At 48.8% G+C, this 462,575-nt stretch overlaps 1 protein-coding gene across 1 annotated transcript; it reads right to left on the bottom strand.

The window, feature by feature from the left end:
* Positions 1-612: 612 nt before the first annotated feature.
* LOC119967477 (kinesin-like protein KIF3C) lies at positions 613-252,061 on the bottom strand. Its single transcript, XM_038800062.1, is given in 10 exon segments — positions 613-1,361; positions 13,975-14,144; positions 54,632-54,734; positions 58,475-58,591; positions 79,882-80,000; positions 93,817-93,900; positions 93,902-93,940; positions 101,417-101,518; positions 246,247-247,112; positions 251,092-252,061. Coding segments are annotated over 10 exon segments (2,232 nt in total). The 5' UTR covers positions 251,624-252,061; the 3' UTR covers positions 613-1,261.
* Positions 252,062-462,575: the final 210,514 nt, after the last annotated feature.

Genomic DNA, 462,575 nt, shown 5'->3' with positions numbered 1-462,575 from the left:
CACGTTGTAAAGTCAGGCAGTGAATATTGCAGGTTGTGAGAATGGGCATGAATACGTTTTTCCCAGCATTCTGATGGAATACTTTAAGTATGAACAGTTTTGTCTCAGAAGTTGTAGAAAATGTACTTAACTGACAATGCAATCCTCCGTCTGAGGCACAGTGCCACTTGGGCAGAAAGCTCCTACAAAGCACAACGTTTGAGTTCCTTCCTAAATCCCAGAAACACTAGGTTCTCTCCACAGTCTAGTTTTTTTTGGTTTTGATACACTGTACATTCTACAATCAGAAATAGATTAATGCACCATGCAGTTACTTCTTTAGAACTGCAAAGCAACTGTCTAAGCCTGTTAATAATGTCACGGTTTCAGTAATACAGAATTATACCAGTTTCTTTTGCTTTATCAAAATGCATTGATAATGATTACTCAAAGAGGTGGCGGTTGTGTTATATAGTGAATGACAAAAGCAAAAATATTACTTTACAGATGGTCGCTATGAACAAATTGTTTGCGCAAGGTAGGATTTTCACAATCAGCCTGTATCTGGACAATTTAATTTGTATCACAACCTCAGTCTTTTTGGAAAAAAACATGAAGTCATGCAAATGCAGGTTAAAGTTCTCGGGTACAACGTATTTATTTTAATCCACAATAACGTAAAGTACCCTCATTTTCAGTTACAACAGTACCTGCGAGTAAATATCTTGAAATCGTTTGTGGAATAATAGCAACATCAATTCAATTAAGAAACAAAGTCCAACAAATTTACAAAGCAACATTTCTGTTCATAGAAATAAACTTAGCAGGCAATCTGCTGCTTTCTGCTCGACAGGACACACATCTTCTTTCGGGTCAGATTTTCAAAGTAAATGGTGTTGGGCGAAAGGCTCTATTATAGTAGAGAGATGGGAATGAGCTTGAAGATTCAGCAAATAAAAAAAAAAGACCAATTATTCAAGCATTACTTCTGTTATGAACCAATTTCAAGGTCTGGTAGTGCTCACAACATTTGATTCTTGAACTCTTGTCATTCTTGATAAAGCCTGCACAGGGTGACAAGTCTCAAAACATGTTTCTTCAATGCTGTGCACCACACTGCGTAGGATGTGAAACAATGCAGCAAAGCAGACAAAGACTGAAAATAACAGCGATATTTGGTGAAAATGAGAGACAAAACCCATTTACAGAGAAATATAGCGAGTTCAGATGAAGGGAAGAAAAAGATAAAGAGTTAGAACAGGCACAGATATCTCAGTATTCCTCATTGTGGCACCATCCCATGTGAATGAGAGAACAGTTGAGGGCCTGAAGCCAATGAGGAGAATGAAGAGGAGGAAGGTACTCGTTTCTCAGGCCTGGACCTAGAATGTAAAGAGTGACAATTAATATTAATTTCATTTTCTCATGCTGCATTATCAAAATAAAATACAACTTATTCCAAAAACTTGCAAGAATCCTACTTGCACAGGGCGGCACGGTGGCGCAGTGGTTAGCACTGCTGCCTTACTATGCCGAGGGCCCGGGTTTGATCTTGGCCCCCAATCACTGTCCATGTGGAGTTTGTACATTCTTCCCTTGTCTGCGTGGGTCTCACCTCTACAACCCAAGGTTGTGCAGGGTAGATGGATTGGCCACATTAAATAATAATAATAACCTTCTATTGTCACATGTATGAAGTTACTAATTGCCCCTTAATCGGAAAAAAATTGGGTACTCTAAATTTGTTTTAAAAAATAATCCTACTGGCACACAATTTGGGCTGACACTCCAGTGCAGTAGTGGGGGAGTACTGCTCTGTTGGAGGTGAAGACTTACAGAAGAGATATTAAATGAGGCCTCAATCCTCCTGTCCTTTCAGATGGATATAAACAATCTAATGGCACTATTCAAAGAAGATGAAGAGTTATCTCCCCCCCCCCCCCCCCCGTGTCCTGGCTAATATTTATCCCTCAACCAACAGTACTATAAGATCTGGTCATTATCTCATGGGGTTGTGCTATGTGCAAATTGGCTGCTGTACTTCCTACAGAAATGGGACTATGAGTACTTAATTGTTGTAAAGCGCTTCAGAATACCTTATGGTTATGAAATACATGTCTGAAATGCAATTAGCTTCATTCTTTATTTTCAAGATGACAAGGTGATTTAAAAGGATGGGCACGATTGAATGGCCACACTTTGCCCAAAAAGCAGCACATCCTGCGCAGTGTGGCCGATCGACACGGTTCCCAGGATCTACTCAGCTTGCAGCGCCTCGCGAGATGTTGTGATGTAAATTCTGCCCATTGTGGGCAGGATTACTGTTTGGCAAAGCTGCATAATAGAGCAAAACAGCTTGTCTCACTTTAATGTGCAGATTCCTGAGGTACCCAAGATATTGGGATCTATCCCTTTCACCTTGGAGACCTTGGGTGAGGGCCAAGGTGACACTGCCAGATGGCAGGGGCATTGCCAGGGTGCCAGATTGGCATTGCCGAGGTGCCAAGCTAGCATTGTTTTGTGCGGTGACAATCGGGCTGATATGCCTTGCATGGATATGGGGGGGGGGGAGTGAGTGGGACCCTCCCACTGTGCTTTGGGTCTTGGGGTGGTCGGGGGTCACTTTGGGGGCTCCAGAAATTGAGACGCCATTTAAAAATGGCATCAGATGTCCGATGTCTCGTTAAACTGAGGAGTTCTGGCGGATGGAGCGCCTCAGTGCACAAAATATGGCTATGTGTGGCCTCGGCCGGGCATTCCCTGCTGAGGCCCCATATCTAATCTGGGTGTCGTTTTGGAGCACTGTGTTTCTCGGTGCTGAATCCTGGCCCCTATCTCCTGTCTTGCACTTGAGTGTTTCTCTCCTTCAAGATTAGCAGTTGGGCAAGAATGAGAGTGACAGTGTAGGTTTTTCAATGGTCTGACTGTATCTTTATGGGCAGCTGCATCATGAAAATACCTGATTTACAGGTATGTGGAATAAATTTGGAGGCTTTACAATCCCAGACAAACTTTATTATGGTGACACCTGCAATTTTGTCACAATCCTGTTGGAGACCAGTAGCCTTATTTTTGAAGTCCCACAGAATAAACCATCAAGATTCCAAAGTATTAAATAAACAGAATAAATGTTACTACATACAAGGTAATAAAGCAAACAGCTAATACTCTAACACAGAATTAACATGAAGTTAGCATGAATCAACAGACAAACTGTGGTCGTACACACCACAAACTACATATTAAATGGTAAACTCAACCAAGATAAGTTCCCCCAAATTTCTCAGCAACCCACCCAGATGTCAGCCATCACTGTGAGTCACATTTCTTTAAAGACTCAAGCCAGTGACTTCCGGTTGCGGCAATGCGGAGCTAAGCCGCACGTTCGGCAGCTCCCGCTATTTAAGGACTTTTGGGGCGATTTTAGGGCCCCAAACGGCGCTGTTTCGTTGAATCCCGGTGGGGGAAGGTGTCTAGAGGAGCATTCCCCATAATTTATGGTGCTCAACCCGAGTGGGGCAAAAGCAAAGGCTGCAGCAGCTCCCCAAGAAAAGCGGGAGAAGAAGGACAAAATGGCGGCCGGCGGAACACCCGAGGACTGGTGGAAGTGGGCGCAGGAGCAGCAGGCCTCTCTTCCGCGCTGTTTTGCGGAGCTGAAGGCTGAGTTGCTCGACTCCCTGAATGCGACTACCAACAAGCTGCTTGGGACCCAGGCGGCCCAGGAGGTGTCCATTTGGGAGTTGCAGCAGCAGGCCGCTGAGAGGGAGGAGGAGGCCTTGGTCCTCGTGGGAAAAGTGGAGTTGCACGAGGCACTTCACAAAAAGTGGCAAGACCGCTTGGAGGAGCTGGACGTTCGCACGAGGCGAAAGAATTTGAGGATCCTGGGCCTGGCGGAGGGGTCGGATCTCCCGGCGTATGTGACCACGACGTTGAGCTCGTTGATGGGAGCGGGGTCCTTCCATTTGCCCCTGGAGCTTGAGGGAGCTCATAGAGTGCTGGCCAGGAGGCCTAAGGCAAATGAGCCCCCGAGGGCGGTGCTGGTGCGGTTCCATCGATTTAGCGACCGGGAGTGTGTGCTGCGCTGGGCCAAGAGAGGAGCAGCAAGTGGGAGAATTCGGCAGTGAGAATCTACCAGGACTGGAGTGCGGAGGTGGCTAAGCGGCGGGCCGGGTTCAACAGGACGAAGGCGGTGCTGCATGCCAAGCAGGTCAGATTTGGAATGCTGCAGCCTGTGCGTCTGTGGGTGACATACAAGGACCAGCACCATTACTTCGAGTCCCTGGAGGAGGCGTGGGCCTTTGTACAGGCGGAGAAGCTGGACTCGAACTCGGGCCTGGGGACACACTATGGCCGTTGCTGTTTTCGCTGTTGCTGTTCTTTAACTTTGACATGTGTGTTTTTTATGCTGGTTTTCTTTTTGCTCTGTTTCCGGGTGGGTTTGTGTGTTGGGTATGGGTGTGGGATATGTGGGGAATGTGGGGGGTTTGTATTTTATATGTTCTCTTCTGTACGGGGTTGGGGGTTGGGGTGAAACTGGATTTTGGAGAGCTGCGTCAGAAGGGTGGGGTGTGGCAGTGTGAAAGCGCGGGCTTTCCTCTGGTTTCCCGCGCCGCGGGGCAGGGGGGGGCGGAGCTGGATGTGGGGGCGTGGCCTCTACTGGTTTTCTTTCCCGCGCTGAAGCGGTGCCAAGGAGGTGTGGCAAGAGGGGGATGACCCCATGCCGGGAGGAGATGGGTTTTGGCGGGAGCTGCCGGGGTCAGCAGAAGTCAGCTGACTCACGGAAGTACCATGGAGGGTGCGTCGCGGCTAGGAGGGGTCCTAGCCTGGGGGGGTGGGGGGATACCGGGTTGCTGCTAGAATGGCCAGGAAGGAGCTGGCATGGGCCGGGGGGGTAGAGGGAAGGCGTTATCGCCATGGGGAACGGGTCGGGCGGGGCGAGCTGGCCTGGGGCGAGCAGTGGATAAGCTATGGCTAGCCGGCGGGGGAGGGGGGCGGGTTGTCCTCTGATCCGGCTGATTACCTGGAACGTGAGGGGGCTGAATGGGCCGGTTAAGAGAACTAGGGTATTTTCTCATCTGAAGGGGTTGAAGGCGGACGTGGCTATGCTCCAGAAGACCCACTTGAAGGTGGCGGACCAGGTTCGTCTGAGGAAGGGGTGGGTGGGGCAGGTTTTTCACTCAGGATTGGACGCGAAGAACCGGGGGGTGGCGATTCTGGTGGGGAAGAGGGTGGCGTTCGAGGCGGCTGAGGTGGTGTCGGACAAGGAGGGCAGATATATTATGGTGAAGGGTAGGCTGCAGGGAAAGAAGGTGGTGCTGGTTAATGTATATGCCCCGAATTGGGATGATGCTGGCTTCATGAGGCGCTTGTTGGGCCGCATTCCGGACGTAGAGGCAGGGGGCCCGATCATGGGGGAGATTTTAACACAGTGCTGGATCCCACACTGGACCGGTCCAGTTCAAGGACGGGTAGGAGACCGAGGCAGCCAAGGTACTGAGTGGGTTTATGGACCAGATGGGAGGGGTCGATCCCTGGAGGTTTGGGAGGCCGAGAGCGCGGGAGTATTCCTTTTTCTCTCATGTCCATAGGGTTTATTCCCGTAGAGATTTTTTCTTCCTGAGCAGGGGATTGATCCCGAGGGTGCAGGAGGCCGAGTATTCGGCCATAGCGATTTCAGACCATGCTCCGCACTGGGTTGAGCTGGAGATGGGGGAGGCGCGGGACCAGCGCCCGCTCTGGCGCCTGGATGTGGGGATGCTGGCTGATGAGGAGGTGTGTAGGAGGGTCCGGAGAAGTATTGAGGGGTATCTTGATACCAATGACACGGGGGCGGTCCGGGTGGGGATGGTCTGGGAGGCTTTGAAAGCAGTGATCCGGGGGGAGCTGATCTCCATCCGGGCCCATAGGGAAAGGAGGGAGAGGAAGGAGAGGGAGAGACTGGTGGGAGAGCTCCTGGATGTGGACAGGGGATATGCGGAGGCACCGGAGGAAGGGTTGCTGGGGGAACGGCGCAGTGTGCAGGCCAAATTTGACTTGTTGACCACCAGAAAGGCGGAGACACAGTGGAGGAGGGCGCAGGGCGCGGTATATGAGTATGGGGAGAAGGCGAGCAGGATGTTGGCGCATCAGCTCCGTAGGCGCGATGCGGATAGGGAAATTGGTGGAGTGACGGATGGGGGTGGGAATGTAGTGTAGAAGGGGACAGAAGTAAATGGGGTCTTTAGGGACTTCTACGAGGAACTGTACCGGTCGGAACCTCCGATGGTGAGAGGGGGGATGGAGAGCTTCATGAACAGGCTATGTTTCCCAAGGGTTCAAGAGGAGCTGGTAGAGGGGCTGGGGGCGCCGATAGAGCTGGAGGAGCTAGTCAGGGGGATTGGACAAATGCAGTCAGGTAAGGCCCCGGGGCCGGACAGGTTCCCGGTGGAATTTTATAAAAAGTATGCGGATCTGGTGGGCCCCCTGTTGGTGCGAGCCTTCAATGAGGCATGGGAGGGGGGGGCTTCGCCCCCGATGATGTCGCGGGCACTGATCTCTCTGATCCTAAAGCGGGATAAAGACCCCTTGCAGTGTGGATCATACAGGCCTATCTCGCTCCTCAATGTTGACGCCAAGTTGCTGGCAAAGATCCTGGCCACCAGGATAGAGGATTGTGTGCCAGGGGTGATACACGAAGATCAGACAGGATTCGTTAAGGGACTGCAGCTCAACACGAATGTGCGGAGACTGCTAAATGTTATCATGATGCCGGCAGTGGAGGGGGAGGCGGAGATAGTGGTGGCGCTGGACACAGAGAAAGCTTTTGATAGAGTTGAGTGGGGGTACCTGTGGGAGGTGCTGGAACGGTTCGGATTTGGGGAGGGATTCATCAAATGGGTGAGGCTGCTCTACGCGGCTCCGATGGCGAGTGTAGTTACAAATGGAAGGAGATCAGAGTACTTTAGGCTCTACCGTGGGACCAGGCAGTGGTGTCCCCTGTCCGCCTTGCTCTTTGCACTGGCGATTGAGCCTCTGGCTATGGCGTTGAGGGAGTCAGGGAGATGGAAGGGTCTGGAGCGGGGTGGGGAGGAACACCGGGTATCGCTGTATGCGGACGACCTGCTGTTGTATGTGGCGGACCCAAAAGGGGGAATGCCGGGGGTGATGGAGCTATTAGCGGAATTTGGGGGCTTCTCAGGCTATAAGTTAAATTTAGGCAAGAGTGAGGTATTTGTAGTACACCCGGGAGATCAGGAGGAGGGAATTGGGAGACTCCCATTTAAGAGGGCAGTGAAGAGTTTCAGATACCTGGGGGTGCAGGTGGCCAGGAGTTGGGGGACTCTCCATAAGCTTAATTTTACCAGGCTGGTAGGTGGGCTGGCACTGCCCAACCTTCTGGGGTACTATTGGGCAGCCAATGTGTCAATGGTGCGTAAATGGGTGATGGAGGGGGGAGGGGCGGCGTGGAAAAGAATGGAGATGGCGTCATGTAGAGGTACGAGCCTGGGTGCCATGGTAACGGCACCGTTGCCGCTCTCCCCTAAGAGGTTTACCAGGAGCCCGGTGGTGGCAGCGACCCTAAAAACCTGGGAACAATGGAGACGGCATCGGGGGGAAACAGGGGGCTCGATGGAGGCTCCACTGGGTGGCAACCATCGGTTCATTCCGGGGAACACGGATGGGGGATTCAGGGGGTGGCAAAGGGCGGGCATCAGCAAATTGAGGGACCTGTTTATTGGCGGGAGGTTTGCGGGCCTGGGGGAACTGGAAGATAAATTTGGCCTTCCCCAGGGGAACATGTTCAGATACCTGCAGGTAAAGGCGTTTGCTAGGCGACAGGTAGAGGGATTCCCTTTGCTGCCCTCGCAGGGGACGATGGACAGAGTGCTTTCGGGGGTGTGGGTAGGAGAGGGGAAGGTGTCTGACATCTATAAGGTAATGCAGGAGGTGGAGGAGTCGTCAGTGGAGGAGCTGAAGGCTAAATGGGAGGAGGAACTCGGGGAGCAGATAGAGGACGGGGCTTGGGCGGATGCCTTGGAGAGAGTCAACTCTTCCTCCTCATGTGCGAGGCTTAGTCTCATCCAATTTAAGGTGCTGCACCGGGCCCACATGTCCGGGACTAGGATGAGTAGGTTCTTCGGGGGTGCGGACAGGTGCACCAGATGTTCGGGGAGTCCTGCGAACCACGCCCATATGTTCTGGGCATGCCCAGCACTGGAAGAATTCTGGAAGGGGGTGGCGGGGACGGTGTCGAGGGTGGTTGGATCCAGGGTCAAACCAGGGTGGGGACTCGCAATTTTTGGAGTTGCGGTAGAGCCGGGAGTGCAGGAGGCGAAAGAAGCCGGTGTCCTGGCCTTTGCGTCCCTAGTAGCCCGTCGAAGGATTCTGTTACAATGGAAGGATGCAAGGCCCCCAAGTGTGGAGACCTGGATCAGTGACATGGCGGGATTTATAAAATTGGAAAAGGTCAAATTTGCCCTGAGAGGATCAATACAAAGGTTCTATAAACGATGGCAGCCTTTTCTGGACTTCCTGGCTCAGAGATAGGTAACTGGGTCAATAGCAGCAGCAACCCGGGGGGGGGGGGGGGGGGGGGGGGGGGGGGGGGGGGGGGGGGGGGTGCATTATTGTAGTGTTTATTCTGTAACTTTATAGTGTGTTAATTTGCGTTGTTGTTAAAATGCTGGGTTGTTCATGGGGATGGGGCGAATGTATATGATTGTTAATATTATTGTTATTTTCGGTATTTTACTAAGGTGCGTCAATGTTGTATAAAATCAAAATTTCTCAATAAAAATTATTTAAAAAAAAAATTTTTTTTTACCAGGCTGGTGGAGCAGATGGAGGAGGAATTTAAAAGGTGGGACATGGTGCCGCTATCGCCCGCGGGTAGAGTGCAGTCCGTCAAAATGACGGTTCTCCCGAGGTTCCTGTTCCTCTTCCAGTGTTTGCCCATCTTTATCCCTAGGGCCTTTTTTAGAAGGGTGACCAGCAGCATCATGAGCTTTATTTGGGTGCATGGGACCCCGAGGGTGAAGAGGGTCTTCTTGGAGCGGGGTAGAGATGGGGGGGGGCTGGCGTTACCCAATCTCTCGAGGTACTACTGGGCGTCCAATGTGTTGATGGTGCGCAAGTGGGTGATGGAGGGGGAGGGGGCAGCATGGAAACGGATGGAGAGGGCGTCCTATGGAGATACAAGTCTGGGGGCCTTAGTAACGGCGCCGTGGCCGCTCCCTCCTACGAGGTATACCATGAGTCCGGTGGTGGCGGATACCCTCAAGATTTGGGGGCAGTGGAGGCGACATACGGGAGAAGTGGGGGGCTCGATGGAGGCTCCGTTCAGGGGGAACCATAGGTTCGTCCCGGGGAATATTGATGGGGGATTTCAGGGTTGGCACAGAGCGGGCATCAGACAGCTGAGGGACCTGTTTATTGATGGGAGGTTTGCGAGCCTGGGGGAGTTGGAGGAGAAATTTGGGCTCCCCCCGGGAAACATGTTCAGGTATCTGCAGGTAAATGCATTTGCTAGACCACAGGTGGAGGGATTCCCTTCGCTTCCCGCGAGGGGGGTGAGTGACAGGGTGCTTTCGGGGGTCTGGGTTGGAGAGGGGAAGATATCTGATATCTACAAGGTTATGCAGGAGGTGGAGGAGGCATCAGTAGAGGAGCTGAAAACTAAGTGGGAGGGGGAACTGGGGGAACAGATCGAAGACGGGACATGGGCTGATGCCCTGGAGAGGGTTAATTCTTCCTCCTCGTGTGCGCGGCTTAGCCTCATCCAATTCAAGGTGCTGCACCGGGCCCACATGACTGGGACGAGGATGAGTAGGTTCTTTGGGGATGAAGACAGGTGTCTCAGTTGCTCGGGGAGTCCAGCGAACCATGCCCATATGTTCTGGGCATGCCCGGCACTGGAGGAGTTCTGGAAGGGGGTGGCGAGGACGGTGTCAACGGTGGTGGGATCCAGGGTCAAGCCAGGCTGGGGACTCACGATTTTTGGGGTTGGGGTGGAGCCAGGAGTGCAGGAGGCGAAAGAGGCCGGTGTGCTGGCCTTTGTGTCCCTAGTAGCCCGGCGAAGGATCTTGCTACAATGGAAGGATGCGAGGCCCCCAAGCATGGAGACCTGGATCAATGACATGACAGGTTTTATTAAGCTAGAGAAGGTCAAATTCGCCCTGAGAGGATCGACACAAGGGTTCTTCAGGCGGTGGCAACCTTTCCTATGATGACTATATTTGTTTATTTAATTTTAATTTATTTTTAAGTTCTCTTGTTCATTGGGGCTGAGGGGGTGGGAGGGAGGGGATACATGCGTTGTTACGGTTTGGGGGTGTTACAGTTTTTATGGGTTATTTTGTTGCATTTTATTGTTTGTTGTTATATTTTCTGTAAAAAATTCCAATAAAAATTATTAAAAAAAAGAAAGACTCAAGCCAGTAAGTGCCAATCCATTTGTGATGCTCTGCCGTGCTGTCGGTAGGCTCAGGGTTAGCGCTTGCTCACCAGTGGTCCAGGCACAAGATTCTCCAGGCCCGCATGATTCTCTGGTCCCTGAATCGCACGGGCGAGGACCTCTAATGGTATTTACGAGCGTGGCCCTGATGTGGTGGACCTCACGGTAGGCCAAGAGGGTAACTTGTGAAGGAAGTTTCCCCCAAAGTCCATCTGAGGGCCAACCTCACCCCAACAATGCACAACCTGCCCACCCCTCCCCTATCAGACCCTCCAACCGCCCTCCAGAGACCCCCTAAAATGGGAGACCCCCCTAGAGACCCTCTAAATAGAGAGCCCTCCCAGGGACCCTCTAAATAGGAAGACACCCCAGAGACCCCTTAAATTCTGAGACCCCTATAGAGAGCCCTTAAATAGGGAGACCACCTACAGAGATATCCTAAGTAAAGGAAACCCCACAGCGCCTAAATAGGGAGACCCCCCCCACAGAGACTACGTAAATAGGGAGACCCTTGTCAATTTCCAGCTCAACACTTCAAAGTCACTAAAGCTGAAGGGAGGTTATTGGAATGCACTTAACTCTCTTTGAAGTGGTTAGTATTTGTAAACGTTGTGGTTACAGCACTTCAGAGTTACTCATTCATGAAGGAAGATGAATGAAGCAAGGCTCATATATGTGTTTGTGGAAACTGCCAATCACAGCCCACTAAGAGAAATTAATGAATGGCTTGTAGCTAACGGACCTGAAGGATTTAAACACAGGCTACTGCGTCTATCCTTCCAGGAATTGACTCGTGGTGCTTCCTGTGTCTGAGCCAGCAGGTGTATGTTCAGGTCAGTGTTACAACATGAATATTCTCCACTGTCCTGTGCGGACTGCTCTCTAACTTCCAGACAGGGGTCTCTTTTCTGGAGGGGCAATTGTGGGGACGGGGTTCCTTTAATTAGGGGTCTATACAAATGGGGAGGTTTGTTTAGTTAGGGGGTCACTGGAGGGGTTCCTTTAGTTAGGAGGTTTCTTTGGGGTTTCCCTTTAGTTAGGCAGTCTCTCTGGGGGGTTAGTTACTTAGGTGATCTCTGTGTGGGGGTGGGGGGTTGTCTCCATGTTTAGGGGGTCCCTGTGAGGTCTCCCTTTTTAGGGGGTCCCTGGGAGGGCGTGGGTCAGGTCAGACCTGTACTTGGGGGAAGGGGTGCACCCAGAAAATCCGGGGCTAGAGGGCTGCTTTGCAATGAGGGATGGGGGGTTGATCCGTGATGTGGGTGCGCGGTGGTGGCCAGTTGTGGCACCTCGCTATTGTGCTGCCTGCTCAAAATGTATGGCAAAGGATATTGAATTCCTTCCTGATCTCCCAGCAAGAGGGCAGATCAGTAGCAATTCAACTCCGGTGGGGAACATAGGGCTGGATTCTCTATTTTAGCGGCTACGTGCCGGCTCAAATGGAGAATTCGCAGGAGGTTTGCAATTAAAAAAAGCGGCGCCGACCCCTCACCTATTCCGGGACCAATGAGGGGCTAGCACCGGGTGCAAAATCCCGGCTCCGACGCCAAAACGGCCAGAGAGTGGCCGGGTCCGGGCCGCACATGTGCACGGCTGACGACCTGCTATGGTCCCGCCGTGCAACATGGCACTTGCCGTGCGTGGACTGACACTCCTAGAGGCTAAAACATGGCCCCCCGAACCGGTGCCCCCAGCCCTCACAGAAGCCCCCCTCCCCGGCCATCGCACGGACCCCGGCCAAGTATGTTGGCGCTAGACACAGTCCGCAGCCTACCACATGTGTCCCGCGCGGTCAGGAACTTGGCCCATCGGGAGTGGAGCATCGTGGTAGGGCCGGCCGATGACACGCCAACACATTTGCAATGGCGCGTGATGCGATTACGCCATTTCCGAGGGGGCGGAACATGGCTGACTGGCGCCAGCCCCGGTTTGTGCGTCAGAGTCGATTCTCTGCCCAATCATCAATTACGATATTAGCTTCGCCCATAGTCTCCCAAATGGAGAATCCCACCCCTGTGAGAGAGTTCGGCCCTTCTCTTTCAAAGAGCATTTTTGACCCTCATCAGACAGTAGCTGTACTCCACTTTAGTTCCATGGGTATAATTATTACCCAAAAGGCACACTATTCCAGATCGCTCTCAAATCTGCCTTCCAGATTTCCAAATCCCAGGTCCAGCCTTCTTGATGTCTTTCCCAGCTGACCTGACTTACTATTGTGAGTGCGTCCCCTGTGATGGCCAGGTTACTCAAAATGTCTAAGCACAAGCAAGGTCCCAGCTTCTCAGCCATGGTGCTGCTGTCAAAAACTGCTTCTGGGCTTCCCCAAGCCCCAATCTCCTCAGCAGCACAGAGCAGTTCTTGCTCCTGCGTTTCACTTCGTCCCAACTCTTAGCAGAATGGAGCTAATGGCTCCTGGGAAGTCTCTGAACCCCAGACACCAGCAGCACAGAGCTGACGGTAGCACTTGAGCTACATGGATCTGACCATCCCCTTCATCTGCTCCTTCAATGTGGCTGCTGTTCAATGTGGCCCTTAAATTGATCTATGTGACCTGTTAATATCTCCCAACAAGGTTCTGTCCCTGTTCTTAAGTAGGACCAAATGTATAAATCCTTAAACATTGTATAGCTGAAATGGTAAAAAATCTCTAGTCAACCAAAGCTCACCCCCCCGCCCCATTCCCGTTTCCACACAGGTGCGAATATACATAAACACAAAAAAAATCTAAAAATACTGATTCCCTTGGAGAGGAAAGACAATTGTCAAGACAAATGGATCCATGGGACGTGACGGGACCAATTTCAAACAAAAAGCCTTATGGAGGCAATTTAGCATAGCTGTGTTCAAACAAGGTCGTTTGGACGGGAGATCTGGTTCAGAGGCTGGGGGTGCAAGGAGACAGGAAGGAAAGATCAGGGTATCCGTGTCTGTGAAAACAGAAAGTAAAGTAATCTTTATTGTCACAAGTAGGCTTACATTAACACTGCAATGAAGTTACTGTGGAAAGCCCCTAGTCGCCACACTCTGGCGCCTGTTTGGGTACAGGGAGAATTCAGAATGCCCAAATTACCCAACAGGCATGTCTTTCGGGACTTGTGGGAGGAAACCGGAGCACCCAGAGGAAACCCACGCAGTCACAGGGAGAACATGCGGACTTCACACAGACAGTGACCCAAGTCGGGAATCGAACCCAGGACCCTGAAGCTGTGAAGCAACAGTACTAACCACTGTGCTACCGTGCTGCCCAGAAAGATTCAGTGAGAAGGTAGCTAAGTGAAGTTGAAAATCAAGCTGAAGGCTTATTGAACTAAATGTTCTTTTCCAGAACCTAATTTATTTTATTTTCTCATGACTTGTGAAAACACTTCCTGGATTACTGCTGCTTTTATCAAGTTTACAATGGTGGCATTGGCAATTCAGACAAGAATGACAAACGTATCTCAACAAGATGATAATTGCGACTAAATTCTTCTGCTTCTTTGGGTGCATGAGAAACATTTCTCATAAGGAATTCAGTGAATTTTACTCGATAATGAAACGACTGTTTTGATTTAGGAAGTTCTCACCATGATCTTGATTTCCTAACCCTTGCACTGGCTGACCGATCTGGAAAAATGGAACTGTTATGATGTAGCTCTCCTCCAGTTGCTCCTTGTAGTGACCGTGACCGTGGGATCTCCAACTCAAATACTGTTGGTGTTGCCATGTCTAATTCCAAGAAAAGAATGTTTTCAGCCTAAACCAGATAAGAAACAGAATCACAAGTTATACTCCAGTTCTGCATCACTTCTGAACTGCATCATCAGTGCTCCAAAATACAACACTTGTTCCAGCATATTCCCACTGTACTTGCGACAGAAAAACAACAAAATGCTTAGAAACTAGCTGGGCCCTGATCCACCAGACACCAACAAAGCTGCAAGCTTTCTGGGAAGGTTTTGAAATGAATGAAATGAAAGTGAAAAATGAAAATCGCTTATTGTCACGAGTAGGCTTCAATTAAGTTACTGTGAAAAGCCCCTAGTTGCCACATTCCGGCACCTGTTCGGGGAGGCTGGTACGGGAATTGAACCGTGCTGCTGGCCTGCCTTGGTCTGCTTTCAAAGCCAGTGATTTAGCCCAATGTGCTAAACCAGCCCCTGGTTTTGTGGGAGCAGAATCTCTAATTGTTGCTTATAAAGTCATCAAAATGAAGCTGGGAGAACTCTGAATGACAGCTGGTATATAGCTGGGAGGCAGCTGCCCTGTGAATCCTCAACATTAACTCTGGACTCCATGAAATCTCATGTCAGAAGGCCATACACGAGCAAGGAGACTTCCTGATGATTCCCAACTTCTACCCTCAGCTGATGAATCAGTACTTTTCCATGTTGCACACAGCTTGGAGGAAGCAGTGAGGGTGGCAAGGGCACACAATGTTCTCTGATGGTTATATTAACGTTTATCATAAAGAGTGGCTTGATAGCACCATTTATAACCAAGCTGGCCGAGCTCTACAGGACATATATACTAGGCTGGGCCTGCAGCAGATGGGTGAGGCAATCACAAGGGAGAAAAAACTACTAGACCTTGCTCTCACCAATCTATCTGTTGCTGATGCATCTGACCATTACATTTTTGGTAGGAGTGAGCACCGCGTAGTCCTTGTGAAGACAAAGTCCTATCTTCACACTGAGCATAGCCTCCATTGTGTTATGTGGCACTCCGACCGTGCTGAATGGGATAGATTCAGAACAGAGCTACTCAAAACTGGGCATCCATGAGGCATTGTGGGCCATCAGCAACAGCAGAACAGCAACCACTCTTCCATTACTATCAAGCTGGTGGATCTGCCCTGGTTCAATGGAGAGTGCAGGAGGACACCCCAGGATCAGCATACCAAAGAATTAGGCGAAGGTACAACACGGGAGAACTTGTGTGCCAGACAGTGCAAGCACCGGGCAATATACAGAGCTAAATTAATCAAGAAATCAGGTCAAAACTCTGCAGTCCTGCCACATTCAGTCATGAATGCTTGTGGATAACTGAACAACTAACAGGAGGAGGAGGAGGCTCCACAAATATCCCCACCCTCAATAATGGGGGAGCCCAACATATCAGTGCAAAAGACAAGGCTAAGGTATTTGCAAAAATCTTTAGTCAGAATTACCATGTGAATGATCCATCTCGGCTACTCGTGAGGTTCCCAGCATCACAGATTCCAATCCAGCCAATTTGATTCTGTCCATGTGCTTTCCAGGAGTGGCTGAAGGCATTAAGATATATGGGCCCTGACAATATCCTGGCTATGTTACTGATGACATCTGCTCCCAAACTAGCCATGGCCTGAGCCAAGTTGTTCCAGTGCAACTACAAGACTGGATCTGGCAATGTGAAAAATTGCCCAGATATGGCCAGTCCACAAAGTGACCCAGTCAATTAATGCCCCATCAGCCTCCTCTTAGGAACATAGGAATTAGGAGCAGACATTGGCAACTCAGTCCTTCCACCCTGCTCTACTGTTCAATCTGATCATGGTTGATTTCTTCCTAGTCTCAAGTCCACCTCCCCACCTGTTCCCCATTTCTCTTTAACCCATTTGCATCAAAAATATATCTATATCCTTCTTGAAACCATTTAATGACTCAAACTCCACCACACTATGGGGCAGCAAGTTCCACAATTTCACCACCCTCTGCGAGAAGTAATTCCTCCTCATCTCAGTTTTAAGGCTATCGCCTCAACCTATATCTGTGACCTGTGACCTCTTAATCATGAGCAAAGTGATGGAAACTGTTGTCAATAGTAAATGTGTGATAGCAACTTTCTAAGCTCCTGGCCAAGTTACAACCTTTGTCCAAACATGGACAGAAGAACTAAACTCAAAGGGGATGTGAGAGTGACTGCCCTTGACATAATGTCAGCATTCGACCAAGTGTGGTATCAAAGAGTTCTAGCAAAACTGAAATCAATGGGAATTATGGGGAAACTTGCCACTGGTTGGATCATACTTGGCACAAAAGAAAATGGTTGTGGTTGTTGGAGCCCAATCACCTCAGTCCCAGGATATTATTGCAAGAGCTGCTCAGGGATGTGTCCTAGGACCAAGGTATAGGTTCCATATTCCAACATTCTCTGAGTAAAGACATTTCTCGGGAATTCCCTGCTGGATTTATTAGTGACTGTTTTATATTTATGGCCTTTAGCTCTACTTTCACATGCAATTGGAAATATTCTAGGGTAGATTTAGTTGAACCTGCCAGATCAGGTATGATGGCAGGGGAGGCTGAGAGAATTGGTGGGAGCGCCTGTATTGGATTCCTGATGTCAGGAAAACTGTCCCCAGTTAACGTGGGGGCAGGATGGCCCCAAAATGAGAATCCCACTTGCCAGCACTGGTAGGGCAATTTGGCTCATAAAATGAGCCACCGAAAGCCAATTGTCCGAGTCCATCAGAATGTAGTAGTAGATTAGAGACTTAGCGAGCCTCACATGATGTTCTTGTGGCTCAAGACAACCCAGTGAACTCTATTGGGTTGACCTGTGATCTTGCAGGAGGATGTCCTTTGTTCTGAGGCACTCTGTGACCGATTGATAAACCTGGCATTGGGAAAGGGGGTTGGGGGTGGCGCTGAAAGCCACCCCCTGTTCTTGCCTCCAAACCCCCTGTCACTTCCCGCCAGCAACCCTCTCCCCACTCACCTGTGTCCAGGGGCCCAGCATCGATCTTGGGAGTGGGCTTCAGTACATTAATGGCTGGCTGACTGACCAGCAGCTCTTGGGGTGGGATTTCTGCCTCACTGCGATGCTTGACTGCCTGGAAGGTCGAGTGCTAGCCATTTAAGTGCCTGTTTGGCAATTAATTGTGTCAGAACTCCCCTTCAGAAGTGACACCAGTTCATGCTTGTTCTCCAGTGGGAAAGGCCCATGTTATTGCAACAAAATCCAGGTCTGTGTCTTTCCTATGAAACCATTTCATAATCTTCAAGACTTGAATCACGCCATTCTCAGTCTTCCCTTTTATAGAGAAAAGAGCCTCAGCCCATCTAACCTTTCCTGATAGGTACAATCTTTCAGTTTTTGTATAATTCTATTCAATCCTTCCTATACCTTCGCCAGTGCTTTTTTGTTGTACTTGATGCTCAATACAGCATTTACTGTGTTCATTTTAATTGTCACTTGTTATATGTTAGACTTGTACCACTAACCACATGTGCACTAAACCAAACTATTCTTGTCTTTGTATCCTGTTAATCATAGGGCAAAGGTTCACCCTGGAAAATTGTGCTAAGCCCATCAACTGTGCTGGCAGTGTGAGTGAGCGCATTATTACCATGAGCAGAATAATGTAGCCTACATCCAATAATTAACAGAAATTCATCCCCTTTTAACAGGTGGTTAGGCAACAGGAAATGAAATAATACGTTGGATTGTTCTAAATTATTAGAACATCAAAAATATTGGGCGCAATCATATGGCCTTGTCGGTATGACTTGGGATGTGACGAGGCCGTTTGCAACGCTCGGGACGGCTTATGAGATTTAAATGAGATTTTTGCGAGACGTCGCGATCAGGATCTCGCCCTCACTGGGCAGGATCCAGATTTGTATATTTAAGTGAGCAGTTAGCCTGACTAAATATGTCTGCACCAGAATCTCCCAAAGCCTGGGATTGAGTGCCAGCACCTGGCAGACCTCCCTTTGGCGCCGTTTAGCACTGGTCCACACAATCATGGACCAGGTGTGGAATCCATGATATACTGTTTCTGAGCAAGGGTCATGAGTTAGTATGAAATTCATATATCCTGGAGACGCGAAGGACATAAGTTAGAACGGAATCCATAATAAACTGGTTCTTAGTGAATGACGCAAGTCTGTGGAGACAGAATGATGGAAGTAGTCATAGCAAGGATGCACTTTTCTGTAAACTACCATTCCCTTCAGGTCAAAGGGAAGATAAGTATGCAAAAGAAGGATAGAAAGTGCTAATGTTTCTATTGGTCCATTTGCCCTATTTTCTATTGCTTTCTATTAGTTAGAATTACTATCCTTTCATTGGTCTAAAATGCAAGTTTAACTGTGATATTATTGGCGTATGCGACAATCAATTAAAGGCTTAAAATGTATCTGTTAATTCTATTGGTTAAATCAAGCTATAAATGCTTCTGTTTACTAAGATAATTCAGAGTAATGCCAGTGCATCCCACTGGTTTTGCCCTCCATGTGCACATGTCAATAAAACTTAATCAAAGAGCTCCTGTGTCAGCCTTGCGATACTTCGACACAGGCATAACGGCAGCTAGGGAGTCTCCCAGGCCATTACAGGTCCTCGGGTGGTCGGGCTCTGGGCAGGGCACTCCTGCTGTCAGCCAGGCACATTGGCACTGCCAGCCTGGCACTGTCACCTGGGGACCCAGGCAGTGCCACTCTGGCACCACCAGGGTGTCTGGTTGGAACTGCCAGATAGGCGAGGGCACTGCCAGGGTGCCAGGCTGGCAGTGCCAAGGTGCCTGGGTGGCAGGGTGCCCTGCCCCTATGAGTTGGGGTGAGAGGGACTCGAGGACCCCTTGACAAGTAAATTGATGGGGCTTTGAGAGAACTGGCCAGCATTTAAAAATGGCGCTCTATTCTCTTCCTGTACTGACGAGCAGGAAATGAAGGTAGGTGCGGCCTCGGCAGGTGATCCACACCGAGGCCAGAAAAGAAAGAGTCCCGTTTGATAGCGGGGATGTTCTCGGCATGGCAGGCTCTGAGAAACACCCAACCAAATGTGCCCAAAACAGGACTTTTTTTTCCCTGTTAAATTGCGCCCATCAGCACCTAGGATGTCATGAACATTGCATGGCTACAGTAAGAAGTCTTACAACACCAGGTTAAAGTCCAACAGGTTTATTTCGAATCACTAGCTTTCAAAGCACTGCTCCTTCCTCAGGTTATTCAGGTGCTCCAAAAGTTAGTGATTCAATCCTATTGGACTTTAACCTGGTGTTGTAAGACTTCTTAATGTGCCCATCCCAGTCCAACTCCGGCATCTCCACATCATTGTATGGCTACTAATTGAAAAATAAATATTGGTAAACTATTCTCATGTCTGCATTTTTTTCGTCTGTTTTTATGTTCTGTTATTTTAGTATTGTATAACCTTCAGAATTAGGAATCATCTGAGGTTGAGCACAAATTAAACAGCAGGCTGAATTTTACATTATTCCAACGGGCACGGAAAATAGGGTGGGTGCCAACTTGATGCCTACCCTGAGCTCACTCAGATAATACAGGGTAGCTGGGCACACTCAAAGGGCAGCAGCCCTCCCTCCATATATATATAAATAACTAAGGGTCAATCAGTCTTGTTATCAAGCCAATCGACGTCGACAGTATGCTGTCCACGCCATTAAATGTTTGCTGTGGGCAGCTGTGTGGGAATGTTTAATGTGTAGAGAGGAAAGGGAGGAGGTTGCTCTTCGGAGGCTGCCCTTTTCTGATCGTGGGGCACTCCCCCCACTTAGTTAGATCCCCCATTTCCTTTCTTCCCCTAAACCAACCTACTCCCCCCTCCCGCCCCTTTCCCTAACCTACCCAAATTCTCCCGGCTCAAGAACTCCGACTTACCTACTCCAGGGATCCATGGGTCTTGATCTTTTCCTTCTACAGTGCCAGCAGTGGTCACTGAGTTCTTTCTGGTGTTGCTGGGACTGATGGAGCTGTAGCCCAATCCGATTGGCCAGGATCTCCACAGAGCAGGACTTCTGCCCAAATGAGTATGTGAAATCCCACTTGACCCTTAACTGCTCGCCCTGTAGCTCTTTATGGCTCTGGGGTAGGTCGGTATGGAGCATGTCGGCTCCATACTGACATTTTTCTGGGATCTGCAGGGGTTAGGGAGAATGCTGTCAAATACAAATCCCCCCCAAGTATTATTCAGCGCAGAATTTCCATGGTAGTGGGTCAACTTGAATCAACTTTGAAATATATAAAAATGGACAGCAGATTATTACCAGTCTGTGAAATCACTCAATACACTTCTGATAACAATGTGAAACACCAGGACACACCACACACTTTTAAATGCGTCATCTTTCATTATTATAATACTGTAATAACTTGGCGTGACAATTTTATGAGCTCATCATGGGAAGAAACATTACAGCAGTGCTGCCCAGGTCTGATCAGTTTACAACCACTCCAACTGGGCTGTGCCAGACTAAGGGCCATGATCTACTGGAAAAGTTTCAAAGTGTGGTAGCGAGTGAGAACTGCCACAAGCTTCCCGAGGCTTGACCCGACAAGGCCGTCACCGGTATCAAACGTTAATTGGTCCACTTAACAAGGCCCCATGGGCTTCAGCCCACAAATGATTGTCCTGCCGGCTGAATCGCCGGGACCGTGCCCGCCAGTCCCCCGCTGAAGCTGACACTGGTGGAGTGGTGACCGCAGTGGAGAGCTTGGTGCACGACGTCAGCAGCATGGGTGGAGGAGTCCAAGCTGTGGCTCAGTCAGTGACGGCCAATGACTGAGAGCCTCGGCAGCATGTCTTGAGGTGACCCCTAGGGCCCTACAGGTACCCACTGAGAGGAGGGGCCGCTGGGTGCCTCCCTTCACACTTGAGTGACTTTGAAGTAGTCAGCTGTGAACCTAACCGCAAAGTTTATAAACATCAAGCTTGCATTGACAGCCCCCGGACCACGTCAAAGAGAGTTAAGGGTTTTCTGACAGTTTCATTACTGACTACTTCAAACCTGAAGGAAGATGAATGGAACAATGCCGACAGCTGGGTGTGTGTGTGGAAGCTGTGAATCACAGCCTAATAAAATCAATATCTGAAAGAAATGAATGAATAGCTTGCAGATCAAAGATCTGAGGGGATTAAACCCAGCTGACTGGCTTTCTCTTTTCAGAAATTGACAGATGCAGCTTTCTCTGCCTGAGCCAGGCAAATGAGGTAGCGATGCCTATTGTACAGGTGAGTGTCAAAGCAGTGATTTTTTTACTGCCTCTTTTTGGACTACTCTCTAGCTTCCAGACAGCGGTTTATCTTCTGAGGGTCTTCCAGATAGGGGTCTATCTTCTAAGGGTCTTCCAGTCAGGGTTCTCTGCAAGCAATGGATTTTGGGATCTGCCTGTCTGCGACGGTCCTTGCGGATGTACTGAGGCTGCACAAACAGGAACTGCTCATGGAGTACCCACGAGAACAGTATCTTGCCCCAGAGGAGCAGGGGTCAACAGGCCAAGGAGGAGGGGGGAAGGAGGCGTGCATCAGGCCCCATGTATACTGGCACACTTGTTCTTTAAGAAGCTGTGTTGCCGATGACTATAGCTGACCAGGGAGTCCGAGCGACATCTCTGCCGGATGATGGCGCACGTGGAACCTTGGGGGTATGGAGGGTACAGTCAAGGTACAGTCACCCTTACCTTTTACACCATGGGGTCCTGTCTGGGATATCACAGCCATCCGTGCACAGGTGCATCTGCGCCATGGATGCCCTATACGCCTGGGCGGCACAATATATCAATTTCACTGTGGACTGAGCTCACCAGGTTGCCCGGGCAGTGGGATTCGCCACCATCACAGGCATGGCCCAGGTCCAGGAGCTGATCGATGGGATTCATGTCGCCCTATGGGAACCGGTGCATGAGGGGTCATCAATAGGACGGGGTCCCACTTGATAAACATGCAGTTGGTGTGTGACCACAGGCTTCACTTCATGCACATCTGCTCCCGGTAACCAGGCAGCGTGGACAACACATCTGTCCTGGCGCACTCGTTGGTGCCTGACACCTTTGTGGCATTCCCTTGAGTGAGGGGTTGGGTCTTGGGCGTCAGGGGTTATCAGATTTGGCCGTGGCTAATGACGCCTATCTGGAGGCCCCAGACTGATGCGGAGAACTGTTACAACCACGGACATACAGCAACTGTGTTATCGAGCAGTTCAGGTGCCTGCACCGCTCTGGTGGGGCACTCCAATATAGCACGAGGACGGTCTTCCGCATCATGGTGGCCTGGTACATCCTCCACAACATTGTGCAGTAGAGGGGCAGGATCCTGGAGGTGGACGTGGAGGAACACATGCCTCATCTAATGAGGAGGATGCTGAGGGGGGCCAGGATGGGCTGGACATGGGGGCCAGGCTGGCACAGGAGGCCACGTGACATGTGCGCCAGGGCAGCCTAGCAAAGGCACAATCTGATCACCTCCAGGTTCGCTGGCTAGGAGGCCTGGTCACCGGCAGCTCAAATATCCCATCCTATCCTGACATACCCACCCCCCCCCCCCCCCATGGCCATCCGCCCCCTTTTCCCCTCCCTGCACTCCAGCCCCCCCACCCCAGCACCTCAACCCCACTCCAGATTTCCCACAGGGTGTTGGCCCTGAGTCGGCAGCATCAGCGGATCTGGTCCATGGGGTGGGGGATGATGACGACCCGCTCCGTGATGAGTTTACCAGGAGTCTGACTCCTACCCCGGTGTCATATTCCACTGTCCGCCTGGGTGATCACTGCATGTAGGCATCACTACCTCATTCCTTCATATCGCTAGCCATTCCTTCACACAGACCCACAGACCTTCAGGGGAGGCGAGGATCGGGATGGGGTCTGGGGGTGGTCCTGGGCAGTGATGCGTCACTCACTGGGTTGGCCATAGCACATGGCGCCCCCACATGTCTGATCCTGTTCTGAGGGTGATTTTTGGGGTACCCCTTTCTGTCCTGGGGCCCTGGCTCGTGCCATCCTAAAACACCTGCACCCCACATCGCCAGTCTCGCCGCCACCTCCCCCCCTCTCTGCCCCAAGCCCATCCCTCACACTCTACAGATAGCGGGCCAAGGCAGTTTGGAACATGGGTACACATGTGTTTATTTGTGACAGTGCTGTGTACAATAACTGTGTCCCTGCCCCTAACATTATCTTATGTGCTGTCCCCCTGCCAACTTAACTGGTATCTACCTTTCTAATCTTACATGCACTAATGCTCCACCTTGATGGCTCCCCAGGTGATACATCAGGAGTGGAGGTGGCCTGCTGTGTTTCCTGTGACCTGGGTCCCCTTTGGCGACCGTCCTCTGGAGCGACCAGGCCTGGATGGGCACAGAACTCTTTTGAGTGTCACAGGTGGTGTGGTGCAACCCTGTTCTCCCCGTTGCCCAACGGATGCGCCGGGATGGGGGAGTATTCAGAGGCACTGTGGTGTTCCGGCACCTCCCCTGTGGGAGTCACTGGCACAGACCCCATCACCTCCTCCTCCCTCGGGGTATCCGATGGCTCCCGGGCTGCTCCTTGGGACAGGGGTATAGCAGGAGTGAACTCCAGTGGCTCCGTCGACACCTGGCGCTGCCAGTCCTGGAGCCCCACTCTCATTGTGACGAGCGTCTCAATGCTTGAAGCCATCGAGCACAAGGAGTGTGCCACATCCCTCTAGCGCTATGCCACGTCAATCAGTGACCCTGCCAGTCACTGTGACTGATTCAGGTTAGCCACTGCCAGACCAATGCTCTCACAACTGCAGCCATGGCCCGTCATGACTGGGCCATGCTCTGGAGTACCGCAGCAATGTCCAAATGGCCCTGGTACATGGCTGCCCTGTCCTGCGCATCATCCGCTATGCACACACTTGGACATCCTGACTCATGGCCGTGACTCTTGCACCCAAGGCTTCCACTGCAGACTCCACCTTTGCAGTGTTGGCCTGGGTGGTGCACATTGTCAGCACTGCCCCGCCCCTGCAAGCAGAAGGACATCTCCAACTGCGCCTTGAGGCGCTGGTTGCTAACACCCCCTCATGTCGTCCCCGGCTCTGCACCTGCATCTCCAACATTGATGGGACCACCTTTTTCAGAAGAACAAGATCTGCTAATCCCTGGGGTGGCTGCCCTCGAACTCTGCGTTCCCTTGGGGGATCCTACCTCCATCTGATGTAGTGCTGCACGTATGTGGTGCGAACCAGATAGTGCCCCAGGAGCCTCTTCACTAACATGCCTAACCGAGGTGAGTATCTCTAAGATGGTGACAGCAGTGATGAGAAGTCAGTGATGGTCCCCGACATGTGCTCCAGGGTGTTGTGGGGTTGCAGCTGGGGGTTACGGGCCCCGGACGGACAAGGCTCCTCACCAGGTGAGTCACGGGGATGCGGCTTGGGGCGACGACCCCGGACAGTCCTGCCTTGTCGGAGGTGACCATGCAAGACACAAGACAGGGCGCATGGTGAGGTCGCGGGTAAGCGTGGTGCAGGGAGTGAGTAATGTGCTCTAGGAACATCGCAATGCATGGCACTTGGTTGTCCCATGCCAACCGTGGCCTCGACAACTGCCCGCTCTCCCACCCCGACGACCAGGTCCATCGCCCTCAGCTCCGTGTGGGTGAGGGGCCGCAGTCCAGCGGGCCCCTCAGGTCTTCTCCTGTGGCCCACCATTTCCTGAGGGGGGACTGAGATGCACAGTGTGAGACTTGGTTCATGGGGAGCACAGGGAGTCTGCAGCTAATGGCCTGTGTGTGCAGGGCACCCAGCCATGGGGGGGCGGTATGTGTGTTGGCTTATGGTGCAGGATTGGGCGCAAGTGAACTACTGGCATGTGGGGTTCGGTGGGGGGATGGTCACGGGAGCATGGGACAGGGGTGGTGCCAGGGGCGTAGTGGTGATGGCCTCACCTTGGTTGGCCTCACCCAGCACTACCTATTGGTTTACCTGGTGGAGTTTTTGGGTGCGGGGTTGGGGTGCGTGGGACTGGGGTGGCACCAGGGAGGTTCTGACTCATCCTGGCTGCCCTGAGGAGTTCATGCAGCTTCTTTCAGCACTGCTGCCCGGTCCTGGCAGTAGGGCACACGGGGCTCATGGCCACTGCCACCTTCGCCCAGGCCCTGTTGACATCAGCGGGTGGCAGTCTCCTACCCACCCCAGGGGAACAGGGTGTCACACCTCTCTTCCACGGCATCCAGCAATAATCCGAGCTCTGCCTCTGCGAATCTCGGGTGGCGCTCTCCAGAGTGGTATCCTCTTGCCTGGAATGAGAGTGTGTGATGTGTGCTGATATGCAGCTGAAACTGGTCAGGCTCTCGGGTGCCATTCCCACCCACAGCGAATCACACGCCAGTGTTGGAATTGCACTAATTTCATCTGGCGCTAGTGCTGGCCCATTAGCATGTCCTGAATGGCTCTGGCAGGCACCCCCCCCATCAGGACAGTTGAACACCCACCATTCAGTCCCAGTGTCAGCACTAATCTCTCAAACGGAGAATTCTGCCCATAGACCCCACAAACAGAGAATCCTGCCCCAGAACTCAATTCTTTCTTACTTTCTTTAATCGTGTAGCTCAACATTATTCTTCGATCTGTTGTGCTCATATCACACAGCAGAGGGAGCTAGTGAACACAGATTTGAGATCTCCGTTATGCGTGCGACTGAATTTTAAAAAAAAATCAGCACTTGCTTTACTTGCTGAGAAGAAATCTTTGAAATCAAAGTGCAGAGGTCATCGTGCCTAATTCATTGTCTGTTCAATATTCCATCCATTAAACCTCCAGTCTCTGGTTCTGACAAAGTCTGTCCCTTTTTTTCAAATCTGACAGACTCGCTCCATTTCCAGTATCTTATGTGTTCATTTCAGATTCCCAGATAAAGCAGTTGATGCTGATGAACACAATTATTAAAGAAAGAGTAAAATTATTCCAACAACAGGCTTACCTCTGAATCGGCGCAGATGGAAAGACTCTCCATCTTTGTGAAAATGAGTGCAGGGGCATGAGTCCCCAAGTCCCACCCTGAACCCAGCCACCACTATTTTCACAAGCAATGCAGAGAGGTCGGGTTTTAGATAGCACATCGGTGGTTCATGGAAGCAACTGTACAAGTTTACGTTCAGCTGTCCAAAACGGGGCGGCACGGTAGCACAGTGGTTAGCACTGTTGCTTCACAGCTCCAGAGTCCCAGGTTCGATTCCCGGCTTGGATCACTGTGCGGAGTATGCACGTTCTCCCCATAAGACATAGGAGCGGAAGTAAGGCCATTCGGCCCATCGAGTCCACTCCACCATTCAATCATGGTTGATTTCAACTCCATTTACCCGCTCTCTCCCCATAGCCCTTAATTCCTCGAGAAATCAAGAATTCATCAATTTCTGTCTTAAAGACACTCAACGTCCCGGCCTCCACCGCCCTCTGTGGCAATGAATTCCACAGACCTACCACTCTCTGGCTGAAGAAATTTCTCCTCATCTCTGTTCTAAAGTTACTCCCTTTTATTCTAAGGCTGTGCCCCCGCGTCCTAGTCTCCCCTGCTAATGGAAACAACGTCCCTACGTCCATCCTATCCAAGCCATTCATTATCATGTCTGCTCCGGTTTCCTTTCACAGTCCAAAGATGTGCAGGTTCGGTGGATTGGCCATGCTAAATTGCCCTTAGTATCCAAAAAGGTTAGGTTGGGTTACGGGGATAGGGTGGAGGTGTGGACTTAAGTGGGGTGCTCTTTCCAGGGTCGGTGCAGACTCGATGGGCCGAATGGCCTCCTTCTGCACTATAAAAGTCTATGATTCTAAAATATCCACAATCCTCTGGGGTAGAGAATTCCAAGAATCACAATCTTTTGGAGTCATTTCTCCTCATCTCAGTGCGAAATGATCGGCCCCTTACCCTGAGACTGTGCAACCATGTTTCAGATTCAGCGATCAGTAGAAACAATCTCTCAGCATCCACTCTATCAAGCCCCTGGAGGATTTAGTTGGGGGACGGGGAGTGAGAGGGTGTGAGGGCTGTATTTTGTTTTATTCCTTTTTCTCAGGAGTATTGAGGTTCCTTTTGCCCAGCCTGCCTCTGCACTCAGCAGCCTCCAAACATTTCCAGGGAGTGGTAGCCACAACTCCTATTTTCACCAACACCCCCCCCCCCCCCCCCCCCCCCCCCCACCACATCCAGGAACGTAAACGCTATTCTCTAGGCTATTCTCTCCAGGGTTGGATTTGGGATTGTCCTGACTCTGCATTCCTGGCCAGGAGGGAAAATTCAGGTCAATATGTAAACCATTTTCAAAGCAAGCTGAAAACATTGTGCACCATTTGTGTCCTCGAACCAGACAGCAGTGAAAGACAGAAGATGACTTGCCAAAAAAAGTCCTTCTTTTCCTGTGAGCAACGTGCTGACGAGCACTAAACATCTCTCCATGGTACCTCATGGCTAACCAGCTGGCAAAGAAATGAATCTGCTTCTGTGTTTCTGAATTGCACTGTTTTGGCACAGCTGTTACTGGGCCATCTGAATGATTCATTGTTTACAGATGTACACATGGAACGGAATTTCTGAAACAAGCCAACATTGGATGCGAGCAAGTCACTGTCCAATTTTCTGTCAAATGTCATTCAATGTCTCTACGCTACTTAAGTGACAGGTTGGTATTCAAATGTCGATGTGTGAATGGTGAGACAAATGGGACACACCATAGAAAATTGTAAGAAAGCAGGTCTAAATACGGCAATGTGGACATGATGTCAAATGATCCAATATTATTGGCACAAAGCAACAGAGCAAAAAAAGCAAATGTGCTTTCAGATGAAGTTTGCAGAATCCCGGTTTGGTTTTAGATTGGTGAACTGCAGTGATCATCCATGCAGTAAAAAATAAATGCTGGTCTAGCCAGTGAGGCCCACATTCCTTAAATTAACTTTTTAAAAGGTTTAATTCCACTGTACTGATGACAAAGTCAATTTCTCATATTCCACTATGATGGTTCTCAGAGGTGACAATGACCTTGATGTTATTTCAAAGCACACCAAGTACATAAAATAATTCAAAAGAAACATGTTGCAGATGCTGTAACTGACATAGAAACATCAAATTCTGGAAATTGATTTGGTCCAATATTGGGGCTGGGAATCGCCTTGCGCGATTACTCTGCACCCAGTCCCTTTGTGACAGGCACCGCACAAACCTCATGGGTAGAGCTATGGCTGAGCCCATTGCATTCAGTTTCACCGAGAGCATCCAAGATCGAGTCACAGAGTCATTTACGACACAGAAGGAGACCATTTAATCCATCAAATCCATAGCAGTTATCCACGGAGTAATCCATTCGATCACACTCTCCGGCTCGATCTCCTTAACCCTGCAACTTTATATCATTCAAGTGCCCATCCAATTTCTTTTTGAAATCATTGATTGTTTCTGCTTCTGCCAGCCATTTGGGCGGTGAATTCCAGGTTATCAGCACTTGCTGCTAAAAAAAAGCTCTTTTTCATATTCCCCCTGCATCTCTTGCCCAAGATCTTACGTTGTGTCCCTGGGACCTTTGCTCAAATTATAATAAATATATATGCCCTGATAGCAAGTACAGAGATCAAGCTGCAAGGTGATCAATGCTGGGGCCTGAATATTCAAGCATACGTGACATTTCTGACAGACAGGAAGCTAGGACAAGGTGCTGGGGTTGCTCTGTGAATTAGGGATGGCATTAGTATAATATTGAGAGAAGATATAGTTCTTAAGGTCAGAATGTAAAATACATTTGGTTAGAGGTAAAAAGTAGCCAAGTTATTTGTGGGAATAGTTTCTAGGCCTCCTAACATCGACATTTTAGGACAGGTAGCGGGCTATACAAGAATAAGCAATGGGGGATTGCAAGAAAGACACTGCAATAATCATCGGTGATTTCAATCGACAGATGGATTGGATGAATCAGATTGGCAAAGGTAGCCTGGAAAATTAATTCATAGAGGGTTTTTGCGGCAATTTCTTAGCAGCACATACTACAGCCAACTGGGGAGCAGGCTATTCCAGAGGTGGCAGTATGCAATGAAGCAGGATTATTCAATTATTTCATAGTAAAGGAGCCTCAAGGTAGAAGTTATCATAACTTGAGTGATTTTCGCATTCAATTTGAGGGAGAGAAGTATGGGCCTACGGGTAGTTTCTAAACTTAAATAAAGGTAATTACAAGGGTATGAAGATGGAACTGGTTAAAATGAACAGAGAAATTAGGTTAAGGGATAGGCGAGTAGAGATGCAGTAAAAGACATTTGGGGAGATATTTCACAACACTCAGCTAAGATATATTCCAGTAAAAAAGACTCTAGGAGATGAATGACTAACGAAGGAAGCTAACACTCGTACCAAATTGAAAGAAAAGACATACAATTCTGTGAAGATGAGAGACAGGTCAGAAAATGAGAGTGTGTTTAAGAGAATGACTAACAGAGTAATAAGGAGGGAGAAATTAGCGTATGAGAGAAAGTTAGCTAGAAATTAAGAAACATAGGGCGGGATTCTCCCGTAACTGGCTGGATGGCCCGAGGCTGGTGCCAAGAGCAGCACAAACCACTCCGGCGTCGGGCCATCCGGAAGGTCCGGAATCTTAGGCCGGCGCTGGAGGGGTTGGCGCCGCGCCAACCGGCGCAGAAGGGCCGGTATGAGTTGGCGCATGCGAAGAACTGCCGGTGTGGTTCTGCGCATGTGCAGACCAGCTGGCGTGTTTCCTGTGCATGTGCAGGGAGGTTCTTCTTTGCGCCGGCCATGGCGGAGCTCTACAGAGGCCGGCGTGGAAGGAAAGAGTGCCTCCATGGCACAGGCCCGCCCGCAGATTGGTGGGCCCCGATCGCGGCCCACCGTGGGGTCCCCCCCAGGGCCGGATCCCCCCCCTCCCCCCCGAGGACTCACCTAGCCGGCCGACAAGGCAGGTCCCGCCGTGATGGACCATGTCCATTTCACACTGGTGAGACTGGCCAGGAAACGACGGCCCTTCGGCCCATCGGGGCCCGCAGAATTGCCGGGTGGACCGCTGCCAGCAGCCCCCAACCGGCGCGGCATAAACCCCGCCCGAAAACCGGCACCGGAGAATACGGCGTCGGAGAGTTGGAGCAGGATTTGCGCTGCCCTCGGGGAATTCTCCGACCCGGCGGGAGGTCGGAGAAATCCGCCCATGTAGTCTGAATTTCTACAGATTGGCAATGATCTTTGCATCCTCACTCTCCACTGGAGGAGAACCGGATGATTGGTGGGAGGCGAATGTTGTTTCCCTGTTCAAGAAAGGGAATAGGGACATCCCTGGGAATTACAGACCAGTCAGTCTTACGTCTGTGGTGAGCAAAATATTGGAAAGGTTTCTGAGAGATGGAATTTATTATTATTTAGAAAAACATAGTTTGATTAAAGATAGTCAGTATGGCTTTGTGAGGGGCAGGTCATGCCTCACAATCCTCATTGAATTCTTTGAGGATGTGACGAAACACATTGATGAAGGTCAGGCAGTGAATGTGGTGTATATGGATTTCAGTAATGCATTTGATAAGGTTCCCCATGGTAGGCTCATTCAGAAATTTAGGGGGCATGGGATACAGGGAAATTGGGCTGTCTAGATACAGAATTGGCTGGCCGAAAGAAGACAGCGAGTGGCAGTGGATGGATAGTATTCCGCCTGGAGGTCGGTGACCAGTGGGGACACACAGGGATCTGTTCTGGGACCTCTTCTCTTTGTGGTTTTTATAAATGACTTGGATGAGGAAGTGCTGGGGGGGGGTTGATAAGTTTGCCGATGACACAAAGGTTGGTGGAGTTGTAGACAGTGTTGAGGGCTGTTGCAGGTTACAACTGGACATCAACTGGATACAGAGCTGGGATGAGAAGTGGCAGATGGAGTTCAACCTCGGTAAATGTGAAGTGATGTATTTTGGAAGGTTGAATTTGAATGCTGAATACAGGGTTAAAGATAGGATTCTTGAAAGTGTGGAGGAACAGAGGGATCTTGGGGTCCATGTACATAGATCCCTCAAAGTTGCCACCCAGGTTGATAGGGTTGTTAAGAAGGTGTATGGTGTGTTGGCTTTCATTAACAGGGGGATTGTGTTTAAGAGCCACGAGGTTTTGCTGCAGCTTTATAAAACCGTGGTTAGACCACACTTGGAATACTGTGTCCAGTTCTGGTCGCCTCATTATAGGAAAGATGTAGATGCTTGGGTGTCATGTGAGAGTACCTTTAAGAAATGGCTGTTTATCAAATAGCTGTAGTGGATGCACCTTTAAGAAATGGGTATTTATGAAATAGCTGCAGTGATGTCAGAGTGTGGGTGGAGCAGGACTGTCTGCTTTATTTTTGTTTTTGAGTAGGCAGCTACAGTGTCTTTTAGTTTCGTTTTGGGAGCTGGATAGCTGCAGGAAAAGCAAACGGCTGTATAAGGATCGCTCTCTGCAATCTAAAGACTGTCTCCAGATCATTTGAGGATTTCAAAGTAATATCTGTTTCTGCAGAGAATTTAAACCTGTTGTCTTTCTGTGAAAAGGATGTTGTTCGGAAAGGTATGAAGGGTTACTTATAGAATATTGTATCTGTGGGGATTATTGGTGTTGATAATTGTTAAGATGTTTACTGTGGGTTTATAAAGCATTAACTGGATTCATAAATAAACATGGTTTTGCTTTAAAAGTACTTTAGATCTCTGTTGCACCGCACCTGTAAAGTAGGCCCTTGTGCTCCCCATAACCACAATCTATTCAAAGTTGTGGGTCAGGTGAACTCCATGATACACTTTGGTGTTCTCTAAACCCTGGCCCAAACATTGGAGAGGGTACAGAGGAGATCTACCAGGATGCTGCCTTGACTGGAGAGCATGCCTTATGAAGAAAGGTTGAGGGGGCAAGGGCTTTTCTCGCTGGAGCGAAGAAGGAAGAGAGGTGACTAGATAGAGGTGTACAAGGTGATGAGTGGCATGGATAGAGTGGATAGCCAGAGACTTTTCCCCAGGGCGGAAATGGCTGTCACGAGGGGACATAATTTTAAGGTGATTGGAGGAAGGTATAGGGGAGATGTCAGGGGTAGGTTCTTTACACAGAGAGTGGTGGTTGTGTGGAATGCACTGCCAGCAGAGGTGGTGGAGTCAGGGTCATTAGGGACATTTAAGTGACTCTTGGACAGGCACATGGACAGCAGTAAATTGAAGGGGTATAGGTTAGGTTGATCTTAGATTAGGATAAATGGTCGGCACAACATCGTGGGCCGAAGGGCCTATACTGTGCTGTACTGTTCTATGTTCTAAGTATTTGAACAGTGAAATGGTAACTGAAGTGAGCATGTTTCCTCGAGAGAGTGAGCTTGGGGAATTAATAATAAGAAATGAGGAAATGATGAATGCAGTGAACAGATATTTTGGACGGAATTCTCTTTTCAACGCTGCTCTGATCTGGAATCCTGATGGGGTATTGAACGGAGCGCCAGAAAAAAATGGGTTTGGTTTTGTTGCGATGCTCCAATCCCCCACTGGTGGCCTCAGCATGCGATCACCCTGCCCCAACAGGAGGATAGAAAGCAAGCATTTAAATAAATGTTAATGTCATTAACGGGCTCAAAGCCAGAGTCTCCACCCATCTGTTATGCTCCCTTCACAGTGGGAAATCCACCGAGCGGGCTTTGCTGCAAGTTTGCCCAAGCTTGGCCCTGACGTGGTGGATTCAAAGGGGTCATAGCATCATTGAGCTGTCTCCCAAAGTCCATTGGAAAGCCTTGCTCCCCCACAATGCCAATCCCCTGCTGACAAAGAGGGCATCGTGGGAATAATGGGTCACATGAGGGTGACTCAATCACCCCATCCCTCCCTCCCCTACACTGAATGGTGAGTGTCATTCCTTCAATACTGACTGCAAAATGCAGGCCAGTAAACTCATTTGGGAACCCTTTGGATCTTTCTTGCATAATCACAAGGTGTCCAAATTATCTATAATTTCCTGCTTCCAATAATGTGGACCATGTCTCAGAAAAATTAGGGTTACCAGCATGTAATTCTAATTGGGTACAAATCAGACTGAAATTTTGGAAGGCAGGGTGGAAAATCTCATCGTAATGTCAGAGAACTTTTAGTGTACATCATTTTATGAAACTTGAGTGGAAGCTTGTCTCCTGGGATGAATAAACATCCTTGTCATCCAGATGTCTGATTTATGTTGCCCATGGAGAACCAGAAGGAAGGGGGTGGAGGGCTAATTGACCAGCACATAGTCAGACATGGTGTGAATTTATTATCCACAAAAGGAAGTCAAGAGGCACCTCTATCCCCAAGCACATTCCTTCACAACGTGTGCCTTTATCATAGTAAACGTCCCAATGCACTTCACGAGAGCAATGTTAAAACAAAATCTGATACCAAACCTGATAAAATATCAGGGATAGCGATAAAAAACTTGATCAAAGAAGTAACATTTAAGCGATATTTTAAAGGAGGAAAAGAGGTAGAGAGATGGAGAGTTTAGGGAATGAAATCCAGAGCCTGGGGCCGAGGCAACTGAGGTGACAAAGAGAATTATGTTAGGGGAAGCACTGGGATATGGAACAGTGATAATACACCATAGGGGCTGCTTTAGCACACTGGGCTAAATCACTGGCTTTTACAGCAGACCAAGGCAGGCCAGCAGCACAGTTCAATTCCCAGCCTCCCCGAACAGGTGCTGGAATGTGGCGACTCGGGGCTTTTCACAGTAACTTAATTTGAAGCCTACTTGTGACAATAAGCGATTTTCATTTCATTTCATTTCAAGCACTACTTAAGTAATGAATAAATGATTGGAACTGGATTTGGAGCAAAGGATTTAATTGCATGATATCTTCTCTTTTCAGAGTATAATTAAGCAACATGAAATGCACCATTATCACTTTAGATATATTTTCAGATCTATGCAAGACTAGAGAAAACAGAATGAGCAAAAAACAAACATGATCCTGAGTTTCCACTCGCTCATCATTTCAATTCTACAGTTTGCTCTCACGGGCGCGATTCTCCGCTCCCGGGAAAAATCGTAAAGGCCGTCGTGAACTCGGCCGAGTTTCACGACGGCCTCGGAGCCCGCTCCTCGCCTCCTATTCTCCCCTCCCGGCGGGGCTAGGAGCGGCGCTCCGTAACTCTCGGCCGCCGGGCGACGCGCCGAGAGTGACGCGACGGCGGCACCTATGTGACGTCAGCCGTGCATGCGCAGGTTGGCCGGCTCCAACCCGCCGCAAGACGTGGCGGCTTGATCTTGCAGGGCGGCGGAGGGGAAATAGTGCGTCCGATTGAGAAGCCGGCCCGACGATCGGTGGGCACCGATCGCGGGCCTGTCCCCTCCCGAGCACAGTCGTGGTGCTCATTCCCCACCAGGCCCCCGACAAGCCCCAAACGGGCAACTCACGGAGTTTTCACGACGGCAGCGACCCAGGTGTAGTTGCCGCCGTCGTGAACCGGTCGCGAACGTCAGGCCGCTCGGCCCATCCGGGTCGGAGAATCGCCGGTCGCCGTGAAAAACGGCGAGCGGCGATTCTTCCGAGCGGGGGGTGGGAGAATCGCGGGGGGGCCCAGGGGGTCGTGAAATTAGTCGGGGGGCCCTCCCGCGATTCTCCCACGCGGCGTGGGGAGCGGAGAATCGCGCCCTATGACGTTTCTGCCCTCGGCCTGCCACAGGGTTCCCAGGAAACTCAATGCAAGGTCCTGCAACAGCATCTAATCTTTCAAATGGACACTTTACAGCCATCTGAGCTCAACAATGAGTCCAACAATTTTAGATCCTGACCCCCCTTTTGTATCGTGTTTTTAAAAATTCATGTTTTGTTGTATTTCCACCCCAGCCTATCTTCAAGAGCTGCCGGCCAATCAAATAGCCAGCGGCTCACTGGTCCTCGCCACGCCACCACCTAGTCCCCAACAACTGAACCCTAAGCAAAAGTACGTGGGTCGGGGCTTACCAGGCTCTATGTTTATGGGGCTGAAAATCTGTCGGGGAGATAATTGAGCAGTCAAACCCATGGGGGAGATGGAGGAGTAGTGGTAACGTCACGGGGCTAGTAATCCAGAAGCCCAGGCTGATGCTTGGGGGAACGCGAGTTCAAATCCCACTATGGTGGCTGGTGGAATTTATGTTCAATTAATAAATCTGGAATATGAAGCTCGTCTCAGTAATAGTGAGCATGAAGCTATCATCTGGTTCACCGATGCACCTTTTGGGGAGGAAATCTACCCTCCTTAATTGGTCTGGCCTACTTATGACTCCAGACCCACAGGAATGCAGTTGACTCTTGAGAAAATGCTGGAAAATCTCAGCAGGTCTAGCAGCATCTGTAAAGCCAAATGGTCACCTAGACTCGAAATTTTAGCTCTTTTCTCTCCTTACAGATGCTGCCAGCATTTTCTCTTTGATTTCAGATTCCAGCATTCGCAGTAATTTGCTTTTATGCAGTTGACACTTAATTGTTTTCTGAAATAACCTTGCAAGCCACTCAGTTTAAGGGCAATTAGGGATGGGCAACAAATGCTGGCCTTGCCTGTGGCACCCACATCCCATGAAAGAATAAAGAGGAAAAAAAGTCTAGGGGTCAGATGTGGCTGCCAGAAGCCTCTGTCAATGTACCTGCTAATGGCTATAGGGTTGGGGAGACACACTAATATCTATGGGCGCTATGCACCTGAATGTCAGCTCGCCTCAGCGTCACCAATGAAAGCCGGCCCCGCTCCCAGGATCTACGCTGCTCACAGTGGTTCCGCTGGCCGCGGGGCTTCTGCCAGGGCCAAGGGGGGGCGTGGCCAGGAGGTGAGCTGTGGGGTCAGGGTGGACGGGCACAGAACATCATTGCTGCAGCCGGCAAGGCAGCCATGCAGCTGCGCACAACAGCGCACTTAGGGCCACGGGTCAGATGTGTGTCCCCTCAGGGCATCCCCTTGGGTTTCCTCTGGCACCAGCCAACCCATCAGCTGTATGGGCAAGCTCCAGCCCAACCAATGCCATCTTGTTGGCTGGGATAAGTGTGTGTAGGGAGTGCAATGTGTATATGCGGCTGCAGCTTGTCAACCTCCCAAGTGTCAATCACGGGCCCGGCGAATCCCGCACCGCTTTTCAGTAGAATTTATTGTGTTCCACATGGCACTGGTGCTAGCCCCTTAATTGTAGCAGAATCGGTGCAGGTGCGGCACGGTTTTTCTGTTGTAGAAGTCCACTGATTCTGCGCTGGCATTAACCCTTAGTCTCAGAAACGGAGAATCCCACTGCTTGGGCGAGCGCCATTTGGTACTGGTCACCACAAACAGGGACCAGATGAAATGGTACTCGTGGGGGTCTCGCAGGCGATTGGCAGCCCCCAGCTTTGATAGAAATTGACTTTTCTAGTCAGCCAAAACCATGAGAGGAAGGAAAGATGATAGAGGTTTAATTGAGAACGCATTAAGAATAATTAACTATAACCCCCTTAAGCCTTCCCGCCCTTTTCAGGACCCCCACCCTTCACCTTCCCCAACCTTCTGGAGGCCCCTTCATACCCGCTGTTCATCTCCTCACCCTTGATACTCACCCCTCCTTTCATGGGCTTGGCCCCCCCCTCAGGCCCCAACCCTTGGAAGTCCCACCCTGGCACCCATACACCATGGCACTGCCACCCTGGCACTACTCCTGCTAGCATCACAGTGCCACCCAGGGTGGCAGTGCCAAGGTGCAAGGGTGGTGGTGCCAAGGTGCCCGGGGGAGAGCCAGCGTACCACCTTGTCCTATTCCTGACCATCCAGGGGCCTCCAATGTTCTGGGAGACCCCCCCCCAGGTGTCATTCCGCATGGTCTATGTTTGTGTGAACCAGTACTAAACGGCACCTGGCTGGGTCTCCTTGAGGAGGCGGGTACATACTGGGAGCCAGTTAGATCCGGCATCAGCACATTTAAGTGCGTTCTTAAGTTGGATTGAAGATCATTGGTGTTCAATGGGCAGTGAGGAAAGGACGCAAACACTGGGCTGATGCAGATTGCTGGACAAAGGTTGGCCAACAGCAGTTGGTTCAGCCAACAAGAAGGTACTTGCAGGGTGCATGGTCATGATCGTGGAAGAAGTCATGTTCTGCAGATGCTGCTGCTTCTCTGGACCTTACAAATATCACCCTTATCGTAGCTTGGCTTCCTCTGCTCCATCACCCAGGGGCATGTGGAACTTGATTTGTATGTTAAAATGGGCCTATCGCTTGCAGGAAGACACTTTGTTCACCCACCAGTGGGCCCAATTCAAATTGATGCAGCTGCATCATCACACTGATCAGTTTGGGCACTACCCCAATTTTGAGGTAGTTCGATCCCACGCTGGGTGAAGTGAGTGAAAAACGGCCACCTGTAATGGGGTGTGTACCCATGGCCTTCTGACCCAGAGGAAGTGGCAGTTGAATTGATTCCACTTCAGGTTCTGTAAGTGCCTTCGGTATCCAATCAATAACTAAGCAGCCACTGTACAATACTGGGCAGAATTGTTCTCTGGTTATCCTATCTGAAAACAAGTTTATTCTTTCTGCCAAAATTTGCATGGATCAAAAGAAGAAATAAACAAGGCACAAAAGAAGATTAAAATTTAGGATGATCTCATTCTACTTCCCAATAAACACTGATAGACAAAGAAAGCAATCGTCAAGATAAACAAACCCACACAATAGTTCCCACTGATTCCAGTTACTTGCTGGAGCAGCAGCCACTCATTCCTCTTATCCACTATGAGGAGCAACAGCCAATCTAGTTTGAGTATTGCACTGACAAAATCCAGGAGGGTGGAGTTAGGTAAGGAGCAGTCCAGGAATTCCTCTGCTTCTAACATATTTTTGCTAGGGAATTAGGTAAAGTTGCCTTATCCCAGATGGCCATAGGCTGCAGTCCCATTTGAAGGGGGAGAGCTGACTGGTGGTGATTTAACCTGAGGATCCCTACACTCAGATGAGGGGAAAGGTTCAGAAGGCGGGTCTTCATGAATAACCTCAGCCAGTACGGGAATCAAACCCGCGATGTTGGCCTTGCTCTGCATCACAAATCCAGCTGTCTAGCTGATCTAAACTGGCCCCCAATGCCTAATGAATGCAGCCATTTTCAATTCTTAGCTGCTGGAAATAAATCCACCTGGGAGGGGTGCTTTGGGTGGGGTCTGGTGGGGGGGGGGGGAGAGCGGGGGTTTCAGGGTTGATAGTGAGATTCAGGTCTAACCTGGGCTTAATCGCCAGAAGAAACTGAAGTAATGCTTGTGGTGAATGTGATTCACACCGGATTATAATCTGTATATACATGTGTCTATATTGTAAGTGCAGTTGCACTACCTGACCTCCAGGGGGAGTAGCTCTGGGAAGGCTCGAGAGTTGTACTGGGCTCCTCCCTTGGCTCCGCCCAGGACTCATCCCCCGGGAGCTGCTGTATAAAGATCAGTGCCACAGGGTCAGCCGGCCAGTTCACCGAAAGTTCAACGGCTAACAGGCTGGCTCTGTTGTAAGTATATTAAAACCGCTATTCTAATCCTACAAGCACGTGTCCGTAGAATTGTTGGTTCCAACAATGCTGAAATAGTTTGGCCTCATGGTGAAGGGGACTGATAGATATTCAATGCTTTTTCCCCCCCATGTTGTTGCTGCACTACCTGCGATATTCTGATGAACATGTGAAACATACTCAATAACATGGGAGTCTGCCAGTTTCATGACCCTACATCCAGGTTTGGAAATTTCTGCCTACTGTGCCTTATTGGATGTACCTATAATACAACACATGAATCATTTTATTCCACAGTGCTCCTTTTGAATTGCAGCGGATCAGAATCAAAGCTTAACAGCAATACAGGGCAGTAGAACTCCAGTGGGCATGAGGCAATGTGAAATTGCTGCATATAGATTAGTTAAAGTGGAGCTTCGAGTTACTACAAATCAGTGCATCTGAGCAAGAATACAATTCAGCCACATAACTTAATTTCTGGTTGGTCAAAGAATATTGTACCGTCACAGCTCACTTCACCTAATCTGAGCAGTGTATGTTCAGTTCATAGGCACCTCCTGAAGCTTGCCTTCCCCTGCAGCCTCTCCTCTCTCGTGGTCTAAGATTAATGACAAGTCTATCTCTGATCACTTCCTTGTATTCTTCGCCATCCTCCTCTAAGCCAACTTCCTTCTGCATCCAACTGGAAGAAACTCTCCCTGGTGGTTCATAAATGCTTTCCTGCCTTCAATCCCTCTTATCCTTTAACTCTCCGTTCATAATAAATGCTGCCGATTTTATCTTACACTCCTTAATTTCCACTTTTGGTACCCTACTTCCAAATACTACTTCTACCATCTCTTATTTAAGTAATTTCCTTTAGTGTGATCTCCATATTTGTTCCCTGAAGTCCAAGAGGTGCAATCTGAAGCATCCTCAGTTCACCACTATCCATTGCCCATCCAAGGGCAGATCTAAATTACAATTCCTCTGCCAAAATGGCCCATAACTCGAAGAGCAATCTGGAAGGAAGAGATAACCCTCGGCCTCATTTCACCAGTAACAATCATCTACTTGAACCGTCCCTCATACTCTTATCAACTATTGCAAGGTCCTCATGGATTTCACTGGTGTTCAGTTGCTCCTGCTGCTTTCTCCCTTTCCATTGCCAAGTGAGACAAAATCTCCCTTTTCTGTCCCCAACTCGCAATAGCTTCACTAAAGGATGGAAAGACTAAAGATCATCTTCAGCCCTCAATCACCCCAGTTCCCTGCATGGTCCTGCCTCAGGATGATTTAGACTGTTCACAATTTCAATGTCCTGCACGACCCTGAAATCTGCTTCCAAAACCCGTATCCTGTCACATGAATCACACCGACTGATCACCTAACCCTAACACTTCCCGATGAATAGGTTTCACCCCAGTAGTGAAATCCGTTGGGAGTCTCCCAGTCGGCCTGCTGTCTCTGAGGATCTTCCCAATGTCCCCAACGAGGTTCCCGCCCAGACCCGGCGGGAACAGGAAAATAGTTAATTACATCTGTTTTGAATCTAATTTACGGGCAGGACGCCCAATTCACCTGCCAGCTGGAACCCCCCTGCCCAGCTGGGAATCCTGTTGGTGTAAATTGGTGCAAGTCCTGAGGAACAGGAATCTGGCACCTTGCAGTTCGAGGGGTGGCAAGGGGGTGAGCATCCTCCCTACAATTGCCTCCAGGATACTGAGAGGGGTCCTTCTTGGGAGCTGTAGATCAGAGGGGCTTGTGCTGGAAGGGCTTATGTTGGGGGTCTTTCATGGGATGGGGGTCGTTTAGCTGCTCTTCCTATCTGCAGTCTTTAAACCCTGTCTCTCAGTATCTCAAAAATACAGTTCTCTGATAATAAAGCGAAAGTGTTCCCATCTGCAGCCTTAAACCCTTTAAGCTGTCTGTCAGTATGCCAAGTTCAAAGAACTGTGATATGAAGGTAAAAGTATTTCCTTTATTGTGGTGGAAACTTTTGAAGTGATTTGTTCACAGTAATTTAATTTCCCTTTAACCTTTCTACCTGGTTGTATGCCGGGAAACCTAATAGCTTTGAACTGCATTATTTACATTTAGTTTCATATAGCATTGCCTTTGCAAGCTTTTGATTGACAGGTGCAGGCAGTTTCAAAGTGAAGATTACAGTTCTTTATTTATATAGTTCTAGAGGGGTTCCATTAACTCAGGGGTACTGCTGTTTTTCTTTTTCTTTTTAAATAATTTTTATTGAAATTTTTACAAAATAAAATACAAAATATAAACATCTTAGCTCTATTAACATACACCCGCGGTAACACCCCATGAACAATACCCCCCCCCCCCCCCAGCTTCAAGAGCAACTTCAAACAAAAAGAAAGAACAACAACAAAGAAAAAAAAAACAAACAAGAGAGAGATAGCACCCTCCACAAACCCATGTGCACAGTTCTCCCTCCCCCCAATCCTTACCCCCCCCCCCCCCCCCCCCCCCCCCCGCCAGGAAGTCCAGAAAAGGCTGCCACCGCCTGAAAAACCCTTGTACTGATCCCCTCAGGGCAAATTTCACCCTCTCCAATTTAATGAACCGAGATCCAGGCCTCCACGCTTGGGGGCCTCGCATCCTTCCATTGGAGCAAGATCCTCCGCCAGAACACCGGCCTCTATCGCCTCCTGCACTCCCGGCTCCACTGAAACCCCAAAAATTGCGAGTCCCCAGCCTGGCTCGACCCTGGATCCCACCACCCTCGACACCGTCTTTGCTACCCACTTCCAAAACTCCCCCAATGCTGGGCACGCCCAAAACATATGGGCGTGGTTCGCTGGGCTCCCCGAGCACCTAGCACACCTGTCCTCGCCCCCGAAAAACCTACTCATCCTTGTCCCCGTCATGTGGGCCCTATGCAGCACCTTGAACTGTATGAGGCTAAGCCTCGCACAGGAAGAGGAGGAATTCACTCTCTCCAGCGCATCCGCCCATGTCCCCATCTCAATCTCCTCACCGAGCTCCTCTTCCCATTTACCCTTCAGTTCCTCCACCGAGGCCTCGTCTACCTCCTGCATCACCCGGTATATGTCCGCGATCCTCCCTCCTCCGACCCACACCCCCGAGAGCACCCTATCCCGCACCCCCCGTGGGGGCAGCAAGGGGAACCCCTCCACCTGCTGCCTGGCAAACGCCCTCACCTGGATGTACCTAAACATGTTCCCCAGGGGGAGCCCAAACTTCCCCTCTAACTCCCCCAAGCTCGCGAACCTCCCCTCCACAAACAGGTCCCTCAACCTCCTAACCCCTGCCCTGTGCCAGCCCCGGAATCCGCCATCAATGCTCCCTGGGACGAACCGATGGTTCCCCCGTATCGGGGCCTCCATCGAGCCCCCCATTTCTCCTCTGTGCCGTCTCCATTGCCCCCAAATTTTGAGGTTAGCCGCTACCACCGGGCTCGTGGTATACCTCGTTGGAGGGAGCGGCAATGGCGCCGTTACTAGCGCTTCCAGGCTCGTGCCCACACAAGACGCCGCCTCCATCCTCTTCCACGCTGCTCCCTCCTCGCCCATTACCCACTTACGCACCATCGCTGTGTTGGCCGCCCAGTAGTACCCACAGAGGTTGGGCAACGTCAGCCCCCCCCCTATCCCTGCCTCGTTCCAGGAACACTCTTCGAACCCTTGGAGTCCCATGCGCCCACATAAATCCCGTGATACTGCTGTTGACCCTCCTGAAAAAGGCCTTCGGGATAAAGATGGGGAGGCACTGGAACAAGAACAAAAACCCCGGGAGCACCGTCATCTTGACGGACTGCACCCTCCCCGCCAGTGACAGCGGTAATATATCCCATCTCTTAAACTCCTCCTCCATCTGCTCCACCAATCTTGTAAGGTTGAGCTTGTGCAGGGCCCCCCAGCTCCCCGCCACCTGGACTCCTAGGTACCTGAAACTCTTCCCTGCCTGCTTCAATGGGAGCCTACCAATCCCCTCCTCTTGATCGCCCGGATGCACCACAAACACCTCGCTCTTGCCCAGGTTCAGCTTATACCCCGAGAAACCCCCGAATTCCCCAAGGATCCTCATCACCTTCGGCATCCCCCCCACCGGGTCCACCACATACAGCAACAGGTCGTCCGCGTACAGCGACACTTGATGCTCCCCCCCCACCCCGCACCGTGCCCCTCCAGTTCCCTGACTCCCTCAGTGCCATGGCCAGGGGCTCAATCGCCAACGCGAAGAGCAAGGGGGACAGGGGGCACCCCTGTCTCATCCCCCGATGCAGCCGAAAGTACTCCGACCTCCTCCTATTCGTGGCTACACTTGCCATCGGGGCCTCGTAGAGCAGCCTCACCCACCGAATAAACCCCACCCCAAACCCAAACCTCTCCAACACCTCCCACAAGTACTCCCACTCCACCCTATCGAAGGCCTTCTCCGCGTCCAACGCCACCACTATCTCCGCCTCCCCTTCCACCGCCGGCATCATAATGACATTGAGGAGTCTTCGCACATTTGTGTTCAGCTGCCTTCCCTTCACAAACCCCGTCTGGTCCTCATGTATGACCCCCGGCACACAATCCTCTATTCTAGTGGCCAGGATCTTTGCCAGCAGCTTAGCATCGGCGTTCAGCAGCGAAATCGGCCTATATGATCCCGCTTCAGGATCAAGGAAATCAGCGCCCGCGACATAGTTGGGGGCAAAGCCCCCCCCCCTCCCTTGCCTCGTTAAAGGTCCGGACCAACAGGGGGCCCAACAGGTCCAAATACTTTTTATAGAATTCCGCCGGAAATCCGTCCGGCCCCGGCGCCTTCCCCGTCTGCATGCTCCCTATCTCTTTGACAACCTCCTCCAACTCGATCGGCGCCCCTAGTCCCTCCACCTGCTCCTCTTCCACCCTCGGGAATCGCAACCTGTTCAGGAAGCGCCCCATTCCACCCTCCTCCACCGGGGGCTCAGGCCGGTACAGTTCCCCATAAAAGTCCTGAAGACCCCATTGACCTCTACCCCCCTCCGCACCACCTTCCCAGCGCTATCCCTCACTCCCCCAATCTCCCTGGCCGCGTCTCGCTTCCGGAGCTGGTGCGCCAGCATCCTGCTCGCCTTCTCCCCGTGTTCATACACTGCCCCCTGTGCTTTCCTCCACTGGGCTTCCGCCTTTCTGGTCGTCAGTAGGTCAAATCTGGCCTGAAGGCTACGCCTCTCCCCAGCAATCCCTCCTCTGGGGCCTCCGCATATCTCCTATCCACCTGCACCATCTCCCCTATCAGTCTTTCCCTTTCCCTCTGCTCCCCCCTCTCCCTATGGGTTCAGATGGAGATCAATTCCCCCCTCATCACCGCCTTCAATGCCTCCCAGACCGTCCCCACCCGAACCTCCCCGTTATCATTGGCCTCGAGGTATCTCTCAATACACCCTCGGACCCTCCCGGCCACCTCCTCCTCTGCCAGCAGCCCCACCTCCATGCGCCAGAGCGGGCGCTGGTCTCTCTCCTCCCCCAGTCCGAGGTCCATCCAGTGCGGGGCATGATCCGAAATGGCAATGGCAGAGTATTCAGCATCCTCCACCCTCGACACCAGCCCCCTGCTCAGGACAAAAAAGTCAATCCTCGAGTAGGCCTTATGTACATGGGAGAAAAACGAGTATTCCCTGGCCCTTGGCCTCGCAAACCTCCACGGGTCTACCCCCCCCATCTGGTCCATAAATCCCCTCAGCACCTTAGCCGCCGCCGACCTCCTACCCGTCCGAGACTTGGATCGATCCAATGGGGGATCCAGCACAGTGTTAAAGTCTCCCCCCATGATCAGGCCCCCCACCTCCAGGTCCGGAATGCGGCCCAACATACGCCGCATGAACCCCGCATCGTCCCAATTTGGGGCATAAACATTCACCAACACTACCCGCTCCCCCTGCAGCTTGCCACTCACCATCACGTACCTCCCGCCACTGTCAGCCACCACCTTCAACGCCTCAAACGACACCTTCTTCCCCACCAGGATCGCCACCCCCTTACTCTTCTCGTCCAGCCCTGAGTGGAATACCTGGCCCACCAACCCCTTTCTCAGCCGGACCTGGTCCACCACTCTCAGGTGTGTCTCCTGGAGCATGGCCACATCCGCCTTCAGTCCCTTCAGGTGCGCAACTACTCGGGCCCTTTTGACCGGCCCATTCAGCCCCCTCACATTCCAGGTTATCAGCTGGATCCGAGGGCTCCCTGCCCCCTTCCCCTGCCGATTAGCCATACCCACTCCCTTGCCCACCCCCGGCCAGCGTCCCACGCTCTGCCAGTTTCCCACGGCGGCACCTCCTCCCCTCCAGCACCCCCTGCGTTCTCCAGCTCCTTCCTGACCGTTTCAGCAGCAACCCGGTAACACCCCCCCCCCCCCCCCCCCCCCCAGGCTAGGACCCCTCCTAGCCACGCCCCCCCCTCTACAGCACTCCCGTGTGCCAGCTATCTTCTGCTGACCCCGGCGGCTCCCGCCCTACTTTCGGCTCCTCCCAACGTGGGACTGCCCCTCCTCCATAGTGCCCATCAACCAGTCCACCCTCCCCCGCTCCTGCGCGGGAAAAGAAAACCCCGCCCCCTCCCTCTCCCAGCACGGGGACCCCGCAGAAAGCCCGCGCTTTCGCCCTGCCGGGCCCCGCCTCCTCCAGGGCCACTCCCATTGTCAGTCCCCCCCACCAGCTCCCCAAACATCCCGTTTACCCCTCAGTCCAAACCCGTCCACCCAACTCCTGCTTGAAAACCCATAAAGAAAATACCCATACGACATCACCCCACCCACCCTACAGCCACCCCACATCTTACCCTAAACCCCGCAAATACACATACAGTATAAATAAATACAGTATTCTACAGCATCCCCCAACCGGGGGACCCTCAGTTTGCGTCCAGTTTCTCGGCTTGCATGAAGGCCCACGCCTCTTCCGGGGACTCAAAATAGTGGTGTTGATCCTTGTAGGTGACCCACAGACGTGCCGGCTGCAGCATTCCAAACTTCACCTTCCGTCTGTGGAGCACCGCCTTCGTCCGGTTAAACCCGGCCCTCCGCCTCGCCACTTCCGCACGTCAGTCCTGGAAGATCCGCACCTCCGTGTTCTCCCATTTGCTGCTCCGCTCCTTCTTGGCCCACCGGAGCACACACTCACGATCTACGAACCGGTGGAACCTCACCAACACCGCCCGCGGCGGCTCGTTCGGCTTGGGCCTCCTAGCCAAAATTCTGTGGGCCTCCTCCAACTCCAGGGGCCCCTGGAAGGACCCAGCCCCCATCAGCGAGTTCAGCATCATCACCACATAGGGCGTTAGGTCCGACCCCTCTAGCCCCTTCGTGAGGCCCAGGATCCGTAAATTCTTCCTCCTCGACCGGTTGTCCAACTCCTCGAACCGCTCCTGCCATCTTTTATGGAGAGCCTCGTGCACCTCCACCTTCCCCACCACGGCCACGACCTCGTCCTCCCTCTCGGCGGCCTGCTGCTGCAGGTCCCGGATCGCAGCCCCCTAGGCTATCTGGGTCTCCATCAGTTCCCTGTTGGTTACCTTGATGGACTCCAGCAGCTCCACTTTCAAATCCTGGAAGCAGCGCAGCAGAGTCGTCTGCTGCTCCTGGACCCACTTCTTCAGCTCTTCAAAGCTTTCGCCAGCCGCCATTTTGTCCTTCGGGTCCCGATTTTTTCCAAGAGTTTCTCTCGATTCTCTCCCTGCTCCGCTCCTGGTCTGCACCATGGGACCACTGGGGCGACTCCTGGCCTCTTCCCCCGTCGGGATTTGCCTCCTCAGTTCCGTTGGGGGCCTTTAAAAAAGCCCCAAAGTCCGTTTATTTCGGGAGCCTCCGAACGTGCGGCTCAGCTGGTCATTGCCGCTACCGGAAGTGTACTGCTGTTTTTCTTTTTTTTTTTTTAAATAATTTTTATTGAAAGAGTTTTTCCATACAAACATTTACCCCTACTAATTTTTAAATTATTTACAACACAATCCCTCTAGGCAAATGTCCCTCCCTCGCCCGCCCTCTCGCGCGCACCAGTCCTCCCCCCCCCCCCCCCCCCCCAGGCAACCTTAACAAACAAGGCAGCCTACAGTTTCAGACATGAGCAGCGAGCAGACTTGCCCGTGTTACAGTCGTGCATGTCCCCCCACGACCCTTGCTGCCCCCCCCTCCCCCCCCCCCTCCCTCCCCCCCCCCCTCCCTCCCTCCCCCCCCTCCCCCCCCCCCCCCCCCCCGGGTTGCTGCTGCCACGACCCCGAACGTCTATCTCTGATCTAAAAAGTCAAGGAAAGGTTGCCACCGCCTGGAGAATCCCTGTACCGACCCTCTCAGGGCAAATTTGATCCTTTCTAGCTGAATATAGCTAGCCATATCGTTAATCCAAGTTTCAACGCTTGGAGGCCTCGCGTCCTTCCATTGAATTAATATCCTTCGTCGAGCCACTAGGGATGCAAAGGCCAGTATTCCGGCCTCCCTAGCCTCCTGTACCCCCGGTTCTACCCCGACCCCAAAGATCGCAAGCCCCCATCCTGGTTTGACCCTGGACCCCACCACCTTCGACACCGTCCTTGCCACCCCCTTCCAGTACCCTTCCAGCACCGGACATGCCCAGAACATATGCACATGGTTCGCTGGGCTTCCCAGACATCTGACACACCTGTCCTCACCCCCAAAGAACCGGCTCATCCTTGTCCCCGTCATGTGAGCTCTATGCAGCACCTTAAATTGAATGAGGCTCAGCCTCGCACACGAGGAGGAAGAATTGACCTTCTCCAGTGCATCCGCCCACGTCCCGTCTTCTATCTGCTCTCCCAGCTCCCCTTCCCACTTGGCTTTCAGCTCCTCCCCTGATGCTTCTTCCGCCTCCTGCATTATCTTGTAGATGTCTGATATCTTCCCCCCTCCGACCCAGACCCCCGAGAGCACCCTATCACTCGCCCCCTTACTGGGGAGCAGGGGGAACCCCTCCACCTGCCGTCTAGCAAATGCCTTCACTTGTAAATATCTGAACATGTTTCCCGGGGGGAGCTCAAACTTCTCCTCCAGCCCTCCCAGGCTCGCAAACCTCCCCTCTATAAACAGGTCCTTCAGCTGCCGTATGCCCACCCTGTACCAGCTCTGAAATCCCCCGTCGATGTTCCCCGGGATGAATCTATGGTTCCCTCTTATTGGCGCCGCCAACAGACCTCCCATTTCCCCCCTATGTCGCCTCCACTGCCCCCATATCTTGAGGGTGGCCGCCACCACCGGGCTCGTGGTGTACCTCGTGGGGGGGAGCGGCCATGGTGCCGTTACTAGGGCCCCCAGGCTTGTGTTGCCACAGGACGCCCTCTCCATTCGTTTCCAAGCTGCCCCCTCCCCTTCCATCATCCACTTGCGCACCATTGACACATTTGCCGCCCAGTAGTACCCCGAAAGATTGGGTAGTGCCAGCCCTCCACTGTCCCTACTCCGCTCCAAAAAGACCCTCCTCACCCTTGGGGTGCCATGCGCCCACACGTAGCTCATGATGCTACTCGTCACCTTTTGAAGAAGGCCCTAGGGAGGAAGATGGGCAAGCACTGAAATAAAAACAAGAACCTTGGGAGGACCGTCATTTTGATTGACTGCACCCTCCCCGCCAGCGACAACGGTACCATGTCCCACCTCTTAAATTCCTCCTCCATCTGTTCCACCAGCCTGGAAAAGTTCAACTTGTGGAGGGTCCCCCAGTTCCTTGCCACCTGCACCCCTAAGTACCTAAAGCTCTTTCCTGCTCGCTTGAAGGGGAGTCTCCCAATACCCTCTCCCTGGTCCCCCGGGTGTATCACAAAAACCTCGCTTTTGCCCAAATTTAGTTTGTACCCCGAAAAGTCCCCAAACTCTGCTAATAGTTCCATTATCTCCGGCATTCCCCCTTCTGGGTCTGCCACGTACAGCAGTAGATCATCCGCATACAGCGATACTCGATGTTCCTCCCCTCCCCTAGTCAGTCCTCTCCACCCCCCTGAACCCCTCAGTGCCATCGCCAACGGTTCAATCGCCAGTGCGAAAAGTAGGGGGGATAGGGGACATCCCTGCCTGGTCCCTCGGTGGAGCCCGAAATACTCCGACCTCCTCCCGTTTGTCACTACACTCGCCGTCGGGGCCGAGTAGAGCAGCTTCACCCACTTAATAAAGCCTTCCCCAAACCCAAACCGTTCCAACGTCTCCCACAGGTACTCCCACTCCACCCTATCGAATGCCTTCTCCGCGTCCAGCGCTACCACTATCTCAGCCTCCCCCTCCACTGCCGGCATCATAATTACATTCAGCAATCTCCGCACGTTCGTGTTGAGCTGCCGCCCCTTCACGAACCCCGTCTGGTCCTCATGGATTACCCCTGGCACACAATCCTCTATTCTAGCTGCCAGGATCTTTGCCAGCAACTTGGCATCCACGTTCAGAAGCGAGATAGGCCTGTAGGACCCGCACTGCACGGGGTCTTTATCCCGCTTCAATATCAGGGAGATCAGAGCCTGCGACATTGTCGGGGGCAGAACCCCCCCCTCTCGCGCCTCATTAAAGGCTCGTACCAGTACCGGTCCCACCAAGTCCACATTTTTCTTATAGAATTCCACCGGGAACCCATCTGGCCCCGGCGCCTTCCCCGCCTGCATCTGACCTATTCCCTTGACTAGCTCCTCTAGCCCTATTGGCGCCCCCAGCCCTTCTACCAGCCCCTCCTGGACCCTTGGGAACCTCAATTTGTTTAGGAAGTCCTCCATTCCCCCTCTCCTCGTCGGCGGCTCAGACCGATACAACTCCTTGTAAAAATCCCTGAAGACCCCGTTCACTTCTTGCCCCTTCTGCACTACCTTCCCGCCCCTCTCCTTCACTCCCCCAATCTCCCTAGCCGCATCTCGTTTGCGAAGCTGGTGTGCCAGCATCCTGCTCGCCTTTTCCCCATACTCATAAACCGCGCCCTGTGCCCTTCTCCACTGCGTCTCTGCCTTCCTGGTGGTCAGCAGGTCGAACTTGACCTGCAGGCTGCGCCGTTCTCCCAGCAGCCCCTCCTCTGGTGCCTCCGCATATCTCCTATCCACTTCCAATAGCTCCCCCACCAGCCTCTCCCTCTCCTGCCTCTCCTTTCTTTCTCTGTGCGCCCTTATGGAGATCAGCTCTCCCCTGATCACTGCCTTCAGGGCCTCCCAGACCATCCCCACCTGCACCTCACCCGTGTCATTCAAGTCCAGATAGCTCTCAATGCTCTTCCGGACCCTTTTACACACCTCGTCGTCCGCTAACAGCCCCACATCCAGCCGCCACAGCGGGCGCTGGTCCCGCGCCTCCCCCATTTCCACATCCACCCAATGTGGTGCATGATCAGAGATCGCAATGGCCGAGTACTCAGCTTCCCGTACCCTCGGGATCAGCCCCCTGCTCAACACGAAGAAATCGATTCTGGAGTACACTCTATGGACGTGGGAGAAAAAGGAATACTCCCTCGCCCTCGGCCTACCAAACCTCCATGGGTCTACTCCTCCCATCTGCTCCATGTACCCCCTCAGCACTTCTGCCGCTGCCAGCCTCCTATTGGTCCTTGAGCTCGATCTGTCTAGCCCGGGGTCCAGCACTGTGTTAAAGTCCCCCCCCATGATCAAGCCCCCTGCCTCCAGTCCCGGAATGAGGCCCAATAGGCGCCTCATAAAACCCGCGTCATCCCAGTTCGGGGCATATACGTTGACCATCACCACTTTCTCCCCCTGCAGCTTACCCTTCACCATCACATACCTACCCTCCTTATCCGCCACCACCTCCTCCGCCACGAACGACACCCTCTTTCCCACCAGAATCGCCACCCCCCGGTTCTTTGCGTCCAATCCAGAGTGGAACACCTGTCCCACCCACCCCCTTCTCAGGCGAACCTGGTCCACTACCTTCAAATGGGTCTCCTGTAACATTGCTACATCAGCCTTCAGTCCCTTCAGGTGTGAGAATACCCTTGATCTCTTGACCGGCCCATTCAACCCCCTCACGTTCCAAGTGATCAGCCGGGTCGCGGGACGACCCGCCCCCCTCCCCTGCCGATTAGCCATGTCCTGTTCCCTGCTCGCCCCGGGTCGACCCTCCCCTTCTGACCCGCTCCCCATGGCGATGTCCCCCTCCCCCCACCTCTCCAGTCCTCCACTTCTCGTTTCTGGTCTTTTCAGCAGCAACCCGGTGTCCCTCCCTAACCCCCCTCCCCCCCCAGGCTAGGACCCCTCCTAGCCGCGATGTACCCTCCATTGTACTCCCGTAAGTCAGCTGGTTCACGCTGACCCGGCTGCTCCTGCCACACTCCGACTCCCCCCGGCTCGGGGGGGGGGGGCCTCCCCCCCCTTGCCACTCCTCCCTGGCCCCGCTCCAGCGCGCCACTGCTAGCCACGCCCCGCACTCCTCCCCTCCCCCCTCCTCTGCCCCGCGCGCGGGAAAACAGAGGAAAGCCCGCGCTTTCGCCCTGCCACACCCCACCCCGCCATCTTCAGTTCCACCCCCGTCCCCGTCCATGCCTGTAAAGAACCCCCCCTAGGAGCCCATATCCCCGATCTGCTCTCCCCCCCCGTCCCGCCTCCCCAACTTAACATTATAAATAACAGATAAATAACAAATAACAATGTACTTAACAGTCGCCCTCTACCAAACAGCATAAATAACCATAAATAACCATGAATAACCACAATAACAATAACTAAGGGAAGTTGGCAAAGGGGGAAAAAACATCAGAAGAAAAACCACAGCAAGAGTTCAAAATCCAAACAAAGAATTCAGCTGAAAGTACCCGAGCGGCCAAGGCCGCCAAGTATCCCCTGGGTCTAATTCGAGTCCAGTTTCTCTTCCTGTACAAAGGCCCACGCCTCCTCTGGGGACTCAAAATAGTGGTGTTGGTTCTTGTAGGTGACCCACAAGCGCGCTGGCTGCAGCATTCCGAACCTGATCCGTTTTGCATGTAGCACCGCCTTCGTCCGGTTGTACCGGGCCCGCCGCTTTGCCACCTCCGCACTCCAGTCCTGGTAGACCCTCACCGTCGAATTCTCCCACTTGCTGCTCCTTTCCCTCTTGGCCCACTCCAGCACTCTTTCACGGTCGCTGAGTCGCTGGAACCGCACCAGCACCGCCCTCGGGGGCTCATTTGCTCTTGGCCTCCTAGCCATGACCCTGTAGGCCTCTTCCAGCTCCAGGGGCGAAGGGACGGCCCCTGCCCCCATCAGGGAGCTCAGCATTTCTGCTACATATCCCGGGAGGTCTGACCCCTCCAGGCCTTCTGCCAGGCCCAAGATCCTCAGGTTCTTCCGCCTCATTCGGGTATCCAGCTCCTCAAAACGGCTCTGCCATTTCAGGTGGAGTGCCTCGTGCACCTCTACCTTTCCCACGAGGACCGTGGCCTCCTCCTCCCTCGCAGTCATCTCCTGTTGCAGCTCCCGAATCGACGCCTCTTGGGTCGCCTGGGCTCCCATCAGCCTGGTGGTCGTCGCATTCATTGACTCCAAGAGCTCCATTTTCAGCTCCGTAAAGAAGCGCAGGAGAGCGGCCTGCTGCTCCTCCGCCCATTTCCTCCATTCCTCGGGTGCACCACCGGCCGCCATTTTGGTCTTCTTCCCCCGCTTTTTTTTGGGAGCTGCTGTTGCTCTCTTTACCACCCCACTCCGGGTACCGACCATAAAGTTGGTCTGGTTCTCTTCAGGGAGCCTTCCCCCACCGGGATTTGTCCTTACAGCGCCGTTGGGGCCCTCCAATCGGCCCGAAAACACCTTTGTAGCAGGAGCAGCCAAACGTGCGACTTAGCTGGTCATAGCCGCAACCGGAAGCCTGCTGTTTTTCTAACCGCAGTTCTTAGTAAGAGGTTATGTCTTTGTTCTCAAGAGCTTCCAGGTGTTGGGTGTGGGAGGAGTGTTCGGGGGAAAATGACGGGTGGCTGATGGGGAGTGGACTGGGGACGTGGCTGAATGACGGGACTGAGGGGGAGGGTGTCGTTGCCAGTGATTAGGTTCAGGGGGCATTGGCAGCAATTAGAAGGAGGCTGTAACAGCATTCTGAGATTGGGGCACGCTTTAAAAATAGTGCTCCAATCTCTGAGAAGCGGGACCCGTCAAGAGAGACTAGGTCCCACCCCTCTCAGTCCTGTGGGAACCCTAATGTGCCAATGAATGACACAGAAACCCTGATCCTAGGTTAATTTTTTTCTAAGTGCCATTGAATGGCACATTGGGTTAGTTCCTAGCGTCAACACAAATTAGTCCGGTTTTCCCGCTGGCGGGAGCACAGCCTCCAATCGGGATAATTATGCCCTGCATTTCAGCCACCATGTATGGTCTTCTTCTGTTTCTTTCAAAGCCCCCATTACCTCATAACACTCAAAATAGCACCCACTCCATCCGTGGCGAACATCAATGCATTGTTTTGTCACTTGAATGAATGAGTCTTCAGCAAGAAGATTAATTGTTCACCATCTGGGTTAGCATCGTCTCTCATGTGATGTTGAATCAAATGTTGATTTTCAGATCTGATTGCAGATATTACCTGGCAAGTCACCTGCGGAGGGTTGAGTGAAGGCATTGGCTTGGCGACATGCCTGCCTGTCCTGCAGGGACCACAATCTGCTCTTCTCAAATGCTGAGAGTGCTTAAGAACAAAATCTTCACCATTTGGATATGTCCCGGGTTATGCTTCTCATGTCACAGTGTCCAATTTACAAGCTCTGAGGTTGACTTTCAGAATGTCTTCATATCTGAGTTTGGGATGGTGCGGATTTCCATACTCAGTTGGCTGTAGAATGCTGCCTTTGATAAGTGCGAAGCTGCTATAAAAATACATGGCTGACCCAGAGGTGGAACTGATCTACTTACTTTATGTAATACCATGCCTCACAGCCATACAGAGAACTATTCTGAGCTCAAGGAAGTAGAGTGCTTCCAGTGCAATATCATTCTTGAACCAAATGTAAGATTGTTCCTCTGCCCTATGCCTCATGGCAGAGGTCACATGACTATGGAAAGTCAGAAAGGAGCTTCCTTACATGATTGCATTTCAAAACCGCCTGGTAGTCTTTGTTCTTTGTTTTGAGACAAATTCGATTCACTCTCCACAACCTCTGGTTGAGATTGCCGAATGCTGAGAGTGCTTTTACCAGATGATGGGAAATTTCTACATCCAACGTGATGTGGCTGAAGAGGCTATTCTCAACATACTAACACCAGCACAAGGATATACAGTTCAGGAGATTTGGCTGGTAAATTTGAAGTGTGCCCACCAGGTGAAAACAGATTAGGAGTGTAAAGGAGCCAAGAAGCAGAAGGTTGCCAGCTGGATAAACAGCAGGTACCTATTCTGGGTGTTCAAACCACAAGGGGCTCACCTTTAAAAATGTGAATCTGAATTTCGACATTTCCTGCCAGTATTAGAGTGCACCAAGTATATGCAAGCTCTGAGGCCAAGTGCAGAAGCTTCCTGTGCAGTGTAGTCAGGAACTGAACTGCAGTTTACAGTGCATTTGACAATTCCAGAATAGAAACTAAAACATTTTCATTGATAATACATCAAGCACTGACAACAAAGGTAATCTGGTATGATGTGTAAGTGTCACAGGCACCTTGTCGAGATTGTTTTACACATTACCCACAATGACAAATGGCACACAGGAAGATCAAGGATGCATTAGGTCAACATTAGCAACTTGATTACCTCCTTTGGGTTGGGTGCAAAAGATAAGGTACTCCACAATCAAAGTGCCAGAATATTATGAATAGAATATTTCCTGAAACAATTTGCAGTAAAGCTGTTCTTAACGCATATAATATGGATGACCTATTTCTATTTGATCTTTGTTGAGTTGATAAATATTTTAATCCCTTTGAAGAGCTCCTATTTTGAAAGGCTGTGTGCAATATTAGTATTGGTATGATAACAAATTGATTTTTATGTGCATTTCACGGCAATGGAAACCTCTTAACATACATTGTGAAATAGATTTTCTTTATTCAACAATTATTTTGCAAGTCTTGTTTACCAGCTTCTGGATTGGCATGAAAAAGGCTGTTTTTGTGTGATATTTAATGGCTTCCACAGTCCCGCTAATCTCTTAGCACATGACTTATTACTTACCCGGTATCTGGGATGAATACCCATTGCCATAGCAACTCTAGCATACTGACTGATTGGTCGCTTATAGCCAACTGCAGACATAGATCTTTTCTTCATTTGATGGCTGATAAAAAGAACACAGATCACAGAAGAGTTGAGTAATGGAGGGAAATGACAGTTCTTAAAACTGATCTGAAGCCCTCATCCCCATGCATTTTAATGAAGGATTTTCAACATTAAGCTTTCACAATACAATTTAAACTGTAACAATAACCAACAGATCTTAAATGATAGAATCTTTTCATAAGGCGGACATTAAGGCTGGCCTTTTATATTTTTTAAATATTAACTAAATAAAACTTTATCAATAAACTCTTGAAATGTTACTGTTAAAATGAACAACATCAAAGCTCGTCTAGTTCTGACTAAAGACTTAGCTTATCTGCTCACTCACAGATGCAGAAGGACATTCTGTGGGTTTCCGACATTTGCTGTTTTGGTAACAAAGACCCCACTTATGGCAATCCTGCAATCAAACTCTGGCACAGAAAATTGAGCCAACCCAAAAATTAGCATGCTTCAGGCTTCCATTATTATCGAGCTGGCGAGCTGTAAACACCAAATGGATACCCCCAGGCAGCTTGCCAGAGAAGAGGACTCAAAGGTCGGGCAACTGCAGCCCAAGGAGCAGCCTCAGCGAAGTCCTTGAAAGGGACCAGAAGGGAGGGTAGCAGTGCTGCCAATTTGGGAGGTAGCAATCCAAGATCAGGAAGGGGCTTCTGTTAACGTTAATGGAAATAGAAATTATCAAAATATGTGTGCAAAGGGTTGCTGAGTGGCTATTACCTGTTCCACACTATTACCCAAAGTCAATATTACTGTCAGTAATTGTGAGATGGAGAAGGCTGGATGATGTGAAACACAGAGAGATTTGAGGGCTTAGGTTCATAGACTGAAAAGTATCAAATGGATACGATCATAAAACAAACAGTGGGTTCTACAGCAAAAGATACAGAAAAGTATAGAATGAAAAATAATGGTGAATCAATATAAAATCTTAGTAAAACAGCAGTCAGTGCACTGTGTGTAATTTGAACTCCAAAACAATATGAAGAATATTGAAGCATGCTAATCTCCATAGACATTCTATCCTTCATAAAGATGAGGTCATCCAAAACTCTGATGCCAACATAATCACACGATATGCTCATCGCCCCTGTGTTGTAGACCTACACCGGCTTCTGGTATTCTGCAACATCCTGAATTTAAAATTGTTCATCTTGTTTTTAAATCCCTCCAGGATCCGTCGCTGCTCCCTACCTCTAATCTCCTCCAGCCCCACAACACTAAGTTATCTGAATCCCCCCAATTCTAGCTCCTTAAGCATCCTGAATATTGGGCAGGATTGTCCACATGTTTCCCGGCGGCACGCTGTTCGCTGATGGCATGATTCCCTGCTCCTGCCGCTGTCAATGGAAATTCCCATTGAAGCCACCCCATGCCGCCAGGAAACCCATGGGTGGGGTTGAGCTGCCAGCGTGGCCAGAGAATCTTGCAGCCAGTGACCAGCCGGAGAATTTATGCCAATATTCATTGCACAATTGGCGGTTTTGCCTTTAGCTGCCTAAGCCCTACTTTCCCTATGCCCCTCCAGGGCAGCCACGGACCAAGTCCGCAGCGGCCACGCTAGTTTCCCGACCGGCTGGTGCACATTATTTACATGCCGTAGAGACTTTGGCCGGTCGGGGGTGGAGCATGGCTGAGTGGGGCCCGCTTTTCGGGGGCCCGTAGAATCGGGGAACCGGCGCCGTTCCCGATTTCTTGCGGAAACAGATTCTTCGCTCCCTCGCCGGCTGCGATTTCGGCACGAGGGTGCGGTGAATCCAGCCCTCTATCATTGAAGATGGTCAGATTCTCTATCATTGGAGATGGTCAGATTCTCTATCATTGGAGATGGTCAGATTCTCTATCATTGGAGATGGTCAGATTCTCTATCATTGGAGATGGTCAGATTCTCTATCGTTGGAGATGGTCAGATTCTCTATCATTGGAGATGGTCAGATTCTCTATCGTTGGAGATGGTCAGATTCTCTATCATTGGAGATGGTCAGATTCTCTATCATTGGAGATGGTCAGATTCTCTATTATTGGAGATGGTCAGATTCTCTATTATTGGAGATGGTCAGATTCTCTATTATTGGAGATGGTCAGATTCTCTATTATTGGAGATGGTCAGATTCTCTATTATTGGCGATGGTCAGATTCTCTATCATTGGAGATGGTCAGATTCTCTATCATTGGAGATGTCAGATTCTCTATTATTGGAGATGGTCAGATTCTCTATTATTGGAGATGGTCAGATTCTCTATTATTGGCGATGGTCAGATTCTCTATCATTGGAGATGGTCAGATTCTCTATCATTGGAGATGGTCAGCTCCAGCAGGAAATGTTCCCCTTCAGGAGTGTTACCTGGAAGAATTACCACGAACGCCTTAAAAACTATAGTTACAATTCAGATTTAGGACAACGGTGTTGGACACTCGAATTGTGGCGAGAGAGAGTTATTAGGTTTCTGAAATGAATAAAGATGCCCGACTCTGAGCAAATATAAACCAGAAGATAGAGACAGGAGAACGAGAAGGTCTGAAGAAGTTGCTCCGAGTAAAGCTCACTAATTGTGGATGGAAACACACTGTAAAGATGTGATCAGGGAAAAGGGGTTGGAGCATGTTACAGTTGATGATTTGGTGAGCGAAATCACTCCTAAAAGGAGAGCTCCAGTGCCAGACAGTGTCATCACGGCCTCAGGAGTAGCAATTCTGGCCCTGTACGGTCGTTCAGCCAATCCTGGGGGGTCCCATAGAGCAGCCCCTGGCCGGCGCTGCGCTGACGCCAATAGACATTTTTACTCTGCTTTGTGGTGAATCGCGTCCCGGCGTCGGGTTGGCGTGGCACGATTCGCGTCGGTCGCAGCGATTCTCTGGCCCGGCCCCGGGCTGAGAGAAACCCGCCCAGTACTTTTTGCAGAGGATTCCTTTCTCAGCATGCCAGTCTCTGAGTTTGGGATGACCACATTTAGTTGCCATTTCTGAGCTGTTTCAGAACATGAAGCACACCAATCATCAGAGACTGATTCCAGAGCCTGGATGAAGCTTTAGTTATATTTTCGTGACTTTAAAAAAAAATACATTTATTGTCTTATTTTTGATGTTCCTGAACGTGATTCGCAAGCAGCTTTTCTACACACTTCTGTCTTTTCCTTGATATGTCAAACTTGCTTCAATAAAATGATTTGGAAATGAAAAAAAGATTAAGGACAACGTTTATTATACTCAGTGCTTGGCAATTTGCTTCCTTTTCTTTCTTCGACATTCATTTATTCCAGAACAAGCAAAATACTACATATACTGGAAAGTGAAACAAGAACAGAGAATGCTGGAAAAACTCAGCAGGTCAGGCAGGAGAGAAAGTAGAGTTAATGTTTTGAGTCCGTTTGGCTCTCTGTCAGTCCAAACGTGCTTGGAAATCTAGGTGGGGTTCTCTGGCCACTAATATGTTTCTTGGTGGCAGGAGGCAGCACGGCGTTCGCTGCCGATCTAGTTAGCCGCTCCCGTCGCTGTTAATTGAAATTCCCATTGAAGCCATCCCATGTCATGGGGGTGTGCTGCCGACAGGACCAGAGAATCCCGCCGCAAGCAAAGAGCCGGAGAATTGCGGAGGTTAATTCTGCTTTCTCTCCTTCCAGATGCTGCAGACCTGCTGCGTTTTTCCCGAATGCTCTGTTCTTGTTTCATTTGTTACAGATTTTTTTTAAAGATGAAAAGGATGTTTTCTGCATCTACATTATTTCAAATTACACTCACTTTTCAGCAGGCACTAAAGGCAGGAATTTCCACTGATCCTCCTCACAGTCAAAACACAGCCGGTTCATGATCTTGTTTTTCTCTTCCGGTGGAATAAAATTTTCTATAATCAGGTACCTGAATAAGGCAAAGGCATGAGATGAGCTGAATATCCATCTGAACTTTTCACTCTTGGATTGTACAGCATCAAACCTTGGGATAACTTTTAGCGCATTAATTATGGGATGCAGTAGACGTGGATGACAAAGTACTGATTATGGAGACAAAGGATACGTTACAAATTATTTCAGCAAATATGTCAGCAAAACTTGTAAGACGGATCAAAAATAAATGCCAAAGACAAAGGTAAATCACAAAAAAAGAGGACCCTCAAAAATTGACCTTTGAGTGAACAATATGGATGTTGAGCAAGTCAAAATAATGGTTCACTTCAACAGTTCACTAATATCAGATGGTTGAAGCAGTTAAACAGAGAATAACAATTGTAAAAGAGACGAACGAAAGTGTGTCTGTGCAGTTGCAATATTAAGCTGGTGACAAGAAGTAAAATGCTTAAAGTGTTAAATGTGCTTAACAACGTGACACAGATGTGAAAACTGGACCTTGAATCCTGAAGTAAGAAGAAGACTCCAGGTATTTGTATTATGATGCTACAGATACAGATTGAAAATTAGTTGGAACAAGAAGAATGAGAAGATCCTTGAGCTAGAAGAAAAGAAAGAAGTATGACACACTGTGGGGTACAACATTCAGTAGTCACAAGTAATAGTTGGGGTTGATCTCTAGAAAAGATGGAAATAATAAAGCAAGAGGTAGAATACAAAAATAAAGTAGCTAAATTGCAACTTATGTACTAATCAGTCTGGTCATTTGCCATTTTCCCCGTCCATTCAGACACACTTTACTGCCTATCCTGCTTTTTCTAAAATGTTTCACTTATTTTTATCCACAATCCACGGCGCCGAGGTCCTAGGTTCGATCCTGGCTCTGGGTCACTCACTGTCCATATGGAGTTTCACATTCTCCCTGTGTTTGCGTGGGTTTCGCCCTCACAAGCCAAAAGATATGCAGGGTAGGTGGATTGGCCATGCTAAATTAATTGGAAAAAATTAATTGGGTACTCTAAATTAAAAAAAATAAAGAATTTATTTTTATCCACAATATTCTACTTGTAAATTCATTCTATGTGCTATTAACATTTTGGACAGAGTCTTGTGGAGTTCACATCGGCCTTGACTGCTCTCTTTTTGGGAAGGCTCGCTGCATCTTTTGCCGCTCAAACCAGCAGTGAGCTTTCCCTCAGAATCAAAAACCTTGGGGTTGAAATTCCTCCTGCCAAGATCTGCCAGCCAATCAGAGGCCAGCAGCTCTTCTGTGCTCAGCAGCACCACTGGGGAGGCAGTGGTTGCTGTCGGTACTAAACTCACCCACGTTCTTAGACAGAAATCGCAAACATTGCATGACACAAATGGGGCAGCACGGTAGCACAGTTGCTTCACAGCTCCGGGGTCCCAGGTTTGATTCCCGGGTTGGATCACGTTCTCCCCGTGTCTACTGGGTTTTCTCCGGGTGCTCTGGTTTTTTCCCACAGTCCAAAGATGTGCAGGTTAGGTGGATTGGCTATGCTAAATTGCCCTTAGTGTCCAAAAAAAAGCTTAGGTGGGGCTCTGGGGATACCGGGATAGAATGACGGTGTGGGGAATTGGTGAAGGTATCGGCTTAGGTAAGGTGCTCTTTCCAAAGGTCGGTGCAGACTCGATGGGCCAAATGGCCTCCTTCTGCACTGTAAATTCTATGATCAAAGTCCAAGAGATTTTAACTCAAATGTCTAGGTTTCATCAGTCTCCTTCTTGAACCCACTGTAAATAGGCAGGAGCTACTGGGGCAAAGGGAATGGTCTCAGTCAAAAGGGAAGCTTGAGGCAGAGGACACCCATGTTTCCTTGTGGGGCTTCGAAGAACACCCCTGTTCCTTCTGGTCCACAAGCAAACTGAAAAAATAGTAGCTACCATGGTCTTTTCTGGCTGCAGCTCCTCTTGATGCCAGATTGACCTAGTGGTGAGAACACTGGGCCCACAGTCAAAATTACAGTCAGGACCTGATAATGGCATTGGAGCCTGATCTGCATATTTAGAGAAGTTCCCCATTTAGAGAGGTCCCTCTCACCCACTCAGAACAGCAACTCGGATTGGATTACGCAGGAGGTAAGTAAATATGTTTTAAATGTCTGACTTCCTGGGTTTTGTCAAGTTTGGTAGAATCAACTTTTTGGTTTATCTTTGTGCATGATTTAAATATGATTTTGTTGCTATAACAGATTAACCAGCATGAAGTATTTTCATTTAACAAGCTGCGTGAGTTAGGGAGAGCCAAGATGATAGCAGAATAGTTATTATTATTAGCATCGATGATAGTCAGACATTAACAGTGGCCTTCAATGTTAAGTCACAAAAGCGATACCCGATTCAATTAATTGAATAAAATATTGTGTTTTTTGCCTGGACTTCCATGTCCAAATGGTGATGTGGATGATTTTTCAGCATACTTACGGTGTCTGCGACTATGTCTGGACTAGAACAATGGGTTGAACTCCTTGATCACAGGAGTGCTGTGCCCTTTCCAGTGTGTCGGAAAATGTAAGACCTAGCATCAAATGATGTTCCATATCTGAAGTGATGGTAGAGATTACTTGAGCTCTGCTTTAAATGAGATAGAACTGATTGGATAACACTCCCCTGCAGATAACAACGGTGGCTCTAGGAAGTTAATGCATATCTGAGTGATTCATTTCATCCCAAAATCTGTATGCTGCCACCTCAATCCCAGAACTGCTCTGTCAGGGCTGAGTCCTTCTGAAGACTCTTTCCTACTGTAGTGACTTCATGACTGGCACTGGTGTGCCACTCTGCCACCAATGATCCTAATCAGACTCTTGGAAATAAACCCACTTGATAATGAACTTCTCAACAAAAGTAAAATGCCATCAGTGACAAACTGTTCCACTGGAAAGGCTTCTATTAGTATTCCTGCACCCAGGCCAATCTTTGCAAAACAGCACTTTCAGGTGAGAATTCTCACAAGAATTCAATACCTCATTGTCAAATTAGGAAGATCTTGTTCAAAGCATGAAATTCTAATACTTTCAAATTAATTATTTTAGGCATATATTACATTCCACCTGGTTACAAACAAGGAACAAGATGAACAGATCTTTGCACTTTTTGAGTTGTGGAGGTTTCCAGCAGCAATATAAAAACAAATGACCACTATATAGACTTTAATTGCGCTCTATATTCTGCAAATGAATTCCTATTCGATTGGTATATACCTGTTCAATTTTGTGCAGCATATTATTCAGATTTATAGAAAAGTAAATAACCTGTTGAGTTTCACCGCTATTTAAAGGATTAATATCATCAAATCTTCCTCAGAAAATTAGGTTCCTGTTCATTTAAAACTCTAAATTAGATGAGCTTTTAACTTGGTGATGCTCCTTACATTCAGCCACCTTATTAATCAGGCTGAATTACATATGCATTATTATTAATTAGTAAACAAATTTGTATTATTTAATTAGTAAACAAGATAAAAGTCAAGTATGTTTTTCTCATATGTCCAAAAATTGCTGAAAATACACTCCAGGTCTAGCAGCAACCTTGGAGAGAAAGAGTTTGATTTTCAAGTCGGCGACCCTTCATCAGAACTGACAGTACTTATAAAATGTAACAATCCTTAAGCAAGATGGGTAAAGACATTAGGAGGAGGAAAGAGCAAATGGGAAGGTCTGTAGTGTGCTGGAGATATTAAATGGCAAGAGCAGAACCAGTTGGTAATGGGACAACTAAAGGAACGAAAGATGTGTTTTGAGGAGATGTTATTGGGAAGGTAGAGTCACCAACAACTGCTGCATTTAAAACAGGCAGTGATTAGTCGGTTAATGCAAGGATCTGTGGTAGGACCCCAACTGTTCGTATTATATATTAATGATTTAGACAAGGGAACTAAACGTATTATCTCCATATTTGCAGATGATACAAAGTTGGGTGGGAGTGTGAGCTGTGAGGAGGATGCAGAGATGCTTCAGCGGGATTTGGACAGGCTGAGTGAGTGGGCACATGTATGGCAGATGCAGTAAAATGTGGATAAATGTGAGGTTATCCGCTTTGGCAGCAAAAATAGGAAGGCTGATTATTATTTGAATGGGTGTAAATTGAGAGAGGTGGACACTCAGAGAGACCTTGGTGTCCTTGTGTATCGGTTGCTAAAAGTAAGCGCGCGGCTCCAGCAGGCAGTAAAGAAAGCAACTGGTATGTTGGCCTTCCTGGCAAGAGGATTTGAATATGGGACTAGAGATGTTTTGTTACAATTGTATAGGGCATTGGTGAGGCCACACCTGGAGTATTGTGTACAGTTCTGGGGCGAAATTCTCCGAAGACCTGCGTGACGCCCATTTCCGGCGGCCAAACGCGGTGCGGATGACACCGGCGTCGGGGCCTTCTTTTAAGCCGGTAATCTCCGTTCCCGAAAGGGCCAGCAGCGGACTGACGCGATACACGTCAGTTTCACCCGCTGCGGAAGTGGCGCGTTGAGAGAGAGAGGGGGGGGACCCGGCGTTGAGAGGAGAGGGGGGGACCCGGCATTGAGAGGAGAGGGGGGGGACCCGGCATTGAGAGGAGAGGGGGGGGGACCCGGCGTTGAGAGGAGGGGGGGGGACCCGGCGTTGAGAGGAGAGGGGGGGGGGACCCGGCTTTGAGATGAGAGGGGGGGGGGACCCGGCGTTGAAAGGAGAGGGGGGGGACCCGGCGTTGAGAGGAGAGGGGGGGGACCCGGCGTTGAGAGGAGAGGGGGGGGGGACCTGACGTTGAGAGGAGAGGGGGGGGACCCGGCGTTGAGAGGAGAGGGGGGGGGGAACCCGGCGTTGAGAGGAGAGGGGGGGGACCCGGCGTTGAGAGGAGAGGGGGGGACCCGGCGTTGAGAGGAGAGGGGGGGGGGACCCGGCGTTGAGAGATGGGGGGCGGCGTTGGAGGGAGGTAGGGGTGGTGAGGGGGTAGGGGCGTTGGAGGGGGGTAGGGGTGGTGGGGAGGGGGGTAGGGGTGGTGGGGAGGGGGGTAGGGGCGTTGGAGGGGGGTAGGGATGGTGAGGAGGGTAGGGGTGTTGGAAGGGGTAGGGGTGGTTAGGGGGGTAGGGGTGGTGAGGGGGGTAGGGGCGTTGGAAGGGGGTAGCGGCGTTGGAGGGGGTGGGGCGGTGAGGGGGGGTTGGGGTAGGGGGCAGCGGCGTGCAGAGGGGGGTGCGACGGGGCGTTGGCCCCGGGCATCCGTCGCCCCCCCTCTCTGCACGCAGCTGCCCCCTACCGCACGCCCCCCCACAACCCCTACCCCCTCCAACGCCCCTACCCCCCTCACCACCCCACCCCCCTCACCACCCCTACCCCCCTCCCTACCATCCCTACCCCCTCCCCACCACCCCTACCCCCCTCCCCACCACCCCTACCCCCCTGCCCACCACCCCTCCCCACCACCCCTACCCCCCTCCCCACCACCCCTACCCCCCAGCCCACCACCCCTACCCCCCTCCCCACCACCCTTACCCCCCTCCAACGCCGCAACCCCCCTCTCATCGCCACAACCCCCCTCTCATCGCCGCAACCCCCCTCAACGCCGCAACCCCCCCTCAACCCCGCAACCCCCCCTCAACGCCGCAACCCCCCCTCAACGCCGCAACCCCCCTCAACGCCGCAACCCCCCCTCAACGCCGCAACCCCCCCTCAACGCCGCAACCCCCCCTCAACGCCGCAACCCCCCCTCAACGCCGCAACCCCCCCTCAACCCCCCCTCAACGCCGCAACCCCCCCCTCAACGCAGCAACCCCCCTCTCTCAATGCCGCAACCCCCCCCCAAACGCCAGGACACTCTCTCTCACCCCCCCACCCCCCCAAACGCCCCCCACACAAACGCCGGGACTCTCTCCTCCTCCTCCCCCCCCCCCCCCCGCACTCGCCCTAGGTTACTGAACGGCGTCAACCATCATCAATGGTTGACGCCGCTTTAAAGCTACTGTGTTTTTCGCCGACGTGACCCGTGGCCCCGTCGGCGGGACTTTGGCCCATCCGGCCCGGAGATTTGTTGAAAGTAAAAAATCAATGACATCCCGCTGGCGCCAGCTGTTTTCAGAGGCTGCCGGCGGGATTTGCACAACGCCGGTTTTTGGCCGCTCGGAGAACGAAAAACCCGGCGGGAGCGGGAATAACGCCGCCGCCGGCCGATTCTCCGCCCTGCGTGGGGACGGAGAATTTCGCCCCTGGTGTCCTTATCTGAGGAAGGATGTTCTTGATATAGAGGGAGTGCAGCGAAAGTTTACCAGGCTGATTCCTGGGATGGCGCGACTGTCATATGAGAAGAGATTAAGTTGGTTAGGATTATATTCATCGGAGTTTAGAAGAGTAAGAGGGGATCTCATAGAAACTTATAAAACTCTAACAGGATTAGACAGGGTAGATTCAGAAAGAATGTTCCCGATAGTGGGGGAGTCCAGAACTAGGGTCATAGCTTGAGGATAAGGAGTAAACCTGTTAGGACTGAGATGAGGAGAAATTTCTTCACTAAGAAAGTGGTGGATCTGTGGAATTTGCTTCCACAAAAAGCAGAATTAGGGTACTAAACTTGATGATTAGCCATGATCACAATGAATGGTGGAGCAGGCTCGAAGGGTCGAATAGCCTCCTCCTGCTTCTATTTTCTAGGTTTATATATTATGATCTGAAATTGTTGTGGAACTGCACCTCGTCTTTCAATTAGCCATTTTACAGCTTTCTACATTCAACACCGAGTTCAAGTTTCACTATCATAATTTTTGTCATTTAATCTCTGCCTTTCATCCGAACACAAATGGTATCATTTGTTCTTCCCTCACCTCCCCACTTTTCCTGCCTTGCTTAAAAGCTGTTTCATCTCTATAAGTACTCTTAATCTTAGCAGTGGGATGGTGAGAGCTGCTGGCAAAAGGAGGAGATTCCAAGGGCATCTCAACCTAGAGGCATCCTCTGAAGATGTAAAATTGTTCATAGTAAGTGTGGTCAAAGCTGTTACACCATAACTGAGAAAGGTGAGCTCCTTCACAGGATGTCCTGCCTGCGGTTATCGCCTGATGTCCACTGTGGCTCCTGGAGGGCAAATTTAAAGAAGATGTGAATGGCCTGGTGCCTCCAATGAGCTGGTGGCCTCCTCAAGTGGGGTGGCCGGTGGCTGCTCCGACAACAGAAAATACCAGGGCCATCGCAAAATGGCTCGTCTTGACTTCCGGTGGCTGTGATGGATCAGTAAGCCACACATTTGGGAGCTCCCGTTTTAAAGAGATTTTTCGGCTCTTTTGAGAGCCCAAAACGGAAATTCTTCGACGTCTCCCGGTGGGGGAAGGTGTGCTGAACGACTTTCCCTGCAGTCCATGACTCGAACTCGGAGTGGAAAGGGGGAAAAAACAGAAGCAGCTCCTCAGAAAAAACGGGGGAAGGGATCCAAGATGGCCGCCGACAGAGCTCCAGAGGAATGGAGACTCTGGGCCCAGGAACAACAAACTGATCTCCTGCGCTGCTTTAAAGAATTCAAGGATGAAGTACTGAGCTCTCTGCAGGAAACGAACAGAAGGCTGTCAGAGATTCAGTCCACCCAGGGTGCTGCCATCAAGAAGTTGCAGACGCAGGCCATTGAACGAGAGGAGGAGGGCCGTGGTCCTCGTGAGTAAGGTGGAGGGGCACGAAGCACTCCACAAGAAGTGGCAGGAACGCTTTGAGGAGCTGGATCACCGCATGAGGCGGAAAAACCTGCGGATCTTGGGCCTTGCAGAGGGGCTGGAGGGATCGGACCTGACAGCCTATGTGGCTGTAATGCTGAATTCGCTGGTGGGGGCCGGATCTCTCCATCTGCCCTTGGAGCTGGAGGGAGCGCACAGGGTGCTGGCCAGGAGGCCCAAGGAAGATGAACCCCCGCGTGCGGTGCTGGTGAGGTTCCACCGGTTCAGTGATCGGGAGTGCGTGCTGCGCTGGGCCAAGAAGGTGAAGAGCAGCAATTGGGAGAATGGGGTAGTGCGGATCTACCAGGACTGGAGTGCGGAGGTGGCTAAGCGGCGGTCCGGATTTAATCGGACGAAAGAGGTGCTTTATAGAAAAAAGATAAAGTTCGGAATGTTGCCGCCCGCGCGCCTGTGGGTAACTTATTTGGACCGGCACCATTATTTCGATTCCCCGGAGGAGGCGTGGGCCTTCGTGCGGACGGAGAAACTGGACTTGAACTAGGGGTTGGGGGTTGCGAGGTCGGCTGTAAGATATTAGTGCTGGATTCTGCTGTTGCTGTGTTCTCTTTTTCTTCTGTTGTTTTCTTCTTGTTTTAGTACTTTTGCAATTTCGATATGGTTATTTACGGAGGGGTTGTTCTGCTATGTTTTTGTTTTTGTGCTGTGGGACATTGTCTGGGCTGTGTATCTTGAGGGGAGGGTCGGGGGGTATGTTGTATTCTATGCCGGAGTGGGGGTATGGAGTGGGGCTGATATTTAGGAGCTGCGTCAGAAGGGTGTGGTGGGGCAGTGCAAAAGCGCGGGCTTTCCTCTGGTTTCCCGTGCTGCGGGGCTGGGGGGTGGATATGGTGACGGGGGAGGCGGGGCCTTAACTGGTTCTTCCCCGCGCTGGAGCGGTGCCAGGAGGAGGGATAGATTGGGGGATGATCCCACTTCGGGAGGGGTCGGGCTATTGGCGGGAGTTTCCGGGGTCAGCAGAAGTTAGCTGACCCACGGAAGTACAATGGAGGACGGTTCGCGGCTGGGAGGGTTCCTAGCCTGGGGGGGAAGGGAGGGGGGGAAAGGGGAATACCGGGTTGCTGCTGGTAGGGTCAAGAAGGAGCTGGTGGGGGCTGGGGGGACAGAGGTGAGGGGTTGTCGCTATGGGGACGGGGTCGAGCAGGGGGTGCTGGCCTGGGGCGGGCAGTCAACGGGCTATGGCTAGCCGACGGGGGAGGGGGGCGGGACGCCCTCTGATCCGGTTGGTCACCTGGAATGTGAGAGGGTTGAATGGGCCGGTGAAGCGGTCGAGGGTACTGGCTCACCTGAAGGGGCTAAAGGCGGATGTGGCAATGCTTCAGGAGACCCACCTGAGGGTGGCGGACCAGGTCCGCCTGAGGAAGGGATGGGTGGGGCAGGTTTTTCACTCGGGGTTGGATGTGAGGAACCGGGGAGTGGCGATTCTGGTGGGGAAAAATGTGTTGTTTGAGGCATCGGAGGTGGTGGCGGATAAGGGGGGTAGGTATGTGATGGTTAGGGGCAGGCTACAAGGAGAGAAGGTGGTACTGGCTAGTGTGTATGCCCCAAATTGGGACGATGCGGGCTTTATGAGGCGTATGTTGGGACGGATCCCGGATCTGGAGGCGGGAGGTCTGATCATAGGGGGGGACTTTAATACGGTGTTGGATCCTTCACTGGATCGGTCCAGCTCTAGGACGGGTAGGAGGCCGGCGGCAACCAAGGTACTGAGAGGGTTTATGGACCAGATGGGTGGGGTGGATCCATGGAGGTTTGTAAGGCCGAGGGCACGCGAGTACTCTTTCTTCTCCCACGTACATAGGGTCTACTCTCGGATAGATTTCTTCGTGGTGAGTAGGGGACTGATTCCGAGAGTGGAGGAGGCCGAGTATTCGGCCATTGCAATCTCCGACCACGCTCCGCATTGGATAGAGTTGGAGATGGGAGAGGTGCGAGACCAACGTCCGTTGTGACGGTTGGATGTGGGGTTGTTGGCGGAGGAGGAGGTGTGTAGGAGGGTCCGGGCAAGTATTGAGGGGTACCTTGAGGTGAATGATACAGGGGAGGTTCAGGTGGGGATGGTCTGGGAAGTCCTGAAGGCAGTAATTCGTGGGGAGCTGATATCCATCCGGGCACACAGGGAGAGGAGCGAAAGGAGTGAGAGGGATAGACTGGTGGGAAAGATGCTGGAGGTGGACAGGAGGTATGCAGAGGCACCAGAGGAGGGACTGTTGGGGGAGAGGCGCAGCCTGCAGGCTAAATTTGATTTGCTGACCACTAGAAAGGTGGAGGCACAGTGGAGGAAGGCACAAGGGGCAGTGTACGAACATGGTGAAAAGGCGAGTAGGATGCTGGCTCATCAGCTGCGTAAGCGGGATGCGGCTAAGGAGATTGCTGGAGTGAGAGATGAGAGTGGGAATGTGGTGCGGAAGGGGGTAGAGGTGAATGAGGTCTTCAAGGATTTTTACGGGGAACTGTACCGGTCGGAGCCAACGGGGGAGAGGAGGGGAATGGAGAGGTTCCTTGACGGGCTTTCTTTCCCGAAGGTGCAGGAGGAGAAGGTGGAGGGGTTGGGTGCGCCGATTGAGCTGGAGGAGCTAGTTAAGGGGATCGGGCAGATGCAGTCAGGGAAGGCACCGGGGCCGGATGGGTTCCCGGTGGAATTTTATAAAAAGTTTGTGGATCTAGTGGGCCCCTTGCTGGTGCGAACACTCAATGAAGCGTGGGAGGGGGGGACTTTGCCCCCGACGATGTCACGGGCGCTGATCTCGTTAATTTTAAAGAAGGACAAGGACCCCCAGCAGTGTGGTTCATACAGGCCCATATCTCTCCTCAACGTGGATGCTAAGGTGCTGGCAAAAATCCTGGCTACCAGGATAGAGGACTGTGTGCCAGGGGTTGTGCACGAGGACCAGACAGGTTTTGTGAAGGGAAGGCAGCTGAACACGAATGTGCGGAGATTGCTGAATGTCATTATGATGCCGGCGATTGAGGGGTAGGCAGAGATAGTGGTGGCACTGGATGCGGAGAAGGCCTTCGATAGAGTGGAGTGGGGGTACCTATGGGAGGTGTTGGAGAGGTTTGGATTTGGTGAAGGGTTCATTAGATGGGTAAGGCTGTTATATGAGGCCCCGATGGCGTGCGTGGCTACGAATAGGAGGAGGTCGGAGTACTTCCGGCTCTACCGAGGGACCAGGCAGGGTTGCCCCTTGTCCCCCTTGTTGTTTGCACTGGCAATCGAGCCGCTGGCGATGGCATTGAGAGATTCAGAGAGGTGGAGAGGCTTGGTGCGAGGTGGAGAGGAACATAGGGTGTCGTTGTATGCCGACGACCTGTTACTGTATGTGGCGGACCCGGTGGGAGGGATGCCGGGAGTGATGGAGTTACTAGCCGAGTTTGGGACCTTCTCAGGTTATAAATTAAACTTAGGCAAGAGCGAGGTGTTTGTGGTGCACCCTGGAGACCAGGAGGAAGGAATTGGTAGGCTCCCGCTTAGGCGGGCAGGGGAGAGCTTTAGGTACCTGGGGGTGCAAGTGGCCAGGGACTGGGGGACTCTCCACAAGCATAACTTTACCAGGCTGGTAGATCAGATGGAGGAGGAGTTCAGGAGGTGGGACATGCTGCCATTGTCGTTGGCGGGGAGGGTGCAGTCCGTCAAAATGACAGTGCTTCCGAGGTTCTTGTTCCTTTTTCAGTGCCTGCCCATATTTATCCCCAGGGCCTTCTTTAGGAGAGTGACTAGCAGTATTCTGAGTTTTGTGTGGGCACATGGGACTCCGAGAGTGAGGAGGGTGTTCCTGGAGCGAGGAAGGGATAGAGGTGGGCTGGCACTGCCCAACCTTCTGGGGTACTATTGGGCAGCCAATGTGTCAAAGGTGCGTAAATGGGTGATGGAGGGGGGAGGGGCGGCGTGGAAAAGAATGGAGATGGCGTCATGTAGAGGTACGAGCCTGGGTGCCATGGTAACGGCGCCGTTGCCGCTCTCCCCTAAGAGGTTTACCACGAGCCCGGTGGTGGCGGCGACCCTAAGAATCTGGGAACAATGGAGACGGCATCGGGGGGAAACAGGGGGCTCGATGGAGGCTCCACTGGGTGGCAACCATCGGTTCATCCGGGGGAACACGGATGGGGGATTCAAGGGGTGGCAAAGGGCGGGCATCAGCAAATTGAGGGACCTGTTTATTGGCGGGAGGTTTGCGGGCCTGGGGGAACTGGAAGATAAATTTGGCCTTCCCCAAGGGAACATGTTCAGATACTTGCAGGTAAAGGCGTTTGCTAGGCGACAGGTAGAGGGATTCCCTCTGCTGCCGTCGCAGGGGGGCGATGGACAGAGTGCTTTCGGGGGTGTGGGTAGGAGAGGGGAAGGTGTCTGACATCTATAAGGTAATGCAGGAGGTGGAGGAGTCGTCAGTGGAGGAGCTGAAGGCTAAATGGGAGGAGGAACTCGGGGAGCAGATAGAGGACGGGACTTGGGCGGATGCCTTGGAGAGAGTCAACTCTTCCTCCTCATGTGCGAGGCTTAGTCTCATCCAATTTAAGGTGCTGCACTGGGCCCACATGTCCGGGACTAGGATGAGTAGGTTCTTCGGGGGTGAGGACAGGTGCACCAGATGTTCGGGGAGTCCTGCGAACCACGCCCATATGTTCTGGGCATGCCCAGCACTGGAAGAATTCTGGAAGGGGGTGGCGGGGACAGTGTCGAGGGTGGTTGGATCCAGGGTCAAACCAGGGTGGGGACTCGCGATTTTTGGAGTTGCGGTAGAGCCCGGAGTGCAGGAGGCGAAAGAGGCCGGTGTCCTGGCCTTTGCGTCCCTAGTAGCCCGTCGAAGGATTCTGTTACAATGGAAGGATGCAAGGCCCCCAAGTGTGGAGACCTGGATCAGTGACATGGCGGGATTTATAAAATTGGAAAAGGTCAAATTTGCCCTGAGAGGATCAATACAAGGGTTCTATAAACGATGGCAGCCTTTTTTGGACTTCCTGGCTCAGAGATAGGTAACTGGGTCAATAGCAGCAGCAAGCCGGGGGGGGGGGGGGGGGGGGGGGGGTGCATTATTGTAGTGTTTATTCTGTAACTTTATAGTGTGTTAATATGCGTTGTTGTTAAAATGCTGGGTTGTTCATGGGGATGGGGCGAATGTATATGATTGTTAATATTATTGTTATTTTCGGTATTTTACTAAGGTGCGTCAATGTTGTATAAAATCAAAATTTCTCAATAAAAATTATTTAAAAAAAAAAAATGGCTCGTCTTTGGAGCCTTAATTGCACAAATTGGCTGCCCGCCTCTGGGAATGGGCAGTTAACCCCGTTACCAGTTAACACCCGTGGAAAAGCTCCCTGATAGCTGGTACGTGCCTGGGAGACACTCCAATGACAGCTCCCCAATATTTTCCTGGACCCCCTTCTCCCAATCTGTCTCCATGGGGGTCTTTAAAATCCTAACACCTCAGGCCACAAAATGTGGGGCTGGATTCCAGCTAGAATTGCAATTAGGTGGAGAATATCCGGTAATGCAATAATTGTGATTTGTGCCCAGCAGCGATTTCAATGCCATGCTCCGGTCCCCCGCGGGTGGCGCTAGTGAAGTCTGCACCCCACATCTGAGGGCACATGAAAAACCATCGTTTGAATGGATTTGAATATCATTAGATGGTTGGACACAGTATGCTCAACCCCTCCTCGATACTCCACCTCTCTCAGGCGGCAATCACACAGGCACAAGTTGGTGCAAGTATTTACAGGTGGGGTCTGGGATTCTTAGCTGTTTAGGGAGAGTGAAAAGGTAAAGAAACTTTCTAAACTTATCTGGCTTGTTGGGTGTAGCTGTCTGGGCTGCAGGGAGGAGCGGGGAGTGACTCGGTGCCAATTCTGTGAATGCAGGGGGGTTTGCTGCAGTATGAGATTTAAATACACTCTTTCGGTGCAACTCACTAGCCTCTGGCTGTTCACACTTGACTGCTTATTGTGTCCTGTAAATGCTCACAGAGCTTCTGGTCATGTGGGAACTCACCCAGCGCCCCCCCCCCCCAGAAACCTCATACCCCAGCAGTATCATCAATAGGGTTGGATGTGACCCTGCTTAATCACCAGCTCACCAGGTGTTGACACTCCTCAGAAGTGCAGCCCCACTGCAGAGAATGCAGGGGATTAGAGGAGTTCGCCCCAAACAAAGGACACATGCGAATCCAGCCCCTGATGTTGAGTAAAATTTAAAATTTAAACCAGTTGCCAGTATGTATAAATGTATATCATCAAATGACACGAATAGCTCTCAGGCGATTTGATTAATATTAATAAGGAGGACAGGGGAGATTTTGAGCAGCTTACATAGCAGTTATTTTGCAATGCTGGTATCAAGAGATATATTTTAATATTTAATTTTCTTCCGAGGCACTATTTGGGTTTTTTCAAATGGCTAAAATGAGAAATACTGCCAAATAGAAGGGAAAGAACTATCATGCCAAGTAATGGGTACAGGCTTAATAAGGATTTAAACATATATGGTGTACAATTTATTTAACTCTATATCACTAGTCCTAGCTTGTATATTGTGGTGAATGTGATTCACACCGGATTATAATCTGTATATACATGTGTCTATATTGTAAGTGCAGTTGCACTACCTGTCCTCCAGGGGGAGTAGCTCTGGGAATGCTCGAGTTGTACGGGACTTCTCCCTTGGCTCTGCCCAGGACTCCTCCCCCAAAAGCTGCTGTATAAAGATCAGTGCCACATGGTCAGCCGGCCAGTTCACCGAAAGTTCAATGGCTAATAGACTGGCTCTGTTGTGAGCATATTAAAACCGCTATTCTAATCCTACAAGCACGTGTCCGTAGAATTGTTGGTTCCAACATATATTAAACCCTACCTGACTTCATTCCACATGGCCGTCTCCTACCCCATCAAGCCAAACCTTCCCCCAGGCTCTCTCATTCCTGAGCTCACATCGGTTTTGAGTTTTTCTCGCATTTCTCCCATCAAGCTCATCAGGAAACAGATCTCCTCCTTGATTCCATTCCCAGTAAGCTGATGGCCATTATTCTACTTTCCTGTCACCACCCCCGTGCCAACTGACATTCGTTCGTTACCTTTCAAAACCACTGTCATTCCTACTTTCCTAAAAAAAAAAATCCTGACCCACAGTAATTGTAAATTACTACTCCACCTACAAGTTCCTGTGGATCTTCAATCTTCTTTTTTGAAGGCATTTTCAATTCATATACAAAACACATGAAACAATCATCTTTATAACCCTGCCACAATACAAAAACCCTCCATTCCCTTGAACATCCCACATGCCCCACTTTATAATTATAATGTAAAACAAAGATAACTCGTAACAAAACAGCCCCCACCGTTGACGTCTACAACTCCTTAGCACTGTGGCTTCACTGCTCCAGGATCCTAGGTTCAATTCCCTGCTGGGTCACTGTCTGTGCGGAGTCTGCACGTTCTCCCCGTGCCTGCATGGGTTTCCTCCGGGTGCTCTGGTTTCCTCCCTCAAGTCCTGAAAGACGTGGGGTGGAATTTTCCGAGCCGCAATTCCACTTGGCGCGGGGCGGAGAATGGGGTGTTAGACCCGCGATTGGGTCCGAAGCCTTACAGCGGGGATTGGAGAATCGCTGCCAATCGCGCACGTGCGGTTGACGTGGCACCGGTAGGGGGCCATTGAAAGAGGCCCCCACGGCGATTCTCTGCCGGCAACTGGCCGAATTCCCGCCGGCGTAGTTCACTCATGGTTCCACCCGGCGGGCACTTGGAGTCCACGGCCGCCCTGGTTGGGGGGGGGGGGGAAACCTGTCACCTGGGGATGGCTCCAGGACGGCCAGGCTCGCGATCGGGGGCCACCGATCAGTGGGCGTGCCCAATCTGGGGGGGGGGGGGCTATATTGTCGGGGTCGGTCCGCTGTGTGGGTCCGCCATGTTGCGCGGGGCCGCCGCAGGCGTAAGCTGTGAGTCTGCGCAGACCCGCGGCCGCAAGTGCAGAGCCCCATATCGACAGCGGGAGCTACGTGGGCTACTCCGGGGCTCTGCTATCCCCCTTCAAAACGGAGAATCTCTCTGGACTTTCTCCAGGAAAGTCCAGAGTGATTTGCGCCTGTTTTCCCGCGGGCGTGGGGCCATAGCCCCATTATCAGTGAATTCCGCCTGTGTTGTTAGGTGATTTGAACAGTCTGAATTCTCCCTCTGTGACTCGAACAGGCGCCGGAATGTGGCGACGAGGGAATGTGCACAGTAACTTCATTGCAGTTTTAATGTAAGCCTACTTGCGACAATAAAGATTATTATATCTTTAATATAATATTATTATATCATGTTTAAGACGGCGATGAACAACTTCCACCTTGAAAAGAACTCCTCCCCTGTCCCCGTAATGCCAAGCTTTAATTCTGCCAGTCCACCCACCCACTCTGCGGCCTTGGGCGGCTCCGGAGCCTGCCACTCTAACAAGATCAACATCCGGGCTATCAGGGAGGCAAATGCCAACACATCAGCGCCCTCCCCACCTGCACTCCCGGGTCCTACAACACCTCGAATATCGCCACCCATGGGCTTGGGGCCACCTTCACCTCCAAAATCTCTGACATTACCCCCGAAATGGCCTCCCAAAACCCCACCAATTTCAGGCAGGTCTAAAACATGTGAGTGTGGTTTGCTGGCCCCTTGAACACCGCCGACATTTATCCTCCACCTCCGGAAAAAACAACTCATCCGCGATATTGTCATGTTCACTCTATATACACCATTTTAAATCGAAGTAGACTCAATCTCGCATATGAGGAGATTGAATTTATCTTCCACAGTGCCTCGCTCCATACCCCCGCTTCGAATACCCGCCCCAGCTCCTCCTCCCACTTCCGTTTTACCTCCTCCGCCGAGGCTCTCTCTCTCTCCTTTAACTCCCCTTGGATATCGGTGACTCTACCCTCCCCTATCTCATCCTCAGAAACAGGGCTGCCCCATTCTCCGCACCCCGATGGCGAAATTGCGGCCGGCACCGGGGCGGAGAATCCATTTCCCCGCATGGAATTGGGACCGGCGTGGGTTCCCCGATTCTCCGGGCCCCGAAAAGCGGCATACTCGGAGAGTACGATACTCCGCAAATCACCTACCTGCGGCCATTGCTGGAGGTCCGCCCCACCATTCTTCGCCCCCTGACAGGCCGAGGCCCTGATGGCATGGATCTAACATGGTCCTGCCAATCAGATACTCACATGGCAGCTGCGGACTCAGTCTGCGGCGCGGCCAGGGGTGGGCCGATCGGAGGATGGGGGGGTGGCCTTATACGCAGCCGGGCAATATTTGGGCGGGCAGTCCGGTTCAGGCCTGCGGCCGATTGGGGGCACTATGTTTAGGATCCAGCTCCGCGGTCTGAGTCCGCCATGGATCACGGTGCGGCAGCTGGATGCTGTGCAGCCTCTGACCCGGAAGTGTGGGGGTCCGTATCTGCAGCAAAGGCTGCTAGTTTACGCCGGGTCCCTGCAGGGCTAGGAATATGTAGCCCTTTCATGCTATTTTTTCTGGCGCGAAAGTCCACAGTTTTGATGCCGGTGTGGGGACATGGTCCCAAAAACAGAGAATCCATGCCACAATCTTTTCAAGCAATGATGGGGCAGCAACCTCGGAAATGTGGCCAGCTCCTTACTCACAAAATCCCTGACTTGCAAAAATGAAACCCATTACACCTTGGTATCCGAAACATCTCCACCGACTCTGCCAACAAGAAGTGGAGAAGGCAGGAAAGATCAATGATCAGGAACATTTGATCTCACAACCTGTAGTCACCAGCTCAGTTATTGACACTGCATGAACTTTAAAAGGTGACCTACATCTGGAATGTGCACATGGTGTGACCCCGTGTTGTGTGGCATTACCACTGTGCTAAATTGAAAAATACCAGCAGCTGAAGGCTGGGCATCCATGAGGCGCTATGCACCACCAGCAGCAGCAGAATTGTATTTAACAACAATTTGTGACCTGACATATCCCCCACCCTACCATTACCACCAAGTGAGGGGATCAACCCTGGTTCAGTGAAAAGGAGGGCATGCCAGAACACCAGGCATACCGAAAAATGAGGTGTCAACATGGGGAAGCTAAATCACAGGGGCTACTTGCATGCCAAACAGCATAAACAAGCGACAGGCTTAAACGAACATATCAAATCTAAGCTCTGTAGTTCTATCACATCCGTCCGTGAATGTCGGTGGACAATTAAACATCTTACTGGTGGAAGATGCTCTACAAATATCCCAATCCTTAATGATGGGGGAGCTCAGAACATCATGCAAAAGACACAGCTGAAGCATTCGCAACTATCTTCATCCAGAAGGGCCAAGTGGTTGGGCCCTAGCATCAGAGATGCAGTCTTCAGTCAATTCAATTCATTCAACATAATATCAATAAATGCTGAAATCTGGATACTGCAAAGCCAATGGGCCCTGATAATAATGCAGCAATAGTACTGAAGACATGTGCTCCAGAACCTGCCGTGCCCCTTGCCAAGCTGTTCTAGTATAGCTACACTGACATCTGCCCTGCAATGTGCCTCGGCATGTCCTGTACACAAAAGGCTAGACAAATTCAACCCAGCCAATTGCTACCCCATCAGTTAACTCCCGGTCATCAGTAAAGTGATGGAAGAGGTCATCAACAGAGCAATCAAGCAGCACTTGCTCAGCAATAAAGTGCTCAAAGGCGCTCGGTTCGGGATCTGCCAGGGTCACGCAGCTCCTCACCTTGTTACATTCTTGGTTCAAACATGGACAAAAGAGTTAAACTCCAGAGATGAGGTGAGAGAGACTACCTTTGACATCGAGGCCGCATTTCACTGTGTGCGGCATCAAAGCGCTTTAGCAAAACTGGAGTCAATGGAAATCATGGTGAAAACTCTCCACAACAAAGGAAGTTGGTTGTGGTTGTTGGAGGTCAATCACCTCAGCGCTGGGATTTTTAAGGGTCCGAGGCCCAACCATCTTCAGCTGCTTCATCAATAACATCCTTTCCATCGGATGGGTATACGGGTTACGTGGGTTTAAGTAGGGTGATCATTGTTCGGCACAACATTGAGGGCCGAAGGGCCTGTTCTGTGCTGTACTGTTCTATGTTCTATGTTCTATGTATATCCTTATACAATGTTCAGTACCATCGTGACTCCTTAGATACGGAAGCAGTCCATGTCCAAATGCAGCAAGATCTGGACAATATCCAAGCTTGGGCTGATGAAGGGCAAATAACATTCGCACCTCACAAATTACCATTTCCAACAAGAGAACATCTAACCATTGTCCCCTGACATTCAGTGGTATTAAGATCAGTGAATCCCCCACAATCAACAGCCTGGGGGTTACCGTTGACCAGAAACTTAACGGGCCTGCAATATATATATATATACTGTAGCTACAGGAGCCAGGCAGGGTCTAAGAATCCTGCAGCAAATAACTCATCTTTTGACTCCCGAAAGCCTGTCCACAATATACAAGGCACAATTCAGGAGTGTGATTGGATACTCTCCACTTGCCTGGGTGAGTGCAGCTTCAACAACACTCAGGAAGCTCAATACCATCCAGGACAAAGCAGCCCACTTGATTGACACCCCTTCCATAAATATTCACTCCCTCAACCATCAACACAAAGTAGCGACAGTGAGTAACATCTACAAGATGCACTGCAAGAACTCACCATGCCTCCTTAAGACAGCATCATCCAAACCCATGACCACCACCAGCTAGAAGGACAAGGACAGTTGATGCATGGGAACACCACCATCTTGAAATTCCCCTCCAAGCCATTCATCACCTGATTTGGAAATATATCACGGTTCCTTCAGTCACTGGGTCAAATCCTAAAACTTCCCCCCGAACAACAGTTTGTGTGTACTTACACCACATGAACTCCAGCGGTTCAAGAGGCAGTTCATCAACATCTCAAGGGAAATTAGGGATGGACACTAAATACTGGCCTAGCCAGCAAGCCCCACATGCCTTGAATGATTTTTTGATAAATGAATGAGTGACCTGTAGCCAAGACCAAGGGGTAATAAATGCCAGCCTGCCAGATGGCGAGGTCACATAGAAGTTCGAGGACTCATATGGATTTAAATTAGGCGGGTACAGAAAAAGGTTGATGGGTATGCACACAAAATTACTTGGTGCACTGGCAGCTCTGTGAGAAAGCCTACTGTCACTGAACGAGGAGCATGGAGAGCTTGGATATAACTCAGCACAGGACTTTTTGCAGAGCTTGGAGCCCATTCATGCCAGTGTGGTAGTGCTGACCAACTCTATGAGCACACTCGAGGATCCAAGCATGTCTAATGGCCAATCTCTCAAATTCCATTGCAGCACAAACAGAAGCCACCCAGTGTTACGGATCTTCAGCAGAAGTTCAAATTGAAGTCAGGCAATTTCAATTTATTGGCACACAAAGTCAGATTGCTCCCTTGTGGTTGTGGATACCAGTTTGCAAAGCCTTGCTCTCAGGTAGCAATGTACATTTCAATGAATGCCCCTATCTGCAGCTGAAATGTAGATATCGTGCACATTGGGTGGGATTTTCTGGTCGTTCCCACGGGTGGGATCTTCCGGTCTGCCAGACAGTGATCCCCTTCCTCGTGCTGTGGGTTTCTCGTTGGCAGAGGATGTGAACAATGAGAAACCCCAGTGCCAGCGGCACGACTGGAAGATCCTGCCATCGTCCAATGGCGAGCGGCCTCTGCCACTACAAAATCTGGGGGGGGGGGGGAAAGAGAGAGAGAGAGAGAGAGAGAGAGAGAGAGAGAGAGTGTGAGAGTGGGTGGCAGAAAATCCCTCCCAGTGTGTCTTGCTGAGGATGAGTAAAGAGAGATTCTCCTTGAAGACCCTAACTGCATATGGTCTCCAGGTGAGAACGTCTCTCCTGCTCCTTCTCCTACCACTTTCAGAAGCTTGTCCACCTCCGCATTGCATCAGCTCATTCTCCCCGTCACGCTGCGTGTCAAACGGAATAAAACTTTTACAGCCAGGACTGGGGTGTCACCTGAGCCGAACCCTTGACGTTCCAACCAAGGCCTTCATCACTCCCTGTAGACTGTGGCCAATTCAACTAACAGAAGAAACCATCAAACACTTCTCTGCTAATTCAGTGAAGTGAGTAGAAATAACACTAGCTGATAATCCCTTTAGGTGGTACTGGGGTTAGGTGTCCTTTTTGCTCCCTGAATGCAATTGTGATCTGTCAAGTTTGCATACTTCCAACTCACACTCCCATCATCCATGCCAATGACATAACCAACATGCATCCAGTGCAGCTCATACCAGAATGCTCAGACACTATTTTGGTCTGAGAATTGCAACCAAAGCACGGAAAATGTGAGAGCTTGCTTCAATTGAATGTTGCGGTCTATGTTTTTACACGTTTTGAACTCATCAAGGTCATTATCACCAAAGCGCATTAGAAATTGATCCAGCAGGGGGTGTCATTAATTACTGTTGCACTAATTATAATGGCAGTAGTACTGCTGCAGTAGGTACCCAACAACAAAATGATGCACAGATCTTGGGCAATATCATTCTGCTCCTTCCCCACTGTTGTGAAGAAAGACAGCATCTGAAGAGATAGTCACCAAAGACCTTGAGACTTACTTGAGTTTAAGCTCTCGTGTCAGTTCATTCTGTGTATGCTCTAGGTCCTGTCGCTCCCTCACATGTTCATCCTGTAGATCCTGAATCTCAGTCTTCACAGCCTGAAGTTTTGCGAAGAGCTTTAGTGGGATAATGAGAATGAGAGAGAAGGAAATCATTTTCATCAGTGTTAATTATTATATTACAAACAGGTAGTAGAATCTAAAATATGAGATGATTCATCAAACTTTTAATCTTTTTCCAGATAACTAGGTATTTACAAGCAATTACAGATCATATTTATAATAATGCTTACTTTCAACAGCAAGCTTTCATATGATTTCCCCTACATATGCACAAGCATTTAACGGCTGATCATCTTGTAGAAGTGTAGGAGAATTTTGTTTGGCAGAATGACACCAAAACCTTCAATCCCTGAGTGTAGGTTAATTCCTAACTTTAGTACCATATGCATGCCACTCATGGGTTTGATCTGTAAGAGAAAGCCAAAGCAGCTGACCTAATCCTTTCATCTGTAAAATTGAAAAATGGCTTAAGTACTGATTTCAGTGCTAACCAAGATAGATTATCCTCAAGCGTTTCTTGTCCACAGAGCTGCAACAGACTGTGCCACTTGCATTGTGTTAAAGCAGATGAGTTAATTTGATGAGGAGTGCCTGTTCCTTTATGAATCATTAAGTCTGTGCAGCAACTGGGAAAGAAGGATTCATTCGGGTACAACACGAATAACGGCTATACATGTACAAAAGGGAAACTTGCATTTATGTGGCACCTTTCATGACCACAGGATGCCCCAAAGCACTTTACAGCCAATAAAGTGTTTTGAAGTGTAGCCACTGTTGTGATGCAGGAAATACGCCAGCCTCTTTATGCACAGGGAGCTTCCACAAATAGAAATGTGATAGATTCATAGAAAATAGGAGCACGAGGAGGCCATTTGGCGCTTCGATCTTGCTCCACCATTCATTATGATCATGGCTGAGTAAATAATGATTAGATTATCTGTTTTTTCTGTTCATTGAGGATAAATACTGGACAGGACACTGGGGATAACTCCTCTTCTCCTCTTTGAAATAGCGCCACGGAATCTTTTAGATTCACTTGAAAGGACAGAGAAGACCGTGGTTTAATTTTTCATCTGCAAGATGGCACCTCTCTCTGTGCAGCACTCCATCAATACTGCATTGGAATTAGCCATGGCCAATGCTATGGGATAAATCGACAATACCTATCCGAAATAGAGATGTCTTTTGAAATATCAGGAAATGTTTTCTAACCATTGAGGCCATAATTCATTGGTGAATGCTGCTTGGACATTTCGCAACACATTAATCTGTGAGGAAATTTCTGATAATACATTGTTCAATGAGCATGTTAAGGACTTTGAAATATGTTAAAGATTTCTTTACATAATGAGCATTTGCCTCCTGAACAGATGGTGGATGACAGCCAAAAGTATTGCAGAAATCTCCCAAAGCTCAAAGGTATGTGGGGAAGTTAACAAAAATGTTGGTTCATTAGAAGTCAGGTAGGTTGTGTGGAAAATTTAAAAGGACATTTTTTTACTAGGTTCACACAATGTGGGCTTTGCTGATAAGACGCATAGCTTGAATCACAGTGCATGTGGTGTCTGTGCTGTTAGGGAGGGGTTTGTATGATTTAAACCCAGCAATGATGAAGGCATGGCAATATATTTCCAAATTCAGATGGCGCGTGTCTTGGAGGTTCACATGTGCCCATTGCCCTTGTTCTTCTGAGTGGTAGAGAATGTAGATTTGGGAGATGCTGGCAAAGAAGCCTTGATAAGTTGCAGAATTGCTTCTTGAATGTGTCAAACGCTACTAGCATGGTTCACCAACGGTGTCTGGGGTACCAGTCAATCCTGGCAGTTCTTGGCACAGGCTGCAATCCTTAATAGGGACGGCAGCCCTGAAGCAGCCAATTAATTGGCTTCTTTTGGCAAAATGTGGCCCAGAGCATGCTAATGTGGGATCACACATACTTGCAGTTATCTGTGCAGGACTTCTGCCACCCCCACAAAATGTGGGCCACAATACGCACAGAAGTGGGCCATTTAGCCCATCAAGTCTGCTGGCTCCCATCCCCCCACTCTATCCCCATAGCCCTGCAAGTCTATTTCCCTCAAGTGGCAGTAGTTTCCTTTTGAAATTATTTGTTACCTCTGCTTCCACCACACTCGCGGGTTGCGAGTTGCAGGTCAATACTTGCTTAAAAAAAGTTCTTCCGCACATATCTCCATGCCTTTTGATCAAAGCCTTAAATCTGTGTCCCCTAGTCCCTGCGCCATTCATTAATGTTTACCTTATGAGAACTTATCATCATCTTGGACACATCTATCAGATTTCCCCTGAACCTCCTTTTCTACAAATCCCAGCTTCTCCAACCGAAACATATAGCTAAATTCTCTCACCCCTGGAACTGTTCTCCTCTGCATCTCTCAAGGAGTTTCATATCCTTCCTAAAATATGGTGATCAGAACTAGGTACAATAACCCTAACCAGAGCTTTATGAAGTATAAGCATATCAGAATAACTTCTCTGCATTTGTACTCTATACCTCTATTTATGAAGCCCAAGATTCCATATGCTTTGCTAACTACTGCCTTGCTACCTTGAAAGATCTATACACGTGACGTCCACCATGTGCTCCCCTCTCCCCACCACTCCTCTGTCCATGCACACTGTTTTAAACTATGCCATTAAGTATGTATTTCCTTTCCCTATCCTCCTGTCAAAATACACTACATCACACTACTCTGTATTAAATTCCATCTGCGACTTGTCTGCCCATCCTGCTAACCTATTTTATTGCAATCACTTAATATCATCCTCACTGTTTGCCACACCTCCAAGTTTGGCATCATCAGCAAATTATGAAATTTCCTTTTGCATTCGAATATCATGTCATTTATATATATCAAAAATGCAGTGGTCCCAGCACTGACTCTTGAGGAACAGTATTGTCTACCGGACTATTATTTGAAAAATAATCAGGACTGGCTGGTTTCTGTCCTCAAGCCAATTTTTATCCAAGCTGACACCTGATCCTCCTATTTCATGAGCCTCAATTTTGTTAGTCAGCCTTTTATGTGGTACTTTGTCAAACACTTTCTTAAAATCCATACAGGCAGTATCCATTGTATTCCATCATCAATGTCCGCTGTTACTTCATTGTAAAATTCAATTTGATTAGTCAAGCACAATCTGCCTTTTATAAAACCATGCTGGCTTCCTTAATTAACTCATACTTCTCTGAGGGCCTGTTAATTTTTTTCCCTGACTATTGCCTCTAAAACTGTACCCAGCTCTGATGTTAAATTGACTGGCTTTTGTTCAGCTTTTTGTGGACAGGGAATATTTGGGCAATTTTCTAATTTGTCAGGTAGATGCCAGTGTTGTAATTGTATTGGAACAGCTTGGCTAGAGATAGAGACGTCACTGGTGCACAAGTCTTTAGCACCACAGCAATAAGTTGTCAGGGTCTTTGGCATTTGCTATATCAAATGTGCTCAGCTATTTCTTAATATCATGTGGACTGAATCAAAATGGTTGAAGACTAGCGTCTATGTTGGTGGGAACGTCAAGACCAGATTGATGGCGGAGACCTTGTCCAAGGTGGTTGGCTCCAGGGTGGAACCGGGCTGGGGGCTCGCTATCTTTGGGGTAGCATCGGAGCCGGGAGTGCAGGAGGCATGAGAGGCCGGTATCCTGGCCTTTGCATCTCTAGTATCCCGGCGTAGGATTCTTTTACAGTGGAGGGACGCGAAGCCCCCGAGCCCGGAATCCTGGATTAACGACATGGCCGGGTTCATCAAACTGGAGAGGGTCACGTTCGCCCTGAGGGGGTCGGTACAAGGGTTTTTCCGGCGGTGGCAGCCTTTTCTTGATTTCCTGGCGAATGTTAGTGGGAGGTCAATCTCAGCAGCAGCCCGGGGGGGGGGGTTATGGGTCTGTTAATGGGGTTTGTTTCTGCGACTGCATGTTTGCTACTTTCTTTTTTGTTATTAATTTATTGCTTTGTATTGGGGGGGGGGGGGGGGGGGGGGGGGGTCTTTCTGTTTTCTCTATGCCTTGTTTATTTTATTGTTGGGAGAAAATTTGTTGTTGAAAAATTTTGAACAAAAATTATTTTAAAAAAAAGACCAGATTGATGTGGATCCAACCATTCAATTCTCCTGGATGAAGATGGTTTGGAATTCATTCGCCTTGGCTTTTGCACTGATGGGCCATTATTGAGAATGGGGAGTTCATGGAGCCTCGTCTTCCAGTCAATTGTTTAATTATTCAACACCGTTCATGACTGGATGTGACAGGACTGCAGAGGCTTGATACATTGGTTGTAGAATTGTTTAGCTATGTCTATAGCATACTGCTTTCGCTGTTTAGCATGCATGTAATCTTGTGTTGTAACTCCACCATGTTGGCACCTCATTTTTAGCTATGGCCTGGTGCTGCTCTTGGCATGCTCTCCTTCACTTTTCATTGATCTAAGGTTGGACCCCGGCTATGTGACAATGGTAAATTATGGGATATGCTGGGCCATGTGGTTACAGATTGTGGTTTAACACAGGTCTGCTGATGGCCTGAAGCATCTCAGAGATGTCCAGGTTTGAGCTTCTAGACTTGTTCTGAAGCTATCTCATTGGCATAGTGGTAATGTCACACATCACAATGGAGGGAGAGTGTCTTCAGTGTGAAGATGTTTTTTTATCTCCACAACGATTGTGTAATACTATGATGGACTGATGCACTGGCAACAGGTAGATTGGTGAAAGAAAGATTAAGTAGGTGTTTCCCTCTGAACTCTCTAAATATTTGCTGAAAACTCAGTCTGGCAGGCATGTCCTTCAGGAATCGGCCAGCTCAGTCACTAGTGGTGCTATCAAGCAATTATTGATAATGGACATTGAGGTCCCCCACCCTGAGTACATTCCATGCCCTTCCTATCCTTAGTACTTGTTCAAAGTGGCGTTCAACATGATGTAATACATCAGCTGAAGGAGGACGGTGGTTGGTAATCAGCAGAAGGTTTCCTTACTCATGTTTGACCTGATGTTATGAGACTTCATGGGGACCAGAATCAATGTTGAGGACTGTCATGGCCATTCCCTCTCAATTGCAAAATCACTGTGGAGCAATCATCTTAGGGATGGGGTAGGTGGCATCTCGGACATCTGTAAGGTGTGATTCCATGAGTATAACTATGTTAGGCTGTTGTTCGACTAGTCTCTGTGACAGCTCTCCTAATTTTGGCACGAGTCCCCAGATGTTAGCGAGCATGGTTTTGCAGAGCGGACTGGGCTGTGTGTGTCTTTGTTGTGTCTGAATCAGAAAATTCCTCATTCCCAACTTGGGTTAGGTCTGGAGTGGAGAAACTGAAGGGCAGCACGGTGGCGTGGTGGTTAGCACTGCAGCCGCACAGTGCTGAGGACCCGGGATCAAACCTGGCCCTGGGTCACTGTCCATGTGGAGTTTGCACGTTCTCCCTGTGTCTGCGTGGGTCTCATACCCACAACCCAAAGATGTGCAGAGAAGTTGGATTGGCCATGCTAAATTGTGGCTTAATAAAATAAAAGTCTGGAGAAACTGGTGAAAGATGGGTGGTTATAGACCTCTCACTGATTATACATAGCAAGAGTAATTTAAAATAGTATAACACTCAACTACAGGATTGAAGCATTTTGTGTTCTGTGCACTATAGGCAAGCCCAAAGTTATGCAGGTTAGGTGGGTTAGCCATGCTAAATGGACCCTTAGTGTCCAGGAATCTGCAGATTAGTTTATGGGGATAGGGCAGGGTGGGTGAGAGAGTGGATATGTAAAGTGCTCTTTCTGGGGGTCGGTGCAGACTCAATGGGCTGAATGGCCTCCTTCTGCACTAGGAATTCTATGATTGCATTGATCCGAATATGTTGAATTGGTCAAGAGATAATTCACCCAAGGCCCCCCCTCCCCCGACCACCAGTAAAAATGATAACATTATTAACATAATAGAATAGTGTTAAATATCTCGTGTCACAGCCTCATCCCACTGTTTCTGTTGTTGCAGCAACCACTAATCATTGGTGTGCCATGCGATTCAGTCCGCTGCAAATCTCACGTATGTCCACATCATCAGACTCTGGCCAGTAAATCAACCCACAGACCTATCGAACAGTCCGGACAGACAGCACCAAGTATCATTATTATAGGTTTCTATTGATTGGCACATTTCTTGCTTTTTTTAATTTGCTGTAGCCAGCAGTGGGAACTTTTTTTCAGTGCAATTGGAGAAAGATGACAGACACAGCAGCAGTTGCTGCTTGGCTGGACTTTGTTTTTCATAAATGACAGTCTCTGCTGATAGGTGTTCAATCTGAAGCTGTAGCTCTCCTGACAGAAACTCAGCCACACTCCAGCAGATATGGAGCCAGCTAATCATAATGGCAGCTGCACGTAACCCAGCACCAAACGCGCTGCTGAGAAGCTGCACACCTCAGCATGGGGGGGGGGGGCAACAATTTGTGAGCAAAGCTGACTTTATTTGAAGATAACCTGCACCATTTAAGTGGTGTGGGTGCACTTGGCTGCAGCAGGTACTGGAAGTGGCTAGGGAAGAGGTTCTCAGAAGGATGAAGATAACAAACGATGCCGGACGAAAGAGTGTGCTTCAAAATTATCTGGTATGACGCTGGTGCAGGAGACAGGAAGATAGAGGTCCTCTATCCACAAGGGACCAGGCATCACCCAGATAGACACTGAAACAGTAAAGGGAGCAGACAGCTAATATTGTCAATGTTTGCAGTCTAGTTTGAAGACTTTGTTGCAATGCAGGATTCACCACACCACACCTGCCACCTTCACTTTGTTACCGACAGTCTCCATCGAGCATAACTCATTCATAGCCTCATTCATCTACAAACACTTTGCACTGCTGCAAACCTCCACCCAGCATACACTGCAAGCTATTCAACTGTGGCAGGCACATCATCCAGACAAATTGCACCACAATTACTAACACACATCCCTCTCTCTTGCAGGACACGATAGCACACACCACAGAAAGCAACACCTAACCAGCAAAAGACTGGCTGCGCTACATGGTATTGGCCATCAATGTAATAGTGCAACTAAAGCTACGGCCACTGTGGCTGGGTCGAAACATTAGAAGATGATGGTGTGTTTCTTACTTTACCCTTGTTCCCCCATTTCATCGTTACTCTCCCAGAATATCAGAAACTGCCACAGGGATATGGACTGGTGACATACAAGGAGAGCAGAACACTGGTGATGATGAAACACTGTCACTCACACCAGCTCAGATACTGGCACCGCATAAAGATGAGGTCTGCAAGTGGTGAGCCACCCGGCATGAGTGGCCTGCAGCTTTGAGAGGGGCATGGGTGTGGACGGTGTCAAGGTGGGAGGGTCACACACAAATTCTGCTGCAGGAAACTGAGATGAGGACTTTAATGGGGCAGTATACAGAAAAAGGCTGATGGGAATGCACAATGAATGCTTGGTGCATTTAGTTTCCAGCCAGACAACCTGTTGTCATTGTCAAGGGCACAGAGGAGTTTGGCTCCAACTTGGAAAAGAGCATTATGTGGAGCTAGCAAGAACAGAAGAAATAGGAGCAGGAGTAAGCTATTCAGCCCCTCGATCCTACTCTACCTTTGATAATATCATGGCAGATCTGATTGTGGTCTAAACTCCACTTTCCTCTCTGCCCCCATAACCTTTGACTCCATTGTCAATCCAAAATCTATCTGCACTAAACGCAGGACAAATCCAACTCAAGCAATTACCACCCCAATGATTGGCCCTCAATTTTGACAAATGTCATCACAGTGCTACGAAGCAGCACTTACTCAGCAATAATCTGCTCATGGACGCTCAGTTTCGTTTCGCTAGGACCACTCAGCTCCTGACCTCATTACAGCCTTGGTCCAAACATCGATAAAAGAGCAAAACTCATGTGCTGAGTTGAGAGTGACTGCCCTTTACATCAAGGTGGCATTTGACAAAATGTGGTGTCAAGGAGCCCTAACAAAACTGAAGTCAAGGGGAATAGGGGGGAAACTCTCCACTGGTTGGAGATATATCTAACAAAAAGGAAGATAGTTATGGTTGTTGGAGCTCAATCACCTCAGTCCCCAACCATCAGTGTAGGAGTCCCTCAGGGCAGTGCCCTGCCCAACCATCTTCAACTATTTCATCAATGAGGTGAGGATATTACATAGAACATACAGTGCAGAAGGAGGCATTCGGCCCAGCGAGTCTGCACCGACCCAATTAAGCCCTCACTTCCACCCAATCCCTCGAACCCAATAACCCCTCATAACCTTTTTGGACACTAAGGCCATTTAGCATGGCCAATCCACCTAACCTGCACATCTTTGGACTGTGGGAGGTAACCGGAGCACCCGAAGGAAACCCACGCAGACACAGGGAGAACGTGCAGACTCTGCACAGACAGTGACCCAGCGGAGAATCAAACCTGGGACCCTGGCGCTGTGAAACCACAGTGCTATCCACTTGCGCTACCATGCTGCCCATATTCACACAATGTTCAGAATCATTTGTTACTCTTCACATACTGAAGCAGTCCATGCCCATATACAACAAGACCTGGACAAGATTCAAGCTTCAGCTGATAAGTGGAAAGTAAAATTCATTCCACACAAGTGCCCGGCAATGGTCTTCTCCAACAAGAGAGAATCGAACCATCAATACTTGACAATCAATTGTCTTAAAATCACAGAACAAAGTGGGAAAGTTCAAATTGTGCAACTGAACCATGCTGGAACCTTATAACCAAGGCAGTGCAGAGAGTTTTAGACTAAACAGTAGGGAGAAGGATTCAAATGAGAAGAGATATAGGGGAATAACCCAGGAGTTCATCAGAAATGAACCCTTGGTCTAGTGTCCAATACTGGATAAATCTTAGATCCGGCTCACTCCAGTGATAAATCTTACTATTATTACACCAGATGCAGATTATTAAATGGCCATTGCCAGCTCTAGTTTCCCTCTCTTCTGTTGACAGGGAACATTCTGATTATTGAAGCCTGGAATTCTGCCTCTAACCTGAAGATACGGATACTATTCAACTGAAAGAAACACTGTACAGAACTGCAAAGGTTCGTAGAAGGTCAGAGGATTGGACATATTTTAAAAACCAGCAATGAATGACTAAAAGGTAATAAGAGACAGAAAGCAGAGTATGAGAGAAAGCTAGGGAATAAAATAAAAATATATAGCAAAAGCTTTACAAGTATTTGAACAAGAAAAGCCTAACTAAAGCTAGCATTTGTCCGCTCGTGAGTGACGCTGGGAAATTGATAATGGAAAACAAAGAAATGGCAGAGGCATTATATGGGTATTTTGTGCCTGTCTTCATGGTAGAAGACTTAGAAAATGTTTCAAAGGTTCTTGAAAATCAAGAGGTGAACGGGTGAGATGAACTTAATGCAACACTGTCACCAGGGAAAGGGCCCTTGGAAAACTATTAGATCTAAAGGCTGACAAGTCCCCAGGACTGGATGGCCTGCATCCTCGGGTCTCAAAAGGCACAGATTTCAGATGCATTGATTATAATCTCCCAAAATTAATTGGATTCCGGAAAATTCCCAATGCATTGGCAAGCTGTAACTTGTGAAGTGCCACAGGGATCAGTGCTGTCCTTGACTATTTACAATCTACATTGATGATTTGGATGAAGAGACTGATATATGGTAACTGAATTTGCCGATGACACCATGTAGGATTTTTTTTTTTAAATTCATTTACGGGTTGTGGGCATTGCTGGTCAGGCCAGCATTTATTGCCCTTCCCTAGTTGCCCTTCAGAAGGTGGTAGTGAGTTGCCTTATTGAACATTGAGGTGTAGATATACCCACTGTACTGTTAGGGAGGGAGTTCCAGGATTTTGACTCAGTGACAGTGAAGGAATGGCGAAATATTTCCAAGTCAGGGTGGTGAGTGACTTGGAGGGGAACCTTCAGGTGGTGGGGTTTCCAGGTATCTGCTGCTCTTGTCCTTCTAGATGGTAGTGCCTGTGGGTTTGGAAGGTGCTGTCTAAGGAACCATGGTGAATTACTGCAGTGTATCTTGTAGATGGCACACACTTTTTGTCGCTGGTGGAGGGTTTGAATGTTTGTGGAAGGGGTAGCAATCAAATGGGCTGCTTTGTCCTGGAAGCTGTGGAGCTTCTTGAGTGTTGTTGGCGCTGCACTCATCCAGGCAAGTGAAGAGTATTCCATTACACTCCTGACTTGTGTCTTGTAGATGGCGGACAGGCTCAAGAGGCGATGGTTAGATCCTCTCTTATGGGAGATGGTCATTGCCTGGCACTTGTGCAGCACAAAAGTAGTTTGCCACTTGTCAGCCCAAGCCTGGATATTGTCCAGGTCTTGCTGCATTTGGACTTGTAATGTTTCATTATCTGAGGAGTCGCGAATGGTGCTAAACATATTGCAGTCACCCTCAAACATCCTCATTTCTGACCTTATGACGGAAGGGAGGTTATTGATGAAGCAGCTGAAGATGGTTGGGCCTAGGACACTACCCTGATGAACTCCTGAAGTGATATCATGGAGCTGAAATGATTGACTGCCAACCATCACAACCATATTTCTTTGTGCCAGGTATGACTCCAACCAGTGGAGAATTTCCCCCCTGATTCCCATTGACTCCAGTAAGTTGTCAAAAGGAGGTGGAGAGTCAGCAAAGGGAGATAGGTTCAGCAGATGGAGTATAACGAGGGCAGCTGTGAATGAGTTCACCTTGGCAGGAGGAATATAAAAAAGTGTACTCTTTGAATGGAGAAAAATTTAAGAACTTGGCGGCAAAGAGGAATCTAGATGTTCTGGTACAAAAAGTCAGTATGCAGGTACAGCAAGTGATTAGAAAAGCAAGTAAAATCTTGGCATTTATTGCAAGAATATAAAATTAGGGAAGTTTTATTATAGCTGTATCGGACATGAGTGAGACCACATCTGGAGTACGCTGTACAGTTTTGGTCTCCTTATTTAAAACAAGGTATAATTGCTTGATAAGCAGTTCAGGAAGGTTCACTGGACTCATTCCTGTGATGAAGGGGTTGTCTTATGAATAAATGTTAAGCTGATTAAGCCTTTACCCGTTGGAGTTTGGAAGAATGGGAGGTAATCTGATTGAAACATATAAAATCCTGAGTGGACTTGATCAGGTGAATACCTGAAGGATGCTTCGTCCTGTGGGCGAGACTAGAATTTGGGTACATTGTTTGCAAACAAGAGGTTTCCGCTTCAGGACAGAGATGAGAAGGAACCTTTTCTCCCACAAGGTCTTTGGTGTGTGGAATTCTCTCCGTAGAAAGTAGTGGAGACCAGGGGCGCGATTCTCCGCAAATTCACGGCAGCCTCCGCGCCCCCTCCCGGGACCATATTCTGCTCCCCGGTCGGGGCTAGCAGCGGGCCCCCATGAATTCCGGCATCGCGGGCTTAACGAATTTCGCCAAAGTTAGCGATGGCTGACGCATATGATGATGTCAGCCGCGCATGCGCGGATTGGACGGACTCCAATCCGCGCATGCGCGGATGACGTCATCACGCATGCGAGGGCCGTTATGCCCCTCAGCCGCCCCGCGGACTGATCCAGCGGACGGCGGAGTAACAAAGACGGTGCGCGGGGTAAGTACCGCTGCGGCCGTGCCTATCGGTGCCCTGGTTCCCCAGAACGGCACTTTGCGGCCGTTTTCACGAACTGTGAGAGCAGGTGTGTTTTGCAGTTCGTGGAAAACGGCCGTTAAAGGCCTTGGCAATCGGCCCATCGGCCAGGGGAGAATCGCTGCTCGCCGTAAAAAACGGCGCGCAGCAATTGTGTCGGGGGGCGGGCGTGGGGGGGGGGAGAATAGCGGGAGGGCGTTGGACCAGCGTTTGCCGTAAAATTTGCGCCGCCCGCTATCTCCGACCCATCGTGAGTGCGGAGAATCGCGCCCTGGGTCTTTCAATTTATTCAAGGCAGAGATAGAGTGATTTTGTCATGGCAAGGCGATTCAAGGGTTATTTGGGGGGAGGGGGGGGGATGTGCAGACAGGGAAAGTGACACTAAGACCCCAGCCGCATCAGCCATGATCTTATTGATTGGGGATATCAATCGAGTTATTCCTTGGGGTCTCATGGGGTTATTACCTCCCTTCCCGCCCAAAGTCTGTTCCCTTCATGGCTAGCTTTTATTTATAGGTTTTAACGAGCCCCACTGTTAGGCCTCCGCCATCAGACGGGGGAAGCTCGTATTCCACAAGGCCATGGGGTGATCAATAGGTCGTCCCCGTGGGTCTCGTGGGGGTTATTACACTTTGCAGAAACAATGAAATGTTATACTCACCTTTAAATAATCAGCTTCCTCAAGCATGTCTATCTATGCAGCACAGTAGCACAAGTGGATAGCACTGTGGCTTCACAGCGCCAGGGTCCCAGGTTCGATTCCCCGCTGGGTCACTGCCTGTGCAGAGTCTGCACATTCTCCCTGTGTCGCGTGGGTTTCCTCCGGGTGCCCCGGTTTTCCTCCCACAGTCCAAAGAAGTGCAGGTTAGGTGGATTGGCCATGATAAATTGTCCTTAGTGACCAAAAAGGTTAGGAGGGGTTATTGGGTTACGGGGATAGGGGGGAATGAGAGCTTAAGTGGGTCAGTGGAGACTCGACGGGCGGATGGCATCCTTCTGTACACTGTATGTTCTATCTCTGACCATTTTATGTATGTTCATATATGAGCGCTGGAGGGAACTGGTGAAAATGTCACTGAATCCAATGTGTGTGATCTTGAAATAATTTTGTAGATTTAGTGAATGCTTGTGCTGATCTATAGAGCAGACTTCAACAACTTGTAAATTTTCTTCATCATAGTGTTTGGCACATTGGCTTACATGCATATCAGGCAGACTATAAGACCATAAGGCGCAGGAACAGAAGTAGGCCATTCGGCCCCTCAAGACAGCTCTACCATTCCAATCACGACTGATCTGATATGACAATCATTAACTCCACTTTCCTGTCTGATCCCATGATCCTTGATTTCATTACTGATTAAACATCTATCTCAGCCCTTGAACATACTTGACGACCCAGCCTCTACAGCTCTTCGTAGTAAAGAATTCCACAGACTCACTACTTTCTGAGAGAAGAAATTCCTCCTCATCCTCTATTTTAAATGGGCGACCTCTTACTCTGAGATATGCCCTCTCGCCCTAGACTCTCCCACATGTGGAAACATTCTCTCAGCATCTACCCTATCGAGCCCCCTGAGAATCCATATGTCTCAATAAGGTTCACTTCTCACTCTTCCAAATTCCAATTTATACAGGCCCAACCGACTTAACCTCTCCTCCTAGGAAAATCTCTCCAGACCCGGGAGGAAACCGGCGCACCTGGGGAAACCGGGGAGATCATACAAAACTCCACACAGTCACCAAGGACGGAATTGAACCCTGGTCCTTGGCGCTCTGAGGTAGCAGTGCTAACCCACTATGCCACCATTTCCTTTCAATAAAGGAATATGCCATTTGCCTTCCAATGGCCCGCTGAACGTGCTTTCTAGGTTTTGTTATTTATGCAACAGTTGACAACAGTTTTCATGATCATCATTAGTCTTTCAATTCCAGATTTTTAGTGAATTCAAACTAACCATCTACGTGATAGGATTTGAACCCACCGGTCCCCAGAGCATCCATCTGATGCTCTGATTACAATCCAGGGGACAATACCACCTATACCACTGCCACCCCTAAATGTTGTAGTTTTTCAGGTTAGTTTTTTTCATTGTAATTTGATGAAGGAGGCTGCAACTCCTTATACAATGATTTCCAATACATTAGAAAATCAATAACATTTAATTGAAAAAAATGCCAGGAGTAATAGATGAAGAATTAAGTCATTTCTTACTTTTTTTCTCACCTTTTTCAGCTTCTTGGTTTTAATTTCTACTTCTTGTTGGAGTGCGGTGTATGTGTCTTTTAGTTCCATTGTCTCCTCATCTCGTAGCAACACTCTGCTGTTGTATTTCTCGTTCTCTCCGTTTCTATTTAAAGACAGAGCAGAATGTCTACTGGTAAATACTGCCTTTTCCATTTCTGTACGAAGGCTATTTGACAGAATTCATAAATTTTCACATGACTGTCATTTTTGTCCCTTTTTCTCAGACTTTCATGGGCTTATTTTGAATGTTAAAATAAGGAAGTTGCTTGAAATTTCTTTGTTGCTATTCTTAGAACATAGAACATTACGGTGCAATACAGGCCTTCGGCCCTCGATGTTGCGCTGTCCTGTGAAATCCTTCAAAGGTCCTCTACACTATTCCCCTATCGTCCATATGCCTATCCAATGAACATTTTGAATCGTTTAGTGTTGGCGAGTCCACTACTGTGCAGGCAGGCATTCCAGCCCTTACTACTCTCGAGTAAAGAACCTACCTCTGACATCTGTCCTATATCTATCTCCCCTCAATTTAAAGCTATGTCCCCTCGTGTGGACCTCACCATCCGAAGAAAAAGGCTCTCGATGTCAACCCTATCTAATCCTCTGATCATCTTGTATGCCTCAATTAAGTCACCTCTTAACCTTCTTCTCTCTAACGAAAACAGCCTCAAGTCCTTCAGCCTTTCCTCATATGATCTTCCCTCCATACCAGGCAACATCCTTGTGAATCGCCTCTGTACCCTTTCCAATGCTTCCACATCCTTCCTCTAATGTGGCGACCAGAACTGCACACCCATACTCCAATGCGGCCGCACCAGAGTTTTGTACAACTGCAACATGACCTCATGGCTCCGGAAACTCAATTCCTCTACCAATAAAAGCTAACACACCGTACGCCTTCGTAAACAACCCTCTCAACCTGGGTAGCAACTTTCAGGGATCTATGGACATGGACACCGAGATCTCTCTGCTCGTCCACACTACCAAGAATCTTACCATTAGCCCACTACTCTGTCTTCCTGTTATTCCTTCCAAATTAATCACCTCACACTTTTCTGCATTCAACTCCATTTGCCACCTGTCAGCCCAGCTCTGCAGCTTATCTATGTCCCCTCTGTAATTTGTAACATCCTTCTGCACTGTCCACAACTCCACCGACTTTAGTGTCATCTGCAAATTTACTCACCCATACTTCTACGCCCTCCTCCAGGTCATTTATAAAAATGACAAACAGCAGCAGCCCCAAAACAGATCCTTGCGGTACACCACTAGTAACTGGACACCAGTCAGAGCATTTCCCATCAACCACCACCCTTTGTCTTCTATCAGCTAGCCAATTTCTGATCCAAACTGCTAAATCACCCTGAATCCCATGCCTCTGTATTTTTCTGCAATAGCCTATACCGTGGGGAACCTTATCAAACGTTTTACTGAAATCCATATACCCCACATCACCTGCTTTATTCTCATCCACCTGTTTGGTCACCTTCTCGAAGAACTCAATGAGGTTTGTGAGTCACGACCTACCCTTCACAAAACCATGTTGACTATCTCTAATAAAATTATTCCTTTCCAGATGATTATACATCCTATCGCTTATAAACCTTTCCAAGACTTTTCCCACAACAGAAGTAAGGCTCACTGGTCTATAGTTACCGGGGTTATCTCTACTCCCCTTCTTGTACAAGGGGACAACATTTGCTATCCTCCAGTCCTCTGGCACTATTCCTGTAGACAAAGATGACTTAAAGATCAAAGCCAAAGGCTCAGCAATCTCCTCCCTAGCTTCCCAGAGAATCTTAGGATAAATCCCATCCGGCCCAGGGGACTTATCTATTTTCACACTTTCCAGAATCGCTAACACCGCCTCCTTATGAACCTCAAGCCCTTCTAGGCTAATAACCTGTATCTCAGTATTCTCCTCGACAACTTTGTCTTTTTCCTATGTGAATACAGACGAAAAATACTCATTTAGCACCTCTCCTATCTCCTCGGACTCCACGCACAATTTCCCACTACTTTCCTTGACTCTCTTACTTTTAGTCATTGACCCCCTCATGCGCATATGCTCATAGGGAAATATGCGTCCCGTCAATCACCCCCTGTGGTGCGCACCAGATAGTGCCCGAGGAGCCCCTTCACTATAATGCCCAACCAAGGTGAGTGTCTCTGGGATGGCGGCGTGTGTTGGAGACAGCTGTGATGGAAAGTCGATGTCGTCCCTGGACTTTTGCTCCTGGGTGTTGTGGGTTGGTGTTTGGGGTTCGCACCCGCCTCGGAGCTCAACGTGTCCTGGGGTTGGAGGTGGGGAGGGGACCAAAAAAGCAAGACACAAGACATGACAGATGGATGGATCGTGGCTGGGGATAGTGGAGTGGCGGTGTGGAGATGGAGTTGGTGTCACGTGTGGCATAGGAACACCGTAATGCAGCAAGGCTCACATTGTTCCCCGATGAGATGGACAAAATTCCATCTCAGCCTCGTCCCGCTCCAGGCCCACTTACCAGGTCCAATGCCCGCCGCTTTGCGGTGGTGAGGGGCCGCAGATCAGGCAGGTCCCCTCCAGTTTGCTTAGGATCAGGACAGACATCTTGAAAGCCCAGTAAAACGCAATAAGGTTTGTCTGGGCAAAGCCTTTGTGTTTTGGTTAAGTAAAATGAGGATCGGAAGGAGTTAAAAGAAAAATCAAAATTAAGGCTTGATGTAACCATCAATTCACCAGACACGTGTTTCCGATATGAACCTAGGCTTTAATTGACTTACTTCAGAGCCAGCCTGTTACCCGTAGATGAACTCGTAGTGAACTCAGTCTGACTCTGGACAAGGGTATTTATACAGCTGCACTAGGGGGAGGAGTGGTGGGCGGAGCCAAGGGTGGAGCCCAGTACAAGTTCCTGAGTACTCCCAGCGATACTCCCCCTAGTGGTTACATTCACCACAAGGCTAAGAGATTAAAGCAAGATATCTGCTCTGATCCTAACATAACCCACTCTACGAGATGTCATTAGAGTGCGTGATGTACACATTGGGTTCAACTCAAATCAATCACACTCTTCACAGCAGGTTCAGTTAAAATGTGTGCTATCATTGCTGGCATGTTTATCATTTTGAACTTCCTACATTTTTGTCTCCTTTCACAAAGATGTTGACAGAAGAATTTGAAGATGATGAGTTGTGCCATTTTACGCCAATTAAATAAAGATTTGCACTTTCCAATAATCTGGTGTGGTATTCTCGCCATCACAAGCTGCACATTCTTTCCAGCAGTGACTGATTTAAGTCCCATTTAAAATAGGTGTAGTTTACTGAGCCACATTAGACAATTAGAATGCAGTTTTCACAAAGCTGTGACTTCAAAAGTATAAGGATAAAGAATGCAGTAGCAACCGTGATGGAAGAGTGCTTGGCTCACTCACTTGTCTGCCAGCTAGCTTAGCTGCATGTCTCATAAATCATCTTGAATGTCTAAAATAGAAGCAACTGGCACATGCAGGCAATCAAGGCAGCAAGATATGGCACACAGCCTGAGGACAATCGCAGACTCTAACCTGCAACCCACGTAGACAAAACTGAAATCCAAAGACACTGACTTCTGGGTGTCCATTATAGCAAACTTGCTAGAAACATCACTTGTGCCATCTGGTGGTCGGTGGTCTTGGTACGGATTGACAAGTCTCTCAACCGAGCTCCTGAACAGCAAACCAATGCCGCAAGAGCAGTTTGCCTCCGGGCGAATCAGACACAAATCTGTTCTTTGAAAGTAACAAGCGTACAGCCAACTTTTCATAATGCACTCTGGTTAAAGGTATTTGTGTGGAATCCGCACAGAGTGACCACAGAAACAGTAGGTCGGACACAAAACTGGGTTTAATGATACAAGGCAATTTCTCTATTCCGCTCCCCAAAGGGTTCTTCTGCTCCGATCTTCATTTAGGCTGGGGGGTTTTATACTGTGCAGGCTTCCCCTCTTAAGGGGAGGCCCCGTCCCGTTATCGGGGAAGTTCGTACTCAGCTGAGGTCACGGGAACCTGATGGTCCACACCCCGTGACCTCCGTGAGGGTTGTAACACTTTGGAGATGCAATGACTCATGATTTTACAAAATGTCTACCATTCTTCCCTAGCAGAAGTACAACCCTAAAACACCTGGCTCCCCTTAAAAAACTGATAGCACCGTATTTCATCTCTCCCATGATCCCATGACACATAGTTCAATGGCTAGCTAATTTACAAACTCTTGCTGCAAGAAACGTGCACCTGAAATTATGTCAGATTTTATGAGGATAAGGCCAGGGAGCGCGTGGGTGTTACTCTGCTCTTGCTGTACGGAATGGCCAGGTGGGTGGCATGTCGTCAGCAGCAGGTTAGTGCCTGAGGTTATTCATGAGGGCCCCGCCTTCTCAACCTTGCTTCTCACCTGAGGTGTGGTGATCCTCAGGTTAAACCACCACCAGTCACCTCTCCCTCTCAAAGGGGAAAGCAGCCTATGGTTATCTGGGACTACAACGACATTACCTTTATCTTAGTGACTGAATACCCGCACTTGTGAAGTACCTCACATGTATACGGTCCACTACTTTTCTGTCTCGGTAACTGGTCACTCATTCCTGGCTTTTGCCTTCCTTTCCTGCAATAAGGAAAGCAAGTAGCTATGGGAACAGAAGAGAAAGATGAGGAGGAGGAAAGTGATGATGAGGGGGAACAGAAGCACAACTATATGGTTGTGGATTCCACTGATAATACAAAAGATGACAAGTGTTATCATGAAAAGGAAGATGAAAGAAAAGAGATCAGAGCCAAACTCACAGTCAGCTCCTGTTAAAACATTGGGTGAGATTTTCCGAAAAGATTTCTGTGTGGTATTGAGCGGGAAACGTCGTAAAATTCCCAGCGCGCTGCCCCCCCCCCCCCCACTTTCAGAGGGTCAGTCCAGACTCGGTGGGCTGAATGGCCACACCTAGCCATGGACATGAAATGAAAAATGAAAATGAAAATCGCTTATTGTCACGAGTAGGCTTCAATGAAGTTACTGTGAAAAGCCCCTAGTCGCCACATTCCGCGCCTGTCCAGAGAGGCTGGTACGGGAATCGAACAGTGCTGCTGGCCTGCTTGGTCTGCTTTAAAAGCCAGCAATTTAGCCGAGTGAGCTAAACCAGCCCCAGGGCCTGCCCGGGGCTGGGGCCTATCCCCTGGGCGATCGAAGATTCGCCGCTGAGTCAGTGGTACTGCCTCCCGCAGTGTTCAAGCATCGCCCATGAATCAAGGTGTGATTGGGATGCTACGCAATGAGCACTGCATGATATGTGGCCCACCCACCCATGGCGATCAACTTGTGAAGTGTCCACCTAACCAGATTGCCAATTCCCTATTAGCTAGAGGCCTCCCGGTTCGTGGGAGCCGTTGGGCAAACAGGCAGGGACAACGGTTGCCCCCGGAAAGAGATCACATGGTCCAGGGGTTGGCATGGAGGACCCACACACGATCGACCGCCCGCCACCTCCCGTGCCCAGTGCCTCCGGGCTCACTGCCAGTGAGCGAAGATGGCTGCTCCACCTCCTCGGCTCCCCGCAGCAGCCCACCCGCCAGGTTGAAAAGGAGTACTAATCAGTGACCCCTTGCTGGGGATGCCATAAGATATGGGATGGCTCCTGTTAATTGTACGGAATAGGGCTTAAGTGGTGATAATTGGTTTCTCGCCACGCTACAGTGGGATCCCAATTTCACCTACTGAAGCGGGCGATTGAATGGCGAACCTTTGGCGCCCGGCACGGCTCTCATTTTTGGTTTCTCTCGCTATTCACTTGCCTTATGCGCTCTTGCTTCTGTGAAATATGCCCCTTTGTCCGGTGCTCTTCTGCCACAACCCACCCCTGTCTCGCTTGATCTTCATTCCTCTGCACCAACTCAGAGTTCGTTCACCCAGAGAATACTTTTGATAGTATTAGTAAGGATGTGACACAAGGCGATTCGGAGAGCATGAAGGAATAAGACGGTTGTGAGGTTGGTGATAACGTGCCACCTTGAAACTGGACGACAAAGAGAGGGCTGATTGTGGTTCTGTAGCTATAAAGCCTAGAACTCATGGGTTATTTGAGCAATAATAATAATCTTTATTATTGTCACAAGTAGGCTTACATTAATACTGCAATGAAGTTACTGTGAAAAGCCCTTGGTTGCCACGCAGGCGCCTGTTCAGGTACACAGAGGGAGAATTCAGAATGTCCAAATTACCTAACAAGCACGTCTTTCGGGACTTGTGGGAAGAAACCGGAGCATCCGGAGTAAACCCATGCAGAACAGGAAGAACGTACAGACGCCACACAGACAGTGACCCAAGTGGGATCAAACCAAGGACCCTGGCGCTGTGAAACAACAGTGCGAATCACTGTGTATCATGCCGATGTATAAACTCAGAGATCACTGATCGACAATGTGCAATACTGGGGTTACTCTTGCTTTTGCATTTAGCACCTTACTGTCCTCCAGACCAGAGCATCTGAGATGCATGTTGCTATCTCTCAATGCTCCTCATTCAGTTAGCTGTATTTCATACATGAGTCAAGCCAGTGAGTGTTTGATTGTGGACAATGTCAGCCAAACACAATCTTGTCCTCACCCTGGGTTTGAAAATCCAAAATGGGGGGAGGGAAATCAAGATTAGCCATATTTACACACGCCACAGACAGGGCCAGTTTGTGTCATTTTACTAATTCCAGCAGGTGTCTAGGTTGGGATGGTTGCTTCTTGAGTCAGGAAAACACGGTGTTTTGTCAGGGCAAGCTGGTGTAACTGGAAAAGGTTACGGATATATTGATACCAACATTCCATCTTCTGAGATATTCCAAATGCCTCTAATCACCACTTGAACCCCTCCATTGACCAGGAAGCCAGGATCCCTCTATCATCCAGGTAGCTGACTGCAGAAGGTATGGAAACCACAGTGTGTAGTGCTAACTTGCCAGCTCGGCCTTCTCTTCAATGTTAGGGCAGAGATGGGGGCAGATGAAAAATGAAATTTCATTCTTAACCCCAGAGCTGAGAACAGTGATTTCTGGCTCCTGCCAACTTCACAATTCCCACATGTTTTTATTCTGGAATGTGCCCCATCCCATAGAAATATGAACCCCAATATCCACACATGCACATTTCCATTGGTGGGGGGAAGAGAGGGAGGGAATGGTGAATAAACTAAAACCAAGACTGGTAAAGCCGCCAGATTTTCACCTTCTATGCTAGTCAGCAGATGGTGCAGCAAAATATAATATTCCCAGAGTGATAAATTAACTTGCTGAACAGCAAAAAACAAACTTGGCATGTTCACGTCTCTCTGGCTGAGAGACCAGGCAGTGCCTGATCAGCAGGCCACTGGAAATGCTAATCAATATCTCTTTGCAAATCTATATATCATGACTAAATACAGGAGAATTCAAATTATTTATATGAACAGTATCTTGTACACACTCTGTTCACCATTAATTTCCAAGAATATTGTAAATTTTATCCATTATTCATGAAAGTAATCGAACAAAACTCTTGGGGAAGGCTTTTGCATGAGTAGCCATAGTCAATAAAACAGTTACCTGCTCTGCAATCTCTTGCCTCTTCTGCTCCAGCATTTTTTGTTGTTCATTGGTGTGGTCCATGATGTTCTTGCCTCCAATGAGCAACTTGCTTTCCATTGCCTAGAGAAGATAGAGAAGAAGATTCATTTATAATACATCACAGAATTGTTTGGAAAATGAAATATTTAGAGCATTAAAGAAGAATCTCTGAGAGTAAATACTATGGGAGCAGATTTCCAGGTCTGTAATTACTTGAATAGTAAAATGAAACCAGGAATCAGCTCCACTGCGTGAGTTGACGGCCGTCTCCGCGGAATGGAGGATGGCGGTTTCTCAATGCTCATTCACAACAATAGAAGTAGTCAAAAAATTACTAATTTAACTAATTAATTGGGAGATTGCTGCAATTTGGCTGGCCATATCTTCAGCTACATGCATACCAATTGCCTATCAACACACCTAAAATTGTTGCGAAGGGAAACACTCTTCACCAATCATAACGATACAGTCACATTGACCTTTTTTAATATTGTGGCTGTGACCATTTGTTCTGGTGGCACCTCTGGTCAGCTGTCCAGACTATAGCAAATGAACAACCTCGATTCTGGGGCAACACGTTGCAATTAGCTGGCTGACTGGGATAGTTTTAACTTTATGCAATTTCTCAAATGATGCAATGACTTAAACACTATTGCTATTAGGGAGAATGCCACTTTGTGTGCTATAAGACCATAAGATGTAGGAGCAGGAGTAGGCCACTTGGCCACCATTCTACAAGATCATGGCTGATCTGATATAGTCCTCAACTCCACTTACCTGCCTTAACTTTGAATCCCTTACTGATTAAAAATCTGTCTATCTCAGCCTTGAACATACTTTAAAAAAAAACATTTTATTAAATCATTTATAATTTTATAATAATAACAGTAAACAGTATAAATATAAATATAGTGCAAAGATCGCCTCCTTCCCTTACACGCCCCACCTCCTCTGAACAATAATCTAACCCCCCCCCCACAAAACTCTGCTGACAGTTAGTTTTCTCCAAAGAAGTCGACAAACGGCTGCCACAGCCTTGAACACACTTAACGACCCAGCCTCTACAGCTCTTCAAGTAAAGAATTCCACAGATTCACTACTTCCTGAGAGAAGAAATTCCTCCTGATCTCTGTCTTAAATGGGCGACCCCTTCCCCTGAGATTATGCCCTCTGGCCCGAGACTTTCCGACAAAAGGAAACATCCTCTCAGCGCCTACCCTGTCAAGCCCCTGAGAATCCTATATGTCTCAATAAGTCTCCTCTTATTCTTCTAAATTCCTACAAGCACAGGTCCAATCCACTCAACCTCTCCTCATAAGAGAATCCCTCCTTATTCAGGATCAATCTTAAGATCATTCTCCAGACTGCCTCCAATTCCAGTAAATATTTCCTTAGATAAGAGGATAAAAACTGTTCACAGCATTCCAGGTATGGTCCAACTAGTACCCTGCACAGTTTTAGCAGGGCCGTCCTATTTTTAGACTCCATTCCCATTGCTATAAAGGCCAACATTCCATCTTCCAATTAGTCGCTGAACCTGCGTGCTAGCCCCTGTGACCTATGCACAAGGCCCACCAAACCCTTCTGTGTCTTTCTCCACTTAAATAATATTCAGCTCCTTTATTCTTCCCACTAACGTGTATGACCTCACACATATCCCCACATTATCTTCCATCCACAATGCTCCCACCCACTCACCCAACTCGTACATCTCTTTGTAGACTCCCTGTTATCCTCACCACTTTCCCTCTCACCCTGCTAAACAGCAACTTCAATGCTGCACATAATAAGAGGTTGTCTTCTATGAAGAGATTGGCTAGAATGATGATTGGGTAGCTTCACTTGGAAATTTGTCTGATCCACATGTCAACTGCTGCCACTTCTTCACCCCCCCCCCCCCCCCACCCCCACCCCCACCCCGCCCCCAACCACCACATCTTGGCAGGAGAGAGACACCCACTTGTGAAGAAAAAGTCATAAGGGTTTTCACACAGTGAGACAATGATTACTTGGAAGTGAAGAGAGGCAGATTATCACAAGGACAGCTTAACTCTGACACTGATATCTTCATGGTTTGATTTGGAATTAGTTAGGGCAGATATGGGAGGAAATGGGTCAAAGAAATTAGTTCTGTTCCTCGATCCTTGATTATGAGACGCATTGCACTCCTGACAGTTCTTAGACGGAGCTGGTGTTTATAAGGAGGAAAATCCAACTGCAATTTTTCAGATTGAGGGAATAGTGAGGGACACATTTTATTCCTTTTCCTGCTCCAAATTTACTCCAAAACAGTTCAGAGGATAATCCAAACGGGAAGTATTCCCATAAATGTTGCTAGAAACAGAAGGCACAAGGATTTCAAACGGAAATTGATTGGGCGCGATTCTCCACTGCCCATGATTGGTCGGAGAATAGCGGGAGGGCGTCCCTGACATTTTTCACGCCCTCCCGCTATTCTCCCCCCCCCCCCCCACGGCCGCCCCATGACACGAATCGCTGTTCGCCGTTTTTACGGAGATGGACACACTCGACGAGGCCGCCGCGACACCTCTCCCTGAGGAGGAAGAAGAACAACTTCCAAGGAGGTCGTCAAGGAAAAGACGGGCACCTATAAGGTACACCCCGCCCACTTCAGAGAACGATCCGGCGGACGACACAGAGGTGACAGACCCAGACATGAGGAGCAGGAAGAAGCTCAGAGGAATGCCAGCTGGCAGGAATTCCTCGGACCTTGGGGGGGGGGGGTGTAATGAACTCCAATTGGCTTTATTGGTTGGCCAATTGGACTATGAGCTCCCTCAATGATAGCTCATTGAGGGGGCCCATATAATCACCTGTGTAGGCTTTGTGAGCCAGTCTTAAGTTGACTGGACTGCTAGCAGCACTGTTTGTAGCTGCTCCTGTAATATCGTTATTGTAAATAAATATTGGTGCGGTGACGGAACTCCTGCCTCCCGTGGATTACTACAAAAACCATAATAAAAATCTACTGAAATACATTTTTTCTCAATGCTCCCTCCAATTAAACACGAGTAGTACAAATGAGGTGTACAAGATTCTGAAGAGCATGGACAGGGTGGATAGGAAGCAGCTGTTCCCCCTTTGAAGGGTCAGTTACAAGGCGACACTAGTTCAAGGTGAAGGGCAAGAGGTTTAGGGGGAATTTGAAGAAAAGCCTTTTTACCCACAGGGTGGTGACGGTCTCGAATCACTGCCTGGGAGGGTGGTAGAGGCGTGTTGCCTCACATTCTTTAAAAGCTACCTGGGTGAACACTTGGCACATCATAACATTCAAGGCTATGGGGCCAAGTGCTGGCAAATGGGATTAGGTAGGTCAGGTGTTTTTCATGGGTCGGTGCAGACTCGATAGGCCGAAGGGCCTCTTCTGTACTGTATTATTCTGTGACTCTGTGAAATTGTAACTGCCCAGCAAGAAACTACTGCATTCATTTCACATCTTCGTGATTATTCAACTGTTTCAAATTTTGAAAGAGGTTTTGAAATAGGCAGCCAAAAGAATCTCAAGACTTAACGATTGTATTTCTTCTAAATGGTCATGATTTTAGTGCAAAGAATATCACAAAGCATTTCACAGCAAGTAAATTCCTTTTTGGACATCAATCAATCCTGTGAATAATATTTTTATGTCTATCAGCTCAGCAGCCAATTTTGACACAGAAGATACCACAGAGAAAATGAGTTGAACGGTTATTGATGATATTAGTCCAAAAAGAAATATTGCTCATGATACCAGGGAAACTCCCTGGGTTGGATTCTCCATTTGGGAGACTATGGGTGCAAGTCTCCGGCCTCGTAACACTCTCGCTCGAGCGTAATGAGGCCAGTGAATAGCGGGAGAGGTTGAAAACGAGAACCGCGCTAGGTGCTAAACAGTTTGCGATGCAAGCGGCCCAATCCTGTAGGCGAAATCGGGATCTCGCCGTAATGTGATGAGGAACCACTTATCACCAATTAAGCCTTATTTCCATACAATTAACTGGAGCGGCCCCATATCTAACGGCCCCCCGCCATTCAACAGCCTTCCCAGCAAGTGCTCACGTTGGCAATGATTAGTACTGCTTTTAAATAACGTGAACCTGGTGGAAGGGCTTCTGCGGGGAGCTGGGGAGATGAGTAGGCATGTTTGCTCACCAGAAAAGTGCAAAGGGGCGCTGGGATTGCCGCCCCAGTGCTCTGTGTGGGTGGGGGGACCCTCAGCTGGGTGGGGTGGAATGGCTGAGGACAGATTGAGTCGGTTAGGATTATTTTCACTGCCATTTAGAAGAATGGGGGGGGGGGTATCTCATAGAAACATATAAAATTCTACCAGGACTAGAGAGGGTAAATTCAGGAAAGATGCTCCCAATGGTGGAGGTGTCCAGGACCAGGGGTCACATTCTCACCTTATGGCCTTACGGGGTAGACCATTTAGAACTGAGGTGAGGAAACATTTCTTCACCAAAGAGTGGTAAATCAGTGTAATCTTCTACTACAGAAAGCAGTTGAGGCCAAACCATTGCTGGGGTAATTTTACATAAGTGTCCGTCGCAATCACAAATTGCGACACAAACGCAAAATAATATGAGAGTTGGGAAACAGGATTCTCGCTGGCTCTCGATCCCTTATTTCCCCACTCTCACCGGTGATGGAATGGGGTTGTCACCCTTTGCAATGCATTTAAAAGATCCCATGATTAATGAACCGCCCCGTCTCACATAATCCCCCCTCCCACCGACTTAATATTCATACCTTGCCGATGTGACGCCAACTCAGCGGGGTTTAGAATGGATGTATAAAGGTGTGAATTAGTCGGGGGTGATCATGCGGGGTACAAAGGCAAGTATAGACCCAGCTTCAGGGGGAAGGTGGTGGGGGAGGAACACACGGACATGCCCCTGGCACAGGTTGGCCCTGCCCCCTGGCAGCACCAACCTTGCGGTGCCAATCTGAGCTGGGGGCGTGCCAGGGGCAGACACTCCGGGGAGCCCCACTGGTAGAGGGGGAATCCTGTTATGTTTCCCCTGGGAGGGGGGGAAGCCCCATGCGGAAAGGGGGCAGGAAAGAGAAACCATGATGCTTGTGCTTCGGTGGAGGCAGGAAAGGGGGAGGGCACAGAGACCCCAATGCTTTTGTTGTGATGGGGGCAAAGGTTGGATATGGAGAGACCCCGATGCTTGCGCTATGAGTGGGGGTGTGGGGAGGAAGACAACTCAGTGCTTGTCGAGGGTATCCTCTGTGTTCATTGGGGGTGGGGTGTGTAGCAATGGAGAGTTTAAAGAAGGGGCCCAGATCTCTGGGAAGCCCACTTTGCCACTCTATCAGGCCCCACCTTGCCACAGTGACGGCGTAAACGACAAACCCAGATTTTAGTTCAGAGCGTCAGATAATCTGAAGAGAAAACTCGGCTGTGCATCTGGGAATGGCGATGGTTGGGATTTAACCCCCCGCTTGTTTTCAGACATTGGAGGTCGCTCGCCATTGGTCGCTGGAGCTATCTTCCGGTCCCATCAAGGTCTAGCTTTTCTTCACGGCTTGCCTATCCTGCAGCTGGGGATGCTGCCGTGGGGGGTCTGATCGCTATTGGCAGGACTGGAAGATCCTGCTCGATGCAGCATTCCCTCATTATTATAATCGTATGACAGCCTAGATCATATGCACAAGCGACTGGGGGTTTTAGTCCACAAACTTCAACTCACATTCTAGTTGAGCCAAGGTGACATTCAAATAATAAAAAAACTGAGGGCTAATTTGTTTTGTACTGTGTGCTGATTGTTCAGCAAATGTGTGGTGCTAAATGGTCTCTTTCCGTGCTCGGACTTTCATGATACTGTCAATGTGTGACTGAGTTGGTGCTTTCAGTGGTCTTCTAACAGCTACACCACAGACAGCGGGCGCCTTATGTGACTATGGACTTACAGGCCATAATTTGCCATTAATAATTAACTTTTGCACATGTACCGTACCCCTGGGAGAAACAACTTTTTTTAGCAGCAATATGCCATTATTGCAGATTTTATTGATCCACCACTTGTTAAGCAGCAATGAATATGAAAACATCCCTAAGACATGTTAATTTCTCCCATGTGAAGCTTGGGTTGCAATCCAGCATCCCAACAATGAAGAGACCAAACAAAGGACGCTTCTGCGGTGGACAATGCAGCATTGCTGACTGCTTCCAGGCTGCTGCTCAATCAACCATTGAACTCAGAGGTTTTCACAATAATTGCTCCTGGGTGACTTAGAACTGATTATTTCTTCCTCAGCTTCAGCAGGGGAAAGCTCCCAAGGGGAGATATGTACTGCAGTATATTATCTTTCAGGGTGATAGAAATTATTCCTTTGGATATAAAATAGCTCAGATGTTTTACACACAGCAAAATGAGACTATTCTGACTCGTGGAAGCTTCAAGGTCAGCACTGCCGCATTTTTTACCTGCAAAATATGGGGTTGATTCAAATCTCACTATCACCATGCTCCCACCAAAACATGCACTAATAGTGAGACAAATACCACAGAAATAATACTTTGCATTGTCTTCCCGTTGACTGCAGTTTAGGACCAGAAATAGATGTCCAATCCGTTGCCTGAGACAGACAAGCCTTATTGAAACATTCAGATCAGAATACTATGGCATACTTAGGATACCAGTAGAATTCTGATCTGCCACTTGGACAAGAGACCACGGAAAGCCACTTTAAAAAGATACAAAATTTCCTGCATGAGTTACTCTATGTTGGCCCACCGTCCTCAATCGCACCACTCAAATTGTTCTGCCCATTGCCAGTCCCTCATCCTCTCCCAGTATAAGCCCCCACTCACACCCAACTCATCTATGCCGACGCTGCTTTGTGAAGTGTATTAAGATTTTCTATCCCTGTCCCTCCCTGTCAGTTCACAAATTTTGTTGGAATAAGACCTGAACATCAGGAGGCCAAGGCAATTTCCTACCCCAGTTGATGCCCATCTGAATTGAAAATCGACTCTGTGCTGCACAATGCACATTGCTCCATCCATCAGATAAATGCTACTTTGTGCACAATTAAGCAGTCCAGTCGTTCTGTACCACCAAGTACGAAGTTGCTGTGAATCTTTTCTCACAAAGCCCTGCAAGTCTATGAATGTAATTTCAGAATACTTTCCCCACCTTTACCGTGATGGTAGTTCTCTTGTCAGCAGGCAATACATAGGCCCATCAAAGTTAAATGAAACTTCAAAATTAACTTATTTGGTCCCCACTGATTTGTTTTGTTTGGGTTTAAGGGCATTCCAAGTGAAGTCCATCAACTTGTTTTCAGAGCTCTATTGTGAAAACCGCCGAGTTCAATGGTTGATACATAAGGCTGGGTTTTCTGTTCCCCCAGCTGCGTTTTTCTTGGCAGCGCAGTGTTCACTGGCAGTGCAATTCTCTGTTCACGCTGCTTCTCAATGGGATTTCCCATTGAAGACACCTTACACTGTTGGGAAACCCGCAGGCAGGGATGTGCTGCCAACGGGAACTAAGAATCCCAATGGCCGGAGAATTCCGTCCATAGGAACCTATAACTCGTGAGTATCTAAGTTCCATTTTTGGGCGGGATTCTCCCGAATTCCCGCAATGGACTGATGCCGGCGTAAAAAGAGGCGCGAACCACTCCGGCATCGGGCCGACCGGAAGTTGCGGAATCCTCCGTACTTCCGGGGGCTAGGCCGCCGGCGGAGGGGTTGGCGCAGGGCGTGGTTCCGCGCTTCTGGCCAGTGTATTCTAGCGCATGCACAGGGGGGTAACTTGTCCGCGTCGGCCAGGGCGGAGCCCTACAGAGGCCGGTGTGGAAGGAAGGAGTGCCCCCACGGCACAGGCCCGCCCGCAGATCAGTGGGCCCCGATCGCGGGCCAGGCCACCGTGAGGGCCCTCTCCCCCCCCCGCCGGATTCCCAGTGCTCCCCCGAGGCCCACGCCAACTGGTCTACCAGCCAGGTCCCGCCGCGTGGGACCATGTCCAATTCACGCCGGTGGGATTGGCCAATAACTAACGGCCGCTCGGCCCATCGGGACCCGGATAATTGCTGGGGAGGGGGGGCACTGCCAACGGCCCTCGACCAGCGCAGTGTGATCCCCGCCCCCGCCCGAAAACCGGTGCCTGAGAATATGGCAGCCAGCGACGGAGCGGGATTCAAGTTGCTCCCCCTGGATTCTCCGACCCGGCGGGGAGTTGGAGAATCCGGCTGTTTGTGTTTGGAAATACTTGGGGCGCAATTCTCCCAGAGAGGGAGAAATCGTAAGGCTGGCGTCAAATCCGGGCGGGTTTGACGCCAGCCTCCCCCTCCCCGACCGGGAACCGATTCTGGTCCCCGGTCGGGGCTAGCATGCCGCCGCCGTAAACTCCGGCATCGCGGGCTTAACGAATTTCGTTAAGCCCGTTTGCCAGAGTTTGCGCCGGCTGACGCGTCACATGACGTCAGCCGCGCATGCGCGGATTGGAAGACTCCAACCCGCGCATGCGCGGATGACGTCATCGCGCATTTACGCGGGCTGGGATGCCCCTCAGCCGCCCCGCGAAGTGATACAGCGGGGCGGCGGAAGGACAAAGAGTGCGCGGGTATCGGACCCGCTGCCCGCGATCGGTGCCCACCGATCGCGGGCCCATGGCACCCTTGGCACGGCCGTGGTACTGCCGTGCCAATCGGTGCCATGGTTTTAAAAATCGGGACTTTACGGCCGTTTTTACGAACGGCCAGACCAGGTGTGTTTGCCGTTCGTAAAAACAGCCGTAAAGGGCTTGGAACTCGGCCCATCGGCCAGCTGAGAATCGCTGCTGGCCGTAAAAAAACGGCGGCAGCGATTCGTATCGGGAGTCAGGCGTGGGGGGGGGGGGGGGGGGGGGGGGGCGGGGGGGGAGAATAGCGGGAGGGCGTCGGACTAGCGTGGCCGTAAAATTTTACGAACCCCGCTATTCTCCGCACCGTCGTGAGTGCGGAGAATTGCGCCATTGATTAATGTACCAGAAAAACACCATTAAACAGGCTGGGAAAAGGAAAATAGCTTACGTCTGCATACATTTGTTATTGGTAATTTTTAAAGAGGAGACTATTTAACCTTTTTTTTTCACCATAAATGAATTTTCCCCTCCCCTCATTTCACATCATTTGCCGTGCATTTTCAACATTGCCCATCATCATGGTTCTGAAACGCCCTGAGCATCTAAGTTCAACTTTTAAAACGATGAGGCCTCTGCCTGCCTGCTCGTTGCTTCCAATTAGCTCCACTTGTGCCTGCTCTGTGTATCTGAGTTCCTTCAGTTTCCCACTTTACTTGCCAAAAATCCTCTTCTGGTTGCTCCGTATGTCCAAGACTTCCCATCACCTTAGTTTTGACCCTGTGGCTGTCGAGGCAAAGAATAGCCATGTGCCAGTTTACCGGGTTTCCCGGCAGTGTGTGGTGGCTACAATGGGAAATCCCATTGACAAGTAGCGGAAACAGAGGATCCGCCGCCCGTAAAGGGCGCACCACCGAGAAACACGTGGCTGGGGAATGGGAGAATTCAGCCCACTGATTGAATGTCTTGACAGCAAAGACCATGGCTAAACCCTCTTTCTCAATCTGCACATAATTATGCCAGTGTTTGGGAGGCGAATGCAATCGACTGCTCCCTACCGCTGTCTATCCGATGTGACAAGATGGCACTGATGCCCTATGGCGAGGAGTCACACGTGATCAGGAGAGGTTTAGTGGGATCATTGTAAAGGAAACTCTTCAGGTGAGCCGCCCAACTTTAATCAACCCTATTATCATTGCTGAGTGGCCTTAACAATTGGTCTTAAAAAGATCTATACACATTGGATTTAGCAGTCCAGGATTGTTTATCCCTCAATGTTTCTTGAACTAATTATATACCTTGGACTGGGAGTATAGAACGAGCTCAGTTTAATCATTAACGAACCTTAAATAAGAACTGAAATTAGGAGATTTATTTTTCACACGAGCAAGTCTCCCAGCTGAGCCAATTGATTCCGTATCAACTAACTCTTTAAAAAAAAATGAGTTCAAAAAAATTGGAAGGTAGCTTAAAGTTATCAACATCATTGATCAAATATTCCAATGGTTACGGTGATTCCTGTACTGTGGAGTCAGGTTGGGAATGGAGAAAGTGGCTGTCTCAACAACTATTAATTCCCTTGGCTTGGGTTTATGTGTCACCCAGAGCATATTATGGCTCACTTTCAAAAGCTCTATGTTTCTGCTTTGTTTTAGTAAATGCTTCAGGTTTTTTTTGTCATCCTCTCACAGATGGTAAACATTTCTCAGTGTCAGTGAAATTCAATTGAGCGAGAAATAGAAGATGAGAAGGGCAACCTGGCAGTGACTCTGTAAACCACACTGAATATGGTGCTTGGTTGGTGATCTTCATGATTTTAATTGGAATAAGCCTCAGTCCTAAGCTGATGACTCCTAAGTGTCGCACTTGAGGTCACTGTCTGATCAGTGAGTGGGAAGAAATAAATCACTTCCGATTGCTTTCCAGAGTGGCTCTACTTAAACGTACGAAAATGCGAACATCAGGGAAGGATGTGGTCAGATTTGGGTAGGATGAGCTTTGGGGTTAAGAAATTGAGCAACACTCACTATGAAGGTTCACACACAAAGAATCTTATTTCATTTCAGGTTGATGTCATCCACACCTTAATCAGCTCGTTCCAGATTTCACAGCTTGTTTGTTGTAATGACAGTGTCATTTAAAATGTTGCTTTTTGTAGATTACCCACTCTATTAAAGTAGCAGCAAGAATAGTTTGATCTGGATGTGCTACATTTTCATAGAATCGTATTGCACAGTGTAATTTCCAGGCTTGGTTGTGTACTGCTGCAGCACAAGATGTTAATTGTCAGAGGAAATCTAAATCCAAACATTTCCTAAAGCAAAAGCATGACATAAATTATCATTTCATCAAGTTCCATCTCGAGAACCTTTCATTCTCTGACCCTAATTAGACATGTCACTGAATTGACTGGTAGTCTCAACTGCTTAATTAGATATCTCAATGGAAGAAGTGCCTGATAGGAGGGGAAAGGAACAGATGCCGCAACACATTGCTTGGAATGGGGATTTTGTGATTCATAATATTCTAATTATTACAGAAAAACATACAGTCTGAGTACTTCACTGTGGCAAATGTAATTTCACTCGTATTCTTTCACAATGATAAAAGCCCTAAAACACACCCCCAAGCACTATGGGTGAGCGTTAGAGAACCATCCTAAAGAAATGCCATGCAGAACACATCATCAGTAATTTGTGCATTATCCTTTATTCTGTGTGGCTGAAGGATACTGAGAATATTAAGCACAGGGTAAAGAGACAATTTTCCAGGTTAGTAATGAGAGTTCAGAAACGTAATCAGAGATGTATTGTCATTTAGAAAATGTAAATTCAAAGTCCAATTGTAAATATTGATACAAATTTTACTGCCGCAGAATTGTCTGTACTCATGACTAGCCACATTGTAATTGTTTTAAAATCAAGTGCTTAGAATGCCGTTGTTATGTATTTAAGTAGTGCATCCCAGCTGCTGGAATGTCACATGATCTGTAGTGACATCAGCAGAGTGTGTGAGCGGCCTTTAGTTTTCCATACTAAGTGTTGTATGAGCAACATCTCCTGAATACACCTTGCATCATGTTTATAAGAAACCCAAGTGCGGGGCACCTCCATACCTTTTCTCTTTACAGCACATTGAGAAAATAAGAAAGGAGAAAACTGGCGATGAGGATTGAGGCAAGAGAAAACTGGTGAGGCACTAAAATTGTTAACGAGAAAAGTGAAAACGGCAACAAAGAGAGCGTAGGAGAAGATTCTCGTGACCAGACTCATATGTGAAATGAAGGAAAAGCCACTGATGCAGAAAAGTTTGAAGAAGAAAAACGAAGCACAACCGTGAGGAAGCAGAACAAAAGTTTCTAAACCTTTCTTGCCATTGGAAGTGGGTAAACTCCAGGCTGCAGGAATCACACAGTTAGTGATGTGAAACGGGCTGCGGAAATGGGGATTCAAAAGTCTTCCAATTCTGTGCAAGCTCAAATTAGACAAACCACAGCCCAGGCAAAAGAAAAAAACATTTTTATTTTGCATTATGGATTAAGAGACCTCTTGCATAAAAAAAGTTGAAAGAAGTATAGACCCTGGGAGCCGGTATATGAAATAACGGGAAAAGGTGGCACCATGGATGCATTTGATGAAGACAAGGAGACTTTGAACTCATTTGAAGAGAGATTTCAACTTTATCTCATCGCTAATCAAACATCGGAGAACCTAAAGGTTGCAACATTTCTCAGTTCGATAGGGCGTAAAACATTTATGCTACTGCAAACCGTAGTCCATCCAGCAAAGCTGGGAGATAAGGCTGCAATTAACTGATGAAGATTCTAGATGGGCATTTCTCAGCAGACCACTTATAATTGAAGAAAGGGTTCGGTTTCACTGCCCTAGCCAAAAGGAAAGTGAAAGCATCTTACAATTTGTGGCGATCTTAAGAAGATTAGCAAAATACTGTGGGTTTGGTGCAACAATAGACACCGTAACAAAGCTATTCAGAGGAAGTTGCTTCCTGTAAGCAACTTAACTCTGAAATCAGCTGTAGAAATTGCCATGTCAATTGAGCTAGCAGCAAAAGAGGCTTCATAGATAGGAGCTGGAGCGAAGATCAACAAAATGGCGATTGCCAAAAACAAGTCTGCAAGGGAACAACCATGCCATCTATGTGCTTAAGTTGGACACTCAGTCAAGAAAGTAAGTACAAGAGGTGTGGAAAAAAGAGCATATTGCCAAAGCATGCTGGTCACAGCAAACTTCACTAGCATGAAGATATATAAAAGGAAGAAAATCAAAGCCTATTAGTCGAGTCTATTAGATGATAGATAAAGTTCAAGACACCTCAGGAAATTATGTATCCAAATAACTTCAAGAGCTGAAACTAGGGGCAGGATTCTACGACCACTGCGGGACCGGTTTCTCCAGTGCCGGTTTTTCAGAGGGGGTGGGAATCGTGCCGCTCCGGTCGGTGGCCGTTGGCAGTGCCCCCCCCCCCCTCCCCCCGGCGATTCTCCGCTCCAGGATGGGCCGAGTGGCCACCGTTTTCGGCCAAACCCGCCGGCGTAAATCAAACAAGGTCCTTACCGGCGGGACCTGGCTCTGCAGGCGGCCTGCGGAGTCCTCGGGGGGCGGGGGGGGGGGGATCTAGCCCCGGTGGCCTGGCCCGCGATCGGGGCCCACCGATCTGCGGGCGGGCCTGTGCCGTGGGGGCATTCTTTCCCTCCGCGGGGCCGCTGTAATGGTCCGCCATGGCCGGAGTGGAGAAGAACTCCCTTGTGCATGCACTGGGATCACGCCAGAACACGCTGGCGCTCCCGCGCATGCGCCAACTCCCGCCGGCCGGCGGAGGCCCTTCGGTGCTGATTGGCACAGCGCCAACCCCACTGGCGCCGGCCTAGCCCCTGAAGATGAGGAGGATTCCGCACCTTCCGGGCGACCCGACGCCAGAGTGGTTCACGCCACCCCTCGGAGCCGGTACGGCCCGCCCTGCCGGATAGCGGAGAATCCCAGCATAGGTGTCTTGTCATTACAGGACGACCGATAGCATTTCTGGGTATTCCCAAAACTTGTAAAAATGGAAGTGGGTACAGGTGTGGCTATATCATTGATACCGGAGACAATCTATAACCAGAAGTTAAAGCATCTGCCATTAAAGACATCACATGTTATCCTACGGCCATACACAGAAGAGGTTGTATCACTAAAAGGTTACATTACGATAAAAGTGGAAGTAAACGGAGAAACAGCAGAACTGCCTCTGCACATAGCCCGTGGAAACTTTCCTGCTTTATTTGGTCGAGCATGGTTGGAAAAAATCAAACTCAACTGAGGAGAGGTGAATGCATTGGTTGATTCAAAGAATGACCGACAATAACCTCTGGAAAAGTATAAAATGGTGTTTGAAAATCCATTGGGTTCAATGACAGGAGTTGAAGTTCAACTCAAAATTAAGCCAAACAGTACAAAAAAATTCCTCAAAGCCCAAACTGCACCATATGCCATAAACCAAAAGTCGAAGAAGAACTAGAAAGTCTAATCCAAACAGGAGTCGTTGAACCAGTTAGTACAAATGATTGGGCTACAGGAATAGTTCCTGTACTAAAACAATATGGTTCAGTAAGGATATATGGAGATTTTAAGACAATAATAAACTGGTATTGTGCACAGTCCACTATCCACTGCCACTGATTGAAGACTTGTTTGCTGGACTAGCTGGAGGTCAGAAATTCAGTAAAATAGACCTATGACAGGCATATTTACCAATGAATGTTGCTGCAGAATCACAGCCGCTATTCACTATTGGGCCGGACAAAGCTCTGTTCCTTTACAGGAGGTTTCCATTTAGGATAACATCTGCTCCTGCTCTTTTTCAGAGATCCATGGATCAAATTCTGAGTGGGCTAAATGGAGTACAACATTATCTAGATGACACCCTCATCACTGGCTCAAGTGTCCAGCAGCATTTGAAGAACTTGGAAACTCCACTGGAACGTCTACAAACAATAATCTCCAAATCATCCAACTACCTGGGTCAAATCATTGATAAAGATGGCTTGCATAAGGAGCCACCGGAAGAGATGATAGAAATCTTAGAAGCACCACATAAAAATGTGACACAACTAAGGTTGTTTCTGGGACAATAAATTATTACGGTAAATTTGTCCTAAATTTAAGAACGTGATTGAAGCCTTTACACACTTTGTTATGGCCAAACAGCTACAGCACTGGATAGAATGTGAACGTGCATATAAAGAGGTAAAAGAAACCTTAGAGAAGTTGGGGATATTGGTTCATACAATCCCAAGCTGAAGTTATAACTTACTTGTGTTGTGTCATCCGATGGGGTTGGTGCAGTTGTCTCGCATATTATGCCTTCAGGAGAGGAACGACTGATAGCAATTCTTCACAAATTCTTACTAGCGCAGAAATGAATTATGCTCAGCTAGAAAAAGAAGCTTTCAGCATCACATTCAGAATAAGAAGGTTTCACCATTACCTTTATGGATGTCATTTTACACTCTTGAAATCACCAACCCTTGACGGAAATGTTGGGACCGTATAAAGGTATTCTTTCTTTAGTAGCTTGTAGGTTACAGAGATGGTCTTTGATATTATTGCCGCACATTTATAATATTCAATTTTGTAAATTGGAGCAACATGCAAATACTAATGCTTTGTCAAGATTTCTCTTCAATTTGAGCATCTAATCCTGGCCACCAAAAATAACTGCGCATCAGTTTCTTCATCCACATCCACCAGGATGCCCCTCATATAGTTGGTCATTGATTTTATTACACACGCAGAGAGGAATAATCACTTGGATTACCCTTTATAAAACTCCACTCTGGATTGTCAACTCAAGTCTTCTTGTGACGTAGGGCTTGGGGTCTGGATTTCTACAATGTACATCTGTCATTGTTCCTTTTGCGAGCAGGTCCATAACCTTCCCCATCACTGGATCCATTCTTGTGTACCTCTGTATTTGAGAGGAAGTCACAGGTACATTATCCACGTGTGAGAAATGTTTGACACACGCAGCACCAACCGGCGATTTCGAGCAGTGTGTCCCGAGGGTGATAGCAGCACACATCCATTGTAATGGCCGACGCAACCATTGCAGAGAACACACATAGACTATGCTGGTCCAATGAAGGGACACATGTTCCGAGTGATTGCAAATGCACCACTCTAAATGGCCAGAAGTAGTGATTATGAAATCCATGATGACAGAACAAACTATTGAGAAATTGGATTAAATATTTGCAACATTTGCCAGACTGGAGCAGGTCATAAGTGACAATGGAACTCAGTTCACTTCCAAGGAGTTCAAAGACTACTTAAAAGGAAATGTACACAGCACATAAAGACCATCATGCAACAAATAGATTGGCCGAGTGATTCATAGTCACTTAAACATTGTTATAAAGGCATCGAAGGACATGGTACATTGTCAAGACGAATAAATAACTTGATAACATGTCGACACACCACACATTCAATGACTCAGAGTTCACCAGCAACGATGTATTTCTAAAGGAAGCTAAGGACAACGTTTTGCACCACCTGATACTTCAGAGATTGTCAAACATCAACAAGCACAGATTGCTAGGAGGGAACAAAATTCTAAAAAGTGAGTATTCACTCAGGAAAAGCGAGTGCTAGCAAAAACCTACGCTACAGATGAGAAATGGGTACCTGCAGTTCTCCTCGGAAAAACAGGTCCAATATTATACACTGTTCAGATAGATGGTGAGAGAGTTTGGCGATGTCAAACTGACCAACTACTAGCTTCACAAACTAAAATTACTGAAACTTCCCAAGAAGTAATTCCTTGTCTAAGCAGTAATACCGCTGATCAGAGAGCAAACACAGAGGCAAATTCAGATTCTAGACGCGATTTGAAATGAAATGAAATAAAAATCGCTTATTGCCACAAATAGGCTTCAAATGAAGCGACTGTGAAAAGCCCCTAGTTGCCACATTCCGGCACCTTTTCTGGGAGGCTGGTACGGGAATTGAACCTGTGCTGCTGAGATTGTTCTACTTTGCAGGCCAGCTATTTAGCCCACTGTGCTAAACCAGCCCCAGAGTTCTAAGTGCAGTAGCTAGGGAGGTTTTCTATGAGCTCCTCGACGACCAAGCTGGCAAGCTCCTAACCACTATCGAATGGCACTTGGTCATTTTTTTGGCACGTAGTGAGTTTCTCTCTGGGCAAGCTCACACTGAGAATTATTTTCAGCACTGGGGAGCTGCGCTTGCTGGCCAGATCAGCTCCTCAGAGATCTGGCTGTTCGTTCCCCGGAGGCCGTTGGATTGACGACCATCTTGTTAATGAAATGGAAATTGGCCTTAATTGGTGATTATTGTTTTCTTGCCGCATCTAGGTGAGTCCTGGAATCTGCCAATGGCTGCGAGCCGGTTCAATTGCAAACCACTTGGCGCCTGATGAGGTTCCCAATTTAGGCCATGCCCGCAATCAAACTGGCTCACATGGATTCTCTTCAGGTACGACAAGGCCATCAAATCGCACCCTGTGTTTCTGAGGAATCTTCAACATCAATGGAGACAGACACTGAAGTAACTTCACAGAAAGTACCGCCTACTGAAGAAAAAGAAGACACTTCAAAGTCTCAAGTAACCAGGTTCCAGAACGTGAAAGCCAAACGAAACAGACATCCACCTGAGAGAGAGTCCTGTTGTTATACATGTAAATAGATAATGATGCAAAGTAATGTATCTCATGTATAATTTGGTCTGATGTTAACTTTAAGAAAAATGGTCACTTGTACTAAAGTAAAGAGGAAGGTAAAGAGTGCCCCCACGGCACAGGCCCACCCGCCGATTGGTGGGCCCCGATCGCGGGCCAGGCCACCGTGGGGGCACCCCCCCGGGACCAGATCGCACCGCGCCCCCCCCCCCCCCAGGACCCCGGAGCCCGTCCGCGCCGCCAGTAAGGGAGGTGTTTAGATTCCCGCCGACAGGACCGGCATGATAGCAGCAGGACTTCGGCCCATTATGGGCAGGAGAATCACCGGGGGGGAGTGGCGCCAACAGGCGCGGCGCGATTCCCGCCCCCGCCGAATCTCTGGTGCCTGAGACTTCGGGAGACGGCGGGGCGGGATTCGCCCCCCCCCCCGGCGATTCTCCGACCCGGCGGGGGGTCGTAGAATCCAGCCCATGATTTCTTTCCAAAAAGCTAAATCTGAATGTGCTGGAATAACAGTTTACCAGTCAGTATGTATGGAATCAACAAGCAAATTAGTGTTTTGGGTTGTGGGGTTGTGCCATTCTTGCTTTGTCCTTTTGTGCAGCTCTCAATGCCTTGGCTTTTTGGACATTCTTTGTTTCCCTCATTTCTTCAACCTTTTTTTCTATTATTCGATGTAAAGATCATCTTAGTCGACAATCTTTTCAGCAGATTATAGGTTGTTCTACTTGTAATTAATTCCTTTCTGGTTTTGTTCATTTTTTGAAAACATTTGCAGAGCTCTGGAAAAACGTGGGGTGAGTCGATTCCCACCTAACCTTTTGGACACTAAGAGTCAATTTAGCATGGTCAATCAACCTAACCTGCACATCTTTGGACTGTGGGGATAAACCGGAGCACCCGGAGGAAACCCACACAAACACGGGGAGAAAGTGCAAACTGCAAACAGATGAGTCCACCCGAGGTCGGAATAGAATGCGGGTCTCTGGTGCTGTGAGACAGCAGTGCCACCTCTGTGCCACCGTGCTACCCCACTGTCAGGCCGCCTCCACTGTCGCAAAACACGCCGCAGGGGCATGTGGAAAATCCCACCCTAAGAGACTATTTTCTCTCTTGTTCGATATTCTGATTCCATTATTGCTCTTTGATCATCAATGGAAAGACTAATCTTCCCCATTTATAATGGAGACTCAAATAACCACATTCAGATTATCTGTCACAATCTGCATAGGGCAAAGCCTGGCATGAAACATATAAAAAACATACTTTACTTTGTTGTTTTCAGGATGGTTTATTCATTTTATTACTGTTGTAACATATACACAAGATGAACACGGAAGTACTCTATCTGAAATTTACACCATTTTATGCTTTTGTTTCTCTTCTTTGGCACACTGCTTTGTTGGCTTGAGAGATTTTGTAAGTCTAAAAGGTAAATATCCCTGTACAGCAAATATCTTTCCTGAGATGGTTAAAATAGGAGGAATTGGGGAGTTTGCTTGGAGACTTTTCACTCTGTAAAAATAAGGAGGGCAAGGGCTCTGTTTACTACAAATAACTCAATTATCAAGAATACCAACAACAAGAAAATTAATAGAAAATCTGACCTGACTGACCCTGTTATTAAGTAAAATGAAAAATAAATGCTTGCATTTATATTATACTTTTAACAATCTCAGGATGTCCCAAAGTACTTTAAAATCAATGTATTTTTGGACTGCAGTCACTTGTAATGTAAATGCAGCAGCTAGTTTGCACATGGCAAGCTCCCCAAGGAGTAAGTGACTTGAGAATTGCTATTTTTTTGATGATGCTGGCTGAGGACTGATCATTTGCCAGAGCCGTGGGGGAAACTGTAATGTGGTGTATTAATTGAACTTATGAACTCAGTAACTCGTGCAGTCAAGTTCAGTTCTAATGACACCACGTATGCCCAAATAGATGGTGTAGCTGTGCGATCCACTCTATGTCCAGCACTCACTAACATTTTTTTCGCTTGCCACAAGAAATGCAGTTTTAATTGAATGATTCCTAACCTCCTACCCCATGAATATTTCTGATACATAGATACACTCACAATCTTTGAATCCACAGCTGTGTGTAAGGATTTCCTTAAACATCTTAATCCACTTCATCCTGCGCTCAAATTCATTTTTGAGATGAAGCAGTCTAATGAGCTCCCTTTCCTTGACGTGCTAATTGAGAAATCTTGTAATGGTTTGCCACTACTATCTGCTCCAAGCCTACCTTCACCAGTCAATATACATATTGGGATTCCTCTAGCTCCACCTGCTATAAGCTTGATTTATCAGCAGGCTTGTAAATAGGGCATTTGCTCACTTTGAAATGGCGAGGAAGAAATGGAGTAAGCTGCAAAACGATGAATACCCCGATCAGATCATTGATCACTGTGTGTCATACCAACTTGCACTTGGGCCATAACTGCCACTTTCAGACCAAAAAAGTGCTTGTTGGTCTTAGATTCCCACAGAGCATTGCTGCCTCACGGCGCCGAGGTTCCAGGTTCGATCCCGGCCCTGGGTCACTGTCCGTGTGGAGTTTGCACATTCTCCTCGTGTTTGCGTGGGTTTCACCCCCACAACCCAAAGATGTGCAGGGTAGGTGGATTGGCCACGCTAAATTGCCCCATAATTGTAAAAAATGAATTGGGTACTCTAGATTATCACAGAAAGGCAAAGTATCTCACAAATTTGAACAAAATGTTGAGCAATCTATTTTTGCATTGCCATTATGCGGGGCTATACTTTCTGGTATAGTATTTTCCACAAACAGGATGGTCGGATTGCGGGTGGGGGTGATGGAGTGGGGCGGTGTGGAAGAGGTGGGGTGCTGGGTTGGGGAGGAGGAGGGGTGGTATGGAGCTTTGATGGAGAGGTGGAGGGACGGTGTGGAGGTGGTGGGTTGCTGGGGAGGGTGATGTGGAGGTGGTGGGGTGCTGGGGTGGGGAGGTGGAGGGGTGGTATGGAGCTTTGATGGCGAGGTGGAGGAGTGGTGTGGGGATGTGGCCGTGGTGTGGGGGTGGTGCCAACCGTGCCATAGGGACACTGCAACTCAGCGGGGTCCCACTTGGTTCCCCGATGCTGACCTCAGCCTCGGTGATTGCCCGTTTTCTGGGCCCACTGACAGGTCCAACGCCCACTGCTCCACTGGGATGAGGGGCCTCAGGTCTGGTGATTCTGCTCTCTCTCTCTGAGGTTGTCGCTGCCTTCTCCTGAGGTGGGGGACAGAAAATGCACAGGGAGTTGGATGCGGGCAGCACAGGGGGTGGGCAGCTAGTGGCCTGTGCATGCAGGGCACCCCGCTATGGCAGGCGGCATGGGCGTTGACATGCGGTGCAGGGTGGGATGCGAGCAGACTGCTAGCGGGTGTAGTTTGGTTACTTTCTGGGTGTGTGCGTGTGTGGGGGGGGAGGAGGAGAAGATGGGGGGGATGGGGGGCAGGGATTGGTGCCCAGGGCACATCGCTGGTTGCTCACCCTGGCCACCCTGAGGAGATTGTGTTGCATTCTACGGTATTGCTGGCCGGTCCTGGCAGTGGAACCCAAGGCACTCACAGCCTCTGCCACTTGTGCCCAGCCCTGCTGTACGACGGTGGGTGGCAGCCTCCTTCCCTCTCCGGGTAACAGGGTGCCTCCCCTCTCCTCCACGGCATCTAGCAGGGTCTCGAGCTCTGCATCGGTGAAACAAGATTCCCCTCTTCGAGTTGCCATCTTGCTGGCTTTAATTTTAAAAAATAAATAAATTTAGTCAGCCCAATTCATTTTTTCCAATCAAGGGGCAATTTAGTGTGGCCAATCTACCGACCCTGCACATCTTTGGGTAGTGGGGACGAAACCCACGCAAACACGGGGAGAATGTGCAAACTCCACATGGACAGTGACCCAGAACTGGAATCGAACCTGGGGCCTCGGTGCTGTGAGGCAGCAGTGCTAACCACTGTGCCACCATGCTGCCATCTTGTTGGGTTGAATGACTGTGTGTGGGAGTGGAATGCTGACATGCGGCTGAAGCTTGTCAGCCTCTGGAGTGCCAATCCTGACCCCGGTGAATCGGACGGCATTATGCATTGGAATTGAACTAGTTTCACGTGGGTGTCGGTGCTAGCCCATTAACGTGTCCTGCATTGCTCCGGGACAGCGCCACTTTCGGGATCGTAGACACCACCCGATTGAGTCCCGGCATCAGCACTTAGTCTCTCAAGCAGAGACTCCCGGCCGAAAGATTTCATTTACAGAGATACACATTACATGTCGTGCAGCTCCAAATCACCCACCACATTTCAAAGCTACACTGAAGTTAAAAACGTACCACTATTCTCAGAACTCCCCCATACCAATAAGGGTAAATAAAACATTCTAAATGGTGAACAGGGATTCTCACTGCCTGACTCCTATGCAGATTTCGGTGGGTGCTGTTTGGGTCAATCTATATTTTCAAGTTACCCCCCGGATTAATCCATATCTTCATAGAAGAATTTTATCTACTTACCACTTAGTAGCATGGATCTGGGTCCTGCGTTGCTAAGTAAGTAAAGTAGACTTTGTAATAATCACTGTTTCAGGTTAAAACTTTTAAGCTATTTTATTATTTTTTTATTTTAAAAGCTGCAATCACTGCCTTTACAGAAAAGTATAAAGATCTTGTTTCTGGATTCTCCTGGTTCATTGAAAAGACCTTCAGATCTACCTTGACAATCTCTCTTCTTTAGCTTTTGGTTTTCTCCTAATGGATTTGCTGTTCCGCTCTGTTTCTGGGCTCTATCCTTCCCATGACCGAGGACAACTATGAGAGCTGACTCTGCTGGCTGTTTCCGATTTTAGGGTTTATATTCTCCTTCTCGCAGTAATTAAGTTTATATGACATTATCGTAAAGTTACTTTATTTTACTCTTGATTGTTCAAGGTACCTTTAATCTGAATTATTTCTAACACAACTATGTATTCATGTTGAGCATGACTTTAGCTCATCGAACTCTGATTATATTTTTTTGCTTGTGATGTTCAAAAGTGCTTTGATCCTAGAGGGGTCCTCTCACTTCTAAAGTTGCTTTATTATCAAATAGTGCCCTTAGCTTGTCAGAACTCTGACTCCGATTTGGGGTTAATATTTGTTCTCGTGGACATGGTGTCTCCAGCTTCCCATATTCAACTGGTGTCAGCAGGATTTCACACCTAAACATTTGTCACCCAATTCACCTGAAAATCCTATCAATTCCTTTTTTAGCTACTTACTAAAGTAATTAACTTCAAAAAAGGTGCAAAATATTGTTTTTTTCCATGTAACTAAAAGTTCAAACTGCTTTGACTTGAAATACATGTATCAGGCGGGCCTGTGCCGTGGGGGTACTCTTTCCCTACGCGCCGGCCTCTGTAAAGTTCCGCCATGGCCGGCGCGGAGAAGAAACCTCCTGCGCATGCGCAGGAATCACGGCTGCGGTTCTGCGCATGCGCCCGAACACGCTGGCGCTCCCCCGCATGTGCTAACTCGCACCGGCCATCGGAGGCCCTTCGGTGCTGGTTGGCGTGGTGCCAACCACTCCAGCGCGGGCCTATTCCCCGGAAGTGCGGAGGATTCCGCAACTTCTGGGCGGCCCGACGCCGGAGTGGTTCACGCCACACTTTGGCGCCGGTACGGCCCGCCCGCTGGTTCGGGGAGAATCCCGGCCGTTTTTTTATGCGCATGTATATCCAGAATTCCACATCACTCACTGTTGCATGACAGTCAGTTGCTGAGCAACAATATATCGATTTGCACATGTGGTGTGATCTGTGAGCTAAATTCAAAGAAAGCTTTCGCGTTTTGTGTCTACAAGTGTGATTATTTCAAACTTCTGGGAACTACAAGATATTGGGAAGCCTTGAACCCTGAAGACAGTAGGGGCTGGTTTAGCACACTGGGCTAAATAGCTGGCTTGTAATGCAGAACAAGGCAGCAGCGTGGGTTCAATTCCCGTACCAGCCTCCCCAAACAGGCGCCGGAATGTGGCGACTAGGGGCTTTTCACAGTAACTTCATTGAAGCCTACTTGCAACAATAAACGATTATTATTATTTTTAAAAAGAATGAAAGATTTGATTGTGGTCCTATGTGTAAGATGACTACTGGGACATCTCTGTTTGAGGGGGAACACTGAACTATCCCCCCTTCTACCCCCCTACCTGTGGACATATCAAGGAACCTCCCAGAGTCCAGGTTCAACATCACAAATTCTGCATGTGGAAACAGCCTAGGCATCCATACCATACAGACCTAACATCTGTCCCATGACAGGTACCTTACACTCAGCCTGTCGTGGCACAGCAATTTGCCATTTGTTGATTAATTAGTATTGATATTGATTTCTGAGAAGCAGCATTGAAGCTGCAGTGAGCACTGTATAATGATATATGTATGGTGGTCCGGTGATGTCACCGATCGCCAGCGTGGGTAACTGTGCAGAGTAAATAAGCAGCTGGTACAATCCACCTTGTTAATAAAGCTCCTTTAGTCTGTCAGCCTCAGTGCCTCCTAACATCAACCCTGTGGACATATCAAGGAACCTCCCAGAGTCCAGGTTCAACATCACAAATTCTGCATGTGGAAACACCTCCACTGGTACAAGCTTTGACTGTGGAAAATGTGTATTCTTTGTTCAGACTTCCTTGAACTGCAACAAGTCCAGAGGAACAAGTGGGAATTGAAACTCATGATTTTTCCTCAGTGATTGAGCTCCTGTTTGCCACTGTAAGAAAGTATGATATCTGATTTAACTGTCAGCAGTTTTTTTGCTTTCCTCTCTGGCATTACATCCGAGTTACATTGAGGTGAAAATGCATTGTATACTAAAAGCAACTGCACAGCACCTATTCAATATTGTTGCATTGTGCAGTGTATCCCCTATCACAATGACTTCTTGCCGGGAGTTATTATTTCCGATTGTCGTTGTGTGCACAACAGAGGACCTTCTGAATACAAGAGAGGGTTTGTTACATTTATTTACACTGCTTTGTTCTAAATGTTAATGCTGCATGTAAATTATTACATTTAAAGATGAAGTCTCCTATTATATTTCAGGTTGTATCTGATTTCTCCATTAACATTTCTGCAGGAAGATATTTGTACCTAAATTTTGGTTGGAATTTGATCCCAAGAGTACTGAGCTGGGGTGAATTGGACATATGTACAGTATTTGCAATGGTTTGCTCTTTATTCTCATTAAATGCAACTTGGCACAACGTATCTGCAAATTTTAATTATTCATAATGCTGGAGGGAATGGCTTAGGACTTAGCAATATTACATTGCTCAGCAGTGCTTCAGAGTAAAATTGGGAATGAAATGAGTGTCAGCAATACATGCAAATGTACGTCTATTGTGCAGAAGGCAAGATACTGTGTGCAGAAAGTAGCCATTAGAAGTGGCAGTACTTGTTGCACTTGCACCAATGATAACAGTGAAGAAAATATCTGTACCCAGAATGCTTTCCATGTACACTACCGGGATTTTCTGTGCCCCTGCGGCGTGTTTCTTGGCGGTGGGAGGTAGCCCCGCGCCATTGGCCGGTGGCAGGATGTTCTGGTGCTGCTGCTGTCAATGGGATTTCCCACTGAATCCTCTCCCTCGACTCTGGGAAACCCGTGGCGGGGATTCGCCGTCGGCGGGGCCGCAAGATTCCGCTGGCGAGAATGGCCAGGAAATCTCCCCTGCCATTTTTTAAAATCGCCTTCCATATTATAAAAGTAACTTGGGAGAATTGCTCAGAAGCACCAAGCTTCTAACACTTCACTATTATGCTCAATAAAGAAACAAATCTTGTAGTCTTACTGTACAAAACAATGGCTCTGACTTTGCAAAGTTCTTTGCAAGTAATTTTGAGTAAGTAAAGACTGAGAAGCTTTTCTATATGCAGGCAAGCTGTTGAACAGTCACTTCGATTCCCTTGATCTTGCACCAATGCTGTCCCTTTCACTGAGGATAAAACCTACGAAGAGCATTGCTGCTGTGTTTCCTGTTTGAATAAAAACTCAATGTACCAGAGGCACTAACGGGAACACAATCAAGTTCAGTGCGAGTTAGTGCGAAAGCTAATCAAATGTTAGACATGAATGTATCACATCCCACCAATCCCTCTCCCCCACCACTTCCCCATCCATGTGTTTCGATCAAAAATGAGTTTCTTCATCTAAATTATTTATTCATTCATTACGCGGTATATCTCTCCACCAATCCCGAAGGATCCAAAGAAGCTACTATGATTATTTTGCTTTTCCTCCAATGGCTTCCTGCTCCGTGTCTATTTTTTTAAAAAATTGTCCTGCATTGTGTAGTTTCTAATTGAATATCTTTTTCTCACACCTCTGGGATCATCGCTCTCCAGAGGTTACTGAAGCAACGCAATTTATTCCTCTGCAGGTGGCAAGTTATAGGCAGCAGATTGTTCTTTGACCTTCCACAGTTAAATAAATTAAGGGTCAATGATTGCTGATGGGCTCAGCTTCCATTGTGACTGCTGCATGTCTCATTTGAAAACATGCCTGCTGAGGAGCACAATGCCTAACAAAAGCCTTTTCTGCTGAGAGAGGCAAGATATAAAGTTCAAACCTTCTCGAAAAGACCAATTGATGCTTAAAACGACTCACCACCACACAGTGTGGTAAAGAACTGTATAACTAAGGGGAGAAGAGAGGGCTTTTTATAATAAATAGTCAGGGGTTGGGATTGTGAGAGAGGAGATGTGGTAAATCAAAGGGTAACAACAAGGTACTAGAGTAGTGCAGCAGTTAGGATGAAGATAACCAGAACGTGGCAGGAAGGGATAGAGAGTACAAACTGAAGAGTGCAATGGCAGAGAAGGCCAGAGATAGTAAAATTGGTGAAAAGAGAGAGATAAAGTCCCTGGGCAGGATTCTCCGTCCTGCCAGCCCCATTCCCCGGCGGGAGCCCTCGCCATCAGCTGGATCCTCCATTCTGGCAGCCGACCAATGGGGTTTCCCATTGTGGCCAATCGGGAAAAACGTGGGCTTGGATGCGCTGCGGGCGAAGCAGAGGATCCCACCGATGGATAATCCTGCAGCATGTATCTGAATGCATGCAGCATTCAAAACTAAATGGTTGAATAGTTAGTACAGGTAGAAATAAATATGCATAACCTGATAACCATCAGAAGCACAGGAAAAGACAATCCATGACCGGGAGGAGGCCTCGACGGACCAGCGGCAACAGGATCGTTGCCCTGGAAGCAGAAGCAAAAAGGTTGGTGGTGGCCCAAGGGAGCTCAAAGGGGAAAGTTGAGGACCAAGACAACAGGTCCCGACGTCAGTACATTCAGAGTGTGGGCCTGTCAGAAGGTATCAAGGGCAGAGATGCGACAGGCTACCTCGCTAAAATCCAAGTTTACCAAGACATTGGGGCAAATCTGGCAAAACGCAGGGCTGAGTTTAATCGGGCAAAGTCGACCCTGTACAAGAACAGGGTGCAATGCTGTTCCCAGCCATCTGTGGGTCACATACCAGAACAAAGAGCACTATTTCAGCACCCCGGTGGAGGCAAACAAATTTGTGCGGATCAACAGCTTGGACAAGGGGCAGACGAGGCAAAGATTAAGGCTGATCAGAGAATAAAGAGAGAGCGAGCACCACAAGCACCAGGAGCTTTTTCCTGCGCTTTCTTTAACCACCCCCTCTCTGCTCCTAATTGGCTTACAAGTTTTGAATTGTGACATCTGAATGGTGCTCCATACCAGCACTTACGCTGGTATCTAACATACTGGCTCTGCACATTTGTAGTCTGGATCCTGAAAGGCTGGTGTAACATTTCACGTTTACCACTGCCAAACTGCAAATGTATAATCTGACCTTGACTCAGAACAATACAAGCTTGTATTTCATCTATAACCCAACTAATTCTTTATTTGACTTTCCCACAAATACAATATTTTCAAAACTTGGTTTCAATATTTCCCCACAACACTGATATAGATAGAAAAGTAAGTTGTTGAGAGGAGGTAAAGAGTCTGCAAAGGGATATAGATAAGTTAAGTAAAAGGGCAAATTTTTTTTAGAGGACTATAATGTGGGAAAATATGAAATTGCCCACTTTGGCAGAAGGTTACTGTGGTATTAAGTGCCACTGTCAATGACATCTTCTATCACTTTGCTGATGATTGAGAGTAGAATGATGGGATGATAAGTGGTCAGATTAGATGTTTCCTGTTTTTCTGTGGACAGGACCTATCTGGGCAATTTTCCACATTGTCGGATTGATGTTGTTTGCATTGCTGGTTCACCCAGGCTGGGGGACGAGGCTAGTTCTGGAGCACCAGTCTTCAGTACATAGAACATAGAACAGTACAGCACAGAACAGGCCCTTCGGCCCTCGATGTTGTGCCGAGCAATGATCACCCTACTCAAACCCACGTATCCACCCTATACCCGTAACCCAACAACCCCCCCTTAACCTTACTTCTAGGACACTACGGGCAATTTAGCATGGCCAATCCACCTAACCTGCACATCTTTGGACTGTGGGAGGAAACCGGAGCACCCGGAGGAAACCCACGCACACACGGGGAGGACGTGCAGACTCCGCACAGACAGTGACCCAGCCGGGAACCGAACCTGGGACCCTGGAGCTGTGAAGCATTTATGCTAACCACCATGCTACCGTGCTGCCCCTAATACAATTGCCAGGATGTTGTCTGGCCCATAGCCTTTGCTTCATTTAGTGCCTTCACATGCCAAATCACTGAGTGTCTTTAAGACAGAGATAGATATGTTCTTGAGTAATAAGGGTATCAGGGGTTACGGGGAGAAGGCAGGAGAATGAGGATGAGCAACATATCAGCCATAATCGAATGGTGGAGCAGACTCAATGGCCTGAATGGCCTAATTCTGCTCCTATATCTTGTGGGATTCTGTTGGGGAGGGTGTCTGACTGCGAGTCTGATGACTGGTCTCTGATGGGGAGGTCTGATTTGGGCTGGGAGGGTCAGTGTAGAGGGTTTGGTCACCCTCATGTGTGCATGCTCTGGGGGAGTATGCATGCATGAGGGTGAGGGTTGGGGGGGGGGGGGGGGGAAGAGGCCCTACTTGTCAGCAGATGAAGGGGTGCAGGATTTGCGGTATTAGGGGAGGTGGGACCGCCACCAGACCTCGGTATTGGGCTACCTGCTCAAAATGGTGGCCTGATACCAGGATTCCGACAGAATCTGGTGAGCTCTTCTCAATGCATAAAGGAAACGGAATCACACATGGATACCACGCCTAGCACCAGCGGAGACGAACTACTTGTCTGTGTCGGCGGATGCACTTAGTCTCCAAAACGGAGAATCTAGCCCCTAATATACATAGTTTAAGGTAAATGGTGGAAGATAGAGGGGGGATGTCAGAGGTATGTTCTTTACCCAGAGAGTAGTGGGGGCATGGAATGCACTGCCTGTGGAAGTAGTTGAGTCGGAAACATTAGGGACCTTCAAGCGGCTATTGGATAGGTACATGGATTACGGTAGAATAATGGAGTGTAGATTAATTTGTTCTTAAGGGCAGCACAGTAGCATTGTGGGTAGCACAATTGCTTCACAGCTCCAGGGTCCCAGGTTCGATTCCGGCTTGGGTCACTGTCTGTGCGGAGTCTGGACATCCTCCCCGTGTGTGCGTGGGTTTCTTCCGGATGCTCCGATTTCCTCCCACAGTCCAAAGATGTGCAGGTTAGGTGGATTAGCCATGATAAATTGCCCTTAGTGTCCAAAATTGCCCTTAGTGTTGGGTGGGGTTACTAGGTTATGGGGATAGGGTGGAGGTGTTGACCTTGGCTAGGGTGCTCTTTCCAAGAGCCGGTGAAGGCTCGATGGGCCGAATGGCCTCCTTCTGCACTGTAAATTCTATGATAATCTATGATTAATCTAGGACAAAGGTTTGGCACAACATCGTAAGCCGAAGGGTCTGTTTTGTGCTGTATTTTTCTATGTTCTGTATGGTTTTTATGCCTCCATCCAGGTTGAAGCAGAGGCAAGTGGGCTTAAAGTGGGGTTTGGATCCAATTGCGGAATTCCTGCCCCACCTTCCCATTTATGGCAATTCTGGCTGACATGGGATAATAAGGTCGACATAATCCCAGATTATCATAGACTGCTTTCCCCTTTGAGTGGGACAGCTGACTGATGGTGATTTAACTTAAAGATCACCGCACCTCAAGCGATGGCAAGGTTGCGAAGGTAGCTCTTCATGAATAGCCTCAGCCTATACGGAAATAAGGGTACGGGTCGCCAACCCTTCCTGGACACTCCTATCCTTGCTGGCTCCATTGCCAGGATGGGAATTTTAAACCCTCCACAAATTTTATGGAGCAGGCTTGTTCCTTTCATAGACGTAGCTCACGGTATTGCAGAGGAGTCACCAAACTGTCCATCAATTGCAATCATTACAGTATCAATGACAAAAAAAGCTCACACCTCTCAATTTTGTGTAAATAAACGTATGTAAGAATGGAAAAATCACATCAATGAACAACTTATTACAAAGTAAGTGAGATGTCTGCAACTGTGTAACACGGTAGCATGGTAGTTAGCATAAATGCTTCACAGCTCCAGGGTCCCAGGTTCGATTCCCGGCTGGGTCACTGTCTGTGTGGAGTCTGCAAGTCCTCCCCGTGTGTGTGTGGGTTTCCTCCGGGTGCTCCGGTTTCCTCCCACAGTCCAAAGATGTGCGGGTTAGGTGGATTGGCCATGCTAAATTGCCCGTAGTGTAAGGTTAATGGGGGGATTGTTGGGTTACGGGTATAGGGTGGATACGTGGGTTTGAGTAGGGTGATCATTGCTCGGCACAACATCGAGGGCCGAAGGGCCTGTTCTGTGCTGTACTGTTCTATGTTCTATGTTCTATTGCACACTGAGCTCAGTGAACATAGAACATAGAACATTACAGCGCAGTACGGGCCCTTCGGCCCTCGATGCTGCGCCGACCTGTGAAACCATCTGAAGCCTATCTGACCTACACTATTCCATTTTCATCCATATGTCTATCCAGTGACCACTTAAATGCCCTTAAAGTTGGCGAGTCTACTACTGTTGCAGGCAGGGCGTTCCACACCCCTACTACTCTCTGAGTAAAGAAACTGCCTCTGACATCTGTCCTATATCTACCACCCCTCAATTTAAAGCTATGTCCCCTTGTGTTGGTCATCACCATCCGAGGAAAAGCACTCTCACTGTCCACCCTATCTAACCCTCTGACTATCTTATATGTCTCTATTAAGTCACCTCTCAGCCTTCTCCTCTCTAACGAAAACAACTTCAAGTCCCTGAGCCTTTCCTCGTAAGACCTTCTCTCCATACCAGGCAACATCCTAGTAAATCTCCTCTGAACCCTTTCCAAAGCTTCCACATCCTTCCTATAATGTGGTGGCCAGAACTGCACGCAGTACTCCAGGAGCGGCCGCACCAGAGTTATGTACAGCTGCAGTATGACGTTATGGCTCCGAAACTCAATCCCCCTACTGATAAAGGCTAGCACACCATATGCCTTCTTAACAGCCCTATTAACCTGGGTGGCAACTTTCAGGGATTTATGTACCTGGATGCCGAGATCTCTCTGTTCATCTACACTACCAAGAATCTTGCCATTAGGCCAGTACTCTGCATTCCTGTTACTCCTTCCAAAGTGAACCACCTCACACTTTTCCGCATTAAACTTCATCTGCCACCTCTCAGCCCAGCTCTGCAGCTTATCTATGTCCCTCTGTATCCTATAACATCCTTCAGCACTATCCACAACTCCACCGACATTTGTGTCATCTGCAAATTTACTAACTCATCCTTCTACACCCTCTTCCAGGTCATTTATAAAAATGACAAACAGCAGTGGCCCCAAAACAGATCCTTGCGGTACACCACTAGTAACTGAACTCCAGGATGAACATTTGCCATCAACCACCACCCTCTGTCTTCTTTCAGCTAGCCAATTACTGATCCAAACCGCTAAATCACCTTCAATCCCATACTTCCTTATTTTCTGCAATAGCCTACCGTGGGGAACCTTATCAAACGCCTTACTGAAATCCATACACACCACATCAACCGCTTTACCCTCATCCACCTGTTTGGTCACCTTCTCAAAAAACTCAATAAGGTTTGTGAGCCATGACCTACCCGTCACAAAACCGTGTTGACTATCGCTAATCAACTTATTCTTTTCAAGATGATTATAAACCCTATCTCTTATAACCTTTTCCAACATTTTACCCACAACCGAAGTAAGGCTCACAGGTCTATAATTACCAGGGTTGTCTCTACTCCCCTTCTTGAACAAGGGGACAACATTTGCTATCCTCCAGTCTTCCGGCACTATTCCTGTCGACAAAGACGACATAAAGATCAAGGACAAAGGCTCTGCAATCTCCTCCCTGGCTTCCCAGAGAATCCTAGGATAAATCCCATCTGGCCCAGGGGACTTACCTATTTTGACACTTTCCAAAATTGCTAACACCTCCTCCTTGTGAACCTCAATTCCATCTAGCCTGGTCGACTGAACCAGAGTATTCTCCTCGACAACATTGTCTTTCTCCAGTGTAAACACTGACGAAAAATATCCATTTAACGCTTCCCCTATCTCCTCTGATTCCACACACAACTTTCCACTCTATCCTTGATTGGCCCTTAGTGCATTAGACCTTCTTCGAGCTTCGCCAAGCATTTATTATTAAGCCATGTGGCAACTATATCAACAAAAGCAGACTAAACTTGGTCAGTTTTTCCAGAAGGTTGCGGGCTTGAGGGCCTGACAGTCATGATTACATCTGGGCCAATGTTCCAGTAAACAGAAGGGGTCTTTGTACCTGCTAACCTCACCATCAGGCTCTGTTGCTCCCACAGACCTAGCTCGAGACCGCGGGTCTGATTGCATCCTGACCCGGTCTCCCCAGAACAGAAATATGCTCGGTGAACCTCCTTAACAGATTTAGGTTTGGAACGTTCCTGATTCACTCTTCCTGCCTTCTTCATGAAAATCCAGCCCCGTGGAATCAAGTAAGAATGAAAAATATACGTTGTGTGGATTTCAGTATGTGCATATAGAGCCCAAGTATCTTTACTACTGCCAACACTCTTCCAATTATGGATAATGGGAAATACACAAGTGCAACAAGAAAGAGAGGTGGCTGTCACAATTTCATCCATTTAATACCCAATCATTACATTCTCCATTGAAATAAATGGGCAATGCACTAGATGCATATGCTTTTAGAGGCAGGTCTTATTTCTCACCGACAAAACTTTATCATGATATTCCATTCTGAATTAGCTCTTATTCAATATTATGAATCTAATACTAGTAATTAATCCATTTTTAATCACAGTTTCTTGGATAAATAATGTAATCAGTATGTTATCATCAGAAACTATAACAGACCGAACAATATTTAAAAACCTTCCCCACTGCTTCCTGCTGAGCTAATTATTAGTGCAAGGAGCCAATTCTTTGAGTACAATGAAAAATGTTCTCCATGTATTACAATAATTTACAGCTACCACTGATTGTTTCATACCAGTTTCACTTTTCCACACCTCTTTTGAAGGTATAGCTGGAATGTGCATAATTCGTGAAAATAGTGTTATTAAAACATGATATGGTTCACAGTGATTGTGAGGAAGATATGTAATAGTAGGGGGAGAGAGGGTGAATATCAACACAGTCAAAATTGATAATCACCTGAATCAATATTGAAACATAGGCCTGAACCTTATGGATGGCGGGGCCTCGCTTCCTGTGAAGGAGGGATATGGGGATGTGAAGATGGGGGGTGGGAGTAGGGAGGGAGGATTGGTGACTGTGGAGGGGGGAATGAAGGATGGGATGAGGAGGGGGATTAGGATGAGGGAGGGGGATTGGGGTAGAGGGGGGTAAACGGCTGCATTCCTGGCTGCTGCCACCCAGGCTGGGATTTACACATGTTCACCTCCAATTCCAGCCCACCCACATGACAGTTGCTCGGCTTCACGCTTTCTCAGACTCTAACTCCTGAAAGATGGATGGCAACTACAACTCGATCAGGCACTGCAGGCTGGGTCTCCCCTGATTGTGTACTGCCACTGCGAATTACACAGCGCCTCCAGCCACATGAGGATTGTACTTCCCATCTGTGAATTGTTAATAAACTTGCCCCCTCTCTGTGATTGGCTCAGCAGAGTGATGGGCATGTACACTCTGAAAGCGATTACAATGTAGTTCTGTCCCTGACTGACTAGGAGAGACTCGCTCATCGTTTCAGAGCCCCCGGTGGTTTGGAAGCCCTGTCCCTGGAGTACGGTGCGTTTCATTGGAAGTCTGTCCCTGAGTCCTACCCTGGTGAAACACGTTAGAGTATTTTCAAGAAGCTTTGCCTTTTAGTCAAAAAGCTTCAGTTCAGGCTTGTCGGGTTCAGTACGCAGCACAACTGAAATCTCTTTTGTCTAGTGGGTTCACAATTTATTTTATAACTTGTACAATGATTATCAAAAAAAGCTGCAGCTCCAGATACGATTGGCTATGCACTAACATATCAATTATGTGCTGTGCTGTCTATGATAAAATAGCTCAAAAGATATTTTACCATGGCAACATTGGCCATTTAAATTCATAAATCACTGCATGCAGCATTTTAACACTCAATTTTTCAACTTTCCCTTTAACCTGCACTGTTTCCCTGATTTATATGAGGAAATCTTCCACGTCAAGTTCAGATGCCATTGCTCCTTCATGCATAGCTACTGAAGATCATAACTAGATTCCCATCTGAAAAGTGCACTGGTTCATAAGTTGCATCTAAAGCAGAATTATCGCATGTATTATTTACTATTGTATTGTGCAGAATGCGTTCATAGAGTAATTTAACTGTTGTGCTGAACACAGGTACATGAATGTTCTACATTGCACCTTTGATGTCCTCATTGATTTCCACAACTTCAAATCCACAATTTCCTTTAATACATAATAATTGCCAAAAATATTTACAAGTTTGGTTAAAATGTATTCCAAATGCATATCATATTGACCGTACTTGCACGCTGCACCACTCATCGTAACCTCTATGTGAAACAAGGCCAGCTCTGTATAAACCATGAATTGTTCAAGTTTATTCATTGGCATACAGTGCGAAAATTACACAATTCAGAACAATTTAAATCTTTCAGTGCTAAGTGAAATGCACTAGGCTAGATTACACAGTGGTTAGCAATGTTGCTTCAATTAGGACAGCATGGTAGCATTGTGGATAGCACAATTGCTTCACAGCTCCAGGGTGCCAGGTTCGATTCCAGCTTGGGTCACTGTCTGTGCGGAGTCTGCACATCCTCCCCGTGTGTGCGTGGATTTCCTCTGGGTGCTCCGGTTTCCTCCCACAGTCCAAAGATGTGCAGGTTAGGTGGATTTGCCATGATAAATTGCCCTTAGTGTCCAAAGATTGCCCTTAGTGTTGGGTGGGGTTACTGGGTTGTGGGGATGGGGTGGAGGTGTTGACATTGGGGAGGGTGCTCTTTCCAAGAGCCGGTGCAGACTCGATGGGCCGAATGGTCTCCTTCTGCACTGTAAATTCTATGATCTATGATCACAGCGCTAGGGTCCCAGGTTCGATTCCTGGCTTGGGTCACTGTCTGTGCGGAGTCTGCACATTCTCCCTGGGTCTGCGTGGGTCTCCTCTGGGTGCTCCGGATTCCTCCCACAAGTCCCGAAAGACGTGCTTTACGGTTGAATTGGACATTCTAAATTCTCCCTCTGTGTACCTGAACAGGTGCTGGAATGTGGCGACTAGAGGCTTTTCACAGTAACTTCATTGCAGTGTTAATGTAAGCCCAATTAATAATAATAATATTTTATTGTCACAAGTAGGCTTACATTAACACTGCAATGAAGTTACTGTGAAAAGCCCCTAGTCGCCACATTCCGGCGCCTGGTCGGGTCACAGCGGGAGAATTCAGAATAAAGATTATTATTATTAAAATGTGTGCTGCACAGAACTGTGATAATTCTCTGGAGTAAAAACTATCAATGGTAAATGTCATGCTATAGATTAATGCATTGTGTCACTGTATGTGTGCCATCAGATAATTCCTCAAAAATAGCCAGGACTGCAGCTCAGGTTGTTTGCCAGCACCCCGAGCAGTTTCCCCTTTACAAAATGAAAAGTTTGCATTTAGATGCAAAATTCCTCAGGTAAGCCTTTTACCCGATACCTATTCAAAATATGTGACATTCCGTCAATCAGTATTGCTTAAGATTCCTTTAAAATGGAAAATTTAAGATTGTAATCAAGTGGATCACTATCAATCAAATAAATACAGCAACATGTCATTGGGGTTTAATTAGAATTCTCCTACCAGCTTGTTGTTAATTTCCTTTCAGGCTTACAAGTATAATTAAATCTTTCAGCCACAAGCAGAAATGTAATTTCAGATGATGATTTAAAAATGGCAATTTGAATAAAATGGAACCTGACAAGCACAGACAGCACCTCCCCCACCTTCCACCATGTTCCTTCGTCACTTAAAGATCGACCAGTCTTGGTTCAAGTCTCAGCTTTCAACTGTGTTCTTACTCTCGACATTTCCTAAGGGGTTCTGATAACTTCATGGAATCATAGAACTTACAATGCAGAAGGAGGCCGTTAGGCCCATTGAGTCTGCACAGACCCTTGGAAAGAGCATCCCACTTGAGCCCACATCTCCACACTATCCCCATAACCCTACCTAACCTTTTTTTTTTGCACACTAAGGGCAATTTATCATGGCCAATCCGCCTAACCTGCACATCTTTAAACTGTTGAAGGAAAGCGGAGCACTCGGAGGAAACCCACGCAGACAAATGGAGAACATGCAGACTCCACACAGACAGTAACTCAAGCCGAGAATCAAACCTAGGACCCTGGATCTGTGAAGCAACTGTGCTAACCTCTGTGCTACCGTGCTACCCCCCCCCCCCCCCAACAGAAAGGAATACAAACAAGATTTGAAAAAGATTATGACATTTCCTCAGCAATGTAAATACTTCACGGCAGAATCAACAGCAGAACTATTACTATAAGACCATAAGACATAGGAGCGGAAGTAAGGCCATTCGGCCCATCGAGTCCACTCCACCATTCAATCATGGTTGATTTCAACTCCATTTACCCGCTTTCTCCCCATAGCCCTTAATTCCTCGAGAAATCAAGAATTTATCAATTTCTGTCTTAAAGACACTCAACGTCCCGGCCTCCTCCGCCCTCTGTGGCAATGAATTCCACAGACCTACCACTCTCTGGCTGAAGAAATTTCTCCTCATCTCTGTTCTAAAGTGACTCCCTTTTATTCTAAGGCTGTGCCCCCGCGTCCTAGTCTCCCCTGCTAATGGAAACAACTTCCCTACGTCCATCCTATCCAAGCCATTCATTATCTTGTAAGTTTCTATTAGATCTCCCCTCAACCTCCTAAACTCCAATGAATATAATCCCACGATCCTCAGACGTTCATCGTATGTTAGGCCTACCATTTCTGGGATCATCCGTGTGAATCTCCGCTGGACCCGCTCCAGTGCCAGTATGTCCTTCCTGAGGTGTGGGGCCCAAAATTGCTCACAGTATTCTAAATGGGGCCTAACTAGTGCTTTATAAAGCCTCAGAAGTACATCCCTGCTTTTATATTCCAAGCCTCTTGAGATAAATGACAACATTACATTTGCTTTCTTAATTACGGACTCAACCTGCAAGTTTACCTTTAGAGAATCCTGGACTAGGACTCCAAGTCCCTTTGCACTTTAGCATTATGAATTTTGTCACCGTTTAGAAAATAGTCCATGCCTCTATTCTTTTTTCCAAAGTGCAAGACCTCGCACTTGCCCACGTTGAATTTCATCAGCCACTTCTTGGACCATTCTCCTAAACTGTCTAAATCTTTCTGCAGCCTCCCCACCTCCTCAATACTACCTGCCCCTCCACCTATCTTTGTATCATCGGCAAACTTGGCCAGAATGCCCCCAGTCCCGTCATCTAGATCGTTAATATATAAAGAGAACAGCTGTGGCCCCAACACTGAACCCTGCGGGACACCACTTGTCACCGGTTGCCATTCCGAAAAAGAATCTTTTATCCCAACTCTCTGCCTTCTGTCTGACAGCCAATCGTCAATCCATGTTAGTACCTTGCCTCGAATACCATGGGCCCTTATTTTACTCAGCAGTCTCCCGTGAGGCACCTTGTCAAAGGCCTTTTGGAAGTCAAGATAGATAACATCCATTGGCTCTCCTTGGTCTAACCTATTTGTTATCTCTTCAAAGAACTCTAACAGGTTTGTCAGGCACGACCTCCCCTTACTAAATCCATGCTGACTTGTCCTAATCCGACCCTGCACTTCCAAGAATTTAGAAATCTCATCCTTAACGATGGATTCTAGAATTTTGCCAACAACCGAGGTTAGGCTAATTGGCCTATAATTTTCCATCTTTTTTCTTGTTCCCTTCTTGAACAGGGGGGTTACAACAGCGATTTTCCAATCCTCTGGGACTTTCCCAGCACCTATTTGTAGGAGGAGAATATCATGCAGTAATAGAAATAGGAAAGCTGATTTGAGAATATGTTACAGAGAAGAGTTTTGAGGAGGGTAAGAGAGTTAATAAAATGGAGGGATTTGGGTTTGAGTTGAGGTGGGTAAAAGTTTTGTGACTAATTAAAGAAGCACAGAGGCACGAGAGGCCTGATGCAAGATCAGGGACCTAAATCTCTGCTCCTCTCTACACAGATGTTGCTTGACCTGCTGAGTATTTCCAGCATTTTCCATCTTTATTTCAATCTTTTCAGCAACCACAGTATTTTGGTTTTGTTTTAAAATGAAGGAATTAGATAGCAGGAGGAAAGCCAGAAGGGCTTTGCACCTTATTGTGAAATATATCACTGGACACGGCAATTGAATTGGACAGAACAATTGAGTTTAAAAGAGATCCCACTGCACATGTGGAGAAAGCAGACATTCAAGAATATGGTGAGTTAAAGAATGGGGGGTTAATTTATGAAATAGAAATATAAGGCATAGGAAATTGGCCATTTGGCCCCTTGAACTTGTTTGGCCATTCCGTAAGATCATGGTTGATCTGACTGTGGCTTTTCTTTCCTGCCAGCCCTCTCTTTACTGCATTGTAGATCAAAAGTCTGTCTAACTCAGCCTTGAATATGTGCAATGACCCAGCCTCTACTGCGCTCTGGGAAAGAAGGGTTGAAGACTCTCTGAGAGAGGAAATGTCTCTTCTTCTCTGTCTTAAGTGGGAGTCCCATTATTTTGAAATTGTTCTACATTCTTCCGTGAGCGAAAGCATTATCTTATCATCTACCCTGTTAAGCCCCTTCAGAATCTTACATGTTTCATTTGTGTCTTTATGATTTTGTTCTAACATTAAGAATGATTCTTAAGCATAAGGTTTGGTAATGTCACATGTTAAAAGGCATCTTTCTTATCCAGAAAGGATGCTCCTCTGTACATTGGGATATGTGGGATTAGACTTACAGAATGTTTGCAGCATATGTATAATATCAGCTAAGCAAATAAAATGTTACCATTAATTGTGAGGAGAATCGAATCTAAAGATAAGGAGGTTATGCTTCAGTTGTACAGGGCATTGGTGAGTCTCGAATACTGTGGACAATATTGGCCTCCTTATTTAAGGAAGTACATAAATGTGTTGAAAGCAGTTCAGAGAATGTTTATAATAATACCCTTTTATTATAAAAATATTTTATTATTGTCACAAATAGGCTTACATTAACACTGCAATGAAGTTACTGTGAAAATCTCCTAGTCGCCACACTCTGGCCCTGTTTGGGTACTCTGAGGGAGAATTCAGAATGTCCAATTCACTTAACAGCACCTCTTTCGGGACTTGTGGGAGGAAACCCACGCAGACACGGGGAGAACATGCAGCCTAATACCTGGATTGGGCGGGTTGTCTTATGAGGAAAGGTTGGACAGTCGAGGCTTGTATGTACTGGAGTTTAGAAGATTAAGAGGCGGCTTAATTGAAACATATATGATCCTGCGGGATTTTGACAGGGTTGATGTGGAAAAGATGTTTTCACTTCTGAGAAAATCTAGTAATAGGGACAACTGTTTAAAAATAAGGGGTTGCCCATTTAAGACAGAGATGAGGAGAAATGTTTTCTCTCAGAGGGTCGTGAGTCTTTGGAACTCACTTCCTCAAAAGGCAGTGGAAGCAAAATCTTTGAATATTTCTAAGGCAGAGCTAGATAGATTCTTGATATGGGGATGGATGGTTACCTCGGGTAGGCAAGAATGTCGAGTTGAGGTTACAATGAGATCAACCATGATCTAATTGAATGGTGGAGCAGGCTTGAAGGCTCAAGTGGCTTACTCCTGCGCCTAATTCCACCCTATTCCTAAAAAGATATTATGCATTTTTTAACATTTAAAAAAAAAAAATGTAGATATCTGACCTTATAATAGATTTTTCATTGCCACCTAACTCTTCCATTATAAATCATTGAAACAGATATCAATAAAATAGATGACATAGGGACAGGACTGCAGCGGTTCAAGAAGGCAGCTCACCGTCACCTTCTCATGAACAATTAGGCATGGGCAATAAATGCCGGCCTAACCAGTGAAGCCCACATCCCCTACAAACGAATTTAAAAAGCATGGTACAATTGCTCTCATAAAGAAATGGTACAGATATAATGGGCCAATTAACTGGTGCTATGAACTTCCCTATTTCTAAAACAACTATAATTTGTTGTTGTAGGGCTAGACAACTTAAAGCATTGGAGAAACTCGCCTTGAGATATTTTTGTACATTTGCTCTTAGGTTTTGTCTGGAGCATTTGTAAAGCTAAAGTTCCTCACTGAGCTGCGAGAATGTTTCCATACTTCTCCTTTATATTAATCAGTTATTTGATCTTACCTTTCTATTTATTTTTGTTTGTATGCCTGTCCTTTCCAAGCAGCTACTTTGTCTCCAACTTGTACCATATTATTCACAGAAATATATTTCCATCATGGTGGAAGAGTATGCAGTAAACTGACATACAATGGGTACTCTCTGTTTCAATGAGGTCATTTCTCATTTTTCGCTACTCTAGACTGTAGAATATAAGCCCAGGCTCACCTCTCGCATTAAAGGTAAGAGAAAATGGTGGGTCGTGAATGTTGGCTGGCATGGGTCGTGAAGGTCGGTCGGCGTGGGTCGCGAAGGTCGGTCGGCGTGGGTCGCGAAGGTCAGCCGGCATGGGTACCGAAGGTTGGACAGTTGGTAAAAATGGGTCCCGGGCAAAAAGATTTGAAAAATACTGCTCTAGATGAGGCTTTGAAGGAGAAGTATCTTGATTCTCCACAATCTCAAAGCTTTTTCAGCAGGATGCAGCTTTGAAAAGCTAAAATGATACAGAACTGTTTATGGGATATATGGTTAATTTAATTGTAAATTGATCATTTTGATTCCTCACTAGTTTATGCTTTTTTAAAAAAATACTTTATCAGAGTTACAAAGCCAGAGGCAGAGGCAAACCCCTAATCCAGCTCCTTGCCTGCTCCAGAAACCAATTCAAATTGAATCCAATTCATGGTCCTCACAAGAGAGACTTACCAGATCCAGGCATTACACCTGGCCTCATGCTTATCTTAGCCAAAATGCCCAGAAGTGATGATTTGTAAACAGAAACCATGTATCAAGTCAAAGCCAGTAAAATGTCATTCTTACGTGAATTGCTTTCTTCCTCTAAAGTGCTGATTTTATAAATTTAGGTAATAATTGACTGTGTAAGTTCATTTTACCGATGTTACGATATCACCACATTCTTATAGTATTATAGTGTTATCATTATCCTGGCACATAATGAGTCTCTCCTGCACTTGCCGCCTGCCATTGGTGTGTTGGAAGGATTTAGCAAGTTTGTACTCAGTCTCTTGACTGTGTTATGAATGCAGCTTCCTTGGCCATCAATTCCTGGGGTATGTGGGACACAAACTCGGAGCTTCTGGCTCAGATATATGTGCCACAAGACCGCCCGAGGTTAGACTGTGCCCCCAATAATTCTGAATTCACCTGTGGTGGGAAATTTGGATATCACAATGGTCAAAGTTAGGAAGATTATGATTTCATAAACTACTGTATCAATGTGTTTTCATGACATTTTGGTGACTTTGCTTGAGACATGGTTGAAATTAATGCTTTCTGTCAACATGGCTTTTGTAAAAATCCCTTTTCCTTCAGGAAAGATAGAGAGCCCGATTTAACACCCAAAATAGAGTGCGGGAGCCGAGAAAGACCCCACTATCAAACGGGGCTCTGTTTTTTTGGGCCTCTGTGGGGAACACCCTGCTGAGGCCGCACTTACCTCACTGCCTGCACTGACGGGAAGAGATTGGAGCACTTACCTCACTGCCTGCACTGACGGGAAGAGATTGGAGTGCCATTTTTTAATGTTACCCCGATCTCTCTATCCCCACTGCAGCTTACGGGTCCCCCTCCCTCTCCCCACACTCCCCCACTGTCCCAATCTCTGAGGGGATACTCCAGTCCCCCTCACCCTGCCTCATAGGGGCAGGACACTCCTGGGCCTGATCCCTGACATGGGCAACTTGGCACCCAGACACCTTGGCACTACCACCCTGGCAAGAGTTCTAGGGTACCAGCCTGTCCAGAGCCCGAACACCCAGGGATGTCCGATGGCCTGGGAGACCCCTCCCCACAGGTGCCATTACGCCTGGTCCATGTTTGTGTGGACCAGTGCTGAACAGTGCCATGGCGAGGTCTGCTAGGTGCAGGCGTTCGTTCCTGGGCCTTGGGTGAAATGGCACCGACATTTAAATTTATTTATTTATTTTTAATTTAGAGTATCCAATTCATTTTTTCCAATTTGGCGTGGCCAATCCACCTACCCTGCTTTTTTTTTTGGGTTGTGGGGGCGAAACCCACACAAACACGGGGAGAATGTGCAAACTCCACATGGACAGTGACCCAGAGCCGGGATCAAACTTGGGACCTCGGCACGTGAGGCAACCGTGCTAACCACCTGCACCACCGTGCTGCCCTCGCGACATTTAAATGAGCGAAGTTTCATGCAACCTGGTTAGATCTCACTAGGCGTTCCTGGCGCATAATTCTCGCAAGAAGCCTTTCGCGAGATTCAACGGCCTGCTGCATCACCAGGTCAGGCGTGACAAGCTATTCAATCACGTTCAGAGAATCACACTAATTTGATCAAAGTCTTAAATGGCTAACTGTAAGATCATGTCAAAACATTTAAGTGAACCGACAATACTTTCCAGTATTAAGTTAGCACATCAAAAGGATTGTACCTGATTATCTTTTCAATTTGATTTATTTAGGTTATTGTTCAAAGCAATAAACCTTTTTTAAACAGATGTGCATGCACTAAGGGTTGTCCCAGCAGCAAGTTGAAATTGTGTTTGAAATGGAAGCAGCTGTACTGTGGCCCTTTAACTGAGCCACAGCATTATCAATCTATTTCCAGGCTTTCCAACAGAGAGGGCGGGTGGTACAGCATATCGAATCTGCTTCTAGTTAAAGGCAGCAGTCAGAGTGACTGAACTATACATTGATTCCCGAACAGGCGCCGGAATGTGGTGACTAGGGGCTTTTCAAAGTAACTTCATTTGAAGCCTAATTGTGACAATAAGCGATTTTCATTTCATTTTTTCACTTTGATTCCTGTGGCTTCAGCGATCACAGGAATGGAATGGAAATCAAGGAAGGCTCCTCCCCAAGGAAGGCTCTTGTACTCTTATTTAGAGATGCTGCTGTGGGATCTGAGATGATGTGTGCCAAGGACAGGAAGAAGAGGACAACGTCTCAAACCAAGTGGGTAGGGATGGAAGTGGCTGAGGAAGTAAGCCCATGAGTGTTGCCCCTCAAATTTGGCGACAGTGCCCCAAGAGGTTCAAAGGCTTCAGGGGAACAGGAAAAATTAGTTCCACAGGTGCCAAACTGCAGCTTTCTCCAACATTTTCCCACATAACCACACCTCAGAACAATAAAATCAAACTTCACCACACCATTGTCCTTATATCTTGGTGAAGAATCCTGCGTTTGCTATAGCCGCCACATCAAGCACCTGAGTGCCATCATGAGAATTTGATGGCAGGACAAAAATCACAAACAACAAGGTCCTCCACCATGCTGGGCTCAGCAACATGGACACCACCCATTAGAAAATGCGACTTAGATGGCAAAGTTATATTTTCCACATGGATGATCACAAAATGCCCAAGTAGATCTTCTATACGGGACTGTCTCAGGGCAAACAAATTCAATGTGATCAGTACAAACTATACAAGACCATCCTAAATAACAGCCTTACAATCCTCTGCATTGCAGACCATCTCTCTGGGAAATTACTGCAACTGAACAACCACATGGAGGCAAGAACTGAAATTTGATTCAGCATGGTTCAAACGCCATCTACACCAAACTTGCAACATCCAGAATGCGCAGAGGGAGACCAGGGACAAAACAGCTGCAGAAATTCTCATAAGCATAAATGAGGATAACATGAACTGCTAGTTCTGTTAATGCCCATGTTGTTCGACATTGGACTTTTAAGTCACGCAAGCACCTCTGTAAGACAATGAAATCACTGACAGTTTGGACATACTCAAACAACAAGAAATCTACCACCATCAATGGAAGTGACCACAACTTTTGGGGGGGACCTTGGGTGAAGTTCAATGGCTCGAGGAGCTCGATTTGGAAACACCTGACATCCAAAGTTGGGAATTCCACTGGAGGGGGGCTTGATGGAAGTTTCATCCAAACACTAAAGGTCTGAAAAGACATTTTCATTGCTGCTGCCTCTTTTCACTTGGACAACTTCAGGATATAGTGGCATTGTTGATGGACCCACCACGGTAATGGCCAGAAGACCTAATTTGAATCCCACCAAGGCAGATGTTGAAATTTCAATTCAGTAAATAAAAATCGAGAATTACCAGTCTAATGATGACCATGAAGCCATTGCTGATTGTCATAGAAAGCCCACTGGTTTACTAATGCCCTTCAGGGAAGAAATCTACCATCCTGACCAGGTCTGGCCTACATTTGACCCCAGTTCCACAGCAATGTGGTTGACTCTTAACTATCCTCTGAAATGGTTCAGCAAGCTACTCAGCTCAAGGGCAATCAGGGATGGGTAACACATGCTGGCCTTGCCAGTAATGCACACATCCCATGAACACATTTTTAAAAACCTGGACAATAGCAAGGTCAAAATAATGGGCATTGGCCTAGATCACCCGGGAAAGTGTGGCATATAAAGAGGACACATTTCCAGAGTTCTTCACGTCTTCAGCTCATGTACATCAATTTTTGCCTGAGCCGCTGTAAAGTGCCTCATTTTGAACACCCTGCTTCTACTAATCAGTACAAATGTGTCCACACTGGTGTCGATTTATTCTAATTACCAGACCACAGATATTTTGACAGGGTCAGGCTTGATCAAAGTAGAGCAAAGATTTTGCTCTGCCAAGTTAGAGTGGCAGAATGGGATTAGAGCTTTTGGTTCCTGTCTATCATTGAATCTACTGGAATAGCTGTGTTACATATACTGTCCCTTTTGATTGTGACATCTCCAGTCAGGAAATCAAAATCCAGAAACATCAGCACCCGCTAGCTGTGTTTACCTTCAAGTTGGCACAAAAACTGGATCATAATACCAGTGGCTTTTAGGTGAAAATGTCGAGATTTATGCACTCACAAAACTAAACCACACAATAAGCAATACAAAATGACCGTGCTCCCATCATAACGTGGGCTTCCAGCCACCAGAGGATGACAACATATAATGGAGATGACGTCCCTCTTTATTTTTCTGTGATGGATGTAAGAATTTCTTATATATATCGGATTATATGTATCTGGTGCAGTAGTGATTATAAAAACCTGGGCTAGTGTATGTATGTATCTGATGCATGAATATGTTTAAAAGTTGTGGTTTCAAAGACAGGCAGAGACTGTGGCTACAAAGGTGTCATTAAGATGTTATAAAAATGCGATCATCGTTATTTCAAACCATGTTTAAAAGGAGAGTCTAATGGGTGTTTGTTCTGATTTCTGGAGAGTAGATAATTGGAGATATTCAGTGGGATTCTCCGACCCCCCTCCCGGGAGGGGGGCGACGCGAATCCCGCCCGCCCCGACGCCGGCTGCCGTATTCTCTGGTGCCGGTTTTCATACGGGGTTCACACCACGCCGGTCGGGAGCTGTTAGCAGCGTCCCCCCCCCCCCCCCCCCAATTCTCTGGACCCTGATGGGCCGAGCGGCCGTCTGTTTTTGGCCAGTCCCGCTGGCGTGAATTAGACATGGTCCCACACGGCGGGACCTGGCAGGTAAGTCGGCTGGTGCGGTCCTCAGGGGAGCGCGGGGGATCCGATCCCAAGGTGGCCTGGCCCACGATCAGGGCCCACTGATCTGTGGGTGGGCCTGTGCTGTGGGGGCACTCCTTCCTTCTGCGCCGGCTCTTGTAGGGCTCCGCAGTAGCCGACGCGGAGAAGACAACACCCTGCGCATGCGCCAGAATATGCTGGCCAGTCTGCACATGCGCAGAACTGCACAGGCGGTTCCGCGCTTGCGCGGGATCATGCCGGCCCTTTGGTGCATGCGCAGACGTGCACAGCCCCTTTGTCGCCAGCTGGCGCCGCGCCAACCTCTCCGCCATCCACCCAGTCCCCGGCAGTGCAGAGAATTTTTCGGAGGCTGTTGATGCCGGAATGGTTCGCGCCGGTTTTCCCGCCAGCGTGGGGACTTAGTCCCGCGAAAGGAGAATCCCGTCCACTGTGGGATTACTTAAGTAATCAGGTCATGGGATATGAGAGGGATGATGAAGATGTAATAGAAGGGGTCAGATCTGTGGCAGAGAGTTTTGGGGTTAGTTCTGCCAGAAGCTGTGAGCTGAACAGCAGCTTTTGCCAAATGCTGAGAGGTTAATCAATAGTCTGACACAGACAGAAGGATCTCTCTCTTCAAGCAGTCTTTCCAAGACATCTCTGTACAGCAAATATTTCCTTATTCGCTAATTTTATTTAAAACTGGCTTTTGACCTGTAACAGGGCTTTGCTTAATTGGGGGGAAGAAGGTATAGAGTCATGGAAATGTACAGCACAGAAAAGGCCCTTTGGCACATCACATCATGTCTGCCCGGTCTAGAACAACCACCTAACCATTCTAATCCCACTTTCCAGCACTTGGCCCATAGCCATGTATGACCAATTATACATTCCCCCATTTCTGTCTGTAGGGGACCTACATTCGTCTTCACTAACCTCTTTCTGTTCACGTACTTATAGAAACTCTTAGTGTCAGTCTTTATGTTCTCTACAAGCTTACCTTTGTACTGTATTTTCCCCTTCTTAATCAATGCCTTGCTTCTTTTTTGCTGAGTTCTAAACTGCTCCCAATGCTCAGACCTATTATTTTTCTTGGCCAATCTGTATGGGTCTTCCTTGGATCGGATACTATCTTTAATTTCCTTTGTAAGCCATGGATTGGCCCTCTTACTCATTTTGCTTTTGTGCCATACAGGAATGAACAGTTGCTGCAGTTTCCCCACGCGTTCCTTGAATGTTTGCCATTGTCTATCAACTGTCATCCCTTTAAGTAACTCTCCCCAATCTATCAAGGCCAACTCACGTCTCATATCTTCATAGTTTCCTTTATTAAGATTCAGCACCTTGTCTCTGAATCAACTACTTCACTCTCCATCTTGATTAAAAATCCTATCATGTTATGGTCACTAATCCCCAAAGGGTCTCGTACAGCCAGATTGGCAATGATTCCCTTCTCATTACACAGGAACCAGTCTAAGATAACCTGCTCTCCAGTTGGTTCCTCCACATATTAGTCAAGAAAACCATCCCATATACACTCCCGGAATTCCTCCTCTACATTACTGTGGCTAATTTGATTTGCCCAATCTACGTGCATATTAAAATTACCCATGATCACAGATATTGCCTTATCACAAGCATCTCTAATTTCCTGTTTAATGCCATTCCCAACATCACCACTGCAGTTTGGGGGTCTATATATGTCGGCCGCCACTGATCTTTGCCCCATGGTATTTCTCAACTCTACCCATACAGACTCCACAATGTCAGAGCTAATATCCATTCTCACTGTTGCGTTAATTTCCTCTTTAACCAGCAGTGCCACACCACCACCTTTTTTTTTTATGCCTGTCCTCCCTAAACACTGAATACTCTGGGACATTCAGTGGCCATCCGTGGTCACCTTGCAGCCATGTCTCTAATCCCAATCATATCGTACCCGTTTACATCTATATGTGCAATTAGTTCATCCACTTTATTGCAAAAGCCCTGTACATTAAGGTAAAACACCTTTAAGCTTGGCTTTTTAACATTGTTTGTCTTGCTCCCAATATTTTTTGTTGAAGCTCTGTTTGAATTTTGTCCTTGGTTTCTCTGCCTGTTATTTTTCTTATTCCCCTTTCTACCTTTCATTTTTGTCCTTGCTCCCTCCTTCTCTGACTCCTTACATAGGTTCCCTTCCACCTGGCATATTAGTTTAAACCCTCCCCAAACATTCTGGCAAATAGTCCCCCTTGGGCATCAGTCCCAGTCCTGTCCAGGTGTAACCCATCCTATTTGTACAGGTCCCTCCTCTATCAGAACTGGTCCCAATGCCCCAAAATATGAAACCCTCCCCTGACACTATTTCTTCAGCCATGTATTCATCCGATATATCTTGTTATTTGTACTCTGAATAGCACATGGCACCGGTAGTAATCCTGAGATCACTACCTTGGGAGGTCCAATTTCTTCATTTTCTTCATCGATCCCGGTATTCTGCTTTTAGGGCCTCATCCCTTTTTTTACCAATGCCGTTTGTACCAATGTGTACCACAATCACTGGCTGTTCACCAGCCCCATCCAGAATGTCCTGAACCCGCTTTGAGAAATCCTTGACCCTCACACCAGGGAGGCAACATACCAACATGGAGTCTCGTTTGTGGCCACAGAAACGACTATTCCCCTCATAATTGAGTCCCCTATAACTATTGCACGGGCACACTTATTACCCCTCCCTTCTGCAGCAGAACCAACCGTAGTTCAATGAGATTCGCTGCCGCTGCTTTCCCCTGAGGCCATTCCCCCAAACAGTATCCAAAATGGTATATCTGTTTTGCAGGGGAATGGCCACAGGAGATTAACGGTCTATCTCTATTGCTCTGACTGGTGGTAACCAATTCCCTTGCTGCCTGCAGAGTCAGAGCCTGCGGTGTGACCACCTCTCTATATGTGCTATCCACAATATTCTCTTCCCCACGGATGCTCCACAGTGTTCCCAACCACCGCTCCAGCTCTGAAACTTGAGCTTCCAGGAACTGTAGCTGGAGACAATTCCTGCACACATGCTGATCCGGGGAACTGGAACTGTCCCCAGCTTGCCATATGGAGCAAGAAAAGCAAACCAAGATGTTGAGCTCTCCTGCCATGGTTTGCCTCTTTAAATTAAATTAAACCTTGGAGAGTACTTTATAATAGATTCAACACAGTTCTCTATTGCCCTTCTTTCCTGGTTCTTGAACTACCCTTACAGATTAGAAACCGAGAAAGCATTATGAGCGGTAAAAGTTAAGGACTTACCTGCCTTACCTGCTACTCACCAATCAGCTCTCTCCCTTGAAGTCACCTGCAACAGGACAAGGCCATTCACTGGAAATTTGAGAGTAACAAATCAAGGGATAAAAGCTCCTCTTCCTACCCAGCCTCAAATTCCAACCTAGCTTCAAATTCCCAGCACCCAAACTCACTCTTCGATGTACCTCACTCTGGATGTGTCCTCTCTTTCTCACTGGAAGTGTGAATAGCTCACTAAGTTATTTATATACTGTGGATTGTAAATAGCTGAACCCCAAGTCCTGATCTTTGTGTGCACTGCCCAAAATGGCCAATCAATCTGAAAACATTTAGTTTATTCTTCATTAACCAATCCTCAATCCATACAAATACATGAACCTCAATCGATTGAGTCCAGTTTTCGTAATTATATCTTGTGTGGTACTTTTTCAAATGCTTTTTGAAAATCCAAATACACTCCAATTCCTGGTTTCCTCTTATCCTCAAGTTACATCCTCAATAAAGCTCTAATAGCTTTGTCAAATATGATTTCCATTTCCATAAATCTGTATTGATTCTGCTTAAACATGTATTGATTTTCTAACTTCTGTGTTACCATGTCCCTTTTATTAGATTTGAGCATTTTGCTGATGTTAGGCTAACTGGCTTACATTTTCCTGTTTTCTCTCTTCCACCTTTCTTAAATAGCAGGCTCCTGTTTACTCCCTTCTGATCTTTAGAAACTGTTCCAGAGTCTATGGAATTCTGGAAGATCAAAGCCACAACCTCCGTAGCTCCCTCATTTGTAACCCCAGGATGTAGGTTGTCAGGTCTCGGGAATTTTCTGCCATTTAGTCACAGAATTACAAAATCCCACCTTGCAGAAGAGACCCTTCGGCCCATCGAGTCTGCACTGACACATGAAAGGCCCTGACCTGCCCAACTAATCCCATTTGCTAGCACTTGGCCCATAGCCTTGAATGTTAAGACGTGCCAAGTACTCATCCAGGTACTTTTTAAAGGATGTGAGACATTCCGCCTCTACCACCTTCCCAGGCAGTGCAATCCAGACCATCACCACTCTCTGGTAAAAAGGTTTTTCTTCAAACCTCCCTCCTCTGACTTCAAACCTCCCTCCTCTCGTAACTGACCCTTAAAATAAGTGGAACAGCTGCTCCCTATCCACCCTGTCCATGCCCCTCATAATCTTGTATACCTCAGTCAGGTCACCCTTCAGTCTTCTCTACTCCAGAGAAAACAACCCAAGTCTATCCAACCTCTCTTTATAATTGTTCCATCCATCTGATACCTTAGCCCTTCTACGTAGTAAAGGGCACAAAAGAGATTTGATAAGTTTCTGCAGAGCACCTTGTGTATGGTGCACACAGCTGTCATTGTGGGTCAATGGTGGAGGGAATGATTTGTTAAGCAGCAGGCGACCGAGGGGTATAAGCATAATTGCCAGACCCCAGTGTTGCCATAGAGGATCCATTAGCCCTCAAGATAAACATAAGCATCCAGTGGACCCTGCCCATTGAAACGTGTCAGAACCCCCAGTAATGTATATATTAAGGGAGGGTCAACCAGACAGGAGGCCACAGGTGACTCTGAAGGAGCGAAGTCATTGTCCGGTCCCGGATATGCAATGAAGTGGGACGGGCCCCAGACATGTGAGTGAGCGCTAGCCGCTGGATAACGTGTAGGATTGGCTGCTTCCAGGACCAGGAGGGCAAAGGGTGAGGGGAGTGTCTGAAGGTCATCGGCCGGGACACCAACCTGACTGACTGTCTCTCTCTCTCTCTGTCTCTCATCCCTCGCAGCTTCCGGAGAAATATCGGAATGGAGCCAATGGAGCTGCGATTTTGCTTATAACAGTGCTGAAAGAGCACAGAATCCATCAGGAATGAGCGGCCAAATCCAGGGAGAACACAGCACCAGGAGGCCAGGGTGGCACAGGGCAGGCTCAAGGGCTAGACGCAGCACAAGCTGAACAGGGGGCTCAAAGGCGAAGAAGGAGACCGGGTGTTTGCAGGACCCGGTGCTTGGTGGAGCTGTCGGACAACATGTGCTGCAGGAGACTCCACCTCAACAGGGAGGCAGTGCAGCACCTGTGCAACATTCTTGTCAAATTGGCACCATGTGGAGGTGACGGGCACCCGTTCCCTGTGGCAGTGAAGGATGTGGCAGCCCTCAGCTTTGATGCCACGGGATCGTTCGAGGGCTCAACAGGTGACCTGTGTGGCATTTTGCAGTCATTCGCCCACAAATGCAACAGTGATACCAGGGCATCGGACTACATTAATTTTGAACTGTACCAGGCCCATGAGGGTGAGAGGGTTGCGGGATTCAACACCATGCCACAGGTACAGGGGCCTTTGATGGTGCTTATGTAGCTCTAGGTGTTCCATGGCATCAGAGAGTCCTGTTTATTTACAGGAAGGGGTTCCACTCCATTAATGTCCAGATGGTGTGTGACCACCAGATGAGGATCATGCAGGTGTGTGCATGACAGCTTCATCCTTGAGCAATCTTTGTGATAGTCAAGGGTCACACCAGTTTGCAGGGATGGCTTGTTGGGAACAAGGTATACCCACTGAATTCTTTGCTGATGGTGCCAGTGTGGAGGCCTGAGACAGATGCAGGGGCCATTACAGTGAGGCTGAAAGTGTCACCCTGTCCGGTACATTGAGCTGCTGAAAATGCACTTCTGCTGCCTCGACAGGTCCAGGGAGGCCTGCAGTACAGTCCCCAGAGGGTCTCCCACATTGTCGTGTGCCCTACATAACTTGGCACAGCAAAGGAACGACATTTCATTATGACCCCTGGCTACTAACTTCACCCGTTCCCACTCTTTGCCCCGACAACCTCTTAGCCTTGCGAACCCTCCCACCTCGTCTTGGTATATTCCCAGGATGCACATCGGAAATGAAGGGAGTCTGCTGCCTTCTAGGCCATGTTGCCTGAGATGCCCTTGGCAGACGTCCTCTGGAGGGCTGGAACCTGGAGGGCCCCAGCCTACCATTGCCTGGCACTGATGTTGCCTCATCACCCTGTTCTGCCCACTGCACCTGAGATACAATGGTATCAGGAAGGGGGAATTCAGAAGGGCTGGTCACTCCCAGGCTCTCCTAGGTGGAAGGCCCTGAGGGGCTCCAGTGCTTCCTCCTCCCTCTGGGTGCTCGTGGGCCTCCAGGTTACTCCATGGGATGGAGGGGCATCTGGGGTGAGCTCCAGAGCCTCAACATCATCTGGCGTTAACAGTCCTGGAGGCCCACCACCGTCTGCATCATGGTGTTGAATCCCTCAGCCATGGTCCTCAGGGACTGAGCCACGTTCCGGAGTTCTCCAATCATGGCTCTAATATTTTGCCCGGGGATTTTCACTGCGGATGCCACCCCTGCAGTGTTGGCCTGGATGCCACACAACGCCAGCAACATCTCCTGTGACTTGCAGTTGCAGGAATGTCGCTGATAACCCCTCCTGGTGTTCAGGCTCTACTTTTGCATCTCCAGCAGCTGAGGGATGAACATGTCGAGAGGCACGGCACCTGGCTGTGGCACAGCTGCGTTCAGGGATCCAGCAGATCCAGTCCCTGGGACACTCCTGACTCCACCTGATGTGCAACAGAAGCAGTATGGTTCTCACCAGATACAGACCCAGAAGCCGGTCTGCCAAGTTCTCCGAAGAGGTGTTTGTCACTGCAATGGTGGAGTGTGTGGATGATAGCTATGCCCATGCCCTCCTCAGAGATCACATCTGAGGTGCTGCCGGGTCACTGCAGGTTGATGGCCGAGGCTCATCAATTGATGTTCCTGCAAGGCATGGGACATGGTTTTAGTACATGGCCTGGTCAACAATTTGGACAACAAAAAACTTACTTGAGTCTAGTCAGCAGGATGAAGGTGCTCCTCATTTTTATGTCACAGGCCAACCTCGCCCTTTGTACAGGCTCGCTCCTGGTCCTACCCTGCGAGCTTCATACCCTCTCCTCAATTGGAATCAATACCCTTAGTTCGGGCATTTCACTACCCGTTTCCTCTCTCTCTCTGCAGTTGTGGGAAATCTTCTCCTACAGGGACACAAGAAGTAATAATGCTATCCGGATGTCTGGCGGGTCAGAGGTCGAGGACACCTGGAATGTGTGAGCACTGAGCTTAAGCAGGTAAGGGTCCTGATGATGAGTGCTGGGGAGGGTTTGAGAATGATGCTGGGAGGTCGGATGCGGGAAACCTGGAAAGTGGCAGCATGTGGGTTCAAGGTGACATTCCAAGGGTTGATAGACGAGTGGAGTGCCAAGCGGAGACAGGCAACACGCACCCTTGCAGATAATAGTAGGTTATTCATTTTCTTTTCTAACTGAATCCCTGTCCTCTTGGTCAGGCTGCTGCACTGACCAGTGCAGCCACTATCTCCCAGGTGGGATTGGTGACCTTGCTGGATGGCCTCCTGTCAACCCGTGGGTAAATTGTGGCCCACCTCGCCTCCTCGGCATCCAGTAATCGAGTGAAGGCCCCCTTCTAGAATCTGAAAGCTGGTCTTCTAACTGCCACCCTCCTGGCTTGAATGAGATCAAGTGCTGTGGAGCCGTTTAAATACAGCCCCCTTGATTGAAATGCTCAGCTGACCCCTGGGCGGACAACTCAGATGTTTTGCGCTTCAGGTGTGATGCTTTTTAAGTGGAGGAAAACATTTTTTTCTAAGCATTGGATTACGAACCGGATCGTACCGCTGGAGTTGGTGGGATTCACACTGATTTTCACGTCGAAGATGGCACTATGTAATTTTTTTCTGCAAGTTCCGCCCATAGTTTAGATTGATTGTCAAAAATTACACTTTATATTCATACAATAAGAAAAATAGTGCAGATGTTGGAATCTGAAATAAGAGCAGAGAATGCTGGACAATCTCAATAGGTCTAGCAGCATCTGTAGGGAGGGAAAACAGAGTTAACGTTTTGAGTCCGTTTGGCTCTACGTCAGAACTAGAGAAAGGGAGAATGCGTTAGATATTAAACTCTAGCTGGTGGAGATTGCAACAAGATGTAGCAACTTTAAGAACAAAATGCAGATGGCCTGGTGAGTGTTGCGGGGGGCGGGGGGGTTGTTTGCACAGAGGCAATACATGCATTGGGACCGTAGTCGGTCAGATCTCGAACAATGACGAGTCAGAATACAGGAGGGAGATTGAGAACCTAGTGGAGTGGTGTGACAACAACAATCTCTCCCTCAATGCCAGCAAAACTAAAGAGCTAGTCATTAACTTAAGGAAGCAAAGCATTGCACACACCCCTGTCTGCATCAATGGGGCCGAGGTGGAGATGGTTGACAGCTTCAAATTCCTAGTTGTGCACATTACCAATAATTTATCCTGGTTCACCCACTTTGATACTACCACCAAGAAAGCACAATAGTGCCTATACTTCCTCAGGAAACTAAGGAAATTTGGCATTTCCACATTAGCTCTCACCAACTTTTACAGGTGCAACATAGAAAGCAGCCTATCTGGCTGCATCACAGCCTGGTATGGCAACTGCGTGGCCCAAGACCGCAAGAAACTTCAAAGAGTCGTAGACACCGCCCAGTCTATCACGCGAACCTGCCTCCCATCCATTGGCTCCATCTACACCTCCCGCTGCCTGGGGAAAGCGGGCAGCAGAATCAAAGACCCCTCCTACCCGGCTTACTCACTCTTCCAACTTTGTCCATCGGGCAGGAGATACAAATGTCTGAGGACACACACGATCAGATTCAAAAACAGCTTCTTTCCCGCTGTTACCAGACTCCTAAACGACCCTCTTATGGACTGACCTGATTAATACTACAATCCTGTATGCTTCACCCAATGCCGGTGTCTATGTGTTTACATTGTATACCGAGGGGCCAGTGGTATCATGGGATTCTGATCTGGATATTCAGTGAAGGACCTTGCTAATTTCAGTCTGCTGACAATGTCGCCTGCTCGGAAGAACGGGATTAAATTAAAGCTTGTGATATTTATAAGGGAGGTCAGCGGGGACTGCAGCTGTTGATTCTTACTGCCTGTCCAGCAGATTCCCCAGATGGCCAAGAAAAAAATCTCCCATGATTGGGCTCCTTGCTGGACATATGTAATACAGAAAACTGGGAGCCAATTAGGAGCTTGACTGACAGATCTTATTAATCTACTTTCCTGAAGTCTGCGTTTGAAGTCTAATTGCCGAGTTCTGTCAAATTGCAGGCTGGTACTCTCCGTGCACTTTCAGATCAATGACTGGCACCCGACTGTAGAATTAGAATAATCATTCCAAAAACAACAAGCTTTGGAACAAATCATATCTTTATATATTTTGCTGTATAAAAGAACGTTCCTCAGTGAATTCCCAGTGAATTCCAGAAGGCTTTTATTGGTATGGCAGTGTAATAATGTAATTCGTTACCAATGTACTCTGAAATATCTCCTTCTCCAATTGGAAACATAAAACTGGGATCATTCGAGAGATAGCAGACTGCTTTACTGACATACACTATGGATGAGCAGAAATTTCCACCTTTTAATTATTGTGAAAATTAAAGATATTGTTTTTGGTACCCACTCCAAACTTCATCCCATAACCATTTCCTTTCCTTGTCAACAGTCTGACTGACTCCATCCCTTTCCTTGGCAACAGTCTGATTGACTCCATCCCTTTCCCTGGCAACAGTCTGACTGACTCCATCCCTTTCCCAGGCAACAGTCTGATTGACTCCATCCCTTTCGCTGGCAACAGTCTGACTGACTCCATCCCTTTCCCTGGTAACAGTCTGACTGACTCCATCTCTTTCCTTGGCAACAGTCTGACTGACTCCATCCCTTTCCCTGGCAACAGTCTGATTGACTCCATCCCTTTCCCTGGCAACAGTCTGATTGACTCCATCCCTTTCCCTGGCAATAGTCTGATTGACTCCATCCCTTTCCCTGGCAATAGTCTGATTGACTCCATCCCTTTCCTTGGCAACAGTCTGATTGACTCCATCCCTTTCCCTGGCAACAGTCTGATTGACTCCATCCCTTTCCTTGGCAACAGTCTGATTGACTCCATCCCTTTCCCTGGCAACAGTCTGATTGACTCCATCCCTTTCCCTGACAATAGTCTGACTGACTCCATCCCTTTCCTTGGCAACAGTCTGATTGACTCCATCCCTTTCCCTGGCAACAGTCTGATTGACTCCATCCCTTTCCCTGGCAATAGTCTGACTGACTCCATCCCTTTCCCTGGCAACAGTCTGACTGACTCCATCCCTTTCCTTGGCAACAGTCTGACTGACTCCATTCCTTTCCTTGGCAACAGTCTGACTGACTCCATTCCTTTCCTTGGCAACAGTCTGATTGACTCCATCTCTTCCCCAGGCAGCAGTCTGACTGACTCCATCCGTTTCCCTGGCAACAGTTTGATTGACCCCATCTGTTTCCCCGGCAACAGTCTGAGATTAAGCCAATCTGTTTAAAACATTGATGTCACATTTGATCCTGAGGTGAGCTCCCGACCTCATATTCGTGCAATCAATATGCCTGCCTATTCACCTCTGTAACATCGCACAACTTTGCCCCAAAGCAATCTATCTACGCCTTGTTACCGCTCCTGGCTGGTCTCCCACATTCTACACTTCGTAAACTTTAGGTCATCCAAAGTTCTGCTGCTCATAGCTTAATTTGCAGAAATAGGTTCATAAAATCTTTGAGGGAAGGAAATCTGCTGCCCTGACCTGGTCTGCCTGTATGTGACTCCAGACCACAGCAATGTGGTTGACTCTTAAGCACTCTTTGAAATGGCCTAGCAAGCCACTCAGGTGTATCAAACTGCTACAAAGTCGACAAAAAGGAATGAAATTGGACTGATCACCCTGAATCGATCGAGGTGCCAGAAATTATAACTGGAAATCCAGCCCTGTCGACACTGCAAAGTCCTCCCCTCCTAACATTTTGTGCCAAAAGTGGGAAAGCTATCCCAGACTAGTTACGCAACTGCCTGACATAGTCGTACTCCCAGAATCATGCATATCAGACAAGGTCCCAGACACCACCATCAGAAGCAAGGCAGACCCAGCAGAGTGGTGACAGAGTGGTATGCAGTCAGGAGGGAGATGCCCTGAGAGTTCTCAACAAAGACTCTGACCCCATGAAGTCCGGTTGCATCAGATTAAACATGGGCACTTGGGCATGGAACCTCCTGCCAATTATCACGTACCATCCACCATCAGCTGATGAGTCAGTACTCCTCCATGTTGAACACCATTTGAAAGAAGCAGTGGGGATGGCAAGAGTGCAGAATATTCTCTGGCTGTGGGACTTCAATGTCCATCACCAAGAGTGGCTCGGTATCACCACCAATGATTGAGCTGGTCGGGTCCTTATGGACATAGCTGCCTGGGTTTGCGACAGGTGGTGTGGGAACCAACAATTGGGAAAAACCTACTTAAGCTCATCCTCACCCTCACCAATCTACTTGTTTCAGATGCATCTGTCCGTGACAGTATTGGTAGGAGTGACCCTTGCACAGTGGAGACCAAGTCCTCTGTTCTCATTGAGGATACCCTCCATCGAATCGTGTGGCTCTAGGGGCTGGTTTAGCACACTGGGCTAAATCGCTGGCTTTTAAAGCAGACCAAGGCAGGCCAGCAGCATGGTTCAATTCCCATACCAGCCTCCTCGAACAGGCGCCAGAAAGTGGCAACTAGGGGCTTTTCACAGTAACTTAATTGAAGCCTACTCGTAACAATAAGCGATTTTCATTTTCATTTCATTTCTACCTCCCTGCAAAATGGGACAGATTTCAATCAGACCCAGCAACTCAAAACTGGGCAACCATGAGGCGCTGTGGACCATCAGTAGCAGAATTATATAAAACAGCAATCTGCAATTTCATGGCTGGGCATATACCCCACTCCACCATTACCATCAAGCTGGGAGATCAACCCTGGTTCAATGAAGAGCGCAAAGAGGGCATTCCAGCAGCACCAGGCATACCGAAAGGTAGGTGTCAACCTGGTGATGATACAACAGGAATATTTGCATCCAAAGAGAGGAAGCAGCATTTGATAGATACAGCTACTCAATCCCACAACGGATCAGATCTAAACTTTGTAGTCCTGCAATATGCAGCTGTGAATGGTGGTAGACAATTTAACAAATAACAGGAGAAAGAGGCTCCACATATATCCCTATCCTCAAGGATGGGAGAGCCCAGAATATCAGTGCAAAAGATAAGTCTGAAGCATTTGCAACAATCTTCAGTTAGAGTGCTGAAAGGATAATCCATCTTGGCCTCTCACAGAGGTCCCCAGCATCACAGACACCAGACCAGCCAATTCAATTCAATCCACGTGATATTGAGAAATGGCTGAAGGCACTGGATGCCACAATATTCCGGCAATAGTACTGAAAATTTGTGTTCCAGAATTTGCCGCATTCCCAGCCAACCTGTTCCAGTACAGCTACAACTTTGGCATATCTGGCAATGTGAAAAATTGCCCAGATATGTCCTGTCCACAAAAAGGAAGACCAATCCAACCTGGCCAATTACCAGTCAGTCTACACTTGATCATCAGCCAAGTGATGGAAGGTGACATAGACATTTGAAACAATTGGCCCTTACTCAACAATAGCCTGCTCACTGACGCCCAGTTTGGGTTCTGCCAGGGCTCTGCTTCTGACCACACTGCAGCCTTCATTCAAGGGGAGCACGGTAGCACAGTGAACAAAGAACAAAGAACAAAGAGAGGTACAGCACAGGAACAGGCCCTTCTGCCTCCAAGCCTGTGCCGATCATGCTGCCCATCTAAACTAAAATCATTTACACTTCATGGGTCCGTATCCCTCTATTCCCATTCTATTCATGGATTTGTCAAGATGCCCCTTAAACGTCACTATCGTCCCTGCTTCCACCACCTCCTCCAGCAGCGAGTTCCAGGCACCCACTACCCTCTGTGTAAAAAACTTGCCTCGTACATCTCCTCTAAACCTTGCCCCTCGCACCTTAAACAGAGTAACTGACCCCGCTACCCTGGGAAAAAGCCTCTGACTATCCACTCTGTCTATACCCCTCATAATTTTGTAGACCTCTGGCCTCCCCTCAACCTCCGTCATTCCAGTGAGAACAAACCGAGCTTATTCAACCTCTCCTCATTGCTACTGCCCTCCATACCAGGCAACATCCTGGTAAATCTCCTCTGCACCCTCTTTAAAGCCTCCACATCCTTCTGGTAGTGTGGAGACCAGAATTGAACAGTGGTTAGCTCAGTTGCCTCACAGCGCCAGGGTCCCAGGTTCAATTCCCGGCATGGGAATTTGCACGTTCTCCCCGTGTTTGCGTGGGTTTCCTGCGGTTTCATCCCACAGTCCAAAGATGTGCAGGTTAGGTGGACTGGCCACGCAAAATTATCCTTAGTGTCTAAAAAGGATAGGTGGGGTTACTGGGATACAGGGAAAGGGTGGAGGTGTGGGCTTAGGTAGGGTGTTCTTTCCAAGGGCTGGTGCAGACTCGATGGGCCGAATGGCCTCCTTCTGCACTGTAAATTCTATGATTCAACAAGCATAAAAGAGCTGAACTCAAGAGATGAGGTGACAGTGACTGCCATTGACATTAGGCAGCGTTTGACATCAAGGGCAGCCACTGTCACAATTTGGGTGGCACGGTAGCACAGTTGTTAGCACTGTCACTTCACAGCTCCAGGGTCCCAGGTTCGATTCCCAGCTGGGTCACTATCTGCGTGTAGTCTGCACGTTCTCCTTGTGTCTGCGTGAGTTTCCTCCGAGTGTTCCGGTTTCCTCCCACAGTCCAAAGATGTGCAGGTTAGATGGATTGGCCGTGCTAAATTGTCCTTAGTGTCCAAACGGGTTGGGTGGGGTTGCTGGGTTATGGGTATGGGATGGAGGTGTGAGCTTAAGTGAGGTGCTCTTTCCAAGGGCCGATACAGACTCGATGGGCCGAATGGCCTCCTTCTACCCTGTAAATTCTATGTCGACGCATGAAGTTTCAATCAATGGCGTCAACAGGACATCCACTCAATAAGGCCGACAAGAAGCGTTTCACTCTCACAGTGTTCAGATTGTACATCCACCCATAGTACAAACCGAAGAAATTCCCAACTCTTAATCCACTCTGTCATTTGCAAATAAATGTAGGTACTCCAACAAGCAAGTAACCAGAATGACTCGAAAAAGTGATGGGAGAAATTGGGAGAAATTGTGTGAATCAGGCAGAAACAATTTCCACCTGATTTTTATCCCTTAAATTAAATCCTGTATCACCTGAATATTAATGTGCAAGAACAGGGAAGTCATTTTTCTCCCCACCCCAACCCAGTGCTACCTCCATGACAGGCACAGTTTTCTCTTACAGGCAGGGGGTACGATTCTCCCGTTTTGATTTGAAGTGCTCCCGCCAGCGGGGAATCGGGTGTGTTTCCTGCAGGCACTGGGAACGCTGCTCAGGTGCCATTCAATGATACTCAGAAACGTTTTTTGTGAGGGTCAGTATTTTTTCTGAACTTGAGAGGGGTGGGGCATAAACTTACTGACAAGTCCTGATCCTCAGAGATCGTGGTGTGATTTTCAGAATAGCTTTGCTGCTCCACCCTCCCCCTTCCAATCACTGGAAAAGCTCTCCTACCCCCCCCCCCCCTCCCCCACTCAATTGCTAGCAAGGCCATCACCGCAAGTGAGTGACACCCTGTTACGTGTTTGCCAAATGCCCCCCACTTCAGGCCCTTTCTCCATTCAGCCTCCCCTCAGCACACACCCCCCTTGTTAGCGGAAGAAATTGCTATATGTGTCAGGATTGGTATAGTAAAGATGTCTCAAAGTATTGTAATGGCACAGGTCAAGGGCAAACCAGCCGGCATGGGGTTAAACATATACCAAGGGAAAAGCAGCAAGCAAGGGGTTAAAGTCACCCACATTGGAAATGATTTAATCATCTCACAGAGCATTTGAATATGAAAAGGGAAACACAGGAGGCCCCAGTAAGTCAAAGGGATCTATTGTCCAATACATTCTCATCTCTTCTAGAAGTTACATATGTTAAGCACAAACCCATTAGATTGTAAGGAAACATTGTTTTCTTTAATTGTTTTCCCATTATGGGGACCAGAAAATATGCATAATGATCACTTTGTATTGATCTGAATGATTCCGTGACGTCAATACTTGGTTGTGATTCCGAAGAACTTTAAATATATATGCATGTAATTCTGAGGACAGGCAGAGCTGGCTTTTTCGAGCTAGAGGATAGTCGCAGAATCTATCTCTCCTGTGTGCACACAGTTATTCCGAATTAAACAAAGTTTTACCAACACCACGTGGTCAAGAACACACTTTGAGGTTTTTCTTCCCTCCAACAGTTGGCGTAGTCAGGGCAGGAGATCAACACAGGACGACTGGCGGCTATGTGGCTCCAAATCGGGTGAGTGGCTTTTAATCTACCACCCATAGTTAGGGAGTGATTCCACATTAGTCATTGGCCGGCCCTAAGTTGCGATCATAAAGAACAAAACGGAGGAAGAGTCCGACCGCGTGAGGTGAAGTATAAATCGTTGGGGAAAACCGGAGTGTGGGATCGGGTTGTTAAGTTAAGGAAAACTTGCTAAGGAACTTGCTTTGGAGATTGAAGTGCCTGGTCAAAAGTAAATACCCGTTGGACGAAATACCACGGGAGAAAGAGTTAGAAGGATCTCACCTAGTGTGAGAAAGGAGTCGCCTCAGGAGTAACCGCGAGAGGGTAGAGCCACAGAGGAGGAACTCCGCAGGATTGGTGTGTGTGTGTGTGTGTGTGAGCGAACGGCAGAGATGGCCGGATCAGATAAAACAGGCAGCATGAGCAAGGTAGAGCAAGATAGATGGGGGCCCGAGAGTTCAATTGTGCAGATGATTGTAATCCACAATAGTAAATTAACTACAAAGGTGAGGGAGAAAGGATACAACCCAGACACACACACGGCTGAGCTGAAGGCCTGGTGGGCAGGCCAAACCAAGAATAAGTATGAGAAGGGGGTAATAATTGCATTTGCAATTTTAAGGAACATAGGGAGCAAAGAATTGCAGGAGGCAAGAGTAGCAGCTGTAAGGCGCGCGCAGGAAAGGGACAGGAGAAAACCGCAGGGCAGATTTGTGGGGACTGTGACTCCGACCGCACCACGTGTCATGAAGGAGAGTGACTACGGGGATGACTGGGACAGTGCCGAGGAGGGAATGCACGGGGATTATGCATCACCCCCCCTTCCTGATGAGAAAAAGGAGGAAACATTGCCTGTAGCCCCAGTGCATGTAGTGAGGAAAACGGTGGAGGGGCAAACCACTGAGCAGCATATTCAAACCCCCTTCGCAGCTGAGGTAAAACAAATGATTTTTAACGAACTGCCCTCTCTAAAACAACAGGATGATAACAGCCCTCTTTGGGATAAACTGGACGACTTACAGGAGACTCATGGGTTAACCAATGATGATATCCATTTATTGTTAAAGGCAAAGATTCCCGCACCGATATGGGCAAGCATGGCACAGCCATATAGGGATCACACGTGGGTCACGCAGAGGGGTGGGGGAAACAAAGATGCCCGACCTTTAGAACGGCAGTGCAAACTGCCCGAGGGCGAGGGAGCCCAAATTGGACATTGATCACCTTACGTAAACAGGGACCAAAGGAAAGGGTCGAGGATTATGCAGAGAAGAAATTTGAGGCCTTTAAGCATCATTCAGGGGCAGTAGCCCCCAGTAGAGATGACAAAATCTTTTTAAAAATGTTAACGGATGGAATGGGTCCGCACCTAACTAGGATCATAGATATGGGACTTCCGGTAGGGAATGACTTTAATCAGGTCTTAGCATGGGCTATGAAGGCAGAGGCTAACATAGGAAAGGGGTCTATGGTTAGCTCCATAGGAAAATTAGAAGGAGGAAGGCAGTGCTACACCTACGGGAAAGAAGGGCATTTCGCAAGGGAGTGTAAAAGCAAGGAAAAACCCAAACAGGGACTCCTGAAGTGTCTAAATTCCAGGAGACGAGGACACGAGCAGGAAAATTGTTGGCAAAGGGAGGGGGCAAGGAAGGTCAGGGCCCCACAACCCTAAACGGCAGTGGGGGGGTCGAGTGCCCCAGGATCGGTAATACAGGTTTCAGCCGAGGATTTAGCCAAGATGTTCAATGCCCTAAAACAATGACACGTTTCAGCCCTCACTGGTAAAGAAAGGGACTCCCGGATATTTGTTGATGTGCTGTTAGCGGGGCCAGCCATGCACAATGTTAATAGATACCGAGGCCGCAATATCCATCACCGATATAGACTTACCCCTAACCGGTCACACAACCCAGATCAGGGGGGTGAGGGATGGGGTCCATGTAGCCACATTAAGCGAACCCACCCTTTTAGAAATCAGGGATTTCACAGTTAGAATCCAAATCTGGGTATGTAAGACTGCTGAGGGGACTATATTAGGAATAGACTGGCTAGACTGATTGGGAGCAGTACTAAACACCAAAACACAGGCCATTGAGTGGAAAGGGCCTTACAATGTAGGTCGGTGGGGAAGGAAGGCCTGGCATCACATCCACAGCAAGGCTTCAGTCACAACTGACTGGGGGCAGCAGGGGATGTGGGAAATAATAGCACAGGCATACCCAGCAGTATGGGCCACAAACAAGCAGGATTGTGGGAGCCTGGAGGTGACTCCAGTCACCATCACCAGAGACCCACACCCACCACACAAGCAGTATCCCATAAAACGGGAAGCGACTGAGGCAGTAAGGGAGATAGTGCAAGAATTAGAAGCTCAGGGGATAGTAAAAGAGACCCACTCATCCACTAACTCCCCAATTTGGCCGGTGAGGAAGCCAGACGGCTCGTACTGACTGGCTGTCGATCACACCAGCTTAAACAAGCACGCGGTAAGGCAATATCCCACTGTGGCAAATCTGACCACTATTTGGAATAATCTTCGCCCAAAAGAGAATGTGTTCTCAGTCTTAGGTATAGCAAACGGGTTCTGGTCTATTCCAGTGAGGGGAAAGCATCAGGACAAATTAGCTTTTACCGTAGGGGAAAAACAGTATACGTGGACCAGATTACCCCAAGGCTTTCACAATAGTCCGTCCATTTTTTATCGGCACATGGCCGAGGTGGTCGCCCAAGTGAATCTTAGCGGGTCACAGAGTACCATACTCCAGTGTGTAGACAACATCCTAATAGCTTCAGTTGGGGAGCAAGACCACATCATCGCCCTCACCCGGACCTCAGCAACCATACAGCGAGTTGGCCCAGGAAGGCGCAGTTGGGGTGGGGAGAGGTGGTGTACTTGGGATAACACATTAAACAAGGGGAGAGAAAGATTCCAGGGGATCGGAAGAAAGCTATTTTATAAATGCCAAAACCCCAGACCATGAAAGGAGTTAGGCAGGCATTGGGCTATTCAACTATTGTAGGAATTTTATTGAGAATTACTCCGAGCTTGCGGAGCCACTGCATGGATTGACCGGGGAGGGAGACAGTCGAACGAGTCGAGTGGGCCCCAGAGCAGGACACAGCCTTTAACAAATTAAAGCCGACCCCCACTTTAGCCCCAGCCCTAGGGTTGCCAGATTCAACGAAACCTTTTCACCTTTACTGTGACAATCAGGGGGGGCATTATACAGCGGTGGGAGGTCAGAAACACGGGGACAAGATGAGGCCAGTAGCCTATTACTCATGTAGACGGGGTCCTGTGGTGGCAAGCTTACATCGATGTGCGCAGGCCCTGGATTGTGCCACGTAGGCGATAGAGGCGGCAGAAGCAGTGACTCTCTTAGAATCCGTTATCCTTCACTCCCCTCATTCAATAGTACAGCTATTAGAAGCAGGGAAATTAAGGGCAGTTTCAGATAGTTGACGAGCTAAATGGGAAAGCATTTTACTCACAGCAAACGAAATAATCCAGATAGTTAAAGATTCAACCCGTAACCCTGTATCCATGATGGTTGAAGAAGGTACGGAGCATAATTGTGTGGAGGAGGTCGATGAGAGCGAGAGTGGCGGGATAGCAGAGGAACCTCTGGGAGGGGAAGATGTACGGGAAATATTTGTAGAAGGGTCCCGGAAATATCATGAGGGGGTGCCCCGTACCGCACGGGCAGTAGTGAATAAAATAGGCACGGTACTAACGGGAAGCCAGATTCCGTGGACTTGATCAGCTCAGGTAGCAGAATTAATAGCCCGCACAGAAGCCTTAAGATTAGCAGCAGGAAAGAGGGTGAACATATATACAGACAGCCAGTATGCTTTCAGTGATTCATGACTATATGGTGGCTTGGGCCAGACGAGGTTGCATAACTTCATGAGGGGGGCACGTGCAACATGAACAGCACATATGAGACCTGGTAGAAGCAGCCAGAGCCCCAGCAGAAGCCGCCGTAAAGTAGCCGCCCACAAAAAGATACAAACCCCACAACAGCAAGGCCGATAGGGCAGCAAAGGCCTTTACAGAGCAGATCCCCGAGGAACAAGGGGAAGTGGTGTCAACCATTGCGGCACCTGAACCAGATCCAGACAGCATGGGAAGGAAACAGGCAACAGCGGGGAAGGAAGAGAAAGAGGAGTGGAAGTGAGAGGGGGTAAAACACGATCCAGATGAAATCTGGAGAAAGGAGGGGTGCGTAGTTGTACCCAGGTGTATAATGCAGGCATTATTAAAGATTTACCACGGAATAGCTCACATTGGTGGGGACAAAATGATCGAACAAGTGTATACGTGCTAGTAGTGAATAGGAATGGGTAGAGAGATAGCAATACAAAGTCTGTGCCCAATGTGAGCCAGGGAAATCTCCAAAGGTAAGAATGAAGTTTCAGCCCAGACCGCAGCGGCCATTGGAGCAACTGCAGATAGATTTCACCGGACCACTCCCACAGTCACAGAATAAAAGATACTGCTGAGTTATTATAGACAGATTCACTCGGTGAGTGGAGGCATTCCCCTGCTGGGATTGTTCAGAAGGAACAGTGGCCAGGATATTGACAGAAGAAGTAATTCCGCAGTGGGGAGTCCCACTGCAGCTAGATTCAGATCAGGGCACTCATTTCACGGGCAAGGTAATGAAGCAGGCTTGTGCCCTGCTAGGAGTCAAACAGCGATTTCACGCCCCGTATCAACCCCAGAGTTCCGGCATGATTGGAGGAACAAACCGTACCCTTAAGGATGGCCTGACAAAAGCTTTAGTAGACACAGGACAGGGTTGGGTAAAGATTTTACCCAACGTACTCATGAAAATGCGAGCCACAAGACCAAGGGGGACAGGACTGACACCATTCGAATTAATGACCGGTAGAGCTATGTCACTCCCAGAGGACATAGGAGCAGAGAGCTGTAATGCAAGGGAGAGAGTGTTTAAATTTATCAGGCTCCTAGCGGAGCAGCTAACCAGTTTAAAGGGAGAAGTGATAGACACACAGAGAGTGAGAGATTGGGAGAAAGAAAGGGATTGCATCCGCAGCCAGACCCCAAAGGCTGGGGACAGAGTCATGATTAAGGTACTTCCAGAAAGGGCAGACTTACAGCCCAGATGGGTGGGTTATGAGGGGTTCATACCATCTTTTGTTACAGATTCCTGCTTCCGTGGAGACGCCTAGGACAGACCCGAGAGGCACCCACGGTATTCATCAGTGACCACACATGCTTGCACCCGGGGCAATATGTGCAACTCCTCACAGAAGGAACGGGGGAATGGATAAAGAAACCGACCACGTGGATCTTGGAAGTGATTACGACCGTCTGAGGAAGGACGGTGGCAGAACGCACAGTTTCGGTGCCCCTTGAAAGACCCTGTACACCCATCAGACTCAAAGATCCAGGCTGTGACTGGGCCAAAGCCAACTGGGGGACAAACAGCATTAAGCGACCCACAGGTTGGCACTTTCTGAAGACACGTGCGGGAGGAGGGTAGTTTGTCACACCTTCCGACTTGGGACTAAAAACTGAAGGACATTTGCTCATAAAGGGGATTTATGATGTACACATGGGTTTGGGAATGTGGGATATACATGCAATGCAACAGGATCACAAGGGGAAGCTTGGATATTTGGCCCGTATTTAAATGTAACAGCCGGATGGGTCAGTCTGCCCCCCTTTGTGTGGGAGCCTGGCCTTGGAGGGTTGTACTGTCAGGAATATTGTACACATATGATAGACAGATTAGGATGTAAAGATGTAAGATGCTACAATCTCAGCACCTGTGGATATCAAAAGCCCACAAAATGCCCCCATATGTTTGAACTTACCCCGGACGGGTTAGTTAGGATTGGGCAGCCAAAAACATAACTACATGATCTCACCATGGTGTCGCGAGAAGTCACATATAACGTTACAAGGTTATTGGATGTTTTGCGCTCGAAAAGCTATGATCACCCCAGTGCTATAATTTGGGCAGAGACCAGACTGCAGGAAGCCATAGACGACTATACTTCCAGGATCGCCCCAGAATCAAAGTTATACAGGCGCATCAAACGCAGTATCCTAGGAGACGTTGGCGGGTTGCTTGGCAGTGCAAATTCTGTTATGAATTCAGCACAGTTAGCGGAGGCCAACAGTTATGCCTCCTGGGTAGCAGCCGAAGTAGGAAAGGGGCTGCAGTACGGAGCTTATGGAACTGAATATGAACTGACTGCCATAAACCTACAAGGAGAAGGGCTAGTGCGAGTCTCAGATATGCTATCAGCAGGAATAATTAACACCACAGAAGAGCAAGCGAAAGGCAGGGCTTGCGATACGTTGGCAAGGGATTCAATTGACGGTATCAAAGCTGACATCACAGACTTAAGATTTGGAACCATCCTGCGGCATCTGTTTGCCTTCCTACACAGACTAAATCTCTTACATTTATATCGGGACAGGCATGAGCTTGTGGTCACCAGCCAGGCGACGAACAAATTGAGGGAGGGATGAGATTCATAATGGCGGTCCCTCAGGAAAGTCAAACAAAGGGCACCTTTGAGGACAGTAACAGGTTTGAATCCCTGGGGACAGTACTGGGAGGGCTGGGTCTATCGAACTGGACCCAGGGGGTACATTGCACACAGCAAAGGTTTGGCATACATAAGCACTGCGGAGTGCTGTTCAGAATCAACACATTATATTGTGTGTGCATGTCAAACACTCGAGCTGCTGTCTAATACCAGCAAAGTGATGGTCAACATACTGCCTTTACGGGAAGCCTTCAAAGCTATCCAGGTGGGGCCAACACAGCAGTGCTTCACAACGCTGGAGATGGAGATCATCTCAGGAGGTTTACGCTGTGGTAGCAGCCATAGCTTCTGTTTGCAAGTCACAGACTCATTGACAGTGGGTGAAATTCACCTGCCAGGGAGCACATCAGGGTATTTATTCAGAGCCTGGTGGGACGACTCCCTATACATTGACAAGACACCGGGCAGTATAATCCGTGAGGCAGTGAAACGCGCCACAGAATTAGCCCAGGATTATACCAGGCAGTCTGCAGAACAAACTAGCAAGGGGAGAATTCAGGTGAACTTAGCGCTCCAGACCGCCATCAAGATAGGACTCTCAGGGGCACACCACTGTGGGACATATTCGGAGGGGGTCGTTCAGCAGGTGTATGGGAGACAGTGAGGTTAGGGATAACCGTGGGAACATTTGCTGTACTGATATGGCCAACAGTTATGTGTTGCAAGCAAAGAAAGGCAGGGGAAAGGCCAATTGCCCCTCAGTACATCCCAATGGCATTCGTCCGAGATGGGGGAGGGGAGGAGAAAGGAGTGGCTGGAATTTACAGCCATGTTGTTTAGGTCACGTTCCGTGGAACCAGAGGGCTGGCCACCCGATGGGATCAGGTGCGGTCGGTGTCTTCAACAAATAAGTAAAACGGTAGGAAGTCACCCGTGGGCGAGCAGGCATGATAAATCCACAAGATAGCTATGAAATATGTTTTCAACCAAAGGAAGCACACAGAGAGAAAGGAGTGTTTATATGGTTTTCTTGGGTATGTATATTACCAAGAGCCATCAGGGGGGAGTGTTAGCGGAAGAAATTGCTATATGTGTCAGGATATAAAGATGGTGTAATAAAGATGTCTCAAAGTATTGTAATGGCACAGGTCAAGGGCAAACCAGCCGGCAAGGGGTTAAACATATACCAAGGGAAAACCAGCAAGCAAGGGGTTAAAGTCACCCACATTGGAAATGATTTCATCATCTCACAGAGCATTTGAATATGAAAAGGGAAACACAGGAGGCCCCAGTAAATCTAAGGGATCCATTGTCCAACGCATTCGCACCTCTTCTAGAAGTTACATATGTTAAGCACAAACCCATGAGATTGTAAGGAAACATTGTTTTCTTTAATCGTTTTCCCATTACGGGGACCAGAAAATATGCATACTGATCACTTTGTATTGTTCCGAATGATTCAGTGACATCAACACATGCTTATGATTCCGAAGAACTTTAAATATATATGCATGTAATTCTGAGGACAGGCAGAGCTGACTTTTGTGGGCTACAGGATAGTCGCAGAATCTATCTCTCCTGTGTGCACACAGTTTTTCCGAATTAAACAAAGTTTTACCAACACCACGCGGTCAAGAACAGACTTTGAGGTTTTTCTTACCTGCAACACCTCTGTACGTTCAGGCCTCCTCTCCTCAGTCCCTCCCCCTTCAGCCCCCCACCTCCCTCAGTACTCTCCTTCGGACCCCACCCCTTAGTAATGCCAACCTGGTACCCTGGACTCTGAAAGAAGTGCAAGGGGTGAGCATCCTCTCTACACTTAGCTCCAGGGTGCCAAGTGGGGCTGTCAGAAGAGGGGGGCTTGGGCTGAGCTGGAGGGGCTCAGTTCAGGCGTTTTTCAGAGGAATGGGGGTCATTTGGCAGGTCTCACCTTTGTAGTTTTGAAATTTATTGAAGTCTTTCAGCATGCCAAGTTGTAGTTCAAAGTCTTCCCCCTCAAAGGTTGGAACCTTTGATATCTCTCCCAGCATGTCAATATGAATGAACTGTCAGGTGAAGGTAAAAGCCTTCCCTTTAATATGTTGCACACCTTTGAAGTAATTTTTTCACAACCAATTTAATTCCCCTTTTATTTTTGCAAGCCTCTGTGCACGTTTAGAAGCCTAAGGGCTTTGAACTGCATTGTTTATCTTCAATTTAACGGTCCATTACTTTTTTTACAAGTCTCTTGATTGACAGGTCCAGGCAATTTCAATGGAGGGATTACCATTGTTTGGCTTTATAGCTCTGCAGGGGTCTACTAACTCTGAAGTGCTTCCTTTTTTCAGCAGGTGTTCTTTCTAACTGCAGTCTTTTTTTTAAAAAGGCTGTCTCTTTGTTCTGAAGTGCTTCCGAGAAAGACCAGGTGCTCTGTCTGACTGCTGCTACCGCACCTGGTCTTTCTTGGAACAATAGCAACATTGGCAACTAAATTAATTATCTTACCTTTAAAAGACTGATTAATACCTTCCTAGAATGGCCCTCACCATCAGGGAGTTATTCATGCAGGTTCTTTGTAAATCACATTTGACATACAGCTGTATTTGTGTCAGCTACAGTATTTATGTTGGGAGACACGGTGGCACAGTGGTTAGCACTGCTGCCTCGCAGTGCCAGGGGCCAGGTTCAATTCCAAACTTGGGTCACTTTCTATGTGGAGTTTGTACGTTCTCCCCCTGTCTGCATGGGTTTTGTCTGGGCGCTCTGGTTTCCGTCCACAGTCCAAATATGTGCAAACTAGGTGGATTGGCCATGCTAAATTTCCCCTTAGTGTTCAAAAGGTTATGTGGGGTTACTGGGTTATGGGGATACGGAGAGTGCTCTTTCATAGAGCCGGTGCAGACTCGATGGGCCAAATGGCCTCCTTCTGCAGGGATTCTATGATTTCATTAACACTGGCCATCCAATGCGTTTGGATAAATCATGTTTACTGTTTCTGGATGCTGTTATGCTGTCTGACACTTCTCTTGCCTTCACTTCCAGCCTGCATAAAGCTGGCACCCAAAAAAAGAATTTCTTTGAGTGTGCTCAGCAATAAGGTCATTCAAAACTGTTTTTCGCGCTAATGATGCAGCCTCCTCTGCAGCTGCTGTGAAAGTCTCATTATGCGCTCCACACCACAAAGACGGCAGTGTTGTAGATCAGTTCAGACATTATGATCGTTATTTTGCATACCATTGCAGAAAAAATCCATTCTCAGAGCATGGGACTAGCATAACCTATGTCTCTTTGCGTTATCAGAAGGGATAGTTCCATGCAAAAAAAAAACAACATTCTATAACTGGAGTATTGCAATCATTAGTAGCAATGGACTGTCAAGATGCCTGACCCACTAACTGACTTTCCCAGTTAATGTTTTGTGTGTGACGCCAATTAGAACACTAGTGAGGATTTTATTTTAAACAGATCTGCTGTAGTAGGAACTTTTAAGTTTGTGGTGGCAATTCAGAAGATTATCCAGCAAGTAAATTCTTTTGCATTTTTCGACGACTACTGCTACGTTAGCAGTCATCACGTTTTCCACCCAAAACACGAGCAAGCAGCAAAAGTGACTGTACCCTTTTAAGATAAATAAATGATTTAAATAACAAGAATTGGGATGGTTGGATTACAAAGAACAAAGAATACAGCACAGGAACAGGCCCTTCGGCCCTCCAAGCCTGTACCGGTCATGATACCAACCTTTGCCAAAACACTCAGCACTTCCTTGTGCCGTATCCCTCTATACCCATCCTATCCATGTGTTTGTCAAGATGTCTTTTGAATGCCATTAATGTATCTTCTACAACCTCCCCTGGCAATGCGTTCCAGGCACTCACCATCCTCTGTGTCACAAACCTGCCATGGACCTTAAACCTATGCCCCCTGGTGACTGACCCCACCACCCTGGGAAAGAGTGCCTGCCCATCCACTCTATCCATGCCCCTCATAATCTTGTAGACCTCTATCAGGTCACCCCTCAACCACCATCTTTCTAATGAAAACAGTCAAAGTCTATTCAGCCACTCCTCATAAATAACACCCTCTAGACTGGTAAACATCCTGGTAAACCTCCTCTGCACCCTCTCCAAAGCCTCCACATCCTTCTGGTCGTGTGGCGACCAGAACTGTGCTCAATATTCCAAGTGTGGCCGTACCAAGGTTCTATACAAATGTAGCATGACTTGCCAGTTTTTATACTCAATGCCCCGTCCAATGAAGGCAAGCATTCTGTCTGCTTTCTTGATTACCTTGTCCACTTGTGTTGCCACCTTCAAAGATCTGTGGATCTGCACACCCAGATCTCTCTGACTTTTTATATTCCTCAGAGTTTTACCATTTACGGTATATCTCCCCTCTATGTTAGACCTACCAAAATGCATTATCTCACATTTGTCCGGATTAAACTCCATTTGCTCTTTCTCTGCCCAAGTCTCCAACCTATCTATGTCCTGCTGTATCTCCTGACAATCCTCAACACTATCTGCCACTCCACCAACCTTGGTGTCATCCGCAAATTTACTAATCAAACCAACTACATTTTCCTCCAAATTGTTTATGTCCACCACAAGCAACAGAGGCCCAAGCACAGATCCCTGTGGAACACCTATAGTCACAAACTTCAATTCAGAAAAAACACCCTTATACTGCTACCCTTTGCCTTCTGTGACTGAGCCAGTTCTGTATCCATCAAACCACCTCATCTCTGATCCCGTGTGACTTCACCTTTTGTACCAGTCTGCCATGAGGCAGCTTGTCAAAGACTTTACTGAAGTCCATTTAAACAACATCCACCGCCCACCCCTCATCAATCATCTTTGTTACCTCCTCAAAAAAAAACGATCAAGTTAGTGAGGCACGATCTCCCCTTCACAAAAACATGCTGTCTATTGCTTATGAGTCCATTTGTTTCCAAATTAGTATAAATCCTATCCCTGAGAATTCCTCCAATAATTTACCTACTGCCGGCGTGAGGCTCACCGGTGCATAGTTTCCAGGATTATCCCTGCTACCTTTCTTAAACAGCAGTACCGCATTATCTATTCTCCAGTCCTCTTGGATCTCACCTGTAGCCAATGAGGATACAAAGATGTCAATCAAGGCCCCAGCAATTTCCTCCCTTCCCTCGATATTCTGGAATAAATCCCATCTGGCCCAGGAGACTTATCTATCTTAATATCTTTTAAAATACCTAATACATCCTCTGTTTCGATGTTAACATGATCCAAACTGTCCACACACCTACCCAAGAATCATCTTCCACAAAGTCCTTTTCTTTCGTGAATACTAATGCAAAGTATTAATTTAGTACAAAAGTCTCCTTTTTCTTTTGACGAGGTTCACAATATCCCTCATTATCCAAGGCTTCCTAAACTTCCCATACTTATCCTTCATTCTCTCAGGAACGTGACTTTCCTGAATCATCATCAACTGTTGCTTGTAAGACTCCCACATGCCCGATATTGATTTACTATCCAACAGCTGCACCCAATCCAAATTCTTCAATTCCTATCTAATGTTATTATAATTTGCCTTTCCCCAGTTTAGCACCTTAAGCGAGGGTTACCCTCATCCCTGTCCAAAAGTACCCTAAAACTTACAGAATTGTGGTCACTACTCCCAAAATGTTCCCCGAGAGAAACCTCAACCACCTGTCCTGGCCCATTCCCCAATACCAGCTCCAGTACTGCCCCTTCGTCATTTGGACTATCTACATGTTGCATCAAGAAGGCTTCCTGGATACACTTTACAAACTCTGCCTCGACCAAACCCCGAGCACTAAGTGAGCCCCAGTCAATATAGGGGAAATTAAAATCCCCTACCACAACAACCCTGTTACCGTTGCACCTATCCAAAATCTCTCTACCTACCTGCTCCTCTATCTCTCGCTGGCACTTGGGGGGCCTGTATTAAACCCCCAACATTGTGATTGCCCCTTTCCTGTTCCTGAGCTCTACCCAAATTGCCACATTGTATGAGCCCTCCAAGCTGTCCTCCTGCAGTACCGCTACAATATTCTCCTTAACCAGTAATACTATTCCCCCATCTCTTTTACAACCCCCACTATCTCTCCTGAAGTATCTATAATCCTCCAATGTTCAGCTGCCGATCCGGCCCTTCCTTTAACTTGTTTCTGTGGTAGCCACAACATCGTAATTCCAAGTACTAATAAGTGCTCTAAGTTAATCTGCCTTACCCGCTATACTTCTGGCTGATTTGTTAGAATGGACCAGTAGCTCTAGTTGTGCAATGAATACAGTCCAACACTCATGCAGATAGATTTCTAATTTGATGAACACTTTATACACACATCATAAAATTATGAAAATAAAGTGATATTGAGCTTCTAAAGCTTCATTTACCATGGGCGGGATTCTCCGGGAATCAGCGGGGCAGGCAGAAACGGTGCAGTGGAGTGGCGGGAACTACTCCGGCGTCGGGCTGCCCCAATGGTGCGGAATCCTCCGTACCTTCAGGGGCTAGGCCGGCGCCGGAGTGGTTTGTGCCCCTCCGGCCGGCATGGAAGGCCTTTGGCGCCGCACCAGCCGGGGCGAAGGGACTCTGCCTGCCGGCGCAGTTCGCGCATGCACGGGAGCATCAGCGGCTGCTGACGTCATCCCTGCGCATACGCGGGGGGGGGGGTTCACCATTGCGTCGGCCATCCCGGCACTTACACGGCTGGTGCGTAGGAATAGAGTGCCCCCACGGCACAGGTCCGCCCACAGATCGGTGGGCCCCAATCACGGGCCAGGCCACCATGGGGCGCGATTCCCGCCCCCGCCAAATCTCCGGTGCCGGAGAATTTGGTAGCTGGCGGGGGCGGGATTCACGCCGCCCCTTGGTGATTCTCCAACCCGGTGAGGGGGTTGGAGAATCCCGTCTCATGTGTCTAGATTGATTAGGGACCTCACCCATTGATTTTCCCTTATTTAAGTGGTATCTAAAAATAGTCCGAATTCTGCTTGTAATGGTCCTTTCATTTTGCATGACTATTGGATGTGAATTGCAGAAGCTCTATGACAGATGTGTCATAAGATTGGACAAGCAAATAGTATGCTAAGAATGGTTAGGCTACATTTGGATCAGGATTCACTGAAGGTCATTGGGAAGTGTACAGAGGGCAGATTTACAGTTAGTGGGGACATGCGTTCACCTTCATTTATGGGCCTCCCCCTACCAACCTCACCCCTTCCCCCACCCCACAGTCACACATTCCCACCTCCCAGAACCTGAAGGTGGAAGCCACAAAATAATACCTGTTGATCGCTGCTTCTTTACTTGTAAAAATATTTCCGCATGAATAATAGTTTTGCTGAAATCCAAGCTGACCTCTTGTCTGAATGATGGTAAAGATGGTTAATATTGCAATGTGAATTTTGAGGGGAGCAAACATGGGACTTTCTGACAAGAAACAAGATGGAGGAATCAACTGATGACATCACTGCGAACAGAGAGCTCCAAGGCAGCAAGGCCAAAATGTTACAAAGAATTATTACCGCAGGAATCTGGAAGTGCTCTTTTCTTTTGCGATTATTTTGTGTGTCCTTTTATGATCTATAAGGAAGTGAAAGCTATGCATTGAGAAGAACTTTGAATGGTCAGAGGTCTTTTGTCAAATCATTTGCTTTGAAAGTTATAAGTGACTTGTAAAGTTAGTAAAGACATTGCTTAGCAACTCTTCTTTAAAAGATTCATACATCACAATTAGGATTTGTTCAGAATGAGCCAGTGCAGGAGCAAATACTCCAATCAACAAGATACGTAGGCTGCCATTCATTATTTTTCACAGAGTCTCATTCAGTTTCAAAGATAAAAGTTAACATCCTCTGGCAAAATCAAAAAGGTTCCTGGCATAAATTCATGTGAATAGAGTCAAATGACTCCAAGTCAGGTGGCTCTATCTGGCAGGATTTTGTTCCTTGTTCTAGATGCTTTCTGAAGGCCAGTTTTGAGAGAGATGGTGGTTAGAACTACCAGCATAAGACCAGCTGCAGGCATTGCATCAACACAGCAATTGTCCATTTTGAAAAAGGGTCAGATTGTTAAGATTTTCCTGCTTCATCCCTTGTTGGCATGTCAATTTAGATACCTTTTTCCTACACTTATTCTTTACAAAATCATCAATTACATCATTGTTGGTAATATCTTGTAAAGAGACAATTTCAAGTGTCAAAATTGCTGAATGTTTCTGACTCATCGTGCTTTGCAAATAATTTTTAACTCTTTTCAATGCAGGAAAGGAACAATCACTGGACGTATTTGTGTCAGGTATTATAAAAAATATTTTCAGCATGGTTTCTGCATTTGGAAAGAGTTAAAGGTTGCCTGCAAAGCATCACAAACTAGTCTGTACAAATCAGCTGGTGATCTCAAAGCACAGAGCTCACATTTTTGATAAAATTATGGAATTGTTTCACGTCACTTCAAAAAGATATGTCTCTATTTCCTCCTTGTAGACTGACTTAATTTTTTACTGCAGTGGCTTTTAGCACTTTTGACTATACTTCTGTCAAAAAGTGCGCAAAATGAATCAACAGTTTTCTTTAAAGACTCACTTCTATTGTGCAATTGCATCATGACTGTGTCAAAAATAATGCTGACAGTCTCAACGATGATCTTCTTTTTCCATTTTAAATTGATCTCATTGTCTCCAGCGAAAATATCTTACTGCACCTTGTTCCCTACTCGTCAAATGTATCAGAAGAACCTATTTTAATGTTTGTACCTCTGCTTCATCCAAGCTATAGTTATTTTGAACTTTAATGACAAAACTTTTAACAGACGCTTCCAATTGTGCAGCATTCAATATTTTATTTTCCACATTTTGCAGCAATTTGCTGACATCATTAATTATTTGAAGTAACAATTCCATAAAATAGTAAAAACAGCAATATCACACTGTTCCAACTTCTCTTCAGTTTTCGCATGCAGTTTTCTGAATTTAATGTAGCTATGCCTGATAAGATTCTCTTCACGTCAGCAAAGTACATTTTCAAGGCCAAAACAGCATCTGCATGAGCAGACCATCTGGTATCACAAATTCTTTTGACCACCAAATGTTTCCATTTGCCTGCTCAAAGCCTGCTTTCAACATACTCCACTGAAGTGTGGAGACTGAAAAAGAGGCTTACACGTTTTGAATGAAGTCAAAAGAATGTACAGCTCCATCACAGGATTCAGCTGCTGTATTGCAGGTTAAATTCAAGGAGTGACTGGAACATGGGATGAATAATGCACAGGGGCTGGTATTGTTCAGTTTTGTTTTTGACCTGAATAGTTTCTTGCCATATTTGCGGCATTATCAAAGCTCTATCCAAATCTAAATTTGCAATGATTTCCAAAACAGTTGTCTCCAGGCATTCAGAAGTGTGGACTTGTAGCTGCACAAAACAAATAAATCGCACAATAACTTCACCATCGCTGGTCACGTATCTTAAAATGAATGTTAATTGGTCCACATGACTCACGCCATTATGGAATAGTACTTGCCATCTTTTACTTCATCAGTGAATTGATTTCTGAGCTTTCTGCCATTATAGTGACAAAGTCATGGCAGATTTGGTGTATTAAAAATCAGGGGCGGGGTTCTCCAACCTCTTGCTGGGTCGAAGAATCGCTGGGTTGGGGGGGGGGGGGGCGGTGTGATCCCGCCCCGCCGCTCCGACGTGGCTGCCGAATTCTTCGGCGACGGTTTTTGGGCGGGGGTGGGGTTTACGCCACGTCGGTCGGGGGCAGCTGGCAGCGGCCCCCCGGCAATTCTCCAGGCCCCGATGGGCCAAGCGACCGCCCATTTTCGGCCAGTCCCGCCGCCGTGAAATGGACATGGTCCCACACGGCAAGATCTGGCTAGGAGGCCGGCTGGTGGAGTCCTCGGGGGGGGAGGGGGAATCCGGCCCCGGGGGAGGGGCCCACGGTGGCCTGGCCCGCAATCGGCCTGGCCCGCAATGCAGGCGTGCCTGTTCTGTGGGAGCAATCATTCCTTCTGCGTCGGCCTCTGTAGGGCTCCGCCATGGCCGGAGCGGAGAACCCCCTGTGCACGCGACAGAACACATCGGCGGTTCTGCGCATGCGCGAGACCACGGCGTACCTTCGGCGCCAACTCCTCCGGCGCCGGCCTAGCCCCCAGAAGTGCAGAGGATTCCGCAACTTCCGGGTGGCCTGATGCCGGAGTGGTCCACGCCATTCTTAGCGCCGGCGTCAGGCCATCACGCCAAGTGCAGGTGAATCCTGCCCCTGGTCTTCCCTGAGCCACAATATTGATAACTTTTCAAATGCTGTTTGAGAAACTCATCAAAATCGCTCAGGTATTCAAGGCAGCCAAAAAAATTACTTTTTTGATTTGACAAATCAGCATGTCATCCTGGAGGTAGTCCCAAAGAAGTCAGCACTTTGACTGTGACAACAACACTTCTCAGATCTTCCCTCCCGTAAGAACACTCTTTTCCAAACTGTGCCAATAATGCAGAATCAATTCTACCAGATAATTTACATCTTTGAACAAATGCACACACAGCTTTAATATAAACATTGGAAGTTTCAGGATTAGCAATATCTCGTCCAACATTTTTCTAATTAGAATGCCCATCAATGAATGTTTGTGCAGCTGGAAAATTCAGAGCTGGTGGTGTAGGTTCATAGGCTCAGCTTCAGCGCATTGTATAGGAGTTTCACCCATGAGGTGAACCCTGCTACGAGCCCAAACTGCTGTAGAACCTCAGTGAGGTATTTCTACTCGACTCTCTCGAAGGCCTTTTCTGCGTCCAGGTCTTTCTCCCCTAATCACAGCCTTCAACGCATATTTAAATGTGGGATCTAATGGCCCAACCCTGGAGATCCCGGCCAGGTGCCATTTAGCACTGGTCTCCACAAATGCGAAGGGCACTTGTTTGGGGGGGGGGGGGGGGGGGGGGGGGGGGGGTTGGAGAGTGGTCTGCCAAGCAATTGGAGGTCCCTGGGTGGCACCCTGGCACTGCTGAAGCCACCCGGACTCCTTGGCACTGTCAGCCTGGCACCGTCACCCGGACATCCTGACAGTGCCACCTAAGTGCCAGCCTGCCACTGCCAAGGAGTCCAGGTGGCACTGCTGGCAGGGGCACTGCCAGAGTGTTAGACTGGCAGTGCAAGCAAAGATGGCATTTTGCCCACATGGAGCTCCTCAGTGCAGAAAGTGAAGGTAATTGCGGCCTCGGCAAGAGCTTCCCCACCGCGGCCTGAGAAAATAACATCGCACTCGATAGCGGGGTCGTTCCTGGCACTTGTCCACAACGGGACTCTGGTTTTTTTTGTAAAATCGCAGCAAATTAAAGCAGCAATGCATTTAAAGTGCTAATACATTTAAAGTTGCAATGCATTTAAGCTACAAGCATAAGAAGGAACAAACTGCAATGATAATAATCTTTATTAGTGACACAAGTAGGCTTACCTTAACACTACAATGAAGTTACTGCGAAAATCCCCTAGTCGCCGCACTCTGGCACCTGTTTAGGTACACAGAGGGAGAATTCTAAAGGTCCAAGTCAACTAACAAGCATGTCTTTCGGGACGTGTGGGAGGAAAACCACGCAGACACGGGGAGAACATGCAGACACCGCACAGACAGTGAGTGACCCAAGCTGGGAATCGAATCTGGGACCCTGGCGTTGTGAAGCAACAGTGCTAACCACTGTGCTCCATGCCACCCAGATATATGGACAAGTATATTGGAGAAGACCTCTGATAGAGGGCAACTCTCAAAAAAGGTCCATTCGCAATAAATACCTCAAGGAAAAGGCAACCATGACCACAGAAAGGAGGCACTAGAAGACCCCAGAAGGGCAATTAAAGATCCCAGAAGGAGGGCAAGGAGATAAATGCAGAATGGAAACAAGTCAACACACAGACAGACCTTACCAACAGTGAAGCCAAAACAGTTTGGTCCTATCATACCGAATGGGCATGGAGGGACGGATTGTTCGTAAACACGTGGACCACTTGAGTAGAGAGATGCTCCAGCAGTTAGTGTTGCCATCAAGAAATATTTTAGAACCTGTAAGCATCGAAGAACCTAATCCGATTCATCGTAGACATAACTGATATCTCTTTAGAATAATAATAACCTTTATTGTCGCAAGTAGGTTTACATTAACACTGAGATGAAGTTACTGTGAAAGGTCCCTTGTCATCACATTCCGCCGCATGTTTGGGCACATGGAGGGAGAATTCAGAATGTCCAAATTACCTAACAGCACGTCTTTCGAACTTGTGGGAGGAAACCAGAGCATCCGGAGGAAACCCACGCAGACGCAAAAAGAACGTACAGACTCCACACAGGGACACAAGCCGGGAATCAAACCTGAAACCCTGGAGCTGTGAAGCAACATTGCTACCCACTGTGCTACCAAGCAAGTAGTAATGAGCTGCTTGTGCAAGAAGAGGTTATTGTAGATCCTGTTAATGTCAATCCTATAGAAGCATCTCAGATTGCAGAATTATGTAGCTCTACCAGAAACAGAAAAACTCCTCAAAGACCTTGGGCGGATTCTGTGATCCTGAGGCTAAGTGTTGACACCATCGCAAACGTCGTCGCATTTCTCGACGGCGTCAACATGGCGTCAGGATCAGCAATTCTGGCCCCGACAGGGAGCCAGCACGGCACTGGAGCAGTTCACGCCGCTCTAGCTGCTGATCCAGTCGTGAACTGGGCGTCGCGGGATCCGCGCATGCGCAGTGGCACCGGCACCAACGCGCGCATGCACAATGGCTCCCTTCAACGTGCCGGCCTCAACACATGACGCAGGGCTACAGGAGCCGGCACGGAAGAAAGGAGGCCCCAGCCAGTGAGGCCAGCCCGCCGACCGGTGGGCTCCGATCGCGGGCCAGGCCACATCGGACCCCCCCATCTCCCTCTCCCTCCACAGGACAGGACCCCCCCCCCCCCTCTCCCCCCACAGGCCACACCCCCGACCCTTCCACGTCGTTTCCCGCCGGCTGAGAGCAGGTGTGGACGGCGCCGGCGGGACTTGTGTTTTTTACGACGGCTGCTCGACCCATCCCGGGCCGAGAATTGGCAGAATTTGGCCCGACGCCGTGCCAAACACGCTGCCGCCGGTGTCGGGGTGGCGTGGCACGATTCGCGCCCGTCGCGGGGATTCTCCGGCCCGGCCCCAGGCTGAGAGAATCCCACCCTCTATTTCTAATTGTTCAACTCATATACGTGATGTTCAGTCAGAATTTCAGACTGAGTAATTTAGGTTATTAAAGATTATATGAAGGAGTTAAAGGGCGAGTAATGTGGTGATTTGTGGTGATTGTCCCTTTAAGCTTTGGGGAACCAACTGGAACTGAGAGTGGGTAATCACCACAGGGGATGGGGTCCTCACTTAGGAAATAGACATGTAAAAGATATGAAGGAGACTATAGGCAGCCATGTGGCTGCTGTACTGTTGTACAGTTTCTTATTAATAAATACCTTTGTTGTTTCTAATGAAGTCAGTGAAAGTGCATCATTACAGTAAATTTACTCGATTCATAAATGCAATGCCTCAGTAAAGTAGAGATCACGCAGTGGGTGGGTGGAGCCGGCTGTTTGGTGGGGGTGGTGTAGCCACTGTAGCCACCTAAAATGGACACTGAACTAAACAAGATGGAGAATTGCTAAGACTGCAGGGAAAAGCAGTTTAGCCAAGGCAGCAGCCTGCAAACACTCATTAGCATTTTGCAAGCAGCAAAACTAGTTTCTGGCCAGGTGGAAGATCTCAAACCAAAGGTGATAATGGCAAAACGCTTTACATACTAATGAGGCAGTCCAGATCTAGGCACACACAATGGCAACATTTGGGTTTGAATAAGATACTTTAAGTGGATGTCCAGACAGAGCGGCACCAGAAGTATCCACTATAGAAACCGCCCCCGCCATCAAGAGAGACCCTCACATTGGAGGAATTCAAAAGATATTGATTGGGAGTGATCCAATCGATACCTGAAGGTAAAGCCCGCCTCGAAAAGGCACGGACATTGGGGTCCCCTATAAAAGATAGACCCCCACCCATGGTCCTGTCTGTTGTTTCGTGCTCCGGCTTTGACCAAGAACTCCAACCTGTATCCTGACTCCAGCCGTTGAGCACCAGCCGCCGAACAGTAAGTGCCAATACGACGCTCGCTACGCGAACCAGGCCCACTAGACCCCCAGTGACCAGCATGCTCTCTGAAGGTTGCAGACCAAGACCGGAACGAAGGCCTCGCTCCCTGACCTTGCCTGTTCCTGTTTAGTTAAGTATTCTGATTGCTTAGTTTAGTCATAGCTTAGTCCCTTAGCGTGTGCATGCGTATTTATTATAATTGTATAATAAATATTGATCGTTTGGAACTTACTAATCGGTGTATCGTTTTATTACTTTGAACCTGACCTTGGAATATTTGTGAGGTGTCTATACGGCATCTGGCGACTCCTGAGCTGAAAATACATACATAGAGCCTAGTAGTGTTAAGCACACGGCCTTTAAACGGAGGCGTGTTAATACACTCCAATAAACGCGTTTTACACCCATAGTAAAACGTGCAACAGTGGTGAAGGAGGGGAAGGGGCGCTAATGCGGCTGTCCACTGTTGCTTCGTTACTTATCCAAAACTATCAGAGGAATAATGGGATGGAACAAACAATCATTTGGCCAGTTGAGGATATTCTAAAGTAAATTCAATGTGGTCTAACAGTTAGATCTAATAGGAAGGATTCAATAAAAAAGATACATGATTTTAGTATTTATTTTGTTTGAAATAGTGTTGTGCATCACATGATTTAGAAGCCTAAGTCAGGAATTACAGAGTGTGATCTGTGCAAATTGACCTGTATGAAGTCCCATGCAACATTACAGAACATTACAGGGCGGCACAGTACCACTGTGGCTAGCACTGCTGCCTCACAGTTCCAGGGACCCAGGTTCAATTTTGGCCTGCGTGGAGTTTGCAGCCCATGAATGTGTGGGTTTCTTCCAGGTGCTCCAGTTTCCTCCCACAGTCCAAAGATGTGCAGGTTAGGTGGACTGGCCATGCTAAATTGTCCATTAGTGTCCAAAAGGCTAGCTGGGGTTACAGGGCTACGGAGATAGGGTGGCAGCATGGACTTAAGTAGGGTGCTCTTTCCAAGGGCTGGTGCAGACTTGATGGGCCGAATGGCCTCCTTCTGCACTGTAAGTTCTATTATTCTATGGTATACAAAAGAATAGAATAAAATTGGTTAGAGTAGAGGAGATTATTCAGCATGCCCTGATGTTCTTAACTCTCTGAAAAGCAGCTCATCCGGTCCCACTTCTTTGCCTTTTCTCGTGATCCTGCAATGCTTTTCTCTTCAGGTAATTATCCAATTCCTTTTTGAAATCCACCATTTGAATCTGCCCCTACCACATTCTAGGCAGTGCCAGATCTTAATCACTCGCCAAGTAAAAAAGGTTTATCCACATGTCACCTTTGATTTTTTTTTTTTGGCGCTTTACTCCATGGGGGATACACTAGTGAAGTAGAGAATGTTCTCTTTACAGGGATCATTAGAATTAAAATCAGATGGGTTCTATAAAAAGCAGGCATAAATTCCCTGGTGGGTTACTGTGCAGGTGGTGAGGATGAAAATCTACCCTTTGGTGCTTTCTGAAACAGTGAGATTAAATACCAATACATTGCAGCATGAGTCACTTATTACAGTAACTCTGGAGGCATATGAAGTATTATCACTGAGGCATGTGATAGTCTGCAGCATCTGCAGCCTGCCAGATCACCCCTCAGCTCTGCTAGCAGAACAAAGCATAACTGTGTTTCAAGGCAGCTCCACAGTGTTAGATGAATTCAAAGAACTCACAGTTTATTACATCATCAGCAAGTCTATAGGTGTTGTTACTTTGTAACACACTTGTTTCTAATGCAGTAGTACCATACATTGCAGTTGTCCCTCTAAAAGTGGCATATTTGCTTTATTAATGATATAAGTAAAGGAAGCATTACAGTGCAACAAGGTGAACTCAGGGATGAATACACCTCTCATTTTAAAACACCAATCCAACAATCTGCTCAAATTTCATGCTCCAGGTTTTGCTTTCAATGATATTACTGACTGCCATTGTATCTAACGACACTGTTTTGAATCCATTGTCAGTCGGGATGTAGCTTCCATGGATTTTCGTAAACCATTTAGTAATGTAAAACATAAGAGACTTATGGCAAAAGTAATAGCATACTAAATTAAGGAAAATGGCTACTTGAAGAGAAAATTGTTGGGGTGCAGAAAACAAGGGATGGGAATAAATTTCCTTGGGCTGGAAAGGTGCAGTGCATGCTCGTCCACAGATGTGCTGCTGATGTTATTGAAAAATGATGGCAATACGAAACAGAGGCAACAGCTTGAAAAGTGGCACTCCAAATGTTTCTTTTACGAGTTCAATGTTCCAAGTAAAAATATGTGATGGCTGTCATTTTTTATAAGATGTGCTTATTCATATTCATATAAATGATATAAATACTATATAGAGTTACTATTTAAGTAAAGGAGGATGTTAAGATATAGTGTGTTTGTTAACATTTTGAATATAATCATTGTGGCATGTTTATGGAAATAGTTATGTCATCAAAGGGAGTGATGCAATGTCATGTAGCAACCATCTTCGTCAATCTGTCGAAGTCAATATCACACCTACCGGCAGCAAGAAGAAGCCTCTAATAAAGATCTGATTCCAATCTCTATGCCTGCCCCTCAGTTTTGTTTGTATTAATCTAGATCAAGTTAATACATCAATGATCATCCTATATCAAAGCAGAATTAACATTCAGTACAAGGAACCTATTGTATCAGAGATTGCTGAGAAGTTCATACTATTTTGTACAACCCTACGGCACAAATTCTATTTAAATCTTGCGTTTCACATTTTCATTATGTACTGATGGACACGCTTGAAAGCACTTCCCAAACCTTCTCCTTCCACCACCCAGCAGGACAAGGGCAGCATGCGCATGGCCTCCAGGTCACACACTATCCAAACCTTTCCACACCATTCCTTCATCATGGTGTCAATATGCACGGCCTTCCTACTTAACAGCACGATGGATGTATCTTCACCACATGGACTACATTGATTCAAGAAGAACGCCCAACATTACATTCGCCCAGAAAACGTAACACTCTACCATGGGGATGAATATTTTTTAAAAAGGCACTGACTTTATAGCACAGGAAACTCTAATCAGATAGTTGTCCAGGGTGGATTAAGGTACAAGCCTAAGAAGCCTTTGCCAAGGAGCTCCAACTAAATATGGAGACTTTGGAAAAACTCATCAAAATGCAGAAAACCTGCTTACAATCACGGAGCAAAATATCAAACAGTTTCATTTAAGCATAGTATTTTTTGATATGACTCATTATTAATGTGGTGAGTGAACATTCTGTGGCCGTGATTGTTCATGCATTTAATCACATGATGGCATTTTAGTGGATTGGAGAAGGGGGAGTTCTTTTTTGTATTGGGGGCAGGAACCAAATGTTCTTGATGCACTGGGCCCCAGAATTTACCATGCTTCTGTGGCTGCCTATTGGAAATCAACCATTCAGCGAATTTCAAACAAATATTCATGAATTATCTAATTGTAATTGTTCATTGCGCATCATAATTATTTATATTCTCTTAAAACACTCAAATAAGAACCACATAGTAATGGGCAGCACGGTGGCGCAGTGGTTAGCATTGCTGACTTACGGCGTCGAGGTCCAGGGTTCAATCCCGGCTCTGGGTCACTGTCCGTGTGGAGTTTGCACATTCTCCCCGTGTTTGCGTGGGTTTCGCCCCCACAACCCAAAAGATGTGCAGGGTAGGTGGACTGGCCACCCTAAATTGCCCCTTAATTGGAAAAAATGAATTGGGTACACAAAATTTTTTTTAAAAGGGCAAAAAAAAACTACATAGAAATAATAATCTTTATTATCACAAGTAGGCTTACATTAAAACTGCATTGAACTTACTGTGAAAAGCCCCTAGTCGCCACATTCCGGCACCAGTTCGGGTACACAGAGGGAGAATTCAGAATGTCCAAATTACCTAACAGCAAGTCTTTCGGGACTTGTGGGAGGAAACCGGAGCACCCGGAGGAAGCGCACGCAGACATGGGGAGAACGTGCAGACTCTGCACAGACAGTGACCCAAGCCGGAATCAAACACAGTGCTAACCACTGTGCTACCGTGCCACCTGTAAATGAAGATATCGGGCTGGATTCTCTGGTCTCCCAGCCGTGTGTTTCTCGGTGACTTGCCGTTCGCTGGGAAACCGGTGGGTGGGGTGCGCGGCCAGCAGGAAAAGAGAATCCCAATATGATTTGTTAGAAAGCTTCGATTCACTTTGGGAAAATAGTCACAATTCTACTGAGATTTTCATTATCTTCAAGTCAGTTATTTGTTGATGTGCTGTTGAGTTTCCATCCTGAACTAACACAAAGTAATCTTGCCCTTTCTTCAAATAATTACAAAAGTTCTGAGCACATTAACTCAATTTATCTTTCTACTTATCCCCATCATTCCCTTTTTCCTGTGATGGTCTGACGAGAGTTTCTTTTGCTTAAGTTTTACCATGGTCCTGCTGGTCCTTAAAAGCAGTCTTTGTTATACTACTATTCAAAACACATTTTAGTGCAATAGGAAGATTAAACACACTGCAAAAAGAGAAGTGAGATCCATTATTAGCTTCCATCTGCACTCGATTTGCAGGCATCTACGTTTCCATTGAATTTTATATACAGTAGAAAACACAGCCTGAAAAGAAATGGGAAGCTATCATGTCAGCAGGTTAATGGTTGGTTACTTTGGCAACCAACAGACTTTCAGCATCATATGGTGTCATGTAAATTATTTTTATTTTTTTCTTTAAATTGCTTTCAATTTAAAAAGCAAATAACCAAAATAGTTATAAATTATTGATTAGGACTGCTCTGCAATGTGTGGAATTAAAAAATGAAAGCCAATAATAGCTGCTCTCCCTTGACATATTATTTTATATCCAGTGAAACACACTCCATTTTTTCACCATTTTCTCGATAGATAAGACTTGCAGCCAAGTAGCTCAGGAGGAAGGCTTGTCTCTCTGCCTCTCATAATACTTCTTAATAACCTGGCACACAATAGGTAACTCTTCCATTAACGGTCAATTTCTCCTCCGCCACTTCACCCGTGAGGGAACAATGAGCCCTTCAAGTTAATGCTTCTCCATAGGGAAGCAGCTGAAACCTTTTGCTCTGTGGCACAGTGGTCTGACACTCTGATGTGCCAACTTGATATTATCGCCTTATTTTTACATTTGATAGAACTACTAAATATAAAATGAATATATTTTAATGAGGACACAGCGAGTCCACACCAAGTAAAATAAGAAACAAAGTTTTATTTACACAAACGATATGTACACTACCCAGTAGATCCCTACCGAGTTCCTCTTTTGGTCGCTGCCTTGTTGGCCGACCTTTTATACATGTAATTGAGATACCCACCCCTAGCGGGAGAGCTCGCACTCCGCAAAGTGCACAGGGAAGGCAAGCATTCCCACTCCGTACGTTCCATGCGGGATATTACGTATATCATAGTCAGAAAGATCGAGACATGGAGTCAGGCAGACATCTTTAATTACCATGAAAATATGGCCTCCTTTATAAAACAGATTTTAAAAACATTTCAGCCAATTCTTACAGCATTATAGCTAACCCCTTCTCTTCTACAACCCCCCTCCTCCACAAAGGTATTCGGATTTCAGCCCTTCAGCACTTTGAAGACTGGCAGGACTTTTGATCTTTTCACACAGATCACCTTTCACTGAACACCTCCAAACATTATTCCCTGTCATCCCTGCAATAATGAAGGTAATAAAGTAGATTTACAGAAAGTTACTGAACAATTCTTAGAGAACAATTGAACCAAGGTAAGTACTCCCAGATCTTCTGCTTTCACACATTTTGTGAGTTTTCTCCAAATTATGTTAATACTAGGTGTGATTCAAATCAGGTGCATCTCTTTGCACTCCTGATTTCAAATTGTCCTTGAATGAAAAGCCATGCTGGAAGGGTTGTCTTATAGTGTTTGCCTTAGCCATGCAGCCACTGTAGTGGATTGGAGGCTGATGTGCTGTGCCAACCTAATATCATGCCATGTGGGGGCTTATATTGGGGTGTCCAGGGTGTTGGGGAGATGTGGAGGAGACAGTTGGTAATGCACAGCAGATGGCATAATGTGGAGACATGAAACAAGGTCTGTTGGCTGGGAACAATGGAACAAAGGAACTCTCTATTTAATGAATGGCAAATTGGAGTATCTGCTCCATGTGGTGGGTGCAATCCTCCCCAAAGGTTGCAGTTATCAATCCTACTACCTGCACACTTCACTTCACCCACTTACTCATTCCACTCATCTGTTCTCTGTTCCACACACTTGTGGGCAAGATTATCTCCCCCCCCCCCCCCCCCCCCCCTCCCACCCTCCCCCTTCACCCTCGACCTCGCCCCGGCGTGTTTTCTGGAAGCAGAGGCAACTTGCCATTGGCAGGATCTTCTGGACCTGCTGATGTCTGTGGCATTTTTCATGGCTCGCTCATCCAGCCTCTGGGAACCACCACGGATGGGGGTCACCTTTGGCGGGACTGGATGACCCGCCGGCAGGAAAGGAGAAATGGTAAGCGGAGTTGGGAGGGGAGATCAACTGGGGAGTGTGGAGTGAGGCGCTGCGTAGGGTAAACAGGGCCTCCTCTTGTGCAAGGATGAGCCTGATACAGTTTAAGGTGGTGCACAGGGTGCATATGACTCGGGAACAAATTAGTGGGTTCTTTCAGGGGGTAGCAGATGTGTGTGAGAGGTGTGCATGGGGGCCAGCGAATCACATGCACATGTTTTGGGGTTGTGAAAAATTGGGAAGATTCTGGGCGGGAGTGTTCACGGTCTTGGCCAGGATAGTGGAGGAGGAGGTGGATCTGGACTCTTTGATCGCGATATTTGGCGTTTCAGAGAAGCTCGAGCTCATGAAGAGGAGGAAGGCCGATGCCGTGGCCTTCGCCTCTCTGCACGGCGGTGAATTTTACTGGAGTAGCGGTCGGCATCGCCACCGGGGGTAGCAGCATGGTTGGGTGATCTGTACAACCTCCTGCAATTAGAGAAAATAAAGTATGCGTTTCGGGGCTCTGCAGGGGGGTTTGTGAAAAGTTGGGGATGATCGTGACCGTGTTTGAGGAGCTGTTCGTCGCAAGGGGTGCGGGTGAAAAAGGGAGAAACATTTGTGCAGTTGATTGCTGGGAAGTATGTTTCCTGGATTGTTTATTTGCTGTTACCTGTTTTGATGCATGTTTGTAATAAAATACATTTTTTTAAAAAGGATAGTCTGAAAAATCCCATCCTGTTTCTTGAAACTTACCAGAGAGAATACGGCAGCTAGTACTGTAAAAAGGGGTGTGCCCTGTCTTCCACTGTCTCTACAGAACTCCAACAGAGCTCCCGTGATGATGTGCGCTGTGCATTTCAGCGATAGCCATGATCGCAAGATCCCGGAAGAGATGAACAACATCTGCAGGTCAGGACAACCATGATGCGCAGCTGCTCAAAAGATTCAGGCCATTCGTTTTTTACGTTCTTTCTTTACTTCTAGGTGAAGTAATTACTAACATTACTAAAATAGCTACTGCAGGAGTGACAAACAAGAGGGAGGAATTACCAGCTGGTCACGCCCCGGTGGTAAATTCCAGTCCCACGCTGGCACATGGGTTTTCCCGGTGGCGAGGCATGCTGTCAACGGGAAATCTGGTAGATCCCGCTGGCGGGCCGCTTCCCTGATGAAAAACATGTGGCGGGGCAGTCGGTAAATCCCACCCAAGAAATATGTTAAGTGAAATGGTGCAAGAAAGGCAGCATCAAGGCAGAAGGACAGGTCGGGGTTTCTTGTCCACATGAAAATTTCACATAATAAAAAATAAATCGAGTGATTTAGAGGTCCAAATACAGCTGAGAAGATGTAACATGGCGACCATTACTGAGATGTGACTGCAAAATAGTCATGCTAGAGCAGGCATTTTCAAAGTGGGGGTTGTGACCCGCGGGTGGGTCGCCGACGGGTGTCGGGAGGGTCGCGGAACTATCCATTGGAGCATTCCTGATAGTGGATTCAGGCGCAAATGCCGTCTGCGGGCCGTTTAAAATATGACGGTCGCTCCGTCATTCCGATGTGTGTTCTGGTACACAGAGGGAGAATTCAGAATGTCCAAATTACCTAACAGCACATCTTTCGGGACTTCTTCCTACATCTGCCTTGAACATGCTCAATGGCTGAGCCTGCAGAACTCTCTTTGATAGTGAATTTTAGAGATTAAAAAGATTCACAATACTTTGAGTTAAGTAATTCCACCTCATCTATGTCTAAAATCGTCGCATTGTAATTTGCAATAAACTTTGCAATAAAAATTGTAATAAACCACCCATCTGAGGAAAATGTACATTCTGCATCTGTTCTGTAGAGTCCTGAGAGAATAATGCCTGTTTCAATGAGGTCATTTCTCATTCTTCGCTACTTTAGACTGTAGAATATAAAACCAGGCTCACCTCTTGCATTAAAGGTAAGAGAAAATGGTGAGGTCATGGAGGTTGGCCGCCGTGGGTCCACAGGATGGCCATTTGGTAAAAATGGGTCCCGGGCAAAAAAGTTTGAAAATCACTGTGTTAGAGTTAAAAAGTCCACGTGATCAGGGCTTAAGAAAGAATAGTGAAACTGGAAGAGGAAAAGGGTTAGCCTCATTATTCATAGAGAACATTACAGCATTAGTAAAAGAGCATGTAGGTAAGGGAAAGCAATCATCAGCGGCTATATGGTTAGAATTGAGGAATAAATCTGTAAATGACGTTATCTCCTGACTTCTTCATGGTAGCGATGAAATGACATAATACATTAATTTAAACATGAGTGAGTCTCGTAGCAAGATCAGGTGATCAAGTCAGAAAGGTAGTGAATTTCCTGACTGCATTCAAAATAGTTTTCTGGAATAATACATTTTCGAATCAACAAGAGAGTAGCCAGATTAGAGTTCATAATAAGAACAATCAGCCAGGCTTAATTAATAATGTCACAGAAAGGGAACATTTATCCAGTAGTGATCACAACGTGTTAAAATTCAATGTTAGTTTCAAAAAGTTACTCATATTCTGGATTTTGCTCAGGCTAATTCCATTAGATGACAATAACTTGGTCAAGACTGTTCTTGTGTAAAACCACAGATAAACAGTGGAAGGTGTTCAAAAAAGAATTTAAGCTTAATATAGGATCACTGCATTCTTTCCCCAATGGAAAGAGCTCGACTGACCAAATAAAACAGCCATAGCTGACAGAAGAGGTTAGAGATATCATAAAGTGGATATACAAGTGCAAAGAATAGTGTGCACACAGGGACTGGGAGAACTGTAAAGAACAACAAAGGAAGACAAAGATGATGGTAATAGCTACAAAAAGGAATATGAAACATGCAGAGGATATTAAGATCACAACATTTTTATAACTATATTAGAAGCAAAATGGTAGTTGGGGTGATGTGGACCCTTTAACATCAGATATAGGTCATATTACAAATGTGAATAAGGAAATGGCAGACTTGTAGTAATTACTTTCTGTCTGTCAGTATTCACAGTAGAAGGAGAGGATACAATACTTAACATGCCAGGGAAATTAATAAGGAATTAAAGGCTGGAATTTACAAAAGATTACATTAACAATAAAATAGTATTCGAAAATATTATGGCGCTCCAATGACTGACAAATTCCCAGGATCTAATGGCTTACACGTCAGGGTTTGAAATATAGTATGGAAAGAAATTGCAACTGCTTTAGCCACAATCTTTCAAATCTTATATTCCCTGAGAAGATTGAGGTTTAGGATTTTGAAAAGAAATGATAGGATAGATGGGGATAAACCTTTTATGCTGCCGAGGGTCTAAGCTGTAGATTTTCCTCCCTAAACATCCCCTCCTCTCTACCTCTTCCTCCCTCTTAAAAACTGCCTCTTTGACCAAGCTTTTTGCCACATTTTCAAATGTAAACATTTGTTGGATAATTGCTCCCATGAGGTGCCTCGGAATGTTTTATGGTATCTTGCATTATCGGGATATTCAAGGGAATTTAACAGTTAACCACATTGCTGTAGATCTGGAGACATGAATAGCCCAGACCAGGTGAGGATGGTAGATTTCCCTCCCTAAAAGGACGCTACTGAACCAGGTGGATTTTAACATCAGTCAATAATGGTTTCATGGTCATCGTTAGACTTTTAATTCCAGATTTTTATTTAATTCAAATTTCACCATCTGCCATAATGGGATTCGAACCTGGATACCCAGAGCATTATCCTGGCTCGTTGGATTGCTAGTCTAGTGACTATACCACTAGGATGAGTGTTTCCAGACCCTGGCATTTTGCCTTACTTGCTCGAAGCCAGCCAAGCTGCCTCTTTCTGGTGAGCAGCAGGATGTTCAGGAGTTAAAATAACTTGGGCTTCCTCTGAAAGCAGTGATCCGGGGGGAGCTGATCTCCATCCGGGCCCATAGGGAAAGGAGGGAGAGGAAGGAGAGGGAGAGACTGGTGAGGGAGCTCCTGGATGTGGACAGGAGATACGCGGAGGCACCGGAGGAGGGGTTGCTGGTGGAACGGCGTAGTTTGCAGGCCAAATTTGACTTGTTGACAACCAGAAAGGCGGAGGCACAGTGGAGGAGGTCGCAGGGCGCGGTATATGAGTATGGGGAGAAGGCGAGCAGGATGTTGGCGCATCAGCTCCGCAGGCGAGATGCGGCTAGGGAAATTGGTGGAGTGACGGATAGGGGTGGGAATATAGTGCAGAAGGGGACAGAAGTAAATGGGGTCTTTAGGGACTTCTACGAGGAACTGTACCGGTCAGAACCCCCGATGGGGAGAGAGGGGATGGAGAGCTTCATGAACAGGCTATGTTTCCCAAAGGTTCAAGAGGAGCTGGTAGAGGGGCTGGGGGCGCCGATAGAGTTGGAGGAGCTAGTCAGGGGGATTGGACAAATGCAGTCAGGTAAGGCGCCAGGGCCGGATGGGTTCCCGGTGGAATTTTATAAAAAGTATGCGGATCTGGTGGGCCCCGTGTTGGTGCGAGCCTTCAATGAGGCATGGGAGGGGGGGGCTTTGCCCCCGACGATGTCGCGGGCACTGATCTCTCTGATCCTAAAGCGGGATAAGGACCCCTTGCAGTGTGGATCATACAGGCCTATCTCGCTCCTCAATGTTGACGCTAAGTTGCTGGCGAAGATCCTGGCCACCAGGATAGAGGACTGTGTGCCAGGGGTGATACACGAGGATCAGACAGGATTTGTCAAGGGACGGCAGCTCAACACGAATGTGCGGAGACTGCTAAATGTTATTATGATGCCGGCAGTGGAGGGGGAGGCGGAGATAGTGGTGGCGCTGGATGCGGAGAAAGCGTTTGATAGAGTTGAGTGGGGGTACCTGTGGGAGGTGCTGGAGCGGTTTGGATTCGGGGAGGGATTCATCAAATGGGTGAGGCTGCTCTACGCGGCTCCGATGGCAAGTGTAGTTACCAATGGAAGGAGATCGGAGTACCTTAGGCTCTACCGTGGGACCAGGCAGGGGTGCCCCCTGTCCCCCTTGCTCTTTGCACTGGCGATTGAACCTTTGGCTATGGCGTTGAGGGAGTCAGGGAGATGGAGGGGTCTGGTGCGGGGTGGGGAGGAACATCGTGTATCACTGTATGCGGACGACCTGCTGTTGTATGTGGCGGATCCAGAAGGGGGAATGCCGGGGGTGATGGAGCTGTTAGCGGAATTTGGGGGCTTCTCGGGCTATAAGTTAAATTTAGGCAAGAGTGAGGTATTTGTAGTACACCCGGGTGATCAGGAGGAGGGAATTGGGAGACTCCCATTTAAGAGGGCAGTGAAGAGTTTCAGATACCTGGGGGTGCAGGTGGCCAGGAGTTGGGGGACTCTCCATAAGCTTAATTTTACCAGGCTGGTGGAGCAGATGGAGGAGGAATTTAAAAGGTGGGACATGGTACCGCTATCGTTGGCGGGTAGAGTGCAGTCCATCAAAATGACGGTTCTCCCAAGGTTCTTGTTCCTTTTTCAGTGTTTGCCCATCTTTATCCCTAGGGCCTTTTTTAGAAGGGTGACTAGCAGCATCATGAGCTTTGTTTGGGCGCATGGGACCCCGAGGGTGAAGAGGGTCTTCTTGGAGCGGGGTAGAGATGGGGGGGGGCTGGCGTTACCCAATCTCTCGGGGTATTATTGGGCGGCCAATGTGTCGATGGTGCGCAAGTGGATAATGGAGGGGGAGGGGGCAGCATGGAAACGGATGGAGAGGGCGTCCTGTGGAGATACAAGCCTGGGGGCCCTGGTAACGGCGCCGTGGCCGCTCCCTCCTACGAGGTATACCACGAGTCCGGTGGTGGCGGCTACCCTGGGGGGGCAGTGGAGGCGACATAGGGGAGAAGTGGGGGGCTCGATGGAGGCTCCGTTAAGGGGGAACCATAGGTTCGTCCCGGGGAACATTGATGGGGGATTTCAGAGTTGGCACAGAGCGGGCATCAGACAGCTGAGGGACCTGTTTATTGATGGGAGGTTTGCGAGCCTGGGGGAGTTGGAGGAGAAATTTGGGCTCCCCCCGGGGAACATGTTCAGGTATCTGCAGGTAAAGGCATTTGCTAGGCGGCAGGTGGACAGATTCCCTTCGCTTCCTGCGAGGGGGGTGAGCGACAGGGTGCTTTCGGGGGTCTGGGTCGGAGAGGGGAAGATATCTGATATCTACAAGGTTATGCAGGAGGCGGAGGAGGCGTCAGTAGAGGAGCTGAAAGCTAAGTGGGAGGGGGAACTGGGGGAACAGATCGAAGACGGGACATGGGCTGATGCTCTGGAGAGGGTTAATTCTTCCTCCTCGTGTGCGCGGCTTAGCCTCATCCAATTCAAGGTGCTGCACCGGGCCCACATGACTGGGACGAGGATGAGTAGGTTCTTTGGGGGTGAAGACAGGCGTGTCAGGTGTTCGGGGAGTCCAGCGAACCATGCCCATATGTTCTGGGCATGCCCGGCACTGGAGGAGTTCTGGAAGGTGGTGGCGAGGACGGTGTCGAGGGTGGTGGGATCCAGGGTCAAGCCAGGATGGGGACTCGCGATTTTTGGGGTTGGGGTGGAGCCGGGAGTGCAGGAGGCGAAAGAGGCCGGTGTGCTGGCCTTTGCGTCCCTAGTAGCCCGGCGAAGGATCTTGCTACAATGGAAGGATGCGAGGCCCCCAAGCGTGGAGACCTGGATCAATGACATGGCGGGTTTCATTAAGCTTGAGAAGGTCAAATTCGCCCTGAGAGGGTCGGTACAAGGGTTCTTTAGGCCGTGGCAACCTTTTCTCGACTTTCTGGCTCAACGATAGGGTACAGGGACAGTAGCAGCAGCAACCCGGGGGGGAGGGGGGGAAGGGGGAGGGAAAAGGGGAGGGGAAAGGGGGGGGGGGTGGACAATGACTATGTTTGTTTATTTAATTTTAATTTATTTTTAAGTTCTTTTGTTGTTCATTGGGGTTGGGGGGTGGGGGGATGGGATACATATGGTCTGGGGGTGTTACAGTTATTATGGGTTATTTTGTTGCATTTCATTGTTTGTCGTTATGTTTTATATTTTCTGTAAAAAATTCCAATAAAAATTATATTTAAAAAAAAAAATAACTTGGGCTTCAAGCTGACGATGTCTGATGTTCATCCCAGCCTTCCTAACACCCGTCTCTGGCCTAATTATGGTGGCAATAAAGTGGTGGCTGCTCACATTCTCTTTCTGTTTGCTGGTGGGACTATTACTCAATAAAAAAATATGGACTATCACAGGGTCTCTCACTAGGGAAAGGTAAAGAAAAATAGCATACATTACGTTATGCGAGAGGGATGTGGGACAATGTACAGGGAAATAGTTTCACGATTAGCCAGGAGAGTACCTGGTATCCACCTAATACAGCTTACAAAATTTTATTTTGGTACAGAAATGCTACTTCAGCTCTTCAAAGGGTTAACAGACTGATGATTGTCAAGAGATGTATGTGTAAGACTCTGTCTGGGGGTGGAGAAGATAATGTAACTTAGCTCTTACCACAATATCGGTTGTCAGCAGAACATGGCGCCATGCAATGAAATAAAGCTGCTTTTATTTGTAATTGTGCCACCATTACTGCAGTCATGAAATGTGATACCTTTGTTCAGTTCTGAATGCGTATGTGATGCAGTTGGAATTCAGAAAGCCAACAATAAGACTAACACAGAATAAACCCACATTAATCACACCACTACCGCAGTGATCATAAACCACCAGATAGCTCAAGGTAAAATGGATTACAAAGGGATGTCTCATGGACGTGAACTTTGTCTCCACCAAAAATGTTAGCTGCTGTAACATTCTGAAATAATTAGGTCCGTCACTGTTACCATGCTGCTGTTTAATGCACTTATTATTCTGTGAAATGATTGCATTGTGAATTATTCTGTTTCACGATACTAATTTCACATGTCGAAATTCAGTGAAACATCAATAGGTTCTCTGACTCGCCTTGTGAGGTGCATCTTCATTTGACACGTTGGGTAAACAGATGACCATCTTCTCCAGAGCTTCAACACCAATACTGCCAGCTGTAAAGGACTTAGTTTGGTGCCACGTTATCATATAAAGATGCAGTTGAAAGTTGTTAAAGGGGCTGGTTTAGCACAGTGGGCTAAACAGCTGGCTTGTAATGCACAACAAGGCCAGTAGCGCGGGTTCAATTCCCATAGTAACTTCATTGAAGCCTACTGGTGACAATAAGCAATTATTATTAGTTTATTATTATTATAATAAAGTGAGGGCAGAGTAGTTCAAACCCAACCCCCACCTGCTTCAATTCATCATCAATTTAAATCCCAGGATTCAAGAGGAATAAGCGATATTGGCCACAGGCAGCCAAGAGCCTCATAAGTACGAAACAGGCAATGATGTATCGTGCAAGTGGGACCTGGAGGCAATATTAATCTCAAGAGAAACTTGGCAGCAAACAGAAGCGGCTCAGGAAGCTAAGTGTCTTTAAAATGCTGGTTTCCTTGTAGATCAGTTGTGGCAGAAAAATGTCTTTCCCTGCCCCACATGATCACCTCCCAACCACCCCTCAGCCATGAACCTGGGCCAACAGCCTCCTGCCAGTCATCAGCCACCAACTGGTTCCCATATTAGATCCAGAGAGTGAAAACTCCCATTGCCTCTTGTGCACCGTGATGTCAACGTCATGCTCAGTCTGGCCTACTGCTCTTGGGCCCTGCATTCAAACTGGGCCTTAGTTTCAGTTATGCTGCTGCAGGAGACACAACACTCTCCACAGTGTTGTAATAGAAAAGGGGCATGAACTATTCTGAAATGCTGCCACTTGATGAAGTACTGGGCTGATGAAATGGGAAAATGCACAGGGAGCAGCGGCATGGGTGGGGTGGGGGTGATGAGGGTGGGGAGGATAGAGGGTGGGAAACCCCGAAGTAAATGAACTATGTCTGTCAATGACTGAGCTAACAACTGGATAGAAGGCAGTATGTTGGGTCTATTGCACCCCAACCCACAGTCAGTACCCAATAGACTGTCTCCTGACTTGGTGTCCCTTCATAGGTGCAGGTGGAGCAGTATCTCTTTACAGGTGCCACGATAATGTCAGCTAAGAGCATCTCAGCCACCAGGAGCTTGGATGTAACAGCCTGTCACTACCTCTACTGAAGCCACAGTGTCAGCCACATGAGTGTCCATATAAGAAAGGTTTAGTCTCTTATCATATGACTTGAAGCACATTGTTTGTGGCTGTCAGGTGAGAGGTTTTTCTTTTTAGGTTTTAGTTTCAGTTTAACTGCTTTGGACTGCAGAAGGAGTGTTTTCCCTGTTTTTCACTCTTTCCTTTCAAAAGCTGTTCAAGTAAAGAGCACATTGGTTGTGGCTAATGACTTTGTAACTTGAGAAGATATAGTTGCTTTCCGGAAGGAGTTTGAATCTGCTAGTTGGAACTGGATGGGCAGCACGGTTGCACAGTGGCTTCACAGTGCCAGGATCCCAGGTTCGATTCCCGGCTGGGTCACTGTCGGTGCGGAGTCTGCACTTTCTCCCCATGCCTGCGTGTGTTTCCTCCGGGTCCTCCGGTTTCCTCCCACAAGTCCCAAAAGATGTGCTATTAGGTAATTTGGACATTCTGAATTCTCCCTCTGCGTACCCGAACATGGCTGGAATATGGCGACTCGGGGCTTTTCACAGTAACTTCATTGCAATGTAAGCCTACTTGTGACAATACAGATTATAATAAAAATTATTATTATTATATTTCAGGAAAAGGACCAGTCACATTCAAGTGTGAATACAATGTGCTGGGCCGTGCCCTTGAAAAGGGGATTTGATTCAACTGGATCTTGTTATTGAATTGGAACAGCAAGGGGGAATTCATTAAGTGTTATATACATAGATTACTGCAGCTGTGTGGTGTCTTTATGTTTGTAATCGTGAAGGCTTTTGTGCTCATCCGAGCAAAATTCAGCATAATGGTTGTAGGCTAGGTGAACTTCATAATACACTTTGGAGTTTCTAAGCCCTGGCCCATAACAACAGTGATTGCACTTTTAAGTGCTAGAAAAAGGAAGGCTATGGATTAGTAGTTGCACATGTGTGTACACATGGGTGAGTTACACATTGTCAGCTCAGTGAGTTTGTATTGTCGATTTGAACTTAATAAATGCTATTCCTTTCCATCACTTCTCCATTTTGCTCATTTTCGGTTCTGGCTGGCAGTTGTGTGATGATGAATGGGAAGCCATGAATTGACATGGAGTAATGAGAAATGTGAAGGCTTGTTTGTTTGTAGGCGTGTTTTGTGTAAATGGAGTTGGTGCAAAAGTGTCCTTCTCATATGGTTGTTGGATGGTTGCACTGGTGGAACCTAAGTACCCTCACAGTAATCTGGGCATTTCGGTCAACAATGTAGATCACTGGAGGTGTCCTGCCTGTATTACATTTCCCCTCCTCCTTCTCTCCCTCTTCCTACTCGTGATCATCTGAAGAGGATATGTCTTCAGCATCTTATTTTTCCTCCATGTCCAGGCCTCGCTGCTACCCCATGTTGTGCAGCGTGAAGCATCTCATGATCATTCTGAAGGTCCAGATCTGTCCAAGCACCTGAGGCACATCTTCAGCATGCCTGTGGCCAGTTCAATCACACAGCTTGTGAAGATATGGTACTCATCACATCATTCCTGGGCCTAATTCCTTTGGTTTATGAGAGGTGTCATCAGCCATCTTTTAAGTGGGTATCCTTTTGAGTCCAAGCAGCCAGCTTATACCTCTGCTTGCACGTATGAGGAGGTCCGGGAGGGTGGACTGCTGCAAGACAAAGGCATCAGAGCAGATCATAGAACATAGAACAGTACAGCACAGTACAGGCCCTTTGGCCCACGATGTTGTGCCGACCATTTATCCTAATCTAAGATCAACCTAACAAACACCTCTTCAATTTACTGCCTGTCCAAGAGTCACTTAAATGTCCCTAATGGTTCTGACTCCACCACCTCTGCTGGCAGTGCATTCCATGCACCCACCACTCTCTGTATAAAGAACCTACCTCTGATATCTCCCCTATACCTTCCTCCAATCACCTTAAAATTATGTCACCTCGTGACAGCCATTTCCGCCCTGGAGAAAAGTCTCTGGTTATCCACTCTGTCCATGCCTCTCATCACCTTGTACACCTCTATCAAATCACCTCTCTGCCTTCTTCACTCCAGTGAGAAAAGCCCTAACTCCCTCAACCTTTCTTCATAAGACATGCCCTCCAGTCCAGGCAACATCCTGGTAAATCTCCTCTGTACCCTCTCCAAAGCATCCACATCCTTCCTATAATGAGGCGAGCAGAACTGGACACAATATTCCAAGTGTGGTCTAACCAGGGGTTTATAACGCTGCAGCAAAACCTCGTGGCTCTTAAACTCAATCCCTTGTTAATGAAAGCCAGCACACCATACACCTTCTTAACAACCCTATCAACCTGGGTGGCAACTTTGAGGGATCTATGTACGTGAACCCCAAGATCCCTCTGTTCCTCCACACTTCCAAGAATCCTGCCTTTAACCCTTTATTCAGCATTCAAATTCGACCTTCCAAAATGAATCACTTCACATTCATCTAGGTTGAATTCCATCTGCCACTTCTCAGCCCAGCTCTGCATCCTGTCAATATCCTGTTGCCACCTGCTGCAGCCCTCAACACTATCTACAACTCCACCAACCTTTGTGTCATTGGCAAACTAATAACTTACCCTTCCACTTCCTCATCCAAGTCATTTATAAAAACCACAAAGAGCAGAGGTCCCAGAACAGATCCCTGCGGGACACGACTGGGCACCGACCTCCTGGGGGAATACTTTCCATCCACTACCACTTGCTGTCTTCTTTTGGCCAGCCAATTCTGTATCCAGGCAGCCAAGATCCTTGGGAATCTTATACCCGTCCAGAAATCTCCAGCGTTCTCGCTTACGGTCGCCTCACGCAACGTACAGGCTTATGCCCCCGACCGCACGGCCCACCCCCCCGTGCATCGTGGACCCCGCCGGCGGCCACCCCATCGTGGACCCCATCAGCGACTGCCCCCAGCCAACCGCTCGCCTGCGCCGCGCAGCAGCCAACCAACCCCGGGGGACAAAAATGCTACAACTGTAGACAGACAAAACACCCCCGGCAGCGCTGCCCAGCACGGAGCGTGCTCTGCAAGGCCTGTGGCAAGAAGCGACATTTTGCTACAGTGTGCCAGGCCCGCTCAATCGACGCTATTGTCCCGGCAACTCCCACGTGCGCCGCCATCTCACCTGCCCCAGGACACGTGCCTCCCGTGGGCGCCGCCATCTTACCCTCCTCAGGACCCCTGCCCGTCGGGCACCTCATCAGGCCACTCATCGCCTGCAAACGCCGATGAACACCCGCGTCTCGCCTCGGTCACGATTGACCAGTCTCGACCGCACAACCACGCGACCGCTTCGACAAAGGTGAAGGTCGATGGGCACGAGATATCCTGCCTTCTGGACTCTGGGAGCACTGAGAGCTTCATCCACCCCGATATGGTAAGGTGCTGCTCCCTCGAGGTACACCCCGCTAACCAGAGAATCACCCTGGCCTCCGGATCCCACTCTGTGGCAATCCAGGGGTACAGCATCGCCACCCTCACCATCCAGGGCGTAGAGTTCAGCGGCTTCCAGTTCTATGTCCTCCCCAACCTCTCTGCTGCCTTGCTACTTGCCCTGGACTTCCAGTGCAACCTCCAGAACCTAACCCTGAAATTTGGCGGGCCCTTACCACTCCTTACTGTTTGCAGCCTCACGACCCTTAAGGTCAACCCTCCTTCCGTGTTTGCAAACCTAACCCCGGATTGCAAACCCGTCGACACTAGGAGCACACGGTATAATGCCCAGGACAGGACCTTCATCAAGTCTGAGGTCCAGCGGCTGCTTCGGGAGGGTATTATCGAGGCCAGCAACAGTCCCTGGAGAGCCCAAGTGGTGGTGGTTAAAACTGGGGAGAAACACAGGATGGTCGTTGACTACAGTCAGACCATCAACCGGTACACGCAGCTCGACGCGTACCCCCTCCCACGCATATCTGATATGGTCAATCAGATTGCACAGTACCGGGTCGTCTCGACAGTGGACCTGAAACCTGCCTACCACCAGCTCCCCATCCGTAAGGCAGACCGCCCCTACACTGCCTTTGAGGCGAACGGTTGACTCTATCAATTTCTTAGGGTTCCCTTCGGCGTCACTAACGGGGTCTCGGTATTTCAACGAGAAATGGATTGAATGGTTGACCGGTACGGACTGTGGGCCACATTTCCGTACTTAGACAATGTCACCATCTGCGGCCACGACCAGCAGGACCATGACGCCAACCTTGCAAAATTTCTCCACACCGCATATCTCCTCAACCTCACTTATAACAAGGAGAAGTGCGTATTCAGCACAGACCGCTTAGCGATCCTCGGCTACGTAGTCCAAAACGGACTACTGGGGCCTGATCCCGACCGCATGCGCCCCCTCATGGAGCTTCCCCTCCCCCACTGCCCCAAGGCTCTCAAACGATGCCTGGGGTTCTTTTCTTACTACGCCCAGTGGGTCCCACAATATGCGGACAGGCCCGCCCACTGATCCAGTCCACGCAATTTCCCCTCACGGCCGAGGCACAACAGGCCTTCGTTCGTATTCGCTCAGACATAGCCAAGGCCGGGATGCATGCAGTAGATGAGACACTGCCCTTCCAAGTAGAGAGTGACGCTTCAGATGTCGCCCTTGCCGCAGGCAGGCAGGCAGACCCGTGGCATTCTTTTCCCGCACCCTCCATGCCTCCGAAATTCGACATTCCTCTGTTGAAAAGGAGGCCCAGGCAATCGTTGAAGCGGTGCGGCACTGGAGGCATTATCTGGCCGGCAGGAGATTCACTCTCCTCACTGACCAACGGTCGGTAGCCTTCATGTTTAACAACACGTAGCGGGGCAAGATCAAAAATGACAAAATCTTGCGGTGGAGAATCGAGGTCTCCACCTATAATTACGAGATCTTGTATCGCCCCGGCAAGTTCAACGAGCCCCCAGACACCCTCTCCCGAAGTACATGTGCCAGCGCACAAGTGAACCAGCTCCGTGCATTGCACGAGAGTCTTTGCCATCCGGGGGTCACTCGGTTGTACCACCTGGTCAAAGCCCGCAATCTGCCCTACTCCGTCGAGGAAGTACGGACAGTCACCAGAGACTGCCAGTTCTCAGAGTGCAAGCCGCACTTCTACCGGCCAGACCGCGCGTGCCTGGTGAAAGCATCCCGCCCCTTTGAACGCCTCACCGTGGATTTCTAAGGGCCTCTCCCCTCCACCGACCGCAAGACCGACATCCTTAGTGTGGTCGATGAATTCTCTAGGTTCCCCTTCGCAATCCCATGCCCGGATATGACGTCTGCCACCGTCATCAAGGCCCTCGATTCCATATTCGCTCTGTTCGGTTTCCCCGACTATATCCACAGTGACAGGGGATCCTCATTCATGAGCGATGAGCTGCGTCAGTCCCTGCTCAGCAGGGGTATCGCCTCCAGCAGGACGACCAGCTACAACCCCCGGGGAAACAGGCAGGTAGAGAGGGAGAACGGGACGGTATGGAGGGCCGTCCAGCTGGCCCTACGGTCCAGGAACCTCCCAGCCGCTCGCTGGCAGCAGGTCCTCCCTGATGCACTCCACTCCATTCGGTCACTGCTGTGCACCGCAACTAACAACACACCCCATGAACGTGTTTTTGCCTTCCCTGGGAAGTCTACATCCGGGGTGTCGCTCCCGACTTGGCTCGCAGCTCCAGGGCCGGTCCTACTTCGTAGGCATGTCAGGCTTCACAAGGTAGACCCTCTGGTGGACAAGGTATGCCTGCTCCACGCGAACCCCCAATATGCCTACGTGGAGTTCCCCGACGGCCGCCAGGATACAGTCTCGCTCAGGGACCTGGCTCCCTCGGGTGCCGATCCCATGCCCACACTCCTCCCTACCCACGCGCCACCCTCCTTTTCCCCGGCACCCCCAACATCAGCCCCAGCAAGTCCATCCCTCGTTCCCCTGCCCACACTAGAGGACATGGAAGATTTCGGCACGCTCCCTGAGTCATCCAGCCACTGGCCAACACCAACCGACCGCCAGCACCAACACCACCAGCACCGACACCGCCTGTGCAGACGTCGCCACCACTGCTGCATCGCTCACAACGGAACGTCCGACCGCCGGTCCGACTCAACCTGTGACGGGCACCGGGTTGCCCGATGGACACTTGACTTTTTCCCCTCCCCCTCTGTAAATAATTCACGGATTATGTATAATAGTTTCACGTCACCCCCGCCAGACTCATTTTTAACAGGGGGTGAATGTGGTGATCTACCACTGTATATATATGTGTGTGCCTGCATTAGGGGATGTATGACAGTACCTGTCTTACAGGTTTACCGGTAAGCCCCTGCCGGCTAGCTCCGCCCACAGGGAGCAGTATAAATATTCATGAGTTACCCTGAGCTGCCATTCTACAGCTGCAGCCAAAGGAATAACATCTCCCGGTAATAAAGCCTCTCTTGTACCAATTCGAGTCTTTGTTTGCAATTGTTAGCGCATCAACCCTCTTCTCACCCAGCCAGCTATAGTATCCAGTCCACAAACGACACAGCAGCACAACCTGAAAACTCGAATAAAGTTTCCTTGCAAAATTTCGGACTTGCAAATACCTGAACACCCAAATGCGCGGGCCCATACTTCTCCACTAACTTTCCAAAGTCGCAAACTGCCCCTCCAGGAACAAATCCATCATAACTGTAACTCCCTTATCCTCCCATTCCCTAAACCTGGCATTCACCCTTCCTGGCTCAAATATCTGGTTGCCCCTGATCAGTATCTTCCTCAACTTCTCAGCTTTGAAGTGGTGCTGTATTTGCCTCCATATTTTTATCATAGCCAGAACACTGGGTTCCCCGAAAACTCCCGTGGGGAATCTCCCTCAGGAACCTTCTGCATTCATAGCTGCTGATGCTCCTGAGAATCCCCCGAACAGGAGAGGAGTGACTCAGATTGTAAGTCCACCTTACCAAGTGAAGCTGTAGGGACGTCAGCATGGCCACTGAAGGTGCATGAAAAAAACTTCCTCCTTGAGTGCAGACGAGCAAGATTACTCCTACTGACCTTACAAGGCAAGTTAAGTCTACCATCAGATCCTGGCTACAATTCCCACCTCTCCCTTCCCAGAATTAGCAGGGTTCTGACAATTTTATTCTGAAGCTGCCAGGCAGCCTTTGAACCTCTGATCTTTGTTCTCCAACATGGCCAGCAACTATTTTATTCTGGAGCTGGGGTAGCAGCTGACCAAAGGCATTCAAATGAGGCCGGGTAGTTCAAAACGGTTTCGCCTCCAAATTAAAAATAAAACATGCAGATTCTGGAAATCTGAAGTAAAAACAGGGAATGCTGGATAAACTCAGCAGGTCAGGCTTAGGCCATAAGGATTTGAATGGCCCCAGATGCTGCCAGAGCTGCTGAGATTACCCAGCTTTTCTCTTTTTATTTCCCTCCAATTTAATCTGCTGTACAGCTCGGCAAGCCACACTGGCTTCCTGTCGGCAGCTAAAACATTTGTACGTCACGGGTCTGGTCTTAGACAATCTACAATAATGCTTGTTATCTCTGTGAATGGTCGAGCGTCTTACATTTTAGGTGTGTCCATAGCCCATCATCTATCATAAAAACAAACCACTGCAGATGCTGAAAATCTGAAATACAAACACAAAAATCTGGAAATTCTCAGCAGGTCAGGCATCTGTGGAAATGGAGGACGTGATCTGGCGGCCGCGTCAAGCCGGGCGCGAATCCGTGTGAGTCGGTTAGATCACAGGAGAGGCCTAAATCAGAAACCACGACAGGCGGCAATTGGTTTCCGATCTAACCGGCCCACTCCCACAGGCGAGATCCTGATCTCTACGCGACGTGGTGAGAAGCCAATAATCACCAATTAAAGCCAATCTCCATCCCATTAATGGGAAGGATCCCTATGGAATTGCCTCCCGTGATCTAACCAGCTCCCCAGCGAGCGGTCATGGGGGCGTCCTTCAGCACACCTATTTAAAAACATGAACCAAGTGCAATAGCTGCTGTGGGCATCAGAAAAGGTGAGTAGCCAACTTAGAAACCGGGCAATCACTGGGGCAGGCGAGGGAGCCCCCAGGGGTGGTGAGGTGGGGAGGGGGGGGGGGGGGGCGGGGGGGGGGGGAAGGGGGTTGGCCACCATTGGTGGTAGGTCACCTCTGGGATGGGGGACGAGAGGCTCAAAATGCCACCCCCCCCCCCCCCCCCCCCCCCCCAATCATGTGTATGCATACCTGAGGCAACTTCAGCTGCTGCCTGTCCATTCCAGTGAAGGACAGAGCTGTTTGTGGTAATATGGTGCAGGTCACTTTAACTCCCACTAACCATGGTGGTCTCTGGCTGATGGCTTTCGCTAATAGGGAATTGGCACTGTCAGTAATGTGGCCCTCCACAGTTCCCAAGTGGATTCTTATAGGTAGACATGCCAGGTCACAGGCGAGTATTATTGCTTCGCACCCCAAACAAACGATGAGACCTGGACACTTTGCCTGAACACTGGAGGCATCAACACCACAGAGGCAGAAGCTAACAATCACACACCCAAGAGCTGGGCTTCAACATTGGGGACATCCTCACAGCCAGAGGGTGGGTGTGTGAACCGGGCAGGGAAATGCACCCGGTCCAAGTAATGTTTCCGGCGGGGTACACGCCATTGTCATGAGGGGGTGGCATAGCTTTATTGTCACCGGACTAGTTAAACAGAGACCCGGAGTAATGCTCTGGGGACCCAGGTTCAAATCCTGCCACTGCAGATGGTGAAATCTGAATTAAATAAAAATTTGCAGTTAAAAGTCTAATGATGACCCTGAAACCCATCTGGTTCACGAATGTCCATTAGGGAAGGAAATCTGCTGCCCTTACCTGGTCTGGCCTACATGGGAATCCAGACCCACAACAATGTGGCTGACCCTTAACTGCCCCTTCAAGGGCAATTAGAGATGGGCAATAAATGCTGGCACTGCCTGTGATGCCCACATCCCTTGAACGAATAAAAAAAAAAGGAGGGAGCGATTCGGGAGAGCAGGTGACCACTGTCATCTACCTTTGGGAGGCTCCGGATTGCCCGTGCCCATAGTCCCTGGGGGTCACCTTGGGTTGGAAGGGCGGCTGGAGTGAGCTCCAGAGGTTCCTGCATCACCTGGCTCTGCCAGCCCTGGTGGTTGCCCAATATCTGTACCACGGTGTTGACGCCTCAGGGATGACCCTCTTGTGACCGGGCCATGCTCTGCAGCGCCTCGTCAATGTCCACCTGCATCAGGGGCACATTCCTCAGCGATTGGGGCATGCAATCGAGGCCTTCAGCCATGGTCATCAGTGATTGAGCAACACCTTGGACACCACCACTCGCGGTATTGACATTGTGCTCCAGGCTTTACTGTGGTCACCACCCTAACATTGCCAGTGACCTCTCCTGTGCCCGTAACCTTTGGGACTCCTCCAATCGACTATGGACCCGCTGGAGTGTCACTGACATCCCCCTCTGAATCTCACGGCCGCAGACTAGCATCTGCATCAGTTCTGGGATAACCTTGTCCAGATCGACATCGGACTGGGACCCAGCTGGGTCCTGGGATCCAGCAGACCTCTGACTGCTGTCCCCCTGGATGTTCCTGCCTCCACCTGATGCATCAGCAGCTGTGTGGTGCTCACCAGAGTGTGCCCCGACACCTGTCCACTACTTTAATCCACCGAGTGCGTGTGTCGCTGGTGGGGAGGGGATGACAGCTGTGACGCCTCAAAGTTGGCGTCCTCGGAGCTCTTCTTCGAGGTGTTCACTTGGATGGTGTGGTGGTGGTGGTGGCGGGGGTGTCACCCAAGATGGGCCAGCACCATCAGATGGACATCCTGCAGGAGATTGAACAGATGGTCATTGAGAGGAAAGGATCATTATTCTGGCATGAACAGCACAGGTGTGACAGGTCATGGGTGGGGGCCGGTGGATACCGCTACTGTTAACGGGTGGGGTGCGTTGTTGGATGCCAGGGTGTGCTGGGGCAGAGGGCAGAGGCATGATGTTGTGCTGGTTTGGGGGTGGGGTCAACCGCAGGGTTCAGGGGGATGTCCTCATGTGCGTCACCAATTTCTTTGATGGCAGGTCAAGAGAACAACTGGAAGGTAATGCCAATAATGAATTGTTCAATTGTCTTATTCCACAGCTTGTGATCATTCAGAGAAATAGCAGTGTCTGGATTCACTCAAGGCACAAAATAAGTACCATCCAATGCTTTCATACATTTCATGGGTTCTACAATAAGTTAGCGATCCACTCCCCAGTCTACAACACAATCACTGAAGGTGAAAGTTACCCCAATAACTCCTAGCTGCTCCCCTGTGAGCTTATTGTGCACCTGTGTCTCTTTCTCTAATTTCCCGCTGCCCACAATCACAAAGGAATCCAGGCTGCCCAACACAAAGGGGTATGAGGCATTTATCAATTACTAAGACAGGATAACAGAGTAATCTGACCTCAAACCATGACTTCAAGCCATAACCCACCTCTGATATTCTCTTTCAGTCTTTGAGTTAGGCAGATAGTATCAACTTTAATCATTTGTTTAGCAATTTGAAGTTGCAACTCACTTTCATCAGTACATTGCAATATGAAGCTGGAGACACTATCAGTTACCACAAAATAGCTTTTTATTTAAATACTGAGTGTTGATTACTGAGGTATACGTTTGAGTGAGTTTCTAAGCCCGATGGCGTGTCAAACAGAATACGCGCACTTGAAATTGAAGCACCCCACAGTTAACGATTTGTCTCTCCAATGATGTCGATGCAGCACTTTAGTGCCAGCCTATCTGCAACTTTGTGTTAGCCCTCATCAAGGCTCACTACAAAAGCAAAAATAGTATTTTTAAACAATTTTAAAGTTGAATTGAAATAACAGTTATTGTTTATTTTATCATCTTTAAAAACTGGTGACTGTGATCATCTTTGAACCAGAACCAATCGTCAGGAAAATTTGTAATTTCTTTCAAATATCTGTGGAGCCCGTAATTGTTTTTAAGAATGTTTGAAAAGTTTGAGAGTTTGCACCAACAGAAAAGGAATCAACTGTAATTTTCTTAGATAACAAGGAATACCCTGATCTCTTGAAGGGCGATGTTGCTGGGGGATGAGCTCATTCAGGGCCCACCCCACCAATGTGACATTGTGGGATCTGTCTTGTTATGCTCCAAGTGTAGCATAAGCAGCTTCCTTGTGGTGCACTTGACAAAGGAAGGTTCAGACGTGGAGATAACTTCAACACGTTTATTAAACTATTTACGCTTCTATTACTCGGGTTCGACACTACTGCTAATCCTACTATAGCTACTCAGACTGATGGACCAGTCTGCTACAATCCACGTGGTGGGAGTGATATTGAATCAACCCTGTGTCTGTACTCACTGACTGTCTCCACTGGAAAGAGGCAGATCATGTGTGTGGTGTCCTTTATATATGGGTTGGTGCAATGCCCTCCTATGGTCGTGTCACCTCTGTGTGTATCGTGAATGCCCATTGGTCGTGTCCTATCTAACTGATCTATTGGTTGAGTGTCTGTGTGTCATGTCTCTGGTGCTCCCTCTAGTGTCTAGCTAGTCTACATGTATTTACATTAACCCCTTGTGTATTTACAGTGATGCACAGCTCCACAGGATCCAGCTTCAGGATTTTGTTTGGCTAGTGTCAGGAAATCTGATGGGAAAAGCCAGCAGGGAAGTCAGCGGACTGCATCCCGCTTTTTCCGCCTGAGTTTGACACTTTGTCAAAATAACAGAGAATTCTGCCTGATGCACATGGTACCACATTTGTGTGGGCGGTAATGGGGGTGCTTGTGGCTGTGTAGGATGTATGTTTGTTGTATTGACTAGTTAAAGTGAAAGATGCCCCTTTTATTTAAAGTATCATTAGGCGGTTAATTCATGTTCAATTCGCATTGGTCCTGATTCATGTCAAAGTAAATGCTACAAAAAGTGGAATCTCGTTGGTAATTTCGTCATTTGGGGGTGTCATTCACTAAACTTTTGGATCCCCCACAGGGATCAAAACAATGGCAATAATTGGCTCAAATTATTTTCGTCAGTAGTTTTGAAGTCGGAACTCACCAAAGCTCCTGAGGCAGCACCTTCCAAACCCATGACCTCTATCATCTAGAACGGAAAGGGCATCAGATATGCAGGAACATAACTACCACTATCGGGCGGCAGGGTAGTTAGCACTGCTGCATCACAGCCCCAGAGGCCAGGGTTTGATTCTGGCCTTTAGTGACTTTGTGGAGTTTTCACGTTCTCCACTGTCTGCGTGGGTTTCTTCTGGCTGCTCCGATTTCCTCCCACAGTCCGAAAATGTGCAGGTTAGGTGGCTTGGCCATGATCAATGTACGGGATTACAGGGATAGGGCAGGGGAGTGGGCATAGGTGGAGTGCTCTTTTGAAGGGTCAATGCAGACTTGGTGGGCCGAATGGCCCCCTTCTGCACTGTCGGGATTCTACACCTGGAGGTTACCCTCAGTCACTCACCATCCTGATTTGGAACTATATTACCATTCCTTCACTGATGCTGGGTCAAAATCTTGGAATTCCCATCCTAACAGCACTGTGGGCATACCTAGGCCACATGAACAATGAGGAAAGAACAATACAGCACAGGAACAGGCTCTTCAGCCCTCCAAGCCTGTACTGGTCATGATACCACCCTTAGCCAAAACCCTCAGCACTTCCTTGTGCCGTATCCCTCTGTACTCATCCTAGCCATGTGTTTGTCAAGATGCCTTTTGAACACCATTAATGTATCTGCTTCCACAACCTCCCCTGGCAATGCTTTCCAGCCACTAACCACCCTCTGTGTGAAAAACCTGCCTTGCACATCTCCTCTAAACTTTGCCCCATGAACCTTAAATCTATGCCCCCTGGTGACTGACGCCTCCACCCTGGGAAAGAGTGCCTACCCGTAACTCTATCCATGCCCCTCATAATCTTGTAGACCTCTACCAGGTCACCTCCCAGCCTCTGTCTTTCTAATGAAAACAGTCCGAGTCTATTCAGCCTCTCCATAAAGCTAACACCCTCCATACGAGGCAACATCCTAGTAAGCCTCCTCTGCCCCTCTCCAAAGCCTCCTCATCCTTCTGGTAGTGTGGCAACCAGAATTGTACGTAATATTCCAAGTGCGGACTTACCAAGGTTCTATACAGCTGTAGCATGACTTTCCAGTTTTTATACTTGAAGACCCGTCCAATGAAGGCAAGCATTCCGTGTGCTTTCTTGACTACCTTGTCCACTTGTGTTGCCACCTTCAAAGATCTGTGGACATGGATGCACAGATCTCTCTGGCTTTCGATATTCCTAAGAGTTTTGCCATTTACGGTATATTTCCCCTCAATATTAGACCTATCCAAATGCATTACCTCATATTTGCCCGGATTAAACTCCATTTGACATTTCTCTGCCCAAGCCTCCAACCTATCTATGTCCTGCAGTATCTTCTGACAATCCTCAACATTATCTGCCACTCCAACAACCTTGGTGTCATCCGTGAACTTTATTAATCAGACCAGCTACATTTTCCTCCAAATCGTTTATATACAGTACAAACAACAGAGGCCCAAGCACCAATCCCTGTGGAACACCACTAGTCACAACGTTCCATTCAGAAAAACACCTTTCTACTGCTACCCTCTGCCTTCTGTGACCGCGCCAGTTCTGTATCCATCAAACCACCTCACGTCTGATCCCGTGTGGCTTTAACTTTTGCACGAGTCTGCCATGAGGCAACTTGTCAAAGGCTTTACTGAAGTCCATGTAAACAACATCCACCGCCCTCCCCTCATCAATCATCTTTGTCACCTCCTCAAAAAACTCGATCAAGTTAGTGAGGCACGAGCCCCCCTTCACAAAACCATGCTGTCTATCGCTTATGAGTCCACTTGTTTCCAAATGGGTATAAATCCCGTCCCTGAGAATTCTCTCCAATAATTTACACTGATATGAGGCTCAACAGCCTATAGTTTCTTGGTTTATCCCTGCTACCTTTCTTAAACAATGGTACCACATTAGCTATTCTCCAGTCTTCTGGGATCTAACCTGTAGCCAATGAGGATACAAAGATGTCAGTCAAGGCCCTAGCAATATCCTCCCTTGCTTCCCTCGGTATTCTGGGGTAAATCCCCTCCGCCCAGGAGACCTATCTACCTTAATATCCTTGAAAAGACCCAATACCTCCTCCTTTTCGATGTTAACATGATACAAACTGTCCACACACCCTCCCCAAGAAACATCTTCCACAAAGTTCCTTTCTTTAGTGAACACTGATGCCCAGTACTCATGCAGTACCTCGCCCATTTCCTCTGGCTCAACACATAGATTCCTTCCACTGTCCTCAAGTGGTCCAATTCTTTTCCTGGCCACCCTTTTGCTTTTTACACATGAATAAAAAGCTTTGAGATTCACATTAATCCTACTTGCCAAGGACTTTTAATGACTCCCTCCTAATTTCCTGCTTCAGTGCCTTCCTATTTCTTTATACTCAAGAGTTTCAACTGTTCCCATCCTTCTAGAACGTACAAAAGTCTCCTTTTTCTTTTTGACGAGGTTCACAATATTCCTCATTATCCAAGGCTCCCTAAACTTCCCATACTTACCCTCCGTTCTCTCAGGAACGTAACTTTTCTGAATCCTAATCAACTGTCGCTTGAAAGACTCCCACATGTCCGATGTTGATTTACCATCCAACAGCTGCACCCAATCCAAATTCTGTCTAATGTTATCGTAACTTGCCTTTCCCCTGTTTCACATCATTTTTTTTAATAAACATTTTATTGAGGCATTTTTGGTATAGTAACTACAACAAAATAGACAATATACATGAAACCATAGACATAGTGCAAAAGCCATTTAGCTTTCGTACAGGCCCCACCCCTATTACCCCCCTACTCTAACCAAAACTACCCCGCCACCTGGATGCCCAAGTATCTAAAACTTCCCCCTACTGACATAAATGGCAGCTCTCTCAGTCGCCCCTCATGTCCCCTCGCCTGAACCACAAACATCTCACTCTTTTCCATATTTAGCTTATACCCCGAAAACCGGCCGAATTCCCCTAGAACCTTCATGGTTTCTTCCATCCCCTCTACTGGGTCCGAAAGGTACAAAGCAGGTCATCCACATAGAGCGAAACCCTGTGCTCCACACAACCCCCCCCCCCCCCCCCCCCCCCAACCCCCCACCACCCCCCACCCCCGGACCAGTCTCCTCCAGCCCCTTGAATGTCTCAGAGCTGACGGCTCTATAGCCAGCGCAAACAACAGTGGGGAGAGGGGGCCTCCCTGTCTCGTCCCCCGTGCAGTCTAAAATAGTCCGAAGTTGTCCTGTTCGTCCGTACACTTGCTACAGGAGCCTGGTACAGTAGCCTGACCCAGTCAGTAAAGCCCCATCCGAATCCGATCCATCCCAGTAATCCCATTCTACCCGATCAAAAGCCTTTTCTGCATCCATTGCGATCACTACCTCAACCTCCCTACCTTCTGGGGGCATCATGATCACATTTAACATCCTTCTTACATTGGCCACCAACTGCCTACCCTTAACAAATCCTGTCTGGCACTCCACAATAACGTCCGGGACACAATCCTCAATCCTGGAGGACAAGATTTTGGGCAGCAACTTGGCATCCACATTCAGCAGGGAGATCAGCCTGTAGGACCCACACAGCTCCGGGTTCTTGTCCCGCTTAAGTATCAGCGAAATCGTTGCCTGTGACATCGTCGGGGGCAGCACCCCTCTTTCCCTCGCCTCATTGAACATCCTCAACAACACCGGCCCCAATATCCCCGAGAACATTTTATAAAACTCCACTGGATACCCGTCTGGATCCCGGGGCCTTACCCGCCTGCATGGCCTGCAAGCCCTCCACTATCTCTTCTAGCCCAATTGGGATCCCCAGCCCTTCTACCCGTTCCCAGTCCACTGTTGGGAAATTCAGCCCCTCCAAGAAGCGCCTCATCCCCTCCGGTCCCCGTACCCTGTTTAGCATCTTAACGTGAGGGTTACCCTCATTCCTGACAAAAGTACTCTAAAACTTACGGAAGTGTGGTCAATACTCCCAAAATGTTCTCCTTAGACTCAGAACAGTGTAGAAGGAGGCCATTCGACCCATCGAGTCTGCACCAACCCATTTAAGCCCTCACGTCCACCCTATCCCCATAACCCAATAACCCCTCCTAACCTTTTTGGTCACTAAGGGCAATTTATCATGGCCAATCCACACAACCTGCAGGTCTTTCGAATGTGGGAGGAAACCGGAGCACCCGGAGGAAACCCACGCAGACACGGGGAGAACGTGCACACTCTGCACAGACAGTGACCCAGCAGGTGAATCGAACCTGGGACCCTGGCACTGTGAAGCCACAGTGCTATCCACTTGTCTCTCGTGCTGATCATATTGAAACCTCAACCACCTGCCCAGGCTCATTCCCCAATACCAGATCCAGTTCTGCCCCTTCCCTAGTTGGACTGTGTACATATTGCATCAAGAAGATTCCTGGATACAACTGACAAACTCCGCCCCATCCCAGTCAGCATAAGGGAAATTAAAGTCCTCTACCACAACAACCCTGTTGCTTTTGCACCTATCCAAAATCTCTCTACCTGCACCTCTATCTCTCGCTGGCAGTTGTAATAAACGCCGAACATAGTGATTGCCCCCTTCCTGTTCCTGAGCTCAACCCAGATTGTCTTATTGTATGAGCCCTCCAAGGTGCCCTCCCGCAATACGACTATAACATTCTCCTTAACCAGTAATGCTACTCCCCCACCCCTTTTACATCCCCCTCTATCTCTCCTGAAGCATCTATATCCTCCTCCGTTCAGCTACCGATCCTACCCTTCCTTTAACCATGTTTCTGTGTTGGCCACAACAACGTAATTCCAAGTACTAATAAGTGCTCTAAGTTCATCTGCCTTACCCGCTGTAATTCTGGCGCTACACTTCAAACCACTGCATTTGAGTAGACAGGCTGATGTTGTTCACTTATTTGGACTGTAGTGGTTCAAGAATGTGGCTCACCACCACCTTCTCAAGGACAATTAAGGATGGAAAATAATGCAGGCCCAGCCAGTGAATTTTAAAACATTTTCAAAGCATCTACACAGTTCAATAAAATATCCATCAACCTTTGTCCCATCACACCATTCACTCCTCCATCTCAACTGTAGCTACATATTTCACACAATCAGTAACCTCAGCGATGCTCAAGGTCACGCTTTGCTGCCATATAAACTTCTATACAAGATAATAACACAATGAAACAGTAAAGGGCAATATGGCCATAAATGGAATGGAATTAGCCGGGATTGCAGTAATGAGCATGTTAAGTTAGGATTTTCTGTCCATACATTTTCTCTGAAATGGCAGGACATCTGTTCATTGTAGTTCTTTTATTCCAAAGTGCCGATAGATGTGCTCTTTTAATTACCTTCTCCTCTCATGCATAAAGCTAATTACAATGATTCTGAACAACTCAAAATACCTGTGGTGGGATGACTAGGAGGTTTACGGTACCTCAGAGTAGTGCTGCCATTGGTGCAGAGGACTCGCTGCCCATTGGCTCAGGCAGGTCATGTTTCTCTCTGCCAATTGGCTGAGGTCAGTCATGTGACTGCTCGCCGATTGGCCGAGAGGCCAGTAGCCCCTCCTACGAGGCGGGTTATAAGAACCCGTAGCAGCCGGCAGTCGGCCTTTCTCTGTAAGTCGACTGCCGGGCACACAACTAGTTCATTAAAGCCTGATATTTGGAACTTCTTCACGACTCGAGTCCAATTGATGGTGCATCAATACCCAAACCACATTCACAGATCTACAGTGATTTACTAATTGTGTCCATTGTTACTTTTCGCTGTAATATCTATCAATATTTCAATTCAGGTATTAACCTGGTTGAAAGTTTGGTTTATCCAGGCGTTAATGTTGAGTAGACATCTGACCAGAAGTCAGAGATTTCTTAACTGGACAATTCCCATGTCTGGCTTTAACTCTTGCGCAGCAAAAAACAATGACAGACAATTTGAGTTTTCAGGACGTGATGAAATATATTTATTTCTGAACTGCAGAACTGATATTTTAATTGTGATTTGGGCGGCATTTTGGCGGGCACTGCTGCCTCACAGCGCCAAGGACATGAGTTTGATCCTGACCCTGGGTCAGTGTGGGGGGGGGGCTCCGACCCCGGAAGGGGCTTCCGATGCGGCGTGGCCCATCATTGGGGTCCACCGATCAGCGGGCCGGCCTCTCTGTCCCCCGGCCTCATATCCTACGCGCCGGCCCCTGTAGATCTGCACCATGTTGCGTCGGGGCCGGCGCGTTGAAGGAGGCCACCGCACATGAGCACATTGGCACCGGCGCCGTTATGCATGCGTGGATCCCGCGCCGCATAGTTCGTCAACCGCTCCAGCGCCATGCTGGCCCCCTGTAGGGGCCAGAATTACTCCTGGCAGTGGCCCGTTCGCGTCGTCGTAAAACGTGACGGCGTTTACGACGGCATGGACACTGGCCGCGAGATGGGAGAATCCCGCCCTAAGTGCTGACGCTGCAACAAAATCAGTGCTGTTCTACGATCGCAGAAGCGGCACCAGGAGAAATTCCAGATCCGTTAATGAGCTACCACCGGCGCCATATTTAACTACAGCAATTCCAATGAAAAACAGCGTCCGATTCACTGGGGTGGCATTCACACTGGAGAGGCTGACAAGCTGCAGCCACATACAAGCACTCCATTCCCTACACACACCCATTCTACCCAATAGGATGGCAGCCCAAAGAGCGGCATTCCGGTTCGCAGATGCAGAACTTGAGACTCTGCTGGACTCCATGAAGGAGAGGAGGGACACCCAGTTTCTGAGTTGGAAAGGAGGTTGCCACCCACACCATTCACCAGGCCTGAGTGCTGGTTCCACACTGCACCACATTGTCAGCACCCATACCCCTGCCATGGCCGGGTGCCCAGTTCACAAAGGCCACCAGCTGCCCGCCCCCATGCTGCCCACGTCTGACTACCTAATACTGCGCATTTTCTGCTTCTGTCCCCCTCCCCTCGCCCAGGCGAAGGCGGTGCACAACCACAGGAGGAGAGAGAAGGCTGGAGCTAGCCCAACAGTCCTGTGGCCCCTCACCGTCATGAGAATTGGACCCTGCCGGTGGTGTGGCACATGTATTACAATCCCCATCCCAACCCCACATCACCCCAACACCCACCTTCCTACATCACCCCACCTCCCCACATCACCCCAATCCCAACCCCCACCTCCTCTACACCACCCCCCTCCCCTACACCACCCCAACCCCCCACCTCCCCCACATCACCCCAATCCCAACACCGCACCACCCTAACCTGAGCACTCCACCACCCCACACCACCCCAACCCCACACACCACCACTCCCCATCACCACCCCAACCCAGGATCCAACCATATGTCATGTATGGCAGGAACACCTGGCAACAAGGCAAGCTCCTCTGGGGTCCCCTGCCTCTGTCACATTCCCAGGACATGTCCAGTGAGGAGGTGGAACTGGACAGCGATGCAAGCTCTCAAGCACCAGCCCTGCGAAAATCTGGAGCACCAGTCCAGGGACGACACCGACCTTACGTAAAAGCTGTCCCAACAACCTCCATACCATCCCAGAGACACCTACCTCAGTTGGGCATGTTAGTGAAGAGGAGTCCAACTGTTTGTAGGGCAGAAGATGATGCCGACCGTGCGTATCACCCATTCCAACACTGCACGGGTGGCGTCTGTGGTGGAAGCCTTGGGGATGAAGGTATCAGCCATGGGTCAAGACATCCAAGCCTGGGGCACTCTGTGCAGGAGGGGGCTGAGGCACAGGACAGGGCTGCCCGATCACAGGCTATGTACCAGGGCAACATGGACATTGAAGCAGCGCTCCAAAGCTTGGCCTAGTCACAATGGGTTATGGCCGTGGATGTGAACGGCATTGCCAGTGCATTGGCTGACCTGAGCCAGTCACAAAGGGCCCTGGCACAGTCACGGAGTGGGGTACCACTGTCCCAGAGGGAGGTGGCCTAGTCCCTGCGCTCCATAAAAGTAAGCATGGAGACCCTGGTCAAGACGAGAGCAGACCTCCAAGACTGGCAGAGCCAGGTGGCAGGCGAGTCCCTGGAAACTGCTCTGGCCACACCCCCATCCCAAGGAGTAGCCCGGGGACCATTGGGCACCCTGAGGGAGGAGGTGTTGATGGGGCTCAGGCCATTGACCCCCGAAGGGGAGGTGCCGGAACAGCTCAGTGCCTCGAATGCCCTCACTCCCACGTCCATTCCCACTTCCTGTCCCTAACACATCCGATGAGCAGCAGGGAGAACAGGGTGGCACTACGCCACTAGGGATGACCGAAAGACTGCCAGGCCTGGTCGCCCCAGAGGTCGGCTGCCAAAGGGGACCCAGGTCACTGGGCGGGAATCGCAGCAGGCTGCCTCCACTCCTGATGTACTGGCTGCGGATCCACCTAGATATAGCATTAGGGCTCATAAGGTCAGAAAGTTAGACACCAGTTAAGTCGGCACGGGTGCAGCACACAGGATAGGGTGTGAGGAATGGGCCGGCTGCTGGAAGGTGGGGGGGGGGGGAATTGGGTCCCCAGGCCAGCCACCGCTCACCGCCCCAGTACCCAGCCCCAACCCATCCCTCACCACCCCAAGTTCCCTTAATCCGCCCTCCCCACCCAGAATGCAATTCCTGTGAGTGTCCCTTCCTCTTCGGAGTGCTGCAATGTGCAGTCATCCCTCATTCCTCCTTTATATTAAAACCTACTGAGCAGTTCTTTACAGTTTCAAATTAAAATTCAGACAGGAATTTTGGGTTCCAGTTTATTTGAGTTCAGCTCCCATATCTGTGCTGATGTTTTGCAAGGCTTTTGTATGTAAACAGCGTCCATTTTGGAAATAATTTATTAGGCAGTTGTGTTTCTGGTCACTGGAACATTTAGTAAGTAAAAGTCATACTAAGGGCGTGATTCTCCGCACCCGGGAGAAATCGTGAGGCTGGCGTCAAAAACGGGCGGGTTTGACGCCAGCCTCCGCCCCCCCCCCCCCCCCCCCCCCGACTGGGAACCGATTCTGGTCCCCGGTCGGGGCTAGCATCCCGTGGCCGTGAACTCCGGCATCGCGGGCTTAACGAATTTCGTTAAGCCCGCTAGCCAGAGTTAGCGACGGCTGACGTGTCAGATGACGTCAGCCGCGCATGCGCGGATTGGACGACTCCAACCCGCGTATGCGCGGATGACGTCATCACGCGAATGGATACAGCGGGGCGGCGGAAGGATAAAGAGTGCGCAGGGTAAGTACCCGCTGCCCGCGATCGGTGGTACTGCCGTGCCAATCGGTGCCATGGTTCCCCAGATCGGGACTTTACGGCCGTTTTTACAAACGGTCAGACCAGGTGTGTTTGACGTTCATAAAAACGGTCGTAAAGGCCTTGGAACTCGGCCCATCGGCCAGCTGAGAATCGCTGCACGCCGTAAAAAAACGGCGGGCAGCGATTCGTGTCGGGAGGCGGGCATGGGGGGGGGGGGGGGGGGAGAATAGCGGGAGGGCGTCGGACCAGCGTGGCCGTAAAAATTTACGCCGCCCGCTATTCTCCGCCCCGTCGTGAGTGCGGAGAATTCCGCCCTTAACTTTCTGAGCCTGAGACGGGGACAAGAAAGGTGCATGAGTATATTCTCCTCGAATATAAACTGACCTCTTTGTAAATTCTATCCCTTTACTACAGATATTATCCCTTTCCTCGTCACTGCCGCAGGCCAAACCAGACTGGTAAGCAACCTCGGTGTATTATTAGACTTTGGTTTCGAACTGTCTCACTGCTCCAGCAGCAAGCTGGCTTCACGACCTTCCATGTGCCACATTTCTGAATGTGATATTTTGGTGTTTCAACTCAGCCAAAGCTCGCGCCCATCGCATTCAGCCCTTCTCACCCCTTGCTCCTGTGTTGATGTCCTGTTTTGCAATGCTTCAAATTTAAAATTCTTATCCTTGTTTTAAATCATTTTATCAATGGAACCTACTGCAGCAGTCTTATATCACCATAATTCTCTGTTCCACTCACTTTAGCCACTCCTGCATCCACACTCCTTTGCCCCATGATTAGTGGTCATCAGTAGCAATTCCAGCCCCACACCCTCTCACTCTCTCTCCAGTTTGAAGTTCCACCTTAAAACACAGTTATTTGGCCAGGTCCACCCCACCGAATATCTCCTTTGGCTCAAGGTTCATTTTTATCTGTTTCCACCTTTCATTAAGCAGCTTGGGAAGTTTTTCTGTGAGAAAGACATTGGGTGGGATTCTCCGGCCAATGCCAGAATAGGGAAACGCAATCGGGCAGAGAATTGCTCGTCAGCTGAAAATCGAGGCGGGCGCCCAACGAAATATCATGCTCCAGTGCCTCGACAGTGGCTAAATGCATTCTGTGCCGCAGGTACAGAAAATACCATTGGCATATCCTTAATGGCCTGTCCTGGTGTTTTCCGGGACTCGGCGATGCTCTGCCTCCAGAAGGAATTACAGACGGCGAGGTTCGCTTGTGCTTTTAAAAATCAGGAAATAGGCGCAGTGGCTGCTAAGGGAGAGAGCGGAAGTAAGGGGCGGGGGGGGGGGGGGGGGGGTGAGAGGGGGGGTGGTGGTTTAGGGGTTTGGGGTGGAGAGAGATGGGGTGGGGGGGCTGGGTACTTGGGCAGTGAGCGGTGGCTGACCTGGGGGCCCGGTCCCAGGGGATGAGTCAATGTGGGCCCATTCGAGGTAGTGACCAGTGAAATTATAATGGGGAGTAAGGAAATGACAGAAGCTTTAATATGGCAGAAGATACAAAATACATTCCAGAAATAATGGGAAACAAAGGTTTCAGTGAGACTGAGGAACTTTAAAAATATCAGTATTACAATGTAGGCAGTATAACCAGCTTCAATGCAATGATTTTTAGCTTGCAGTGAGTGCTAATCACACTTTTGATTGGCTGGACATGTCAGCAGAGGGCCAATTTGCCAATTTGCTAGCACCGCTTAAAGCTAGCCTGCATTTCCATAAGGAGAGCTGCATTGTGACTGGAATAGCTGCTGGCAATCATGCAGGAAGGGAATTTAACCTGGTAAACAGTAAAGATTGACACAACATGGGGAAGAGTGGATTGGAATCAACAGCAGTGTGTGGTTAGCAGCTAGTGCCTGTTACCCAATAGCTATCTTTTAGTTTTCTATCGTGGCCCCAATGGAGAGCCGCAGAATGAAGGCATCATGACGGTGGTCAATTTCAATCAGGCCATCCTTACTGAAGTGTAGGCAACTCAGGTATTTACCTTCACTGAAGTTCAGTGAGCAGAATTGCTTCCTGGACATCCTGGATAGATGTAGCCTCCTTCTCCGCCAGCCCCCCCCCCCCCCCCCCCCCCCCAATCCTGCTCACTCTTCTCACGGCAAATCCTGATCTGCATGCCTCCGGTTAATTTTGCAAATCTTGTTTTATTTCAAATGGAACACTTAATAGCGCAGTCATATCTGAGAGCAAGTGGTTTGTGCAATAAATGCTATAAAATCAACAAAAAGTTGTTCAGCACCTGCTAAACCTCTCCCAGTGGACCGTTGCAACTTGGAACAAGTATAGAGCATCAAATCCTCATGGATTTGCAGCAACAGCCAGAAGAAATCCATCAGCAACACGTTTCTGGGCAGTCCCTCAGTGTCGAGGATGACTTGCTTTCACTCCGGGGAGGTGGGTTCTGCAGTGGCTCAATAGTCCAATCCTGGATCCACAGACTCTGCCACAGGTTTGACAGGTGGTGCTTGATGAGCTGGGTGGGTGGAAGGTTCTGGATTCTGCGCTCTCCTTTTGTTGTTTATGTTTGGCCTCCTCGTATTCCACCCAATGGCGTTCCAGGTGATTGGCACTTTCGTGGATAATTTTTAAGGCAAGTGATTCCCACGTGTCGATGGGGATGTGCATTTAGGGAGGCTTTCAGAGTGTCCTTGTAGCATTTCCTCTGCCCTCTTAGTGATCTCTTACCATTGCAGTGCTCGGAATAAGGCACTTGTTTTGGGAGTCTTGTGTCGGACATGTGGGCTATGTGGCCCACCCATCACAGCTCATCGAGTGTGACCAGTGCCTCGATACTGGGGATATTGGCCTGGGAGAGGACGCTCATGCCGGTACGCCCATCCTCCCAGTGGATTTGCAGAACTTTGCAGAGGCAGCTTATGGTCAGCTGGGACTACGGTGACTTAACCTAACCACCAGTAACTAATCTGCCAGTAGTTGACAATCCCTTTAAACAGAGTTGGGATGTACAAAGTTTAGGGAGGTTATTAGCTGAAGCATGGACTCCAGTGTTATCTGCTTATGTCATGATAAGTCACTAGGCATACTTCCAGCTGCCATTTGGCGCAATTCACCACAAACATGTGTCAGACTGAGGATGTCATTTTGCAGCTTTTCATGCACTTCCAGTGCCCACAAATTGACATGAACAATCTGAATTTAGTGCCCCTTCAGATTAGCCATAAAGAAAACAGCAAAAAAGAGATATAATAAAGAATTTGAGCCACCCATGCCAAAATTGTTCTCATAAATACTTAATTCCACATCCAACATTCTAAACACAAAACTTTCATATTTCCATACTGATCTCACCTACTGATAGCTACCAGCACCAACATCCCTGTTCCTTAATAATAGATCAACTACAGCCAGTGTCCAACACATGTCACATATATCATACAAAATGAAAAAAACATTTGTAGTAAGCTATAGTCAATAATTCTGTCTTGAGGCTCAGAGGCCCTGAGGCTGCTCAAGTTTCAAGTTTATATTTAACATCGTCAAAAATTTATGAAGGAACTGGGCTGCACGCTAGCACAAGTGGCTAGCACTGTGGCTTCACAGAGCCAGGGCCCCAGGTTCGATTCCCCGCTGGATCACTGTGCGGATTCTCACATTCTCCCCGTGTCTACGTGGGTTTCCTCCGGGTGCTCTGGTTTCCTCCCACAGTCCAAAGACATGCAGGTTAGGTGGATTGGTCATGATAAATTGCCCTTAGTGACCAAAAAAAAGGTTAGGAGGGCTAATGGGCTATGCGGATGGAGTGGAAGTGAGGGCTTAAGTGGGTCGGTGCAGACTCGATGGGCCGAATGGCCTCCTTCTGCACACTATGTTCTATGTTCTAACTGCCATCTTATCTACACCATTCTGTGGTGGATTTAATGCTTTAAAAAATTGTAGTTGAGCATAAGCTCCCAGTTATAAGCGTGAGAAAGAAATTTGGTTTTCACCGATGAAAAGATAATGAGAAGACACACCGGGCTATTTTCCAACATAAGCTTCTCACTTGGGAGCCTTCCCCATCAGATGCACCTTGTGGAAATTTGAGTAGTCAGCAATTGATGTTTTGATATGCACATCCTTGCTGGGTGACATCTCCATCTTCCAGACAATGAAAGACATGGCAAATCCACTACAACTTGGAGCTCAGATCCAGAGGGCACGGGCTGAATTTTCTGGCCCTCGCAAAAGACAAGAGCAGAAGTGGGGACCAGAAATACTGACACCAGATGGCACGCCAATTTGCAGACACCGTTCTAGTGCTCCGAATGCTCACCACTGCAAAAGGGGGTGGTACAGGAATTCTCTTCTCATCTCAATTGGACTTTAACCTGGTGGTGTAAGACTTCTTACTGCATCTCAATTGAGGCCAACTACGTTTGTTAAAAAGCTTGTTAAGAGCTTGTTGGAGAACGAGGGTGGAAAATTTGAGAGGGTGCATGGGTTTCAGTCGCTATCAGTATCCAATCAACTGAATGTAGGCGGGTACAGAGTGGGGAGTTAGTCAAGGCTGCCTCAGGGCAACATTCAGGCCCAATAAAAGGCTCAATGGGTGATATACCATCAATTGGACTCGAGTCGTGAAGAAGTTCCAAATATCAGGCTTTAATCAACTAGTTGTGTGCTCGGCAGTCAACTTACAGAGAAAGGCCGACTGCGGGTCCTACGGGTTCTTATACCTCGCCTCGTAGGCAGGACTACTTGCCTCTCGGCCAATGGATGAGCAATCACATGACTAGCCTCAACCAATCAGCAGAGAGGCACATGACCGACCTGAGCCAATGCCAATCAGTGCTCTGCACCAATGGCAGATAGGTACCGTAAACCTCCTAGTCATACCACCACAATGGGGAAAATGGAACCTCAGCACTTGATAAGGAGGTGCCTTTGGTGCTGCATACTTGGCAGAGAGAGTAGACACTCATTGCCAGGACATTGAATGGGGTCAGTTCTCTGTGATATCATGGGATTGGAAGAGCAAAAAGCTGTCACCTTTTCAGATGGAAGATTGAAGCTGACAATGGGGGAACAACAGCCCGATTTTGGGTCCAGTGACAATGAGGAGCAACACTCTCTACAGGAAAGACAAAATCCTGAGCAGCAGGAGAGCATGGTAGAGGAAGGCTGGTTAGAAAGGCAAAGGAGGCCATTCCCTTAAGAAAGATCAAATGCTGACAACAAAATGACCAGAAGGTGACCAGGACCCAAGAAACTGTATCACTTCAAGCAGTGCAGCACGGTAACATAGTGTAATGAACTCCAATTGGCTTTACTGGTTGGCCAATTGGAGTATGAGCTCCCTCAATGATAGATCATTGAGGAGGCCCATATAATCACCTGTGTAGGCTTTGTGAGCTAGTCTTAAGTTGACTGGACTGCTAGCAGCACTGTTTGTAGCTGCTCCTGTAATATCGTTATTGTAAATAAATATTGGTGTGGTGACGGAACTCCTGTCTCCCGTGGATTACTACAGTGACGACGAGGTAAACTACGAATTTTGCGGAGACCAGCTGCCGCACTTGGAGGGTAAGCCTTGCCATTTTAAAAATGCCGTTTTTTTGGGAGGTTAGAGGCATTCGACCTGGCTATTGAGGACTGGTCCCAGTATGTGGAGGGAATGTGTTACTTCTTCCGGGCAAATGATATACTGACGGACGAAAGGAGACGGCTTATCCTGATGTCGGCGTGCGGACCCTCCGCTTTCGCCATTATACATAGTCTGACTTATCCCGATGCGCCGGACACAAAAACTTTCCAAGAAGTAACGGAATTGGTGAAAGAGCACTACGACCCAAAACCACCCCTCATTTTGCGTAGGTACAGATTCTACACAGCGAAGCGGGAGGACAGGGAGTCAGTCACAAATTTCTTGACCCGCCTGAGAAGGCTGGCGGAAAAATGTGAGTTCGGCCCGACGCTAAATGAAATGCTTCGGGACCGGTTAGTGTGTGGTATAAACAACCTCACAATACAGAAATGCCTGTTGGCGGAAACGGAGCTAGACTGCAGGCAGGCGTTACAGCTCGCACTATCCCTAGAAAAGGCAGCAAGTGGGGCGCAGGAACTACAGGGCACGCCAATGGAGGTAGATACCTGTGAGAGGGACTACCACAATGGGTCCTGCTACCAGATAGCTGCTCTCAGGAAAAACCTGAGGAATAGAGGGAAAAAGGAAAACCCCAGAACTGCCCCCAAGTCTGCCAGGACTAACTGGAGACAGAGGAAAGTACCGGCTGAGGCTCCCCCAACAGAGAAGGACCGTTTCTGGCACCAGACAGAGTGGGGTAACAATGACAGAAACCCTAGAAGGAGGTGGCAAAAGAGGAATAGCAGGTGGGGACGCAGGGAAGTACACAACCTAAACGAAGAAAGCAGAACCCATTAGGATTACCCACGGGTGAACGGGTGGCCGACAATAATGGAAATAGACACGGATGCGGCCGTATCAGTAATGGGAGTGGCAGCATTTAGAAAAATCAAAGATGGACTCCAGCCACTAACCCTAACAAAAACATCGACAAAACTTAAAACCTACACGGGGGAACCCCTGGAAGTTCTAGGCACGACTCATGTACCTGTGGAATATGAGAAACAATTGCTCAGATTACCGTTGACGATAGTAGAGGGCTCCGGACCGAGCTTAATTGGACGGAACTGGCTGAAAGACCTAAAATTAGATTGGATGAAACTTTTCCAGAGTGGAAGCGGGCAGTTGAGTGGAGTACTCCAAAAATACCCGGAGGTCTTCCAGGAAGGTTTGGGGGAAATCATAGGCGCCAAAGCAACTTTGCACGTGGACCCAGAAGCCCTTCCGAAATTTTGTAAGGCCAGGCAGGTACCTTTTGCATTAAGGAAGAAAGTAGATGACGAAATAGAAAGGTTACGGCACGACGGCATTATCAGACCAGTACAGTTCTCGGAATGGGCAGCGCCGGTGGTACCAATTTTGAAGCCAGACGGCTCGATACGTCTCTGTGGAGATTTCAAACAGACAGTAAACAAATACGCACTGCTGGACAAATACCCAATCCCGAAAATAGACGACCTATATGCCAAATTGGCAGGTGGGCTTTTGTTCACGAAACTAGACATGAGCCACGCCTACCTGCAGTTAAAACTGGACAAGGGCTCCCAGAAGTTCGCTACGATCAACACCCTGAAGGGCCTTTTTCATTATACTAGGCTACCTTTTGGAGTGTCATCAGCCTGCGCTATATTCCAGCGTACAATGGTAAATATTCTGCAGGGACTACCGCAGGTGGCGATTTATTTGGACGATGTCTTAATCACGGGTAGGACAAACAGGGAACACTTAAGGAACCTGGAGGAAGTGCTCAGGCGTTTCGCAAAGGCAGGCGTACGGCTAAAAAGGGAAAAATGTGTTTTTCTGGCCCCACAAGTGACGTACCTGGGATATAAAGTAGACAAGTCAGGCTTACATCCATTAGAAGACAGAGTAAGGGCAATAAAAGAAGCCCCAGCTCCCACCACGGACCAGGAGTTACGATCATTTCTAGGGTTGGTAACCTATTATGGAAAATTTATTGAAAATAGGGCATCCATCCTAGAACCCCTCCACCAGCTACTAAAAAGAGGGCAAGAATGGAAATGGTCCACCCGCCAAATCCGAGCATTTAGGGACATTAAGGAACAGCTGTCATCCGAAAATGTCCCAGAGCATTATGACCCAAGGAAGGAGTTGGTGGTCACTTGTGATGCATCCCCCTACGGGTTAGGAGCCGTCTTAGCCCACAGAGGAAGGAATGGGGAAGAAAGGCCAATAGCCTATGCTTCGAGGACCTTGGCAATGGCTGAGAGGAAGTACGCCCAAATCGAGAAGGAAGGACTGGCGGTGATATTCGCAGTAAAAAAATTTCACCAGTGTCTGTACGGGCGGAAATTCACCATAGTGACGGACCATAAGCCGTTATTAGGGTTAGTAAAAGAAGACAAGTCAATACCCCCGATTGCATCAGTTAGAATCCAACGCTGGGCGTTGCTACTGGCGGCATATAGATACGTTCTGGAGCACAGACCGGGAACGTGAGTAGCACATGCAGATGCTTTGAGCAGACTTCCCCTCCCGGACACTCCGCCGCAAATACCAAAAGTAGAGGAGACAGTAATGACTCTAAATGTTTTGGACACCCTACCAGTAGACGCACAACATATTCGGTTGTGGACGCAAAAAGACACAGTTTTAGCCAAGATGAAGCATTTACTGCTAACAGAGGAACTGGAAAGACCAGTGGAGCCCCAGATGCACCCATACTGGAGCAGAAGGGACCAAATAACCGTAGAAGACGGTATCCTATTATGGGGAGCCCGGGTAATCGTCCCAGCTCAGGGCCGTCAGGCAATCTTAACTGAGTTACATCACGGACACCCAGGGGTGTCTAAAATGAAGATGCTAGCTCGAAGCTACGTTTGGTGGCCAGGTTTGGACACAGACATAGCAGCCTTGGTATGTCGGTGCCAGGAGTGCCAACAGGGGCAAAGAGTGCCACCAGCGGCGCCATTGCACCCGTGGGAATGACCAGGCAGACCGTGGACCCGCCTGCATATTGACCACGCCAGCCCTTTCATGGGCTCAATGTTTTTGGTGATAGTGGACGCCCACTCCAAATGGTTGGACGTCCACCGGGTAAACACGGCAAGCACAGCATCGACAATTGAAAAGCTCAAGACCTCATTTGCAACACATGGACTTCCGGAGGTATTGGTATAGGACAACGGAACGGCATTCACAAGTGGGGAATTTGGAAAATTCCTGAAGGAAAACGGAGTCCGTCACATCAAAACGGCCCCTTACCATCCAGTGACCAACGGCCTGGCAGAGAGAGCGGTCCAGACACTTAAAGCGGGACTCAAGAAGCAGCCGGCAGCGTCAATAGACACAAAGCTCTCCCGCTGGCTGTTTGATTACAGGACCACACCGCATTCCACAACGGGCATACCGCCAGCTGAACTCTTAATAGGAAGGCGGCTGCGAACGAGGCTGAGCCTCCTTTTCCCAAATTTAATGGGGAAAGTGGAGAAACAACAGGAGGCCCAACGCAGGGGGCATGATAATAGTCGGCAGCAGAGACATTTCCAGGTGGGGGCACCGGTTTGGGTCAAGAATCATGGGAATGGACCAACGTGGGTCAAAGGCACGGTAGAGTCCCAAACAGGGCCCATATCCTATGAGGTTTCAATAGGAGGTAAGGTGCTGAAGAAACACCTAGACCAAATAAGGGCAGCGGAACCACACCTGGAGGCAGGCGAAGCAGGACCGCCTCAAGCTGGGATAGCCCAGACGGAAAGGATACCCACACCCCAGCCCCGAGCAATTTCTCCAGACCCCGTCATCCAGTCATCAGAGTCGGAGATGGACACACTCGACGAGGCCGCCGCGACACCTCTCCCTGAGGAGGAGGAAGAACAACTTCCAAGGAGGTCGTCAAGGAAAAGACGGGCACCTGTAAGGTACACCCCGCCCACTTCGGAGAACGACCCGGTGGACGACACAGAGGTGACAGACCCAGACATGAGGAGCAGGAAGAAGTTCAGAGGAATGCCAGCTGGCAGGAATTCCTCGGACCTTGGGGGGGAGGGGTGTAATGAACTCCAATTGGCTTTATTGGTTGGCCAATTGGAGTGTGAGCTCCCTCAATGATAGCTCATTGAGGGGGCCCATATAATCACCTGTGTAGGCTTTGTGAGCAGTCTTAAATTGACTGGACTGCTAGCAGCACTGTTTGTTGCTGCTCCTGCAATATCGTTATTGTAAATAAATATTGGTGTGGTGACGGAACTCCTGCCTCCCGTGGATTACTACACATAGTGATTAGCACAATTGCTTCACAGCTCCAGGGTCCCAGATTCAGTTCCAGGCTTGGGTCACTGTCTGTGCGGAATCTGCACGTTCTCCCCGTGTGTGCGTGGGTTTCCTCCGAATGCTCTGGTTTCCTCCCACAGTCCAAAGATGTGCAGGTTAGGTGGATTGGCCATGCTAAATTGCGCTTAGTGTCCAAAATTGTCCTTTGTGTTGAGTGGGGTTACTGGGTTATGGGGGTAGGGTGGAGGTGTGTGGTTAGACAGGGTGCTCTTTCCAAGAGCCGGTGCAGACTTGATGGGCCGAATGGCCTCCTGCACTGTAAAGTCTATGAATCTATGCATCTAGATAGCTACAGACATCAGTGACATCATCACCTAAGGTGTCCATCTCATAGCACTGGTTGCCATGTCCTACCAGTAACCAAAGTCATTGCGGACTTGAACTTATTCACTTCTGGCTCCTTCCACAGATCAGATGCAGTCCTTAGTAGCATCTCATAAATGGCTGCATAGCACTGCATCTCACAGGTCACTTTGCCAGGGCTAAACAGTTCACAATGTACAAGACCTTGCAGGGACAGAGGGTATTTCTGCCATTGGTAAACTGTCACATGTGCAGGGCATTGTTGATTACAGGCCATCAATTTACCCAATGGCTGCCTGCTGAGGTTTATCAAAAGGAAAGACTTCAACTTCCTCAATGTTTAACTGGTCAGAAATCAAGCTTCCTACATAGGTATGTACCATGACTCCTTCCTCCAGATGACCCTTTGTTAAAGTGAATGGGCAAACTGTGAGAAATAGATATAGATTTTAATGCAGGCAAATGAAAGGTTATACACTTTAAATTATGAAAACCATGGGATAGTTTACTTTCAAAATGAGAAAAAAGCTAAAAACAGTAAAGATCCAAAGACACCTGAGAACAGGTCCTTGGATCATTAATTGGCATGAACAGGTATAGAAAATAAAAATGCTGGTGGAATATTGGATATCCAGTGGACTGCTTCCCTAATAAATTGGGGTCTGGTGCGAGTAGCGGAACAAAGGCAGCACAACAAGCTTCTCAAGAGTAATTAAAGATGGATAATAAATGCTTACCAGCAATGCCCACATTCCATGAACAAATAAAACATTTGGCCAGTTTCTTTTGACAACATCTGATCTGTTTGCTTCAACCACTTCCTGTCGTAGCTATTTCCGTATTCTAAGCATGGAGTTGAACAATTCTAATTTCTCTATTGAATTTATTAGTAACAATTTTGAATTTGGGGCCTCTTGTTTTAGATTCTCCCACAAGTGGAAACATTCTCGCCATAGAAACCTTGCTAAATATATTCACAATTTTAAACACCTCAATGGGTCTCCTCCAAGTCTTGGCTTTTCCAAAACAAAAAAGGCCCAGCTTCCATAATTTCCCCCAACAGCTAAAATTTTAGTTCTGGAGCCATCTTTGCAAATCCATTTTGGCAACTATAACATGATAGAATTTTTTATCAAGGTGGAGAGTGAAGTAGTTGATTTGGAGACTAGGGTGCTGAATCTTAATAAAGGGAACTGTGAGGATATGATGCGTGAGTTGGCCTTGATAGATTGGGAAGAGTTACTTAAAGGGATGACTGTGGATAGACAATGGCAAACATTCAAGGAACGCATAGAGGAACTAAAGCAACTCTTCATTCCTGTCTGGCACAAAAGCAAAGGGGTTAAGAGGGCCAATCCATGGCTTACAAAGGAAATTAGAAATAGTATCCAATACAAGGAAGAAGCATACAGATTGGCCAAGAACAATAATCGGTCTGAGGATTGGGAGCAGTTTAGAATTATGCAAAGAAAGACAAAGGGATTGATTAAGAAGGGGAAAGTACAGTGTGGAAGGAAGCTTGCAGGGAACATAAAGACTGACACTAAGAGTTTCTACAGATATGTGAAGAGAAAGAGATTGGTAAAGAGAAATGTAGGCCCCCTACAGACAGAAACAGGGGAATGCATAATAAGGGACAAAGAAATGGCTGAGCAATTGAATACATACTTTGGTTCTGTCTTCACAAATGAGGACACAAATCAGACACCAGAAATGTTGGAGAATGAAAGGTTTAGTGAGAGGGAAGAACTGAGGGAGATCAATATTAGTCGAGAAATGGTGCTGGGAAAACTGATGGGATTGTAGGCGGATAAATCCCCAGGGCCTGAGAATCTGCATCCCAGAGTGCTTAAGGAGGTGGCTCTAGAAATAGTGGATGCATTGATGGTCATCTTCCGGGATTCTATAGACTCTGGAACTGTCCCTGCAGATTGGAGGGTAGCTCACGCCACTCCGATATTCAAAAAGGGAGGTGAAGAGAAAGCAGGGAATTATAGACCAGTGAGCCTAACATCGGTAGTGGGGAAAATGCTAGAATCCATTATCAAGGACTTTATAGCGGAACATTTAGAAAGCAGTGGCAGGATCAGTCAGAGTCAGCATGGATTTATGAAGGGAAAATTATGCTTGACAAATCTGTTGGAATTCTTTGAAGAGGTAACCATTACAGTCGGCAAGGGGTAGCCAGTCAATGTGGTATATTTGGACTTTCAGAAGGCGTTTTACAAAGTCCCGCATAAGAGATTATTGTGCAAAATTAAAGCGCATGGGATTGGGGGAAATGTATTGAGTTAGATAGAAAACTGTTTGGCAGAGAGGAATCTCTACTAAAGAGTAGAGATTAATGGGTCCTTTTCAAATGGCAGTCACAAGTGGGGTACCACAGGGATCACTGCTGGGACCCCAGCTATTTACAATATATATTAATGATTTGGATGAGGGAACAAAATGTAACATCTCAAAGTTTGCAGATGATACCAAATTAGGTGGGAGGGTGAATTGTGACGAAGGTGCAGGGATCCTGCAGGAAGATCTGGACAGGTTGGGCGAGTGGGCAAACCAATGGCAGATACAGTATAATTTGGGTAAGTGTGAGGTTATTATTTAGAAGCAAAAACAGGAAGGCAGATTACTTCCTACATGGTTGTAAATTGGGAGAGGGGAGTGTGCAGCGGGACCTGGATGCCCTTGTGCAACAGTCGCTGAAGGTAAGCATGCAGGTGCAGCAGGCAGTAAAGAAGGCCAATAGTATGTTGGCCTTCACTGCGAGAGGTTTCGAGTATAGAAGCAGGGATGTGTTGCTGCAATTGTACAGGTGAGACCACACCTGGAGTATTGTGTGCAGTTTTGGTCTCCTTTTCTGAGGAAGGATGTTCTTGTTCTCGAGGGAGTGCAGCGAAGGTTTACCAGACTGATTCCAGGGATGGCGGGACTGTCATATGAGGAGAGATTGACTAGGTTGGGATTGTTCTCGCTGGAGTTCAGAAGAATGACGGGGGAATCTCATAGAGACTTATAAAATTCTAACAGGACTAGACAGGGTAGATGCAGGGAAAATGTTACCAATGATGGGTGTGTCCAGAACCAGGGGTCACAGCCTGAGGATTCAACGTAAACCATTTCGGACAGAGATGAGGAGACATTTTTTCACACAAAGAGTGGTGAGCCTGTGGAATTCATTACCACAGGAAGTAGTTGATGCTAAAACTTTGAATATATTCAAGAGGCGGCTAGATATAACACTTGAGGAGAATGCTATGGGGAGAAAGCAGGATTAGGCCATTGAGTTGGATGATAAGCCATGATTGTGATGAATGGCGGAGCAGGCTCGAAGGGCTAAAAGGCCTCCTCCTGTTCCTATCTTCTATGTATCTATGTATCTATATACCGGCTTTGAAGCTCGTGTAATGTCGATTTATTGAATGATACCTGGGAGTGAATTCTCCATTGCCTGAAGTTGGTATTGGAATTCCTGCGGAGAATGGAGCGTCAAGGGTCATGGCAGCAGGATAGCACAGCAGTTACCACTGTTGCTTCACTGCGCCAGGGTCCCAGGTTTGATGCCGATGGGATGTAATTGTAGGGGTCATATTCAAGCATGTTACCATGCAAGCAGAGTGCGCCAATGCAAAAAATATCAGCTGTCCACTGCGCCACTGAACATAGTGGAGAGGAGCTCTGAAGTGGGGGACGTAATGTACCATTTTTACACAGTCCAGTTGAACAAGACGGCCCTAACTGAAATCATCCTAAAGGTGAACAGCAAACCTTTTAAAATGGAACCAAGGAGAAAATGCTGGAAAATCTCAACAGGTTTGGCAGCATCTGTAGGGAGAAAAAAGAGCTAACATTTCGAGTCCAGATGACCCTTTGTCAAAGCTATGAAAAAAGGTCATCTGGACTTGAAACGTTAGCTCGTTTCTCTCCCTACCTGCTGAGATTATCCAGCATTTTCTCTTTGGTTTCAGATTCCAGCATCCGCAGTAATTTGCTTTTAAAATGGAAGTTGACACCGGTGCCTCGGTGACCATTCTGGGGGAACAGACCTTCAAGTATATCCATGGTGGAGCTCAAACTTTGAATTTGAGCAGCATCACAGCCAAGCTTTCCAATTACACTGGGGAAACCCTGAAAATCCCTAAAACCACAAATACGCCAGAAGCATATAAAGAGAACGAGGACAACCTACCCCCGATTGTCGTGGAAAGGCACAGAGCCAGTCCCAGGGACTCAGGGCCGCTATGGTTAACCAAACGGATTGTGTCCCAGTCGGGGCCTGTGGCACATAGAACATAGAACAGTACAGCACAGAACAGGCCCTTCGGCCCTCAATGTTGTGCCGAGCCATGATCACCCTACTCAAACCCATGTATCCACCCTATACCCGTAACCCAACAACCCCCCCTTAACCTTACTTTTTGTAGGACACTACGGGCAATTTAGCATGGCCAATCCACCTAACCCGCACATCTTTGGACTGTGGGAGGAAACCGGAGCACCCGGAGGAAACCCACACACACAGGGGGAGGACGTGCAGACTCCACACAGACAGTGACCCAGCCGGGAATCGAACCTGGGACCCTGGAGCTGTGAAGCATTTATGCTAACCACCATGCTACCCTGCTGCACATTCACATGTCGTGAATGTTAATGGAAAGACTGTCAAAAATCATATTGACCATTTGCGGAACCGTGGAGGGGTGACGACGACCCCCCAGTTCAGAGCAAATGAGTCCCACGGGTGCTGTCAAAACTCATATGAATGTTCCTGAGCAGAGGGAGCTCAGAACCCCCAAATCTATGCTGCCAGTTGTACCTTTGCAGCCCGGTGAGGCCATTATCCTATCCTCAAGGTGATGCCTCCTGTACTTCACCGGCCACTGAAAACGTGGACTACCTCAATGGATGTCAAGCCTGAGAGCAGACTACAGAGGTCCAGAAGGCCTCGAAGCTGCCCGGAGTGATTGGCTCTTTCCCCTAGTATCTTTTGCCATGTTTATAGAACCTGTACGTAGTTATTGTGTAAAATGTAATAAGACATAGGAAGGGAGAGAGGCTAGTGCAGCTTTTTTAAGGGGACAGGCCTGGCAGACAACGTGACCAGTTCGGGGCTAATCTCGCAGGAGCACGTGACCCCAGCCAATAGTGAGTTTACACAGGCCCCTGGCTCAGGCAATGTGGAACTCGGAGCCGAAGAGTCAAGACCCATGCTATTGTGTTCTTTGCCTGTATAATTACCAGCCTTTGCCTTTCGTTAATATAACTCTTTGTTACTACTGGAAACCTCCAGTGTGTCACTCAAGTCACCACAACAACATCCATTGCATTCCCTTCATCAACTTTCTCTGTTACTTCATCAAAAATTGTAATTAGTCAATCATGATGTGCTGGCTCTTCTTAACACAAATCTGTTGATTTTTGTCCCTGATGACGATTTCTAAAATGTTATCACTGTTGTTAAACATTGCCCCGATATCTCCAGCAGCTGCTTTTAAAACTGTTTGAATATTCTAATTTTGAAGTGGGGGGGCTGAGGTTTCCATTAATTTTTAGCTTCTCCTCAGTTGTTGTGGTTGATATGAAAGTTGCATGCTTTTTCAACATTTCATCCAATTTATGTTGACACCCCCAAACTACTGTAGCAGTGCAATGATTGCAAGCCAATTTAAAAGCACAAAACTGGAACAGAGGACCAAAGGAGAAGCAATGAAATGAAGGTCACTTTTGTTCCGTATATATGCTCTCCAATGAACACACCACTCCAAGGATCAATACAAACAATTAAAAAGAGTCAGAGCAAAAGAGATCTCAAGGGCAATTAGCGCTGGGAAACAGATCCCTTTCGAGCAATGCCCACATCGAGTGAAAGAATTAAAAACCATACAGAACAGTCAAAGATAAAGGTTCTTGGTTTTAAATGAGTCAATCTAAACAAGATGGGTACAGCCGCAGGGAAATTCCGAAGAGAATAAAGCAACTAAGATAGTGGACAAACAAGAGCAAGTGTTATATCTCCTGTGCTTGCACCTCCTCTTTCTGATTTACATGTATTTCTTTGAATCAAGTCTCCTGTTTTCGCAGCCCACAATGTGGCCTCTTCGACATTGGGGAAACCAACCACAGATTGTATGGCCGCTTTGCGGAACACCTCGGTCCTGTCCGCAAGCATGACCCCAAGCTTCTGGCAACTTGTCATTTTAATTATCCACCTTGCTCTCATGCTGACATTACTGTCCTTGGCCTACTGCACTGTCCCAGTGAGGCATAATCTAATTAGGCCCTTTACAGCCTTCTGCGCTCAACAGCAAAATCAACAATTTCAGACCGTAAACCCTGGTCTACCATTTTGTTTTCTTCACTTGCTTTAATTTATTTTTCTTTCAGTCAGCAGGACTGACTTTTGTTTCTTTGATTCTTTTCTGGCCCCATCTCCATTCCCTTTGGCCCTGGATGTCTAGTTTTTCTGCCATTCAATACCTCCTGAGTTTCAACCAACCACAGGCCTTCTTTCTGCTCTTTTCCCATCCATCCTTTGCACAAATATCTCTAACTTTTCGCAATCCTGCCAAAACGCTAACTTTTCTCAATGCTGCCGAAACGCTAACTCTGTTTCTCCCTCAACACAAATGTTACCTAACCTGCTGAGTTTGTTCCTTCAGGCGCTGATAGCTTCACCTACTTAAACCAGCTCCCTGAAAATAAGCCAGGGCTGGGAACATGGCTGCAGACTCGGGCTCCACCCGATAGAGAGCCTGGGCGCCTCTATGGCAAAACCCAGTTCTATATGCCAGGATTTGAAGGAAGATACCTATCCTCATACTTTCAAACAAAAATTACTGTTTAAAGTTCTAATCCTTTTATATATTTACTGCTCTCCCAAGTTTCTTAATCTTTCTTTGCAGATAAATAATGGACTCTCAGCTCAGAGCATTGTAAAATTGGTGTAAAAGTATTGATCACTTGCTTTCCAATATACTGAAGCCATCTTTTACCATTATTAATACATTCAGTCTTTTCATTTGAGAACCATGAAATTTACATATCATGATGGGGTTTATGGCATTATGGCAAAATGTCAGCAATATATATGAAAATGCTGACGCACCAAAGTTCACTGACTTGATAATAAAACTGGTGGCATAACAATCATATTTATACATGAAGCAGATGGTACAATTCACAAATAATTAGTTCTAGTTTCCATATTTTTCCATATGCTCCAATTAATAAGATAAATGTGAACACCATCATTAAAAAAAAATGAAGCAACTGTTAGAGCAAGCTCTAAATAAGAATGAGATTTTTAATGTTTATTAATTACTTGCTGCCTACTACTTATTCTATCATAACATTTAGGCAGCGTTTTGTGATGCACAATCAGAAATCAATTCCATGCCCGAGGTACTTGCAGGTAAGGACATGTTCAAACAAGAACATATTATCTGGGGAGAAAGCTGCTTTCCAGTGCAAACTTCCTGTTCAAGTCTTAATCCAAAACAGAAAAATCATATGATTTTTAACGGTAGATTAAGATTATTTTATGTTCTGTGGAATGAAGCAATGTTCTACCTGTAAAGTAAATTAGCCATGGGTTGGAAGGAATTCAAAGGTCGAGGGGGTCAGATACAACTTCTCTGATAGAAATTTTGAAAGGCTGTGGGCAGGACTGGGAATTCCCAGCCAAAGTCGACGGATTTTAGGCTGATCTCCAAATTTTCTGCTCCCAGCCACAGCAATTCTCACCATGGATGGGATCAGAAGATCCTGGAATGTGGCACGGATTTTCGCGGGGTCGTGGTGACTCAGTACCTTATCCAAAATAACATTAGTTTCCTGGATCCGGAAGACTCATCCACATTTCTGTCAGATTATATTTCGCTGGTAAGGGAAAGGAAACGGGGTGTGATTCACATAAATGGGAAATCCAAACTCAGCAGGGTCATTTGAACTCAGCGCCGAATCCAAACACACTTCATTTTTGCTGGAGCAAGGTCCATTTCCCACAATGTGGGACTTACGATTTTTAAGAGCACAAATGAACGCTTGTAGAAGTCAAATATGGTCTGTGGAACTGTCCAGGTATCTAGTTCCCTTGCCCTTAAAATTCTAAAAAGAAAACAGCCTGCTGTGTCCCCGAGATGAAGAAAATCAGTGCTTGCAGTTTAGATAGCATTTTGTTGACATACTCCTAAAGGCTATTATTATTGTACTATTATTGCTTGCCTGCTTCCATAACCTATCATTATCACAGTGGAGGGTTGTAAATTCACTGTTTGATTGATATCTCCAAGAGGTTATAAAGGGATTAGCTGTCTTTGATTTCAAACTACGAATTCAAATGTTTGATTTTATACAGGATTAAGTACTTACGGGGATTTAAATATATTGAAAGAACTTTTAATGAAAGGGAATTTTTTTTGTATATAATGAAGTCTGTAATAGATACTTCTAACTTATTTTTTAAAAATCTCAGTGTGTCTCCTGATGTTTGTCCTTGAAAGAAAACTGGGTTAATTGGCATGGAGGATGTAAGCATGGTGTGCATGGCTTGGGTTCGCATGAATTGGCACTAAGATGGGATGGGGCTTTAATTACCCATAGAGATGTGTGGGGTCATAAGTTAGCATGGAGGGTGCAAGGGGCTAAGGGAATGGGTGGGGCAGGGCATGGAGTGGCATGGATGGGCATGTTGGGGGATGAGGGGCTGACAGCTGAGGGATAGGGGGCCTGACATAAAACAAAACAACTGGGATGAAGTCCCAGCGCACCGAGGTGGGTCTTTTAACCAGCCCACCTTGGCATTTGGTAGCCCCAGTGGCTGTTCCCAAGTTGTTTCCAGATACAGCGAGCTGGTTCCAGCTTGCACCCACCCTCCTGAAACTAAGAACCCATTATTCAGGGCACTTTTACCCGAGGCAGCAAGCTTGGAAATTTCCCAACTATGCCCTTCTACCGTGGGAACAAAACCTCACTCCTAGGTATCACAATCACTTTGAAATCATGTACAAAATACATAACTGACATACCTTCACAAAATCTTAATTTAATAATAAAAATATTTTCCCAAATACTGCAGTGTAGGAAATATAGGATACCATTTAAAACCTATCAGCTACCCATATGGCTCATGGCTTGGACCACAAATGGCTGCTAGTCCACTGCCTGAAGTCCCGCCTATTAACACCGGATTGGTTTATTGCTCTCAAAAGTATTAAAATTCTCTCCCTCCCTACATCTTTTTATCATAAATGATTTGGAGGAAAATGTAACTGGTCTGATTACTAAATTTGCAGACGACACAAAGGTTGGTGGAATTGCGGATAGCGATGAGGACTGTCAGAGGATACAGCAGGATTTAGATCGTTTGGAGGCTTGGGCGGAGAGATGGCAGATGGAGTTTAATCCGGACAAATGTGAGGTAATGCATTTTGGAAGGTCTAATGCAGGTAGGGAATATACAGTGAATGGTAGAACCCTCAAGAGTATTGAAAGTCAGAGAGATCTAGGTGTACAGGTCTATAGGTCACTGAAAGGAGCAACACAGGTGGAGAAGGTAGTCAAGAAGGCATATGGCATGCTTGCCTTCATTGGCTGGGGCATTGAGTATACGAATTGTCAATTCATGTTGCAGCTGTATAGAACCTTAGTTAGGCCAACTTGGAGTATAGTGTTCAATTCTGGTTGCCACAGTACCAGAAGGATGTGGAGGCTTTAGAGAGGGTGCAGAAGAGATTTACCAGGATGTTGCCTGGTATGGAGGGCATTAGCTATGAGAAGCGGTTGAATAAACTCGGTTTGTTCTCACTGGAATGACGGAGGTTGAGGGGCGACCTGATAGATCTCTACAAAATTATGAGGGCATAGACAGAGTGGATAGTCAGAGGCTTTTCCCCAGGGTAGAGGGGTCAATTTCTAGGGGGCATAGGTTTAAGGTGCAAGGGGCAAGGTTTGGAGGAGATGTGTGAGGCAAGTTTTTTACAGAGGATAGTGGGCATTGGCGGACTGGCCAGGGTGTTAGCTTGCCTGATGGCAAGTGGGCCCCTGATGAAGTGGGCCCCCTATATCAAATAAAAATGCAATAAAGAAACAAACACAGACAACTGTTTTCGTAATAAAAAGGAATAAGAAAAAAAAGAGAATAGGACACAAATAAGCAGTGCATGAAAAGGAACGAAGCAGAGGAGGTAGTGGAAGGATGTGGAATAGGGGGGCCCGGGTTGGGCATAATTAAGGAAATTCCATGTTTTCAGCAAGAGTGTGTGAATTTAAAGATAAAGTTACAATTCGTGATTTGAGATGGTCGGCAACTTCAAAGGATATCAAGCAGTAGTCTTGGTTCAGCCGGTACATCGGTCCGGGGCCCGGAGAGCCAAGAAGGGGCCCGTGAATCTCTGAAGGGCCCTTAAAAATTACAATTAATTAGATAAATAAATCTCCAACTTCTTTCCTGAGATTTGTATTCTAACTTAATAAAATATAATTGTTTTTAAAAAGAGCAATACCAAATAAAAATGCAATAAAGAAACAAACAAATAATCACTCAGTGTATGAAGGAACGGAGCAGTGTTAAACGGATGTGAAAAGGAGTGGGGTGGGGGGTGGGGCTGGTTCACCTGGGCGGACATAGTTGGAAATCCACGTTTTCAGCAAGAGTGTGTGAATTTAAAGATAAAGTTACAGTTCGTGATTTGAGATGGTCGGCAACTTGAAAGGATATCAAGCAGTACATAGGGTCGTGAAGTCACCGAAAAGGAGAAGCGGTACCTTTGACCGTGAATCCTGAGGTCAAAGATATTGAAGTGATAAGCCATGATCGGTAAACTCAAAGGGTTGCGACTTGTAACACTACACTGGTATCAAACTGGACATGTTAACTTTGGTCATGGGACCATTCTTAATGTCTTACTATAGTCGGACCAAACTTCTAAGTTTCAACAGTTGTCTCAGTTGCTTGCTGGTGTGAACACTGGACAGTGGATTGTCTCCTCTTCTGAAGCTGCATAGGCCACAGTAGTATTGACTAATGAACATATCCTATTGAAGTGTAAGTAAGTTATTTTATATTTTTTATCAAGTAGGGGTTTATCTGGCGTTCCTTCAAGTTATTCTTGCAATCATCAATATTCATTTTTCCCAATGTGGGCTATTTATAATTAAGTTTTTATTTCAGGAATATTACCCCTACCAGCATGGAAAAGAAAAAGCATAAATCTGGGTCACTAAAACGCAAAGAACAAAAAGAAGCAGAAAGGAAGGAATCAGCCAAGTGATGCAGGCCTATTACAGAGTTTATAATACCACAAGCACATTCCACATCAATATCCAGTTCTGCAACAAATAATCAAGAAGCAAGAAACAATGCTCATGGTGATGATGCAATGACATGCGAGTTACAAGAACAGAGAAGAGCTACTTTGAATGTAGAGACAAATACAAGTGCATCCATTACTAATCAACCCAGGCCCAATATTTCTTCTGGCTTCCTTGTTCCGGTATCTGTACTGCCTATAGTTGCAACATCTGAACACATAGCTTCAACTAGTGACAGGGAATCAGATATTCCTTCAAGCATAAATGACTTGGTTTCTGAAGCACACCCTGTAAATGAACCTACGCAAGAAAATGAAAGATCAATTACTGGAATCTTCCAATATCCATCACGAGCAAAGCTAAAACAGTTTTTTGCTGAACACCCACTTCAGCCACTTGATGATCTGCCATTTAATGCTCGTTTGTATGAGAGGAAAATTATGAACGACTCAGTCCCAAGAAAATGGCTAACATATAACAAAGAAAATAGATGCATATATTGTTCATACTGCTTAGCCTTTGAGTTTCCCAACACTTGTAATCCATCACCCTTTGTACGTGGCTTTAGTGACTACAGGCGTATTAGCCAGAGCTTGACTTTACATGAATCGACAACAACACATGTCAGAAATGCTCAGCAATATATCAGTGTGGTTAATGATGGCACCTTAGATAAATTTTTTGCAGCATCACTAATTAAAAAGAAAGAAGAAGTATTGAAGCAGAGAAGTATTGTCATGAGGATTATAGACATCATAAAGATGTTAGGCAAGCAAGCACTTCCTTTTTGAGGTCACAGAAATGAATCGGCCTACACTCTAGATAATGAGGTTCTGAATCATGGCAATTTTTTCGCTACAGTGCAGTTGATGGCAAAATATGACCCCATTATGGCAGCTCACGTTTCTGCAGTGCAAAACAAGTCTAAACAAAGAATCAAACGATTAGAGCAACAAGGAAAGGCTCAAAGTAAAGGCCGTGGTGGACTTGTTACATACCTGAGTAAAACAACTATAAACATGTTAATCAAAATTATGAAGAATATGATACAAGAAAGAATTAGTCATGAAGTTTCTCAAGCAAAATATTATTCTATTCAGGTTGATTCAACACAAGATAATTCATCCATCTATCAGTTTAGCATTATTATTCGGTATGTGCTTAAAGGTATTATCTGTGAGCGGCTTTCAGTTGTGCCAAGTAATGATGGTACAGGACAGGGACTTTTTGATTTATTGATTGAAACATTACAGCATCTTAAAATTGACCCCCAAAAATGTTTATCTGATAGCACAGATGGCGCTGCAAGCTACCATGGCCAGTATAATGGTTTACAAAGTAAAATTGCTGATGTGGCTGATCAACATGTTCATATATGGTGCTATGCCCATGTCTTGAATTTGGTGATAACTGAAACAACAAAATGTTGTGTGCCTGCAGTTTCTTTTTTCAATTTGCTCCAGAATAAAGCAACTTTTGTGAAAGCATCATACAAGAGAATGGCTGTATGGATAGAAGTTGTTGGAAAACATCTAGGACAAGAAAAAATGAAACGATTAAAGCTAATTGGTGAGACCAGATGGTCAGGAAAATACAATGCAGCAACAACTATATTTGGACATTTTGATGATGCCGTTGCCAGTACTTTCGTAAATCTATTGACATGCTTATCAATGATACAAGATTCAGAAAAGTTTGATGCAAAAACAAAACATGAAGCAAATGTTTTACTTCAAAGTCTTCTAAAGTTTGAAACCATATTGACAGCATTTACTTACTTGTATATATTTGAAACTACAACCCCGTTATTAAGTTATCTACAGACAAGTGGTTTAGATATGTTTACTGCATGGAATTTGGTAGATTCAGCTACAACAAAGTTGAAGGAACAGACAAGAACATTTGATACACATTAACAGATAAAATATTTTTAGACCCAGTTCACAGCAAGGCTTTGTAATTTGTAAATAAATGTAATGACAGGATTTCACAGATGAATATGGATGAAAATCAAACATTGGAAATTGATGTGTTGGAAACAGCATTGCCAGTTAAGAGGCAGAGGAAGAAGAAAAGAATGGCAGATGAGCTTATTGATGACAAAAGAAATTCCTCAGATTCTCTAGCTGATTTTTGAGTAAATGTGTTTAACCTAATAATGGATCGCATTGTCCAGTCACTAGAATCACGCTTTGTACAACACAAACAGTTGTATAAAGATTTGTCCTGCTTGGACCCAGCAAAGTTTAAAACTATTGCAGAGAAGGGCCTTGACGATGAAGCATTGGAAGGTATTATTAAGCTGTTTCCACAAATCAGCAAAGATCAAGTAATATTGGAATTGTTTTCTTTTGCTTCAAACTTTGATGTATTAAAGGTATTGCTTAATGATGGTGAGAATATGGATTCCAGTTGCAACAATTATAAAATTTGCAGCACTTGCCTATCGTGTGTACTATAAATTCTGGCACCCAACAGACTTCATGACAAGGCATATGATAACCTTTGTGAACTTTATAAAGTCATCAGTTACTCAAGTCCAATGTGAGAGGACATTTTCAAAGCTAAAGATCATAAAGACAAGGTTAAGAAATTCGCTGTCTGAGGAGAATTTGGAATCATACATGTTGCTATCCATTGAAAAGGAATTGTTAGATGAATTGGATGCAGAAGCAATTATTAGCAGATTCGCACAATCATCTAGCGAACACAAACAATTGCTCTTAATATAGTGGACTGCATGCAATGCTCTATTGTGCTTTTGAACTATCTGTTAATGTGTAAATTGTGCAGTAAACTATTTAAAAATATCAACCAATTACTTAAAATTTAAAACATAAATAAAAAATTCAATTATAACATTCTGTATTTACATTTTGTATCTACTGCCAGTAATATGTACAGTACATGTACACTGTAATTACTAAGAAATACACATTTTTTCCACAAACATTTTAATTGTACCCTTTTTTCCATATGTATTTTTTGAAAATTTTATTTATTCGTTATGAAAATTAAATGATAGCATTGTAGTTGTGGGTGGGCCCCCTTTGTCTCCAGGCAACCAATATTTTTAGACCCAGTCCGCCACTGGTAGTGGGTGCCTGGAACTTGCTGCCGGAGGAGGTGGTGGAAGCAGGGACGATAGTGACATTTAAGGGGCATCTTGACAAATACATGAATAGGATGGGAATAGAGGGATACTGACCCAGGAAGTGTAGAAGATTGTAGTTTAGATAGGCAGCATGGTCATTACATGCTTGGAGGGCCGAAGGGCCTGTTCCTGTGCTGTACTTTTCTTTGTTCTTTGTTCTTTGTTATCATTGTGAAAAGGGATTCAGAAAATAGCAGTTCATTTCTCAGAGGATGGGCACAACATGGTTACCATGCTACGTGGGATTTTATAGAAATCATGTTATACTGTATATTGTCTGTTGCATTACCAACATGTGGAATCATAATGAAGACAGAAATGTGTTGTCAATTTGACTGATACTGGATTGTTAGGCGAAGGGGAGTCATGCAGCTTTGTTGTTTTCAATACAAATAGTTCCATCAGTAGTGCATTATCAATCATAAACCACCAACTACAAACCAAAACAAATTAAACAATTTGGGTTTTACTTTGTCCAAACAAATCCTGTAAGCGTTTTGAATCGGTGTATCAGTCTAAGCCTAATTTAGAAATGTACTGTTAATTTAACAAAGTTCACCTTCTGTGAAACAGACGACAATTTGTGAAATTAGACAACAGGTGACTGTGATTACAGAGAAACACTATGAAGAATTGACTCAATTTCGTAAACCTTGAGTGTGAAGCTTTAGTAGATTAACATCTGAACCTGAAGATGAACATTCGCCTCGTCACTGAAGGATTACACGCATAATCCATCACTAAAAGTTTACAAGATTGTATTAGGAAATGGAATACTGCTGTTATGGAAACACTGTATCCTCCATATAACGTATTAATTTCATTCATTCATGTGTGCTCTGCCAAAAGGTCATTGGCTCATTGTCTGCTGATGCTGCATGCAAAGCTGATTTCTTGGCAGTTTTTGCCAGTGGTGGTTTGTCATTGCCTTCCACTCTCAGTGACCAGATGAGGAGGCAGCTCCCAAACTTACCTTAGCTGGAATAGCAATCGAACCGACGTGGCTGTTATTCTGAACAATATACTAGCCATGTAAATTAAACGGCCCACGATCACATATTATACCATGTTAATGTCACATCCAAAAAACATCCAACAGTTGAAAATTATCCCTACATTAGACACTGGAGATATTAGTGACAACAAATGCAAATAAAAAAGATGTGAAACAACACTAATTTTTATGCTCCACTAAACTTATCATGAAATCTGATTTTAGTAAGGTTTTACTTAAAAATCCAATATGATTATAATGCTGAAATCTAAAAGCACTGTTATCTATTGGCCTACCTTGAATTTGGCTGCGAGCTGCTCTGTGGCTTCTTGCTCCTTCTTCAGATCTTCCATCATTTTCTCTTTCTCGCCTAACAATTTCTGTTTCTCTTCTGCTACCAAATTATGATCATCTTGTATTGCTACCTTCTCTTTTTCCAATGTCTCTTTTTGTTCTTTTAGATAGTCTTCCATGTCTCTCTCTATATTATCTTCAGTCTCCTCTCCTTCCTCTGTGATCTCTTCTCCTTCCAGAATGATTTTCTTTTGGCTCTTACTTCTTTTCTTGCTCAGCATCCCTCTTCTCTCCAATTGGGCCTTCAATCGTGCAATCTCCTCTTGAAACTCCCTCAACAAAGCATCTTTGGGGTCCTCATTAATCCTTGGTTTGTTTTTAATATTCTTGGTCCTGTTGGCGTACCTCAATGTTGTTAAACTCTCTTCATAATTGCCAGATGCCGGGCCAATAGTGGCCACCATAATTGTCTTAGCATTACCACCTAAGGAGTCTTCCAATAGGCGAGTTAGTTTTGAGTCTCTGTAAGGAATATGAGTACTCTTGCCATCCACGAGGGCAGATATTACATTGCCCAAAGCAGAAAGAGAAAGATTGATTTTAGTAGCTTCTTTTAGACGCTCTCCTTGAACTCCAGTTTTGCTCTGACGCTCACTGCCAGCTAGATCAACAAGATTCAACTTGCCCACTCTGATATGATTTTCACCATCCAGTCCAAGCTCACTGCACTCCACAGTGACAACAAAAATGGCATGAGATCGAGAGCTGTACTCATTCATATTGGTAGATGCTACTGATCTGGTCTGATTTCCAACATTCATTACATGTTCTATTTCCTTGACATTCTTGGTTACGAATGATGATAGGTCTGTAAATTAAGAATGAAAACATTTTACCACAGAATCATAGAATTTTACAGCACAGCAAGAGGCCATTCAGCCCATCGTGCCTGCATCAGCGCCTGAAAGAGCTACCTAGCTAGTTCCATTCCCCAGCCCTATCTCCGTAGCCCTCTAAATTCATCCCTTTCAAATGTGTATCCAGCTCTCTTTTGAAGCCTCCTATGGAATCCGCCTCCACCACTCTCCCATGCAGCACATTCCAAACCCCAACAACTTTCTGAGTAAAGAAGTTTCTCCTCACCTCATTCCTAGTTCTCGTGCTGACCATCTTGAAATTGTGACTGACATACCAACGAATGGAAACAGAATACCTTTGTTACCCTGTCAAAATTGTTCATAATTTTGAACACCTCAATAAGGTCACCTCTTAATCACCTCAGCTCTAAGGAGAAGAAGCTCAATTTCTCCAATTTTTCCTTATATCTAAAATTCCTCATTCCTGGTATCATTCTAGTAAATCTCCTCTGCACACTCTCTCGGGTTTGAACATCCTTCCTCAAATAAGGTGCCCTGGGGAACACCGCTTTCAACTCATCTCCAGGCTGAGAAATGCCCAAGTGTCCTACCCTCTGTTTCTGTTCTCTCAGCCAACTTATAATCCATGCTGTCAAGGACCCATCAATCCTAAGCATTTCTAATTTGCTCACCAACTGCCATGTGGCACCATATCAAATTATTTCTGAAATTCCAAATCTATAACATCTACAGCACTACCCTCAATTACTAACTGTGTCACCTTGTCAAAGAACTCAATTAAATTTGTCAGAATGACCTGCCCTTGACAAAGCCAATATTAACTTATTTTTCTCTTAAATGTGTAGTTATCTTTTCCCATATTATGGCCATCAGTTTTCCTACTATTGATGTCAAGCTAACAGGTCTGTAGTTTCTTGGGTTATCCTTTGCTTCTTAAACAATAGCATCAATTTGCAATCCTTCAGACCCCGGGAGTCATCCTGGAAAATGTCCTGATCCAGGCCTGGAAAATTTCTGTCAATGGCTCCGCAATTTGCTCCCTTACCTCTCTCAGCAATCTGGGATGCATCCCATCCGGGCTTGGCAACGTCTCTACCTGAAGTGTTGCCAGCCTTTTTAGAAACTTTTCTTTATCTATCACTATACTGTTCAATTGCTCAACACCCATATTTTCAACTGGGCCATTGTCACCATCTTCTAATTTGGTAAAGACAGAAGCGAAGTACTCAATTAGTACCACTGCCATACTGTCTGCTTCAGTGAGCAGTTTACCCTCCTTGTCCCTTATGGGCCCCACTCTATCCTTCAATAATCTTTTACTATTAATATGTTTGAAGAACATTTTACTGTTTGTTTTAGCAGAGCCTGCCATCCTTTCCTCATGCTTCCTCTTCACCTTCCTTATTTCAGCCTTAGCCTCTCTCCTGCATTTGAGATACTCTTCCTGATTTCTATTGCTATTATTATTCCGGCATGTATCATATGCCTCTTTTGTGTTCCATATTTTCTCCTCAATAACCTGGTCTGCACAGCTTCGTCCCTGGTAGGACTGGAAATTTACTGTTCCAGAAGGTTCTCCTGCACACACTGCAGGAATTTCTCCCCTTCCGTGTTCCATACTCTACCCTTCTTCCAGTCTACCTTAAGGTAATTGAAATCCCCAACTATCACAACCCTACTTGCCTGCAAATTTCCATAATCTGCCAACAAATGCTCTCTACTTGCTCCGCATGGTCCGCTATTCATTATAAAAGAGCCACTTTCCTAAATTACAAGGTGTCTCCATTTAACTTAAAGAGAGAGTTTACAATCCTCACTCTGGGGGAACGTGCTGTTACAGGCTTCACTTTCTTTACATGTTTTAAATTGTGTGCCATTACTAATCTTGCTACAACAAGGAAGACAAGTAATGAGGATCCCTCCTTTTTAAAAAGTTCTGTTTGATATCTAAACTATAATTTCCGAATAAACAAAGCAACCAAAATAATTACTTGGCACTTATCAAAAATAAATTCCAGGTTGAAAAAAATGCAAAAATGCCCCAAACTGTAGACTGATTCATACCTATGTTTCTATGAACTTTCTTTGATCTCCTACAGAGAAAGATACCAATGCTTTTCTGAACTATCATTTTCAGCCAAAACTCTCTCAAAAAATATGCACAATTGAATGAGACTGTAAATATTTAGAATATGCATAAAATTTACGCCAGGTTAGGAATATTTTTTTTTAATTTATTCATGGGACGTGGGCGGGACCAGTGTTTATTACCCATTCCTAATTGCCCTTGAGGGGGCAGTTAAGAGTCAACCACATGAAATGAAATGAAAATCACTTATTGTCACGAGTAGGCTTCAATGAAGTTACTGTAAAGCCCCTAGTCGCCACATTCCGGTGCCTGTCCGTTGAGGCTGGTACGGGAATCGAACCGTGCTGCTGGCCTGCTTGGTCTGCTTTAAAAGCCAGCGATTTAGCCCAGTGAGCTAAACCAGCCCCTAGTGAGCTAAACCAGCCCCTGTGGGTCTGGAGTCACATGTAGGCCAGACCAGGTAAGGGCGGCAGATTTCCTTCCCCAAAAGGTCATTAGTGAACCAGCTGGGTTTTTACGACAATCGACAATGGTTTCATGGTCTATCCAGATTTTTATTGAATTCAAATTTCACCATCTGCAATGGCGGGATTTGAAGCTGGATCCCCAGAGTATTACTCTGGGTATCTGGGTTACTAGTACAGTGTCAGTATCATTACGCCACCACCTCCCCATAATTACAGCGTTGACAAATGTTTATGTAACAAATTTACACCCACATCTGTTTAACACAATGGAGCTGATTTCACTTCTTTATCCTGGCCAAGTCAATGTGTGTGTCAGTTTGTCATATATTTGTTCAACGCGAGCATGTTGTTTCTCAGTTGTACCTATGCCACTCAGGATCAGGAACAAGCGAGCACAAGTCACCCATGAGCACTAAAGCTATTTGCCAAGTGAAGAATAGTCATTCAAAAGCAAAATAATGAAGAAGCTGGAAATCTGAAATAAAAACAAAAAGTGATGGAAATGCGCAGCAAGTTAGGCAGCATCTGTGGAGGGAGGAGCAAGAATTAACATTTCAGGCCAATGGCCTTTCTTCAGAACTGGTATAGTTAATAGTTCATTGTTGGCCTTCCTTCTTCCCTCTCATCCTGAGGCATTGACAATGATAATGGACCAGTTAAATCGAATCCCAGAAGAGAACTGCAAACCCGAGATTGTAAAAATAAGAGGAAATAATCCAAAAACTCAGTCCAACTGCAGTTAGTTGAGCCATTGTTCAAATTAATTGACAGTTCCACCAATTAGTGAAGCATTTAATTGAAGGTAATGAGTCATTACCATTCATAATGATGTCAGCATTTTGCTGAGGCCATCGAATTATATTGAATAGTCTGACAGGAAATGACAGTCATGAGTACCAATTTATTCAAACTGTATTTTCAGCTGATTCATGGCTGAACCTAGCAAACAGATTGAGAGCTAAAAGTGTATACTCATGTTTGATTCACCATCACAGCGCCAGAAAGATTTTGGATATTGTCTGAATATAATCAATTATAGGTCCTCTGACCAACTAAATGTTTTATGTGCGTCTGTGTCTATGATAATTCTGCAAATTCTGGGTGACTCCAAAACAGAATGGTGACTCAAGGTTTGTCCTGAAACCAAAACAGAGATGATTAATATGCTGGGTTGGAGTGGAATTATTGGCTTGTTTTCAATTTCTTAACAAAATGTCAATTGTTTGATGAAACTGACTCCTCCCCTCTCCATCCTCGTCTCAATCTCGTGAAGAAAACAAATAGGATCACTGGCCTTCATAACACTGACCTTCATTGCCTACTGCTTGCACATTTTATTCATCTGTTGTGTACTTCCTAAAATGAATTGCTGTTCGATTTTGCAATCTTAAAAAACATAGATTCATACTTTACCTTTAATGTAAACACCAGTTTCTGGTTTTTCTTTTAGCTCCAATTTTTTGTTCTCATCCTTGTTCAGAAGATCTCGGATTTCCTCCTGGTAGATCTCCAGATAGGAAGCCCTCACCAGATACTGCTGGTCTTGGGAGCGCGATATGTGAGTGAAAATGTGTTCGAATGAATTGGGAATGATGCCTCTTTTCTCCGGTTCGGCCCAGATGCCTTGCATGGTGTATGTTTTCCCAGTCCCTGTCTGGCCATAAGCGAAAACTGTCCCATTGAACCCCTGCAAAACCGAGTCAACGAGAGGGCGGACTGTCTCGTCGTACAGGTCGCTCTGCTTGGAACTGCTATCATACACGGCATCAAACGTGAAGGTCTTGGGCACCTCCGTGGGGCTGGTTTTGGGGTTTTGAATAGACACCTGTCCCAATTTCACATCCATGTCCACAATCTGGTCACAAGCACCCGCATCTTCTTTCCCATTCATTGGGCGGCACCTGACAACTACCTTCACGGATTCGCAAACCTTGGCTTTAGACATCTTGCTTTGTTTTATGGCCGGTCCCCTTTGCTTTGCTCAATGCAGGCTTCTTGATGCAGATCAAATAGCCTGCCACCTCACTGAATGTATTGTGTCTGCAATAAAGCAATGCACCCGTTCCGCATCATTACTCAGTACAGCAGGCAGAGCAACGCACTGGGGGTCTGCACTCCCCCACCATACAAACCTAAACCCCGGCGTCAATTCAAGCTGGTGATCCTCGGGGGAGGGGCGCGGGAGAGCGGGTGCAATTTTCGCCCATTTGCAGCTGGCAACGCCTTTGTCATTTGGCTGGTGCGGGTGGTGCGGTTGCAGCCACCGGGCTACACAATCCGCTGGCAGACTGGCTGCTGACTGTGGAGATGCTGCTGCTCTCCGCCAGTGGAGGACGCCCAGCCCATGGTGAGGATGCTCAACACAGCGAGCTCGCTCCCCGCAATGACATCATGTCTGATCCGCCCCAAACCCAGGCTCCAGTGCCTTTCGGGAAGTGGAGTTGTTTGCCTGGTGCTGAGACTGCAGCAGCTTGGAGATTTACATTGGTTGGAGGCAGCCCTCTCTGACTGACTGCCCCCCTCGTCCACAATGCTGCTGGAGCAGAAGCGGCTGGCAAGCAGTGATGGGTGGGTGGTGCTGTAGGTTGCCCACCAGCACCTCAGAATATTCCAGAAAAACGAAGTAGCACTGACAAGTAAAAGCCTACATTTTATAGAGGTATGGATACAAAATGTAATATGTTTGTCGGTTATCTGTTTAAGGTAGGGAAAAGTGACTGGCAGTTGTATGCCACCTTGGCATGCCCTTTTGAAGTTCAGTCATTATTATGTTGCAAAATGCAGCAACAAGTTAGCGCACAGCAAGATCCCACATGCAAAGTGAGGTTAATCAGATATAGGATATATTAATATGTGAAAGTGAGAAGAAAGGACTGAACGTAAATTATAAGAAAACAAAATGTCGAGTAGTGACCAAAAATAGTCCTATCAGAATGTATGGTCACAGTGAAGAATGAAAAGAGTACATAGGCAAATTTTGTTACCAAAGAAGTACGCTAACATCAGTTGAAAAGAGTGGCCAAGAAATAAGACATGGTTGCAATGGCCAATGATGCATTTCAAAAAAATTAAAAGTATAATCAATTCAAAATTAGCCACAGAAACAAAGCTGAGTGCTATGTCACACCAATTTTGGCTTGCAGAGTGAGTGAAGCAATGCAAGGAAGAATTGAGGCTACAGAGGTTTGGTTTTTAAGGTGAAGAATGGAGATATCCTGGACAAGCTACACAATCAATGAAGAGATGTCAGTAAAATCTGCGATCACAAGAAGCAGCAGGGTAGCATGGTGGTTAGCATAAATGCTTCACAGCTCCAGGGTCCCAGGTTCGATTCCCGGCTGGGTCACTGTCTGTGTGGAGTCTGCACGTCCTCCCCCTGTGTGCGTGGGTTTCCTCCGGGTGCTCCGGTTTCCTCCCACAGTCCAAAGATGTGCGGGTTAGGTGGATTGGCCATGCTAAATTGCCCGTAGTGGATGAATATACCACCAACAAAGCCGATCCACCTTTCCAGAGCAAGATTAATAAGATTGCAATGCCCACTTAGGGCAATGTAGGCTGGAATTCTCCATCCATTCACTGGCAGCGGGATTTTCTGCTGCTGCCAGCAGTGTACCCCCACCCATGGGTTTCCCAGCTGGGATGGCTTCAATGTGAATTGAATGTGAATTCCCAATGACACCAGGTCAAAGTCCAACAGGTTTGTTTCAAACACTAGCTTTTGGAGCACTGCTCCTTCCTCATTCACCTGAGGAGTTGCCCAGGTGTTTGCAGAAAACATTGACTAATGTACAATGGTTTAGCTCACTGCGCTAAATCGCTGGCTTTTAAAGCAGACCAAGCAGGCCAGCAGCACGGTTCGATTCCCGTACCAGCCTCCCCGGACAGACGCCGGAATGTGGCGACTAGGGACTTTTCACAGTAACTTCGTTGAAGTCTACTCGTGACAATAAGCGATTTTCATTTTATTTCATTTCAAGCTGCCATATTAGATCATGTTTTTTTGGGTGTAAATTACACTAATTGCAGGAACAGCATATAGCCTGGAAACATAAATAGTGCAACTCTGAGGGATATTTGTGGAAGGTTTCTACTGTTGTAAAATATAGAGGAAACGCGGTGTCAGTATATTAAGACATAAATGCAGTTTCTCCATATTTATGTGCTGCAGATAGTGAGAAATCTGACTAAATAAACTATATTATGTAGCAATAAGGATCACAATGTGAATATATTTCTGGTATACAGTAATAACCCAAAGTATGGAGATAAAATAACACTCATATTTGTCAGTAAATGAATGAGGAATACCAACTATGATCACTTACAACAAACAATAACTTCACTTGTTTCATCAACCAAACCAAGGAAATCATAGCCTTTTCTACCTTATGAAAAACAAGCTGAATTCATGTATACATTTCCAGTTAACTGTTTCATTGAGTTTAATAGTTACTGGATAAGAATGCTCATTGCTTGCTTCATTTTAAGGGAAAAGCACTTTGCAGTCTTTGACAAGAATGGCATTATGTTTCTATTAAATTCACCAAAGAAAATATCCTTGATAAATTATTTTGCACAACATGTTTTACTATTTTTTTATATGTCCTCCCCTTTCTACTTTTAATCACTGTACTCATTCTAAGTTATTGGTATAGGTATACTGGGACTAATCTTCTCTTTACATTTCCAGTACATTGCAGCAACTATCAAGATAGCAGACGTACTTACTTTAATTTCACTGCTACAACTGGAACATCTGTAAAGTGCAGAGATTTTTCAAAATAAATTTCCCACTATGTTATTTCCAATGCTGGACACTACATTACCTATTCCAGCCACTGAATTGACTGAAATGAACAGGCCCACAGGCAATCCAGCTGAGTGAAAATTTGTGAAGAGATCAGTGGTATGTTCTATCATTACAACATACAAACCTGATATTAACAATTGTTGCCAGTAATTATATGTTAGGTTCTGCTTCCTAGTTTAAGCAAAAATTATCAACAGCATGCACTGAACCTACAATTGCTCACATTGTGCAGCTAATGAAGGTGGAGCTGTGGCTGAAGTCAGGAGAAGATTGTAAATTGCAGTGTTTTGATTTCTGAAACCAATGTTTCACAAACGTGTACATTTGGTAAATGTTATTTTAACGAAAGGAGATCTTGTGGCACAGTGGACAGCACATCTACATCTCAGCCAGAAGCTTCTGGTTCAAGTCTCACTTCAGGAACTTGTATTCATAATACCACCGAACTGGTATCAACTTGTAAATTCTTCCAACATATATCAAACACAGGCGGTAAGAGCGGAAAAATTCCTGGTCAGCCAAGTGATAGAAATAAATTGGAGCCTCTACCACCATTATCCATAGCCCCAGGCAACAGCGTGCATGTAATAATATATGGTGCCACAGCAATTCAGATTTCTTGGGGGAGCTGGTTGGCTCAGATGGCGGGACGGTTGGTGTGTGTGTGTGTGTGTCACTGTGTGATGGACGTTTTAGTGCTGTGGTCTGCCTTAGCCTGGGGCAGAAAACACACAGAGTCTAATAAGCGGTTTTATGCAACATTTTATTAATGAAATAAGAGCATAAACAAAAATGAGGAAAAAGGAAAATTCATTGTGCATGGTTATTTGAGGCCGAATGTTACCTGAACACAAAGTTTAATCGATTTACCAGTTTCTGAAACTACCAGCTTTGATTAGCCTGATACAAATGCAATCTGTGAATAATGTTCTTATAAAGAACAAAGAACAAAGAAAAGTACAGCACAGGAACAGGCCCTTCGGCCCTCCAAGCCCGTGCCGACCATGCTGCGGAACACCACTAGTCACAGCCCTCCAATTAGAAAAGTACCCTTCCATTGCTACTCTCTGCTTTCTATGACCTAGCCAGTTCTGTATCCACCTTGCCAGCTCACCCCTGATCCCGTGTGACTTCACCTTTTGTACCAGTCTACCATGAGGGACCTTGTCAAAGACCTTACTGAAGTCCATATAGAAAACATCCACTGCCCTACCTGCATCAATCATCTTTGTGACCTCTTCGGAAAACTCTATCAAGTTAGTGAGACACGACCTCCCCTTCACAAAACCGTGCTGCCTCTCATTAATACACCCATTTGCTTCCAAATGGGAGTAGATCCTGTCTCGAAAAATTCTCTCCAGTAATTTCCCTACCACCGACGTAAGGCTCACCGGCCTGTAGTTCCCTGGATTATCCTTGCTACCCTTCTTAAAGAAAGGAACAACATTGGCTATTCTCCAATCCTCCGGGACATCACCTGAAGATGGTGAGGATCCAAAGATTTCTGTCAAGGCCTCAGCAATTTCCTCTCTAGCCTCCTTCAGTATTCTGGGGTAGATCCCATCCGGCCCTGGGGACTTATCTACCTTAATATTTTTCAAGACGCCAACACCTCGTCATTTTGGATCTCAATGTGACCCAGGCTATCTCCACACCCTTCTCCAGACTCAACATCCACCAATTCCTTCTCTTTGGTGAATACTGATACAAAGTATTAATTTCTCACCTCGCCCATTTCCTCTGGCTCCACACATAGATTCCCTTGCTTATCCTTCAGTGGGCCAACCCTTTCCCTGGCAGCCCTCTTGCTTTTTATGTACGTGTAAAAAGCCTTGGAATTTTCCTTAACCCTATTTGCCAATGACTTTTCGTGACCTCTTCTAACCCTCCTGACTTCTTGCGTAAGTTCCTTCCTACTTTCCTTATATTCCACACAGGCTTCGTCTGTTCCCAGCCTTCTAGCCCTGACAAATGCCTCCTTTTTCTTTTTGACTAGGCCTACAATATCTCTCGTTATCCAAGTTTCCCGAAATTTGCCGTATTTATCCTTCTTCCGCACAGGAACATGCCGGTCCTGAATTCCTTTCAACTGACATTTGAAACCTCCCACATGTCAGATGTTAATTTACCCTCAAAACATCTTCCCCCAATCTAGGTTCTTAAGTTCCCGCCTAATATTGTTGTAATTAGCCTTCCCCCAAGTTAGCACATTCACCCTAGGACCACTCTTATCCTTGTCCACCAGCACTTTAAAACTTACTGAATTGTGGTCACTGTTCCCGAAATGCTCCCCTACTGAAACTTCTACCACCTGGCCGGGCTCATTCCCCAATACCAGGTCCAGTACAGCTCCTTCCCTGGTTGGACTGTCTACATATTGTTTTAAGAAGCCCTCCTAGATGCTCCTTACAAACTCTGCCCCGTCCAGGCCCCTAGCACTAAGTGAGTCCCAGTCAATATTGGGGAAGTTGAAGTCTCCCATCACAACAACCCTGTTGTTTTTACTCGTTTCCAAAATCTGTCTACCTATCTGCTCCTCTATCTCCCGCTGGCTGTTGGGAGGCCTGTAGTAAACCCCCAACATTGTGACTGCACCCTTCTTATTCCTGATACCCATATAACCTCGCTGTCCTCTGAGGTGACCTCCCATAGTACAGCTGTGATATTCTCCCTAACCAGTAGCACAACTCCGCCACCCTTTTTACATCCCCCTCTATCCCACCTGAAACATCTAAATCCTGGAACGTTTAGCTGCCAATCCTGTCCTTCCCTCAACCAGGTCTCTGTAATGGCAACAACATCATAGTTCCAAGTATTAACCCAAGCTCTAAGTTCATCTGCCTCACCTGTAATACTTCTTGCATTAAAACATATGCACTTCAGGCCACCAGACCTGCAGTGCTCAGCAACATCTCCCTGTCTGCTCATCCTCAGAGCCATACTGGCCCTATTCCCCAGTTCTCCCTCAATGCTTTCACCTTCTGACCTATTGCTCCGGTACCCACCCCCCTGCCATACTAGTTTAAACCCTCCCATGTGACACTAGCAAACCTCGCGGCCAGGATATTTATGCCTCTCCAGTTTAGATGCAACCCGTCCTTCTTATGCAGGTCACACCGGCCCCGGAAGAGCCCCCAGTGGTCCAGATAGCGGAAACCCTCCCTCCTACACCAGCTGTTTAGCCAAGTGTTTAGCTGCTTTATCTTCCTATTTCTAGCCTCACTGGCATGTGGCACAGGGAGTAATCCAGAGATTACAACCCTAGAGGTCCTGTCTTTAACTTTCTGCCTAGCTCCCTGAACTCCTGCTGCAGGACCCCATGCCCCTTCCTGCCTATGTCGTTAGTACCAATATGTACAACAACATCTGCCTGTTTGTCTTCCCCCTCCAGGATGCCCGTTACCCGTTCGGAGACATCCTGGATCCTGGCACCAGGGAGGCAACATACCATCCTGGAGTCTCTTTCACATCCACAGAAGCGCCTATCTGTGCCCCTGACTATCGAGTCCCCTGTGACTATTGCTCTTCTGGGCTTTGACCCTCCCCACTGAACATCAGAGCCAGCCGTGGTGCCACTGCTCTGGCTGCTGCTGTTTTCCCCTGGTAGGCTATCCCCTCCGACAGTATCCAAAGGGGTAATACCTGTTTGTGAGGGGGACAACCACAGGGGATTTCTGCACTGACTGCCTGCCCCTTCTGGCGGTCACCCATTTCTCTGCCTGCGCCTTAGGTGTGACCACATTTATATAACTGCTATCTATGATGCTTTCCGCCACCTGCATGCTCCGAGGTGCATCCAACTGCCGCTCCAACCGAACCATGCGGTCTGTGAGGAGCTCTAGTTGGGTGCACTTTCTGCAGGTGAAGCCATCCGGGACGCTGGAAGCCTCCTGGACCTGCCACATCTCACAGTCAAAGCACTGCATCTCTCTAATTGACATTGCGTCAATTAATTAGTAAATTAAATTTAAAAAAATATTTTAAGTTACTCTTAACTATATGTTTTCCCGCACTAGATTTCTACTATAAATGTGAAAGCTAAATACAGTACTCTCCGATCTCTGGGTTAGGTAGCCCTCTAAATTATAATTAAGTAATTATGTTTAATTAGTTTATCAATGCTTAATTTTTAAATTTAGTGTAGATTCCCAACCAGCCAATCAGGTCACAGCTTTACTGTGCTGTCACTTCAGTATTCCCCTCCCCACACAATTTGAAAAGGTAATAAAAATAAAAATGAATAAAATCACTTACCTTCCCAGGTTCTCAGATGCTCTCTGGTTCTCTCCCTGCAGATTAAAAGTTACAGGCCAGAAGAAAGAGAGAGAACAAAACAGTAGGGAGAAAGCACCTTCTCCCACTCTGCACCGAATTACCTCACTGCACCAAATTACCAAGTTCCAAATTCCCACTCTGGATATGTCTCACTCCGGCTGTGTATCCTTCACTTGCACAAAGCTTTTGGAATTGCATAGCCTTCTTTTAAATAAGACACCGAAGGCTTTATCTTGTCGTTGAGTTGGTATTGGATTGTTTATTGTCACGTGTACCGAGGTACAGTGAAAAGTATTGTTCTGTGTAGAGCCAGACAGATCATTCCATACATAAAAAAAAACATACAGCATATATAAATACACAATGTAAATCATAGACTCAGGCTTCGGGTGAAGCATACAGGAGTGTAGTACTACTCAGTAGAGAAGATGTGTGAAGAGATCAGATCAGTCCATAAGAGGGCCATTTAGGATTCTGGTAACAGCGGGGAAGAAGCTGTTTTTGCATGTTCTCAGACTTTGTATCTCCTGCCTGATGAAAGAGGTTGGAAGAGTGAATAAACCAGGTGGGAATGCGGTCCGCTTTCCCAAGGCAGCGGGAGGTGTAGACAGGGTCAACGAATGGGAGGCAAGTTTGTGTGATGGACTGGGCTGTGTTCACCACTCTCTGTAGTTTCTTACACTCTTGGGCCAAGTAGTTGCCATACCAGGCTGTGATGCAGCCAGATAGGATGCTTTCTATGGTGCATCTGTAAAAGTTGGTAAGAGCCAGTGTGGATATGCCAAACTTCTGTAGTTTCCTGAGCAAGTATAGGCACTATTGTGTTTTCTTTGTCGTAGCGTCGACGTGGGTGGACCAGGACAGATTGTTGGTGATGTGCACACCGAGGAATTTGAAGCTGTCAAACATCTCCAGTTCAGCACCATTGATGCAGACAGGGGTGTGTACGATACTCTGCTTCCTGAAGTCAATGACCAGCTCCAAGTTTTGCTGACATTGAGGGAGAGATTGTTGTTATTACACCACTCCACTAGGTTCTCTATCTCCGTCCTATACTCTGAGTCATTGTTCGAGATCCGACCCAGTACGGTCGTGCCATCAGCAAACTTGTCGATGGAGTTGGAGCCAAATTTACCACACAGTCGTGTGTGTTTAGGGAGTAAAGGAGGGGGCTAAGTACGCAGCCTTGTGGGGTCCTGGTATTGAGGACTATCACGGAGGTGTTGTTGTTTATCCTTCCTGATTGTGGTCTGTGGGTCAGAAAGCCAAGGATCCAGTTGCAGACTGAGGAGCCAACTCCTAGGTTTTGGAGCTTTGATATGAGCTTGGCTGAGATTATGGTGTTGAAGGCAGAGCTGTGGTCAATTAGTAGGAGTTTGGCGCAGGAGTCCTTGTTATCGAGATGCACCAGGGATAAGTGTAGGGCCAGGGAGATGGCATTTTCTGTGGACCGGTTGTGGCGGTATGCAAATTGCAGTGGATCTAGGCATTCTGGGAGTATAGAGTTGATGAGCCTCATGACCAACCTCTCAAAGCATTTCATAATGATCAATGTCAAGGCCACCGGATGGCAGTTATTGAGGCACGTTGCCTGTTCTTTTTTTGACACCGGTATGATGGCGGGCTTCTTGAAGTAGGTGGGGTCCTCAAAACTGAGTAGGGAGACGTTGAAGATGTCCACGAACACATCTGCTAGCTGGCCCACGCAGGACCTGAGTGCACAACCTAGGACCCCATGAGGATGCGTCGATTTCCGAGGGTTCACTTTCAAGAAGGCCGATTTGACTTCGGAAGCCGTGCCAAAGGTATGGGTGTGTCCGAGGCTGCTGGGGCAGTTGACAATGGTTTGATGGCTTCCTGCTTGAACCGAGCATAGAATACATGAGCTCATCGGGGGGGGGGGGGGGGGGGGGGGGGGGGGGGGGGGGGGGGGTGCTGGAGATTCTGCTCAGCTTCGCTTTGTAGCCCGTTATGTTGTTTGATCCTTGCCACAACCGAAGAGAGCCCGTGACATTAGTTCTGGGAAATGAGTGAACTGTTGAACTCTTCAGGTCATGTCTGCAGAATGCTAACATTGTTTCGAAGAATGTTCCATTTAGCTCCACCTAAAGAAACAATAATCTGGATATGCCATTGTATTGAAGACACATTTAGCAAATTGTAACAATCAAGTAACTATAGCAAGGCTAGTGGCTAGTCATGACGTAAAGACTCTAACCTCATGAAAGCGCATGAGAAACTGGATTGTGCTAGGGAAATATTAATTAATCTTCAGTAAGTGATTTAATGTCTAACGAACTAATCACCTGTTGAGTAATTGATACCTTTTTGAGTGAATCAGGGAGTCTCACCTGCGAGTTAGAACCAATGAAAAATGAACAAGGGACTAACCTATAGATAAGGATTTCCTTAAGAATAAGATCGTAAGATTAATTTTTGCACAGAATTCTAGTTTTCCAGACTTCTTGAAGCACCCGTTAAATTAATTTAAAAGTAATTTCTTTACATTTTTCTTGTGTTCATGTTTTAATGCTTTTTCACTATGTCTTGACAAGATTATGTGTTATTTTGATCTAAGTTTTAATTCAGTTCTTATACATGTGTATTAAGTGAATACTTAGCAATAAAATCACGTTTTGGACACTTCTAGTCAACCGGACCATTGACCTTATTTGGGAGAAAAATATGAGATCCTACACCTCTGAAGGAAAAAGATATGTCTGTGAATAATGTATATACTTAGCAATGCAACCTCCAACCAGCAGGTGGCGTCAGACATCAGTCATGTGACATCCGGCTCTCGGCAGAAGGCTGCAAGGCGTACACCAGGACAGTCGCACATTGGGGTAGTTCCAGGAGAGTCTATGTAACCCCAATAGTAACTTAGCCTGCAGATCATTCTGATTGTTACCTTACCACGTGTAAATCAATAAAGCATCATTCTAGTTAAGCCAGCAGTTCTGTATAAATCATTGCAAAGACAAGGTCACAGAACACAACATACTGCTGTTGATCAATTTAAGTTACAGGATGGCAGAAGGGTGATGTAAGATGTCAGGCTTTGATTATCCAACAATTTTCTCTGAGGGGAACCAGCTGAGCTATGGAAAATGGTTTACTTCATTACCCAAAATGAAACAAGGTATGGCTCTGGCTTTATCTTTATCCCTTGTTGGTAAAGTATTTTCAGAATGGAACATGAATGATTTGGACAACGAATAGTGATTGGACCTTCTGTTACAGTTTTTGGATACATTTTATCAAAAGCATGGCTAGCTTTTGATAGGTTAAGAAAGCAGATGATCAGTCCATGGAGGAAATATATCTAAAACATTGACAGATGGTTAAGAGACTGAAAAGATTTGAACTTGACATACTGGAATTGGTATTGGCATTAAGTTACTTGATTGTATTGAAAGAGTTTCTTTTAGATCAAATGATTGCTGCCTGTAAAAGATTTCTAGGAAGACAATTTCCAGCTACTTTCCTGTTATGTACAGGCAATTCTGTGATAAAGCAAAGGATGGAAGAATCAATGGTGTCCAAGATTTGAGATCAACAAAACATTAAATGTAGATTCTAGCTCAAAGATGGGGTTAGTGATAGGCAGTCTGAAGATGGCTGTACCTTTAACCAATTTGAAAGTTGAGACAAAAAGCAGGTCTGGGATGGCAACCCCAGACACTTAAACCTGAGAAACGGTTAATCAATGTTACCACTGTGATTTCAAGTATCTTACGCAATGCGTTGCCCCGAGCGAAAGAATCATGTTTTAGAACTGAAAATGATGGTGGGGACTGGGGGACTGCCATGAAGGAATCATGTTGGGTTGCAAAGAGTTTGAAGCCAGTGATGACTATTTTGATGGCTGATTAATTCAACTATGCAGTTTTAGATAGCAGTTGCACTTCTAGTGTTTGTGGTGGACTCGCTTAACTGCTACCTGAAGATGAGGCAGATCAGCAGAAGGTCAAGGAGTGCTTCAGGTTTGGAGATGACAACATGGTAGTCTTCCAAAAGGGTAGTCCTCCCTTGCAGGATAGCTGGGATTGGCCTTTTCGTCAGTATGGATGTGGTTTCTAGCGACATACCTCAATTGCCAGCAGAGCTTTGATGAGAAGCACAGATGACACTCGACTTTAAGAATGACAGAGCAGTCTTGTTCGGGTAGACTGTGGATCTAAATTTGACTTGGTCAGGCCGTTACTGCCTGCCATTAAGAAAGCCAGAAATTCTTATTCAAAGTATTTAAGAAGTTTTGTTCACTTCTGGGAATAAATATTTCATGGGCAAAAATATTATTTGGAAGTTGCATAGACAGTTGCATAGCCGGTACCACCAATTGAAAGCTTTACTGCAAAATGCCGGAGTGCTTGATCAAGAATATGCAACATTATTGAGCAAGTCCTGAATTTGGAACATAGGAACAGGAGTAGGTCATTCAGCCTATCAAGCAGCCATTCAATACCATCATGGCTGATCAGGCACTTCAATGCCTTGTACACCAACTATCCCTATAACTGTTTAATGTTATTGTTTATCAATCACTTCTTTAAACACACACAATGACTGAGCTACCATAGGTCTATTCCATTAACCTTCCTAATAGCTTGCTGCACTGCATGTTGGCCTTCTGTGATTTGTTGACAAGAACACCCAGGTCCTTTTGTACATCTACGCTTTGAAGTACTCTGCACCTCTGTTCCTTCTACCAAAGTGAATTACCTTGTTTTTTATCCACATTATATTCCATCTGCCATTTTGAGACACATGAAAATTTGAACATCGTAGCTATGCACACTGCAGCTGAGTCCATTCAGTCATGGTCTGTGAGAGAAACCATGCAGCGATATACATTATGTGACATAAAATACAGGCTCATCAACTAGATTGTAAATTGCAGATGGTGTTGGCGTAGGCAGTACATGCAAATAACTTTATTCAAATCGTTGGAGGGTACAGTCCATACCAGTTGATGCATAGCTGGAATCGAAAGTTGCCCTTGGTCCAATCAGAAGCTTCCCTTGCTCCAAAAAGCTCTACTATTTATACTAATCTGAATGGATTGCATGAAAACAAAGTATGTCATTAAAGCTGAGGTTTCGGAGAAAATTCGGCAAACTTTAATGGCACATGAGGCCAACAGGAAGAATGTTTTGACAGAGAGATCTGGGGCTGGATTCTCTGTTTCAGAGACGAAGTGCTGACGTCAGGACTGAATCGATGGTGTTCTACGATGACAGAATCGAGGCAGGTCCTGTACAATTCAGGATCCATTAATGGGCTCGCACTAATGCCACATTGAACGAGAGCGATTCCAATGACAAACGGTGCCTAATTTGTCGGGGTGGGGGATTGACACCCGGAGGAACTGCAATTCCTAGATGCGGAGCTTGAGAACCTGCTGGAGGCCGTGGAGGAGAGACGAAGAACCCTGTTGCCCAGGGTGGGTAGGAGGCTGCCACCCACTGCCCTACACCAGGCATGGGCGCAAGAAGCCATGAACGTCGTGGGCCCCATCGCCAGGATCAGCCAACCTGAAGCTGCACGACCTCAGGGCGGCCAGTGTGAGTAGGCAAAACTATGCCCCTTGCACCAACCCCAGTCCTACACAACCATACCCACCCACACCCCCACCCGGAGGGTGACCGAACCCCACCCGCCAGCAGTCTGCTCATAGCCCACCCGTGTCATGTACCAGCACCCATGCCACCTGCCATGGCCTGCTGCCCGTTTGTAAATGGCACCAGCTGTCTCCCCCCCCCCCCCCCCCCCCCCCCCCCCCCCCCCAATGCCAGGAGAAGGCGGCACATAACCACAGCGAGAGAGAGAAGACTGGGGGGAGCCAACCGGACCTCACCGTTGTGGAGTCCCCACCTCAGGCCATAACCTCAGGACACTTCCAGCAAGGAGGCAGCAACAGACAGTGACACAAGTCCCCAAATGCTAGCCCGCGACACCCCAGAGCACCAGGCCGGGGACGACATCGACCTCCCATCACAGCTGTCTCCAACGCCCTCCATCATCCCAGAGACACCTACCTCAGTTGGGCATGTTAATGCAGAGACTCCTGGGGCACTATGTGGTGCACACCACACACGTGCAGCAGTACATCAGGTGGAGATAGGAACCTCCAAGGTGGCAGACGGTTGGAGGGCAACCCAACCCCAGGGTCTAGCTGTTTTCCAGACGGGTCTCAGATGTCTGGAAAGGGCAGTCCCATCGATGCTGGAGATGCAGAGTCAGAGCCGGGGACTACATGCAGGGGCAAGTGGCGGTGCCGATCATGCATGCTAACCACGCCAACACCGCAAGGTTGGCATCCATGGTGGAGAGCTTCCTGAGGCACTCGGTGCGGGCGTTGGCTGAGGCACAAGACAGGGCAGCCCTGTCACAGGCAGCCAAGTACAAAGGCCACCTGGACATTGCATGGCGCTCCGGAGCTTGGCCCAGTCACAATGGGTTATGGCCGCGGGCGTCAACAGCATTGCCCAGGCGCTGGCTGACAGCCAGTTATAGAGGGACGTGGCACAGTCCCAGAAGGAGGCCATAGGTTTTCAGTCCCTGGTCAGGACTCCAGGACTGGCAGTACTAGGTGGCGGGGCAGCTTCCGGATCTTTCTCCGTCCGCACTCCTATTCCAAGGAGTAGCCCAAGAGCAATAAGGCACCAGGAGGTAAGAGGAGGTGGTGGGGCCCGTGCTGGTGACACCCGCAAGGGGCGGGTGCTGGAATGGGCAGTGGGCAGAACAGGGTAGTATCACTCTACCTGCGACACCCGAGAGACAGGAGGGCCCATCCAGGCCCGAGCGCTCCAAAGGACAGCCGCCAAAGGGGACCTCCACCCTGATGGACTGTCTCGAGAACTACATAGATGGAGCATTAGAGTCTGGAGGCCAGAAAGTTAGTCATGAGTTCAGTTGGCACGGGTGCAGCCCATGGAATAGTGTTAGGGGCTAGGGCACAAACCTGTATATGCATGTTCACCTGTTCATGGGGCTGGTTTAGCACGAATGGGGCTGGTTTAGCACAGAGCTAAATAGCAGACCAAGGCAGGCCAGCAGCACGGTTCAATTCCTGTACCAGCCTCCCCGAACAGGCGCCGGATTGTGGTGACTAGGGGCTTTTCACAGTAACTTCATTTGAAGCCTACTTGTGACAATAAGCGATTTACATTTCATTTCATTTCACAATAAACACCTGTTCCCAAACTTTTCAAACTGCCTCTGTGCTCTGGCAGAAGGGTGTGAGGAATGGGCTGGGCTGGCTGCAGGTGGTGGGGAGGGGGGAGGGAAATAGCGGCCAGGACTCCCAGGTCAGCCACCGCTCACCCCACTCCGATACCCAAACCCCGCATCCCTCTCCACCCCAATATACCTGTCTCTGCCACCCTGAGTTCAGTGGCACTGTGTGATGGAATGGCCAGCTCGCATGTGTTGTCAAACAGTTCAGAGCACTAGAGCTCATTGCAAAGTGAGTTGTTATTATTCTCCATCTCATGGACCAGAGCCGCTGTTACTGCCCACCCAGTGCCCGCACCCCATAGTGAGGCAGGTAGGATATGTGTGGGAGGGGGTGTGGGGTGGAATGGGATGTTCCTGCTGCCATCGGCCGGGCCCCCTAGTCGGTGAACCTGGAGTCAATTAGAACGTCCCATGCGTGTCGGCCCTGGTGCACATATTGTGCAGCTTCCTGTGCCTGCCTGGGCCCCATGCCCTGTCCATCCTGCCCCCCTCCCGCATCCTCCTTGTTGGATGAGCCAGCATGTCGCCCCTGTGCTGTGCGATGTTGTGGAGGGCAGAGCAGGCCACCATGATGGGGGAGACTCTATTAGATTGGAGAGCAGCCCAGGCATCTGAACCGCATCTTCGAGATGCCGTGCACTCCTTGATCACGGTCCTGGTTTTGGCATCGGTGTCATTGTAGTGGGTCTCTGCATTGGTCTGTGGCCTCTGGATGGGTGTCACCAGCCACGACCAAAGCGGATAGCCCAGTCACCCAGGAGCCAACCCCTCATCTTGGGGGATTGCCTCAAAAGTTTCGGGAACCATCAAGTGTGCCAGGATGAAGGCGCCATGCAGACTGCCTGGGGATCGGGCACAGATGTGCATGATGTGCATCACATGGTCACTCACCAATGCACATTCATGGAGTGGAACCCCTTTCAGTTGTGTTGACCATCCCTCATGTGCCAGTGCTCGTAGGGGGACGTGCATCCCGTCGATCACCCCCTAGACCTAGGGCATCCCTGTGATGGCGGCACTGCCCAGGCATCCAGCTGGTTCCTGTTCGTTTGTGGCAAGCTCCGCAGCTGCAGACTCTCCCCGAGCAGATCCTGCTCGTACAGCCTCAGTGCAAGCCCCAGGGCTGTGGCAATGAGGACAATGGCAACCATTCCTGGGGAATTCCAAAATCCATTGCCTGCTGTGGTGAAAGACAGACAGCATGGTGCATAACCCCATGCCAACCAGGTCCAATGGGTTACATGGTGGCCCCAACCTGCATGCCTGCCCTTGCCCCTGCATGTCCTCCTCCTCCCCCCATCCCCACACCCACTCCCAGTCTTTCCCCCTGACACTCCGCACTGCAGCCCTGGCCCCGTCGGTGGCCGGCACCGCGGGGGCTTTTGCCCCCCCCACCAATCCTTGTCAACAGGAGTACTGGTTTCTGGTGCCACCCATGCCAGAGGTATGCTCTGTGGCCCCTATCCAGTGCCCTCATGTAGGAGCTACCGTGGGTGTTGCCCTTGGGTGGGTCGTGTGATGCCGCACCGGCGGGTTGCGCCTGTTTTGTTATGCTCTTGACGTAGCATAAGCCGCTTCCTTGATGTGCACTCTGACAAAGGAAGGTTCAGACTTGGAGATAGCTTTAACACGTTTATTAAACTGTTAACGATCCTCCTACTTGGATTCGACTCTCCTGTTAATCCTGCTATAGCTACTCAGACTGACGAACCAGTCTGCTACAATCCATGTGGTGGGTGTGATGTATTTCAAATCAACCCTGTGTACTCACTGAGTGTCTCCACTGGAAAGAGGGAGATCGTGTGTGCTGTGTCCTTTTATATGGGTTGGTGTAATGCCCCCATGTGGTAGTGTCACCTCTGTGTGTATCGTGAATGCCCATTGGTCGTGTCCTATCTTTCTGACCTATTGGTTGAATGTCTGTGTGTCATGTCTCTGATGCTCCATCTAGTGTCTATCTAGTCTACATGTATTTACATTAACCCCTTGTGTATTTACAGTGATGCATATCACCACAGCGCCTTGGTGGGATGTGTTGGTTGGGGGGGGGGGGTGGTGTGGAGGGAGAGGTTTGAGGGTGGGGGGTAGGTGGGGGTGGAGGGAGGGATTGGGGATGGGGGTTTGTGGGTGCACATGCACGGCCGGTGTTGCTCTAGGCAACCGTGGGCCAAGGTGGGTAGTCAGTGGGGTGCGCAGCAAGATGGCTGCCTCGCAGGCCTCAACAACGACAGTCTGTGCTTGGACACTCCAGTCCTGGGGTCACCCCCGGTGCCATGTCCCATCCCTTGGTCACCTGCTGCTACTCTAGGCCCTTGAAGTCACCCCCCTCCAGCCAGCCATGGCAGCGGCAGTACCAGTAGCTCATGGTCGTGCCTCTGGGGACATGTCCTATCTCCCTCCTCTCTTTCCCTTAGCAGCCACTACATCGGTTTCCTAATTTTTAAGACCACAAGTGAACCTCACCGTTAGGAATACCTCCTGACAGAGGCAGAGCATCGTGGTTGCTCCAGAGAATGCCGGGGTGGGCCCGTTAGTGATAGGTCAACGACATTTACTGTACGTGTGCCGTATAACACCTTCACGCTGTTTTCGCGACACCAGAGCATGACATTCTGTTGGGCACCCGGTGCTGGCCTTGAACGTCAGCTGTCGCTGAATTCTCCGCCCAATCGTGTTTCCCGATTCCGGCATCAGCCGACGGAGAATCCCGCCCAGGGTATATTACAGAAGAGAAATGTGGAAGAATGGAAATTCCCTGGCAACGTGACAGGCACTGAAGGAAAAATAGTAATTACGCAACACGGGAATTAACTGTGAGGGCTCCTTCTTGAAGGGTGATCGGCACTGACTATATCTTTTTACAGATTTGGAACATGATAGAGACTGAAGAGAGGCTGTGCACTTCACATATGCACGTATTGAGAAACTATGAGGTGCCAAACACGGCAAATGGAGAACTGATTGACAATGAACAAAGTGACACTGAAGTGGAGGAGAAGGCTATTTACACAAAGGGACAACTCAAAGTGAGAACAAAGGCAACATGCATGCTAGAAAGGGCCAATGTGTGGAGGGAAGCCACTATTATAGGAAAGGCCACTGGGAAATATAAACATCGGTTATACCTGCAGGATGAAGGTCCGGAGATAAGACCCGTGGATTGGGAAAATGATGTAAGGAAGTGCAAGGCCAGGAAGCACACTCTCAGTTCTGACACTGAACCGGAAAGCTGCCGTGATCACAAGTAAAGATCACAAATTTGAATCAGGACTCTGATCGCTTGCTGGAAAGGTCATGTCGCAGCTGTCCAGGAAGAGAGAGGGGGCAAGTCGGCGTTTGAGTCTGACAAGAAAAGGAACTATGGAACAAGCTGGAAATGTCACTAGAAGCAGAAGCCTTTATGATAGAGATTTTAGTGACTGCAAATAAATTGGAAGATATGCTGATAAAAGAAGCAAACCAAAAAGAGTTGGAAAAAACTTGCAGAATATACTGAAAAGCCAGATGCGATTGCCAGCCTTATTGCAGTCAGTTTGTACTCTATTTTCCCCTTCTTAATCAATATCGTCCTCTTTTTTGATGAATTCTAAACTGCTCCCAGTTCTCAGGTGTATTTTTGCCTGGCCAATGTGTATGCCTCTTCCTTGGATCTAATACGGTTTCTATTTTCCCTTGTAAGACATGGTTTGTCACCTTTCTCGTTTTACTTTTTGCCAGACAGGAATGAACAATTGTTGCAGCTCACCCATGTGTGCTTTGAATGTTTGCCATTGCCTATCCATCATCATGCCATTCAGTAATATTTTCCAATCCAACTCCTGCCTCATATCATCATAGTTTCCTTCATTAAGATTCAGCACCCTTGTCTCTGAATATTCTACGGGTGTGATCCAGCCACCACGTTGCGCCTGGCTGGGTGAAACCCATTAGAGTCCCAAATCGTGAGTCACCCAACTTGCTCTGCCCGGTGCCATCTGGATCTCGCTCTCACTGAGCGTTATCCAGATTTGCATATTTAAATGAGCGTATTTAAATACCTAGCCGTCGCTTACACCCGGTGCCTGGGAGTCAACAGCTGCATCTGCGAGACCTCGACAGGGCACCATTTAGCACTAGTTTCCACAAACGTGGACCAGGTGTGATGGCACCTCGTGGGGCTGGGGGATGGGGGGGGGGGGGGGGGGGGGGGTACTTGCAAGCCATTAGAGACCCCCAGATTGGCCGGGGTCAGGGCAGGGTAAAAACCTGCGCTCCCCAGGCACCCTGGCAGGACTAACTGCGCACTGGCAGGGTGCCAGTCTGGCAGTGCCAAGGTGCCTGAGTGCCAGGTAGGCACTGCCAGGTTTTGGGTCCGGGTTGGGTTGGAGGGCTTGCTCATTAGAGGGGAGGTTCCAGGGCTCTCGAGAATGTGAGGGGCCTGAAAATGGGGAGTCGGGGGGGGGTTCTGTGGCGATCAGGCTGCTGATCAAAATAGTGCGCCGATATGCGAAGAGCCATTCCGGCTGCCTCCCAGTGGGAAATTGACTAACTCAAGGCCTCGGCAGGGAAATTTCCCGCCAACCAATCCAGAAAGCGGACTTAGTATTATTTCTGCTGAATGTTGCAGCGCCAGTTCTGCCATTGTAGAAGTCCACAAATCCTGCCCCGGCGACAACACTTACAAGTCTCAGGAATGGAGAATCCTTTGTAAATCACATTGTTATTGTTAAAGACAGATGGTGATCATTGGCTCTATCTCCAAAAGAGTATAAATGGACACATTTGTGTGTTTGGAAGTAGTAGGAGTTGGCTATTGTGCTCTGAGAATAAACTTGCTGAAGGTAAAATCAAGCTTCAGACTTATTCCTTTACCATATAGTATTATTAGAATTCAGTCAGGTGTTATTTATTGTACCTTTCCTGGGTGTCATTGTCTTGTCTCCTCACAGGTGTTTTTTTGCAATGTATTCGAAGACTATCCCTCGTTTCCCTGGAGCTGCTACTCTGTTTCAAGTTGTGAAGATCTTGAGGAGCTTTGAATAATCCAGTTGAAAGCATCGGGTCGGCTTCCTGTGAATCTCACAAAACAATGACATTTTGTGACTGGATTTGAGCTGGATGTTAATGGAGTGAAATGCCTTCTGGTTGGTGATCTGAGGGTGCTTTCTTTGCTATGTGTCCAGTCAATAACTCCTTCAAGTTGACCAGAGTGGCAAATCCAAGGCTCATTCTGACTGGCTTTATCAGTCAAACTGCTCATTACTGCCATCTCTGACAAATATGCTGTCACTCCAGATGTGAGATGTATTTTTGACTCAGGGTTGCAACTTCTACAAACATCGCCTGCAGATCCCTGGACTGAGTCAAAGGTGAAGAAATGAAGGCTTGTGGTGACTGACTGAGTGCCAATGGCTCTGCATTTCCACCTGATCAACTGGGCAGATAGTTTTTCAAGAGGCTGCAAATGACTTGTGACCACCTAACGCTGAAGCTTGTGCCTTCTGAGGCACTGGTCATGCTTTAGGAAGCTGGTCCTCCATAAACCACGTGTTACGGTTCTTGTCTCCTGTGAGCTTGAGTGTTTCTCCTCCTTATCCACTGTAAACAGGCAGGTTGTTGAAGAGCAGGTTGCTCTTCTGCTGTTGGTGTCGCTGCTCATCTTGCTCCTTGCCTGATATCCAGGTTATAGCGGCCTAGGTGGCTCCCATGCTGAACTGAAAGCTGAAAGTGTGGATCAAATGCAGTAGACTCCAAAGTAGTAGCAATGACAAAGAGGTGTTTGATGTAATAACCCTTTCGAGGCCCACGGCGATACACTAATTGATCTCCCTGTGGGACCCATAGAATATGAGCTTCCCAATTAGTGGGCAGATGCCTGCCCAGCTGCGACTGGTTGCCAATAGGTGCTGGTTTAGCACAGTGGGCTAAATAGCTGGCTTGAAATGCAAAACAAGGCAGCAGCGTGTGTTCAATTCCCATACCAGCCTTCCCGAACAGGCGCCAGAATGTGGCAACTAGGGTTTTTCACAGTAACTTCATTGAAGCCTATTTGTGACAATAATCGATTATTATTATTATTATTATTATTAAAAGCCGTCCTATACTAGGACCGGCACTTTCATTGTCCCAGCTGGAACCTATTTGTGTTGTATGCAGCTGTTTCCTTGATGTTAAATAAACTCCAGTTAACTTACCTTCTTGGGCTTCCTGGATCATTATAGTTGGAAACAGCATCCAAGGCATTAGTTGCTCACTCTTGGAACAAGTCCTGTGAACAAAAGCCTTTCAATGAGTGTTATGATAGGGCAATATTAAGAACTTGGGTCCAGAAATGGGGTCCAAGATGCAGCACCAAATTTGGGAGTTACAAAGACTGCTAATAGCAGTGTCAGAGGGATACACCCACAGCCTGAGTTGCCTTGTCCCAATCAGACTTGGCATCATTGATGGGAGTACCTTGGAAGCCCCGGTTCAGCCAGGATGATTCACTCAAGATCCATTGTCATTTGGGACAACCTTGTATGGCTAGCCATTGTTCCTTCGCAGAGCCTGATTATCTATTTGTCCATCGGGAGAAGGTTAGTTGCATATGAATGGCATGGCTCTGTTCTTTTGTAGAAACGGGAGTGACCAATCAGCCAAGATAATGATAAGGATTAAAGTATGGCCACTTCTGAGGGGAGCCTTTGTTTGAGGGGTGGGCAGAGTTTAGAGAGCGAGAGAGGAATACTTTTTTGAACAGTTACAAATAAAAGGCTATGCAAAACTGACCAGAGAGGTCATGAAAGTTGCCCCCGAGACAGGCTTTGGAAAAGGGTTCAGAACAAATGTCCCTACCAGAAGGAAAGTTGCTTCATAAATGCAAGTGTTGCCTTTGACTGCCTGAGAAAGTGGCACAAGAGCTACATTTTCTGATAATATGGTCTAATGAGATCTAGTGTGTTAAGGTTAAGAAACTGCATGTAATCTGTTAGTGTTAGAGCTGAAGTAAAAGTTTTTAAATATTGTTTTATTTTATTTTAATATAGTTTGCTTATAAAATAACCAAGCTCTATTTCTTATATTATCATTTCTGGAACGATTCAGTCTTTCCGCACCGTATGTTTTAAAAATGTTATGCGATGGAATTCTCCGTGCCAGAAGTGTTGAATCAATGGTGTTCTATGACAGCAAAATTGGCGCCGTTTCCAGATCATTCCATCAACTTTAAAGGTGCTAGAACCAGCGGCACGTGGAACACAATGAATTCGAATGAAAAACTGTATCTGATTCGCTGGATTCGGGATTGACACTCAAGAGGCTGACTAGCTGCAGCCGCATATAAGCGCTCCGCTCTCCACACACACTCATCCCAACCAACAAAATGGCAGCAAAGAGAGCAGCACCCTGATTCACAGACTCTGAGCTGGAGACCCTACTCGACGTAGTGGAGGAGTGGCGGGCCACCCTATACCCCAGGGTGCGGAGACGGTTTCCACCCGCTACCATGCACCAGGCTTGGGTGCAGGTGGTAGAGGTTGTGAGCACCATGGGCAACACCACCAGGATCGACCAGCAGTGCAGGAAGAAACTACATGCCCTCAGGGCGGCTATGGTGAGGAGGCAGGACTGTGCTCCTGGCACTAACCCCTATCTCACACACCCAAAATCCTCCCTCTCCCCAGGTGGGTAGACCGCACCCCAACCTGCACCACCTGCCAGCACCCATACCGGCCAACATGGTCCAGTGCCCTGGCCACAAAGATCACCCACTCTCTGTGCTGCATGCATCCGACTGTCTAAAACCGTGCCGCGTCTTTTCGTCCGACGTCACTTCGTCCAACGACACTTCGTCCACGTCTTTTGGTCCAACATCTTTTTGTCCGCACATCTTTTGGTCCAACGTCTTTTTGTCCAATTATCCAATTACAAATAAACTCCGTAGAAAACCATTTAATTGATAAAATGCAAGTACAATACAGCAAGTAAATCTAAAAGTTTACTATGAGAATTTAATTGATGAAATGCAAGTAATTGATAAAATGCAAGTAAAATACAGCAAAAGTTGAAAAATGCAGTTAAAAAATCTAAAAGTTTACTAATTACTTAAAATTCCCGAAAGATATCACATTACTTATTAAATACAGTTGGAAAATGTATTTAAAAATTCTTAAAATTACTTAAAATTGATGTAAATTGTATGCAACATTCCTCAAGAAATCAATTTTTGTTGTAGAATCATATTCAACGACCAATCTTTTGAGGCGTTCAGTTATTTTCTTATATCGCGTACATGAAGTCGACTGATCTCCCCGAAGAATTTGAGCCTTTTTGCCTATTATGAACCCTTCCTCTTCCTTCAGAGTTTTGATTAACCTCCAGATATTCAAATGAGCTCCACCCGCCGAACGCTTTATCGCAGAATGAAACCCCTCAGCAGCATTATTTGTTCTCGGTAGATCTTGTAGAACACGCTGATTAACATTCCTTACAACTGTCGGGAATGTAGGTGTTTCTCTCCTTCGTCTAGCACCACGTCCTCTCACAATGCCTATGTAAGTCAAGTCAAAGTAAACGATGAATTCAGCAGGTATTTCTTCATCGTCTATCAAATCTTCATAAGCCTCTTCGACATCTTCAACGGGGAGGAAAGCTAATGCTGAAAAACATCGAATTTTAAGACAGAATTCAGAGTCTGTGTTGTATTTTTCTTTGAGGCCTAAATCTGTATATTTTTCGAAACACAGATTGGCTCAAATGAAACAAACATGCCACGACAGATGAATTAAGGAATGATGAATTAATTGCCTTGTGAACGGCAATTTCGAAATCTGCCATGTTATCAATCGGATCTGCATTAGGTTGCATGATTTTCAATTGGTCAAAAAATAATTCGTATGTCTGCTTTCTTTTATTCGGCAGTAATGCAAAGACCTGTGGAAAACTGCTACCTTTAACTTGTACATGAATGCAGAACAGTTGAAACCACTGTTGTGGCACAATCATGAATGTTCTATCACATGCCCAATGACGATATGATGCTAAATCCTGAAGAGCACTTTCTGATGCGAATACTAGTAAGCGCTGTTGATCCTCGGCGCCCGAATCGTATCTCAGAAACTGTTCGCCATTGTCAAGTTTACAATATTTGTCAGGTATTTCAAAACCGTGTCTAGCCGCTGGATTAGCGGGAAATCCAGAATTTTTTTGTCGGCACCTTTGAATAGTCCTTGAGACGACGGGCAACCTAGGTAGTTGAGAGCAGGTATTTTCTGATAGCTGCGTAAACTTGGCCGCTAGAATGCTACGCGATCACCTGGCGATGAGGCGGGCAATTCCCATGCCACCTGCTCCCAACCCCAACCACAATCCCAATCCCAGGAGGAGAGGAGAGAGGAGGGCACGGACATGGATGGGAGCCCTCGACCCGCAGCTCGAGACCACCCAGGAGTACCAGTCCGGGTCGACCCTGTCTTCCTGTCACAACTGTTTCAACATCTTCCACCATCCCAAGAGACATTCACCTCGGTTGGGCATGTTCGTGAGGAGGCTCCTGGAGCACTATCTGGTGTGCACCACACACATGTAGTGGTACAGCAGGTAGAGGTATGAACTCCTGAGGGATGGACAGTCGGAGGGCGGCCTGACCCCAGGGACTAGCTGCCGTCAGGATGGGTTTCAGGCTTCTGGAAAGGATGGTTCCATTTATACTGGAGATGCAGTCGCAGAGCCAGGGACTACAGGCGGAGGTGTCAGCGACCATCCAGAGCCTGCAGGAGCAGGAGGTGGTGCCAAGCATGCATGCCACCCAGGCCAACACCACGCAGGTTGCGTCCATGGTCGAGGCCTTGGGGGAAAATGCATCGGCCATGGGTCAGGATGTTCAAGGTCTTGGACACTCTGTGCGGGTGGTGGCTGAGGCAAAGCACAGGGCTGCCCTATCACAAACAGCCATGTACCAGGGCTGTAGCAACCGGGCATATGGTCTCCGTGACGTTGTGGGTGCACCTGTGCACTAAGCTCTGTGAGATCCCTGACTGATCCCGACTCAGCCCCTGGAAGGACTCAGTTGCGTAAATGTTCAGGGTAACCATCACCTTGACTGCTCCGGGAGCGGGTGTCCTCCCCCATACCCTAGCGGTGCCAAGTGTGCCATGATCAGGCAGAAATGTCGCACTGTCTCCTTGCTCAGCCGGAGTCTTCGACGGCATGCCTGGTCCGGCAGATGCTCGAAGGACAGGCGCTGCCGGTACACACGGGGCCTCATGCAGCGCCTCCCTTGACCTTCCTCTTGCTCGGCCTGTTGGGTAGCCGGCTCTCCATCCTCACCGGCTGCCTCCTGTTCCTCTGGAGCAGATTCCTCTACTGCAGCTTCCTCCTTGAGTAGCACCAGCTCGTACAGCTTCACTGCATCCCCCCCCCCCCAGGGCTGCGGTGACTAGGATGAAGGCCTGGGGGAATTCCAAAGTCCCTTTTCTGCAGGGGGAGAAAGTCAGACATGTTAGCATGGCGTGTACCCCTGTGCCCAACCAGGTCCAGTGGGCTACGCAGTGGCGCTGGTCTGCACTGTTTCTCCTGCCCGTGCATGTTACCCCCCTCTTCTCATCCCCACCCCCAATCCAGCCATTCCCCTGACATTCTGCCCACCGCATCTCTGGCCCCGTTGGTGCCCCGCACCATGGGGGCCTCTGGCCCCACATCACAGCCGATCCCCCGGTGACCTCCATCACCCCTTGCAGCTGGCAGAGGGCTCCTCACCAACCCTGCCAGTGGCAGGACCGATGGCCTCTGAGTCTCCCAACTCGTCTCACTCCCTCATCAGCCACGGCGCCTGTTACCCGCATTTTAAAACCACAAGTCAATCTCGCCGCCCATAATTCCCCCCCACCCCCCGCCCCCGGTGGAGACAGAGCCACAAATGGTCTGTGCACACAACATCAATCTTGCTCTGCTCCTGCACCCCTTTAATAATTTTACCCCTTATTTTATATTGAGCGCGATCCACCAGCTGCGTTGTGCTCTCGCGCGAGCACGATGCTGACGGTGAATCCCGGGAGAGCCACTTGCAGGCTTCCTGAACGTCTTCACGCCTCACAGGATTCACCCAAGTCCCACGAGGCATCGAAGTCAGGATTACTCCCAGAAGTTTGGGGCAGCAGGGTAGCATGGTGGTTAGCATAAATGCTTCACAGCTCCAGGGTCCCAGGTTCGATTCCCGGCTGGGTCACTGTCTGTGTGGAGTCTGCACGCCCTCCCCCTGTGTGCGTGGGTTTCCTCCGGGTGCTCCGGTTTCCTCCCACAGTCCAAAGATGTGCGGGTTAGGTGGATTGGCCATGCTAAATTGCCCGTAGTGTCCTAATAAAAGTAAGGTTGGGGGGGGGGGGGGTGGTTGTTGGGTTACGGGTATAGGGTGGATACGTGAGTTTAAGTAGGGTGATCATGGCTCGGCACAACATTGAGGGCCGAAGGGCCTGTTCTGTGCTGTACTGTTCTATGTTCTAAGTGGTGGGACCAAAGGCACACCCTAAAGCCAGTTTTAAACCGACTTCGGCGAACCTGCCCAGGATCCATCTGCCTCGCAGCATTCACAAATCTCCCCAGCAAGGCTGCAGACGGGTGCCTTTCAGCACTGGTCAACGCATCCGTGGACCAGGCGGAACAGCAACGCGGGGGTCTCTCAGGCCATCGGAAACCCCTGGGGGGGTCAGGCTCAGTGCAGGGTGGCTCCCTGGCCCTCCCCCTGACATATGGCTTGAGTCAGCAGTAGCTGCTGGGGTGCCATGGTGGCATTGCAAATGTGCCCAGGTGCCAGGGTGGCACTGCCAAGGGTCCAGGGGGACCATGCCCAAGAAAGGAGGATGGAGGGGCGGAGGGGGCTGTTGAAAGGTTGGGTGTGCAGAGCAGGTAAGTAGAGGCCTCTGTGAGGTTGGGAGGGATTGACTGGTGTGGGTCCTGGATGGGGAGGGGCCCCTTAGAGGGATGTCCTCACTTGGGGGGGTTTGGAGTGGTGCTCATGTGTCTGTGTGAGGCATGTTGGGTAGTGTCCCACATGTGTGGAGGGGGGGGAGGGGGTGACATTGCCCATGGGTGTCGGTGACCCACAAGTTGACTTAGAGATTGGGGCACCCTTTCAAAATGGCAGCCCAATTTCTGAGTTCAGCTCCCTGGTGCTAAATAAATTCTAAGTGTGGGCTAAACTGGTGAGAAACTCTCCAAGCCCAAAGAATGTCATTGAATGGCGGTGGGGAACTCACCAGAACCTGCCACAAATGAACACAAATGTTTTGGGAGAAGTGCGCCCATGGGGCGGTATTCTCCCCCCCCCCCCTCCGCTGGGTGGGAGAATTGCCGGGGCGCCACGCGATTCGCGCCACGCCGCCCTGACCCCCGCACGCGATTCTTCCACACCCCCCCGAAACCAGCGGCACGCGAATTGCGCCGGGCCGCTCGGAGAATCAGCGCAAACGGTGAGCAGCGATTCTCTGGCCCAGATGGGCTGAGCGGCCGCATGTAAATGGCCTAGTCCCGCCAGCGCCGTCCACTCCTGGTCACTGCCGGCGGGTACTCGTCGCGCAGGCTTGGGGGGCGGCTTAGGGGAGGGGGGTAAGGGGTCTCCATTCCCGGGGGGGAGGCCTCCGATGGGGAGTGAACCACGATCAGGGCTCACCAATCAGCAGGCTGGCCTTTTCCCCCACCGGGCCTACTTCCTTACGCGACCGGCCCCAGAACCCCGGCGTCATGTTGGTGAGGGGCTGGAGCTCTCCACGAGGTTACTGCGCGTGCATCGGTTGACGCCGGCCCAACTGCGCATGCGCGGGATCCAAGGCGCCACGTCTTTTACGCGGCGCCAGGTCTCTGACGCCGTGCCGAGACCCCACCCCCCGTAAATCGCGCGACGCCCCTGCTAGCCCCACGGAGCACGGAGAATAGGGGTCTGGGAATGGGCACCGACGCCAGAGTGAAGCACTCCGGTTTTTACTCCGGCGTCGGCACTTAGACTCCCATTGGTAGAATCCCGCCCATTGTGTCTCCTTGCTCTTCCGACCAAAATGCATCACCTCCCCACTTCTCCTCACTGAACTTCATCTACCCCCTATCTTTCCACTCCACTAACTTGTCTATGTCCTTTTGAAATTCTATACTGTCCCCTCACAGTTTACAACACTTACACGTTTTGTGACATCCACAATCTTTGAAACTGTCCCCTGCACACAAGGATCTAGGCCATGAATATATATCAGAAAAAGTAAAGGTCCCAATACCCCCATCCCAGGGGAACTCCACTACAAAACATTCCTCCAGCCGTTTGTTTCCTATTATTCAGCCAATTTTGTATCAATGTTGCTACTGTCCATTTTATTCCATGAGCTATAACTTTTCTCAAGACTGCTGTGTGGCACTGTATCGAATGCCTTTTGAAAGTCCATATACACCACACAACTTCATAGGATATAGGAGCAGAATGAGGCCGTGTGGCCCACTGAGTCTGCTCCACCATTCGATCCTGGCTTTTCTCATCCTGGCCTTAACTCCACCGTCCTTCAGTTTTCCATAACCCTTCAACCCAGTACCAATTGAAAAACTGTCTAACTTCTCCTTAAATTTACTCACTGACTAAGCATCCACTGCACTCTGAGGTAGCGAATTCCACAGATTCACAATCCTTTGGAGAAGTAGGGCTGGATTCTCTGATCACCAATGCTGAAATTGCGTTCAGCGATCGACCGGAGAATCCACATTTACGCCGGAATTGGGGGCGGCACCATTTTTGCGATGTTTTGCCCCCCCTCAAAAACAGCAGACTCGGGGAGTACGCTGCAAGCCGTATGGACGGCCTCAGAACGCCACCTGTGTCCCTCCCCCGATGCTCTGCACCCGATGGGCAGAGTCCTCAATAGGATGGGACACGTGTGCTCACACCGTTCGGGGACCTCGCGTGGCGGCTGCGAAATGCGTCCAGCGTCGCCACAGTCAGGGGGGGAGCCGTTCCGCTGGCAGAGGGGGCTTCGGCGAGGGTGGGGGGACTGGGGTGGGGTGGTCCGGAAGTGGCAATGTTGGTTACAGGGGGGCAGTATTTGGCAGGCTGGGTCCGCGCACGACCGGCGCCCTGTTGCATGGCCAGGCTGCCGTAAGCCTTCGCCATGGCCATGTGCGGCCATGGACCCGGCCGTATCTGCAGCAAAAGCTGGGGGCTTTACGCTGCACAGCTGCTAGCCCCCCGCCGGATGGAGGATCGGTGCGTGGACGGCACCAACTTTCTGGTCATAAGACCAGACGGACCCTGCAGACATAGCCACAGGAGCAGAGAATCCAGCCCTTCTCCTCGACTCTGTTTAAAATTTGCTACCTTGGATTGGATTGGATTTGTTTATTGTCAAGTGTACCGAGGTACAGTGAAAAGTATTTTTGTGCGAGCGGCTCAACAGATCATTCAGTACATGGGAAGAAAAGGAAATTAAACAAAATTCAAGAAAATACTTAACAGGGCAACACAAGGTATACAATGTAATTACATAAGCATGGGCATCGGATGAAGCATATAGGGTGTAGTGTTAATGAGGTCAGTCAATAAGAGGGTCATTTAGGAGTCTGGTGATAGTGGGGAAGAAGCTGTTTTTGAGTCTGTTCGTGCGTGTTCTCAGACTTCTGTACCTCCTGCCCGATGGAAGAAGTTGGAAAAGTGAGTATGCCGGGTGGGAGGGATCCTTGATTATGCTGCCTGCTTTCCCCAGGCAGCGGGAGGTGTAGATGGAGTCCATGGATGGGAGGCAGGTTTGTGTGATGGACTGGGCTGTATTCACGACTCTCTGACGTTCCTTGCAGTCCTGGGCCGAGCAGTTGCCATACCAGGCTCTTCTCCTAAGAGGAAGTATCCACTCCACGTCTTTGTCCATACCTTTTATCTTGTATATCCCAATTTGGTCTCCCCTCATTCTTCTAAACTCTAGAGAGTATAGGCCAAAACTGTTCGTTCTCTCTTCAGACGGCAAACCCCTCATCTCTGGAATCAACCGAGTGAATCTCCTCTGAACTGCCTCCAATGCCACTGCATCTTTCTTCAAATAAGGGGACCAAAACTGTGCAGAATATTCCAGGTGTGGTCTCATCAATGACTTGTATAGTTGCAACACTTCCTCACCTTCATACTCTGTTCCTTTAGCTATAAATGTCAACATTTCATTTGCTTTCTCCAAATGGGTTCAAATCTGAGAGTTCAGCACAAAAACCTATGCCGACACTCCATGGTGTTCTGAAGGAATACTGCACTGGTGGATATGCCGTTTTTCAGCTAAGTTGTTAAACTGAAGCATCTGCTCTCACATGTTCCATTCCATTCCACCATTTTGATGTGGAGATGCCGGCGTTGGACTGGGGTGAGCACAGTAAGAAGTCTTACAACACCAGGTTAAAGTCCAACAGGTTTGTTTCAAACACGAGCTTTCGGAGCACGGCTCCTTCTTCAGGTGAATGGAAAGGCTTGTTCCAGAAATGTTTATATAGACACAGTCAGAGATGCCCCGGAATGCGAGCACCTGCAGGCAATCAAATCATCAAAGATGCAGAGAGAGAGAGGTAACTCCAGGTTAAAGAGGTGTGAATTGTCCCAAGCCAGTTCAGTCGGTAGGCCTCTGCAAGTCCAGGCTTGTTGGTGGGGGCCGAATGTAATGCGACATGAATCCCAGATCCCGGTTGAGTCCGCATTCATGCGTGCGGAACTTAGCTATAAGTTTTTGCTCAGCAATTTTGCGTTGTCGCGTCTCCTGAAGGCCTCCTTGTAGAATGCTGACCCGGAGATCAGAGGCTGAATGTCCTTGACTGCTGAAGTGTTCCCCAACTGGAAGGGAACAGTCCTGCCTGTTGATAGTCGCACGATGCCCGTTTATTCGTTGTCGCAGTGTCTGCATTGGCGAGACCATGCAGACACTGCGACAACGAATAAACGGGCATCGTGCGACTATCAACAGGCAGGACTGTTCCCTTCCAGTTGGGGAACACTTCAGCAGTCAAGGACATTCAGCCTCTGATCTCCGGGTCAGCATTCTACAAGGAGGCCTTCAGGAGACGCGACAACGCAAAATTGCTGAGCAAAAACTTATAGCTAAGTTCCGCACGCATGAATGCGGACTCAACCGGGATCTGGGATTCATGTCGCATTACATTCGGCCCCCACCAACAAGCCTGGACTTGCAGAGGCCTACCGACTGAACTGGCTTGGGACAATTCACACCTCTTTAACCTGGAGTTACCTCTCTCTCTCTGCATCTTTGATGATTTGATTGCCTGCAGGTGCTCGCATTCCGGGGCATCTCTGACTGTGTCTATATAAACATTTCTGGAACAAGCCTTTCCATTCACCTGAAGAAGGAGCCGTGCTCCGAAAGCTCGTGTTTGAAACAAACCTGTTGGACTTTAACCTGGTGTTGTAAGACTTCTTACCATTTTGATGAGTGAGGGAATTATCCTTGGTGTCATGGCCAATATTTATCCCTCAATTAAGATCATTAAAACCAGATTATCTGGCAATTATCACATTGCAGTTTGTTGGAGCTTGTTGTGTGAAACATTGGCTGCCATGCTTGCCAAATTATAACATACATTACAATTTGAAAGTATTTCATTGGTTGTAAATGCTTTGCAACAAACTGAGATTATGAAAGGGGCTATTAAAAAAACACATCTTTTTTTATTTTATTTTATTTTTTTGAAAAATATTTTATTCTAAACATCAACAATAACTCTACATTCCAACAAAGCAGAGTCAGCAATTTGTACATTTTTCCCCTTTTAGTGTCCCCCCATCACAACAAACAGCTCCTCAAATATCGTCATGAAAGGCCTCTTCTGACCTCCTTAACGCAAGTTTAATCTTTTCAAACCGGAGAAACTCGTACAGATCCCACAGCCCAGCCGCAATCCCCGGTGGCATATCCAACCTCCAATTCAAGGGAATCCGTCACCGGGAAACCAAAGAGGCAAATGTCACACCATCGGCCCCTACCTCCTCCAGCAGCTCCGTCATGTCCAAGACCCCAAAGATCGCCACCATGGGGTCCGGCTTCACCTCGGCCCCACTATCCTCGATAAGGTCCCAGTCACTGCCTTCGTGAAGCTCTACAAATTCTCGCAGCCCCAGAACATATGAACATGATTTGCTGGACTCCGCCCACACTGTTCACATCATTCTGTTACCCCCAGGAAGAACCCGCTTATCTGAGCCTGAGTCATGTGTATCCTGTGCACCACTTTAAACTGAATCAAGCTCATTCTAGCACAGGAGGAAATTGAGTTCACTCGCCGCATTGCTTCACACCAGAGCCACCATCCTATCCCCCTCCCCAACTCCCCCTCCCTTTCCACCAGCACATTTCCCTGGTCTCTGAGCCACCGTCTATGTCCCCGATCCTGCCCTCCCCCACCACATCTGGGAGCAGCAACTTCTCCAGCAGCGTGTACTCCGATAATTGGGGGAACATCAGTCGCTCCTTAGGCGCAAAGTCCTGCACCTGCCAATGTCTAAACTCACTCCTCTTCGGTAACTCAGACCTCTCCTGCAGCTCATCCAACCAAGCGAATATCCTCTCCGAGAACATATCCCTGACCCATTTCAACCCCTCCTCCTTCCATTGCCTGTACATCCCATCCATCGCTCCTGACTTAAACACCTGTGGTTCCCATAAGTGGTGTCAGCACCGACATGTGGCCCAGCTTAAAGTGCCTCCTCAACTGATTCCAGATCTTATTTGTCACTTCCACCACCGGAGTCCCCATATACTTCCTCGGAGCCAGCAACAACAAGGTCAGCATCAGAGCTCTCACACTCTAGCCCCTACAGAACTCCTCCTTCAACCTGATCACCCATCTCACTGCTAAATACTGATGAGAATCTGCTGGCTAAGATGCTGGTGAGGCGGCTGGAGGGGTGTGTGCCAGAGGTGGTCTCTGAGGATCAGACAGGTTTTGTTAAGGGGTGACAATGATCGAGCAACATCAGGAGGCCGATGAATGTCGTAATGATTCCGTCTAGGAGTAAAGCACTGAATGCTTTTACATCAATGGACGAGGAGAAGGCTTGACCGGGTAGAATGGAGGTACCTGTTGCGATCCTGGGGAGGTTTTGATTTGGGCCAACGTTCATTCTATAGGTGCATTTGCTGTCTGCCACCACATGGCAAACATGAGGATGAGCACGATGAGTTTAGCGTATTTTAGGCTGCATAGGGGCACGAGACAAGGATGTCTACTGTCCCTGCTACTGTTTGGGCTGGCTTTTGAGCCCTTGGCTATTGTGCTCCGGGCATCAAGAGAGTGGAAGGGTATTAAAAGGGGAGGTAGGGAGCTTGGGGTGTCACTGTGTGTAGATGATCTGTTGCTATATGTTTCGAATCCGCTGGAGTGTATGGGGAAAATAATGAACCTACTAGAAAAGTTTGGTGCCTTATCTGGGTATAAACCGAATGTGGCAAAGAGTGAGATATTCCCGGAAAATGCCCAGGGGAGAAGTTCCTTGAGACACTGTCAGAGATTGTGGGGATGAGGATGGTGCCAAGCCCTTTGGTACCGATCTTCGGTGTTTCGGAACTACTGGAGGGGAAGGAGCCCGATCTTGTGGCCTTTGCCACTCTGCTCGATGGCAAATCCTACTGGGATGGAGGTTGGCAGCACTGCCAAAGGTGTTGACACGGTTGGGGGATATGGCAGAGTTCTTACAACTGGAGAAGATTAAGTTCGCTCTTAGAGGATCAGAAGAAGAATTTGATGTAAGACAGAGGCTCTTTCTGTCTCTATTTAAGGATCTGTTGATCGCCAGTGGGTAGTGATGGGGGCGTTTTTGGAGGGGGGGTGGGAGAGACGGATATTGTGTTAGTTGAGGAAAGAAAGGGGGAAAATGACAAACTGTAACTTGGTTGGATTTTGTTTATTAGTGGAGCAGGCTCAAAGGGCTGAATTGCCTGCTTCTGCTCCTAATTCCCATGTTTGAATTATTGATTGTGTCTGGAATAAAATATATTTTTGAAAGCGTTATGGGCAGAAAAGGGAAAATGACAAATTGTTTGCAATTTGGTTACATCTTTGGATGACTGTGATTTGTTGACTGTGTTTAGAATTTAAAACATTTTTTTCGTGCAGATCTTGTTTAAAAGCTAAATGAAATGAATCATCAATTGATTTTCAGCAGAAATGTAATCTTTAATGAGCTCACAGTCATAAATCCAGCAATAAAAATATGAGTCCAGGACCAAACTTCTGTCATGAGATGTTGAGTGTTTCTGACTCATACTGCAAAAGACTTGATTGACCATTTACAAAGTGTGGCACCTAGAGGCTGTTAAAGGGAATTGCAAATTTAAAAAATAAAATCACTGTAATGGTTTCCCTGTTTGAAACGTGTTTTATTAGTGGTTTTCATTTTGGTGCAATTGGTAAATTGAGCACAGTAAGAAGTCTTACAACACCAGGTTAAAGTCCATCAGGTTTGTTTGGAATCACTAGCTTTCGGAGCACTGCTCCTTCCTCAGGTGAGTCGGTAAATTGCCCAAAAGCGCTGCCGGTATTTTTGTTTTCGCGTAGTTGCAAAGCATGGTCAGTCTTTTCAAAAACAAACTTCTGCCTCTCTGACTTTCTCTCTCGGACCCTCCTACTTATCAAATCCCTCCCCCACTTGTCACCTCCCTCCCCAACCCTACTACCTGCCCACCCTCCCCAACTCTTCCTTCCAGTCGCTGACCTTTCTGCTCCCTGATTCTCCCACTCACTACTTCCATCCCTGACCCACCTGCTCGCCCAACCTCCCATTTGCCATTTCCTGCTTGACCTCCCACTTGCAGATTACTTAGCCGCCTCTCCTGATCCTCCCACTCACTACCTCTTCCCCTGACTTTCCGGTTCTTTCCCTCTCGCCATCCCTCTCCAAGTTCTTGCTCAAAGTGAGGGGTGAGCGAGCTGAAATGGCAAGGGCAAGGTTGATGGGCGGGAGAATGGGCAAGTGAGATGGAAATGGCAAGTCGGGAGAGTGGCTGAGCAGGAGGTAAGAATTGTTACTAAGTTATTAAAAGGTAGTAAGAGTTAGTCATATGATTTTTGGACCAGTTAGGTTCAAGGTAGCCATTACGTTTCTAACCTGGCCAGGGCGGCCTTTGCACCCATACACTTAGCCATTGATTAATCCTGAGATTTTCCAAATCCGCCTAATTAAAATCGTTTTGATAGACTTTTAGTTGTTGTGAGAACAGATGGAGTTGGGGTTCACAATTGTTCCAGAGTACTCCGGGGTCCCAGGTTGAAATCCCGCCACCTCAGATGGTGAAATTTGAATTCGATAAAAATCTGGAATAAAAAAGTTTAGTGATGACCATGAAACCATTATTGATTGTTGTAAAAACCCATCTGGTTCACTAATGTCCTTTTGGGAAGGAAATCTGTCATCCTTACCTTTGTCTGGCCTACATGTGACTCCAGACCCACAACAATGTGATTGACTCTTAACTGCCCCTTCAAGGGCAATAAATGCTGTCACAGCCTGCGACACCCACGTCCCATGAACAAAATTTTTTTTTGGGATTCACGGTTGTGGGAACGGGTGGAGTTTGGGTTGCAGTTGTGGGAAAAGGTGCAGTTGGGATTCACAGTTATGGGAATGGGTGGAGTTGGGATTCACAGTTGTGGGAAAAGGTGGAGTTGGGATTCACAGTTGTGGGAACGGGTGGAGTTGGGATTCACAGTTGTGGGAAAAGGTGGAGTTGGGATTCACAATTGTGGGAATGGGAGGGGCTGGGATTCACAGTTGTGGGAACGGGTGGAGTTGGGATTCACAGTTGTGGGAAACGGGTAGAGTTGGGATTTACTGTTGCGGGAATGGGTGGATTTGGGATTTACTGCTGTGGGAACGGATGGAGTTGGGATTCACAGTTGTGGGAACGGGTGGATTTGGGATTCCAAGTTGTGGGAACGGGTGGAGTTGGAATTCACAGTTGTGGGAACGAGTGGATTTGGGATGGGCAGTTGTGGGAACGTGTGGAGTTGGGATAGGCAGTTGTGGGAATGCATGGAGTTGAGATTCACAGTTGTGGGAACGTGTGGAGTTGGGATAAGCAGTTGCAGGAACACCTGAGCCGATTCCTCTGGGACCGAATTCATGTTTTGAAAACCTTTCAAACCTAGGACCATAGAAGGGTGGTGAATCAGTCTGCAAATATACTCTTGTGGGTTACAAAGCTGGATGGCAACATGAGGAACATTGCTCCAGTCCAATATCACTGACAACAATGTCAGGAATCGTGCTGCAATACATTTTCCCATCATGATACATCATTTGAACATTAATGTCTATTTTGAGACCGACACGTTCTTTAGACAGAGCAATCCAAGTACATATGGCAGGAGGTGGGTTTATAGAATACCTTTCCTATCTGATTTTCTGCCCTCGCCACTTCTGACTCACCCAAAATTGGACAGAGCAGAAAATCAACTTCAATTATGTTTTTGTAGCTTAACAGTTTCAAAGTTTATTCAAATGGAAAAATGCCTGGGTTCATCAGACTACTTTTAATTGATGATGAAACAAAGCATTATTACAGTCTGGGAGAGTCATGGGCACAGACAAATCTACATTTCCCTGTCCCCGGTGCTTTGCCACATTAGTGTACTTTGCCATTATATTATCTCCTTCAATCGCCACATTCACCTAAATATCTGAATTTTTTTTTTAATTCCAAAGGTCTTCTATTAGCATTCGGGTCAGAGAATTAATTATAGAATCATTCCTACAATGCAGAAGGAGGCCATTCGGCCCATCGGTTCTGCACTGACTGCCTGAGGCCTTATCCCCGCAACCCCATAACCCCACTTAACCTGCACATCTTTGGACTGACGACAATTTTATCAATAAAGCTATCTCACAGTTAGCAATCCCAATGCATTCCTAAAATTAGCACGCTAAACAAAATTGGTTCAAATGAAAAGCATCTTCCTACAAGACACATGTAATAAGGGTGGGTTATGGAATCATAGAATCATTACAGTGCAGAAGCAGGCCATTCGGCCCATCGAGTCTGCACCGACCTTCTGAAACGGTACCCTACCTATGGTCAGGCCCCCACCCTGTCCCCTTAAACCAGTAACCCCACCTAACTTACCCCTTTGGACACTAAGGGGCAATTGATCATGGTCATTCCACCTAACGTGCAGATCTTTGCACTGTGGGAGCACCTGGAGGAAACCCACGCAGACATGAGGAGAAAGTGCAAATTCCATGCAGATAGTCACCTGAGGCCAGAATTGAACCCAGGACCCCGGAGCTCTGAGAGAGCAGTGCTAACCACTGTGCCACCGTGGGTTATGTTCCGCCTTGAATTTTCCATTCTCGAATGCCGTTTACGAAGAGCGTTCAGCACTCTTGAGACACACAGTGACAGCGGTTTCCGAAATCCAGATGTGTGGAACTCCTGCGGATTGTCCCACTTCGATTCGTAAAGCGGCCAGGAATGTTATTTCAAAAAACAGTTTTTGTTTCTATTTAGCAGTCACAGAAACGATTTAAGGAAAAGTAAATTAATCAGGCAGGGTACATGAAACTATCAACAATAAAATCCAAGGCTTTGTTGTTGACTGTTATCATTGGCAATAAAGGGCAGCACGGTGGCCTAGTGGTTAGCACAGTTGCCTCACGGTGCCGAGGTCCCAGGTTCGATCCCGGCTCTGGGTCACTATCTGTGTGGAGTTTGCACATTCTCCCCGTGTCTGCGTGGGTTTCGCCCCCACAACCCAAAAATGTGCAGGGTAGGTGGATTGGCCACGCTAAATTGCCACTTAATTGGAAAAAATAATTGGCTAATCTAAATTTTTTTTTAAAAGCATTGGCAAGAAAAGTATTCTTCCTCACCCCTCCTCCGTGTTGCCAGTGGCAGAAACAGCATTTGTTGGGAGGAAATTTTTCTGTAGTTTTGGAGATGGATGGTAGGGAGGAGGTGAAGGTGGGGAGGGAGAATGAACTTAATAAGAATGACTTATTAATCAAGAACCTATCTATCTCTGTCTTAAAGACACTCAGTGATTTGGCCTCCACAGCACTTCTGCGGCAAAGAGTTCCAGATTCACCACCCTCTGGCTGAAGAACGTCCTCCTCATCTCAGTTTTAAAGGTTCGTCTGAGATTGTGTCCTCTGCTTCTAGTTTTTCCTACAAGTGGAAACATTCTCTTCACGTCCACTCTATCCAGGCCTTGCAGTATTCTGTAAGTTTCAATAAGATCCCCACTCACCCTTCTAAACCCCAACGAGTACAAACCCAGAGTCCTCAACCATTCTTCATACGACAATTTCTTCATTCCATGGATCATTCTTGTGAACCTCCTCTGAACCCTTTCCAAGGACAGCACATCGTTGATCATAGTGAATCATAACTTTACAAAGCGCCTCAGCTTTTTAAAATATTTAAGATCATTTTAAAAATTGATCTGTCATCAAACAGGTAATGTCATTGGGGTATGGCTTCACCGCATTGCGCCATACTGGAAACCCTCACTGTGATGACCCTCAACACCGTTACAACAAGCAAAGCAAGTTTTCACCGTTCAGAAACTAGCAGCTGACAAATCAGGTAAGTGCAGGCGGCAGGATTCTCCGTTCCTGAAACTAAGGGTGCGATCTTCCCTAAAGGGAACAGAGTCCCCTAGTGAACGCGTTTAGCAACGTGTTGGCCAGCACCCGCAGTGCCAAGAAAGGACATGCAGCTGGGGGCCTCCGATCCCCTTGGAGACCCCCACGAGTGCCGTTCCCCATTTGTGGGGACCAATACCAAAAGGCGCTCCCTCGAGGTCCCCAAGGCGAAGGGATTGAATCCCAAAGCCTCAGCGACCTTGGGAATCTGCACATTAGAGTGAGGCTTACTGCCAGACCCTCACTGTGGCAGAGCAGAGGGCCCTGATAGTGGTTGGCAGCCCGGAGGAAAGGGAGGTCGCTGGGGTGGAGGTCAGCCGTGGGCAAGGAAGTGAGACCTTGCCGAGTTGCGGTTCACCATGCCACGTGTGTCAAACCCCCGCAACACCAGCCCCACACCACCCTCGCATCACTCTCACCCCACTCCGCCCTCACCCTCAAACCACTCTCACCCCCCAATGCGTGGTCTAACCATGTGTCCTGTTGTGTCTCGCTGGACCTGCTGGTGATGGGGCGGGTCCATTCAGTATCCCTCCGTGTGCCTCCACCCCAGTGACGAGGAGAGCAGCTCGGACGGCAACCCTTGGACCAAGACTCAGGAGACCCCGGAGCTCGGGTCGGAGGATGACACAAATTTCCCGTCATAGCTGCCCTCCACCATCCCAGAGACACTCACCTCGGTTGGACACTTTAGTGAAGAGGGTCCTGGGACACTATCTGGTGCTCACCACACAGCTGCTCCGGTACATCAGGTGAAGGTACGAACTTCCGAGGAGGTGGATGGTCAGAGGGGCAGGCTGATCCCAGGAACTAGCTGGCATCCAGATGGGTTTCGGGCTTCTGGAACGGGCAGTGCCAGCGATTGTGAAGATGCAGTTGTAGAGCCAGGGACTACAGGAAGGGTTGTCGGCGAGCATCTAGTACCTGCAGGTGCAGTTGGCGGAGTCCAACCGGGTGCAGGAGCAATTGGTGGTGCCGGTCATGCGTCAATGGGTGATGTGGCGCAGTCCCAGATGGTGATAGTCCGCTCCCTGGGCTCTATGGTCACTAGCATGCAGACCCTGGTTGAGACCAGAGCAGGTCTCCAGGTCTGGCAGTGCCAGGTGGTGGGGGAGCCTCGGGGGATAGCTCTGCTTGCACCTGCATCCCATGGAGTAGACCTGGGACCATTGGGCATCCCAAAGAAAGAGGAGATGATCGGGCCTGTGCCAGTGACTCCCGCAGGGGTGAAGCTGGAAGACCGCAGCACCTTGGACTCCCCCCACCCCCCACCGCCTCCTGTCCCTGATGTATCTGGTGACAGCGGGCAGAACATAGAACATAGAACATAGAACATAGAACACTACAGCGCAGTACGGGCCCTTCGGCCCTCGATGTTGCGCCGACCTGTGAAACCATCTGAAGCCTATCTGACCTACACTATTCCATTTTCATCCATATGTCTATCCAGTGACCACTTAAATGCCCTTAAAGTTGGCGAGTCTACTACTGTTGCAGGCAGGGCGTTCCACACCCCTACTACTCTCTGAGTAAAGAAACTGCCTCTGACATCTGTCCTATATCTCTCACCCCTCAATTTAAAGCTATGTCCCCTCGTGTTGGTCATCACCATCCGAGGAAAAAGACTCTCACTGTCCACCCTATCTAACCCTCTGACTATCTTATATGTCTCTATTAAGTCACCTCTCAGCCTTCTCTCTAACGAAAACAACCTCAATTCCCTGAGCCTTTCCTCGTAAGACCTTCCCTCCATACCAGGCAACATCCTAGTAAATCTCCTCTGAACCCTTTCCAAAGCTTCCACATCCTTCCTATAATGTGGTGACCAGAACTGCACGCAGTACTCCAGGTGTGGCCGCACCAGAGTTATGTACAGCTGCAGCATGACCCTGTGGTTCCGAAACTCAATCCCCCTGCTTATAAAGGCTAGCACACCATATGCCTTCTTAACAGCCCTATTAACCTGGGTGGCAACTTTCAAGGATTTATGTACCTGGATGCCGAGATCTCTCTGTTCATCTACACTACCAAGAATCTTGCCATTAGCCCAGTACTCTGCATTCCTGTTACTCCTTCCAAAGTGAACCACCTCACACTTTTCCGCATTAAACTCCATCTGCCACCTCTCAGCCCAGCTCTGCAGCTTATCTATGTCCCTCTGTATCCTATAACATCCTTCAGCACTATCCACAACTCCACCGACCTTCGTGTCATCTGCAAATTTACTAACCCATCCTTCTACACCCTCTTCCAGGTCATTTATAAAAATGACAAACAGCAGTGGCCCCAAAACAGATCCTTGCGGTACACCACTAGTAACTGAACTCCAGGATGAACATTTGCCATCAACCACCACCCTCTGTCTTCTTTCAGCTAGCCAATTACTGATCCAAACCGCTAAATCACCTTCAATTCCATACTTCCTTATTTTCTGCAATAGCCTACCGTGGGGAACCTTATCAAACGCCTTACTGAAATCCATATACACCACATCAACAGCTTTACCCTGATCCACCTGTTTGGTCACCTTCTCAAAAAACTCAATAAGGTTTGTGAGACATGACCTACCCTTCACAAAACCGTGTTGAGTATCGCTAATCAACTTGTTCTTTTCAAGATGATTATAAACCCTATCTCTTATAACCTTTTCCAACATTTTACCCACAACCGAAGTAAGGCTCACAGGTCTATAATTACCAGGGTTGTCTCTACTCCCCTTCTTGAACAAGGGGACAACATTTGCTATCCTCCAGTCTTCCGGCACTATTCCTGTCGACAAAGACGACATAAAGATCAAGGACAAAGGCTCTGCAATCTCCTCCCTGGCTTCCCAGAGAATCCTAGGATAAATCCCATCTGGCCCAGGGGACTTATCTATTTTGACATTTTCTAAAATTGCTAACACCTCCTCCTTTTGAACCTCAATTCCATCTAGCCTGCTCGACTGAACCTGAGTGTTCTCCTCGACAACATTGTCTTTCTCCAGTGTAAACACTGACGAAAAATATCCATTTAATGCTTCCCCTATCTCCTCTGATTCCACACACAACTTTCCACTACTATCCTTGATTGGCCCTAATCTTACTCGAGTCATTCTTTTGTTCCTGATATACCTATAGAAAGCCTTAGGGTTTTCCTTGATCCTATCCGCCAACGACTTTTCGTGTCCTCTCCTCGCTCTTCTTAACTCTCCCTTTAGGTCCTTCCTGGCTAACTTGTAACTCTCAAGTGCCCTAACTGAGCCTTCATGTCTCATCCTAACATAAGCCTTCTTCTTCCTCTTGACAAGTGTTTCAACTTCCTTAGTAAACCACGGCTCCCTTGCTCGACAACTTCCTCCCTGCCTGACAGGTACATACTTATCAAGGACACGCAGTAGCTGTTCCTTGAAAAAGCTCCACATTTCGATTGTACCCATCCCCTGCAGTTTCCTTCCCCATCCTATACCTCCTAAATCTTGCCGAATAGCATCATAATTGCCTTTCCCCCAGCTATAATTCTTGCCTTGCGGTATATACCTATCCCGGCACAACGCCACCTGGGACACCTGAGCAGCAGCCAGGCCCAACCAGGCCCAATTGCACCAGGAGATATCCGCCAACAGGGACCCAGGCCAGAGGCCGGGAATCACAGCTGGTGGCCTCCACTCCTGGGGCGAAATTCTCTGACCCCCAGCAGGGTCGGAGAATCACCTGGGGCCGCCTAAAATCCCGCCCTCGCCGTGGCAGAGATTCTCCGCCACCCGGGAAGTGGCGGCGGCAGGAATCTCGCCACTCTGACCGGCGAGGCCCCTGCGGTGATTCTCCGGCCCGGATGGGCCGAAGTCCCGCCGCTGGGAGGCCTCTCCCGCCGCCGAGGTTTGAACCACCTCTGGAACGGCGGGATCAGCGGCGCGTGCGGGCCCCCAGGGTCCTGGGGGGGGCGGGGGGCAATCGAACCCCGGGGGGTGCCCCCACGGTGGCCTGGCCCGCGATCGGGGCCCCCCCGTTCAGACTCCGGGCCAGTGCCCTGGCGGCACTCTTTCTCCTTCCGCGGCCGCCATGGCAGAAGCGGAAGAGAACCCCACATCGCGCATGCGCCGGCAGTGACGTCAGCGGCCAGCTGCCGCTGACGTCACTGCTGGCGCATGAGCCGACTGGCAAAAGCCTTTCGGCCAGCCCCGCTGCCGGGGGCGCCAGTTTTTTGCGCCAGTCTTCTGGTGCCAACCGCTCCGGCGCGGGGCTAGCCCCCAAAGGTGGGGAGAATTCTCCACCTTTGGGGAGCCCCGACCCCTGAGTGGTTGGCGCCACTCCCCTACTTCGGGACCCTCCGTCACGCCGGGTAGGAGAGAATGTCGCTCCTGATGTACCGTCTGGGGATCCAGAAAGACGTAACGTTAGGGCGCGTAAGGCCAGAAGGTTAGTCACCAGTTAAGTTGGCATTAGTGCAGGGCAGTTTAGCGATAGGATCTCGGGCACAAATCCGTATATATGTTGTCACATCAAACACCTGTTCACACTGTTACAACCTGTCTCGGTACTCTGTCAGACAGGTGTGAGCGGTGGGCAGGTCTGGCCACAATGGGATGGGGGTGGGGGGAGATGGGCAGATATTGAGTGTGGCCACTCCCTCAATACCCCAACCCCACCAACCGTCACCCCAGGGTTTCTGTGGGACTGTGATGGAATGGTCAGCCCCCATGCAGGGATCACTCAAGTGAACGGTGGAAAGTGCTACGGTGGGAATGAGTCAGACATTGCCAAACGATTGGAGCACCAGAGCTCATCACAGAGCGGGCTGTCATCATCCTCCATCTCATGGACCAGACTCACTGTTACTGCCAACCCATGGCCCACACCCCATAGTGCAGGCGAGGGGGCCCAGGTCGGCAAGGAGGGCGTACGACGTGTGTGCCAGGGCCAACATGCCCGGGACACTCTGATCGCTTTCAGATCTACTGACTAGGGAGGGGCTGAAACTGGCCATGGGCACAGACACCACCCCTCACACCCCGCTGGGGGCCCCCCTTGACAACCTGGGCCCCATAACCTGCCCACCCTCCCCTCTCCTCGCATCCATCTTGTCGGACGAGGATTGTTGTTCATCCTCCCCCTCCAGCAAGTCACCCCTCTGCTGCATGATGTTGTGGAGGACGCAGCAGGCTGCCACGGTGAGGGGGACCCTCTCAGCGTCTTACTGGAGGTACAGGTACGCTCCTGGTCGCCGAATGGGCATTGCGGGTGTCCGCGTCGGACTGTGGCCTACGGTTAGGTGTCATCAGGCACAACCGCATGGATAATCCCTGTCTCCCGGGAACCAACCCCCCCCAGCCGGGGGAGGCATATCAAACATGTCAGGAATCGTCGAGTGTGCCAGGATGAAGGTGCCGTGCACACAGCCTGGTATCGGGCGCAGACATGCATGATGTGCAGCTGATGGTCACATATCAGCTACATGTTCATCGAGTGGAGCCCATTTCTGTTTGTCTAAAGCGGCTTGTCATCTGCAGGTGCTCCTAGGGGCACATGCAGCCCGTCGATCACCCCCTGGACCGGGGCATGGAGGCGAACCCCACTGCCCAGGCATCCTGATGGGTTCGTTCCATATAGAAGTGAATGTGTTGATCCGCCTGGACATGTAGGGCCACCATGACAGTGCGGATGCACACGTGCACCATGGTACGTGAGATCCTGGACAGGTCCCCACTCGGAGTCTGGAAGGACCCCGTCGCATAATGGTTCAGGGCAACCATCACCTTGATGCCCACTGAGAACAGGTGTCTTCCCCCATATCCCCGCGGTGCCAGATGTGCCATGATCTGGCAGATATGTCGGTGAGGAGGGGGTGTTATGGCAGTGGGTTGAGGGTGTGGTGCCTCCATATGGCCGGTGTCACACTGCAGAACCAGGGGCCAAGGTGGGTGGTCAGTGGGTGCACAGCAAGATGACTGCCTTGCAGGGTGTGGCACTGGTGGTCCATGCCTGGGCAATGCCTCAGTCCCCTGGGAGGTCACCCCAGCCACACAGCCCGATCCATGGTCACTCCCCCTGGCCACGGCAGAGCCCTGCCACTCCAGCCAGCCCGGTCGTGCCTCTCTGTGTCCTGCCTCCTATCTCTCTCTCATCAGCCACAACACCGCTTTCACGATTTTTAAAAGCACAAATGAACCGTATTGTCGGGAACTCGGCGCGGGGGGTGGCTGGAAATCGTGACGGCCGCGGAGAATATGGGGTTGGACCCACTAATGATATGCAAACGGTGTTTACTGTATGTGCGTTCCGGACCGCATTCACGCCGCTGTCGAGGTGACGGAGAATTGCGCTTTTGCGTCAAATCGATTTTGGCGTCAGAACCGATTCTCTGCCCAATCGTGTTTTCCGATTTCGGTGTCAGCCAACGGAGATCCCACCCAGGATTTTTGTGCAGTTAGTGGCAAATCCCACCGTTTCATTGCTGACAGGAAAACCCACAGGAAATCCTGCATCCTGTCCCATCCAATCTCACGTTTTTTTCCAGAATTGTTTCGCCTCCATGTAGCTTCATGTTAATTCCCACAAACAGTGTTAAGTTTTAAAAGTTGCACTTCTACCAATAATTTGTCCTTTCCAGTTAAACAATTTGAGGATTAACAATTCACCCTTTTATAGTAATTCGCGACTTGAATACCTAAATAGAGTTTCACTCTGCACAACAATTAGCTTATTGTAATGTAAAGGGTTAATGAGGATATGTAATTGAGACAGTTCACATCATTTTAGGGAACTGATTTAAGATCACATGGCCAATATGATCGAGTTCCCTCTGGCAGTCTCATTCGAGATGTAGCTTTCCTTTGTTGTGTTTTGAATAAAGCTGATGTTAAACCCAACCTCAGAAAACTCCAACAAAAGTCACTGAAAACATGTCAAACATAGGAACATTAGAGATTTCAAACACATATCAGACTTCACAGGTTAAAATAGCCAACATTTATTTACAGCTAAATACAAAGCTGAAACAAAGCTACAACCAATACAAATAGTACAATGTATACATAAATGACCTTGTGTTGATCTAATTCCACAATGGGACAATTATCACTTCTGAGGGCATACAATCATCTTTTCTAGTCTAAAAATCAGTTCTGTTTGTTTGGAAAACAAAATCTGTACTTTTATCTGACTTGTTCTACTACAGAAACCGTACAAGGGGGCATGGTGAACAATCTCTCTCTAGTCGAGATACAGACAAAGTCGAAGAGAATCAGGGTGGGAATAACTGTTACTGGAGAAACAAAGCACAGGTTTAATAACATAATTTTGAAATATGGATTGTTTTCTGTGCATATTATCCTAGAGCACTTACTTCTGGGTGCCTTTTTCTCCTTTGAAAGACAAGGGGCTGGATTCTCTGTTTCTGAGGCTAAGTGTTGACTCAACAGAGGATCCGTGGTGTTTCACGATGGGAAAATCAGAGCGAAACCCTCTCCAAGTCCAGTACCGATGAGGGGCTAGCAGCGGTGCTGCGTGAAAGAAGACAGTCAGAGAATCGCCGGGTCCCGGGCTGCACACGGGTAAGGCCGACAAGCTGCAACTGTGCATGCCTACAGCCCCCACACACAAGCCGGGAAACATGGCGCCAGCCACGCTGGACCACATACCCGCCCACCCCGACTCCACTTCCTGGCCACCTCCCACCACTCTCCCCAGCCCTAGCAGAAGCCCCCCGGTTAGCGGCACAGATCTCAGCCAAGTGTGGCTGCGCTGGACACTGTCCACAGCCTCCACACCAGGCTCCCAAGCGCTAGGAGCACACACGGCCCGTGCCATTGGAAACTAGGCCCGTCTAAGGCGGAGCAGCTGATGATGCTCCAACGGAGTTGCGACTGCCCATGGTGCCCGTCCCGATGACGCCAATTTGGAGGGGGCGGAGCACCGCAAACCGGCGTCAAGCCAGCACCTGCCCCTATTTCGGCGTCGGAAGCCATTCTTCTCCCGATCGCCATTCTCGATTTCAGCGTCGGGCTACGGACAATCCCGCCCATGGAATTTTGAACATTTCAGTTAAGGAGATTAATTATATAACTTGTTTTAACATTGCAATCAGACAATAAATATTCTGGTAAATGACAACTCTGTGAATTGTGGAATAAATGCAACAAGAGGTTTTGAGGAGGTGCCAACAGGCTGGGAATTAAAGCAAAAACCTCATGGCCCCAGGAATCTAGAATGGACTTGGGCAGATAGCTAGATAGCACAGATTGTCCAAAATACCACTTTTCCCATTGATCTCCCCATCCTTCAATGCTGCAGACTCCTTTGAAAGCAGACCCATCCTTCGACGAGACTGGGACACTGATACCCCATTCCAGAAATATGCTAAAGTTTAGGAATCCTCTTCCAGTGCTCACCGTTGTGTTCTGTGATCCAACCATTGTAATGATGTGCACAGAACGTCCTAGTTGTTTAACTAGAAAGATGAATTATTGACAAACATGTGGAAATATAACCAACGAACTACGAAACTGACAATGGATACTAAATGAATTCAGTGAATTCTCCTGGAGTTACTCTAAGTGCGACCAACCTCTTGTACATCTTATTATCAACTGCCGGGTGTCTCAAGTCAAGTGATAGATCTCTATTGCCACCAGCTGGTTGGAGGTCACATTGCTAACTATATACAGAACTGTGCACAGGCATATCACCACACTCACAACCTCCAAGGATTAGTGCAATCACTTCCTAGGGTTCATCTACTGGGATTGCCTCCTTAATACTGGGATTTACTTTTCAATTCTTCCAGATGCGAGAATGTCTGTTTAAATATTTGCAGATCCTGTTCTCCCACCTCTGTCAGCATTTCTAGGTCCTGAGTCTCCACTTGTGTTTCGAAATACCAAGAATCTTTCCCAACTTTTATTTTTTAATATAAATTTAGAGTACCCCATTCTTTTTTTCCAAGTAAGGGGCAATTTAGCGTGGCCAATCCACCTGCCTTGCACATCTTTGGGTTGTGGGGGTGAGACCCAGGCAGACACAAGGAAAATGTACAAATTCCACACGGACAGTGACCTGGATCTGGAATCTCTTTCCCAGTACTTCTAGACCTGAGTTCTGCTCTCTCCAGTTTTCAATGCAGAGATCCACCAGACTGCTTACTCCTGGGGGCAGACATTTTGATCTTGGAACAAAACCTCTGCAACAGCAGCCAATGTGTGAACTATGTTTAAAAATGTGCACGCTAAATATTTGCAACATCTCTGCAAATTGAATACCACAAGATACAAATCTTAATCCCCAAAAAACTGTAGATGTTGGAAATAAAGTAAAAACAGAAAATGCTGGAAATGTTCAGCAGGCCTGACAGCATCTGTGGAGAGGGAAAGAGTTAAGGTTTCAGGTCTGTAACCTTTGTTGTGATATCTGTATAGACTGATAGCTTTTGGAGCTCAGCCAAACATTTTGAACAAGATAATCTGGAAAAATAGAAGCCTGGCCATCAGTTCACAAATGGACTCGTTGGCTAAGCTCCAAGACTCACTCGTGCATTAGGTCAGCCGGAGTTTGTTAATGGAGTATTTGTTTTGATTGATCCCTTTGATGTTATAATAAGTTATTCTTACTTTGAACTGTTTCTTTCAATGCCGGTTTAATTGGCCAAGACTAAGAGGTATGAAATGGGAAAGCTTTTTTTCAAGGAATGTCGGTGTCACTGGAAAATCTAGTGACAAGACAAAATCTTGCCCATCTTTAATTGCACTGAATGAAATGAAATGAAAATCGCTTATTGTCACGAGTAGACTTCAACGAAATTACTGTGAAAAGCCCCTAGTCGCCACATTCCAGCGCCTGTCCAGGGAGGCTGGTACGGGAATCGAACCGTGCTGCTGGCCTGCTTGGTCTGCTTTAAAAGCCAGCGATTTAGCCGAGTGAGCTAAACCAGCCCCTAGGCTTGCTAGACAATTTTGGAGGCAGTTAGGAGTCAACCACATTATTGGGAGTCTGACAGATTTCCATCCCGAAAGAACATTAGTGAACCAGATGGGTTCTTACAATAATCGATGATCATTTTACAATAATTACAGATGTAGGCATTGAATTTAAATTGCCCCAGTTTCAATGGTGGGATTTCAACCCATGTCCCCAGAACATTAGCCAAGGTTGTTGGATCACGAATCCAGTGAGATTACTACTACACCAGCATTTTCTGTTTTTATTGATACATAATGATTTGCATAGACAAAGCAGATTTTATACAGGTAGCCTACAATCAGCAAATCTGCAGTGACTGATTCATTTCAGCCATTCTTTCACTTGAAAAGGGTGTGCTAATGGTAGCTGAGGTGTGTAACATTACACTGCTGGATCTATGGAATCTTGATGAGTTGAAAGTTGATGGACTGAAATGCCATTGAAAAGATTAATTACTCATGAAGACGAAGGTGAAATAAAATGAAAAATATATGACAGAAAATAAAATGTTTCAAATTGTTTGTAGTTGCAGCAAGTTTCAATTCGTTAATTATATTTATTCTGCTCAGATCTCTTTTTAAAAGTCCTTTTGCTACTAAATCCATTCAATTGCTTAGTCACTGTTATATGCTTATTTCTCCCTTACAGATCAGTTGCAGATCAATGCTTTTACTTTCCATTAACATTTCAGAATGAGGTTGCAGGCTTCAGTTGCACTATAATTATCCTTTAATCTTTGCAAAACAGCTATCTATGGCAAAGTGCTGTGAAATAATGTTCTAGATGGTCACTTGCCAACACTTGGGAATATGTAGAGTCCGACTCAACAGCAGCAAGAAGTTAGTTTTTAAATATGTTAACGTAATCCATTGGAACTAATGGGCATGTTATAAACTGACTGCAGAGTTATTATGCTGTTAATGTCCATATTCTTCTAACATCTAAAATACATGCACCAAAGCAGTGCAATCATGCATGCAGTTACAGTACCAGTCAGCAGTTTAACCAAAATTGCCAACTGCATTTCACATTCTTTTAGCCTGAAACCAGTAAAAAGCACTATTACTATGCACTCCTTCTCAAGACAGTTCCATAATTCATTCTATTGTGTGCAGTTACAAATGACCCTGTATAACAGGGTTTTTTAAACTACGAATCGTGGGAGGGCGGAGCGATCGGTCAATTTTAAATGGAATGATAGAGACTTTAGGACAGAAGCGGCAGCAGAGAGCAGGTCATGCGCCCGAACGTACACTAATGTCACGTGCCCTGTACGTCCATGCTTTTGATGTGAAATCAGGAGGACAGATTCATCCTCGAGCTGCGAGTAAGCAAGGCAACAGGACTGTGAAGAACTGAAGATGGATCATTTCAAACAAAGAAAAAACTGAAAACCGGAACAAAACAGTATAAAGGTGATTTCTTTTTTTAAAAATAATTTTTATTGAGATTTTTGAAAAATGTATAACAACAGAACAATAATAATAATAACAATAACAATAATAAACACCCCCGGCACCCATAACAACGCATATAACGAACCCCCCACTCCCCCCCCGAACCCAATAAACAACAAAATAAATTAACAATAAATTAAATTAACATAAACAATACCCCCCTGAAACCCCCCCCCCCGTCTTCTTCCCCCACCCCTCCCCCCCGGGTTGCTGCTGCCGCTGACCTCGTTCCCTATCTTTGAGCCAGAAAGTCGAGGAAAGGCTGCCACCGCCTAAAGAACCCTTGTACCGACCCCCTCAGGGCGAATTTGACCTTCTCCAGCTTAATGAATCCCGCCATGTCATTAATCCAGGTCTCCACGCTTGGGGGTCTCACATCCTTCCATTGCAACAAGATCCTTCGCCGGGCTACTAGGGGCGCAAAGGCCAAAACACCGGCCTCTTTCGCCTCCTGCACTCCCGGCTCCACCCCAACCCCAAATATCGCAAGTCCCCAGCCTGGCTTGACCCTGGATCCCACCACCCTCGACACCGTCCTCGCCACCCCCTTCCAGAACTCCTCCAGTGCCGGGCATGCCCAAAACATATGGGCATGGTTCGCTGGGCTCCCCGAACACCTAATGCACCTGTCCTCATCCCCAAAAAACCTGCTCATCCTCGTCCTGGACATATGAGCCCTGTGCAGTGCCTTGAACTGGATGAGGCTAAGCCTCGCACATGAAGAGGAGGAGTTCACCATCTCCAGGGCATCCACCCATGTCCCCTCCTCAATCTGCTCCCCCAGCTCCACTTCCCACTTAGCCTTCAGCGCCCCTACCGACGCCTCCCTCACCTCCTGCATCACCTGGTAGATGTCAGACACCTTCCCATCCCCGACCCACACCCCCGAAAGCACCCTATCCCTCACTCCCCGTGGGGGCAGCGAAGGGAACCCCTTCACCTGCTGCCTAGCAAACGCCTTGACCTGAAGGTACCTGAACATATTCCCCGGGGGGAGCTCAAACGTCTCCTCCAGCTCACCCAGGCTCGCAAACCTCCTGTCAATGAACAGGTCTCCCAACTTCCTTATGCCCGCCCTGTGCCGCCCCAGGAACCCGCCATCAATGTTCCCTGGGACAAACCGGTGGTTCCCCCGCAGCGGAGCCTCCACCGAGCCCCCCACTTCCCCCCTGTGTCGCCTCCACTGCCCCCAAATCTTGAGCGTAGCCGCCACCACTGGGCACGTAGTGTACCTCGTTGGAGGGAGCAGCAACGGCGCCGTTACCAGTGCCTTCAGGCTCGTGCCTCCACAGGACGGCAGCACGGTAGCATGGTGGTTAGCATAAATGCTTCACAGCTCCAGGGTCCCAGGTTCGATTCCCGGCTGGGTCACTGTCTGTGCAGAGTCTGCACGTCCTCCCCGTGTGTGCGTGGGTTTCCTCCGGGTGCTCCGGTTTCCTCCCACAGTCCAAAGATGTGCGAGTTAGGTGGATTGGCCATGCTAAATTGCCCGTAGTGTCCTAAAAAGCAAGGTTTAAGTGGGGGTTATTGGGTTACGGGTATAGGGTGGATACGTGGGTTTGAGTAGGGTGATCATTGCTCGGCACAACATCGAGGGCCGAAGGGCCTGTTCTGTGCTGTACTGTTTTAAAAGAATGACGCCATCTCCATCCGTTTCCATGCTGCCCCCTCCCCATCCATTACCCACTTTCGTATCATCGAGACATTAGCCGCCCAATAGTACCCAGAGAGGTTGGGAAGCGCCAGCCCCCCTCTATCCCTGCCTCGCTCCAAAAAGACCCTCCTCACCCTCGGAGTCCCGTGCGCCCAAACAAATCCCATGATGCTGCTATTCACCCTCCTAAAAAAGGCCCTCGGAATGAAAATGGGGAGGCACTGAAACAAAAACCAAAACCTCGGGAGCACCGTCATTTTAACGGACTGTACTCTACCCGCCAACAACAGCGGCAGCAAGTCCCACCTTTTAAACTCCTCTTCCATCTGCTCCACCAACCTAGTAAAATTAAGCTTATGCAAAGTCCCCCAACTCCTAGCCACCTGAACCCCCGGGAACCTAAAAATTCTCCTCACTGCCCTTTTTAGCGGGAGCCTATCAATCCCCTCCTCCTGATCTCCCGGGTGTACAACAAACAGCTCACTCTTGCCCAGGTTCAACTTATAGCCCGAGAAACTCCCAAACTCAGCAAGAATCTCCATTACCTCCGGCATTTCCCCACCGGGTCTGCTACATACAGCAGCAAGTCATCTGCATAAAGCGACACTCAGTGCTCCTCCCCACCCTGCACCAGACCCCTCCACCTCCCCGACTCCCTTAGCGCCATGGCCAGAGGCTCAATTGCCAACGCAAAAAGCAAGGGGGACAGGGGGCACCCCTGCCTCGTCCCACGGTAGAGCCTGAAGTACTCGGACCTCCTCCCATTTGTCGCTACACTCGTCATCGGGGCCTTGTACAGCAACCTCACACATTTGATAAACCCATCCCCAAACCCGAGCCTCTCTAACACCTCCCACAAGTACCCCCACTCAATCCTATCAAAGGCCTTCTCCGCATCCAATGCCACCACAATCTCCGCCTCCTTCTGCCGCCGGCATCATTATCACATTTAGCAGCCTTCACACGTTAGTGTTCAGCTGCCTCCCCTTCACAAAACCCGTCTGATCTTCATGTATCACCCCCGGCACCCAGTCCTCTATTCTAGTGGCCACGATCTTCGCCAGCACCTTGGCGTCCACATTCAGCAGTGAAATTGGCCTGTATGATCCACACTGCAAGTGCTCCTTATCTCGCTTCAGGATCAGGGAAATCAGCGCCCGTGACATCGTCGGGGGTAAAACTCCCCCCTCCCATGCCTCACTAAAGGTCCGAACCAGCAGGGGGCCCAACAGGTCCGCATATTTTTTATAAAATTCAACCGGGAACCCATCCGGTCCTGGCGCCTTCCCCGACTGAATGTGGCCAATCCCTCTAACCAGCTCCTCCAACTCGATCGGCGCCCCCAGTCCCTCCACCTGCTCCTCCTGCACCCTTGGAAATCGCAGCCTGTTCATGAAGCTCTCCAACCCCCCCCCCCCCTCCCCCCCCCCCCCTCCCCCCCCCCCCCCCCCCCCCCCCACCCACCCACCACCGGCGGCTCCGACCGGTACAGTTCCCTGTAGAAGTCCCTAAAGACCCCATTGACCTCTGCCCCCTGCCGCATCACATTCCCACCCCATCCTTCACTCCACCAATCTCCCTAGCCGCGTCCCCGCTTGCGGAGCTGATGCGCCAGCATCCTGCTCGCCTTCTCTCCATACTCATAGACCGCTCCCTGCGCCCTCCTCCATTGTGTCTCCGCCTTTCTGGTGGTCAATAAATCAAACTTGGCCTGCAGGCTACGCCGCTCCCCCAGCAATCCCTCCTCCGGGGCCTCCGCATACCTCCTATCTACACTCAGCAGCTCCCCCACCAGTCTCTCCCTCTCCCTCCTCGCCCCCCTCTCCCTATGGGCTCGGATGGAAATCAGCTCCCCCCTAATCACTGCCTTCAGAGCCTCCCACACTGTCCCCACCCGGACCTCCCCAGTATCATTGGCCTCGAGGTACCTCTCAATACATCCCCGGACCCTCCTACACAGCTCCTCATCAGCCAACAGCCCCACGTCCAGACGCCAAAGCGGGCGCTGGTCCCGCACCTCCCCCATCTCCAGATCCACCCAATGTGGAGCATGGTCCGAAATCGCTATAGCCGAATATTCGGCATCCTCCACCCTCGGGACCAGCCCCCTACTCAGGACAAAAAAATCAATATGGGAATAAACCCTGTGCACGTGGGAGAAAAAAGAGTACTCCCGAGCCCTCGGCCTCCCAAACCTCCAGGGATCCACTCCTCCCATCTGGTCCATAAACGCCCTCAACACATTGGCCGCCGCCGGCCTCCTGCCTGTCCTAGAACTAGAACGATCCAGTGGGGGATCCAGCACCGTATTGAAGTCCCCCCCCCCATGATCAGGCCCCCCACCTCCAGGTCAGGAATGCGGCCCAACATACGCCTCATGAAACCAGCGTCATCCCAATTTGGGGCATACACATTTACCAACACCACCCTCTCCCCCTGCAGCTTATCGCTCACCATCACATATCTGCCGCCACTATCAGCCACCACCTCAGACACCTCAAATGCCACCCTCTTCCCCACCAGGATCGCCACCCCCCAGTTCTTCGAGTCGAGCCCTGAGTGGAAAACCTGCCCCACCCACCCCTTCCTCAGACGAACCTGGTCCGCCACCTTCAGGTGAGTCTCCTGAAGCATGGCCACGTCCGACTTCAGCCCCTTCAGATGCGAAAACATCCGGGCCCGCTTCACCGGCCCATTCTTGAACCCCCGCACGTTCCACGTGATCAGCCGGATCAGGAGGCACCCCGCCCCCCCCTTCCCTGTCGACTAGCCATAGCCCATCGACTGCTCGCCCCTGGCCAGCACCCCCCACTCAGCCTGTTTCCCATGGCGATAGAACCTCACCCCGACCCCCCCGACCCGCACCAGCTCCTCCCTGGCCATTCCAGCAGCAACCCGGTAACCCCCCCCCCCCCCCCCCCCCCCTGCCCAGGCTAGGACCCTTCCTAGCCGCAACGCTCCCTCCATAGCACTCCCGTGAGCCAGCTGACTTCTGCTGACCCCGGCAGCTCCAGCCCTAACTCCGAACCCCTCCCGATATGGGGTCACCCCTCCCCCCCCGCAGCAGCTCCTTGGCACCTCTCCAGCGCGGGAAAACGGAACTGATATCCACGCCCCTTGCCTCCAGCTCCACTCCCCTCATCCCGCAGCGCAGGAAACCAGAGGAAAGCCCGCGCTTTCCCACTGCCCCACCCCACCCCCACAACGCAGCTCCCAAATAGCAATCCCAACCCATCCACCAACCACGTACAAACAAAAACAGAACAACCACAGACCCCCAACACCCCCCTTAAAACACAAAACCATAACCAACATCATCCGAAAGCAGGTTAAACCCGGCTCTCCGCTTGGCCACCTCCACACTCCAGTCCTGGTAGATGCGCACTACCGAATTCTCCCACTTACTACTCCTCACCTTCTTGGCCCATCGCAGAACACACTCCCGGTCACTGAACCGATGGAACCGCACCAGCACCGCCCGCGGGGGTTCATTCGCCTTAGGCCTCCTGGCCAGTACTCTGTGGGCCCCCTCCAGCTCCAGGGGCAGATGGAAAGATCCTGCCCCCACCAGCGAGTTCAGCATCACGGCCACATAAGCCGGCAGGTCCGACCCCTCCAGCCCCTCCTCGAAGCCCAGGATCCGCAAGTTCTTCCTCCTTCTCTGAAACTCCATCTCCTCAAAGCGATCCTGCCACCTTTTGTGGAGCGCCTTGTGCATCTCCACCTTCCCCACGAGGGCCGAGATCTCATCCTCGTGCTCAGAGGCCTGCTGCTGCAACTCAAGGATTGCTGCACCCTGGGTTGTCTGGGTCTCCAGCAGCTTACTTGTCGTAACCTTCAGAGAGTCCAGCAACTCCACTTTCAGCTCCGTAAAGTAGCGCAGAAGGGCTGCCTGCTGCTCCTCCGCCCACTACCTCCAATCCTCGGGGGCTCCACCGGCTGCCATTTTGTCCTCCTTCCCCTGCTTTTCCAGGGGAGCTGCTGCCGCTTTTTTCCTCGTCCCACTCCGGGCCCGCACCATAAATCCCGGTGGGTATTGCTCCAGACCCCTTTACACACTGGGAATCGTCAAATCAGCGCTGTTTGGGGCCCTTAAAAGAGCCCACAAGTCCTTTAAAAGTGGGAGCTGCCGAACGTGCGACTTAGCTCCGCATTGCCGCCACCGGAAGCCTCATAAAGGTGATTTCTTGAGGTATGACTTTGTTAATTGTGCCAATGCAAATTGGGATGCAGAGCCCATGTGTGCTTTATGCAGGGAAGTACTGGCAAATGAGAGTTTAAAACCCTCAAAACGTCATAAGCATTTCAAGACTAAGCATGGCAAGTTCAAAGACAAACCACTTGGTTTTTTCCAAAGGATGCATTGAGAACTTAATCATCAGCTGAAGTTCTTAGCAGGAATGTAACTGATGCGACCATCAATTCACTCGAGACAAGAGTAGAACTAAACTGTGGCTTTAATCAACTTAGAACAGTGCCTGCCTGCGACCGAACCAATACTGGGAACCGCCTACAGGTCGACTGCTCTTTATACCTCCCTTCAAGGGGAGGAGCCATGGGCGGAGCCCATACATGCCCCAACGTGTTCCCCTATGGATAATGCCATACAATGGCCCATAGGAGAAGCCCACAAGGGCAACAGCATAGCACAGATACAAATACAAGGGCAACAGCACAGATACAAATACAATTATGGATTATTGGCATAATACATTCACCACAGTAACATTGAATCATAAAGCAAATGCGATTATGAGGACCAAGCAGGCTCACCTGTCGCATTAAAGGTGAGCAAAAATGATTCGTCGCGAAGGTCAGCTGGTTGGTAAAAGTGGGTCCCGGGAAAAACATTTTAAAAACACTGGCCTAAACATCTCAGAAGATTGGCAGTAAGAGAAGCCATGATGGTCACCTAGAAGTAGTCCCTTTTCAAAATGGAGCTACATAAACAACAGCTAATGGTTCAGCAATGTACTTTAGTGAAGGAAACTTCCTACCCTTGTCCAGTGATCTGATCCAGTCCCTTCAAAGGTGAATAATGCTTAACTGCCCTTTGACATGACGGCACGGTAGCACAATGGCTAGCACAGTTGATTCACAGCTCCAGGGTCCCAGGTTCGATTCCCGGCTTGGGTCACTGTCTGTGTGGAGTCTGCACATTCTCCCTGTGGCTGCGTGGGCTTCCTCCGGGTGCTCCAGTTTCCTGCCACAGTCCAAAGGTGTGCAGGTTCGATGAATTGGCCATGCTAAATTGCCCTCAGGTTAGGTGGGGTTGCTGGGTTACATGATAAGGTGGAAGTATGGGCTTAAGTAGGTTGCTCTTTCCAAGAGCCTGTGTAGACTCGATGGGCCGAATGGCCTCCTTCTGCAGTGTAATTTAAAAAAAATTTTTTAGAGTACCCAATTAATTTTTTCCAATTAAGGGGCAATTTGGCATGGCCAATTTACCTACCCTGCATATTTTTGGGTTGTGGGGGCGAAACCCACGAAAACATGGGGAGAATATGCAAACTCCACAAGGACAGTGACCCAGAGCCGGGATCAAACCTGGGACCTCAGCGCCATGAGGCAGCAGGGCTGACCCACTGTGCCACTGTGCTGACCCTGCAGTGTAAATTCTATGATTCTATGACATGCCAAGCAAGTGACTGAAAAACACTATAAGGGATAGACTGTAAATACCAGGCTTGCAGGTAATGTTCACATCTCAACATTGAATTTGCAAAAGTGTCTTCATTAAAATAGCAGACAAAGTCATGTCACTCAAATAATTATATTGCAAAGATAAAGTAATTTCCCCTAATATTGAAAGCATTATAATAATTCTACTTTTGAAATTTTTACAACTGTGCGATTATCAAAGTTTTCAGCTGAAATTTTTTAAAAATTCAATTAAATTTAATACACAATATTTATTGCTGACAAATGATCTCCACTGCATTGAGGAGATAAAATGCAGATTGGGTAATTGCATTGCAGAACACCTTTTTCAGCTCACAAGTCTAATTACATGTCATGTTAATTGTCCACCGCACTCTCACTCTGACATTCTTGACCTTGGCTTCCTACGTTTTTCCAATGAAAGTCAGTATAAGCTTGAACAACAACATCTCATCTTTTATTTAGGCACTTTACAGCCTTCCAGATCAGACACAGAGCTCAGATCATAACATCTCCACTTTATTGGGGGGATGACAGCCGTTGTTGGTGATTCTGCCTTCCCATTTACACCTCCTGTAGAATACACCTTATGTTTTTTAATCACACTCTGGCCTTCCAACCAGTCACAGACATTTTTTGTTCTTTCCCTGCCTGCCCATTTTCCTGCCTTGCTTGAAATTGGTTACATTTCAAAGTTCTGATGAGGGGTCATCAGCCAGAAACTATTAATTTGTTTTTGTCTCCAGAGGTACTACCAGACCCTGCTGAGGATCAGCAGCATATTCTGTCTTTTTTCCACATCTCCAGCAGCTGCAATATTTTCCTCTGACAGCATCCTTTGACAGCATTCCTTTGACAGCATCTTCCAAAACTGTGACCTTTATCACCAAGAAGGACAAGGGGAACAGATGCATGGGAACATCACCATTTGCAAGTTCCCCTCCAAGCCACACATCATCCTGACTTGCAGATATATCACCGTTCCTCCATGATCACTTGGGTTAGAATCCTGGAACTGCCTTCCTAACAGCACTGTGGCTGTTCCTCCAACACATGAAGGGATCAAGAAAGGATCGCTACCAGCTTTCCAAGTGTAATCAGGGATGGACAATAAACGCTGGCTGAACCAGTGATGCCCACTTTCTGTGAAATAATTTTAAAAAAATTAATCAATTTGTAAAAACTTATCGAGCTTCCTAATGCATGTGATGTGAGGAAAATCGAAGAACTAAGAGCTCTATAATTGACCCCGGTGAGGCCATGAAGTGAGTGGCCACACATTCCGTGGCTCCCGCTTGAGGTGTAATGTTTTGGTCCTTCCCCAGCTGATCTGAGGGGTGTTTGATGGCAAAAGGTGCATGAGTACTGAGGGAATGTAATATTCCTCTGGTGGGACCAATTAATCGCTTATCGGATGAGGAGTGTGACGAGTAGGAGGCAGCAGCTTGACCAAGAGATTAATGAATGTGAGACACAGGAAAAGATGGCAGAGAGGGAGGGACAGCGCAGCCTGCCCAGTTGTTTATAGAGCAGCGGGTGAACTTTCTCAACAACAAATTCCCGTCGCAAAGGAAGGAGGCCTCCAAGGCCTGACTAATGTGGTGCAGTCGCTTAGGGTGGAGCAGAGGCAGGAGGCACAGGGCCTGGCAATCCAGAAAGATTGAAGAGTTGATGGGGGATCACGAGGATCGATTGACCTCACTCAAGGAGGCAAAATCTCTGGATCATGGGAATGCCTGAGGGTATTGAAGGAGCACAGGCTGCCAAGTATGAGGCGAACATGTTGGAGAAGCTGATGAGGGAGGGGTTTTTGACCATCCTCTTGAGGTGTATCGAAGAGGAAGAGGGGGAAACAGTTGAGGCCAATAGTGGTGAGGCTGAATCATTTTCTCGACAAAGAGATTATAAGGTGGGCGAGGTAAACAAAGAAGTGCACCTGGAAGAGCGAGTTCAATATTTATTAGGACCTGGGAGCAGAGCTGGCAAAGCAAAGGACAGGTTACAATCGGATCAACCCCTTCCTCTATGACTAGGGAGTGTGTGGTGATCCACCGTGTGCACCTGTATTAGGGGATGTAAGGTAGGACCTGCACTAAAGGTTCGCCGGTAGCCCCTGCCAGCTAGCTCCGCCCACAAGGAGCCGTATAAATATGCGTGTCCTCCTCCTGATCAGCCGTTTTGCCAGCTGCAGCAGGAGGCCACGCATCTGACTGTAATAAAGCCACAGTTGTACCAATCTGAGTCTTTCGTGCAATTGATCGTGTATCAGAGTGAGATTTGGGGTTCTGTACCCCACTTTCTGTGGATCACGCACCAGGTTGTGCATCAATTTATTGCAGTCAGATTTTTCTACATTATGGACATCAGGATTAAACCAGATTGCCTGCAGCTGGATCCGCACTCACCAGACGCCAGAAAGGACTTTAATCACTGGCTGGCTTGTTTTGAGGCCTACATCAACGCTGCTACCCCCCACGCCGACGGAAGCTCAGAAGATCCAAGTTCTATACTCCAGGTTGAGCTCCAGCATGTTCCCGTTGATCCAGGACGCCCTGGGTTACGCGGAAGCGATGGCATTCCTAAAAGAGAACTACGTTCAGAAGACAAACACACTCTTCGCAAGGTACGTACTCGCCACTCGCGTACAACTACCTGGTGAGTCGATCAAAGACTTCTGGCGGGCTCTTATCCCTCTCGTATGGGACTGTGACTGTCAGGCCATCACGGCCACTGAACATTCCAATCTCCTCATGCGTGATGCATTCGTGACGGGGATTGCGTCGGACCCCATCCGACAACAACTGCTGGAAGGGGCCACGCTCGACCTAGCGGAGACGAAAGCTTTATCGCTCTCCATGACGGTCGCATCTCGCAACGGCAACACTTTGCGGCGGTGTGCTAGGCCCACGCAGTCGTCGCTATCACGCCTGTAATCGCTCCCTTACCCCAGCCGATCGCACATTGGGCGCCGCCATCTTCTGCTTCTGGGGCCCCGTGCGACCAGTGGGTGCCACCATCTTCTCCCCCCAGGTCCACGTGCGGCTCGTGGGCGCCGCCATCTTGCCCCACCCCCGCAACATGCGCTCCATGGACACCGCCATCTTACCCCGCCCCTACAACAGCGCTGCATGGCGCCGTCATCTTCTCCTTAACAGGTCCTCCGGACGCCGCCATTTTGTCTCCCCCACGGGACTGGAACGCTGGATCCGGGTCCTCCGATTCCCACTCTGTCTCGATCCGAGGTTTCTGTGTGGTCAATCTCACTGTCCAGGGCGTAGACTTCAGCGGGTTCCGCCTCTACGTCCTCCCCAACCTCTGTGCTGCACTATTGCTGGGTCTGGATTTTCAGTGTAATCTCCAGAGCCTCACCCTCAAATTCGGCGGGCCCCTACCCCTACTCAAGGTTGACCCCCCCTCCCTCTTTGCCAATCTAACTGCGGATTGCAAGCCCGTCGGCACCAGGAGCAGACGGTACAGCGCCCAGGACAAGGCCTTCATCATGTCCGAAGTCCAGCTGCTTCGGGAGGGTATTATCGAGGCCAGCAATAGCCCCTGGACAGCCCAAGTGGTAGTGGTTAAAACTGGGGAGAAACAGAAACACAGAATGGTTTTGGACTACAGCCAGACCATCAATTGGTACACGCAGCTCGACGCGTACCCCCTCCCTCGCATATCTGATATGGTCAATCAGATTGCACAGTACCGGGTCTTCTCAACGATTGACCTTAAATCCGCGTACCACCAGCTCCCCATCCGTAAATCGGACCGTCCCTACACTGCCTTCGAGGTGGACGGTCGCCTCTATCAATTTCTTAGGGTTCCCTTCGGCGTCACTAACGGAGTCTCGGTATTCCATAGAGAAATGGACCGAATGGTTGACCGGTACGGACTGCGGGCCACGTTTCCATCCCTGGACTAACGTCACCATCTGCAGCCACGACCAGCAGGACCACGACGCCAACCTTGCCAAATTTCTCCACACCGCCACTCTCCTCAACCTCACCTACAACAAGGAGAAGTGCGTGTTCAGCACCAACCGCTCAGCCATCCTCGGCTACGTAGTCCAAAACGGACTACTGGGGCCCGATCCCGACCGCATGCGCCCCCTCATGGAGCTTCCCCTCCCCACTGCCCCAAGGCCCTCAAACGCAGCCTTGGGTTCTTCTCCTACTACGCCCAGTGGGTCCCAAACTACGCGGACAAGGCCCGCCCACTCATACAGTCCACCCAATTTCCCCTCATGGCCGAGGCACAACATGCCTTCGCCCATATTAGAGCAGACATAGCCAAGGCCGGGATGCACGCAGTAGATGAGACACTGCCCTTTCAAGTAGAAAGCGGATGTCGTCCTTGCCGCCACTCTAAACCAGGCCGGCAGACCCGTGGCATTCTTTTCCCGCACTCTTCATGCCTCTGAAATTCGACACTCGTCTGTTGAAGCGGTGCGGCATTGGAGGCATTACCTGGCCGGCAGGAGATTCACTCTCCTCACTGACCAATGGTCGGTAGCCTTCATGTTCAACAACACGCAGCGGGGCAAGATCAAAAATGATAAAATCTTGCAGTGGAGAATCGAGCTCTCCACCTATAATTACGAGATCTTGTATCGCCCCGGCAAGCTCAATGAGCCCCCAGACGCCCTCTCCCGAGGTACATGTGCCAGCGCACAAGTGAACCAACTCCGTGCCCTGCACGACAGCCTTTGTCACCCGGGGGTCACTCGATTGTACCACCTTGTCAAAGCCCGCAATCTGCCCTACTCCATCGAGGAAGTACGGATAGTCACCAGAGACTGCCAGGTCTGTGCGGAGTGCAAGCCGCACTTCTACCGGCCAGACCGTGCGCGCCTGGTGAAAGCGTCCCGCCCCTTTGAATGCCTCAGCGTGGATTTCAAAGGGCCCCTCCCCTCCACCGACTGCAACACATATATCCTCAGTGTGGTTGATGAATTCTCTAGGTTCCCCTTCGCCATCCCATGCCCGGATATGACGTCTGCCACCGTATACAAGGCCCTCAACTCCATCTTCACTCTGTTCAGTTTCCCCGCCTACATCCACAGTGACGGGGGATCCTCATTCATGAGCGATGAGCTGCGTCAGTTCCTGCTCAGCAGGGGTATCGCCTCCAGCAGGACGACCAGCTACAACCCCTGGGGAAACGGGCAGGTAGAGAGAGAGAACGGGACGATATGGAGGGCCGTCCAGCTGGCCCTACAGTCCAGGAACCTGTCGCTGGCAGCAGGTCCTCCCTGACGCGCTCCATTCCATTCGGTCACTGCTGTGCACCGCAACTAACCACACACCTCATGAACGTGTCTTTACCTTCCTGAGGAAGTCCACATCCGGGGTGTCGTTCCCAACTTGGCTTGCAGCTCCAGGACCGGTTCTACTGCGTAGGCATGTCCGACTCCACAAGGCGGACCCCTTGGTGGACAGGGTACACTTGCTCCATGCCAACCTCCAGTATGCCTATGTGGAGTTCCCCGACGGCTGCCAAGATACTGTCTCCCTCAGGGACCTGACTCCCTCAGGTTCCACTCCCACACACTTCCCCACCCACGCGCCACCCTTCCCTCCCCCGGCGCTCCCAGCATTAGCCTGCCAGGTCAATCACTCCTTCCCCTGCCCACGCTAGAGGACGAGGAAGATTTTGGCACGCTCCCGGAGTCATCCAACTATTGGCCAGCATCAACACCGCCAGCACCGACGTCGTCGTCGCTGGCACCGCCAGCACCGACATCGCCACCACCGCTACATCGCTCCCAGCGAACCGTCAAACCACCGGACAGACTTAACCTCTGACGGGCACCAGACTACAAGATGGACATATATTTTTCCCCCTCCCCTCTGTAAATGATTTGTAAATCTGTATATAGTTCCACACCACCCCCGCCGGACTCATTTTTAACAGGGGGTGAATGTGGTGATCCACTGTGTGCACCTGTATTAGGGGATGTAGGGTAGAACCTGCACTACAGGTTCGCCGGTAGCCCCTGCCGGCTAGCTCCGCCCACAAGGAGCCGTATAAATATGCATGACTCCGCCTGATCAGCCATTTAGCCAGCTGCAGCAGGAGGCCACGCATCTGACTGTAATAAAGCCACAGTTGTACCAATCTGAGTCTTTCGTGCAATTGATCGTGTATCAGAGTGAGATTTGGGGTTCTGTACCCCACTTTCTGTGGATCACGCACCAGAATCGAGTTCTATTTTGATTTGCCAAAGGAAGCGAAGGGCTTTATGAGAGAACATGGACTGGGAGGAATGTGAGGACATTGAACTTTGGAGTTGTGCTTTGCATAGAAATGTGGGCACACAGGGTAGGTGGATTGGTGAAGATGATGCCGATTTGAGTGGAGAGGGTCAGTATGCCTTTTGTTTTTTCTTGTATGTTTGTTGTTTGCGGGGATGGAGGTTGAAGAGCGGACTGGGGGGATAAGGGGTAGCCAGGGGGGCAGGTGGTAGCCACTATGCTAGCCAGTTGGGCTAGTTAACGGGAGTGAAGTGGGGGATTGTCAGGAGGAGGGTATGGGGTAGGGGTGAATGGGTTAGTTCTTTGTTAGGTTATGGGGAGGGGGGTGGTGGGGGAGAGGGATGGGTGGGGCAGGTGTTCCACTCGGGTTTGGATATGAAGACAAGGGGGGGTGGTGGTGCTGGTCAATTGGAAAGTGACCTTCAAGTTTGGCAGTATTGCATCTGACCCCAGGGGTAGATAGGTGATGGTTAGTGGGAAGCTGGAGGGGCTGGCTGTGGTTCTGGTGAACGTTTATGCTCCAATTGGGATGATCTGGATTGCTTGAGGCGGATATTGGATAAGATTCCGGACCTGGACACACACAGGCTGATAATGGGGAGCAATTTTAACATGATTCTGGATCCAAGGCTGGAATGGTTGTGTCCCAGGCCTTTGAAGTTTCAGCTATGGCGAAGGAGTTGAGGGGTTAATGTACCGTATTGGGGAGGGGGGAGGGGGCGCAGTCCCGTGGCGGTTTGGACGAAGAATTTCTCATACTTTCTGCACGTGCACCAGGTGTACTCCCGGATTGATTTTTTCGTAATGGATAAGACCCTGTTAGCGGGTGTAGCCGATTCGGAGTATTCAGCTATCATGATCTCTGACCATGCACCTCACTGGGCGAATTCATCTTGATTTGGGCACATAGAGAGAGAGAGACTGGAACAAGAGGAGAGTGTGAGGCTAGTGGAGGTGATTTTGAGGGTGGACCGGAGGTACTCGGTTGTGCCTGAGGATGCGTTATTAAAGGAGCGACAGAGGATCCAGATGGAGTTTAGGTTGGTGTCCACAGGAAAGGTGATAGGGCAATTGCGGAGGGCCAGAGGGGAAGTGTATCAGTATAGGGAAAAAGCCAGCAGGATGTTGGTGCACCTACTGAGGAAGGAGAATGTGCAGGGATTAGGGCCCCCAATTGGGCTGAGGGAGGTGATGGACTGCATGGATTTGGTGTAGACGGAGAAGGCTCTGGCGCTGGGTGGGTTCCCAGCCGAGTTCTATCAGACATTTGGTGCGAAGCTGGGGTCCCTGCTTGTGGGGATGAATAATGAGTCGAGAGTAAGGGGATGCTCCCCCCCCCCCCCCCCCCCCCCCCATGTCCCCATGTTGTCGCAGACGTTTGTTCCGTTGATTTTGATGAAGGATAAGGACCTGGAGTAGTGTGTCATACCGCCCGATTTCACTGTTAAATGTGGATGCAAAGTTGTTAACGAAGGTGTTAGTGAAACAGATAGAGGACTGTATGCCGGGGGTGATAGGGGAGGACCAGAAGGGGCGGCAGCTGATGACAAATGTGCGCATGTTGCTCAAAGTTATTATGGCGCCCTCGGAGGGGCAACTTTTGATCGGGTCGAATGGGCGTAATTATTGGAGGAGCTGGGCAGGTTTGGGTTCAAGCAGGGCTTCATGGATTGGGTTCGGCTGCTGTACATGGCACCGATGGCAAGTTTCTGGCCAAACAGGACAAGTTTGGAATGCTTTGATGGAGGATAGGTGTGGCTGGTGTACGGTGGGGGGGTGGGGGGGTGGGGGGGTGCGGGGGGAGTGCGGGGGGGGGGGGCGGCGTGGTTGCTACATATCAAGTCCATACGTTCTGGATGTGTCCAACGCTGAGGGGATTCAGAGGTGTTCTCTGATGTCATGCCCAAGATTTTGGGCGTGGGTGTGGCCCCGAGTCCAGAGGTGGTGATATTTGGAGTGTTGAAAGAGTCCAGGTGGGGAGAGAGGCCGAAGTTTTGGCCTTTGCCTCCCTGATAGCTCAGAGACGGACTTCTTTGAGCTGGCGCGACTCGGAGCCACCAAAGGCGGTGGTATGGGTGAGCGATCTGGCAGAATTCCTGCACTTGGAAAAGGTTAAATTTGCCTTCCTGGGAGCGGAGGAGAGGTCCGCCCTGAGATGGAAGCCGTTTATCGACTTCTTTAAAATGAATTAAAGCATCAGTGGCGAGGGTATGTGGTGGTCAGGGGTTTCATGTTTTCCTTTGGTTTCGGGGGAGGGAATAAGGTTGGGTGAACTGCAGGCTTGTTATCAATTGTCTGGTGTTTGTATATCTGTTGCTTTTGTTTCTGATATTTCTACATATATATGCAAAATGCCTTTAATTAAAATATTTTTTTGAAAAGGAGGTCTATAATTGAAGAATCTTTCTTTGGACACCAGGAAGTAGAATTCATGGCCTGAAGTATGTTAACAGCAAGTCTTTATTAATAATTCATAACTATGTCAATATTTATAGTCGAGGTAGAGGTATGGAGCTGACCCCATTGTTGGCCTTCACCCAATTGTGTCCAGCTCCAGGCTGGCCCTGGGTCAGGTGTCTTCTTACATCCCTCAGTCCCACGTGGGTGGTACTGTACTCAGTCCCACATTAACCCTGTATGCGCCAGAGCCTTTTACTGCAGTAATCTGTCTGGTAGTAATTCTAGTCATGTTCACTCAGCACCGAGTAGATGAGAGACAATGTGATCAAGAGTTAACATTAAGGTAAATTCAGTTACTGATATGAGGAAGTTACTACCAGAATTAAAGGACTAAAGGACTTCACTTTTTTTTCCAAGATGGCGCCGGAGCGAGGCGACTCTCTGCAAGCTCTCCCCAACAGATCCACTTTTAACTTAACTTATACTCGTTCTAATCTTTTAAAAATTAATTCTAAAGCTAACATTATTACTAACCTCTCTCTTTTACATTGTATATCTTGTGTTGCCCTATTATGTATTTTCATGTATTTTCTTGTATTTTCTTGAATTTTGTTTAATTCCCTTTTCTTCCATGTACTGAATGATCTGTTGAGCTGCTTGCAGAAAAATACTTTTCACTGTACCTCGGTACACGTGACAATAAACAAATCCAATCCAATCCAATCCAATCCACTGTCACAAGTTGATTATCAGCACCATTCATTTCAATTGATTTCCTATGTGAGTGTTATCTGATATTTAATCAGCTTGTGAAGAGTGGATGGGAGGTGCGACAGTCCCGTGGTCTAATGGACATCAACTCATCCTGCCTGGTATTTAGGAAGAGGTTTTTCTCTGACGAACAGTTTGTTACCTGTGTATCGCTGACTGTTTTGGAAGGCAGCTGAAGAGGGCAAGTTTCACCTGACCACAGAAATGCTTTTATTTTGTGTCTGCCCCTGTCCAATACACATTTTGCTTACTGGACCAACATTAGATAACAATGTAACGATGCATGTGTTCCATCATGACCATGCTTTCCCTTGTTGTCAATGGATTATTGAATGGGTTAATAGAGTTGAGATATAGATCAACCATGATTTAATTATTCAGGGCTAAGGGGCTAAATTATCTCATCTTGTTCTTATGATCATACAATTCCAAACTAAATTAGAGGCTAACTGTAGATATATTTGGGGCAGCACGGTAGCATGGTGGTTAGCACAAATGCTTCACAGCTCCAGGGTCCCAGGTTCGATTCCCAGCTGGGTCACTGTCTGTGTGGAGTCTGCACGTCCTCCCCGTGTGTGTGTGGGTTTCCTCCGGGTGCTCCGGTTTCCTCCCACAGTCCAAAGATGTGCGGGTTAGGTGGATTGGCCATGCTAAATTGCCCGTAGTGTCCTAAAAAGTAAGGTTAAGGGGGGGGGGGGGTTGTTGGGTTACGGGTATAGGGTGGATACGTGGGTTTGAGTAGGGTGATCATTGCTCGGCACAACATCGAGGGCCGAAGGGCCTGTTCTGTGCTGTACTGTTCTATGTTCTATGTTCTATGTTCTATATTTGGGGGTGAGGACAGAGCCAGGGCTGGTGAGTGGAGCTGGACTGCAAATCAGCCTTGCTCTGGTTGAGTGCTGGAGCAGTCTGGAGGTGCTGCATAGTCCAGTCTTTTCCTTATCCTCATACATTTCTGAGCTAAATTAGAATCATTGATTGGTACAACACAGAAGGAGGCCATTTGGCCCATTGAATCTGTACTAGCTCTTTTGAATAGCAATCCAGTGAAGTGATTAGCATTGTGGCTTCACAGCGCCAGGGTCCCAGGTTCGATTCCCTACTGGGTCATTGTCTGTGCAGAGTCTGCACTTTCTCCCCGTATCTGCGTGGGTTTCCTCCGGGTGCTCCGGTTTCCTCCCACAGTCCAAAGACGTGCAGGTTAGGTGGATTGGCCATGATAAATTGCCCTTAGTGACCAGAAAAGGTTAGGAGGGGTTATTGGGTTATGGGGATAGAATGGGAGTGAGGGCTTAAATGGGTCGGTGCAGACCCGATGGGCCGAACGGCCTCCTTCTGCACTGTGTGTTCTATGTTCCATTCTCCTACCTTCATCTGCCTGAAAATTGTTTTTCTTCAAGTATTTACTCAATTAAAAGATGTGAAGTAAGAGCCATTACAGAACTGGCCACAAAAGGTGATAAATATTCCAGGCGGTAGGATCTTCAGAAAGGACAGGGAAATATGGAAAGAAGGAGGAATCGCGATATTAAGAAAGGACATAGGGTAGAATCTTTCCAGCTTTCCAGCCCATGGAAACTGGTTCAGAAGGGGGGGGGGGGGGGGGGAATTGGGAGGACATTTGTAAATTTGTACATCAAATCACATCCCACCTCCGGGTGATGTTGCCAGAGACGGGGTCAGAGCAAGTTAGCTATCCACCCGTTAGCAGCAAATAGCTCATTGGATCTATTAAGGGATGAATTTGAAACATGTTTGTGGAGCCACCTGATGGCGGTGGATAGGCCCCCTGATGAGGCGGGAGTCTGGCAAGTACGTGGAGCTGACCTTCTGGCAGCAGACTGGGTGCCATCAACCCCTCCTTTAAATCCCATGTTCCCAGAGCTGCTTTGATCATCTGTCCACCAGGCCACAGTCCATCCTTTGGAAGAGTTGCCCCTCCGAACTGGCTTGGCAGCTGTTGCAACACTGACTTGTTTATTTCAAATATCAGAATTTTCCATCTTGATGCACCCTCACTCTTACCTGCCTCAGCAGTGCCTACCTCTCCAGGTGACGTTACGGGCAGGACATTGTTGCAAGCCCTCCTAAGGAGTCTTCTGGTCCCTAAATCCAGCATTGTCCTGAATTGGACGGTGCTTCTACTGGCGGCTTTAGAATTGCCTGCCACGGGGAATGTTCATTATAGGTGGTGGCTGCCCGAACATCGGGATGGGATCCGCATTTATTCCTGATGACCGAAAAACTTCAAAGACAGGTAGCTTCTGCCCACTCAATCAGCAGTGGAAAGAAAATATTTCAGTGCAGATGAGCAGGCATGGGATACGCAAAGGGTGAAGTTTAATGCCCTCCTCCAGTGGCAAGTTTTGAGTCAGGGGCATTCAATTGGGTGGTTTGGTGAGGGCGGTACCCTGCTACTGTCCTGCCTTTACGTCCGGGATTAGTAGGCTCATGGATGGCCTTCCTGCCCAGTCACTAATTGAGGCCCTAAATTGATAATTAATACCACTGGCGTACAACTAATGGCGGGCAGTGGAGTGGCCATGTGGGAAGGGGAAAAGCAAAACCCGGTCAGGTTTGCCTGCAGCCTCCCATGGGATGTTCCCTCATTCAAACGAACTCTGCCTGAAAGACCCAGTATTGGGAAGAGGGAGTGGCCTGTTGTAAGCCACCTCCTGCTCTTTCTTACAGCAACACTTATCCCCCACCACCCCCACCAACCAGCAGCCCCTCCCTGCAAAACCCATTTTACCCTCACTTACTTGTGGGCTAGGTCCTTTGACAATCCCAGGCCTTTGGTGGGTGCATTGCCACCATTTGCCATCACTCCCAGTGGCGCTGACAGGCGATGGAGAGATTCTGCCTCTGATAGGCCAGCAGTTCTTGGGTGGGTGGGAAGGGGCGAGTTTTGTTCTGGGGTCCCAAATCTTGGGTAAGGCCTGCTGCGACTAATTACATGCCTAATGGGCACTGAGTGCATATTACCTGAGATTCTCCAACAGACGCTGTCTAGCCAACGGGAGAGACTCCGGGGGTGGAATTATCCGCAAGGCCCGACGCCGTCATGAAACCCGGAGAGGTTCACGACGGCGTCGGAGGCCGCTCCTTGCCCCCTATTCTGTTCCCCCCCCCCCATCCCCCGGGGGGCTAGGTGGGTCGTGCCGTACATCCCGACCGCGGGGTCTTGTCGAGGCCTGGCGCGCCGAGAATGACGCAGCCGGCTCGCCTAATGACGTCAGCCATGCATGCGCAGGTTGGCCGGCTCCAACCTGCACATGCGCGGCTGACGTCACGACGGCTGATGGCTCAAACCCGTGCATGCGCGGTTGCCGTCTTCGACTCCGCTGCCCCACAAGATGTGGCGGCTTGATCTTGCGGGGCGGTGGAGGGGAAAGAGTGCGTCCCTTTGAGACGCCGGCCCGACGATCGATGGGCACCGATCGCGGGCCAGTCCCCTCCCGAGCACGGTCGTGGTGCTCACTCCCCTCTCCGCCCCCCACAAGCCACAAAACAGCTTTTGCCACCATGTTCACGCTTGCAGCGACCAGGTGTGGTTGCCGCCGGCGTGAACCGGTCGGGAACGGCAGGTCGCTCGGCCCATCCGGGTCGGAGAATCGCGGGTTGCCATGAAAAACGGCGGCCCGCGATTCTCCGAGCGCCGCCATTTTGGGGGGGTTGGGAGAATCGCGGGGGGTGCCAGAGCGGCCCTCCCGCGATTCTCCCACCCGGCATGGGAGCGGAGAATCGCACCCCTGTTGCCTGGATTAAATTCTGCTCTCTCGGTAGAAATAAGAACAGCAAAGAATGCAAGAGTGTTGTGGGAATCCTGACAGGAATGATATAGAGGTGGAGATTCATACGTATGGAGTTCAAGAGAGCATGTAACTGAAAAATGTGTAGTCATATTGGGAAATTTCGCATTGACTGGAAAGAGCAGAACAGGTTGAGTCGTAATGGCAATGCATTTTGGTTGTGTTTTCGAAGTGTGAAACTAGACTTCCTCTGGCGACCCTGGAGTGAGCGGTGGCACATTTGGCAGCTCCCGCTCATGCTGCACATTTTGTGGCATTTACGCCAGATTGTTGCAGGAATTTTGTAGAGGAAAAGTGTAGAAGCAGGAGCAGAAGAAAGGGATCCCTAGTTTATGGAGCTAGTTTATGGAACGAACCAGGAGGTGATGGTGAGTGAGGAGCGGACAACGCGTGTGGGGATGGCAGACGAACAGGGTCGGACCCCGTCAGCTCAGTGGCGGATGGACCAGTTGGTGAGCGTCTTAAATGAGAAGTTCACCCAACAGCGGAAGGAGAGTGCGGAGGATCCGGCCCGGCGGTGGACTTGATCAAGGCGGTGGTTGACGGCGTGGAGATGAGACTGGCAGCCCAGAGACAGGCAATCCAGAGGTTGGAGGCTCTGGCGAGGGAGCAGGAGGAGCAGTCCACCTCGATGGCAGCAGAGATAGGGATGCTGCAAGACCAGCAGAAGAAGCTGCTTGAGAAAGTGGAGGGCCTGGAAAATCGTTCTCAGAAGCAGAACATTTGGATCGTGGGTCTGCCAGAGAGAATTGAAGGGTCAGATGTTGGTGCATATGTGGGGAAGATGTTGGAGAAGGTGCATTTAATCAACCGTTGGAGGTGGACCAGGCCCACAGGGCACTGATGCGAAAGCCCCAGGGGATTGAGCCGACGAGGGTGATGGTGGTACGATTACATAGGTTACTGGACAAGGAACGCATTATGAGGTGGGCCAGACAGACAAGGAGATGTATGTGGGAAGATGTTGAGATGCGGGTGTATCAAGACCTGGGAGCAGAGCTCGCGAAGAGGAGGGCAAGCTTTAATAAGGTCAAGTCGGCCCTGCACAAGAAGGGCAGAAAGTTTGGACTACTGTACCCGGCACGCCTGTGGGCGACCTATGGGGGCCGGGAGTGGTACTTTAGCTCGGAGGAGGAGGCAGCGGACTTTATGAAGGAGAATAGACTGACAGGAGAAGGAGTATCTTGAACTTTGACGGAAGAGAACTGAACTATGTTTTGTAAAACTTTGGGTTTGCATTGTTCGGACCTATTTCGAGTGTTTTGCATGTTTCTTTCCGGTTTTTTTGGTTCTGTTTGGGGTTAGACTGGTTGTGGTGAATGTGATTCACACTATATATAGTTGCCAATATCACTCCATGAATAAAGGTTCGTTATCTACCCATTGTAAGTGCAGTTGCACTATCCGACCATCAGGGGGAGTCGCTCTGGGAGTACGCGAGAGTTTGTACTGGGCTCCTCCCTTGGCTCCGCCCAGGACTCCTCCCCCTGGGACCGATGTATAAAGATCAGTGCCTTAGAGCCAGCCTGCCAGTTCACCTGAAGTTCAACGACGAATAAGCTGGCTCTATTGTAAGTGTATTAAAGCCTCTGTTCAGATCCAACTACACGTGTTCGCTGAATTGATGATTCCATCACTGGTATATAGTAATTTGTTAAGGGAGGTGGCGTGTGTCTCTGTGCTCGGACCTTGGGAAGGATTGTTTGTTTGTTTTTGCTTCTTGCCTTTGTTTTGACTGTTTGCATTAACAGCGGGGGAGAAGGGAACCAGTGAGGGCTAAGATGCCATGGGCAGGGGCTGCCAGGCTAGCTGGGAGGGCTAGTTCACAGAAGCAAAGTGGGGGGTGAGCTGAAGACCGATGTGGGGAGGGAATGGAGGGGGAGGGGAAGGGGGGACTAGACAGCTGACGGGGAGGGGACTTTCAAGGTGGAGGAGAAGGAGGGTTGATGACGGTAGTTGCCCGAGGGCGGGCCAGAGGACGTACTGGACATTGGCTCCAGACTGGCCTAGGAGAGGTTATGGTTGATCGGTAGGGGTGGGGGGTGGGAAGGGGGGTGGGCGCGGGGTGCCCCCAACCAGGCTGGTCACGTCGAACGTTCAGCGTCTGAATGGACCAGTCAAAAGGGCCTGTGTATTCACACACTTGTGGCAACTGAAGGCACTGCCCGTATATTAGAGGTACAATGGTAAATCCCTGCCTGGTGGCTCTGCCCAGTAGGCGGCGTTTAAATGTGTGTGCTCTTCTGTGCTGCAGCCATTCTGGTTCCAGCTACAGGAGGCACAACATCTTGTTCAATAAAGCCTCGATTGTTCCACTATTCTCGTCTTGTGGTAATTGATGGTGCATCAACCTGACATCCAATATTAGAATATATGAATTGGGTCCGGTTGTTATATCAGGCACCGGTGGGGAATGCAAGGACCAACCATAAGACCATAAGACATAGGAGTGGAAGTAAGGCCATTCGGCCCATCGAGTCCACTCCACCATTCAATCATGGTTGATTTCAACTCCATTTACCCGCTCTCTCCCCATAGCCCTTAATTCCTCGAGAAATCAAGAATTTATCAATTTCTGTCTTAAAGACACTCAATGTCCCGGCCTCCACCGCCCTCTGTGGCAATGAATTCCACAGACCTACCACTCTCTGGCTGAAGAAATTTCTCCTCATCTCTGTTCTAAAATGACTCCCTTTTATTCTAAGGCTGTGCCCCCGCGTCCTAGTCTCCCCTGCTAATGGAAACAATTTCCCTACGTCCATCCTATCCAAGCCATTCATTATCTTGTACGTTTCTATTAGATCTCCCCTCAACCTCCTAAACTCCAATGAATATAATCCCACGATCCTCAGACGTTCATCGTATGTTAGGCCTACCATTCCTGGGATCATCCGTGTGAATCTCCGCTGGACCCGCTCCAGTGCCAGTATGTCCTTCCTGAGGTATGGGGCCCAAAATTGCTCACAGTATTCTAAATGGGGCCTAACTAGTGCTTTATAAAGCCTCAGAAGTACATCCCTGCTTTTATATTCCAAGCCTCTTGAGATAAATGACAACATTACATTTGCTTTCTTAATTACGGGCTCAACCTGCAAGTTTACCTTTAGAGAATCCTGGACTAGGACTCCCAAGTCCCTTTGCACTTTAGCATTATGAATTTTGTCACCGTTTAGAAAATAGTCCATGCCTCTATTCTTTTTTCCAAAGTGCAAGACCTCGCACTTGCCCACGTTGAATTTCATCAGCCACTTCTTGGACCATTCTCCTAAACTGTCTAAATCTTTCTGCAGCCTCCCCACCTCCTCAATACTACCTGCCCCTCCACCTATCTTTGTATCATCGGCAAACTTGGCCAGAATGCCCCCAGTCCCGTCATCTAGATTGTTAATATATAAAGAGAACAGCTGTGGCCCCAACACTGAACCCTGCGGGACACCACTTGTCACCGGTTGCCATTCCAAAAAAGAACCTTTTATCCCAACTCTCTGCCTTCTGTCTGACAGCCAATCGTCAATCCATGTTAGTACCTTGCCTCGAATACCATGGACCCTTATTTTACTCAGCAGTCTCCCGTGAGGCACCTTGTCAAAGGCCTTTTGGAAGTCAAGATAGATAACATCCATTGGCTCTCCTTGGTCTAACCTATTTGTTATCTCTTCAAAGAACTCTAACAGGTTTGTCAGGCACGACCTCCCCTTACTAAATCCATGCTGACTTGTCCTAATCCGACCCTGCACTTCCAAGAATTTAGAAATCTCATCCTTAACGATGGATTCTAGAATTTTGCCAACAACCGAGGTTAGGCTAATTGGCCTATAATTTTCCATCTTTTTTCTTGTTCCCTTCTTGAACAGGGGGGTTACAACAGCAATTTTCCAATCCTCTGGGACTTTCCCTGATTCCAGTGACTTTTGAAAGATCATAACTAACGCCTCCACTATTTCTTCAGCTATCTCCTTTAGAACTCTAGGATGTAGCCCATCTGGGCCCGGAGATTTATCAATTTTCAGACCTTTTAGTTTCTCTAGCACCTTCTCCTTTGTGATGGCAACCATATTCAACTCTGCCCCCTGACTTTCCTGAATTGTTGGGATATTACTCATGTCTTCTACTGTGAAGACTGACGCAAAGTACTTATTAAGTTCCTCAGCTATTTCCTTGTCTCCCATCACTAGATTACCAGCGTCATTTTGGAGCGGCCCAATGTCTACTTTTGCCACCCGTTTGTTTTTAATGTATTTAAAGAAACTTTTACTATCATTCCTAATGTTACTGGCTAGCCTACCTTCATATTTGATCCTCTCCTTCCTTATTTCTCTCTTTGTTATCCTCTGTTTGTTTTTGTAGCCTTCCCAATCTTCTGACTTCCCACTACTCTTTGCCACATTATAGGCTCTCTCTTTTGCCTTGATGCATTCCCTGACTTCCTTTGTCAGCCATGGCTGCCTAATCCTCCCTCTGATAACCTTTCTTTTCTTTGGGATGAACCTCTGCACTGTGTCCTCAATTACTCCCAGAAACTCCTGCCATTGCTGTTCTACTGTCTTTCCCACTGGGCTCTGCTTCCAGTCGATTTTCGTCAGTTCCTCCCTCATGCGCCTGTAATTACCTTTATTTAACTGTAAAACGTTTACATCTGATTCTACCTTCTTTCTTTCAAATTGCAGACTGAATTCTACCATATTATGATCACTGCTTCCTAAGTGTTCCCTTACTTTAAGGTCTTTTATCAATTCTGGCTCATTACATAACACTAAGTCCAGAATAGCCTGTTCCCTCGTGGGCTCCATCACAAGCTGTTCCAAAAAGCCATCCTGTAAACATTCAATGAATTCCCTTTCTTTGGGTCCACTGGCAACATTATTTACCCAGTCCACCTGCATATTGAAGTCCCCCATGATCACTGTGACCTTGCCTTTCTGACATGCCCTTTCTATTTCGTGGTGCATTTTGTGCCCCTGGTCCTGACCACTGTCAGGAGGCCTGTACATAACTCCCATTATGGTTTTTTTGCCTTTGTGGTTCCTCAACTCTACCCACACAGACTCCACATCGTCTGACCCTATGTCGTTTAGTGCTATTGATTTAATTTCATTTCTAATTAACAAGGCAACCCCGCCCCCTCTACCCACCTCTCTGTCTTTTCGATAGGTTGTAAATCCCTGGATGTTTAACTGCCAGTCCTGAACCCCCTGCAACCACGTCTCTGTGATGCCTACCACATCATACCTGCCAGTCACAATCTGGGCCACAAGCTCATCTACCTTGTTCCGTACACTGCGGGCATTTAAATATAGCACCTTTAATTCCCTATTGACTGTCCCTTTTTGTTTTCTTAGTGTGGTGGACCTTGGTTTACTGAGCCTTTCCATACACTGTGTCATATTTTGTGAGATGGGGACTATCGTAACCTCTCCTGAGCTCTGTCTTTTCGTGATTTTTTGTAATCCTAAGCAGCTACGCTTCCCACTGATTCCTTCACCTCTTGGTTCCCTGACTTTCCCTTCCCCCCCCAATCTCTAGTTTAAAGTCCTATTGACCACCCTATTTACTCTTTTCGCCAGAACACTGGTCCCAGCTCGGTTCAGGTGGAGACCATCCCAACGGTATAGGTCCCCCCTGTCCCAAAACCGATGCCAGTGTCCCATGAAAAGGAACCCCTCTTTCCCACACCACTCTTTCAGCCACGTGTTAACTTCCCTTATTCTTGCCTCCCTATGCCAATTTGCACGTGGCTCGGGCAGTAATCCGGAGATTATGACCCTTGAGGACCTGTTTTTTAATTTGAATCCTAACTCTTTATAATCTCTAAACAGGTCCTCTTTCCTAGACTTGCCTAAGTTGTTGGTACCGACATGGACCACAACAACTGGATCCTCCCCCTCCCTCTCCAATATCCTTTCAAGCCGGTCAGAGATGTCCCGCACCCTAGCACCGGGCAGGCAACATACCATGTGGGACCCTCGATCCTGCTCACAAAGGATACTATCTATCCCTCTGATAATAGAATCCCCTACAACTACAACTTGCCTATTTACTTCCTCCCCTTGAATGGCCTGCTGAACCATGGTGCCTTGGTCAGCTGACTCATCCTTCCTGCAGCCCTGTTCGCCATCCACACAGGGAGCAAGTGCCTCGTACCTGTTGGACAGGGTCAAGGGCTGAGGCTCCTGAGTTCCTGACTGCTGGTTCCCTTTACCTGCCTGACTTGCAGTCACACCCTGCTGTCCCTGGCCACTGGCAGAATTTAAACTATTTACTCTGACAGGTGTGACTGCCTCCTGAAACAAAGTGTCCAGGTAAGCCTCCCCCTCCCGGATGTGCCTCAGTGTGTGAAGCTCAGACTCCAGCTCATCAACTCTGAGCCGGAGTTCTTCGAGCAGCCAACACTTACTGCAGATGTGGTCGCTGCAGCTCGCAATGGGATCTGCCAGCTCCCACATCAAGCAGCTTAAGCACATCACCTGACCAGCCATCTCTAATTAATTAATTTGTTTAATTTAAGTTTACGAGTTTTAAATTTGGGGCAGATTGGTTATCAACCAATCAGATCACAGCTTCCCTCTGACGTCACTTTTGAAAAAAAAAGTGGAAAACAGGAAGTTACCGTTAGGTCTGTATACTCACCCAGAGACTGCTCCTCCTCCTCTGAACGGCTCCCGAAACTAGGCCTCGATCCCCGGGTTAAAGTGAGTTTTTATACTCACCCAGAGATTGCTCCTCCTCCTCTGAACGGCTCCCGAAACTAGGCCTCGATCCCCGGGTTAAAGTGAGTTTTTATACTCACCCAGAGACTGCTCCTCCTCCTCTGAACGGCTCCCGAAACTAGGCCTCGATCCCCGGGTTTGGTCAGAATATTTTAGTCTGGGTAGGGGGACAAGGCGGGGTGTCCACTCTCCCACTACTGTTTGCGCTGGCCATAGAGTCTTTGGCAATGGCGATGAGGGCATCGAACATTTGGCGGGCGATAGTGAGAAGGAGGGGTGGAACATAGGGTCTCGCTCTATGCGGATGATTTGTTACTTTACATAACAGACCCGTTGGGGGGATTGCAGGAATTATGGGAATGCTGGAGGATTTGGCTGGTTCTCAGGTTAAAAACTGAACATGACCAAGAGCGAGGTCTTCGTGATCCAGGCAAGGGGGCAGGAGAGGAGACTGAGGGAGATGCCATTCAAAGTGGTGGAAGGGAGTTTTAGATACCTGGCGATTCAGGTGGCAAGGGACTGGGGTCAGCTTCATAAACTAAATTTAGGCAGGGTGATTGAGCAGATGAAAGGGGACTTCCATAGGTGGGACGTGCACCCCCGTCATTGGCGGGGAGGGTACAGACTGTGAAGGTGACAGACCTCCCGAGATTGCTGTTTGTATCTTTCAATCTTCATTCCTAAGGTATTTTTTAGAAAGTTAAATACGGCAATCTCGGGTTTTATATGGGCTGGGAAGGTCCCGAGGGTGAAGAAGGTCCTTCTTGTGCAGGGGCGGGGGAAGGGGGGGCTTGGCCCTTCCGAACTTTATTAACTACTGTCATAATATCCACTTATGTATATCATGAGATGCAGACAGGCAGCGATTGACACACAGAATAACAAATGAACACACATGACACAGAACAACCAATCACCACCACTATAAAGCCCACAGGGCAGTAAGGCTCTCTCTCTCTCTCACAGGACATGGCTAGGGAGATAGTCGCAGTGCACAGGCCAATGAACATCATCACCGTGTGATGGAGAGTTAGTCTGGTCAAGCCAGTAGGAGGTTATCAGTTACGTTAATAGAGTGTCAACCTACAGCAGGTTATGTACAGCAATCAACAGGTTCAATAAAACAGTGTTGGACCATCTCCTGTGTCGGAAGACTGTTTCTTGTTTTACTGCATCCAGTTGCAGTCGATGTTAGACCAACACAGATAACACATCAACTACTACTGGGTGGATAATATTTCGATGGTTAGGTAATGGATAGTGGGGGTGGGGTCGGTGTGGGAGCGAGTGGAGGGCATGAGTCTAGAGGCTTTGTTAACGGCACATCTGCCATTCTCGCCAGCTTGGTACTCCACAAGCCCAGTGGTAGTAGGAGCCCTGAGAGTGTGGGGCAATGGAGGCAGCACATGTGACTGGAGGGGGCTTCGGTATGGTCACCGATCAGTGACAATCACTGGTTCACTCCGGGGGGCGGGGGGAGGGGGGGGGGGCTCAGGAGGTGGCAGCGGGCAGGGATTGAGAGGTTTGGGGATCTCTTCATTGAGGAGGGTTTCCGTAGCCTGGAAGAGCTAGAGGAGGAGTTTGAGTTGCCGGGTGACAGGTTCCAAGCTTCCCTCGCCTCCCTCTCAGGGGACTACAGGATAAGGTCATGTCTAAAACAGGGGTTAGGGAGGGGAGGGCCTCGGAAATATATAGGGAATTCATGGAGTGGGAAGGGGTCCCAATCGGGGAGATGAAGAGGAAGTGGGAGGAAGAGTTGGGAGGGGAGCTGGAAGTCGGAATATGGGAGAAGGCCCTGAGGAGAGTCAATGCATCCTTGTTGTGTGCCAGGCTTAGCCTGATCCAGTTCAAGGTGGTCCACAGGGCTCATATGACTGTGACCCGGGCGAGTAGGTTTTTTGAGAAGGTGGAGGACAGATGTGGGCGGTGCGGGGGAAGTCCGGCAATCGTGTACGTATGTTTTGGGTGTGTCGAAGCTGAGGTGATTCTGGCAGGGGTTCGCAGATGTATGTCAGAGGTCCTGGAAGGGAGGGTGACTCCAAGTCCAGAAGTGGCAATATGTGGAGTGTCGGAAGATCCGGGAGCCCGGGGGGAGGGGAGAAATGCCGACGTTTTGGCCTTTGCCTCCCTGGTGGCCCGGAGACGGATTTTGCTGTGATGGAGGGACTCGGAGCCTCCAAAGTCAGGAGTGTGGGTCAGTGACATGGTAGGGTTTCTCAGGCTAGAGAAGATTAAGTTCGCCTTAAGGGGTTCAATACAGGGTTCGCTCGGAGGTGGCAGCCATTCAGCGACTTCTTTAAGGAAAACTGACTGTCAGCAGGAGGGGTGTGGGTGGAATGGTGTGGGAGTGGGGGGGGGGATAGGGGAGGCATGGAAGTGAAGAATAAGTACAGGGAATCTAATATATGGGTATCTAGGAGTTAGGGCGGGAAGAAATTGGGTATGTTATTGTGGGGTTTTTGTGTGTGTCGGACCTCTCTGCTGTTTAGAATGTTAAAATGTTAAAATGATAAATGCTCAATAAAATGTTTTCTAAAAAAAAAAGGAGTGCGAAACTAGAGAGCACGGAGGTTTAAAACAAGAAGCTTTATTTAGAATGTATTATCTCTCTCATGGCAGTTCTCTCTCGCTTTCTATCTCTCGCTAGGACTGATGACATCACTTCCGGTGAATACATTAATACAACAGAGCTTCAATGGAGCTAATAAGAATTAATGCAAGTACATAACATTTTCTCCCCCCTTAAATTGAGCAATCCCAGCAAGTTCAAAACAAGTTCAACATGAACAATGATCAAGTCAGATGGTCTGGAGATTGCCGCTCTTGGAACAGTTGACAGTGAACCTCTGGCATCTTCTTCACTTTGGTGGTATGGTTTAACTGCCGTAGAAGTAGGAACTTGAGGTTGTCCCTGTGTCTGATCAGAAGTGAGGTGTTGCTTTACTCAACAAAGTCTGTTAGTGTCAGGGCTGTAGGGAAAGTCAATTCATGATTTTGTGGGATTGAACCTAGATCTTCTGCAGGCCCCAATTCCTCCTTCCAGCCAGCAACTGGTCAGATAATGTCACCTCTGGTCTGGACAGTTTAAAAGACTGATGCAGTCTTTGCAAAGATTGTGGCAGGAACCCATTTCTCCCCTGTGGAGTAATTCCTAGCCAAAACTCCTTGTCCTTTGTGAAACGTGATGCTTTGCCTTGCTTTCCCACTGTTCTATTTGTACTGGCTTTGCAATTGTACAATCGCTTTGTGTTTTCGGAGGTTTCAACAGATCAAACGCAGAACGTAATTGTCTTTTCACCATTATAAATGCAGGATGGGCCTTGGTCATGAAATGTGCGGTATTCCTATATACCAGAAAGAACTTATTAAGACATTTGATCAGTGAACATTGTTCCCTGGTTGCTCTGAAGGTATGTTTCATAGTTTGGACAAAACGTTCTGCTAATCCAATAGTAGCAGGGTGGTACGGTACAGACTTAACATGTTGAATGCAATTCTCTTGTAAGAAATCTTTGAAGTCTTGTGAGACAAATTGGGGTCCCTGGTTGCTTATCAATTTTTCAGGATATCCAAAACAATTAAACACTTCCCCTAGCTTCTCAAAAGTCTTCTCTGATGAGGTAGATTTCATCACAGCAACCTCTGGCTCACTTGGAGTGAGCATCGACCATGACTGTTACCAAGAACATATGTCCTGCAAAAGGTGCTGCAACATCCACATGCATGCATTGCCAAGCCTCTTCAGGCCATTCATATGGGTGCAGCCGTGCTAAAGGTGACAGGTTTCTTGCCTTTGCATAGAAAGTTCTAGTTTTCTGTTAAATTTCTGTGTCCAGTCCAGGCCACCAGAGATTACTTCTTGCTATTTCCTTCAAGCGTACAACTCCAAAATGACCCTCATATAGCTTCTCTAACACCTCAATGGTGGCAGAATAATTACTCTGAGCACCCATAAAAAACACCCTGACTGTACTGACAGCTCCAATCTCCTGGAGCAGTCGGGTTTCAGGTTAGGTTCTGAAATCTTCCTTCGTAACACCATATCCATCACTTTGAGAGTATCTGAGCTCTCTGAGTATGTTTCCTCACTGGAGGAAAGTAGCTGGTGTGTTGTCTACTTGTTCAAGGTAGAAGATATTCCCATTTGAACAATCTGACAAACCAGCTGGTAGTGGTAATCTTGAAAATCCATCCACATTACCATGTAGACTTGACTGTTGGTGCTTAATGGTATTAATATTTGCAGACAAAAGCAATACCCGTCTTTGCACTACACTTGCGGCAAGTGACAGAATTCCCGTGTGTAGTCCAAAAAATAATAGTTAATGAATGATCATCTTTCAATAATGTGAACTTTTCCGGTACAGGGATTGATGGAATTTCTTTACTCCAAAATGTATCACTAATGATTCCTTTTCAATCTGGGCATAGTTATTTTCAATTCTGCTCAAGGTTCGAGAAGCAAAAGCAATGGGTCTTTCTTCACCTGATGGCAAGATGTGAGAGACCACCACTTCTACAACATAAGAAGATACATTGCAACAAACTGTCAGGGTAGTGTAGGATCAACGTGCATGAGAACTTCAAATTTAAGTGACGCTTCTTTGGCTATGCATGAAAGCTTTATTGCAATGATCCACCCACTTCCATTTCTTGTTCTAGTACAAGAGGTTATGTAATTGTTTCAGAATTGTTGCCAAGTTTGGGACAAATCTTTCATAATAGTTCAACAATTCCAGGAAGGAAAGTAACCGGTTAATATTCTGAGATGCAGACGACTCTGTCATGGCCTTAACCTTTGAAGGAGATTTGTGAAAGTGTCAACCTCATGTCCCAAATACGGAGCGGAGGATTGGAAGTACTCACACTTGTCCTTACAGACTCTCAGACCATAGTTCCCAATCTCTGGAGAATGACATCCAGATTTCAACGGTATTCCTCTTCATGTCTTCCACTGACTAGGATTTCATCCAGGTAGCACTGGACTCTGCTCAGTTCACACAGGATCTGATCCATTGCTCTTTGAAACAATGCAGGAGCTGGTGTGATACCAAACGACAATCTTTGCTGCCGGAGCAACCCTTTGTGTCCCAGTTTTCAGAAGTTTCTGTGACTTCTTGTCCACATTCATCTGTAAGTAAGCTTGGCTCAGATCAACTTTGATGACATGTTGGCCTCCTGCCAATCCCGCAAACAGATCATCAGTGTGAGGTCATGGGTATTGTTGAGCACATAACACTGGATTTATGGTGACCTTGAGGTCCCCGCAAATCCTCACAGATCCATCTTTCTGGATGACTGGAACTATTGGCATGGACCATTCACTGATGCTGGCAGATTCCAAGACTCCAGACTTCCCGTGCTCTAAGTCAGCCTCTACCTTTGGCCTAATAGCATATTGCATGCAAACATTTTGCTTGGCTTCCTTCTTTTATTTTCAGTTTATACCTGTAATGTCTTTCATGCTCCCTCATTGAACCATTGAAACAACAATGTGCTTGTTTAAAATTTTCAGAAGGCCAGATTCTCCATTGGTCATCATGTTTACTTTGGCTCAGATCAGTTGACTCTTCTCCAGCCATGTTTGACCCATCAACGCTGGATAGCTTCCCTTTACTACATGTAAATCTGCTGTTTGCCAATTAAGTTACACAGCTACTTTAATGCAGCTTTTCAGTGGAACCACTTCTCATGTGTCTGTCTTCAGCACTTTCATTGACGGCCTTAAGGGAATATTTATTTTCTCCTTGTAAACAATCTCTGGCACCAATGTAACTGCTGCCCCAGTGTCAACTTCCATCCTTACTGACTATCCATTATATTGATGTGTACTATGGCTAGCACATTCAGTGATAATTCCTTCTCTAATTGTGAGTTGCTTTGTTTCCCTTGATCCTTTTGAACAGCATGGACATTCCTCCTTTTACTTTGTTTAAATGCTGTCGTAATTTGTTCTTGCTCCTTATTTTTACTAAGAACTTGCTTTCTTTTCCCTGCAGCCATGCTCTTTGTGTCCTTTTTTACAACGGCTTCAACATTTAAAAAAAATATTTTTTGGGGGATGTAGGCTTCGGTGGCTTGGACAGCAGCGGTTGCACATCCTTACTTGCCCTTGAGAAGGTGGTGGTGAGCTGCCTTCTTGAACTGCTGCAATCCATGTGGTGTGGGTGTTATTAGGGAGGGAGTTACAGGATTCTGACCTGGTGACAGTGAAGGATCGGCGATATATTTCGAAGCCAGGATGGTGAGTGACTTTGAGGGGAACTTCCAGGTGATGGTGTTTCCATGTATCTGCTGCTTTTTGTCCTTCTAGATGGTAGCGGTTGTTGTTTTGGAAGGTGCTGTCTAAGAAATTTTGGTGAATTCTTGCAGTGCACCTTGTAGATGGTACAGATGCTACTGACTACTGCGCATCAGTGGTGGAGGGTTTGAATGTTTGTGGAAGACATGCCAATCAAGTGGGCTGTTTTGTCCTGGATGGTGTCCAGCACTCATCCAGGCATGTGGGGAGTATTCCATTACACTCCTGACTTGTGCTTTGTTGGTGGTGGACAGGCTTTGGGGAGTCATGAGGTGAGTTTCTCAATGCAGGATTCCTAACCTCTGAAATGCTCTTATAGCCACAGTATTTATATGGCTAGTCCATTTCCATTTTTGGTCAATGGTAACCCCCAGGATGCTGATAGTGGGGAATTCATTGATGCCATTGAATGTCAACGGGCGATGGTTTGATTCTCTCTGATTGGAGATGGTCATTGCCTAGCACTTGTGTGTGGTGCAAATGTTACGTGCCACTTGTCAGCCCACGCCTGTATATTGTCCAGGTCTTGCTACATTCGGACATGACTGCTTCATTATCTGAGGAGTTGTGAATGGTGTTGAACATTGTGCAATCATCAGCGAACATCCCCACATCTTCCCTTATGATGGAAGGAAGGTAATTGATGAAGCAGTTGAAGATGGTTGGGCCGAGGACACTATACTGAGGGTACCATGTCTTTACACCAACATTCAGTGGCAGAATGCCCCCGCTTCGCACATCGTTTAACATGTACAAATCTCGAGATTCTTGGGTGTCGATTCAGCAGCCATTTTCCTGAGCTTCCTTTGCAGCCAGCTCCATGAAACAACAATTTCCATAGTCTTCTGCAGGTTAAGATTACTCTAATATAGCAAATATTTGTGTCGCTTTGCTATGTAGACCATAAACAATCTATCCTGAATAATGTAATTCAGCATATCTCCTAACTCACAATATTTTGTACGTCTTTTAAGCATAGCCACAAATTGCATCCCCCATCTTATTGGTTTATTTTATGGAATCTAAAGCGCTCTGCAATTGCCAAGAGTCTCGGTGAAAATTCTACAATCTGCTTGTATGTCTTAATGCCTGGCTTTTCAGGTTGCAATAACTATGGAGGAGATTAAATGCTCTCACCCCCCTCCCATCACACTCAGGAAAGTGAGCACCATAATATCTTCTGCCATTTTGTTTGCCTGAGAAAAATAGTCAGAACAGCAGTATAGAAGCTCCATCGCTCACCTTTTTCATCAAAGGGCCGGCGATGCTGAAAACCCGTCATTTTTCTATGAATGGGCGTTTCCTGTGTGTATACTTTGCAACCGCACTTTCATCAGCTACCTTGATTCCCTCACACACAAGGCAACAACGTGAGCTTCAGCCTCTTATTTATCACAGACAGCTGTCTAATCAGTTCTGCAGGAAAATTATCGTTACTCACGTCCACCTAGCCTGTTCGTTCTCCATAGCATGTGTCATTGGGGGGGGGGGGGGGGGGGGGGGGGCGTTTACCTTCCTAACTCATCTTTTATTCCAACTTTAATTCCTTACAGTGGAGAAGGAGGAGAAGGAGATTAAGGTTAGTTTGAGTGATCTGTAAGTTAGTTGATTCTAAAATTTGCATTGTGAGGTAAGTGGGAAATGCATTTTCAGCTGTTGAGTTTCAAAAGGGAGTTCAGAGGTGACCAGGAACATTTGCATCTCACAACGGTTTCATGTGTAAACAGTGGAATTGTATTGACACTAAATTAGGGACAAAATAGAAAACATTAAATATTTTCATATTTGGAGAAGTTAAGTTCAAAAAACTGTTTGAGGTCAATGGAAACGGGGATGAAAGAAGAAAAAAATATTTAAGGAAGGATGTTTAATTGAGTTGGGGAGGCTGTGGGGGAAATGTCTGAAGACCAATTCCTTTGTGTGTGAGCTGCTGCTGTTGAAACGCTGGCAACCAGGAGAGTATTTGTTTTAAGAGAAAAGTTTCTTTCTGAACCTCCTTTCGGAATTCCGTGCCAGAGTGGAAGTCGTTAGATGTACCTTGTGATGAGCCATCAATCGAACGCGAGACGAGTTGCTGTACAGAAGTTAGGCTTTAATAAGCTAGAAGTTAGCCCTGCGGTCGACACAGTAAATGGACGACCGTTGGGCGTTCTGGGTATTTATACCTCGCTCTGAAGCGGGGTTAACTCAGCATCTTGACTAATCGGGGAGCTGTCACATGACTGGTCTTAACCAATCGGTCGAGAGGCACATGACCGACCAGGGCCAATGGTAAGCCAGTGTTCTGCACCAATGGCAGACAGCTATGCAAATCATACCACCACACCTTGATTAAAGTGACAACAATTCCTTTAGTTGGGAAATAAAACTGGATTTTTACAATTAAAAATCTTTAATGGAGCTTGTTGCCAAAACGTAGTTTAATTGTGTACTTTGTGTTCTGTAAGATTGTTAAACTGTGTAACTTTGATCTTGCATGCTTCAGCTCTTCTTATTTTTAAAAAATATTTTTATTCTTGTCCTTTTTCACATTTTCTCCCAAATTTACACCCACCAACAATAAACAATAATCAGTAACGAAAAATGCTGGAAAATCTCAGCAAGTCTGGCAGCCTCTCTAGGGAGAGGAAAGAGCTAACGTTTCGAGTCTGATGACTCTTTGTCAAAGCTAACAGACAGAGAAAGTGGGAAATATTTATACTGTGGAGTGAGAATGAAAGATGAGTCATAGCCACAGAAACCCAGGGAAACCGGGTGCTAATGGCCACAGAAACCAAGGGGAAGGAGTGTTAATGGCAGTCCCCGGAGAGGACAAAAGACGTGAAAGGTCAAACAGCAGAGAAACTAACATCAGAGGATGAACTGTAGATGTGGGGGGGGGGGGGGGGGGGGGGGGGGGGGGGGGGGGGGGGGGGGGGGAAGCAAAGAACAGAAAGGTGAAGGAAAGGTGGATAAGATTGGGAGGGGTGGAATTAAATGTATATTAACAAAGAAAGAAATGGTAAAAGACAGTTAAAATGAAATGAAAACAAATGGGTCGAGGTGGGGTAGAGGTGATCATCTGAAGTTGTTGAATTCGATGTTCAGGCCGGAAGGCTGTAACGTGCCTAACCGGAAGATGAGGTGTTGTTCCTCCAGTTTGCGTTGCGCTTCACTGGAACATTGCAGCAGGCCAAGAACAGACATGTGGGTGTGGGAGCAGGGTCTTTTGTTAAAATGGCAAGCTACGGGAAGGTCAGGATCCTGAATGCACACAGACCGAAGATGCTCAGCAAAGCGATCACCCCGTCTGCATTTGGTCTCTCCGATATAGAGGAGACCACATTGGGAGCAGCGAATGCAATAGACCAAATTGGAAGAGATGCAAGTGACACGCTGCTTAACCTGGAATGAGTGTTTTGGGCCTGGGATGCTAAGCATGGAAGAGGTAAAAGGGCATGCGTTACACCTTCTGCGATTGCATGGGAAAGTGCCATGGGTGATGGGAGAGGTACTGGGTATGGTGGAGGAGTGGAGTAGATTGTCTCGGAGGGAACGGTCTCTGCGGAATGCTGACAGAGGAAGTGAAGGGAAGATGTGTTTGGTGGTGGCATCACGCTGCAGTTGGCGAAAATGGCGGAGGATTATGCTTTGCATACGGAGGCTGGTGGGATGAAATGTGAGAACGAGGGGGACTCTATCCTTGTTCTGGGAGGGAGTGGAGGGGGCGAGGGTAGTGGCGCGGGAGATGGACCACACACTGTTGAGGGCCCTGCCCACAACGGTAGGTGGGAAATCACGGTTGAGGAAGAAGGGACACAGTTTTGAAGCACCATTTTGGAAAGTGGTATCATCGGAAAAAATGCGACGGACGCAAAGGAGCTGAGAGAAAGGGATGGAGTCCTTACAGGGTGCAAGGTGCGAAGAGCTATAGTCCAGATAGAAGTGGGAGTCAGTGGGCTTGTAGTGGATATTAGTGGGTCGTCTATTGCCTGAAATGGAGACAGAAAGATCAAGGAAGGGAAGGGAAGTGTCTGAGATAGACCAGGTGAAAGTGATGGAGGGGTGGAAACTGGAAGTGAAGTTGATGAATTTTTCCAGGTCTGGGCGAGAGCATGACGCGGCACCAAAATAGTCATCAATATATCGGTAAAGGAGTTGTGGCAGGGGGCCCGGATAGGCCTGGAACAAGGAATGTTCCACATACCCCATAAAAAGGCAAGCGTAGCTAGGACCCATGCGGGTACCCATTGCTACACCTTTGATTTGGAGAAAGTGAGATGAGTTAAAGGAGAAGTTGTTGAGAGATAGAACGAGTTCAGCCAGGCGGAGGAGAGTGGTGATGGATGGGAATTGTCCGGGCCTCTTTTCGAGAAAGAAGCGAAGAGCTCTCAGGCTATCCTGGTGTGGGATGGAGGTGTAGAGGGATTGCACATCCATGGTGAATAGAATGCGGTTTGGGCCCACGAACTGGAAGCTGTCAATATGACGCAGCGCATCAGAGGAATCGCGGAAGTAGGTGGGGAGGGAATGGACCAGAGGAGTGAGGATGGAGTCAAGTTAAGAGGAAATAAGTTTGGTGGGGCCAGAGCATGCTGACACAATGGGCCTGCTGGGACAGTCCTTTTTGTGGATTTTGGGAGGTTGGTAAAAGCGGGCTGTCCGGGGTTGGGAGACTATGAGGTTGGAAGCCGTAGGAGGAAGGCATCCAGAGGAAATGAGGTCGCTAACGGTGTTGGAGATAATGGCGTGATGTTCAGTGGTCTGTTCATGGTCCAGGGGGAGGTAAAAGGAAGTATCTGAGAGTTGGCGCTCAGCCTTCTGCGAGGTAGAGGTCAGTGCGCCAGACGACAACAGCACCCCTTTGTCAGCAGGTTTGATGACAAAGTCAGGGTTAGACCTGACGGAGTGAAGAGCAGAAAGTTCAGAAGGGGAGAGGTTGGAATGGGTGAGGGGGGCAGAAATTAAGACGGTCAATGTCCCGTCGACAGTTCTCAATGAAAAGATCAAGGGCAGGTAATTGTCCCGCCCGGGGGGGTCCACTTGGAGGCAAAATGTTGGAGGCACATGAAAGGATCAGTGGAATGGGGGGAGGATTCTTGCCCAAAGAAGTGGACACGGAGACGAAGGCAGCGAAAGAAGAGTTCAACATGTCAAGCCCGGAATTCATTGAGGTGGGGACGTAAGGGTACAAAGCTGAGTCCTTTGCTGAGAACAGCACGCTCAGTCTCAGAGAGGGGAAGGTCAGAGGGTATGGTGAACACGCGGCAGGGGCTGGGGTTGGGAGAAATGGGGTACGAGGGATTGGGACTGATGGAGGGCCTGGGATGGGCAGTGGTGTTGATACTGGGAGAAATGGGGTACAAGGGATTGGGACTGGTGGAGGGCCCTGGGATGGGCAATGGTGTTGATACTGGGAGAAATGGGGTACGAGGGATTGGGACTGGTGGAAGGCCTGGGATGGGCAGTGGTGTTGATGAGTTGTTGAAGCTTGCGTTCCTTACCATTTGTAAGAAATGGAAAAGATTCTTGTTAAGACGTTGAATGATCGAAGGATGAAATGAAACTCGGGACAGCGACAGCTTTGAGAGAGAGTAAGATGGTGCTGCTGGAGAGAGATGTCGAATGTCTTCATGTGGCGGCGCATGGCACTGAGTGTGGTTTTCAGCTTGCGGCGAGAGCAGCAGTTGGAAGAATGTTGTATATCCTGGAGGTACCTGTAATCCTGGAGGTTATATGTAGGGTGTATAATCAGTAACAAATGCAATGTCAATCCCCATATCAATAACAACGATCCCATCCTCCCACCAAACCATATTGGCCCGCATGTTAACATAAACAAATGATAAAAAGGAATCAGGAACCACCCATAGTCACCATTAACACATACAGCCCCCAACTCTCCCAACCCACTCCCCCCTAATATTCAATGTAATCCAACTCTTGAAAGTGCATAATGAATAATGCCCTTGAATTGCAGAACCCCTCCATCTTCCCCCCTCAGTTTAAGTTTGACCATCTCAAGTGTCAAGAATTCCTGCCACTCCAGGGCACAGGGTGGAGAGGTTAATCTCCATCCCAACAGGATCCACCTTCGGGCGATCAACGAGGCGAAGGCTACAACATCTGCCTCTGCACCCGTTTCCACCCCCCGGCTGGTCCGACACCCCGAATATGGCCTCCCGAGGGCCCAGGTCCAGTTTCACGCCCACCACTTTAGAGATTACCCTAAAAACCTCCTAAGATCTTCTTATTTTTAATAAACCTTTAATAAACCACAACTTCCTGGTTCCCCAATGTCGCATTTGGGGGATTCTCCAATGGTGTGCTTGGAAATCCCTCTTGGAAGTTCCCATGCAAGGGTTAACCCTTCAATTGCCCAGAAGAGATAACTTACTGCAGACAAATGCGGCGGGCTGGGAACCATCTGACATAAACAATTTAAATTGTTAACTTCTGATGGTTCTGTCAGTTTTACCCTGATAGTTAATCTGAAAGAGTTCGAGAGAAAAAGATTGCGATCTCTGGAATAACTATTTAAACACCCAGACCTAGCCTTGCAGAGGTACTCCTCCCCACCCCCCACCCCCTTCTAGTTCCGACACCCCACCTGATTAGTGAGTCAGACTTTACACTGAGTTCTGCCTTGCTAAACAATAGCACCGGCTGTGATCGTAACAACTGTTACTGGGTTCTGTAAAAACCATGTTGCCATCTTTAAAAATTTTAATCCCCTCAATTCCTCCTCTTGCGATTTACAGATTCCCTTGTACTGCTGGTATTTTGTTCTGTTCCTCTGCTGTGAAAATGGCTTCAAAGTATTCATTTGGCAAGTCAGCTGTTGCCACATTATCTATTGTCATGTGCTGCAGTCTGGCCGAAGTGAAAGATGCACTACAGAACATATTGTTTAAAATAATTTATTATAGAACGAATTGTGTGACAAGATAACTAGGATAAATAAGCCAATCGGCAACTAACGCTAAACAACTCTTGTGGAACTACTGCAAATATGCCAACATGATCAACCCCCTACTCCAGAGCACATGGTGACGTGATGAGTTTACAATGCCATCTGGTGGTCGGAGGTCATGCGTAACATGATGTGCAAACTTGCATTATGCATATCATCACATCTATTATAGTCTCAGCTACAATCATATGGTTGGAGAATCCATAGCCATAGTCTTAAGATTAGAGTCAGGCCATTAAGGAGTGAAATTAGAGACGTTTTCTTTACTCAAAAACACATTAAGACTCTGGAACTGACTAGCCTCAAAATACTGAGTGCTGGAGTTCAACTGCAATTTTCAAGACAAATTAATCCATTTCTTTGGTAAAGATATGAAACAAAGATTGGTAAATAAAACTGAGGTACATATCAGCTTCACATCTAATGTATTCTGTACCAACCCAGGAGTGCTTGATCTTGACCCTGGGTGACTGCAATGGGAAGATTCCATCCCCAATACTGTACTCACACTTTAACAGGCGTAAAGCTGCATAAATGGAACAGGGAAGAAGGGGATTAGTAAATAAAAATGAAGGGATTTTTAAGGATATTTATGCCACTACTTTTTGATTGCCTGTTCTCTGAACACACTTTTTACACATTTAAGCTTTTGCTCTTCAAAGTATGTTGCTTGTTTGTAATTAATTTACAAGGACTGTATCTAATATAAAAAATTCATGTTAACAGTTTGACTTCAGTAAAGAAAAAGTGCCAGGTTTTAAGGGAATATAGAAGTAGAGACTGGCACATTGGAATGGAAGAAGATTTATTTTCATCACTTAAATGTAATTTAATTTTTTTCGTACAGTAAAAGTGTTTATGTGAGTTGGCTAGTAAGTTAGTCTGAGTTCACATCCTACTGTGGCAATTTGAGAATTAGAAGTCTGTTTTTTTTTTAGAAACTCGAACTATAAAGCTGGTGTTAGTAAAAGTGATAACGAAGTTATCAGATTATCTTTAAAAATCCATCTGGCTACACTGAAGTATTTTAGGGACAAAAAATACCACATTACCCAGATCATTGACCATCTGACCAAGATCCCATAACAAAGTGTAGCATGCTGAGCTTTCTGGACTAGATACTACAGTAAAACCGAAGGGAATTGGCAAAACAGTTTCCTGTGGTGTATCAATATCCTTTAGTATCACACATCCCACTTCGTACCAGAACTATCATAATCAGCAGGACTACTATGAATGCTAAAGGAAATGCTCCTACATATGTTTATAATGGAAAATATAATGACTATATTAGTGAGCATAACATTAATGTCTCAAGGTTATGGTCTATATTTATCATAACCATTCCAAACATCCTTCCTATCTACTCCTTTGTATCTGTAATGACTGCTCACTTGCTCAAAATGTCAAGACCTATTGTTTTTAAAAAAATTTCAAGTAGCCAATTCTTTTTTTCCAATTAAGGAGTAATTTTTAAAGTGGTCAATCCACCTAGCCTGCACATCTTTGCGTTCTGGGGCGAAACTCACGCAAACATGGGGAGAATGTGCAAACTCCACACGGACAGTGACCCAGAGCTGGGATTGAACCTGGGACCACGGCGTCGTGAGGTAGCAGTGCTACTCACTGCGCGACCATGCTCCCCTAAGACCTATTGTTAAACTCTGATGGTAACTAGATAATAAGTAGGGCAGTATGTGGCGCAGTGGTTAGCACTGGGACTGCAATGCTGAGGACCCGGGTTCGAGTCCTGGCCCTGGATCACTGGCCGTGTGGAGTTTGCATGTTCTCTCCATGTCTGTGTGGGTTTCACCCCCACAACCCAAAGATGTGCAGGTTTGGTGGATTGGCCGTATCTTTTTATTAAAACAGTAAAAAATATATACAAGGCTGATGGAACCATCAATTCACCAGACACGTGTTTCCGATATGAATCTAGGCTTTAATCGACTTACTACAGAGCCAGCCTGTTACCCGTTGATGAACTCTCAGTGAACTGCAGGCTGACTCTGGACAAGGGTATTTGTACAGCAGCACTAGGGGAGGAGTCATGGGCGGAGCCAAGCATTGAGCCCTGTACAAGCTCCTGAGCATTCCCAGAGCTACTCCCCCTAGTGGTCGGATAACGCTACTGCGCTTACAAAGACATAGTGTGAATTATCATGTTACATTCACCACATTCACCCCCTGCAAAAAAAATCAAGTCCGGCGGGGGTGGTGGTCTACAACTTCAGTCTGTCCGGTGGTCGAATTGTCCGCTGTGATCTGCGGAGCACCGGGGTTGCAGCCTATTGCGGTGGCTGGATGGGTGCTGGGGGCTGGCCAGCGCGGGTGCGCGGAACTGGTGGAGCGAGCTCGCGGGCTCCGGAGCGCGGGGTGGCGGCAGCATAGGGTGTAGGGTGAGAGGTCCTTCTGTGGGGGTAGAGGGGGCGCTGGATCTAACGGGTGCCAGATCCCGGAGGGATACTGTGTCCTGACGGCCGTCAGGGAACTCGACAAATGCGTACTGGGGTTGGAGTGGAGCAGGCGCACCTTTTCAACAAGGGGGTCGGTTTTGTGTGCCCTGACGTGTTTCCTCAGAAGTACGGGGCCCGGTGTCCTCAGCCATGCCGGAAGTGAGACCCCCGTGGTAGTGCCCCTGGAAAAAATGAAGAGCCTCTCGTGAGGGGTCTGATTGGTCGCTGTGCACAAAAGGGACCTAATAGCGTGAAGCGCATCTGGGAGGACTTCCTGCCACTGGGAGACATAGAGCTTTCTAGACCGGAGGGTCAGTAGGACGGTCTTCCAGAGCGTCGCGTTCTCCCTCTCCACCTGCCCGCTCCCCCTGGGGTTGTAGCTGGTAGTCCTGCTTGAGGCAATGCCCTTGTCGAGTAGGTACTGACGCAGCTCGTCGCTCATGAAGGACGAACCCCGGTCGCTGTGTACGTGGCTGGGGAAACCAAACAGGGTGAAGATGCTATGCAGGGCCCTAATGACTGTGTGGGAGGTCATGTCGGGGCACGGGATAGCAAATGGGAAACGGGAGAACTCGTCTACGACGTTTAAAAAGTAAACGTTCTTGTTAGTTGAGGGGAGTGGCCCTTTGAAATCAATCGCGAGGCGTTCAAAGGGCCTAGAAGCCTTGACCAGGTGGGCCCTGTCTGGTCTATAGAAGTGCGGTTTGCACTCCGCACAGATCGGGCAGTCCCTGGTGACCGCTTTTACCTCCTCGTTGGAGAAAGGCAGGTTTCGGGCCCTGATGTAGTGGGCGAGCCGGGTGACCCCTGGGTGGCAGAGGTCATTGTGGATGACTTTCAATCGGTCAATCTGCGTGCTGGTGCATGTCCCGCAGGATAGGGCATCCGGAGGCTCGTTGAGCTTCCCGGGTCGATACTTAATGTCGTAATTGTAGGTGGAGAGTTCGATCCTCCACCTCAGAATTTTGTCGTTTTTAATTTTGCCCCTTTGCGAGTCGTCGAACATGAAGGCAACCGATCTTTGGTCGGTGATGAGGGTGAACCTCCTACCTGCGAGGTAGTGCCTCCAGAAACGGATAGCCTCCACAGTGGCTTGTGTTCCTTTCTCGACTGAGGAGTGTCGGAGTTCTGAAGCGGAGAGGGTACAGGAGAAAAATGCGACTGGTCTCCCTGCCTGATTTAAAGTGGCTGCAACAGCTACCTCTGAGGCGTCGCTCTCAACCTGAAATGGAGTGGATTCATCCACCGCCCGCATGACCGCTTTGGCGATATCCTCCTTGATGCCGTCGAAGGCCTGGCGTGCCTCGGCTGACAGGGGAAATCGTGTGGCCCTAAGAGTGGGCGGGCTTTGTCCGCATATTGAGGGACCCACTGGGCGTAGTAGGAAGAGAAACCCAAGCACCGTTTGAGGGCCTTGGGGCAATGAGGGAGAGGGAGTTCTAAGAGGGTGCGCATACGGTTCGGGTCTGGCCCCAGGACTCCGTTTTCCATGACATAGCCGAGGATGGCTAGTCTGGTTGTGCGGAAAACGCATTACTCCTTGTTATACGTGAGATTCAGTTTCTGTGCCGTCTGGAGAAAACGGTGGAGGTTGGCGTCATGGTCCTGCTGGTCATAGCCGCAGATGGTGACATTGTCCAAGTACGGAAACGTGGTCCGCAGCCCGTACTGGTCCACCATTCGGTCCATTGCTCGTTGGAACACCGAGACCCCATTAGTGACGCTGAAAGGGACCCGGAGGAAATGGAAGAGGCGGCCATCGGCCTCGAATGCCATGTAGTGGCGGTCCTCCGGGTGGATTGGGAGCTGGTGGTATGCAGACTTCAAATCCACCGTGGAACAGAGCCGGTACTGGGCGATCTGGTTTACCATGTCTGCAATCCTGGGGAGGGGATACGCGTCGAGGAGCGTAAATCTATTTATGGTCTGACTATAATCGACAACCATGCGGAATTTTTCCCCAGTCTTAACGACCACCACCTGAGCTCACCAGGGACTATTGCTGGCCTCTATAATACCCTCACTGAGAAGCCTTTGGACCTCTGCTCTGATGAACACCCTATCCTGCAGGCTATACCGCCTGCTACGAGTGGCTACGGGTTTACAGTCCTTTGTGGGATTGGCGAAGAGAGGAGGTGGGGGAATTCGCAGCGTAGCGAGGCTGCAGATAGTGAGTGGGGGCAGGGGCCCGCCGAAGCTGAGGGTGAGGCTCTTGAGGTTACATTGAAAGTCTAGGCCTAATAAGAGTGGCGCGCAGAGGTCGGGCAAAATATAGAGTTTGAATTTTGAGTAGCTAGCGCCTCGGATTGTGAGTGTCGCGGCGGTGCGACCCTGGATCTGGACCGAATGGGAGCCTGAAGCGAGCGAGATAGTTTGCTGCGCGGGGAAAACGGGGAGCAAACAGCGTCTTACCAGGTCTGGATATATGAAGCTCTCAGTGCTCCCGGAGTCGAAAAGGCATGGCGTTTAGTACCCGTTGATTTGAACCTCTGCCATCGAATTTCGCAGATGCTTCGGGCGTGATTGGTCCAGCGTGACTGTGCTGAGTTGCGGTAGTCGGCGGCTCGATCAGCTGTGCTGGAGTGGCCCCGTGATGACTGCCCTCTGAATTCATAGTCATATTCGTCCGATGAGTTGTCCGAGCGCGGAGATGCAGTTCGGGCCCGTGGATCGCACGTGGCGGGCGGCGAGGAAGATGGCATCCAAGATGGCGGCCCCCATGAGTCGCACGTAGCCGGCTGCGGGGTGGAGGTTTGCCAAGATGGCGGCCCCCATGGATCGCACGTGGCTGGAGGGGGCGGAGTCAGGGCATAGGCCACAGCGTTTCGGGCCCCGCGGGCCTGCGGGTGAGGGGAGCGATTACTTTGTGCCACTGGGGAGTTGAAAGCTGGGGCCCTTTTAGCGAGGCACACTCTTGCGTAATGGCCTTTCCGCCCGCAGCTGCTGCTGGTCGCGTTGCGGGCCGGGCAGTGCTGCCGCGGGTGCTGGTTCTGGCCGCAGAAATGGCAGGCTAGAGCAGCATAGTGGCTGGCTGGAGCAGCATGGTGGCTGGGCGGCCGCGTAGCACAGGCCTGGGGGGGGGCCCATGATTGGGTCGTGGGGTCTGCGGGGAACGAGTTAAGGCTACGGAAGGAGACCTCCATCGTGGTCGCTGCTTCCACAGTCATTTCTAAGTCTTGGGCCCCCTTTTCCAGCAGTCGTTGGCGCACATAATTAGACCTGAGGCCCGCTACAAAAACATTGCGCAAGTTCTCTGTGTTCAGCCGCGGTAACCGCTTGATAATTACAGTCATTGGACAAATTATTGAGTTCTCTTAGAAATTCGGCGAGTGATTCTGTAGGCTGTTGCCAGCGAGTCGTGAACATATGGCGTGCGTAAACTTCGTTAATGGGCCTTACATATATCTTATCGAGTACTGCTAGCGCTGCAGTATATGAACCGGCCGAGTTTAGTTGCGTAGAGATTCTGTGGCTCACCCTCACGTGCAGTAGACTTAACTTCTGTTTCTCTGTCGTTTCGGCTGTGCTCGCTTCTGCCAGGTAGGCCTTGAAGCACCGCAGCCAGTGGTAGAAGGTTTCTTTAGCTTCTGCATCCTGCGGGTCGAGTTCCAGGCGTCCAGGCTTGAGGGCTGATTCCATTTTTATTTTTTTTAAATAATTTTTATTGAAAAATTTTGTATTTATATAACCACAATGAACAGCAATAAAATACCAACAATAACAATAACAGTCATAAACATTCGCTCAACCTCAATTAACAACAAAACATATTAACAACAAATTAAATTAACACAATATTAAGTTAAATAACCAAAGAAAAAATAAAGAACACTCTTCTCTCTCTCTCTCTCCAAAGAAAAAATAAAGAACACTCTTCTCTCTCTCTCTCTCTCTCTCTCTCTCCCCCCCCCCCCCCCCCCCCCCCCCCCCCCGGGTTGCTGCTGCTATTGACCAAGATACCTATCTTTGAGTCAGAAAGTCCAGAAAAGGCTGCCACCGTTTATAGAGCCCTTGTACCCCCCCCCCCCCCCCTCCGGGTTGCTGCTGCTATTGACCAAGATACCTATCTTTGAGTCAGAAAGTCCAGAAAAGGCTGCCACCGTTTATAGAACCCTTGTACTGATCCTCTCAGGGCAAGTTTGACCCTCTCCAATTTTATAAATCCTGCCATGTCACTGATCCAGGTCTCCACACTTGGGGGCCTCGCATCCTTCCACTGCAGCAAGATCCTCCGCCGGGCTACTAGGGACGCAAAGGCCAAAACACCGGCCTCTTTCGCCTCCTGCACTCCCGGCTCCACCGCAACTCCAAAAATCCAGGTTTGACCCTGGATCCAACCACCCTCGGCACCGTCCTCGCCACCCCCTTCCAGAATTCTTCCAGTGCTGGGCATGCCCAGAACATATGGACATGATTCGCTGGACTCCCCAAACACCTCGTGCACCTGTCCTCACCCCCAAAGAAACTACTCATCCGAGTCACAGACATATGGGCCCGGTGCAGCACCTTAAATTGGATGAGACAAAACCTCGCACATGAAGAGGAAGAGTTGACTCTCTCCAAGGCATCCGCCCAAGTACCATCCTCTATCTGCTCCCCTAGTTCCCCCTCCCATTTAGCCTTCAGCTCCTCCACTGACGACTCCTCCACCTCCTGCATTACCTTATAAATGTCAGACACCTTCCCCTCTCCGACCCACACCCCCGAAAGGACTCTGTCCATCGTCCCCCGCGAGGGTAGCAAAGGAAATTCCTCCACCTGTGGCCTAGCAAACGCCTTTACCTGCAAGTATCTGAACATGTTCCCTTGGGGAAGGCCAAATTTATCTTCCAGTTCCCCCAGACCCGCAAACCTCCCGCCAATAAACAGGTCCCTCAATTTGCTGATGCCCGCCCTTTGCCACCCCCTAAATCCCCCATCCTTGTTCCCCGGGATGAACCGATGGTTGCCACCCAGTGGACCCTCCATCGAGCCCCCTGTTTCCCCCCGATGCCGTCTCCACTGTCCCCAGATTCTTAGGGTCGCCGCCACCACCGGGCTCGTGGTAAACCTCTTAGGGGAGAGCGGCAACGGTGCCGTTACCATGGCACCCAGGCTCGTACCTCTACATGATGCCATCTCCATTCTTTTCCACGCCGCCCCTCCCCCCTCCATCACCCATTTACGCACCATTGACACATTGGCTGCCCAATAGTACCCCAGAAGGTTGGGCAGCGCCAGCCGCCTCTATCCCTCCCTCGCTCCAGGAACACCCTCTTCACTCTCGGAGTCCCATGTGCCCACACAAAGCTCAAAATACTGCTAGTCACTCTCCTAAAGAAGGCCTTGGGGATAAAGATGGGCAGGCACAGAAAGAGGAACAAGAACCTCGGAAGCACCGTCATTTTGACGGACTGTACGATCCCCGCCAACGATAATGGCAGCATGTCCCACCTTTTGAACTCCTCCTCCATCTGATCTACAAGTCTGGTGAAGTTATGCTTGTGAAGAGTCCCCCAGTCCTTGGCCACCTGCACCCCCAGGTACCTAAAGCTCTCCCCTGCCCGCCCAAGCGGGAGCCTACCAATTCCTTCCTCCTGGTCTCCAGGGTGCACCACAAACACCTCGCTCTTGCCTAAATTTAATTTATAACCTGAAAAGGTCCCAAACTCAGCTAGCAACTCCATCACTCCCGGCATCCCTCCCACCGGGTCCGCCACATACAGTAACAGGTCGTCGGCATACAACGACACCCTATGTTCCTCTCCACCTCGCATCAAGCCTCTCCACCTCTCTGAATCCCTCAACACCATCGCCAGCGGCTCGATTGCCAGTGCAAACAACAAGGGGGACGGGGGCAACCCTGCCTGGTCCCTCGGTAAAGCCGGAAGTACTCCGACTTCCTCCTATTCGTGGCCACGCACGCCATTGGGGCCTCATATAAAATATATTTTTAGATACAAAACAGGGCTCCATGGAAATAATCAATCTGAGTCTGATGGATGGTACCTTTTGTAAATGCTCTTATTACATGATTGTGTCTGAGAAGGTTACTTAGCCTGATGCATGATTTATTTCAAGCCTTCTATGTTGATGCAGGCACAATATGTTCAAATACTTTTTTAGGTGCATTTGTTGCAGGCACCGAAGTTCAAATATGTTCATTGCTCAGAACTGTGAGGCATTTCTGAGAGAAGTGGCGTACATAAATGCAAAACTTCCTTAAATATTCTCGTGTCATCTCAAGAATAGAGTGCTATGGACTTCAAAAACCTAAGTCTGCAATTTTGTTCCTGGAATGGAAAGCTAGATTTAGAATGGTGATAGGAACTGGCACACAGACAGAACTCCCAGAATCTGACAGCGAAATAAATACAATTTCATAGGAATTTGGATAAGTATGCATTTTTATGGGAAACAGCTTTCCATGATAGGAAATCATATTTTTAACCAAGGACTTTGTTACAGCTTCACACAGTGCAAGTAAGTGAGCTAGACTGCCTGCCCCAAGTTACGCTGAGCCTGTATGTATTTGGTCTGTAACAAATCTCAGTAAGCTATCCAACCAAACTGGCAACCAACACAATACAATAAGTGGATTTACACAATTGTCCACAAGGGGGATCACCGTATTCTGATGTTACAAGAATAGTTTGAAAAATAATCCTGAACATCAGTGATAGAATCAATTGTCATTTTCCAAGACATTGGCCCAGATTTTCCAATCTCTGGATCGTTGAGACCAGGGGCGGGATTCTCCGACCCCCGCCGGCTAGGAGAATCGCCCGGGGCCAGCGTCAATCACGCCCCCGCCGTCAATCCTGCCCCTTCCGTGTCCCGAATTCTCCGCCACCAGAGATTCGGCGGGGGCGGGAATCGCGCCCCGCCAGTCGGCGGGCCCCTGGCGCCGATTCTCCGACCCACAATGGGCCAAAGTCGCGCCGCTGTCAAGCCTCTCCCGCCGGCGGGAATCAAAACACCTACCTGACCGGCGGGATTGGCGGTGCAGGCGGGTGGCGGGGTCCTGGGGGGGGGGGGGGCGATCTGACCCCGGGGGGGTGCCCCCACGGTGGCCTGGCCCGCGATCGTGGCCCGCCAATCGGCGGGCAGGCCTGTGCCTTGGGGGCACTCTTTTTCTTCCGCCTCCGCCATGGTGAAGAGACCCCCTCCCTATGCGCCGGGATGACGTCAGCAGCCGCTGACGCTCCGGCGCATGCGCGGACTTACGCCGGCCGGCGAAGTCCTTTCGGCCCCGGCTGGCATGGCGCCAAAGGCCGTTCATGCCAGCCGGCGGAGCGCCAACCGCTCCGGCGTGGGCCTAGCCCCTCAATGTAAGGGCTTGGCCCCTAAAGGTGCAGAGACCTCCGCACCTTTGGGGCGGCCCGACGCCGGAGTGGTTCACGCCACTCCAACACGCCGGGACCCCCCGCCACGCTGGGTAGGAGAGAATCCGGGCCCAGATGTTTGACCCAATATGTGCATCTGGACCTTGTAGAAATCCTGATGTGCTCACCTCTGTGGGAATTCCCCAGGAAGTTTGAACTTTCGCTGGGTAATCCGCTGCTCCCTGGGACACTCTGCGAAGTGCCTCCAGTTGGAGACTACGGACAGTTTTGCGGGACATTTCTGGATAGTTAAGCAGGAGACGTCAGACAGCTTTAAACCGAGACTACTCTTGGGCAACTAACAATCACTCACGCTCAATTACCCTCTGACCTGCCGACTACCTCAACTCATCTCCTGAGCTCATGACTACCCCCACTTCACAAATATATCCTGACCACACACCCTGACCACTCCACAACCCATCATGACCTGACTGACCTCCTGACCACCCACAAAGACCTCACACATTCAGCCACAGCTCCCGATTACCTGATTATGCCCCTAACCATCCAACTACAACCGGACCCTCTACTATCCCCTTACCCAACTACCCCTCCAAAACCATGCTACCCTTCCGACTACCTGAATACATCTCACCCAGACCTGACTATGCACATTAACAAGAAGGAGTGTGTGAATTTCTCCAGTTCTACCAGCAAACTGGACAGGCAGCAAAGCAAAATCATGCGGGGTTGATAAAACTGAAATTTAACATATAGAACATAGAACAGTACAGCACAGTACAGGCCCTTCAGCCCACGATGTTGTGCCGACCATTTATCCTAATCTAAGATCAACCTACCCTACACCCTCATGCACCTGACTAGCCCTCACCCCGAGCACCAGTCTCCACCCTGGATTCCCTGACTATCACCCTGACCTGACCCAGGTACCCCTTCAAATCATGCTATCCCCCCAGACCACCCAACTACCTCTCGACCCAACCCGACTATTCACCAATCTGACTATTCCTGCTGACCCCACCACTCCACTCACCCGCCTAGCCTCCTCACCCATCTGCCACTCCATCCACCTGCTAGCCCCCATACCTGCCTATGCTGAGGGAGTGAAAAGAGGTGATAAAATTGAGGGGATATAGAAAGGAATCATAATTAAGCTTCAAGCTAGCTGAACAAGCGAAACATTCTGATGTAAAATTTATACAGTGTCATTAACATTCGATAATTGGCCTCACAGGAACGTTCAGTGGAAACTACCACCCAAAAGAGAGAGAATTCAAATTATATTTTCCTTCTGGAAATTTTCAGGATCATACGCAGCCCCGTGAAGGACAGGCAGCAAAGCAAAATCATGCGGGGATGAAAAAACTGAAATTCAACATATAAAACATAGAACAGTACAGCACAGTACAGGCCCTTCGGCCCACGATGTTGTGCCGACCATTTATCCTAATCTAAGATCAACCTAACCTACACCCCTTCAATTTACACTGTCCATGTATCTGTCTAAGAGTCGTTTAAATGTCCCTAATGACTCTGACTCCACCACCTCTGCTGGCAGTGCAGCCCACACACCCACCACTCTGTGTAAAGAACCTACCTCCGACATCTCCCCTATACCTTCCTCCAATCACCTTAAAATTATGTCCCCTCGTGATAGCCATTTCTGTCATGATATGCAGACATGCAGATAATGATATACAGACAGGCACAGACAGGCAGCTAATGAACACAGAGAACAGGACATGACCAATGAGCAGGCAGGACACCCAGGGTTGTATCTCACTATAAAAGGCACAAGGCACTCACACTCCGCCTCTTTCCACTGATGAACATCTACAGAGTGAGTCAGGGTGTATGTACAGTATCACACCTCCAGCACGTGGCTAAGAGCTAGTCTGGTTCAATCAGACAGAGTAACCACACTTAGGTTAGCAGAGAGTCGAACTCATAGAGAACTGTGCGAACTGTGCTACTGGTTCAATAAATCCAATTGAACTAACTTCAAGGTCTGGAGTATCTTTTAGTTAAAGCTGCAATGTTACTGGCTAAATTCAGTGTAGGTCCACGTACTATGTCAATACCTCGATCATCTGAGGCATTCAGCTCTAAAACCATCGAGTTTAGCTCTTTGTCCTTATACAGACATTTGGCACTGGCCAAAATAGTTGATGTTTTCCCAGTTGCAGCCTGTGTTATCCCAGAGTACATAACACATCAATTTCCACCCTGGGGAAAAGTCTCTGTCTATCCCCTCTATCCATGCCTCTCGTCACCTTGTACACCTCTATCAAGTCACCTCTCTGCCTTTTTTGCTCCAGTGAGAAAAGCCCTAACTCCCTCAACCTTTCTTCATAAGAACAGCCCTCCAGTCCAGGCAGCATCCTGGTAAATCTCCTCTGTACCCTCTCCAAAGCATCCACATCCTTCCTATAATGAGGTGACCAGAACTGGACACAATATTCCAAGTGTGGTCCAACTAGAGTTTTATAAAGCTGCAGCAAAACCTTGTGGCTCTTAAACTCAATCCCCCTGTTAATGAAAGTCTACACACCATCCGCCTTCTTAACAACCCTATCAACCTGGGTGGCAAATTGAGGGATCTATGTACGTGGACCCCAAGATCCCTCTGTTCCTCCACAATGCTCTCCCACCGAGACATCTGACACCAGGCCTGGTTCATTGCCGAGTCCAATATGGCCTCCCCCCTAGTCGGCCTATCTACATAATTGAGTCAGGAATCCTTCCTGTACACACCTGACAAAATCTGCCCCATCCAAACCATTTGCACTAAGGAGGTTCCAGTCAATATTAGGATAGTTGAAGTCACCCATGACAGCAACTCTGTTACTTCTGCACTTTTCCAAGTTCTGCTGCCCAATCTGTTCCTCTATCTCTCTGCTGCTATTGGGGGGTCTATAGAAAACTCCCAATAAAGTGACTGCTCCTTACTTGTTTCTGACTTCCACCCATACTGACTCAGTAGACAAACCCTCCTCGACTACCCCCTTTTCTGCAGCTGTGGTGCACTCCCTAAATTTACAGTGCCACTGTAAACTCCTCTTTTACCTCCCTCCCTATTCTGAAAACATCTAAACCCCGGAACATCTAATGACCATTCCTGCCCCTGTGAAATCCATGTCTCCGTAACGGCCACAACATCGTAGTTCCAAGTACTGATCCATGCTCTAAGTTCATCTCACTTATTCCTGACACTCCCTGCATTGAATCAGACACACTTTAACCCATTCCATAGAGTGCAACTTTGCCCTATCAACTGTCTATCCTTCCTCACAGACTTGCTGCATACTATTTCTGCCTGTTCACTAGCTACCCTGTCCTCTGATCCATAGCTCTGGTTCCCATCCCCCTGCCAAACTAGTTTCAACCCTCCCGAAGTGCTCTAGCAAACCTCCCACCCAGGATATTGGTGCCCCTCCAGTTTAGGAGCAACCCGTCCTTCATGTACAGGCCCCACCTTCCCCAGAAGATATCTCAATGATCCACATATCTGAAGCTTTCCCTCCTGCACCAGCCCTGTAGCCACGTGTTCAGCTGCACTCGCTCTCTGTTCCTTACCTCACTTGCACGTAGCACTGGTAGCAATCCTGAGATCACTGCTCTGCTTGTCCTGCTCTTTAGCTTCCAACGTAACTCCTAAAATTACGTTTTAGATCCTCATCCCTTTTCTTAGCGATGTCGTTGGTGCCTATATGCACCACGACTTCTGGCTGCTCCCACTCCCCCTTAAGAATCCTGTAAACCCGATCCGAGACATCCCTGGCACTGGCAGCCGGGAGGCAACATACCTTCCGGGAGTCTCACTCGCGACCACAGAATCTCCTGTACATTCCCTAACCATTGAGCCTTCTATCACTATTGCTTTTCTATTCTCCCGCCCCTTCCCTTCTGAGCCACAGAGCCAGACTTAGTGCCAGAGACCTGGTCGCTAGGGCCTTCCCCCTGTAGGTCATCCCCCAACAGCATCCACAACGGTATACTTGTTTTGAAGGGGAATGGCCACAAAGGATCCCTGCACTGTCCGCCCGTTCGTTTTCCTTCCCCTGACTGTAACCCAGCTACTCTTGTCCTGTACCTGGGGTGTGGCTACCTCCCTGTAACTCTTCTCTATCACCCCCTCTACCTCCCGGATGATCCGAAGTTCATCCAGCTCCAGTTCCAGTTCCCTAACACGGTCTCTGAGGAGCTGGAGTTGGGTGCACTTATTTATACATTTTTCATAGATTTAGAAATGCTCCAACAATTTATTCCTCACCTTCATCGAAAGCACTCAACCTCATCACAGTTTTCAGAATTCGTCTGAAACCAGGAAAGTGGTTGGGGTTGGGTCCTTCTTACCATAGATCTGCCACCATTGCTGTTAGGAAGAAAGTTCCATCTGAGCCATCCTTATAAAAATTATACCTTCCCTGTCCTTAACCAGGGTTGGATAACCTTTTTCAAACTCTGGAGAATCAGTTGTATAGCCAGGGTAGGCCACCAGCACTTGCAAGTAGTGGTTGTCTCTGGAATTGTTTATCTTACTCGAGTGAAGGTTTGGGGCTTTCAAAGAGCCTTGTGCCAAATCTCCACAGGTGTAAATTCTACTGAGGTCTTTCATGTCTTTCAATGTCATAGATTCAGAGAATTTACAGTGCAGAAAGAGGCCATTCGGCCCATGGAAAGGGCACCCTTCTTGAGCCCACACCTCCACCCTATCCCCATAACACAGTAACCCTACCTCACCTTTTTGGACACTAAGGGCAATTTAGCATGGTCAATCCATCTAACCCGCACCTCTCTTTGTACTGTGGGGGGGAAACCGGAGCACCCGGAGGAAACACACGCAGACATGGGGAGAACGTGCAAACCCCGCACAGACAGTGACCCAAGCCGGGAATCGAACCTGGGACCTTGGAGCTGTGAAGCAACAGTGCTAACCACAATGCTGACCGACATGTATCTTTCTATGTATAACATGGGGTGCTATCGTGCCAAACCCATTGTATTTGTAGAAATTTGCAAAAGAAGCCCAGCACATGGCTCCTTGGAATCCAGCCATAGCCCCTCAATGTCTGCTTGAAACGTGGCACAATTCCAGCAGAACCACAAACCAGCTCCACATCACTTTCCATTTGGCGGCTCCTTAGGCTTTTTCTAGACCAGTAATATTTGGGTTGAGGTCTTTCTGCTCCATTCATGGCTCATGTGGCAAAGGCAAATGGTCCCTAGCTTGATTTCTGAACTCTGATCTCAATCATTGCAGCAGGAGGGACAATACAGTTGAACAATCTCAGCAGGTCTGGCAGCATCAGTGGAGAGAAAAGGGAGCTCATGTTTCGAATCTTGCTGACTCTTTATCAAAGCTGGAGAGAACTGGAAATGGGCTCAGATTTTTACTGTAGTGGGAGAGTGGAGCAGTGGGGCTGGATAGAGGAGCAGTGGGGCTGGATAGAGGAGCAGTGGGGCTGGATAGAGGAGCAGTGGGGCTGGATAGAGGAGCAGTGGGGCTGGATAGAGGAGCAGTGGGGTTGGATAGAGGAGCAGTGGGGCTGGATAGAGGAGCAGTGGGGCGGGATAGAGGAGCAGTGGGGTTGGATAGAGGAGCAGTGGGGCCGGATAGAGGAGCAGTGGGGTTGGATAGAGGAGCAGTGGGGCTGGATAGAGGAGCAGTGGGGCTGGATAGAGGAGCAGTGGGGTTGGATAGAGGAGCAGTGGGGCCGGATAGAGGAGCAGTGGGGCCGGATAGAGGAGCAGTGGGGCCGGATAGAGGAGCAGTGGGGCTGGATAGAGGAGCAGTGGGGCTGGATAGAGGAGCAGTGGGGTTGGATAGAGGAGCAGTGGGGTTGGATAGAGGAGGAGTGGGGCTGGATAGAGGAGCAGTGGGGCTGGATAGAGGAGCAGTGGGGCTGGATAGAGGAGCAGTGGGGCTGGATAGAGGAGCAGTGGGGCTGGATAGAGGAGCAGTGGGGCTGGATAGAGGAGCAGTGGGGCTGGATAGAGGAGCAGTGGGGCTGGATAGAGGAGCAGTGGGGCTGGATAGAGGAGCAGTGGGGCTGGATAGAGGAGCAGTGGGGCTGGATAGAGGAGCAGTGGGGCTGGATAGAGGAGCAGTGGGGCTGGATAGAGGAGCAGTGGGGTTGGATAGAGGAGCAGTGGGGTTGGATAGAGGAGGAGTGGGGCTGGATAGTGGAGCAGTGGGGCTGGATAGAGGAGCAGTGGGGCTGGATAGAGGAGCGGTGGGGCTGGATAGAGGAGCAGTGGGGTTGGATAGAGGAGCAGTGGGGCCGGATAGAGCAGCAGTGGGGCTGGATAGAGGAGCAGTGGGGCTGGATAGAGGAGCAGTGGGGCTGGATAGAGGAGCAGTGGGGCTGGATAGAGGAGCAGTGGGGCTGGATAGAGGAGCAGTGGGGCTGGATAGAGGAGCAGTGGGGCTGGATAGAGGAGCAGTGGGGCTGGATAGAGGAGCAGTGGGGCTGGATAGAGGAGCGGTGGGGCTGGATAGAGGAGCAGTGGGGCTGGATAGTGGAGCAGTGGGGCTGGATAGAGGAGCGGTGGGGCTGGATAGAGGAGCGGTGGGGCTGGATAGAGGAGCAGTGGGGCTGGATAGAGGAGCAGTGGGGCTGGATAGAGGAGCAGTGGGGCTGGATAGAGGAGCGGTGGGGCTGGATAGAGGAGCGGTGGGGCTGGATAGAGGAGCAGTGGGGTTGGATAGAGGAGCAGTGGAGTTGGATAGAGGAGCAGTGGGGCTGGATAGAGGAGCAGTGGGGCTGGATAGAGGAGCGGTGGGGCTGGATAGAGGAGCAGTGGGGCTGGATAGAGCAGCAGTGGGGCTGGATAGAGGAGCAGTGGAGTTGGATAGAGGAGCAGTGGGGTTGGATAGAGGAGCAGTGGGGTTGGATAGAGGAGGAGTGGGGCTGGATAGAGGAGCAGTGGGGCTGGATAGAGGAGCAGTGGGGATGGATAGAGGAGCAGTGGGGCTGGATAGAGGAGCAGTGGGGCTGGATAGAGGAGCAGTGGGGTTGGATAGAGGAGCAGTGGGGATGGATAGAGGAGCAGTGGGGCTGGATAGAGGAGCAGTGGGGTTGGATAGAGGAGCAGTGGGGTTGGATAGAGGAGCAGTGGGGCTGGATAGAGGAGCAGTGGGGCTGGATAGAGGAGCAGTGGGGCTGGATAGAGGAGCAGTGGGGCTGGATAGTGGAGCAGTGGGGCTGGATAGAGGAGCGGTGGGGCTGGATAGAGGAGCAGTGGGGTTGGATAGAGGAGCAGTGGAGTTGGATAGAGGAGCAGTGGGGTTGGATAGAGGAGCAGTGGGGTTGGATAGAGGAGGAGTGGGGCTGGATAGAGGAGCAGTGGGGCTGGATAGAGGAGCAGTGGGGCTGGATAGAGGAGCAGTGGGGCTGGATAGAGGAGCAGTGGGGCTGGATAGAGGAGCAGTGGGGCTGGATAGAGGAGCAGTGGGGTTGGATAGAGGAGCAGTGGGGCCGGATAGAGCAGCAGTGGGGCTGGATAGAGGAGCAGTGTGGCTGGATAGAGGAGCAGTGGGGCTGGATAGAGGAGCAGTGGGGCTGGATAGAGGAGCAGTGGTAGGTTGAGATCGACAAAGATGTTGAGGACAGAAGATAAAAAAAATGTAAATGGCGGTGATTAAGGCCAAGAAGGGTGCTGATAGTGTCACATCAAGAGATTAAATGTGTGAATGGCAGAACAGCTCAGCCAGAGTCTTCAACGGCATGCCCAGTCTGGCAGCTTCTCGAATGACAGGCGATACCGGTGCACACAAGGCCTCATACGGCGCCTCCTTGGCATCTCCTAGGCCTGTTGGGTGGCTGGCTCTCCACCCTGGGCGGCTGCCACCTGTCCCTCTGCAGCACTCTTCGCGGCTGCACATTCCGCTGCTGCAGCTTCTTCCTCATTCTCAAGCAGCTCCAGCTCGTACAGCCGCAAGGCATCCCCCAGGGCTGCGGTGACTCGCAGGAAGGCTACCATTGCTGGTTGAATTTGAATATCCATTATCTGCAGGGGGTGAAAAGCTGACATGTTAGCATGATGCGTACCCCCGTGCCCAACCAGGTCCACTGAGCTACATGGTGGCCCCAGTTGGCACCGCAGGCTCTGCCCCCTCATGTTTCGTGCCCCCGACCCCGCACCATTGGCCCTCTCAGTGGCCGGCACCATGGGGGCCTCTGGCCCTGGTGCCCATCCCTGATGCCAAGGGTACCCTCAGCTGGCACTGCCCTTGCCAGGGGTATGCCCCCAGCCCCCCTAGGGCCTACTATGAGTGTTGCCCTGGGGGCTTGCCGGCGAGTGGTGGCTGGTTTTGTGGGGGGGAAGGGGGGGGGGGGTTGTAGGGGCACCGCGACATGTCCTGTGTTACTCTGCAGAACCAGGGGCCTCGGGGAGTGGTCAGTGGGGTGTGCAGCAAGATGGCAGCGGTAATGGCGGTCTGTGACTGGGCACTACCCCAGTCCCTTAGGGGTCATCCCGTTCACTTAGCCTGTTTCCCCGTCACTCCGCCGGCCCTGGCAGGGCCCCCCCATCCCAGCCAGCCCATCAAGTGTCTGGCCCGGCAGCCCACAGTCACGCGACTGTGTCCTACCTCCTCTCTCTCTCTCTCTCTCACCCTCCTCAGCCACAACACCGGTGAACCGCGCCATCGGGAGCTCGCCCATTGGAGGTGGAGAATCACTGAGGCCCTGGAGAATACCAGGTCAGGCCTGCTAATGATATGCAAATGTGTATACTGTATGTGCATCCTGGTACGCATTGATGCTGCTGTCGAGGTGATGGAGAATTGCGATTTGGCGTAAAATCGGAGCCCGCCGCAATTTTGTCATCAGCACTGATTCTCCATCCAATTGCGTTTCATGATTTTGGCGTTGGCCAACGGAGAATCTCGCCCACGGCATTTAGCTGGTGAGCAACCTGTGACTCACCTGCCCGGGCATTCTGGTGGGCTCGGTCAATATTGAATCTGATGTATGGGCAACACGGGAACACAGTGATTAGCACCGTTGCTTCACAGTGCCAGGGTCCCAGGTTCGATTCCCGGCTTGATCATGTCTGTGTGGAGTCTGCACGTTCTTCCCGTGTCTGTGTGGGTTTCCTCCGGGTGCTCCGGTTTCCTCCCACAAGTCCCGAAAGACGTGCTGTTAGGTGAATTGGACATTCTGAATTCTCCCTCAGTGCAGCCAAACAGGCGCCGGAATGTGGTGACTAGGGGATTTTCGCAGTAACTTCATTGCAGTGTTAATGTAAGCTTACTTGTGACAATAATAAAGATTATTTTTATTATTGTGCCGACCGGACATATAGGGCTTCCGTGATAGATAGAGATAGAGAAATACAGCACAGAACAGGCCCTTCGGCCCACGATGTTGCGCCGAACTTTTGTCCTAGGTTAATCATAGAATTTTGGACAATTTTTCATGGCCAATCCACCCAACCTGCACATCTTTGGACTGTGGGAGGAAACCGGAGTACCCGGAGGAAACCCACGCAGTCACGGAGAGGATGTGCAGACTCCACACAGACAGCGACCCAAGTCGAAATCGAACTTGGGACCCTGGAGCTGTGAAGCAATTGTGCTATCCACAATGCTACCGTGCTGCCCTTAAGAAGTTAACCTACACTCCATTATTCTACCCTAATCCATGTACCTATCCAATAGCCGCTTGAAGGTCCCTAACTTTTCCGACTCAACTACTTCCACAGGCAGTGCATTCCATGCCCCCACTACTCTCTGGGTAAAGAACCTACCTCTGACATCCCCTCTATATCTTCCACCATTTATCTTAAATTTATGCCCCCTTGTAATGGTGTGTTCCACCCGGGGAAAAAGTCTCTGACTGTCTACTCTATCTATTCCCCTAATCATCTTATAAACCTCTATCAAGTCACCCCTCATCCTTCTCCGTTCTAATGAGAAAAGGCCTAGCACCCTCAACCTTTCCTCGTATGACCTACTCTCCATTCCAGGCAACATCCTGGTAAATCTCCTTTGCACCTTTTCCAAAGCTTCCACATCCTTCCTAAAATGAGGTGACCAGAACTGCACACAGTACTCCAAATGTGGCCTGACCAAGGTTTTGTACAGCTGCATCATCACCTCACGTCTCTTAAATTCAATCCCTCTGCTAATGAACGCTAGCACACCATAGGCCTTCTTCACAGCTCTATCCACTTGAGTGGCAACTTTCAAAGATCTATGAACATAGACCCCAAGATCTCTCTGCTCCTCCACATTGCCAAGAACCCTACCATTAACCCTGTATTCCGCATTCATATTTGTCCTTCCAAAATGGACAACCTCACACTTGTCAGGGTTAAACTCCATCTGCCATTTCTCAGCCCAGCTCTGCATTCTATCTATGTCTCTTTGAAGCCGACAACAGCCCTCCTCACTATCCACAACTCCACCAATCTTCGTATCATCTGCAAATTTACTGACCCACCCTTCAACTCCCTCATCCAAGTCGTTAATGAAAATCACAAACAGCAGAGGACCCAGAACTGATCCCTGTGGTACGCCACTGATAACTGGGCTCCAGGCTGAATATTTGCCATCCACCACCACTCTCTGTCTTCTATCGGTTAACCAGTTTGTTATCCAACTGGCCAAATTTCCCACTATCCCATGCCTCCTTACTTTCTGCATAAGCCTACAATGGGGAACCTTATCAAATGCCTTACTAAAATCCATGTACACTACATCCACTGCTTTACCTTCATCCACATGCTTGGTCACCTCCTCAAAGAAGTCAATAAGACTTGTAAGGCAAGACCTACCCCTCACAAATCCATGCTGACTATCCCCAATCAAGCAATGCCTTTCCAGATGCTCAGAAATCCTATCCCTCAGTACCCTTTCCATTACTTTGCCTACCACCGAAGTAAGACTAACTGGCCTGTAATTCCCAGGGTTATCCCTATTCCCTTTTTTGAACAGGGGCACGACATTCGCCACTCTCCAATCCTCTGGTACCACCCCTGTTGACAGCGAGGACGAAAAGATCATTGCCAACGGCTCTGCAATTTCATTTCTTGCTTCCCATAGAATCCTTGGATATATCCCGTCAGGCCCGGGGGACTTGTCTATCCTCAAGTTTTTCAAAACGCGCAACACATCTTCCTTCCTGACAAGTATCTCCTCAAGCTTATCAGTCTGCTTCACGCTGTCCTCTCCAACAATATGGCCCCTCTCGTTTGTAAATACTGAAGAAAAATACTTGTTCAAGACCTCTCCTATCTCTTCAGACTCAATACATAATCTCCCGCTACTGTCCTTAATCGGACCTACCCTCGCTCTAGTCATTCTCATATTTCTCACATATATGTAAAAGGCCTTGGGGTTTTCCTTGATCCTACCCGCCAAAGATTTTTCATGCCCTCTCTTAGCTCTCCTAATCCCTTTCTTCAGTTCCCTCCTGGCTATCTTGTATCCCTCCAGCGCCCTGTCTGAACCTTGTTTCTTCAGCCTTACATAAGTCTCCTTCTTCCTCTTAACAAGACATTCAACCTCTCTTGTCAACCATGGTTCCTTCACTCGATCATCTCTTCCCTGCCTGACAGGGACATACATATCAAAGACACGCAGTACCTGTTCCTTGAACAAGTTCCACATTTCACTTGTGTCCTTCCCTGACAACCTATGTTCCCAACTTCTGCACTTCAATTCTTGTCTGACAGCATTGTATTTACCCTTCCCCCAATTATAAACCTTGCCCTGTTGCACGCACCTATCCCTCTCCATAACTAAAGTGAAAGTCACAGAATTGTGTTCACTACCTCCAAAATGCTCCCCCACTAACAAATCTATCACCTGCCCTGGTTCATTACCAAGTACTAAATCCAATATGACCTCTCCTCTGGTCGGACAATCTACATACTGTGTTAGAAAAGCTTCCTGGACACACTGCACAAACACTACCCCATCCAAACTATTTGATCTAAAGAGTTTCCACTCAATGTTTGGGAAGTTGAAGTCACCCATGACTACTACCCTGTGACTTCTGCACCTTTCCAAAATCTGTTTCCCAATCTGTTCCTCCACATCTCTGCTGCTATTGGGGGGCCTATAGAACACTCCCAACAAGGTGACTGCTCCTTTCCTATTTCTGACTTCAACCCATATTACCTCAGTAGGCAGATCCCCCTCGAACTGCCTTTCTGCAGCTGTTATACTATCTCTAATTAACAATGCCACCCCCCACCTCTTTTACCATCCTCCCTAATCTTGTTGAAACATCTATAACCAGGGACCTCCAACAACCATTTCTGCCCCTCTTCTATCCAAGTTTCCGTGATGGCCACCACATCGTAGTCCCAAGTACCGATCCATGCCTTAAGTTCACCCACCTTATTCCTGATGCTTCTTGCATTAAAGTATACACACTTCAACCCATCTCCTTGCCTGCAAGTACTCTCCTTTGTCATTGTTACCTTCCCCACTACATCACTACGTGCTTTGGCGTCCTGACTATCGTCTTCCTTAGTTTCTGGACTACAGATCCGGTTCCCATTCCCCTGCCAAATTAGTTTAAACCCTCCCGAAGAGTACTAGAAAACCTCCCCCCCAGGATATTGGTGCCCCTCTGGTTCAGATGCAACCCGTCCTGCTTGTACAGGTCCCACCTTCCCCAGAATGCGCTCCAATTATCCAAATACTTGAAGCCCTCCCTCCTACACCATTCCTGCAGCCACGTGTTCAACTGCACTCTCTCCCTATTCCTAGCCTCGCTATCACGTGGCACCGGCAACAAACCAGAGATGACAACTCTGTCTGTCCTGGCCTTTAACTTCCAGCCTAACTCCCTAAACTTGTTTATTACCTCCACACCCTTTTTCCTACCTACATCGTTGGTACCAATGTGCACCATGACTTCTGGCTGCTCACCCTCCCCCTTCAGCATCCTGAAGACACGATCCGAGACATCCCTGGCCCTGGCACCCGGGAGGCAACATACCTTTCGGGAGTCTCGCTCGCGACCACAGAATCTCCTATCTATTCCCCTAACCATTGAATCTCCTATTACTATTGCTTTTCTATGCTCCCCCCTTCCCTTCTGAGCCCCAGAGCCAGACTCAGTGCCAGAGACCTGGCCGCTGGGGCCTTCCCCTGGTAGGTCATCCCCCCCAACAGCATCCAAAACGGTATACTTGTTTTGAAGGGGAATGGCCACGAGGGATCCCTGCACTGTCTGCCTGTTAGTTTTCTTTCCCCTGACAGTAACCCAGCTACTCTTGTCCAGTACCTTTGGTGTGGCTACCTCCCTGTAACTCTTCTCTATAACCCCCTATGGCATGGATGCACCTGTGCACCGAGCTTTGTGAGATCCAGGACAAGTCTCCACTTCTTTTAATGTATTTTATTACAAACATGTATAAAAAGAACAGTAACATACACAATGACACAGTCAATAACCTACAGTTTGTACAGTTTACCCCATTTTACTCCAACCCTCCCCCTACCCCCTCCCCCACGATGAATAATTCCTGAAAGGTTGTCATGGACAAACCCCATCGTGCCTTAAAACCCTCCCCCGATCCCCTCAACTCAAATGTGATCTTTTCCAATTGTAGAAAGCCAAACAGGTCCCCTAGCCAGGCCGCCCTCCAGTATAACAAGATCATGCGGCGAGTAATTAGAGAGCATAAGGCCACAATATCAGCTCCCCTTCCCTCGATCAGCTCCGGCATTTCCGATACCCCAAAGATTGTCACCATTGGGTGACCTTCACCCCAATAATTTTGGACAACGTGCCAATCACCGCTTCCAAGTAAATTTCCAACTTCTCACAGCCCCAGAACATGTGTGTACGGTTCGCCGGACCTCGTCCTTGCCCAAGTCATCAACTGAATCAAGCTCATCTGCACGCAGGAGGAGGTAGCATTAACCGCAATCATCGCCTCACACCACAGATCCCAATCTATCCCCCTCCCTCAGCTCCTCCTCCCATTTACACTTGTCACTGCTCCTGTATATATCTCCACTCCTACCTTATCCCGACTAATCCGGGGGCACCAATTGCTCCAGCAGAGTATACCCCAGCAACCTGGGAAACGTCTCCCTCTCCTTTCTTGCGAAGTCCTGCACATGTCTAAATTCACTCCCCGTCCGCAACTCAAACCTCTCCCAGAGCTCACCTAAACCCGCAAATTGTCCTCCCAGATATATGTTGCTCACCCTCTTGAACCCCGGCTCCCTCCACTTCCCATACATCTCATCCATCTCCCCCAGCTTAAACCAATGGGGCGGGATTCTCTGTCGGCCGATGCCGTAATCGGGAACCGCGATTGGGCGGAGAATCGTTTGCGGCGCCGAATTTGTGGCGGGCCCGATTTGAAGCAAATGGCAATTCTCCATCGCCTCAACAGCGGCATCAATGCGGTCCCGAACACATATACAGTAAACACCATTTGCAGATCATCAGCAGGCCTGATTCGGTATTCTCCGGGGCCTCTACGATCCTCCGCCTCCAATGGGCCAAGTTCCCAACGGCATGGTGCACATGTGCTTTTAAAAATCGCAAAACCGGCAATGTGACTGATGACGGAGAGCGAGGAAGTACTTTGGACTGCCGGGCCGGACACTAGCTGGGGCGGGGGTGCCCAGCCAGGGCCGTGGGGGGGGGGGGGGGGGGGGGGGGGGGTGGCATTATGGGGAAACGGGTCAAGTGGCCAGGGTGACCCGGGTGACCTCCCTACCGTGTGACCCCACTCCCCCGGGTGACCCCCACACCCCCAAACACACACTCACTCACAGGACTGTGGCGGTGTCCAGGCACAGAATGCCATTGCTGCGGCCTGCAAGGCAGCCATCTTGCTGTGCACCACACTGGCCACCCATCTTGGCCCCTGGTTCTGTTGAGCGACACCGCCCCCTAACCCCACAATCCACCCTCAGCCATAACCTCCACCCGGCTGCCACCCACGGACAGGGAATCCGGCAGCCAACTCAAGAGCAACGGCCAATGTACCCCTATGGGGGTGCCGGGTGGGGGCTGTGGAGTGTACGGATTGCAAAGGCAGTGCCTGCCAACAGTACCTCTGGCATCAGGGATGGGAGCCAGGGCACCGACGGGGCCAGGGGTGCGGGAGATGGGGGGGGGGGGGGGGGGAGGAGGACATGCAGGGATAGAGCCCATAGTGCCAACTGGGGCCACCATGTAGTCCTATGAATCTGGTTGGGCATGGAGGTTTGCACCATGTTAACATATCGGCCTTTCACCCCCCCGCAGACAATGGATATTGGAATTCAACCAGCAATGGTGGCCTTCCTGCTGGTCGCCGTAGCGTTGGGGATGCATGCGGTTGTAGGAGCTGGAGCTGCTCGAGGAGGAGGAGGCTACAGCAGTGGAGCATGCAGCAATAGACTTTGCTCCAGAGGAACAGGAGACAGCCACCCAGGATGGAGAGCCAGCTGCCCAACAGGTCGAGGAGGAGGAGGTGCAAAGGAGGCGCCGCATGAGGTCTCGCGTGTACCAGCAGCGCCCGTCATTCAACGACCTGCCGAACCGGACATGCCGTTGAAGACTCCGACTGAGCAGGGAGACAGTGCAACATATCTGCCAGATCATGGGGCACCTGGCATCACGGGGGTATGGGGGAATGGCATCCGTTCCTGGTGGCCATCAAGGTGAACCTTTATGCCACGGGCTACTTCCAGGTGCTGAGTGGGGACCTGTACAGGATCTCACTAACCTCGGTGCACAGGTACATCGTCACGCAGGCCCTATATGCCCAGTCGGCTCAACTTCAATGAGGACATCAATTTCAATGTGGACCGAGCCCACCAGGATGCCCGGGCCACGGGGTTTGCCGCCATCACCAACATGCCCCAGGCCCAGGGAATGATCAAAGGGATGCATGTCACCCTACAAACACCTGCAGATGTCAGGCTGCTCTACACCAACCGAAAGGGGTTCCACTCGATAATAATAATGATCGCTTATTGTCACAAGTAGGCTTCAATTAAGTTACTGTGAAAAGCCCCTAGTCGCCACATTCCAGCACCTGTTCGGGGAGGCTGGTATGGGAATTGAACCTGCGCTGCTGGCATTGTTCCGCATTGCAAGTCAGCTGTTTAGCCCACTGTGCACGATGACATGTGACCATGAGCTGCACATCATGCACGTCTGTGCCTGATACCCGGGCAGTGCGCATGTCGCCTTCATCCTGGTGCACTTGATGATTCGGCTGGGGGTTTGGTTCCTGGGCGCAAGGGTTATCCACAGTGGTGCGGTCATTGCTGATGACGCCAATCTAGGGACCACAAACCGATGCCAAGATCCACTACAATGATGCCAATGCAGAGACCAGAGGTACAATCAAGCTGTGCTTCGGCCTCCTGAAGATGTGGTCAGGGGCCTGGACCGCTCTGGAGGTATCCTCCAGTATGGCGCTGAGAGGGCGGCCTGCTGCATTCTCTACAAAAATTGCGCTGCTGACGGGCGATGTGCCGAAGGAGGAGGATGAAACCCAAGCTTCTTAGACAAGGAGGATGCGGAGGAGGGTGGCAATGAGCAGGAGATGGAGCCCAGGCAGGCACGGAAGGCCGCATGACGTGAGCGCCAGACCCAACTCGCATGAGACGCTCTGATCGCCTCCAGGTTCACCAATTGGGAGGGGAAAGGGGGAGCGGGCGGGAAACTGGCCAGGGGAACAGACACCGTACGTACATACACCTAAACTGTGTCCTGTACCTGTGCCAACGTAAGTGGTGTATAACTTTCTGGCCTTATTGGCTGTAATGCTCCATCTAGGTGGATGCCCAGATGGTACATCTGGAGTGGATGCTGCCTTCAACGATTGCCGCCCTGTGACCTGGGTCCCAGTTGGCGGGCGTCTTCTGGGGTGACCGGGTCTGGGTGGGCCCGGCTGCCGCTCAGGTGTCCCAGGAGGCATGGTGCCGCATTGTTCCGCCCGCTGCACATCAGATGCACCAGAAACAGGGGGTGGGGGGGGGGGGGGGGGAATCTGACGTGCTGCGGTGTTCCAGCACCTCTCCTGTGAGAGCCACCAGCATGGGCTCCATCACCTCCTCCTCCCTCTGCGTGCCTCATGGCCCCCGGGCTACTATATCGGATGGGGCTGTGAGTGGAGCTATCCTTGAGGCTCCCTCACGACCAGACACTGCCAGTCCTGGAGGCCTGCTGTGGTCTCGGCCAGGGTCTGCACGCTCACGGCCATGGAGCACAGGGAGTGAACCATCGCCATCTGGGACAGCTCCACATTACCCATTGAGTGTGCCACTACCTGCTGTGACTGAGTCACGCTCAGAACCGACGCAATTTCCAGGTGGCTCTTGCATATGGGTGCCTGTGAGGCAGCAACCCTGACTTGGGCCTCGGCCAGCAACTGCAAAAAATGCCCCAGTCCTTTGACATGATGATCCATAGCCCCAACCTCGACCTCAATGCCTCCACTGCGGATGCCACCTGTATGGTGTTGGCTTGGTTGGCACTCATGAGCGGCATCAACAGTGCGGAGTAGAACGCATTGATGCTGCTGTCGAAGCACTGGAGCATGGTGTTCTGGCGGGCACTGCCCACCACTTTGGCATCATGGCCGATTCTCCGCCCAACCGCCTTTCCCAATTGTGGCGTCAGGTGACATTCTCCCAAATGGAGAATGCCAGCCAATGTTTACTACTCCCACTCCACAAGACAGACTCTATTGTGTCATCTGCTATGGGCTCATCTGCAGAAAGCATTTGGAACAGGGACAGCATTTTGGGTAAAGGTAATGCTACCCAAGCATTAACATGTTCTCCTATCAGATCCTTCCAAACAACTCTGGAACATGTGGCACCTGAGAAAGCCTTATCTGTATTCAATAACGGGTAGACATGGTAATTAAAAAGGGCAACACCGTTATCACTTTTCCTGTGAAACACCAGGTGGACAAAATGCAGAATGCTCACCAGACGATAGGCTTTCCCCAATTACAGAAGGGGTCACAGTTTCCCTCCATGTGAGCATTGGAACTCCTAAAAGAGGTTTGATGACCTGTTACATCAATTAATATTCAGGTGGGTATCTGATCACTAATCAAATGCCACTATATATATATACTGTGTATATATATATATATATATATATATATATATATGTCAGAACCTGCTATCCAGGAAGCAACCATGATGCCTTCATTTGAAGGATCCACATTTTTATTTAATAAATGAATGCGGGAGTGGTGAGGGGAGTGGCAAAAAAGGGGATATGCAAGAGAATCCTTGTGAACTAGGCCTTTTACTCTTCTGCAAGTGATGAAGCATTGCTGCCCACACTTCAACTGAAGCATTATACACCCACGACAGCTTGCATTTTGATGACTAACTGTAAACCTTGAAGTACAGCTGTGTTCCCAGATTTTTTGATACCCAGCCAAGCATGCAACATGTCAAATTCTTTGGGTAAGCTTTCCTCATGATTGAAACCTATCCAAATTCAGCAGAGGAGCACCAAACTGAAAATTGGACCAAGACAAATCAGCCCTCTGTGCTGCAAACAAGAGGCAAACTTACAAAGTAGTAGTGACAGTTACTGGAAGATAGGGACTTACAAGTGGATTTGTGGGGAAAACTGAAGACAACGAATTGTTGGAATCACCAGGTTTTTTTATGACCAAAACACCTTTGATTTACTTTCTGAGCATTTAATGAACTTACGAAGCATTTTGCTACATTTTTGTAATGCAACACTGTTAATGCAATCAGCTGCTTGTAGCATTTACGCAAAACTGAAATTGACTGACCACAACTGAAAGAGACAAAAAGAAAACCTGAAGTGGTGTATAAACATTCACAAAAGATTGGTAATTACATCTATTTGTGCGATAGTTCTCCCAAAATTTTCACTTCCACAATTTGTGCAATGAGACTTGTGGTCTGGGAACTGGAAATTGAAATTCTGTTTCCACACTTTTGAATGTCAGATAACAAACTAAACCTTTACTTGTCAGCCTGCCTGCTCATCGGAGATATACACAACTGTTTATCCCTGTTTGCTTACATCAGGAATGTCACGTTTAGAAATTGTAGCATATTTTCCAGTTGATTGTATAATCAGCCTCTTCTTTGAAGTCAGATTTCGTAAATTTGCCCTTCCTTCTTTCTATCACTTTCCATTAAGGATTAAAAGGACTATAAAGAAAAAGCCATTTACCTGCTGGCCCAAAAGCAAACCAAAGGAAAAAAGTAGTGAATAGACTGGTAAAGATAAAGTAAGCAGCCACAAGTGTGTTCACAACAGAACTGATGCACCTATTCTTTCATTTAATCAAGTCCATTGTTGACGTGAAAAAAAAAACAGAAGCAAATCATGTGAGTTCATGTCAAGCTCAAACATCCACCCACATAATCCGAAACTGGTTCAGGAAACCTGAGCAAAGCCCTTGAAATTATGCTCGTCATTGCAAGAGCACAGAACAGGAAACACTCTACTTAAATTCTTAAAAATAGACAGCTTGCACAGAAAAGCTAATAGAGCAAAACAGAGATACCAACCAAAACTCACCACCACATAAATAGAATTTAATAGCTTACAAAAGTTGACAACATGTGATAGGAAGAACATAGAAGATAGAGCAGAAGGAGGCAATTCGGCCCATCGAGTCTGCACCGACCCACTTAAGCCCTCACTTCCACCCTATCCCCATAATCCAATAACCCCGCCGAACTTTTTTGGTCAACTGTATTTGGCAATTTATCATGGCCAATCCACCTAACCTGCACGTCTTTGGACTGTGGGAGGAAACCGGAGCACCCAGAGGAAACTCACGCAGACACGGGGAGAATGTGCAGACTCCGCACAGACAGTGACCCAAGCCAGAATCGAACCTGGGACCCTGGCGCTGTGAAGCCACAGTGCTATCCACTTGTGCTACTGTAGCCACCTGGGGTGGCCACGTCCCGATTACAAAATAACACTTACAGAGAATGAAGGGAAAAATGGACAATCCTGAGAAATCAAGCAGGTGCAAGGTTTGTCTGTTGATTGGAGTTTGCAGCTCCCAGACAAGACCGATACTACAGAGCCATTAGCATACTAATGAGACATCTCCGGGGACAAAAGAGAAACATTTAGGAAAATGATACCAAAGCAGACACCCTGGCGCCAGAGGAGACTAGAACAAAGTAGGCCAACGGCCACCTAGGGCCCGCCCAGCAATCAGGGCAGCCACCCCTTTATTCAAGGAAATCGATACCAATGATCAGGATATGGTCCAATTAATTGGGACCAAGTTCAAGGACCACCCAAAAGCGCGTGAAGCCCCTTTGGGGTATATGAGGAAGGTTCCAAGAGAGAATCGTTCTTCTTGGCCTTGGCTCTCTGCGACGAGAGGCCTGCCTAGCAGCTGCACCAGACAAGTAAGTCCAAAGTCAACGCACGCTACGCGATAGACGCTCCTAGCTACTATTCCATACAGGTTCACTCCCAACAGCCTCAGAACCGGACAACGGCCATTGTTCCTCTGACTGAGTGGGCACCCGAAGCTAAGTATAGGCTTTTAGTAGTAGTTGTAGTTTAGTGAGTAGAGTTTGTGCATGAGTAATAATTGACTGTGTGTAAATAAATGTGCATTGATTTCAAACTTACTAACTGGTGTATTGAGTCTTTGATCAGTATTCGGTTTTGAACCTTGTGGCGATATCGAAAAGGTACCTGGCGATTCATGAGCAAACATAATTAGAATTAAGGACGGCGACCATATTAACCGCCATAAACAGAGCCAATTAAGGAGAGAGCATAACGAGCAACATTTACTGCCGACATCTGACGGGACTCGACTTAGAAGTGGCCTCACCACTTCGAGAGAAGCCACTACAGCACAGCACGCCCTATTGGGGATCCCATACAACTCTTACCCGTCGCGGCCCATACGCAACTCATTCGACCTTTTTGTTTCTAAACCTTGGCTTCATTTTTGTTTAAGGTAGCCCTTCGGCCGCCACTCCATATGCCATTTACATCCAAGAACATTTTGGGATGGTAAATTTCAACACTCTGCGAGACGGCTCGCACTTGATTAAGATAAGTATATGTCTGGTCCTAAATCCGTTTTTGAAAAAAGAAATGAGGGAGTCACTTGGAGGTGACCATCATAAAGGGAAAATTGGAACAAGAGGACAGATATACTTAAAGTCAAGATATTAAGCTGAACACTAACAGATAATATGCTTGATCCCCTTAGCTTTCGGAGGTTCGCGAGAGGAACCAAAGCAACAGCACAGCAAGATCCCAGAAGAGAAGAGGAAAGAAGAGAAGAGATGAAGAGCACTCGAATTGCTCTGTTTTTAGCTATTGTGGCATCTGTGTGGTTGCGCGTTGATGCGGGCCCACTTTCCCACAGTACAACGTTTGCTAACTTCTCCCAAACCCAGACCACCCCCAGCCCAGTCAATGGAAACAGTACCCCGACCTGGTGTACCAAATTTCTGACATGGTACTCCTTGTCATATGTAATAGAATCACTTTTGGTCATTGCAGTCCTATGTATCATAGTCCAGACCCTCAGGATGAGGAAATGGAGGAGGAGAGCCCACGGCTCGCGGGCCTCAACAGTGTACAGAGTACAATCCCCCATTTTCGGATTCCACCAATCCCCCCAACCCCTTGATGTATAATAAAAGATTTAATTTTGATACGATCTGTAAATAAAGATTATTGCGGATGTATTACTGTATAATGTTCTGCGCTCCACTGCCGAGTCAGAAAATGAAATGTAAAGATGCTGTTGTATGAATGAGTAAGGGTTTAGAATGTTATAGGATGTTTTAAATGTGAGATGAGAATAGTTTATTGAGATAGTTAGAGGTTCCCGCTTCGAATTGGTAATACATGTCCCCTTTGACATAGCGCCAATCAGAAACTGTTAGTTAAAAACCTTTTGCCATAGTTGAGGAAAGAATAGAAGCCATGGAACTCACTGAGGTCAGGGGACCCAAAGACACCGTACTTAGGTGATCCTTCATGATTTCTCATGAGGATCACAAGGAGGGAGTGTAGCCACCAAAGTTGGCCATTCCCTGAATACAAAATGGAGGAACGCAAAACACAGGATAAAATGGACAATGTTTGCAGCCCCAGCAGGCTGCCCCTAGCAGGTGTGGATTCTGTCTGCTAAGAAAGCAGACAGCACCGAAACGAACATTCTGCATACTAATGAGGCAATCACCGGGACAATTAGCATGGTAATGGAACGATTCCAGAGACAATGGACACAATTGGGGAAGCAACTGCAACATTGTAAAGGATACCAGACACTCAGGCACCAGCAAGGTTCGAAAAAAAGAGCCTGAAGGCCCGCCCAGTAGCTAAGGAACAGCCTCAGTATTGGGGGGATTCAAACATATCGATTGGGAAGAGACCCAATCGATTCCAAGTAGGTAAGGGCATCCGCCCAAAGGGGCGCGGATCCCCTGGGACCTATAAAAGACAGGTCCCACACATGGTTCAGTCTTCTCGTCCAGCCCTCCTCTCTCTTTGACTAGCACTCCTCCGTGGACCAGCAGCTCGACCAGCTTTTGCCAAGAAGACCTTGAACGAGATATACCTGTCTTTAGACAGGTATATGAATGGGCGGGAACAGAGGGAAGTAGACCTTGGAAAATAGGAGACAGGTTTAGATAAAGGATCTGGATCGGCGCAGGCTGGGAGGGCTGAAGGGCCTGTTCCTGTGCTGTAATTTTCTTTGTTCTTCTTTGTTTGAGAGAGAGGAGAGGGTTCGGACAGCAGCCGCCAGCAAGTAAATGCCTCACAACGATCGCTACCAGAGATAGACACTCCTGACCCCTTTTAACTTATAGCAAACTGAAGTCTGCAGACCAGAGCAGAGCAAGAGGCCTTGTTCCCTGACCCAGCATTTCCTTCGAGATACGTATTAGTTTATTTAGCGATAGGAATAAGTTTAATCCTTTTAGCGTGTGCATGGGTAGTATTATAATAAACTCAGTTGTTTGGACTTACTAATTGGTGTATGGTTTTATTGCTTTGAACTTCACCTTGAAGCTTGTGGCGGTGTCTTAACGATACCTGGCGACTCCAGAGCTAAGTAAAGAAACAGAGCCAAATTGAGTGTTAAGCACACTCACCCAGAACGACCAACATGAAACACCTGGTCTGGAGGGTGTTAGTTATGTGGATAGGCTGAATAGACTCTGGCTGATTTCATTAGAACGACAGCGGGTGAGGGGTGACCTTATAGAGGTATACAAGATTATGAGGGGCATGGATAGAGTGGGTGGACAGGCACTCTTTCCCAGGGTGATGGGGTCAGTTACTAGGGGGCATAGGTTTAAGGTCAGTGGGCAAAGTTTAGAGGAGATGTGCGAGACAGGTTTTTTTACACAGAGGGTGGAGGTTGGGGAAGCAGATACATTAACGGCGTTCAAAAGGCATCTTGACAAACACATGGCTAGGATGGGGATAGAGGGATAGCACAAGGAAGTGATGAAGGTTTTGCAAATGTTGGTATCATGACCGGTACAGGCTTGGAGGGCCCAAGGGGCTGTTCCTGTGCTGTATTGTTCTTTGTTCAAGTCCGACAAACATCACCCACTGTTAGAGTTGCCCTTGCTCACATAATCTCCACAAAAATTTGTATACTGCTGTAAACATGAGTTGGAAACAATGGAGCATCTTCTACGGGCTATTTGGAACTTGATTCAACAGGGTAGGCAATTGCAATCAGCTTGAAGGAGTGGTGAAATGAAAAGTACAAAATTGCAGGTTAGAATGCTGAATTCAATGTCAAATCAGGAACAGAAAAATAAATAAAAAGGATTGGATTAAGAGAGAGAGAACCAAAAAGTAAAAAACTATTCTGTTTTCTTTGAAAAAAATCTTAAACCTTAAAGATATGCACCACAAATATAACAGTTCATTTTCAGTGGCAGAGCAGTTGCATGGAAGTGATAATGGACAATAGAATTTCACACCAATTTGTTAAATGTCCATTTATTAATATTGCAATCACTTTGTGCTTTATACATTTCTGTTGCCAAATCACTTACGTGCTTTAACATGACAAGAAAATGTGATGTGTTTCAACACACTTTGGCTTTCATTGTTCTAGTAGCCTGGCTCCAATTGTAAACTGACCAGAGTTCACCGGCCTATGCCATGCACAGCATGGTTTTCAGGGCGTGGTCAGACCTTCACACATTTAGGTCCTCAGGGGCGACATTTTCAGCCTATAAATTGGCAACTGATGAATAACAAGGGGACAGTAGATGGTCTCATGGAGAGAGTGTCCCTGTAGGTCACTGTGCATAAGGCCTCAAGATGGGGAGGGGTGAGGTCGACATGTGGACATCAAAAGAAAAATGGTTCAATGCTATGGACACGAATATTGACAAGAATGATGGGTTTCATGACTCAAGGGGGGGGGGGGGAGGTAACTTTGACATGGTGAGCACGGAGGAGAATAGAAGAGTCTTGGGTGGTAACAGGAGAAGGTTGGAAGATGGTCTCGAAATAGAATTGTATTTGACAGCCAGATAGAATGGCGCAGTCGAAAAATAACTTTGCAAAAAAAAGCGCCAGGGAAGGTCTTTAGGGGGAGTCAATGACTGCATTTTTGGACCAGTTGAAGGGGCACTCTAATAATTACTGGCTCAGGACATGGAGATCAAGGCTCAGCTGAGAAATGTCAGCAAGTGTCAAATACCATTTGAAGGATTTGGGCATTTACCACGTGGTGTAAATTCTTGTTCGAATCCATTAGATCTTGGGGCAACATTTGACTATTTTGTCATCATAGAGGAATGTGAAATGGTAAGAAGGATCAAACAATTAAGAGAGCAGAGCTACAATACACATTCAACATACTCCAAACAACCCTATACACTGCAGTTAAGGTGTTCACAACTTACAGGGCACAACATTTGTAGTGATTAAATTAGTTAATTAGCAAGGTTGGGTTGTAGTCTACTCAAAAGGAGGCAGTCTGATAGTGGCTTGACTGAGGTTGATAGCACATGGCTGTACTCACGCATATCCAACCCACCTTTGTGTATGTGCCATCATGCCTGGGGAAGCAGTTGGAAAAATCAAATATAGAAAAAAAATTAAAGTCTGCTTTTAAGCTACAGTTCAAAATTATACAAGTGACCAACGGATTGATGCCAGAGCTGTAACAGTTTCTTCATTTTTGGATAATAGGGAAGTTCAATAGAATATACTTCCCCTTTGAGGACACACAGTAAAACCAGTCACAGTGAAACTACTGAGGAAGAATCAAAAGTAATCTGTCATTACTATTTAGCTTTCATGAACAATTTCAGCTATTAATAATGATTAACTGTGTTGAAACCATCCTCAGGAACCTACATGACTGATTTCCCAATAGGCACTCCCTGCACGTGTTGTGCTCCACAGTTTCGGAATAACCAAAAGGCCATCGTCACTTTTGGTGGTCGATATTATCATCATTAACTCCTTTCATATTGGATTAAATGAGGCTCAGAATGATAATGACAAGGGTTAAATTATGAGGATAGGCTGCATTGAGTAGGTTTGTCGTGCCTTGACTATAGAAGATTATGGGTCCTAACTGAGGAGTTCAGCATGTCTAAAGGGTGTGGCAGTACAGTTAGAAAGAAGCTATTTCTTTGAAGGGAGAGTTCAGCAAAAGGAAGCATGACACTAAAATTAGAACTAGCTCGTTCATGGGCAATGCTTGCAAGCAATTCTTCACAGAAAGGGTAATGGAAATCAGAAATTTCCTCTCCAAAAAGCAATTTAGGCCAAGGGTCAATTGAAATTCTGAAAACTGAAATCAATAGATTTTTACTGTCCAAGGGTTTTCAAGGTTACTGAACAAAGATGGCTAGATAGAGTTAAAATACAGATCAGCCATAATTTAACTGATAAGCAGAACAGGCCACAAGGGGTAGAATAGACTATTTTTTATTCTGAGGTTCCTCTGTTCTCCGAGCCATGGGATATGTGTAACTATCATCAACCCTAAAAAAAACTTGCCAAAGGAAAGTAACAGGAAATAATGATTCATTCTGATTGTTAGCCTGAAGAAATCCAGTAAATTTACTTTGGGGCTGGCATCAGCTGAGGGAGGCCCATGCTGCAAATATTGTCAAATATGTCAGATAGCTTAAACTTTGTGAATTCGTTGCCCATCCACTTGTAAAATCCTAATCCAGTTCCCAGAGGAAGTGAGCAAAAGATTTCTGAGTGATTGAGCTCTGCCAATGTATTATTCAGGGCATCCATATGTAACTCAATGTTGCAACAATTTATGAAGGCCTTTACAGGAACTTGATGCCGAGGAAGGCCAGCCCATCTCATTGTATGCATTGAAAATTAGGTTATACTGAGTTGATAATCTTAATGGGTTATAAAGAACAAAAGCGAAGAAGATAATATTAGTTAAAAAGGAATATGCCTCCTAGCATTGAATTCCTGATATTTTCAATCTTCAAGACCAAATATTTTGGCCTGGATCTTCTGCAAAATGGCAGTCATCCTTAGATTGCTGATGTGCTTGTACCTTTCCTTGCTGAGACACTGCTCTGCATTTCTTGTTGGATCTTCCAAGCCCAGTGTCTACAAAAATGCAGAGAACAGTCATACCCCTGTCACAGCATTGTAGCGCCAGGGGAAGATAAGATATCCCACTTTTCGGCACCAGCAATATGGCAAGTCGAAAGGTTCAGTTTGAAAGTTAGTGAATGGATGAATGTTCATGAATGGATGAATGAGTGGATGACAGGATGGCGAGGCAGGTGAGCAATGTGAGAGTTGGGAAGGTGTTCGGTAGATCAAGAGGTGGATGGTCAGGTCAGGTAGTGAGGCCAGGGGCTAGTCAGTTGAGTGGGTCATCAGGGCTGGCCGAAGGTAGTTTGACAATTGGGGCGAGGTCTGATTGGATTGATGGAGTGATGGATGTGGCTGTCAGTTCTGTAGTTACTCAGGAGTTAGATGAGGATTTCTGTGTGTTGAGAATTTCCTGGGTAATTACTCAGGTAAATCCCACAGAACTGTGTGAAATCTCCAACTCAAGCTCAGGCACTCTCACGGGGGGCCGTGAGAGTAGGGGAATTGTCCACTGGAACTTCGATTTTTCCAGTCAATTCCCTTAGGATGTCAGGGCAATGGAACTTTTGCTGGGTCCCATCTTGCATCTTGGGTCATATGATCGGTCTGACAATCTGGAGAATGGATGACCTGGGACTGTGCGATTACAGACTAAACTAATAATGTGTGAGGGCCACGAAGAATCCAGCATGAGTTTGTAGAGTCAAAAGAAATAACTTTATTTACAATTACATATATACAGTAGTAGCACTTCCCTACTGCTTCACTCCTCAAGCTAGTACCACACTGGTCAGCTCTATCTATCAGGTGAAACTGCTAATGATTTCTCTCGCCCCCCCCCCCCCCCCCCTCCCATTGGGGGAGCTCAAACTCGGAATACCAAATTGTCCCCAGCCAATAGTATTCAGGCAAGTTATAACATAATGCCAAATTCTAGAAAAGATTTATCATATGGACAGGGTGCTATGATTACCATTATGCATTCTATTTGAGTTTCATTTTGAAATATAATAATGGACACCTTTGAATTTTGTGCATATTATCAGTATTTTTAGTGCAGTCACAGGAGGCAGGTTTCATTTCATTCAGCAATGTTTGGTCCACCACAAAGAATGTGCAAGAAAACCCCCACATCTGAACAGACTTGTCATACTTATAAATTAGTAGACAAAGTTCAAGATCACTCCAATGACAATGTACCAGAGCTACTGCAGGAGCTGAAGCTAGCTGTCTTGTTGGTGTAGGGCAATCAACTACATTTTTGGGTATATCCAAAACTTGAAGGTCATGAAATCAAAATGGAACAGATACGGGCACAACAGTATCATTGATATCAGAGACTTGCAGGTACAACATCACTAGTTTGGTGGGGAGAGTGAAAGCTGATCAGGTAAGGTGGGATGGTCTCCCTCTGTCACTGGCAGGTCGGGTACAGGCAGTTAAAATGAATGTGTTGCCGCGATTTCTGTTTATTTTTCAATGCCTACCGATTGTCCTGCCAAAGGCTTTTCTCAGGGAGGTTGAGGGAAGGATTACCTCGTTCATATGGGGAGGGAAGGTGGCCAGAGTGAGGAAGGTGCTGCTACAGAGGGAAAGGCAGGCAAGGGGTTTGGGTCTCCCGAACCTGATGTACTATTACTGGGCGGCGAATGTGGAGAAGGTGCAGAGCTGGGTCAGAGGGGTTGATTCCCAGTGGGTCAGAATGGAGGAGAGTTTGTGCAGGGGGTCGGGACTGAAAGCACTAGCAACAGCGCCGCTCCCGATAGCTCCGGGGAAATACTCAGGGAGTCCGGTAATAATAGCTTCATTGAAAATCTGGAGGCAGTTTCGCCAACATTTCAAGTTGGGGGCAGGGTCAAGGGAAATGACGATTCGGGGGAACCACAGATTTGAGCCAGGGAAGTGGGATGGAAGTTTTCGGAAATGGGAAGAGAAGGGGATTAAGACGTTAAAAGATTTGTTTCTTAGGGGTCGGTTTGCAGGATTGACGGAGCTGGAAGCAAAGTGTGGGCTGAAGCAGGGAGAAATGTTTAGATACATGCAGGTTCAAGATTTTGCCAGGAAGGAGATACAGAGCTTCCCGGAGGAACCGGACTCCACAATGCTGGAGGAGGTGCTGACGACAAGGGGACTGGAGAAGGGGGTAGTGTCAGCGGTGTACGGAGCTGTTTTGGAAGGGGATAAGGCACCACTGTAAGGGATCGAAGCAAAGTGGGAGGAAGAGTTGGGAGAAGTTATGGAGGAGGGGGTCTGGTGTGAGGTGCTCCGGAGAGTAAATGCTTCCACCTCATGTGCGAGGTTGGGGCTGATACAGCTGTAGGTGGTATACAGAGCACACCTCACGAGGGCGAGGATGAGCCGATTCTTTGAAGGAGTAGAAGATGGATGTAAGCGTTGTGTGTGTGTGTGTGGGGGGGGGGGGGGGGGGGGGGGGGGGGGGGGGGGGCGGGGGGGGGGGCGCTAATCACATTCATATGTTTTTGTCTTGTCCAAAGCTACAGGATTACTGGAAGGAGGTTTTTAGGGTAATTTCTAAGGTGGTGCATATGAAACTGGACCCGGGTCCCCGGGAGGCCATATTCGGGGTGTCGGACCAGCCAGGGTTGGCAACAGGTGCGGAGGCAGATGTTATAGCCTTCGCCTTGTTGATCGCCCAAAGGCGGATCCTGCTGGGATGGAGAGCAGCCTCTCCACCCTGTGCCCTGGCGTGGCGGGGGGACCTGTTGGAATATGTGACCCTTGAGAAGGTTAATTTTGAACTGAGGGGAAGCTCGGAGGGGTTCTACACGTCATGGGCATTATTTATTATGCACTTTCAAGAACTGGATAACATCAAACATTAGTTGGGGGGGGGGGTTGGGGGGAGGGGGGCTGTGTATATTAAGGATGGCTATGGGTAATCCCTGATTCCTTTTTGGTCATTTGTTTGAGTAAACATGCGGGCTGATGTTTGGGGGTTGGTGGGAGGATGGGATCGTTGTTATTGTTATGGGGATTGACATATCTGTTGCTGATTGTTGTTTATTGTTGGTGGGTGTAAATTCGGGAGAAAATGTGAAAAAGGAGGAGAATAAAAATATGGTTTTTTTTAATTAGAGACAATTTATAATCAAAAACTGAAGCAGCTGTCTTTAGTGTGGTCCTAAGGACATACACTGAAGAAGTTGTACCATTAACAGGAAGCATGATGATGAAGGTAGAGCAAATGGACAGTCGGCAAAGTTGTCACTTGACATTGTATGTGGAAATTTTCCTGCTTTATTTGGCAGAGTATGGTTGGCAAAGGTTAGACTCAACTGGGAAACAGCAAATCAACTAGTGGATTCAAAGATTAACTTGCAGCAAATTCTTGTGAAGAAGATTGTGTTTGAATCTTGACTGGAGTTGAGGTGGGAAAAAGGCCATGGGCGGGAATCTCTGACCCCCCCCTCCGGGTCGAAGAATCGCTGGGGGGCGATGTGAATTACGCTCCCGCCGGCCGTCAAATTCTCCGGCACTGGAGTTTCAGCGGGGGGCAGGAATCGCGCCAGTACGCAGCCGCTCGCAGCGGCCTCCCAGCAATTCTCCGACCCGCGATGGGCCGAAGACCCGCCCGTTCTTTGCCAGTCCCGCCAGCATAAACTAGACTAGGTCCCTTACCGGCGGGACCTAGCGACGCGGGCAGGCTCCGAGGTCCTGGGGAGGGGGGGCAGGCACCGGGGGGAGGCCCCATGGTGGCCTGGCCCGCGATTGGGGCCCACCGATCCGCGGGCGGGCCTGTGCCGTGGGGGCACTCTTTTCCTACGCGCCGGCCGTGTCAGCCTCCGCGATGGCCGACGCGTAGGTGAACCCCCTCCCCCGCATGCGCGGGGATGACGTCAGCAGCCGCTGACGCTCCTGCGCATGCGCGGACCCGTGCCGGCCAACGGAGTCCCTTCGGCCCCGGCTGTCGCGCGCCAAAGGCCTTTCACACCGGCCGGAGGGGCGCAAACCACTCCGGCGCCGGCCTAGCCCCTGAGGGTGCAGAGGATTCCACACCTTTGGGGCGGACTAACGCTGGAGTGGTTCCCGCCACTCCGTCCCGCCGGGACCCCCGCCCCGCCGGGTAAGGAAGAATCCCGCCCCATAAATCTGTAGTGATCTTTACTTTGGTACGTACAGAAGGGGCTGATGGGAAATGGAAAGACGACTAGGGGGCAGCACTAGCGGGTATAAAGGGGGAAGCAAGCAGCCCTCAAGGCTCTTTGTGCTCTTAACAATTTAAATGCTCTTCAAATCTGTGTTCGTCAGAAACTTCGATAAATGGCTGCTTGGAGATTCATGTCCTCATGTTATTTTCAAGACTCTTCTTTGAGGTGGTAAATTGTTGAGCTTCTTCTGGCTTCTCTGCCAAGCCATTGCACATTTTTAAAATCTAATTATGGATGGAAAATATAGTTTTGAAGGCCTACAAGTTCTTTTCCAAAATTCATACACTTCATATTTTAAAGAAACACTACTTTAGATTTTTCTTTATACATGCATTACTACTAGTGTATTCATACTTGAGGCATTGAATCCGCTTGCATTATATTTACTGTTTCCTAATTAAGTAATATCAATAAAATTATTCAGCCACTTACGGGTCAATAAATGACACCTGCACAGTGAACAAATATGGAGGGTAGCGCTTTAGCATTTATTAAAGCACAGGACCTTGATTTGGCAGTTTATTCTAGGATTTTTAAATTTGTTGTTATTAGCTTTTGAAAGAATACATGATGCATGCTTGATAGAATCATAGAATTACAGTGCAGAAGGAGGCCGTTCGGCCCATTGAGTCTGCACCGGTCCTTGGAAACAGCACCCAATTAAGCCCATGCCTCCACCCTATCCCCGTAACCCAGAAACTCCACCTAATATTTTGGACACTAAGAGGCAATTTAGCACGGCCAATCCACCTTACCTGCACATCTTTAGATTGTGGGAGGAAACTGGAGCACCCAGAGGAAACACACGCAGAATGGGGAGAAAGTGCAAAGTCCACACAGTCACCCGAGGCTGGAATTGAACCCAGGACCCAGGACCCTGGAGCTGTGAGGCAGCAGTGCTTTTTAAAAAAATGTATTCCACCCAGCAGTGACCCAGGGCTGGAATCAAACCTGGGAGCTTGGTGCCGTGAAGCAGCAGCGCTAACCCACTGTGCCACCGTGCTGCCTTTGAGGCAGCAGTGCTGACCACAGTGCCACCATGCCGTCTGCTTTCAGAAACTTCTTTTTAAATACTATATTCCAACCACTCAATATATCACATAAATTGTATCAATTGATCAGAGGTCTTATTGTAAACCCCCAGAAGAATGGCCGTAAATCAGACAATAACAAGGTTTCCGCACTCAGATCTTCACAATGGCGCTGCACTCAGACACATCAGGATTTGCTTTTGATAGTGATTTTATTATTTACAAAATGATGTCTGTTGACATTATGTTAATAGCAGATAAAGTTTTATTTGCTGGAATGAAGATTTAAGTAAAACTAGTTGCTTTAAAGAAAAAACGAAACTTTTGTTATCTAATCATTACCTCTTTATTTCCTTTGTCTTCCCTCCGACTCTCTTCAATTCTAGTGAAGTCTTGCTCAATGAGGCTTGGCCCTTCAAATTGATTTCTCAACTATCTAAGCAGCCAACCTATAAACCAGTGGGTTTGTGCCACCTGCTTTGACAAAGAATCATCCCGACTAGAAACGTTAGCTCCAATTCTCTCTCCACAGATGCTGCCGGACCTGCTGGGATTGTGCAGTATTTTCTGCTTTCGATCTAAACCAGTGACTTTCTACAAATCACCTGATGCTTATTTGTTGTGATTGGCTCACAATTACATCATCCAGGCAACAACAGATTTCTCTAATGTTCTCATTGCTACATCCATTAATTAGAATGTGTGAGACAACAAAATATTCCATTTTCTGTGCGACAAACGTGTTATTGCCAGAAATGAGAAATTAGATAATGGTTATTTAAAATAATTAGATTTGAAGCTTAGTAATACAGTGTAATAGCGCGAGGTATCAACAAGTTGGCTGCTTGAATCACAAAGTGACTTATTTGAATAAACATCAAAGCTAAACAATGTACAGGAACAGCAGTTGAAATACACGTCTTTACTCCTTGACTCCCAGGCCCATACTCAATGAGCCCCTGTTCTCCAAGCCCCACACTTTCTTCCCATTGGCCAGGATTTGCATTGTCCCCCATGATAGGCCCTGGGTGGGTCTCGTGGCCCCTGAACGATTGCCCCTTAAAGGGACCACATCCTCCACCCTCCGCCCTGAAGTTCCACAGTACTATATATTAGATACAAGATAGCGGGTAACTATTTACAATGAGGGTAGAAATACAAAATGGGGTGGTAGGGTACAGTCTTTCATAAAGTCAGCTTATCAGGTGATGTCTGAGGTCCAGTGGACCGCCTCAGTTCTCTTAGTTTCTTTCACCATCGAGGCGTTGTTAGAAACAGATGGTTATCGACTTCCGGTGGCGGCTATGAAGGAATAAGTCGCACAATGGGATCGGCTGCATAAATTAAATCTGGCCCGACTAGTAGACGAAATGAAGGATGATTTTCGGAGGTGGGACGCACTTCCGTTGTCACTGGCTGGGAGGGTGCAGACGGTGAAGATGACGGTCCTCCCGAGATTCCTGTTTGTATTTCAGTGTCTCCTCATCTTTATTCCGCAGTCCTTTTTTAAACGGGTCAACAAGGTGATCACTGGCTTCGTTTGGGCGGGCAAGACCCCGCGAGTAAGGAAGGTAATGCTTGAACGGAGTCGGGGAGAGGGCGGGCTGGCGCTGCCAAATTTTAGTAACTATTACTGGGCGGCGAATATAGCTGATGCACTATAAATCACTACTGAAGCGAGATTGTAGTCCAATTGAAGGCTTTAATGAACAAGTAGTTACCCCAGCAGCTCCGGTACAGAATGACTGCTGTGGGTGAAGCACAGACTCTTATGCTCCTCCTGCTGGGCGGAACCAGCAGGCAGGTTCTACCACTCATACTACAGTATAAGGTACATCCCACCTAGGTATCACGATACCCCTAATATAGCCTACCACCATAGCCATGATCAGGAAGTGGGTGGTGGGGGAGGGATCGGCATGGGAGCGTATGGAGGCGGCTTCATGCAAAGACACCAGTCTGGGGGCGTTGGTAAATGCACCTCTGCCATTCCCGCCGGCACGGTACTCCACCAGCCCCGTGGTGGTGGCGGCCCTGAGAGTCTGGGGGCAATGGAATGAAATGAAAATCACTTATTGTCACAAGTGGACTTCAAATGAAGTTACTGTGAAAAGCCCCCAGTCGCCACATTCTGGCGCCTGTTCGGGGAGGCTGGTATGGGAAGACATGTGGGAGCAGAGGGAGCATCGGTCTGGTCCCCAATCTGTAATAATCACCGGTTTGCCCCGGGAAGTATGGATGGGGGGGTTTCAGATATGGTGGCGAGCAGGGATTGAGAGGATGGGGGATATGTTTATAGAGGGGAGCTTTCCGAGTATGAGGATGCTGGAGGAGAAGTTTGGGTTGACGAGGGGAAACAAATTCAGGTATCTGCAGGTGCGGGACTTCCTACGTAAACAGGTGTCAACCTTCCACCTCCTACCACTAAGGGAGATTCAGGACAGGGTAGTTTCCAGAGGGTGGGTAGGAGAAGGGAGCTTCTCTGACATTTACAAGGAACTTGTGGGGTCAGAGGAGGCGCAGACCGAGGAGCTGAAGTGCAAGTGGGAGGAGGAGCTGGGAGGAGAGATAGAGAATGGTCTATGGGCGGACGCATTGAGTAGAATCTAAGCGTCCGCAACATGTGGCAGGCTCAGCCTGGTACAATTTAAGGTTGTTCATCGGGCTCACATGACAGTGGCCCTGATGAGCAGATTCTTTGGGGTGGAAGACAGGTGCTCAAGGTGTGCGGGAGGACCAGCGAACCATATCCACATGTTCTGGGCATGTCCGAAGCTTAAGGGATTTTGGCGGGGGTTTGCAGATGTCATGTCCACGGTGTTAAAAACAAGGGTGGCACTGAGTCCAGAGGTGGCGGTTTTCGGGGTGTCGGAAGACCCAGGAATCCAGAAGGAGAAAGAGGCAGACGTTCTAGCATTTGAAGGGTAGATCGTGCCTCACAAACCTTATTAAGTTCTTTGAGAAGGTGACCAAACAGGTGGACGAGGGTAAAGCAGTTGATGTGGTGTATATGGATTTCAGTAAAGCATTTGATAAGGTTCCCCACAGTAGGCTGTTGCAGAAAGTAAGGAGGCATGGGATTCAGGGTGATTTAGCAGTTTGGATCAGAAATTGGCTAGCTGTAAGAAGACAGAGGGTGGTGGTTGATGGGAAATGTTCAGCCTGAAGTTCAGTTACTCGTGGTGTACCACAAGGATCTGTTTTGGGGCCACTGCTGTTTGTCATTTTTATAAATGACCTGGAGGAGGGAGTAGAAGGATGGGTAAGTAAATTTGCAGATGACACTAAAGTCGGTGGAGTTGTGGACAGTGCGGAAGGATGTTGCAGGTTACAGAGGGACATAGATAAGCTGCAGAGCTGGGCTGAGAGATGGCAAATGGAGTTTAATGCAGAAAGGTTTTACACGGTTATCGGTAGGGTTCTTGGCAATGTGGAGGGGCAGAGAGATCTTGGGGTCTATGTTCATAGATCCTTGAAAGTTGCCACTCAAGTGGATAGAGCTGTGAAGAAGGCCTATGGTGTGCTAGCGTTCATTAGCAAGGGATTGAATTTAAGAGCCGTGAGGTGATGATGCAGCTGTACAAAACCTTGGTATGGCCACATTTGGAGTACTGTGTGCAGTTCTGGTCGCCTCATTGTAGGGAGGATGTGGAAGCTTTGGAAAAGGTGCAAAGGAGAGTTACCAGGATGTTGCCTGGAATGGAGAGTAGGTCTAACGAGGAAAGGTTGAGGGTGCTAGGCCTTTTCTCATTAGAACGGAGAAGGATGAGGGGCAACTTGATAGAGGTTTATAAGATGATCAGGGGAATAGATAGAGTAGACAGTCAGAGACTTTTTCCTCGGGTGGAACAAACCATTACAAGGGGACATAAATTTAAGGTGAATGGTGGAAGATATAGGGGGGATGTCAGAGGTAGGTTATTTACCCAGAGAGTAGCGGGGGCATGGAATGCACTGCCTGTGGAAGTAGTTAAGTCGGAAACATTAGAGACCTTCAAGCGGCTATTGGATAGGTACATGGATTATGGTAGAATGATGGAGTGTAGATTAATTTGTTCTAAAGGTCAGCACGGTAGCATTGTGGATAGCACAATTGCTTCACAGTTCCAGGGTCCCAGGTTCGATTCCGGTTTGGGTCACTGTCTCTGCGGAGTCTGCACATCCTCCCCGTGTGTGCGTGGGTTTCCTCCGGGTGCTCCGGTTTCCTCCCACAGTTCAAAGATGTGCAGGTTAGGTGGATTGGCCATGATAAATTGCCCTTAGTGTCCAAAATTGCCCTTAGTGTTGGGTGGGGTTACTGGGTTATGGGGATAGGGTGGAGGTGTTGACCTTGAGTAGGATGCTCTTTCCAAGAGCTGGTGCAGACTCGATGGGCCGAATTGCCTCCTTCTGCACTGTAAATTCTATGATAATCTATGATTAATCTAGGACAAAGGTTTGGCACAACATCGTGGGCCGAAGTGCCTGTTCTGTGCTGTATTTTTCTATGTTCTATTTAAAAGTGTGAGGTGATTCATTTTGGAAGGAGTAACAGGAAGGCAGAGTACTGGGCTAATGGTAAGATTCTTGGTAGTGTGGATGAGCAGAGAGATCTCGGTGTCCATGTACATAGATCCCTGAAAGTTGCCACCCAGTTTGATAGGGATGTTAAGAAGGCGTACGGTGTGTTAGCTTTTATTGGTAGAGGGATTGAGTTTCGGAGCCATGAGGTCATGTTGCAGCTGTACAAAACTCTGGTGTGGCCGCATTTTGAGTATTGCGTGCAGTTCTGATCGCCGCATCATAGGAAGGATGTGGAAGCATTGGAAAGAGTACTGAGGAGATTTACAAGAATGTTGCCTGGTATGGAGGGAAGATCTTATGAGGAAAGGCTGAGGGACTTGAGGCTGTTTTCGTAGGAGAGAAGAAGGTTAAGAGGTGACTTAATTGAGGCATACAAGATGATCAGAGGATTAGATAAGGTGGACAGTGAGAGCCTTTTTCCTCAGATGGTGATGTCTAGCATGAGGGGACATAGCTTTAAATTGAGGGGAGATAGATATAGGACAGATGTCAGAGGTAGGTTCTTTACTCAGAGAGTAGTAAGGGCTGGAATACCCTGCCTGCAACAGTAGTGGACTCGCCAACATTAAGGGCATTCAAGTGGTCATTGGATAAACATATGGATGATAAGGGAATAGTGTAGCTGGGCTTTAGAGTGGTTTCACAGGTCGGCGCAACATCGAGGGCCGAAGGGACTGTACTGCGTTGTAATGTTCTATGTTCTATGTTCTATGTTTGCTTCCCTGGTAGCCCGGAGACGGATACTATTAGCTTGGAGGGACTCAAAGCCCCCGAAGATGGAGACCTGGCTTTGGGACCTGGCTAGCTTTCTCTGTTTGGAGAAAATCAAGTTCACCTTGAGAGGGTCACTGTCAGGGTTCGCCCGGAAGTTTGTCGACTTCTCCGCGGAAAATTAATCGTCAGCAGAAGTAGGGGAGTTAGTTTAGCTTAGAGTAGGGGGTTAATAAAGGTGGGACCTGTAAGGGAGGGAGACGGCTTTTGCCCTATGTTTATAGTTTCATATACGTTGTTTATTTTGTTGTTACAATACCAAAAATACCTCAGTAAAATGTCTATTTAAAAAAAAGAAACAGATGGTTGTCTGAAGGTCTTGGAGGGGTTACCGTAAGAGAATAAATCCCTTTCAGTTTCCTCAGAATTGACATGCAGTACCTATGATGTGCACACTGCCAATGGTACCCTGCACCATGTCGAAGCCCATAGTCCTCTGTAACCACATGTTTGCTTTGCCTACTTCTTTCTGGGAAGAGAGAATAAAATGTATTCAGCTTTCTTGGAATACAGAACTTCAGTGACCTCCCTTATGCTGGGGTGTTGCAATCTGCCCAGCTTGAGTCTGGAAGGAGCAAGATGCATACAAAATATGGCCATGTTCAACTTCGCAGCCATTGACAATGCCGTCCTTGCCCTGCGGACGCAGCACTGTACTCTCTGAGGTCCAGGTAAGAGAATTGCTCTTTGAACACCCAGGGTGGACATGGCCTCCTCCTGAAAACCCTGCTCCCTCCCACCACCTCCTTTCTCTTCCAGCAGCTTTTCCTGTTCTGCGTCCCCTGTGCTCATTCCTCGTGTTCTGTGGTAATCCAAGGAGATGCAAAGTACTGCACCCATTTTTGTAAACCAGTAATTTGTGCAAATGCCTTGACGTCAGGACAACTTCCTTCAGTATGTGTCACGCCACTTCCTTTTTACTTCTAACAAATACACCTATAACCACAGCAACAACGAGTTGAAATCAATCAATAACTCACCTTTTAAATCGCATTGCTGGGTCAGGCAGCAGGGGGTCCTTCTGCTGTTATACGTGTTCAGATGTATGTGGTTAAGAGATGAAGTATGCTGGAGCATTGAGCTGGAAAATGGCAGCATGACTTCCGGTGACGGGGATGTGCTGAGTGGACACACGGAAGATGGCTCACCTCCTGAAAACTCGAATTTAGGCACTGTAAACCCAAAATAGCCCACTAAAACTGGGAGAAAAACCCCTCACCCTCCTCCAACACCACCAGGACATAACACGACAAGCGGCAGCAACTCCAGGGGCCGAACAGACAGCAAAAGCAGAAAAAGCCTAGAGAGAAAGACCAAGGCAATGGCAAACACACGGGGCGGCAAAGTCCCAGCCACAGCTGAAAGGGAAGGACCGCCAGACCACACGCAGGGCTCCTCCCCCGACGAATGAATGGAGAGAGTTCCTGGCACAAAAACACCAGGAGCTCAATGAGGCCATCAAGATAGAGATGGCAACGATTAAAGTGGCGATAGCGGAGGCACTGGTCACCCTCCAGGCGGCACGTGAAAAGGTACAAAGGCGGCTGGAGACACAGGAAGCAACAATCAAGGAGCTGGAGAAGGCCTAGACCAACCAGAGCGACCTGATCGCTGAACTAGAGATGAAGATGACTAGGTTCGTGGCGACGCAGTGACACAAAAAGGGAAAGTCGAAGATCAAGATGTATGGTTCGGCATGCTTTTTTCTCAGCAAGCTCTGGATGACTTTGCAGGAAAAGGAAGATTATTTCACTGCACCGCCAGACATGGATGTGTTTGTCCACAAACATGAGTTGGGAAGATAACAATGGAACCGGCATTGAACCAGATACCTCAGTGCATCGAGACACTGAGAAACAATTTGCGGCGGACTGTATTGCCTTGTTTCGAATTCTGGAGTTACGCCTCCGAAAGGAGGCGGCGAGAGCAGCAGGGTGCGGGATGGGGTGAGGAGGAGGAGGAAGGGTGAGAAGACTTGCAACGTTGGGGGGACCCTTGGGGTGCCCACCAAACTAGCGGGTAAGCTAGAACTAGGAAGTATGAGCGAGGGGGAGCCATGGCACATCTTCTGTCGGAGAAAGAGTGCCTGGCGATGGGGTGGAGAACAGGTGGGTAAATAGGGGGGGAATGGCTTAGGGGGGGGGGCACTCTGAGGGACGGGGGGGTGAAGGAAGGGGGGAGGGAGACAGACCCAGAGGGGATAGCAGAGTGACGGGGGACTCAGGCTACAAGCTATGGCAGCAAGGAACACAAAGGCACCGCAAGCAGCCACTTTGGAGAGTGCCCAAACAAAGGGAAACCCAGAGTTCAGGGACTTACCCAGATGGCATACACATAGTTGGTGGCCATCTTGGGTAGTACCTGCACAAAGGAAAAGCCAGCAGCGTAGGGGCCTGGCCTTATGGTGAATACCATGACCACGGCCATTTTGGGAGGCCCCTAACACAAGGAAATCCCGGAGTGCATGGCATATCCACCAGGTAAGTATGGTTGATCCCGCAGGAGGCAGGGTGCAGAAACCACACATCAGGATAGTCACCTGGAATGTCAGGGGGCCGAACAGCCCAGTGAAAAGATCCAGAGCCAACACCCATCTGAAAAGTATGAAAGCCAACATAATCTTTCTCCAAGTGACGCACCTGAAGGAGAAGGACCGACTGCGGGTAAGAACTGGCTGGGTGGGACAGACGTATCATTCGTGCTCCGGTACAAAGGCTGGGTGGGGTGGGGGGTGTCCATACTGCTCAGTAAGAGAACAGCATTTAGAGCAGCGATATGGTGATGGACCAAGTGGGGCGGCAAGTCATGGTTCGTGGTGTCCTGGAAGGGCACCATTGGTCCTTGTAAACGTGCACACTCTCAACTGGGCTGACGCAGAATTTGTGAAAAAGACTATGGCCAAAATCCACGACATAGACACAAACAACTCATCATGAGGCGGGGGCTTTAACTGTGTACAGGACCCATGGACAGACAAATCAGAGTCAAAAAAATCAAACATAGCAAAGGAACTAGGATAGGGCATCCGGTGGAGAAAGAGTTCTCCTTCTTCTCCCAGGTACACAGGATCTACACCAGGATTGATTTATTTGTAGTGGGGAAAGCGGTGCTTCCAGAGATAGTGGGATTGGAGTGCTCCCCAATCGTAATCTCCGACCATGCTCCACACAACATGCATGTGAGGTTGGAGATGGGCCAGGCCCGACGCCCCCATGGAGGCTGAACATGACCCTCCTTGCTAATAAGGCTTTCTACAAAAGGATATCATAGGCCATGGACGGGTTCGTTACCAACAACCAAATAGGGAGGTCTCACTCTCCACATTCTGCAAGGCGCTGAAGGGGAGAAATTATTGCATACAAAGCACGTAGAGACTGGAAGGAGAGGGTGGCTGCGAAACAACTGCTTGACTTCATACTGGAGGTAGAGCTGCAGTACTGACTGTAGAGATACTGGCGGAGAGGAAGAAACCACTCATGGACTTTGACCTGCTCTCCACGAAGAAGGCAATGCACCAACTCTGCCAGAAACGGGGGACCTTTTCCAAGTATGGAGACAAAGCCTGCCGCCTGCTGGCTCGCCAGCTGAGGAAGCAGGCAGCCACATGAGAAATAGCGCAGGTTTGGGACAATGGCAGTTTCCATTCTGGAAAGGATCAACGAGGCCTTTGAGACCTTCTACCCCCGGAGGCTGTACGCCTCCGAGCCGGGGACTTGGGGATGAAGCAGTTCAGACTGGACATGCCAGTTGTGGGGGAGGACAGGAGATGGGCCTGGCAGCACCATTAGAACTGGGAGAGGTCATGGAGAGTATCAGCTCTATGCAGGTGGGAAAGTCACCAGGACCAGATGGATTCCCGGCTGACAGTTACAAACATTTCCCGGCAGCACTGGCCCCGCACTTGCAGAAGATGTTTGCAAACACGCTAGTAAGGGGATCCATGTCTCCTACACTCGCACCAGCCTCAATATCGCTGATACCCAAAAAGGACAAAGACCTGACTGGGTGCAGGTCCACCAGGCCCATCTTACTGCTCAGTATAGATGCAAAAATCCTGGCAAAAACCTGACTAAGCAGCTGGAGAGCTGAGTACCAGAGGTAGTCACAGAGGTCCAGACGGGCTTTGTCAAGGTCAGGCAGATAGCATTGAATGTCAGGCGCCTGCTGAATGTGATAATGAACCCATACGGGGAGATAACATCAGAAGTGATCATCTCCCTGGATGCAGAAAAGGCCTTCAACAGAGTTGAGTGGAAGTACCTCATAAAGGTGCTGGAATGGTTTGGATTCGGACCAGGGTTCGCCATTTGGGTGAAACTACAGTACAGCGCTCCCATGGCGAGCGACTGGACTAACGCTACCAGCTCTAAATACTTCCAGCTGCACAGGCGCACAATGCAGGCATCTGTGCTGTCCTTGCTGCTGTTTGCTCTGGCAATCGAGCCACTATTGATCGTCGTTAGAACGACGAAAGGCTGGAGAGGTATCCAGAGGGGGGACAGAGAGCGTAGTTCCACTCTATGCAGATGACCTGCTCCTCAACATCTCAAACCCTCAGGCCAGCATGGAAAAGATCATAAAGTTCCTAAAGGAGTTTGGAGCCTTCTCGGGCTACAAACCTAATCTGAGTAAGGGTGAAATCTTCCTGGTGAACCCGCAAGGGAGAGGGACAGAGCTGGAGAGACTACTGTTCACACAAGCTCAAACCAAATTCCGGTACCTGGGGATCCAAATAGCCTACGACTGGACAGGGATCCACAAATGGAACCTGATGAGTCTGATGGAGGAAATTCAAAGGGACCTGCAAAGGTGGGGCTCACTCCCAGTCTCCCTCTCAGGGAGAATACAGACGATCAAAATAAATGTACTGCCCAGATTCCACTTCCTTTGAAAAAGGGGGATGGGGAGGGGCAGTGAAAACTCAGAATAAAGTAGCGATGGATGGCACGGTAGCACAGTGGTTAGCACTGTTGCTTCACAGCGTCAGGGTCCCAGGTTCGATTCCTGGCTTGGGTCACTGTCTGTGCAGAGTCTGCACATTCTCTCCGTGTCTGCGTGGGTTTCCTCCGGGTGTTCCGGTTTCCTCCCACAAGTCCCGAAAGACGTGGGGTGGGATTCTCCCCTACCCGGCGAGACGGGGGGTCCCGGCGTAGGGGAGTGGCGCCAACCACTCCGGGGTCGGGCCTCCCCAAAGGTGTGGTATTCTCCGCACCTTTGGGGGCTAACCCCGCGCCGGAGCGGTTGGCACCACACCGACTGGTGCAAAAACCGGTGCCAGCGGCCTTTCAGGCCCGCCGCCCGGCAGCGGGGCTGGCCGAAAGGCTTTCGCCGGTTCGCGCATGCGCCGGCGGTGACGTCAGCGGCCAGCTGCTGCTGACGTCACAACCAGAGCATGCGCGCTGTGGGTTTTTCTTCCGCTTCCGCCATGGCGGAGGCCGTGGCAGCGGCGGAGGAGAAAGAGTGCCCCCAGGGCATTGGCCCGCACCCTGATCGGGTGGCCCCGATCGCGGGCCTGGCCACCATGGGGGCACGATCGCCCCCCCAGGACCCCGGGGGCCCGCTCGCGCCGCTGATCCCGCCGCCACCAGAGGTGGGAGAGGCCTCCCAGCGGCGAGACATCAGCCCATCGCGGGCCGGAGAATCACCGCAGGGGCCTCACCAATCGGAGTGGCATGATTCCCGCCCCCGCCACTTCCCGGGTGGCGGAGAACCTCTGCCACGGCGGGGGCGGGATTTTCGGCGGCCCCAGGCGATTCTCCGTCCCTGCTGGGGGTCGGAGAATTTCGCCCATGATGTTAGGTGAATTGGACATTCTGAATTCTCCCTCCGTATACCCGAACAGGTGATGAAATGTGGTGACTAGGGCTTATCACAGTAACTTCATTGCAGTGTTAATGTAAGCCTACTGGTGGCAATAAAGATTATAAAAAAGGTACAAGAAACAGAGCTGTAGGGGATAGGCCACATTACTGAAATGTGTTCATGTTGAATGGAAGCTATTTTAGAGAGGCAATGGCACTCATTTAAAAAAATATATTTATTCAAGGCTTTTTATTTTTTCATTTTATATAAATTTAGAGTACTCAATTTATTTTTTCTACTTAAGGGGCAATTTAGCGTGGCCAATCCACCTACCTTGCACACCTTTGGGTTGTGGGGGTGAAACCCAAGCAAACACGAGGAGAATGTGCAAACACCTCACGGACAGTGACCCAGAGCCGGGATCGAACCTGGAACCTCGCGCCGTGAGGCAGCAGTGCTAACCACTGCGCCACTGTGCTGCCCCTTTCAAAGTTATTAACATATATACACACAATATCAGAAGACCAAAACATCAACCATAAACCCCCAACCTCTCCCAATACCCACAGCACCTCACATTGCAAATGATGAAAAAACGTGTACTTATATAATACCTTGGGGAAACCTCAGGACATTCCGACCCACATCACAACCTGCTGCTGCTGCTGCTTGTAGCTACTGCTGCTACAACATCTGTTGTTGTGGTATGCTACACTCATCTGCCTTGGATCTCACACATCTACTGTCGCTCTGTGAGATCCATCTTCCAACTATGCCCAGGTTGACCCTTTCAGCTGCCCTCCACTTTACCCTCCAGAGGAGATCCCTGTAACCTTTCAGCTTTGATCAAATGGCCAAAATATTGACATTTTCTGTTCTGGATGTCTCTTCCAATTTGAAGCAGTTTAGCTGCAGAAAAACCTGCCGTGTTCTAATGGACTAATGATAACTGGTTAATAATGTTATTTACAGTTATCTGTGATATACATTTAGTAAGTCACCTAGTCAGGGTCACTGAACCCCTTTGAAGTGGACATTACTTTAGTCAAGTTGTTCAGTTTGTCCAATGTAGAGAAATGGACAGTTCTTGCAGTCAGTTCAGGAGACCATTAAGAGACGGTAATAATATGGTCATACTATGAACTTCCATCAAGAAATCTAAGATCTCGGGGGCTAAATTGGATCCATTTGAAAATAAGCCTGAGAATAGTGAAATACATTTGACCACACCCGTTCTTGCTGCCTGTCATTTCATTGATCAATATTAAACTTGCTGTTCACTAGCTGGATGTGTCAACAGGATGGTGATCAGTACCATTTAAATCTTGCCTGCACTGCTTGCAATGTAGCTGTAACATAAGACCACAAGAACTAGGAGCAGGAGTAGACATTCAGCCGCTCGAGCTTGATCCACTATTCAATCCGATCATGGCCTCAACTCCACTTTCTTGCCCATTCTCCATAACACTTCAACCTAAAACTAATTCAAAATTTGTCTATCTTCTCCTGAAATTTAATCAATGTCCTGGTATCCACCGTACTCTAGGCTAGTGCGAGCGCAGCAAAAAGACAAGTGGTTGGGGATTCTATAATTACAATTCTCTGTAAGCAAGGCCGAGAGTCCCGCAGGGTATGTTGCCTTCCCGGTGCCAAAATGAAGGGCATCTCTAACCAACTTGAAACGATATTGGAGTGGGAGGGGGAGAATCCAGTTTTCGTGGTTCACGTTAGGACAAACGGTTAGCACTGCTGCCTCACGGCTCCAGGGTTCCAGGTTCAATTCCGGCCTCGGGTGACTGTGTGGAGTTTGCACTTTCTCCCCGAGTCCGCGTGGGTTTCCTCCGGGTGCAGGTTAGATGGATTGACCATGCTAAATTGTCCCTTAGTGTCCAAAAAAAAGTTAAGTCGGGTTACTAGGTTACGGGGATAGGGTGGCCGTGTAGACTTAAGTACAGTGCTCTTTCCAAGGGCCGGTGCAGACTCGATAGGCCGAATAGCCTTCTTCTGCAGTGTAAATTCTATAATTAAACAGCACAGGCAAGACTAGGAAACAGGACCTGTTTGGATAATATTAGGAACTAGGAACGAAATTAAAGAACAGATCCTCAAAGATTATAATTTCTGGATTATTTCCCGAGCCACGTGCAAATTGGCATGGAGATGAGAAAATTAGGGAAGTAGACACATGGCTAAAGGAGTGGTGCGGGAAAGAAGGGTTCCATTTCATGGGGCACTGGCATCAGTATTGGAACAGGAGGGGTTTGTAACGTTGGGACGGTCTCAGGCTGAACCAATCTGGGACCAATGTTCTAGCAGAAAGAATAAATAGGGTAGTCACAAGGATTTTAAGTCGAAAATTGGGGTGGGGGGGGGGGGGGGGGGGGGGAGGTGGGGGCCTCAGGGACACTCAACCCAGTTCAAAAAACAAGTAGTAAGGCAGAGAGTAAAAAAATAGTCAGGAACCTAACATCAGGAACTGCAGCTAATTGCAAACTACAAGAAGTATACTGGTTAAACCAAAAGTGAAAAACAATAAACAAGCAAATAAGACATCAGTGCTGGGGATAGATCAAAGGACCAATTAAAAAGCACGGAGTGTTAGAAATAAACTAGATGAGTTGCCGGCGCAAATATAAGTTGAAGATTATGATGTAGTAGGCATAACAGAGACATGGCTGCAGGATGGTTGGGACTGGGAACTTAATATATCCAAATATAAAGGTTTTGGAGAGACCGTAAGTATGGTAGAGGGGGTGGAGCAGCCTTACTGATCAGAAATATTATCACCTCAGTGGTGAGGGAGGATATAATGAGGGGAAAGCATCCAGTGGAGACCACATGAGTGGAACTGAGGAATAAACTGAGGAATGGGTGTTGTGTGTCGACCTCCTGGTCGCAGTTCTGAGGTGCTCGATTGTATGAAGTTAGAAATTAGACAAGTGTGTAGCAGAGGCAGTGTAGTATTAATGGAGATTTTAACTTACACAGAGATTGCGAGAGGCTGACAAGCACCTGACATAAAGGGAGTGAATTTCTGGAATGTGTCTGGGATAGTTTCCTGCAGCAATATGTTTTTTCATGTAACAAGGGTACAGGCAATATTAGATTTAGTTATGACTGAAGCCCAATTTAATTAGTAGCCTAACTGTGCACAGGCATTTATCAAATAGTGATCACAACATGATTGAATTCAGTGAATTCAGTGTAGCGCTTGAAAGTGAAAAGCACGTTTCAGATATTAGAATTTTAGATTTGGGTAAGGCTAACTTTAATGGGATGAGACAGAGACTGTCCACGGTGAACTGGTAAAATCTGTTAATGGATCAAACGATTGAAGATCAATGGAGAATATTTAAAGAAACATTTCACGAGGTACAGAGCAAGTATATACCCATGAGGAAAAGGCTCCACTTAACAAAATAAATAGCCATGAACAACTAAAGAGGTTAGGGACAGCATAAAACTAAAAGAAAGAGCTTGCAAAAATGCAAGACATAGCGCAGATCCGGACAAATGGGATAGGAACAAGGACCAGCAATGGGTCACAAAGCAGCTCATAAGAGCTACTGAAAGAAATTCTGAAAGGAAACTTGCAAGGAGCCTCAAGATCAATAAGAAGAAATGTCCCAGTTATATAAAGGAAAAGTGGGGTGGTGAAGAGCCATGTAGGCCCACTAAAAGCTGAAAATGGAGATATTGTCAGTGCTATTGGGGAAATAGCAAACATGTTGAACAACTACAGTCAAAAAGGAGGATAACTTGCCAGAAGTTCCAAAAAAAAGTCTATGGAAGACAGGGACTAAATACAACTGTCCTCAGTACAGCCTCAGTAACTAGGACATTAATCGAACTAAAGAGTGACAAACCCCCAGGACCGACAGTTTCCATCCGAGAGTATTAAAGGAATTGGGGAGCACATTGCAGATGATCTAACTAGAATCTCCCAGAGTTCCCTCGATTCAGGAGCTGTCCCTCTGGATTGGAAAATTGCTCATGTCCAACCGCACCAGTGTCTGGGGAGAACTGATTCGAGCAGAAACCATGACGTCAGCAAAAACCCCTTAAGCAGCTGCCATACCACTTTCTGTAGAATGTGCAAGCTGAAATAACTATAGAATGGACAAAATACTTGCAGAATTGCACCAACATATGAAATGAATCAACCTGTAACTAGCTGATGATCCCTTCATATAGCATTGATGAAGGTTCCTTCCTGCTGCTGAATGCGATGTGAAAAATGGGTGTGGCTACAGCACTGAGTTCAAAATGACACCACGAACATCGAGTCAGTGTTGTTCACTGATTGGCATCAAGATCCAGCTGCTCCTCATACTTTAACAAATGATAACTCTATACGTGTTCACACTTTATCCAATATGGCGCCCGGCTCCATTCACTCCATATGTGTTAGGATTACCAACTCTGGTTGGACTTATTCCTAAAAATGACATCACTTAATCAATTGCCCCACAGGTGTGAATAACCTTTATGATGCACTCTCAATTCCGACGAGACGAGAGTAGAATGTAATTGAGGCTTTATTACACCCTGCAGCAGCTGCCTGCAACAAAATGGCTGCTGTTCGGAGGGCACACACATTTATACTCCGCCTACTGGGCGGAGCCAGCAGGCAGGGATCTACCCCATACCTGTAGTACAGGGGCCTAACCATAAAACCCATATATACACTAAAATAAATCAGTGGTGACTACCACATTCACCCCCTGTTAAAAATGAGTCCAGCGGGGGGGTGTAAAACTATATACATACAGATTGGTTTTAAAATTACAGAGACGGTTACAAATTTAGACGATCCGGTGCCTTGATCTGTCATTGAGAGCGCCGCAGTGCTGGTGGCAACTCAGGCGTCGGCTTGGTCTTCGGTGACTCCGGGAGCATGTTGAAATCCTCTTCATCCCCGGGTGGGAGCAAGGGGAGGACGGATTGTCCTGGAGCGGGGGCTGCAGTGGGGTACGTCAGGGGAAGGGAGGTTGGCGTCGGGGCGGGGGGGTGGTGTGTGGGGAAGCAGCTGGTTCCAGGTCCCTAAGGGAGACCGTGTCTTGGCAGCCATCAGGGTACGCTACGTAAGCGACTGCGGGTTGGCGTGGAGTAGCTGTACCCTCTCAACCAAAGGGTCCGCCTTGTGGAGTTGCACGTGTTTATGTAGGAGAACGGGTCCTGGAGCTGCCAACCAAGTTGGGAGCGAAACCCCAGAGGTGGAATTCCTAGGGAAGGCAAAGAAACATTCATGGGGGATTTTGTTAGTCGTGGTGCACAGGAGCAACTGAATGGAGTGAAGAGCGTCAGGGAGGACCTCCTGCCAGCGGGAGGCCGGGGGATTTCTGCACTGTAGGGCCAGCTGGGCGGCCCTCCAGACTGTCCCATTCTCCCGCTCCACCTGCCTGTTGCCCCTGGGGTTGTAGCTGGTCGTCCTTCTCGAGGCAATGCCCCTGTTGAGCAGGTACTGGTGCAGCTCATCGCTCATAAATGTGTGGGCGAAACCCATGCCAACACGGGGGGGGAATGTGGAAATTCCACATGGACAGTAACCCAGAGCTGGGATTGAGCCTGGGATCTAGGCCCATAAGGCAGCAAAGCTATGCAGCCGCATGTACACACTATAGTTCCCACACACATCATCCCAGCCAACAAGATGGCAGCAAGACACGCGGAGCCAAGGTTCACAGAAGCTGAGCTCAAGACGCTCCTGGATGCGGTGGAGGAGAGACAGGCCACCCTGTGTCATGGCCACTGAGGTCCCCCACTGCCCATCTCCTGGGCTGTATGAGTCGGTCTGTCTAACACTGTCATTTTCTGTTTCTTCCTCGCCACCCCGCTAAGTAGAAGACTGCCCATAACCGCCAGGAGAAAACTGGAGGGGGACTGCCAGACCTACTGCCCCTCACCATGGCTGGATAGAGGGCCCTGGACGTGGTTGATGGCCCAGAAGAAAGGGAAGTTGCCGGGGGCGGAGAACTGCAATGGGTGAGGAAGTGAGACCCCGCTAAGTTGTGGTTCCCCATGCCATGAGTGCCAACCACCTCCCCAACACCACCCCCATACCATCCTCACCCCCACACCACCCTCAACCCCACACCACTCTCACCGCCACCCTCACCCCTACCACCAGCACCCCCACAACCCATACTGCCCCTCCCTGGTCCAGGGTCTAATCATGCATCTTGTCTTGTGTCTTGCAGGACTTGCTGGTGATGGGGCGGGTCCTTCTGGTGTTGCCCGCCCCCAGCCAGTGCCGCAGCCTGAGCCCTCCCCCTGTGTGCCGACCAGCGATGAGGGCAGCAGAACAGTTGGGAGTCCATAACCCAGGACACCCTGGAGTTCGAGTCCTGGGATGACATGGATTACCCATCACAGCTGCCTCCAACACCCAGAGACATCGGTTGGGCACTTGAGTGAAGAGGCTCCTGGGATCCCTCTGGTGCACACCACACAGTTACACGGGTACATCAGGTGGAAGTAGAAACACCCAAGGGGGTGGACGGCCGGAAGACAGGCCGACCCCAGTGACTGGCTGCCTTCCACACAGGTTTTGGGCTTCTGGAACGGACAGTCCCATCGATTGTGGAGATGCAGTCACAGGGCCAGGGACTACATGAGGGGTTGTCATCCAGAACATGCATGTGCAGTTGGAGGAGTCCAATCATCTGTAGGAGCAGGAAGTGGTGCCAACAATGCGTGCCACCAAGGCCACATCGCACGGGTGGCGTCCATAGTGAAAGCATTGGGGGCGAGGATTTTTGGCTATGGATCAGCATGTCCAAAGCCTGGAAATCAGCATGTCAAAGGAAGAGCTGATGGGGCCTTGCAGTGGTGATGCCAGAACACTGCAGCACTTCGGACTGCCCTGCCCTGTCCTTGGCGAATTTAGTGGGCAGCAGGCAGAACAGGGCAGCTCTACGCCACCTGGGATATCCGATCAGCAGTCAGGCCCACCCAGGCCCAATCGGACCAGAAGACTGTTGCCAACAAGGACCCAGCTCACAGGGAGGGGATCGCAGCAGGCCATCTCCTCCTATGATGTACAGTCTAGGGATTCACCTGGACGTAGTGTTAGGGCCCCTAAGGCCAGAAAGTTAGACACCAGATAAGTTGGCACGGGTGCAAGGCACAGTTTATGTTATCGGGGCTAGGGCAAAAATCCGTATATGTTGTTTCTGTGCCCCTTCCAGTCCCCACCCTCGCACCCCCCCACCACCCACCACCAGTCAGTGAATCTGGAGGCAATCAGAGCATCCCGTGCACATTGACCCTGGCGCACATGTCATGCAGCCTCCCGTCCCCCATGTCTGCGCATCCTTGTCCTGTCGGATCCTCCTCGTCGGAGAGGTCCTGATATTCATCCTCCTCCTCCAGCACAAGACCCCTCTGCTGCCCGATGTTATGGAGGATGCAGCAGACAGCAGACACGATGCGGGCGACCCTCTCAGCGCCATACAGGAGGACCTCTCCAGAGCGGTCCAGGCACCTGAGCCGCATCTTCAGGATGCGGAAGCACCGCTCAATCACAGCCTTGGTCGCTGCATGGGCGTCATTGTAGCTGATCTCAGCGACGGTCTGTGGCATCAGGATAGGTTCCATCAGCCATGACAACAGTGGATAACCCCTGTCACCCAGAGCCAACCCCCCCAGCTGGGGGATGGGGCGTCTCGAACATGTTAGGAATTGTCGAGTGTGCCCGGATGAAGGCGTTGTGCACACTGCCCTGGTATCGGGCACAGACTCGTATGATGCGCATCTGATGGTCACATATGAGCTGCACATTCATCGAATGGAACCACTTTCAGTTTGTGTAAAATGGCCTGTCATCTGCAGGTGCTCATAGGGGGACATGCAGCCTGTCGCTCACTGCCTGGACCCTGGGCATGTAGACGATTGCGGTGAACCATCACCTTGATAGCCACCTGCAGTGGGTGTCCTCCCCCATAGCACTAGGTGCCCCATGATCTGGCAGATATGGCACACTCTCCCCCTGCTCAGCCAGAGTCTGGCAGGTCCTCGACTAACAGGCACTGCCGGTACACGCGAGGGCTCCTTTGCATCTTTTCCTCCTCAGCCGTTTGGGTGGCCGGCTCCTTATCCTGGATGGCTGCCTCCTTTTTCCTCTAGGGCACGTTCCGCTGCTGCAGCTTCCTCCTCGGGCAGCTCCAGGTCATACCATTGACTGGCGCTGCCCTTGCCAGCAGTATGCTCCACGGCCCCATCCGGCACCTACTTCGGTGCTACTGTGGGTGTCGCCCTGGGGTGGGCCGTGTGATCACCCACCAGCGGGTGGCACTGGCATGGTGGTATGGCGGAGGGTTTGGTGGAGCTGTGATGTAAGGGTGGGGAGGTGGCAGGGTGGGGGCACCCGTATGGCCAGTGTCGTTCTACAGAACCAGTGCCAAGGTGGGTGGTCAGTGCGGTGCACAGGAAGATGGCTGCCTTGCAGGCCGTGGCATTGGCGGTCTGTGCCTGGGCACCGCCTCAGTCCCGTGGACTGTCACCCCGCCACACGGCCTGTTCTCCCATCAACCCCCCTCCCCTCATTCCAGCCAGCTGATTCAGTGTCCGGCCCGGCAGCCCGTGGTCACGCCTCTCTGTGTCCGATCCCTTCTCTCTTCCTATCAGCCACGATGTCGGTTTCACAATTTTTAAAAGCACAAGTGAACCTCACCTCAGGAATTGGAGGCAGCGAATCAGAGTGGCCTCGGAGAATACCTGGTCAGGCCCGCTAATGATAAGTCAACATTGTTTGCTGTGCATGCATCTAGAACGCATTGACGCCAATGTCGAGGTGAGGGAGAATTGCGATTTGGCGTGAAATCGGTGCCCGCCGCAATTTTGGCATCGGAACCGATTCTCTGCCCAATCGGGTTTCCTGATTTTGGAGTCAGCCAATGGTGAATCCCGCCCAACACATATTTCAACATCTGTGTGATTGCTTTATCTTGTGTGTCTCTCAAAGCAGTATCCTAAGAAAGGGCCCTGCAATTCCTGGAGACTACTGATGCAATTCTGCAGTGTTGACAGCCCTAATAAGCATACATGTGCACTGCAGATGCCATTTTGTTGTTCTGACGACACACATATCAACCAAAAAACATGTGATAACAATTCGACTTTCTTACCCCTCATATTTTTATGATTTGAAAGAAGGCTGATCTCCAATGTGTCACATGTGAGCCACATTGCAGTAAATTGTTAGCCAGCAGAGTTGTTTGTTTAATATTTCTATCCTGTGCCATGAGAATGGTCACGATTATTTAAATGAGGTATCTTCCAGATATCATTGATCACTTCCCAGTTTGAAGCATAAGTTCACTGAGAAGCACTAGGTTTTCAACACTAATGCAGAAGTGCATAAATAAGAGTCATTCATAGTGAAACTGCCTCTCATTTTGAACAATGAATTTTTGGACTTTTGTCTTGAGAGTTTCAGCTTTTATCTCAAGTCTTGCTATCATGATGTTAAGGGCAGCGCGGTAGCACAGTGGTTAGCATTGTGGCTTCACAGCGCCAGGGTCCCAGGTTTGATTACCTGCTGGGTCACTGTCTGTGAGGAGTCTGCATGTTCTCCCCGTGTCTGTCTGGGTTTCCTCTGGGTGCTCCAGTGTCCTCCCACAGTCCAAAGTCGTGCTGGTTAGGTGGATTGGCCATGTTAAATTGCCCTTAGTGTCCAAAAAGGGTAGGAGGGGTTATTGGGTTAAGGGGATAAGGTGGAAATGAGGGCTTAAATGGGTCGGTGCAGACTCAATGGACCGAATTGCCTCCTTCTGCACTGTATGTTCCATGTTCTTCAAGGTATTATTTATATTTATGCATCTTTATTTTCCTTCAGTATGAAAAGAGATGGAGATTCACTTACAATAGTGCCCATCCAAGCAATTTGAGTTTTTTTAACAAAAGAAAAATACAACTTTACAGGCTTTGGTGAAATTTTAACCCAGGTATATTACCATATGTTATATAGGGTCAATTCCCGTACTGGCCGAGGTTATTCATGAAGGCCCCGCCTTCTAAACTTTGCCTCTCGCCTGAGGTGTGGTGATCCTCAGATAAAATCATCAACAGTCAGCTCTCCCCCTCAAAAACAGCCTCTGGTCATCTGGGACTACGGTGACTTTACCTTACTTGTTGAATTACTACATTCCCACCAAGCGTGTTGGCGTACAGCTTTTGGGTAATTTCCTCTCACAGGATGGCAGGGAGCGGCCGATTGCCTTTCCCTCCCGGAAACTGGCTGTGACCGAATGCAAATAGGCACAGATAGAGAAGGAGGGCCTGGTGGTGGTTTTCGCAGTCTAGAAATTCCCCTAATACGTGTACGGCCGCCATTTCACGTTCATCACCAACCACAAATTGTTGCTCGGTTTATTCAAGGACAGGGCCATCCGGCCTATCACTTCAGCGAAGATCTAGTGGTGGGCCATTTTATTGGCTGCCCACAAATACTAGTTCGAACAAAGGCAGGGCACTCAAATTGCTTATTGTGGTAGTCACCACTGATGTATATATTGTATATAGAGGATGTTGATATAGGTGCTTTACGGTAAGGCCCCTGTACTACAGGTACCGGGATAGATCCCTGCCTGCTGGCTCCGTCTAGTAGACAGAGTATAAATATGTGTGCTCCCCGTAGAGCAGCCATTTTGTCAGCTGCTGCAGGAGGCCACACATCTCAGTGTAATAAAGCCTCAATTACATCCTACTCTCGTCTTTGCGTAATTGATAGTGCATCACTTACGCTAGTCCATTGAAATTGTTGCCACCCTGAACTTCATGGACTCATTGCCGGTCACTGCATCTAGGATCCGTGGGTGGACCCAAATGAACCCGGTTCTTTCCAAGGTTCGACATCTTGTGTTATTCGGTGGCCAGCATCAACAACTCCCAGGTGAATTACGGGCTTACTCATCTATGATGTCTACATTTAATGTGGAGGATGGTGTCCTACTTTGGGTTACGTGTGTCGTCTTCTTGGAAAAGGGCCCCGGTTTGAATATACAAGACCTCCACAACGGACATCCGAGGGTGTCGAAAAGGAAAACTTCAACGCACAGCTATGTCTGGTGGCCGGGCCTAGATTCTGACATTGAACAATTGGCCCAACAATGTTCGTCTGTCAGGTGCATCAGAGGCTTCTGCCCGTCACGCCCCTCCACCCTTGGGAATGGCACTGGGCGCAGTTGCATGACGATTTTGCCAGGCCATTTCAGGGGTCAATGTTCCTCCTTCCAATTGACACCCATTCCAAATGGTTGGCGGTCCACAAGATGGGGGTGACTACCTCCAAGGCTACCATCAAAAAGCTGCGTTTGTCTTTTTGTGCTCATGGCATACCCGAGGTGTTAGTCACGGACAATGGCACACCTTTTACGAACAAAGAGTTCTCAGGATTTCTGAAGGCCAATGGGGTAGAACATATTAGGACTGCCCCTATCACCCAGCTTCAAATGAGCTAGTGGAGATGGTCAAACGAGGATTATGAAAACAGCCTTGGGGGTCAATAGACACTAGGGTGGCCCGGTTCCTGGTTTGTTACAGGACCACGCTGCATGCTATGGCTGGGGTGGCTCTGGCTGAGCTGCTGATGGGACAGAGACTTCAGATCCTGTCTTCCCTGATATTGGTGGGAAAATGCGCCATAACTGAGACCTGCAAGGGCGTTGCCCCATTCAAACCTGACCACCCAGGCTCTTTGTACCCGGTGACACAATGTATGTTCGAAATTTTGATGACGTTGCCCAGTGAATCTACGGGACCATAATCCTACCAAATACACATCCAGGGTAGAATCATGCGTAAGCACATGGATCACATTATGTCCAGGTGACCAATTCTTCATAAAATTCCAGAATAAAAAGTTCTTGTCCAGCCGGACCTGGTGCCTGAGCAAGTCAGACCAGAACCCCAAGGGGGTAAAGACACCAATATGAGAGAGGTAGTCCACACAGATTCAGAGATGGAGACCCAACTGCAGTAGTCTCCGACGGAGAGGCCACAGGGCAGCAGCCTTTGGCAGGTATTCCGATTCAGCGTTTCAGTCGGAAATGACGTTTGCCTTTGCGGTACACATTTCCTGATCCTGTGCTGCAAGTACATAACACACAGCCGGAGACGAAGCCAGTCTTGCACCCTCCATTGCCACAAGTGGCAATGATTAAACTCCCCATGAGCCTCAGAGAGCCATAGAGTCATTGATGTATACAGCATGGAAACAGCCCATCAGCCCAGCTGGTTCTTGCCTCCCAGTTTCTATCACTAAGCTAGTCCCACTTGCCTAAAGGACAAAATTGTACCCGCCTCTACCACTGCCTCTGGCAGCCCGTTCCAGATGCTCACCACCCTCTTTGTGAAGAAATTTCCTCTCTGGTCTCTTTTGTATCTCGCTTCTCTCACCTTAAACCTATAAAGCCTCGCTGAAAAGAGCTCCCCAATTCAAGGTGGGTGTGGGGAACCCTAAACCATGCATAGCTAAACATCTGTATAAAGTCGGCCAGTTGGGCATGACACGGAGGAGAGATTGGGCTGGGATATTTTGTGCCTTGTAAATAATAGTTATAAAGTTTATTTATTTCGACAACTCTGTGTGGACTCCCTTCATGGTCTACTAAAGCGCAGTAAACATCTATTGGGGCACTCTGCAGAAAGTTAAGCCCACCCCAGGAACATCTGGCCCATTGTAAATAGCAACTCAACGCATTACAAGTTTAAAATAAAGCGGCTGACACAGTGATTACTTGGCAGGAACAGACAACGGGCCATTATTAAAGGGAAGTTTTCAAAAGGGCCATTCCAGGAACTGCAGTTTTCCAACAGAGCTATTTCTTAAATAATCCGATTATAAAGCAGAAGCAAAATCATTCCCCTGAAACAGACAATGTGGTGGAAGGCACGTTGTCAAAATAAAGATTTTAAAAATCTAATGGCAAAGTTTTATTTCTGCTATTTATAATTACTAAGGTTGAATTAGAATCATGAATTACGTTTGATATTCAATATCACACGCATAAATTCTCTGTGAGTTGATATTAATGAGCTCATTTTAATTAATTTAGCTTCACATCAGTGCACTGGAAGTTAGACTGATCTATTTCAGGCAAAATCATTTTGCACATGGTTAGAATTTTAAGTGGGTAGCTATGACTCCCATACTTTCCCCTCCCTCAAATCTTGCTGTGCAAAACTAGATCATCCCACGGCAGAAATCAAAATGACTCCAATGTGGTTAGAACCCAAGCCATATTGATAAAATAAAAATCTTCGAAAAAAATTAATGAATCATATCATTGTAATATCAACAGAGAATCACTGAAGAAGTTAGGGCTTAAGCAGGCTGAATAATATGGTAAAATCATTTTAAAAATGGCTTTGATTACCACACTTCCCCTCCCGTTCACTAGCCGACTTTAGTTAGCCAGTGCGGGTGTCCTCCCCCCCCGCCGCCAACCCCCCCCCCCCCCCCCCCCCCCCCCCCAGGCAAACCTTCCCCTCCCACCATGTTCCAGAAGAAAAAGAAAAACAATCTAACCCATGCAATTCAATGAAATAACATATAACTGTTGCAGCAAGAATAAAGGGAACAAAAGTGCCAATCAAACCAAACAAAAACTTAAACTCTGTAACAATGTGAAATCATATAAGGTACAATACAGGTCAGTGAAAAGAAAGTTAAAACATTGTGGTGAGATAACCACTGTAGTTATGTGTACTGCAGTAGGGGGATGTATGCCTGTACCTATAATACAGGTTCCTCCGGTCAGCCCCTGCCGGCTAGCTCCGCCCACAGGGAGCTTATGTATAAATGTATGAGAGCTGCTCAGACCCTTAGTCTACTGTTGCAGATGGAGGGACAACACCGTACAGCAATAAAGCCTCTATTGTACTAGTCTCTCGGCTTTGAGTATAATTGTTAGCGCCACAAACATTTATACATTTTCCAGCTCCCCAATCACAGTCAATGGTCTCTGTTCCAGCTCCGCTCCTCACTTCTGTCCCAAGCCTTCTGCCTTCACGAATGCCTCAGCCGTCTCCACCATTTCAAAATAAAAATCTTTGGCGTTGTACGTCACCCTCAGCTTTGCCGGGTATACCAAACCAAAACACAGTCCCTTGTTGTACAGTGCCACTTTCACTCGGCTGAACGCCGCTCGTCTCTTTGCCAACTCCACCGTCAAGTCCTGGTAAATCCGAACTCTAGCACCATCCCACTGCACCTCGCGCTTCTGCTCCACCCAGTTTAACATCTTCTCCTTCATGTGGTATTTACGGAAGCAGATAATTCATGCTCTCGGTGGCTCGTTTACTTTGGGTTTTGGCCTTAACGACCGATGAGTTTGGTCCAGTTCATACCAGGAGGGGCCTTCACCCACCCCCATCAACTCCGCCAGCATCTTAGCGAAGTACTCTGTTGGCCTGGAGTCCGCTTTCCCTTTGAGCAAGCCCACAATTCTCCGATTGTGCCGCCTCGAGCGGTTCTCCAAGTCCTCGAGGTTTGCTCGGAGTCCTCTGTTGACCTCCACCACTCTCCGCAGCTCGTTTCCCCATCGAGGTGAGCTGGTCGCTGTGCTGCAACACAGCCTCCTCCACTTCCTTCATTTTTTCACCTTGTTCTCTCACCTCGGCCAATGTCTTTGACACATCCACCCTCACCGGGGCTATTGCCTCCTGCACCATTGGTTTCAGTGCGACTGCCATCTCCTTTCTCAACACCTCAATATGCCTCGCCAACTGCTTCTCCAGCTCCACAGCCATCACCTCGGTCATCTTTTCCACCATAAGTAGTGCAGCTCCACTACGCGACCCGGCATCCGCCACCTTGTCAGCGTCATTCGATGGCGAACCCGCGTTTTTCCAAAAATCGGAAGAAAAGAAAAATCTCTTCCCACGGGACCGGGCTTTGAACTTCTCAAACATCCATTTTCAGAGGGAGTCACCCTGTGTGCTCTCCTCCCCCTCTACATCGTGTCCTGGATTCGGGCCTCACCTCGTGCCAAGCTCCACCCCTGCCTCTCACTTAGGGCTCGATGCCCCTGCTCCTCTGGCTGCCAGACACTCCCGCGGGGCACCTCACCAGCTGCAAACAGGCCCGACCCGGAGCCCGCCCCTCAGGCCCCAAAGGCCGAAGAAATCCGGTTTCTAAAAACAACGGGGAAACCCGGAAAAAGACTGGGATATCGCTGACTGGCGGGATCCTCTTCCTAACGCGGCCGCTCTGCTCACGAGCGCCACCAGAAGTCCCGCGCTGCCCAAATTCGTCCAATGCTAGCAGTCTGTGCAGTAGCGGTAGGGTGTGTTCAGCTAGCTAGGGGAATATTTCTGTCTCCTTCTGGAGCAAGTTCCTCAGTCGGAGTTCGTTTCCTTTCAGGAGTTGGAGCGTTTCTGATAATTCCCCCAGGATCTCTATTTTACCATCTATGTACAGGTTCTCTACTGTCAATAGCCCGTCGTCCTGTGTCCACGTTTTGAAGGAGGTGTCTATTGTTGCCGGGATGGACGTATGGTTTTTGCAGATCATAGATCATAGAATTTACAGTGCAGAAGGAGGCCATTCGGCCCATCGAGTCTGCACCGGCTCTTGGAAAGAGCACCCTACCCAAGTTCAACACCTCCACCCTATCCCAATAACCCAGTAACCCCACCCAACACTAAGGACAATTTTGGACACTAAGGGCAATTTATCATGGCCAATCCACCTAACCTGCAAATCTTTGGACTGTGGGAGGAAACCGGAGCACCCGGAGGAAACCCACGCACACACGGGGAGGATGTGCAGACTTCGCACAGACAGTGACCCAAGCCGGAATCGAACCTGGGACCATGGAGCTGTGAAGCCATTGTGCTATCCACAATGCTACCGTGCTGCCCTATGAGGGCCGCAGAGGACATTGCATCAAGGTTAAAGCGGTGCCTGAGCTGGTTCCAGGTCCTCACTGTAGCCACCACCACCGGGTTTGTCAAGTACTTAGCTGGGTGGCAATGGGAGTGGGGCCGTGGCCAGTGCTCAGAGGATTGTCCCCAGACAGCAGGTCTCCTTCATTCGCACCCATTCTGCCTACGGCCTTCTTACCCATCCCCGTACTCTTTCTGCGTTTGCTGCCCAACAGTACAATAGGAGATTCGGCATAGCCAAGACACCTTATTCCTCCTCCGTTGCAGGACGCTTTAATGATCCTGAGGCTCTTCCCCGCCTACAGAACATCATAAATAATTTGTCTACCTTAGTGAAGAAGGCCCTGAAGTAAAGATCGGGAGAGATCTAAATAGGAAGAGCAATCTTGGCAGCACATTCATTTTTATTGTCTGCATTCTTCCCATCAGGGAGAGTGGGAACGAGTCCCATCTCCGTAGGTCTCTCTTTACCTCCTCCACTGGACTCAACAGGTTCCACTTATGGATTCATGTCCAATCATGGGCTATTTGGACCCCCGGGTATCAATACTTGGTTTGGGCAGGTTTGAACGGCAGCTCTGGTTCTCTGGCGGTTCACAGGGAAGATTTCACTTTTTTTTTAAATTTAGAATACCCAATTATTTTTGTTTTACAATTAAGGGGAAATTTAGCATGGCCAATCCACCTAACTGCACATCTTTGAGTTGTTGCTGGCTCGGAGATTGTGACATAAAGGACCTGGTCATCTGAGTAGAGTGAAACTCTTTGCTCTTTCTTTCCCCTGTGGACACCTTTTCATCCCTCTGATGACCTGAGGGCGACAGCCAGTGGCTTGATTGCCAGGGCAAATAGCAGCGGGGACAATGGGCATCCCTGTCTCATGCCTCTTTGCAGTAGGAAGTATTCAGAGCTGATGCCGTTTGTCCATAGGTTCACCATGGGAGTGCTGTACAATAGTTTCACCAACATGGTGAACACTGGTCCAAACCCAAACCGTTCCAGCACCTCCATGAGACACCTCCATTCAACCCTGTCAATGGCCTTCTCTGTGTCGAGAGAAATGATCACTTCTGGTGTCTCTCCCCCAGGAAGGATCATAATCATGTTCAGCAACCATCTGATGTTCGCCCTTAGCTGTCTGCCCTTGACAAACTCCATCTGATCTTCCGCGACATCTCTGGAAAGGAACTCTCCAGTCACCTCGCCACGGCCTTCACCAGGACTTTTCAGTGTTCAGGAGCGAGATGGGTCTGTGTGATATGCACTCCATTGGGTGCTTATCATTTTTAGAAATCAGCGATATCGAGGCCTGGTGACAGGGCCCCTCTCAACAGAGAATCATTGAACATCTCCTGCAGGCGCAGGGCCACTGCTTTTATAGCAGTCCATTGGTAATCCATCCGGACCCAGTGCCTTGCCCGCCTGCATGGAGTTGATGCTGTCCATGTCCTCCCCCAGTCCTAGCGTGCTTCCAGTCCATTTGTTTTCCTCCCCACAGTTCAAATGTCCAGCCTGTGGAGAAACGGTTTCATCTTCGAGTCCCCCTCCGGGGGCCTGGAGGGTACAGCTCCCGGCTGAAGTTTGCAAAGGTTGTGACTAGCCTGCCATTCCCGTCCCTCACCTGTTCTATCTCCCTTGCGGTGCCTGCTTTCTCAGCTGGTGAGCCAGTAGGCGGCTGGCCTTGTATCCATGCTCACAAAAGGTCCTCAGTATTTGGCGGAGCTGGTTCACTTCACAGGAGAGCAGATCAAATTCCATTTATAGTTTATCCTCTCCCCCAGCAGCTCCATGATTGGAGAAGTGGAGTACCGTTGATCCATGTCCAATATGGAGCCGGACCCCCCTTTCCTTGAGAGCTCTGTATGCTTTATTTCTCCCTCCCCTTATCACTGCCTTCAGTGCCTCCCAGAATGTGGAAGGCGAGACCTCCCCATTTCGGTTGCAAGTTAAATACCTGTCAGTGGCTTGTGACATTTCATTGCAGAACGCCTTGTCGGTGAGAAGAGCTGTGTCCAGCCTCCATGGGGCGGTCGCTGGGCCCAGCCAGTCTCCAACCTCACGTTCATATAATGTGGCGCATGGTCCAAGATTACTATTGCGAAGTATTCCACCCCTGCTACCTCTGGAAGCACTGATTTACCAACAACAAAGAAGCAGATGCGGGAGTAGACTCTGTGCACATGGGAGACGAAGAACTCCTTTTCTCTTGGGTGGTTGAACCTCCACAAGTCCAACACCCCATCTGCTCAATGAAGGTGTTTAGTTCCTTCCCCATTCCCGATTTTTTTCCCTGAAACGGGTCTGCCATTGGGTCCTGTACACAGTTGAATTCTCCCCCCATGATGAGTTGGTGGGAGTTGAGGTTGGGGATTTCTGCCATTGCTTTTTCAATGAAGTCACCGTCATCCCAGTTGGGGGTGTACATATTCACAAGAACCACCAGTGTCCCTTCCAAGATCTCACTCACCATCACATACAGGCCCCCTGGGTCAGTCACACTGCTTGTCACTGTGAAGGCTATCGTTTTGTTCAATAGTATGACCAACCCCCTTGTCCTTGTGTCAAAACACGCCTGAAACGTCTGTCCCATCCGGCTTTTCCTTTTCCTCAGTTGGCCCTTCTCCTTCAGCTGTGTCTCTTGAAGGAAGATTATTTCGACCCTCAGGCTTTTTAGTTGGGTGAAGTCTCGGGGGGCTGGATTTCCTGATCCCGATGCTAAAATTGTGTTCGGCGACAGGATGGAGAATCCCTGATGACGACGAAATCGGGGGCGGTGTCACTTTCACGATGCTCCGCCCGCTGAAAGGTGGCGTACTCTAAGAGTACGCCACGCGCCGTATCCACAGCCTCCGAACATTGGCTGAGGCCCGCCCCGCATGCTCCGTCCCCTACCAGCCGAGTTCCCGATGGCGTGGGTCTCAAATCGTCTCACCAGTCGGGAACTCAGCGTGGCGGCTGCGGACTCAGTCTACTGCCACAGTCGGAGGAGGGCCGATCTGCGGGCAGGGGGAGCATTATTCTGGGCTGGGGGCACTGTGGTGGGGCGGTCCGGGGCGATCGAGCCGGCTGGAGGGGAAGGACTATTTCACTGGCCGGGTTCGTGGGCTGCGTCTGCAATGAAGCAAGGCGCGGCCACAGACCCGGCGATCTCCAGCCAGGTGCTCTATGTTGCCTAGCTGCTAGCACCGCCCGCCTCCCGCCCCCCCCATCCCGAACAGGGAATCGTTGGCAGTTTTGCACCAGTTTTCCTGGCGTAAAACGCCACCGTTTTCACGCCGGCGTGGGAACTTACTCTCCAGAATGGAGAATCCAGACCAGGACCTATAGTCCACTCATATTCCAGGTGATTATCCTGATGGGACATTTCTGTCCCCCGCCTCCTGTGGGATCAGTTTTACTTACCTGGTGGAAATGCTCCTGCATGCCGGGGAGTCCCTTTGTTCATGGGTCATCCAAGATGGCCGCTGTCTCTTTCCTTTTTCCAGCCATCCCCACGTGCAACCTGTTGTAACCACCATTCTAACCGCCCCCCACCTAATCCTCGACCCCCCAAGCCCATCTGCCCTTGTACTCCCCTCTACCCTTTCCCCATGCCTCTATTCCTTCCCCCCCTAATCTGCCTCCTCCGTGCCCCCTACTCTCCCCAGATTACTATTTTGCACCACCCCGACTTCTACCAGGCGTTGCCTCCCCTTTTGGAGATACGTCACTCCCCCCCCACCCACTCTTTACTGTCATACGCTAGCCTACTCATTAGTGTGGGGGTCCGCCTGGTAGCAGCTCTTTTTGCGCTTGATCCATTTCATCTCCACCATCCCTTTCTCATCTCTAAGTACAGGTGCCCTTTCCCCTCCTTAGATTGGGTAGGTTTAAGGTTTACAAAGAAAGCCAATTTTAAGAGTTTCTGATTGTCTCTTATCGCTTCTTTCCAAGTCCATTCTTTTAAATGAACTCGTTCACTTCCTCTGGCATGTTGAAGTAGAGTTGTTTGCTGTAGAACATGACCCAAAGTCTCGCTGGGTACAACATGCCAAACCATAACTTTCTTTAAAAGTGTCAACTTGGCCTTGTTCAACTCCGCCTTCTGCTTGGCCAGGTCGTCTCCAATGTCTTGGTAGATGCAGATTGTGCATCCTTCCCACCTACATGACTGCGTGCTCCTCATCCAATTCGGAAGCTGGTCTTTGTCCTGAAACGTATGTAGTTTCGCAATTATCACCCGTGGTGGTTCTCTTGATTTGGGCTTTTTCCGAGTGTCCTGTGGGCCCGGTCTGCCTCTGGGGATTTCGCGAAGCTTTCCTCTCCGATCAATTTCCCAAGCTCTTCAGGGCGTTTCTGTTGGGTTCCTGCCATCTGTGCCCTCTGGTAACCCGACAATTCTCAGGTTCTGTCGACGGGACCTGTTCTCCTGATCGTCAACTCTCCCCTTGAGCATTGTCTGGGTTGTTACCAACATTGCTACCTCAGCTTTGAGAGAGGCGATCCGGTTTCACCAGGTCCGGCACCATCGCTTCCTGGGCCTCCAGTCTCCGCTCCGTTCAGTCCATAGCTTCCTTTATGGGGGCCAGTGGAGTTTCTATTGCCGATCTCATGGCCATCATAAGGTTCTCTTTTATTGAGTCTCTGTGTTTCTGGAGGTCCATTGAGAGAAGTTCCATAAGTTTCTCCATCGACGGGTGGGCAGCATATGTGTTGGCGACCCTGATGTGTCCACCATCCTTCATTCGGTTCCGCGCTGTTTATCCCCTTGCTCTGAGGTTGGGGTCTTCCTTTCCCGACTTTTGCTGTTTTTTCGGCTCCACGGTTGTTTCAACAGCGTGTTGGTTGGGTATTGATTGTGCAGGAGGCTGGGGAATTTCCTGGTGTTTTGTGTCCGTTTGATGGGTTAAAAGAGCCTGGTAAGAGGTTTGCAAGAGGGAGCCACCTTTCGTGCGACTACTCAGCTTCTGGCTGCCTCCGAACCTCCTCACTGGGTGCTTAACTACCGTGTGATGTGGGTCCTGTGCATGACATCCAGGTTGTGACAACCTTACCATGGGGCAGGATGGATAGGAACATGGACGCGGTGGACAGACAGAGCTCAGTGACAGCTGGTGGTCTTGCGGAGTGGGGCAGCTGACAGTGTCACTGGTGAGGCCACTGCTCTGAGAGGGGCAGTATGCCAGGGAGGGGGCCAAAGGCCACGGTGCATGTGTCCTTTGTCTAGGGTGAGCTCTGCTATTCCCCTGCTTCCCCTGCAATGGGACAGCGTTTCTGATGAATGCACTGTATGCCAGCTCTTGGTGTGCCACTGATTGAACTTGGCCATGCCCATCCCATTGATGGGTCAGCTGGGGTCTGAGGGTTTCCAGAAGGAGTCCGGCATGGGCTTCCAAATGCCCAGAAACTCAACATGTACAGGAAACAGTGAGCAGTTAGAAGAGTAACTCCCACTTAGAACCCCCCCCCCCCTTCCCCAGCAGTGAACCACGCATGCCCTCTCTGTGTCCCCACAGGAGACGTGGTCCCACAACTGTCGGGAGAATCCTCACCATCTGAGGTCACGGGGTGGCCGAAGACAGAGCAGTCACCAATGCAGAAGTCGGTGCATGGTGCAGAGGTAAAGATTCACCAGGCCTCACCCAGATGGACTGTCAAACATGAGTTGTAAATGCCATACAGACTGACCCTTTCCTCCCATTGACTAAATGTCCATTTTCCCGCAGGACCTCCGTCCGATAGCGATGGCCCATCCGGGACAGGCCCCCCCAGACTCCCATGAGACAACATCGGAGGAGAGCTCCGAGGATGCCACCATAGATGAGTCACAGCTGTCATCCACACCCTCCACCAGGGGCTGGTTTAGCACACTGAGCTAAATCGCTGGCTTTTAAAGCAGACCAAGGCAGGCCAGCAGCACGGTTCAGTTCCCTTACCAGCCTCCCCGAACAGGCGCCGGAATGTGGCGACTAGGGGCTTTTCACAGTAACTTCATTGAAGCCTACTCGTGACAATAAGCAATTTTCATTTTCATTTCACCAGCGCAGAGTCACGCACCTCGGTGGGCAACTCGGTGGACCGGCTTCTGGGACACATTCTGGTCAGCACCACACAGTCGCTGATGCACATCAGGTGGAGGCAGGAACCCCAAGGCAAGACAGCAGTTGGAGCTCAGCTGGATCCCAGGACCAAGCTGGAGCCCAGTCAGATGCTGAGCCGATGGAATAGGTTTCCCAGAACTGATGCAGACGTTAGGATGTGGCCGTGATATTCAGGAGCTGTCAGCAACACTCCAGCAGGCCCATATCCATAGTTGATTGGAGGAGGCCCAGAGGCTATGGGCACAGGAGATGGCGCTGGCAATGCGTGGCACCGAGGTCAATACTGCTCAGGTGGCGATCGCAGTGGAGAGCCTGGTGCACAATGTCAGCAGCATGAGTGGAAGTGCCCAAGGCAGCACGGTAGCATTGTGGATAGCACAATCGCTTCACAGCTCCAGGGTCCCAGGTTCGATTCCGGCTTGGGTCACTGTCTGTGTGGAGTCTGCACATCCTCCCCGTGTGTGCGTGGGTTTCCTCCGGGTGCTCCGGTTTCCTCCCACAGTCCAAAGATGTGCAGGTTAGGTGGATTGGCCATGATAAATTGCCCTTAGTGTCCAAAATTGCCCTTAGTGTTGGGTGGGGTTACTGGGTTATGAGGATAGGGTGGAGGTGTTAACCTTGGGTAGGGTGCTCTTTCCAGGAGCCGGTGCAGACTCGATGGGCCGAATGGCCTCCTTCTGCACTGTAAATTCTATGTAAAGGCGTGGCCTAGTAGGGGACGGCCATGGCTGAGGGCCTCAGTAGACAGCCCAACTTACTGGAGGATGTGACCCAGTACCAGGTGTTATGGGCCAGGGTTTAGAGAACCCCAAAGTGTATCATGGAATTCACCTGACCCACAACTGTTAATAGATTGTGGTGTGGGGAGCACACGGCCCACTCTACAGGTGTGGTACAGCAGAAATGGAAAAGTATTTTTTAAAGGAAAACAATGTTTATTCTATGAACTCAAGTTAACCTTTTTAAAACATACCGTGAACATCTTAGCAACTATTTATTCAAATACAACCCCCAAAGAATACAACTCTAAGTAATCCTTAAGCTGTCCTTTTAACATCCATAAGACTTAAAACAAAACTTTTAACAGCAGCACATCAGGTTAAAGTCACTACTGAGAGCAGTTATTAGTTTTAAATCACCAGGATCGATTTACAGTTTTTAGATTACAGAGAGAGAGACTAATACCCCTTCTGGCTGTGACTGCAGCTCTGAAAATGAAACTAAAAACACACCCTGCAGCAAACAGCCTAAAACGGAAGTAAAAAGCTGACAGACAGCCCAGCTCCACCCACACTCTGGCATCACTGATAAACACTAATTTCTTAAAGGTACATTTCTTAAACACCCATTTCTTAAAGGTACTCTCACATGACACAGGTGGACCTTGACGAGGTGCTGTGGGACATGTCTCGTTCTCAGATGAAAATAGCCGAGGTGCTGAGGAGCTTGTCCCAGTCGCAGATGGGCATTGACGAGGCGCATGTCCCAGTCACTAAGGAGCATCGCCGAGGGCATTGACACCATGGTCGGGGAGCCGCCAGGGCTGGCAGAGCTAGATGACTCTGGGGCACATGGGGCTTGAACCAGCTGCCCCTCCATCGCCAGGTGCCTATGGGCACCAACCGGGAGGAAGGAGTGCTGAGTGCCAATCCGGACCCATCCTATGGAGTGGTGATGGTGGCCACCAGTTCCCCCGGGTTCCACCCCATTGACGACGCTGCAAATCGCAGTCAGCACAAGGGACAGGGCAGCACGGCTGTGCATGTGCCCCCGTCAAGTGAGCCGGGGCCCTCTGGCCCCAGAGCCCCAAGAGGGCAATGAAGGTCCGGGCTGTGGTAGGCAGGCTGCTTCCACCTCTGATGTGCATCCTGGGCGAACATCTAGACACAGCGGTAGAGCAAAAATGTGGGAGTGTGAGGGGATGGTGGGGAGAGTGGGTGGCACCATAGGGAGAATGGGGCAGTGGTGGAAACTTACGTGTGATACATCAAAAAACCTTTACCACAACCAGTATGGCACCTCTGTCATTTTCTTCCGCAATGCGGGCTGACCTCCAAATCCCTGCCCCATCTACCCAGGCATGGGGGTCCTGGAACCCCCACCACCACTGGACACACTGCATGCAGGTGATGGGTGTGAGCAAGCACTCAGCAGACAGGCAGGGGTCAGACTGTGGCTTGGATTAAGGGGCACCAGCGCTCAGCTCTCTGCGGATTATCACACACCCCTTTCTTTGACAGTGACCTGCTGATAGTGCCAACACAGTCTCAGCACCCTGGATTGATGTAACACAGACCCTTGGAGGGTGGGGAATGGGAGGGGGGAGGGTTGCAGTGACTGACCAGGCCACGTCCTATGTGAAGTTGGCGAAGATGAGGACCTCCCTGGCCCTCCTGTCATGCCAGAACTTCACCTCTGCCTCCTGTCTTCCAGCCTCCGGTTGGTCTTCCGGTTCCTCCCCGGGATCATCCTCCCATCCCTGCTGGTCCAGCGCTTTCTCGTCATCCTCGTCCTCCTCTTCTTCAGAGGAGGCCGCATGTTCCTCATCACCTACAGCACATTTCCCCCGCTGCTCTGCCAGGTTGTGGAGGACACAGCAGACCACAACAAAGCAGGTAACTCTCTAGGGAGTGTACTGCCTGCCGGGGTGAGTCCCCCCCACCCCCCCCCTCCACCAGACTGCATCAGATACCAGAGCGGTCGGAACCACATTTTGAGCAGACCGATGCATCGCTCAATGACAGACCGGGAGGCCACATGGGCCTTGTTATATCAGGTGTCCACATCCATCTCCGGCCTCCATACTTGTGTCATTAGCGAGGTTCTAAACGGGCACCCTTAACCCCCAAGGGCCAACCATCCTGGGGTGGTCCTCGAAGAGGCTAGGAATGTCTGACTGCCCCAGGATGTAGCTGTCGTGCACACTCCCAGGGCAGCATGCACAGATGTGCATGATCCTAAGGTGGTGGTCGCACACGAGCTGAATGTTCAGGGACAGGAACCTCATTAGAGTCATAGATGTTTACAGGCCCTTTGTCCCAGCTTGCCCATTCTGTTAATGTAGGGCACTCCCAGATGGCCCAGTGAGCGCAAGGCGACTTGCGTGCAGTCTATCAACCCCTCGACCTGGGGCATCCCGGTGATTGCACAGAATCCTGCAGCCCGGGCCTCTTTTTGGGCTTGGTCCGTTTCAAAGTTGATATAATTTTCTACCCAGGAAAACAGGGCACCAGTAACCTGCCAGGTGCATCTGTGGGCTGTGGCTTGTGAAATGCAAAACACGTCACTGCTTGAGTCCTGGAATGATCCCAGGGCATAAACGTTCAGGGCTGCGGTGACCTTGACAGCCACAGAGAGTGGGTGTCCTTCTCCTCCTCATGGACAGGTACCTCACTATTTGCTTGTTGAGGCAGAGCCTCCAACAGCACACGCTGTCCGTCATTTGCTCGAAAGACCAGCGACGCCTGCGCACCCTGGGCCGTCGCAGGCCTCCCCCTCTGGGTCTCACTCTGGCCTGATTGGCTGCCGGGTCCTCTGGGTGTGAGGCTGGGCCCAGCACATTGGCCGCCACCTCAAGCTTCTGTTGATGCTGCTGCCACAGCCATGTCCGATGCGTGGCTGCCCGGCCTGCCAGTAGCACCACTAGGGCCAGTTCCGCAGGGTCCAAAATACCTTCCATACCATTCAATATCTGTCAGGGTTTGGGAGAGGGTACCAGACTGACAGCACCCACCCCGGGACCCCCCCATTCCCTTATTGATCCCCCCCCCCTCCCCCTGGCACCCGGACCACCATGCTTACGCACACCCGGCTGCAGCAGGGGCCCACGTTTGTCGGAGCCCAGACCGTGTACCTCTGACACCTGCACATAATGTTACCTGGACTGGAAGCTGGCCCCCTTCCCTGTTACACTCACCCATCCTATGGCCGTGGACGCGCCCCAAGGCTGGGGCCCATTCCCTGGGTGTTCAGCTGTTAGCTGCTGCATCTGTGGTGTTGCCTCCCTCAGGATTCAGGCACAGTGTCCAGGCATCATGGGCTGAATGGGATGCTAGGCATTAACTCCCACATGCTACATAGCACTTTGGATGTGTGAAGTGCTCATTTAACTGCGATTGCCAATTCCCTATAAGCAATAGCCTTCAGCTGCACGCCGGAGGCCTCTGCGGTCATTGGGGGCTATGGGTGGTCGGTGGGGCAGGGGCTAGGGATGCCTCCGGTACGGGTACACATGATCCAGAGGTTGGCATGGTGGAGCCGCCTGCAGTTGCACTCTCAGCAGAGGCCCCCTCCCAGCTCCGATAGTCCCCCAGCTCTGATAACTCCCCCATGTCGGACCATTCCAACCGAGAGTGGACACAACCCCCACCGCCCACACCTCCACACCCCCTCCAAGCACAGAGGCAACAAGCCCAGAGCCCCCGGGCTCATTGCCTGTGAGTGAAGATGGCTCCCCTCCTCCTCAGCTCCCTGCAGCAGCCCTTCCACCAGGTTCAGGTTTTTGAAAAGGAGTACTAATCGGTGCCAGCACGACCACTTGCTGGGGAGGATCCTGGGAGGCCATTGGGTATGGGGTGGCTCCCGTTAATTGTATGAAAATAGGGCTTAAGTGGTAATTATTGGTTTCTCGCCACGCTACAGTGGGAGCCCGATTTCGCCTACGGGAGTGGGCCTGTTGCATCGCAAACCATTTGGCGCTTGGCACAGTTCTTGCTTTTGGTCTCTCCCACTATTCACCCGCCTCGTTGCACTCTGCACTCCAGCTCGAGCGCAACGAGGTCACTGACTCGTGCCTATTAACCAGAGTTACCCATTCATTCATGCCGGCTGGATCTTCATATCCCACTGATGTGAATGGAGATTTCAATGTCCCCCCATTGCCACCATGGGGCAACAGAATATTATAAACTCAATGGGCAGAGAATCTCCGGGGGGGGGGGGGGGGGGGGGGGGGGGGATTTCTGCTCCTCCGCTCCGACGCCAGATGCCGTATTCTCCGGCCGGCAAAAAATCCCGCCGCTGCCAGGGACTGCAGGTCACGCCGGCGTAAATTAAACATATTTTTTAACAGCGTCAACCAGTCGTGCTAGCTGACGCCAGCAAGCACGGAGGCAGGGGGCGGCGTGGGGCAGCCGCTGGAGAGGAGGCAGCACGGCTGTGGCTGGGGGGGGGGTTGCTGGTGCCGATGGAGGATGCTACCCAGATCCGGGTTGCGTGCCGGTCATCGTGGTTGGTGCCAGGAGATGTGGAGGGGAGTGCCGGGGATGGGGGTGCTGGGGGTGGGAGTGCCTGGGGTGAGGAGGGGAGTGCCAGGAATGGGGGTGCCGGGGGTGGGGGAGCTTGGGGTGGGGGTGCCGGGTGTGGGGAGGGGAGTGCCGGGGATGGGGAGGGGCGTGCTGCGGATGGGGAGGGACGTGCTGGGGGTGGGGATGTCGGGGGTGGCCCTCCAGTACCATTCGGAGAGGGTCGCTGTATCGTTGTTGTCTGCTGCGTCCTGCACAGCATAGCCCAGCAGAAGGGAGATGTGCTGGAGGCAGAGGAGGGGGAGGAGCAACACGCCAAAGGGCAGGCCTCCCCAGATGAGGAGGATGTGGGCAATGTACGGAGCAGACGGGCTGGGCAGTGACGGGAGCTGCCAACCATCACCGGCTGGGCCAGCGGGCACGGGACGGACTGATAGCCGCATCATGCGCAGACTAGGGGGGGTGGGAATTGCCTTGTATGGGCATGGACAGCACTGTATGCCACCCCACCCACCATCCAGCACCTTCACCCCACCCACCACCCTCACCCCACCCACCACCGCATCAGCAGCATGCACACTACCCCTCCATTGCACATCCACCTGCGGCACAATGGGCCGGGCTCACACGGTCGCCAGTGGAAGTGGGTCTATTGCATGCCAGGGATGATGATAACAACCCACTCTGCGATGAGCTCCGGGCTCTACATCGTTAGACAATGTCTGCCTCATGGCCACAGTAACACCCTCCACTTGGACCATCCCGACATGCTGCCGTGACACTGCAGCACACGGTCCCATTGTCTGTCCGGGGGCGGGATGGCGGGGGAGGCCCGGGGGTGGGGGAGGGCACACTCACCTGAGCTTGATGTCCTATCACCCCTCACATGCACACATGCGCTCACCTCACACCACCCTCGCACGCATCGGACAGAGCACAGATGCAGCTCCTGTAGGTGTTAAAGTGATTTTAATGACAAACAGTTCATGCATGTGCCCTAGCCCCTATGACTAATCTGCACCCGTGCCAATTTACTCAGTGTCTACCTTTTTGGCCTTATGGGCCCTATGACTACATCTAGGTGGTTCCCCAGACGATACAGCAGAACTGGAGGTGGACTGTTGTGATTCCTGCCCTGTAACTAGGGTCCCCTTTGGCGGCCGTTTCCTGGGCTGGCCTGGCCTGGATGGGCCAGGCTGCGGCTCGGGCGACTGGGATGACGAGCTGCCAGCCTGTTCTGTTCGTTGCTCACGTGATGCACCGGGACGGAAGGGGGGGGGGGATGTCCGCGGTGTCGTGGTGTTCCGGGACCTCCCCTGCAGGGGGACCCAAAACGGGCCCCAGCACCTCCTCCTCCTCGGGGTGCCCGATGACCCCCAGGCCTCTACGTGGGTCGGAGATCCGAACGGATCCAGCACCCGACGGACTCCCGAAATCTGGTGCTGCCAGTCCTGGAGGCCCGCCCTGGTATCAACAAGGGTCTGCAAGTTTGCAGCCATGGACCTCAGGGAGTTGGCCATTCCTGCCTGTGTCCGGGCTACGCCGGCCAGCACCTGGGCAATGACGGCGATACCCTCAGTGATGGCCTGCTGAGACTGAGCCATGGCGTTGAGTGCCGCTGCGATCTGCAGCTGGCTCTGGCTTCCTGTGAGAGGGCAGCCATGTCCCGGGCCATGGACGCCGCCTGCACGGAAAGCCCCAGGCCTTGCATACTGCTCCCCATGTCTGACACCGTCGAAGTCATTGCCTCCACTGCGAATGCCACCCGTGTGGTTTCAGCCTGAGTGGCACGCATGACCAGCATCACTCCCTGCTCCTGGACGTCTCCACTTGCGTCTGCAGGTGCTGCAAGCCGGTCGTCACCCACTTCGATCGTCCCTTGGTCCGTGACTGCATTGAGTCTATGGGTGGATGTGGTAACTCCAGGATCCCGGGACCCGTCTGGGCGGCAGCTGGTTGCTGGGGATGGGTTGCCCTCCGACCGTCCGGCCCCTCGGCTGCTCCTACCTCCATCTGCTGTACCGGGGCGACTGCGTGGTGCGCACCAGCTAGTGTACCAGATTCCTCATCACTTATGTGCCCAACCGAGGTGAGTGCCTCTGCGATGGTGGAGGGTGTAGGAGATAGCAGTGGCGTAATATCGAGGTCCTCATTGGACCCGAAGTCTGGGGTCCCCTGTGGTGGTGTTTACTGTCTGTCCTTCCCTGTCATTGGGTGTCCTGGGTGGGTGTGTCCTGGGTATCAGTGTCCTGGGTCTACTGGGACGGAGGCCTGTTGGTGTGGTTGCCCTTCCCGCTGCTGGATGTAGCCCTCGGGAGGAGAGAGGAGATGGGGGGAAGGGGAGAAGGGGGAAGGGGGAACAGTGGGAAAGGGGGAGGGAGGTCAGGGAGAAGGGGGGATGGGTGGAGGGAGGAGATGGAGGAAGGGGGGAATGGAGGACAGAGGTGATGGGGGGAAGGGGGGACGGGGAAAGGAAGAGAGTGCAGATGGGGGAAGGGGAATGGGGAAGGGGGGCGTGGGGATGTAGGGAGGGCAGTGGGGGGTCTCACTTGGTGCTGCGCCCCGACCTCCGCTTCTGCAACCTCCCAGTTCTGCCTGCAAGGTCCAGAGCCCTCTCTTCATGAACGGTGAGGGGGCGCAATTGAGATGGACCCCCTCCGGTCCTGCCACGCTCCCGGTTGTTATGGGCGCGCTTCTCCTGCGGTGGGGGGGGGGGGGGGGGGGGGGGGGGGAGGTTTGCCAGCGATAAAGGCCAACAGTGTTAGGCGGACATATACTTGCAGAACAGCGGTTATGTGTATGTTGGCAGAGGTTCACAGCCCATACTGCCAATGCAGCCTGCATGGGTGGGTGCTGCCATGTTGGTTTCAGTTAGGGTTGTGCCGCCCATCCTGGGGGGCGGGGGGCGGGGGGTGGGGGGTGGAGGAATTGGGGGGGGGGGTGGTACCCACCCTGGCTGTCCTGACTAGGTCATTGGTCATTGACCTTCTTGAGGCACTGGTTGTCTGTCCTGGCTGTTACAGCCACGGCGCTGACGGCCTCTGCCAGCTCCCTCCAAAGGCGCCAGCTGATGTGTGGTGCGCCCCTGTGGCCATGTCCGGGGTACAGGGCCTCGCTCCTCTCCTCCACTGCATCCAGGAGCGCCTCAATGTCCCGCTCCTGGAACCTCGGCGCTGCGCGGCGGGCTGCCATTTTGCCGAGTCTCCAGCGGTGGTGTCTTTGTGCTGCGACGCTGCGTGCGCGTCTGTGACGGGTGACGTCATCGCGAATGGCGTCACGCCGCTGCAAGCCCCTTCCAGGTCGGAGGTTTCCGGAACTTCCAGTTGGGCAGACATCGGAGTGGTTCTTGGCGCCAGCGTTGGGCCATCCCGCCGATCATGGGGAATGCCGCCCAATAATACGGCACAGTTAAAAGCACTTTCTTGGATTTGACTTGTACATCTGATAAAACCTCAAAACATTCTTATTAATCATAGTTGCATGTTGAAGGATTTTTTTATGTTTAAAAAATCTGCATTCAATCTTAAATCTTTCTGCTCCACCCTTGTGGCTACATTTTTTCATTTTCACATCCACATTCCTATGAATTTCGTCATATTATAACATCAGTGTCCTGTCTGAAAACATCAGCCCTTTAGACTAAGAGTAAATGACAGATAACATTATCAGTCTGCACTTCACAACTTCAATAATATACCATATGAATTGTCACCTTAAATAATATCTTCTGCATAGAATTATGTCACATAAATGTTGAAAAAAGTAACCTTCAGTTATTCATTTAGTTGCAATCTTAAAAAATGTTTTAAACTGGGATTGCTTTTTTAAATTCATAAATCAATGCTCCCTTTACTCAGGCCATTCATTCTTAAGAGGCAATTTATATTGTGATCTCTGAATTATTTAGAATCGTAGAAACAGGAGTTGTATTTCGGCTTACTAGACGAGGCAATGAACTTTATGAGGGACCATGAATTGGGAGGAGTGTGTGGACACTGAACTTTGAAGAAGAGCTTTGTGCTTATGGTAAAGTGTATGGGGTCAGTATGGGGTTGGTTTGAACAGGAGAGTGGCAATGGTGAGTGTGCCTTTTATTCTTCTTTGTATGTTGGTGGCTGGGAGTTGGGGGTCAAGAGTGGACTGGAGAGGGGGTGGAAAGTCAGAAGCCTTGGGCGGGGGCCACCACGCTAGCTGGGCTGTCTAGTTATTGAAGTTGGTTGGTTGTCAGGAGGAAGGCATGGAGGGGGAGGGGGTTGGTTCTTTGTTTGGGGTGGGGGGAAGGGGAAGGAGGGAGGTTGCTGACATGGATACAGTTGGTGTGGCGCAGTTGGGAAGGGAGAGATGGCGGCAGATATCAGACAAAGGCCTGGAACAGTGGCGCATGATGCTGGCCGGGGGCTGGTTCAAAAAGGGGTATGGCTGATCAGCAGGGGAGGGGGATGGGTAGCCCCTTGGCCAGGCAGGTCACGTGGACTGTGAGAGGGCTGAATGGGCCAGTTAAACAGTCGCATATGTTCATGCATTTGAGGAGTCTGAAGGCGGACATGATGTTTTTTTTACAGGAAACGCACCTGAAGTTGGGGGATCAGACGAGACTGAGGAAGGGATTAGTGGGGCGGGTGTTTTATTTGGGGCTGGATATGAAGACGAGAGGGGTGGCGGGGTTGATTAACAGGAGGGTGGGGGAGATGGGGAGCATTGTGGCCGATCGGGGGGTAGCTATGTGGTGGTCAGTGGAAAACTGGAAGGGTGCCAATGGTCCTGGTAAAATTTAATGCCCTGAATTGGGGATGATGTGAATTTTATGAGGTGGGTGTTGTGATATCATGTTGTGTTGTAAATCACCGACTGACCACTAGGCGTCCCATTAGTATATAAGTGAATGTTAGAGTCTGACTCGGGAGCTGGAAGAGAGAGGTTGCTTGTGCATGTTAATACTGTTATTCATCTGTTGTTTTGTATATATTTGACCCACAGTTAATGTTAATAAATTGTTTACAGCTTTAGCTACAAGTGTTCTTGTAATATAAATCAGGCCATCTGGCAAGAACATTACATGGTACCGGAGTTGGATGGTATTAAACACTGAGAAACAACCTGCCAGAGGTCCACAGAGATTTGAAGATTTTGCAGACTGCAAGAATTTACAACATGGAGTCATTGAAGCCACCAATGAGTTTCAGATTTCATGGTAATGGGGACAGCAACTGGCATGCGTTTAAACAACAATTTAATCTGTTTCTTACTGCAGTAAATTTAGGAAATCTATCAGATTTGCATAAGGTAGCTATGCTCCTAACAGTTGCAGGGCCTCAGCAACTGCTGGGTTTAATATGTATATATTTGCAAATGATGAAGATTTAACGAAGTGATTCGATGATTTGATGCACATTGCACTCCCAGAAAAAATGAAATTCATGAACGCTATGTGTTTAGATCATGTTTACAGAAGACAGAAGAGTCCATAGATCATTTTGTCACTGATTTAAAGTTAAAAGCTAAAACCTGTCATTTTTCTGCTGTGGAATCTTCCATGATTCAGGGCCTAGATTGCGTTTGGTGTGAATGAAAACAAGCTGAGGGAACGGTTGCTGAGGGAATCGGAGCTGTGTTTGGAAAAACAGTTAAGATTTGTCAGGCTCACAAGTTAGCAACATCATGAGTTAATATTTTTCATTAATGGCGGTGTCTTCTGGTTGCCAAGAGTCAAAAGTTCATCAAGTGGTATTACCAGTGGGCTATAGAAAGGATGTCTTGCAGGTAGCGCATGACGTTCCAGTACGGGATCATTTAGGAGTATGGAAAACTCAAGCAAACATTCAAAAATATTTTTATTGACCTCGACTGCAGAAGGATGTAGTTGAATTTTGCTGTACATGTCAGACATATCTGGTAATAGGGAAACCTCAGGCAGTAGTCAAACCAACACCTTTACTACCTATTCCAGCATGTGATACAAAAAGAGGTAGATAAGAAATCAAACATTTGTCGATTTGTTAGTAAGGAGAAAGTACTAATATTGTTACAAATGGTAGGTGGACCTTTAAATCAAATTGATAAGGAAATTGAGTGAGGTGAATTATTTGATAAGAATGCCAGACAGAAGGAAAACTCACAGTGTGTCATGTTAATATGCTCAAAAGATATTTTGATAGTGAAGGAAAGAAGGAACAAGTGATGTGGGTATTGGCGCTATACTGCTTCAGGAAGACACCGAAAGAATCGAAAGACCTATTTGTTATTTTTCTTGGAAACTAAATATTCATCAAAAGAAATATTCGACCATCAAGAAGGAAATTTGGTATAGGCGTTACAACATTTTGACATTTAGGTTGGCAACAATGCATCGTTCACAATTGTATGTACAACCCACAATCCATTAAAGTTCTTGGACAAGTTTAAAAATCAAAATGCAAAGCTGTTCAGATGGAGTTTATTGTTACAACTGTTTAAATTTAAAATTCTACATGTGGCAAGAAGAGAAAATGTGATTGCCATTGCTTTATCATGTCTGTGATGCCTGAGAGGGCTGAAATGGACTATATTCATATGTTTATGTCTGTATGTTTAAAATGTAAAATGATATATGTATATATCTTATAGAGTATAAGTTGTGTTTCATCATGAGAAATGTTTAGAATTAAAAGGCTTTGGAAAAAATAAGCCATTTGTTTATATTGCCTTTTTTTTTCTTAAAAGGGTTGGTGTGAGGAATACAGAATTTTAGATCCATTTGATTATTAAAATTTGGTAATTTAAGGGTTAAAGGTCTGGGTAGAGTGTGTTTGACTGCAGTAGCCATGTTTTTAAAAGAATCTTGGGCTGGATTCTCTATTTCAGAGACTAAGGGCGGGTTTCTCCGCCATCAGGATTCTCCGTTTTGCCGGCTGGTTAATGGGGTTTCCCATTGTGGGGCAGCCCCCCCGACGTTGGGAAACCCCCAGGCTGCCGGCAAAATGGAGAATCCCGGCGGCGGAGAATTCAGCCCTAAGTGTTGACACTGGCGCAGGAATCATTGAGATCACGACAGCAAAACTGGTGCTGCACCTTGACCGATTCTGCTACTGTTAAGGGGCTACCCACCGGTGCCATGTGGAACACATTCGATTCCAATGAAAAACACTGTGGGATTTGTAGGTTTCACGATTGACACACAGAAGGCTGACAAGCCACAGCTGCATATATATACATTGCACTCCCCACACACACCATCCCAGCCAACAAGATGGCAGCTCCACCTTTCCCCGCCGATCTGGAGACCCTCCTGGACACCGTAGAGGAGAGGCGGATGACCCTGTATCCCGATCTGGGAAGGAGCTGCCGTCAATCATGCCTGGGCTAAGGCGGTCAGCGCCGTGGGCAACACTGCCTGGACTGGCCAGCAGTGCCGGAAGAAACTGCACAACCTCCTGGGGGCGGAATCCTCAACCTGCACCACATGCAAGCACCCATACCGGCCGCCATGGCCAGGTGCCCTGGCCACTGAGGCCACCAGCTGCATGCATTGGGTTGACTAACACTGTTGTTTTCCATTTGCTCCTCCCTCGAGGAGAAGACTGCCCATAACCTCTGGGAGGGGGCGAAGACTGGAGGGAGGCTGCCGGACCTGTGGCCTCTGACCATGGCAGAGCAGAGGGCCCTGGACATAGTCCGCAGCCTGGAGGAAAGGGAGGTCGCCGGGGTGGAGTTCAGCTGCGGGCGAGGAAGCAAGACACTGTTGAATTGTGTTTCCCCGTGACACGCGTGTCAACACCCCCGAACACACCTCACGCCTACACCATTCCCACATCACCCTCACCATCGCACCCACCCTCACCCCTACTCCACCCTCAACCCCACCCTCACCCTCACCCCTCACCACCCCCTCAGCCCCACCCTCACCCCCATCCTCACCAACCCCTAAACTCCACCATCGCCCTCATCCTCCACTCTCATCACCCTCACCACCCCCTCACCCCCACCCTCACCACCCCCACCACTTCCTGGCCCGCAGTCTAACCATGTGCCTTATCTTGTGTCTTGTAGAACCCGCGGAGATGGGCAGGGTCCATCTGGTGTCCACTGCCCCAGCCAGAGCACCTCCAGGAGCCTAGCACGAACGGCGAGACCAGCTCGGATGGCAGTCCTCGACCCGAGACTCGGCCACCCCAGAGCTCGAGTCTGAAGATGACACTGACTTCCCATCACAGATGTCTCCAACACCCTCCACCATCCCAAAGACATTCACCTTGGTTGGGCAATTCGGTGAAGAGGCTCCTGGGATACTATCTGGTGCGCACCACACAGATGCTCTGTTACATCAATTGTAGAGCCAGGGATAATATGAGGGTTTGTCGGCGAGCATCCATTACCTGCAGGTGCAGTTGGAGGAGTCCAACTGGGTGCAGGTGCAGGAGGTGGTGCCGACCATGCGTGCCACCCAGGCCAGCACCGCACAGGTGGCGTCCGTGGTAGATGCATTGGGGGCGACGATTTTGACTATGGATCAGCATGTCCAAGAGCTGGGGTATTCTGTGCAGGTGCTAGCCAAGGCCCAGGACAGTGTTGCCCAACACTGCCCTCCTGGGCAACCATGTGGAATAGCCACCTGGAACTCACAGCAGCACTCTTTAGCGTGGTCCAGTCACAGCAGATCATGGCTGGGAATGTCGGCAGCATTGCCCAGGTGCTGGCCGACATGGCGCAGACACAGCGAGAAGTGGCCCAGTTCCAGAGGGAGATGACACAGTCACTGGCTGATGTCAGACTCAAACCCAGAAGATGGTGACGCAGTCAATGATGTGGAGCAATCCCAGACGGAGATGGTTCACTCCCTGTGCTCTCTGGCCGTTAGCATGCAAACCCTGGTTGAACCCAGAGCGGGCCACCAGGACTGGCAGCCTCAGTGGATATCTCCGCTTGCACCCCAGTCCCATGGAGTAGCTCGGGGGCGATCGGGCACCCCGAGAGAGGAGGTGGTAATGGGGCCTGTGCCAGTGACTGCCGCAGGGGAGGTGCCGGAACACCACAGGACATGGACTCCCCACTCCTGTCCCTGGCACATCTGGTGGGCAGCGGACAGAACAGGACGGCACCACGCCATCCAGGAGACCCGAGCATCAGCACGACCCATCCAGCCCTGGTCGCTCCAAAATATAGCCGCTAACGGGGACCCAGGCAGCAGGGCGGAAATCACAGCAGGCCGTCTCCACTCCTGCTGTACCACCAGGGGATCCACCAAGACGTAGCGTTAGGACCTGTAAGACCAGAAGGTTAGGCACCAGTTAGGTTGGCACGGCTGCAGGCCACTCCGTGAATGGCATCTTCCGGAGGCCGAAGCACCGCTCGATCATGGACCTGGTTGCTGTATGGCCGTCATTGTACATAGAACAGTACAGCACAGAACAGGCCCTTCGGCCCTCGATGTTGTGCCGAGCAATGGTCACCCTACTTTAACCCACGTAACCCGTGTACCCAGTAACCCAACAATCCCCCCATTAACCTTACACTACGGGCAATTTATCATGGCCAATCCACCTAACCCGCACATCTTTGGACTGTGGGAGGAAACCGGAGCACCCGGAGGAAACCCACGCACAAACGGGGAGGACGTGCAGACTCCACACAGACAGTGACCCAGCCGGGAATCGAACCTGGGACCACTGGAGATGCTAACCACCATGCTACCGTGAGGCCCCATATTGTAGCGGATCTTCGCGTCAGTCTGTGGCCTCTGGATAGGCGTCATCAGCCACGACCGCAGTAGATAACCTCTGACACCCATGAGCCAAGCTCCCCAGCCCGGGGGGGGGTTTAGCACCTTGAACATGCCAGTAATCGTGGAGTGTGCCAGGATGAAGGCATCGTGCACACTGTCAGAAGGTATCGGGCGCAGACATGCATGAAGTACATCTGATGGCCACATATTTTTTTTTTAATGTTTTTTTATTGAGTTTTCATATTTTATATATGACAAATTACAAGTTATTAGAGAGAGAGAAAAAAAAAAAGGAAAACACAAAAATTTAACATGAATATTTACAGGTAAGCATCTTCATAACAATAATTGTGGCCGCCCCCTTTAGCCAGCATACATATTTTACATTCCCCAATATGGCCGAGGCACATGTTTATAGGCATTTATTTATAGTTTGGTTTTGGGCCTTGGCTTGCCATCAAACCCCCATACCGAGCCCGTAGCCCCCCCCCCCCCTCCCTCCCCCCGGCTACCTTCCCCCGATTCCCGTCCATTTTCCCCTGGTTCTTGGCCACCCGACTATTCTTCCTCCTGTACGTTGGCCACAAACAGGTCCCGGAACAGTTGCATGAATGGCTCCCACGTTCTGTGGAAGCCGTCGTCCGACCCTCGGATGGCGAATTTGATTTTCTCCATTTGGAGAGATTCCGAGAGGTCGGACAGCCAGTCTGCAGCTCTGGGTGGTGCTGCTGACCGCCAGCCAAACAGGATTCTACGGCGGGCAATCAGGGAGGCAAAGGCAAGGGCGTCCGCCCTCCTCCCCAGGAATAGATCTGGCTGGTCTGAAATCCCGAAGACCGCCACTATCGGGCATGGCTCCACCCTCACCCCCACCACTTTGGACATAGCCTCGAAGAAGGCTGTCCAGTACTCCACAAGTCTGGGGCAAGACCAGAACATGTGGGCGTGGTTGGCCGGGCCTCTCTGGCACCGCTCACATTTGTCCTCCACCTCCGGGAAGAACCTACTCATACGGCTTCTTGTTAAGTGGGCTCTATGTACCACTTTTAGTTGCGTCAGGCTGAGCCTTGCGCACGTGGAGGTGGAGTTGACCCTATGCAGTGCTTCGCTCCAGAGTCCCCACCCTATCTCCATCCCCAGGTCGTCCTCCCATTTCCTTCTTGTTGCGTCCAGTACGGTGTCGTCCCTATCTACCAGTCGGTCATACATGTCACTACAGTTCCCTTTCTGTAGGATACTTGCGTCCAGTAGGTCTTCCAGTAGTGTCCGTCGTGGCGGTTGTGGGTATGTCCTTGTCTCCTTTCGTAGGAAGTTTTTGAGCTGCAGGTACCGTAGCTCGTTCCCCCCAGCTAGCTGAAATTTCTCTGTCAGTTCGTCCAGTGTTGCGATCCTGTCGTCCGTGTATAGGTCCTTGACTGTCAGTGTCCCCCCGTCCTGCCTCCACCTTTTGAAGGTGGCGTCGGTCAGTGCTGGTGTGAACCTATGGTTGTTGCAGATGGGAGCCTTGTCCGACATTTTGTACAGGCCAAATTGCTGCCGCAGTTGGTTCCAGGATTGGAGGGTGGCCGTCACCACTGGGCTGGTGGAGTGTTTTTTGGGTGGGGATGGGAGTGCTGCCGTGGCGAGGGCCCGGAGGGAGGTTCCCATGCAGGAGGCCTCCTCCGCACGCACCCACTCGGCTTCTGGCTCCTGGATCCATCCCCTTACTCGCTCGGCTGTTGCCGCCCAGTGGTAGAATTGTAGATTCGGGAGGGCTAGCCCCCCCCTGGATTTTGTTTTTTGTATGACCTTCTTTGGGATCCTAGCATTTTTACCCCCCCATACGAACGCCATGATATGTTTGTCCAGCGCTTTGAAAAAGGCCTTGGGGATGTAGATCAGAATGGATCTAAACAGGAAAAGGAACCTGGGCAGTACGTTCATTTTGATCGTCTGGACTCTCCCCGCGAGGGAGAGCGGGAGTGTGTTCCATCTTTGCAGGTCCTTTTTAACTTCCTCCGTCAGGCTGGTGAGGTTCCATTTGTGGATCCCTTTCCAGTCATGGGCTATTTGGATCCCCAGGTAGCGGAATTTATTTCGGGCTTGTTTGAACGGCAGGCCCTTTAGTGCTGCCCCCCCCCCCCCCCCCCCCCTTGCGGGTGTACTGGGAAGATCTCACTTTTGCTCATGTTGAGTTTGTAGCCCGAGAAGGCTCCAAACTCTTTCAGGAGCGCTATGATTCCGTCCATGCTGCTTTGTGGGTCCGAGATATAGAGGAGCAGATCATCCGCATAGAGTGAGACTCTGTGCTCTCTACCTCCCCTTCGGATCCCCCTCCAATTTTTTGCTGCCCTGAGCGCGATTGCTAGCGGTTCGATTGCTAGTGCGAACAGCAGCGGGGACAGTGGGCATCCTTGTCTGGTGCCCCTGTGCAGCTGGAAGTATTGGGAGTTGGTATTGTTGGTCCGTACACTCGCCATGGGAGCGTTGTATAGGAGCTTTACCCAAGCGGTGAACCCTGTTCCAAGCCCGAACCACTCCAGTACCTCTATGAGGTATTTCCATTCGACTCTGTCGAAGGCCTTTTCTGCGTTCAGGGAGACGATCACCTCTTGTGTTCTCTCCCCGGAGGGGGTTGATGGCCACATATCAGCTGCATGTTCATTGCGTGGAACCCCTTTTGGTTTGTGTAGAGCAGCTTGTCACCTGCAGGTGCTCATACGGCAATGTGTATCCCATCGATCACCCCCTGGACCTGGGCATGTTGGCGATGGCAGTGAACCCCACTGTGCGGGTATCTGGTGGGCTCGGTGCACATTGAAGTGGATTTATTGAACCGCATGGGTATATAGGGCCTCCATGACAGCACGGATGCACCTGCGCACTTAGGTCTGTGAGATCCCGGACAGGCCCCCACTCGGCGCCTGGAAGGACCCTTGGCGTAACAGTTCAGGGAAACCATCACCTTGATGGCCACCGGGAGCGGTGGTCCTCCCCCATACCTCCGCCGTGCCAAGTGTGCCATGATCTGGCAGGTATGTCGCATTGTGCCCAGGCACGGACTGCCATTGCCACGGCCTGCAAGGCAGCCATATTGCTGAACACACCACTAACCACCCATCTTGGTCCCTGGTTCTACAAAATAATACCCGCTGTATGGGTGCCCCCACCGCCACACTCCGCCATAACCCCCCACCCAGACGCCACCCACCGGTGTGGCATCAGGTGGCCCACCCACAGTAGCCCCTAGTCCCGTGGGGTGTCATCCCGACCCCACAGCAGTTTCCACCCGTCCCCCCCTCCCCGGCCGAGCATTGAACCCAGGTCCTCGGCGTTATGAAGTAGCAGTGCTAACAAAATTAGTTCATTATCTCAACTTGGAACATCGGTTCGTGGGAGGTTTATATTTCTGTTTTTGGGTTGATGGGAGGAGTCAAGTGAAACCCCAGTGAGAATAAGCAGCCCACTCATCATTATTAATTCCCCCACTATTTGTCAGATTTTAATCCCTTTAGTCTCTTTAATACGTTTTCTCTGGTGATATTGATTTCTTAATTTCTTGACTGTTTTCATAGATTATCATATCATCGAATTTACAGTGCAGAAAGAGGCCATTCGGCCCATCGAGTCTGCACCGGCTCTTGGAAAGAGCACCCTACCCAAGGTCAACACCTCCACCCTATCACCATAACCCAGTAACCCCACCCAACACTAAGGGCAATTTTGGACACTAAGGGCAATTTATCATGGCCAATCCACCCAACCTGCACATCTTTGGACTGTGGGAAGAAACCGGAGCACCCGGAGGAAACCCATGCACACACGGGGAGGATGTGCAGACTCCACACAGACAGTGACCAAAGCCGGAATCGAACCTGGGACCCTGGAGCTGTGAAGCAATTGTGCTATCCACAATGCTACCGTGCTTGATCCCTAGATTACCGTCTATTTCTGGTTTGAAACTTGTGAAAACAAATAATGCCTCTGCCATTTACCCATTAATGCCCCCACCCCTCAGCAGGGATGCCTATACTCAACAAGACTCACGGGGAGACTAATTGGCCAGACCCCATAGGTCTTGTGCGGGTTATAATACCTGCAATATTTATTTCCAATCTTGATCAAACCATGTCTCTAGTAATGGTGATTAGATCAAAATAATTGACCTCTATTTGTGCCAGGCCCTGGGTGGAGGGGGTGCACAAGGTGCAAAATACTGCAGTCCGGCAGCTACGCGGTGCCCGGCTCATTGCTAGAACTGGAGTTCTCATCACCTTTTTTAAAGAAATATTTTTACTGAAGGCATTTTTCATTAATACAAAAATACAAAGCCAAACCTCAAACAGGTAACATAACTGACAACCCACCCTCCCCCCCACCCTCCAACGTTCCAACCCGCACCCCCGCCATCCCAATCCCGCCTCCTTCTTTTTTCCCTTTATCCCATAAATACCCAACAAAGCAAAACACCCATAACTCCCCCCCCCCTCCCACCCACTCCCCCACCGCTGCACCTCAATTCACTTTAAAGTAGTCGATAAATGGCTTCCACCTCAGGTGAACCCTTCCTCCACTCTGGATGGCGAACCTAACTTTTTCCAGGTGCAAGATTCTACCATGTCACTCACCCTTTTGGCGGCTCCGAGTCCCGCCAATTCAACAAAATCCATCTCCGGGCTGTCAGGGAGGCAAAGGCCAAGACAGTGGCCTCTCTCCCCACCTGAACTCCAGGGTTTTCCGACTATCGCCACCTCCAGACTCTGTGCCAACCTTATGCTCAGAATTTCGTACATTACATCTGGAAACTCCTTCCAAAACCCCCTCAACCTTGGACACATCCAAAACATATGCATATGATTCACCCCCTCCCCCCACCCCCTGCACACCGCCCATACCTATCCTCCACCCCAGGAAAGAACCGGCTCATCCTTGAGACCATCATGTGGGCTCTGTGCACCACCTGAAATTGGCTGAGGCTTAACCTCGCACATGACGAGGAAGCATTCACCCTCCACAGGGCCTCCTCCCACAGCCCAGCCCCCAACTCCGACCTCAGCTCTTTTTCCCGCTTGCACTCCACAGGAGCGCCCTATCTATCCACCAGCACACCATATATATCTCCCACTCTCCTCCCCAATGTCACCCCAGGCCAACAACTTGTCTTGCAGCACCAGAGGGGGCCGCTCTGGAAAGAACGGCACCTCTTTACTAACAAAGTCCCTCACCTGCAGGTACCTGAACCTGTTTCCCTTAGGTAACTAATTCAGCTCGTCCAGACCTGGAAACGTTCCTGCCACAACAAATCCCTGAAGTACTCTATCACCACCTGCCACCACTCCCGGAACCTCACACCCAGCCCCGCCAGCGCAAACCTATGATTGTCACATATCGGCGTCCACAGCGACATGCCTTTCAGCCCGAAGTGTTGGCCTCATGGCTCCGAACCCTCAGCGCTGGTGCCATGAAGATCTCACAACTGAAGACTGAGCAGCGAGAGTTTCAGACCTGGAAGGCTGGCTTTAAAAAAAAATCTAAATTGTCAAGCTGACAGTTCGGATTTGTTTTAAAACCAGTCTTTCAGGTGTGCTTCACTGATAGTGCTTCACTTTTGCTTTTAATCTTTGGGCAGCCTCATGGTTCCATTTTTGTTCAGTAGCTCGCCAAAATGTTAAGTTTGAAATCCCTGGAATCATTTTACAGCCAATTGGATGCTGTGAGTGAGTGGGGGACTTTTGAAGTCATTCTGGAAAAATGAGATGAGCTGGGTTAAATGGCTTTTGTCGTCCATAATTATTTCATGAACAGGTCATGGAATCACGGCTGGTATCCTGTTTAATTTGTCACTAATGGAAGTTTACTGAGCAGACTTTGTGGGGTGAAATTGGCAGAAGTGTAGAATGTGCTATTACTGAATCAAACAATCTGTTTTGCACTGCACATGAATCTCAAGAATCTTTGCAATTAGCTTCAGTCTTGTTGCATTTGTCTATTTATCTATTATTTCACTCTATCTTGCTGCTTTTATAAGTTTTTGAGATACTGAAATATCAAGATAACATTGTGTTGCATAGTGGAAAATTAAAATATATTGAAGTAAGAAGCAACGATCGTCGGAGCCTTCAGACTTGCTGATCAAGAAAATAGATACAATTCCTTGTTTTTTAGAAAACATTTTATTGAAGCATTTATAATTTTAACATTTAAATATTCTAAACAGCAGAGCGAATCGACACATGCCAACATCACAATAACATACCCAACTTCGCCCCCCGCCCTACCTTCTGAATGCCCGTATATTAGATTCTACAATGCCATGCATCCGCCCCCCCCCCCCCCCCCCCCCCCCCCCCCCCCCCCCCCCCCACCCCCCCCCCCCCCCCCCCCCCCCCCCCACTCCTTCTGCTGACGGTCAGTTTTCCTTAAAGAAGTCGATGAACGACTGCCACCTCCTCGCGAACCCCTGAATTGAACCTCTCAAGGTGAACTTAATCTTCTCCAGCCTGAGAAACTCTGCCCTCTGACCCATACCCCTGACTTTGGAGACACCGAGTTCCTCCATCCCAGCAAAATCCGTCTCCGGCCACCAGGGAGCCAAAGGCCAAAACTTCAGCCTCTCTCCCCTCCCAGATCCTCCAACACCCCAAATATTGTCATCTCTGGTGAAGTAAAAAACTCACCACTATTCTTAGAATTCCCCCATACCAATAAGGGTCAATAAGACATTCTAAATGGTGAACAGGGATTCTCACTCTCTGACTCCTATGCAGACTTAGGTTGGTGCTATTGGGGTCAATCTATATTTTCAAGTTATCCCCCGGTAAAATCCATATCTTCATAGAAGAATTTTATCCACTTACCACTTAGTAGCATCGATCCTGGGTCCCGCGTTGCTAAGTAAGTAAAGTAGACTTTGTAATAACCACTGTTTCAGGTTAAAACTTTTAAGTTATTTTATTATTATATTCTTTCTTTTAAAAGAATCAATCACTGTCTTTACAAAAAGGCAAAAAGATCTTGCTTCTGGATTCTCCTGGTTGGTTGAAAAGACCTTCAGGTCTACCTTGACAATCTCTCTTCTTTAGCTTTTGGTCTTCCTCAGATGGATTCGCTGTTCCGCTCGGTTTCTGGGCTCTATCCTTGCCATGACCGAGGGCAGCTACGAGAGCTGACTCTGCTGGTTGTCCCCTTTTTCAGGGTTTATATTCTCCTTCTAGCAGTTATTACGGTTATATGACATTATCGTAAAGTAACTTTATTTTACTCTTGATGTACAAGGTACCTTTAATCTGAATTATTTTGAACACGACTATGTATTCATGTTGAGCATGACTTCAGCTCATCGATTACATTGTTTCCCTTGTGATGTTCAAAAATACTTTGATCCTAGAGGGGTGTTACATCTGGTTCCTGTCACTTCTCAAATTTCTTTATTACCAAATAGTGCCCTTAGCTCAGAACTCTGACTCTGATTTGGGGTTAACGTGTGTTCTCGTGGACACGTTGTCTCCAGCTTCCCATATTCACCTGGTGTCAGCAGAATTTCACACCTAAACATTTGTCACCCAATTCAACTGAAGATCCTAGCAATTCTTTTTTAGCTGCTTACTAAAATAATTAACTTCAAAGAAGGTGCAAAATATTGCTTTTTCTCATATAACTAAAAGTTCAATCTTCTGTGACTTAAAAGACATGCATCAGTTTTACAGCTTGAATAGTCACAAGCTGTTTTCTTAATGCCTGTTTGATAAAGGCTATCTGCATTTCAAAATCTTCTTTTGCAGCTGCTGTTAACCCTTTGTGGGATTTCCCCCTACATTTTCTCATATACCCTTAGGTCAGGTATTGCCAGACTTCCACATTTCAAATGACATATTTTCCCATTTTTACTTTTACACTGGACTCGGAGTCACCCTCCCTTCCAGGACCTCTGACATGATGTCTGTAAATCCCTGCCAGAATCCCCTCAGCTTCGGACATGCCCAAAACATGTGTACGTGATTTGCCGGGCTTCCCCACACATTCCACACCTGTCTTCCATCTCCTCAAAATACCTACTTATCCGGGCCATAGTCATATGAGCCCCATAGACCACCTTGAATTGGATCAGAGTAAGCCTGGCACACAACGAGGATGAATTGACTCTCATCAAGGCCTTTTCCCAGAACCGACTTCCAACTCCCTTCCCAACTCTTCCTCCCAATTCCTCTTCACTTCCCTGATTGGGACCCCATCCCACTCCATCAGTTCCTTATATATTTCCGAGACCCTCCCCTCCCCAAGCCCTGTTTTTGACATCACCTTATCCTGCATTCCCCTTAGAGGGAGGAGAGGGAAGCTTGGAACCTGCCTCCGGACAAAGTCCCGTACCTGCAGTTACCGAAATTCGTTCCCACCCAACAACTCCTCCTCTAATCTCTCCTGGCTCAGAAAACCCTCCTCAATGAAGAGATCACCAAATCTTTCACTCCCTGCCCGCTGCCACCTCCTAAAGCCCCTATCCAACCCTTCCAGAACAGATCAGTGACCACACCGACGCCCCCATCAGTCTCATGTGCTGCCTCCATTGCCGCCACACCCTCAGGGCTGCCACCACCACTGGGCTTGATGAGTGCCGAGCCGGTGAGAATGGCAGAGGTGCTGTTAACAAAGCATCCAAACTCGCACCCTTACAGGATACTGCCTCCACTCGCTCCCACACTGACCTCTCCCCCACCACCCACTTCCTAACCATCGATATATTCGCTGCCTAGCAATAATTAATAAAATTCGGAAGGGCCAAGCCCCCCTCCCCATGCCCCCGTTGCAAAAGGACCTTCCTCACCCTTGGGGCCTCACCAACCCATACAAAACCCGAGATCACTGCGTTCATCTTCCTGAAAAATGCCTTAGGGATAAAAATTGGAAGACATTGAAACACAAATAGCAATCTCGGGAGGACTGTCATCTTCACAGTCTGTACCTTCCACACCAATGACAACGGGAGCATGTCCCACCTTCGGAAATCCCCTTTCATTTGCTCAACCGCCCTGCCCAAATTTAACTTATGGAGCTTCCCCCATTCCCTGGCCACCTGAATCCCCAGGACCTAAAGCTCCTTCCCACCACTTTAAACGGTAACTCCCTCAGTCTCCTCTCCTGCCCCGTGCCTGAATCACGAACACCTCACTCTTATCCATGTTTAATTTGTAGCCCGAGAACCGACCAAGTTCCTCCAATATCTCCATGATCCCAGCCATCCCCCCAACGGGTTTGCTATGTAAAGGAGCAAGCCGTCTGCGTAAAGTGAAACCGGGTGCTCCACCCCCTCCCTCACTATCCCCCGCCCGATGTTCGATGACCTAAGCGCAATTGCCAAGGGCTCTATGGCCAGGGCGAACAATAGTGGGGAGAGTGTACACTCCTGTCTTGTCCCTCGACACAAACTAAAATATTCTTTTTTTTTAAATAATTTTTATTGTAATTTTTTACAGAAAATATAACAACAAACAATGAAAAGCAACAATAAAACACCATAATACCTGTAACACCCCCAATACCGTATCAACGCATGTATCACCCCCCCCCCCCCCCCCCCCACACACCCCCAAACCCAGTAAACAACAAGAGAACTTAAAAATAAATTAAATTAAAATTAAATAAGCAAACATAGTCAACCCCCCCCCTCCCTTTTCCCCCCCTCCCCCCCGGGTTGCTGTTGCTGCTGACCCAGTACCCTATCGCTGAGCCAGAAAGTCGAGGAAAGGTTGCCACCGCCTAAAGAACCCTTGTACCGATCCTCTCAGGGTGAATTTGACCTTCTCTAGCTTAATAAAACCCGCCATGTCATTGATCCAGGTCTCCACGCTTGGGGGTCTCGCATCCTTCCACTGTAGCAAGATCCTCCGCCGGGCTACTAGGGACGCAAAGGCCAGCACACCGGCCTCTTTCGCCTCCTGCACTCCCGGCTCCACCCCAACCCCAAAAATCGCGAGTCCACAGCCTGTCTTGACCCTGGATCCTACTACCCTCGACACCGTCCTTGCCACCCCCTTCCAGAACTCCTCCAGTGCCGGGCATGCCCAGAACATATGGGCATGGTTCGCTGGACTCCCCGAACACCTGACACACCTGTCTTCACCCCCAAAGAACCTACTCATCCTAGACCCGGACATGTGGGCCCGGTGCAGCACCTTGAATTGGATGAGGCTAAGCCGCGCACATGAGGAGGAAGAGTTAACCCTCTCCAGGGCATCAGCCCATGTCCCATCTTCGATCTGTTCCCCCAGTTCCCCCTCCCACTTAGCCTTCAGCTCCTCTACTGACGCCTCCTCCACCTCCTGCATTACCTTGTAGGTATCAGATATCTTCCCCTCCCCGACCCAGACCCCCGAAAGCACCCTGTCGCTCACCCCCCTCGCGGGAAGCGCAGGGAATCCCTCCACCTGCCGTCTAGCAAACGCCTTTACTTGCAAATACCTGAACATGTTCCCTAGGGGGAAGCCCAAATTTCTCCTCCAACTCCACCAGGCTCGCAAACCTCCCATCAATGAACAGGTCCCTCAGCTGTCTGATGCCCGCTCTGTGCCAACCCTGGAACCCCCCATCAATGTTCCCCGGGACGAACCGATAGTTCCCCCTTAACGGAGCCTCCATCGAGCCCCCCACTTCCCCCCTATGTCACCTCCACTGCCACCAAATCTTGAGGGTAGCCGCCACCACCGGACTCGTGGTATACCTCGTAGGAGGGAGTGGCCACGGCGCCGTTACCAGGGCCCCCAGGCTTGTATCTCCACAGGACGCCCTCTCCATCCGTTTCCATGCTGCCCCCTCCCCCTCCATCACCAACTTGCGCACCATCGACACATTGGCCGCCCAATAATACCCTGAGAGATTGGGTAACGCCAGCCCCCCACCATCTCTACCCCGCTCCAAGAAGACCCTCTTCACCCTCGGGGTCCCATGCGCCCAAACAAAGCTCATGATGCTGCTCGTCACCCTCCTAAAAAAGGTCCTAGGGATAAAGATGGGCAAACACTGAAAAAGGAACAAGAACCTCGGGAGAACCGTCATTTTGACGGACTGCACTCTACCCGCCAGTGATAGCGGCACCGTGTCCCACCTTTTTAATTCCTCCTCCATCTGCTCCACAAGCCTGGTAAAATTAAGCTTATGGAGAGTCCCCCAACTCCTGGCCACCTGCACCCCCAGGTATCTGAAACTCTTCACTGCCCTCTTAAACGGGAGCCTCCCAATTCCCTCCTCCTGATCACCCGGGTGAACTACAAATACCTCACTCTTGCCTAGATTTAACTTATAGCCCGAGAAGCTCCCAAACTCAGCCAACAGCTCCATCACCCCCGGCATTCCCCCCTCTGGGTCCGCCACATACAACAGCAGGTCGTCCGCATACAGCGATACCCTATGTTCTTCCCCACCCCACACCAGGCCCCTACACCTCCCCGACTCCCTCAGCACCAAAGCCAAAGGTTCTATCGCCAGTGCAAAAAGCAAGGGGGACAGGGGGCACCCCTGCCTGGTCCCACGGTAGAGCCTGAAGTACTCTGATCTCCTCCCATTTGTAACTACACTCGCCATCGGGGCCTCATAGAGCAACCTCACCCATTTGATGAACCCCTCCCCAAATCCGAACCGCTCCAGCATCTCCCACAGGTACCCCCACTCAACTCTATCAAACGTCTTCTCTGCATCCAGCGCCACCACTATCTCCGCCTCCCCCTCCACCGCCGGCAACATAATAACATTTGACAATCTCTGCACATTCGTGTTGAGCTGCCTTCCCTTGACAAATCCTGTCTGATCCTTGTGTATCACCCCTGGCACACAGTCCTCTATCCTGGTGGCCAGGATCTTCGCCAGCAACTTAGCGTCAACATTGAGGAGCGAGATTGGCCTGTATGATCCACACTGCAAGGGGTCCTTATCCTGCTTCAGGATCAGAGAGATCAGCGCCCGTGACATCGTCGGGGGCAAAGCCCCCCCCTCCCATGCCTCATTGAAGGCTCGCACCAACAGGGGGCCCACCAGATCCGCATACTTTTTATAAAATTCCACCGGGAACCCATCCGGCCCCGGCGCCTTAACTGACTGCATTTGACCAATCCCCCTGACTAGCTCCTCCTACTCTATCGGCGCCCCTAGCCCCTCCACCAGCTCCTCTTGCACCTTTGGGAAACGTAGCCTGTTCATGAAGCTCTCCATCCCCCCCCCCCCCCCCCCCCCATCGGTGGCTCCGACCGGTACAGTTCCTCGTAGAAGTCCCTAAAGAACCCGTTCACCTCTGCCCCCTTCTGCACCACATTTCCACCCTTATCCGTCACTCCACCAATTTCCCTAGCCGCATCTCGCCTACGGAGCTTATGTGCCAACATCCTGCTCGCCTTCTCCCCATACTCATAAACCGCGCCTTGCGCCCTCCTCCACTGTGTCTCCGCCTTTCTGGTGGTCAACAAGTTCAACTTGGCCTGCAAACTATGCCGTTCCCCCAGCAACCCCTCCTCTGGGGCCTCCGCGTACCTCCTATCCACATCCAGGAGCTCCCCCACCAGTCTCTCCCTCTCCCTCCTCTCCCTCCTTTCCCTATGGGCCCGGATGGAAATTAGCTCCCCCTGGATCACTGCTTTCAGAGCCTCCCAGACCATCCCCACCCGGACCTCCCCCGTGTCATTGGTCTCAAGATACCCCTCAATACTTCCCCGGACCCTCCTACACACCTCCTTATCAGCCAGCATCCCCACATCCAGGCGCCAGAGCGGGCGCTGGTCCCGCGCCTCCCCCATCTGCAGATCGACCCAGTGCGGAGCATGGTCTGAAATTGCTATGGCCGAATACTCGGCATCCTGCACCCTCGGGATCAATCCCCTGCTCAGGACGAAAAAATCTATTCGGGAGTAAACCCTATGTACATGGGAGAAAAAGGAATACTCCCGCGCTCTCGGCCTCCCAAACCTCCAGGGATCCACCCCTCCCATCTGGTCCATAAACCCCCTCAGCACCTTGGCCGCCGCCGGTCCCTACCCGTCCTTGAACTGGACCGGTCCAGTGGGGGATCCAGCACTGTGTTAAAGTCTCCCCCCATGATCAGGCCCCCTGCCTCCAGGTCCGGAATGCGGCCCAACATGCGCCTCATAAAGCCAGCATCATCCCAATTCGGGGCATACACATTAACCAGCACCACCTTCTCTCCCTGCAGCCTACCCTTCACCATAACATATCTGCCCTCCTTGTCCGACACCACCTCAGACGCCTCGAACGCCACCCTCTTCCCCACCAGAATCGCCACTCCCCCGGTTCTTCGCGTCTAATCCTGAGTGGAAAACCTGCCCCACCCACCCTTTCCTCAGACGAACCTGGTCCGCCACCTTCAAGTGGGTCTCCTGGAGCATAGCCACGTCCGCCTCCAGCCCCTTCAAATGAGAAAGTACCCTAGTTCTCTAACCGGCCCATTCAGCCCCCTCACGTTCCAGGTGATCAGCCGGATCAGAGGGCACCCCGCCCCCCTCCCCCGCCGACTAGCCATAGCTCATCTACTGCTCGCCCCAGGCCAGCACACCCCGCCCGACCCGTTCCCCATGACGATAACGCCTCTCCTCTACCCCCCCGGCTCACACCAGCTCCTTCCTGGCCATTCCAGCAGCAACCCGGTATCCTCCCCCCCCCCAGGCTAGGACCCCTCCTAGCCGCGACACACCCTCCATGGTACATCCGTGAGTCAGCTGACCCCGGCAACTCCCGCCAAAACCCATTCCCTCCTGGCATGGGGTCATCCCCCCTCCTGCCACACCTCCTTGGCACCGCTTCAGCGTGGGAAAAAACCAGTAGAGGCCACGCCCCCACTGCCAGCTCCAACCCCCCCGCCCCGCAGCGCGGGAAACCAGAGGAAAGCCCGCGCTTTCATACTGCCCCACCCCACCCTTCAGACGCAGCTCCCCAAATTCCAGCTCCACCCCATCCCCTAGCCCCGTACAGAAGAGAAAATTTTAAAAAACCAAACCCCCAACAGTCCCCACATAACCCAACAGACCCACCCGGAAACAGAGCAAAAAACCAGCATAGAAAACACATGTCAAAGTTACAAAAACAGCAACAACAAAAACAGCAACGACCATAGTGCACCGGACCCCACAGCCTCCAGACCCTAGTTCGAGTCCAGCTTCTCTGCCTGTACAAAGGCCCACGCCTCCTCCGGGGACTCGAAGTAGTGGTGCCGGTCCTTATATGTCACCCACAGACGCGCAGGCTGCAGCATTCCAAATTTGACCTGCTTGGCATGCAGCACCACCTTCGTCCGGTTAAACCCGCCGCTTAGCCACCTCCGCACTCCAGTCCTGGTAGATTCTCACTACCGAATTCTCCCACTTGCAGCTCCTCTCTTTCTTGGCCCAGCGCAGCACACACTCCCGGTCGCTGAATCGATGGAACCGCACCAGCACCGCTTGACACCTGGCCAGCACTCTGTGAGATCCCTCAAGCTCCAGGAGCAAATGGAAGGACCACGCTCCCATCAACGAGCTCAGCATCGTGGTCACATAAGATGGGAGATCTGACCCCTCCAGCCCCTCCGCCAGGCCCAGGATCCTCAAATTCTTTCGCCTCGTGCGAACGTCCAGCTCCTCCAAGCGGTCTTGCCACTTTTTGTGAAGTGCCTCGTGCAACTCCACCTTCCCCACGAGGACCACGGCCTCCTCCTCCCGCTCAGCGGCCTGCTGCTGCAACTACTGAATGGCCACCCCCTGGGCTGTCTGGGTCTCAAGCAGCTTGTTGGTACTCGCATTCAGGGAGTCCAGCAACTCAGCCTTCAGCTCCGCAGAACAACGCAGAAGAGCAGCTTGCTGCTCCCGCGCCCACTTCCACCAGTCCTCGGGTGCTCCGCCGGCCGCCATTTTATCCTCCTTCCCCCGCTTTTCCTGGGGAGCTGCTGCAGCCTTTTCCTTTGCCCCACTCCGGGTAAGCACCATATATTTCAGGGAATGTTCCTCCAAACACCTTCCCCCACCGGGAATCGTCGAAACAGCGTTGTTTGGGGCCCTAAAATAGGCCCGAAAGTCCTTTAATAGCGGGAGCTGCCGAACGTGCGGCTTAGCTCCGCATCACCACAACCGGAAGTCCAAAACTAAAATATTCTGACCAGACCGGGTTGGTCCTTACATTCGCCACCGGTGCCTGATATAACAGCCGGACCCAGTCAACAAATGCCTGCCCGAACCCTAACCTTCCCAGGATATCCCACAGGTACTTCCACTCTATCCAATCAAAGGCCTTTTCTGCATCCATGGCTACCACTACCTCGACTTCGCACTCCTCCGCTGGCATCATTACCACATTTAAGAGCCGTCTAATGTTGGACGTCACAAGCCCCGTCTGGTCCTTCCCTATCACCTCTGGGACACAATCCTCTATACACGTGGCCAAGATCTTTGCCAGCAATTTTGCATCTAAATTTAAAAGGCAAATCGGCCTATAAAATCCACAGTTCTCTGGATCCTTATCACGGTTCAATATAAGGGAAATCAATGCCTGCAATAACGTTGGAGGGAGCACTCCCAGCTCCTTGGATTCATTAAAAGCCTTCACCAGGTACAGCCCCAACAGCCCGGAAAACGTTTTGCTGAATTCGACCGGGTATCCATCAGGTCCCGGAGCCTTACCCGACTGCATTGCCCCAATCTGTCTATAATCTCCCCAAGCCCGACTGGGGCTCCCAAGCCTTCCACCAACTCCGCATCTATCCTCGGGAACTCTAGCCCCCCACCCACCCAAGAATCGCTTCATACCCTCCGCCCGGCTGGGGGTTCCGATTTGTATAGTTTACTATAAAATTCCCAAAACACATCATTCTCCCTCGCTGGATCCACCACCACGTTCCCCCCTGTATCCTTTACTTCTCAAATTTGTCTCGCCGCCTCCTGCTGGCTTTTTCCCCATATTCATCCACCGCTCCCTTCACCTTCCTCAGCTGCCCCTCCGCCTTACCTGTGGGCAGGAGCACAAATTCCATTTGCAGTCTCTGAAGCTCCTTCAGAAGCCCCTCATCCGGAGACTCCGTGTACCTCCTGTCCACCTGTAAAAGTTTGCCTACCAGCCTGACAAATTCCGCCCGTTCAGCCTTCTCCTTATGGACCCGAATCAAATTGTGTTCCCCCGATAACCGCCTTCAGTACCTCCCACACCACCCCTGCCGAGATCTCACCCGTATCATTGATCCTTACGTATCCCCGAATGGCCTCCCTCACCCACTCACACACCGCGTCCTCCACTAGCAGCCCTACATCTAACCTCCATTGTCACCGCTGGGCCTTTCCTTTGCTCACTTGCAGGTCTACCCAGTGTGGGGCGTGGCCTGACACCATAAATGCTGAATATTCAGTGTCCACCATCTCAGCCAACAGCATTATGTCCAGCACAAAGAAATCTATCCAGGAGTACACCTTATGCACATGGGAGTAGAATGAAAACTCCTTACTCCTTGGCCTCCCATAATTCCACGGGTCCATCCCTCCCAAGCGCTCCATAAACTCCCGTAGCTCTTTTGCCATAGCTGACATCTTTCCAGACCTGGGACTCGACTGCTCCAGTCTCGGATCCAGGACCGTGTTACAGTCTCTCCCCATGATCCCAGTTTGGGGCATATATATTCACCAATACCATGGCCATTTCCTCCAGCTTCCCACTAACCACGATGAATCTACCCCTCCGGGTCCGCCTCTATCCTCCCCACCTCAAATGCCACCCTTTTATTGACCAGGATTGCCACCCCCCTCGTTTTCCCGAATGGATCAAATGTCCGCCCAATCCCTTCCTCAACCTAACTTGATCCCCCACCTTCAAGTGTGTCTCCTGCAACATGCCAACGTCCGTGTTCAGTTGCCTCAAGTGTGTGGACGCACGGGTCCTTTTGACCAGCGTGAGTTCCATGTGACCAGCCTAGTCAGGGGGGAACCATACCCCCCTCCCCAGCCGGTCAGCCATAGCCTCTCCTCGGCCAGTCCTTGGCCCACAGATACAATTCCTAACCATTCAGTCTTTGTACTCTGGCTCTTAATAGCTTTGTCATACAAAGACACCTGAGGGCTCCAAAACCTCTCACTGACAGTTCAGTTGAATCATTCCAACATTGAATATCATGTCCCCATGCAGGAGAAAGTCTTCTATGGAATGGAAAAGATGGTTTAAGTAGTCTGAGTCATTTGAAAATCAGTTGTCACGGTCTAGCTTTTAAAAATTCATTAATGGGATGTGGGCGTCGCTGGTTAGGCCAGCATTTATTGTGCATCCCTCATCACTCTTGAACTGAGTGGCTTGCTGGGCTATTTCAGGGGACTTTTTTAATAAATATTTTTGTTCTCCATTTTCACATTTTCTTCAGAATTTAGACCCCACCAACAAACAGTAAACAGTAACGAATACAATGTCAATCCCCTCATCAACAATAACGATCCCATCATCCCACCCGTCCCAAACAACGACCCACCGGACGATATAAGCATCAAATAAAACAAACCCTCCCAAGGTGGAAAAAAAAGGAAAAAAGAAAAAGGAATCAGGAATTGCCTGTGGTCACCATTGATATATACAGTCCACCCCCAACAACCGCCCCCCCCTAATATTCAATGCCATCCAATCCCCAAAAGAGTACCATGAATGACACCCATGAATTGTAGACACCCCCACCCCCCTCCCAGACTCCTCCCCTCTAATTCCTCTTGTAAACTCCTCCCCCCAACCTCGGTTCCTTCCCCCAACTTTTCACCCCGGCTCGACTCACCAAAACCTGTTCTGCCAGGCTACGATGGCCGCAGCCCCTCCCCCCACTTCACTCCTGTTCACTGGCTGGCTTAAACCGGCCAGCATGGAGGCCCCCGCCCGGGTCTCCTTCCCCCTTGCCCAATCCCAGGAAAACCAAGAAATCCCCTTTAGCACACAACCTCAACATACACACCCAAGCCCCAAAGAACCATCATTGCAAATGAAAGTCCCAACTCTTCCCTTGTCCAAATATATACAGCATCGACTCATTTAGTACATACATCAACACGCAGTGATAAAATAAAGTTATACGAGGTGACATCGGTACACCACCATTTCCCAATTCTGCCACAGTCCTTTTGCCTTCGCAAACTCCTCCGCTGCTTCTGCTGTCCCAAAATAAAAGTCATTGGATTCGTAGGTCACCCTCAACTTAGCTGGATATACTATGCCGCAATGCATCTTGCTGACGTGCAGTGCCTTCTTCACCCAGCCAAAGGCAGCCCGCCTCCTCGCCAGCTCTACCGTAAAGTCCTGACATATGCGTATACCAGCTCCAGCCCACTGCACCACCCACTTCTTCTTTGCCCAGCACAGGACTTTCTCCTTCACACTGTACCTACGGAAACACAGTTACAACTCTTGGCGGCTCACTCGCCTTTGGTATAGGCCTCTACATGGCCGATGAGCCCGATCCAGCTCATGTCGGGAGGGATCGTCCCCCTCCCCCAATAGCTTCGCCAACATCGTGGCAAAATACTCGGTTGGCCTCGGGCCTTCCACCCCTTCGGGCAGACCCACAATCCTCAGATTCTGTCGCCTGGATCTGTTTTCTAGGTCTTCCATTTTGGCTCCCAGACCCTTGTTGGTCTCTTCCGCAACTCCTTCCCAATCGAGGTGAGTTAATTACTGTGCTGTGATAATGCCTTTTCCACTTCCTTCAGTGTCTCACCTTGCTCCTGCACCTCCGCCGCTGCGCTTGATACCGCCGCCCTCACCGGGGCAATCGCCTCCTCCACCAGCACTTTCAATACCGCGCCCATCTCCTTCTTCATCGCTTCCATGTGTTTTGTGAACTGTTTTTCAGGTTCCACAGCCATCACCTTGGTCATTTCTTCTGCTATGAGCGATATGACCTCCCCTGGTGCTCCAGCCTCTGCTTTCCTTACAGTTCCTGCGCTGACTTTTTCACTCCCCGGCAGACTTTCATTAACCCCCTTTTTCATGGCCGTTTTTCTCCCAAACATTGACATTTCTCCTCCCTGTGCCTTCTTACAGCCTTTTCAGCCTCCGTTGCCCCCAGGACTGGGCATTAAAACTCCAAAATTCCTATTCCCGAGCGGGAGCCCCCCAGTGTGTGGCTGCCTCCCACCCACCATCACCGGAAGTCTCATTTCAGGGGATATTTAAGAGCCAACCACCTTGTTCTGGGTCTGGAGTCACATGTAGCCCATACCAGTTAACAATGCCAATTTTCCTTCCTTAAACAGCATTCGTGAACCAAATGTTTTTTTTTTTATCACAATTAGTATCATACTCATCATTAGTCAGGGGCTGGTTTTGGTCAGTTGTCTGGACAGCTGGTTTGTGATGCAGAGCGAAGCCAACAGCACAGGTTCAATACTCGTACCAGCTGGGGTTATTCATGATGCCTTCTCAACCTTGCCCCTCACCTGAGGCATGGTGACCCTCAGGTTAAATCACCACCAGTCAGCTCTCCCTCCTCAAAGGGAAAAGCAGCCTTTGATCATCTGGCACTATGGTGACTTTACTAGACTTTTAATTCCAGATTTTTATTGAATTCATATTTCACCATCTGACATGGTGGGATTCAAGCCCGAGTCACCAGGGCATTAACCCTAGATCTCTGGATTACTAGTCCAGTGATAATATTAGTAAGATGTTGTATCCCCATTGTTACAATTCAGTTAGTACCGTACACTGCAAAAGAGCCAAATTTATTTTTCAGAATCAGAATATATTGTGAAATAGACTGATGAGAATACTTTGCCAGGGGCATTCCAGGGTTTACTTCCTGAACTAAGAAAGATGCTAAAATGTGAACAGATTAGAAAGATCCTTATACAAAGTGCAAACACGAGATAGGCAAATCACTGAGTCACGGTGGAAAACTTAATTTGTCACCAAAAATCTCTGGAAGTGGCATATCTTAAATAAACAGCCCAACTGGGAAAGCAGTGTTTAGAACATGACTCATCCTGAAATGCCTGAGGTCTAAAAGCTTTCAAATATTCTCTCAGTAACAGTCCTGACATCAGCCAATTAGACATAAATAGGGGGAACTTAATGGGAAAATTTCCAAGTTCATTTGTGGCAGGTTTTGCAAGGAGTTTCCCCGGCGAATTCCACATCACTAACAAATGACGCTTTGTCACCTTTTTGGGCCCTGGGGAGTTTCTCACCGGCTTAGCCCACACTTTGAATTTTTTTCAACACTAGGGAGCTGAACTCTCGAGATTGGACCACCATTTTGAAAGGTGCCCCGATTTCTAAGTGAGCCTGTGGTTCCCCCACTCATGGCCAATGTCACCCTCACACACATGGACATTACCCCACACCCCCACTCCAAGTCAGGATATCCCGCCATAGGGTCCCTTCTTCAGGCCCTCATGCCCTCATAAAAGCCCCCCTCTCCAGGATCGTTATTTTGAAAGGGTGTCCCGATCTCTAAGTGAGCTTGTGGGTCCCCCACATCCCCCACTCATGGGCAATGTCAACCCAATATACATGGACATTACCCCACACCCCACCCCAGGTCAGGGCACCACGGTATGGGGTCCGCTTCTTCAGGCCCCCATGCCCCTTACAGGCCTCCCCCTCCAGGATTCCCACCATTTACCCCCCAACCTCCCAGAGGCCCCTGAGTACATGTCCTGCACCCTCCCCACCCCCATCCACCCTGCTTTCATGGGCATGGCCCCGCTCGGGCCCTGACCTTTGGCAGTGCCACACTGGCTCCTGGGCACCCTTGCGCTGTCACCTTGGCAGTGCTCCTTCCAAATTGGCAGTGTCACCTGGGCACCTTGGCAATGTGCCAGCTGGGCAGTGTCAAGGAGGCCGCGTTTCGGGGGAGGACCAGGGAACCACCCTGCACTGTCCGTGACCACCAAGGGGCCTCCGATCATCTGGAAGACCACTCGGTTGCTGTACTGCCAGTTCTACGTTTGTGTGGATCAGTACTGAATGGCGCCTGGCTGTACCCCACTGGGGAGGCCGGTAGATCCTGTGAGAACGGTAGATATCGGGTGAATTCACCAAAGTAGGTTTAAACCCTACTACTTAGGCGTGTGCCATTTGGACACGCCCCTTTTGGGTGGGATTCTGATTTCGACACCTCGTGGGATTTGGGTATATCCCGCGAAGTGTGAAGGCTGCCTGGAAGCCTGTGGGAGGTCTCTCCCAGGATCTACTGGCCACATTGCACTCAAGCAAGAGCGCAACGTGGCCGGTAGATTGCACCCATAGGCTCCACATTGTGTTACAAACTTACCATCTCAGCGAGAGCAATGGTTAGGGATTCCAAATCCCAACAGATCTTGGTGTAACCACGGCATCGACCAGGGGTGGGCTGCATATGTGCAATTCAACATTTTCTGTTCTTTGAGTAAAGAACTACATTTCCAGGCAGGCCATGAATTTTGGTGCATTCACAGTGAGCGGCAGCGGGTATGGCACAAAAGCTCTGTTGTGTGTTTCTCCTCTGGCAGCTAAAGGGCTCAAATATCCTGATACCAGTGCGCCTGTGTAAAACTGAAAACAGTGCATAAACCTATGTCATGTGACTGGGAGTGGTGCACCATTGCAGACAAGTATCCCAGGTAGGGGATAGGGCTAGGGGACATGGCGGGATTGCAAAGTCAATGGGGACAGAGAAAGGCCCTAAAAGAGAATTTTCAGACAGAGGTCAGAGTATGGGACAGGGAGAGGTCTCAGTTAAATTAAGAAAGGAAGAGGTAATATGAAGAGGCTCCAAGCAGAAACAGGGTTGCAGTTTAAAGACTTCAAGTGGCTAAGCCTCAGGAGAAGCACTAGCAATCAAAGATGGCTCAGGAGCAGCCCTGAATGTCTAAGAATATTGGTGCCTCTGTGATGTGACTATCAATTCACTCGAGGCACGAGAGGAAGTAAACTGTGGCTTTAATAGACTTACAACTGAGCCTGCCTGCGACCAGAAGAACTGAGGGAAGACTCACAAGGCTGCAGCACTTTATACTTCCTGCAGTGGGACGGGCCATGGGTGGAGCCATGGGCGGAGCCAAGGGTGGAGCCCTGTACAAGCTCCTCATCTACCCGTGGGCAGAGCCGCGCAACGGCTCACAGACAAAGCCCACTAGGACATAATGCTATACAGTGTGAATTAAGCAATGTACATTCACCACATTCACCCTCTGTAAAAAAAATCAAGTCCGGCGGGGGTGTCGGGTCTACAGGTTGAGCCGGTCCGGTGGCCGGGTCATCCGCTGGGATCGGCGGAGCACTGAGGTTGCAGCCTCTTCGGAAGGCTGTGTGCTGACGGGCGGTGTGGATCTGAGGGTGAACTCCGGGGGTGGTTCGTTCAGAGCTTCATTCCTGACCGGTGCGACGGGCGAAGGGGGGCGCAGGCCGTGGGGGGTCAGGTGGGGTGTAGTGTGATGGGTACCTCGGCGGTGGTGGTGGATCCTGCAGGCGCCAGGTCCCGGAGGGAAACGGTGTCCTGACGGCCATCGGGGTGTTCTATAAAGGCGTAGTGTGGGTTCGAGTGTAGCAGTAATACCCTCTCTACTAGTGGGTCCATTTTATGTGTCCGGACGTGCTTCCGGAGGAGAACTGGCCCGGTGTCCCCAACCAAGATGGGAGCGAAACCCCCGTGGTAGTGCCCCTACGGAAAACAAATAATCGCTCGTGAGGGGTCTGGTTAGTGGCAGTGCACAGCAGGGACCTAATTGCCTGGAGCGCGTCGGGGAGGATCTCCTGCCAATGGGAGGTCGGGAGATTCCTGGACCGTAGGGTCAGTAGGATGGTCTTCCAGACCGTTGCGTTCTCCCTCTCCACCTGCCCGTTCCCCTTGGGGTTATAGCTGGTAGTCCTGCTCGAGGCAATGCCCTTGTCGAGCAGGTACTGATGCAGCTCGTCGCTCATGAAGGACAAACCCCTGTCGCTGTGTACGTAGCTGGGGAAGCCGAACAGGGTGAAGACACTGTGCAGGGCTCTGATGACTGTATGGGAGGTCATATCGGGGCATGGGATAGCAAACGGAAAACGGGAGAATTCGTCTATGATGTTGAGGAAGTACACATTTCGATTGGTCGAGGGGAGTGGCCCTTTGAAATCGATGCTCAGGCAATTAAAGGGCCGGGAAACCTTTACCAAGTGGGCCTTGTCTGGTCTATAGAAGTGCGGTTTGCACTCCGTGCAGATCGGGCAATCCCTGGTGATGGCTTTTACCTCCTCGGTGGAGAAAAACAGATTTCGGACTTTTATGTAGTGGGCGAGCTGGGTGACCCCCGGATGACAGAGGTCATTGTGGATAGCCTGTGATTGGTCGTCTTGCGCGCTAGCGCATGTGCCGCGGGACAGGGCATCTGGGGGCTCGTTGAGCTTCCCCGGTCGATATATGATGTCGTAATTATAGGTGGAGAGTTTGATCCTCCACCTCAAGATTTTATCATTTTTTATTTTGCCCCGTTGCGAGTTGTCGAACATAAAGGCAACCGATCTTTGGTCGGTGATGAGGGTAAACCTCCTACCTGCGAGGTAGTGCCTCCAGTGCCGTACGGCTTCCACAATGGCTTGAGCTTCTTTTTCAACTGAGGAGTGTCGAAGTTCCAAAGCGGAGAGGGTTCGGGAGAAGAAAGCTACTGGTCTCCCTGCCAGGTTCAGAGTGGCAGCGAGAACGACCTCTGAGGCGTCACTCTCCACCTGGAAGGGGACGGATTCATCCACCGCCTGCATGGCGGCTTTGGCGATGTCCTCCTTGAAGCAGTTGAAGGCCTGGCGGGCCTCTGCTGACAGTGGGAAGAATGTGGTCTTAAATAGTGGGCGGGCTTTGTCCGCATACTGGGGGACCCACTGGGCATAATAAGAGAAAAATCCCAGGCACCTCTTGAGGGCCCTGGGACAATGAGGGAGAGGGTGTTGTAAGAGGGGGCGCATACGGTCCGGGTCTGGGCCTAGGACTCCGTTTTCCACGACATAGCCGAGGATGGCTAGTCTGGTTGTGCAGAAAACGCATTTCTCCTTATTGTATGTGAGGTTGAGTTTTTGGGCGGTTTGGAGAAATCGGTGGAGGTTGGCATCGTGGTCCTGCTGGTCATGGCCGCAAATGGTGACGTTATCCAGGTACGGAAACGTGGCCTGCAGCCCATACTGGTCCACCATTCGGACCATCACTTGTTGGAACACTGAAACCCCATTCGTGACGCCAAAGGGGACCCGGAGGAAATGGAAGATGCGGCCATCTGCCTCGAATGCCATGTAGTGGCGGTCCGTCGGGCGGATTGGGAGCTGGTGGTAAGCAGACTTCAGATCCACCATGGAGAATATGCGGTACTGGCCGATCTGGTTGACCATGTCTGCAATTCTGGGGAGGGGGTACGCATCGAGGTGCGTGAACCGGTTAATGGTTTGGCTATAATCAACCACCATCCAGAACTTTTCCCCGGTCTTGATGACCACCACCTGAGCTCTCCAGGGGCTATTACTGGCCTCTATGATTCCCTCACGTAGGAGCCGCTGGACTTCGGCTCTAATGAATTCCCTGTCTTGCAGGCTATACCGCCTGTTGCGAGTGGCTATGGGTTTGCAGTTAGCCGTGAGATTAGCAAAGTGGAAGAGGGTCGATTTTTAGAGTCGCTAAGCTGCATATCGTGAGAGGAGGTAGGGGTCCGCCGAAGCTGAGTGTGAGGCTTCTAAGATTGCATTCAAAATCGAGCCCGAGTAGGAGGGGGGCGCAGAGGTCTGGGAGTACGTACAGCTGGAAATTAGAGTAGCTGGCGCCCTGTATTGTTAGGGTCGCAACGGTGTGCCCTTGTATTTGGACCGAGTGCGAACCCGAAACGAGGGAGATAGTTTGCCGTGCAGGGAAGATAGGGAGCGAACAGCGTCTTTCCAGGTCTGGATGCACGAAGCTCACGGTGCTCCCGGAGTCGAAGAGGTACGTGTCTTGTATCCGTTGACCTGAACGGACATCATCGAGCTCCTGAGGTGCTTTGGCCGCGACTGGTTCAAAGTGACTGCATTGAGTTGTGGGTAGTCAGTGGCTTGATCAGCAGTGCTGGAGTGTCCCTGTGATGACTGTCCGCGGAGGTCGTAGTCATCGAGATGAACATCGGTTGATGGCCAAGATGGTGGCCCCCGTTGATCGCACGTGGCGGGCGATAAAGATGGCGTCCAAGATGGCGGCCCCCATGACTCGCACATGGCCAGCCGCGTGGGGGAGGATTGCCAAGATGGCGGCCCCCATGAGTTGCACATGTCGGATGGAGGCGGAGTCGGCAGACACGCTGCAACATTACGGGGTCTGCGAGTTGGGCAAGCAATTGTTCTGGGCAGCGGGAGAGTTAGAGGGTTTTGATTTAGACAGGCATACCTTAGCATAATGTCCTTTTTGACCGCAGCTGCTGCAGGTCGCGTTGCGGGCTGGGCAGTGCTGCCGTGGGTGTTGGCTGCTGTGGGTGTTAGGGCTGACCGCAAAAATGGCACGCTGGTGCTCCATAGTGGGTGGGTGGCCGCGCGGCGCAGGCCTGGGGCAGTCGCCGGTCGGGGGTCCACGATGCGGTCGCGTGGTCTGCGGGGAATGAGGTTGCTAGCGCTACCGTGTCCTCCAAGTTCTGGGCCCCTTTTTCGAGGAGGCGCTGGCGCACATAGTTAGACCGGACCCCTGCAACGTACACATCACGGACAGCGAGTTGCATATGCTGGGAGGCAGTTACAGCCTGAAAGTTACATTCCCATGCAAGGGCTTTTAAATCGCGCAGGTAGTCCTCTAGCAACTCTGTGAGGCACTGGCGGCGGGTTGCAAAAATATGCCGCGCGTAGACTTCGTTTACAGGCCACACGTATAGTCGGTCGAACATAGCGAGGGCCTCGGTGTACGAGTCGGTACTGCTGAGTTGCGTAGAGATACGATGGCTCACCCATGCGTGCAGTAGACTGAGTTTCTGCTCGTCAGTAGTAGCGGAGGTAGTCGACGCAGCCAGGTAGGCCTTGAAGCACCGAAGCCAGTGTAGAAAGATTTCCTTCGCTTCTGCAGCTTGCGGGTCGAGTTCTAGTCGATCAGGTTTGAAGGCTGATTTCATAGTGGTTTTCTTAAGTCTATTAAATTGATGTGACCTTCAATTCACTCGAGACACAAGAGGAAGTAAACTGTGGCTTTAATAGACTTACAGCTGAGCCTGCCTGCGACCAGAAGAACTGAGGGCAGACTCACAAGGCTGCAGCACCTTATACTTCCGGTAGTGGGAGGGGCCATGGGCAGAGCCACGGGTGGAGCCCTGTACAAGCTCCTCATCTACCCCTGTGGGCAGAGACGGCTCACAGACAGAGCCCACAAGGACACAATGCTATACAGTGTGAATTAAGCAATGTACATTCACCACACTGTGCTCTGGGCTGTTTGTGGTGAAGGTACGCCCTTGGAGCAGGAGTACTCTGTTTGGTGCACCCAAAGAGCTGAAGTTGGTTCTTGAGTACATACTTGGGAATCCTGGGCAACGGAATGTTGAGCGACGAGGTTGAAACCCTGCAAATTGTCGTTTATATCATCCAATTGGGGAAACTTTAGATCTATGCAGGGGAAGACTGGAATCCCTCGTGAGAGGAAGTGGTTCAACGAGATTGGTTGACTCACAGTGTTTTCTGACATCTGTTGAGAAATCCATGAAGTTTGTTTGAAGTTGCATCTGCTATTTATTGTGCAGTGTGTTGTGTTTGACCACATTTTGCCTGTTAATTCATATGTACCTGAAATGTACCCTGAATATTGGAGTAAAAGATAGATCTTGTAAATTGTTTTATGTTGCGACCTTGTAAAGTAAATTTTGTTTTTCTTTGTTCAAAATCCATAGTACCTTGTAGGTGCCCTGAATCTCAAACTTTTCACAAAACATTGTTGGTCTATCACCAGATTTGACCAAAAACCTGAGTCTTTTCCAGGATCATAACAATTGTGTTTAAAAAACCTGTTTCTTAAATAATGAGTCGAGCAAAAAAAATTACCTTCAGCCATCAACCACCCAAGAGACTATTATGGAACACATCATCAATATAATATAATGAGTTTCAATTTGTATATTATGCAAGTATATATATGCTTATATGCTGCACCCAATTTGGGAAACTGTCTATTTCATGAAATGGCCAGTCAAATTGCCCATTTTCTATTTTTATTTCAGATTTCCAGCATCTGCAATATTTTTCTTTTATTTGAGTGTTTAATTTACTGCCATTTCTCTTCCAGGAATACCCTCCTTGTGCCGCTCTCTCCAACGGAATTTCCATTTTTCACTTTTACCATATTCACCCCCATTGTTTTGTGCTGAGCTCCGATCTATCACTGACTTTCCATTCTGCCCCACTTCCCTCTCCAAGTATATAATAAATCACATTTTTGTCCATCTTCAGTTTTGTAGGAGGGTCATATGGACTTGAAACGTTAATCGTGTTGCTCTTTCCTGCTGCCAGACATGCAGAGTTTATCCGGCATTTTCTGTTTTTATTGCTCATTTTCTGTAATGGGCACAGTTCATGAAACAGGCAGTTTGACTACCCAGTTCATAAAATGGCCAACTTCTATGAACAAAAACTAAAATGTCATTCACACATGTAGAATCTGCTTAATTCTGTTTCCTGTTCTCTTATGTTTCATCCAGTATTGTATCCAAACCATTCAGATAGCGTTTATACTCATTAATGAAAACCACGCCACAAAAGCAAATAAAGGAACAGTTCACAGTGCATAATGTGCCTTTATACAATGTACATTTCAGACTAATTGTGAAATCCAAACATTTCAAAATCTTTTTTATGTTCCGGTTTATTTCATTCAGGATTACACTGATGTCATTCTGATTGCTTATATTTCGATGCTTACAAAAACAGCATCAATATAATTCATGCATATTTAATATTCCAGCACTGGTCAACGTTGTCAAAGGACTTGTGGGTAATGCAAGAAACATTGCAGAGATCTGCTTTGAAGCAAGAACATTGTCTTGATAAGAAGCTACTCCTGCAGTGACATCTCTAGACGCCTTGCCCAACACAAGCATGTATAATCTCACAAAAGCGGAGTTGTTCTGATGGAAGTTCTTCGGCATTCAGTCCACAGTACTGCAAAAATACAAACTGATTCCTCGTAAATTTGCCTTTCACAATCCCCCTGGGAGTTCTAATGGTGTAGTCATTCCTATCTGCGGTCCGTTTCACACCACACATTTGATGAGTTACCTTTGCTGCAGTCAAATGCTGACACTGGGACTGCCACACCACCTCCAATATCAACAGCCAGAAGTCATTTTGTGTTGCGTGCCATCATCCGCTTGGCAGCTGTGCAATATCCTGTTGTTCCACCTTTCTTGCATGTCTGGCAGAATGATGTTCTTCATTAGATTTAGGTTCATCTGTAGTGGATCATCCAATGGTCTTGGGGATGTTTCAGGATTGGCCATGTTGAATGATCCACTGGTTGGCTCAGGGGTGGATGGTCCAGGGCCCACCTCAGGGTCATACATGTTGGATGGTTCTGGGACTTGCTCAGGATCTTCCATGTTGTGTTGATCCATTGACTCAGAGTTGTTTGTGGTGGATGGTTCGAGAGCAAGCTCAATTCTGTCCATGGAGGATGATCAAAGCCAGTTCATGGTCAGAATTTTCTACATTCTCCCCAAGAGGTCTTTCCAGTTCTTCTTATCCAATGGCTGAGATTGTGTTGAGGAAGTCATCTGGCAAATTTGGTCTGAGGCTAGTAGTTGTTTCTTTCAAGTGACTGGGTCACAAGGAACCAAGTTCATAGGCTCATGCTAACTGTTGTTCATTGCCTACTGAACAAAATGAACACATAGCTCCACTGAGCACAATTGCTGTCACAGATCCAGGCCATTAGCTTCAGCTTTGTATCACCATTATTGTGTTCCATAGAACCTGGTGGTGCAGAGAGAGGAGGCCCTGATCTAGGAGTATATAACAGAGTGTGGGGCATCTTCAGACGAGGAGGATGATGAGAAAACTGATGAGAAGCTGTAGCATATGGAAAAACATGAAGGATACGATGGAATTTGCAATGAGTTAAGCGCAAGGGAGACTCATGATACGCTCATACATACACAATTCAGAGATTCTTCACAGAGAGCTGGGAGTCACTGTCGACTCTTGGAGAGGTGCACTTCTACCTTCTACATTCCTGTTGACCGGAGATAGACAAAGATCTGGCAGAGACTCCAGCTGTATTGTCCACCTTTTGCCTTGCCACTGCATTGATGCACACACAAAAGTTTATAAATGCAACTTTATATTTGTTTTCTCAATCTATTGTTCTCATTCTTATGATTTATTAGTATTTTTGCATCATAATGAAGGATGCCATACAAATGGGGGAAGTGAAGAGGAATATGTCAGTGTTGGGAGATATTAACAACCTTACTGTTACGGCACCTGATCAGCTCTTAACAGTGGCTAAAAGACTGGACCAGATGCCATAATGTTTTAAAATCTTAATGTGATGCGGAATGATCAATTTGTTCCAGGGGTGGTAATATAAGAAATGGGGCGTTATTATTTTATAATAAAACTTCATTACAACAAAGGAAAATAAAACAACATTTAAACTTTGACTTCAGCTCTAAAACTAACATGCAGTTTCTTAACCTTAACACACTAGTTCCCATTAAACATCACTTTAAATAACCATGCTGCTCTCATGCCACTTGACAGACAGGCCAAGGCAATACTTGCATTTACAAAGCCATTTTTCTTGTTAGCAACATTTGTTCAGAATCCTTTTCCAAAGCCTGCCTTGGTGGCAACTTTCATGACCTCTCAGGCCGATTTCCACAGCTTTCTTCTCTGTACCTGTTCAAAACTGGATTTTTTCTCTCTCTGTCTCTAAGCTCTGTCTAGTCCCTCACACAAAGGTTCTTTTGGGTTTTCAGACTTGAACCTTATTATCGTCATCTTGGTTGATTGCCCACTCCCATTTATACAAAAGAACAGAGCTATGCCATTCATATGCAACTAACCCTCCATTGACAGACAGATAGGTCATCAGACTCTGTGATGGGCTAATGGCTGGTCAAACAAGGTTGTCCTGAATGACAATGGGTCTTGATTGGATCATCTTGCCTGAACCGGAGCATCCTGTGTAGTCCACTAACAAGGTTAAGTCTGAATGGGTCAAGGTAACTCAGGCCATGGGTGTATCCCTCTGACTCTGCTGCTAGCAGTCTTTTTCTTCAGTCTGTTTAACCTTTAATTGCCTGCTACATCTTGGACCCATTTCTGGAACCAAGTTACTAATATCTCCATATCATGACATTGTCAGCAAGTGACACAACATCAGCAATATTAGAACAACTCCTACAGCACCAGGAGCAACAAGCACAATATTTCTCTTTGCCAACATATGCTAACTCATCACTGGGAGTGATGAATATCAGATATGCAAGATAGAGGCACAACATCCTACCACTGAGCAATGCTGAGAATAGTGTTTTTTGAGAAAAGAAAACAAGCTAGAAAGGATTTGTAAGGTATCCAATGTAATTGTATTAAAGTTAATGATTGAAGATTATATGGATACTTTCTTTTAAAAGATAAATTGATGTTATATTGTTATATTATTTGAGTATGATTTAGGAACAAAATATGTTCAAATGATAAGTTAATGAGTAGGTCAGTAGAAACACAGTTGCATTCAGTTAAGGAGATATTTCATAACACTCAGCAAAGATACGTTCCAATGAGAAAGAAAAACCCAAGAAGGCCAATGCATCATCCAGGGCTAATTAAGGAAGTTAAATAAAAAGAGTAAAATCATCAAATAATTCCTATAAATATGTTGAGGAGGAATTTGAATATAGAGAAAGCAAGCTAGAAATGTAAAAACTGACAATAAGTGTTTCTACAAGTGTTTAAAAAGGAAAATGCGTGTTGGTCCTCTACAGAGTGAGTCTGGAGAATTAACAATGGAAAATAAGAAATGGTGGAAGGATTGAACAGATATGTTGTGCCCGTCTTCACTACTGCAGACACTGATAACATCCCAGATATACTCAAGTGATGAAAGAGATGGAAGAACTTCAAACAATTACAATCACCAGGGAAAGCATATTGAGAAACTATTGGAACTAAAGACTGACAAATCATCAGGATGAGAAGGATTTTGTCCTTGAGTCCTAAAAGAACTGACTGAAGAGATAGTAGATGCAACGGTTTTAATTTTCCCAAATCCCCTAGATTCTGGAAATGTCCTACCAGGTTGGAAAATACAAATGTAGCTCTGCTATTCAAGAAAGGAAGGAGGCAGAAAACAAGTAACTGCAGGCTAGTTAGCCTAACATCTGTAGTGTGGAAATGTTAGAATCTATTATTAAGGAGGTTATAGCAGGATACATCGAAAATATTTAAATAAAAATATTGTGATGTTTCAAATAACAGTTACAGAGTAAACAAGAAAAGAGAAAAAGTACTGGGTTTCACACATAAATTATCGTACAATGACATAGGTTTGAACGACCAGCCTCGGGTCCCTCCTTGTCATC

The sequence above is a fragment of the Scyliorhinus canicula genome, chromosome 6 (genome assembly GCF_902713615.1).
Source record: "Scyliorhinus canicula chromosome 6, sScyCan1.1, whole genome shotgun sequence".
Lineage (NCBI taxonomy): Eukaryota > Metazoa > Chordata > Chondrichthyes > Carcharhiniformes > Scyliorhinidae > Scyliorhinus > Scyliorhinus canicula.
Note: the sequence above shows the minus strand (reverse complement) of the source record. Positions and strands in the feature narration are given on the sequence as shown.